This window comes from Ixodes scapularis, unplaced genomic scaffold (genome assembly GCF_016920785.2).
Source record: "Ixodes scapularis isolate PalLabHiFi unplaced genomic scaffold, ASM1692078v2 PGA_scaffold5__190_contigs__length_132052651, whole genome shotgun sequence".
NCBI classification, from domain to species: Eukaryota; Metazoa; Arthropoda; class Arachnida; order Ixodida; family Ixodidae; genus Ixodes; species Ixodes scapularis.
In genome coordinates this window covers 21,566,999-22,015,538 of record NW_024609880.1, presented here as the reverse complement: position 1 = coordinate 22,015,538, position 448,540 = coordinate 21,566,999, and the positions used below count along the sequence as shown (strand labels likewise).

The 448,540-nt window shown below is 44.9% G+C and overlaps 1 protein-coding gene across 1 annotated transcript; it reads right to left on the bottom strand.

Annotated features, from left to right (window-relative positions):
- Window positions 1-60,127: 60,127 nt before the first annotated feature.
- On the bottom strand, window positions 60,128-305,738 carry LOC8040819 (neuroligin-4, Y-linked). The gene is made up of 9 exons (XM_040214702.1): window positions 305,594-305,738; window positions 243,611-243,796; window positions 159,493-159,770; window positions 155,744-155,947; window positions 147,668-147,975; window positions 93,429-93,544; window positions 82,843-83,135; window positions 81,014-81,274; window positions 60,128-60,508 (listed from the first exon to the last, which is right to left on the bottom strand). The coding sequence occupies exons 1-9, from the start codon at window positions 305,712-305,714 to the stop codon at window positions 60,128-60,130; spliced, it is 2,148 nt and encodes a 715-aa protein (XP_040070636.1). The 5' UTR covers window positions 305,715-305,738.
- Window positions 305,739-448,540: the final 142,802 nt, after the last annotated feature.

Here is a 448,540-nt window from a genome sequence, read left to right as displayed (position 1 = left end):
AACGGCCGACGGTTGGCCAGTGTGTGGACAGCTTGGCCACTTTAAGTGCTTGGCCACCGGAGACATAAACAAGGCCGGCAAGGGTCCGGCCACAAACTAGCTGTTTTTAGCTTGTCCGCCGGAGACATAAACACTGCCGGCAAGCGCCTGGCCAGAAGTGCTCATTTTCAGCTTGGACGCCGGAGACATAAACACGGCCGGCAAGTGTTCGGCCAGCAGTGGTGATTTTTAGCTTGGCCGCCGGGGACATAAACACGGTCGGCAAGTGTTTGGCCAGCAGTGGTGATTTTGAGCTTGGCCGCCGGGGACATAAACACGCCCGGCAAGTGTTTGGCCACAAGTGCTGATTCTCAGCTTGGCCACCGGAAACATAAACACGGCCGGCGAGTGTTTGGCCAGCAGTGCTGATTTTCAGCTTGGCCGCCGGAGACATAAACACGGCCGGCGAGTGTTTGGCCAGCAGTGGTGATTTTCAGCTTGGCCGCCGGAGACATAAACACGGCCGGCAAGTGTTTGGCCAGCAGTGCTGATTTCCACCTTGGCCGCCGGAAACATAAACACGGCCGGCGAGTGTTTGGCCAGAAGTGCTGATTCTCAGCTTGGCCGCCGTGGACACAAACATGGCCGACAAGTGTTCTGCCAAAAGTGCTGATTTTCAGTTTCGCCGCAGGGACACCCATAATCTAAACTTTCATCGCGTTGACGAAACTTTGGCATAACGACGGGCAGCGAGAGAAGCATCACGAGCGAGTGGTTGGCAGAATATTAGTGCGTGCATCGCGCGAACACTGTTAGCACAAGCAAACGATCACCGTTTTATTCAGTTTTTTTTTCGTTAGACTTGAAAGGCTATTTATTGTCTTAACTAGCACTGTCGTGTGATATGTTCATTTGGAACATTATACTAGAAGTGGGAAAATATTGTGCCCGTCGTTGTTCTATGAAAATAAAATACGAAAGCAGCGCCGACGTCATCTTCGCGTTAACTATACCGCTCTGTCGCCGCGCGGCACTCTTAGCGCGAATGCCACATCCGCGATTTTTCGGTTACTGCTCCACATATTTACTTCCCAACTGCACTCGAAGAAAAAAAAGTTGTAGTCGGGTGCATCGGGCGCAGATGCTCCCCTTTCCTGGAAGACGCACCCACCGTTACCCAGCCAGTGTACATGTATACCGACCATACGCCCCCTTCTCTACCTTAAAAACCTATAGGTGTATCAATGCACTCAGCTTAGTAAACCGCCACGCTAGCCATGCACCCCGATCAGCTTGTGCTTGAATCGGATAAGATTGGATATTTCAGACTTTGTGTTTTGGAAGAGCCTAAACAAGACGTCTCTCATATATTGATTAAACTTAAGCTAGTCTCAGTAATGTTTTAATTAGGTGCTAGGATACTGATTTCCTGAGCCAAGGAAAGCTAACAGCTTCGGTTAAAACCGCAACGGAAACGTTCAAAATCGAGCCACACGTAAAAGAAAAAGAAAATGAACATCTCGACCTAGATGTGCAGAACGCTGGTTTTGTTGTCAACAACGTGATTGTTGGCGGGTGGTGGGCAACGCCGTGACGCTATCGTGGTGATTGACGCCAATGATGCTCGGCCGTACTACACAGTAAAAGTTGTTACACCTTTAAGGGTGTAAAAGGGGTGTTGTAGCAACTTACACCCTCGGCTACACCTTTTTAACAACCTAAAACTAGGAATACAACCTCATAATTTTACCGAAAAAGGTGCTGTTTCGTGTTACACCTTACATTTAGTGAAGAATGCGAGAAGGGTGTAGAAGAGGGTGCTAAATAAATAATGTGAAATGGTTTTGGAAAGCTTATATATGGCTCTGTACATAATGTACAGGTAAGATTTCTGCTTGAAAAGCAACAGTTGTTAGCAGTCTAGTTTCTTATAATGTCAGTTGTAATTCATGCAAATAGCTGATAATTAAGTGCCTCTTTTGCATACAATATTTATGTTTGAAAACAAAATTTTATATATGAGTTCATATTTAATTTTCTTACAAATCACTCCATGCTCAGAAATCGGAAAGTAGGGTGAAATGCTCTATACTATAGTCAGTTACAGGTTAAGAAGGTAGCGGCAAATGCCCCTCAAAGGGAATCAGATATCCCTCCGCCACCTCCGCATCCAATAGCGTCCCACCGTTTCCGTGACATCGCGGCCAACGCGCGAGGAAGGGCTTGCCTTTCTGTATATATTTGCTTTATCTTTCGACTTTGACTTAGCATTGTGGAAGCCACGAGAGGGAGATTAGAGTTCTCCCCCACCGACGGAAACAAATACGACTTTCGGGGATTAGCTTCCCCCCCGATGGATGCAAAGGCTGCTTTCGGGGGCCCGGCTCCCTCTCTGATGAATACAAAGGTCGCTGTCTGAAAAAGTGGGATCGGAGACAAGTGGGAATCCATTGAAGAGGAACAAAGAGCGTTTCCAGTGAACTTTTCTTTCGACTGCGGAGAGATTTGAAACGGGCGCATCACGCTTGTGGGTGGAGCTTCTCCTACCTTCTTGACTTGTAACCGACTATAGCATTTTTTACAAATATTGATGGATGGAAGTGTACAGTAAGAAAATCAGTTAGTCTCGAGTTTATATCTGGCAACATGAAATCAAAATATTGTGAAAATGTTTGACAAATATTCAGGACATGCTGCTAGAACCTGTCTCATGACCATGTCAACCCGAGTAAAATATTCATTTGAGAATATGGTGACATGCACAAAAACTCACACACATAAAGAGGCAAATCCCATAATGAACCCGGGGTGTCGAACCGGAACCGAACCGAACCGAAAACCGGAACCGAACCGGTATTTTTTTCGGAACTGAACCCGAACCCGAACCGTTATATTGTTATCGCGATGAACCCGAACCGGAACTGAACCGGAAAAAAAAAAATAACGGTTACCGGCTCATGTCAAAACGGTTCGGCCACGCGCTGTTGACAATGAATGTGCTATCAATGCCATTTGTTCTTTAAGTGCCGTCAACTCACACAACCTCGCTTACATATTTTTCTTCTCCACTCAGTCTTAGGAATATAAACGCTGCATCCATGAATCTTGAAAAACGCTGCATCCATGAATCTTGACATAGGAACCAGTACTGCGCTGGTCGCGGCTTGCACGGAAGAAAAAAAACTGGAAAGCTGTGCAAAAAAAAAAAAAAAAAAAAAAATCGCGTCACGGGATTTTATTTTCTTACAATCTCGTAAATCCTAAATGCTGCTGTGTGTTCATTTCATAACACGTTTCTAGAACGCGCGAGTTCTTGAAGCTTGCTTCCATCGGAATGAGAAAAGAAAAGGCTGTGGAGTTTGATAATAATGCATCCGGTTTCGTATAGGCACTTAGAAGCTAACATATTTGTGAGACAGCGAAGTCTTCTATTTTAATATTTATTCTATTACGTCCTTCTGGCGTTGCGTTCGGTGAAGTGTTTTTCATATTCCGTATCTTGATTAGCGACAACTTCTTTCCCATACAAAAATGATCTATGGACGTCTATGGAAAATCCTATGGTGAGCTATCACCTTCTATGGCCCTCTATGGTCAGCCATTAGAAACCATAAAACACGCTATAGCCACCTATAGGAAAATGTATGTCTTCAAAGCTTTAGAATCTCGACCATTCCGATTTCTATACCTGGCTATGAATAATTTATGACTACGCAGCTATAGACTCGCGACTATTCAATATTCTTTAGCGAGCTATAGAAATATGTATGTTTTTGATGCTATAGATTCGCGACTATTGAATCTGCTTTAGCTGGCTATAGAGTGGTGTATGTCCCTAAATCTATAGAATCGCGACCATTGAATTTTCTTTAGACTACTCTATAGCGCTTTATGTCACCAAAGCTATAGGCCTTTGACCTTTCAATGTTCTTTAGCCGGCTATAGAGTGGTGTATGTCCTTAAATCCATAGAGTCGCGACCATCGAACTTTCTTTAGCCGTCTTTATAGCGTTTTATGTCACCAAAGCTATAGGCCTCCGACCATTCAATGTGCTTTAGCCGACTATAAAGTGGTGTATGTCCCTAAATCTATAGAATCGCGACCATTGAATTTTCTTTAGCCGACTCAAAAGTGTTCTATGTCACCAATGCTATAGCCTCCGACCTTACAATGTACTTTAGCCGGCTATAGAGGGATGTATGTCTCCCGAGCTATAGACTCGCGACCATCCAATTTTTTCAGTCGGCTCACTGGTTTGCTTAGGCTATAGCCCGCGACCTTCTTTTTTTTTTTTTTTTTACTGCAGATGTACGAAAGTGGAAGAGAGTCATTCATGCGCTCGATCGGGGCGAGAATTTTCTTCAGCCAGGTTAACAGGTTATACGCCCGCGATTACAAAAGCGTCCATAGCTGCCTATAGGGCTATTGCAGTTTTGCCGGCTGCTTTCCCTGCGCATTGCCTTATTTCGGCGTTGACGTCATCTCAATCTTCCGTTTTTTAGCTCTAATTATCTGTCGTTTCCAGTGTATTTTGTAAGTATATGTATTTCGTATCGCGCCTTCTACGTTGTCCGTGTCCCTGCCATGTTTGTATTTCTTTCTGCCTGCTGTGTTAAATATATTTAATGTTTTTTTTTTTTTTGTGTATATTTCGTCGTTCTCGACGCGGCGTCAAGAACGCTGCTTACGCCACTACAGAGGTGAGCTTTACTCTTGTCACGACGGTTTATCGCGCTATAAAGCCGTCTATTGGACTCGTATAAAGTCTCGAGAGGGCGGTTTCGAATGCCGGTGCACATGTCATCGGTGTAGGCAGAGCAACGACGTAGCAATCGCGACGCGAGTGCTGACTGCGCCTCGATCTGGCCGGCCGCGCTCGCTCTGTGGAAATGTAAGCTTGGGACTCTCGAGCCCCGTTAGCTTACTGAAGATGCAAGACACTACTTGGTCGTCGCGAATCCTTTGCCCTTCGAATGGCTTCGAAGCCGTTCCAGCGCCCGGCGTATACCCTACGCAGCGTCCTCCAACAACCGTTCGCACAGCATCGGAACCCTCCGTCTGCGAGCGCCGGCGGCTCGCCGTCGCGGGGATTATGTTCGCGGGAGTTCATGTTCGCGGTGTTTTATGTTCACCGCAGGAGTTCATAAAATGCTTCCATTCAAGTCGCAACGATAAATCGTCGCACTCGCAGACTGCCAGTAGGCTCCAGAAAGGTTGCGATGCTGCGCGGGCGGTCGCTGACAGGCGCTGCTGCCTAGGGTACGCCGAGCACTGGAACGTTTTCGCCGGCGTTCGCAGGACAAAGAATCTCAACGACAAAGCAGCGCCGTGCATCATCAGCAAGTTAACGATGCTCGAGAATCCCACGCTCGAGAGTCCCACGCAGTCGTCTCTCATTTCGCGATTGCTGCGTCGTTGCTCTGACTAAACAATTCACAGTTCTCTCGAGACTTCATGAGCGTTAAATCGACGCGCCTATAGCGCGATAGAGTGTCGTGACAACAAAAAAGCTTACCCCGGCAGGGGCGTAAGCAGCGGTGCAATGTCTGTCAACGCCCATGTCGAGAACGGCGAAATATATACAAAAATAACAGCCGAAAAAAAAATTAATATCATTAGGCACGCGCTACCCTAGGTGCGTCCAATTATCTTTCTGTTCTGCGAATTCAACAAATCAGCAAGCGCTGTGGCTAATTTTTCTTCTTTTTCTTTAAATTATGAGACATTAAACTCATTGGAGATTCTTGGAGCACACATCCCCACCATGAGTGATCATGGTGCTCAGAGATTGTAATTGATGGCAGTGATATAGACTGAACTCACGGATGAAAAACGTATTACGGCACAAATTTCTTAAACCACTCAATCATGGATGCCACAACGATGCAAAGATTCCCAAAATTGACGTTTAAAAATGCGAACCTAACAGTGTACACATAATTCAAAAGTGCTTGGTAAAAAAAAAAAAATATATATATATATATATATATATTTATTTATTTATTTATTTATTTGTTTGTGGACATCCTGCGCAAAAAGAAAGTATTCGCCATTAAATAATATTCATTATGAATTAGAATGTGGGCTAAAAGGCGTAAAATATGATATCTTCAAACATGCCTCGTTTTGGGTCACTTCTGGGAAGTGCAGCTTTAGAAAGAAGTCCAAAAGCTGGGGGGCCTTCATGGAGCTGTCCTGTTCACTCGGTAGTGACAGCAGAGTAGACGCTATGCGTGTTTAAGGCCAATCATGTCTCCGGTTAGGGTCCCGTGACAACTGTCTCGAAGCTGGTGATAACGCTGGACACGGCACCTGCCTTAAGCCCAAGGCCACACATAGCATCCACTGCACTATCAACCTTGGCTCGAACTGTCAACAGGATATAAGTGACACATTCTCTCGCTTTGTTCATTTTTGGTATGCCCCTGAGGATTAGTCTTCGTGATCGCACCCCCGTTCTGGCCTTGAAGGAGCTCTGCTTTTCAATTTTTCTGTTTTCTCTCTCTCCCTAAGCTAAAAGCATTGCAGAAGGTGCGTACTCGGCAAACCAATCAACCGTAGACTTTCTATTGCTTCACTCCGCTCTCTGTGCGCATGTAACGGAAGGAGCGTGATCACGTGGTTTGACGGATGACGTAATGGCCGCTGCCAATCCCGGAATGAGGCTGCTTGCGGACCTAGTTTCGCGTGTCGTGCGATCCGCGGGGCTGCTGTGGATTTCGCTTCTATGCTAAAAGGTATCCCGATCGAAAAGTCCTACCCGTATGTCGGCAACAAGCGATTTCTTCAAAGAAGCCCAAGACATTTTTGTGATGCGTTCAGTGTTCGGTTCGGCAAATGACAGCTTGTGCTACATCGTGGTGAATCTTCACGGATCCCTTCCTTCTCGGTTTTGTGTTTGAGTGGTTGGTCTGCAGTGCCCGTGTCGACGTATATTTCGGATTACATCTTTCAAGTCCGGTATTTTGAACGTAAGTGCGCTGCAACCTACTCGGCGACAATTGACCGTTCTGTAGTGTCTATCTCCTGGCAGTGCCTATCTTCTGACAGCTGGGAGAATAATTTCCCCGTAATTCTACCGCAGTCGCCTGCCATTAGCTCTCTGAAATCATGTGAAAATTGTAGTTAGAATACTGACATTCTTATTCTCTCTGCGTTTTGTGAAAAGACGTTTCATGGACACCTTTTCGTGGATAGACGCCTCATGGACACACGTTTAGTCGGCACTCGTTACGCGAATTGCACGCTGCAGGGACATTTCGTCGCGCCTGTATTCCTGAGGCGCGTGCTCACCGACTCAGCCCACCCGTTCACGCCACTTCTTGGCAAATCATTAAAAAAAAAAACAAAAACAAAAAAACAAACATATTTTGAGTTGTTTATAAACGTCACGTGATGATGAAACGATCTCGATGAAACGTCTTTTGATAAACTGATTGCATCGCCAATGAGTGGCGACTAGCATTAGAATTTCGGGGGGAAAGGGGGGGGGGGGGGAATTCGGCCGGCTGCCGGGGGACTAGACATTACCCAGGAATTGCCTTTGGTTCTTCTTTGCTTTACAATATTCTCAGTTGTATAACAGCTCAGTAGTACCTCTTCACATAGTGGAGATTGCTTAGTGTGTGCTTGTCTACAGAATGGGCTGTGTGTAATAAACTTCTATGAGATTTGAAAACAATACCTTGTGTCTGTTTACCTGTGCTTTTTCAAACACCTGAGTGAGTGCATTTGTTTTTTGTTGTTGTTTTGTTGAAATGTTAGCTCTTTGTTTTAGATGGGGCTATGAAGTTCGGCACGTCTCACAAGGTTTTTTTTAAAGATGTCCAGTGACAACAAATAATTTGTTTCACATTTCTTACGATTGCGGTAAAAAGAAAAACTACAGGCAGCTATGGCACGATGGTAAAGAGACTCATAAGACGAGATATAGAAGAAGCTATAGCAAACCATACAAAGAGCAATAGGCAGCTAAAGAAATCATAGAAAAAGCCATAGGCAGCTATTGCACGGTGTCTAAAAAGATCCATAGAGTAAGGCATAGAGATTTCTACAGCACACCATACAAGATGCTATAGGCGGCTAAAGGAACCATAGAAAATTCTATAGGCAGCTGTAGCACGGTGGGTATAGAGAACCATAAGGCGAACTTTAGAATGAGCTATACACTCCGTGCGGGAACTATAGGGGGCGCTTTGAAAAACGCGCGCAGCGCCGCTAGCGGAGGAGCTGGCGTTCGACCGTGAGGCACGTTCAGCAGCCTGCGGCGCCTTTTCGCATGCCAAGCTGTGGCGGCGGAAGCGCGCACGGACGAAACTTTTGCTTTTTGAGCCGATACGTTGAGGGTGACGTTGCATGAGTGCTGGGGCAGAAGGGCATTTAGCTGTTCTCCACTTCTTATATATTGAGTTTGAGTCGTTATTAGGGGTAATTTCTCTAGTTGCGGCCAAAAAAGGAGTTGGAGCAATTTTCTGAAAAGCAAGACGGCCGCCACCATAATTGTTTTGAGTAGGAAATTTATTTCGCTCGTCGCTGTAAACGTAGGACTGCTGGAACGATGATATTGGAGGTGAGTGAGATGTACACTAAATTTCTGTACGAAGTGTGCCAAGTTTCATTAACACGGCAGGTGTGAAAGTTGTTTCTAACGAATAAAGAAATAAAGCTGTACGGTATGTCCAATATTGGACCCAAAACGTTTTGTTACAGCGGGCTGTGCAAAGTGCAGATTTGGGCACACAGGTGCTTGGACTTGACAGTAACATGACACAACACTTATTACACCAAAAAAAAAAAAAAAAAAGGTGGCATAGGGAAACCAGGTGAAAATTTAGTTTGGGCGGCGTAACTCAATGGGAACCGGTTTTGACCATGAAAAGGCTGTCAAGAGAATACCACTGGTCGGGGGAGGTGGAGACTTTAGAGGTAGGAAGGGACTAGTGGACTGTACTTCCAATTGAAACAACTTTTCGAAAGGTGGTTTCAAAGACGAGAAAACAAAGTTGTCGGCCAACACACGGTTTGGCCGCCAAGGACCTTTGCGGTCAGCTGTTGTGTAATAACCTGTTGTGCGAGGTGCTGATTTTCGGGCCATAGGTACTTTGACATGACCGTCACTTGGCACAGCACTTATTATAACAAAAATAGTTGGGATAGCGAAACCAGGTGGAAATTTAGTTTGGGCGGCGTAACTAAATGGGAACAGGCTTTGACCGTCAAAGGCTGTCAGAAAATACCACTCATCGTGGGAGGTGCACATTTTACAGGTAGGAAGGGACCAGTGGACGGTACTTCCAGTTCGAACCACTTTGCGATAGGTGGCTCTAAAGCCGAGAAAAAAATTGTTGTCTACAGAACTCGGGGTGTCAGTGTTTCCACATCTAAAAGGAGGCTGATCAAGAAAGAAAGCACACCACATAAACTTCCATACTCAAACGCCGATTCTCCAGTGATTCCGAGTTTCATGGTTGTTTTCTTTAGATTTATATTTGTCACTTTTTTTACCGTTCGAATCTTTCTTCATGAAGTACAGATTGCGTGCCATATTTGTCCGGAATTATCATCGACTCGTACGATGGGGACGAAACTTCTTTGGAGGGCATTCCTCCAACCAAATTGGCACTGCATACCCGCGAGTGTGGGATGGCATTTCAGTTCGTCCCATCGGCGCTGACACATGTAGGCGTTACTGGTACGAAAACAAACGCAGAGCGCAAAGCGGCAGTGTAGAATATGTCAGCCGTGTCGACACAGTGGCAGACATGATCGGGACACCAAATTTCTCGCGTCGTATGGCACGGCTCCATCGTTGTCGCTGTCCCAGAAAACATCGGCGAGGTGAAAAACTGTGAAACTTTGTCTCCACGAGATACGACGCATAACTATTGAAGCACTTAATGACGCAGCACAGGCTGCGTCATTAAGCTGTGAACCCAGCGCTGGGAACCCAGCGCTGGGAACCCAGCGCTACAGCACCACTCCAACTTCAACGCGTACGTTGACGCGTACCAACGTACGCGGCGTGGTTTCGGTTTCGTTTTCTCTGGGGTTCTCACTGCCTACCTTCGGTACCGGCCGCGCGGCGGCGCGCCAGTCGCGTCGCACGGAGTGTATAGCGGACCATACAAAGAGCAATAGGCGGCTAAAGAAACCATAGGAAAAGCCATAGGCAGCTATAGCACGGTGTCTAAAAAGATCCATAGAGTAAGCCATAGAGATCTCTATAGCAAACCATACAATATGCTATAGGCGGTTAAAGGGACCATATGAAATGCTATAGAAAGCTGTAGCACGATGGGTATAGAGAACCATAAGGCGAGCTATAGAATGAGCTATAGCGGACCATACAAAGGGCAATAGACGGCTAAAGAAACCGTAGGAAAAGCCATAGGCAGCTATAGCACGGTGTCTAAAAAGATCCATAGAGTAAGCCATAGAGATCTCTATAGCAAACCATACAATATGCTATAGGCGGCTAAAGGAACCATAGAAAATTCTATAGGCAGCTGTAGCACGATGGGTATAGAGAACCATAAGACGAGCTATAGAATGAGCTATAGCGGACCATACAAAAAGCAATAGACGGCTAAAGAAACCGTAGGAAAAGCCATAGGCAGCTATAGCACGGTGTCTAAAAAGATCCATAGAGTAAACCATAGAGATCTCTATAGCAGACCATACAAAATGCTGTAGGCGGCAAAAAGGAACCAAAAGAAAAGCCATAGGCGGCTATAGCATCCTTTCTAAAGAGACCCATAGACTAAACCATACCGAATTCGATAGCGAAATTTCCATTGAGAAAGCTATAGACAACTATAGGGGAGACCATAGGGAAAGCTATAGACAGCCATAGAAACGGCTATAGCTAATTGGGCCAATTTGCTATAGCCGGCCATACAAAGGATTTTCTATAGCCGACCATAGACCATTTTTGTATGGGTTAAGGGTCTAATTTGAGTTACCGAAGGCTAATTCAAATAAAGAAAGCTGTATTTTCCCCCCACTGTTCCTTCAATTGCTTACACGCCGAGGTGGCGGGATAGTTAGCGAGTTCTACTTGTAAGTGGGTTTGTAAGGAGGTCGCGGATTTTACAGCTACTGCGTCGGACCCAATTAGATGAAGTCCGAATGCGTAAACGTCGGTGAGGTACCTTTGAGTGCACATAAAGAAACCATTCCTGGTAGAAATCCCTGAGCCTTACACTACGATGTATCCCGTTTCGTATGTGCTGATTTCAGATTTTTTATTTATAATTTATTTTGATCTTGCAATTTGTCATTTATAATTTCCGAACCGGTTCGCGAACCGGTTCAGCGCCCCGAACCGGTTCGCGGATCGAATTAATCGAACCGGAACTGAACCGGGACAAAATAAATTTACCTGAACCTGAACCGTAACCGAACCCGTATTTTTTTCGGTTCGACACACTGAATAAACCAATCCGAGACATCCCATAAAAAATGGCCTATGGTCGTCTATGGGAAATTCAATGGGAGGCTATCACCCCCTGTAGCTTCGCATGGTCGGCCTTAAAAATTTATAGATACAGCTACAGCCAGCTATAGAAAAGTTTAGGGCCCTGTGTCTAAAGTCTCAGGGCTATGTTTCAATAACAACAACAACAATAATAATAATAATAATAATCAATAAGTTAGTGTTTTAACAGTGTCCAGGGACATCCAATTGTTCTTCTTGCGGGCGCAGTGCAATAGAACGAACAAACAGACGCTTGCGCGCTCGCAGTCGCACACATACACGCGCGCACGCACGTACACACGCATGCACACGCGCAAACCCACGCCCGCGCGCAGACGCACACGCACGCCCAACCAGAAACGCACACGCGCAAGCACGCGGACGCATCCACACGCGTGCGCACAAACACACGCACGCGCATGCACACACGCACACGCAAACAATTACGATGAAGGAAACGTTGCTTGAGTTAGTTTCGGTTTCGGTTTACACAAAAAAGAAACAACCCAAAGTTTAAATAAAACCTAAGATTTACTCACTTTTTGTGATGTTTTACATTATTATTTTAGTGAAATTCTTATTGTTACTAATATAATTCATTTTGCTTAGTATAGTTCTAAAAAAAATAACAATAAATAAAAAGGAAAAGAGACTCTTGAAGACTGCGCAAGACCATCGCTATCGCAATCAGCTTCCGTTGGGCTCGTTTGAATGGTCGTAGAAGTTCCAGAAGCTTCGGAAATCTCCTTTTTTTTACGTTTTAGCCGTTTTAGTGGATATTTTAAATATCTTCTTTACGAATACCGTGTTCAAGAATAACAATCGATGACTGAGAGCTGGGAGACGCTGCGTCTTGGCAACGCCCGTAAGTTCAGAACCGCCCATGCACGACTCGTGCAAACGCCGGTTAGCAACTTTCTTTTGTTTCTGCGAAGTGGGCTGCTGTTTCAAACTTTGTCGTGTACCGTGTGCTTGCTAAGCTATGCTTGATTCTAACTATGCTTCTGCCCTGTGTTATTTCGTTATTTGAAAAGAGCGTATCTTCTTCAAAACCTGTGGCTCGCTCCGCAGTGTGAGAAAGATTCCCGCGCGGCGGAACCTTGGGCATGTTCTTTGCGCCGTTGTGCGGCGCTCGTCCGACGACGCTTGTGCGGAGCGTTCAACTGCCGTCTGACGGCAGTTCAAGCATTCAGTCGCCGTCCCAAAGTGTTAATCACAGGTCATGCTAGTTCTGACATCTTGTCCTAACAGCCGCTCGCCACCGATTTGTTTCATAAAGCGGGAGCGAGAAAAACGTTACAAGAGCGAGCATGCAGCATGTTTTTTGCGTAAGCTAATGCCTGTGCGTAGAGACGCGCGGTCGCTTCGTCATTATTCCGAGGGTAAAAGCGCTAAAAACAACGGACAAACAACGCCCTGTGTTTGTTTCTTTTAGTTGTCCGTTGTTTTTAGAGGTTTCACCCTCGGAAATTAGGTCTCTTCGCGTTTACCGAACCGGCACACTTTTTAAGTTTACGATTGTGTGCTGCAAAAAATAAAAGGAGTTTAGATGTCACGTTTTTTAGTAGTGGCGAAAGCCCTTACAAAAATCAGAGCAGCTAGAAAAAACAAAAACATGAAAAAAGGCGGAAAAAATTAAAGGAGCCCTCCGGAGCTTTCTGCGATCGTCTGTTTATGTTGTTATATTGCATAGTAGGTGCAAGTTAATATGTATACAAAGTTTTAGATTACAAAACCGTTTATTAAGCAGATGGCGGAAGAAATATATCGGGACTATTTCCTCTTGGAAGACGATCCCCCATTCCCTGCCCATCGCTAAAACTTGACCAATGGAAATGCTGCATCTCGCGGTGAATGCGAACGTTATTATTGCAACACTTTTTAAGCTTGTTGTAAATTAGAGTTTGAGAAAAACGTAAACTGATTGTGGTGCGGGAAACATAGTCCGCAATTATCGCTCCAACACGAGCGAACTATGTTTTCTCCCCGCAAGCTTGTTGCTAGTGGGCGATGGGTCGGCGCGCCAGCTCGTCTGCTTGCCGGGGCGTCTGCAGGCGTGCGTTTGCGGGACACATGTTCCTCCTTCCCGTGGATCCCGACTCCGAAGCCAGCTTTGCGATCCTTCCACGTCAACGAGTCAAGCCTTTCCTTGTCATCTGTGGAATGCGACTGCGTATTGCAGTAGCAGCGCGACGGTGCGGTACGACGAACGACGACTGCCGAGCACAAAGTCCGGGTTCCTTGACGACGGTCCGCGCGTGTCCAAGAGATTCCACCGCCGGTCGGCGGTCGGCCGCGTTGGTGACGCGCAGTGACGCCGGAATCCTTCGCTTGCTATTGGCTGACGCGTAAAGAGATGCCCCTCCCTTTTTCCGGGCTCATCTCAGAAAGGGAGGCGTGCCGTGGACTTTGATAGCAATTTTAATAGAGAAATCCGCCGCGCATGACCGTAATTTTACGATTTTTAGGATCCTTAGGGCCTGTAGATTGAGTTACCGCCATAAATAGATCATCGCATAACGATCCGGAGGGCCCCTTAAACTAATGTCAAACCTGAATATTTGATGGAGTTCAAAGACTACCACCGTACCAACTCGCCCGGTTATTCTTTCTGTCAAAGAATAATAGCCAATAGTAATAAACAAATAAATGCCAACTATTATTTGGTTACAAAGACGTAATTGGTGCAGTGCAGCCCTACGCTACTCTACTCTTTTAATTATATCAGGTAATGTGTAAATGTATAGGGCAGTTCATAGCAACCATTTATGTCCGACCCATTATATTGAGTTTTTTCTTTATATAAAAGTTATATGAAAAAAAGTGCTCTTCCTAAATTAAGCCGCACCACTGAATGTACAATAGCGTGTAACGTTTATGTATGTTCTCAGCGGAAGAAAAGGATGCATTAAAAAAAGGCCAATCATTTTGTTTCCTCTCTGTTAGAGCTTCTTTCACGTACACGCAAAATGTGGGTGTCTACGTCTAAAAGAGTGGAATTGACATTCCCTGCAGGGCTGGAAGGCCTGACTCAGTTTGGCTAGCAGCTTGAAACCTATGGGAACCTGGGGAACTGAACCACAAGAGTGACAGTGACACCCGCCTTGCACTTCCTGAGCGATGGCACCATGAGGAAGGGGGAGCTGCCCTAAAGTGAATGCAATAGCAGATGGGTCGTTCCAGTGAACCCCTATACAGATGATACCAAGCAGAAAATTATTAATAAATGTGTTATTAAAAATATGGAATGTGAATGGCACGGACAAGAAGGAGGAGATCAACACAGCGCTGTGTTGTGTTCAGATCTTCTGTTCCCATATTCTTCATGATTTCTTTTCAATAAATGGCTACTAACTAGTCCAATCATCACCACTAGTCAATAAAAGTATGCTGATATTTATTAGTATCCATTAGCACCGCGCTTGCAGTTGAATCCTACAGTCATTTATTAATGGTCAAAAACAAAAAGGAGGGTGCAAGCTAGCTAAACAGGCTAAACACATAATTTATTAAAGACGGGTTCTCTGAAGGATGACACAAACGCAGAGAAGTATCAAACACAGCTGAGTATTAATGGGCAAAAAATGAATAGGCGACCCAAAAAAGAAAACGCAGGAGAAGACATGAAGTCAGTCTTTACAATTTCTCTTCTGCTTGCCACCACTTTACAAAGGGAATTCCTTCCCCTATTGAAAATTCCATCAAGGTACGTAATTTGGGACAATGACTGCCAGTCAGCAGCCTTGGTGGAACGTGATGGACCATCGGACGTCATTTGATGGTCCATCAGATGACGTCTGACTGCCACTGCCAAGGGATTTTCATCAACAAGGGCAGCATTTATAAAAGAGTAAGGCTATACGCACCCATAAATATCGCCAAATGCCTCGATAAAACAAAATGTTCGGGAAAAAAAAAGAAAACCAGGACGACCGCAGTTCGAACCCGTGACCACTTGCATATAAATTATACACCCTAACCCCTACGCTACGCCCTTCCTTAGAAAACTCGATTTCACCACTCGTTTTATACGAGATTTTTCGGTTGCAATGCAGTTAAGACTTCTGCATGTTATGTAAAGCACTCGTACATCAATCGCCGTACTTCAGTTCTACTCACCCGCCATGTAGAGTACTTTCGCGCCGTAGAACGATCCTTTTGTTCGCCCGTCTCGGGCCCAGTAGACCTGGTACAGTGCTAATCACACTTGTTTATAACGCGGGAGCGTGCGGCTTTCTCCGGGGAGCGCTAGACTGGTGGCATTCGCGAAAACTAAGCTAGTCACGTGGTGCAACATGGAACGGCCCGCTCGAGGGCTGTCGTACTGCCCGCTCTATCAGCTGGCGGCGACCGCGGAAGGCTGCTCGCACGCTTTTTACAAACATCATTCATTGCTCGAACAATAAACACACTAAAGTATGAAGGCGTATCAACGATATTGTCATCAAAATACAAAAAAAAACTAAAATATATCATAAAGCACTCTACTTTTATCGCTTATCAAGCTGATAGAGTGGGCAGGACACCCCTCAAACGGGCCGTTCCATGTTGCCCCACGTGACTAGCTTAGTTCCGCGAATGCCCCCAGTCTAGCCAACGTCTAGCGCTCCCCGGAGAAAGCCGCTCGCTTGCGCGTTATAGACAAGTGTGATTAGCACTGTACACCTTGTCGTCTTCAACTACACCGCTAAAGTCCCTTACATCGTCGGAACTCACAACAGGCTGGGTCTTGTCGAGTAGAAATTCTACTAAAACATAAGACATTGTAGAGCCCAGGCAGGATGGACAGGTTGGAGCAAGCGGGCAAACAAAACGAGTCGAGAGCGACCGTTCATGAAAGCTCGGCGAAGCCTCTATGGGCGAAGCGAAGTAGCGAAGTCGCGAAGTTGCGTTTTCGGCGTTTCGGCGGGCTTCTGATCAAGGTTGTCGGTCGGCTGCGTGTCATATCTCTAACATCAGCGGTTTTATGGGCTCACGTTCCAAAATCGTTTTCTTGTGCATAGATTATTTTTCGTATTCATAGATTTGACGAAATAGTGGTATCCGAGCGAACTTTACGTCCTTTGACCGTACGTCTGTCTGCACGTCAAAGCTTTTTGACGTACATTCAGAGCCAATCGATGTACAATCAGAATCGCCACCAAGACATCTTGATGGCATTTCGCGGCGGCCGACTGCCACCAGGAAACCATCAGGAAGCCGACAAGTGGAGTCTGACTGGAGCTTGACTGTCGGTCAGAGTAACTTGTCGGCCAATCAGACATGTTTGACGTACAGTCAGGCACAGTCAGTGCTCCACTAGAAAACATTGACTGCCAAACAGGGTTACATTGATGGATTTTTCCTTCGGGTCCTGGGCCTTACAGCGTTTTACTGTTCACAACCCCTGACATAGCCAAGGACAGTAAACATAAAAAAGCAACCTACTAACATTTTGGTAAATGTGGTTGGACAAGCAACAGGGAATGCCTTGAACTTTCAACCTAGGAAATAAAAAAATATCCACAACATCAAGATTAAAAAAAAAAAACAGACGGACGCATCACACCTGTTTCTAACAAAAATATAGGCCAAGAAACTTCTTCCACTCAATGGCAAAACACAGGGAAGGCACTAATAGATTTCTAGGTTTCATCATTGTTAGTGATTCTTTCAGTATACCCTTGTGGTCACTCTCTTTAGTCAAAATTATTTCATCATCACCATTCATTAAATCATCATCACAGTTGTGTTCTTTAAAGGGGTACGGAAACAAAAAATGAAATATTCAAATTTCGTTCGGAAGTGAATCAAGTATGAGGGATAATAACAGTAAATGATAATCGCACGTTTGTATTTTGAACGACTGGCTATATTTTGCGTTCCAAACGGTGCACTCGAGCAAGCGCTCGAAGAGAAGCGAACGGAGAGCGCGATGCGTCATGGGATATCCGGCGCAAACAAAAGCAGAAAAGATTCCCCGCGTTCGTGGAGTAGCAAAAAGGCGTGGTTATCAGCTTCGCCCTTGGTGGCGCTGGCAGCGTTGTGGTGGTGTCAATAGCGTCAGCGCGTTACAACCGAGCCGTTCGAAGTACCCGTGGCGTGACGAGCGTGTGGCTGGCCCACGTGGGCTGGCCCAAGGAGCACGTAGCTTCCACAACACTGTCAGCTTAGGGCTGAACGGGGTGGGGAAAGCAACTTTTGTTCGAGTTTTGAGCGACGGGCTAATCTTCTAGGAGGAGAATGGCTGTTTCCGGTTGCACGAACGAGGGTCCGAGAATGAGGGGAGTCCTTCCTTTCCGTCTTCTTGGACCGTTTGGTACAATGCGCGATTTGTGAGTTGAGCCAGATGCGCGTAGGAGACAAGTGATAAGCGAAGCGTGGGTTGCCTGCAATCCTCTGAGACAAACAAATCGTGTCACTTGATCTCCAAACAGGAAAGCTTTACATGCTTCGTTTGTGGCAGACCAGGATGTTCACAATGGTTCAGCTGTGCAGTGCGATGCTTGGGGCCACTGCTTGCTCACTTAGAGTTCGAGAAAGGGGGGTGCCGTAGCACTTCCCAATTGCCCACGGGGTTATAATGTGGCTTGCAAGGAGCTCTTTTGTATTACTTCATGAAGTGAGTTGTGTTTAGTGTGACTCATTATTTCTTTATCACATGCCTCGTATGTGGTGATGTGGCAATCCCTCTAAGTGAAAAAAGTGTAAATGTGTTCAGTAAACATGACAACCTGTAAATCATGTAATAATAATATAAGAATATGCAATACCATATATGATTTTTGTACAATTTACAAGTTGTGATATGTGTATTGGACACATTCCAATGAAATGTTCACTGGGGTCTATACTTCATTTCACCCTTCGTCCGAGCGCGGCGGACGCTACCAGCCAATCCAGCGTCGAGAGAGCGTCATGTGACCTTGTACTCCACATAACCAAAACGTCGCATGATACCCTCCCGGCGCCAGATTGGCTGGGGTGGCCCAGCATCCGCTGGGCCACCCCAGCAGGTGCCCATTTCATGCCAAGCACCCTTTACCAAGGGTGTTAGCAAGCACCCTTTATGAAGGGTGCTTGCCTGAACGCTATAAGGGTGTCAGCCCAGGGACAAACTGATTTTCACCCTTAAGTGTGTAAAATCGTTTACTCTGTACTCAAGGCTTCTCTTTGCCATTAGTGCCAGTAAGCTTGTGTAAAGTGAAAAAATATTGTAACTGAACAGTAGAGAGTTTTAGTAGATCGCTCCTATGACTCCGATACCGATACCCGATACTCCGCTACCGCCTCCCTTGCGCATCCATAGTACCGTTATCGGGGCTATCGGAGGTATCGGAACGATCTACTAAAACTCTCTATTGTTGCACTGTCCCTTCGCCTAAAGTTACTTCTTTTTATTTTTTTTTTACTGCTGCACTACCGGGGGATCTTAATGGTGGGACAACATACCATCCCTGAACCCACGACGACTGGAATGGTGGTCGCAACCAGCGTCCTAAGACTTAGTACTCAAAAAGTCCAACAAATATTGAGCAGCCTTGCAGCAGCTTCGCGTGTCATTACTATGTAAAAGTTTCTGGGGTTGAGTTCTCAAACTTGACCTCCCGAAACTCTTGACAGTCTTCTGAGGAACACTCAACTTTTCTGGCAGTCTGTGATAAATTATGTAATAAGTGTATAACTACAGCCACTTTCGGCCAGTGATTGGCCGGAAGTCAATGGCTAGTGGCTGGCCAAACGTGAATGGCCAGTGGCTCGCCGAAAGTGACTGGCCAAGGGTGAATGGCAAGTCACTGGCCTAAAGTGAATGGCCAGTCACTGGCCAAATGTGAATGGCCAGTCATGGCCAAAGGTGAATGGCCAGTCTCTGGCCTAAAGTCAATGGCCAGCCACTCGACAAAGGTGAATGGTCAGTCACTGGCCTAAAGTGAATGGCCAGTCACTGGCCTAAAGTCAATGGCCAGCGACTGGCATAAAGTGAATGGCAAGTCACCAGACGAGGACGAAAACACTGCTATTGCCGAGCACTTTGGCCAAGCTTGGGCCATCGAAAATCTGGTTGGCCATAGTACACTTGCCAGCGATGGCCCATTCACAACGTGCTGCTTGGGCTGTCCTAAGAGCTGGCGCATTGCGAATTTGGCGACGTGCGCGGGTCTGTTGATGTCGCCAACCTAAAAGCTTTCTATGAACCCGAGGATGTTGATGTGTCGCATGCAGGTTCCAGATGGCGACTATCCGGACCACCTCTCGGAAGATTCCACACCATTTCTTCCGCGATACGACTTGAGACGGCGGTGAAGACGACGAAAAGTAGCACGAGCTCTCAATGCATTGTATTTATGCCCTCTTTGGTTTTTTGGGAGAGCAGAGAAGGTAGCCGTGCTTCCGTATGCACAGTGGGGCAGGCATCATTCGTGTGCGCGGCCACTTATTCCTGCCGCGCCATGGCCGCATGTTGTTTTTAATTTCTAAATACTCGTGCCAGACACGTTGCGGTGGCGACGCACCTCCCATCACCAGACCCACCACAGCCACATCGGTACTGTGCGGAAGTACTGACGTCGGACCCGTGCTCGCCCATCTGAGAAGACCCTTGCTGACCCAGAGGGAAAACACCTTCCCCCCCTCCCCCCCCCCCCCCCCCCCAAGACCTTCTAAGACTTTTTGTTTTTGGAATGGGGGAGATGTGTGGGCAACCTGGGGATTCAAAGGGTTTGGCCCAGGTCGCCCCTCCGACAATCGTGAATGGTCATCGGCACCGCGAAGGAGCCATGGGTAACTGGCCAAACTGGACACGCCAGCGGCGCTCCGCCGCTGATAAAGGGCCGTCGCAGCATATGCGCGTGGGCTTTTGGGATCGCGGCGCGGGCGATAACGGTAATTAAATGTCTCTGTGTTGTTAAACCGGTGTGCTGTGTCATTCCCCGAGACGGGTAGCAGCAAGGGAATTGGCACAACTTCTGTTCAATTCTGGTTAAAGAAAGAATAACTTGAGCTTTCAACCTATGAAATACAAAAAAAAAAAAACATCTTATACAACACTATTAATATAAAACATGTTTCTGATTAAAAAAAAAGAATATATATATATATATATATATATATATATATATATATATATATATATATATATATATATATATATATATTGTTTTTTTTTTCCTTTCGTCCCTTTCGCGTGCTCTACTGAATCCCGATTGAAGTATAGTTTCAAATATTTTGTTTATGTGGTGTTGATCGAGACGCATATGTTTCGAGAGCGGAAGGGGAGATCGCTCTGTCCAATATACTGCATGTTGCATACCCGGCAGTGCAACACATAGACAACATTAGCTGAGTTACAGTTATGATTTTCGTTTATCCTAAATGTGAAGTCCGAATTCGTTCTTTTTGCTTCCACGGATTCCGTCATGTGGCTACATACTTTACACCGCGGCACCCGGCATGGCCGAAATCCCAGGAACTCCTCACGTGTGGTTTGCTTTTTCCTCGACGGTAGACGACGCGTGGAGCCTGCTGAAAGACAGATTGAAGGCGCTGGTTTTGTGAGAGAAATTTTTGCATAGGATGTTGTTGTCATTGGGAAGGTTACTTGCGTAGGTTAGTACTAAATTATACTGATTATTCTCTGAGTTTCGAACGCTTGTTTTGTTGATGGCTGTCGTGCGGTCTAGTCTACTAGCCTTTTCTATAGCACTGTTGATGACGCCTGGCGTATAATTTTGCCTAATGAGTGCTGTCGTTAGATTATCTGCGTTTTGTTTGAATTCCTGCTCGTTGCTGCATATTCGTTTGTACCTATGCGCCTGAGAATAGGGCAAACTATTTTTGCAGTGGCGGGGTGGCAGCTGCTGTAATTAAGATATTGTTGCCTGTCCGTGGGTTTTCTGTAGACTTTAGTGGAAAGTTTGTTATCCTGAATTTCGACGGTAGCGTCCAAGAAACTAATTGCCCGCTGCGATACGTTGTGGGTGAACCGAATAGCGGAATCAGCCGAATTGTATTCCGAGATAAATGTGTTGAGTTCGTCCTCTGTCAATATACCTTTTATAGAAATATGGCCGAATCGGACGATCTGCGAGGAACCGACCCTCCAATTCCGCCATGAAAATGTTGGCATAATTTGGGGCCATTTTTGTGCCCATGGTTCCGCTAATTTGGAGGTAATGTTCATCTTCGAATTCAAAATGGTTACATTCAAGTACGAGTCGTAACAATTTTGTTAAGGACTGACAATCAAGGCTTGAAGAATTTTGGGTGTTCACATACGCTCCAATTACCGCGCGATGCCGTCATCGTGCGGAATGCTGGTGTACAGCACAGTTACGTCCCATGTTACCAGAAATGAACCTGTGGGTATGGTTAGCTGGGATATATCCTGGATCAAATGGTTCGTGCCCCTCAGGAATGACGGAAAGGTTGGGGGGATTTCCTTAATTATAGTGTCAATAAAACTTTATATTCTTTCGGTTGCTGTTCCTACGCCAGACACTATTGGCCTCCCAGGGTTACTCTTCTTGTGTATCTTAGGTAGCATGTAGAATCGCCCAGTCCTGGGGTGCCAGGGCTTAACTCAGTGGAACATTTCCTTAGTTATGCCACCGTCGTCTTTCAAGTGGGACAGTGTTCTGAGAACAACGGACTTCGAAACACAGGAAAGGATTATTCACACGTTTCTATGCTTTATTAATATTAGTAAACTTTAATTCTTCCAGTACCCGCGTGTAGGTATGCCCTTCGGTCAAAACTATTTCAGTAGGGTCTCATTAGGGCACATACTTCTTTTAGTTGCAAAATTTCGTCACATACATGGCATAAAAATGTGAATTCGTATTGGGAAGTGTGGAAAAAGTTTATGGAATAATTTTGATCTTTATGGAACTCTTCTGAAATAGGTTTGACCCAAGAGAATGACCGCAAGTTTATACTGAAAGAATCAATAACAATATTAAAGAATGTAAATGTGTTTAATAACTCTCCTCTATGTTTAGATGGGAGCACTTTCTTGGCCTATATATTTTTCCTAGAACCAAGTTTGATGTCCCTCCGTTCTAGACAATTGAAGTCGTGTATGGTGCTTTCGTATTCGCTAGGACAGTGGTTCTCAAACGGGGGTCAGCCGACCCTTGGGGTTCGCACACCCAAGGGGTCCGTGAAGCCCAGCATCATCTGTCGAACACGTTAATAAGAGTTGTCTTTTCTCAGATTTAGAAGAAACGTTCCAATATTCGCGTGAGTTTTCTCGTGTATATGTCAACAAGCGAAGTATGCATACTCCACTCTAGTCCTTAGTTATATACATCTAATAAATAGCTATCACAATTAACCTATACATCCCCCCCCCCGCCCCACCACCACGACCACAATGAACGGGGTCCTCCATCAGGTCCGCGATCCACGTGGGGTCCGCGAAACAACAATGCTTGAGAACCACTGATCTAGGATATAAGCTCAAGGGTATTTTCTGTTTCTTTGAGCACATTTACACATAGCTAGGTTAGTAGGTTGCATCTTTGTATCTCTGTCCTTGATTATTTAGTGGTCGTGCTGAGTAACGGACAATGCAAGCTGAAATGTCAGCTACTTGTGGCTATGCCTGGACGCGAGCAGCTGAACTAGCAATGAGAGGTAGCATAAGGAGAAGACTGCCATGGTCACTGCTAAGCGACTCGGCCTGTTTCTCATTTTTAAGAGCACTCTGATGTGACTTACCTTTACGTTTTGATAATTCTTGTTGTCGCCTCCATTATCTGGGCCGGTGGTCCTTCTCTCAGCCAAAAAAAAAAAAAAATAATGTCCAATGCCTCAACAGGCAAGCATGATGTTAACTATAAACAATCCTAGAAGCAGCACATGTGCAGCAAGGTGTGCATTTCTCAACCATGATAAGAACGAGTCAGATATATCACCCCAATGCAATCTCTTCTGCACGCTATCTTTCGTTGCTAGTTGAAGTTTTTCTGTCGGCACAGTGCCACCAGTGTCAGTGTGGAGGCGGCCTAAGCAGTGACTAGCGGACTTGGCTATAATAGGCATATCATTTATTAGTCAGCTAAAGAAAGCGGCTGCTTGAAGTCAACAGTTAGGTTCTTGGTTTTACAAGTACCAGGAGTATTTTCTAATACAGTCGACTTTCAATAACTCAAACTCCATGAAGCCACCGAGTTTAGTTTGGAATATCAAAAGTTTGAATTATCAGAAATTTATCCGAATATGATGTGAGGCAAAGTCGTGATTTGCCATAGGAGTAGGTACATATACCAAATAGAGTTTTTAAATTTTTATCTCCACATGCATTTTTATAAGTGGCACAGAAATAACACATTGATAAATATTAAAGCGAATAGTGGTTTGGCCGAATATTTTCTAATCGAATATCAAATATTTTCTCCAAACCTTTTAGTACCGTTGTACAATGCTCAAACAAAAATTCAGCTGAACTTGTGAAAGGTGTTCCCAACCTTTCACTTTTCCACTTCTAAGCTCAGTTAGTTTTAATACACCTATATATAAGAACTCTGGCCTTTCAAAGTGCGATGCATACATTGGGGTGGCATGTAAATGACAGATTTTACATAAAAGAAACCTAAAGAGACGCTCAGCTATTCTGATCGAGAAAATTTATAAATCGGCATGCTATATTCAAATATTCTCTCTTTATTCTCAGATTGATCCCACTAAAAAAAAAGGAAAACATGCACGAATAAGGAAAACAGATTGTAAGGCGAGTTTTGCTTGCATGATTGCGGTAGGTTAGCCGCCTCGAGTGCGCTTCTCACCGAACACCCCTGTAGTGCGAAAAAGCAACGCTCGCGAGCTTCGCGTGTATTGCTTTCCCGCACTACACAGACGCTCGGAGAGAAGGGAACTCATTGGGCTGTCCAGCCGCGATGAACAAATAATTGGGTTGCGTATGTTTATACAGCCTGAAGTCAGTTTGCTTCAATGGGCGACTCGTCTCTCAACTGTAAATGAGAAATTCAGCCAGTACAGTAGAACCGCTAGTCTGATGTCTTTAACGTGCACCACGCGGTAGTGATACACGACCGAACGCCGCTACGATGCTCATCCATATCGAAATGGTCCGGGGTGGGTGTAGCTATAAACAAATATTAGTATTTAAGCCTAAACGTTTTTTTTAAAATTAAGCAGCTTCTAAATGCATTGAAAACACAGCGGAACAATGCAAGTTTTATTCGTTTGAACTAACGGAAAGTACGAAATATCCAATTTTATATTATCGCGAGTCCTCTGCACTTATTTTAATTTAGAGAAAACATTATTTAATGGCAGCAGCCAATTTAAGTTGAAGTGATTGTGTACTTCAAATGCTTTGGTTCAGGTGGCATAGTTCTAAGACTCTATGACCATATGAAGTTGGTGATTAGTACTCTATTTTGCTGCAACTCGCGTCTGGCAAGCAAATTGCAGTGTTACGAGGAGGTTATACATTTTTATGTAGTCATTTAAAAGTATTTCTAAAAGAGGCAATCTTTTATTTTATTCTTTTGTAGTTTGGCAGACACACTTGTTCCGACTTGCGGACATCAAAAGACGCCATTAATTGAAAGTTAATTTTGTTTGCTTAATCCTGTGAGTGAATTGCACTCATAACACCCTTTTCAGGTATTGTGCTGAGGCTTGGGCCATACGGAACTGGAAGTAGTCAAGTCATTAAAGGAGATAGGAATCCGACTGATTCAGAAACCCTGAGAACAAGAGTCCTAGGGCATCAGGACAACTGACTGAATTAGCAGCTAAGCCTTTCAAACATTGAAATATGTGCTATCCCAAGGAGAGTACTTCGAAGGGGGTTAGTGTTTGAGACTTCAAGGCAAATAATGTATTTTTTCCCGGCCAAAGGTTTAATACTTTATGAACAGCCCTCATATGCTAAACTGTTTTCTTTTTAGCTATAAATCGAATAAACTGAGGACATGCACTTCCTGGTAATTTGTCAGTGAATCGAATCAACGGCCCTATCTTACAGTATCCATTTAATTTATTATGAGTTAAACGAGAGCCTGGCTAGTAACACATTTGTAATTTTTAGACTCGGCAATTTATATCCTTCTGACACCGTATTCTAGTGAAATTGGTAAACTGTTTCTCTGGTGTTTGTTTGCCTAGTATATAGAATACACTGAAAATGTTTTTGTGCGAGTGGGAAGAAACATTGCAGGATCATTCGTGCAAGACGTCAGAGGTGTTAGAAACCTTTTACAACTGCAATTTAGCCCAGAGATTGGTTATCGTACGCATTTGCAACTAGGTAGTTATTCTAAATTTTTTCTTTGTGCCATACAAAGCAGCAGTTGCCATAGCATGAAGGTTCAATAAAAATGGCTACGTCTTATGATGCTTAGATTAAAGGCCTCAATCTGGATGCTTCCTTATCCACCCTATTGCCTTGAGAACATTACAATATTGCTTAGAGCTCGAGTATTGTTTCCTGCAACAACATGAACCTACAAACACAAGCACGTTTCCTCGCATGTTGTTTTGCCTTTACATCATGGAGGAAACTGCCTTCTGCTACACATTTCGGGCGAAGCGATTGTGTGTATTGTGATTTGCTGCATGGACGAGGTAAAAAAAACTCTCGGCTATACTTTTGTGGCAATGAGGTAGAGCGGCTTAGAGCGATAACTGGCAGCTGAAAGTGACCCCCAATTGGCCGCCGCCATGTTGCAAATTTCTGACCACTAGACGCGTGACCTTTTGGTTTTACGTCTAGACTTTAACCAAGTACCACGCAAAAGTAGATTTCTTTTTTTTATCTTAAATACCAGTAGCGACGAAATAGGTCATGTTTCGTTTGTTTTAAGTTCAAAATGTGCTTTTATGAGAAAAACCCGGGCACCTTCGGAATGCCTGTGCTAGACGCCGTTAGCCGCGGTACTGTATCTTGGGTTTTTAATGAAGCTAGACGCTGATCGCCGGAGCTAACAGTATTGAAAAAATTGTTTTTTGACAGCGATGTTTTCTGTCAAAAACCATGTTATTGACAGCGATCGTATACAAATCTCGGCTCATTTTTGCATAAAAGCCTCAGGATTCAGTGCGGTCATGTGTCTAGTGGTCAAAATTGTACCACATTTTGTACCACAATTGTACCAGATTTGTATACGATCGCTGTCAAAAACCATGTTTTTGACAGCGATCGTATACAAATCTCGGCTCATTTTTGCATAAAAGCCTCAGGATTCAGTGCGGTCATGTGTCTAGTGGTCCAAATTGTACCACACTGCGGCAGCCAAGTGGGGTCACTTTTACCCGGTGAACGGGATACCAGTTTATTGCTCTAAGCCCCTCTAACTTGTTGCATTCTAGCCATGCAAATGCTTCAGCATTATTTGCCCCATGGCCTAGGTGAAAGTTACACTCGGTTATACTTTAGTGAGCAGGCAAATGACACAAGATTATTTGCTTCATGGCCGAGATGAAAACGACCCTCGGCTATAAATTTGTGACCTAGCAAATCCCGGCCCGCATTTTTCGCTCAATGGCCGAGATGAGAACGAGGCCTCGGTGGCCGGGGAAATGCAGGGTCTCGTTTTTTGCCCAATGGCAAATCTTAAAACAAGGTCTTGGAAATTGGGCAAATGCTGTGGAAGGCCCTTCCATGGTGGCAAACATTTAAAAAATACCTGGGGTGTACGGGAATTTTCCGATCATTGCCCTTTGCCAGTGGTCAAGCTAAAATCAACGCTTTGGTGGCCTGGCTTTTGCGCACCATCATTTTTGGTTGCCCACCAAGAATTTTCCCGTGCGCGACCAAAATGACTGTTGGCTTAACAATGGCCGAGGCATAGCCAATGAGTTTACCAAGTTGTGTGCTATTTCTTTTTTGTCCCCATTATTCAGTCTCAAACTTACGTATTATGGTCTAAGAAATCGCTCAAAAATCACTAGAGAACCAGTTACGCAACGCGCATATGCAGTGAAAGGTAATTCATGACTTGCAAGCAACTTAGGTCTCTAAAACGGCTGTAACATATGCGTTTGCAGTCGTAGTTAATTCGCAGATATGAACAAATTAAATTGAATGAGTCTCGAATTAAAATGAATGGAGTTGGAATTAAATTGTTGAAACATGAAATAAATTCATTGACACTCGGATTAAATTGGTGAACGGCTGGAATGAATTCAGACGCACTCTGGTTAAAAAGAGCTGGCACTTGGATGAATATGAGCGAGAAATCACATGGAACGAATGGAAGCTGCGGGAATAATCACCAAAATGAAACAACCTTCCGATTGGCTGAGTCCACTGGTCATTGTTAGTAAAAAAGATGGTCGCTTACGGGTATATATGAGCCCGTGTCAAGTAATTCATAGCCTAAAATGAGAAAACTGTGAGCTTCCACTTTAGGAGGACATTGAGGCTGAGTTGGCGGGAGCGCGCTTTTTCAGCAAATTGAATGCTGTTTTTGGATTCCACCGATTGCTCTTGGCGAGGCAATATTCCGGATCTGTACGTTCGGTACGCCTTTTGGGCGATACAAATTTATAAGGCTACCGTTCGGTATTGCGTGAGTGTTAGAGGTGTCTAAAAACAATGAATCAAGCATTTGACGATCTGCAGGGCGTGCGCGCATACATCGACAATGTATTAGTCTGGGGAAATTCGTGCGATGAAGACGATACAAGACTAAAGGCTGTTTCTCATGTTGCGATTCTCGTCCAAAATCAATGCGATTTTCAGTAAATGTGCGATTAAAATCACAGTCGCGCTGTCGCAGCGGCTATGCGACTGGTTTCCAACAAGTTAGTATTTTGTCGCAGAGTCGGTGCGATCCCTTCATCGTCAACCAGCCGATCATTGACCAGCTTTCATCCGCGATAGTTGCGTATTCGAAAATAAATTTAAACACCTTACAGCTTTTGGTTTAATGCATAATTAAAAAAAAAGAATTCTAGTTACATATTGTATTCGTAAAACATTTGTCTTTATTCAAACGTTTCTGTTGTATTTAAGCAAAGTAAAACGCGTCCCGTCCGTGTCCGAACAGTCTGCCGCGCCGACAGAAATCACGCGGTTGTTGAAGCATGTGAAACCAAACATTGCGATCGCACTCGCTGCGTCGGCTGTCGCACCGATTTTTTTCGCAACAGTCGCTGCATGTGAAACAGGCTTAAGAGCTGTCTTGCATGCTGCGAAAGCTTCTTCAAAATTATCTTTAAACACAAAGGAAATGCTCGTCCGGGGTTGAAGAATATAATTCTTTGCGAGAGTTTATCGACAAGAATGCCATGAAGCCAGATACAACTCTTATCCAGTTCGTTAAAAAACCTTCCTTTCCCTGCGTGAGGAAAAAGACCCCCAGCGCTTTTTGGGCGTGGTTACGTACTTCGGAAAGGTTTGGCCCTGCTTCTCCAACGAAACCCTTCTGTTACGTGACTTGACAAAGAAGGAAATTGTTTTTGATTGGAACTGCATGCATGATGATAAATGAAAAAAAAAAGTTTAACTTGCTAACTAGTGCTCCGGTACTGGCCATTTTCGTTCCGAGATAAAAGTAAAACATATTAACGGATGCATCAGCTTTCGCTCTGGTAGAATCACTGGATCTGGGAAAGTAGCCCCATTGCCTTTCCACCTGCTAGCTGATCAGAAACAAATACCAACATACAGGCGACAAAACCTCTCAAGGTGATTGGCTGATCGCTGTCGGTTGCCATGATGATCGCTATTTGGGACCCTTTCAAAGCTTAAAAAAAGGTCGTTAAAACTAGTTGCACCAAGATCGCTATGGAGCATCATCGTACTGAAAGCGTTCCTCGGCCAATATAAGTGTCTCTGGCACTGTGCATGCAATAAACGTATCACTCATGGTTATTTCCCCAGATATCTTACACTTATGTTGCTATTCTTGCGTGTTTCAGGACAGTAAAATTATTTTTCAATGCCCCCAAGCACCGACGCCGCGTGTGATGCCGTACATTTTCGTACCGCCATCACCCGTAACGTCAGTGCTTGGAGGCATTGAAAAATAATTTTACTGTCTTGAAACACGCAAGAAGAGCAACATAATTGCCAGAGATCTGGGGAAATAAGCATGAGTGATAAGTTTATTGCATGTACAGTGCCAAAGACGCTGATATTGCCCGAGGAACGCTTTTAGTACGATGACGCTCCATAGCGATCTTGGTGCGACTGGTTCTGACGACCTTTTCAAAGCGTTGAAAGGGTCAGAAATGGATGGCAACCGACAGCGATGAACCAATCACCTTGAGAGGTTTCGTCGTCTGTATATTGGTATTTGTTGTGTCCGGCTAGCAGGTGGGAAGGCAATAGCGCTAGTTTCCCCGTTCCAGTGACTTGACGCTCTAGTGGTGGCACCTTTTCAGCTTCACGAGAAAGATTGGTGACCTTTCGGCTTATGGCTCGCGAGTATTTTCTGAATGGAAAACTAGATATGCACAAATAGAAAAGGAAGCCCTGGGAATAGCGTTTGGCTTTGAGTGTTTCCGGGAGTTTCTCTTCACAGCATAACTTTGGAAACTTATCATCGACCTTTGTTTGCAGTAGCGTAAACGAATGTTGGAGACATGCCTCCTTGGCCCTAGATATTTTTCTGCGGTTTATGCAATTTGACTACAACCTAGAGTTCGTTCCCGGAAAACAACTGCTAGCTGACACACTGTCTCGCATACGAATGCCCACTGACGTTGGTACAAGCAAATATGCCGAAGACATGGACACTCTTATTAGTGGCGTAATGGCAGGTATTGTAAGCGATCCGGTGATGCCAAGGCTAGCTCCTGCAAATCGGTAGGACGAGGAGCTGCTTATAGAAAAATAGGGCAGTTCAAGGTAGAATGATTTCTTTTGCACTTGAATTATCTTCTGTAAGAGGCATAGCAACGCGTGGACCCAAATTCGTAATTCAGAAAAGCATTAAGAACAGAGATGTGACAGCGAATTCACGAAGGGCATTTACGGATAAATAATCGCAAGGCACCGAGCTAGACTGTTAATGCATTGGCCTGGCATGAACGCTGACACTGAAGCGATGATGAGGAACTGCAAAACATGCCACCTATTTACATATCAACAACTCTCTGAATCTATTCTGATTACTAATACATCTAGGCAACCCTTGGCCCGGGTGGGCGTGTATGTTTGTGAATACGCCGATAAAAGTTATATCGTCGCATATGATACGTACTCGAATTATCCGGAGGTTGAGTTGCTTCCAACAACTTCAAGTAGATGTGTTATCTAAAATATATCCAGTATGTTTGCTAGGCATGGTATTCCACTTGAAGTATGTACAGATGGTTCACGCAATTTTACGTCCCATGCGTTCCATACGTTTGCCAAAGTTTAGGACTTCACACATATCATTTCCATCCCCCGATTCCCGAGGTCGAATGGTTTGGCGGAAGAGGGTGTGCAGATCAAGAGGTTGTTGAAGAAAACCGAGAACGCAAGCGAGGACTTTTGGATCGGACTTCTAAACTAGCGAACATAAGAGATGCCCTTCGGAGCACTTAAAGGGCAACTCCACTCAAAAAGTCCGCCCTATCGAAATGAATGATATAGCTTTAGCGAGTCAAAATACGGTCATATCCAAAATATCCCGTCGAACCGACGCCACATTACCGATTAAAACCAATATTAGAAATGTTCTCCCGGCACGGTTACCGGCCCAAAAGCGGGTGAGCAACGCTGGCACCGGGTGAGCTAGTGAAGCAACACTGGGCAACGACGTAGGTTTAGTCCTACGTTCTCGTACGGACGCCTTGGACGCTTCGTTTACCGTGGCATTCTGCTATTCTGCTGACGGCAAGAGGTGCTTACCACGTTATCCTGTGTTCTATTTTTATTAACGTCCAGGCAGTTCATTTAACTCTAGCATTGCTTCCGCGACAGTGCGGAAGAGAGCGAAGCGGTGCTGCTCGCTCACGCGCGTGTCGTGGAGCCGGAGAGACTCGCCGAACTCGCGTTGGGCAATGTCGAGCACGACTTGCGGTGCTGTGGGTTGCAACAACAATCCGGTTCGCAACCCGGAGCTGCGGTTCCACAAGTTCCCAAGAGACCGGAAGAGGCACGAGGTGTGGGTCGGTGCCGTTCGCCGGATAGACTTCGGAAGACCGTCGACTCCGAGCTCCAACGCGAAGCTCTGCTCCCAGCACTTTACGTCAGACACCTACACACGGTATCTGTGACTGTTGACTGTTGCGTGTTTCTCCACGAAACACGCGTCTTTGAAGAACGATGCGGTGCCGTCGCTGTTCGCGTACCGTCCGCCGGCTGCTCCAGCACGATCGGCCGGACGCAGCAGGTCGCGGCTGATCTAACTAGCGTGCACATAAAGGCACCTTACCTTTAACAACTGAGACCGCTTGTGAAAAACGTCTATCCATCTATCTCCCATTATTTCTTTTTCTCTTGGTCCACGAGCAAGGAACAAATACAGTAACGCTGCGCCAGCACTGACCGCGTCATATTTATAGCAGTCGGATTCGCTTTTCGGCCGGCAAATTTATAAATACACACTAAAACTTACTACATTTGGTGGATATTAACAAAGTGAAGCGGTAAAAAAGAAAATGTGCAACTTACCTTCTGTTTTGAAACTCCACGTGCAACATTGTCGGCGCGTCGGCTCGGGAACGCGAGACGAGAACTAGGTCATGCCGACGACGCGCCACTAGTATCACTGTTGCCAGGCTGCTTCAGCCGGTAGTTTTGGTTTCGCCGTGCCGCCGAACAATCCTTGGATTCGCGATATCTACAAAACTATACACACTACCGAAAAACAAATTATATCTCGTGATTCAGGGTCGCCGACTTCGACTAAACAGATCATAACCCAAAAATTGTAAAAATGAAGTGGAGTTGCCCTTTCATGGGATGAAGGTTGAGGATCCGAATTCCAGACTTGAGTGTGCCCGCCTCCTCAAAGGTATGAAAGCATGTCCAGAACATGAAGCTCTGCCGTGACCACCAACTTTAGCAACGGGGAGACGTGGTGAGAGTACGAATTGGCAATAAATTGAACAAACCCTGCACAGGTTCAGGAAAGCATAGCATCACGGTCTTACATGACACTTACAGAACAAGGCAAAGAGTTGCGTCGTAACAGGCAGCACCTGAGAAAGACTCCCGAAACATCTCAGCAAAGTGACGAGCTTGAGGACAAAGAAATGTAAGTGCTAGATCCCGCAACGGAGGAATAACGTGTACATGAAACCTCACCTGGAGTGTCGACAGAACCTATTCAATCTCCAGCAACGGAGGGCAAACCAGTAAATCCAACCTCATCTGAAGTGTCGCCACAACCAAATGAGCCTCCGGCACTGACACTTCGTAGGCCGCGAAGAGCGATAAAAGCACCGATGCGACTTACGTATGATGAAGACTTCAATCACTTTTCACAGCTCCTAGGTGTGTGTGCTTGTGTGTATCCTTGCTGTTTTTGCTTGTTCTTATAAATATTACGCTTTTTTAACGCACGAAAGATTTTTCTGCAGTGACACGCCACTCTGGTGACACGAGACCAAGAAAGGTGAAGTGCCTAAAGGAATATTTCAATTGTTTCAATCTACGTCCATGCTGACTCATATACAAAACCGCGCACTCACTTCGTCTGAAAAAAAATAGGCGTGCATTTAGTATATATATATTTCGCTGCTTTCAAAGAAAACACTCAAATTTTAACCTACCGCTTCCTTGAAAAAGTTATGTGTGCTGTGGTGAAAATAAACAATTTTTGGCAAAAGACGCTCCTTCTGATTCGGGCAGCTAGCTAAGCAAGGTCGATGATTATGAATGTCGGGCCTGTAGCTAGTGCAATCACGCAACACAAATAGCCTCGAGCCATTTTGTTTCTATCTCAGTCTCTTCCGACGAATGGAATGACCGGAGAAGAAAGTTGCCCGCCAAGAATCTCGGAGGCTATGAATATCGGCACGTCGTTCGTGTTTTCCCCACGGAGCTGATTAATGGCGCAACCTGCCGCCCAATAAAAAAAAAAAAAAAACTCAAACGTATGCAAATATTCATCAATTCATCCGACCCTCCACCGACCTCATTGTGTGTACCAGGCGCTTGGTGTCGTCTTTATGTAGAAAAGGGTGCATTGTCCAGGCTGTGGGACTGTTCGCCGAAAGACAATTCGTAGGAGTTCAATTGGTAGCCAGGACGCTTCGTCACACGAGGCATTTCGTCGTGCGGCAATTGGTCGCGGTGACAGTTCGTCAGACTATTGAAATGACTGTTTTTTTTGTGCCAGTTTTTTAGTGCCGAGCATATTGCTCCCATATGTAAAACCTCGGGTGAGGCCCTATTGACATAAATGTTTGGAGTGTACTTTAATAGCTGGCTTAATCGCCGTTACATCCACGATAAAAGCTGTCTGCTTTCCAAGGACTCCAACACAATCCGGGTACGACTCGTCCCGGTTCCCAATCGGAAGCTCCGTGTTCACAATATGCCACCCCTTCAAAAAGTAGCAAACACCCCAAAAATCAAGGTTACTTATAAGTACTTACCCGACTAGCTGTTTCTAGCTGGGCGCGCGCGCTGAAACTTTGAATATATAGAATGCAAGAAACGCATGAAGCATCACTTTGCGAAAAAAACAAATTTTAATAACTAAAACGTAGCGATTCTTGAGAATGCACGATAGCTTTTGTCCTTGTGTCTCGTGGTTGTCGCGCTTAGCCTCGGGAGCCGCCGCGTAACACTCGGTACCGAGACCCTCTTCAAACAACTGTCGCCGCTGGCAAGAAACCGTCTAGTGAAACAGCGCCCGTAGAATGTACTTTCACTTTGTCCGTCTTGGTTTACAACTGCCGCGCTACACACAACTCAACACTGCACGTGGAACAGGACGGTTTTGTGCGTCACGGAGCACTCGACGGTGTCCTAGTCGACCTTGCAGTGACCGTTCTTCATTTCCGTTGCTTTCTGGGAGGCCGAAGCAAGGAGGACGAGTAGGGCGGGCTGGGCTGGGGTCATATTTAGTTAGGTGGGGATTTGGCTAGGGTAGGCAGGAAAGGGCTTGCACGAGTCTGGATGGGCTATGGTTTGATGGTGACGGCACAACGGTTGGGAAAGTATAGAATGGCCTGACCGCTAAATTTGGTGTGTTCTCCGCAAGATGCTGGTGCTTTGCCCGGTCTTTGAAAGCAGTATGTTCACACCTACGGCAATCGAGAACACTGGTCGTGTCATTTCAAAGACTGAAAATACGATGTTTTGAATGCTGGCAAGTATTTGATTGAATATTTCGTTTGTATTTGCTTGGACTCATTCCACTGCTCGTTGACAACGCTGCAGCCTTTCGACACAGCCGCCAAGACAGCAATTTGGCGTGGCGTTCATATTTATTATAAATCAACAGGTTCCTCAAGTGAGGAAAATTAAACTCGCCAAAAAAAAAAATACGATCTTAAAAAAAAGTATATTTAAACCGCAATATTTTTTTGACAAAATGTTATGTCGCCGTCTGAGCGCAATGTTTGTGCGACACCGTACTTTATGAGGAAAAAAAACAACAACATTATAACAAATACTGCACTGAAGCAGGGCAGAAAACATAAAATTTTTCTTTGTTTCTAGAGGACCATAAAATAGCCGCACTCTACTGAGGGCTGACGCTACTCGGGGTCAGTGAGGGACGGAACGCCCAGGAAACGTCTCCTCGTCTTGGAGCGTTATTAAGACTCAGTCCTTATTCCATAGAAATGAAAGTGAGATATTTGAAAGCGTTATCAAATTGAAGTGATCTGGAGACTCATTAGACCAGACCTCATACATCTCGAGACCCTTTGGCAACGAGCTTTCCGAAATTGAATTTCGCAAAATAAGGCCGCCGAAGCGTTTACCAAGACGCTACAACATCCAAAACATCACTCCTACATCGATATTTCCAACGGATAGCCGTATTAAAAAAAAAAAAAGGCGCGATCAAGCAAGGGGCGTGACGTCACGATCCTCCTGGATTAGTGGAGAATGAGGGGAAGCGGCCTCGCTCTTTTACTCCTCGTTTCTGTTCCCCAGCTTGAGGGGGGGGGGGGGGGGGGGGGAGCGACGAGGAGAGGAATGAGAATCGTGACCTGGAGATGCTTTTGTCGGTCTCGTCCTCCGTGTGCAGTTGCGCACTTTTTAAAAAAATACGACCATCCGTTAGAGATGTCGAGGTATGATTGACAATCCTTTGGTTTTTTGCAGAGTCCCGCCTATTGCCTCAGACTTGTTTTGCGAGTTACATATTTCGGTTCAGCATCCCTTTAAGGGGCATGTCATGTATTGCTGATTTCAAATGTGTTTTTCAGAAGATGATTTAACTAAGGTAGTTGCGGGTCCTTTTTTTTTTTTTGTCGCGCATACCCGAAAGCGGTACCTAACCTTACTTGGCCTGATTTTCTGTGAAAATGCTTCTCTACAAGGCTAACATCTCCTTCAAAGATCAGGTTCTTCTGTCAAACACTCTGCAAAAATTGCAATACGATGCCACAGATAGCACCTCGAGATATGCTCATTTTGTGCCCCTTTAAGGTTGCTTCAAAGTGAACGTCATGTAAGTTCCCACTCTGTACGCTAGAAATTGTCTTTTGCGCACGCCACTATGCAGTACTTCCTTTCGTACCGCAAGGGAAACAATTTTTAGAGGCGTCAATTACGATCACCTTTTATGTGAAAGTGATTGTTTCCTTCTTTTTCTCACTGACGCAGGTGTTCCCCCGTAACAAGAACAGACGGAAAAGTAGACGCAGGAGAAGCCTAGTCGTCATTCTCGGGCATTGGCTTAGAGACGACGAGTGACCGCTTGGCGCATTCCACTGCCACGGGGACCGATGACGGGTGGTGACTGGGTGCCTCCGATGACGTCGTTGTGTGGCGTGTTGCTCACTTGTTCGGTCATCGTCCCCGGCGCACGGTACTTGTGGGGCTGTTCATCGCGCACGGTCACAATGGCAGCGTGGCGACGCACATTCGGACACTTTTCTTTCGCAAAAAATTGTTTTGTTCAGTCCGTGGTCACCATGGTCGTGCCTGTCGCAATCCGTCTGCGGTCAGTGCCAGTGCTGGTGGTCGCCTGTTTGAAGAAATGAGAGGGTTGAGAGCGTCAGACAAGCACGGTCCCGGCTGTTAGGTCCTCCGCCAACAGCTTTATGTTTAGCTTACATACATGAACCATTTTCGGCACCCTTGGAGTTGTGGGGTACGCCCATAACAAAAAATAAGAAACAAAAAAAGCGAAAAGAAAAAAAACAACAACTTCTAAACCGTATTTTATGCTCGAACAAGGAGGCACATTAGAAACAAAATAAGATAATTTGAGTAAATACATTTCAGCATAACTGACCATCAGTCAATCAATTTTATTGCAATGTCTGAACCACAAAGAGGCATCTTTATAACGGTTGGAATGATATATATTCAACGAGTGTGTGCGTCGAAATCAATGTTAACATCGAAGGCAAAAAAGAGAAAAAAAAAACTGTCAGGAGGAAGGGAGGTCATTTTATTTAGATATCGTACATAAAAAATAAATAATTGAAAATGTCAGTTGACGCTTGTCTTCGCTATATAAAACACTGATGCTGAAGACACTGAAGAAACACTTCGAACATTGTGGTTTGAAATGTAAACGTGAAGGAAAGGAAAGTTTCTTACAAAAAAACTTGATATAAAAATGTTAATCTCCCAGGCTTTCCGCGCTGATCAAGCGATCTTGCACTCTTCTAGGTGATCAATAAAGACGGGGAGCCACTTGCAGTTTTCGTGCTTAAAACGACGAGCTCTCACGTGTGCCACTTCAAGCTTCGGTGTACCTTTGTTGTTGGGGTCAAGCTGCGCTATCATATTCCAACTTCGATCGAACTAAAGAGTCGTATGTTTAAAAGCTTTTAACACTTGAACTTGGGCTCTATTTTGTGCATTGTTTATATATATATATATAATTGACATTGTGGATCGAAGTGCTCACAGTAAATTTGCCGTAAAACTCGGCACCTCCCTTTAACGTGCTAAACGTTTCACCAAAGATGTATATTAGTGCTATATTTTCACTCCGTGAAATTTATCGCTCTATCTTTTTTGTTTCTTTCTAAAAAAAGAGCATATCATTCAAGGCGTAGATTTGTTCCTGTAACAAAGTTGAACACCGACGATTGTTTTCACGGCAGACGCCGACGCAAAGAAAAGGAGTCTCCCGAGTGTTATGCGGGTGCTGCCATCTCCCGATAGGCGCAGTAAGCACTCGGTCAAAAAGCAGACAATGGTTACCGAATGCTTGCTCCGCCTACCGGGACGCGTGTGGCGCCGAAAGTACCACACTTGGCTTGCCCTCTTCGAAAGTGCTCTGGGGACGGAGGCGAATCCAACGGGATAAGATCATAACTGGGATAGATAGATGGAGAGTAGTGGCCCTTAGTATGGGGTGGCCGCTTTCACCACCTAGCACCCCCCCCCCCCCCCCCCTCCCCGCTCAAGACCAATCAGGTCCTGAGCGGGGAGAGGGGGGGGGGGGTGCTTCACGTTTGCAACGAGTCACTCTGTAACGGTTCTACAGTCTTAGTTCCATATTTATGACGGTTCTCCAACTGAGAGCTATTACACTTGTCTTTCGTCGCATAGATAGCCCGAAGGGCAAAAAATGAACCCTTCAGTGACAAAGCAATAACCCCCCTTTCCAAAAAAAAACAACAAAATTCGTCTATCGGATGCTTTAACGATTTACCCAGGGTGCAGTTTCTGCAGGATATGTCGACAACAAGAAGCATGGCGGCATCGAATCGTTCGTCCTTGTAAAAATTATTGTCGTCTATAAAGGTACAACTTTGATCCGAAGTTGTGAGTTTGGTCGGGTTGTAGATAGCAACCGAAAATTAAAAAAAAAAAGGAATGCTGCACGTAGAAAGTTGTTTGCAGTCCAAAGTAAGGAGAAATGATGCGCAATGTTCGATGTGCCTGCGTCCGCAGTTCTACTTCCGAGAACAATGATAGAGGGTTGCTGGCGTTTTCCGTTGGTGGAGCCCGTTGTTTTTGTTTTCCCAAGTTTGGCATTTGACGAACGGCATCGCACACGTCCTCATAATCGCTTAAACTGAGAACGAGAGAGAGAGAAAGAGAAAGGGATGAGTAGGGAGAGACAGAGAAAGGGAGAAATATAAAAGGGGGAAGCAACGACGAAAACTTTTCAGAGCGCCCGGGAAAAACTGGGATCCCGACGCGTGCGAGACCCTCGTATGTGGGGCGAAAGATGAATGTTTGGTGGACGGGGGTCCCGGAACATTTTCTAAACAATACAAAGAACAATATTCGACAGTTCGAACTCGCGAAGGGGGAGCGAAAAAGCACTCCGGCCAGGAGCGCTGTAGGACAGGCACTCACGGTGGCGCGGTTTGCTTACTAACACACCACTTGAAGGAAAAGTGTTTTGCGAACGTGTCTCTGTGAGCAAATTCAATGCAGAAAAGGGTTATTCGTCCACACGCTATCAACTGCATTTAAGTCCCCAAGAATGCTGGGCTGTCTCTCAAACTTTGCCGAAAGAAAAACATTAATAATGCGTTAGCATTCGTGCCCTGGTTTTATGCGCTGACCTTGCACTGGTTTGGAGCACACGCATTCAAAGTTCGAAACGTCGCCAGTGAATGGGGGCCACATCCCTACTGGCTTTGGAAACTGGCTAGAAAACACCTTTTATAAGCGCCGACAGATGGCCGCGGCGTGCATTTTTCAAGATGCTGCCGACAGGGCGCTTACTCATGTTCGCGTCCTCTTGTAAAGAAGTGCGGTCACGATACATTCGTTAGCGCTCCATCGATTGCCCTCTATGATTCAGAAAAGGCGTATTTACAATCCTCTGATGGGCCAAGCTAGTCAGGTTAAATGAAAATCAGTAGGACGATGTGTGTACACGCTATTTCATTAGAATAAAGTCACTTTGATGCGTTTTGTACAATAAAATGTTTATTGTGCTCTGTTTTCGAGAGGCGCATCAAGTCCTCCAGGGGGTGTTATTCGAGATATTGAGCCGGAGACTTCAAAATTATGCTTTGTTCCCACATGCAGTCGTTTAGTAACGTACAGAAAAGTCACCACACGCTCAAGAAAAGCTTGTTGGTTCTCTTTTTTTGTTTTTATTGCTCTTAGAAGATTTTCTTTCTTCTTAAAGATGAAATTTTACTGCTCCGGGTTAAAAACATAAAAACCAAAAATCACTCAGCGAAAAAAACAAAAAACAAAAAAAAAACATGAATCAGCGGCGAAGTTGTTTTGCGCGTAAGATTTAGTGTCATGTTTCAAAGCCAAAGCTCAGTTGCCTGAGGCGTTGGTCGGTTTGTCATGTTGGAGCAGCGGAGTTTCATAGAAATGATATTTTATACTGCGCTCTGTGGTATATTCGAAGATTTAACACCTGCGTGAAAAAAGAAAAATAAGGTGGATTAAAAAATTCTGGCGCAGCCTCTATAAATATATAAATATACTTTGTAATTTCATAATTTATGTCGAATTTTTCCACCACGATTTCAACAAAAATAATTTTTCATGACTACGATTCTGAATTATTGATTCTTCGAAAAAATATTTTTTTTTCTAATTTAAAACTTAGCAAATAGTTACGTAAAGTTGGTCTGAAAAATATTACTTTTTTCAAAATGAAAATGGCAGTAGAAGTTTGCTTGTTTTATTTTACAAAAATATGACCTCGCGGCTCGTCAGGGTCGTTGTCGGCTGGCTCACGTACGGGGTTCTCTTTCGTGTGATGTTGTAGGTCTCCATCATTTCCCAGAGTAGTTGGTCCTTGTGTCGGAACATCACTGTTGTGCTGTAGAAAAGGTGATGGCATCGGCAATCCCGGCAATGCACCGCAAGGTGTGGGTAAGCGGTTCTTTTCAAAGACTCATGGTGTTCTCGTAGTCGTATGTTCAGGTAACGCCCCGTCTGTCCTAGATATGAGCGCCCGCAGGAAAACAGGATCTTGTAAACCGCGCCGCCTACGCAGAGGACGAACTTCATTCCGTGTTTGACGCTGCCTTGAGTACGGAACGTTGGATCTTCCTTCCTCGCGCGTTTGTTCACTGCGGAGCAAACTCTGCTTAGGTTCTTGCGGGCGAAAAACCAATAACATTCGCACCAAATCTCCAGGTGACTTATTTCAATCCGTGGGAAAAGCGGAGCGTATATAGAATGACGGAAACCTTCTTTTTCTCTTTGTGATCGAGGTCACCTCGCTTGATCCTTGGACCTGCTTTAAGGTGCTTTACTATTCCTTCGCATGCTGATGAGATGAGCGAATCAGGGAATCCCGAATCCTTGAGTCTTTGAATCTGGGACATAAAGCTGGAAGTCAAGTTGTGGATGCAGGTGGAAGTTAAAGCTGACCTTAGGCAGCAAAACGCGATGCCTTGTTTTACTAGTTTGGAGTGGGCTGATTGATAGTTGAGTAGAGCCTTCACCGTTCTAGAATTGTACGCCCAGCTAACGTGATCGTCTTTTACATCGAGGAGTAGGTCCAAGAACTGAATATGGTTGTTCTTTAAAGTCTCGTAGGTGAAACGAAGCCCTAGACATTTTTCTCTCAAAACCTTCAGTACATCGTCGAGGGTTTAATCGAAATTATCCTCTCTATGAACACCATATGATCGTGCACATACCTGAACACTTTCCTGGTGTTCTTTTCCAAGCAGGGTTCAATATCCCGATCGATTATGCTAGGAAAATGTTGCTGAGCTCAGGGGCTACCCTCGACCCTATACATATTCCGGATCTCTGTACGAACACCTTGTCCTGCCATACAATGGGTGTGAATTTCAAATACACGAAGAAGAGTTCGAAGGAGTCTCCAACTGTGATCCCGCATTGCGTCCTAAAATCGCTTGCATCGTTGTTCCAAAATGCACTCTTTGACAGTCCCCATGAGGTTGTCGTGGGGCAGAGAATAATACAGCTCATCAACATCAATGCTGAACAGGCTACACAATGTTGGGTTACTGACGTTAAGAAAGTGAATAACCGCCTTGGAGTTGGGGACGCACATTTGGTCGACAATAGACAGGGTGTTTCACGAAAGGTGGACAAATTCAATATTGCGAAAACTACGCGTCGCAATAAAAAAAGACGTGTGTCGATTTGGTCTTGGGCCAAAGGCCTATTTAAGAAAATTAGTAAACTCCGGGATAATTAGATTGGTAATTATTTTCGCGGAATCAACTTTGTTTAATATTGTGTTTAAGAGCATGGTTTCATTTAGAAAATGGCTCAGCACCACCGCAAAACACTGCATCAACAAATTCCAGAACGATAGTAGGCACGCAAAACATGTTACGGCTTTCTGAAAAAACAAACACACAAATTTGACGAGTTTTTAAGTTTCGGTTCGCAATCGGGGCGCATCTCGGCCCCGACGGCACCGCGCCCTGCAAAGAATTAGTGCAACCAGCCTCTGCTGTGCTGTCCTCGCGCGACGCAGCAAGGCGGCAGCATGCATGTCGCGAGGCTAAAACAGTTTCTGCTCTTCATTCAGGTACTCGCCTGTGTGGGACCACGGAACGTCGACAACAAGCCAGCTGCGGAAAATCAAGTGTTATGCTTGATCCCTGTCGAAGAAAGGGCCGGACAACGCCTACGCTCAAGCAAGGCTTCAACACCGGACCGACGAAGCAGAATGACTGGCAAGAGAATCTACTGCAGCGTGATCTTCCGTCCAGTATGACGTCAACTACCCCACCACCGCCGCAAGACCCTATAAAAAGCCGCGCATCGATTGACATCTTCTAAGGGCAAGGCGGCAGCATGCATTTCACGAGGCTAAAACAGTATCTGCTCTTCATTCAGCTGAAAACCCCACCTTTTTGGAGTTACAGGAGTAATGACGTATACCTAGTGCTGCTGCCTTGCCCTAAGAAGTGTCTGGCTCTCCTTGGTAAATGTTATTGTGCATTCATACTTTTCTTGTTGTGTGGAGATGTTGAAAGTAACCTTGGGACCCGATTCTGACATGAAAGAACTCATCGAAGTTCAAAAAGCAATCTTAGATGAAATATCTGAATTAAGAAGAGGCGAAACAACCACAGATAGGAAGCTATCGTCATTTGAAAGCAGACTTACGACGATTGAAAACAAAACTGACCTTCTAAACGAGACTGCTAGACAGCTTGCGCAGGCAGAAAACAAAATAACCAAACTTGCAGAAACTGTTCCTTTCTGGACCCCTAAAATTGATGACATGGAAAATAGTTCACGAAGGAACAACGTGATCACATATGGGATAAAGGAAGAACAGCGTGAATCTTCGGAAAGTCTACGCGATATTGTAACTGATACAGCCTTCAAAGATAAGCTGGGCATTTCCGTCACTGGTATCGAGATGTGCCATAGATTGGGAAAGAAGGGCGGTGAAAGACCTAGACCGGTTATTTTAAAGCTGATCGATTAGAGGGAAAAGGTTTCGATATTTAATAATACGCAGAAACTAAAAGGCTCCGACATTTCAATGTGGGATGATTATTCTAGCCACGTTCAGGAACTACGAAAGAAATTGTGGACCAGTTAAGCAGAAGATAGGGCAGCTAACAAAAAAATTAAAACTTAGTTTTGATAAATTGATTATAGGTGACAAAGTTTATCGCTGGGACGAAAGTAAGGGGGAGAGAGTACATCTCCGGTCTCGGGATGAGCAATGACAACCACGAAAACGTAATCAAAGCCCGTTAATAGTTATGAGCACCAACGCCCGTAGCATCGTGAATAAAATAATTGCACTTGAACATCTTTTACTCACGTACTGCCCACATATATTGATTTTGACAGAAACTTGGCTCAATGACGAGATTCACGATTCGGAGATTGTGCCGCCGGGTTATAATATTATACGTAAAGATCGGGGATAACAAGGGGGAGGTGTAGCAATTATATTGATATCTGGTATCCCGTACCGCAGCTCCATTTTGACAATACTGATGAGTCTGTGTGGTGCAGTGTTAAATTTGGAAATTCATCCTACGTTGTTGCGTCCGTATATGGGCCGCCTAATTCTCCTGTCTTGGTTTTGGAAGAAGTAAAAATGGTGCCTTGGTAAAATATTGACAGAAAAAAGGAAAGTCATAATAGGCAGGGATTTTAGTTTGCCAGATATTAATTGGGCCTGCCTAACGCACGGAGATACTGATCCTGAAAACTGCGCTGAACTAACATATATTGCTTTTTCTTTCAATTTATGTCAGGTTGTTGACAGTGACACGAGAGTAGTGGGAGATTGCAGGTCACTCCTAGACCTTATCTTTTTGTCTGCTGGTGCTAGTGCTGACGGCTATGAATTTGAAGTTGTTGAAGAGCTGTCTGGTCACATGGCTGTATTACTTACTCTGTTTAATAACATTGCGCCCTCCGCGGAGAAGAATATTGCCCTATTGGTACAGATTCGTCTGGTATCGCACCAGGCTCGAGGAGGAGGAGGAAAGAAGGAGGGAGAGGAGGATTGGAGAGAGGGAAGAGGACGAATCTGTGCCAAGTATTGCACTTCAATAATGCCGACGATAAAGCTACCACGGACGAACTGGTTTTTGAGTACGATGAGTTTGTATCATTACCAGCAACACCGGACTGTGTGGATCAATTATGGAATCGTTTCGTTGCTATTGTTACTCGATGCGTTTCAAAATACGTTCCTTACCGAAATAAAAAATAAGCGAACATAACCCATGGATCACGAGAAGCGTGATACATATAAAAAGGAAAGTGAACAGACTGCAGAAATCTTGGAAGCGATCCGGCCATCTATCCGCCAGAGAAAGCTATCTTTCTTGTAGCAAAAAAACATAAACAGGCAGTACGCGAATCAAAACAATAGTATTATAATGACTGTCTTTCGTCATTCATAAAAACAGCACCATAAAAATTTTGGCGGCATATAAGTACTTTCGAAGACAAAAAATGTTCATTCCTTGTTGCTGACGGTTGTGTAATTGATGACGAATTTAAAATCGCTACCATTTTTAGTGACCAATTATATTCCGTGTTTACAAGAGATAACAACATTGTTCCTAACTACGACGTTCAATCTCAGCTACCCGGTCTCCAGAACGTTACTATCAATGAGGCAGGTATCTTGTCAATATTACTAAACTACGATGTAAAGAAGAGCTGCGGCCCGGATGACATCCCCAATATGTTCCTTAAACGCTCTGTGGAAAGGGTTTTAAAATATTTGTTTGCCATTTTTAAGACGTCATTGGCCACTTCGAGATTACCTGCAGATTGGAAGCTAGCAATCGTCAAACCCATATATAAATCGGGTGACCCTCGGATAGCAGTTAACTATCGTTCCATTTCTTTAACGTGTATCACTTGTAAATCATTCAAACATATTATTGCTGAACATAGAGTTGCCTACGTCACGGAGCATAATTTTCTGTCGAATGTACAGCATGGTTTTAGATCCAGATACTCGACAATATCTCAATTAGTTCGAACAGTGCATTTTTTTACTTCAGTCATTAGTCGCCGAGTCCAAGTTGATGTAATCTACCTCGACATTTCAAAGGCCTTTGACAAGGTTTCACATCCAAAGATTTTATTAAAATTACGTGCGATATTAGAAAACGATCAAATCGCAAACTGGATTCAGGATTTTCTGTCTGGGAGGGGACAATATGTAATGCTTAAAGGGGCGGTGCAATGATATTCAATTGGAATGTCTTTCACTTTACACGAGCTTACTGGCACTAGTGGGACTCAAGGATACTCGCACGCAACGCCACTAACCAAGAAACTCCGTTGTTGCACAGTAATTTCGAGGACAAAACCGAGCGTTTTCATTCAATCTCTCCTTCGCAGAGCCTGATGACGTAGCTCGGCGGTAGCAGTACCGCCCAGTGACGATATTTGAATGCGGCTCATAGATTGGACCCGAGCATTGCGTCGGCACTCGATTTGGGCTCGTGATAATCAATAGCTCGAGAAGCATTCGGATAGTGCCCTGTGTCCAATCGCTGCAATGACGACAACAGCCGAACCATAACAATTTCTGGAACGCAGCGCGTGTCCTGTGCCTTGCCAACCCCAGCGCATGGCTATGATCAACATTGGCGGCATATAATCGGCTCCAGATCACGTGGCCGCTTGTTCTGGCTGCGAGTTGAGGGGGTGAACTCTGCTTGTTTTTCTTTATTTTTTTCTGCGACTAGTCGATTGCGTGTGTTGAAAAACAAATGGGTATTTCACAGGTCATTAACGTCAGGGATCCGCTCTAAGCGGTATTTCCGCAAAATACAAAACTCGTTGCATCGCCCCTCTAACCAAACTTCATCTTCCATTGCACGATAATACTTCACAGTGCACAACAGACAGCACACCATCAAAACAGATCCACACAAAGAAAAAACACTCACGCAGCGCTCACTGTCAACTCTCGGATATATTAAACATAATCTTCGTTATCTTTTACTCTTACGCACTAAAAAGAAGAAAATAAAAGTTAACCAAAGAAGAATAGCGAAAGAAAAAGAAAAAGAAAAGGAAAAGGAGAGAAGATAAGGAAGAAAAAGGAGTCAAGAAAAAAAAAGAAAAAAAAAAGAAATGACAGAGAATAAGATAAGGAAGATTTCTTCCTTATCTTGCCTCTTTTCCTGTTTCTTTTGCTTTCGCTGTTCTTCTTTGGTTAACTTTTATTTTCTTCTTTTTAGTGCGTAAGAGTAAAGTTAACGAAGATGATGTTTAATATATCCGAGAGTTGACAGTCAGCGCTGCGTGAGTGTTGTTTCTTTATGTGGATCTGTTTTGATGGTGTGTTGTCTGTTGTGCGCTATGAAGTATTAGCATGTTAACCAACTCGCCCAAGCTGAAGTATTGACTTACATAGCACATGTAGAATTCGGGATACCACAGGCGTCAGTTTTGGGATCACTGCTTTTCTTAATATTTATCAATGATATAGCTACTAATATTAGAGTAAACTTAGGATTGTATGTTGACGACTGCATCTTATATCATGCAATAAAAGGTCCCGATGATCACCTCATCCTAAATAATTGCCTTCAGGAAATATCAAAATGGTGCAAAGATTGGCAAATGGTACTTAACAAAGAGAAAACTGTATTTATGTCTATCACCCATAAAAAGCACCCCTCACTTTTCACATTCCACATAGATAACCAAGTACTGATCCGGGTTAATGAATATACTTATTGAGGACTGCATATAACACACAATTTAAAATGGGATAAAGATATCAGCGCGGTTATAGATAAAGTATCTAGGAAACTATGGGTTATGAGACGGAAATTACGGCAGGCAGCTCCGGATACGAAACTATTTGCGTACAAAACTTTTGCTCCTGTTATCTTGGAATACGCGAATGTTATATTACTTACACAAAAAAGACGTCAATAGGCTAGCTGGAAATGGTGCAAAGAACATCGGTTAGATTCATCTACGGGGTATATAACAGGCATGCTTCAGTTAAAGAGTTACTTAATAAAGCACAATTATCAACCCTTAGCACGAGAAATACTATTAACAGATTGATACTGCTCTTCCAGATAATTCATGGCATGGTCAACATCAATCGGGACAAGTATATATCATTTTCTGCACGCTCCAATACACGTAGCCAACATCCGTATTATATCATTGAGCCGTTGCCACGAAATGTCTCCCATGCTCATTTTTTCCTCGCACTTTCAAAGATTGTAATAACTTAACCGCTGAAATAACGAGTTCTAGTTCCCCAATTTTATTTCTTGATTCAGTACAGAAACATTTCAATGTTGCGTGAAGATTTTGCTTGTGTTTGATTTCATGTTTTTACTTTCGTGACATATTAGTGTCATTTGGTTATTTTGCTTGTTTGTTTATTTGATGGCTATTTTGCAACCTCATGAATGTAATCATTCCTACAATGGTCCTGAACAAGGACCAGTAGTATAAATAAATAAATGAAATAAAAAAGGTGTTTTTGAATATATCCCGACATTGCATTTAACCATGTGTCCCGCTCTGACACCATGGTACGGAAAGGGCTTCCTGGTTCGTGGGTTTATGCCGCGAAAAATACCTCTAAAGAGAGATTTCTCCCCTTCTTGGCCCCTGCAGCATCATTGGTCGGGTTATGTTGGTAGAGAAACTTGATGGTTCGTTCTTTCACCCTAACTGGACGACCGGGGACCGTTCTGAAATTCTTTAATACTGCAGTTGTTGCTTTTTTCAAAGACCGTGCCTTCAAGCATGATTACATACTTTTGTCCCTGTCGGACAAAAGTATGCTCATACTATTGGTCGTGAGAAAGTACACAACAGGCTGAAGGCGTTCGGGTTTCGGGCGCCTGCCTCCACATCTCCACAAGACATCTACGCAATAAGCAACACACCTTGGTTTGTCTTCCTCAGGTGCAGTTCGTGAAATGCACCTGGACATGGCCAAATTGTATACTTGTTTTAGTACAACCTCGAAGCAAAACTTTGGACCTTTTTTTTAAAGAATCTGTAGTCTTGCGTCTGAGACATCATGATCCCCGCTAATGACGACTTTACCTTTTTAGCTGTGGTCTTCTCCTTGGGAGGAAAGGTATAGCGTACCTGGTTCCAAAAAAACTGAGCAACTTAAGCAGATGTTATTGGCTTTTTTTTTTTAAATGGCAGGAAGCTAGATGGTGACTAAGCCCACGGGAACAGGCGATGCGAAGGCAGTGCTTAAAGAAGCGGAATTTGCTGCTACCACTCAGAGCACAAAATTCGACGTGGGCTGCCAGAATGAGACGGAGACGGGACCATCCATCCGCAGATTACTCGTAAATCCGGAAGGCATGTAGATCTTGTGTACCAGGAAGCGGCTTTTGCCTTGCAGGCGCAGACAACGATGAAGGATGATAAAACGAAAGGAATATGTTCAAAGTCTTGAGAACGTCCAAAATATCCCCTTTTAGAAGAAATTAAACTTAGTAAGATGGACAAGTTGGCTAGTTGGTAAGAGTTCACATTTAAATACGGCTCGACTAGGACAAGGACCGTGAGGTGAAAACACAAGACAAGCGCTGACTAGCAACTGATTCCAATGAAACGAAAAAGATGCATATATTTCTGCCGCTCCCGCGGGTGCATGTCAATCCGTGGTCTTGAGATCTTCTTCTTTCAATACAGACGGAACTAGCCGTGCTATCGTAAGCCCAAAAAAGCTAATCTCGCGGTTCGTCAAAGTCACTGTCGGCTGGCTCACACACAAGGTTTTGTTTTGTGTGATATATATACAAGGTGAAAAAACAAATACAGTTTTTGCTTTATTGCAAAAGTAAACTAGGCATCGCCGAACGCTCATTCTACGCCTAAAGGTAGCGCTAAAGGTCACTACCAGATGCCAAAGTTCCAGTCCGATCCGATGCCTTATTCAGAAGTTATAAGTGATTTTCTGAAAAGTTCAATGGGAAAATGGAGGCCGACAGAGTTTTCGAATACATGGGGCTCTATGGACACCAGAAACCGAAAACGGGCAAAAATGGGCTCCATTGTCCCATTGAAGTTTTCAGAAAATCACTTAAAACTTTTGAATAAGGAGTCCGTTCGGGTTGAAACTTTGGCATCTGGCTGTGACCTCTAGCGCAACCTTTGGGCGGAAAATGAGCGTTCGGCAATGCCTAATTTACTTTTGCGGTCAAAAAAAAAAAAAAAAAATGAAAAACCCTGTTAATATTTTTGTGACACCTTGCAGTATGTCTCCATGATTTCCCGGGGTACCTGGTCCTTCTGTCGGAACATCATTGTCGTGTTGGAGAAAAGGCGGTGGCATGCGCAATCTCATCAACGCATCGCGAGGTGTGAGTAAGCGGTTTCTTTCAATGAACCTGGTGTTCTCGTAATCGTATATTTAGTCTGTCCTATATATGAGCGCCAGCAGGAAAACGGGATCTTGTGAACCGCGCTTCTTACGCAGGGAACGAAATTCATTCGTGCTTGACGCTGCACCCGCTGCGAGTCGTACGACCCACTTCGCTTGCGCGTTTGTTCACTACGGTGCATACTGTGCTCAGATTGCTGCCGGCGGAAAAAAACAACAACAATCACACCGAATCTCGTGGAGATTTCTTTCCAGTCCCTCGAAAATGCGCTGGATCTATGGAATGACTGAAACTCTCTTTTTCTGATCGAAGTCAATTCGCTCGATCTCTCGACCTGATTTAAGGCTCAGAGAGTAATACACGTATTGTGTTACTAAAACTTACTCAACAAAAAAGGAGTTCAAGGTGCGTCCGATACACCGCGCAGACCCAATGTGCTTGGGGCCCGAAAGCTTGTGGCACGTTCCGAATTTCCCAGAGGCTCCTGCGTGTTTGTTGTGCAGTGAAGGCACACTACTGTATCCTAAAGATTTTTTTCTTGCCTGAAATGAACTTGACACTGATGAAATTGGTTCATTTACGAAGTGAGACCCTGATATGCCTAATGGGTTGACACGCATAGTTTTACGAGAAATACCTCTGGGATTCATTTGGGTTCCAAGTTTAGGTAAAATTCAGTTTTGGGAATTTAGATATTTTATTTTTAGAAGTCTGTTTGCTGTATCGTGTCCCACTAGAGCGGCGAACAAAAACAAACGACAGAGAAAAGTGTCAAACACATGGACCATACTCGCGATGGTACCCATGGCAAGCGTTTAGTTACAGTGCTCTAGAGGTTGTAGTGGCAAGAGTGGCGCCCGCTTAGAATGGGCCAAGTGAAGACGGTCGACGTAGATGGCCGCGAGTGGCGCTGGAGTTCCGGGACCTAGGAGAAATGGTGGCAGATGGCAGATGAGCGAAAAAGAAGGCGAGGCTGGGGCGGTTCGCTTCTCCCGAACGTAGCACCGTAGCACTTTTCTTTGTGGTGTAGTGGTGAGGAGTCTTCACTGCTCGTTGCCGTCTCGGTCATGAATGCAAGGAAAAAGACGGAAACACACTGCTTCGCGCCGGTATGCAAGTCGGGCTACCCGGACAACAAGGGCAGCCGGAGCACCAGCGATCGTAAGGCGTCCCTGTTTCGTGTGCCAAAGGAGAAGTCGCGCAGACTACAGTGGGAACAAAATCTTAAACGAGAAGATAAACGCCCCGCCGAGACATCAGCGGTGTGCGAGAGACATCTGGGACCGCGCCTTATGCTTCGGGACTATGTGCACATCGCCAATGGCGAAGAGGTTAGAAATCTATGCCTCAATATAGTATGGCTATTTTGTAGTCTTTGGGCGTAATATGTTGCTGGGTAACTGTCATGTGCTTGCTGTGTGTATTACTTGCTCGCTGATGAATTGCATTACCACTTTTCAGAGGTCATAAACCAGAGGTCATAAACCAGACCGTTTAGAATATGTTTTTTCCTGTTGGGAGTTGGTGAAGTTTGTGTTCATATTGTATTTTAATGCTTCATGTACTCTCAATCGAGGTATTTTTCTTCAGAGACTGCCTTCCACAAAAGACAACTTTCTATATGTTCGCCAGTTGCAGTGGCACCTTGGTCGTTCCCAAACCCGCTTGGCCTTTTGCCTTACACAACGCTGGTCCCCGCATCCGCATCACGACAACAAAAAACAATACACCAGTTTATTGTTCCGCTTACCATTAAAAAGTACGAGATTTAATTAGATTTATTAGGCTATTTCTTCTTGTTATATCATTATATCGTGGTGTCTTTCGCAGCTATTAAGCGTGCAGCCCAAGTGATAGCTTGCTGAACGACCTGTCAGTACTGAAAAGGGGCAGTCGATATTAATAAAATAATCTCCCTCAAAAACACAACACGCCACGCGAATATTGAAAGTAGAGGATAGCACACACTCTAGAGGCATTCGTACAAAGGCAGAACTACGAGTTTTCATATTAGCAATTGTTCCGCTTCGCGAAAAGATCCAGTCGAACCTCAGTAGAACGCGCCGAACAGCGCCGACGACGGGGCAGACGGGGTCGCGCGACTAGGCCGCAGCACAAATAACATAACCTCTGTCAAAACACGCGAACATTCGAAGTGAAGGAGAGCACAAACTACAGAAACATTAGTCCAACAGGAGACCAACAATTTTTCACATTAGCAGTTGTTCCGCGTCGCGGAAAGCTCCAGTCGAACTACAGTAGCACACGCAGAGCAGCGCCGACGACGAGGTTGACGGGGGCGCGTTCCTAGGGCTCAGAAGAGCAGCGCCATGGTATCGTCTACGCGCAAAATATTCTCGGGGCGGCCGCCGCTCTTGCCACTACAACTCTCTAGAACTCTGTAGTGTAGTCGTTCGGTGCTCGTGACGTAAGCGCGAGTGTTTGCAAGCCGGCCAATGATACCCTCGTGTGCATGATGCTCCTGTTTGAGCATAGCCTCCTTTATTCTAGAAAGCTTGTCAAATCGCGAAAGACTCTGGTTTGAGGCTTGTCTCTTGTTTCTGTTTGTCGCTCTGGTGGGACTCGGGCATAAGCGTTAACTATTGCAGCAAAGAAGAGCACGAATCGTTTTTTTTTTGTTTTTTTTTAAGGTGCCTTTAATGTCAACAGGACTTTCTGTTTTCAATGCTCAGCATGTCTCGTTTTGTGTTTGTTTACTCGAGCAAAACCAAGCCTGAAAATTGTTTTCATGCAATGAACTCTTACACCGCACAATTAAGAGAGCAGTCAAAGCGTAGTATTTCAAAACAACCGCGGTAATGCAGATAATGTAGATTTTTTTATAATGTACATTTTCCTTTTTCAAATTCAACTTTGCGGTATTGTCGCTCTCCGCTTGTCTGTAGAAGGGGGCCATACCACGATGGAGACATCATTAAACTGCGAGTTCGGTGTTCGATGGTTTACGCCGCCATGGCTGAACTGCCGGGTTCCCTCGCCACGCGCTCGTTCCCCGTGCCTTGGCCCCGGGCTTGCCCCTTGCGCGCTGGGTGTCCTTTTGGTTGTTGACGTTGTCCTTCCACGGCGTCTTTGAGCTCCTCGGTGTCGCTCTTGAGAGGGTTTGCAGCAAGATGACAGTCTGGTTCTCCCATCGGATTTGGGTCCGTATTGTGGAAAGGGTTCCCAGAATGTCACCCTTTTAGACGTCTCTTGAGAAAGCCACAGGGTATGCAGGAGCAGGTTGCGCAAGCCTGCTCCTGCATACCCTGTGCGATCAAGGAAACCTTGGAAGGTTTCCTTGATCGTCTGGTTCTTGGTGAGCTTGCACATTCCCCTTCTATCGAGCATGTACAGGGAGATTCCGAGAAACGAGAACCGAGTTTTTCGGCCCGGATAAATAAACTATGCACAACAGAAAGCTCAAACTTCGTGACCATGTGACGCTGTCGGTTCGGATAGGACGCCAAAGTTTGAGAACATGACGTTACCTTGATCAAACGATAATTGAGAAAAACAAAATTTTTCTATGATCCGACGTCCACCTAAGCCTAAATCGTTAATACAAGAAATATCACTGTGGCAGTATGTAGCATCGATTTCAGTGAAAACCACTCCTCAGCAAGAAAGAGGACATTGTTTCCTGTCTTGCTGAGAAGTTATTTCACTGAAATCGATACTACAGGCTCCCACATTGTCATTCCTTGTTTTGGCAATGTTAGGCTTAGTGGGATGTCGGCTCAGAGAGAATTTAATTTTTTTCAATTGTCTTTTGGTTCTGGTGACGTCATGTTCTCAAACTTTCTCCTCCTATCCGAACCGCCAGCGTCACATTCTCAGGAAATTCGAGCTTTCCGCGGCGCTTGGTTCATTCACTCGTGCAAAAAACCCGATTCTCGTTTATCGGGAACTGCCGGTACAGGGACATCCTATCGTAACGCTGCTCGAATCGGCCTCAGACAAGCGGCAAGCCCCACGTTGGTGCGCCATTTATGGTATTCTCGTCCATCGCTTGACCGGAGAAAGGGGCCGAATCGTGATGGATGACTGCTTTTTTCTTCAAGCCCGGTGTTCGGCGGCTTAGGCCGCCATGGCTGAACTAAGGCGCTCCCTCACCACGCGTTTGCGCCCCGTGCCCTGGCCCCGCATTAGATCCTCGCGCGCCCGCCGCATTGCGGGCAAACTTTTGTGCCGAAGATACTCATACCTGATACATATTTCAGCTTAAGTGCAGAAATTCCAGAATGCGGTCACGTGAGAATTATTATTTTCTATCGAAAACATGCTTGGTTGAAGTCTACATGGAATCTAGCAAACCTAGCAAACCATTACAATTATATTTTTTTAAGAACTCGGGAATGGTCGGTATTACGGTCTGGGATGTTTGGCAAGGAATGACTCAAAATAGGAAATATTTTTGACCCTCGATATTCTTGTCGTAAAAGGGTAGCAAATAAAAACACGCTAGGTCAGTATCATCGCATATAGGCTACAAACTGATACGTAGGTTACTGTTTCTGTTTCGGAGGAGTTGAACTATGCAGTGGGTGATCGGTGGCCCAGTGAGTGAAAGCAGGTCAGACACAAGGATGACTTTTCAATGATCTTCGGAGGAAGGAGGAGGTCCTTATTAAGCGTAGAATTGATGGTCTGGCGTTCAACGTTCGTAAACTTTAGACAAGTGTCACAAAGGGGCGCTTAGTAAGAGGATAGCGTTTTTGTAAATTAATATTGTTATAAAATATTTAAAAAAATAAATATTATTTTGGCATCATCGAACAGTTAAAGCATGTGGTTAGACCGTCGCAAGTAACAATTTGTGTCTTCCCTAATACATTGTATTTGCTAATTGCTTTGTTTGTAGTGATTTGGTACTAAAGGCGCGCCTCTTTCTTTTCCTTCTTTTTTTTTTAACGGGGAAACAGTTTCTTGCTAATTCAAGCTCAAATTCAAAGGGACATTTATGGCAAAACTTCTACTTCAGAAATTTAAGGGGGCACTTTCCTTGTAAATTTGCGGGGACGAAGTTTTTCTGGAAAAGGGAGGATGGACCTTGAGAGAGTTCCCGTCCCTCTGATTTAAGAGGGGTGTTACTTTGATTGCTGGGGAAGGGGGGGTGGGATATTCTAAAGAAATTTCCTCTAAGTGAAAAGAACCTGGTTTAGAGTGCAGAAGTGCACATACCCGCGTGGGCGCACTGTCAGACGGGCTTCCTCCACTGCATGATGCAGACGCTCTCCTGCTGCTGCGGCGGCGGCGGTGTGTTGTGGTGCACCGACGCCTCGTCAAAGTCCGACATGGCCATCTCGCTGCCCTCCGCCGGAACGCCGTGTGGAAGGGAAGACACCCCGCGTTAGCATCACGGGACACTCGAAAGATCATTTCTGCGCGTGCTAGGTTAACGGCTCTCCACACAGGACACGGCTTGTGCCGGACAGAAGGGGAGGCTCCTCCCTCGCTTCCAGTTTGTTTTAGGGAAATTTTCTGTCGGAGGGGAAAGCGTCATGACCTGCTTATGTCCTTCGTACGGGCTCATGACGTAAGTCTTAGAACGAAGCCCCCCACCCATTGTGCTGGCTGTCAGTCGAGGCCTTGGCTGCCGTTGGCCATCCCAAACCTCCCGAAAACAAATAATAACAATGCAGTAGCGAGGAGGCGAGGGGGAGAGCCGTGATGGTTCTGCGGAAGTCAGAGTGACTGATGTCCTCGCAGAAATTGTATGCGCACGTTAACTTTGAAAACCGTGAAAACAAGCCTTTTCTGCTTTCCGCTGCACAAGCCGTGTTTAATGCGGACATATCCCTTCATTAAAATAAGTCCCGGGCAAAGGTACACTGCGCTAAACCGTTAGTATGATCACACGACGTTGTAGCATTTTTCTATTTACACTACAAGGGTATGAGCTCTCGTGAAAACTTTGTCAATTGGGTTTGTGCCCTAATCAAATACTTTGCACCACACTAGTAGTAGTTTCGATGACAGCGCACTCATTCCAAGGAAAAAAAAAGAACAGCAATCGCCCTTTTACGTTAACACTGTCGCGAAGAGTAGATCCAAACCATGGGGTTAATATAAAGTACGCTAGAGGGCCAACTGGCCCTAGTGTGCTGCGGCAAATTGAAGTAGACAGCAACAAGTCAAAAACTGACTGTGGAAAAACGTGAGTGCATTTTCTTCTTGCGCTCAATTATAAGCGCAAATAGTCCGAATAATGCCTACGGACTAGATACCTTGGAGCCTTTCGCAGTCAGGCAGACGAAATAATTGGTCAGATGATGTTTTTCTTTCAAATAATTGCATTAAAAGCGGTGCTAAAATGGCTTGGTATATACACATATTTATGTGCACTGTCTGACACTGTTAGCGCGAACAGGACGTTGGTGCTTTTCAGCATGTTGGATACACGTGTTAAACGAACGAAGGGCGTCTGTAAAACTAAGAAAGACGTGAGGAGCTACGCAGTAACACTGAATCAGTAACTCCCTGTTCATCAACGATGAAAATTAATTTAAGGCCACTCAACATTACCCGATCTTGAATAAGTGCTGCTTTATTCTTCATGCTGTGTGGGAATATCCTTGTTCTATGTTAAAAAAACATCAACCACACGGTCGAAATCTTTGATAACAAGTGCCCGATAAAGGCTGCCCGGCAGAGAAGAGAATAAAAAGAGACACTTTTCATAGTCCACATATTTTATTATTTTGCGTTTTGAATGTTTTGAACCGTTCGTAAGGATGCAGGAGGGGATCATTTTTATGTAATGACAAGACTGGCATATTCGCAATATATAACCGTCATCGAAATTCTGGCGAGCCTTGATCATCCTCTATAATTCTTTCAATTGTTATTTTGCTTAGAATCTTCGGTTGTTTTTACCCACTTGCTGTGGAACGGAGATTTGGAAATGAAATATAGCGAAGTTAAACATCGTGCACTGAAGAAGAAAAATGCGCTGACTAAAGCAATTGCACTTTTACAATGTTAATAATGGTATATATCATTCGGTATGATAAAAATATCTAAATTGTTTCATGTTATTCTACAGCGAAGAGACAAAATGCTCGCGGAATGCTGAGGAGCACAGCAGAAGTAGACTGGTTGCTGTCTGCTTCAATTTGCACCCCCCCCCCCCCCCCCCCCCCCCCTCCTTTCCGAGGTCGCATAGACACTAGCGCCGGTGGAACCTCTTGCGTACATCATAATAACTCTTTGATCCAAACAAAGAAAACTTGTTCAGGTACAAAGTACTTTTAGAATATATTTCTAAACATCTGAGGTTCTGCGTACCATTTGTTTTCTCATTATTTTGAAAAATTGGAAAAAGAGCAAGATTAAGCTCAAGATGTCTTGGAATTGGATGCCTAACCAAAATAAACTGAAAGAAACATTGAATGTATGGTAAAATTTTTCTGGAAAGACGTGCTAGAAATTAAAAAAAAAAAAAAAACTAAACTCCGAGAAAATAAAATCCTACGATGGCCGCTCCGAAAGTAATGGTTCTATTTCCTTGGAAACTACATCATATAGAAACAACGTGACAAGATTTCTTTGGAGTGTACATTGACAGCTGCCACAACCTATATTCTTATTTGGCGATACATTTCTGTGATTGTCTATATATTTTTGCCATTGGCTATATATTTTTGCCAGCTATATGAACAATATGCTTTATGCTACGCAGGTAGGAAACTGTACGGAGAGAGATGACCACGGCTTCACAGCCCGCATGACGACATCGATGCTAGGAATATTTTCTCCATGCAGTATATCTTCCATGGCTTCGAAGAAATTACAGCCACGAGGTGCCAAATGCGGTCTGCATGGTTGGTGTGGTAGGACAGTCTTGCTAAGATTGGCAATGTGCTGCGCGGTCTACAAACTGGTGTGAGGCCTTAGGTCATTTTGCTGCAAGAGAGGCGATCCTTTTTTCTCTGGTCTGACTCTGGAAATTCGAGCCTATTGCTTATACGAGGTTGCGATGTAGCTTTTTCTGGTACAATTTCCCTGGTCGTAAGTCGACAATTCGTCTAATTGAGCGGGTTACATGCTCATTGTTTTGCAGTGACAGCTGTCGGTCCTCAACGTGGCTTCTCTTCCACGTCGCTGCCACGAATCATGCAAAGCGCCACCCATGCATCACTGTCCTAATGTCCATTGTTCAATAAACGTAGCCACGTCTATATCAGATGCCATTTTGTCACACCGCTCCTCTGCTGCCACGTGACGCACGGTCACCAAGTGTAATGGCTACTAGCGAAAAGGTTACAGCTCTACGGACTTACCGCCAACAGCCGCGTGTGTAATCGAGACGAACCGGATAGAATAGAAAATTTTACTTTCGGAGGAACCGTCGTAGTTAGGGTGTAGGTGATACAGTTTTATTGCTTGTACATTCTTTTTGTGAACAGGGATATAGGGCATTTTAGTTAGTGATTATTGCAATTTGTTTCAAGGCGTGAATTTAAGTGCGCCGTAGGGCAATGCACTTTTCAGCTATTCAGCATTTACCTAAATGACATAATGAATATGCGCGAATAAGCACGATTGATTATAAATGCCTACGTCTATTTTTGTGTGCTGTGAATATAATGGTACTTATATCAAAGGGTTCCTGATATAGTTAAGTTACTTTGTGAGCTTAGGGCACAAAGTTCTTTATTTGCAATCTATCAAGGCAGAAGCTATTGTCTTGTAGCCTGCCAATACGCGCAATGTTCCAAACTGAACTACAAACCTCGTCGACCTCATCTCAAGCAAAAAGAAAAAAGAAAAAAAAAAGAAAGACGTTTACAACACCCTGTAAAGCCGAATTCGAGCACTGCTCTTGAGGAGGAGAAAGGAAGTGTGCTGAGGGGAGGATATACCCCTCCTCCCTCCTCCTCACTTGCTCTCCGTCCCTCCTACTGCTCCTCTCTCCTCTTCCTCCTCCTCTTCCTCCTCCTCCTCCGCTCATCCGCCATACTCCTCCTCTCATCTCCCTCCCTCCTCCTCCCCTCCCTCCTCTCCTCCTCCCGTCTTCATCTTCTCCAAACTGTACTCCAAACCTGGTCAACCCCATGTCAAGCAAACAAAATTAAGTTGACCTCTGGTAATTCACTGTGCAATCGCAGCGAGAGCTGCTACACGTCACGCCGAAGTGATTGGGCATCGGCGTCTGGTTCACGAACCTTGGGGTGCGTGAACAAAAGTGTTCATAAGGAAATATACAACTGACCATTTTGCTCAGATCGGTTTGTTTATTTTTTGTTCCGGAGATCGTGAAGGCACGTCACTCGGCACGAGTTCTTGGCATTGACAGTGCTACTACGGCATTTTTTTTTATCGGCTATTTGTTTCCCGAAAGCGCGTGCATGGCGCATCTGGTGCTACAAACAACCTAAGTGTAAATTGGGTCGTTAGCGCTGTGGCGTTTCTCTGTGGTAACGTTTCCTCTTCGCACGCAGCGGAGCCAGTTTCGATTCCGGCGGGCTGCGGGCGGTCTTTTTCAAGAATTGGGAAACAACGACGTCGGACGCCCAACACAAACTGAAAAATCAACTACAACTTCAACAGCGGACGTAAAATAGAGTGGTGGAAAGAACCCATTACAGATATCGCTCTTAAACCTCATCCGCGCCTCGCTAAAGATACAAGTTTCAAAACTTTTGCTGTTGGAGAATTAGGTGACGTAGAATACCTATTCAGAACATTTACAAAGTAGTTGGTTATTTGAACCGTTATTACGATCCATTGCCTGCAGGTATCAAGGTGCAAGCTGAACTTTTAGAAGGTTGTTGCTAAACTAAACGTCAAGCTTAGTTTACAGTTTATGTGTGTAAATACGTTATGTTAGAGTCACAATTACATCGCTCGAAATTCAGTCGATCGCATACTTAGTGCTTGTGTGTGCCGAAAATTTCAGTTCAGCGCACATAGAGCAAAAGCTAGCGGTGGAGATATAAAAATCTTGGGCTCAACCTAGCTCCCTGATGCTTTTGAGATATTAGGGTACAGGCATATGTTGTCGTGTAGATGCTACGATATTCACGCAAAAAGGCTGAGATTAGTAAGGTTAGTAGTACAGCAAAGTTCAAATATTTTCTCAAAGGTTTGTCCAGTTTCTTAAGGTGGAAAATTGTGCTGAGTCTTGAACGTTAGGCAAAAAATGTTAATATTAATACGGGATTTTAAAGAAAAAACATTGTGCAGGTGAATATATTTTAAAGAGGATGCTTCTTGGTTATGGGTATCAAGGAGTCAAGGAAACACGGCTACAGGGCGCTACAAGCAGCCTTTCAGTTACGTTCTACTCTGCGAAATTGAATTTTTTGTTTAGAAATCAATGCTTTCTAAGGCAATAAAAAACAAAGGTTCAAGGAGCATAAAAAGCTCCTAAACTAACAGCAGAACCTTCTCTAAATCGACTGACCACGTCGGTCTTTGCGACACTAAAACGCTTCCATTGCTTGTATGAAATCGAATACTTCAAACCGTAGACGACACTTTGTTGAGAATATCTGAATGTAATTAGGTTGGGCTAGGTTATTCAACGCTAGAATAGCTCAGGGTAGGTTCGGTAGCTTAATTTAGCCTAATGTGAATCAGATTACTTCAGGTAACATTTAGTTAGGTTCGCTTAGCTTAAGTCGCGGTAGATTGTGCGGCGGACGGTATTGGATGAGGTTTGAGTAGGCATGTGCGTCGCAGGATAGCTTATGGTAGGTTTGATAGCTCAGTTCTCGTTAAATCAACTTAGCTTAGAACATGCTAGGTTAGGTTAGCGTAGATTGCGCTTAGTCAGGTTTCTTTAGGTGTTAAGAAAGTGGTGGGTTCCGAGAAACATTCGACGCATCAGTCTCCAAGCGTCCGAAACTTCCGGGTGAAACCAAGTGGAAAGGTAAGGCAGCTCACACGACGCCGTCGTGCATCTTGTTGTTGTGCGCGCCCCTGAGCACGACCCTGCCCAGGGTGGCGCTGGCACCCTGCGCGGCGAGCAGGGGCTGCGCCTCGGGCAGAGCCTTGACCGGGGGCTTGGGCGGTACCTTGGGGGGCAGGGTGGCAGCCACCAGCCGGGGGTCCGGGCAGCCTCCCGCCGCCAGGTGGCTGTGGCTCGTGTTGTTGGCCACGAGCATGCCCTGAGGGCCGACCGACGAGGGGCACTGGGCGGCCCCCGGAGCGGCCGACGAGGCCCCCACGGGCGACGGGGGCGGGGCGCGGAGGGCCAGCTGCTGCTTGCTCGGCGCTGCAGGGGCGCCGCCGGACAGGTCCACCTCGGAGGGCTTGCCGACCTGCCGTTCGGGACAAGGGGACTCGTTTATGGCTTCGATGCTCTTTTGCGGTTCATGAGCCATCCTACTTATAGCCGAGACATTTGAAATGTGGTATCGTTACTTTGATCGAAACGGACGCGCATGGGCGGGAAAGTAAGGTATGCGTGCCATGTTCCTCTTCTTATCACACACGTGAGCGGGTCGCAGTGTACACAATGTTTCACGAGAGAAAAAACAAAACAAAAAAAAACGTGGACTGGAGAGCCGATAGATGAACGGAAGCGGCGATGTGCTGAATGTGACCGTGCTCGACCTGCCAAAGAGACGCCGAATGAACAGCGACGTTCTATTATGGCTAGAAAGTCAAGCCCTCAACTAGACAAAAAACGATGTCACATTTCTACGCCGTCTACAGAGACGCATTGCAAGGACAAACCTGCGTTTTTAACGCAGAGGTGCATTCGTACCAAAGCCAAACTCCGATTTCGCGAGCCTTCGTTGTGGGTCAAACATGACCTATACAGGTTTAGTTCAGACCCAACCGACGCTACCAGGTAATGGGAACTATTAAGCAGAGTCGAAAGCGCTAATAAATAGGTTTTTATAATTGGTTCAACGATTATAGGGGTACGTAGAGAAATATGATGAACACCATGCTGGGGTGCGCTTCTTACACTGTCTGAATGCTCACATGAGCTCGTAGCGTCGGCGGCGTCTGAACGTAAGGTGAAACCAAGTATAGCGCAGTCGAGTTTAGGAGAGCTTGGTCAGTTGGCCAGTTGCCAAACTTCTGCGCCGGGAACCTACTGCGCGTGTTCGCACGCGTCTCGTTTTGACGATGTCTCATGAATCATTCCGCCGCATACAATGCTGGCTCGCTGGGCATTCTTGGTAGCCTTGTAAATAAAGTAAAGAAGGAACGACGAAGTGATATTTCCATACGACGAGGCTTCTTCTGCCAGGAACATGAATATTGATCTTGAGCGTGGTCTGAGCTTCTTATCAAATTCAATATCTTAACACGATGGTTTCATCAAAGATCAAAATACACGTGCACGTATATTTGTTTACCTCGTGTACACCCCAGAAAGACTGTTTGGGTGTGTATTTATGATATGTACATTATTGCGAGGTTGGGAGGGGTTGAACTGCATTAAGGCACAAATGTCTTCTGGTGTACTACATGCCAAAAGTGCATAGCCACGGAGAATCCAAAACAAACGACTTTCATCTAACAGCCACCTCTCAACGAGTGCTACATTCGCAGTTATATTTATATGCTCGTGTACTAGTACTGTATATGTGCAATAGAATCATAAAATATTGTAGAAATCATTTTCAGTTATGGCCTCTAGAAATCTTGTAGATTTCGAAGGAGTGGGGTGAAAAAGAACGCACCCGTCGACACGATAGCAGCGGCGGTCCAGAGCCAGCCATGTCAGACCACTTGCTCCGGACTGCCCTAGGGGTTGACGCCACAGTGCAATCGGTGCCTTCACTCGGCGATTGAATTCGCCATCGGCGAGCGACAACAAGCGGAAGGCTACTTGGCTCTTCTGTTCATTGACACCTAGCCAAAACTACCCCTGTCATCTTCACGTGGTTTCTGATAAGCGAGGCATCGAGGCGGCACCTAGCGAGACAAACGGCCGACACGATTTGGGTTTGGCACTCAGCAGCAGCAGCGGCTGCAGGCAGCAAACAGCGTCTGGCCACTCGTCCCTGATTATACTCAAGGTTGGTGTCTTAATTATTAAAGATTATGAAAGTACCTTTTTCCGCTGCTGAAGCAGCAGCTGCTGCTGTTCCTGTCGCTATTGTTAAAGTGCCGTGCACGTGGACTTGCGCTAAGCCGAGTAACCAGGATGATAATACATAGTATGAAACGTATTATAATATTACAAGGGGATATATTGAGGGCGCTTTATAAACAATGAGAAACACAACCTATAAAACCGTTGATAAAACCTGATAGAGAAGTATAGGTTCCGCGACGGGATCGACCAAGGTAAAAAGAAATAAACGAGTAAAAGATTTACAGCACCGCGTCTTCTGGACGTGAAGCAGTAAACAGTATGGTAGCTTGCCATCACCTTCCGGGCGAGTGATTCCTTTTATTGTCCATACCTCTCGCCTTTGCAGTCGGCCCACACCCCCTCAATCGTTTCCTCCTCCTCCTGTTTCGCCATTCTTGGGAGCCTTGTGGGGAGTCTTTTCTTGGTCTCCCTGTTTTTGTTTTTTTCTCGTTAGCCCTTTTTTTTAACCCTTGCTTCGAATATAATCTCCCGGGTAGGGCCGGAGTTATCCAAACGAATCCTGTTTTCTTTGCAGCGTGGCAGATCGCTTGATAAAACAAAGCAAGGGGGAAAAAAACGAGTAAAATTGGAACAAAAGCACGGAACTGAGCCGCTCACACATAAAGCACTACACGCGCACTTAGGAAGCGAGGGCTGCGAGGAGGCAATTGAAGTGTCTGCAACGCCCACTGGTGCAAGCGCGTCCATGAAACAAATAGTGTTAAAGGCAAGAAATCGGAGATGTCCGAGGAAAGCGGGAACGCAGCAAAAGGAAGGAAGTGGGTATGATGCGAAGCTGAGGAGCCAGAACGAAATCGGTAGGTTTGAAAAATGAGGTAATGGCAGTGGGGCGATAAAATGGCCATTAATGTCTGCGTTTGTTCGGACCACCACTTCTCTCACTTCTTGCCTTCCGATGGCTTACTCCTCGTGTTTAGTCTAGATGCCTGAGCATTATTTTTCTTCGTCTTTTTTTACTTGAAGCTGCTCTAAGCTGTATGCCAATTGTCTCCTCATCACGTAGTACTTTCCTTGCGCCTCCGCGCTTATTTTTAGACATCGAACTGATACTGCAGAAGCGTGAACATATAGCGTGTTGCACTGTCCACCGTTTGTGTCTGTTTCCTTTTAAATGTTCTTTTTTCGTGCGAATTCTGGAACGTGTATGGCGTGTGGAAGGCACTAGAGGAGTTAAAAATGCAGTAAATAGACGACCACACAATTGTTACAGCTGATGAAGATTGCGTAAAAATAAGGCTCATAATTTCCCGCACTTCACGTCTTGGGTACTCTCTAAACCTTGCGCGCCACGCCAAGATAAACTACATGCATTTAACTTTAAAATGTAGCCCTATTTCTAGTGTTTTCGTCGCTATCACTTTCAATCATGGGTGTGCGAAGACAGAAACTTTAACTGGAATCGAATTCTAATTAAATAGTGTCGAATAGAGGCCGAAGATTCGAAATCGAATCGAAAAAAAAAATACAGATACAAAATATTTATTGACAATGTTCACAACACAAAACAAAGCCAAATCTTCATACGTGAAAACAAAATCCCTACGTGTGCATTCTCCTACCAAGGACGCGGAAAGAAAAGAGGCTACACGAACTATCAAAGCAGTGAGAAGCGTTAAAGTTAAGCAAGCTAATCATAGATGGGAACATTATTGGTTGGATCGAACAATTTGATCTAACTGTCTAACAGAGCCCAATTCGAACTGCTAATGATTTTTACTCTTCCCCTTGCGCGGTCGGCTCTGGTGTGCCGGAAGGCTTTGTTCTCGGCTCCCTGCTTTTTATTATTTACAGAAATTATTTATCTAACTCTCTCAACTCATTCATTAAATTATTTGCTGATGACCGTTTAGATTTTCGTGTTATATCCTTTACTGCCGATAAATTCAATCTTTCAGTCTGAGCTTAACAAAATTTCTACTTGGTGAAACACGTGGAAAATTCATTTTAATACTAATCAAAGCAAAGCAATGCCCATCTCCCGGCATGCTAACTGTCAAAACTATTCTAGCTATAACATTGTAGGAACTGTGCTGACGTCCTACAAGTACCTAGGTGTCCTACAAGTACCTAGGTGTCCATATCACCGCTAAGCTCTCCTGGCAGACGCGTATCACCTATATTTTAAACAACGCTAATCAAATGCTTGGGTATTTACGTCTAAATGTTTCTGCTAGGATATTGAGGTGGGCCAGTTGGATATGCATGATATAAACTTAATTAGCGCAAAGGTCAGACAAAGGACAACGAACAGAACATGTAGACAGGACAAGCGCTGACTCACAACTGGTGTTTTAATAGAAAAGAAGAGAAGGAAGCAGCATATAAATACATGAAAAAAAGGAAAAAAGACGATTTATAAAAAAGGAGAAAATTAAAAGCTATAAACAAAACGGAAAGAATAGAAAAGAAAGGGAACAGCGTAACTGAACTAATTCGGGGGAATATATCGCAATTAAGGAAAAGACTAAAGCTTAAAGAAAGAAGTGTAAAGGACTAGAAATTCCAGCTGAATTAACCTGAAGTTGGCAATCGAAGGTAAAATAATTTTTTGTCAGTTAATGCCACCGGTGGTGCACTCACACAAGCGTCTTCCTTTTCCTTGATGGTAAAGACCTCGTATATTTCTCGTGAAGTTTTATCTCGGAACCTTCAAAGGATCTTGGTTTTTGTCAGGATCGGTTGGCATTTACTCTCATATACTGCGAGATGCCCCGCTGGAGTTGATTTGAGTGAGGTGGCGTGTTCCCGCAACCTGGTGTTGATGCAGTGGCCTGTCTGACCGACGTATATCTTGCCACATGTGAATAGTATTTCATAAATTACCTGGCTTTGGCAAGGTACATACTTTTGCTTCTTTTTGATGGTGCAACGAACTTGTCGAGCTTGAGGAGTATTTATCTTTGGGCACAGTTTCTTGGGCTTGTTTGGTGCTGAAAATAAAACAAGGATGTTATATCTAGACGCCACTTTTTTCATGTTGTGTGACACCTGGTGAATGTAGGGTATCACTGCAGGGCGCTGCCTTGGGAATTTAGTTTTTTTCTTTTCCTTTTCGAGAGCTGATCATTCTTTCAACTGCCTCAACCAAGGTGGTACTTGGAAGCCAGAAGCCGCAAGCCGTTGTAATTGGTCTTCAAAACTCTGTTCCGCTTGTGTTTCTTGTAACCATCAAGGAAAATGCGACGCTCGTCTGAGTGCCCTATCGGAGGCTTTAACTGCCAAAAAATTATTTTACCTTCGGTTGCCAACTTGAGGTTGATTCAGCGGGAATTTCTGGTCTTTTCAACTTCTTTTTTTAAGCTATAGTCTTTTTCTTAATTTCAATATATTCCCCGGAATTAATTTAGTTACCCTGTTCCCTTTCTTTTCTTTTCTTTCCTTTCCTTTTTGCTTATACCTTTCAATTTTGTCCTTTTATTATAAATCATCTTTCTTCCTTTTTTTTGATGTATTTATATGCCGCTTCCTTCTCTTCTTTTCTATTAAAACGCCAGTTGTGAGTTAGCGCTTGTCCTGTCTACATGTTCTGTCCCTTGTCCTTCGTCTAACCTTTGCGCTATTTAATTTTAGAGCGCAGCTCTTAGGCGCCCGTTTCCGGCTTGAGCGGCGTCGGCGTCGGCGTAACCGCGCGGTGCATTATGGGAAATGTCCCATAATGCACCACGCGAGTCCCCCCCCCCCCCCCCGGGGTCACGTGACCCCCCGGTCACATGATCCCCCGAAGTCACATGACCCCCCCCCCCTCCGAAAGAGATTGAAGAACGAGGGGAGGAGGAGGGTGAGGAGGAGGGAGGAGGGGTATACCCTCCTCTCAATACCCTTCGATCCTCCTCCTCAAGAGCTGCGCTCGAATTCGGCGTTACAGGGAGTTGTAGACGGCTTTCACTTTTTTATATCATAAACGTTCCTATGGTGCCTTCACTTTTAAAGCTCCTGCTCTACAAAACTGTTGTCCGTTCCAAACTTGAGTGCCCTTCTGCGGTATGGTATCCAAGCCTAATCTTCCTTACTAATAACCTAAAATCGGCTCAACATCGTGGTGCACGTTTTTTTTTTGTCTAACTACCATCGTAGATCAAGTGTTTCATTAACGAAAGCTTTTTGAAATCTTCCACATATTGCACTACGCAGAAAATTGTCTTGACTAGCCTTTTCTTCATAGGATTTATCATTAAAATCAACCACTGAAGAGCGAGCTGCTTTTAGAACTTTCATGCTTGTCATCCCGTGGGGACGAAAGTCATAAAATAGGTCTCCCTCACTGTCGCACTAACATGTAGGTTTTTCATTTATTCCTAAAACAAGCAACGAATGAAACCACTTGACCACCTCGATCGCCACCTTAACAGATCCACTCAATAATGAATCTGCCATTGAAGCATATTTTTTTCTGATTAATCCGCCTTTGGTTCTTTTATGTTGTTCTATTTCATATAAGCAGTATTCACTTGATTTATGTTTTATTACCACTCCATTCTGTAACACCCCCGCGCCTTGAAGATATTGAAATACAAAAAAAAAAAAAAAAGAAGACACAGCTGATGGACATGTCGGCCATACACGTGTCGCGAGTAGATTCGCAGCGTGGTGAACACTTTTGGAAGCGACTTGTGCCGCTCTCAATGTGAAAAAAGTTTGTGAGTTTATTTTCTTGAGAATCACGGTGAGAGCCAATTAGGACAAAAACTGGAAAGATCGCAGCGAAAGCTCGGTATCCAATTGTACTATCGGGGAAAAATGAAATGCGAACAGAGGAGCGCGTGGCTCGCGGTACAGGCTGCGCCCCCTGGAAGTGAGCCTAGGAGCGAGGGTGCGTGGCCTACTCCGACGTGCTCACGCCCCTCCCTCTGCGCTCCCCAAGCTTCAGCAGTGCGCCTCTTAGTGCGCTGAAAGCTATCACCGCTATCTTTGCTGGCTCAGCGCGTGCGGTGCAAAAAAGCTCACCGCACTCGCCGAGCAGGCAAAGATAGCGGTGGCAGCTTTCAGCGCACTGAGAGGCGCACTGCCGAAGCTGTGGGGGAGCACCAATCGAGGGGCGTGAACACATCGAAGTAGGCCACGCACCCTCCCCCCTAGGATCACTTCCAGGCGGCGCAGCCTGTACCGCGAGCCACGCGCTCCTCTGTTCGCATTTCATTTTTCCCCGATAGTACCTGACACGCAATGTGCGCAACGAGGACTTCCTTACTATACCTGGGCGGATTCTATACTTCAGATCTATTAACTCTCATACCTTTTTAGAGCCCTTACACTTCGCCCGACGCCGACTAGTTTTCAGGAGCTGGTTCAAATTCGCTGCTATCTGTATTCGATCATTTCTCTCATAATAATGCATATGTGACGCAGAATCATTGATTTCAGAATATTGACGTGCGGGGTTTGCATGTTTTGGTTGAGCGCACCTAAAATTCCGCTTCGTTTGCGCAACATAGGAAACGAACTAATTTCTGTCGGAATGGTTCGTTAGCCTAAGCTTTTGTGTGCAGGCTTGATTTAAATTCAACACATTTCTCTGAGGACAATTTCACAATATAGACGACGTTCTTCAATACATGCGATTTGGTGACAGCAGTATTGATCTTGTGTGTATCGAATCACAAAAAAAAACGAATGTAAGGAATTTGACAATCGAATCGAATTATTCCGACAATCATTATTCGGTTCGAATTCGAATTTTCGCACAACCTTACTTTCAAATAATTTGCGATAGGTCGTCTATAGGGCTGGGCGTGGATCAGCATTTTTAAACCGATTAATCATTACCCTTTAATCCTATGAATTATCGATTTAACGGCTCATGTTATCTCAACAGAATATGACAGAATTTGAGAATGTAAACCCTGATGCACAGATAAATATTATTCTGTCTCTGTGTCTCAAGGTTTAGACCATGATGTTTTCTAACCAGCTTGCCTGCAAACTTTCGCTTCTAATGGTATTGTTTTACTATACGTCTTGCTATGTCACCAATGGCCCGATGAACAGCTTTTTTAAAACTCTTGACGCTGCACGGACGGCCCAGTAAAACAAAACAGGAGGGAGCGATAAAACCTGATTATTCATACAGTTTACTTTAAATCTTACACTCACCCTTGATGCCAACTACAGGGAACGTTAACGTACATCACCACTGACTGCCAAGCAGTAAGCAGGCGTTACAACATTCTCCTCAAAATTTAATTTGGAGTACGGCCGTTTAACCCGTTAATAATTTTAATAGTGATTACTTTATTGAAAAATCTAATTTGTATGAGATATTTCTTTGTCCAATAAGCACATGTCAATCATACAAGATATTTAAGAACATATACGAACCATGTAAGAACTATAAAAGAACTGTATAAGTCATATAACAACATATCATAACCCTATAAGAAACTTGTGAGAAGTCTTTATAAGTTTATTATATGGTTCTTACATGTTCTTATATATCTTATATGGTTTTTATATGTTCTTATATATCTTGTATGATACATATGTATTTATCGGGCAAAATAAATTTCTCAAACAAATGGCTTTTTCATTAGGGTAAAGATTAAGAAACTAATCTGAAGCATAATCGATCTTTTGCACAGTCCTGATAGTACGTTTTCTTTTGTACTCTTTTCGTCGACAAACAAGCGCCTGAGTGCCTGGTATTTATTCTCTTATCACCCTATCCATAGAGATGCAGCATGGGGGCGCTGTTACATTTTGTGTTCCCACAAACGTTTGAGAACAAATAACCCTTTTTCCTTGTGTGTGAGTGGATAGAGAGCCAAATTCACGGTGTGACAGAAGAGGGCACGCTCTCTTTGTGGACTTCCGGAGAGGACGACGGAGTACTCAGTGCTACGGCTACAGCGCATCGCGACGAAGCCTCTTACGACAACTCTGTCGGTCATGCTGGATTTTCTCAGTGGCGGCAAAGAGAAGCGCCAGAGAGACTTGAAGACCACGAGAAGCGGCAGCGAGAGGACATTCGCGCCAGGGGGGATGGCACGAACAAGCGACTGGAGGTCTGGTGGCGTGACACGTGACAACGGAGGGAGTACTCCGTGGAGTGGGCACGACTCCTGTCTCAAGACAGTGAAAGTGGAAGCGGCAGAGGAGCCCACTTCCTAGATTCAGAAACTAAAGTTTAGTGTTTACTCGCTTCAAAAGGAAAGCCGAAGAAATCCAATTAAATCCTGTCGAAAGCTGTTTGTTTCTCTTAGAGCAGCCTTCGAACGCGACAGTGAAAGTAAAACTTGGCAGCAAGAGCAGGATTACCCGGCGGCGAAGGTTTGCTCTCCCTTGCGACCGGTAACGAACCATGTTTGAACGCTTAATCCCACATCATATGCGGTTGAATATCGTTATAAATTTCTTGCACCCACCAAATGTGAATGCGCGGTTTTAAGTGCGTAATATGGAGAGTTCTGCATGCTTTTTTGTTCTTCATTTCCATACAAAGGTTTTTTCGAATGATCGCAAACCAGCTTCTGCTTCCGGCGTTTTTATTTTTGAATTCTTTTAACAGTTTTATATTTTCAAGTGGGCTTCTATCACGCGTGACCAACATAGGAAAAGTACTGAGCTACCTGGACGCCGAATAACATGTTATGAACGCAAACCTTCTTTTTGTATTTCAGTATGTTTAGACAATACATATTGTCTGCAGCATCAAGGCAGAAAACCAAATGGTTTGAACAGGCCTCATTGCCGCTATAAGACAGGAATCCACAATTAATCACCAACGGCAACGGAAGAAAAAAAAACGCTCCAATTAAGCACAGTATAGATGTTAGGAAAAGAAGTTATTAAAAAAACTGAAAATAAAAAGCAAAACAAAAACATTGCAATAACGTAATAGTAGGGTAAAAGATAAGTTCATATTTCACTTATTTTTCGGATGATCTTGACTTTTTTTTATCAGAGCTTTCTTTAAAAGATGCTTGTATATTCTTGGTGAAAGGATACTTGTCACGAATGTGTGAACCTAGCTGAACTTGTTAAAAGAATTTGGAATCTGATATGCTAATGTTTCTCTGGTCATATTTGGTATGATTTTAGGGAGTATAAACATATCATGGACGTGCGCTAGAATGATGTTCGGGCCGAATGCAAAGTGATGCGTGAGTTGGTGTCGGAAGTTCACAGTCCTGACGAATATAGATTGGAAGTTCATATCCGTATAAGTGATGAAAGCCAAACGTTTTATATTGTTCGAAAAGCGGAAATATATGCGCGTCATGACCAATCTTATTTATTAGATGCATAACGTTTTTGGTCGAAGGTGTAGGTGTGATATAAGCATTCTTTCAACCCACCCGAGACAAGAAAGCAGTAATATACCTTAGAGTAGAGTGAGTTTAATAAACTTTATACTTTGGCCAATCCAGTAATAAATGTTTTACAGTGGCAAGCGAGCCTGTTGATCTAGAAATTTTGATTCTTATTGTGTTGACATGGTGCGTCATATTCATGTGCTTGTTAAACCATACTAAAACTAATTTGTGGCTATTTAAATGCTGAATTTCGAAGTTTTGTGACGTTTGTTCGATGTTCTCTGTGAGAATTCGGTTTAATGAAGAAAAACGAAGTATATTGAGTTTTTTTTTACATTTAGAGATAAACCATTTACTGTCAACCAGGATAAGAGTGCATATTGATATTTATTCATTGAAATTTCAAGCTGGTTCAGATTGGCTCCTGAAAAGAACGCATTTGTATCGTCCGCACATCATACTAAGTGTTCGGTACTTGATATGTTAGGTATACAGATAAAAAAGAACGACAATCCCACTATTTAGCCTTGCGGAACGCCATATTTTATAAAGGGAGAACGTGATTTAATCTTATTATACACTGTGTGTTTATTGCCTGCGGAATGTAGGTAATTCGTGATAAGTTTATGTGTAGTTCCCCGTATATTATATGTATTAAGCTTCGAAAGACGAACGTCATGTTTGATGGAATTAAAGGCTTTACGGAACTCAATAAACAAAAAAAAAAGTGAAAACTGATTCTTAATATTGTGAATTATCTTGTCACGAACGTACAAAAGTGCGAGTTCAGTTTTTTTCCCTTCTGGAATTTATATAGATTTTTTATTATGATGCTATACATCATAAAAATGTATGAAACCTGTTGTTTATTATTTGTTCATCAAGTGTAGAAAATGATGGCTGTACCGATATTGGTTTATAATTACTTAGGTAGTTTTTGGAGCTACCCTTACTGATCGTTGAAACCTTCGCTGTTTTTATTTGTTCAGAAAAAATACCACTTTCAAGTATACAATTCCATATATGAGTTAGAGGTAGCCTAATAAGCCCACATCCAAATTTGATAGGTATAGCTTTAAGATCATCAACACCTTAAGCTGTTTGTCTTTAGACACGTTATAAGCGTAATTATATATTGATTTGTTACTGAGTATAGAACGATCGAATTCGGAGTGCGGTTTCCGGGATATAGATCATGACCTTCAGATTGATTTATTGACGTCGCTTCGCCTGCTGTTAAACAAATGGGTGTTAAACGTCGTTGCCAGCTCTACACCAGATAATATTTTTCCATCTATTTTTAGATAATACAAGCAGCTGTGACGGGGTTCTAATATGACAATCTCATCTACTGTTTTCCATACCTTCTTTAGATCACTGTTTTCCATACCTTCTTTAGATCACTGTTTACATCTGCTAGCTTGCGTTGAAAGCAGCTTTGTTTTTATTTTCGAATATCGGGATGCAAACGATTTCTAAAAAGTTTGAGTTCCGATAAAGCGACCGGATCTTCAGTTTTAACGAAAATGGCGTATATTGTATATTTTTGTTATATCTTGCAAAATCACCTTTTGCAATCCACGGTTTTCTCTTCTTTTTTGTTGTTTGCTGTGAAAATGATGACTCGTAGCCCTATTTTACGATTGCGAAAAACATGTCGAAGGCGTTATCCGGGATGGTTTTAATAAGATCTTTTCCCAATGAGTACAGATAATTAATCATGAAATAAATTCAACGCTGCGTCGGATATATGTCGATAGGTTCTAGAAGTAAGACTATATGCTTTTTTATTTTTGGACGAATATGAAAGACTGTCATATGATCATCTATTCCCGCTGATATGGTTCCTGAAAGCACGTCCTCCGAAGGGTAGTTTGAAATGCATGGGTGTAGCAATGTGGATTAAGTTTGTGTTACAGGGAAGGGAGAGTGAACTACACTTTTAATTGCAAAAGACTGTTAGAGCTTTATAAATTCTTTTTCTTGAGCATTTGCAGCAAGCAAATCAATGTTTCTACCACCTCTATTTTATAAATAAGAATTTAAAGTCAGAACAAGCATTTTTATCTCTAAATGCACGTTTTCACCGGCGTTGTGCAGCACTCGACCGATAACTTTCGCAGCAAACGCGACCATTGTGAAAAAAAGTCACGCGTTTCAAGCAGTCGGTAGCCGACCCGATTTTTGCGATGCAATCTAGTCGCGGAGCGGCTGAGCCATAGAGTTATTATAATGTACGCTAGAGGTTCAAGTGGCGCTAGTGTGCTGACGCAAATTGAAGCTGACAGCAACCAGTCGTAAATTGACTTCCGGTAATGCATTTCTATGAGAAAAAGTGAGTGCATTTTTTCCCTGCGCTCGATCATAAAAGCAAATATGCAGAATAATTCGTACACTAGGTAGCTTAGAACATTTCTCAGTCAGGCCGACGAAATAATGGATCAGCTACGGCGTTTTTCTTTCAAATTCATCGCATTAAAAACGGTGCCAAAACAACTTCGTACGTGTGTTTATGTGCACTGTCAGACACACTTAGCTCGAACAAGACGTCGGCGCTTTTCAGCATAAGGAATATACGTGCCGAACGAACCAAGGACATCTGGAAATTAGGGGAGACGGCAAGAACTACGCAGTAACATTGGATCAGTAACTACCCGCGCATATACGATCAAACTAAAATTGAAGGCCACGTAATATATTCCGATTTTAAGTAAGTAAGTACCACTTTATCCTTTCTGCTCTGCGCGAACTTCTACGTTCAAAGTATCACCAGCACGATCGAAGTCTTTGAGAACAAGTTCACGATAAAAGCTGCCCGGCAGAAAAAGAAAAAAACGAAGAGACACCTTTCATAGTACACGTGCTTTATAATTTACGTTTTGAATGTTTTTATCGACTCGTGCACGACGGGGTCATTTTCACATAGTCACAGGGCTTGCATATTACCAATATATAAGCGTCATCGTAATGCTGGCGAGCCTTGAACACACTCTATATTCCTTTCGATTGTAATTTTACTTTGAATCGTCGCTTTTGGGATTGGGAACACGTTTGGGACTCAATTGTAGCAAAGTTAAACATCGTTGAATAATGAAGAAAAATGCGCTAACTAAAGTAATTACAATTCTACAATGTTAATCAAGGTACATGCTATTCGGTGCGACCCAAATGACCAAAGTGTTTCGTGTTATTTTCCGGTGAAGAGACAAAATGCACGCGCGTTTTCCCATTGGAATGCACAGGAGCACCGCAAAAGTAGACTGGTTGTTGTTTGCTTCAATTTGCGTCACGGAAGTCGCATAGACACTAGAGCCAGTTGAACCTCTAGCGTACATTATTATAACTCTATGGGCTGAGCCAATCAACGGCACCCCGGAAGTGACGCGACGGTTTGTTCACATCCGGCATCTGCCGCTTTTTCTACAGTTACCTTGCTACCGTAAAAGCAGGCAATGCAGACACGGAAGCTAGAATCGCCTCAACTTCATCCACTTCAATCAGCCGGTCATTGGGATTCATGACCGCAAGAGGAAACGATTCAACTATTAGCGCGGAGAAGTTTCGGTGGCACCCTTTGATGGTTTCCGCTCTCCACGTCACGCCCCTGATTTGCCTGGCTGCGATTGGCAGGATTTGCGTCTGCCTCGCCGTACTTTGCAAGATTCTCTTCGCCGTGAACCGGCGATCTGCCAGGCATTATCATTGTCCAGGAAGCTCTGGTTTGGCAAATTGCGAACTTCGACCACAGCTACGCTTATGATGGTGCACGTCGCTATTAGGTGAAAACGAAACCGAAAAACGGGAACTGAGCGTTCATAGTGCGATGTCGGAAAAAGCAGAACCGGTGACGGCCCTGGAGAAATATCCTTCGGAGCGTGAGTTTTCCAGAAGCCACTCGCTCATCGCACGTGCCAGTGTGACCATCTGAGTTTTTTTTTTTTTTTTTGTTTTTGCGATGCGATCTGTGCTTTGTTTACCCTTAAGCAGATACTGTAGTCGAAGCTACAAGCGCGAGCTAGGCCACGCTCCCTGGTTTGAGACATTCATTTTTAGCGCGATCGCTCGTTCTGCGGAAGAACGTTTCAAAACAGCAATCTGGAGCTCTCGTGCCTAAATGGGGCGATAACTCACTTTGCGAGCTCTAAACATCCTAGAAATCCATAAATATAAAAATGCGAAACCGATTCCCCTAAAAAAAAAAAAAAAATTGAAGTTGTCTTTGGCGATGGGAGGAGCATTGTGCTGGTGGCCAGCCTGGCACGTGACCAATGAAAATGCAAAATTTCGTTGAAATTGCAAACGCTGTTATTAAAAAATCTGTATGCTTTTGTAGATGATAGAAGCAAGCAGAAATAGTAAAAAAAATTGTGATTTTTCGTGGATAGGAAACATAATACGGCAGCAGTCGTCTCAAAAACAGAAAACTATAATATTGTTTTGTCTCCCGCGGGAGGGGTGCTTGGTCGTCAGCTATCGAGCGCCCGAACGCGCGTTCGCTGGGTTGAACTATAGTGCCACTAAATAAGCTACACTTCAGAGTAACGACACTTGGCCATATTGTGTCTTAAAATCATGATTGCCAGTTATCTGAAGCTTTATCTGAAATCACAGGAAATGTTTTTCCGCCCTCCATAAATGTTTAAACCGTTCGCGACAGAGAAAAGCAATACTACATCACCTTCCTAACACTGTGCACATCTAATGCTGAGGAAGTCGCAATTTTGAATCATGACGATCGGCGATTGGGTCTGTTTTTCATATGAGCCAAAATGGCGGCGCCCACAATAATGTCGGGAAACGGAGTGCCGATATTCTAAGCGCAGCTTATTTAGTGGCTCTAGGTTGAACCGTAGACCGGGCTGTATGGGAAATTAGCCGCGCGCATTCAGGACATTAAAGCCCCTTGATAAAGGCGTTTTTTACAAGTACCGCCAACCATTGTTGGGGAAGCGCGCGAGATACGTGCCACGAGCGGGTGCTCCGCCGCCATTCGCTTCCTAGGGCAGCTCATTTCAGTGCTGCGCCGCCATTCGCTTCCAAGGGCCGCTCGAGACGTGGGTCTCGTGTACTCGCGCATTTGACGCTACTTGCAAGACAGACACAAACACATCGAGGGGCTTTACAGGACATCACTCCGCGTTTCCACCTGTCGGAGGCGCGAGGATCCTTCGCATGCTATTGTCTGACAAATGTCCTGGTTTAGGAACAAGCTCCTCCCATCACCGGAGATGAAATAGATGTGTTGCGATCTTTGATTGCTTTTTTTAGTATGAAAATGAGCAGCGTACCGTCATGATTTAGGAATTTCTGGGATGCTTAGTGCCAGCTGAGTAAGTTATCGCCATATTTAGGCGTTATCAGAAGCCTCCTCAGAGCACCTCTAAGGGTGAACGGAGTATAGTCGCATCGCGCGAGTGCTCCAGATCGCCGGTGTGTACGCGCCTTTAGTGTAGCAAGCGTTCCGTGGTCGTCCTTTTGCACATGCCTGGGGTACAGGGTCGTTATTAATGGCGGACCGGCGCGTATCGCTCGCACTGTGTCCAGCGTTGGTAGTCGGTTGCTAGGGGCAACTTCACCGAGAAGAGCAGATGACCAAACTCTTCCCCTTCCTATGGCTCTGGACTGGGCACGTAGCAGAACTTTTACCAGGCGGGGGATCTACGCTTATTGGCACCCCTTCGCCCGACAGTGCACAGGCAGCCGCCGGGGACGTTAGTTAATGAATGGCTCATTCGAAATAGACATGCGCATTCATTGAGCCATCGAATCACAGACGCCCACGTCTCTCTTTTTCTTTAGGGTGGCTTCTCGCTCTGCTCTTTATTATGATCGCGTTGTTTACGTGTCCAACAGTTTTCTCCTAAGCCAGCGCGGTGGAGTTTGTTGCCGAGATCCGTCGCCATGAATGAGCAAGGGCGAGGCTCCCTGCTCCGCTCTGTACAGTGAGTCCGATGCCCTCCGTGCAGCGATGTTTTTCTTTCTTCTTCTTTTTTTTTCGCCACGCAAGTTTGGCGGCACTCTGTTCAGTGTAAATTCCTTTCCAATTGGTATTAAAGTTGTGTTTCTTATGCGAACTCGAATGAACGGGTTTTCTGTAAAACATAATTCTGAAGAAGAAAGACAATGAATGGATTCGAAGATGTCCGAAATCTTGAGCATGGCTATAAGGGAAGCCATAATTAATGTTCACTGGTTGTTTTGTCCCTATAATTCTTTGTAAATGATTTGCCTCTGATTTGCCTCTAGTGATTAAAAAAAGTGAATTTATGGCAGACTTGTTTCAACTAATAAATAAAAACGTTGCCCTTGCGTTCTGACGACTTTATTGAGAAGTGACACAGCTGTTTACACCATACACGTGTTCATGTTTTCACCGCGCCAGTGACGAACCGCGAATTTACGCCCGCGAGGTTACTTGACGTTCACGCGCATATTTACATGATAAAGTTCTAAAATTTCGCGATTTTCGACGGTAAACGACACCTTTACAGCGTTTGGAAAAAGAATTGGCAGTGCTCTGTATCCCTTTAATTTTCTGCGTGTTCATGTGTAGCAGAGACTTTTTTTAATTAAACAACCGCAAGTGACGCCGGTATTACGCGTCCATTTTTTTTTTTTGGGGGGGGGGGGGGGAACAGATTTTGATACTTACGAGAAACTTCTTTTTCTCCACTGCCTCTTCTTGGTACTTGGTCCAAACAAGCGTAAAAACGCAATGTCGGTGTGTGTTATTGTCCCGAAATAGTTAATACTGTGTTGGATTAACTGCTTTGCGTTTCATGGCGGGTCGCGACTATGTATCAAGTACGAGCGACGTCAACTTTTTTAGGGGTGAAGCTCCTTAGGGGCTACCCATGTCCGTATGTCCGTTCGATGTCCGGCTTCGGGTGCTCGTGCTCACGAGCACGTGGGCACGTGCTCCCGTGCTCGTGTAGGACAAAAAAAAAACAAAAAGAAAACGCATCTTCACGTGATGAATGATTTTGATTGAGGCGAAGCCCTGGTGGTGCTTGTCTGCGTAGACGGTGAGCCGCAGCATGCCAAGCCTTTCGTTCGTTTTCATCCAAGTCAGAAAGGGAATGTGTGGTATGGAATGTGGTTATATACGCATTTGAGCATTTGACCGCAGCGTGACATGGATGTTCTCGTTCAAAACATTCACGCTCACTTATAATATAAGCTCGAATAACGGTGCACAATGAGCGTATTTTCTACAACGAAATGCAGAACCGCCACTTCCGTGCTTTAAGAGCAAGAATCTCTAAGTTTACGGACCAAGGCATCCAGTCTATGTGCTCAATAATGGCGGCGCGAAGCCGCTGCAATGAGGCGATCGCCCCGATAGAGAGGACAAAACTGCATGAAGAGGAGGAATTGTCCAACTTTCAGTATCAGGGGACCTTACGTTAAACATCATGCTGAAGCCAACAACATCGCCTTGTGCTGTTTTCTTCTTGGTGTTATTTTCGGCGGATTTAAAGGAGCGATGCAACAATTTTTCTACTTTGCGCAAATACCGCTTAAAACGGATCCCTAACGTTAACGACCTATGAAACACGCGTTCGTTTTTCACCCCACGCAATAGAAGTCCCAGAAAAAAAATTAAAGAAAAACGAGCAGCGTTCACCCCCTCAACTCGCAGCCAGGACAAGCGGCCACGTGATCTGGAGCCGATTATATGCCGCCAATGTTGATCATAGCCACGCGCTGGGGTTGGCAAAGGGCAGGACACGCGCTGAGTTCCAGACATTGTTATGGCTCGGCTGTAGTCGTCGTTGCAGCGATTGGACACGGGTCACAACCCGAACGCTTCTCGAGCTAGCAATTGTCACGAGCCCAAGTCGAGTGCCCACGCAATGCTCGGGTCCAATCTATGAACCGCATTCAAATATCGTCACTTGGGTGTACTGCGATCCCCGAGTTACGTCATCAAATTTCGCAAAGGAGAGATTGAATGAAAATGATCGCTTTTGTCCTTGAAATTACACCGCAACAAAGGAGTTTCTTGGCCAATGGCGTTGCGTGTGAGTATCCTTGAGTCCCAGGTGTGCCAGTAAGCTCGTGTAGAAAGAAAAACATTCCAATGGAATATCGTTGCACAGCTCCTTTAAGGCCGGTTCACACATACAGCGGAGCGCTTAGTTACCGCTTCTTGAGCGCTGCAAGCAGCGCTCATGTGGCACTGACTTGCGCCTAACGTAGCACTCGGTTAGCGCTTCAGAAGCGCTCCAGTAGGCGCTCTGTTAGCGCTCCAGTAGGCGCTCTGTTAGCGCTCCAGAAGCGCTTCAGTAGGTGCTTGGTTAACGCTTCAGCAGCGCAGTCTGACCCCTCTCACGCTCCTTGTGCCGTGCTTGCTGCTGCGGAACAGCGCGTGCATGGCGATTCCGTTGTTCTTGTTTTTCCTTTGGCATTGAAAGAAGAGCAGTAAAAGAGCCGCTCTCCAAGCAAAGGATCGGGCAGACGATTCAAGGCCGGTTCACACATACAGCGGAGCGCTAAGTTAGCGCTACGTGAGTGCTCGAAGGAGGGCTCATCTGGCGCTTCCTGGCGCGTGATGTAGCGCTCTGTTAGCGCTTCAGAAGCGCTTTGTTAGCGCTCTGTTAGCGCTACAGAAGCGCTCTGTTAGTGCTCTCACGCCCCTTGTGCCGTGCTTGCTGCTGCGGAATAGCGCGCGCACGGCGATTCCTTGGTTGTTGTTTTTCCTTTGGCATTGAAAGAAGAGGAAGTAAAAAAGCCGCTCTCTCAGCGGAGGGTCGAGCAGGCGACCCAGAGTTATGGACTCTGAGCGACTAATTGATTGGGTACGACCTCATAGCTTTCAATTTGATATGTGTGACGCTGGTTTCAAGGACACGCAAGTAAAAATATTCGCCTTCGAAAGAACTCTGTGTCTCGGTCCCTCAGCCTGGGAACAAGGTTCGCCGGGTACCCGTCGGTATCTCGGTGGCTATTCGCGCACCCAGAAGGCTCTTCTGATAGTTAAGCCGTCTACACAGATACGCACTAAGCGCGTATGTAAGATCATTTGTCGCATTTCTATTTCAGCATCCCACATGTCCGCCATGGTGCTGCTGATGCACACCCAACCACAGGAACCGAAACCGCAGTGCACCTGCTAATCCGCAGCCACCGTGGTACAAGAAGCGCTAATGACGCTCTAATGGTACGTTTTCACCTGAGAACAAATCCGCTGCCGTGGGAGCGGATCCGCTCCTGGCGGCGGCGGCGACGAGCGGGTTGCGTTTACATCTATTTCCTTCGAGCGGCGGCGGCGGCGCCGGCTGCGGCAGCTGTTCTCGTAACATCCCGCCAAATATGACGAGGAGGCGCGAGAGTTCCCACCTCGACTGTCTCCCGACCAATCCCGGGCGTTGCAGCACCCGGAAGAACGACTACTCATGACGTAGGCAGCGTCGCGCCGCGCAAGAATGTCACTTCCGGAGAGCGAAACTCCTCGTTCGGCGGCAGAAATAGGTCCTGGACCTAAACGGCTCGCCGCCGCGTTTTCCGCCCAGCGTTTCGCCCCAGCGGCAAAAGCTGGGCGGATTCGCTGGCGGATCCGCAAGTGTAAACGTACCATAACACGGCGGTACTAAAGCGCTAACCACGCGCTATATTAGAACGAAGACACGCGCTGGAAGCGCCACATGCGCTCTCCTTGGAGCGCTCACGTAGCGCTAACTTGGCGCTCTGCTGTATGTGTGAACAGGCCTTCAGAGTCATGGACTCTGAGCGACTTATTGATTGGGTATGACCTCACCGCTTTATATTCGATACGCGTGAACCTGGTTTCAAAGACACGCAGTTAAAATATAATCACCTTTGAAAGAACTCCGTGTTTTAGTCCCTCAGCCTGGGAACAAGGTTCGCCAGGCACCCGTTGGTATCTCGGTGGCGAACGATTTCGCACACCCAGAAGGCTCTTCTCGGCGTTAAGTCGTCCACACAGACACGCACGAATTGCGTATGTAAGAGCATTCGTCGCGTTTATATTTCAGCGTCCCGCATGTCCGCCATGGTACTGTTGATGCACACCCAACCACAGGAACCGGAACCACAGTGCACGCGCTAATCCGCAGCATCACGGTAGAAGAAGCGCTAACAAGGCGCTACTAAAACGCTAACGAGGCGCCACAGAAGCGCTCATTGCGCGCTATATTAGAACAAAGTCACGCGGTAGGAAGCGCCCCATGAGCGCTCTTTGGAGCGCTCACATAGGGCTAACTTAGAGCTCCGCTGTATGTGTGAACAGGCCTTTCTTCTTCTTAAACCAACACTACACACTTCATTTTATTTTTTTTTTGGGGGGGGGGGGGGATCAAATTGGCTTTGTCACTGGCCGACTAATCATCGAGATATTGGTGCAAAATCGAATGCTCGAAACACATTCTGTGAGCAAGTGGACAGAAAACAGAAGGTGTTCGCTGACCTCGGTTACTTTAAAACTTGGCGCTCACCTTGTAGTTCCGCTTGTGCAGCTTAGCCTCAAGCTTGGTCTTATCCCTCTGGTAGTAGACACCGGCAAAGATGAGCACGTTGAGGATGAGCAGCGAGCAGCCCACGGCGATCGTGACGCTCAGCGCAGTCGAGTAGCCGCCGTACTGGAGCAGCACCATCATCGAGTCGGACAGGTTCAGCGGGTTCGAGGTCGGGGTCGCCTCGAGGCCCGGGGCCGCGCCGGGGGGCCAGGACGTCGGGGAGGACATGCTGTCGTTGCCCTATGACGCGCACAAACTCGTTGGCAACAGACCGCACTCTGAAAATGTCTTTACCATGCTCATCCTAATACTTATAATCGACAATGCAGATTTCAGCGTAAACAGATCACTACTGCAAAGTTCAACCGCTTACTGAGAAGACAAATATTTTTTTCACACTAATATAACGTGCCGATTTTATCGAAGTGGAATTCATTACCAGCCGAAGTGGCATAAATTTTAAGACTTTAATTTTGGGAGGTCCGCAGAAAACAGAGCCAAGTTGTTCTATGTCAATGCTTCTCTCCGCATACGGTCTGTTTGTTTATCAGGTGAGTATCAAACTCTATCTGGCAAATCTTGAGTTAATACATCCCATTAGGCAGGGTTCGTAACTGAACGTACCTCTTGTCCTGTGTTTTTATCTGTGTGTGTGTGCGTTTTGGGGGAAATTATTTTTTATGGCGTGCAGAGAGCCGTATAATATTTCCTCGCGGGCCTGACCCCTGGCGTGATGAGAACATCCTAATAGCAACCGTTACAGACGTGTCAACATTCTGATACCCACGCTAAACGTCCGACCGGAACCTTAAAAACTTTGAATGCACTTCCTTGGAGTACACTTTTTTATGATCTGAAGTGGACTGTACACGTTAATTCCAGTGTTTGAAAATCTCAAGGTAACATTTGGTGTCTGAAACGCACTCTTAATCATCCTTTGATTGATACAAAAGCACTGCTTATAAAACCATGATTCGACGTGTTCTCGAATATCCGTCCCAGGTATGGAGCCCTCATACAACTGCAAATTTTGAGAAGTGAGAAATAGTGCAGAGATAGGTATTGCGAGAAACGAATCTTCGGCGTCACGGTACGAGAAAGCCCTACTAGAGTTCCTATCGCTCAAGGCGCCTTACAGCGAGGCTACAGCTTTTGTGTGTTCTACTGAATCCCGATTTTAACATTGATGCTTCGGGATATTCAACGCCACGACTGGTCCGAGCTACACGAAGCTTGCACAATGGGGCGCTGGTTTTGTATAGTTGTCGTGCTGTTTCCTTCAAATTTAATTTTTTTTTTCCTCGAAAAATCGAAGAGTAGAACAGCCTTTCTAAAGTACCCATAAACTATCCAGCAGTCCAATTATTTTTAAAACACTGGTATGCTGTCCGTGAAACAGTTTAATGTTTTCGTTCTTTCGTTTTTATGCTTGTTGCTTTATTATATTATTAAACCTTATTCACTATATTTCACTATTTTCTTGTATAATTGCTTGTGCAGTAAAATGTTCCAATATCTCCTACCACTACCTCCAAATGGAGGCCTAATAGTATTTATAATTAAAAATATATTGGGTCGTTATGTTATTCTAATAATAGGGGCTTTTTGCAAACCGTCACCGTGTTCCGCGTATACAGACTACCGGAGACTTTTAAATAAGTTTTTCTGCGTGCGCACGGGTCATACTGTGACCGCGAGGAGCGCGCTTAAGAGCATGCTTCAAAGGTTCCGGTAGTGCAGTACGCGACACACGGTAACGATTTGCCAAAAGGTCCCCAATAGCTTCTGGCCCGGGAATGGACACTCGCCTGCGTGGCGGGATGCAGTCCCGCTGGGGACAGCGGGTGCTGAGGCAGCCCGGCCCCGCTGCTGCTGCTGCTCACGACTCCCGTGCTGCTGCTCGGCACGGTGGACGTCGTGAGCGGAGACAGATCTGAGGACCGCACATTGCCGTCGTAGCTGAGCGGGTTGTCGTGGTCGTCGAGCAGGTGGTGTGCCGGTACCACCTCCGGCCCACCGGGCCGGTGCAGCTGCGGGATCAGGTGGAGCCAGAGGGACAGGCGGTGCGCGTGGTAGTGGTCCTTCACCTTAGGCTTCATACCTGCGGTGGAGCACAAGAACCCTAGTCAGACATAAAAGATTTACCGATGCCGCTTTTAACTGGGACCTGAATCTGCAGATCGTTGCGACTGCAGGATGTCCCCGTTGATCTACCTGGCAATGAACGCCATGTACTGCTGAAAATGCCGCAACAATTTCCTCAGTCATTCTGAATTAGACATCGATCCTCTGCGATAGGTATGTCCCGCCGTTCGAAAGCGCGGCGGATTCCTTCACTTTAATTGTGGCACAGCATAGCCACGCAAGCGAGATTCACAGCACTACCCGCTAACATCACCACTAAAGAAAAAAAAAAAAATGTTACCTCAAGGTTTTTTGGGTTTCTTTTTCGATTCAGCATTGCAAATCAGAGTCGAAAAACTTCTTATAAACAAGCTGTACCCATGAAAATGTAGCATGTGGCCACGCAGCTAAGTAACTCTATGACATTTAGCGTAGGTTACTTATCCGTCCAGTGTGCCAAGGGCAAAGAGAAAGGTTGGGTTATGGTAATAAATTATACTGCGCAACTGAATAATGTTTCAAAAATAAAATTTAACTCTGTGTTGCCACATTGATTCTTGCAGTTTATTTCATGCTTTATCAATGTTCGGACGATGCAAGAATGCTCTAGAGTAATAGTAATGCCGTAAATTAAAGACCCGTTGAAAAGGTTCTCTATGTATCAATTTGATCCTCTCTACGGGAGTTAGAAGGGGAGATGCCACATTCGCACGGGTAAGCGTGGTCTCGCGAATTAGCCTACGTAATGTACACTCTTAGAAAAAAGGGTCAGTATAGTCCTCCCTAAAGGGAGGAACGCTCTTGACACATATGTTCCTTCAGAAAGGGAGAAACTTTCGTCCCTTAAGCAGGGGAGGAAAAGTTCCTCCGTCGACTGCATCTCATTATGGCGGCCACGAATCGAGCAAATCGAGCTCGGTAAGGCTTAACGAGAACACGAAGTCTATTGCACGAAGCGAGAGGAGCAGGAAATAAAAACGTAACACGAGCTTTCCGCGAACTGTATTTATTTCCGAAGTTTCTTTACCCCTGCAGGTAAAGAAACTTACGTTTCGAAAGCATGCAGTCACTCAGTCTTCTCATCGTCAGCACTGGGATGTTCAACGGAGACAACCGGCACTCAGTTCGCGCACTCTATGTCCTACCTTTGCTATTCCTCGAGCCACAATTCCTTCGTCAACCGTTGCGTCAATCGCACACCACGGAGGAGTGAAAATCATTCGCCCGCAAAACCAAAAGTTGCTCTCAAAAAAAAGCAAATCCGAAGCAACCTCTCGGCTTATCTCAGCACGGTAACACGGAAATTATGGCGTAGCCGCGTAGCGTAAAAGGATGTTAAATCGCTTGCCACCAGATGGCAGGGGCGCTAGGTGGCGCTAGATACCGCCTAATTCATGTTTTACAAAAAAATATTTTTATTTCTTTACGCCACAATTGCGTTTCCTTTTCTTCGGAATCTCTAACACATGTAGACACGTTGCGCACACAAGAAACATCAGGTCAAGATATATTGAACGCATACACAGGCATCGCACATACAAACATTAATACAACAGCACACTACCCCAATCACTACTACCGAGCCCTGCGTTTCCGTCTTTTATAGTGGTCATTTTGAACGTACGGAATTTTTCGGTGACACCCTAAGCAAAAAAAAAAATATTCCGAACATGTTCCTTTTTTTCCAGCAATGTCATACATCTGAGGCTATTTTTAATGGCTCAGGGGATGAATCTCTTATTAAAAAGAAGACGCTCGATCATGCCGTAATTATTTGAAAGCCAATAAATCGAGGCGCTCCAATGTGGTTCCAAGCCATGAGTTTGTTTTCCCACATGGCCCTTCGTAGCCAGTATTTATATTGTAGTGTTCGTTTTTCTATTTGTGCTATTCGCGCAAAGCTGCAATTGCCGTCTTGAATTAATCTCTGTAGAGCGGATATCCACTCAGCTGGAAGTGATGCTTCACGGGCACAGAAATCGCTTTTCGATCAACTTGAATGCAGTCAAAGCCGCGACTTGCGACAACTGTTAAGTGTACGGAGCTGCGCCGTTGCGAGCTCGAAAACTTCGAGCGCTCATCCCAGCGCGCCACTTAGAGGGCAGTTTCTGCAGAAACCGTAATATATTTAAACAGTAAAATAAAGGATAGCGTTTTCGGTTTTTTTTTCGATTTTGCCTGTCTTTTTTTTTTTTATGATAAACTTCCATTATAAATATACGTACTTTCCGTCATACTTTCGTAGTGTTGTCTTTTCCCCAGAGCGCAATCGCTCTCGGGGACCGACAGTCACATTGGCCACTGTATGATAGGAGTTTACCGTTCAGACCAGCGTTCCAACATGACTATCCACACGTCGATCGACTGCACCTAGTCCCTCAAGTGGTTTTAAACTCTTTAATGTAAAGCGGAATGTTAAACTGCAACACTCGGCCTCCTCCGATCACGGCCCGACCAGCGGCATCAATGCCCGACAGTTTACGTCATCTCATCTTGTTGTTACACCACTGATAAGCGAACACACGGTCACATCGGCGATAATTCCAGTCTTCTGTTCACAACCCACAACACTGCCATCACGATGTCGCTGACACGAAGAAATACAGAACCACGTTGACGATGTTGCTGACACGCAGAAGAATCACGTTGAACGCCGGTTGGCACTCGGCACGGGACAACGGAACCGAACTCAGCACGGAAGGCATCCAGGCAGCCGGCAGGAAAACCTGCCTTCCTTGGACGCAGTTCCCGCGATTTCCATAACGTCGAAAACGTCGACACAGTTCCTCGTGGTTTCGCTGCTGTAGTTCCGCGTGTGTCCCGCAAATTGGAGACGGCCGTCTTACCCAGTGTATGTAGCGCTGCTGGCACTGCTCCGGAACTTCGCTGTTTCTAGCGGCTTCGTTAGCTCGTTTGATAAAATTAGTGGTAAAAACGTCAATGCAACCGAAATGTTCTGCACGTTTGGACTAGAAGACAGAATTACAGGCGGCCTTCGCTGCCGCTGAAGCTCAATCAACTCAACATTAATTTATTAAACAACGTGCGCGATGTGCTCGAAAAACGAAACCGAAAGAAGATGGGTCGGGAGGGCGAAAGCTTTCTCCGGTCTGCCTGGAGGAGGAAAACGTCTCGGAGAATAATAAGGACTTTAATTTTCCTTTCATCGGTCTGGGTTTGTTTATGTGTGTTTTGGTAAACAAAAAAAAAAAAAAAAAAAAAAAAACTTTACAAAAAAAAAATAAGTAAAAAAACCCACTTTTCTGGGGATCGAACCGTTGACCACTTGGTCAGTAGCGCGATGCCCTACCCCTGCGCCAACTGAACAAGGAGGAACTCGCCCTCCTCCTTTCATCTGAACTGCCGTTCCTCCCTCCTCTGGGCAACTTGTCCGCAACAAGGAGGAACAGTCGCTTTTGCTACCTTTCTCCTCCCTTTTTTCTTAGAGTGTAGTGTCACCTGTTCGTCGGCAGCAGCGGCACCACACGATCCTACAGACCGGATAAGAGTGTGTGGTCAAGAGCAAAACAAATACATTAGTCGGTGACAGGTCGAGAACAAAGTCCTCCCACGCCTTCTGCTTCAGCGGAGCGAACGGTGGCTTTCCAGCGTTGCAATACTAAAATGAAAAGAGGTGGGAGGAGCTTACACTTCCTTTTTGACCTGTACTCTACTCCGCTATAAACGGGACACCATACCCGCCTTTTTTTTTTTTCTAAATTCACGGCATATGCTTTGAACTTCACTGTAAGCGCGCCTATTTTCAGTTTCGACATCAACCGCGCAAACAGCATGACTCCACCTCGCCTCCTCGTTGTCGCCTCTTCTCCTTTCCTGTTTTCGGGAGATTAATGTACTGAAGACAACGATGCCGGCAGTGACAAGAGCCAGCAGAGCGTGGGAGTGTCGATCCTGACCGAGGCGATGAGCATGCTCTAAGCCTCTGTCCAAGGACGCGCAAGCGGAAGGATGTTTTCTCCTCCCCCGTTAAGAAAAACAGGCAAAAGCTGACCGCAATACGAAATACCGTATTTACTCGAGTAATAGCCGCACTGTTTATGAAGCAAACCCGAGGGTTCGCTTTTCCGCGGAGCACGCGGATTGCCAATCACCGCGATCGACAGCATGACTCCAGTGGTTTACAGGACAGAAATATCGTCTTCGCGCGTAAATTCTATCAACGAAGATTGCATTTGTATGGAGAATCGTGTTCTAGATCTGATTATTCGCTATGTTATTTATGCGCAAGGCGATTATTGGCTTTATACGTGCCTTGTGGGAAAGTAGAAGCAAGGGCCTTGGTTCATAAATAGTCCGGCTATTACTCGAGTGAATACGGTATGCCATACATTAAACAAACAAAAACAAAAAAACACAAAAAAAAACAAAAAAAAAAACACAAAAAAATCTTTTTTTTTTTTAGCTGTGAGGAAACAGGCCATCTGCTGTGTTCTTTTTGGACAGGTTTTTAGACCGCGCTCCTATAGCACCAAATCCTCGCTTTTCAGAGCGAACACCATGCTACTGAGAACCGTGCTGAGAACTCATGCGCCTCGCGCTGTCGACGCTCTCGCGCTTCCGTCTTGCGCCGACAGAGGGGGCTGCCGCCGACGCACCCAGATACCCTATTCCCCGGGACAGCAGAGACTGCTGTGAACGCTGCTTCGAAGTCTGTCGCCAACGGCAGATGGCGGCAGCCACCCAGTTCAAAGAGAAAACGTCGAGGCTTCTTTCGTCCGGCTGTTTTTACTGCGCAAAGGCTGTTGGCTCCAAAGCCATTGCATTTTTTTCGGAGTGAGATATATTTTCTGTAGCTGTTGCAAGATGAAGAATTTAGAAGACACTAGTCACACCTCTCTCTACTTTAGCAGAGCGACGCTGGAGAGGAGGCTCGCTCTGCTAAAGTGCACGATGCTCAGAGAGGAGTCTCCACTGAACTCTTAACCTGTCACCGACTATAGGTAAGCCTATAGTGGAATAGAGACAGAGAGAGTAGCTAACGACGGCCGATTAGGGCAATGGCGCGGCCGTCGACCTAGAGATGATGCTACGTTCATCACGGTGAATCGCGGGACAACTCTCGTCCGTCGGGCTCAGCGAGCGACCGTCACAAGTCTACTTTTAGCCGACCTTATAGTGCCTTATTACGAGTTCCTAAATTTATTTACCGAGGACAACTCCGAATGTCATTTGACCCCTTACTTGTCACTGATTGAATTACACCACGGTTCCTCGCGCAGCTTATTGGCGAATCGACTACAGTATGGCGGAGCCTTGTGCAGCTTTTTTTCCACGCAGATCTGTTTGTCCAGAACAAGGCCTGGATTCTCGACTTCACCTAGTTCGATTGAGCTCCGGGAACATATTTGATACGACGGCTGCGTCGGTGTTTGGCTGACACCCGTGTCCAATATTTTCATTGCTCGTTTAGTACGAGTACTATAGCCTAACGCTGCCAACATCAGCCGAACGCTATTAAAAGATAAATAATAAACAAACAATTAATAAATAAACAAAATATGGAGATAACAAAGTGGAATGAAAACAGTTATTCAACTGAATATTAACATTAGGATTGTATACCACATAAGAAGATAGTTATAAATCGTCAAAAATGAGGCAAACGACATGGATGGTGAGGCTGTCTCTCTCTTCGTCTGCCTCCAGTCACGCTCATGCGAGTTAAGCTTGGTATTCTAATTTAACTAAGTTGTGTTTCGGTGCTTTCTTGTTTCCTTCGCCAGAGTTCACCATTAGCCCCCTTAGCCCCCCCCCCCCCCCCCCCTACACACACACACACGCACGAACAATATAACCTTTTTTGTTCCCACCTTATTACACCGCATGAGCTTTCCTCTTTATTGTAATTCGGGTTTTACAACCCCGGGTCGTTTGTTTTTTCTTTCGCACACTTTAGAAAAGCAGCAAACAACCGAAAACAAAGACGACGCCACCTCATTTATTTTTTTTAATATTTACTCTACGGAAAGTTTTTAGCGCAATATATTGCTAGGCCTATGCGGCCATGTACAGGTTACAATACATAGCTTATTAAAAAGTGAGCAAATTTGAGTCACACAATTATTTGCCTGGATTACGCTGTTAGTGAAGCTCAACAGTAATAGGCATGCTTCAATAACCCTTGCGAGGATTCCTGAGTATTTTATTTTGTATGTGCGTATTGTGCATGCTTCATACTCATGGTTATAAATAGTTTATAACATGTGACTGATGCCTTTACCGTTTCCTGCATTTTGAAGGTGCTAAGGAAAAAGTTACAATTGGAAGTCAAACCTTCTGTAGTCAGAGACAAATTAAGGTGCTTAGGACATTACAAAAAAAAATATGAAACAACTCTACTGCTAGGATTTAGTGCATGTTTCTATAATCCTGCTAAATATGGTTTGAAAAAGGCGCGATAGTTTGGTGTACAAATTGATTTTTACGCGGGACCCTCGGATGCGCCCCATTCGAAAATGCTGCACTGTTTGTTGGGTGGGGCGTAGTGTCTTCTATTCTAGAAATCCCATCAAATCGCGAAAAACGTGGCCACTGTAAGGCAGAAAGGATATGAGATGAGAGGGTACGCGCAGGGGCTCTCTCTGGCAGCGCCAAGCGATGCCGCAACGGTAAAATCCGAAAACACGAGCGCGCTGCTTTCTTGTTATTATTATTATTATTATTTTTTTTTTTTCAGGAAGGGAGAACATTTTGTTTTGACCCTCTTCTATTGCGCCTCGCTTCCGTTTTTCCCCGCGCCTATTTTTTTAATTTTTTTATTACGGCTTGTCGTTTTTCGGAAAGGCAAACGCGTGTATTGTTGGCGCCAATTGAAAGGTTACCCTAGAGTTCCCCTACAGATACCAATGGTAGCAGGGTTGCGCGTTCATCCTCGGCGGGTGGCCGTAACGCCGGCTTTCCTGCACGGTACTGGACTTTTTGCTCGCCACGTGACTGGATTGAGCGAACAGTGGCGCAGCGCGCGCGCCGCCGCGCATGGAAAACGGGAAAGGAGGAGAAGGAGGCGAAAACAGGGGAACATACACCGGGGCACGTGCAATTTCGGCGAAAAGACCGTTTCGGTGGCTTTCCTTCCCGTCACTGGGTACTTTGCTCCTCACGTCATCGACTTCGGCAAATGTCGGCGCGGCGCACGTGGAAAATACACGCGAAACTTTGACTCCCGTAAACATCCTATACAGGAACTCTAGGTTATTCCAGGGCCCAGAATACCTGTATAGGCTCCGCTTGCTTAACCAGAGAATTGCATCCCTTTTCCTCTCTCCGTCAACTCCGTAATGGCAGGAGAGAGGTCATTTGAGCCGACCTAAATTCAAATTTTACGCGGGAAAGCGAGGTTGCATGTGCCGAGTTTCGGGCGGAGCATGTTTCTCGCTTTGCGTTTGCGAAAGATGTAAGCTATACTAAAATCTAACGAATCGGAAGGTTCACGTACCATTAAACACGATGTGTAGCCACTGGGCACTGTACAATCGCATTGTTTTATAACGCGGGTGATGTATTCAAGCATGTTTCCTCTATAGGGAAGCAGACGACACGGAGGTCGATCGCTTTGCTCGCGTCTGCAGCACTCACGGAGTAATTCGCTTCCGGCACATCCGGGCACCTCGGACAAGACAAAAAAGCGCGGCTACGGCTGACGAATCGACGAAGTTTTCGTCGGCCACTACGCTCTACCGAAGTAATAAAGAGACACAGCGTCGTCCCCTTTTGCTGTTTACAGACATGAACCGCCGCTTGCGTCCCAAGCGACTTCCGGTTGCACCGTCTTTGCAAGCATGTTGAGCTTGCTTATGTCATCAGTGCCAGAAAGCTTAAACGCTACACGGACAACAAAGTTGGAGATTTAACGAGTGCCCTTTGCTGTACAATATCACATATTGGAGGAGGCAAGATGGTTTACAAGAATACTGGAAACATTTTAACAGATCTCGCGCTCCTGCGTTCTTTTGGCGTTCACCTGGAGGACTGGGGGTTAAACAACTCATCTACAATTCATGCAGCTGTGTTAAGGTGGCTTTTGTTCATTCTTTTTATACACCGGAAGTTCTCTGGCACGTGAAAGACTAGAACACCACCTGGTGGCCCTTGCAATAAAAATGGTATATTTCTTCTCTGCTCCGCACGCCGCAGTACGCCGCCTTACAGCCACGTCATCCACGACTACGGGTCTCTTGCAGAAGCGACGATCACTTCCCTGCAGTGCGGCTTGGATTCAACACGGCCGCCTTGGGAGCACCACTGCGATACTCTTCTTACCAAAAGGAGCATGTACAGTTATTCTAGGATACCCTGGAAGTGGCTCTGCTCTACCATTTAGGCTAACGTTCAGCGCTGCTCGTTGCATCTTTCTGGCAGCCGCGCGTTCAATGGCTCCGTCATGGAACTGACAGGGTTTCTACAGGGTGTCTCAAATAGCGGCCAGGCTCTTTAATCAACAGCAAAAATCGGTTTCTTCACCTATCGCGCTATGATTTTGTACTGCGGTGTCCAGAGGTGGTGCTCTTTTTCTACAAAATTTGCAAAGAGCGCTCTTACCGGAGGAAAAGGTAAAAACAAATGCGTAACTTCTATGGAAACGCAGCGAAGCCAACGGTCTTCAAAAAATAGGGCACCGTTTGGCACAGGAGACTAGAGATGGCGCAAGCGGTAGCAACACCAACTGCCGCCAACGAACGAGGATACGGCGCCGAGAGCCACCGTTTTTAGCAGACTATTTTTCCGACTCAGCAGCGTGTTCGATCTCAACTCAAAGGAGTGTTCGATCTTGGAACCATCCCGCTGGCTTCCCCGGTATTCTACCGAGCTCTAACCATTGCAGCCTCAGAAAAAGAAGTCCCCACCGCTCCCCAACACGAAAAAAAAAAAACAACAACAAAAAAAACGAGTTCTGTGAGCGGACAACCGGATACACTTCGCCGAGTGGCGCGAGCGAACACGTTACCCTTCTCTCCTCTCTCGGCTTCTGATTGGTCGAACGCACAGCAACGCTTGGGAAAGTTGAGCGAGTCTCTTGCGCCGCGCTATTAGCGTCGCGGGACGGCAGGCGTCGTACCCCACGACGCTTTCAAACGCGTTCGAACGCCAATGTGAGAATGGGCCTTGAAAGTGTGCGATCGTACTGTGGCTAGGCGAGCTGGGCTGTCTGGGCGATCAAGGGGGCGCCTAGAATGAGACAGCGTTTAACTAAATACGATGATCACGTGGTTTATGTGGACCATGATGTGACTAGCATGAGCAGTATTGCCTGGCCGCCAGACGGAATGATCAACATTCATAAATTAATTATTGCAATTACTACAGCTCTAAGAATTCGCGAAACCTGGTGTACATGCTATGTAACGTATAATCGTTCGACTGGGAAAATAAACTGCCTGTTTAATTTTCGTGCCCCCTTTTACGAACCCAGGCCGCAGCGAGAGCGTCTATTGTGGATCGGCACTCAAGAAGATTGCGGAATTCTTCGACAAGAGCGCTGCAGAACGAAACACCGCGCATCGTGATCATAAGAGCCTTTCTGAAGTTGAGTGACTAGACTGAAATGTCCGCTGCAAGCACGGGGCTCTATAGAAATTAGTGTAGATTATTAGACAGATCTTGCAATGCACGCCCCTAGAATCTCAATTTAATTTGAATGGCAATATTGATTCCGGGCAAAAAAGACGCGAGGACGCAGAAGGGCGATATTTGGTTATGCCCCGGAGTGACATCTCCAATGAAAGCGATCAGAGACGATCAATAGGTGAATACTTTTGTACTTAGGCGCACAGGTCGTGGTTAGTGAGAAATAGCAGAGACTCTCGCAAAGTGTTACCGTGTTTTTAACGCGCCTTCGAATGGTTTTACGGTCCCATACCCCCTATGAATTCAAAGCGATTCTCAATTGGCCACAGACTGCGTGACAAGAGCCTTTGTGTTATGCTGTCGGATGTCGCCATCCTGGCGGTTCATTTTAGAAATTCTGGCGAAAATGTCGAGCTGCTGCAAAGGTGGTAGATGTCGCGGCATCTCAGTTCGTGTCTGCTTTGGTTTTCTGTCCACTGTCTGACCTTTGAGCGACCTGCAGCAGAACAGGCGTCTATCGCATCAGCTTCGCAGATGCGCCAGCATCAGGATCCCGGCAGGCATCATGCACGACACCTTTATGAAGTCGTCAGGCAGAAATTTGAGGGCCAAAAGTTGAGGGCGCGGTGAACACAGCAGTCGTAGGCGCGCTCCACGCTCCCTGGTAGCGTCAGCGAAAACTCACCAATGAGGAGGTACTTCTGGTGAGCGGCCTCGTACTGTGGCCACACGAGACGCTCAAAACGACCTTTCCCACGGTCGCCGTGCACTTCACCATCGTGCGGCACGTAACTCGGATCCCTGTGAAGGAGAGAAAAAAAATCAGGTTGTGGAGCGCCCTTTGTGCAAATACTTTACTCGCAAACACATCGTAAGGCTCGTTCACAAACTGGCGACTGCTTGCGATTGAGTTCGTTACGACCTTTTGTGATCTCGTACGAACACGACGAGAGAAGACATCTACGGCTTAGCCTTGGGACACTTGCGATTTTTGTGTATTTTCGATTTTCTCGCGAAGTATTCCCCTGTTGGCTTGAAAACCTATTGTGAGTTTTTTTGAACGACCATCTTTCATAAATAGTAGGCAAGATTGACTTCGTAAATACCCTAAAACCTACGCGCTAGTGAAATTCCGTTCTATGGCACGTCATAGATGGCGTGCCAGTGTTCTCTCTCGTCGTAAGTTAGGCAAAGATGTCCGAATGGGCACTCCATTGTAAGCAGTCTAAAGTTCTTGAACCAGCCCCCTCGAAAATCCAATGGCCTTGGCTCCGACAAGCTTTTGCGTAATTGGAAATGGCTGGACGCTAGCAGCCTCGGGGGTTTCCATTTGGAATTGGGAACGGCGGCTGCCGCTATTTATCGTCGTGGAAACCAGTTAAGAGAGCAGGCACAGCCGTCTCTGCTGTCTCGGCGGTTCCGCTACCTCGGTGCCCCTGCGGCAGCCCTCTCTCTCACTGCAGTGGGAAAGTGCGACCGCGTGGGCAGCGCAATGCGAGTGCGTTTTCAGTACGCAAAGTGCTCACACCGCTAGCGGGGGGGGGGGGGGGGGGGGGGGGTGTCTGGTGCTGTAGTCGCGCTGTGTAATGCAAATGAGAGGAGTAGATTGCGGTCTGATAATAAACTATATGGCTCCTGTGTCTTCCTGGCATGCTGAGCCCCTCATGTGACTAAGCCACGCGAAGCCTGCTTGAGCTACACAAGCGACTTGGTGTCTGCAGCGTCAATGCCTAGTGGCGCAACTATTGTTGGCGACCGGAAACAGAAACCGAAGGGTATTTTGGGACCCAAAGGAAAAAGGGAAGATAATTATTTTTAGACAATTTAAGCAACAAACTAGCACAAACAAACATTTTAGACAATTAGCTCAGCCGTTATTTGCGGTTGGTTCGGGTACGCCTTGATCTTTGGTGCGGATGTGTCTATCTAAAAAAACCGAAACATTGCCGTATCAATTACTGTTGTGTGTATGCGAAGGTACTGCAACACTTGACGGTTAAAAAGCTTAATCGCTACTGCGTGATGAAAGAAACCCAAATTAGCTTTCTGCGTGCATTGGCGAAATTGCTCTTGTAGCGTAAGAGTACCATTCGCTATTTTAAGCAGATAAACCTTCCACTACCCAAGCAACCAGATAATAATGTGTGTATTTTTTTCGGCTTCTTCACTTACATTGAAAAACAAAAACAAAAAAATTAATCGCTCTAAAAAACATTATATTCCCTAGAGGCTCCTTCCGACTGCCCCATTTTCTTAAGCTAAGGTACGTTACGTATAAGTAACACAAATATTCGTGTCTCGAATATCGCGTATCATGCTTTTTTCTTGAACTGGTAGCCATGCTTAATGCGAAGCACACAGGTACCGGTGACTTGAACGGAATATCTCGCAACGTAAATTAATGTAAGAAAATGGGGCAGTGTGAATGAGCCTTCACATTGCACTATAGTGATACACACACACACACACACACACACAGACATACACACACACATGCAAGCAAGCACGCACTCACGCACACACACACACGAACGCACACTCACACGCGCACACAGACACACACACACACACACATATATATATATATATATATATATATATATATATATATATATATATATATATACAACACGGGCACTTCACGTCATCGTACGTGGTCTCCGAGGAGGATATGAACGAATATGTGCAGATGAATGAACCGTACTTAATCCAATGAATTAAAGAATCCAAGTTTTTCAAGAACCCGCCGAAAGCCGAAATCCTGGCTCCGCCGTTTTTCGGCTTTCGGCGGGTTCCTGAAAAACTTGGATTCCTTAATTCATTGGATTAAGTACGGTTCATTCATCTACACATATTCGTTCATATATATATATATATATATATATATATATATATATATATATATATATATATATATAGAACCGAATATATATATATATTGCTACGAGGAAGAAGACGACGGGCTGTCTCGGCGCCACGGACTCGAGCGAGGGGCTCGCGCCGGTGGCGGTCAGTTTGGAATTAAAAAGCCGAACCGCAAACAGTCGTCTCCTTGCTTGGACCCGGAACAACGCAACATACTTGGTGGAGGTTGGTCCTTCCTCGCACCTCTGCTGCCATCACGTTACTTCGCAGCAACCGCCAACTACCACCGGCCGGAATGGCCCAAGGTGAGCAGCAAGCCGCTCCACTTCGCACGGGATCCATCCTGTATCGTCACAGGGACCCCCCCAGCTTTGCCGGCTTCGGGACAGACGACGTCGAGGAGTGGCTTCGTACATTCGAAAGGGCAAGCCTCCATAATGCCTGGGACGACACATTTAAACTCGCTAACGTCGTGTTCTACCTCCGCGACACCGCCAAGGTCTGGTTCGACAACCACGAGGACCAGATCAGCTCATGGGATGACTTCAAGACGAAGCTCTCTGACGTGTTTGGTTGCCCGGTTAGCCGCAAAGAAAACGCAAAACACGCGCTTGCTTCTCGTGCACAGACGGTGGGCGAGGCAGTAGTCACTTACATCGAAGCCGTCCTAGCCCTCTGCAGACGCGTGGATCTTGCAATGCCCGAGTCCGAGAAAGTGGCACATATATTGAAAGGCATCGCCGAAGACGCGTTTACTATGCTGGTGTCGCGCAACCCAACTACGGTAACTCAATTAAAGGAGGAGTGTCGACGATGGGAAGCGCATAGGAACCGACGCATCGCTGGCCAAGCCACCGTTTCCAGGCTGCAAAACTGCGTCCCCTCAGCATCCGCTCCGACTAGTGAGCTGAAAACTCTCATCAGAGACCTCATCAAAGAGGAACTCGCGCTCCTGTTGCCGTCGGCCCAGCTTCCTCTTGCAGCTGAGCAGCAAACCACGACTAAAGACAGCCTTCGGCAGCTCATCCGCGAAGAATTATCGGCATCGACTCCAACTCTCACAGAAACTGTGTGCGCTGCCTCACCCGCACACTACCACCAGAATTCTTTCAATCAGCCTGTCGAGCAGCCAAGATATCCTACTCAGCGTAACAACAACGGGGATCGCGGTTGGCACCAGCAGTATCTTCAGCCCACTCGGCGCCCTATTTGTTTCTATTGTGGCATCCAGGGACATGTCGCACGCTACTGTAACCGTCGCCAGTGGGACACATCTCGACTTGTATACGCGTCACGACGGCCAGTTCCATATGACCTCAGCGAAGACCGTTACGACAACCGAGATCGCGGCGATTGGGACACGAGGTACCCCACCAGACTCAGCTCGCCACGACGTTCAGCGTCCCCCGGCAACCGTGGTCGCCGCAGCAGGACCCCATCACCTGTCTATCGCTCATCATCACCCCTCCGGTCCGACCAGACCTTTCCTAAGTCATTCATTCACGGGGAAAACTAAAAGCGGCAGCTCAAGGGGGTACAGCTGCTTCTACATCAAATCAACATCCCCCGCCATCATTTTCATCTTCAAACCTACTAGACATTATTATCAAGAAGGTGAGATTCACGGCATTAATCGACACTGGTGCATCTATTTCGATTATCAGTGAAAACGTTAGAAAAAAGTTAAAACTTGTTGGCACGCCTTGGGAAGGTGGATGTATCCGCACTGCTAACACATCTCTGACTCATCCGCTCGGCGTGGTTTCCGTCTCCATAACCATTGGCACTGACTCTCATCGCCATTGTTTTGTCATTTTATCTCACTGCAGCCATGATGTTATCCTCGGATGGGACTTTTTAGCTACCCGTCACGCCCTTATTGATTGTGGTAGGAAAGAAGTGCATTTAAGTGACATTGAAATCTCGCCCGACTCCGCTCCGTGCCAAACCGTTGATTTTCGATCCGCCTCCGACTACCGAATCCCACCATTAACCACAGCGCTCATACAGCTAGATGCAGACGTCAGCGACTCTGATTACTTGATTGAACCTAACAGGGAACTTCTTTTTCAAAAAGGTATTGCCTTACCTACAGCACTTGCAGCCTCCCGCGGCCACCGAACTTCTGTTTGGGTTACTAATACGACGCATCTTACTCAGGTTTTGTCCGCTGGTACGTGCGTCGGCACCGCAGACATTCAGGCAATCCAACACATTAATAGTGTTAGCCTCACACCATCCCAACAAGAGTCACCACCTACTAAACCATGCGAACACAAATCTGACGCACTCTTGACAATGATCGACCCTCATTTACCGCCTACACAGCGTGACAAGTTATCAAAGCTTCTACACAATTTTACCGATATATTTGACATCGATGCGAAACCTTTCGGTGGAACCTCCACTGTACAACATACTATCGACACAGGAGACCACCGCCCAGTACGAAGCCGTCCCTATCGCGTTTCCCAAACTGAACGCCAACTTATTCAAAAGCAGGTCAATGACATGTTACAACAAGGAATAATCGAAGACTCATCTAGCCCCTGGTCTTCACCGGTTGTCCTCGTGAAGAAGAAAGATGGCAGTTGGAGATTTTGTGTCGATTACAGGCGTTTGAATAAGATCACAAAAAAAGATGTCTATCCTCTGCCACGTATAGATGATGCCCTTGATACCCTATATGGCTCCCGGTACTTTTCCTCAATCGACATGCGCTCTGGTTATTGGCAGATTAGTGCCGACGAAAGGGATAGAGAAAAAACAGCCTTTGTGACACCTGACGGCCTTTACCAGTTCCGCGTAATGCCCTTTGGGCTTTGCAATGCCCCTGCCACATTCGAAAGGATGATGGATACCTTATTACGTGGCCTAAGATGGACGACATGTTTGTGTTATTTAGACGACGTAGTAGTGTACTCTTCTACCTTCGATGAGCATCTATCTCGACTGCGCGCTGTTCTCTTGTGTTTCCGAGATGCTTCCCTGCAGTTGAATTTTAAGAAATGCAAGTTCGCCTCTCAGACACTCAAGATACTCGGTCATGTCGTCGATACACAGGGAATAACGCCAGACCCCGACAAGCTCACCGCCGTATCCCATTTTCCTCGTCCGACAAACCCCAAAACACTACGGTCTTTTCTAGGTCTGTGCTCGTACTTTCGTCGCTTCATCCGTGGTTTTGCTCACATCTCTGCGCCCCTCAACCACCTTCTTAGAAAGGATATACCATTTATATGGCGCGAAAATCAGGAGAAGGCCTTTCAATCCTTAAAAACAGCTTTAATAACACAGCCCGTGTTAGCCCATTTTGACCCGCGAGCCGATACCGAAATACACTCAGACGCGAGCGGTCTTGGACTAGGCGCCGTTTTAATTCAAAAGCGTCAAGGCCACGACCATGTCATCGCATATGCCAGCCGATCATTGTCAAAAGCCGAAAGGAACTATGCCATCTCAGAAAAAGAATGCTTAGCCGTAATCTGGGCCATAACAAAGTTTCGACCCTATATCTTTGGACGTCCATTCAAGGTAATCACCGACCACCATGCCTTGTGTTGGTTGGCTAATTTAAAGGATCCCAGTGGACGCCTAGGCCGATGGGCGCTCAAGATGCAAGAGTACAACGTTTCCATCTGCTACAAATCTGGAAAGAAGCATGAAGCCCCCGACTGCCTGTCTCGGAATCCAGTTGATGCTTGCCCCGAAAACCATGGAGCCCTCGCCGCCGCAGTGTCCCTAACGGCGTCCGTTGATTTCGGTACCGAACAGCAGAAGGACCCAAAACTACAGAGGATTATTGCTACTCTTCAAAACCCTAACCTAACCCAGAAGGACAAACGAGGAACCCGCCTTTATGAATTTCAGAATAACATACTGCATCGCCGAAACTATAATCCACACGGTCCTGATCTCCTGTTCGTCGTTCCCAAACACCTCAGAGCGAATATTCTGTTGGCATTGCATGACGACCCTACTGCCGGTCATATGGGCGTTTACAAAACGTACCTGCGGGCCCGCACCAACTTTTACTGGCAAGGCATGTATAGTGATATCTTCAAATACGTCACGTCCTGCATCAAATGTCAGCGGCGGAAAAAGCCTACCCAACAACCAGCCGGTCTCCTTCAATCCCTCCCACCACCTCACTATATATTTGAGCGAGTCGGCATTGACTTGCTCGGTCCGTTTCCTAAATCCTTCTCAGGCAACCGCTGGGTGATTGTCGCAATCGACCATTTCTCGCGGTACGCGGAAACTTGCCCTTTGCCTCAAGGTACAACCAGAGAACTTGCCACATTTCTTCTTTCTCAGGTCATTTTACGGCATGGCCCACCTCGCCAGCTGATCAGCGATCGTGGTCGTGCTTTCCTTTCTCAGATTCTTCAAGATCTTTTGCATGTTTGCGGCACTGTGCACACACCTACGACTGCGTACCACCCTCAAACAAATGGCATGGTCGAACGATTCAATCACACACTTGTAAATATGCTGTCTATGTATGTCCAGGTCGACCAACGCCGCTGGGACGCAGTACTCCCATTTGTAACATACGCTTATAACACTGCAGTTCACGACACACACGGCTATTCTCCTTTTTTCCTTCTTTATAACCGCTTCCCAGTATCCCAGCTAGACACACTTTTTCCTCCCCGCGACAATGTCACCCGGCTCTCCCCCAGCGTTGCAGAGATAATCTGTCGAGCGGAGGAAGCACGCCAACTTACACGTGAACGTACCCGCGCCTCGCAGCAAAGACAATCCCTGCAGTACAACGCCACCCATCGGCCTGCAAGGTATTCTGCCGGCGACTTAGTTTGGATTTGGCTGCCAACTAGACAACTAGGCAAAGCAACCAAGCTGCTTCATCGATATGCCGGGCCTTACAAAATCATCGCCAAAACTTCCGACGTCACCTACAGAGTGCAACTCCCGCAACCCCTCCACGATCGCCGTCGAACCTCAACAGACATTGTTCACGTCAGCCGCATAAAGCCCTACCATCCCCCATTCACACCATAGCACCCTTCCCCATCACCCTCAACGCCTGCAGCCTTCGGTCGGGACGACCTACGCTTCTCCCCGGGCATTTGCTACGAGGAAGAAGACGACGGGCTGTCTCGGCGCCACGGACTCGAGCGAGGGGCTCGCGCCGGTGGCGGTCAGTTTGGAATTAAAAAGCCGAACCGCAAACAGTCGTCTCCTTGCTTGGACCCGGAACAACGCAACACACTATATATATATATATATATATATATATATATATATATATATATATATATATATATATATATATATATATATATATATATATATATATATATCATTTCTTTTAAGTTCAGACTAACGCGAGCGAAAAAGCACGCGTCGACGTATTCTATTCGTTGATGCCTGTATTGAATAAAATCTCATAAGTGAACTTGAAAAAAAAATATTGCCATCAATTTGTGTGAAGTCACCATGTGCTCCAGAGTATAGTAGGGTCACGTGGTTGATGACTATCTGTATATTGGGTAGTTTAACTCAGCATTTCGGCATTCTTGAGCTACTAGTAGTGTGTGCCGCATGGAATGAGCGCGCACATGCAGGGCCCGCTCTCCACAACGTACAGAAAACTAAAACTCCATTGTTTGATTGAGCTCTTTTATTTCACAATGGCGCTTAAATGCGTCCACTCCGAAGCTTGAAACACAAGCATATCTGTGGGCGCGCTCTCTAAGGGTTAAAATGTGCTGATTGTAGCGCTAGATAGAGCAGTGAGAGGTATTTTTAGAGCTTTGAGCTGGCACTCCAAGGCTTCCCTTGTATCTCGATAGGATTGATGCTATTCTCGACGCGCTGCATATGTACAGCAGAGTCGCCGTCTTCGTGCTAACCATATGTTGATTTAGTCTAAACATTGGCAGCGACCTTTACCTCCAAAATCCTAGAATGCATGAAATGCAGTATTTAAAAAGTGGTCGTTTTAATTTGTTTACAGGAAAATATACAGTCCTCTATAATATAGCAAACGTGTCATCAGGGACCTAAGTTTTCGGGTTTCATTTTTTAGAGCGCAGCTGTTAGGCGCCCGTTTCCGGCTTGAGCGGTGTCAGCGTCGCCGTCGGCGTAACCGCGCGGTGCATTATGGGAAATTTCCCATGATACAACGCGCGGGAAGGAGGAGGGCGGAGGAGGGGGAGGAGGACGAGTGGGAAGGGAGGAGGAGGGGCAGGAGGAGATGGAGGGGAGGGGGAGGGAGAAGTAGGGAGGGGGAAGGAGGTGGAGGGGGAGGAGGGAGGAAGAGAAGTGAGGAGAGAAGGAAGAGAGATGAGGAGGAGGAGGGGAGGGAGGAGAAAAGGAGGAGGAGGACAAGGAGGAGGAGTAGGAGGGAGGAGGGGAGAAGTAGCAGGGAGGATGAGGCGGAGGGAGGAGGGGCATACCCTCCCCTCAGTACCCTTCCCTCCTCCTCCCCAAGATCTGCGCTCTAATTCGGCGTTACAGGGTGTTCTAAACGTCAAGTCTATGACATCATTTCCGGTAGAAAGGATTTTTTTTGCCTGCTGAGCTCACTCTATCGAAAATATCTTTTCTTCAAGGTCTTTTAGACTACGATCCTAAATGAAAAAAAGCACACAAAAGAAAATTTAGGATAAGCCTAATTGCCCCAGCAGAAAAATGAACCCATTAAATACCTTAGGTGCTCCGAACCACTAAACTAGAGGGCAAAACGAGGAACTGCAGCCCTAACTTAGAAAACACGGAAGACAATGGGGACAGAACCATCGGAATGAGGTGAAACGTGTACTAAGTTTTATCTTGTCCCAAATGTTTTGATAACGGACGTTAAAATAGTCATTGACAAAAACAAAACCCCGAAAACAAAGGAAGTCAAATATATATACATATATAAAAGCTAAGGGTCAGGTGGAGTGAGGACACGTAACGTCAATCTTTCCGCAAAATTTTGGGCGGTACTAGACTGGTGCATAGTTCACGTGACATCAGGTTACATCACATCAATTTGACCACCAGAATTAGCCGGGAAACTGAATTGCTGTATAATTGATGTGACGTCAACGTTTCCGCTAAATTTAGCGGGAAAACTAAATTGGTCTGTAGGTCCCGTGACGTTAGGTCACGTTACATGATATTTCCCGCTAAATTTAGCGGAGAAACTGAATTGGTGTAGAGATCAAGCAAAGCTAATTCTACTGCTAAATTTAGTTGGGAAACTGAATTGGTACGCAAGTATCGTGACGTAAGGTCACGTGATGTATAGCCCATAAGCCGCGGACAATCCTCGTATATTACTGCCAGGCGAGATTGTCACGCGTTGATGCCTCCAAGTGGCAAGGATCGCAACTGCAGTACCCCTGATTGTGCATGAACTACTGACGTCACGAGCGGGATACGCATTGCGGTTCTCGCTGTCCGACTTTGAAGCGCGGGGTAGAGAGCTGGGGCTGGACGTTATTTTATTTCCGTACCGCTCTAAGCTCAGAGTGCAACCAATGCCACAAAAACTAGGGCTAGAGGTCGCTGCTTGAAAGCGTTCTTCCGGAGAACTAGACTCGCGCTAAACAAGTAAGGAGTGCGGGCTAGCTCGCGCTTGTATATCTTTGGCTGCAGTCTCAGCTTAAGAGTGAACGGAGTGTAAGAGTTTGAGTCAGCGCGGTCTAAGCGTTCTTTTATTTTGTGTACGTGCAACCTTAGAGTGCTTGTTTTGTGACTACTCGGTTACGTTGTGAGTACACCGACACAGATGGGCGCACCTGCAAATCCCCACACTCCTTTGGAGTGAAAAGAAACGATTATATATATATATATATATATATATATATATCTTGCCGCGCGCGCTCGCCAAGTAGGCAGCGCGCGCGTGGCCTAATGGTTATCGCGCGTGCCTCCCACGCGAAAAGCCAGGGTTCGAATCCTGGAGCGACATGTCTTTTGTTTATTCCTCTAATTTAGTGTTCTGGAGAATTCGAGAATCATGTTGCTTGTTCCAGGCCCGAATGTTCCACGCGTCGAAGTTTCTTCGCCGATTATTCCAGAAGACCACGCATGTACATAAGGGGCTCCGCGTGGCGAGCCGCAGTCAGTTTCGCCCCAGCGTTCGACTGTGCTGCTACGCCGGCTTCGACGCCCGCGACGCTCTGTTATTATCTTTGTACACTTTTAGTTTTTGGCACAAGTTCGCCACATTAAACGTTTCTTTCTTTCTGTTTATTTAGTGTTCCTTTGGTCACCACCCGTGACATTTTGGTGGAGGTGCGGGGTAACCGCATGCCCGTGCAGCGCTCCCCTCCGAGTTCTCGGAGTGCAAGTCCGAACACAAGCCCCCAAGAACCCAACGAGGACCAGACCGAGATCCGATTAAGTCGCCGGAACCTTGGCCTACCCCCGGAGTTAGGACCCTTGCCACCCAGGACCAGGCAAACAAGGAGGACGACGATGGCCAACCAGTCGGAGACCCCGGCCGCTCCAGCCGTCGTTTACCTGCCCGTCGTACCGCGGACGGCTGCTCCATTCCACGGCGAGCAATACGAAGGCGTCGAAGACTGGATTGACCAGTATGAACGCGTTGCCCGCCACAATTGCTGGACCGACGAGCAGCGCCTGAACAACGTCTATTTTTCGCTTGAGGGTACCGCCAAGCACTGGTACGAGAATCATGAGTCCTCTTTGACGTCGTGGGACATGTTCAAGACCGATCTCAAGGCTACGTTCAGCAACCACCACCGCCGAGAGAGAGCCGAGGACCTACTGCGAACCAGAACCCAGGGCCCCAACGAGAGCGTCACCGGCTTCGTCGAGGATGTTCTTCGCCTGAGCGCCCGCGCCGATCCTCAGGCTACAGAGGAGAAGAAGCTGCGACACCTGATGAGGGGTGTGAAAAGCGAGATATTCGGAGGTCTCATTCGCAATCCCCCGACAACTGTGGACGGGTTCGTCACGGAGGCGACGAATATGGAACGTGCCCTACTAGCACGCGCCAGGCACTACGAGCGACACCCTGGCGTGACTACTCTGGCGACATCCGGATACAACCTTGGTACCGACCTCCCAGGCATCCGTGACATCATCCGTGAAGTCGTCCGGGAAGAAATCCGCAAGATGCTCCCCGCTATGGATCGCCCGTCCTCCCTATCGCTCGCCGAGGTCGTGCGAGATGAAGTTCATCGGGCCTTCCAACCTGAGGTTCCGATCAACATGACGACGCCAGAGGAGCCGACTTTGAGCTACGCCGCCATGGCCCGACGACCGCCGCAAGCTAACCGCCAGGCCACGGCGCCACCCCGACGAGACCCTCCGATGCCACAGTATCCTCGACGCCAGGAAGGGCAAGTCCAGGACGTCCGCCCGGAGCAACCCTCGTCGAGGAAGACCGACGTGTGGCGAACGGCCGACCGACGCCCGCTCTGCTACCACTGCGGGGAACCCGACCATGTGTACCGCCGATGCCCATACCGACGACTCGGGCTGCGCGGGTTCCACCCAAACGACCCGCGCCCCCGGTATGGTGAACGCCCTCGGGAGATCGACGAGTACCTGCGACGACCCCAGTCCCCCGAGCCTGCGTCCCGCCGAGAGTTCCGGTCGCCATCGCCGCGACGTCCAGCTTCGCCGATGCACCGACCCCGACGTGAAAGCCTGTCACCCCTCGCTCCTCGCCGGGGAAACTAGGCGCGGCAACCCCTGGAGGTGGAGTTGCCGAAGACGACCGACGTAAAGAGCCTCCAAGAACGACGGAGCACTCCCACTCCCCTGACGCCACGCATCGCTACGACGCCCCTGCAACGGTGTCCAACAACCTAAACGTCGTCATTGACGGCCACGACGCATCGGCACTCGTGGACACCGGAGCAGACTACTCAGTCTTGAGTGGGAGGCTCTCCCGCCGCCTTCGAAAAGTCATGACGCCGTGGGAAGGACCCCAAATACGAACCGCTGGAGGACATCTCATTACACCAGTCGGGAGATGCACTGCTCGCGTCGAGATCCACGGTGAAACGTGCCCTGTCAGGTTCGTCATTCTACAAGACTGTTCGAGGGACGTTATCCTCGGAATGGACTTTCTCTGCGAGTATGGCGCCGTCATCGACCTCGGAACAAACCGGCTGACGCTACGAAAACCTGCTCCACCATCGGAGGAACCCCAAGCGACGTCACCCACGGTCCGAGTCCTCGCAAACCACGTAAACCTACCACCGCGGTCGAGTGTTTTCGTACTTGTCGGGATCGATGAAGCTTCCTATGGTGAAGTTCTTCTCGAGGGAAACCTCCAATTGCTCCTGGGAAGAGGCATAGGCGTCGCAAGGGGAGTAGCTGAACTTCAGGATGGGCGGACTGTGGCCCTCGTGACGAACTTCCGAAACGAAACGCAACACCTCACGAAAGGTGCAGCCGTGGGCCACGTCGAGGAACTCCGAAACCCCGCCGAAATCACCGCGATTACTGACGAATTCTCGCCGTCCCAGCAAGACAGTACGTCGCCAGCGCAGCTCGACATTGACCCTAAGCTTCCGGACCCTAAACGACGTCAGCTGGTTAACCTCCTCGCCGAATACCGCGACTGCTTTGCGACGTCGTCGAAGGTGCGCCAGACCGCGGTTGCCAAGCACCGCATCGTTACCGAGGACGACGCGCGCCCTGTGCATCGATCACCGTACAGAGTCTCCGCGAAGGAAAGGGAGGTGATCCAGCAGCAAGTTCAAGAGATGCTGAATGACGACATAATCCAACCTTCAAGCAGTCCATGGGCCTCTCCAGTCGTGCTGGTTAAGAAGAAGGACGGAACTCTTCGGTTCTGCGTGGACTACCGGCAGCTCAACACGGTTACGAAGAAAGACGTCTACCCACTGCCCCGCATCGACGACACTCTAGACCGGCTGCGCCACTCTCGATACTTTTCATCGATGGACCTGAAGAGCGGCTACTGGCAAATCGAGGTCGACGAACGGGACCGAGAGAAGACAGCCTTCGTCACGCCGGATGGACTCTACGAGTTCAAGGTGATGCCCTTCGGACTATGCACGGCGCCAGCAACTTTCCAGCGTGTCATGGACACCGTACTGGCAGGGCTGAAGTGGCAGAGCTGTCTCGTCTACCTGGACGACGTCGTAGTATTTTCAGCTGACTTCGACGAGCACTTGCGACGACTCCGCACGGTTCTCCATGCCATACAGACCGCCGGGCTCACTCTCAAGCCGTCAAAGTGCCGGTTCGCCTATGACGAACTGAAGTTCTTAGGTCACGTGGTTAGTAACGAAGGCATTCGTCCAGACCCAGAGAAGACTCGCGCGGTCGCAGCATTTCCAGTGCCAAGAGACAAGAAGGCCGTGCGAAGGTTCCTTGGGCTATGTGCCTACTATCGGCGCTTCGTTCGAGATTTCGCAAGGATTTCCGCACCGCTCACAAACCTCACGAAGGACGCCGAGAAGTTCGAATGGGCCGAGGAGCAGCAGCAGGCATTCGACGAGCTGAAGCGACGACTGCAGACGCCTCCTGTTCTTGGACATTTCGACCAGGATGCGGAAACCGAGATTCACACGGACGCAAGTAACGCAGGACTTGGCGCGGTACTGGTTCAAGTTCAAGAAGGCACCGAGCGAGTCATCGCCTACGCAAGTCGGACATTGTCCAAGGCGGAGCGAAATTACTCCACGACTGAAAAAGAATGCCTTGCGGTCGTCTGGGCAATCACGAAGTTCCGCCCGTACTTGTACGGGAGCCCGTTCCGTGTAGTCACGGACCACCATTCGCTCTGCTGGCTTGCTAACCTGAAGGACCCGTCAGGACGTCTTGCTCGATGGAGCCTCCGACTACAAGAGTTTAACATGACAGTGGTCTACAAGTCCGGCCGGAAGCACAGCGACGCCGACTGCTTGTCCAGAGCCCCCGTCGAAACCCCTTCCGGCTGCAGCGACGACAATGACGACGAGAGCTTCCTAGGAGCTGTAAACGCCGACGACATGGCACGACGTCAACGGGACGATCCTGAGCTGCGCGCATTAATCGAGCACCTGGAAGGGGGTGGGGGTACCGTGCCACGTGTCTTCTCACGAGTATTGCCGACCTTCGCCATTCGACAAGGTGTACTCTACAAAGAGAACTTCGGCGACAACAGCACACCGTGGTTGCTGCTAATCCCGACCGACCTTCGGGAGGAGATCTTTCAAGCATGTCACGACGACCCGACGCCGGGACACCTCGGTTACAGCCGAACACTGGCCCGTATTCGTGAAAAGTATTACTGGCCAAAGCTCCCCAAAGCCGTCCACCTCTACACCCGATCGTGCCACGAGTGCCAGCGACGTAAGAAACCGCCAACGAAACCGGCCGGTCTCCTGCAGCCGATTGCTCCCCCGACCGCACCGTTCCAGCAGATCGGAATGGACCTACTTGGCCCCTTTCCGCCGTCAACATCGGGAAACCGCTGGATAATCGTCGCCACAGATTATCTCACGCGGTACGCCGAAACGAAAGCCCTCCCTTCAGGGACTGCTGTGGAAGTCGCCAAGTTTTTCATCGAGTCCATCGTCCTCCGGCATGGCGCCCCCGAAGTCCTGATCACAGACCGAGGGTCATCGTTCATGGCACAGCTGACCCAAGAAATCCTGCGTCTCAGCCACACCAGCCATCGTCGCACCACGGCGTACCACCCGCAGACCAACGGGCTCACGGAAAGACTCAACAAGACCATCGCCGACATGATTTCCATGTACGTCGACGTGGAGCACAAGACATGGGACGAGGTGCCGCCGTACGTCACCTTTGCCTACAACACGGCCGTACAAGAGACCACCGGAGTGACACCCTTTCAACTGGTGCATGGGCGCAGGGTAACGATAATGCTGGACGCGATGTTACCCCACGAACCGGCTCTCGACGGAAGCGACGACGCCCAGGTGGTTGCCCAACGGGCAGAAGAAGTCCGCCAGCTCGCCAGACACCGTATTCAAGCCCAACAACGTGTCGACGCTGGCCGCTACAACCTTCGTCGTCGGGACGTCCACTTCCAGCCCGGAGACAGGGTGTGGGTGTGGACACCGATCCGCCGCCGTGGTCTCAGTGAGAAACTCCTAAAGCGCTACTTCGGACCCTACAAAGTACTTCGTCGACTCGGTGATCTGAACTACGAGGTGATGCCCGATGGAACACGGACTTCATCACGCCGCCCTCCACGACCAGAAGTCGTCCACGTCGTGCGCATGAAGCCGTACTACGCTCGATAGGACAGTGGACCTTACGTATTCCAAATGACTCTTTAGTTTACCGTTCTTTTTGTTTGCTTTTTGTTTTGTGCTGCATCGGGGCGATGCACTTTTTAAGGCGGGGAGTAATGCCGCGCGCGCTCGCCAAGTAGGCAGCGCGCGCGTGGCCTAATGGTTATCGCGCCTGCCTCCCACGCGAAAAGCTAGGGTTCGAATCCTGGAGCGACATGTCTTTTGTTTATTCCTCTAATTTAGTGTTCTGGAGAATTCGAGAATCATGTTGCTTGTTCCAGGCCCGAATGTTCCACGCGTCGAAGTTTCTTCGCCGATTATTCCAGAAGACCACGCATGTACATAAGGGGCTCCGCGTGGCGAGCCGCAGTCAGTTTCGCCCCAGCGTTCGACTGTGCTGCTACGCCGACTTCGACGCCCGCGACGCTCTGTTATTATCTTTGTACCCTTTTAGTTTTTGGCACAAGTTCGCCACATTAAACGTTTCTTTCTTTCTGTTTATTTAGTGTTCCTTTGGTCACCACCCGTGACAATATATATACAGGTCAGGCAGAGTAGTTTGAGAACAATAGAGCGGGAAAATGTAATAAGTCAGAGATCCGTACTTCCGGCCTTGCTATGCTAGGGGTTTATTGTATGTATTACGACAGTTTCACCGAGAGGCTCGGCTTCGTCAGGAGATGGCATACATGTGAGGGCATCAGACTGCGCAAAGCAGTAAGCGGCCAATGGGGCGAGAAGGACGTGACATCAGGAAGAATAAAAGTAAAAATACACATGAAAAAAAGCAAACATACTGTCGGTTACAGGTTAAGAAGGTAGCGGCAAATGCCCCTCAAAGGGAATGCCATATCCCTCCGCCACCTCCGCATCCAATAGCGTCCCACCGTTTCCGTGACGTCGCGGCCAACGCGCGAAGAGGGTCTTGCCTTTCTGTACATATTTGCTTTATCTTTCGACTTTGACTTAGCATTGTGGAAGCCACGAGAGGGAGATTAGAGTTTTCCCCTACCGACGGAAACAAATACGACTTTCGGGGATTAGCTTCCCCCCCGATGGATACAAAGGCTGCTTTCAGGGGCTCGGTTCCCTCCCCGATGAATACAAAGGTCGCTTTCTTAAAAAGTGGGATCGGAGACAAGTTGGAATCCATTGAAGCGGAACAAGGAGCGTTTTCAGCGAACTCTTCTTTCGACTGCGGAGAAATTTGAAACGGGCGCATCGCGCTTGTGGGAGGAGCTTCTCCTACCTTCTTGACTTGTAACCGACAAAAGAAAGTCAAACGCCCCTTCCCCCCCCCACCCCCTTAAAAAAAAAAGCAAAAATTGACTTGGGCGCGCTTTTACGGTAGGGCGGCGGGTTTCAAGCTAATGAGACGTATATGAGATCTCCGACACTGCGGTAGGTACAATGGGTCATAAACAGACGGCACAGGCTCTGGAACGACAATAAGGCTAAGCCGATGTGGGCGCCCGCTGTCCGAGAGGGAGCGCGCTCAAGTCAAACTTTTTTTTTTTTTTGGGGGGGGGGGGGAGGGGGTTGATTTTGTTTTAATATGTTTGCTTTTTTTCTTATGTCTTTTTACTCTTATTCTTCTGGACGTCACGTCCCTCTCGCCCCCTTGGCCGCTTACTGCTTTGCGCAGTCTGATGCCCTCACAAGTATGCCATCTCTTGACGAAGCCGGGCCTCTCAGCGAAACTGTCGTAATGTATACAATAAACTCCGAGCGTAGCAACTCCGCAAGTACGGATCTCTGATTTAATATATATATATATAAGTGTGGCTTTAGCACAAGATGGCGGACCTACGCGCAACTCTGTTCCTCCGTCTGGGAGGAATTCTAGCACCACCCTTAAAAAGAAGCTGAAAAACTTCTTGACGAAAACGAGTATGAGGTGAATTCTGGCGTATTTCTTATCCCGTGAATCGGAATATTACGTTCGTTTTCCCCGATGATGTAACTAAACGCGAAAAAACACGAAAAACCTCGTACCATTCGTGAGGTCATACTAGGATCTTTGGACCGCCAAGCGCGTGTCGCTTGTGTGGGCAGCGCGTGCAATTGCAAGCTTGCCCGGTATATTTTTACGTAATGACGCGAGTCGCGACGTCTATTTCTGACTATCTTGAAAATAGAAAGAGTTAGTGTGCAAAGCTTCGACAGGCGCTGAAGATGCTCGAGAGCAGGGATTCCGAAAATTCCGAATATGACGTCACGCCCCAGGAAGGAGGGGCTTCAGTAGTATTTAAAAAATTAATTCCTGCAGCCTCCGTGCACAAAATTGCAAAATAATCTCGATATTCGTGATCCTGGAGGCCAAATAAAGACAATTTAGGTGTTTTTTTTTTCTCAAATACAGAACCCCTTAAATTTCCCCTTAACGCGTGACACGTTTGGAGGTTCTGCTGGTTTCATGAAAAGCGTGGCAGTGTACACGAACCGGCGAACTCAACCAATCGTGGTTGAGTTAGAGATTTGTAGATGGCGCCACTGAGCCGTCTGACCTAACGCGCCGTCTCTATTCTGAAATGGGAGAACGAAATACTCTAATAATTTTGCAGTCACAAGTGAAAATCTGTCCTTTTGACGTTTAAGCTTTCCGAAAATCGCGTATAACTTTTAATGAGGTAATGGTTAACTGGGATACTCTGGCATATGGTCCGGGCGGCAAGTGCTCCGTTTTAGCGGGATCCTATCCTTCGGATATGCGTAAATTAATTTTGATGTATTAAAAAAAAAAAAGCTATTGATTGTGGGGACACTCGACAAGCAGCTTATTTAAATGTTTTGTCACATATACAAAATAAAAAAAAAAGATTTAATGTATGTGAGCGAGGTCAAATCCCTATCAAGAGAAATCATAAAAATGTCTTTTCTCTCTAGATGCTCATAGTAGTGCTGAATTCGTTCAACTTCTAGGAGGAGAAGCCGAGCGGTTTGAAAAGAAGAATTCTTTCGAGCCATTTGTGGTTGTTTCGAAGAATGAGCGAGTTGGTAAATTTCGTGGCTAATAGCTAGCTCTTATCACGCGAGAAATGGTGTAATACAGAACATCACCCGAAAAAGACAGGCCAATTATAAGAGCTACCGAGCTGAAAAAAAAAAAAAAAAGAAAAAAAGAAGGAAGGTAAAGTAAACAAACTCCATTCAATATTTCGAAACATTATATCCTTCCCTCTTCACATCCTTTTTGCGTCATACTTTTAGGCGATGTGGTAAGCAAATGCCATAAAATGACGTCAGTAGAATTTGATTTCTGAGAGGCTTAGATTGAGAAATACATCAATTCTTCACTGCAGAAGCTTTTAGAGTGGATTTTGACGAAACTTTCGTGCTTTTTACTTGTTCATACACAACCTGTGTTATCCTTTACATTTCTTCATAAATAAAACAACATAAAACAGAGTGCTAGTCAGAGACTTCCTTTACCCTTGAAGTCTAGAATAGCGTATTAATGAACAATTTTTAAAATGTTTTGAGCACTGCTGCATGTTTAAATAAAGTAATACTATTGGCAACTCTCGCGAAATCAATGTCGCATTGCAGGAACACCTAGAAACCTTGAAAGAAGCCCTTTTCCTCTCCTTTCGGCGTTGATTTACTTTAGGCAGCGTAGCTTGACGTGCTTCTTTAATATTGTGCACTTAATAATTGCGGCTCATCGATGCGGAAACAAGATAACAGGCAAAAATTAGGTGATCCAACTTTGATTGTCTGCAATTTTCTTCGTCCACAACATAAAAAACTATACCAGAATAATTTGTGTCGACGACTAAAGCCAGGACACCAGACAAGCTCAGCGAATGGTGTGCCTTCACGCATCTGCGACCCTCACTATATGCGCTATTTTGAAAATATTGTAGCGCAACCTATAGAAACTTGGAGTCACGTATAAGTGGTATTTCTATGGCGTCTAAAAACCCGCGTTTAGCCAAATAAATCACACTCACACTGTAGCAAGGTGCTTGTTTGTCGACATCTCGAAGGAGAAATTGCAAACAACCGAAGCTGCGGTCTTCCTTCTACGTTTGCAGCCCCTGATGCTGAACAAAACATAGCGTACAGAATAGAGGCACTCTCTTTTGTCAATCAATCGCGTCAGTGCTGTGAATTTCACACGTGAAAGAAAAATGGACCCGTGTATCCCTAGCGCTAAATTGATTTCTTGAGCGTGGATATATTTCCCGTGACGCCACCCATCCGCCAATCGGGCGATTGCGAGTTTCGACGGAAGAGGGAAGGTGATCTGGTTTGTGTCATGGAGCAGGGGCCTCCCCTTCTTGCCCGATTTCGCGTGATCAATTCCAGACGAACCGGGCGAAACCCCGACTTAGAGCGGGCAGCGCGGGCCGATCAGTTTATCATTAGGGCAGCTAACCCGGGGCAGATCCATCACGCCCGGTTGGCATGGCGGAGCAGCAACCAGTTTGGAAACGTTCGAAACGAGGTGGCCTTTGGTGTTCAGGAAGGCGGGTGGAAGAAAGGATCTTAAAGGGGCATTTAGACGAGGTCCCCTTGCGTTTTCTCGCTAGAGAGCCGACTTTTTTTCTAGGCGCGTGGTGCGTGGACTCAAGTGCAACACTATGCTCACGACGCGGTCTGCCTTGGTAATATCACTGGAACTAAACGGCCATACAACTCCCGGAATTGCCCAATGTATTCAGAGAGTAACCAATCGTTAGTGTATCCTCAACATTAATTAGACGTTAACATGTACGCGCCTTCTCTTATAGTCGACGATTTCCCTAAATTGGCTCAACACACTAATGACTTTGCCCCACATAAACGCCAATAAGATGTAAAGAAATATTTTAGTTACGCAAAGCTACTACATTTTGAATTGTGGTTTTACCAGCTATTTATTTTTCAAATCTAGAGCCTTCATTGGAAACACTGAAAAGTGGGGCCTGTAGCAGGGCAAGTGTTCTCACTGTTCAGGAAGTCTAACTTGTTTCCAACTGATTACAAAAAGTTTGATTGTGTCAAATAATTACTGTGGAAACTCATTCTAGCCCTTGCAAGTATATGACATATTTTGTTTTCGAGGCTGCCTGCTTGTAAAAGGGCACTTTTGGGCCCAGTAGGTTTTATGATTATATAAACAAAAACGGAAAAAAATACACACGGACGAGAGAAGGTGGACAGGGCTCACTCACTAGTGGCATTTATTGAATAACCAATCACTTACATAATCTTGACAGATTGCAGTCACCACTATTGCCGGTGCAGGAATTTACGTAAAAGCGTAAATTCCTGAACCGATTGTCATGAATATATTGCGAGCCTTTTGCTTTGATTTCAAGCGCCTCACGCCCTGTATTGCCAACTTTTACTAATATTTTATGAATATCTTCTAAAAGTCTAGAAATAATTACATATCAAAGATTATACAGTTATTGTGAATAGGTTTCTATTGTAACGTTTTGTCAGGATGGATTTTGAAAAGATCGTTCGTCAGAACTTACAATACTGAAGCAAAAATAGCTCTTTTTTAAATAATATTGAAGATAAATTTATAACACTGGGATATAAATAGATTTACATGAAGCGTTTAAGCGCCTTTATCGTGACACGTTAATTCATAAGCAATATATTTTGGGTGTTGGGGGTTTAGCGATAAATATGATAAAATATATCTTAAAATATGTTATCAGGTTGTAGAAACTACTAATAAACGATGAGATATCAGGCCACTCAAAATTGGAGTACCGCAAGATAGAAACTGGGACCACTTCTTTTTTACCTATTTGTTTATAACGTAAATTATATAGTATATGCCGATGCCATCAGTCTATATTTTCAAGCGTGATGCTGATGAAATTATGGGTAGGGTAAATCAATTCTAAAATATACTCAATGCACGGGCAATATCTAATTATTTGTGCATCAATTTCAATGAGACAAAGGCTATTTGATTGTGATCCCAAAATAGATACCTTACGTATTCCTCCAACCTTTCCCGCGGTGTAATTAATGTATACATAGTAGATTGTACACAGGTACTAAGAGGCATAATATTTAACTGGTGCATAGTACGGGACGTCGAAACTGCGTAACATATATGTAATAAACGGTCGAGAGTTGCGGGTTTTTTATATAAATATCGAAGCGTGCTCTACACTTCTGTTAATCTCCTGTTATACCAATATATATTACGGGACGTCGAAACTGCGTAACATATATGTAATAAACGGTCGAGAGTTGCGGGTTTTTTATATAAATATCGAAGCGTGCTCTACACTTCTGTTAATCTCCTGTTATACCAATATATATTTTTATGTGCACTACCAGCTAATGTTACGTATTCAGAAAAATACCTCTACAAATCTAAAAAAATACGCACACATTCGAAAGAATGTAATTCGTGTTATATGTCCCGTGACATGCGTTTGTCATTCAATGCCAACGTTTTATGAGTTCAATATTGTACAAATACCAAATCGTGATAATTACAACTTGCATCTTTCAATAAAATTAATTTTAAACAAAATTCAAACAGTTTACCATGCAATTTCCTCTATGGAACCTAAGTCTATGGAACTCGCGGTGTCGAGACCGGCTTATGCGCACTCCAGAACAACTATGATAATCAAATTATATGCACTTCGTCTGCTTCTAAATTGTCCATGTAAGAATCAATAAAACAAATGCACAATTTTTTTTCACCGGAAAAAAAAGTCGACTTATGGCCGAACTTCCATTCTTCACCCAAAGGAAACCAGATATCACCAGTTTGAGCCCGAACCGATATCATATTAAAAGATTATGAGTGAGGTGTTTTTTTGAAAATTTAAACGAGAAAATGGCGGCCGACGGAGGTACCGAATACATGAGGGTCTATGGCGGCAGAAACCAAAAACTGGAGAAAATTATCTCCATTTTCTCATTTGCAAGTTTCAGAAAATCACATATCTTTTAAATACGATATCGGTTCGGGCTGAAAGTGCGGCATCTGGTTTGGATCTTTAGCTCTACCTCTCGGCGAAGAATGAGCGTTGGGCAATGCGTAAGGTATTTTCGCAGAAAAAAAAAGAAAAAAAAAGAAAAAAAGATTTTTTAGGGACATCCCGTAGAAAGATTGAGCGAGTCACCGAAAAAGTGAGAGAAATAGCTGTTTATTTACAGTGACGAAGAGGACAACCTGCTAAAAAGCTGATTTGCTACTGGTTGACCTCTTTGTGACACTAAATAAACAACTATTTTTCTAAATGTTTCGTTGACTCCCTCAATATTTCTGCATTCCGAAAACTTTATCTGCGGTATAAATCGACTGGTTTCACCCGCAGGTGCCATAAATAGTTGAGCTCTGTATACATTGAACGTGTTTCATTTCTTTTTCCTACATTCTAATATGTTCTGTAGAGCTTTTCCGGTGTTGCTTCATGAGCGTGTCATACGTACTTCTTTTTTTGCAATGATGTGATTCCCTTTTCAGCTACAAGGGTAGAGATTTGTGAAGGAACAAGTGCAAGGAGTGAACGTACGCAGGCCAGCTGGTGTCAGGTTGAAAGTCAGTCAGTCTGGCTCAGCTGCGCCAAGTTTGCGGCGGCATGACTTTTCGTCTGCCCTCTTTCCTGTCCGTGTGGACGGCTCTATATCGCTGTGATTATAATGCACTTAAATGCAAACGTGCAAGCGAGCTGGACAGGAATGACGAAATTAATCCCTGGAGAAGGAGAACAAAAGGGACAAAGGACAAACACAAATCTCCAAACAAAGCTTGGTAACTGGTGCGCGAACGAAAAAATCCGCCTGGTCCGGGTATCGAACCCGGGGCCTCTCCATTTCCAGTGGAGCGCTCTACCGACTGAGCTTACCAGGGGTTAGGCGTCAGTAGAGCAAACGGGTTTTATGAGCTGCCTCCAGTCTAACACCAACAAGTTCCGTCGGCTCAACTTCAGTGCGCTGTACGTGAAACTGAAATTTTGGGGAGTATACCGTTTCCGGAATTCAGTCTGGCAACTTTGATCACTATCATCATCTGAAAAATAGCATATGTGCTATACTGATAGCGGCCTTCTGTTTACTGAGGAAGGAAGAAGTTGAAGATGCTCCTAAGCAGATGATTCGATGCTTATACATTTTAGACGTTAACGCGGCGGGAAGCAGGATTTGGATGCAAGAGCTGCGTAAGCGTCCATTTCTAACTCGGGCCCAGTTCATCTGTTAGTAGCACAAACTCGGCTTCAAACCCCCTTGATGTATAGACCATTCCATTTAGCGCTCTCTGGGCGGCACCATTTTGTTCGACCGCTGCGCCCTCTCCACACATCCGGGAAGTTCAGCGGGTTCGGCGGGGTAAAACGAGAGAGAGGGCACGCCGCCGACTCCGCTAGCAGACGACAAACCGGGAGGTTGCCGTTCTCCATCTTTGGGCTGTATCGGCGGGCTGTACGGAACATCGAACTCTCGCTCGTGGCTGCCGTTGTGAAGTGGTTCGCGTTCTTAGAATAGTTGTGGCTACTCCAAATCAGCCTATAGCTCTCTGTTGTTCTATTTGGCTAAATGATAAACTAGCATATCTTTTTTCCGTTACTTAAATAGCAGTTGAGTCAGCCGGCAGTACTACCCTCAACTGTTGCGTGTATTGCGGCAGGAGAGCACGTTTTTATTTATTATTTCAGACTTCCACTCATGGTCGCTAAAGGCCTACACCAGTACGAACTTTTGTATAGTAAAAGAGGTACAGCAACCGGGTTTTCTTTTCGCCAAAGAGACCGGCCAATCTGACACAGTTTTCCCTATTTTTGTTTTGTATTTGCACGCCGGTAACAGTGCAATTGGACCCTGTGAGTCTTTTTATCTAGCATAGTATTACACGATAACTGGCATACCAAAATCTGTGCATCTGCGCTTGAACGTTCCAAAATGACGCGATTTTAAACAGTTTGCACGCCAGCCGGACGCTAGCTACAGCCCACTCGGCGGAGCGGACGGCTTGCGGGGGAGAGGGGGAGTGCATTTTTTTTCTCTTTTACCCTCTCTGCTATGACCCTAATGGAACGGTCTATAGAATGTTATCAAGGCGTCTAGGTGGGCTGGCGCTTCGTTCTGACTGGTTGCATCTTTTTCGCCATCGACATTGAAAGAGATTGAAAAAGAATTGTAAAGTGAAGCGCGCGTTCTTGTTTACCGTTGACTTGCGAAAGTGACGGTGGCCCATAAAATACTGGAGACCACGGGTTCATTGCCGCCATTAGTACGGTAAAAGTTAAACTACCATTTGACTTACCAGATGGGGCTGAATTCCGGAAAGGGTCTATTGTATGTGACGAGCGGTGTAAGAATGTACCATTTTTCTTTCATAAACTGTAGAGCACAAAGGCGGGCATGAACCCAGTGGTGAAGCCTCAACACCTCATATTTTCATCTAAGCTTCAACACCATGTAATCCAACTATTAAGTTACTCGCATCCCGGCAAAAAAAAAAAAAGCAAAAAAACATACGGCGCTAGAAGACTGAAATTTACATATAAGGGCTGCATCGCTACACCCACCGCCAGAAGCAGCCGTGACCGGACCATAATAAACAACACTTTTCTGTTTCCACGAGTGACACTCCTAAAGTATATCGAAATTAAAACTAAGCAACCGATGGGGCTTTGGAGGTTTTCGCTACCGCAGCTATGAGATTGTTCGTTGTTTGTCGTTGACCAGAAGAAGTGATTGCGAAAGCAGAATCCCCTCGTTTCACCAACGGCAACTTTATTTTTCTTGGTGGCCATTATAGTAAGTGGCCACATTATCGCCATATAACCTCTGTGTAAAATTTTCAGATGGTATCTAATGGTGGCAACGCTTTGCAAAAGTGTAATGCATCATCAGTCACTTGTTTATTTCTCAGGATGTCACGATATATTGCTTCCTTAAAAGCACGTTTACGTTGTCCCAATTTAACTTATTGGAACCGTTCTGTGTGTACGCATAATACGCGTGATAATAAAATGAACTTCGAACACCACGTTAAAGGAGCGGAGCTCTGACACTCGAAACTACACAGGTTTCTGCAAGAGCAAACGAACGGTTCGTGTCATAAAAAAATATATATATAACAGTAAAAAACTCAGCTAGGGTGTCCAGCACCCTAGCTGAGTTGTTATTTTTTTATTTATTAATCACGCGCCGATATACATATCGAGGGTGAATACATAAATGACAACACATATTAGAAGTTACTCCGCAAAACAAATATTTTGATACTTGCAAAGTTATTGAATAACAGTCTTGATGGACCCTGGATGCTATGAGTGCTAGCTTATAGTCCTGGCAGCCTCTCTAAATATTCAATATCGTTCTTAGAACTAGGCGCACAAGGTAATTTTGTTATCCGTACCTGTCCCACGTTCTTAGACATTGGAACCGCAATCAAGCCTATTCCGCAAGTTTTGGTTGTTGTATCGGCAAGCTACCAGCGGTCCGCTTTTCATAATTTTTTAATTCACGAATGGGCGCCATTTTGTGACACAACATTCTGGAGACGCATCGATGTCGAGCATACAAACGGTGTTAACTGCTCAAAGCATTACGGAAGTTAACCAAAACATTGGACGGAGGGATTGTCAAAGGAGTAGTGAGTTAAACAGGAGCATCGCTCACAGAAAATCTGCTAATTGAAAAAAGCTGCCGGGTTTCAGTGTGTAACCCACAGAACTTTGAGAACTCGCAACAAGCCAAACATATATTCAACTCTGGAAGCCAGGTATTGCCTGCTTAAGGAGATGGGAGACGTATTCATTATGGCATGAAGCAGTTGTAGCAATAAACCAACGTCACCGGCACCGGGCATTTGCATTCTATTCTATGTCTGACTAATTCTGACCACGTATCTATATATTTCTTGAAGATAACATAAAAAACTTACAGACATCAAGCAACCCTAAATAATATGACTTAGGAAGTTGTTGAAGCCTTGCGTTATTCGAGCTCTAACCTATATATTTCGTTGAGTAATCTCAATGCGGCAACATATTATCTTAAGACAGATAGTTAGAGAATCGAAAATAAGCAGCAAAAAGTGCTACACGTCAGGCAAAGTAGAGAGAAATTATATTCTAATTTGTTGCGATTAATTCACTGTTTTCTCTTCTCGAGATTATATATATGATGTTTTTCAAAAGTGAAAGCCGTCTGCTAGCACTCTTAGTATTATTTTGTACACACAATAATAATACAGAAATCTCATAAATGGGAACGCTTTGAGCTACGATGAAAACACAAAACTGTAAAAAATTAAAAAAAAAGAAGAACTCCTTTGTATTTTTTTTAGACTCGTCCAACATTTCCTCACCTTTTTAAATATCTGTTTCACAAGTTCCTTGACGCAGAAAGGGCGTGCTAATAACAATAGCAACAATATTATTAACAATACGCCCCAAAAGAATAAAATGAAGAAAACTCCGGGCGCACGAAAGTTTGCCGCGTTCCACGCCCACTTCGGAAAGAACCGAGACGCGTCAATAATTTCGTTTCCATGGCACACGGCTGAGAAGAGCCGCCCGCAAAGAAAAGCCCGTCCTTTTTTTCTTTCTTTCCTACCGCTGCAGGGAGCAAAAGCGACGGCGAGGACGAGGCGGGAAAATTTAATTTGACGCCTCTCGGTCCGAGCGAGGGGCCGCCGCCGCCGCCGCTTCCGGGCCTAACCTGGTTGAGGCGTGCACCATTGCAGCTCAACTGAAACGAAGCAAGGAGGACGTTTTTTGCCCTCTGAGGAAAGCCTGATGGATCGCCGCCATCTCGGCGATTGCTTCGGATTCGGGTCGAACCACGCTCAGGCTGCGAACATGTTCACTGAACGTGTGGCCAATGGCCGTCGTAAGGACGGCGAAATGGCGAGAAATGGCGAGATATAGTCGGATTATAACCGGTGCTCATCACTGATGAAAATATTTATTTATTTAAATACGGCCGGGTCAACGGCATTACAGACTGCAGTGCAACGTAAAAAAAAGGGAGAATACATAAACTCAAATAAAAAGGCGAAAGGTAAGTTAAGATATGGCGTTGCACAATATATCAGTAATAGCTAATTTAAACGTGTCATCAGGCTGGATTGTGGCGATAGAAGGGGGGGGGGTGGTTCTAGTCGAAAGGGGTTTTGGGAATGAACGGCTATGCTCTGTTTCACCGTATGATGTACCGCAGGAAAGGCTACAAGCGCAAGGTCCTTGTTCTAGGGCACATCTAGGCGGCGCAAGCTCTCGTGCGCTAAGAGCAGCTCCTAACGCTATGAGCTCGCGCTTCTAGCCTTTTTTGCGGTACAACATAACGTGAAACGGAGTATAGTGGAATGCGTTAGTGTTGCATATGGTTACGTTGTTGTTATGTGTGGTGCCTAGTTTATAATGATGATCAAGACGGGATGAAATATAAAATTGTTGCGTAGAAAGGTTACAAAAGGTAGTGTAGGGACTGGACACACACCAGTAGGGAATCGAGTGGAATACTCGTGTTTCTGATAGGGATCCAGACACTCAGATGAAAAGAGTGACAGAAGTGAAATCGGCATGGAAGTGAAGACGGCTTCCGCCAAGGGTAGAGAATCATCCCGAACCGATATGGCAGAGGTGCGTTATCTGAAGGTTACAAGGTCGTCATAAAAGGGGCTTCAAGCTCTGATGTTTTCGCGGGCGCGAAGCTATTGGCACTTTTCCTCCCTTATCAATATGACTAACTCATTATAAGGGGTGGGAAAATATTTCAATCGATAAAAAAAGAAAGCAGGGAGAGACACGTCTATATTTCTACCACTGAACAGAAAATGTCCCTCCTTGTGCCCCAATTTCAGGTGAGAGTGGTCATGATAAACTTCCAGCAGCTCGCCTGCGCACCAACTATATTTCACTTGTTTGGTTTCAAACTGACACACCGGACAGCTAAACCTCTTTACTCAACAACACTCTGAAAAATTTATTTATTTTAATTCAAGGAACTGCAACACATTTATAATATACTCTTTTCGAAATTCAGTCTGGCCGCTTTGATCACTATTATGGGCAAAAAAATGTCATATGTGCTATACAAGTGGCGGCCTTCTGTTCACTGAGTTCAATCCCCGCCCCTGCCCGTTTCGACCTGGATGCGCATCGTACCGGCGTGCTGTCGTGTATCACTACTGCGTGGTGCACGTTAAAAACCCCGGGCTAGCGGTTGTGCCGTATTGGCTAAATTGCCCATCTACAGCTGAGACACCAGGCGCCCACTGAAGCAGACTAACTTCCGGCTGTATAAACAAAAACAAAAACCAATTAGTCGTTAGTTGTTTATACAGCAGGAGTTTAGTCTGCCAGAACATGGCGACATTGTTACCCACTGTAGATGAGCAATTTAGCCAGTGCAGTACAACCGCTAGCCTGGGGTCTTTAACGTACATCACGCAGTAGTGATACACGACCGCACGCCGGTACGATGCTCATCCAGATCGAAACGGGCAGGGATGGGGCTCGAACCCAGGATCCCTGGGTTCTGCAGCGCGAGCTTTCGCTCCACGCGCGTCGAGCTGGGTGTGCGCTTTAGCCCACACAACAATTTGCTTCGCTTTGCTGTTCACTGATGAAAGAAGAAGTTGAATGTGCTTCTAAGCAGATGATTCGAGGCCTCAACATTCGAGGCGTCAGCGCGATGCGAAGCAGGAATTGGAGGCAAGAGCTGCGTAAGCGTTTATTTCTAACTCGAGCCCAGTCGATCTGTTAATAGTACATAATCGGCTTCAAATCCTTTTAATGCATAGATATTCACCAAGGCGTCTATGTGGATTGGCGCTTCGTTCTCACTGGTTGTATCTTCTTCGCCGTCGACACTGACAGAGATTGAGAACGAAGTGTACTGCGAGGCGCACATTCTCGTTTGTTGGACTTGCGAAAGTGACGGTGCCCGATAAAGTACTGCAGAATATAGGTTTTTTCCCGCCATTAGTACGTTAAAAGTTAATCTTCCATTTGAGCCAACTGATGGCTCCGAATTCCAGAAAGGGTCTGTTGTTATGTAAGAAAAAAGCCGAATATTTAAAAAAAAAATTAGGAGATTTTAGAAAACAAGATATCCAAAGACTACTTTTTGTTCCTACACTGACCCCTGCCAGGGTCAATATTGTTGTTCCCGATATATATATATGACTTCTCTTGCATCTGAAATAAAGACTACATACATAAAGACACATACACACACACACACACAGATATATATAAATATATATATATATTTAAAATTTGAAGTGACTTTTGTTTTAGCATTATATTTAATCGCTGGCGAAACTCCCTAGATTACTCTAAAAGTTGGCCGTATTACTTTCGTCATAGTATACGCGACCACATGCCCATTCAAAGGTGCTTTTCATGTGGCCGCTTATGATTATAATGGCGATTTTCAACTAATGACTAGAAGCCACGTGTAGAAGGATATATACGTGGTCAAGAAATGCAACATCAAGCGACTGTGGTGTGAGCAGCGAACTTGGTTGTTGTGGATGCTTCTTTAGCGAAAGCGCATTCTCCTTTGGAGGCTTGATTCTGTTTGTCCACCGCGATAGGGTAAACGTTCAGCCAGTGGCGCACTACAGCTAACCAGGTGTATTTAACCTGAACCCTGCGGAAATAACTTCATGGCCACGTGCGGTGAGCTGGCCGCCAATTTAAAAATTTGCAGCGGCGGAAGATGAGCTGGGAAGCTGCATATTCTGCAGCGCGAGCTTTCAGTTGGTCATTTTACCTGCGCTGACTTAAACGCTAGTGTCTCCCGTGTAGTCAGCAAAAACAGTGCGCCGTTTCAGACAATACTGCGACTCTTCAGCATTAGTAACAAGGAAAGTGTACAAACCCTAACTTTTCTTTAAGGAACACCTCGTTCTCTAAACAAACAAGTCTTCATTAATGAGCGCAACGAATGTTCTTTTTGATTAAAAAGCATTCGTGACGCTTTCGGCGCATACAGAATTACAATAATGGGAAGTAGAGCAAGTTAAAATATTGTTATGGGTTCGTGTGAGCTTGGACGGTGCAAGTTCACCAACGACGTTACAAATGCGAAAGGCAGAACGAGAAAAAGACAAAGGAGAACAACCCGTAGACTTCCGCCCCTTGACTGCATGATGCCAGAGAGATTGAGCCACCCTGCATGCCCTACTGGTGCAGGACAGAGCGGTAACGTAACGAATTGAACGTTTAAGTATCAACGTAATTGGTTCTAACTTTTGACTTAGATCCGTTACCATTACGGACCATTGTAGCGTAGACAACTACACAGATTCGTTCTTTCTTGGACAACACATTAATGTCCCATTTATTGACTACACTTCGTTTTACGATAACTTGGCGAACTGTGGAGGCTGGGGCCCCGGGATCCAATGAGAGCGTCGGAGCGCGGCACGTGATCCGACGTCACGGGAGCATTTGTGTCACTACGCCAAATGCAAGGCGCGAGACCCGGAGGAACCGGCTGTCGTCTGCTAGCCAAAAGTCGTCTGCTCCGAAACCAACCAACTACAGATGAACGCCCACCGCAGCAACCTTTCCGTCCGCTAGAATAGCGAGCATTTTGAGAAGATTTTATGAAACAACCATACACTCAATTTAGCCGCGAATCTGCAACGGGTGCTAATGCCGGCGCACTGTGCGATGATTTGAGCGGAGACGGTCGATTACACGGCTGCGATCGCCGGTGATCGCCAACGGCCGTGGCGCTATACAAAGAGAAAACAATCGGGAGCGGATACGGCTGTGACGTCACTTTTTTGTTAAAACATAATGAAAACTCATAAATGTGTGATCATTTATTCCTTCTTCTTCATATCGTCTTGTTGGAAATTGAAGCTCGGGCGGTTAATTGCCATTAAAAGAAAAGGAAGCCTAGAACTACTTTTTGTCACGCTCGGCACTTGCTGTGGCGATAACAAACCCCGCCCTGCCTCGACCATGGTGTGTTATCACGTGCCTTGCTCTGCGCTCTTATTGGGTCATGGGGGCCGTAGCCCCCACAGTTCGCCAAGTTATCATTTAACAGAGTATACCTCAGAAACTGCCCAGGGTTGAGTTGTGAATTAAACGTAACTGTACCAATATTGTTGCCGCTTCACAAAAATAAAATGTCGGTATGAAATCAAACCACATCTTCACTTCGTTGAATATTCTAGATGCAATAGACCATTTGCTAAGTCCCCCAAGTGGCCCGTTCCACTGGGAGATTTAGCTCGATGAATCATGGGAACGGCGTTCCTTCAGCTCCGTAGTTATCGGAAATTTTGACCAATTACATGACTCCACAGTTTTAGCGTAATCCCTAGTCATGCTGAACAAACGTCGTATATAACTCAAGGAATTGTCATATCACTTTTAAAAATGCTCGTCAATGTCAGTGTTTTCGATACTGTGCACACTGTCCACCTTTCAACCTGGTTGAGCTGCAGAAATCTCTTACATTGTTATCATTCTCGTACAGCTTCAAAGACGATGATATTAAGTTAGAAGCGCTAAAAATGCAATAAATAGTCCCGCTGACACAGAGCTAAATCCTGTTTTTGGTTGCTGTGAGTTCTCGGCTTTTTGAGCAATTCCCGTTAAGACAGGAGTCACGAGATTCATATAATTGCAGGAGTTTTCTGCAGCTCAGCCAGGTTGAAACTAAAGTCACTGGATCCTGGGAAAGTAGCGTCATTGCCTTCCCTACCTGCTAGCCCGACACTAACTTATACTAACATACAGACGACCAAAACTTCGCAAGTCGATTGGCTAATCTGTATACGTTGCCGTGGAAATCGCCATCTTGGTCCATTCAAATCTGCGAAGCTTCCAGATGGTTGTCCTAAACCAGTCCCCCCAAGATCACCATGGAGCATCATCGTACTGGAAGCGTTCCTAGCCAATATAAGCGTCTCTGGCACTGTGTGTGTAACCAACTTAAGAATCATGCCCATCTCCACGAATATCTAACAATTATATTGTGGTTCTTGCGTATTTAAAAAGAGTAAAATTATTGTTCAGTGCCTCCAAGCACCGACACAGCATGTGGTGGTGGTACGACGATGCGCGCTTGTTTCGCCGGTGTGTGGATAGCAAAATCTCGGTAGACAAAAAACGTCTCCATAAAGCTACCCGCAATAGAAAAATCAGATCGGCTCACCAAGAACGGTGGAGTCAAGGAGAAATTGCTTATTTCACGGACCAACATGGTGACCGTACAGGTAGCTTGGCGCTACTTTCCTAGGATCCAGTGACTTTAGTTGAAACGTAGATCGCAGGCAGAGAATCAAAAACACTGGCATTGACAATACACTTTAAAAGTGATATGACGGGTCCTTGGGCTCCTCTATACGACGTTTGTTCAGCTTGAATCCGAGTTACGCTCAAAACTCTGCAACCATGGTATTTGTCGAAATTACCCATCACTAGAATGTTGAAGGTAAACCGTTCCCACGATTCCTCGAGTGTGTGCCCTGGGCGACTTGGGCGTTTAGAAAATGGTCTATTCGAGGAGCTTCTGCAGTTGCAAGAAAATTTACCTTTGACTACATACCTCTGGTGAAACTACAAATTGCGTGCGCAACTTCGGTACATTTTATTTTTATTAAAGGTTGTTCTTACATAGTACTGCGTAAGGGCAACATTTACAGCTCTCCTGCAGACTTTATTTGAATCCGTGAAACACAGTGGGTTATGTTATGAGCTCCGTAAGCTGTACGATCTTCGATCAACAAGCAGATTTGCGAAGCTTGTCACTTCTTAGCTCGAGCATGCAATTATTCAAGTTTTTCACCGAATCAAAAATAAACCACGCTGCGATGTGCAATGGTCACATAAATCCAAAGTAGGTACCGAATCATTGCAAGGTGTTTGGCAACTATTCCGCAGACAGAGCTGCATATAGTTGATGTTTGCAGGGTGCCCTTGTTCTCGTTTCCTTCGCAAAAATATATAACAGTGATTTAGCCAACTACCTTGGGAGAACAGTCAGAGCTTTAACTAATTGGTTTCAATATACAAATATAGCAAACCTCACATATAAACCTGCACATGGTCATTCATGTGCCGACCATACTGACTTGCTAGTCAGATAGTGCACTTCATGAACCTTACTGTTATTAAGAGTTTTCTTACTGAGAGAAAAAATAAAAACACACAAAGAAACATGAAATTACTGCCGCAAATTCGCGTATCCTGAAAATATCCATATGCATTTCCTTACATTACATTGGGTGTGCAGCTGTCCGTGTAAACGTATAACATTACTGGCCAGCCATTTTTACGTCTGCAAATTAAAGTTATATATGCATATCTTGTTCATTGTTTTCTTAAACATTAATTACACAAATATCTGTAGAGTACTCGAAGGTAAAAGTGCAAAGGTAATATTTTATAGAGACGCGTATTTGTCTATTTGTATATCATACGTATAACATTACTGGCCAGCAATTTTTACGTCTGCAAATTAAAGTTATATATGCATATCTCGTTCATTGTTTTCTTAAACATTACTTACACAAATATCTGTAGAGTACTCGAAGGTAAAAGTGCAAAGGTAATATTTTATAGAGACGCGTATTTGTCTATTTGTATGTCATCTAAGTGGACGCACACATACGTATGAATATGTGTGCACATGCATGCAGCGTGTGCTTATTGACCTGTTTGCTTTCCTGTAAATAAACATACATTCTCTCCATACGTACCCTGCTATATCTGTTCGTATGTCTTGTTTATTGGCTTGTTTTATCTTTTAGTATGCTCTTCTACATCATAATTTTAGCCCATTGCCTCCCGATCCCCAATACATTTTGCCAAAGAGCAAAGAAGGACTGTTCACCTTGTTTCAAATTCGCATATTGTTCTTTCGCTTAAACGATCGTTTACATATATAATTGAATTTTGCAGCTAACTAAAACAACTTACAGAAAAAAAAAAATCCAGCGGCAAGAGCAGGTGACGCGAAACCTAATGAACAAAGTGTCTGTCATTAAATGACTAAATGTAAATATGAACCAATCTGAAAGTATTGCGAAAGTTATATAAGTATGCTAGAGTTCCGTAATTAATCACAAAAAAGCTAATAATTTGGGCACTTGCTTTTTTATAATTACCTTAAAAATACGCCTCAGAATTATAAGATCCACTCAATATTTATATTGCTCGATATAGAGTCAGACGTCTCGTGCGTCAGGAAAAAGCATTGTTAGGGAACTGTGGGACATGTCATGTATCCAAGGAAAGAGGAAATAAATTAATTCCAACTTTATTTCTGTTACCCGTACCTTCAAAAAAAAAAAAAAGAAAAAGCTCCAACAGTTTAAAACTTTGTTTTTATCATAGTAAAAATAGTGGCCCCCGATATCATTTCAGACGAAAAGTTTTATTTTATCCTTGCAAGTTTTCATCTAATCGTGATACTTTCAAAATTTCCCAAAAATGCACTAGACCACTTAGCCACATTTTCGTGGTTTGTAGCAAGAGAAACGGAATTTTGAAATTCAATTGAATTGGAAATATCAGTTTCATCCACGCGGCAGTGACGGAAAAAATATACGCATTTTTATCTGAACATTTTGAAGCAATCTGAGACATGAATCCGAAGAGGAACAGAAAGAGAACGTTCTCCTTCCCTTCTTTGGTGTCCGCTTCAGTATTCCTAAGTCTCGCGTTGCTTCAAAATGTGCAATATGCACCAGCTCACTTGGGCCCTTACGTTCTTTTCGTTCATTTTTATCTTATGGCGGAAGCGATGAAATTGGGAAGTCTTGAGCCTTAGTCGTAAAATACTAACGCATAACAGACACGCTCCTTTTTTTGTGTGTTTCGTTCTTTGAAAATTAGGACAACCCAGAAAGCTGCTGGGGCTTCGATTGTGACGGGGACGAGAATCCGGAGACGTCAGAAAGGGGCAGAGTGCATCAAACTGGGGACTGGCCGCACATCTGTCAGGAGGCACTCCAAGCTAGATTTGCCGAGCTCAGACGGGAACAGATACGGACGGGCGGTGTCCCCGAGCCGCCCGTTCATCTCATACGCGCTGGCCATTCGTCATGGTTGCCTCTTCTCTTTTTACGTCTTTTGTAGAGAGGGAATCTTTTTCGTTCTATGACTGATGTCCGTGTCGGCTGCGAGGGCGACATGAACGAGTAGTTCCACCACCAACGCTACAAGGTATGAGAACGGATTGACGTTTACGTTGGATTGGGTCGTATATATTTCGATAGAAATTTATTTTCAATTATATTGATACTGCAGGGTACAGGTCTACAAATAAAAATACGTTATTTTTAATAATCTGCCTCTTTATCAAACCGAGCTATGCGAAAAGTTAGTATTTGGCAGAGTTGGGCAGTAGTTCAATACAAATGTATCGCGATAGAATTTCAGAAATACATCTCGTATCTGTATTTCTGTATCGCGATATTTTTTCACCAGTATCTGTACTTCTGTATCAAAATGCATTTGGAATGTTTTCTTGTATCGCAATACAATCAGGATAAAATGTATTTCGTTACATTTTTTGGGAAATAATCCCCCCCCCTCCCTTTTTCGAAAAAAAAAGAACCTAAAAAAACCAAGTCCGATCGCACTTTTTTTTTATTTTGAGGGTTCTTGCAGGGTCAAGGAGATGCTGGGGCATTGTTGCTATGCTGGCCAAGGTTCCTTCCGATTCTTGAAACTATTTTCTATGCGTCCAATTATCTCTTCTGAGAGGCGCTGCATTGTCGGGGACTCGAACCAGGTAGCGTTCCAAGAGTGGCATCGGAGCATCTTCTGTCGCAGGTCGCTAGGTAGAGATTTTATAGGTCATTGTTTGTTGGCATCCAATGCCCGCTGCTAACCGCATTGCCTTAGTGTACACAGTACACCCAGCCGGCAAAGCTGAGTCACAGTCTATTGCAGCACGAGCCTGGAGGTGGTTGACTTGAAATAGTAGGATGACTCACGCAGTGAAGTTCAACACATATTCGAATGCGTCTGCAGCTGTGCCCGTAATATTGCAAGGCTCAAGGGTACGTCATCAGCCGACGTGGACGTGACCCGCTGCTCTGGTAATCCGAAACCCAGGAAGGAGGCCAGGCGTGGCCTTGCTGTGCCGACACATAATTTCGTACACCTGCGACTCGTCTCGAGCGCGCTGCTTCTTAGAGAGCTCGCACTTGTGCCGGCAATATCAAGTCGCAATCCTCGAGGTCCCTGTGAGGATGATGCTAGGCGGACTGCAATCGATGCGTCGGTGGCGGAGGGTCGGCAGAAAGGACCTTCACAACAGGGATGCCACCGTATCGTTTTTTTTTTCAATCAAAACAGAAGATTAGACATGTGTTCCAAGATGCTTCAGTTGGTCCACTATTTTCGAAAATTCCAGATGACACTGCCTGCGCAATCTTCAACGAGATAAACTATAACAAAAGTACGTACTGTCCTTTCATACAGCATCGTGGTAAAGTCTCATGTCCAAGGCCATACCTACACATAAAAAATACCAGTTCATTCCATCGTGACGTCATGCGATCAATGTTGACAGCGGCGTCCTTATCCGAGAGGGGCGTGGTGACGTTTTGATGGGATTTAGCTCAACTTAGAATTTATTTAGCGGTCGAAGTCTTTTCGTATCCCTCGTCTGACAGACAGGATTTCAGTGAAGGGACCGCGGAGTCCTTGATGGAATGTTTTTTGAGCCCATTGAAGATTTCTCGTCGTCCAAAACAACTACCTTCAAGACAAAGTGCCAAGCATACGGGACAGTAATTTCAGGATCAAAAACTTCCACTTCGAACTTCAAGCTTCATCTCAGTTGGCGTCTCAAACAAATTTGAAAAATGTATTGCAGTATCAGTATTTCTGTATTTGTATTTTTGTCCTCCCTAAAATGTATTCCTGTATTTGTATTTCCAAATACATTTTGCCTCTATTTAAAATGTATTTCTGATACGTATTGCTGTACATTTTTACAGATATATTTTAGTATCAGTATTTTAGCTACTATTCTAATGTATCCCAGTATTTGTATTTCCAAATATATTTTTGAGTACTTCTGCCCAACCTTAGTATTTGGTATGCGATTCACAGCAGGCCAAGAGAGTTAGTAGGTTATCATGTCTCATATACAGGGTGTCTTTTTTTTGTTTAGAGCGTAGCTCTTAAGGCTGAACTCCATGAAACGGATTATGTGACGAATAACTGGCGAACGCCGCCCGACGGCACGCTCGCTTTTCACGCGACGTAGCAGCCACTGTGTTGATTCCACGCGTAGAGCAAAAGACGCCGGGCAAAATTCGTCGGTTATTCGCAGCATATTCGTCCCATGGAGTTCAGCCTTTAGGCGCCCGTTTCTGGCTTGAGCGGCGACGCCGTCGACGTCGCCGTCGGCATAACCGCGCGTTGTATTATGGAACGTTTTCCATAATGTGTTTTCCCGTGTGACGTCACGAGGGTCATATCGTGAAGGTCACGACCTTCACAGTGACCTTTACAAGTGACCCTTGTGACGTCACTCGTGACCTTCGACGTGACCTTCGTGACCCTCGTGACGTCACGAGGGAGGTTGAAGAGGAGGATGGAGGGGGAGAAGAAAGGAGAGGAGGAGTAGAAGGGGAGGAGGGAGGAGGAGAAGGAGAGGAGGGAGGAAGGGAAGGAAGGAGGAGAGGGCACGGAGGAGGAGTGGCATATCCTCACCTTCGTACCCTCCTCTCCTCCTCTTCCAGAGCTGCGCTCTAATTCGGCATTACAGGGAATTGTACACGTCTTTCATTTTTTTTTAATTCGAGCAGATTTACTTTTTGGAACAAGGTGATGATCACTAAATAAATACCGTCTTCACGTCAGGTGTATCGGGCTAGGTGTGCATGCTTTTGGAGGATAACCGTCATGGACGGTGGCCTAAGTGATTATACGTTGTTAAGTGATTTCTAATGTAATGGTTTAATTGATAGCGTTTCATTATCCGTATTAAAGAAGGTCAATATACAAGGCTAAGTCAATAAAAACAATACAAAAAGCAACGGGTATCGAGGTCAGTTTTTGCGTCTTTATCTCATGATTCCCACAATAGGGAGTTTTAGAATAACGTACGCAATTTTAGCGCACGCTTGCGCTAAATTTACCGCTTGTATTTGCTCACGCGACGCAAGAGAGTTTTAGAATAGCGTTTCCCCGTCGCGACGCAAAAGCCCAAGCAGCTCGCGCTTGCGACGCCACCAAGATAGTCACAATTTTTATTTCACACACGAAATTCTGTAATTTTCGAAAAAAAAAGAAAAAGTTTTTTTGGTTTAAAGTACCATTTTAGATTTGTTTAAACATGAGAATGCGACGCGAGCGGTTGACCGGTCGTGTCCGCGTGCGTCGCCTCGACAAGAGAGGACTCGTGTACTGACCTTCGCACATCGCACCTTCGCCGAGAAATGTTCGCGCGTCGCAAGTATCAAGTTGCCGGTGATCGTTGCCAAACCGAGAACAATGTTTTCCCGTATTGAAAATCGCAGTCGCGAGGATGCCGCCGACGTCGCACTCACGACGCCGCCAAAGCAGCCGCCGACGTCGCACTCACGACGCCGCCAAAGCAGCCGCCGACATAATCCTGGAAGCCGCCATTTTTAAACTCTGCTCGTCTTGGCTTTAGACAACTTCTCATCACGAATCCTCCTTGGAAAAGCGCAAATACTCTTCGCGTACGCACGCTATTTCCGAGAAATAGCGCACGCTAAAATTGCGCATGCAAAGCGCGAAACCTGGTTTGCGTTCGGAGCATGCGCAGTTGCGACGACGCTATTCTTTGCGTACGCAAAGCTTTAGCGTGCGCTATTCTAAAACTCCCTAATGAAAGTTCAAAGAGTGCCGGAAATGTTTCCCGGAATCACGCTGAGATTAGTTACGTACTCATGTCTGGCACGTCGTCACTATCTGGTTGGGTGCCATTGGTATACCATAATAAAACCGCTCGGTTCTGCCGCTCCCAGCGCTAGACGCCTACCTTCGGCAACGCATCGGCGTGTAGTGAGTTTCAAGCGTGCAAATGCAGCCAATGGACGGCTGAAGGCAACGAGCCCCTGCCTGGCGGATTTTTCGAGTATCACAAAAAACGTTTTGAGACATGACAAGCAAACATAGTGGAGGAAGAACTTAAGTGTAGCGCCACGAAGCCTCAGTATTTTCTAGAAAGACAAGTGGCATATCGGCAATTGCAACACCGCCTACTGTCAGCCACGAACCTGGGCAGGCTAGGACACGTCGCTTCATTCGTCTTTGGGCATGGACGTCGAAAGACGTGATTTTCAAGCGGAAATGGTTTAAATCAGTCCAAATCGCTAGAAAGGTGGTCAATGCCTTTGGGGACACTGCAATATGACATGGAACAGCGTTTTGGACGTTCGCTGTATTTAAGAGGGGCGGCGCCTCTCTGAAAGAAGATGAGTGCACTGGCAGACAATCGATGACGGTGAACGAATAACATTTTCCTTCTGTGGCGATACTTTCTAGAGACAAATCTTAGTTCAGTTACGATGCCATTGAAGCTGCTCTTACGTTTTGTTCGCCAATTGTTTCGACGGCTGTTCATAAAAGAAACTTCTTCCTAGAAAGTTGTATCTCGCAGGTGACCGCATAATTCGACGCAATTTAAAAGCTGGCGCTGCTGAAATGTTCCCAAAACTGCCGCACAGAATTGAAATTGGCGAATCTAGGAGTGGAGTCAAGACGTTGACACAGGACGGAACCTGGATTTACGAGTGCCGAAAGAAAGTGCCAGTTTTTTGTTTGGTTCTTTTTTCTAGAGACTTCACTTCTGAAGGTTAAAAGCCGAGAGGTGTCGGTAAGAATGTGATGGCAACCTCGCTTTTAATCGGTATACGTCTGACCACGGTTGCTCTCGAAAACTAAAGCACAGTGACTGTACAACGGTAATCGACAGCTCACCTACTATTAGTTCTAAACAAAAACCAGGAAACGCGACCAAAAAAACCCCCTGGAAGAAACCCGTTTCACCCTTACAATACATCAGCCCGCTCGGCCACCACGACACTGAGCTTGCTCGAAGGCACTCCTGTAAAATAATCCACTTTCACAATCCATGCCTTGCACCATGCTATTACTTCTGTTCTTGATGGAGAGAGAAGAACTGAGACGCTGAGACTTGGTAGGCTGTAACACAAACCCCTGAAAATGTTGTCACAACCTACCAAGTGTACGAAATGCAGTGCGTGGTACCTAGGGGGGCACGAGGGGGGGAGTGCTGACAGGATTGCAATGATGGGGCTTTCTTCGCAATGCCAAGGAAGATAATTCGAAGAGGTGTTATACTTGGAAGAACATTATGATAGTTAGAAGTTATAATATTGTTTAGGTTTAATACTAGTTAGTTGTTACAATAGTTAGAAATATGTACTGGTTTGAAGAAAAATGAAAAATAAAGAGACGGGTTTCTCAATTTTTCTAGTGACCGTAGTACTGATGCCTTCTTTAAGGCAATTTTCACTGTATTTAAATGCATTTGCTATAACATTGGTCATTTATATGCATTAAAGGTGTCCAGATATCTCTCGTGTGGAATCTATGTGGTACCACGGGCCACTAAAGCAGGTTTTTTGCACCTTATGCTGCTATCCACTGTCCCAGATGCAGACGGCACTTGATGATAACGAGCCTATCTCTCGCCCCGATTACCATGCTTCAAGCAAACTAAATTAATACAAGAAAATGTGCTGCAACGCGGTGTCAGAGAACTTTGTTTTGGAAAAAGACAAGTTGAGAAAGACCTTGTTTTTCTTCTATTTAAAGCAAAATGCATTAGAATAAAATGAGCTGAGGCGGTCCTCATTGTAACACTTTTTCTCACCTTCCACTGAATATTGCATATAATGAATTATTTACGTTCAGAGCCAAAACAAACACTGGCTAGATTTCCTCTCCTCGCAATGGCAGTCGAATAACATTTTGAGAAAAATAGGGTTCCGTCCCTCAACTCACAGATATAATCAGCGGCCATATGTAATTTCCGATGTTGATCATAGCCAGGCGCTGGGATTGGCTAAGCACCTGGAACGTGCTGAGCTCCAAGCATTGTTGCACTGTGGTTGTTCCCGTCATTGTAGCGATTTCTTACGAGGCACGACAGGAATGTTCATCGAGGCATTGGTTATCGCGAGTTACAGTCAAGTGCTCGGGTACTGCAGCTCTCGTGTCCATTCTATTATCTCCATATGATAGTCGCCATCATAGTGTATTCATCGAGACTTCGACCACAATGTGATCCCTGTCACTACATCATTGTATTTTTGAAGGAAATACTGGAAAAGCGGTTCTCTTTTGTCCTTAAAATTTCAGTGGGACAAAGACGCCGTTTAGTCAGTGGCGTTGCATGCGGTTATAGTTGGGTCGCATAGTGCCAGTAAGCTTGTCTCAAGTAAATAATATCCGAACCCAATTACGTTGCACGGCCCCTTCATGTGGTGTACCACGCAGATTATCTTGGTTGGTTATGCGTCGTTAAACTAAGGAAGAGAAAAAGACGAGAGGTGACGCCATAACGCCTAACTCTGGTCGGAATGATTACTGGTCTACCACTGCAGTCGGCACTCTCAGTTTGTCTATAACGTGTAGAGCCCTTCGCTGGGCCCCGTGCAAGTTCTATACCTGGTGCTTCCGCAAGGGCATTCAAAACTTTTTATCAATAGATTGGTTGAAAAAAAAATTAACTCTTTACACAAACAATCTGCCAGTCACGGCAGATGACATGAATTCTAAAAGAACTTATGACTTAGCCAACAAAATTTCCTCATTTTTTTTTAATTAGTGAAAATAAATGATGAGGTTTAAACCCTGAGATTGGGAGAAACAATTGAAAATATATCAGAAGAAACAAAAAGTTGAGAGAAAAGCGTCTCAAACTGACTAGAGCTAAGTTTGAGACGCTCATCTATCACATCTTCTTTGTTTGTTTTAATATATTTTCAAGTTCACTTCCAAGTCTACGTGTCTAAGCATCATGATTAATACGCAGCAGCTCGCCTGCACGTTGACCATTTTACAGTGAAGCTGCATATGACTTGTTGGTCTGGCTTTTCGTGTGCGTCGACAGAACAGTAGTCGAAAGAAAACCATAGCGCGCCTTATCATTATTCACGCGTGCCTTATCACCTATGCTGTGGCTTTGACACTTGCTTCAATTGGAAAACCACAAAGCAAGTGTCTAAACCACATGATAGATGATAAGGCGCGAGCGAACAATGGGAAGCACGTAGCGCACCCGCATGCGTTCTCGGAAAACATTGCGGTTGAATAAGCTGCCGCGGCAACCGCAGCGTACTAAGCCTTTCATATATAAGAATAGTTTATGTACAGTGCGTTTACTTTCCTTTCGTCAATCATTTGGTACAGACCCCTTTGCTATTTACAAACATGAGCAGCGGCATGCGTCCCAAGCGACTTCCGGTCGCACCGTCTTTGCAAGCCTGTATAGCTTGCTTATGTCACAGGTGCTGTAAAGCATAAATGCTAAACGGAAAACGAAGTTGAAGAATTAACAAGGGCCTCCGGCTGTACAATATTACTTCTTGGAGGAGGCAAGTTGGTTTACAAGAATACTCGAAACATTTTAGCAGATCTCGCACATCTTCGCTCTTTTGGCGTTCACCTGGGCCCGTTTGCTCGTAGCCGGATAGCTTTAACCGCTGTAAAACGTTAACCGCGCCCTTCCCAACAAGGTACCTACAAGTAAAGCCCCTTCATGTTTTAAAAGTAGCGCAAGGTGCGTCGATCCACGAGGCACGTGCAGCCCTGGGGAAGATCATGGCGGCACAGTGCAGCGCTGAGCTAGATTTCAGACGGCATGTTCTTCCCAGAACTGGCGCGCGGCACGTGTCTCAAGGATTTCCACCACAATAAAAGGCGCCACTCTTCCAGGATAGAGGGGCTTTACCCAGAGCCGTGTATGGAGAGAGTTTGCTCCAATGGAGGCGCGAGCAGAACCAGGGCTTGCATCAGACTCAGAAAGAGGGCTGGACATGTTCTGTTGACCAACCAGAAGCCGAAAAGAATCACCCTAGCCTTGGTAGCGAGAACCAGTTTTCCATTGGTATACGTTGGCATGTGGTTTTAATCAGCGCGTACGAGTTAAATATAGTAACACTTCATGGTTGAAAATAGGGTGCACGTGATGTTTTGAGCACGATCTTGCAGAAAGATGTAAGAAACGAATCTGCAGCTCAACTCTGTTTTGCTCGGAGAGAGTGTGACCGCTCGGACGGCAGATTCCCGGCCCTTGGCGCCTGGCCCTCGGCCCTCGCGCTCTTCCACCATGATTTTGGATGACCGTGATTGAAACATCAGGTGATCCATATTTTCAGTCACCGAGAGTTACTTCGACGCATTTATTAAGTTTGTTCCTTGCGACCCCCACCAGGGTATTATTTCCGGCTTCTGGTTGGCCACATTCGAATTTATGAAGATGCCCTGGAACACGCTTTCGGCCAATGGTGCCTCCTCATTTTTCTCTTGTACTTCGCGATTAATGGCCAAACTCTCTCTATACACGGCTCTGGCTTTAGCTACAGGTACCTAGCCAAGTAGGACGAGGGCTGGATGTGCGACAGCTCCGTGTTCAATTATGGGGTGGTAGCTGGTGTCACCTAGAGCCACTCTATGTGGCAGCGTAGCTGCCAGAGTAGCGCCACGCTTTTCCCTGCGTCGCCTTTCACCACTATTGGTCACCAGAGGTCGGCAATTTAGGTCGCCCTCATTCACCCTCACCCTCACAGCCACACTCACCTAAGCCCCTCACTCACCCTCACCCTCACAGCTACACTCACCTTCAGCCCGTCGTTCACCCTCATCCTCACAGTCACACTCACCTTCAGCTCTTCACTCACCCTCACGGCCCTCACGCCCCTCACCGTCCTCACGCCCCTCACGGCCCTCACGCCCCTCACGCACTCATGGCCCTCACGCCACTCACCGCCCTCGAGCCCCTCACTCACTGATGGCCCTCACGCCCTCACACACTCACCACCCTCACGGCCCTCACGCACTCATAGCTCTCACGCCACTCACCGCCCTCACGTCCCTCACGCACTCACCGCCCTCACAGCTCTCACACACTCACCGCCCTCACGCCACTCACCGCCCTCACGCCCCTCAGGCACTCATGGCCCTCACACCCCTCCGCACTCACCCCCCTCACGGCCCTCACGCACTCACGGTCCTCGCAGCCCTCACAGCCCTCACGGCCCTCACTCACCCTCACACTCATGAATTTTCCTGGTTCAGAAACTCACTCACCCTCACCTCACCTGTGAAGATGAGGGTGAGTGAGGGTGGGTGAGGGCCCTCATGAGTGAGGTTTGCCGAGGTATGTTGGTCACACACGGTACCATAGCAACGAGCCGAGCTAGCACCGTGCCCATAGCAACCGAGTGACTACTCGTTATGTGACCTCGCAAGAGCCGTGATGTCACCGGTAATGGGGATCCACACGAAGGAGAAACCCGCCACTTTCCTCCGCGGAGGGCGCATCAGGTGACACATGCGTCATCCCTTTTTGACGCCTCTCGGCGCCGTTCTCCTCCGTGGCAGAGGCGCGGAGGCTTCGTACTGTCAGCACGAAAGCTCCGCAGGTGGGCGGCAGCCGAGGACGGAGTTTCCCGGGTGGTTGACGTCACGACATCCGTCCGCGGAGTTCTCCTTCGTGTTGATACCCCTAAAGATGGCAGCGCCCAAAGCTGGTGGATGAGAGGTTGTTCGGTACGCGGTAGTCATAATGTGCTGCTACTTGCCGACGATTTTGGACTTACTCGTGCTCTCTGACGCAGGTATAACGTGAAAATATGAAAAATGAGACTTTATACATTTTTGTGTGCACGATCGCTCTTGATATTAGCCCCTGTGTGCTAATATCGAGGGCACCTGTGTGCTAAAACGAGGGTGACACCCTCGTCGACGTCACTCCTCGCCAGTCAGTGAGAAAATATCATCTTAAATGAATGATTGGGTCTAGAAGAATTATGATGCTAATCATACATTCACTTCCTACAGGGCAGTCGAGCAACAGTCATGTCCCGAGGCAATCGTCCTGTTATGGCCGGCGTAATCAAATTTTGTTCCATAAGAGCGAAGTCCGAAAGCACGAGGACGTACGGTACGTACGTCCCACGAAGCGGCCGCCATCCCGGGAGCGCGGAAAACCACTCGCCTTGTCCGTGCACCTACGATACTTAGCAGCTCTCGTCGCCCGACCTTCCCGGGGCTGTAAATTGTCTCACTTTACAGAAGAAACAGGCACCGTTTCTCCAGAGGCCCGTGCCGTACTGTCATGGGAAACGTCTTTGACCACTTTTCAATGAGCGAATGGAGATATCAACTAGAAAAAAGTTGCTGTCCGGCGTCGCTAGCAGCACGGTTACCATGGCAGCCTCCCTAGCCCTAAATGGAGATCACTACCGGCGTTTCTGACGTCATGCATCTAGATAATTTTGCGTCGTGTCGCTACTCTGGCAGCTACGCTACCATATAGAGTGGCTCTAGTGCCACCTACTGGTTCTAGCGAATATAAGTGGCTTCCGTGGAAAAAGTTCTCGAAAAGGCGCTTTATCGGGTTTTCGCGACACAGCGCGGCATACATTTGAGCAGACACATGTTTTGTTGTTCGTGGTAGAGATATTGGGTACGGTAAAACTAAATTAACCCCTGTTCGGAAATTTTCTAAATGTCTAGCTGTGTGAAGTGAAAACAAGCCTCCTTGAAAATATTTTTCCAAGTATGAAACTGGACGACGAAGGTCAGTTCTAGAAACGACGAGGAAGAGGTGAGCAGTGAAAGGCGGGCGGTACACCGGCAGCATGGTTGGCAGCATGCAGGAACTGTATATAACACCATGATGGATTTAAAACCGTGTATCTCGGCTGAAATGATAATAGCCTTACATTCTAAATTACCCAAGCATAACGGAGAATGTTGAAAATGTGATTATACGCTTCGCGCACGCTGACATTCCACGTGTAAAATATTCGAAGAAAATGATTATACTAAGACTTTAACGAACGCGCGTGCAAGGCAATATTTGTTTTAGGATTTCGCTTTAGAACAGTTACTAGTGCCATAGCCTCCTCTATATTCACAAACCCTGGCAGTTCGACGACGGAGCCATAGAGTGCCCGGTCGCAGATTTGGAGCGCGAGGATCTGGTAGCAGACAGCATTTATCGGGGAACCTGGTATTCAGCGCACAGCTTTTGCAGCGCCGAGGGCCCAAACATGGTTTCCAAACCCGACGAGAAAAGAAGCGGTAGCGCGAGGAACATGAGGAGCACGAGCGGGCATTCCATCGCTCGGGAGAATAGTGCTACGTCGAAACGTGAGGCGAGCGCCTTGAGTGCGCGCCCGCCTGTGTTTAGTCCTCTTTCTGTTTTATTATTTCCGTTAGTTGAATACCTAAACCAACACGCTCGTCACGAATAATAATAAGAATATCATCCCAACCTTTGCATCGCCAGCTTTGAACTACCATACGTGCTTTAATTCTTACTAAAATAAAATACTTTATGTCAGTTCAATGTCGCTGAGCAAGTTTCATTAGTTTATTTCATATGCATAGTACGGGTTCTTTCGTTCCTCTGGTCACCTTGCGCCGTCCGGACTGCCAGGTCCGGATGGGGTGACGGGCTTCGTTGTGGGAAGCTGGGCGGGTCTTGCCGGAGACGAAGTTGCTTCCCTCGGCCGTCGACGACTAATTCAGTTGACTTTGGGAATTACTTTTAAACAAAACAATTTAATACTTTGGAAGCAAATGAAAATACAGAGATAAACGATACTGCGAAATGGTAACTTCCCCTGTACGGGGTTGGGAAGGAGGTGGTCGGGTGTTAGCTTCTCCAAGCTCGGGAGTTGGCCGGCTCGTGGGATTACGTCCCGATTACGGGGACAAAAGTCCCTCGGAATCCCACGACCTGACTCGATTACGGAGCGACAGCTCTCGAGCCCCAGCACGAACTAAACTCACTCGCTGAGTTTCTAATCCATGTTACTCGTTGGTCCGTCCCCTTTTAGTGGACCGGCGAATCCTCGACGCGTTGTGAGACAGGCGTTTCCCACCGCCAACCAATCGGCTCACTTTCTCGCCACGTGGGAATTGCTTGTATTCCCGGGTGGGAACCCGCGGTCTGCGTACATCTCACGGTCAAAGGTCGGGCTGGTTCGGATGCAAGCAAAACCATTTTTCGCATGGCGAAGTGGACAACCGACCCCAGTGTGGATAGCGCCGACTAAGTGAGCCATCCCGCAATTCATTCTGCCAGAGGCGGTCTGACGTTGCCGTTCTGCCGCGACCCCCCACACTCGGGCGAGAAAGACTAAACCGATGTAAACGCGCCGTGTAAACAGCGCCGGCCAGAGCCACTGCGCTCTGGTGGCGGTGGTGGTGTAACTTTACTTTTCCGGCCCGGAACGCACGCTCCGATTCTCTCGGCAGAAAACGCGCGCCCCGAACCCCGCGTCGTAAAGTACGCCTGTCTCTCGAGGTCGCCCGCCAAGGGAAGTGTTTACAACAGCGCTTTCCCCCCAGTCAAATCTCCCTGGTGCTAACGGCCCACCCGCGGAGCTCTCGTCGATCCTTACATGCATCTTTTAGCTAATCAGTATATGTTGGTATAGCCCGAGACGCCCACCATGGCTCTCAGGTTGTTCTCCCAATGTTTCTTAAATTGAGCTATTTCTAGGAATGTTTTTGCCTTCGCAAAAGAAACAGCATACTGTTCGCAGTGGAGTTACCTGTTTTCCTGTCCAACATATAATTAGCAATAGACATTGTCGTAGCGCGAGCGTTCTTATCTAGTCGATAAGTTGCACACGGCCCGTGTGACGTCACCCCGAAGGAATATAAGAACAAGCGGTTCTTGGCAATAAATGTTTTCTTTGTGGTTCCGTCCGGACCGAGATCGCTTGCCTGCGTCATTTCAACTGGCGACGAAGATGGGACTCGCCGGCCCTGGCCCACCCACCTTCGACGAGCAGCAACGTCGACCCAGGAGAGGCAAGCTACAGGGGCGGATTCCGGAGCCAACTTGATAAGTACCTTCTTGGCTCACCTGACAGGACATGTCGCGGCTAGGAAAGCTGGATGAGTACGACCCGAAGGTCCAAAATTTTGAATCGTACGTGGAACGTTTCGAACACTACGTGACCGCGAATGACATTGCTGCAGAAAAGAGGCTGCCAGTTTTCTTGACAGCAATTGGCGCGGAGGCGTATGAAGTAGTGAAGAATTTGGTAGTCCCCGCGCTGCCAGGGGAAAAAACTTACGAGGAAATAAAGGTTCTCCTGAAGAACCGCTACTGTCCGAAAACGTCCGTAATTGCGGAAAGGTGCAAATCTAATCGGCGAGTACAACTTGAACAAGAGTCCGTGGAAGACTTTATCGTCGAACTAAAACACCTTGCTCGAAAATGCAATTTCGGGGAATTCCTCAGGGACGCCCTGCGCGACTGGCTGGTAGCAGGGATTCGAAGCGAAGATACGCAAAGAGCGCTGTTCGCAGAAGAAGCTTTAACGTTTGACAGCGCCTGCAAAATAGCCCTCGACAGGGAATTGGCCGCAATGCAAACCGCCGCGATACAAGAGGGAACCAGGAGCGGGTCAATCAACGCCATGAAAACAAGCGAACGGCGCGTCACAAAGACTACAAGCTCCACTAGACAGGAAGGCAAGAAACAAAAGTGCTTCCGTTGCGGCAAGGCGCATGCGGCGGAAAACTGCTGGTATAAGACCTATGCGTGCAAGAAATGTTCTAAAGTAGGTCATCTTCAAAACATGTGCCGAGCCAGCAAAGAGGAATTAAAAGCGCACCGCGTATCTGAGTCGTCTGAGGACGACGAGAACACGTTGTACAATTGCACAGTGAACTCAGTGGCTAAGAAAGGTTACATAGTAACCATGAATGTGGAAGGTCAGGATCTACCAATGCAGGTAGACACGGGAGCCGCGGTGACTATTGTACCAGAAAGTGTGTACAAAGCTAAACTGTCGCATGTGAAATGTGAGCCCAGTGTTATAGTTTTGAAAACATACACGGGCCAGAAAATGCATGTCGTGGGAGAGTGCACTGTGAACGCGCGCTATGAAGGGCAGACAGCTGTTTTACCAATTGTTGTCGTGCGAGAAGGTGAGCGCAAGCTACCCGTACTCCTGGGACGAACATGGCTCGAGAAACTGCAGCTCAACTGGGGATCCATTTTGTTTCTGAGTACCGATGACAGAAAAGCTAACCTGCGTGCAAAGTTCCCAAGCGTGTTTTCGCGTACCCTCGGAGCAATACGAAATTTCGAAGCAAACATCGTCCTGAAACCAGGTAGCTCCCCGGTGTTTTGCAAGGCACGACCGCTACCTTTCGCGCTGCGCGAACAGACTGAAAAGAGGCTGTCTGACCTTGAGGGGCAGGGCATTGTCACAAGAGTGAGTCGGAGCGACTGGGCTACTCCACTGGTGGTGGTTCCAAAGAAAGAAGGCGATGAGCTGAGGCTGTGTGGTGACTATAAGGTCACAGTGAACCCAGTGTTAAAGACGGATCATTACCCGTTACCGCAACCAGAGGAGTTGTTCACCGCCCTTGCGGAAGGCAAAGTGTTTTGTGCGCTAGACTTATCATCAGCCTACCAGCAAGTGTTACTGAGCCCGGAAGCCCGACAGATTCTAACAATAAACACTCATAAGGGGCTCTATCAATATAACAGACTCCCTTATGGGATCGCGAGTGCCCCTGCTATATTTCAGTCCTTGATGGACAAGGTCTTGCTTGGTATCGCAAACGTTGGGTGCTACCTCGACGACGTTATCATAGCTGGCCGCGACGTGGATGATTGCCAAAGGACACTCGAACGGGTACTAGAAAAACTAAGCGAGTACAACCTTACGCTTAAATTCGAGAAGTGCAAGTTTTTTCAGAGCTCATTAGCATACCTTGGCCATAAAATAAGTGCGGATGGCATTTATCCAACAGATAAAAAAGTAAAAGCAATCACCCACGCTCCAGAGCCAACAAACACTACGGAACTCAAGGCATATTTGGGACTGCTTAACTTTTACGGCAAGTTCTTAAAGAATATGTCATCGGTGGCAGAACCAATGTACAGGCTGCTTTGAAAAGGAGAACGCTGGCTTTGGACGAAAGAGTGCAGTAACGCATTCAGCGCGACAAAGCAGCTGCTTATCAACAGCCGCGCCCTCATTTTCTACGACGCACGCAAACCGTTGGGTTTGCAATGTGACGCGTCAGCCTACGGCGTCGGGGCGGTAATCTTTCATGTCTTGCCGAATGGAGACGAGCGCCCGATAGCCTTTGCGTCGCGAACACTGACGACAGCGGAAAAAAATTACGCGCAGTGTGAAAGGGAGGCTCTTGCTCTAATTTTCGGGCTTAAAAAGTTCCACAAGTATCTTTTCGGCCGTGAATTTGTTCTATATACGGACCATCAGCCCCTTTTGGGCATTTTGAGCCAGGATAAAGCGACTCCATCACAGGCGGCTGCAAGGCTGCAAAGGTGGTCTGTAATCATGGCAGCTTATCAGTATACCCTTAAATACCGCAAGGGATCGCAAACCGAAGTGGCTGACGCGCTTTCAAGGCTCCCTGTTCCGTCCCGACCAAAAGCCGATACAGCTGAATGCCTTTCTGTCTTTGAATGTACTCCATTAACAGCAGCAGACATAGCCAAAGCCACAGCACGAGATGGTACACTCTGCCGGGTAGTTGAGTATACTAGATCTGGTTGGCCTGTAGATATCGCAGATGATCTGCAACCGTTCTTTGTCCGACGACTAGAACTATCTATTGAACAAGGTTGCCTGACTTGGGGCACAAGGGTTGTTGTGCCAGAGGCATTGAGACCAGCCGTGTTGTCACTGCTGCATGAGGATCATCCTGGCACCACCAGAATGAAAATGTTAGCAAGAAGCTACATTTGGTGGCCGGGGCTAGACAAAGCAGTAGAACAGTACGTCAGGCAATGCAGAGTTTGCCAAGTCGTGCAACCGGCGGCACAAGCTGTTCCCTTGCACCCCTGGCCTTACCCTTCTAAATGCTGGCAAAGGGTACACATTGATTTCGCTGCAAAGGGACCACACAATTTTTTGGTTCTAGTAGATGCATATTCTAAATGGATAGAAGTATGGCTTATGACATCTACTATCACTTCACAGGCAGTCAGCAAACTTCGAAATGTGTTTGCAGCGTACGGGTTTCCTGAGGAAATCGTCAGTGATAATGGGCCCCAGCTTGTTTCCCAGGAATTTGAGCAGTTTCTGGCGACTAACAACACCAAGCACACAAAGGCACCGCCCTATCACCCGATTTCAAACGGAGCTGCCGAACGCTTAGTGCAGACCACAAAGCGTGCTTTGTTAAAACAACTGTTATCCCAAGCTCAATCCCGATCAAAAGAAACGCTACAGGAAGCGTTGGACAGCTTTTTGATGAGCTATCGAAACACGCCGCATTCCATAACAGGGAAGACACCTGCCGAGCTTTTTTTAAATCGGCAACCGAGGATCAAGTTGTCTTTCCTCAAGCCAAATTTTGTTCGGGATATGCGTGATAAACAGTTAAACAGCAAACAGCAGAAAGATAACATCGGGGCACCGAGCGCGCTTTTGCTGTTGGGGAGAGAGTGTATGCTAAGTGTGTGCGTGGCGAGAACATCTCCTGGGACGACGGCACGGTGACTCAGGTTGTTAGCCCAGTGACGTATCTTGTGCGCGTGGCGGGTGGTCAAATTCGATTTATGCACGCAGACCATCTGCGCCATTCCTTCGCACGACCTGTTACAACTGAACCAGTGAGTGTGTGTGGCGACCAGGCAAGTGTGCGTCGCGACGAGCTACAGCCACTGGTGGTAACCCCACCGCAGCCTTCGGACGGTGCATTGCTACCAGCGCACGGCTCGACAAACTCAGACGCGTCTTCGATCCCAGGCTACGAATCGGAACAGTCAACGCCGATCCATCCGACGTCCGACGCGGCCCCTACGACAGACGACGGTGAACTTCGCAGCCGGACTCAGGACGAGTCGCACATCGTGCTGCGTCGTGATGTTCGTGAACGCCGTCCCCCGGACCGGTTTCAACACAAGGACTTTCGGAAATAGCAAAAATGTAAGCCCGGAGGAGTGTCGTAGCGCGAGCGTTCTTATCTAGTCGATAAGTTGCACACGGCCCGTGTGACGTCACCCCGAAGGAATATAAGAACAAGCGGTTCTTGGCAATAAATGTTTTCTTTGTGGTTCCGTCCGGACCGAGATCGCTTGCCTGCGTCATTTCAGACATGCTTAACCATAGCGAAATAGTGCGTACTTTTGAGAGGTGTCCGCTATACGAAGGAAGTGCGCCTAAGTGCTAAAATACTTTCATTTGTTAAGAAACGACACGAATGCATAAAGGGAAAGCAAACGTTTTGGCGATCCATAATGTCCAGTGTATATTTATATATATATATATATAAAAAGCTTTTGAAAGTGCTTTCACTGAAGCGCTACTGCAAGCACGAAGAAAAAATAATGAATAATTACTTATGAAGGAGAATTGGCGTTTAATTAGGCGCATTTTTAATTATTCAGAAAAACGAAAAGAAAAAAATCAATAAATTATGGCGCTAAGAGGATCTTAGCCAAGAAATTCGCGTAGGAAAGGTGACGCGACACGACAAACTTCTCGGCTCGGTCACGATATCACAAAAATTTTAATTATGTTAACGAAGGAACATAAGCCTCTCTAGGGGATGTAGGCTTAGGACGTTATTTTTGTTATATTTTTTTTTATTTTACGCAATTATTCTTAGCATGAACTTTTCGTGCTGTTTTTGATGAATGAAAAGATAATTAATTTTACTCTAATTTCCGGCCTGTTCACACTTCTTTTGTCTGTTTTTCGCGCTAGTGGAACCTTGGTGGCGTCAGTGTGCAATAGAGTTTTAAACACAACCGGTTTTGAACTATACGGCGGGTTTGGCAGTATCTGCAAGGACACGCCTGCGCGCTATCTTCGGTAAATGTTCGCGCATAGCCTTCAGACGTTTTTCATTCCTTTGATGGATGGATGAAGCATAGAAGTATGGAAATATTTGCGGACCAGGAGTGTGCCAGGGCTACCCGTTGGCTACCGCCTCCGAGTTTTTTTTTTTTTCAAAAAATTAAGAGTGCAAATAGTGAGCGCAATTTCATTTTTGTAATTGAAGTGAAGACGTACTTCCCGCTCGTAGTTTGGCGATCGTAGGATCGACAGGTCGGAAAAATGGAAGCGTATTTCCAAACATTCTACTGAAGTGGAGTGGCAGGGAAAAGTAAATCTGCTTGTCCCAAGTGCAGTTTATGTTTAATCTAATATCCGCCGAATCATTCCTATAGGTTCCGGGTCCTACACCTCGTCTCGATTACCATAGAAAACAGCTTTCATGCCTTCACGCTTCACAAAAATCACTACACTCTTTCAAATCTATGTTTTGTGTAAGAGTCGTAAGTTTCTTTTTAGAAAACGCCTTCGTTAGCGATTTAGCTGCGAGATTGAGATAGCATGCTCTCGTCATGCAAACAAGAATGACCAGAAATTAATTTCTCCTCGATTGTTTCTCTCGTATCTGAAAGCAGCGGTCCAATATAAAACTACAAAATAATATAACCTTTTTTTGTCGATTTCAAGCTGCTGTAGAACCTAAAATGCACAAAATATACACAAGAAGAAGAAGGTGGGGAATAGAGTCCACTTTTTATTCGTTGTTTATATTTGTCACCGTTCTAAGTGGTAATTAACCAAGTGCCCTATTGCCGTTTTAATGGAGTAGGATCGAACTGGTTAGCACTAAAGCAGCTCTGAAAAGGGTCTTTGGATACTTGACAAGGAAAACCGTAGAGTACGCACCCAAACTTGGCGAAGTTAGTCCAGAAGGTGACCGTGGCCTCCGCGAGGGACTGCTCGGCCTTGCTGTAGTTCTTGGAGAAGTGGGCTAGTGATGTGACCAGTGGCGCTCCGAACAAGTAGGCCAGCTCCTCGCCGTGGATACAGCCCAGGCGGCTAGGGTAGTCCCCGGCCTCGCTCTGGTAGCCGAACACGTACACAAACGTGGACGGAGACACCTGCGCGTGAAGATTGGCGGCGCGCACCAGCGGAGCCACCACCAGGGCGTCGCCCACTGCCTCGCCCGTGCCGTCCAGGATGTTCATCGGGTGCTGCGAGACACGGCGCCCCAAAAGACGTTTTAAGCAACCCCAAATTTGTTTGTAAGACACAACCGCGGCTGTCCTTATAGGAGATATTCATTCAGATCGAAGCGATGCATCATGGGAAAATAAATTACTTTCCTACCAGCATTCGTATGGCGAAAACGGTAATTCGTTGCAGGAATTGTGTAGGGTTCGCTCCTCCAGGGTGGGTTAAAAAGTAAAATTCGGGTGTGACTTCCTTATATGAAGATTTATTTCGCATCGAGAGTGATAGGTGGACTGCGAAAAAACAAAATCAATAAAAATATAGGCCATGGATTGTACCGAGAATATTCCGGCGAAGCCGGTGAGCGATATCGACATATTAAACTGGTAAAAACAGCGCAAAAGACGGAAGGCAGGTAGAGGTACATACACAGAGCGCTGACTTACAACTGAAATTTTACTTCTGCGCAATACAGCAAGTGAACATGAAACTAGACAAGAAAGACGCAAGAAAACCCCGATAATATACCTCCCCATTCATGCGGGTTCCCACCAAGGCTATTGCCAGGGCTATCGACGGAGCACCTACTCACATGATCGCGTCAGAGCTGGCAACACAATAAACCTTGTCATTTTTTTTAGAGATATTACTTCTATGTCTTGCTAAATATTACCAAACAGCAAAGAACATACACATCTACCACAAAGAACCGCGACATGACCAGACAGCAAGGAGCGCAATGTAAGGGAATGTTACCTCTCCCGGACGTCGACGCACCTTCCCGTCTGTCCAGTGTAAACTTTGTCAAAGGACAAAAGCATCAGGTACGCTACTCCACATATGCAGGCAGCATGCCTGCGGTGGTGGTTGACGTGACATTGTGCTTCTGGGCGTCCACCTCGATTAATAGTTCCACACATTTGCGACAACGTGGATCGCGCCGAAAAAATACGGGTACGACGAACCTACTAACAACATTATTAATATAGTGGGACACCTGGTAAACATGCAGCAAGACCACTGGTCTTGATGTTGGTCTCTGTGTTGCCTCAGAACAAAAACGCATCCTAAACAGCTTCACCAGAAACTCTACAGCACCCACAATAACCCCCAAGGGTAGCAGGCAGCTGACAATTTGTTAATCTGCATCAGGAAGCTATCGCTTCACCTATGATGACACGACTTGGGGGGATCACGGCCACAAGCGGGCCGAACATGGTCCCGCGGGGGCCAAGAGGAGGCAGACGAAGATGGCACGCGGCAGAGCTGAGACAGTTAGCTCGACGACGGTCGGCTACGGTACGGTGGAAGGACAATTCGCTGCCTCCTCCAACTGTGATACAGTAGATTCTTCGTACTTTGCGTTGTGTGATCACCTTCGGGGCGGTCGAGGCGGGGCGTGATCGGGCGTTTTCTAAAGTGAACACCCCACATTATCTGGCACTCGAACGTGGGGCCGGACCAGCTGGCCCTATCTTTCGGTCGTCCCTTGGTGGTCATACTCGATGCGTTCCTCGACCCATTTAGAAGAATGGCGCTCTACTCGCTGAACGCTCGTTATCGTGAGAGCCAACGTTGCCCGTCGATATGAGGTCGAGCGTGGCCGCAAATAGGGACGCTTCGTCCGGGAGGGAGACTCGGCGAATGTCGGACGCCGCCGGACGTCTTCCGGTGGGTGGGATCACGGGCACCCCAAACACTTTCGGAGCCCGAGGCACCAGCTCTGGTGGCGACAATGGGATACGTCCGCGAGCTCACGAGCGCAATGACGGCAATGTTCAAGTCTCTTATGCGGGTGTTGGAAATGCTGTGCCTACGTCTGTGCCCGACAGCTGTTGAACTTCCCTAAATCAATATATAGGGGATACCCCGATGGAAATTTGGCACAAGATTTCATACAGGAACTGGATGCAAACATTGCCCTGTAAAGGCATCTCTGCTTTGTCGTCAACGTCTGTGTGGCTTAAGAAGGCCGTGAGTGTCTCTACGGCACCTTTCCGCCAGCCGAGGATATCTCGGATCCCGGCTGCGCGTGGATGTAGCAGAACAAGGACTCCCAGATCGAGCAACGTAGCAGTTTTAGGACGCTGCATGAAAGAGCAGGTTATCGTCGTAAGGGAGGGAAAAGTTGTTGAGCCCCAGAAAGCAGATAGGTTTTGTCAGCGGGTGTTGGGAAAACATCCGGAATTTGCAGTTATCACCGGGAACGCTGGCGGCGAAGGTAATGATCACTTGGATTCATCTCTGCTGGACGGAGGTAGCTTGCTGCTTCCATATATACCCGAATGATCCACGAAGAGGAGAGTAATAGTTTCCCTTCATAGTCCTAATTCGCTATGGAAGATGTTTATTGGGTGCTTCCACGATTCCGCTGTGGCTCGTCGTAGTTGCGGCAGCAAGACGTTCTTAAAGTTATGTGGCGCCGCTGCTTGGCCGGGGGTGAGGGGGGACGTATTTTGGTACACTCATACAAGCCCGGCTTGCTAGAATGCAAAGCCGAGAGGCGAGAAGCCTTCATTTTCGATGAAACCAGTGATGAGTTACTACCCGTAGGAGGAGGTTGTCTGCGGTGTTAGCGCGTGTAAGGTTCCTTGATCTGGGAAAGTAATGCCATTGCCTTCCCGTCTGCCAGCCGGACACTAACAAATACCAACGAATAGACGGCACCGTCTCTCAAGGTCATTGGCTGATCGGTCTTGGTTCCAATGGTGATTTTCATTTTGGGCCTTTCCATTCCCAACAATCAGGGACATGGGCCACTTGTGCCATCTAGCTCCAGCCGCCGGTACCCTGTAAAGGTTTCAATGCGAAAATTCGCTTTCTCGCCATAAAATAAAAATGAGGGCTCAGGTACCAAAGCGACTGCAGACATGGGTTTTCGATGAGCGGTTTCATCGCCTCCACACAAAAAGGGTGCCTAAAATTAATAAAAGGTGGTTCCAAACGCGCTTGAAATTCTGCTAAAATTTTAAGGGAAATCTTTCAAGAGAGACGAACTTTGCGGTATTAAATTCATCTAGCCAGACCTCTAAACAACATAAGCGTTCATTTAGGCCAGGACTATGGCCTTCTCATTTAGCCAGGTAGATTCACGGTAGTAACATTGAGAGAAGTTTCTGAACTCATTTTGGGCGACATACTCCAGGAGCCGTACCGAGAGATCGTACTCGGGGTCATAAGCAAGGTTTATTATCTTCACGTTGTCTGCGGTGTGACGGAGCGAATAAAAAAAGAAAAAGTGAAAGCCGTTTACAAATCCCTGTAACGCCGAATTGGAGCGCAGCTCTTGAGGAGGAGGAGTGAAGGCTACTGAGGGGAGGGTAGACCCCTCTCCCTTCTCCTCCTCCTCCCCTCATTCTTTAATATGCTCCGGGGGGGGGGGGTCACGTGACCTCGGGGGGGGGGGGGGGGGGTGTCACGTGACTTCGTGGAGGGGGTCACGTGACCTCGGGGAGGCGTGACCTGGGGGTCACCTCAAGGTCACGTGACCCCCAAGGTGACCCCCACGTGACCTTGGGGGTCACGTGACCTGGAGGGGTCACGTGACCTGGAGGGGTCACGTGACCTCGGGGGGTCACGTGGGGGTCACCTTGGGGTCACGTGACCTTGAGATGACCTTGGAAGGGGTCACGTGACCTTGGGGGTCACGTGACCTCGGGGGTCACGGGACCTTGGGGAGGAGACCACGTGACCTCGGGGGTCACGTGACCTAGAGGGGTCAAGTGACCTCAGAGGGGTCACGTGACCTTCAAAGGGTCACGTGACTTGGGGGTCACGTGACCTTGAGATGACCTTGGAATGGGTCACGTGACCTTGGGGGTCACGTGATCCCAAGATGACCCCACGTGACCCCCAAGGTCACGTGACCTTAGGGGTCACGTGACCTTCAGGGGGTCACGTGACCTTGAGATGACCTTGGGAGGGGTCACGTGACCTTGGGGGTCACGTGACCTTGGGATGACCTTGGTTACGCCGACGCCGACGGCGACGCCGACGCCGCTCAAGCCGGGAACGGGCCCCTAAGAGCTGCGCTCTAAAAATGCGGTGTGGCGCAGGGGTTATTGCGCCGGGCTTGCATTCTGTTCAATTGAAAACCCGAAACCGTATCGTTGAAGCATCGTATTTGTTAAGAAGCATAAATATCATGATTTTTTTTTTACCTTCGGTAGTGCCCTTGCTGAGACATCCTTCTGGAAATGTGAAGTGGATATTCGAACCCCTTCTTCCGTAAACATGTACAGTTTATTAGTGAGAAGACTGTAAGTGCACAGGGTAGCTGGTAATAGATTATCATGTCGTCTGACACTCGAAACTGTGGTACAAAAATGGAAAATATTTAGTTGAAGGAGGGAAGAGACGTTCCTTTCTGTGTCTTTCCCTTCGACTAAACATTTTTTTTTCTTCCCTGCACCACAGTCTCAGGTGTTCAACGACTTCTATAGTTTGTTAGTTAGTTGTTTCGCTTCTCTCATAAACTTCGCTGATTCATACTCGTGCAAATCGCTGTTTTGCGGACACGCAAGAAATATCTTAAGAACGCACTCCTTTGAAGATTCGGCTAGAAGACAAGCGAATTCGGTTCTCAATTGCCGATTTCTCAGAGCCAAGAGGTCTTTCTGAAGGACCTTAACGTGACCTGAAACGGCGCATATGTGAACAAATGTTTTCCTTTTATACTTTAGGTGTCAATAAAGAACAGAGTGTTAGTTTTAAACGAATGTTTAGCGTACTTGCTCTTATTACTTATATATCTGAGTAATCAAAAAATGCTTTTTAACGCAAAAAGAACAAACAAAACAATCAGCGGGTATCCAAGCGCGCGCGCGACCGGGGGACAGCTAGCGTATAATCTATCGAGCTTTCCGAGCGGAAAAAGATGTCTACATGAGAAACGTCACAAATGTGACGTCGCGCGATAATAGGGAGTTATAGCAGGTCGTTTCCACACGAACGGTTTGTCCTCGAACGCATCGGATAGACGCCACTGCGCATGCGCACGCAAGTCGTTCGGGACGTTGGGAGGCTCTTCTCGTTTCTACTCTCCCATTCTGGCCGCTGGAGTCGTCGCCGGAACTTAGCCAGCACCGTTCACGACTCGGGTAAAAAAAAAAGATGGCGGTCGGTTTGGCGACTGACTTCGCCGACCCAGCGGAGCGTTAGGCTTCGGACAGCGGGAAGCGATTTGCCATCCTGTTACTCTGCTTCATTTGAGAGGATGAACCAAATCATTTCGAGGACTGCTCCAATGGTAAGCGATCGTGAATGTTCTAAACTGCACATGCTTGCGAATTTTTGCGATCTGCGGGCAGACTAGCTGCTGTGGCTATCGCGAGCAGACTAAGTGATTTGGTCGGACGGCACAAAACGTGAACGATCGTTCAAGTTCAAGATGACGGAGACACACCACATACCTTTACGGTTGTTCGGATACATTTTACTCTATCTAGCTTCTCACGTCTTGAAATCCGACCGTCAAATGTTACATCGGCTGTCTTGTTTACATCAGTCGTACGCCAGAAGCACGAGCCGCTGGGGATTTACGCGTTGCAGAATGTTTCAGATGTTTACTAGAAGATGGTGCCACGGGTCAAACACAATCATCATCATCGTTCACAGGGTTGCGCCAGTTTCGCAATTCGCTAAAGTAAGTGAAATTTCAGGTACGGTTTCACGGAACGAACCAGCTGCACCAATCGTGGTTTCGGAACCGTGGCCTCGAAAAACGACTCGCTAAAACTCCCTATTTTCACGTGTCCTGTACGCTTCTCTTTGGAAGGCAAGGTTGGGCACTCCTCGTAGAGACTGTCTCAACTTTTGACGCGGAAGTAGTGGGAGCGCATTACGGTAGACTATTCAGAAGCTGAGAAAGGAAAGGAGGGTCACGTTATCGCTCACGCCACTCGACGGTGCGTTTCTAGTTCTCCGTTAGAAGAACCTACTTTTACGCTTTCGGAAGTGGTGGGGAATGCGGGAGCGAGTTTGTCGAAGGATGCGATGGTTTCTAACCGGACAGAATGTCGGGGAAGCCAGCGAGATTGTCCCAAGATGGACCACTTTCACACTGTCTCCGGGCGCCGCCACGTTGCCGTGAATTTCGCTTACTATTGGAGCTAGCATTGATAGTGCGTTGTTATTGGCTCTTGGGTGTAGTCGTCTGCGTGTCAACGCTACTGTGTAGACAAGTTTGCCGCAACCGCTCTTTTCAATGCTACGCATCCGCTTGCCGCTACGGTATACGCACCAGGTCTAAACGCGAATGAGCACAGGCCTTAAGATGTCTGGTACCGTCTGCCAACGGAAGCAATGCTAAACACACACTAAGGTCAAGACGCACACGTCCGTAGTTTTGCTGTGCACAATCGTCCAGCTTCAGCATGTTTACAGCTTGGGGCCAGTCGGGGATTTTCTAACAACAACGTAATGGGAAGTTCCTCTAATCATTGTGGAACTAACTCAATGCGATTCCCAGTAATTTATGATTTTTCTCTAACTTTCAGGCGATTTCGTTTTGGAAAAATAAAGTATTTCTTAAAACAAATCCATTATAACCTTCTACTCCCAAATATACTACTGAGTTGAAAGTCTCTGGAACGTGTATTTTCGGAAACCAATAATTTCATTAGGCAAGCAAAATATTAACTTAATTAACTACCTCCAAAGAAGTGAAAACAAAATGAAAAATGATACGTTTAGTGGCTAAATAAAGGCACGACAAGGGTCTACGTTTATTGAAAATTATCCTCTAAAAAGTGGCTAATATAGAGGCCGACCACTGCTTTCTTAATATTATAATGCACAGGAGCTTATTAAAATGGCTTGTTTGTTTTCTTGAAGCTTTAGCAATGATGGCACTAAGTTTACGATGGATGCTCAGTGAAGTCTAGTTGCGCGAGTTCGGTGTTTTTTTCTTCTACACGCCTAATGATCTTTCTACACACCTTAATCACCAGACGCTCCTCGAGCAGAGTTCTAAAAGCGTAGTGTTGACTTCAGAAACTCTCGCGTCGCCAAGAGTGATTCCGAAAGTCCGATAAACAAGAAAGTGGCATTCACGCGTGACGGACGTGCCGACGAACATCCCGTGACGGGAACAGGCGAATTACTGTCATCGTGAAGAGTCGGATGATTCACACAGTTACATTTGTGTCTGGTTGAGCGCGCTGCGCTCACTGGTAACTGACTACGAAGAGATCAACACACTGGAACACAGGCGTCATCTATCAGGTAATTCTTAAACTGGTATTACTAGGCTGTCGGTTTGGCACTATTCACTAGATCAAATCAACGTACGCAGATCATTTTTATAAGTGTTTCGAGCTCACGATGAAATTATGATGCTTCTAAACATTCAAAATGAGAAAATATTCGAACGATACCTGGTAGATAACGCCAGTGTGTTTACCGCCATCCGCGCTTACAGGCAAGCGCAGTGCACTCGATCACGCTTAAACACAACAGTGTAAAGTAGCTTACAGTCGCTGTCACACGAAGAAAAAAAGGTTTTGCGCAGAGTCCATACGCTGCGCGAAGTAGTTCTGACGTTATTTTGTTCAAGAGGCAAGAAACAATGCTATTTGCATTTTCAACGTGCACGTCCTGATACAATTCTATGTTGCTAATTTAAAATAAACTTACACACGTGTTATTTTACCACGTAAAAGGGGAAATTAGGTATACTCCGCGTGGAGCCGGACTTTCTCCACGACGTTTCTTGAAGTGAACCCAAGTTTAGAGTGCTCTCGTCATGGCTTTCGAGCTTGTTGGTGCATAGGTGCTTTGAACGCTCACCTGGAAGGGCCTGGTCCAGTCGGTGTACTCGTTGACGATAGTGAGAAAGATCTCCTGCTGGTGGTAGGAGTACAGGTTGCGCACCAGGGTGCGCAGGATGCGGTCCCGGCGGTCCACCTCGATGCCGTACTTCTCTTCGGATGCCGTGATGAAGAAGTACGACTCGAAGCGGGACATGCCCAGCATCACGTCGTAGTTGCGGTACTGCGAGCGCACAGATCAACAGAAGTACTTGAATTCGTATACGAGGGTTAACCATCTTTTGCTGTGATGTTCCCGAATCATAGCTATCGCATGCATTTACGAGCCTTGGCAATATGTGTTCGTTGTAGGAAACTATTATAAATATCTTATATAAATGTTCCAAGAAGTGCCAATAATAATTAGATTTTAACAAAGTAGTGTTTTAAGGTGCACATGGGTTGGGGCGTGCTAAAAAACACAACGTAACATATGATGTGCAATTATATAATACGTAAAATACATTGTCTGCCTGTGCGACTTTGCTCTATTTATGTACAACATTTGATACCTCAGTAGATCGCTTTAGAATTAGAGCCTTCAACTTTTTGCGTGCTGACACTTTTTTAAGACCATATTTATTGATTTCCTCCTATTCTCATACATCTTTCATATATATATATATATATATATATATATATATATATATATATATATATATATATATATGAAATGATTCTTTCTCACTTTCATATATAATACAATAAGCATTGACCACATTGAAACAAAAACTAAAAGACTGGCATGTGAATCAAAAGCAATCTGCCATGTTGCTTTGTATATCATTTCAAGTTTTATAACAGACAAAGCAATATAGACCTACTATGAAGCCTGTTAAACACGTTTATTTGAGGAGTACCAGATCAATACCTTATCTAAACTAGTCTTTCTCTTCCAGAAATAAAAAATGTTTGACAGTGCGCCTCTGAGTCACCTCGTTTGCTCAGAGGCAAAGCGCTGGTCAACGAATCTCCAGTGTGGCATGTAAGCCTTTTGCGTTGTCACGCGTGTATGATAGCATAGCCTAATCTATACTGACAAACCCTGGAAGATCGCCACGAGAGGCGGCCGCCGAAGGTGAAGAGGTAGAGCGGCAAAAGCAACGAATGATAGGAGAGCCATTTAAAGGGCGCCCCGCTGCGGCGAGTTACCGAAACACACTTGTCCCGAGCGATGAAATGTACGCTCGTGCTCCCAGAGTTCCTTGGGTACCGTTTTTTTTCTCGTCGGGGTCGAGACTCGTGTTTCGGTTCCTCGCCGCTGCAAAAGCTGTGCGCTGTCTACAAGCTCCCCGAGAAATTCTCGGTGCTACCAGATCCTCGCGCTCCAAATCTGCGACCGGGCACTCTATGGCTCCGTCGTCGTACTGCCACGCTTTGTGAGTATAGAGGAGGCTATGATGATAGCCAAGATAGCTGAGCGCGGAAGCGTCATCTTCCAAGCTACATTCGTTTTTGTTTTGTTTATTTTCTAGCTGCGGCGAACCATACAAAAGGAATATCCCGCCGCCGCATATCCCTTTTCTTCTTCTGACGGCGATTCTACGCAAAACGACATAGAATAATCAAAGCCTGTGCGTTCGAATTTTGACATCATCGCAGTGAGATCGGGCGAAGACACTGATTGGATACGAGCGCCGCGTCAGTGCTCGGTTGGACCTCGTGTCCAATCAACGGGTCGAAGGAAGCTCGGCATCTGGCTCGGGTCCAATTGTTGCGTCAGTGCGACCCGACTATGATGACGTTCCATGGAGGAGGAGTAAGGCGTTCGGAGGACATCATTACTCTAAATGATATTGGTCTGCCTCAGAATTAAAGCCGTTTTGCCCGTCTCCTGAACTGTCTTATAGCCGTGGCGTGGAGCCTGTTCGGCAACATGCAACGAGACACTAATCTTGGACGAGGTACCCGAAATCCTAAGACGCTTAATCACTCTGAAGACAATGTGCAACTAAGTGCATTCAATATCAGCTTTTTGTAAGACGTGATAGATGCCCTCGTAATGGCTTTTCCAACACCTCTTGATACGCCTCCAGTAGGGGACCGAGCCCCCCCCCCCCCCTTCCCATCCCAACAGACATACACACAGAATTTCGTACCTAATGTACACAAGCCCATGGTGTACACCTCCCAACCCCCCCCCCCCCCCCAAACTTCTACCAGGAATTTCGAAAACCATATAGGTTGGCAATCCCGAAGGAATCCTTACCAAAACATTTATCATCGCGCATTCCGTTTGATATATCCACAAAGCAAATACTATTCGAGTTATGTGCACATTATTCTGAACTTGCAGCATCCCAAAATGGGGGTCTACTTATACAGTAGAAGGCGAAAGAGGAGAGCCTTGAGCTGGCTTTGAATGCGAAGTGCATATCAATACAACAATATACTCTTCAAACCAGAAAGCACAGGAACATTGCGCTATAAATGAGCGATAATGTCGACGCTTATGATTACGAATCCTTGAGGTGGCCACCCCAAGTGAAATGTAGCTTGGTTCTAAACATTCGAGAATAAACAGAGGTAACTACAAATACTCGCATAACATGAATTAGGATACCGTTCGTGCTAGCCGCACTGTGTGCTGTCTCGCCAGAGGTGTGAAAAGCACCGCGAAATAATGTAATTACCTACACCTTTCTTTACCAAAAAGTACTTGAAATAAGCTTTACAATTAAGCTTTCCCGCTCACTTTTTCAATTAGTTTACAATTTTTTAAAATAATTTTCCGGTGTGTGGTGTTCGAGGGTGCACATAAATTCCTTGTTAGGAAGAAAGTGTGTAATAACAAGGAAGGCAGTGTACTGGCTACACGTTTCCCCCTTCATAGAGAGTCTATACGTACTTTTACTTATATCTACCTGCACGGATCTTTATGGTCGTGCTACTATAAATACAATGATTATAGTGGCCGAAGAAGCTTAGAAATACATAGAATTAAATGTCGTCGGAGACTGGGAATGGGCGGCACGTTCTCATTGAAAATTTCCGAAAATCGTTTATAACGTTTGAATTAGATACCGGCAGCTCTGAAATGTTGGCATCTGGTCCACACATCTAAAGCTGTATCTTCAGCTTGCGGAGACTGAGTGTTCGGAGATGCGCAGCTGACGTTTGGAGTAAAAATACTAAAAGTTTTATTCCTTAAGACATTGGACAGTACGTAAGAATCCTCTAATCCAAGGCACCAATTTATGGTAAAAAGAAGTTTTGTTGTTCTACCAGCAGTCTGAGGAAGGTGCGAGAAAGCGCAAACCGATTCTTCACGTTAACAGTAGCCCCAGGCAATATCCCGCAGAAACGCTGCTTCTTCGGCCCAAGCGGGTTAAGGGGCCCGGAAAGCGTTTCCGACTCGTGTGCTTTCCAAGTTTTCAGAAGCGGTCTCTCCCTTTGCGACTGATGACGTCGTGGTATTGCCTGGTTGTCGCCGGACGCGTTTAAAGGAAGTGTCACGGCCGTTCTCCAGTATGACAATACACAGAAGCCTCAGCAGCCAAGAGTCTAAAAATCGCGACGACAGTGAGATTCGCGTTCGCTCGTAATTTTTCCATGGACATCTACCACCAATTGCCAGGATGCCAACATCCGACACAATAAGACACCGGCTTCTGTGCCCTCATTTATTGCTACATTGGGACCACTTCTGCTCAATGGATGGGATAGGGCGTTAAAGACACTGGTCAAGGACGGTTAACAGACGCCATACCCGAGTCGCGGGCTGCTCACCTGCGTGTTGAAGTCCTCCATGAGCGCCTGCGGCTCGGCGACGAGCACGATGCCGTCCACGGTGGGGCCGAAGGCGCTCAAGTGGTCGGGCACGGCCAGGGGCACGCGCAGCATGTCGGCCACGGGCCGGACGCGCAGGCACTCGACGAGGCCCTGACTCTCCTCGGTCGGGCAGTCCAGGGCGCGGGCCACGTGCAGCGTGTGCCGAGGAGCGTCCCTCGCCAGCGCCCAGGGGCTCAGCGCCGAACCAGACATCATGATGGCGCGCTGGAACAGTCCTGCTTGGATATTGGCAAAGACGAAGAGAGGGAGAAAGAAGATTACACCGCTGCCTTAGGAGAGGTCACGATGAAGAGATATAGTTATTGAGATAAAATATGGGAAACGATCCCATCTTATTACCACATATTTGGCGACGTGCGACACCAACGTGCCGCTTTGTCGCCTTTCTACTGTTGGCAAGACGCTCACTATTATATATTTAGTTGCATCAAAGGGGCCGTGCAGCGATATTGGATAGAAATGTTTCTCGCCTTACAGATGCTTTCTGGCACTAGCGGAACGCAAGTATACTGGCGCGCAACAAAACTGAACAAGGAGATTTCTGGTCCCGCTCAATTTCAGGGACAAACATGGTCTTTTTTGTTTAGTCTATCCTTCGCAAACTTGGTGGCTACGTCGCTGGGTTCGCAATGTAGGAGTTATCAACAAACCGATCGCCTTGAATTTAACATCAAGCTTTGCGATTGCCGCGATTTAAGGACGGCTCACGCTGCGGACACCAGCACTGCGTAAACATTCAATTTGGACATTTGACAATGAATTTCTCGGCATACATTCGGGAATCGCCTCGTTCCCAGTCACTGTAATGACAAAAATATCCAATCCTTCAAAAAAAAAAAACAAAAAAAAAACAACGTTTCAACGGTTTTCCGTTCGGTTAGCAAATATTAAACTTGCAAGACTAAAGAATGTCATATTTGAATATATAAAAATCCCTGGTCGTTTCGGGGCCAGCTCAGCGCCTTGGTCAAGGATCATTGGCGGTCCACGTGGACGGCTTGTTTAAAGGGATACAAAAAAAAAAGAATTTAAACCGTGCCAGAACATTTGAGAAATTAGTCAAATATAATTGACAATATCCGTCAGCAATAATCTCACATTCGTGTTCCAAACGGATGGCTGTATTTTTCGTTCTATATGCCCGATTCTGGCAAGCACTTCAAAATCAGCCATCGAAGAGAGCCGTGCGTTTCGGTATATCCATCGCGCCCGCGAACAGCCCTCGACGTCATGGCCCTTACTATAGCCAAGCGCACCGTGGTTATGAGCGTTGACGCTTGGCTGTCAGGTATCATCTCGTCAAAGAGATTGATATCACTCCGCCAGCCAATCGGTTCCACTCATTCCTTGACATCAATGACGTCGGGGATTCACGAACAGCGTGCTCAGCTTTTCTGAAGCTGAGCACGCTCTTTTCAACGTCTTTTTCGCGGGGAATGCCGGCTGCTCGAAGTGACCTTGGTTTACATCACATAACTGTGCTGGTATCCTCCTTTGTGTGCGGTAGCTTCTTCATTGCGATGTCAGAATTCAGCGACCGTCTTGTCATCTTACTTAGTCACCATCGACGTGCTCACTGCCCCCGATTGGACGATCGCGTAACCCTCGCTTGACGAGGCCGGCGAATGCAGTGCCGATTGCTTCACTTCATTTGTTGAGTGTTCGTTATAGAGCCAATTCGTGTTGGAAAATCGTGGCTATGTGAACTTCTCTTCGTGGTAGAATTTCGTGTGCCGATGTGAGAATTGTACAGTCTTCTTCCTTCTTTCTGCTCTGTGCCTCTGTTTGGACAATCGCCTCAGCAACGCCTGCCGAGACCTCCTCAAGCTTTCTGAGCGCCGATACCTCCCCATTCGCTCGCTTAGTGTTCGCTCCTGTTGCGAGAGATGTCACAATATCGTCGTGGCGAACGCGTTTTTCCGCGGGGCATGACAATGCTGCGGTCAACATGATGCGATATGCTGCGTGAAATACTCAGGTTACGCCACAGCCGCCCTGCCTACCGATGTGACGCCTACTGGTAGGCGCCATAACGGTAGGACATCTATTCTTCCGGGAAGTTTGCGCCCTCACCGAGTCCATTCGTTGTGATCAGTGGGATTATAAATCAGGTAGGCAGCAATTGCCTCGTCCTACCATTTTCGCATATGGAGGTGTCCTGCCGACACCTTCGACAACATGAGATAGAAAATCTCCCTGGCCTCGTACGTGCAACTCAGGCACCTTTGCCACATCGCGACGTTGTCGTTCAATCCAAAATGCAGCCAGCTTTGCTCCGCCTTCTCTGGTGCTTGAAATTGGCGCTGCCGATGTCGCCGTATCGGCCATGTCGCAGAGCAGACAACACACTTTCTGACAGAGGAGGCAGTTGCAGTGGAAGCATTACGCTTGTGGCGTGGCGCCCCCACTACATTCTTCGCCTGTCACATACTTGTTTTTTTTATAGACAAGTTATGACCGAGAAAACTCTTCGACAGCGAGCTGTTCCGGATTTCGCTTTTTGAAAAAGACACTTGGAATAACTTTGGGTTTTAACCAATAGACCTTTTGCTATATTACCCAAGCATTAAGGTGAAGGCAGGGATTGGTGTTCCACGCGCCACACGTGCTGGCCTCAGCAGTAGTAATTTTTCTAAAGCAAATACCTAAAACAAACGACATCTTGCACGCGCGTTCGTCAACGCTTTATTTTGGTTATTTACTTCGAATCTTTTATACGGGGAAGGCGAGCGCGTGTGGCGCGTGGAACACCAATCCCTGCATTCTCCTTGGTGCTTGGGTAATATAGCAAATGGTCTATTGTAGGGTGCCCTCATGTGCGCTTTGCTTGGGTTGATGACATCTGGCCATTTTGTTTCGAACGATTATTTTTATTTTTTGTTCAGAAGCGCGTGAAAAAGCTTGTCCCTGCACGTGCTCGTGGCGCTGACAGTGCTACGGCGACATTTTGTTTCCGGCGATTTATTTGTATTTTCCCTGTGAGCACGTGCTGTCGGCATCGGGTACTACAAACAATGGCATCACCCTAAACAGAAGGTCACTGAGGCACTCTAGTCTATTGTAACTGAAGGTCTATTGCAATATTACCCAAGCATCAAGGAGAATGCAGGGATTGATGCTCCACACGTTGCACGTGCTGGCGTCAGCAGTAGTAACTTTTCTAAAGCAAAAACCTAAAACAAAAGGCATCTTGCACGCGCGTTCGTCAACGCTTTACTTTGGTTATTTACTTTGAAACTCTTATACGGTCGGGGCGTGCGCGTGTGGCGCGTGGAACACCAATCCCTGCATTCTCCTTGATGCTTTTCTAATATAGCAATAGGTCTATTCGGCGAATTCACACTCTGGAGAACACTGGGGTTCCTGACGTAGTCCTCATTACAAAAGCGCTCGCCGTACACGCGATCACCTTTCCGTGGAGCCCATGTGGGAAAGGACGGGCGCGCGAGGTGACACTAATGGTAACATATTGTGTTAGACTACCAACTAGTTCAAATGTCAACTTTACTTCTGGTAACAAAGCTTCTCGTCCTTCGGAAACCTGTGTAACATTCTGAAAAGACTCTATTCCCACAGCCTGTTGCCATATGGTGTTTCGCCATCTTGCCGTAGACACGTCGAGAAAATCCGCTGAAAAGTGTTGTGAAGGTAACGATACATAGATACCACGACACACACACGGGAAAACCCGCGAAACGGGCGGAACCACCAGATTAACAAGACCGAAATGGACTTGGATTCTACCGGCCGAGAGCTGAATCTGAAGTGGCCAACTGTGCTTTGGATTTCTTCACCAAACCTTCGGTCTTTCCTTCAGGCCTAAGTAATCAGTACTAGTGAGCGCACTTCCCATATAGTAGCGCTACAGCCCGGAGGCCGCTGCCTTTAAGGCATTCCAGTGAAGCTACACAGACAACCACCAGGCGTTTTTTGGTTACCGTTTAATCAGCTTAAAATATGTTTTCTTATGTTTCTCGACGCATATTGGTGTTTTGAGGTTGTACTGCTTCATACGTTGAGCTCCTGATTTTGGTTTCTGTGACCTTTTAAGTAGGCTTTCACCCAGACCGGCTTATATAGTATCAAGTTCGCTGTATGTGCAAGGATTCGAGCAGAAGGCGTCTCCGACAGTTTCCTTTAATGTCGAGGACAGCGTTATCCTCGAAGGCGATGGCGTGGCCATTCATCTCAGCGTGTTCTGCTAGCGCGGTGTCTTACGCGTCCTTCTTCCGAGTGTCGGGACGATGGTGGCGCAAACGTACCAGGTAGTTCTGTATCCCGAACGTACGAAGAGCTTCAGTCGTCGCGTCAGATGATGTAGACCAGTCCACCTTCCTTCTCCTTTGGGGACGATTTTTAGGGGCGAAGCTCCTTGGGGGCTAGCCATGTCCGTATGTCCGTCCGCCGTCCGGCGTGCCCCTGCTCGTGAGCTCACGAGCAGGAGCTCACGAGCTCCTATTCATAAAGTCATCAGCGAGAGCAAAAAAAAAGAAAAAAGATGAAAAAAAAATAAAAAGAAGAAAAAAATAGGGGGCTCTGAGATGCCATCCCATCTGTCTTCTTAAAAAAGAAAAAGAAGAAAACCACATATTCACCTACTTTTTTTAATGAAAACGGCACCATCAGCACTACCTATGACCAAAATCAGTATGATCAGCACCACCCGAGCTTCGCCCCAGTCAACATCATTCACTACGTGGAGATGCGGTATTTGGCTCAGAGTGGAGTCGAGAATGGTTTGTGTCACGCTAACACCGTATTTTCGCACATCGCGGCTCAGCCTCGCTGATGTTTTCTTTTTTTTTTTTTATGTACAGGAGAAACATGCGGCTGGGAAAGGGCGTTCCAGGACTGAGACGAAGATCCTTACTGCCGTCATCCTTTTTTTTTTTTTGTGGGCTCTTCCGTTGAGCAGACCGTGATTGCCCACCCGAAGAGTTCGGTGACACGAAATACAGGACGACCGGCGTCGTGCCGGTGTAAAACGTAATCACCTGCTTTTCATCTTGTAATACCTGACACAAGAAGCGCAACTCGTCTTACATCTACACTGTCATCGGCAAGAGATGGCGCCCTTACAAACTGCAGTCAGCTGACGGTGGCCACTTGGAGGCGTGCTTGGAAGTGTGATGTCAGCCGACGACAGCGCTGGCGCCTACAAAAGCTACCATCCCAAGGCACCTGATGGCAGTCCGGCGTTGTGCCGGTGCAGAACATATTCACCTGCTTTTCATCTTGTAGGTAAGACAGCGTTATCTACGTAACGATATCGGGCGTTGTATTCTGCCGGACTGCCAGTTTACCTGTTTACCGTGCGTTTCTTTTCTTGTCCTTTGCCGAACGTTTGGGTCTCCTGAATGTTTCGCATGGCTTGAGACCCTGTGTATTGTGTGCGTCCAATACAAGAATTGCTACCATGCAGAGAAATGTTGCGGTACGACCAATATATTGTTTAGAAACACGACTAGTGAAGTTCTGAAATCCTGGCATTGTACCTCATGCAACACACGCACTAGGCGATGAAACAGCCTGTCAACACTGGATTCAGACAAAGCTATTGAGGGTGATCTGATGGCTCAGGATTCCCAAGGTTGTAATTTGGCATCTGTTATGACTAGGATGTCAGAGATAGGCAGAAAGTTGACTCACGTGTTGGTAAAGATTGAAAGTTTGGAAAAATGACTCAGTGCACAGTCGAGCAAAGGCTATACCATGATAGAGAAAATCGAGAACCAGACTAAGACAGCGGGAGGAATGGAAAGGAGCTTAAATGAACTTAGCACCAAATACAACGAGGTTCTCTCGACGCTAAAGACGTACTAAAACACAATGAAAGAGTTGAGAAAGAAATCGGAAGACTTGAAAACGAGGTTAGAGCAAAATTCCCATGAGATGGTCAAGCTCAGAAGTGCACTAAGTTAGGCGGAAATGTACTCTCGTCGAAACAATATTGAGATTCACGGCATAAAGCAGCAACGACAGTAATATGTTATGAAGATTGTTGGGGACCTTCTATTAAATTTTGAACTTCCGGTTCCCGCTCCTGAACAAATCGAGGCCGCTCACAAGCTAGAGGCCAGAGAAGTAAAAATCCCTCCGATACTGGTTAGGTTCACGGAGAGAGCGAGCAGAGATTTGTGGACGGATACAAGGACAACACTCAGAACTGAAGGAGTATTCACTAACGAAAACTTTACTAAAGATTTTCGGGCGCTGTTTTGGAATACAAAGAATATGGCCAAAGAAACGTCATGGAAGTTTGTTTGGAGGCGCAGTAGTAAGATATTTGTAAGGAAAATAGAAGGAGCTTCTACTATTCCAATTGAGAATGCAAGAGATTTGAACAAGATTCGCTGAAATGGAAAGCTCATTTCAGTCATTCGCAGATTGGGATGTTTATACACAACGTACAACAGTAGAGAATGAAAGTAATGCATTAACACTACTATATATTAATATTAGAAGTCTGCAAAAACGCTGGAATCAATTGAAAGTATACTTGCTAGACAGGTTGAGTAAGCTTGATGTTCTAATATTAACTGGAAGAGATGTCGATGAAGCTGCCTATCAAGGTTTTAAATTAAATACTTTCAGTCCACATTACGTGTGCCGCGAAAAACGTAGAGATTGAGGTGTGTTTACGTTTGTCCGAGACGACTAGGTGTCAGAGAGCCTGGAGACCACATTTATTATTGCAGAAGGGGTAACACTGTGAATAGTCGTTTACAATGTGTGCTGTGTACAGACCGCCTACCAATGGCATAATATCTTTTTGTGAGGAATTGAGTTTTTTTTTTAATTTGATAATAACTCGCACCTAATTTGAGCGGGTGATTTCAACCTTTACGTTAAAATTTGTTTAGGTGTGGATCACCTCAGTACCAAGACATTTTAGCTGAGTTTTGGTTGGAGAATACTATTAACGACTAAACAAGACAAGAATGTCTAGAGGATAATATTACGCGGAGTTGTAGTGATCATATTTTCTTATATTTAACCATCTTCAACCATTCAGTTCTTGGGGGCTTTATTCTATGAAAACCTATCATGTACGCCACATTCCAATTCTTTAAGAACAAAGCCTTTGTCGAAATGTCGGTGTCTTAAATAGATTAAGATATCTTCCAAAAAAAGTGAAACGTACCAAATTTATTTTGCCCTTGTGCAATCCCGCATAAGCTACTGCCTTTTAGTCTGGTCAACGACATCCCAAACAAATCTAGACAATATTGTATCCATACAAAACCGAACATTGCGAGCCATTGGTAACATACAACTTCTTAAAAGACCCATACCATATGTTAGGACATATCAAATACTCAAGGTAAGAAACCTACATAAATACAAACTATCACTTGAAATTTGACGGCAATTTCAGCTCGATAAATTGGTGTTCCATGCTAAGTACCACGCGAACGAGAGCCCGTATAATTTAAGGCGACATTCATTGATAAAATTGCGTTCACGAATGAATTATGGAGACCGGAGGTAGAGTTTTCTGGTACCAGACCATTTAAACCAGTACCCGTACATTTTAGCTTCATAGGATTGCGTACGATCACCCTATCAATATAGAAATATTGTAAAAGAACATTTACTTACAGGGGAATAAAACCGGATGTGCTTTAAGCAAAATGCTTAGGATGATAACTAGCAATTGTCCTTTCACGTTATGTTGTTCTGTGATGTACTTGTTTTGTATATATTTTTAGTTTGGAGCGAAATTGTATCGCTCCTCATTTGTTGTTTTTGCTACCGTTGCTGGCAAAAGGGTGGCATGGCCCCGTCAGGCATTTATGCCTTAAGCCATGTCCCCTGGGACATCTCTGTACCGTGATGTCTTAAATAAAGGTATCAACAACTACATATTGTATTCAGAGTAAGTGAATTGATAAAACTGTCTGGGGTGATAAAGTAAAAAGTTGCAGATCATCACTTTGTATTTACAACACTACTGTCAAAGAAGATATTTGAAAACTCGCGGACCAAAAATGATAATATATTTATTTTTGATGTTAAAAAAATATTGACTTATTAAACCCTTTAATGCCCAAAACTTTACCTTGAGTCCCGCACACCTACAGACTTCGGTGCCGATTTAAAACAGACAAAAAAAAAAACAAAAAAAAAAACACCTGATTTTAGAAAAAAATTACCTTAATTTGTGAACGCATACTGATATATTGCTCCTGAGCAACTTTGAGCATCTGCGGCACTACTTCACGTGAAACGAGTGAAAAGGGTTGCGACTTGGGAGAAGGCACTTGTGCATCTCGCATTTTGCTCAGTACAGGAGCGTGTAACCAGTTTTGCTGTATTTGCACCTGTTCTTCTTTTCAGTGTACTGAGGCCAATGGTGCGTTCCATCATACCTCAGATCCAGTGGCGTACGAACTTCTTTTTGAGCGGGGGGGGGGGGGGGCAAACCAGACCCCCATCCCCCCCTTCCCCCCCCCCCCCCCCTTCCTACAGTGCCCGGGGGTTGTGCCCTTGGTGTCTCTTGGGCGCCGCCGGCCAGTGTTTGCCCTGCCCAGTGGCGGCTGTCTCAGGGGGGCAAAACACATGCCTTCCCCCCCTCCCACTCTGAGAACGGAGGGGGGGGGGGGGGGGGGGGGGCAAGCGCCCTCCTTGCCCCCGGGGTTTGTACGCCCATGCTCACATCATCTGTCGGTCTTGGCTTTAGTGGCCGAGTGGTTTTTGTTGGAGTTGCATTTTCATTTTCCAATGTGTCTGGCCTTCTCTTCAAAGCTTGGCCTTCACGTGTGCCAGGGCTTGTGGGATTTGAGAAGGGAAAGCGAGCAGATAAAGGCCTCTTTTGATGCAGAGTTGCGTGCAGTGTCGCTTGTACAGGAGATAAATATTTATATATATATATTTTTTTTTAATTTTATGTGCAGGAATTATTTAACCATAAAAGTCATTCATATTTTATGATATTAGCCGCGGATGAACCATAACAGATACGCCACCAATTTTTCGTCACCAATACCAATGCTACCCACATATGACCGATGTTTCTCCTGGGCAACATCATAGTTGTCAGGCTGCTACTGAGCTTTCCCAAACTGTAAGCTCATTTTCACTGCACATAGGTCTCTGTTAGTCAGTCAGTAGGAGCTTTCAATTAAGGATATGGTTCATTATCACATCCTGCATTTGTTTTCATCGATGTTCGCTCACCTGGTACAGTCGCTGGAAGAGGTCGCTCGCCGGTTCAGACACGTGGAGCGGAAGAGTGAAAGCGAACAAGTGCCGCCCTCTTTTTTTTTTTATTTCTAGAAGCTCAGGTTGCCTCGGCCTTGCGGCTGATGGCGCTAATTGCATCGATTCGCGGGTTTTGGGGGAGAAAAAAAAAAGATATTTGAGTTGTTGCTCCTAGGCAACGCTGGTCATCAAAGGATTAATACAAGCTTACGATTGAAACCTGCTCATTGAGAGTGATTATATTGCTACATATAGGTGACTAGGGGACACATTTCAACAAATGTATTTTAACTAAGATAGAAAAAATATACAACAAGAAAAATATATAAACGTGTGGACTGTAGAGATACAATGAAACTCTGCTATTTAAAAGATAAGCTTTGGGCAAGAAGTAAAAAAAAAAAAAACCCGGAAACTGTACTACTTGAATATTACCTCAAGGATTTTAAAGACTGCAAGTGAAATTCTCGAAGTATATGGCAACTAACACAGTAATTATCTGGTACAAATGCTAAACAAAACCTTTGCGAAGCTATTGCAAAAAGCTTTGGGGAAACAACGAATTTTTGAGTTTTTTCAATCTCTTTTAACCTAGGGTCTATTGATTCTGTCGAGAATTTAAGAACCATGATACATAAAAACAATGAGACTCCGGTCTATATCGGAACTAGTGTAAAATTCGACGTTTTTACCTTTGATGACGGAGTACGATCTAGAAAAAAATACTTTCTAGTATGTCTGTAATGAAGCCAGCTAGACATGACGTAATAAGTGTGCGGGATCTTTACTGTAACTTTTATAAACTGAGAGGTGTTTTGCTTTCGATTCTCAATGGAATATTTGTAAGCGGAGATATTCCAGACGGGAGGAAATTGTCTATCATAAGGTCACTACACAAAAAAGGATATAAAAACGAACTAACAAATTATAGACCAATATCCATACTTCCAGCCATCACACACCATTGAAAAGTAGTTAGGAAAAGCGATGACCTCATTGTGTGACAAGGTTTCGTTAATCCTCTCTACACAATACGGGTTTCAACAAAAAAGCACGACTTAGCTGATGGAAAATTTTTTGGGCATCATTTATAAGGCTTTAGACAATATTCAAATCGCTGACGCACTGTTTCTTGACGTATTCCGAGCTTTTGATACCATAGATCATTCAGTCATGTAAGTAGAGCACTACATAATGGGTTTTAGAGGGCCATTCTATACCGTTCTCAAAAGTGGCTTTACTCACAGATTTCAAATGGTGAAGCTTAACGGTAAAACAAGTGATAAAATTAAAATGAAGTTTGGTGTTCAACAAGGATCTACACTAGATCCCTTATTCTTTAACATATATATATTAATGACATAAGTCAGGTGAAGCTCAAATCAAATTTATTTCAATACGGAGATGACACTGCATTAATATTGGCACACGAACAATAAAATCTCGCTGCTTCTATATTTCAAAACGATATGGTAGGATTTATGAGCTGGTTCACAAACAATTGTAATTTTTTCAATCGGGACAAAACTAAACTCATGTGTTTCCCAAACCCTCTTAAAGGTGTCATAAAACGATTTTCCTACTTCTTCCTCCTTAGTTCTTTCTTAGCTTTAATCCTCAACTCAAATGCGAATTGTAAAACCACGTCGTAGTGACATTCAGTCTTGTACACGTTACTAAAAAAAAGTAATCGATTACAATTACTATTACTCTTGGCTAAAAAGTATTCGATTAGATTACTTGATTACTCGACGGCAAAAGTAATTGGACATTACTTAAAGAAGTATTCGTTACTTTTCCGATTACTTTATTGTGTGAAGACACATCTTTAGCGCTCATAACAATGAACTACTTACAACCTATATTTCACATTTGCACAAGTATTGAAGAAGAAAAACTGGCTCCCTCTTCGTGGTCGTTGCACCTTCACAATGCGGACACAAGCATAGAATTCGTTGGAAGACGTTTAAGGATTTGGGCGTTCGCCAGTGTGTGTGTGTGGGGGGGGGGGGGGAGGAGCGGAGGGGGTTCTAGATCTTGTTAAGCTTGAGCAAGGGTTGTCGCTCAAAGTTTGCGTGGCTCATTTTATTATTCACATGTGGATTAGCTCGCATGTTATACAAAAGAACAGCAGCTCCAGGATTTGAAACGGATCATGTGTAGTATCCGTTAGTGGAAGAGATCGCCCCGACCACTTCTCAACTCGAAACATTGCTCGTCACAAAGACCACGTAGGGGAAATGGGGAAATATTTCAACTGCCTTTGTTATATTTTGCATCCGCTTTAGGCATTCTTCGGTTCTGGTTCTTCTACGGGCTGCGAGTAGGTATCCTAAGCAGGATTTTTTTTTTCATTTCTGTGTGTGCGTGTGCGTGTGCGTGAGGGGGATAGTTTGAACGAAGGACTCACAGGCTACATTCTGCCTCCTCAAACTTTGCCCTGAATGGCCTTTCTCACTCACTGTGGCTTCCCACTCCCAGTCCCAGCTCGAAAAAAAAAAAAAAAAAAAACGGAAATTCCACAGAAACTGTACATAGAAAGAGATTGACCTCGTTTCTACAGCTCCGCAAAAATCTTTCTTTTTTCCGTTAAAAAAAAAAATTATTTTTTTCATTTCATAAAAAAAAAAAGGCGTGTGCCGGGGGAGGGGGGGGGGGGTCCCGTGGACAAATTGTAACGGTTACAAGTAATTTTATTACTTCAAAAAGTAATCAGATTACTCTTTTGATTACTGCCTAATACAAGTAATCAACTGATTACAAAATTACTCCAAAAAGTAATCGATTACAAGTAATTTGATTACTTGTAATGTGTACGGTACAAGTCTGGTGACATTCTTCGGCACCGGTGCGATGACTCCTCGCTTCCACCGTGCTTTTTATGGACACCATAGAACTTGTCATTTCCCAGTGACGATAAGCTCCGTCAGAGCACTCATTGGCCACGAAACCGAATCCGAATATTCGTTGACGGATTTATGGTTAACGAGCGCATACGTCCTAGTGACGCAGATATCGCGTCCAATGCGTGAGCTGGGCTCGGCTGACGTCAGGTTGGCACCGCTGACGCGCTTTGGGAACCCCGGATGTATCATAGTGAAAAGGCGGAGAGGTTTCGAAGGAAAGAAGAAAAGAAGGTACAAAATAGTCCGCTATATCTTCAAATGCTCGTACCGAAAGGCTGGCTTTTGACTTTCCACCCTCCTTCTTTTGACCAACTAAACGATATGCGATTAGTAAAGTCCCAATTTAAAATCAATTATCCCAGCCCAAAATTCGTTTCATGGCATCTTTAAACAAGTTCCGTTCGATGTTACCATAATTCTTGATGATCAACATTGTGATCAGTGGACTGCCAAAACATATATACGGTTAAAACAACACCATACCTTGATTTCTACTTCGAAAAAAATGTTTTGTGGAAAAATCACATTGATCATGTCACACAAAAACTTTGCGTTCTTTCTGCGCGTCTATAGACTTAAAAATTGAGGTCACGTCAATCTGAGGCGTGAGTTTACCTATCATCGGGGGAATCTGTAATACGTCACTGAATCACTATACATAAAACATGTCCTAATCAGTGTTCCGGAATGGGCATCCCCATTTCATTCCAATTCCATTCCGGGGAATTAGTGTTTTCAATAATTCCATTCCTTTCAACTCCTAGGAATGGGGACACTGGGCCCATTCCCACTCCTGGAATGGCTGAATCGTTCCATTCCATTCCTCTAATTCCTAAACGTTAAAAGTGTCACTTGAAACCTGCATTGCGTTGCAGGGTTGGCCAGAAATATTAAAAAAGATATATCTGGAAATACAAATACTGGGATAGATGAAAATAGTTGCTAAGATACTGATACTCAAGTCTCAAAAATATCTGTAAAAATGTATCGCGATACGTATCGGAAATACATTTTAAAAAGAGGCAAAACATCTTTGGAAATACTAATACAAGAATACATTTTAGGGAGGGTAGAAATATAAATACTGATAATGCAATACAATTTTCAATTTTTTTGAGACGCCAACTGAGATGACGCTTTAAGTTTCAAGCGGAATTTTTTTTTGTCCCGAAGTTATTTTTCTGCAGGCTTGGCACTTCGCCTTGAAGATAGTGGTTCCGGACGAAGAGTCCTTCCTTCCGGAAGAAAACGTTCCATCAAGGATTGATCGCGGTCCCTTCCCTGGCATCCTGTCTGACTGACCAGTGATGCGAAAAGACTTCGACCCCTAAATAAATTCCATCAAAACATCACCACTTCCCTGTCCAATAAGGGCGCACCTGTCAGCACTGTTCACATGACGTCACGGTGGGATGAACTAGTATTCATGAATCTGTAGGTGTTGCTTTGAACCTGAAACTTTATCCACGCTGCTGTATGAAAGGACAATACGTGCTTTCGTTGTAGGTGACCTCGTTGAAGACCATGCAGGCTGTTGCATTTGAAATTTTCGAAAAAAGTGGACCACCTGAAGCATCCTGAAGCACATGTCTTACCTTCTGTTACCGTTGAAAATTCGATACGGTGACATCCCTGTTTTGACGGTCCTTCCTGCCGACTCTCCACCTCCAACGCATGAATGGCAGTCTTCAAGTTTCGCCTAGCATCATTCAGAGACCTCATGGACTGCGACCTATGATGGCCGGCACAGGTGCGAGCTCTCCAAGACACAGCGCGCTCGAGACAATTCGCAGGTGTACGAAGTCTGGGTCCGCACAGCGAGGCCACGTCTGGCCTCCTTCCTGGGTATCGGATCACCAGAGCAGCGGGTCACGTTCACGTCGGCTGATGACGTACCCTTGAGCCGTGCAATATTACAGGCGCAGACGCATTCGGATATGTGATGAACTTCAATGGTGAAAGGCGCCACCGCCCCCCCCCCCCCCTTCTTCACCCCCCTCTGTTCTTTGCTTTGACGCTTGTATTTTGTATTGCATTTTTTTTTTTGCGTATAGGTCTGTTGGGGCCTTACGCGGGTTCCCAGATTCACGCTCATTTCATTTCTGAACAACCGACTCCCTGACTGGCTCGGTATAGCTGAACATGAAAAAAAAAAATTACTAAAATATAAAGAACCTGGCCCATTCCATTCCCATTCCATTTCGGGCAAAAGGCATCTAATTCCATTCCCATTCCATTCCCCTGAACGTTGCCGCCATTCCATTCCCATTCCATTCCGGGGTCGCAAAAATGCGGAATGATTCCGGAATCATTCCAACTCCGGAGTGGAGTTGGAATGATGATAGTATCAATAATAGATGTGTTGACAAGATAGTAAATTGGGCAAAACATAAACTGAACGAAACTAAGGACAAGAAGAATGCAGTAGGATTATTATTGTTTGAAACTATTTTTTTTTAATTTGTCGTTTTAACCAGCCATTATTTTTTTGGAGGAATTCAAAGAAATACCTAGCAGGATAAAAACACTCCGGCACACAGAAACCTATGAAATTCCAAAAGTATATAAAAACTACGAAAAAAAAAATAGAGAGACTATTATGTTTCTGCAATATTTAATAGCTTACCTAAAGACATCCTAAGCCTGTTATCTAAGAGGCAGATGTATAAAAAATAAAAGAAAGGTGTTTTTGTCGAACTGAAATGCTGAACATTGAGGTATTGCGTATGCGTCTAGTGTTCTCTATCGAGTTTTTCTCGTTATATACGTGCGAATTCTTGCTGATATGTGTTTGAATTCGAAATGTTTCTTTTGTAACCATTGAATGATTGTCATTGTCGAAGTGGGTGTTACTTGAGAACTTAATGTTCCACTTGGGCGTGAATTTTGTTGTTGACTGTGTTATTTTGAATGTTTCTTTCATGTTTTACTTACATTTAACCGTCATTTGTGTCTACATGATGAAGACGACTGCACTGCCATGACCCGCATACCATCGTACCACGCTTAAGCTGGCAGGATTGAATGAGAGTTTTTTTTTTTTTTTGTAATACAATAAACTTATTTTTTCTTATCTTAAACTTAACTCAATGCGCAGACGTCTAGAAACGGAAGATACCTGCCCGACTCAAGCTCCACGGTGAGGTAGATGGACGGCTCGATAGAGTTAAAATGTTTCTGGAAGCGGTGAATAGTAGTGATTTTGCAGCACAAAAACAGAAATGTCACCATAGTGTAGGAACAGTGACGGCGCTGAAGAAGTGTCGAACGTTTTCTGTTGGATCACCTTCATCGTGAAGTTTGCTACCGTGACAAAGAGCGCAGATTCCATAGCAGTGCCACTGTTCTGCCTGTTGAATCAACCGAAAAAAAAGTAGTGCTAGCACTTATGTCTCTTTTCCCGCTAGATGAGTTTCTTTTGTTTCGTCTCAATATACAATGCCGGCTTTTTTATTTATTGCTCAGTAGGCACGCTGGAATGCCACTGATGCTGTCAGAATACCCGCGAACAGTTTGTTCCGTCTCAAGATAACGTAATACAATGGGAGGTACGGTCCTAATGAGCCAATAGGAGCCTTTCTGCGCTTCATGTGAAAGACCTTCACTACTTGTACAGTCGCGTGACACTCTCCGGGGCCTAGTGCCAGCGCCCTCATTGACAAAATCGGGTCGTAGCTTTCTCCTGTTCAGTATATCCACGGAACCTCAGTATAGAGTTACGGCTCTGCGGTCGAGGAGCGGTTTTCTTATATCAAAACTTGGACACGCTAAAGGACAGGGCATGGGGAGGGGGGGGGGGGGGGGGCGGGGGGGGGGGCGAGCAACGGCAGTTTGCGGCTGCTGACTTCGACCGGTAAACTCAACTTCCCCACAGGAGCTTCGCGTGTGAAGATATCAAAGGAACTTTGCAACAACCGCAGGTTTCGGTGCAGCCCGCTGGGACCGCTGCCGTCGCCCGTTCTAGCCCAATTCCCTCGGCGGTAATAAAGCGACGAGCTGGAGGCAGTTGCAGCGTTTTGTTCCGACTCCGCCGGTGCGGAGAAAGTAAGGAAGGCACTAGTGAAAATACTGCTGCGTGAGGCGCTGTGCTATCCGACGTTAAGAAGCCAGGTTGCGATTTTTTTAGACGGCCCAAGGGCTAATTAATGCCTAAAACGCATACCGTAAAGGGAAGGCGGGGGGAGAGCAAAGGAGCAGGAAAGGGGGCTCAACCTCCGTGCAGTTCTTGTCGACAGCCGGTGGTCTGAAGCCTTCGCTTAGCAGGAGCGCAGAAATTCTAGGAGTGCAAACACACACACACACACAAATATACGGCGGCAAGTAATTTAGGACTGAGAATCTTAGAGTGGGTGCGGTTGTTAGTGTACGCAAGCTGGCAGACTGGAAATTAATTGTGTTCTTGAGAAATGGAGACAGGGCGGACGAAAGATTTCAAAATATCAGCCTATGTGTACACAGCCTGTTTTTCGCGAGGTTGTTAAAGGGCTGCTCTCTAAGATTTGTTAAGATTTGGATAATAAACACATAAATCATTAGCTTTTTTTTTTCGTTGAGCTGCATGATGGTATATAAAAAATATTCGAGCTTCAAATACCTATTATTCATAAATAAATAACTTGGAAATATAAAGAGGAAACGGGGTGAAGCTTACACTACCTAACAACATACCTAACCCTGAAGAGAATGTGCCATTGCTCCCGATGGCGATGGTATAGCTTCATTATGCAACGCAGGAATAAAACGATAACTATATCTCCTTGAAAAGTAAAAGTACTATACTTACTCGGTCATGGTGATCGCGTATTTGACCAATTTTAATTTACATAAAAGCACATGCTCTAGGGTAATGTTTGTAATGAACGACAGTGAAAATAGGGAAGCTTGGCGGATTGTTTCTTTATTGAATTGGTTAAGGCGAAAAGTATATGTAGAGAATTTCATGTTTGACCTCTCGCTGTTGTTTCACTTCTCACACTGCTGTACGAGAACTTTTCTGTGACACCAACTAAATTTTATGAAGCTTAATTTAGTTATAATAATAATATTATTATTATTAATGATGATAATAATTCATTCACAGATACACCGATAACCAAGTTAATTATCGAGTAAGGTCAAAGCCAGCAAGGACTTCTGGGAACTGGCTCAGCATTAGAAATAATTAGCACTAAAATATATTTAGAAAACTAGTATATTAATATAATAAAAAAAGGAGAGTCGAACTTTCGTTTTAATGATTTTTGGCAAAGTTTTGCAAGTTTTTACATTTGACCTGCATAAGGTATTTGAGAAAACTTGATATCACAAAAAAAAAACTAGTTTTTTATGCCTATAAATTCACAAATATACGTGCAAAATAAAATACGTCATACACAGGGTGTTTCCCCAAAAAGATAAGCAGGTATGTTTTTGTTTTTGTTTGTTTGTAGTGCAAAATTAAACTTCGCGTTGCCGAATGATAATTTTCGCTCAAATGTAGCTCCAGCGGTCCGCACCAGGTGCCAAGGTTTCAACACTAACCGCTACTTTATTCGACAGTTATACAAAATTTTCCTAAATTTCTTTTAAAAAAAAGTCCGAGGAGACATAAGCGTTTCTTATGAGTTGGGAATACGAAAGCAAGAATGTCGTTTTTCCGCTCCCTTAGTTCAGTACTGCCGAGGTAGCGGCCGACGGTCGAGCGATCGCTCTTGCGAGCAGCGCTGAGCTCGACTGTACAACCTCCTCCGAGTTCGCCCGAGCGGGTTCTGTGGCCAGGCGGCAAGGCTCAAAAACCGTCGCACATCGCCGGGCCGCCACGTGCGCTGCGCCGCCATGGAGAGGGATTCTCTCGTGGTGACTTCTGGAACCACGCCGCACACGAGCCAATGGGAGCCTCGTTCCTTGATGACGCGCGCCAGCCAATGGGAGCACAGTGGCTTCACTGCGCTCCTATTGGAGAGGCGATTTTAGCTGAGGGTTTTCGTGGCTTATTGCGGGGCTTCGAGTCTGGGATGCTTCAGATGGCGGCTCCACTTCGCTCCTTTGGGACAGGGGAATTGCGTTGCCGTTTGGCGCGGCTGGTAACGTCGGCTTGCTCCATGAGACAGTCAATGTTTTCGCATTAAAATGCCGGCCGACCGAGCTCTCGAGTTGCCGAAAACAGGTGAAAATGACCCCATTTTCTCCTTGAAATTTTGAGAAAATCACTTATAACTTCTGAATAAGATAACCGTTGGTGCCAAAACTTCGGCATCTGTTTCGGACGGCTAGAGCTTGATTTGGACGCAGAATGAATTCGCTCGTCGATGAGTAGTTAATTGTTTACGGTGCAAATAAGTAAATATTTGGTGGTTAAACGCTGTATGTTCGAAAGAGTAAACGTTTAAAAAACCTAGCAAAAATTAAAATTTAAAAAAAAGTTATTTTTATTTGTTTTATGTTTACTAGTAACAACGTGTAAGTGCATTTATAAAAAATAAAAATAAAAATATAATATCTTACTTTTTGACTATAATTAAACTTGTAGCTTATCAGCAGTGCTTTGGGACAGCGTTTTCATATAGATGATATTCTGGACAATATTGTGGCATTAATATGTTTATTTAGCTCAAATTAATAACTAACACGTATAACAAAAAACAAATACCTGCAATTGTTCCCGATCAGATGCAAAAGTTATTTTAATCCGCAAAAAAGCTTGCTGTTTTCTAAAGCTCATTTAAAAAGATTTAAGCTTTGCTGAAGCTAGTGCGTGGAAAATCGCGAGCGTTGACATGTGTGATCGTGAAAGGAAGAGGTTAGGTTATACCTTTCATTTTGCCGTCACTGATTGTTTACCTTTGTACACTACATACCACCGGCGTTTTCTCGTGCAATAAAGCAAGAACAGATTAGGCAACGACCGTGCATGTTATAGTTTGTTACCTCTTCGTGTTTATTTAAGCCATACCAGCAATCTGAACTCCATTATCGCAGTCGTTGCGCGTGCCTCGCCACTTCGAGGCGACCGAAAGAAATGTGACGGTGGCGAACGCGGTCGGTTTCCTCGTTATTTTTGACATAGACTTCGTGGTACGGACATTTTCGTCCGTCTTGTGTCCCGTGTTATTTTTGAAGCTAAGCAGTGACAGTTGTCACTGGTCACCAAAGAGATCAGTCGGCTGAGGCGTTGGTCGGCTTGTCAAGTTCGAGCAGCGGCCATCTCGAACGGCCTGCCCGGGTCGGTAAGTCGCTCCAGAATGGCGAGTCCATCCTCCGTTCGTCGATTCGGAGCGGGTCTCACGGAGAGCTATTTTACCTTCCTCGCGGATTTTGGAAACTGCTCCGGATCTACCCGTGGAATGCACCATTAAACAAAACCTCAAAACTGAAAAAAAAACCGAAGGTCGCAGAAGACGAAATCTTTCGTTTTTTCTCCAGTCTCGAAGTCTTCTCTTGAAATACCTTCAACCATCCCCAGCAAGGTTGAGCCCAAACGTCTAGTTCATTGAAGCAGCATTCTGTAACATCGAGTCGCCTTTCGATTGTTAACGCATTGACCAGATAAGTCAATCAACAAGCGTCATTACCTTTATAGCAGAAGTCCTTGTCAACCTCTGTCTTGAAAGAGAGGGCCTGCTAAACGTTTACGCCGAGCAATATTTTGTTTCTTTTTATTAACAAAAAATTAACAAGTCAAGCAGCCAGATCTTTTTCTCACTCTATGATGTCTTGCTCAAAATGATGTAGAAGTTATTGCACCGTGCATCAGAAGCCCATTACAGAAAATAAAAGCCGTCCAGATTGGTATCCTCCGATAGATGAGCTGACTGAGGTAGCTTGTTTTGGTCAGTCACCAAGCAAACTAGGCAGCCTGGCACCACCTGACGCGGGCGAGAGCACGCCGTGAACGTGCAACGTGCACAAGGGACTAATCAGATCATCGGTGCCACGAGCCGTAGCACAGTACCTCGGCCACATGGATCGGTGTCGCCACCTAGGGGTAAAATTTTAAGCTTCTTTAAGATGGCCGCCTTGGTCCTTAACATCTTGGGTTTGGCTGATCTCTGCGTTAGCCAGCCGTCGGTGGCTTTGAGTGAAAAAGGAGTTGCTTTTTTTTTTTTGCGGTCATTTGGTTGCGACTGATCCGTACTCGCCCTGGTGCCGGTGTCCCCTGTCATGAGTCTTCCTTTATCTTCCTTTTCTTCAACTCTAAAACCAGCATTGTTAGTACGCGATTGTCTGTGTTTTGTCAGAGCCGTTTATACTCAGAGAGTTTGGAAAATTGGCGGAATTTGTTGCCCGCTAGAACTAGCGGACTTCGCGATAACGCAAAATGGAGTTACTTCTTTGCCATGCTTATTGAAGACCTCATTAACCTCGACATCTTTTCATTCATTCATAAGTTTATGTGAAATCTACGTGACTAAACGTCTGCGAACTAGTCAATAATCAATTCCTGCATTATGTTAATGTTGCACGACTTTTATTGATTTTAGTTGGTTTTTTTCGTATTTTTAGGTTTTACTCCATGTATGTTTAGTGCACCAGACTTTAAACCGAGAGATTATTTGTGGATACGAAAAATAAAACAATTTATTATTATTATTATTCCTAAGAAATCGCATAGAGTTCCTGTGAGTCAGAGTTACAAAATGGCGGACGGAGGTAGTGATCCCCTTTCTCAGACTACGCTGCTGTGGTTGCCAGGCTGTGAAAATCTCCTTAAAAAGGCCAAACTCTCTCATTATGAACGGCTCTATGTATTGTGTTTCTACCTCTTTTCTCCTTGTCACTTGATGCGCGATTCTTCATCATATTCTTATCTCTATTTGTATCTTTGTATTTTCATATTTTCCTCTTTTAAGTCCGAGCTTGCCCTATCCTACACTTGCAAAAAAAAAAAGGTGCATTCTTACACCCTTTGTCCCGTATAAGACACCCCAAAACTTCAGTTGGACGAACAACGCACTGACGTTGATCTGACGGTACTAACTTTCACGAGAGGCTTGATAGCCGTGTGGTGCAACTTATTAAAATAGCTAGAGTACGTGTTACTGACTACAAAAAAAATAATAATGTTTTTTTTTTTTTGCTTTATTGCAAAACCTCGGTGTCTTCTTTCTGTGGTTTTCGGTGCATATTTTAGCTATTTAAAAGTTATATCGCACCGTTCTCAAGCCCCCTCGTAAAATTTGGAGCCGTCTGTTCGACCTAAGTGCGCTGTACGTCAAACTGAAGTCTTGGGGTGCATTATACGGGACAGAAGGGTGTAAGGTGGCACCCTTTTTCTAAAGTATAGTAGGAAGTCTTCAAGGTTACATAGATCGCATTGCATTTGAAAGTATAGATAATAAAAGTTTTCATATTGAAGTCCCAAATATCGTAAAGCTTTCGTCTTTTAGTGCTCAGAAGTCTGAGGTAAAGTAGGTATACTGTTGCACCGCAGCGCTTATAGGCGGAACAGACTTCAACTATAGGTAAGATTAGCAGATTTTGTTTACAGATGATTACTTCCTGCACCGCACCTGAAGATCTCGTGCATGAGCAGAGCTAATACTACACAAGTGTTGCCGGGCTGATATAAGAAGTGGCGCGAAAACTGAAAGGATTTGCAGAAACAAGTGAACGTCAAATATGTAGTCAAAACTGAGAAAGTGTATATAAAACAAGAAACAGCAATCAAAGCGAAATGAACTTGAGTGGGGCGAAAATATGTGTAAAGTTTCTGTTTCCTCGAAGGCCCCCACAGGCGGACTAATACATGAGGGCGGGGGTATTTACGGTGGGTTATACGCAATACAAATATTTTTATAACAGGAGAAAACAGCGCAAATAAGACACAAGGACAAGTACACGAAAGACACAAACACAGCGCTGACTCACGGCCCTTTTGTTTCCCCCCTTTCTCCTCTTCTCCAATACATAAAAGCAATGAAGTAAGAAAGTGACCAATATATTTGCATTAATAGCCCGTTGGCCTTTCGGAGGTTGTATGGCATTTCAGTAAAAACAGATTTTAGATCTCTGCTTCTTTTTTAATTCAACTTTTATCACTTTTGAGAGAAACACATTTCTACAAAACTCTGGATTATATATTGGTCTAGTCTCGCTCCCGTTTTCATTCCTCTTAACCTCGCCAGATGTGATTGTTCAATTGCAGAAAACCTGAATAGACTGGTTGTGAAAATGTTCAGATACGTGGATAATTATCTGGTAATTTTTATTTTTACACAGGGCGAAGAAAAGTGTAGACATAGTTTCCCATTTAGTGGACATTTTAGGGAGTGCTCTGGAGGTCTAAAGTTAGCGTTTGAAGTTAAACGTGAAAACGCCTCGGACTTTCCGGACCTAGACTTAGATCTAGAACCAAATCACGTGTGCTGGGCTACCAGCCCAGGACGACAGGTCATTCTTGGGGGTATGTCTCGCCAATATTGATTGGCGAGACATACCCCCAAAAATGAGTAGGGAACATCACGAGGCATATAACATTCGTCTACACGGTGCTGATGTTTGCGGTAGTGGAGAAGTATTTTGCTATAAAAGAGTATTTTGCTTTCTTATTCCCCTTTCACTGCTTTCATGTAATGAAGAAGAGAACAAGAACGAAGTCGTGAGTCAACGCTGTGTTTGTGCCTCTCGTCTACTTCTCCTTGTGTCATTTTTGCGCTGTATTCTTCTGTTAGCAAGATGCACCGACTCGACCAGCTTCAAACTCTATTTCAAGTCCTTTGAATCAGCCATTTCTCAGTGGAAGTTGGGGGCTTGGTTTTTTTTTTTCTCTGCGCCACAACCCAATGAAAGATACATTAGTATACACCGAAGAAATCTGCTTGACAAGAAATCTGACTTAAAACGAACTCTACGAAGCTCAATATAACTCTTGCAACGGCAATATCCCGCCTACCGGATTCTATAACCTCAACTGCAAAATTCCTGAATCAAAACTTTCTCGGAATCGCTTGATTCCTTGTTTGTCTTCACGGAAAGTAGGAGACACGGACGGTACCCTGAGACTGCTCAGGCCCAATGAGCGAAGAAGACCGTGTTTCCATTAGGGGATTAAAGGCCGTACGCATGAACAGTCTGGGTTACAGCCTAAGTAAGCCTCGTTAGGTAGCCACGGAGAGCAATGGAGAGAATCGCAGGAACATGGGGTAAACGAGAGGAAAGGGGTGTGTCTGGTTAGATATACACTGGTAGATATATATGCATATATATAGTGAGATGGAAGCAACACAGTCTAGGGAAGCATAGAGGAAGAAGTAGCAGTTGTCAGACAGCCACAGTGAAAGGGAGGATGAAAGAGATAGGGAGAAGGAGAAATAAAGTGAAGAGGTAAAAAAGGGAGCGGCACTCGTTAAGCAGTCACTGAGAGGAATGAAGGGATGAAGAGAAAGGGGGAGAGGAAATGTAGGAAGACTCGGGAAAGGAAGCAGGACGTCCTTGCCTAGGCTACTTAAGGCGATTAAAAGTGAGGCCTCGCCCGAAAAAGGCTTATCTGAAAGGGGCAGCTTGCCACTGATTAGAGACGCTACGCCTCGGAGAGCCGCGTGTCTCCTCGCACGGCGCCGCCAACACTCGGCCATTTCTTTCTCGCCCTGAAACCTCTCGGAAAACCGGGACGCACACATTGGCTCTCATTTCTTTCACCCCTCACGTTCGCTGAGAGTGCCTCCAGAAAGGTGCTCTGGATAAGAAAGTGACGAAAGAATAACAAGAAAATGTTCAATTTTAATCCTAGAGAGTCGCATCAGATCAAGGGTATACTGTACTTGGAAGGGTTGTGCTCGAGAGCGAAGTGATCGCCGTAGACGTTCGTTGACCTACGATAATGCGGCTGACGAGGAACAAAGAGAGGATAAAAGATTCACCGGGAATAAAATGTTAATGCGGGGCAGGAGTCAAAACAGCTACCTCGGTATTCTGGCATTGCACCGAGCCGTTCGGTCAGCCTCCAAGAAAAGAAGAAATAACAAAAACAAAATATATGAATGGACCTCTTCATTGCCCAAGGGGTGTTCTCAACCAAATCCGCATTAGCCTGTGATAGAGTGGAGTATTCCTCAACTCATATGAGTATGGTGAGTATTAACCAACTCAATTCAATGCCGGAACCTATGTATATATTTTTTTTTGTAGTGCATCCAGAAAAAAAAAAAAGATAAAATAGAGAATTAGTCTCAGCACCTTTTTATCATTGAGGCCAACCAAGTTGGTAGCCACGGCGGCCAGAAGAAAAAGGCGAAATAGGGCCAGTAGTTTGCTCAATAAATAAACAATTTAATTAACTTTATAGGAACGCATCTGGTATCAGCTAATGTAAATTATTTTCTTAGTCGCTTGAACAGGAACCTGGAAGGTAGGGAAGATTATTCCTATTCACAAAGGTGGCAATCAGTATAATACATCTAACCTTCAATCCGTTTCTTGAAGCAGTATTCCGTGCGAAATCCGTGAGTACATCATTTAGTCTTAACTGAGTAACCTTCTGGATTACACTTATTTTTTTCACTCTTCCCAACATGATTTTTGCACACTCATGTGAAACGCACTCCTCACGTTTACCCCTAATCTTCACGTCGGTCATGAACGGGGATAAAGATCTGTTTGCATTTATAATAACAATACGAATCATCATTTAAAGAAAAACCACACAAAAATAAAAAAAAGACTGGCCCACGAAAGCATGTTGTGTGTAGGGACCCCATGGCGACCAATAAAATACACGTTAGATATACACTAAGACTAACACCGTATGGTACAGGAACCATAAGAAACTTTGCACTACCAATGAAGTAAAATTGTGAAACGATTAACGAACATTCACAAATCAGTAAAGGAGCAAAGAAAAAAAGGAACCAATATAAACAAGTCCACACGCAAAAAAAAACCCAAGGCATGAACATATTAAAAAAAATAATCTACAGCGGTCACGTTACGATAGTCGAACAAAGATGTGCTTGACAACATTCTTTCTATCTTTTTTTTTTTAGTATTGTGTTATAAACTACTTAAAAGAAAAAAAGAAACCTGCATGCAACACTGCTCGCTTTGCATTAAGGTACCACTTTGGCCATGGAGAAGAGTGGCATGGTTTGATTTTATGTAATGCGTCTCAGCACTGCATAAAAGTGAAGTCAGCACTCTCTTTCATTGCAGCCATTCATCTTCGTGAAAGCAACCGCGGAAACTCGAACCTCCTATGGGCGTCAGGACCTGCCTAAAGTTAAAGGGAAGGTAAACACTTTAAGAAAAAATAAGATAGATGTTGATTTTAGCGTAGTTTTATCCTATCAATTTGAATATCACGATCGTTTACCCCGAAGACTAACTAAACGCGATAAAACACAAAAAACCTCCGACCTGTCACTACTTCATAAGAGGCTCTTTCGACCGCCAAGCGCGTGTCGCTTGAAGGCCGCGCGTGCAATGGCAAGCTTGCCAGGTATGCGCGACTCCAACTGTCTATAGGTGGCGCCACTCGTTTTCCAAAATGGTGTTTCTAGGGAGGGTCTGAGGTGCGTGCTGGTATATTAGTTGCTGAGCCTGTCTAGTGAGCAGGCTTCACTGGGCTACAGAAATTATTCCCGCGCATACGAGGAAGCTAGGCTCTTATTCAAGCAGGTCACCTCTTATCCTAAAACCAAAACCAGTGTTTAACGTACTATTTACGACAGGAAGCACGTTTTCAGTCGGGAACGAAACCGAAACTAACTACTATTTTGTATTTAATTTATGAATGTGAGTCTTGATTTCAGTTTATCTCCTTAGTCGAGATGTGTCTCGGAGCGTAATTATAGAGCTGATGAGATTGTTCGCGAAAGTTTTATTTTGTGACATACGTGTCTGATCCAGTCACTTCAATATATTCTGGAGTGTTCCGTGTACCTTTAAAAACAGGGTCTTTTATACACCTTAGACGTGAAATAGAATATTGCAGTGTTAAAAAAACAAAAAAAAAACAGCGCTGATATATGTATGCTCTTGATTAATTCTCTCGCTCGAATAATTGTTATGTAAAACTATGAACTGCGGGCCCTTTAGTGGGTTTCGCTGAATTTTAATAATTAAATTCTTTAGCATTACCTCCAGCACAATAATGAGAGAGTTAAAGCGCATTTGACAAAATATCACCAGTGGTGAAAAGTTTAGATGTTCACAAAACGCACAAATTAAGAAATGCGATTCTTAACAGCAAAAAAAAAAAAGCAAAAACGGAATTTGAGTCAGACAACAGAAGCGTGCGTGTGTTTTCTTAAGGCAACTTGTGACGCATTTGACTTCATATTACATCCAGCATTTTGGCCTATCTTGATAACGATGTCAGAGTTTTTTATATGATAAAAAGAAAACAAAATGGTACCTTTCTGTGAAGACTATTCTGGTTCGATAAAATATTTTCGTGATTGTAGCGTTTATTGGGGGCCTACATAACCGGAATTTGTATTATTAATAAAACAATTAAGTATTTTAATACGTAGTTTTTCAAGCTCTAATAAAATTTGATGCCTATTGTGTAATTTCAAAAGCCCAAACAAGTCGCGAGGTCACACCACCGCCTTAACTCCGCGATATAATTTGCATTTCTCCTACCAAAGATCTACAATCAATCGCGTGGTCTCATCAACGAGTTTCGTCTCCGAATATCAAATAAAACTCGCGGTCCGATCTGCACCAGTTTCAATGGCCTGTATGACTTCAGATTGAATACATCTGTGTTGTGTCTTGACATTTGTTTCGTTCGGTTTTTTGTGTATCGTTCGGTAGTATACGTTTACCTTGTGCTGAAATATTTGTTTTGTTCGATTAATTTTATGACTGACGAATAATCGTGTGCCATTTCATAAGTGGGGTTCATTCCGTTAAACAAAAATAAATCTGGTACATATGATACATGCGTTTTATTTCACTAGATTCGGCCAGTGGATGTTTCCACGAATAGAACTTGCGGCCGTGTCAAATACACAGCCTACCCGTTTTTTTGCATCACCGCAGAATATGTTTACTCTTCAATTTCTTCATTAAAGAAAGCTCGGTCTGGTTGATGCTTTTCCTCGTAGCGTGGGAAGGCTGCAAGAGCCTCCAAGCACGCCCACGCTATGGAAGTGCTTGCAGCGCTGGTCAGTGAAGCGACACAAGACCAACTCAGAGCAGAAATCTAAAACGGCTGTAAGTTTGCAACATTTCAAAGTATCCTGCACTCTCTGCATAATGAGACATCATTGCAGAAAAACGTTTACTTACTCGATCTGGAGTTGTCAGTGGTAAATGTAATCATGTTAAAGGGAACCGGATTGGTGGCTGCCCGATAGCTTTAACCATTTTTGAAAAAATACCGAGACACGGGGGAAGGAAGGACGACACAACACGAAGTCTCAATTGAGGCTTAGTGTTGTGTCGTCCTTCCTCCCCCCCCCCCCCCCCCCCCCCCTGTCTCGGTGTTTTGTCTAAAATGTTAAACCTTGACCAGCTTGATGGCGCCCTAACTTCACGAGCCTTGACAAGTTCTGCTAGTTCAAGTTCGTCACGGGCACTTGGGCGACATCAAATGCAATGAAAAAAGCAGGCCAACTCACGTTTTGGCACAGAATGGTGAACATATTAGAAAGTTTTAAAATAGCGGGCCCCAAAGCTTAGGGGCCCTAAACAAAAAGGGGCTCACCACTGCGCATGCAAACCCCATACTGCGTTATGGGTTTTGGGTTGGCGCTCGCCTCGAACGCAAAACTTGAAAAATCGAGTGTTTTAGAATGGGGACCTCAACGTGTGGGTATCCCCAAAAAAAAATCGGCGGACCAAAACGCAACAAGGTTGGCGTCGCCGGCTTATAAAGGGTTTTCGCAACGCAGCGCATCTCGCTTGCGTTTCGCCGCTTGCAGCGTCAATGAGGCTAACAAAAAAAAAAAATAATTAAGAAACGTAAAAACATATGCGCTAAGCAAGAATTTTTTTTATAGAAATATCAGTTCAAGTAATACCACATCATGCCGACTAAAACAAAATTCATTCTAAAATTAGTATAAATAATGTTGCCTGTTTTCGGCCAAAACAATCCAATCCGTAGCGCTCTAATTTAGCATTCCTTCTCTGATTGCTTTTGGCGTTCCTGTACCGCGTTGGCCGTCTGTCGACGAAGATTTAGGCCTTCAACTATGCAAAAACTGAGACAAACGCGAACGCGAGAGAGTATACTTTGCGAGCAGCTGCTTTATTCAGATCTGAGTTGGAGAAAATCTCAAGCCTTGGAAGTCTTGTTCTTAAGGTACAGGAAACGTGCCACGCACAAAATCCTCTCGGAGTCTCGGAGTGGCGAGACGTCGCCATGTCTCGCCACTCCGAGAAGGAGCGCCAAAACTCTCTAATAACAGAGTATGCTCGCTCGCGTTCGTCTCAGTTTCTCTGAGAAAACCCTATTCTATAGAGCAATACGTGGCGCTGACGTCTCGCCGCTGTGGTGGCGCTGCTATTGGAAAAGGCGCATGCGCAGATGGTGCAGTTACTGCGCACGTGCAATGCCCACACCTAGTGCGGAAACTGCGTGTTTTCCCACACCTCGTAACGGCTTGTTTGGAAAGAGCGCGTTGGCCTATAAGCCGACGGCGCAAACCTTGTTGCGTTTAGATAACCTAATTTGCTAAGGGCATCAATAAGCCGGAACCCCCTGCTTTAAAATCGCTCTTTAAAATCGCCTTCGTTCCGAGGTCAGTCGGGTGAGCAAAATTTAAAATATTTGCGTATCGACAGCTCTCAGAGCCAGTGATAATGCGGGAAGTCTCTCCTTATTTACGGTTTCGGTTTGGAATATACTTGTTTACCTTGCGTGGAAACTTCCACTGAGTGGCATTTGATGCCCACTCGAGGAGCTAAGAAGTTGAGATGCTCCATAATACTTCTTAAAAAACAGTAGTTTGGGCTTTATCATCATGGCTTGAAAGACACTGACATTGGTATAGTCATGCGTTGGTAATTGTCCAGAATTTCATTATAATAATTTAGGTCTTTTCAGAGCCTATAACTTCAATCCCGTGACATCAAGTTTACACTTCCCTAAATTCCTCCACGGAACTTAGAACGCCTTAAGAGGAATTAGAAGATCGGCTAGAAACAGGGCGTTCACCTCATCAAATAATTATAGACGAGTTTGCCATGACATTTTTTATTCCTTTCTTAGACTTTTGCGTGTATTGCGTGTGTGCGACTCTTTATACATAAATGTTGTGCAACTGTTTTTTTTTTACTGAACTTTGTTTTGCTTTTTTCAGATATCGGAGAGTATTGGAATCGCCGAGACGCTCCCGCAGCGGACACATGCACATGGATAAGCTACTCACTGGGCTGTAAACGTCGGCAGTGTCCGCCCTAGTAAGTCTTGTCAACAGAAGTGACGCTGATGTAAGTAGGAGTAAAATGTAAATAAAAAAGCAAAAGGAAAAAAGCAATATTTAAGAAAATCTATATTTTCTTAAAGCAGATGTAGCGCCCTTCAGGTAGCGTTTCAAAGATACCAAAATAAATGATGTTCATTTTCTCCTGGTTGATGTTGCAGTTTAGTTTGCGGAACAAAGACTATTTTGAGTATCCGGTTGGTCTCCTGGTATGCGTGTGTGAAACATCCGCACAAAACTGAAACGCAAATCAGCTGACCCTAGTGTTGGAAATAGAATACAAGAACTAAACAAATCGCGGTAGTACTCTACATTTATGGCATAACCGACAAATAAAAAAAAATAGATAAGAGGCAGGGAATTAAAGTCATGTGTCCTGCTCTAAACAAATAGTATTATATGTACCTTAATATAAACTGCAACATTAATCAGACGAAAATGTACAACACATCACACAAGACGCAATATCCCCGGTGTGAAACAGGGGTTATTTATCACATTCACCTATCATGTGGCAATGTTACATCGGTAAAACTGGAAGGTGTGAGTAAAAGGTTCGTCCCTTGAGTGAATAGATGATGACTGCCCAGCGGTGTCTTGCGGGGACAATTGTTTGACGAGGCTTGTTCGGTGGGTGATCAGAAGTGTGCGACAGATGCGGGAGGACTTCGTCTAAACCATTTATTTGGACGTTACGAGCTATAGTACATAGTTTATGCAAAGCCAGGGAAAATCCCCGTCCTCCAAATTAGTCAAAGTCCAAGCCAGAAAGAGTTTCTCTCTCTCCCCAGTCACGGGCTTTTGAGGGTGCTGACCCGCTCACTCTCGGGTGAGGATCAACCAATCATTTCAAAGGTTTGCTGGAGCCATGTGATATCCACCGTCCAATAATTGGCAAGGGAGTCGATACACATTCGTTAACTTGCCAACGGACTACAACCGACAGCTTCCTAACTTCGTCCGTGCATCCCGTTGCAGACACAGCGGCGCCTCTCCGGAACCCCCAGGTTGAAACCCAAGAAGCCCCGTAGAATGCGCAAGCCTCCAGATTCAAAAGAAAAACAACATCCCTTCCCGATGGGTCATCCCGAAGGGGGAGACACAGGGAGACGCTCTCCAGGAGGGACAGGTCGGCGGAAAGGCCGACGCGGTCCCTTTTTAGAAAAACAAACCCACACAAAAAGACTGGGGAGGGAGCATCATACACGCCGCCAGACAAGACGACCGTCGCCTGGCCGATCGAGAAACAAGCCATCTCTTCCAGAACCCTTAGAGCGTGTAGATGACAAGAAAAGAGACCATGCAGCTTTTGTAAAAAAAAAAAAAACAACAGCAAGTTATCTACCAGCTCATTGCCGCATCTGTGAACAGTGCAGGGGTTAAAAACATCGCCATCCTTGCAAGAAAAGAAAAAGACCGTATTCACGAGAGATACCGTCGAAGGAAACCCAGCAACATGTGTCAGCGTGCCTTTTACGACGCTGAGCACAAATGAAGAGCAATATTTTTGGTGGTTTACGTTCCGCTGATATGCGTTACATTTTAAACTAAATTGCTCTTAGATTAAGAAAAAGAAATAAGCCTATAGTCTAGGTACAAAAATAGAAGGAATTTGGAAGCACAGTTCATAGTCCCGCGATATCACTGTCCTTTTTCTATCTATTTACTTTCGCGTTTTCATCCCTTAAGCTCAACTTTGCTTTATCCTGGTGTTAAGATGCTTCGAACAAAGCTGCCTGAGACTTTCTTGCACCCGTGAACTTTCTCGTAGGCAAGAGTATAAGGTTCCCTGATGTGGCCCTAGAGTTTAAGGTTGGACACGTATTCTGTGGATACAAGCCAGATCATGTATAGCGTTTTTCCCATTCGACTCCGGGCATACAGAATGCCAAAATAGGGTTTGCCACTTTACCTCTGACATCTGTCTTTAAAAAGTCATTCCTCCATCAAGTCTAACTAAGCTTTGACAGAGTTCTAAACTAAAGGCAGCTGGATACCCAAATAAGATATTGGTATGAATTTGTGAAAATATCTTCAAGATTATGAAGTTGCAACCGGGGGGCACGACCAAGCAAAAAGAATAACCTCGCCAAATTATATTGCTTGTGCCATAGGTCGACGGCGTCTACCACAGTTCAAAGAAAGTTGATGGCAAGCAAAGCGTCCAGTCGGTGTGTTCTGCGCCAAATGAGACTTATTCCATGTGCCATAAGATATGCCAAGAGGAAAGCAACGAAGAAGTAAGTATGTGGCACAGCTCACAAAACCAAAAGCTCCACATGTGAGAAATTTCATTAACACGCGGTAGAGGCTATGTAGGGAAAACTGGACGGTGCATCAGTGAAGGAACACGAGAGCATGCAGCTTCAGTGAAAAACATCTTGTCAGAAGGGAACCAAGTAGTTCATCGACGAGAGTGTCAATGCACGGCAAGGTTTCATAACATCAGCATCGTTGGAAATAACAAAAACAAGCTTGCACGAGAATTATTGTAGGCGCTGGCCATTGAAGAAATGGCTGAAGTCTGTGTTTCTGCTCCATCGATGGCGCAGCACAAAAAAAAAAAAAAAGTTATCGTTTCCGGGGAAGATTACTTCGGGGATATGAAGTCGTTATGTGTTTTCGAAAATTCAAGCTGGAGCGTAGGGGAATCAAAGAAGAGGAAAAAAATAAAGGATTTTAATAACATGCAGTTGACAGTCCAGGGTTTCCTTCTCTTTCTTTCTATATACTTATTCACGTTCAGCTGTTTTTTCTCCACGGGTCGTAATCAGTGCGTACTGCAGGCGTGGCAGATTCTGTGCTCCCCGGTTTATAAAGATTTTTAATAGTGTGTGATTACTACCACGTTAAGCGTCTTAGCACTTTTGAGCCCCTATATACTATTGTTGCAGTTTTTTTTTGTTTTTTTTTTTTACAAAGGCAATTATGCTTTAGAAGCAGCGCGAAGACTTGATTCAAGCAATAGCGAAAACGGCTTGACATAACAGGGATAGCAATTTAGTTAAACGTTTCGTCTCCCATGCGGGAGGCATTTTCAGTATGGCAAAGAGCTAAATAAGAGCTGCACTCCGAATTTAATATATTTACGCATAAGGTCTGTATACACATCCGGCAGGGTGCCACGGTTTTTGTTTACCAGCGGTGAGTCACTCTCGCGTCGATAGACTCTAGCAGCTTTCTCAGTCCCCACCTTCTCTCCTTGGCCAGGGTCGACGAATTGTCAATGTCAAAGGTATGGCCTGTGGTCGATGCTTGGTCGACGAGTTCGGCCTTGAAACGGTTGCACTGTTGGCTTTGGCGACGCCCCGTGCATGTTCTTTTAGTCTTGTTTTTCTTTTCGCCCCGTCTCTCTGATGTAAGACGCTTAATATATTTTGCATTGTACTTGCTAGATCACCCCCATTTTTGTCTCTGAAGGTTTTCGAGATAACGTTGCAATCGTCTTGTAGGGTTGGTACACATTTCGTACACCTAACGGCCTTAGCGCGCACCCCAACAACCCCGAAACTCCTTTGATGTAAGTTATGCTTACGACGTCCCATGTTCGTTAAACTGAATTCGTGTGTTGAAGGGAAATATATTTCTGATCCTGGTTGATAAAACGGTCGGCGTAATTGCGCTTACGCAGAGCCTCCCGCACATGGTTAAGCTCTTGATTACAAAGCGATGAGTTAGATGGGAATGTTTATGATCGATGAAGTAGCGATCTTACAACTGTTTTTTTGTGTTGTGTGGGGTGGTGAAAGTGAGAGTCAAGAAAGTTCTGCGTCACATGTCTTACGATATGCCAATGCCTCCATCGTAAAGTCAAGTTCACTCGTCCTACGGATACTTGCATCCAAAAACGGCAAGGCCTTATCGGTTTCAAGTTCACAGGTGAACAGAATAGAGGAGTAGCAACTATTCAGATTGCGGTAAAAATTGGTTACGTAATTTCTGTCAATTATTACAAAAGTGGCAACGACAAAAACACGCGGTAGAACTTTACGAAGAAACTAATGCTAGACGTTACCTTTCACTCAACATATTCGATGACGGTATTCAAACGTTTACGGAAACTGGGCTACCCATAGGGCATCCGCTAACTGGATGATACATAACCCCATTAAAACTAAAATAGCACGGGCTGAAGCAGAAGCGTAGCAGAAGTGCAATGTCGTCAACAGGGAGGTTTGTGCAATAGTAAAACGACTGGTCAGCCAACAAGTGGTCACGGGCAACATCACCAGCCAAAGCGTTACGGACATTCGTAAAAAAATGAAATAATGTCAAAGAACGCCATAGTATCATGCGGTAGAAGCGTCTGCGCGCGTACACGTTAAACAAAGTCATGGGATTTCCGAATAATACCTCCGTTGTTTCCTATAACAGATTCACTTTTTCAACGAAATATTTGGTCAGGCTCTATGGGTGCGAACCAATGGAAGATACAATTGGGCGAAGGAGGCACCCAGGTTAGTGAATTTAGGGAAGTTCGTACGACCTAGGTGTCGCGATATCAAGTTAAAAAGACGACTTTATAAGTCGTCACTAGTGCGTCCTTTCTTTTTGAACTCGCGAAGTTGTTCAACTAACCCTCTTTCGGAATTATCAGTGGGATCATTTGCTAGCGTCACAATATAATTGTGGTCATTTATAACTTCATGCATCATCATCATGTCGTCATCCTTATTAAGCACGATGGTTCCTTTTACCTTGTTGGCCTTTAAAATCATGATGGATGTGTCCGACTTCAACGCATTCAGGGCAATGTATTCTTGTTTGTGTAAGTTCGATCCGGCCGGTTTAGCAATGTTCAAAACACTGACAACGCGGCTTCTCGCGAGATTCTCCCGTAACATGGTGCACATGCGAAAGTTTCTCTTCAATATCAATTATGAAGTCACGTTTTGGAACATAACTCGGAGTGAGGGCATAGTTCAGTCCTTTGTATAGCAGACTTACATGACGTTGGAGCAGGTGCTTGTAGGTTATGTAGACCACCACACATTTTTCCGTCCGTGTTTACGACCTCCGACGCAGTAACCGTGCGAGTTTGTTGTTCTCCGGCTCTGTTCACCGTCTTTTGTTTGTTGTTTTATTCTAGGTATTAAGAGCGTCTTTGCCCTACAAAGACACGCTGTGCCCATTGTATCTTTTTTTCTTCCGAAATGTCGCATTATTTTTTCGCGTTGTAGTTCTCTAAGAAAAACATTTTTTTTAAACAAAACAACGTCTCTGCATCGATCTCCTCTCCTCACAGTAAGTTCGTTCACCAGGGCATGGACCTATCTCCCGAGGGTCTCAGGTTCGATCAAACATAAATTCAGTTTTGCAGGAATTGGGTTATTTCTTTTTGAATACGTCAGCATTTATTTCTCTGCTGTATAAAGCCGTTTTTGGTTAGGACTGAACGATACTGGAGTGGCTTCCCGGGGCCATGGTGCGGTTCCCGCCATTCCCTTTTACTTCGTTCGTTCGGTCGATACGTCCACTTTCCCTCTTACGTATGAGGGACACATTTTTCTTACTCGCTTCCAATACTGTGTCGCTGTTGACGTGCGCTACTCTGACTATGGCACCGAGGCGTAGGACCATGATTTTGTTTCCCCAGTGCGCGCAACATTCGCGACAACGTAAAATCGAGGCGAAGGGACGACGCCCTTTGCACAAAACCGCCGACACCCGGAAGAATGATTGATTGGCTCTCAAAACAAAACAGTATGAGGACCGTAGGCGGCGGTCTTGGGAAGGTGCGATGGCTGCATCCGAAACCGCCGACGGCTGAGAGAACAGTAGGGTGAGGACTTGGGCGAGTTGGTTTTGCACGTTAACGAATAAAAAAGCGCGAACGAGTAGAAGGATGAGAGGAGATGTAGACAGACACATCGCTGACTTTCAACTAAACTTTTTATTGGAAAGCAACACATACAATTGCCGTGATTAAATAGGTAGCAATCCTTATCACCTTGTCATACGCTAAGTCTACCATACACGTGCTCCCAGAAATCCCAGCTCTGAAGCAGACGGAGGGATTGAGGCCGCACTTACGCACACGCGGTGTTGGACAAAATACTCGATAAAAGTATTTGAGATAAGTTACAAAATACCTGCTTCATAAAGTATTTAAAATGCTACTCAAGTTACTCTCAGTGTAAAGTATCTTGAGTAGAGTGTAAATACTTAGAAATGTAATTAAATTACTTTTGAAGATACTTCCGCATTGATTAATTTGTATCGACGTCATTGACAACGACAATTATACAGCTGTGCAAATCTGGTTTACCAGAATGGTTTATTAGCACGCATAAGAAGCAGGATATTGTCACGAATAACAAATGATAAGGCGGCGAATGACTGAAGAAACTCAACGTTTAAGGGGGCGACCTTGTGCCCAAAACTATAGAGAAAGGCTAGCGTCGCAGGCGTCGATATCGGCGAAACTGCAGGATCGAGGGCTGGGGTGAGACTCCGGACCGCCATTTGGAGCACCTTTTGTACCCGCGTGGGTTTCTGGAACATTCGGCGTAGAACGCTCCGCACGTAGAACATTCGTAACTCGATCAGACGACAAGGTTCTCGAACTTACCAGAATGTCATGTTGAAAGAATAAATAAAAGAGGAGTCCGCCATTGGTATCAAACTCGGAGCCTCCGTGCGAGAGCCAAACGCGGTAATCATTTGGTCATCTGCTCGGTCGGCAACGCACGTGGCAATATTGCTGATACATCTTCTAAAAGAGTTCCGTGTTTTCGGTTCAATCCGAAAAAATTCGAAAAACACTGGGCCGGTATACCCTCCGTCAAATCGGATTTATCCGAAAGACTCAGAATTTCGACATCATAGAGACAAAATAACACTAGTTGCACACGGGCAACTCGAATGCCATTTACAACGAATGACATTTGAGCGGACGGACAATCAGCGCTCGACACTATGGACGTGGCGCATTCCACGCGCGACAGATTGCGAGTTGATTCGCCGATCACACAAATGTCATCCGTTGTAAATGGTATTCGAATTGCCCGTGTGTCACGAGTATAAGAGCACAGGGTCAGTTGTCCCGAGGGAATTCCACATCAGTTTCCTTTGAAATCTAGAACTACTGACAAAAAGGGTTTGCCTTTTCGCACGTCGAGGTTCCTTTGGGACAACGGGTGATGGTACCCGGACTTTATGTAATTTTCAATTATTATTTTTAATATTACGCAGTAAAAAAAAACTCTGAATTTCAAAGAATTGGGTATCTGACAAAAATAAACTCCAAAAAACACCGTATCCCCAGCGAAAAATGAGCTCCGAAAACCACCCTCCGAATTTCACGAGAAATAAACTCCGAAAACACGAAATCCTAGTTATAAAACATTTATGGGACAACGAGAAAGAGGTCGCTTTAGGTATTGGGGAGGAGATTAGACCGTGGCGCCCCAAGCGGTTAACTTTAGAACTACACGGATCGGGACAACGAATACAATGACTTGGCGCTCGGCTGACACACCCGAGCGCGGCGGCAGCGTTCGGCTAGAGTTCGTGTTCTCCGGTGAGGCGAAGGAGGGTCTCTTTTTTTACCATTCCGGTCTGCATGAACAATGCAGCATGCAAGGAGCCCAGCTCAGCAGAAAGGCCCAAGTGGGTCAAGCTCGCATCCTCTGACAAATGCTTTCGGGGGAGATCCGGTACTTAACGTTACTTCGCTTATTGTTAGTATTTTTATATTAGACTGTGCCTCGCGCTTTGTTAAAGAAGATAACATGAACATGCCCACAAGACCCATGGTCATGTGTACAGACCTTGTATTGGGCAAACACCGAGATGTGGGGGCAACAAACGGGTCAGAGTGCCTCGCCATAGTGACATCGCTGAATATCACGTCCTGCGGCGCACTTTAGACGCATCGTTTAACTACAACCCATAAATCCTTTATGGGGCGTTCACTATAAACGAACTTGGGATACGGAGATGAGTGAATGCATAACAAAGAGAATCTACATAATAGCCATAGCAGTAGTTGCACCTTCTTCAAGGTGCGACTACTGTCATAGCTATCCGTCAAGTAGGTTGCGTTCAGGAAGGCACTCAACGTTGGTGGGCGCTTTGTTGGCATTCTGAGAGGTCATCTAGCTCGTAGTTCGTTTTCTATCCTGTTGTCTGCAGATGATTGCTCGCTTACAGACAGTGCTCGCGAGAGCAACAAGTGCCGAACTGACGACAAAAATAAAAGAAACAAAAGAAAAACTTGATGTTTTGCCGTAACGGGGTCAAACATTCAAAAAGGAAAACGATTTTTTTTTCGCTACTTCTTATTTTTTGTTTTTGACATTCAAGCCTGCATTGTTATCGTAGGTCATCTCCCGGCCTGCGTTGCGCCTCAGCGTGGCATTCTTTAGATCCGTAACACCACCCCTTTTGTTTGAAAATTTTTTGGGAAAACTCTGGGAAACAAAAGACGCTTTTAAAAAGGCGAGGGGAAAAACTTCATTGTACGAAGTTGGGCTGAAATATGAGTCACAATCGGCAAAAAAAACAAAACAAAAAAAAACGATGTTTTCACGAGCTCAATCTAAGTCACAGTAGCTAATCGGAGATAGCAACCGGATTTGGTTGCTCGAAAGAATGTTCACGCTTGGTCGTGCCACGCCCCACACCACATTATCCGAAAAAATCGAAAAATGGCGAGATGTCGAAAATGCATTTAAAATAGTGAGTACAAGATACTAAGAAATGTAATTAAGATAGAGTATTAAATACTCCCGATTAAAGGTATTCCGAAGATAACAAGATACTTCAAAGAGTATTTGAAATAGAGTATCTTGAGTAGAGTATTTGAGACAGGCACAAGTCTGCTGACACACGTCATTTCCCTATCTAGGTATGTTGTACGCCTTGGCAATCTTCGTCATACAACTGCTACGTAAACGAAATTTTTTTTTTAAATTGTGTTCATGACCTTTGGACGCTGAAACCGTGCACATATTGTAGTGGGTTTTGGACATTGTAAATCCAACAATTATATCAGAAATGCGGAACTGACTGCAGTATAATTCGTTCCGCCTTAAGTTTGAGCTCTGTCAAATCCTAGAAGGCACGTAAACGCGTACGCACAAACTGAAAGCTCAAAGTGACGGCACATTTGTTAGACTATATTGGAATAGCCGGTGGAGTAGCGCGCACATAAATACGGCAAAGTTTGTGACTTTGCGCTTCCGGCACCGCTAGATTGGTCTCTCGGTTCGTATCGTTGGTAGAGCTTTGACTTCAGGTGGAAGGGACAATATAGTTTCAAACTTTTAACTTTCAGTTCGGCCATTAGAGAGCTGTGCCGTTCTATTTTAACTTTCCGGAATTGGTTATGCATAAATGTGATATCATTATTTTTTGTTTCTCGACTCACACCACCGTTATACGGTGGATTTTTTTAATTTTTTTTTGCAGGTTATTAAATATACGTGATGAAGTGATATATTCTCTTAGATTCCCGCTTGTAAAGCGGAATCGCAGACGCACCTCATATGTGTTATATACACAAGACAAACCACAAATATTTACCACAAGGTAAATATTTTAGATAATTTCGGCAATCTATACCGAAATTAATAGAAATAAGTCCCTGACACAAAAGGGCACGTTGTACTAAAAATCTGTCTCGGTTTTGTATATCAATGTAAGCGTAAAAATGAAAGGTTCGTCCCTCTACATCAGCCTTTGCTGAAAACAAAAAAGTGATAAAAAATACAAAACTTAAGACATTGTACTCATGGTGCTTTGCTGCAGACTACGTTGAAATTCGATTGCATTGCTCGTCTTCTATGAAGGCTACCTTCCGCTGATTAAAGTGTGACAAGCCCAATGGTGGGTAACAAAACATTAAATGTCCGGAAATGTTTATGCGATTAAGGTGGTAGTACTCAAGGCTTGTGAGATTTGCCAGCTGAACGAAGGAAGAATTATACAAAATAGAGAGAGAGACAAGGAACATACACACGCACTCCCCTGGACTAACGACCATTTACTGAATAACCTATTTTCCTTCATCAACTTTCATATACTGATTATCGTCTTTTCCTTCGTCGACTTTCAATACTGCCTGAATGAAATATATCTCCCTCGTGTTCATCACTTAAACCTTGCATCCCCAGAGGTAACGTCATCTGTGGGCTCATACAGGCTGTTTTACATAGGGGGCGTTTCATGCAAATGCTTCATTTCTTTTGTACGTAGCACGATGGAGGCAGTGCTTACACATTCTTCCTTCCTCTCCTCAATGGCTAGGGACTCTAGAATTTTCCTTGCGATCTGTTTCTTGTGTCGAGCCATGATGGCGATATTTGAGGAAAAGGGAGCACATTGGCATTTTTGACAATGCGCTGGGAGATGGCCCGCTGCTCCGATTGTGCACACGGTACACTCTGGTATGGTCATTGACAGAGCGCCTAGTTTGACCAATGTAAAATTTCCCAAATGACAACTTAATGTTGTAAACAACAGCGCTTTCATAGGGGGCCTATTGAGTCATGTGTGCAATGCCGCACGTGTTCTTTTCGCTGTTGCCGGCCTCAGTGTTAACCTTGCTGCACATGTCATATGCCTTGTTGGGAGCTGAGGTGCCAGGAGTGAGCACACTCCTGGTACCTGTTTGTGAAAACCTCTGCGAGCAAGTACGACGCAAACCAATGGAGACTGCACGACCAACAAAAAAGAAGCCTCCTTAAACCCCTAGTGGTGTTGCCGTGTATCCACGGGGTGAATCCCGGACAAAAGCTCACCGGACAAAAGCTCACCGGACAGAAGCTCACCGGACAAAAGCTCACCGGACAAAAGCTCACCCATTTTTTCACATACCCGGACAAAAGCTCACCATAAAATATTGCATGTTGTTTTTAACACGAGTGCAGACAACTTAGGTGCATGAAGCAATGGTGAGCAATGGTGAGGGTGCAGGCTAGCTGGTGTAAATTGAGCATAGTTGTAACCCGAGACTGGGGATACGGACAAGGGACAAAACACAGAACGTGTGCGCCACTAAAAGGCTACGATAAATTAAATCTGACAGGCGCATGGTTTGTTGATTAGAGTGGAAACATGTTTTTTTTATCGATTAGTAGGAAGCGAATGCAGTTCCCTACTGCCTCCAGCAGTCTTGGTAGATCTGGGTGTACCTGGATCCCCCAGCAAATATTTTTCATACGATTCTGCAGGCGCAGAGTGGATTTTCGCATCCGCTTCACCAGGGGACTCACCTCTCCGGGCTTGTTTCAATGCCGTGGCAACGAGCGGATGATCTTGCTGTAGGCATTCAATGAGCCTCCAGACGCTTGGATAAGCGTGGCCGACGAGCTTCTCGAACCCGGTATTCCATCCTTCGAAGGTGTTGTTCGTCCAGTCTTTATTTTGAAAAGTGGCGTCGTACATATTCCACCGTTCTGGAGAAAGCTCCGGTCGTCGTCGGCGCACAGTCAGGCAAAGGGAAGAATTCGCTCTGGGTGACGCCGCAGAAGGATCAGAAGGAGCACGGAAGGGGCCACTGACATCCGTGCAATCAAGTAGTAGGGCAGGTCGCCTATGCCACCCGTAGACTTTTCCCTGAAGTAGGTTAGTCCTTCGAACACAAACTGTGGTGGAGGGAACGCCAGCCTATCCAAACTCCCGCACAGCTTCCTTAAGTGGTCGTCTGTCTTGTACTTGACCAAAAGGCCCAGATCCCGTTCCTTCAAAATATTTTCAAAATTCGCAACTCAAAAATTTGTATTATACAGTTTTGCTTCCGTTTCCCTTTCACGTCACCCTGAGGTAATCCTTGATTTTAAATACAGTTACGACGCACAATGAAGGAAACAATTATATCTTATCAGCCATTCACTTCAAATATTAACCTGAACCAACCAAAACCCATGTTTAGTAATGAAGAGACATTCTGTCTAAACTTTGTATGCGCCTTTAGCGTGACATATGCACAATGAAAGAACGAGGTCACCGAAGGGTGTCTTCGCTTCTTCGGTCACTCTTCTGGTTAAGAACTTCAATTGAAGAAGTGTCTTGGGCGTGGCACAAGGGTACTCCGGCATACCTTGAGTCAAGCAAGCCTGATCTTATCCGCTCCACTAAATTTTTAGAGCGCAGCTCTTAGGGGCACGTTCCCGGCTTGAGCGGCGTCGGCGTCGCCGTCGGCGTCGGCGTAACCAAGGTCATCCCAAGGTCACGTGACCCCTCCCAAGGTCATCTCAAGGTCACGTGACCCCAAGGTGACCCCTACGTAACCCCCGAGGTCACGTGACCCCCCGAGGTCACGTGGGGGTCACGTGACCTTGAGGTGACCCCCATGTGACACCCAAGGTCACGTGACCCCCATGTCACGCCTCCCCGAGGTCACGTGACCCCCCTCCCCGAAGTCACGTGACCCCCCCCCCCCCGGAGCATATTAAAGAATGAGGGGAGCAGGAGGAGAAGGAGGAGGGGTCTACCCTCCCCTCAGTACCCTTCACTCCTCCTCCTCAAGAGCTGCGCTCCAATTCGGCGTTACAGAGATTTGTAAACGGCTTTCACTTTTTTGTAACCTATTTTTAGAGCGCAGCTCTTAGGGGCCCGTTCCCGGCTTGAGCGGCGTCGCCGTCGGCGTCGCCGTCGGCGTCGGCGTCGGCGTAACCGCAACCCTCGTAACCCTCGTGAGGGTTACGAGGGTTACGAGGGTTAATCTCATGAGGGTTACCCTCACGAGGATCACGAGGGCCACGAGGGTTACTTACCCTCGTAACCCTCACGAGGGTTACGAGGGTTTTTACCCTCAGAAGGGTTACCTTCACAAGGGTTACCCTCACGAGGGTTACTTACCCTTGTAACCCTCACGAGGGTTGCGAGGGTTAGTAACCCTCGTGAGGGTAACCCTCGTGAAGGTAACCCTTTTGAGGGTTACGAGGGTTAGTAACCCTCGTGAGGGTAACCTTCACGAGGGTTACCCTCACGAGGGTCACGAGGGTTATGAGAGTTACCCTCACGAGGGTTACTTACCCTCGTAACCCTCACGAGGGTTACGAGGGTTAGTAACCCTCGTGAGGGTAACCTTCACGAGGGTTACCCTCACGAGGGTCACGAGGGTTATGAGAGTTACCCTCACGAGGGTCACGAGAGTTACCCTCACGAGGGTCATGAGAGTTACCCTCACGAGGGTCACGAGAGTTGCCCTCACAAGGGTTACTAGGGTTACCCTCACGAGGGTCACGATGTTACCCAGGTCAAGTGACCCCCTCTGGGGTCACGTGACCTGGGGATACCCCCCGAGGTCACGTGACCCCCGTTGACGTCATAGCCACTGATGACGTAATCAGTGACGTCACTGATGACGTCACCGGCATCCGCATCGTCATCGTCATCATCGCTGATGACGTCATCAGTGACGTCACTGATGACGTCACCGGCATCCGCATCGTCATCATCATCACTGATGGCGTCATCAGTGACGCTACTGATGACGTCATCGGTATCGTCACGTGACCCCCCGACGTCACGTGACGCCCCAAGGTCACGTGACTCCCACAAGGTCACGTGACCCCCAAGGTCACGTGACCCCCCGCCCCCCGAGGTCACTTGACCCCCCCCAGTACCCTTCCCTCCTCCTCCTCAAGAGCTGCGCTCTAATTCGGCGTTACAGGGAGTTGTAAACGGCTTTCATTTTTTAGAGTGCAGCTCTTAGGGGCCCGTTCCCGGCTTGAGCGGCGTCGCCGTCGCCGTCGCCGTCGCCGTCGGCGTAACCAAGGTCATCCCAAGGTCACGTGACCCCCAAGGTCACGTGACCCCTCCCAAGGTCATCTCAAGGTCACGTGACCCCACGTGACTCCCAAGGTCACGTGACCCCTCGAGGTCACGTGACCCCTCCCAAGGTCATCTCAAGGTCACGTGACCCCGACCCCACGTGACCCTTTGAAGGTCACGTGACCCCCAAGTCACGTGACCCCTCTGAGGTCACGTGACCCCCGAGGTCACGTGGTCTCCTCCCCAAGGTCACGTGACCCCCAAGGTCACGTGACCCCTCCCAAGGTCATCTCAAGGTCACGTGACCCCAAGGTGACCCCCACGTGACCCCCCGGTCACGTGACCCCTCTGAGGTCACGTGACCCCCCGAGGTCACGTGACCCCCCTCCCCGGTCACGTGACACCCCCCCCCCCCCGAGGTCACGTGACCGCCCCCCCGGAGCATATTAAAGAATGAGGGGAGGAGGAGGGGTCTACCCTCCCCTCAGTACCCTTCACTCCTCCTCCTCAAGAGCTGCGCTCCAATTCGGCGTTACAGGGATCTGTAAACGGCTTTCACTTTTTTTTACAGAGTCGTTTCTTTTTTTTCTGTTATGGCTTATATGGCGACACATTTGCATGGGGTGGGGTACCAGTTCTAAAATTGTGCAATGTCATCGCGTCCGCATTTTATCCCAGCCCATGTTTCGCCCTGGTAGCAAAAAAAAAATTAGGTGAGCTTTTGTCCGGGTCTGTGAAAAAACGGGTGAGCTATTGTCCGGTGATCTTTTGTCCGGTGAGCTTCTGTCCGGTGAGCTTTTGTCCGGTGAGCTTTTGTCCGGATACCCCACGGGGTTACACATCGTCTTAGAAAGGTCGCTGGCCGACATGGAATACAAGTCGTCTTCTCAGCTCCCAACAAGGCATATGCCATGTGCCGCAAGGTTAACGGTTGCGTCGACAACAACGAAAAAAACAAGTGCGGCACCGCAACCAGGACTCAGTACGCCCCATGTTAAAGCGCTGTCGTTTACAGCATTCCGCTGTCTTGTGGGAAATTGTACATCGGACAAACTGGCTGCTGTGTCAATGGCCGTACCTGAGGACACGCCGCTTCCGTGCGCACAATTACAGCAACGGGCCAGCTTCCAGCGCATTTTCGGGAATGCCATTGTGCTCCCTTTTTCTCAAACATCAACATCAGTTCTAGACGCAAGAAACAGATCGCAAGAGAAATTCTAGAGTCCCTAGTCATTGAGGAAAAGAAGGAAGAATGTTTAAGCACTGCCTCCATCGTGCTACATACAAAAGAAAAGCAGTAACTGCAGCAAACTCCTTCTGTGTAAAACAGGCTGAATGAGCCCACAGATGACGTTACCTCTGGATATGCAAAGTTTAAGTGATGAAGTCGAGGGAGAAATATTTCATCTAGGTAATAATGAAAGTCGACGTAGGAAAGTAAGATATTCAGTAACTGAAAGTCGACGAAGGAAAATATGTTATTCAGTAAATGGTTGTTAGTCCAGCGGAGTGTATGTGTATGTTCCTTGCCTCTCTCTATATCTTGTATATTTCTTCCTTCGTTCAGCTGGCAAATCTCACAATCATGAATAACCTACCAGCTCATCTCCAGGTAATCATATACTCAACACGCCGCCGCTTTTGTTCAGCTATCTCCTTTTCAGGTCGCTCCTTTTTCTTGAGAGACATTGCGAGGTCTGCGACACATCCAGTGAGGAATTCCTCCCGCGATCCGCATATGAACGAGATAAGGAGGTGTAGAACGGCATATTATGACTATCGCTGTAAAAGTTTCCGCCTTGGCGAAGTGGTTGAGCGTTGGGCTCACAATGTAAATAGAATCAATAGAACAAAATCAACAAAATTTGCTCGTTTCCAATTTTCCACTTATCAGTCTCCCGCGCATGCGTAGGCTCTTTGTGATGCAGAATAAAATGATCTGGAAAAAACTCCCCCCCCCCCCTAAATAATGTTAAAAAAAAAGAAAAAAACGTTATCGCCTTTTTTTTTCAGAACGACGTTCCTGAATTTTTGTTTTAGAAGACAGTTCGTCGACAGTTCGATTTTTTTTTTGAGGGGGGGGGGGGGGCGGTTTCAAGAACTTTGAAGGGCCAAAAAGTATTTGCGTTTTATCATCCAACTCAGACTTGTGCCTGTCTCAAATACTCTACTCAAGATACTGTATTTCAAATACTCTTTGAAGTATCTTGGTATCTCGCAAATACGTTTAATCGAGAGTATTTAATACTCTATCTTAATTACATTTCTCAGTATCTTGTACTCATTATCTCAAATACACTTTTGACATTTCGCCACTTTTCGAGTTTTTCGGATGAAGTTGTGTGGGCGTGTCACGACTAAGCGTGAACATTCTATCCAGCAACCAAATACTGTTGCTAGCTCCGATTAGCTACGGTGACTTAGATTGAGCTCGTGAAAACATAGTATTTTTTTGCCGATTGTGACTCATATTTCAACCCAAACTTCGTACAATTAACTGGCGTCCGCGACAGGACAAGATATTCTGTTCCTTCGTTTTTCTAGGTAACAATAATTAATCAGAATGGAGGTTAAAGAGTTAATGTCTTTGGGCGCTGAGTTGGGACTGCCAGGAGCGGAGTTGAGGTCTTGGGTGGACTAGGAGCGAGCACGCCAACGAGAAGAGAGGGCTGCTGAGAGGGAAGCACAGCGCCTCAAGGCAGAAAGTGAGCAACGGATTATCGAATTAAAGATTCGTCTTGCAGAGGCTAGCGCAACCGAGATAGGACGAACAGATGGCAGTGAAGGGTCACGTCGCGCATCTATATCGCTATCTCCTGGTCCTCACAAGCTTATGCCTCCCTTCGATGACAAAAGGGACGATCTCGACTCGTATTTGAGGAGATTTGAGCGTGTAGCGCAGGGGCAAGATTGGCCGCAAGAGAAGTGGGCGACTGCTCTAAGCATGTGCCTGGTTGGCCCAGCTCTGGAGGTCATGGGTAAGATGTCACCTGAAGACTCTCTGAATTATGATAAGGTCAAGAGGGCTTTGCTCCAGCGGTTTCGGTACACGGCAGAGGGGTACCGCGAGAAGTTTAGAGAGAGCAAGCCGTTAGACGGAGAGACAGGGAGCCAGTTTGCTGCAAGACTAGAAGGGTTCTTCGACCGGTGGGTCAGAATGAACGCATGTCCAAAAACGTATGAGGGGATTCGTGACCAGATGATCGGGGAGCAATTCCTTCGGAATTGTCATCCTAGGCTGGCTGTCTTCTTAAAGGAAAGAAGCTGTAAGACCATATCGGCGCTGGTTGAAATGGCGGACCACTTCCTGGAGGCGCGGGGCCAGCCTAATCTGGCCAATCTCAGGAAGGAGGCCAAGGAAGCCTTAGATTCCCTGAAGGAAGATGTGCATGGCAGCAAACCCGCTTTAAAGATAAAATGTTTCTTGTGTGGTAAGTTGGGCCACAAGGCAGCAGATTGCCGATCGAAGCCAGAAACACGCGCATTCTGTCAAGTGTGTCTGAGGTCAGGCCACGAGTCCAGATCATGTCCGCGAGAAAAAAACGGAAAGACAGAAGTTTTATGTTTCGTAAAACCCGATGAGTATCCTCTTGGTAAGACGGACGCGTTCTCATGGGGAAGGAAGAAAATCACAAGAAACGCCTTCAGAACGCCCACCATGAATATGACTGAAAAGGCGAGACCAATTCTGTCGGACGTTATGCCAATCACAGATGGGATTTTGAACGGCAAAGCAGTAAAGGTGTTGAGAGACACCGGGAGTAACACCGTGATAGTGCGCCGGGAACTGGTCTCATCTGAAGATTTTACTGCCAAAGTCAGTCCCGTATTTTTAGTGGACGGGACGTGTCTGATGTTGCCAGAGGCAAACATTCGCCTTGCGTCGCCGTTCCTAACGGGACAGGTAACTGTCAAGTGTATGGACCATCCTCTGTCTGACGTCATTGTGGGAAATATTCATGAAGCGAAAGTCTCGACCGAACAAACCCTGACGGAGGTGCCTGACGCGGAAGGTGAATACGTCGCTGCCGTCGACGGTAGTATGCCGAGTAGGTTAAACCAACTTAGTAACGGTGGGAGTGCCAGGGAACGGGAGGACCTGCGGCTCTCGCAGTGGAGTGACACCGACGCTAAAGAGCGCTTGAAAAGCAGGCCAACCACTCACGAGCAGTACCTAGAGAAGGAAAAGCTGCTGCAGCGGGTCTTCGACATGAAGAAGCCGGTGTACCCCGATCCCCGCAGAGTGCTCTACCCGAGGCCGCGCCTCCAAAAGAGGAATCCTGAGGTTCAAACAGTGCTTTCGCCACTGGGCACGACCAATAACTACCCCGTGCTGGAGTTATATTCTCACGACAGCGTCCCGACCGAGGTCATCGAGGGCTACAGCCTGGCAGGAGCCGACCTTTCCGTTTCGTCCGGAGGGGACACCATGGCCCACGTAAACGAAAGAGCCAAGAGGAAGTGTCAGGATAGACGGCAGAAGTTCCTTGAAAGGCAAGCGGACCGGGAGCGAATGATCAAGGAAGAAGACCTGCAGCTTGAGGAGCGAAGGCTCAAGCTCGACGAAGAGCGGCTGGCCTTTGAGAGGACCAAGTTTGAAGCAGAGGTGGCGGTCAAGGTCAGAAGGCTAGACATGGAGGAGAAGGAGCGCCGGATGCGCGACGGCACAGACAAGATGCACCTGGAGCTCATGAAGAAGATGTTCGACGAACTGGTCCGGAAGGCACAGTGATCGAGAACTGCCAGGAAATTCTTCGTCGCGTATGAAGTGCTTTGGTACGATGGTGGGCATTATCACCGAGCGTTAGAAGAAGCGTAGTGGATTCAAATGATTCTTCATTACGATTCATTCATTACGATTGAAAGGAGTGCAAAGTAGAATGAACTGTAATAATTTATCGTTAGAATTTGTTTTAGTAATATGCCTCGGGTTATGCATTTTTGGGAGCGTATTTGCAAAAAATTTGAGAACATGTGGAGGCGTTAAAGCAGTTTTTTTTAGAGAATGCGACAAGCCGGTATTACAGTAAACCCATGAAGTGCGAAGTCGGTATGAGGGCAATAACATTCCTGGGTGTGATGTTCCTGACATACGCACTCGTAAATAAAGAAGATGTGTTGGGGGAGCTCGAGAGATCGAGGCAGGATCTCGGGGCACAACGCTTATGGAATGGCTATGGTTCTAGTGTCAATCATTGACGTCCTAACATAACAAACTGGCGACAAGGTACTCCGTCTAGGATTGACTTCAAGGAAGCCGCTCAGCGCTACTATAAGGGCCATGTCAACGCTTGGAAGCATCGAACCCTTCGATGAAGCGGAAGGGGACTGGCCAACGTATGCCGAAAGAATCGGCCAAATTCTTCATCGCCAACGACGTGAAGGAACCGAGACGAGTGGCGGCATTCCTGAGCATCATCGGCGGAAGGACCTACGCGCTACTCAAGAGCCTCGTAGCGCCGGAAGCCCCATCAAGTAAGACCTATTTGGAACTTGTCGAGATACTTCGGGCGCATCTGTCACCGAAGCCAATTGTGATTGCTGAACGCTTCCGCTTTCACAAGAGGGACCAGAAGGACAGCGAAACTATCCTTGAGTATGTCGCAGCACTGAAAAAGTTAGCTCAAACCTGTGAATTTGGAACAGCGCTGAGTGAAACTTTGCGAGACCGCTTTGTATGTGGCTTATGCAATGACAGCATACAAAAAAGGCTGCTTTCAGAAGAGGATTTGACTTTCAAGAGAGCGCTTGAAATGGCGGTAGCAATGCAAGCCGCATCCTCCAGTGCGAAAGTTCTACACGGCTCAGGGTCGTCCAGCGCGGAAGTTCTTAAGGTGGGAAGCAAACCTTTAGAAAAAGAAGGTTGTTCACACTGTGGTTACAAGAATCACGAGTCGGTCAATTGCCGCTGGAAGGGCCTGGAATGCAGAAGATGCGGAAAAGTAGGGAACCTGCAAAGAGTTTGTAAAGGCTCAGCTCCAAAATGACAAGGACAAGCGTCTAAACCCTTCAGTAAGCGCAACGAAAAGAAAAAGATGAAGGCTGTAACTGTGGAAGATTCCTACGAAGAGATAGAAATGCACGAGCTAAGAAGCGCGCGAAATGATCCGTTAGAAATAACGCTATCGGTCAGTGGAATTCCTTTGAGAATGGAAATAGACACAGGAGCAGCAGTATCTGTTTTGCCATTACATGAGTGCCAGGCTAAGTTTTCGCACCTCAAAAGACAACGAAGTAATGTCGTTTTGAAGGCATTTAACGGAGCAAAGATTAAGCCGCTGTGGGAAGTACAAGTGAGGGTGATGCATGAAGACAAGGAGTCCAACGTGAAGATGCAAGTGGTCGATTTCAAGGGACCACCTCTTCTTGGACGTGACTGGCTAAGAGTCATGAAGTTGGACTGGGCAAACATCAAAGCGATACACTGTTCCGAAGAGATAGGAAGACAAGAGATTGAAGGTCTGATGAATGAATATAAGGAAATATTCTCAGATGAGCTGGGATGCGTAAAAGGAGTTGAAGCCAAACTCAAACTGAAACACGGAATGTCTCCACCATTTCAAAAGGCGAGGCCAGTACCACACGCATTAAGGGATGCTGTGGCCAAGGAACTGCTGGCTCTACAAGAAAGAGGCATCTTGACTTCGGTAGAAACAAGTGAGTTTGCTTCTCCAATTGTCCCAGTCGTCAAGAAGAACGGCGAGATCCGGATCTGCGGGGATTACAAATCCACCGTGAATCCTCTGATTGATGTGGACAGTTATCCTTTGCCCAGAATCGAAGAGCTGTTTGCAACGCTGGCGGGAGGGCAGCTATTCACTAAACTTGACCTAGCCAAAGCGTACTTAAAAGTTCAAATGCACGAAGATTCAAAGAGGTACTTAACCTTGAACACGCATTTGGGGCTTTTTCAAGTCAACAGGCTTCCTTTTGGAGTAGCCTCAGCTCCAGCAATATTTCAACGAACGATGGATCAGGTACTACAAGGCCTGACGCACACCACCTGTTATATTGACGATATCCTAGTAACAGGAAGAACAAAAACGGAGCACCTGAAGAACCTGAAAGAGGTTCTCAAACGCCTTAAAAAGAATGGCATCCGACTTCAAAAGGAGAAGTGCGAGTTTTTCAAAAAAGAGGTGTCCTACCAAGGCCATGTCATCAGCAGCGAGGGACTACGGACACTGGATGACAAGGTGGCTGCTCTACGAGATGCACCCGAGCCAAAGAACGAAGCAGAGTTGCGCTCCTTTTTGGGGTTAGCTAACTACTACGGCAAGTTCATCCCAAACTTGGCAACCATCTTGAGTCCTCTGAACCTCCTGCTGCACAAGGATGTCCAGTGGAGTTGGAACGAAGAATGTAGAAAGGCCTTCAAGACTCTGAAAGAGAAGGTGACGTCAGCACCCGTGCTGATTTACTTTGACCCCTTCCGATTGTGTTGGCATGCGACGCCTCAGCGTACGGCGTAGGAGCGGTGTTGTCCCACATCATGAAAGACGGGACAGAAAGACCCGTATCGTTTGTCTCACGAACACTGTCTACGCATGAGAAGAACTACTCGCAGCTTGAAAAAGAGGCCCTTGCCATTGTTTTTGGTGTAAAAAGGTTCCATTACTATCTGTATGGGTACCCCTTTACACTAATAACCGACCATGCTCCACTTCAAAAGATTTTGGGACCTACGACTGGAGTTCCGACGATGACGGCAGCACGCCTTCAGAGATGGGCTTGCAGACTGGCAGGACATCGATACAACATCGTTTATCGTTCGTCTAAAGAGAACGCCAACGCCGATTGCCTTTCAAGACTCCCGCAAGCTGCGAAGACTTCAGACGAATTCGTCGTAGATGAAACCTACGTGTTCTACTGCGACTATTTCAGCAACTTACCAGTGAAGAGCACAGATATTGCAAAGGCTACGTCCCATGATCCTGTCCTAAGCCAAATCTTGGAGAAAGTTCTCAAGGGCTGGGGAAGTGAAAAATGCGCAGAAGAGATGATACCATTCTTCACACGTCGGTTGGAACTATCGGTTCATCAAGGCTGCCTAATGTGGGGCCTACGGGTAATTGTTCCCCTAACCTTGCAAGAGAGAGTCCTTAAAGAGCTGCATAGCGATCACTTCGATATCGTTCGAACAAAAGAAATAGCTAGAAGCTATGTGTGGTGGACCACCATCGACAGAGACATTGAGGACGAAGTGGGAACCTGTAAGCAGTGTCAAGTGCAACGAAATAACCCAGCACAGGCACCGTTACACCCGTGGAGTTGGCCAACACACCCGTGGGAAAGAGTCCACATAGACCTGGCTGGGCCATTCACGAACAAGATGTTCTTCGTGCTAGTCGATGCACATTCTAAATGGCCAGAGGTATTCGTGTTGAACTCAACGACGTCCGAAGCCGTGATAAAATGCCTGCACCAGTGATTCGCACGCTTTGGACTGCCTGTCAGCGTGGTATCCGACAATGGGCCACAGTTCGTGTCTCAAGAGTTCAAGACCTTTGTCAAGACAAACGGTATTGTGCACATTACGTCTGCACCGTATCACCCGTCGACTAACGGATTGGCAGAGCGATTCATCCAGACCATGAAGAACCACTTAAAGAAGACAACGTCTGAGGTGTCTATTGACACCAAGGTTTCAAGGTTTCTTCTATCCTACAGAAACACGACTCATCCAACAACAAAAGAGTCTCCGGCCAATCTAATGATGCGGAGAAAGCTGCGAACCAGACTAGATCTTTTGAAACCCACCATTTCGGACACAGTGGCGAGGTCTCAGTTCAAACAACAAAGGGCGAGGCCGGAACACGAATGCACGCTGACAGAGGGTGATGATGTCTACGCGAGGAACTATCGAGGATCGTCAAAGTGGACGCGTGGTACTGTCGTTTCTCAAACAGGACCGGTATCCTTTCAGGTACAGGTGTCCCCTGGCAGGATATGGAGACGCCATCAGGATCAGCTGATCCCGGCTCAGCCGCAACGAGAACAGTCACCAGACAGTACTCACATGTACAAACCGGTGTGTGTCCCGACATCATCGGAAGAGATTTCAGTGGCCAACAACCAACAAACGCGTCCTAATCCTGGAGCGTCAGCGGTCATTGTGGAGGCCGAGGACATCGAGACGCAGACTCCCACAACAAGGTCGGGGTCGAGCGACGTAACGGGAGACATGACTGATGAACATCTCAAAGTGGGGCGGTATCCTACTCGAATCCGACACCCACCAAAGCGTTTTGCAAACCAGTAACTACCTTTGGTGGTTGCTTAATTAAAGGGGGAAAAATGTGATGTTCCTGACATACGCACTCGTAAATAAAGAAGAAGTGTTGGGGGAGCTCGAGAGATCGAGGCAGGATCTCGGGGCACAACGCTTATGGAATGGCTATGGTTCTGGTGTCAATCATTGACGTCCTAACATAACACTGGGTCATGGTATGGGTAATAGAGAAGGTTCGTGTGCATTTATATGGAACTTATTTTGTTGTTTAGACGACCCACCATCCTTTACAAGATCGAAACAAGGCGAAACAACTTAACAGCCGAGTGTTACGCTGAGGTCTGATGCCCCAAAAGCACTCGTTTCGTGTGGAGTACATTTAAAGAAGAAAGAATGTGGGTGCGGGTTATCTTATTAGGCTGCAATGAACTTGCGCACATCACCATGGTCTTGGTTGTTTTTTTTTGTGTATGTAATTTCTTTTGGTACCTAAAGAAAAAAAAATACTTAAAGGGGGGCTCCTTGTGATGATGTGACTTAATGTGGAAAAGAAGTGCAAGTCAACCTATGGATCGGCCCAGAGGGAGAAAGGAAGACGACGAAGAAGGGAAGATTTTTAGAGCGCGTGCTCGGAGCGCGTGAAAAAGACTGGCCGAAGAGGACGTGCAGAGGGTGGAACGACACCATCGACCAGGGCAATCGGCGGTTCGCTCCTACTGTCTGACCGGCAGCCTGTTCCAGCGAGGGCAGCGCACAGAAACCTGCGTTGCCCGGCTCCCTACTGCGCGAGCACTTGGTGCGCTCTTGGGTCATCGACGGAAACCAGCCGCTCCCGCTCCTGACTGCCTGCCACAACCGTCGGCCGACAACGACAGCCCCAGACACAACACCCGCTGCTGCGCATGGTGACTCGAAGACATGGTGACTGTTGCGTTTTCCTTCCTTCCATTTTTTTACTAAGTTTTTCTATTTCTTTTAGTATATCCATATGAACTCTTTGATTTCTTTTGTGAATACATGTTTTAAGAAAAACGAAGGACATTGAATCTTGTCAATTATTGTTTTTTTATGGTTATGGCCGCACAATTATGGCCGCACATGAACGAGATAAGGAGGTGTAGAACGGCATATTATGACTATCGCTGTAAAAGTTTCCGCCTTGGCGAAGTGGTTGAGCGTTGGGCTCACAATGTAAATAGAATCAATAGAACAAAATCAACAAAATTTGCTCGTTTCCAATTTTCCACTTATCAATCTCCCGCGCATGCGTAGGCTCTTTGTGATGCAGAATAAAATAATCTGGAAAAAACTCCCCCCCCCCTAAATGAAGTTAAAAAAAAAAGAAAAAAACGTTATCGCCTTTTTTTTTTCAGAACGACGTTCCTGAATTTTTGTTTTAGAAGATAGTTTGTCGACAGTTCGATTTTTTTTTTTGAGGGGGGGGGGGGGGGGGCGGTTTCAAGAACTTTGAAGGGCCAAAAAGTATTTGCGTTTTATCATCCAACTCAGACTTGTGCCTGTCTCAAATACTCTACTCAAGATACTGTATTTCAAATACTCTTTTAGTATCTTGGTATCTCGCAAATACGTTTAATCGAGAGTATTTAATACTCTATCTTAATTACATTTCTCAGTATCTTGTACTCATTATCTCAAATACACTTTTGACATTTCGCCACTTTTCGAGTTTTTCGGATGAAGTTGTGTGGGCGTGTCACGACTAAGCGTGAACATTCTATCCAGCAACCAAATCCTGTTGCTAGCTCCGATTAGCTACGGTGACTTAGATTGAGCTCGTGAAAACATAGTATTTTTTTGCCGATTGTGACTCATATTTCAGCCCAAACTTCGTACAATGAAGCTTTTCCCATCGCCTTCCCAAAGGCGCCTTTTGTTTCCGAGAGTTTACCCCAAAAATTCTCAAACAAAAGGGGTGGTTTTACGGATGTAAAGAATGCCACGCTGAGGCGCAACATAGGCCGGGAGACGATCTACGACAACAATGCAGACTTGAATGTCAAGAAAATAACACAAAAAATAGGAAGTAACAAAAATATATTTTGCTTTTTGTATGTTTGATTCCCTTACGGCAAAACGTCGAGGTTTTCTTTCGTTTCTTTTCCTTTTGTCGTCAGTTCGGCACTTATTTCTCACGAGAAACACTGTCTATAAGCGAACATTGATAAGCAGAGACAAGGACAGGAAAAGAACTACAAGCTAAATGACCTCTCAAAATGCCAACAAAGCGCCCACCAACGTTGAGTGCTTTTATAAACGCAACGTACTTGAAGAATAGCTATGGCAATAGTCGCACCTTGAAGAAGGTGCGACTACTGCTATGGTTATTATGTGGGTTCTCTTTGTTATTCATTCACTCATATCCGTATCCCAAGTTAGTTTATAGTTAACTCCCCATATAGGGAATATGAATTGTAGTTAAACGATGCGTCTAAAGTGCGCCGCAGGACGTGATATTCAAAGATGTCACTATTGGCGAGGCACTCTGACCCGTTTGTTGCCCCCACATCTCGGTGTATGCCCAATACAAGGTCTGTACACATGACCACGGGTCTTGTGGGCATGTTCATGTTATCTTCTTTAACAAAGCGCGAGGCACAGTCTAATATAAAAATACTAACAATAAGCGAAGTAACGTTAAGTACCGGATCTCCCCCGAAAGCATTTGTCAGAGGATGCGAGCTTGACCCACTTGGGCCTTTCTGCTGAGCTGGGCTCCTTGCATGCTGCATTGTTCATGCAGACCGGAATGGTAAAAAAAGAGACCCTCCTCCGCCTCACCGGAGAACACCAACTCTAGCCGAACGCTGCCGCCGCGTTCGGGTGTGTCAGCCGAACGCCGAGTCATTGTATTCGTTGTCCCGATCCGTGTAGTTCTAAAGTTAACCTCTTGGGGCGCCATGGTCTTATCTCTTCCCCAATAGCTAAAGCGACCTGTTTCTCGCTGTCCCAGAAATGTTTTATAACTAGGATTCCGCCTTTCGGAGTTTATTTCTCGCGAAATTCGGAGGGTGTTTTTCGGAGCTTATTTTTCGCTGGGGTTTCGGGGTTTATCGGAGTTTATTTTTGTCGGATGCCCAATTCTTTGAAATTCGGAGTTTTTTTTTAGCGCTAAAATTGAGGATAATAATTTAAAAAAAATCGATAAGGTCCGGGTATCATCACCCGTTGTCCCGAAGGAACCTCGAGGTTTTAAAAGGCAAACCCCTTTTGTCAGTAGTTCTAGATTTCAAAGGAAACTGAAGTGAAATCTCCTCGGGACCACTGACCCTGTGCTCTTATACTCGTGACACACGGGCAATTCGAATACCACTTACAACGAATGACACTTGTGTGATCGGCGAATCAACTCGCAATCTGTCGCGCGTGGAATGCGCCACGTGCGGAGTGTCGCGCGCTGATTGGCCGTCCGCTCAAATGTCATTAGTGGTAAATGGCATTCGAGTTGCCCGCGTACCACACGGGCAACTCGGATAAATCCAATTTGACGGGAAACATACCGGCGAGTGTTTTCCAGAGTTTTTCGGATCTAACCGAAAGCACGGAACCCTATTTAGAACATGTATCAGTAATATTGCCACGCGCGTTGCCGAGCGAGCACATGACCAAATGATTACCGCGTTTGGCTCTCGCACGGAGGCTCCGAGTTTGATACCAATGGCGGACTCCTCTTTTATTTATTCTTTCAACATGACATTCTGGTAAGTTCGAGAACCTTGTCGTCTGATCGAGTTACGAATGTTCTACGTGCGGAGCGTTCTACGCCGAATGTTCCAGAAACCCACGCGGGTACAAAAGGTGCTCCGTGTGGCGGTCCGGAGTCTCACCCCAGCCCTCGATCCTGCTGTTTCGCCAACATGGACGCCTGCGACACTAGCCTTTCTCTATTGTTTTGGGCACAAGTTCGCCCCCTTAAAATTTTAGTTTCTTCAGTTATTCGCTGCCTTATCATTTGTCATTCGTGACGATAGCCGACTTTTCACGCGGGCTAATACAGCATTCTGGTAAACCAGATTTGCGCCGCTGTATAATTGTCGTTGTCACTGACGTCGATACAAATTACGCAGTGCGGAAGTATCTTCAAAAGTAATTGAATTACATTTCTAAGCATTTGTACTGTACTCAAGATACCTTACACTGAGAGTAACTTGAGCAGTATTTTAAATACTTTCTAAAGCAGGTATTTAGTAACTTAAATTAAATACTTTTATAGGCTATTTTGTCCAACACTGATCCAACTGCAGCCTCAATTTTCGACAGAACCATGAAACTAAAGAGGCAAACGCAACGAAATCATACTATAATATCGGCAAAGGCCTATTCCAAGCGTTTCCTAACATCCGCGCTCTTAAAAAGAAAAAAGAAAAGAAAAGGAATAAAAATCGGTGACCTGCAAGACCAAGGCTTCACCTTACGTCGGCTCACTTGACTCTGGGGCCTAGTGTGTCCCCGTGAGCTCGGAAGAGTCGACTTTCGCGTAACCGTACCCCTCGACCTCTGCCGCCGCCGAGGGGACTCCGATGAGAGGAACCCTGGCTGGCTTCTTTCTGCCTCCGCTTCCCCCTCCGTCGCGTCGTGCTTCTTAGCTAGGTTTGGAACAGCACGCCTTAACGAGCGTAATGAGACTCCACCATTCCGGGTCGGCCTTATTTCCACGTACGTTCTCATTGGCGTTCTTCTTTCCCACTTCTTTTTTTTTATTTGTGGGCTTTATATTTCTTGTTCCAGCGTTCGTCGTTCGGCGCAAAGACCCACCAGGTTCATTATTAGAGTTCCCCTCGTCGTTGCGTAGGTCGACGCCACGGCGCAGCTCCACGCGCACAAATTGGTTCCGTTATCCTCATTTTTTTTTTCTCCCTACCGCAAGGAAGGAATTGGTCGCCTGATTTCCTTCGGCACGCTCGTCGTTGGAAAGAAAGTGCCAGAAAGCCCGGATGAAAATGTCCTCTCCCGATGAAAGCGCCGAGGAACTGGAGCGGGGTGTTTATCGTCGTCAGGTAATGATTAATGATCTCGCGGGGTGCTAATAGAGGGCGCGGATTCCGCCGCGCTGTCTCCGAGGTATCCACGTGCATTCGGGAGATTGCTTCGCGCCCCTGCTGCCATCTTGTTTCGTCTCACTACTTTCCTACTTCTACGCGTTTGTCTCGATCGTGTTGGTGGCTGCCTTGCTTTATATAAATTCAGGAAACTTAAATTTAATTTTTTTTGCCGACTTGGAACGTAAGCTATCCAATCTCCTTATAAACATCAGTTGCCGAAAGGCTCATCAACGAAATCAGGCGAAACGTCGGCACTCGACAAAAACCTAAAGGACAGAACAAAGAACCCCATCCTTGTACCATACATTCACAATTCTTCTCACGGACTGATGAAAATAGCTAACCGAGTAAACTTGGAAGTCATCTTCTCAGCTCCTAACAAGCTTGTGCAAAAAAGTAAGTACACCCCCCCCCCCTCCCAATTACAACTTTTGGCTGCAAAAAGAAGCATAAGAACACCTCTCTCCCTTGCACGGAGAAGGTGCATATGGTGTATTCCTTAGCCCTCTCTTGTGCAAAAACTATACATAGGTCCGACAGGAAGGTGTCTCAACGATCGCCTTCGTGAACATAAGAACGAGTTCACAAACAAAGACTCCGGAGAGAGATAGAAATGTTGAAAAGAAAGGAAGCCTGGGACATAAAAGGCTCCGGACATTTAGGAATCCACTGTCGATACGGTGGCTGCAAACAGCACAACCAGCTAACAAGAGAAATCACTCAAGGATGAAATATTAAAAAAAAAAAAAAAACATAACAATAAATGTGTTAGTAATCCGTCTTTAACCTTACCACAAAAAGAACTAGATTACCTAGCCTTACATTAATCTCACTTTTAGTTTTTTGGTTTATGGTGTACCTTCTCACTGAATGACAAAAAAAACTCCGACTAATCTCAGTGGCCCTAATTCACAATACCAGAAAGAGGACGAAGAAAAAAAGTGGAGTTGTTAGTCAGCGCTGCGTAAGTGTGTCTTTCTTTTGTGTGCGGCGACTTGAGTAACTTTTTTGCGGGTGCGCTGTTCCCCCAGTACATCATGTTTATAATACTCTGCCAACGCTCCGCTAAAACCTTCATTAGCATCGTATAGTCTACGTTAGGTAGTGTGATCGACCGTGCGATCGAGCAAAATAAAATTTTGACAGCTCGTCAGCTTTGGGTATGAAAATCGTGAGTACACAAAGTAATGGTAAAAAAAGAAAATCTTTAAGTCTGTAAGCTTCACTAAATGGGCAGTGCAAAGAGGGAGCAAATTTATTTATAAACGCTTCGTAAAACTCAGCGCCCAGACCGTCCAATCTTGGAGTTTACCCTCGCTTCAAATTGTCCATCGTTTTCCGATAACGTGATGGGTTGTTCTAACTTTTGTTTTAAATCGGCTGCAAATATCAGCAATTAAGACCAATAAAACCTTCGGCAGACTTTTTTTTTTCTTTTTTTTTACGCACGGTAATTGAATTTTTGTTTGCGTAATATTCTATTATTACTCACGTATTTTGTTCTGCCCCTGCCACACTTTTCGTGTGTATCTCTCGGAACGATAATCGCCTCCCCCGTCCGTGCTCGCACCATAGCCCTTAGATGCTGCTCGGTATCAAGAACCTCGAGGCGTTTTTCTTATACTTATCATTGCGTCAGAAAACAAACCGGGAGAAGTGCATTCATCCCTCATCAGCTACTGAAGGATTGCGTATAAAGAGCTCGCTCTTTTGTTTTCTCAGTGCTTTAAAAAAAACTGCGTGAAGGCATAGAAAAGAACGAGGAGGAAAACAAAAAGCAACGCGGTATTTATTTTTCGTTCATGGCCGTGTCTTTGCGCTGTATTTAAGTTTTAACCATAAAATACCGACTATCATTAACGTAAAACGTTAGTCCACTGCACTTTCTGTTTAAAGAATTTTTATTTAATGTTGCATTCTTCCCTTAGATCTTCCCAAAACTTCACGATGTCTGCGAACCGTTTTTGCAAAACGTGTATCAATTAGAAGCTTCGCATTAAACTTCCGTAAATTCCAAACAGGCGTTTCTTTAACAAAACAAAGCGTAAAGGATACAAGAGCATGATCATTAAAGGACACGTGATCTGCTTAATCATACTGCTTGCACGGTCTGACAAGATCGAAAGAAATGTACGCTCTATCCAAGCGCGCGTGTAACGTATACCTCGAAAATGCGTGTACTGTACACCTCGTCCGGTTTATGCGCCAAGGGCACCACCTTCTAACTCAGTGCGTTCGACCATAATATTACAGAACTCACTGCGAGCGCCTTTATTTTGCTCCCGTTTTGCTTTGTCATGCCCTGCATAAACACAGTAAAAATTGCACCAAAAATAAGAAGTCGATCAGTTTGAACATACTTTTCAAGCTGTTCCAAAACATTAAACGCTCCTCCGCCTTAGCTTGGGTATGTACACAGGGCACCTTGCCACGAACGCGGCAATATCAGCTATCCTTCGTTTTACTTTTCAGTCCAGATGCAGACAATGTCACGAGCTGAGTGGATGAATCAGGCAACGTCAAGGCGCACCTTGATGATGTTCGTAATGCTTATGTGCGTACTTTATTATGTCTGATCCAATCATAAAGAGAAGAAGGATTCGTGAGTTGCGCTTTTTGACGCTGTTTGATTGGTTTATTAGCCCAAAGGTGCTTGCTTTGGACTCTGAGCCTTTCCATTCGTGCTAAAGTTCTATATGGCTTGTGGTCCTTTTACCTTTCAAATTCGACCTGTCTGTACCAGTGTTTCTTTCTACATAAGCAAGGAGTCGTTATTTTTTCAGAGTGAAGCTACCTTTAATCTAGCGCGTGAAATCACGTTTTGTGTTTCTCAGTATAAATTGAATATACTGTCTTGCTTTTCGACATCATTATCCAAGATATAGAAAACCATTAGAGAGAACTTTGAAACAGGCGTCGGCCACTCCCGCTGTTTATTGTGTAGTGAAGAAGGGCTTTGTACATGGCGCACCTGTTTTGCCATGTTGGTCATGGTCGCAGGTGCACACTTCACTTTAAGTGTCCTTATAGAAAGACCTCAAAATATTTTCCAGAGGCTTTGTATGAATATTATCTCAGTAAACATGATGATACAAAATAATTCTTGGCTCATTAATGTCTTCAGTTTCTACTATAAATATGGCCAATATTAATCATATTTCGTAGTGACATTAAAAAGAACTGTGGCGCATATAATCATAAGTTTTCTCAATGTAGAATGCACAGTCCAATTTGATATTTCGTCAAGGTAGTCTGCCAAGCTTTCCCCGTCAGATGGCACGTATGTGAGATTGTTTGCTTCCACTTTTCTGTAATCGTTTTCCAGTTACTAATGCTTTAATTAAATTAATGTAGCACACTGCAGTAGACAATATTTTTTTGTGTATAAGCGCATAAGATAGGGATGATTTTCTTCAAGCGCAGAACATTTTGATGTTCACTAATACACTACATAGTGCTCAGATTTTTCTGCATACGCGTTCTTCATATGGCGTAATGGAATTGTGGGTAGCATGAGCGCATATCAATGAACAACTGTAACAATTATTGATCTGTTCGAAAATAGTTCGTATATATGAGACTTCTGTATTCATATTTTAATAGGTGTGAATGATGTACCTTCAAGCAAGTCGTACAAACTCTTCACCGAACTATACGCAATTGAGACAAATCCCCGATAATGTTTCTGCTCTTGTGGCTATTTTATATTTAATAAGATAGAAACATCTTGGGTATATAGTATAGCTAGTTTAAAGCTTAAATATAAGTTATTTTTGTTGTTTCTAGGAATAACCCTTGTTAATATGCAATGTTGAACACGATTGACTTATTTTGTTGATTGTGCTTTCGGAAGTCAAACGCATCGGCATATGATGTGAAGAAAAGCACGGCCCACATCGAGAACGTGAAACAAATTAGCTCCTGACGTGAAGAGGTTCCATTTGGAGGTTGATACAAGCCAAATATTTCGTGCACAAAAGGATTTGCCTCCCAAAACCCTTCGCAATTAGATATTTTGTAGCAGATCGACCTTTTGAGTTTAAATATCAGGCAATGCGTTCCTCCTAAACAAAAAAGCCACATGCAATGTCCAGTGGCGTCGCAAAGGGGGAGGCTTATAAAACTAGCAACACCCCCCCCACCCAAAAAAAAAAAAAATACAAAACAGCCGATTTGATACATAAACATGCATTTTGACCCCCCCCCCCCCCCCTCCGTACACCAAAGTATGGACATCCCAGCCACCTCCGCCCATCCCGATAAAATTTCGTATATACGGCAATGGTAATGTCACATACTTTTCAACACCAACAGGAACCACTCGAGAGGCACTAAGGCGGCAGCTGGAATTCCTACCCCTCAAAAAACAGAGAAACTGACAGCTATGTGTGTGACTGATTCTCCTCTCTACGTTTTCGTCCCTAACGTTCTAGCTGACCTTTCATTTGCATTAGTGTATCAACTAGCTCAACTTCAGCCCATTATCTTGCCCCTCGCTATTGTAACAGGGAGCCAGCAGTATGTGCAAGTATAATTACTAGTGTTGTGCAATAGTATACGTTTAGTTCAACGCAAATTGTTATTTTGGCCTAATATTTTCAAATCGAATATCGAATAGTTGTGTGGACAACATTTGGCCAAAAAGGTGTATAACGAAAAACTATTCCATTCTTGAAATAATTAAGAAGTGTAATTTTGTGAATGAATGAAACCAAGTTTTACTCGAGCGAATGTTTTATATCACACCAGTCAGGCACACAGGTTAACATATTCTGTTGACACATGATAGAAAAAGAAACAGCAAGAATACGGAATGCAGCTTGTCAGGACACCACTGCCTAACATATGATTTTGCATAATAAGCTCAGTTTAACTTTAACAATTGTACTGCTATGTAAATACCTTTACCTAGTGCCAACATTTTTTTTTTGTGCAGAAAGTGGTAACTACATTCCTGGGTTGCTGTTTTACAGTCAAACTGTGTATGACTCTTTGGTCGGATTTCTTCGTTTCAACGTCCTCACATATAAAAAAAAGAAAAAAAAACTTTAGCGATAGAAGCTAAATGTGCAAATCACAGATACAACATACGGCACAGTATTCATGTTATTAAAAAAAGAACAAGCACAAAACAAGCATCCAAGCCACATTATGGATGATGAAGCGCGCCTCATAACAATGCGAAGCACGTAGTGCTCACCACATACGTTTCACGGTAATGACTACTGTTGCTCAAGATGCCGCGGCGACGGCAGCTGGCGACGTGGGGAGTAACGTCCCAAGCTTTTCATATATAAAAAGTTTTGGTGAAGTGCATTTACTTTTATTTCGTCAATCATTTGGTAGAGTGCAGTGGGAAATTGTTGCAGGTGACACCACAGCTTCGCTAGCCGACCACGCTCAGAGCGTGGATTAGAGCCCCGACGTTTTTAACGTCCTTTCAGGTATCAACGACTTGTCATAATTTTTTATCTTAAGGTGCAATTTCCTCGTCTTGACGGTCATTCAATTGTGCATTAATAAGTTCTGGTTATGACAGTCACAATACTTTATGACAGTATCTGACACAACGCATAGGGTTCAACCACACAGCATCGTCTTTTTGAGACATAAGCAGCCACATAAAAAACAAGTCTCGTAAAAATAAATTGGCACATGCCACGAGCAGTTGTCATTAGGACACAAAATGTTTCTATGGCTCTACTAAAAGGACACTTTCAGTTTGAGTTGGCCTGACACCTTTTAAATACCAATACCTTAGTGCTGGATTTTCTCTGTGAAATATTATATTTCAGTGGAAGGTACAAAGCGGAAAATATTGTGTTGTCATTGGCCTTGAACTCGCGTTTAGTTGGTAAGAACACTGGTGCTAGCGGAATGCTAATGCAGCACTTATTCCAGTCTGCCTTGCGCTGACCTATGAGAGGTGGCAGAATTCAGCACCACTAAGGCCTTGCGGCCTAGGAGGTGTTGAACTACAAGTGAGCGATATCTGAATATTGAGTTCTTTAACCTATTGATTTCGGGCTTCTATACTCCTCTGTCTCTTGTTGAATGTTATCAGAGAAGTGCTCGTGGTGCAGAAAAAACATTCGAGTACTGGTGGAGGGCGGACAGAATGCACAGGGTTGGTTCATGAACAGAATGTTAGGGCGCAAACGAGCCGGTGGTAATTGAGACTCGTGTTTCGGTCCGCCCTTTCTTTTTCGAAATCTCGGAGCGTTTTTATTATGTTCAAGGTTGGTTTAGTTCGTTCCTTTTAATTTTCGGAAGCTGTGAGTATCCTCGCCCATGGCTGAAGATTGACATTTCATAGGTGGCCACATGGACGCAATGAGAAGAGAAAGGAATAAAACGGCTACGGATATGGAGATGGTCAAAGATGCCACGGAGAGGACGTTTTGGGCAAAGAGAGTACATCAGCACACGCCCCACAATCTCCAATATTGTAGACGACTATCCAGCCCTAAAGCGCACAGACGAGATAATATGTTGCTTACTACCCCTAAAACTCCACCTGCCTGTACCGATGTTGCTCATGCTCTTGGGAGCTGTAAGTACCCTGATAAGACCACCACCACCTCCGTTATGGCGCATTCACACCGCTAGCGAAGGGAACCTTCCTGCGGGAGTTCCTATGGGTTAACGACAAAGCGGTTGGGAAAAAATGTGCCCCAACGCGCGGATCTGCTTTGCGGGTTGCGGCTCATCTCCTGGCGTAAACGTGCCGTTAGTCGTGTCATGTTGAAGCCTGGCGCCATGATGGGTTTCCTTTTTCATCCCACTAGCAGGATTTGTTATTTTGTTACAACTAATAATTTATGATTTCTTCCCGTTTTCTGTACTTGAAAGGGCGGTTTATAAATATTTTCGAGCACACTAAAGATGTCAAAATAAGTTTTATTACAGATCTTTGCAGAGCTTTATTTCGTATTAGTGGCGTCAAGGCGAAGGTGCGATATTTCGGTGTTGCCTCGGAAAACCTGCCAACGGTTCTCATGGCGACTAAGGGAAAACCAAGACCGGCCCTCTTCTGCGAGATCATCATATGGCTACATGATTCAGAATATATATAAAAAAGTGCAGTTTAGCCTTTGTTATTTTAGACTTCTATTTTTCAGCAGACATTTGCAGTAAATGAAGCCGTTGTTCGTATCTTGCTATTTATTTACTTCCAAGGGCTCAACTTACTGGTTGGCAGAAACCATGAGCTCTCTAGACAAGTCTTTTACTACCTGACCCTGCCCTCATGCGCATGAGTATGTGCAGAAAGCATGGTTACCAGTTTTATAACCGACGGCTGGGTGGATCTGAGAGCACAGCCAACGTAATAACAAGGTTTAAAATGTCACTGCCCTGCCAACCTGCTTGAATGTCTGAAGAGAACAAGAGGTCAAGCACACTGCCATTGCCATGTTGCCCAATTCAGTGGGGATTATTTGCGTTCAACATGTATTGAAAAAAAACAAACAAAAAATCACTTCATAAGACAGTTCTTGCTTGGTAAGTAATTGTATTTTAGTTATATTTTCGGACACACAGAAAACCGTGCAATAGTTTTGTTTTTTGGCAAGTTGCTCCTGCTAAGCGAGAGTTGGTGCAGCTGAGGTGTCTCCTTGAGCAAACAGCTGTTGCGTGTAACCTAGTAGTAGAATAGTGGCATCGGAAGTAGCATTAAAAAAAGCTATGATAAAACAATACTAAAAAACTATAGTGTAGTGCAAATTGTTTGAACAGATAACAGCAGTGTTGCCTTTCGAGCGGAAATGAATCGACTACATGAGACCCCTATGGCGCACATAGTGCTTGAGACATCCGAACGGGGCTTTGTAGCCGTGGGCTTGCGGGCCGCATCCCAAAAATTCGAGGGCCGCGTGTTTGAGACCCCTGCAGTAGGCTGTTCCGTCGGATATGGACAGATAAAGCAATGAGACTGAATTTTAATGCGCTACAAAACTATGCTAATCCATCAAATAACCACTGTTGCTTCCTCAACTCCTCCTAGAGACTCAGGCTTGCTCCGATCTCCTCAGCTACTCTTAGGCAGTTATGATAATTTCTGACTGTTATAAGTCTGGACTGGGAATCGTAAAGTGGAACCTCAGGTCATGTTTGTTGCAGATGACAGCCTGTTGGTCCAGTGCCCCTATATCTTCACTGGCAGGGGGAAAGAAGAGACGAACCGGACAGGACATATCTCTGTCCTGTCCGGTTTGTCTCTTTCTTTTGTACATTTTTGCGCTGTTTATCTCATCAAGTTTCGCATATCTCCAGTCTTCACAAGCGTCATTACCATTTAGATTGGCGTAGGACATGATGCTGCTTGTTTGGTAACACAGGCTTGTTTTTCCCTATAAAGGATGGACAACTTTTCAGATGTACTTCAATATATCCACATTTCAGCTGTGAACGTGTGTGAAACGTCTGTGGTATTGAACACCTTCCTCTTCTGAAAAGACACTTTGTTCAACATTTCAGGAGAGATCCCTCTTCAGACAAGTTGCACAATCTGTCTTTTCGGAACCGGAAGTCATTCGATGCCGCAAACCTTTCACTCCTATTTACAGCTAAAGGGCCTCACTACTAGAAAATTCGTCTCTAAAAGTGTAAATATTCTTCGACAAGCGGACAAAAGTTACTTCCTTATTACTATAAATTTCATCTCTAAAAGTATCAAAATTTACCCTCAAAGGGACGAAATTTGCTCCTGTAATACTGAACGATTTGTGCCTAAAAACATCCATATTCCTCCAAAAAGAAAGAAAGTTACTCCCTCGCTTCTATAAAAATAGCCTCTGAAAGTGTCAAATGTCATCCTTAAACGGAAGAAACTAACCACGTAATTTCTATCAAATTTATTTATAAAAGTGTTCATAAGTTGTGTTCGAAGGGACAAAAGTTACTTCTCCTTCAATATAAATATCGCCCCCCTAAGTGCCAAAACTAATCCCCAAAGGAAGGAAAAGTTACTCCCCAATTCTAAAATGGATCAAAGATACTTCTCCAATTGTGGACACGACGGCGCATTAGGGACCATAATTAATTCGCTGAAGAGTCAAACTTGGTCCCTGATGCCCTGCTGTAGGGATCAAAAACACGCCGTATGGGAATCGCCTGTGCTAGTTGGTTATAATACACCCGGGTAGAAACAGCTGAACAAAGGAAGGAGGGAGACAGGAGAAAAGAATGGCGATCGACCCCTGCAATGCCAACTGTTCTATTACGTGATTGTAAACCTGAGACTGGGTCAGAAAAGAGAACACAACAGAAGGTAGAAAAAGAGGAGGCAACGTCTCAATCAGACGTTGCTTGAGACGTTGCCTTCCTTTTTTTCTACCTTCTGTTGTGTTCTCTTTTCTGCTCCAGTCTCAGGTTTACAATCATGCTCAACTTACGCCAGCTCGCCTGCACTCTGACTATTTTTTTGCTCTATTACGTCTTCCTCTTCTATTAATTTATATCCATTCCCCCTTTTTAGCCTCTGCTTTTTCTTTACGAACTGCTCTGATTTTTTGCTTCTGATTTTACTCAAATACTCACGGAAGGTACCGTGTACAAAAAGCTTTTCTTTGGTTTCTAAGGTTTTTGAAGGGAAGCTCACGGATTTCTCATATTGTTCGACTATAGCAAGGGCCTCTAATACCTCCCTTGCTATCTGCTTTTTATGGTGTCCTATTGTGTGAAAATGGTCCAGCTCTGTTTACACAGGGCATGTCCTACAATGGGCAGCTAAATGTCCTGTCCCGCGAGGTTCCTAAGTTTTGCTGCACGTTCGCGTGCTTTGTCATTAATACATCGACCGGTATGTCCTATATAGCAGCGCCCACAGGTTAGCGGTATGTTATAGATAACTTCCTTTTCACAAGAAGAGTATTGTGTTCGGTGCCTGGTGTTCCACTTTTCTTTCGTGTTCGCCATTCATTTCTCCTGTTTCCATCCTTCCATTGTTCAGCTGGTTCCGCCCGAGATTAAAAACACTCCTTTTAACAGATCAGAATTTCGACCTAAAAGGGGCGAATGCAAAAAGACTAAAAGTAAAGGGAAGGACTGAACTGGGGTTTTGCCATTCTGGGCGATCACTCTCAGTGATATCGACTTAGTCCCTTAAAAGAACGCCTTACTACTCCCCTTTTCTAAGAGTGTAAGCACGTGTAAACCGAGAAAACAACTTAAACCACTATTGTAGTACGGCCGTTTTGAACTAGCTAAGCATCGTGTGTAATGTAACCTCGATTGAAGGGTGCTTCTCGTTTGCATGAAACGTTCTCGTGAACCTGCATTACCAGATCTTTTATAGAACCCTCAATACTTCCCCACGACCTATGAAAGCCTTCTATTTCTAAAAAAAGGAGTATCAGTAGGTGTAAACAAGCCTACATTTTTACAAGGCTTTCTGTGCGTGCAGAAGCGGAGTTGGAAAAACCTGACATTTAGTGAACATCTAAAATATTTTTTTTAATCTAATTACTATATCATTTCGTATAAACCATTTGAAGGGGAGTATATGCATTTTTTTTATTTTTCGTGAGAGGATTTAAGGAATCGATTTAGTTGTTAGTTCAGGTTATTTTATGTTAATAAATGTGGATATGTAGGAAAACCCTCGTATATTAAATATAACATCCCGTCTATGCACCAGTCTCTTTCGTTTTTCTATCTCACGGGATAAAGACTTAGAATGCGCTATTAAAAGCCACGGAAAAAATATCATTCCCCAAATGGGCAATGTATCCCATAGGGCACTTGTTCCACGACCGCGGAAACACCTTGCGCCATCTGTTGGTGCCCCCAGAAATTGTTCTCTCGTTGAAGATGAAGATGGCGGCGTCTAGTGCTGGCGACGGCGTGGCCAAGGTAGGAACCAGTTATTATCCCGGAATTGTACCTGATAACCATAATCTGAAGTTTCGATTTTAAAAGAGAGTATGCAGACATGTGTGATGCATTTTTAAGGAAAAACTGCCATACAAATATTGAGAAAAAAGGGATCGTCCATCTGTTTCCCATGAGACACACTGCCCGTATAAGGTATTCGAAAACACATGGATAGATGGATGTATAGTGGCTCTACTCTTTCGAGCGCGCGGTAGCTTGCACCGCCTAGCCAGCCAACAAATTTAATGACTATATTTGCTACCCTGCTTCTCTCCATTTACAACCCAGAAGCTATCACTGTGTTTTGTCAACTTCCTTTTAATTTTGATTTAAAAAACAATTAATGCAGGAAATTGCTGCTAGAACATTTAATGGTTCACGATTGAGAAACAGAGCAAGAGTTACCCCTCCTAAAGTAGGAATATCCGACATCGACCCATCAGCCGGTAATGATACCGACACGGGAAATGACACCGGCTTCAAGCCAAGAGGAATTACCTCGGAAGTGGAAGAATCCTCGTCGGAAGACGAAGACGATTTGCCCAGGAAAGCTGTCCCGTCTAAACATAATGAAAAGCAGAAGTTTAAAAAGAAGCTTCGACCGCGACTTCCGAGCTCCAGAATCGACGCTTGCTCTTCCGAAAGAGCATTTTACACCAATGCAGAATTTTCTTATGTAGCTTGATGGTGAGTTAATCGAAAGTGTGGTTTATCAGATAAGTTTGTACTCCGCTCAACAGTCTGGCTCCTCAATCAACACTAATGCTGCAGAGATGAGGTCCTTCCTCGGAATTCTCATAATGGGAGCGGTCGGTATGACATCGTTTGAAGACTATTGGGACAATCTGACAAGATTTGACAAGATAGTGAATGTGATGGGGGTGAAGCGCTCCAAAAAGCTCCGCAGGTTTATCCCTTTTGTTGACAACCTGCAGCAAGGGCTAGGCGACTGAAAGCATAATCTATTCTCGATTGATGAACTAATTATTCCGTACAAGGGGAAAAAGGCAGGGAACATAAGGCAGTATATCCTCTAAAAATGGAACAATTGGTGCTGCAAGCTGTTTGTACGAGCTGGTCTTTCTGTTATGGTGCACGACTTTATGCTTTCCACTGGTGCATCAACGTTCGAAGGCATTATCTTTGTAGCAGTAGATAAGATGCTTGGACTCGGCGCAAAAGTCGTATTGAACTTGAGCAGCAGAATCCCTCGGGCAGGTGAACGCATCGTGTATTTCGACAATTTCTTCACATCCCTGAAACGTATCACGCGACTGAAGGAAAGGTACACTTTGCACAGTCGTGGTACCATTCCCATCAACAGACTTCAAGGCTGCTGCTTAAAGATTGACAAGTCCCTGCTGAAGGTTGGAAGAGGCAGGTATGAGTACAAGGTGGACAACGTGGCAGAACATGCTGAAGTGAAATGGGCCGACAACAAGACTGTAACACTTGCAAGCTCTTGTGCTTCGCATGACCCAATCGAGCCTGAAAGTATTATGACAAGAAGGAGAGTAGAAACATTGACATGTGTTGGGTGCATCTTGCAGACGTGTTCGCAGGGCTTTAGCGCAATCTATTACGCACAAGGCGCTGGTGCTTAGGCATCTTCGGCCAGCTTCTTGATATTTCTGTGAACAATGCTTGGCTACCTAAAGACGACAGTCACAACTCACCAACATGAAAGCAATGCGACTGAAGAAGTTTCAATGAGCTGTTTCATAGAGCCTCAGGCGTGCAAGACCATCAAAAAGAGGCAGGCCTTCTTCCAGCTTCGACGAAGAAACTGCAGAGCAGTACCCAAGAAAGCAGCCTACGACAGCTTCTGTCAGTGATGTCCGTTACGACGGTGTGCATCACCTGTATGCACTAGAAGCGAAAGGTCGCTGCGTGCACTGCCGCAGCGGGTAGACGTCACTGGCATGCGGAAAGTGCAAAGTGAGGCTTTGCGTAGTGAGAGGAAATTCCCCAAGAAACTGCTTTAACCTATTACATAAGAAGTAGTTCCGACTGTGTAGCTGGATTTCGACATTTTGTTCTCCCATAACGGGCAGTGTGCACTGGAGGATACATATCCAATTTCTTGGATCACAAATAAAAACTTTGAAAAAATATCGTTTCAGTGTTCAAATGGTTGCTATACCTAAGTACAGATTATTTCATAATTTTAGTCTTATTTTTATACGACTGCCCGAATAAGAGTTAAAGGGGCACTCAAGTGGTTTTTTGCGAAGCTACTTTTTGGTGCGATGGCGCTAAGGAAGTGTCAGTGAATGAGTATCTTGAGTTTTAGAAGGCAGAACCACCTATTAATCCCGCAGGTATAAAATACGTGCGGACTCTTTTCTGTTCCTGCGCCGACCAATGAAATTATCGTATGTTTGAAAATTTTGGCGGCCTTTGTAAAGTTTCACTAAAGAAACATTTTTCAGTTCCTTTAGATATGTTGTGCATGATAATTTCACAAGACGTAAAACATTTCTAGATTAGAATACGCGATATTGCAATTATCGTTTCACAAACAAGGGACTACGTTTTCTCCTTGCCTTCCTCCGCGAATGGTGAATTTCCCGTTCCCTCGGGCTGCGCGGAAGCGCACGTATCATGAACTCGCGCCTCAAACATGTCGTCGGTGGTGATCGTCGACGTGGACGGCGTGGTGAAAGCTCATCGTTCCGCGTAAAAGCGCTATCCTTGACTGTGAATTTCCGTCGTGTGTCGCTGTGATAACCCAGCACGTACTAGAAGGGAAGATCCACCTACTCGTGCAGCGATGTCGTGGCGGCACTCTCAAGACAGCAGAAACGCCCGTGCCGTAGTGTTTGTTTACTTCGACTACAGTGGTGCTTCCAAGCATTTGTTTCCTCGAACATCCCCCGGATTTCTTATTTGGCGCATTTCATGCGTGTGCTCAAGTTCAAGGTATTACTGACGCGTACCGTATAAAGGATGCGAATTTTCACGCGTTTTCATCACCGGAGAAAAGTGATTAATGTTAGCAATCCTGAACGCTCGCAACGTCTATCTGATCACGAAATTATATTTCTACGTCGCTATATCCCTGCTAAGATTACATGTCTTTTATATTCGCAGAAAAGGCGTGTGGCGATATTTGTACTATTGGCAAAGTCGTGTATTAGAGTCGTGATCGTCCAAGACGGCGTATTGAATCTTTTTCTTTTATTTCTTTTTTCATCCACTGTACCCTGCAAGCCTATAATGAAAAAAAAAATAAAGCTTTAGACTATAGAAACTTGTGTCTATATTTTGTTATGGCATTAAGTGGCAGTGCCTCCCCTTTTTAGAGGCGCCGCTAAAACAGCTAACGGCGGCGTAGAAGCGGTCGCCGTGCCGCCCACCCGCTGCGCTTGTTGCAGTGGTTGGAGGTGTGTGTACGCGCGGCGCAGAGCGGTCGTTCCGGTCGCTCCGGTTGCAACGGACGCAGTCGTAGGCAACGCGCTCGTTGCACATGTTTGAACCAACCTGCCGTCCTCCCAAGGCGAAAGTCAACGTGGCGACATCGTTTGACATCACGTACCAGAGGTTACGCTGCGATGCCAAATGTTTTTTTGGTTACGGCTTGCCCCAACCGCAAATCGAAGAACGCCCGAAAAGGTCTGCGTTTCGTCGTCCTCGGAACCCGAACACGACTCCGAAGCGCTGCTATCGTCCAGATCGCACGTCGGAGTGGCGTCATAGGAAATCATCCCCAGGTCGGCTGTCCGCCGAAGAATTTCAAACTCTAACGGTGTCAGGTCCTCGAGCGTAGAGAACTCCGCCATGATCGAGACTAGAATGACAAAGAGGTTCGGCCGGTGCGGCCGTGCGGCTACCTCGGGATCACTGCGCGACGAAACGTCGTCCAACGCCATTGGCCCGAGATCGTTTTGATATGCGAGCGGTGACCAATGAGAGTGGTTTCGTTTTCGGATGGATCCGAGGTTTGGCGGCCTTCAATTACATTTTTATTAAAGAAATAATCACTGCATGACTACACGTTTTGGTTTTTAGGGATGCTTAGGGCGTCTAGATTCAGTTTTCATCGTCAAAACACGAACTCAAAAACCACTTGAGTGCCGCTTTAAGGTGATGGTTACATCGAAGCCAATGATACCTCTAACAAGGTTCCTAGAATTGATTAATTATTAGGCATACAAATGACGAAGACCCAACTTCAAGTCTTAAAATATCACTTGAAATATTTTGTATATTAAATTTACTCATCTATATGTCCAAACCATATGTTACATTTGATTTTTATTAAATGTTCACATCTTACCGAGGGATATCACACGGAAAAATTAAGATATCTTAAAATTACACTTCAAAAAGAAGAGATTTGAAATTTGTACTTTTAGAGATTTTTCTGGTATTCAAAGACGTCGTTTACCGAAAGAACCCAAGCAGCGCGGCGATACTCGATCAGTGCTGTGCCAGTGTAGGCCAATATCGACCGAATGTACGCTTTTGCATCACATCCCGACATCCGGCGGTTATTGGCGTACCGCCGTTGAACCTCGGGACTAGTATCGTCGGAATATCGTGCGAGTACTGCCCAGATCGTGATGAAGGCGAGGTACCGGCCAGATGTCGCATGCGCTTCTGCTCTCTAACGGCCGGGCGTCGCCTATAAGCTCGCTTTGTATCAGAAATATCGGCAGTATTGGCTTGCACGTTAATTGTAAATATAAGGCGCGCCTCGCACAAATGCATACATAAACAGAATTGTTTTCGATTACACACGTAAGTCTATTAGACCACAGTACTTACACACAGCTTGTTCTTGGCGCAGTTGACTTCTTAGTGAAACGGAGAGCAAATTACTCAAATGAATTACTCACGAATCAAACACCGTGGAGATTAGAGAGTTTTAGTAGATCGTTCCGATGATTCTGATTTCAATACCAGATACTGCAACGCAGCCTTCGCTCATATATCGTACCGTTTTCTAGAGTGTCGGAGGTTGCCGGAAGCAGGACTACAATCAGAAGCATACTTGCAGTGAATCTACGAATAAAAAAAGCGATTTAATGCAATCCGTGGAACACGAATAATCTTACTTGGGCAGCAAAGAGCATGCTCGAGAAAGAACAAGGTCACCCAAATTCCACGGAAGAATCGCTGTCACCGATTAGCATTTTCTTTTTGTGGAAGCGTGAGCAACAAACACAGCACAATATGTTCACGAACTCCGACAAAGAAAGCAGCCATTACCTGAACGTTAGCATCAACGTATTCCGGCCGATCACGACGAAAAACAACGGTAGCAACAGCAATGCACAGAAAGCAGGAAAATACTAAACAAGCGCGCATTTTAGAAATCGCACCTACGTGAACCTCAGCCCTCCACCCATCATCATCACTTGTCAAACGGCGAAGACTACAGCCCCTGTGTGCCTGCGCGTCATCGCGTCAGAGCGAGTCACGTGACAAGTTTCGTCCAAGCGGTTCTGTCCCACGAAAAGCTGTCACGTGTTTTGCTCTATCCCTCTGATTGATCTACCTACCAGACTTACGACGACACAAAAGGAGGTGGGGTGGCTGAACAGAAGGCAAGGTCGTAGGCAGAGGGCCAATGCAGCCGAGCTCTCTCTGCTTGCTTTGTCTGTGCTTTTTCGGTCTAAAAGTAAGCGGAGTCCGTGTTGCTTATTTTTCTTCTTTTAATGCGAAAGAATCAACTGCCTCATGAAGCGATCCGACGTTACCAGCCGCGCCGAATAGCAGCTAAATACCCCTGTCCCAAATGAGTGAACTGAAGCCCCGATCTGAAGCATCCCAGCTTTGAAGGCGCGCAATTAAGCCACGCAATATGACAGTTAAATTCACCTCTTCAAAAGGACCGAAGTGAAGCCAAATCCCTGATGGATTATGCTCCCATTGGCTGGCGCGCGTCATCAAGGAACCAGGCTCCCATTGGCTCTCGTGCGGCGTGGTTCCAAAAACCGCCACTTCTGGCAGTGGTGCGCACGCAGTGGCTGCACAACGCGGAGGAGGTTGCACAGCCGAGGTCAGCGCGGCTCACGAGAGGGCGCGCTCGACCGTCTGCCGGAACCTCGGCAGTACTGAAACGTGGCCGCCCATGCCACTACGCCGCAGACGAACTAAGGGAGCGGGAGAACGACATTCATGCTTACGCATTCAAAGCACAGAAGAAGAGCTTAGGTGGCCTCGGATTTTTGGGAACGTCGGTTTTGAGTTGGTCAAGAAATCCGAACAGCTCGCCAGCATAGCCGATTCACAAAAGAGTCTCCCTACGCAACAAAAAACGGCGGCGGGTACGGTATGTCAAGATGACGTCGGCGCAACCCATCCGATACGTCACAGATATTGACCGCAACAAAATCCAGTCGGCATAATCTTACGGTTTTGACGCTAATATCGGCGCAGTACAGCGTGCTCCCTTGGAACATCATACGATTATAATCACATTGTTCTCGGTGAATATGTACTTTCATTTGGTACATAACGTATGTCGTAATATTGAACGAAATAAAAATAGCATCAATAGAATCCGGGAAACTATCGACAAGGGTCCTGTTTCCTGGATAAAAAAAAATAACAAATACCAACAACCGAGAGTTGTTGCGTATATATATATTTTTTAAATATAATTTTAAAAGCCAATGTAAACAGAATATTTGCTTTTCGGAAGGTATCCGAGTCCGGAGGTGCTCCCGCGTATGCAACATGTGACGATCTCCCAAATTTTAAAATTCGTTTTTGGTCTCTTATATCTCAAAAATACAAAAGAGACATGATTACCAAGCGATTATATGTTTTGTCCAAGTAAACAATTTGCCCAGCGCATATATTTTTTCAAAAATATTTCAGGGATGACCCTTTTTTTGCGATTTCAACTGAAATCGCCAGTATTATTGTATACTCATAATGGACAAAATAAAAGGGGCAATAACACACGCGAACGAGTTCATATAAAGGAGTGAAACGTGCGCAAAATAAGCACTTGTGATATAGCTTTGTATCCTTTTTTAGCGATCCGTTCCCTTGTGGCCTAGTATTGTATTTTCGCCGCTAGACCGCGGCGACTTTCTGTGGACATATCGGCAGCATGAGCTCCCCGTTTTTAAAATGCGCGTCTTTTCCGCTGGGTGGTGTTCCCTTCTCCGGAGTTGAGAATGGGCACCAATCTGTCCTTTTTGGAAGGCAGTCTTCGAAAAAGAATCTAGTGGTGTTTGACTAAACAGTCATGGGCAAGAATTGATTTGCTTACAACTCAGGTGGAGCTCTTGTGTATCAGTGAACAAATCCGTTTTGGCCGTTCGCAAGTAGTGCCACATTTCTACTGGAAGTCCTTTATTACTGAGTAACTATCCTCCATCTAGGGAAATATGTCTAATTTGGGATATTTAAAGAGTAAGGACCGAGCCAAGCCATTAACATGTTTTCTTGAATACCCTGTTGACCCAAGTTGGCACTCCAAGGTGATGCATGGTAAGCCCAATTTTGAATTTAACCATTGAAACGGATAGTACTTATTTTAGTAAAGAAAACAGCAGGTCTAAAGGAACTGGAAGCGGTTTTTTACTTTGGGAAAGTGGTGAGTGCGTGGATATATGCCTGTTAAAATGTGATGTGTGTAAACATAATTTACGACGTCAATATTGAACGACGTAATCAGAAATTAAATTCTCCGCGCAGCCCTGCCTTCTGCTCTCCGCCGAGAGCAAGGTTGGTGAGGAAGAAGGAAACCCAGTGAAAGTGACACGTCATCGGCGGTGTGAGGTAATTCTTGCTCACATTTCAGCTGGCTTGGAGATCCAGCGATGACGTCACTAGTCACCACGACTTTGGCACATAGCAGGCGGTGCAGCGATGCACCGCATGTTGCGCGGTAATAATTGCGCGGGCATTTTGATCTAAACTCAAGGCGGATTACATTCAATGCTGCCCAAACTCAGTCCGGGAAACGAATTGAACTGAGTTTTTGCTTAAATGATTCAGGTTCTCCTTTTCACCTGACGATGGACTGCATTGGGGGGAATGTGCCACCCTAAGCACTCCAGCGCTACGAACGTACACAAGCTGTCAAGGTGCCCCGCGCGACACTGCCCCCCCCCCCCTCCCCCTTAACGTAACGTGGCCCTCACGACATGGGGTTGTCTCCTATGTTTCGTAGTATGATTTGCAGTTCACTGCGAGGTGCAACAAGAGCGTCACGACATGCCATGCATATACAATCTGTTTTTCCGCTCTACGGATTCCATCCGTGCCGCCTGATCGCGCCCTTTTCGGAAACTCAATCGGCATGATCCTTTGGGACCTCTAGTAGAGTGACTGCTTTTCCGCTTGCTTTTTTTAAATATGATAATCCTTCTGAGCAAACGTTCCACACTTTTCGTGTCCGTCTGCACACGATAACCAAAGAATCAGGCGGCGCGTATCCGTTTTATACCAATATGATAACCAACCAATATGATACGATATATCAACTTCTGAACGGCAAACGCCGTTAGCAAGGATGTTATGTTTAGATGCACATTACGTTTATTCCGCTATGTCAGAGAGAAACTTTCCAATTTTTAGTAGTACTACAGCAAAATTCATTGCTTGGTCCACGGGAGGTATACAGTTTCTCAATTATTTATTTATTTATTTATTAATACGTTAGCCTATTGACCGTTACTGAATTAGGTTATTAGAAAAAAAATTTTAAGCCACACTTCCACGAATGAAACGCACGTGAATGTTTGAGACCCAGATGCATTAAAAAGTGCATACAAATTATGAAACGAGGAACACAGAAAATAAACTAAATTATGTATAGCTGGGTGAGGCCACTCACTCTGACTTCAAAACCTTCAAAGGTTTCAGATTCAAAAGTATTTTGCAGTAAGCTGTTTCCCTCGGTTTTGGTCTTCGTAAAAAAAAAAAAAAAAAAATACTTGACACTGTTGATCTGGGCTTTCATCGATCTTAGTATTTCAGTTAGGGTGCCTCGAAGGCCTCTAATAGAACGATGCCTTAAATATCGCAACGAATGTTGAACATATTGTTCAACATAAAACCTACTACTACGAAGCAATTACATAGCTTGCTTTTAGACCTCATGTATCTGAACGGAAAATACAACTATTATGTCTATATTCCTATATTGAGAGGGTAACAGATGAGTTTATGTAATGTTAAGCAAAAGTCATTGGTTTGTCTCGAGAAGTCCATGCGCTGGGTGTTACCACTAATTCATTATTAAAGAATGAACACCTCTCTCAACTAGATTAACTAAGACCCGTAAAAAATCTCGACTAGGAAACTAAATAAATTGGATTTATATTTGATAGAAGACTTTATGAACGCTGACGAAAAATGTTCTAAAATTTCCATAGCCGTACTAAAGCAGTGTAATAAGAAAAACATACACAGATTGCATGACAATACGAAAATGGTATTGCATTTTAACGACAATCTGCGGGGCGATTTTGTAAACAATTGTGTTTTTTTTTCGCGCAGTTTTCGCGTCGTGTTTAACTTGACAAGCGCAGTTCTGACTGTCCCATTTTCTCGCCTACTGTTTCCTAAGGCGACGTTCTGCCGCATTCTCACATTGGTTTGTAATAATACTACTAAAGCCTTAAGGTGAACAGTCGCGTTACAGGGGTAATATTGCATCTGTACCGCGGTAACATCAGAAGGGTTAAGTAGCTTCCTCCTTTCTAAACACCCATTGGCGACACCAGCGAAATCGAAAGTTCCTAGCGACATGAACAGAATACTGTGGCGGCAGGTAATCTCGTCAGCCTTCTTGAGCGAATCGAATAATTACAGCCCCTGGGGGCTTAAAGGTGAAGCCTTGAAAGTAGATTCTAAGACACGTGCTGAAAAATTGCCAATACATCCAATGATATTTTTCTAAGTATAGTAGAAGACGAGCTGACGAATCTCTTCTGGCACTTTGGCCAATAGACCCATCTCATCAACCGCTTTGTGCATGCGTGAACCAAGCCATGTTGGGTGCCGCCATAACTCTAGTCCAAGGTCGCGACGGACACGATGGAAACGCAGAGGCTCTGCGTACACGCAGGTAGAAAACCTAGCTGCCGCCGTCGCCTTCTTTCCTCGTTGACGCATCACACAGCCAGAGACAGATGTGTTCCACTTTTCCCACTCCAAGGAAGCATGAGTGTGCTGTCCAATTTGTTTTGTTTCGGTCCTGGTATTTAAACAGATGACCCACTCGAAGCGGCATCTGTTTGTCTTGTGCTTTTACCCCAAAGTTAATTTCAATGTTTAGGAGGGAATATTTTAAATATAACCGCGGGTTCATTGAACCCCTTTTGGGCAACAAATCACATGTTATTTAGTCCCTTAAAAATATATTGAGAATCATGATGCTGTTTAGCGGCACGCATGTTAATGAAGACTTTAATTTGCACCTACATGTAGTTTCTTTTATAAATATGCCCCAGGAAGGAAAAACCAATGTTGCGCAATATTTTGTGCCCGACATTTACCATTGTAATAGGACGCCCCGTCTGATTGTTTGTTGAAGATGAAGCTAGCATGTACACTCGTAGAAAAAAGGGTGTCGATAGTCCTCCCTATTGGAAGGAACGGTCTAATAACCTATGTTCCCTTAGAAAGGGAGAAACTATCGTCCCTGAAGCAGGGGAGCAACTCGTTCCTTCGTCGCCTGCATCTCTAAATGGCGGCCCTGAATCAAACAAATCGAGCTCAGTAAGGCTTAAGGAGGACGCTACACCTCTTGTACGAGGCGAGAGGAGCAGCAAATAAAAGCGTAACACGAGCTTTCCGCGAACTGTGTTTATTTCCGAAGCCAGATTCCCCGCCGGTACAGAAACTTGCGTTTCGAAAGCAGTTACTGTCTTCTCGTCGTCAGCACTGCAATGTTAAACGGAGACAACCGATACCCAGTTACTTCGCGCACTTTACGTCTTACCTTTGCTGTTCCTCGAATCACAATTCCTTCGTCAACTGCACATCACGGAGGAATGGCAAAGCAATCCGCGAAACCAAAAGCCGCTCTCAAAAGAACAAATTGGAAGCCGCTGTTTGTCGCGTAGCGTGAAGAAAAGTTACATCGCTTGCCACCAGATGCAAGGGTCATGCAGAATAATTGCAAATAGCTAGGTTAGGTGGTGCTAAGCACCGCCAATGCGTGTTCTAGAAAAAAAAATTATTTCCCCAGGTCACCATTGCGCTTCCGCATCTGCGGGAACCTCTATTATACACACATATAGACATATTATGCGCACTACAAGCATCAGGCGCGCATACACATACATGTGCACACCAACATCAATACAACGGCACGTTAACCCGAACACTACACCCGTTTTCTGCGTTTCCGTCTTTTATACTGGTCGTTTTGAACGTACGGAATTTCTCGGTGACTGCCTAAGCAATAAGAAATATTCCCAGCATGCTGATTTTTTTCCAGCAATGTCATACCTATGACAGTATTTTTAATGGCTCAGGGGATGAATCTCTTATTAAAAAGTAAACCCTCGATTATGTCGTAATTATTTAAGAGCCAATAAATGAAGCCCCTCCAATGCTGTTCGAAGCGATGAGTTTGTTTGCCCGCACGGCATGTCGTAACCTGTATTTCTATTATAGTGTTTTTTTTCTTCTATTTGTGCTGTTCGCGCACGGCTGTAATGACCGTCTTAAATTAATCTCTGTAGAGCGGATATTCACTCAGCTGGATGTGATTCTTCACGGGCAGAAAAATCGCTTTTCGATTAAATTCAATGCAGTCAAAGCCGCGACTTACGGCAGGTGTTAAGTGTATGGAGCTACGTTGTGGTGAGCTAGAAAACTTCTAGCGCTCATCCCATCGCGCCGCTTGGAGGGCAGTTTCTCCAGGAACCGTAGTGTATTTAAACAACAAAATAAAGGGTAGCTTTTTTTCGATTTTACCTACTATTATTTTTAATGCTAAAATTCCACACCGTAAATATACGTACTTTCGGTCATCGTTTCGTACTGTTCAGTCCTTTCCACAGAGCGCAATCGCTCTCGGAGAGGTGACAACCGACAGTCACATTGGCCACTGTACGATACAAGCTTACTGTTCAGACGAGCTTTCCAACATTACTATCCGCACGTCAATCGATTGCAGCTAATCCCTCAAGTGGTCTTAAACTTTTTAATTTAAAGCGGAATATCAACCTGCGACAACCCGCCCCTTCCGATCACGGCCCGACCAGCGGCATCAATGCCCGACAGTTTACGTCATATCTCATCTTGTTGTTACACCACTGATAGCGAACACACAGTCACATCGGCGATAATTTCAGTCTTCTGTTCACAACCCACAACACTGCCTTCACGATGTTGCTGCTATGTTGCTGACACGCAGAAATACAGAACCACCCTCAACCCCGGTTGGCACTCGGCATCGGAAAACCGAACCGAACTCGGCACGGAAGGCACCCAGCAGCCGGCAGCAAAACCTGCCTGTCTTGGACGCAGTTCCTGCGACTTTCATAACGTCGAAAACGTCGACACAGTTCCGCGTGGTTCCGCTACTGTAGTTCCGCGTGGGTCCCGCAATCCGGAGACGGCCATCTTACCAGTGTACGTAGCGCTGCTGGCACTGCTTCGGAACTTCGCTGTTTCTAGCGGCTTCGTTTGCTCGTTTGATAAAAGTAGTGATAAAAACGTCAATGCAACCGAACTATTCTGCACTTTGGACTAGAAGACAAAATGACAGGCGGCCTTCGCTGCCTTTGAAGCTCAATCAACTCAACAACTTTTATAAAACAACGTGCACGACGTGCTCGAACAACGAAACCGAAAGAAGATGAGTCGGGAGGGCGAAAGCTTTTTCCCGTCTGCCTGGAGAAGGAGAAAAACGTTTTGTTTCTCCCTTTTTCTCGTGTCCGCTTGGGAGCGCGTCAGTAAAAGGGAGGAAGACGCGCTCGTTGCTTCCTTTCTCCTCCATTTTTTCTTAGAGTGTAGTGTAACGTATATAGTTGAATAGTTCGCTGAGAAACACTCTGAGCAATATTTGCTATTGTAGACATTCAGATCTCGCTGTTCCCCCTTTGAAATGCATTGCGCGTTGCGCAGCTGTTTTTTTTTTTTATAAATTTATTCTTTATTTTGGCAAAAATGTTTTAGGATGTTGATGAACGAGGCATTAGTTTACACGTTGCAAATGTGCTTCACCGATGTTAGTTTATATTATGTTTTTGTCCGTTGCTTCTACCTTCGACTCAGGTGTTCAAAAAATTGGTGGTACCAGCTTCCCAGCCTTGAAGTTAGGATGTTTGAAGCGTCCCTTACCCGCGTGCACTTGGCGAGCGAGTGAGGCCTATGAAAAAAGATCTTGATAATTTCGCTCTCTTTCACCAGTCGTTGGCACAACTTGAAAAAAAAAAAATGTAAGCGTGGAAAACAATGGTGCAGAAATGGTAAAGACAGGTCGGGTGATTAATGAATGAGTGCCGAACACGACATGCCGCATCGGGACGTAAACACAATCGGAAGCAAGCACGATGTTAAGGCACCTCCAACCGGGTAATCACTCCGCGAGTTCAGTCAGCTTTTTTTTTTTTTTTTTTCTCATTCTCAACAACAGGGCAATAAGAATCCGCGTGAGTTTGTTTTCGCGCATAAAAACTTTATCACATAGCTTTCTCGAACAAGCGAAGACTCATTTACCGTCCCTTAATTCCTGCCCGGAAAAATTTGGTGATCCGTTATTCCCTCAACTGCCGGTCCGTCGGATAGCTAAGCAGCTGGACACGCTTGTGTATGGTGGTGTTGTTGCTGCAGCCAGGGACGCAATACGTATAACCCCCATAACGGCGGAGGAAAAAAAAACTATTCGATGAAACAACACGACAACGCTGTGCATGAAAGGCTGACTGTCAGCTAAACCTTCACTGCATCTCCGCCCTCAACCGTACCAGCCCCTCTGCGCAGAAACTAAAGGTCCTACAATGCATCGCGGCAGCGGTGGCGTATAGACACTTGCTGGTGAGATCGGTCTACATTCGAGCCCGGTAATATCACACTCGGGGATTTCGAATTATTGTGCATAACAAGCAGTCAAAACATTCCCTTGAAAATCACATGTACTAGTATAGGAACAATGTCTTTTTGTATCAAACTAGCGTGGCGGGGACAATCGATAGAGCGAACGAGGCCCGGCTGCCCGTTGCTTTTACCGCGATCCGATAGCGCCGGCGGCGAGCACATCGCTTGAGTTGCGTGGCTGGCAGACCACCAGGCCAGCATACACGCGAGAAGATATGCAGCGAAAGAGCAGTTGTGGGAAAAGAGACAACGAACCGGAAAAAAAAAAAAAAATTTGAGGATAGCAAAAGCAAAGGGAAGGCCATGCGCGCGTAGGCAGGGCCGGTAGTCCCCGCTGTCGGAAAGGTAGCCGCGACCTTTCCCCCAACACTGCTAATGCTGCGCGACTCCCTAGCCCCAAAATAAAATAAGCAAAGTAAAAAGCAAGTCTTCGGCAAGTTGCGTGTTACGCCAACAACGGTTGTGCAATCGCACTCTGAACGTCTTATCTTCGTTTACCTTTTTATTTTGCCGTTATTGCTTTTCCCGTTTTCTTTTGGCCTCTTTTTTTCTATTTTGCTGCTTGAATCTAGCCAGCACTCTTTTTTATTGCTTGTTTAACTTTTTTTCTACGGATCAAGAAATTTCTTTTGTGCTTCTCGCTTTTCCGTTTCTCCTTCTTTTTTTTTTTTCTTTATTAGTTTCGCGTTTTGCCGCTTCTGCTGTGTGGAGGACCTGGCGTGTAAGCGCGGCGGTGTTAGCGGTCTCCGCCAACTACGCTGTACCCTATCTAGCGGCTCTAGGATGCTCTATTTTATAAGCCCCCCGTTTGTCGCGACCAGAGACGACAGGAAATTTCAACTCGAGCCTAATTTAGCATATTTTTGTATATCAAAATATTGATATATCGACCTTGTTTACGATCCCCATTGAACTTGATATATCCGGGTACGACTTCATTAGGATTACGGGTGTCGCGAACTTTTGACGAACCTCAATTTTGACGTAGGACCTCAAGTTCGACTGGTTCGACGGACCTTCAGCCTTTCATTAAAGTTCGAAGAGACTTGTGGTCAGTGTTGCCCGGCTTCTACACGAATATTTCGAATTTTGGGAAGCAAATTATTTAGAAAGTAGTTCATTTTATATCTTATATAATGGTTACCAATATTTACACCATATAGAAGCGAAAATATGCTCTTTTAATTAAAGTTTGTCAGTAATGTGAACCAGTGATGGCCAATATAGCCAACATCTGTTGCATTTTTCCTCCGCTAGGTGGAGTCAACTCGTTTTTGTTTTCGTTTTTGCGCATGCGCACTAAACTCGGACTTCAGTCGAACTTTTGTCAAAAATCACGTTGAAAGTTCGAAAAAGTTGACCATGGTCGAACTGGAACCCGGGCAGGTTTGCGACACCCCTAATGAGGATGGACTCTTGCGCCACCTGTCGCATTGCGGCGGCTGCGACCAAAGCGCGCCTCCAACGTCACGCCGCAGCGGTGGCGCTGGTGTTGACACGGCGCAAGCGCAATTACGCCACCTCGAGCCAATCTGAGAAATTATTTTTACGCGCCGGCGCAATGCCGACAAAAGCGCTGCCTCAGCCGCGTGGTGTTAGAACCTGCCAGAGAGCCCGCCCGGAGATTAAATAGGCAGACTCGTTGGCGAACCGCCAGTCACCGTCGGCTCGCCTCACCTCTTGCCATGGGCGTGAGCATGAGCAGGTTGACGAAGGCCGCTCCGGTGCCGTGCCCGAAGATGGTGACATTGCGTGGGTCTCCGCCGAACTCGGCGATGTTGCCCTGGATCCAGTGCAGGGCAGCCACCTGGTCCATGAGGCCGTTGTTGCCACGCGCGCTGTTCTCCATTGCCGGAAGGAAACCTGCGGGACGAAAGAACGAGCACCGTGAGACGACGCAACTCCTCCTACTCAACGACCCCCACCTTAGAAAGGGTCTCGAATTATTTAGGAGTTTCCTTAAGATTCAAATCAATTTTAAAAAAAAAAAAAATTTTGTGTCATGTTTTTCGTATGGAATAGTTGAGACGTTGGTAATGAGCCTCTGTCGAGTATCAAGAGCCGTCTGTGACGTTGTGTGAGAACTACAAATCAGTGTTGCGGATTTGCCACACCGGCATTCAAGTGATTCTGGAATCCTTCTGCACTTTCGCGACCCCGGAATGGAACGGGAATGGAATTATATGGTTGTTGCCCGGAATGGAGTGGGAATGGATTGGGGCACTGCTCTCATGCGAGCTGTGTCGATTTTAATCTAGGGCCGACAAGCTGATAGCGCAATTTGTCAGCGAATGGTACGTGGCTCTCGAAAAGGCATCATTACACCGGAGGTGCCTGACGGCTTGATTGTCTCATTGGCTTACACTCCTTCGAGGATGAATATGGCGCGGAATCAGTGAAGCGAAGAAATCAGAACTCAATAGTTTAGACGGACAAAGTGTCGTTCCTGGCGCCGTGAGACGAGACAAAGCGGCTGTTGTAATCATCCGCCTTTGCACGCAACTTTGAGCTAGGGTATCTAACGGAACCGAAAACCGGAGTAAAACTCTTTTTTTCTTTTACTTAACCGGAACAAGATCGTAACTGATATCAAATATTTGTTATTGAGCCCGATTGACACGGAACTGAAATTTTATATGCCGGTTACCGATTCATTGGCAACGGTTACGCGTAAGCTGCGCCTTCTTGCGGGTAGCGGCGCGAACCCAATTAAACATTTGCAACGGTGCCGCCAGCGGCTCAGTTTTGGCTAAAGAAACGGCAGCGACGACATGATGAAAGCTCGCTAATAATGCGAGATATAAATATAGTTCCCGCCTTTGTAGAGCACGAATTGGCTTCGGCGTGGAGGAGTACACTTGTATACTCTCTTTCACCTTTCAATAAACCGCAGAGGACGCTCCGAGCCACAGGGCCCTATTCATAGCTTGGAGGGCGTCACGTGCTCTTCCAGTTGGGCGGGGTAACGAGGGGAGCGCGAAGTCACGAAACAAGTTACAAACTACGTATTGGCTCGTGTAGCTCATAGCGACCATCTCGGTTCATTGTGAGGTGAAATGGAGTCACTGACTATGCCGAGGGGCTATATAAAGCGCTTTTCTTTATGTTTGTGTGTGTGTGTGTGGGTGTGTGTGTGTGTGTGTGCGCGCGAGCTTTTGTGTGTGTGGGGGAGGGAGTGTTATTTTCTTGCTGGCTAAGCTATATTCCCCAAGAAATGAGAACGCAACCACAAGCATCAAAATGAAAGCAAAATTTGAAGGCTCTCGGCGCGTTTGTTCTGCTGTTGCGAAATCTGGAGGCGCCAAGAGGCGAAGTCGCGACGAGCGCGACATTGCGGCGTCGGTCGCCGGGACGCCAGTCGCCCAGCGGCCTGAACGCTGCTTGAAGTATTTTTTTTTTTTTTTTGTGCGCGTTTTCTGAAAACTGCAAGTCGCCCGTTATATTACTGTCCTTTTTCGTTTTAATCGCCATTCGACGGGCCTTCGCCACCTTCGCTGCCTTTCTTCTTTTCAATTTAATAGTTCGGGCGTACGGTGTAGGTATAATTTGCCGCTTCGACATGGATGAGCATCGTACCGGCGTGCGGTCGTGTATCAGTACTGCGTGGTATCTGTTAAGGACCCCAAGCTAGCAGTCGTACTGCACTGGATATATTTTTCATCTATAGAGGGTAACAACGTCAACATACTCTGGAAGACTTAACAACTAACGACTAATTTGTTTTTGTTGGTAGCGAGTATGGTTCGTGCTACCGTCATGGTGTCACTGTGCGTGCTGGCTGATTCACTTCACATATGAGTACTCTACTTTCGTACTGCTTTCAACCGCCTGTATAACCACGTAATTTTCATTGAACGGTATTTTAGTTACAAAATTAATATAACAAAAAACATTAACCTTATATTTGTTTTGCTGCCCCATTTCTGCAGCACGTGTTCTGATGACCTATTTTTGTAATGCAGACGGCGCAGTATTTTACTAATCTTTTCTTCTTAACGAATGGGAGCTGTTGGCCCTTTTTAAGAACCGGTTTGAACTGGTTCGCGCTTGGTGTAACCGGTAACCAAACTGTTATTTTAAAAGCATCACTGAAGCAGAACCAAATCGGAACAAAATCCAATGCTTCTGAGCACGAACCAAACCGGAATAATGACCGGTGCAACTTCCTGCTTTTAATCCAGCCGTTTTTCTATGGCGTTCGCGAGGAACACAGATTTAAACTTGTATTGAATATGTTAAGAAATCGCAAGAATCACACAGACACGTAAAAGTTTGAGTTTGCAGGCAGGTTTCATATGCTGCTACACTCTTTTCTGCTGGGTGGGTGGAGATTTGAGGCAGATTCGCGCCGTCATTTCTAACGGCGCACAAACGGAGCTCTTTTTATTTATTTATTTATTTATTTATTACAATACCCTCAGGGCCAAAAGGCATTACAGAGGGGGTGGGGCAACCAAAAAATGAAAAAAAAAAAAGGGTACAAAAAGAGAGCAAACACAGCCGAGAATAAACATCAACAGCTCGAAACACAGCACTTTGGTCAAAAAATAAACAAAAGGACAATCACGACAAAAGGTGAGCAGATAAGGTTTTTTTTTAAATAAATCAATTGAAGGTATATTAACAAACGAAGCGGAAAGGTGGTTCCACTCAAGATATGTTTTTGGAATAAACGCGTTCAAAAAGGCTGATGTGTTACAATGAGGGACACCAACTTTGAATGGATGATCAAAACGCGGAGAAATGAATGGGGGCTCAAGGAATAGTTTATCTTTCGATGACGTGTTAGAATGATAGATCTTGTAAAAGAGGCACAAGCGCGATATTTTGCGACGTTAAGAGAGGGAGGGTAGGGATAGACTGAGTTTCATGGAGGAAACGCTTGCTGTACGATGATAGAAAGTATGAAACGAACTCCGCGATTTTGCATGGCTTCCAGGTTAGTTATAAGTGTCGAGTGACCGGGATCCCAGATTGCAGCAGCGTATTCTAATTTTGACCGGACCAGGGAGTTATAAAGCAGTAATTTCAAAGAAACGGGGGCCAGTGTAAAATTTCTTTTTAGAAAACCGAGCATAGAGTTAGCGTTAGCAATAATGTGGTCAATGTGGGTTTTCCATGACATGTTATAGGTAATATGGACACCCAGGTATTTGTAACAGGTCACAGACTGAAGTTGAGTGTTACAAATTGAGAGAGGTGGAAGAACCGTGTGACGACGAGAAACTCTCATAGACTTGCACTTGTTAATGTTAAGGGACATCTGCCACAATTCACACCATTGGGATACAGCACACAAATCATTTTGGAGGAGGAGTGAATCCGATTCATTAGTAACTTTACGATATATCACACAGTCGTCGGCAAATAAGCTAATAGAAGAGGATACACACTGAGGTAAGTCGTTAATGTAAATAAGAAACAATAAGGGCCCCAGAACGGACCCTTGGGGGACACCGGAAGTGACTGGACTTAGAGAAGAGTTAGCATCATTAGTATACACAAACTGAGAACGATTAGTAAGAAAACATTCAATCCAAGACAAAATATTAGGATCAACATGCAAGTGACTGAGCTTGAAAAGTAAAAGTTTGTGAGAGACTTTATCGAATGCCTTACAGAAATCTAGAAAGACGCAATCAACCTGGGAACCACGGTCGAGGATGGAAAGTAGGTCATTAGTGAAAGTGATAAGCTGGGTTTCGCAGGACAGTGATTTGCGAAAACCGTGTTGTGATGCAGTAAAAAAAGAATTTGAATCAAGAAAGTTAGCAAGATGTGAGTAAATTACGTGCTCTAAAATTTTGCAGGGAGTACTGATAAGGGAAATGGGTCGATAATTGGAAGGGTTATGTTTACTGCCTGATTTGTGAAGCGGAATCACCTTCCCAATTTTCCAGTTGTCTGGTAAAACGCCAAGGTTAACAGATTGTTGAAATATTTTGCAAAGAAAAATGGAAATGTAATTTTTAGTTCTCTTAAGAAATTTCGGTGTGATATTGTCAACGCCACAGGAGGAAGATGGTTTTAAATCATCAATAAGTTTTATAATTCCGTCATAGTCAAAAGCAAGTGGATCCATTTGAAAAAAACCATATCTCGGGAAAGTACCAGGGTAAACAGGAACAACATCACTAGCGAATTCTTTGACAAAATATTCATTGAAAACGGAAGCACAACTTTGACTAGGAACTACCACGCCATCATCACATGTCAGCGAAAGCACTGTATTTTTAGACCCGCTATACATATTCCAAAATTGTTTAGGACTGTTAGTTAGCATAGAGGGGAGGGTTACAGAAAAAAATGTTCGCTTGGCCTCCGCGATAGCGGTCTTATAGGAACAAGCTGCTGCGCTATAAGCTTCCCATCGTTCAGAAAGTCCAGTATGCTTGGCAGTCCGGAAAAGACGTTTCTTTTTATTAGAAAGACGCTTAACAGATCTGTTGAACCAGGGCGATAAGTGGTTAGAAATGATAGGCCTACATGGGATAAAAGAGGTAATTAAAGAGCTTACTTTGGTTTTAAACATATTCCAATTGGTATCAACTGTGCGGTGTGAGAAATTAAAAAGGAACTCATCGAGAAAAGCAGCTAGTTTGCTATTAATGGTATCGAAGTTAGCTTTATCATAATCGAGAAAATGTTTCGTGGTTTTCTTTTCAAAATAAGCTGGAAGTTGCAAATAAAAGTGCAAAATCGAGTGATCGCTAATTCCCGGTAAGTAAGTTATGGATGAGACAAGGTCTGGGTCAGTAGATAGAATAAGGTATAATATATTGGCCGTTGTACTGGTAACTCGGGTGGGTTCGGTGACAAGTTGTGAAAAGGAAAAATCGGCACAAAGGTTCAAGAACTCGGTGTAGTCGGAAGAGCCCCCAGATGCAATCGGGAACGCTCCGGACCAATCAATTAGCGGAAGGTTAAAATCGCCTAGTAATAACAAAGGGGCACGAGGAAATCTAGAAGAGATAACGTTCAGCGCGTCATACAGATCAGAAGTAAAATTTGCAGGGGCATTAGGGGGGCGGTAGCAGACACACATGATAATATATCTGTGCAGGCATCGCAAACGCACACAAACAAGTTCAAGTGGGGTGACAATATCGACATGAAAACATTCCATACTATCGTTTACTGCGATTAAAACCCCGCCACCCCGCCTATCACTCCTATTATGCCTAAAAAACCTATACCCCTTGGAACAATGAAAAATCTCGCTGTCACGAACACCGCTCGAAAGCCAAGTTTCTGTTAAAACAACAATATCACTAGATGACGCATCAACAATTGATGACAAATCGTCTCGGTTGTGAATGACGCTTCTTATGTTAGTGAAAAGAACAGAAAAGTTATTTGGAAAGGAAGTGCAGCAGCGTGCTTCACCAGATAAAACTTCCCCTAATTCCGAGGCAGCAGGTCTGTTCCCACTACGTCTAGTTAGTTATGTGGCAGCTTCGTAAACATGGCTTGTGGCATAATTAAAATGAAATTGCTTATCACCAATAACCAGTTTGTCGAACCGGAGTTTAAAAGGACTACCTTGAGTACGGGCAAATTCCAAGAGCTTCTTCCTCGCGAATTGTACATTTTTAGCATAGTCTTCACTGACCAAAACACCTGTATCTTTTAGTTTGTAACACGACCTTATAACAGCCTCCTTCTGCTTAAAAAAAGAAAACTTCACAACAATGGGCCTGTTTTTAGAAGGATTAAATCTCCCAATCCGATGGGCCCGCTCAATCGTTTCAGGGTCAACCCTTATACCAAGTTTCTCGTTACAGACTTCAAGAATCAGCCTTTCGGACTCCGCCCATGTTTCCCTCGCAGCGTCCTTCAGGCCGAAGAACAGTAAGTTAGATCGCCGCGAACGGCTCTCAGCGTCATCAGTTTGCCGCTTAAGTTGAGCGATTTCGGTCAGAGCGGACACAACTTTCGCCTCAATTTCTTTTGTAGTATTAACAGTGGATTCACATAGTGCGAGGTCACTTTCAATTGCGAGACAATCGACTCGATTTTCGCCAATGACTGAGCCTCGTCTTTAGTCATGGGACCAGGGTTTCGTTCAACATCGCCACAGAGTAGCAATAACAAGTCTAGAAAGCGCTTAAGACAATACCGTGGGCACGGCAGAACTACAAGACAAAGGTTATTGCTTCTTATAGAGCAGGAAAGGTTTTCCGTACTAACCTGCACGATAAACAGAAGCGGAACATTAGCCATCATAGCTGTGGCTTGCTTGCCGTGCCCACTGGTCGAAAGATCCTGGAACGATGCTTTTGAAGGAAGGTAGCTTGCCGTCGATGACCATGGGGCTGTCGATTCAAACAGCAGCGGCGGGGGTAGGTGTTGACCAGTGTTGTAGTAATCATCCCCGAGCATGTCTGAAGATAGCGGAGCATTGGCGTCATGCGATAGGACCAGCAGCTGCACGATAAACAGAAGCGGAACATTAGCCATCATAGCTGTGGCTTGCTTGCCGTGCCCACTGGTCGAAAGATCCTGGAACGATGCTTTTGAAGGAAGGTAGCTTGCCGTCGATGACCATGGGGCTGTCGATTCAAACAGCAGCGGCGGGGGTAGGTGTTGACCAGTGTTGTAGTAATCATCCCCGAGCATGTCTGAAGATAGCGGAGCATTGGCGTCATGCGATAGGACCAGCAGCTGCACGATAAACAGAAGCGGAACATTAGCCATCATAGCTGTGGCTTGCTTGCCGTGCCCACTCTGCTTGCCGTGCCCACTTGCAAGTATTCGAAGCAGACAGCAGGGTAGCTTCGTGAGCCAAGCACGAACTACAGATTTCTGAGGGCCTTATCAAACAAACAACACGCTACCCATGCATCTGTTGACATGCGGTCCGTTTTCGAAGGAAATAAGTGGTTGTAATTTTTGGTGACTGTTGCAACTCGCAAGCATTTTACGCTTCATCTCGCGATGGATGTCTGGAGTGACACCAAGTGCCACGAAGCGCTTTGTGCAACCACCCATCGGTTTGATAAAATGTATGCTTTGACGATGCTTTTGGATAGTTTTGCAATCCTCTGCGCCTTTGATAACGTCAGACGTTTTATGCTGCTTTTTTTCAGTAACATACTGTGGCGGCCAATTGCCGTTTTTTGTGTTTAGGAATCAAAGGAACAGAATGGTGGAGTTCAGCATTCTAGGGCTGGGCATGGGCCCAATGTCTTCATTTCGAGGGATTGAAGGCAACGGAATCGTTGAAACTCTAATTCCCCGGAATGGAATTGGAATGGAATGGGAGTGCCCATTCAGCAACACTGCTACATATGAAGGGCAGCCCAACGTTTCTTTACCCCTCAGAACACATTGATGCAGTGTTTTCAGTGTTTATTCCTCGTGAAATTCAAAAATATTTTTTCGGAGTTTTTTTGTTTCTTTTGTTTTGTCGAAAATTTGGATTTTATCGAAGTTTATATATAATAAGTTAAACTTTACGGTGTCCGATTTCGTAAAAAAAAATTAAATAAAAAAATACACACAAATATTATCCGGAAATAGCCTGCCCTCAATTTATAAGAACTCACCTGTGTAGAATGGTGTTCCTGCAGTTTTATTTGGCGTTCACGCCCTTGCCATTGTTAATTCGTACTGTCTCACAACAAAACTTGCAATCACGTGCTGCTTTAGCTACCATCGATGCAATAAAATTTGTCAAATCCTCGATGTAGTCTTTAAAAACCTTGTTTTCTAGTCGTGAACTAGATCCTTTAGCTGCTCCCACCCGTTTTATGAACGAGGGTTTTACTGATTGAAAACACATGAAACCACAACTCCGCCGATTCCTCTTGAAATGCAAACTGAAAACTAGAACATGTCGTGAAACAGAGTTGCTGAGATCCGTCATCCTAAACAAATCATGACGAGATAAGCGTTAAACCGTTTTTGCGAATAGCCTGGGATCTGGAAAACAGCTGGAGTGGCCTCTCCTCAGGACCACTGATCCTGAGCTCTGACAAAGCTTATTTGTAAAATACTGTGCTGTTTTTGTTGTTGCTGCTGTTTACTTTTTGGACGCAGTGATTTTTAAATTTTGAGTTTTCCGGTTTAATCTGAATCGCCAAAAAATTTACGAGGAGCTTTTTTTTTTTCAATTTTATCGGGTTTATCAGAGAAATGTAACCCTATTTATATGGCGTTCATGGTTTCGTTTATGTATTTCTATTTAATTTTGAGTGCTTTTTTATTTAGAAAAGTTACTTTGCATTATTTTTTAAATGTTTTATTAATATTCCAGTTACCACTTTTTCTTTCGACGAAATGTTCGCCATCTTGATTAACCCCAAAGAGCTTATACGACCATTGTTTTCCGTGTTCGTATATAAAAACTGGGATAATATTAATGCTTCGCATGGTGTGAGAGGAAGTTTATAACGGCTACTTGAAAGTGTGCCAACTCAGGAAGTGTGTGATTTTGTGGAATGTAACCAAAAACAGAGACGTTTCTACGCTACTTCCCAGTAGAATTTTTACGCTTTTATATCACCTTTGTATTTATGGCATATCAGTGTTTTCGTCGCTTAACAACTGAAATGTCTGTGACTCTTCTTGAATACGCATTGAACGCATTATTATTATTAGTAGTAGTAGTGGTAGTATTAAATTTATACATATATTATATACGTATATTTAATATATTTTATAATATTATAAAACCTGGAGAAGTCTTCTTGTGCGGACGATCGCGTTTTTCACAGTGGGATATTTACATCCTTTTTAATGTTTTCATTCAGTGGAGGCCTCTTTGCGACGTCACTCCATCTGCCCAAGTCGAAGAGGCCATCTCGGGAGACCACTTGGTCATCTCTCGTGTCGTCCGAAGTGATCCCAGGAAGACTTTTTCAGTGGTGGACAACACCGTCTCCCACCGAGTGACGAAGACTTGTGGCCCCCTCGAACACACACACGATAACATAGTTGACGATCCTTCCTTTCAACAAGTCGCGTTCAGCTCAACTACATCGATTTGTTTTGCCTTCTCAACGCTGGTGCTTCTGTCCACCAGAATATACCCGATCTTTACCCATTACAACAATCGCGATATCCAAGACACTTCAGAACACCCGAAATAATGAATCTTAGAAGCTGGTCATATTGCCACGTGCACGATCGAGAAGATATGATTCTCCGTTCATCTTGATGATTCGCACACACTTTTACACATAAGCATAAACGATGAGGAAGCCAGAATTACCATGCCTAGTCAGGCTAGCCCTAGCTCTTTCCCGAACATTCTAGGCCGAAAGTTCAGATGACGGGCACAGTAGATAAAGAGCCAGGCGCCGTTTTGCCGATTCATTCCCGGGTTTTCTCTCGCGATAACCAGCTGTTACGCCGATGTACCCTCGCTTGTTGCTTCTGTCGTCGACGCTCGCAGCTGCTTTCCGCATGCACAAGTTCGCCCCCCCCCCCCCCATTACATATTTCGTTGCTTCCGCTTTCTTCTTTCCTCGTCATCTGTCATTCATGACACTTGTGGTGTTGGTGCAGGGTACCGCACCCCATGAAACGTACGTACGTGTCCGAGGACTCGCAGCGCAAGCCAAGCCCTCGGCTCAAGTAGACCGTCCGTGGAATCTACCAAAAGCCGAGGAAGCCGCCGTTTTCAAGGTTTGCCCCGGAATTTGGGCTACTGCCGGAGAACACCCACCAGTCGATTAAGCCGGCGATGAGCAACCAGTCGTCGCAGACTCCTGCCGCCACCCACGTTGTTTACGTCCGTCGCTCCTTGTACGCCGACGACTTTCCACGGTGACATCCACACAAGGACGTGGAGGACTAGACACAACACTGCGAGCGTGTGGCACGCCACAACGGATGGACGTTGGAACAGTTCCTGCAGAACGTTTATTTTTCTTGAGGGAACGGAGCGATACTGGTATAAAAAACATTACACGACAGTCAACTCTGGAGAACGGCTCAAAGAGGATCTCCGAAGAAGGTTTCCAAGTGATCACCGTCTAGAGAGAACCCCTAAAAAGGGAGTTTTAGAATACCGTACGCACGTTTAGCGCAAGCTAGCGCTAAATTTAGAGCTTGCGTTTGCGCACGCTACGCAAGAGCTTTTTTAGAATAACGTTTCTCCGCCGCGATGCGAAAGCCCAAGCATCTCGGGCTTGCAACTCCACGAAGATACGGTCACAATTTTTAGTTCACACACGAAATGCTGTAACTTAAGAAAAAAACAGTTTTTTGTTCATGAGTAACATATTAGATTTTTTTATACGTGAGAATCCGACGCGAGCGGTCGACCAGTCGCGACCGCTTGCTTCGCCTCGGCAAGAGAGAGGTCTCGCGTACTGACCTTCGCACACCGTGTTTTCACCGAGAAATCTTCACACGTCGCAAGCATCAAGTTGCCGGTGATCGTTGACAAGCCGAGTGCAATGTCGTCCCGTATTAAAAATCGCAGTCGCGAGGATGACGCCGACGTCGCGCTCACGACACCGCCGAAGCGGCCGCAGACAGGATCCTAGGAGCCGCCATTTTTTAACTGTGCTTGTCTTGGCTTTAGCCAACTTCTCATCGCGAATCCTCCTTGGAGGAGCGCCAAGACCCTTCGCGTACGCAAGCAATTTCCGAGAGATAGCGTACGCTAAAATAGCGCACGCAAAGCGCAAAATGTGATTAGCGTTCAGCGCATGCGCGGTGTCGACGACGCTATTCTCTGCGTACGCAAATCTTTAGCGTGCGCTATTCTATAACTTCCTAATGAATTGGCAATACGGCGCAAGGCTCTTTATCCACTATGCGCGTCATCTGGAATTTTCGTCCTAGAATGCTCGGGAAAGAGCTAGGGCGAACCCGACTATGCAAGGTCATTCTGGCCTTTTTATCGTATCCGCTCGGGGTAAGGGTGTACGTGAATCTTCTAGATGAACGGAGACGCGTATCTTCTCGGCCAGGCACGCGGCAATATGCCCAACGCTAACTGTGGTTATAGTTAAGCGGGTGAACTTGAAACTGTTTACATTTTCTCACATTCTGTTCGGCTATAATTTGTCACTTTTATCGTCAACTTCTTCGTCATGAATTGTGTGCCATGGCAGCGCCGGAAATCAGCGCTGTTTGTTCCGAATCTACGCCAAATAATGGTCGTTTCATTAAGCGTGCTGATTGCAAGGAAGCATACCATTTAGAAAAAAAATGTGCGTTGGAGTTTCTGAAGGCACCTTTAAAGATATGAGTGCTTAACAACTTGAGAAATGGCGTTGCCTTGCCTGTCGTGGAGGGGAAACGAAGTTTTGCCTAGCAGGCGAATTTCTGCCATTTCAAGCCGAGTCAAGCTCGTACGTGTCGCAACTATCGGCTTTCAGTCAAACACTGCACTTTCCACTTTCGTGGAAAGATGCTGTTGGTGCTCTGCACAAACTACATGCCAAGACTGATGCGCTGTTATCACAGAAGGAGACAGTTGATGCTCTGCAAATCAGCATCAATGAAATGCAAGCTTCCATGAACCTTTTTCCGTCAGCGTGTGATTCACTACTGTTGTCAGCAATGTCCCAAGACACAATTATCAAAGAACTTCAAAATAAGCGAGGCCAAAGTTGAGGCTAGGGCGAGTTGGTACATACTTCAGCGCTGCGTCCGTGTTACTTCTTCGTCTGTTCCTCCTCTTTTCGCGCTGTTTATAATTCCGATGTTTTTAATTCAAAATAAAACAATCGCATTACGATCCATCATTGCAGAGCAGACAAATAAATTCCGACAGCTCAACTGAGTCCACAATGAGCGAGATCAAGCAAACCGTTTATCTAACCTAGAAATAATAAAAAAAAAAAAAAAAAAAACGGTTTTGCCGCAGGAAAACGTCGGGAATACAATTACAAGTCTAGTAGAACAACTGGGCCTGGAGGGCTTTGAACCTGCGCATTCCGTGGCGGCTTATCGAATAGCGACCAAAATTGGTGCAGTCCCTACCATCCTAACACAATCTTCCTAAAAGAACGTGAAAGACTTGGCTGCATGCGTCAGGACGAATCTCAGCCTGGGATATGCTTTAATGATAACTTAACAGCCAACAGGAAGCTCTTTTCGATGGCACGAACGAGATGAAAGAAAAAGGTTAGAAGTTTGTATGGGTCCGCCGTGGAAAACGTTTCGCAAAAAACAAAGCCAGAATTTTTCAATCCTTCGCATCACAAGCACTGATGCACTGATGAAAATTACTGAGACATTAATTAATTTTTTTTTGTCAGCTGAAGGACCTGGAGTCTCGTAGAGACATTTTCAGGACAAGGACATACAATTCTTTCAATTTATTACATTTAAATATCTGAAACATTCGAAAACACTGGGGTAAACCAGCTAGTCATTCATCCTGTGCGTTCAATCGGGGATGTCGTCGTGCTGAATGAAATTAATCTTCATGGTGAGGATGTAAGACAATTTTCTTTGACGGGGATTAATAGCGCTTTTTTTATGAGTGAGAAAAAGCGCGGTGGTGGTATTTCGGTATATTTAAAGGATGATTTGTTCTTTTCAGAGCGGAAGTTTTGCTCTGCTTATGTGAGTCCATATCTCTGAGTATAGTTACTTCAGTCTGTGACTTGTACCTGCTAGCCTTTTATTGACCACCTTCTGAAAATGCTTCTGACTTGCTTTCTGACCGGCAAGACTGTTTCGAAAGTTTGCCAGATAATGCTATGCTCTGGCTTGCAGGATATTTTAACATTGACTATTGAAACCTTCAACTGCACTGGTTTGTGAATACTTAACTCTTTTGGAAGATCACAGAATGAAACCTCGAATTCTCGCCCCCACGATAGGCGCATTTCTAGGAGAGAGAATTGTAGGTTCATTTATAGAACATAGTATTTTAATATCTTTAACATCTACAACCAAGACTGCAGTAATCTCAATATATTCCGGACAATTACTTTAGAGGATATCAGTTCAAATTCCTTAAAGATGCATCGTTCCCAGTTCACGAAAAAACAACAACATCGGAATTAAATTTTAGATTTTTAACGAGGTGCGATCAGAAAGTTCCGGGACTGATTTTGTAGCGTAAAAAGAGAGGGCAGCACAGTGATGCGCGCTCAGCAGTCGAAGGAAGGGACCTGCGTGTCTCGTTATACCAAAGGGCGCCACTCTGTGAACCTTTGAAGCTGCACTATACTGGTTTTTGTATAGTGCAGCTCCAGTAAAATCACTATTGTGCACGGGCACAATGGCGATTTCACTATTAGCCCCGAGAAGTTCGCGTGGCGCCCCCTTACGGTGAACCGGGGTGACGTCACGGCGAGGAGAGAATTTTTCCCCGAATCGCCTCGCTCGCCCTGTGGAGGCTGTGACGACGCTAGCTGTCGGCGCGCTCGTTTATATTTAATTTTTTTTAGGCGTGTTTTCAGTAGGAAGTGTAAATTTTTATATGAGCCTTTATTTAGGTATGGCCTGTAGCTACAGGCGAAACTTCAACCAACATTTTAAGCATGGCTGACAGGGCAGGCAACGCATGAATCGCAGCTGGTATATGAAAATAAAGAAATATGGCCACAATTGCAGGAGCATCACTATAGATTTACATCTCGCACAATAAATGCTGCTAATGGTCTGAATGAATTGGCAGGTTATGTATATAATTTTTTTTTTTTGTATCTCCGTTTTTAAACAAGATCGCCGAAGCAGAAAAGCTGCATGCTGCTCGAACAACATGCTAAATACAGTCTGGGCCATCAAGAAAGAACCACAAGTAAGACAGCCCAAGTGCAGGAAAAAAGTAAAAAAAAAGAAAAAAAAAAGGAACATTTATTATATACATTGCTTGCATTTGACTTTTGCTGGATTCGGATAGTATTTCAATGGACTACACGGGTGGTATCTGTGGACTTGTTTATATCAACCCTTAAGTAATGTATAACAAACGTAAGCGAAGGTGTCTAGCTCGTTATTAGCCCCTTAAGCCCTAAAATTGAGATTTTACTTAAATCGAATTGTCCTAGCTAAAATACCAGAAGCTTTTCTCACGCAGACTTTCGCCCTTCACAGGTTCCACATTTTCTGCTGCTAGTGCTGCATCTATACTACTGGACAGACGTTCAAATGCTTGCTTTTACTCCTGTTTTCCTCTGATGTCAGAGAGTCCAGCTGTAGGGAGTTTGGAGGCTAAAGAAGCTTTTGGGGACCTGCAGCAGTGTTTCTTTTAATTGGCAATGACAATTCAGACTAAACGGTGTACTTTCGGAATAGGCTGGAATAAAGAATGTCAGGAAAAAGTATAAACATTCCATATTACGGCACTATTGCCGTGCATAGTTTGGCCGTTCAATACATATCATACAGACAACTGGGGGCAATTCGGCCGTTTTTGCTGCTACCATAAAAACTAATTTCCAGTAATTGTGCAGGTTCTAAGAAATATGCCGGCATAACTGTATAAACTATATAATTAATTCGCGAAGAAGCTACATTTATGTAAAACAACCGTGTTCCACAAGCACTTTCAAGATCATGAGACGCACGGCCTTTAAGACATCTGCGAACCAGCGCATGAAGAGTGGCAGCGCAGAGCCAGGGTCGCGAGCTAATTTGCCGACCACCCAAAAGCCCATGATATAAATGCCACTTCAAATGCCTTGAAAGCGGGATCTAATATCGTCTTAAATCATGAACGTGCAAGGAACAGAATCCCAGCGTCTGAAACGCTTGCGCCGTCGCTTCACCGACCCCTCGCAAGATTGCCTGGTGTCGTGTGGACGGACGGGGAGGCTCACCGGCGGAATTGCCTCCGCCGAAAGCTTTCGGGATTTGTAACCCAATTTTAAAGGTAAAAGGGACAAGCAGGCTTATAAAATGTACGGAAGCACGTCAATACCGGCCTAACTCAACGTCTTGCACACCAGGTAAACGAAGTCCAGCTCCTCGAAGAGCTTGCGGCACACAACGCCAAACGAGGAAACCGGTGCTGGGAGGCGAGCCGATGCGAGATCGCGGAGCGGAGTACTCCCCCTGACGTCACAGTACACCTCACCCAATCCGGGCGCGGCGACCGCAGCGACGCTTGTGCTCGCTCTCGGGGCTAATAGACTACAAACCAGAGCGAGAGCAAACATCAATTTTGCGTCAAACTCAACAAATATAAAGCAGAGACCTTCGATATGATTCAGCAGGCTTGTGTAAAAAAGCAGTAAATTTCGCGAAGTTTTTTAAGTGGCACTCGCACTTCAGGAACGGCAGAACATCGCTGGAAGACGAAGAGCGGTAAGGCGACTTTATCCGGCCTCTCCTTGACTTCGGAGACGTTCTGCCATTCTTGAGGCGCGAGTGCCACTCAAAACACCTCGCACACCTCACTTTTTTTTTTACATAAGCCTTCTAAATTTTTTTAGAGGTCTCTGTTTTTGGTTTGCTGAGCTTGACGTAAAATTTATATTCGTTCTTGCCTTGGTTTGCAGTGTTTGGAAAGATCGCCATCATGCTCGTGCATGTGGTCAAACAGACTAGTGTAGCGCAGCTCCAAATGTTCACTGAGCGACGCCCATTGGTATAATGAGACACGAAAGTTCTTCACTTGGACTGCTGCGCCCGAATCACTGTACTACCCTCACTTTCTAGTTTCTACGCTACAAAATCAGTCCCGGAACCTTTTTGATCACCCCTCGTACATCTGAGAATTATATTTCTAATTACGAGTGGCATTCATTTAACCAATCGACGCCCCATTCTGACGTTTACCAACCTTTTGGGTAACTGATAAAAGCTCAGTGAAGCGTCAAAAAAGGTTACGGTACTAAAACAAATAAAAGAAAACTTACGTTCGTTAAATAATGACCTACGATTTACACAAGCCTAATCTCGGAATTAGAATTCGTGCGGAACAGGATAGACGCGCTAATGCACTCGGCTAAAAGACTGTAATCCCAAAGGCAGTTGTTGGATTATAGATCCGACTCGATTAAAACCTGGTCGTTAATCAACGAGTTTCGTGGAGTGGCATTCCCGCTCGTGCCGAATTTCGATCATCTTCGGACCTAATTCGTTGGCTACGGCTAATAATTTCAACAATTTCTTTTTCTCGCTCTCAGGGGGAGCTCGACAAACTGCCCCATCGTCTTTTGCTTTTCTTACACCAAACAAAGGTTCCGTATTTCTCTTTTACATGATAATTCCGACCTGGAATCAATAATCTTAAATATCAAACCAAACAAAGCACCAGATTATGATGGTATATCTTAATGATATCCGAAGAAATATTAAGTACATACAAGCACACTTTTAATTATGTTCAACACAATCATCGAGTCAGGTTTCAAAACCATCAAAATAAAAACTGCCATTGTCAATCCCCTCTTCAAGGGAGGCCAATGTTCTCACATGGAAAACTATCAGCCAATATCTGTTTTACCATGTCTCGCTAACATATTGGATAAATGTTTCTACATTTCTAGGCGTTTTTCGTAGGCAAATATAACATTTTATGGCCACGCGCGTCGCCCAGCGAGCGCGTGCGTGACCAGTAAAAAAGAAGAAAAACAAAAGCGCGTGCGTGGCCGGATGATTACTGCGCTTGGTGTTCACTCGGACGTCCCCGGTTCGATGCCTGGGAGTGAAGTCTTCTTTTATTCATTAGAGACCTTTAGCAAGCCGTTGCCGTGCTACGCTTACCGCACTAATGGCGCATTCACACCGGAAGCGGATCCGCGTTCGCAAAGTGGTTGCGAACGCGGTTGTATAAAGACCCAGTACAATTGCGCGCGCCTTTGATGTCATGAAATGCGCGTGAAATTGTACTGAATCTTTATACAACCGCGTTCACAACCGCTTAGCGAACGCGGATCCGCTTCCAGAGTGAATGCGTCATAACGGAGCCTTTGAATCATACGTTTAAGCGCGCGCCCGGGTGGTACCGCGACCGCGGGGCGCGTGCTTAAAAGCATGCTTCAAAGGTGCGGTACGCGGAGCACGGCAACGGTTTGCTAAAGGTCCCTAGTATTCAATTTAACGTTCTCGTAAGTTCGAGAACCTTGCTGAATGATCGAGGTACGAATCTTCTACGCACCGAACGTTCTGCACCGAATATTCAATAAACCCACGCGGGTACAAAAGGTGTTTTTATTATAATGGAATTAAATGCAAAGCTGCAAGCGAGCTGGACCAGAATGCAAAAAGAATCCACGGAGAAGGGGAAAAAGGGGGACAGAGGACAAACACAAATCTCCGAACACAGTTAGGTGACTGGTGCGCGACCGAAAAAATCCCGCTGGTCTTGGAATCACACAAGAAACCTCTCCACCCGCCCGGAATTTGGACTTTTGCAGCCCAAGATCAAGCGGCCAAAGAGGCCGACGATGGACAACAAGTCGTCGCAGACCTCGGCCGGCGCCTCCGTCACATATGTGCCTGTCGCACGCCTTACTCCCACGCCTTTCCGCGGGGAGTTGCACGAGGACATCGAGGATCGGCTTCAACGCTATATCAGCTAGGGGTGTGCGAATAGTGATTTTTGAAACCGAATCAAATACGAATCGAATAATTGTGGCACCGAATCGAATACGAATACGAATCGAATATTTTCCCAAGAGTTTTCGAACAGCAAATAGGCAGCCACTAAAGAAGAGTATACAAAGTTTCAAATTGGTTTAATGTTCCACAATGTTTCTTAAAATCATTTTAAAAACGCAAGACTAGGAGATAATGATTAAAGTTCAGCGATATATAATTCACTAGAGACAAAAGTTACGAAAATGTTTGAATGCTAAACATCCTATCAGGGTTCATGCGGATACTGAACTTCAAATCATAATTTGCACAGAAATTAAAAAAAAAAAGACGGAATTTTACACTTTATCAAACTCCTTTCCACGACCCTTATGTGAATGCTGTGAGAATGTACACTAGACATCTTATATTTTCGCAGATCAGAAAATGAGAAGGATTTTTACATCAGCGTGCGGTACTTATAAATCTCATGCAAAAAAAAAAAAAAAAAAAACTAAAAAAAAAGACAAGTTTTTTTAGTTGTTCTGTAGCAAGTGGCTTTAGTCGTCTTGTCACAATGTTTGAACGCGTTGAGAACAGACTTTCGCTTGTAACCGAGGTTGCGGGAATCGCCAGATATTGTCGCGCCCCACATGCGAGGGTGTTGTACTTTTGTTTGCCTACAGTTTGCCACCAGTGAAATGGGGCTGTCGGTACGTGGCACAACTGGAAACTGAAGGTTGTCATAGACCCCTCGAATTAGACAACTTGGTGCATAATTCTTCTTTGACAATGCCAAGCTGTTCAATATCTTCCACACTGAAGGCTGCTCACTGGTGTGATATGGCAGTTGGGCGCAACTTTCTTCGGATATCAGCCGTGTTCAGTCTGGTAGATCCTGAAGCATTGAACTTTGTAGGAACTCTACATTCTTTTTTCCTCCTTGTTGTAGCAGATCTCCTTGATTGAGAATTAAGGTAGGTGGCAAAGGCGTAAGGTGCCTGTGTGCTTACATCCAGGAACCTTGTTTTCGCTGATCTAAGAAGAGTCTGTTCCACTTGCGCCCTCAAAAATCAACACCTTCAAGCAGGGAACAAATGTAACAACCATGAAAAGTGTTCGGTAAGACTCGATATAACTTATAAGCAGCTGTTGTGGCGTTTACGATTGGCTGCAGTACTGGCACCAAGGCTGATACAAGACGCCATTCGTCCGTGGCCAAGTTCTCAACGGTATCGGTTTCTGCCAGGTCTAGCGCAATGGCAGTCTTGAGCTTCAGCAGTCATGCCAGCATGGTTTACTCACTATTCCTCCTTGTGTGTACCTCTTGCACCAGCTCCAAAGGAACTTCTATGCGCATCCTCTTTTGTGTAATTTGTAGTCGTTCCCTTGCACTGCTGCTCCGTTTGTCCTGCCCCACTATGGCTCGCGCTTTGGAGCACACGTTTGAGGCTTCCTTGATTTCTTTCTTGGAATCTAGAACGCAAAGCTGCAAGGTACATGCAAAACATGCAATGTGCACCGACGGCGCTCGGGGAACGCCAGAAACGAAGTTCCGAGTGTTATCAGTGACCACAATATGAGAAAGAGTCAGACGTATGCCCCACTCCTTAAAGACGTCCTCGATCAGAGAGCGCAGTAAATCCGCTGTGTGACGTTCACGCATGCAGCCTCACGCAAGCACAAAGCTGTAAGGCACGAATTCCTTTCAGAACATGACACTTCAATGGCACATTACTGCCGCCACCTCGTGACAGCCAGCCGTCAGTGGTGTTGGTGACATACCCCCTGTCCTCCCTTAGGACGCTGTGCAACAAGGAGTGGAGATCATACCTAGCACCATCGCAGATTTCTGGCACGACAGTCCTCGGGGACGTCGTTCGAGACGGAGCGTTGTACTCGTGCACTGCACATTTCATCAGCTCCAGAAAAGCTGCATCATGGTGTAATACGCCAAAACAAGGACGAAAACGAAAAGAGGACTGGACAGGACGCGGCGTAGGCCGCGTCCTCTCCAGTTCTTCCTTTATTTTCGTCCTTGTTGTTTTGGCGTATTACACCATGATGCAAAACCAACTAGCCTAACTAGCCATCCTTATTCAGAAAAGCTGGTTCTTCGACGACTCTGTAGCAGAGCAAGCCAGTTGCAGTGAGGCAGCCAAATTTCTTTATTAGTGCCCTAGCGCGAACACTCTGGTTGCTTAGTCGGGGCCTGAATGCCGGCTTTGTGTGTGAGTCCTTGGTCCTTGAAGCAACGTTGCTCCGCCGCAGCATTTGCGCTTTCCTACTCCTTGCAGGGCGCGTGATGACACTTCAGGTGATTCAACAAAGGCGTCGTCGGGTTTGTTGGTGTTTAATGATGGTGCCACACACGAGGTATTTCGGCGTAGCAGCACTCAAGTTTCTGGGCACTACCGGCTTTATCAGGGGCAAAAGGTCACTCCGCCAAGAAATATCACGTGAACGGCTTGGAAGGACCGAGTGTTTAGCTAAGCGCCCCCCTAGCTCATCACCAAAAGCGCTGTCAAGGGTAGCGCGCGTTCCAACCTTGACAGTGCTCTCTGAAGTCGATCTCAGCTGAGTCGCTGTTTCAATCAAGCCGGACCAGGAAAGACAAAATCAATAGCAGTATAACAATAGGCTAATACGTTGTATAAAAAATGCTCAGTTATTCTTTTTTGTTTCTGCCATCTCGTCCTATTACGAGCCATCACGGACCTTAAATGTTTTCCGAAATTCCCTCCTTCCAATGAGACTACAGTGGCAAACACACAGATGATAAAGGTGGTTTCTTTCCGTTGATGGGCGCCCGCCTGTCTGCTTCATGAACGATTCCATTCGAGCCAAAACAACCAATCAAACGTTCAAAAAAAACAAAAACACTTGCGTGTAGCTATTAGATACCTGCATGACTGCACACTTTCAACCGTGAGGCGAAGGTTCAGGGAAAGTGATTATCTACATCGCAGTTTGTTTGTTTGCTTGCTTGTTTGTTGGTTCAACCCAGGAGGGTAATGCAACTGTGAGCGGACATTAGCCCATTCCAAGGGGTCCACAGTGCCTCTATGTCAGAAAAAGAAAAGAAAAAATAATAAGTAACTAAAGCCGGTACATAAATGAAGAGTGTCCGTGTGCTGTGATAGAACACAAATCGAGCTGGATGCTCCGCAGGTGGGCAGTGACGCGCTTGGTGAATGTTCGAAGTGAGACACTGTCGATTGTTGGTGAACTGGTGACTGGAATGGGGGGAAGGGGGGGTGCTTCAAAATTGCACCGCATGGGGTGCGAAAGAGTTCTAGTGACGAGGCCTACGGGTTAAAAGGGGGCAGCAGTCCACCAGTGCGAGTACGCCGCAAGGAGCAGGCTAAAGGAAGCGAGAAGTCCGGTACCAGAAAAGTGGCTAGGAGCCGCGTGGTGCCTACTTGACGTCAATGTTGAAGTGGGTCCCTGCCGAATGAACGGAACAGGTGCGATGCTTAATAGGATGGTGTTCGGAGGCCAAGTTGGCGCCTCATAATAAGGTGGTAATTGCGACGTTGCACCGACTCGACAACGGCAAAAAGTGGGCTGATTGCCGAATCCCACGCCGAGCAGAAAGACTCCAGGATGGGCAACACCAGTGGTGTGAACAGCAATCTGGGAACATCGGGACTGGCTCTTCGTGTGGACCGAATGACGAAGCCAAGGAGTCACCTTTCCCCGGACACGACGTTTTTTGGACATAGCGATGGAAATCGAAGTGCTAGTCGATGATGACACCTAGGAGGTGCATATGCGTTATTCTTAAGATCCCCACTCGGTTCAGGAAAAGTGTTGGAGGGGTCGAATATAGGCGCGAGGCACCGATGTGCATGGTAGTGCATTTGGTTTAAGTTTAGGGGAACTTTCTTGTCTTTTGACCAGAGAAGAATGCGATCTGGACGAGCTTGTAGCTGCATAGTTTCTCCTTACTTTTACTGTGTGACTGATTTCTCTAGTTGTCAATGTCCTCATCTGACTAAAAATATATGAAAGATGTGTGTTAAGGCCTTGTTCACACTGTTGCAACCGAGTACGACCGAGAGAGACAAGATTGGTTTTTGAGCCCCTTATGACGTCTTAGAACCAGCTCTGCAGCGGCGCATCTGGTTCTAAGACGTTGCAAGAGGCTTAAAAACCGGTCTGGTCTCTCTCGGTCTCACTCGGTTGCAACAGTGTGAACGGGCCTTTAGTTTCATGAAATTGGAACTCAGAGTCACTTCAGGTATAGGGCACTGCTAAGTGTAAGCTTTGGAAAAGAACCCTACTTTGGGGAGTTATGTCTTCTTTCTCAATAAAATAATGCAACATGTTTTGAATAGAAATTAATACCAAAATAGCGTATAGCCATATATATGTAGAATACTATCTGAAAAGTATATGGTTATGATTAAATTATTTCATGATATACGGGCCTCCAAATTTTGCCATTTGTCGTTCGAGCTGGCATGTTTGGCAATTTTTAGAAAATTTAATATAATTTCAATAAATATCATTACTATATATTACAAGCAAACTGTATTCGTAGGTTTTTGCTAAAAAGTATTAGAATTCTCCTAATTTTATCGTTTTAGTTATTCAATTTCAAACGCTGCCCCTCCGTCAGTGCGCGTTAATACAACTGTCCACTTCTTCATGCCTTACGAATTTTCCTGTCCCCAAATTTTTTTTTGGTCAAAACTAAGTGTGGATTGGTTAATACCAGACACTAGACATGGAATATAAAAACATCAGTTCATTTAAAATGTCGACCAGCCCCCCCCTTTTGGTCGATCTTATCTGAAATCACCCACCTTTTAACTTTCAAAGAAGCAGGTTTTTCTCGATAACGTCAGTTGTTACCGACTCATAAATTTATTTAGTACCAAATATATTTAAATATGGGGAATCCGAAGCGCGAAACAAAACATTCATGCGCCGAAAAGTTTGCACGAAAAGACGAAATTAATACTTTTCTAAAATGGGATGATCTTGCTTTTTTCGATGGTCTCCAAGAAGTGTGAAATTGAAACTTGCTGATCCCGAGCGCTGCTCACCTTTCCGAATAGTTCATCTTGAGGGGAATGATACGCCATTCACTTTTTTTCGTGTATGAGTGCCGTGCGTTATTTGGGCCGGAATTCAAGAAAAATAGCCTCTACAAGTAGAACAGTCATCCTGTAGCCTCATTTCTTACTGTTCTTTCAGAGAGCTCATCCTCACAAGCTCGATGATAGATGGGATAGATAAAGACACCAACTGATTTAACTGAATATGGTAATTATCAAACTACACATGTAACGTATAATTAACGATAGCTTACCCTTTTTAAACTGTATCGGGAACGAGTTCCTTTCTCTCAGATGGAGTTCGTGACGGGAACGCGTTCCAAGAATCAGAAGGAAGAGGAACGATCTTTCGTTCCTCTTTTTGAGGAACGGGTGCAACACTCGTTGCGACTCATTACGTATTCTAATCAGTGAATAGCACAACGTAGAGCAGAGTCGACCCGGGTACCGCAGGCAGCACAGATGCGGTATGCCGCCAACGACGTACGACGTTTCGGGCGGACGGCCGGGACAGCGGATGGCTGCGACGGCTGCTGCTGGCGGTAGAGCTACCGTCGCACATCTTATATTTGCTGGCGGCAGAGCTGCATATCTTATATTTGGATCCACTTAAGATGTCCATATTGAAGTCTCTTATGATGCAAAATTGACCATACAAACTAAAATCAGTAATGTTCTTTTTACAATTCCTGGAGAACAGGCCCGGTATTTTTCGACAGTTGTCTATATACTGCGAGCAAATAGATATAATTGATTGCACTCTCCACAGAAAGTGCAAGGAAGTCGGTGTGAGTGAACGTCAACAAAATAATTGAAAAATAGCACTTTTCAGTCAACGAAACCTCGATAGCACGACCATCACCCGTATATCTAGGGGAAAAAGTACTGCGATACCCAGGGAAACAGAACTGATCTGTGGCAGAAGAGGATATGTTACTTTTTGTTAGGACAAACATATCTACTGAAGAAGCAATAGCTCTTAAGATAATCTCAAATAATGCCGAGTTTTTACGTATATGCCCCGGATATTAACGTGTACACAGTAAAAAAAAAAAAAGAAAACTTCATTATTGTGTTTAAAACACTTACGAAGAGAAAAAGAAAATATTAAACCTGAGTAAAATCTGCCATGCATCTAAACAATCTTTTCAAGGACTAAAGAACTGTTAATTTATACAGATGGAGAACCCATCGCCAGGAAAAACCATTTTGACATTGACCTAATTCTCAATGTAAAGGCCTGGTTAAGCAAAAGACGGCCCTAACTAGCTACTTGAAGTTAAAACCTTGCTAAGAACAATATAGGTCCATTGACTTGCCATTCTAGGCCAATCCAGTTTTTCCACTGCTTTCTGTTGGATTATATTAACGTTCAAGCAAATGAAAAGAAACAAAATTAACGCGATTATTTTAGCACGGAAGCCTTTAGCACAGGAAGCCTTCATCCTTTAGCTGAGACGCGTCTTTCTATATCAAAGTGGTTGCAATGTAGCGATCTCGTGTTGGAACATACTACAGACATCGGAGTGAGGGCCTATTCAACAAAGTAACAAGAACACACAAACAACGACTTCGATTTCTCCGTTCTCTGGGCTAAACCGCGGAATATGATTGTCTAAAGGGATAATTTTTATGCGCGCATTCTATAGATGCGGACTATACAACAATTTATTTTGTTTTTATATATCATTATAACAAGTTGATGCGTATTTTGTGAATAAGATGATGTTAATGCTGATTAATGTAAATGGAAGCTTCTTGTGAGCTAATCATTCAGGTATTTCTAAATCTGTGCGTTGCATCAGAATTTTAAAATGCCATTTAGACGGTCAGTGCGAAATATGTTAAGGTGTGAATTCTCCACCAGGCGCGGGCTATCTGAAAATATGTACTGAACTGTCTAGATGTAGCATTTACAGGCGATAACAATGTCGCCACGCTCTGGCAGACTAAACTCTCAGCGTCTCAACAACAAGTGACCCATTTGAAAACAAAAAAAGCATACACATTCTTATGCTAACATTTGCTTGGGCGTACCTTTCAAGCTAACAAAGGTCCTAGTTTCGTATGGCAACACCTTGCGACTTTAGCACAGTCGTTTTTCATCACCCATTCCGAGATGAATTCTCAACGCAAAGAACCTGAAGCCCGATCATCATGATGCCATTTTAGTTGCGATTTTTCATCGACGACGTCGAACAACGCAGCCGCTTCCGCGCTAGCTTTGGCGCGCAAGCGACGTCGCAACTCCAAACTTCAAAAGTAAAATACCAGCATATGTTACTCAGGCATAAGCCCAAGGCCACCGAGATCCGCCCCACATGCTCAGTGATGCATTTCCCGAGGAAACTCCAAAACCTCTGGGAGACGCAAGATGGCCGCCGCCTGGACGCGGCGCATCCGTGTAAATCCAGATTGGAGATCCGTGTTTCACGACGGACCTGCTTTTTCCGGACGCCTCCCCAAATGCGTATTCTGTGTCGCGCGCTCCGGTATACGGTTCTGCTTTATCGGGAGTTACTAGCGCTCGAACTACTGATCCTCTCGCTTTCTCCCACAGTCCTTTGTGGTCGTAACGGCGGACGGACCAACCTATGGACTCGTTTTGTATTGGAGTGCAGCTGGAATTTATGAGGGTGTGTGGGAACCGGCAATCGGTTCCAGCTTTTTGTAAGATCTCGACGAAATGGAATGTACCCTGTAACATAAATAAATAGAGTCTTTGGAGGCTTCCTACAATAAAAACTGCCAAAGAAGGAGTGTTTCTTCCCTTCATAATTGGTATGTTCAAATCAAAAATGAAGAGAAACTCGTAGCTTCCCCTCTATAAATAAATGATAAAAATAGTGCTCTATTTATACGTCGCGAGAGACGTGTGAGGGGGGGGGAGGGGTTTGAAGGGATTCGGAATCATGCTTATAATTGGGCCCTAAGTCTCGGATAAGAAGTATATTTCGGAATCGCTCGTAACTCAATATGTATCTTGCGGTGTAAATACGGCGCTAAAATGTTTTTTCCATGAAAATATTTCGTGACATGCCTGTCCTATCAAATCACTTAGGAATGCTTTGTGGAGTTACGATGTCCCTTCAAGATGATATGACGAAACACATAACGTATAAGTTATCGCGTCCCATTAGTAGCTAGGTTTAACGTCATGTGTCTTTGAACCTCGCCTGACGACTGAAACGAGAGTACTGTCATACAGCTCATAGGAAACCATAAGCTGACAATATCTGGTATTTAGAGTGCTGAGTCTGGCGTTCGAGAGCGATAGGGACGACGAGTCCTTGGGAGTTTCCATCACAGCAGTCTAACAGAAAGAGAAATCGGGACATAAGTAATGCTTCCTAATTGATTTCGCTGCGTGACTCAATCACTGAAGAACACATCAGGCGAGTGTAGAAGTACGTTCAATATGAACTTCCTCTCGAATCTCTTTCGGCTTTAAATGAGAATGATTACAAGCACTCCGGTGCTGTGGAGGACATGATACCTATTATGGAAAGAAAAAGAACTTATTATGCAATGAAACGACCAACAACGGATATACGTTTCTCCTAAAATATGTAGAAACGGTTTCAGAAAATTTATGAACGATCTTTGGAAGTCGAGCGTCTTCGTCAGTTTTTTTCTGAAACCGAAATAGTTAGCGAACAAAACACCAGGTGGAAAGAAGTAAAGATCGCGCTAACAACAGTATACTTTCGGGACAAAAGTGGCGCTGTAGAAGTCATGTTTTGCCGCGAACCGATCCTTGAACGCTTTTCGTTTGTAACTGTAATGCTCGAGTCCCATTAGAGCGACAAAGAGAAACCAACGACAGCGACAAGCCTCCAGCAGATGCAGCATGCTCGCGATGCTATCTTCGGCAGGCGTTTAGTCGTTTGGCGCTTGTGAAGTAAGGACGAGTGATTGCAAGCCTGCCAAAGATACCGTCGCGGGCATAATGCTCGTGTTTTGGCATAGCCTCCTTTATTCTACGAAGCCTGTCAAATCGCGAAAGAACCTGGTTTGAGTATTGCCCCTGTCGTTCGTTTCTGTTTGTCGCTGTAATGGGACTCGGGCATATCAAAGCCTGGACAAAGTCCCATCCAGATCGCCCTCTCCGTTGTCTCCCGGCGCGTGTCATACCGCTACCTGAGCCTCAACCCTATCTGGGACTGAGTCACGTCGGCGTTCTTCCTTCTTTCGTGACCGATGCGTTGTCGTTCCACGCAAAGTGCGTCATTTGGAAACAAGTTGAGCGGGCTTCTCTCGATGCTGCCGCGGTGTCCTTCACTGGTGACCCCATAAAAGAGCGCGACGCGGACCCCGTTCCCGGTCGCTCGTTTCTTGGGATCCACGGACGAAGCGAACAAGAACAACGAGAGCAACCAATTGAAGGAAGAGCGTCCTAATTCGTTCGAGATGTCTTTCTTCCTTCGTTTTTTTAGTCTTCTCCCTCCTTTCTTTCTCAGCCCTCCATTTTTCTGCATCGGTGTCCTTTGCATTGCACGTACTAGGCTCTCTTTGGGCGGAGCTTGTTTGTGTGTCCCGTTGCTTGGTCGTGATCGTGCACACTACGCGAGGCGCTAAGCGCGAACACGACGTCGGCACTTTTTTTGCATCTCACCTCGAAAGCTAGGATATCGGCGGGTGCAAATATTTACCCCTTATGACAGTGTCCCAGATAAGCACGTTGCACCACACATGTTGTTTCGATGACGTAATTTTGATTATAAAAGAACACATGATGTCGAATTCGCTGCGGTCACTAACTGATTCTTAATGAAATACTTTTGCATTTAGCGCGAATATTCCGACTCGGCGAAGGATGGGGATTCCAACCTGTGAACGGTCCGCATACTGTCGTCGAAAAGCCAGTCTGGTTATACCGGACCTCGGCGGTCACCTCAGCCTCTCTCAACCGCCACTCTGCTTTCGCGAAACGTAGATCTCACACTGCATTTTGACAGGCAGGAGCCTTCTTGAACCTTCGGACATTGAGTGCGCTACTTAGATGTGTGTGGTTGCAGGAAGTTTATAACCCGAGCGCAGTTTCAAATTGGCCGTGAGATAGCAGACGACACGACAACACGTACACGAAGAAACATGAGACAATCAACCAGGTTCATCGCAAGTGGTCTAGGAGGAATTACTATTTCAATTTCTTGTATAAACTGCTCGATCGGAGAAGTTGCAAGAGCGAACGCAACACTTTGAGCGTCATTCGAGCCAAACATGCTCGTGCTCGTAGCAGCAGCTTTGCTCACAGTCCTGGTGAAACGGAGCTTAGCGAATATTTACAGATATGTTGCGATGTAGCCGACTCAGATAACCAAGACGGTGACGCTGAATGGCCGAATGGCACGTGCAGACAAAATTGGAACGGATTCGATCATGGACGACATAAAGAAGTAAACGTAACTTGTAAATTCGTTACAATATCATGGATTCACTTACTTTCTCTAATACTGCACGCTGCTTGAGCGGAGACGAGAAAAGAGGCTGCTCGCCTCCCTTTGTCTTGTGGCGGTCCTATAGTCATAGCCGAAACCACCACCACCAACGGCGCCGCCGCTTTTTTAGTGCGGTGTGCTGCTCTTGCTGCATCGCAAGCAGGGCGGACGAGAGAAGAATCGTTCCCATCTCTTCCTCTTCGTCCAGGCAGTCGCCCGGGCCCATCTTGTTTGTGATCTTGACACCCTGACCAAAGCAGCGTATATGTTAAAAGTAGTTTAATTAGAACTTCTCGTCGTAAAAGGGAAAGGAAAACATGGTGGTCTCGTGCGTCCGTCTCGCAATGCTCGGGCCTTGCGTCCTTGATCGCGCTGTCTTCGCAACGCTCAGGGTTTGTGGTTGACTGTCACAACGGCAGAGATGGCGGTACGCTCTAGTCTAGTATTCGCTGGACGCCATATTTGTGGGTGCTGTTTAGAACGCATGCTCAGAACGAGCTCACATCAATAGGCTGCTAAGACCGGCACTCGTGATGGTGCGGAATGCACGTTGCGGAAGAACTGTGGAGGCTCGCCATCAGCACGCGCTCAGCATTCGCGCACACAGCTATGGCCGCCAGTGAATACTCTCTACAGGCTCCCTACGGGAGCCAAAGTTGCGCGTCTGTTTTTCACGTGCCGCCGCGCCGCTACTTGCCGAGATCCGATCAGGTGAGGATCCGGATCAAATGCCATGCAGGAAAGTAGACGTTGCACGCGCCCCGACAGTACGTTCCCCTGTTTTTGAGCGCGCCGCGCGCCTCGAACGCGCGGTGCCGCTATTCGCCGAATTCAGTCACGTGAGGAGCAGGATCAACATGTCGTGCAGGAAAGACGGCGCTACGGGAATGAACGCGCAACCCTGGCTCCCATAAGAAGCCTATACGGAACTCTAGTCTGTATATATGCACTCTAGCGGACATAACAACTCTCCCCTCTTAGACTTGTGTCTGGTACCTCTGAGGTGAATGTCTAGCCCGCTTAGATCTCCGCTAAACCGGTGTGTCTGGTTGCCTTGTTTTTGTACTTGGCGTACATGATGTAGAGATGCTGGACCGGTCAGTTCCATCGTCATCTATAGCCCATGTTAGAGTAGCCGACGCACCGTCATCTGTATTTACTTCGCAGCATCGTTTTCTAATCTGGTTCCAGTGTCGGTGGACAATTCCTAACTGACACTGAACATTCCACGAACGGGGTCCTATTCGTTTCATCACCACACCTGGAACCCAGTCAGGTTTTTTGCCGAATTGTCGGATCATGATTGTAACTCCCGCTCACAGCTGTCGTTCTTTGGGTAGCTTCTCTGTTACTACCGTTGACTCTGCTTCCGGCGCTAGACGATCCAGGGAAGTTGGCAGTTCTCGTCCAAACATTGCTTTAGCTGGTGTGATGCCAGTTATCTGGTGAACTGTGCAGTGTTGTCGAAACAAGAACTGTTGAAGTCTGAGTTTCATCGATCCGGACGGCTCTTTGGCCAGCGCTCTCTTCAACTCGCCAACGTAGCGTTCTGATTGTCCACTGGTATCAGGATGATACGGAACCGACGTCACCTGTCAAATTCCTTTGTTCTTCTAAAATTTTTGTAGCTCGGAAGACACAAACGCTGTTTTATTGTCAGACACAACCTTGCGGGGTATGCCAAACGTTGCGAACAATGATCGCAGCACCTCGATGACTGCCGTCGACGAGTGATCCAACCCACGTCGACAGCAGTCATCGAGGTGCTGCGATCATTGTTCTTGTGATGTATCCACTTGATTTCTGCGTTGGTACCTTTCCTTTGTAGCTTTCTTCTTTGATATGCATGCTTTTTCAATGTGGCCTTGCTTGTGACAGTAATGACATGTTGTAGCCTGAAACATGCATGTCTTCGGGCTGTGGTGTTCGTCACAGCGCCAACCGCGTCGCCCCTTGTGGAAGGAACTCCTGTGGCCTGCACTGGCGGTTGCCTTGTTAACTTCTGAGTGATCGATTTTCATCTTTTGTTGCTGCTGAACGGCGCTCTCGAGCGTATTGCAAAGTCGTAGGTCTTGATGAACGTCACTTCTTTTTCCGCGAAGAGACACTGCTGCACTTGCTCGCTCCGTAGGCCGCATACAAAAAGATCCCGCATCATTACTTCCAGAGGAAGGACCGTTGCATTTGTTGCTTTTTTGGCACTGGTGACAAATTTACGGTCGGCAGCGATTTTCTTCAGGGCTGTCGCGTAAGCGCGTACCGTCTCGCCGACCTCCTGGTCGCGACGTTGGAAACGGGATCTGAAGTTGACTTCGGAAGGCGTCGGGTAAAAATGTGCTTTCAGCAGTTGAACGAACTTGTCGAAGGTCACTTGGCTTGGCTGCTCGGTTTGTACGAGAGCACAGACTGTATCGTATCTGTCAGCCCGGAGAGCGTTAGCAGGTGCGCACTTTTCTTCGAGGCGTACTGTACCTCGCTAGCCTCGAAAAAAAAAATTTTAACCGCCCGTACAATGATTTTTAAGAGCTGGAGCTGCGTTCGAACATCGGAATTCGGCTGAACTCAGGCGTGGCCATGGCCAAGGCGTTGCTCTGGTTGTTTTTGCCCGTTGTCGAAGTTCCGTCTTTCATCCGGTGGGCCCTGGTTCTCGTCGCCAACGTTAAAAGTAGTTTAATTAGCCCTTCTAGTCATAAAAAGGAAAGGAAAACACTAGTTCGGTAGACCAGCTGCTATGGTGGTGTCGTAGGTTCGAGCACCTAAGCGGACATGACAGTAAGCAACCTACACTCTATAAAAAGGAGTATCACCTTTCACCCTTTTGTCCCATAAAATGCACTCTAAAAACTTCAGTTCGACGTACAGCCCACTATAGCATACAGACGGCCCCAAAGTTTACTTGGGGCTTGATAACGGCGCGATATAACTTATTAAATAGCTAAAGTACGTATCAAAGACCACAGAAAAAAAAAACCCACTGAGGTTCTGCAGTACGGGCAAGAGAACCCCGATTATATTTATTTTTTGTAGTCAGTAACGCGTACATTAGCTATTTTAATAAGTTGTACCAGTCGGCTATCAAGCCTCTTGTGAAAGTTAGTACCGTCATATGGACGTTAGTGCGCTGTACGTCGAACTGAAGTTTTGGGGTGTATTATACGGGACAAAGGGTGTAACGATACACACTTTTGTTTAGAGTGTAGACGAGAACGAAGTTAAACAGAGTCACCTGGCCAGTCGTGCCAAGAGCAGCCGACGTGCCCTCGCGACTTGACGTCAAGAACGCGAATTTTCAAGAGATGCCAAAAAACGGTCGCCGCTGCCGCCACCGCCACTGGGAAAATAGACGTAAACACCTCCTCTTCATCGCCTCCACCGCCACGAGCAATCTCAATTCGGTGACAGCGTATTGCAACGCACGTGTAAACGTAGCATAACACGAATTTTATAAAGGTAAGGAAGAAAACGGCGCGTAGAAGTCCTTGGTGAGTGACAGGAGGGGAGATGTCACAAAGGTGCTTCGTGAGAAGTTATCCGTGAGGTTATCCGGCCCCGAAAAAAGCAACTCGTTCGAGCCGTCCTGGTCTTCCCTGTTGTGCGCACCACTCTCAACGCCCGCAGTACAGACGCCAGGTGTCGTCATGTTGAAAGTGTGATAAAAAGCTATACTGCGTTTCTCTTTAAGTTTGAGCGTGGAAGAAGCTGAAAGATAAATCAGCGGGCTTTTCGTCATCCCTGCCATGAACACGCGCTCTTGCAGAGCATTATTCAGGGCCACATGCTCGCGCCTGTAGCTCCAGTCTCGCTTGCGCTTAAACTGAAATGGACTATGGGAGACGGCCGAAGTATTGCCATTAACACTTCGGGTTTCTTTTCTATTTTTCGAAGTAAGCGGTGTAGTGCCCTTACCGTCGTCATAAAAAATTTACTTTATGAATCACAATAATAATTATTACAGACACGCACCTTGCGACAACATCTTAGCGTTTTCAAAAATGCCTTCGCCAATTACGTCACCAAAAAAGAAGCGAGGAGGAGCTTAAATTGTGGGAGCAGGACACGAACCAACGTTACTGAAACACTCAGTTGGGAAACTCACCCTTGAAACCTGGATCGCTGGCGTCCACCGAGACCGAGCTAAATACGATAACAGCGCCACCCTTTAGCGACGAGTTGAAACATGAAAGTTGCTTTATATGGCTACTGCAAGATGACCCTGCGAGATGGCGCCACCAGCCCTCGCCCGACTCGACCTGAACCAATACGTGCAGCCGTGCAGTTCAGGGAGTGGACGCTGCGGGAGAAATGGCGGCGTTGGGATCGCCTTTAGCTCTGTCCTCGAGTACGGATCGGAGCCATTTTTTCGAAGTCACCTTTTCGAAGCAGGCTCTATGGCAGTTTCCCAAATGAGTGGTTCTTGTAATGTTGACACGAACTGACACAATATTTCGCGCGCCAGAGGATATTTTTTTTTAATTTTTCGCGACAATCTTTTTTTTTGTGTGTGCGGGGCCACGCGTTTTTGAAGCGTTCTCGACGGTGAAAAAAATATCCAACTTGGGGATATCAGCGACCCTTTAACATTTTAATGCTTCTATCTACATTTGTTTGTCAGGATGATTTCAATCGCACTTTATATTTATTACCTTGGCCGTTCGCATTTGCACTATTTAATTTTTTATTACTCATTTTTATTCACTTGTATAAATTACATGTTAAAGTATTCGCACTCAGGATGCGACTATATTGCACTCTATATTTTTTTCCAGACATTTCATTGATTAAACATGAAACAAAAAACAAGGCGATTCCCGAGGATGAATGAAGTGAGAAAATTACCCGCCTGGATTGTTTTTTCAAAAAAAACTCTCCCTGTAATTATAGTTTCGAGTTGCGCGAAAAAAAAAATGCAGCACTGCAGGGAATCAGGCAAACACGGTCGGGACATTTATAACAGCTGCAGCTGCTATACTTACCGTACTCAAATTTGTGAGTGCTTTTTGTTTTCCCACATAAATGCTCATATACATAAAAACAAAAGAAAAAACGTTCCCTTATATTTAGTGAACGAATCGTTGAGCGCTTCTTGCTGTGTTCATGGCGCGCTTGCTTACGTAGAAGTGTGTGGTCGATACCGGGGCAGCTCACATCGGAATTCATTATTATTTCTTCATGATGAGCGCGGATCTGCTCTGCGTGATGGTTCTGATTCTTTCCGCTTCATACTTATATATGGGGATCTGAACGCTCTGCTACTGTTTCGAAATCGTGTTAGCGTCATGTGAAGGGTTAGCATCCTCTCAAAACAGTTTGGCTTCCAATCTGGTGCTCTATGTATCAAGGTCTCGCCACCAGATAAATGAGCTTATGCTCACATTATGGTTTATTTTTATTTTCTTTTGTAGTTCTGTTCAATGCTGGGTTTTCGTGAAGAGAGTTAGGGTTTGGCTGCTTTTTTCTGCTTTATGTTTGCGTTGGTGCACCCAAGAGAAGGCCGCCTGCTCGTTTTGGAATGTCAAAAATGAACATTATTATTATTCTTACTATAAGAATCTTTGATTGCTACACTGTCGCACCAAGAAAAGGTTCAGCACACCGTTTGCATTTAGAACAGGCCGTGCAACTCAGTTTTGTGCAAACTGAAACATACCTGTGTTTTTTTTTGTCAACCCGATGATAAGTACAGCCCGTGATTATTAGGATGAATTTGAAGCATTTGAGCTGAGGCAGTAACAGAGTACCGACACAAGGCGAAGCTCATGATGTGTTGGCAGGATACATTAATGACAGCCCGCTAAAGCTGTATACGGCAAAATACGCTCACGATTCATAAACGCAAACTCGTGTTTTTTTTTTTTTGTGAAGATGATAAATTAGGCAATAAGCTAGAGAATAAGTTACATTATCTCAGAAGGCACCAGCAAGAGCAACCGTTTTTATCAAAGCCCGCCTTCAAAGAGAACGAAAAAATAAGACTGCACTCCTGCTACAAGAACCACAAAGGACGTGTACAATTTACGAGGTTTCCAGAAGCAACAATTATTCCAAATTTATAAAGCGAATAGAATGCACAAAATGTTTTGATGTATTGAAAAAAAAAAAGGTCGAATGATGATAAACGATTGGTTTTACCGTGGTTTTAGCCGAGGAAAACTTTTTCTTTTTAAAGATAACGATAGTTCAGCTTTTGTAAGTGTTGTAAGTATTCTTGTAGGTTTAGAGTCCGGCCTCGATCAGGAGAAGATGGCATGTCCTGTGCGTCATAATATTATATCTTTTGTTTTTAAACTATTGTGCTCTGTGCACCGGGTGTCGCAAGTAGCGGCGAGGCTCTTTCAATCGACCACTAAATTCGGTCTCTTAACCTATCGCGCTACGATTATGTACAGTGTTGCGCACAGGTGGTGCATTTTTTCTATGAAATTCGTGAAGAGCAAACTTACCTGAGAAAAAAGTACAAAAAGAAAAAGACTTAACTCCTATGGAAACGCAGCGAAGTCACTGGTATTCAAGCAATAGGGCGTCCAATTTATTGGATACTGGTGGCTCTGCTGCGTCTCCATAGGAGTTAAGCCTTTTTTTATTTTTTATTTTACTTTTTCCACAGGTAAGTTCGCTCTTTGCAACTTTTATAGAAAAAATGCACCACCTGTGGGCAACACTGCACGAAATCGTAGGGCGATAGGTTGAGAAAACGAATTTTGCGGTCGATTTAAGGAGCCTGGCCTCTATTTGAGACACCCGACAGATAACAGTTAGGAGCCAGCATTTGGCCACATTGCGTGTTCATCAGTGCCATCCCGTGAAAGCTGTCAGTTTCACCATGTCGAACCAGAGCAACATGGGACTTCGCCTCGAATAAACTCGCCCGTTGGTGCCCGAGGCTGCTGGGACCGTTTTTACTAAATATAGCGAATATATTATACGACCACGCAGCTTCGGTGTGCGGCGATATTGCTTTTTCCGTTATATGGCAAAAGTCACACAGAGCGTGATTGATAACAGCGACTCGGATCGGCGATTGGCATTAAACCTTTTTCTTCACGGATTTGTGAAATATATTAAACTGTTAACCAACTGCAAAACAAAATCAGTGGCATTTTCTTTTCTTCTATTTTTTTTAAAGAAACGTTAATTATTATTACTATTATTTTTTTTTTTTTGCGGTAGACAGTAGAGTTTTGTGCAGATCAATACCTCGTAGATAAGAAAGCCTAAGTGCTGGCTTGCATCACTGGAAAAGGCGCCCCGAGGCGCAAAGGGAGACGGTGGGGCCTGGGGCGACGGCTTTGCGCCGCGACGCGGCGTTTACAGGTGGTCAAGGTGGGTTGATATTTTTATTGAGCAATCCGCAGACAGTCGCCGCGAAGTGGTGTAAATGAGGGGGGGGGGGGCGGGTGGGTCGACACGCGACCCAGTGATACACCCGCTCTCCCCTATTGCACCTCCAAAAAGTGCGACCCGTACTGATCTGTAGCACGTGTGCTTAATAGAAACGTTTGGTTCTGGTTGCAGCAAAAGCGATCCAAACATTTCCGTGGTATGCGATGCCAAGACCACCCACGCAGTTTTTTTTACTTTAGTTGTTCACAGGTGAATAGCAACATATCTGCGGAGAAGTAGCAGAAAGAAGAAGACTGTTTCCGTATATTGTATGCGCATGCGCGTACAGTAAAACAGCCATAGCTGTATGCGTGCACTGCCCGAGTCACTGGCCGCGAATAGAGTACTGATGATGTGTCCCAGTTTGCTGGGACAGGGCGCTGACGAACACGAACATTTTCGCCCGATTTTGTGCCCTGGATAAATAGATTCAAAACGCCTGAAGCTTTCATTAGAGCATTTTATTTGGAAACACTTTCGTCAGACTTCGACTTTCCTTTAAATGCAATGTAGTTGTTATGAAACTTCCCGGGGGTACTAAAGGCGGCAGCAGACTCTATCGAAATGATATGCGACGTTACATAAGGCGAAGGGCTTTTCTATGCATAAGGGTCCTCTTTTCGGGAGCATTGCTTCCTTTTCTCTGGAACACCGCGACACATAAAATCCAACCCTAAAATGCCATACAGTTCCTAGCCAACTACGCAGCCGCCGTTCCTGCGCAGCAGAAAGCCGAGGCAGAAAGTGTTTCTGCACCTCCAACCCACACACTCTGCGTGAGACGTCAAACAAACCGCTGCGATCCGTTGCTAATACGCGTTTTTGCGCTGCGACCACCACTAGCAAGCAAGGTCCGTGGAGGCTTCCCATATATATATATCGCTTAAGAAAAAACAAAGAACAATACGGCTATCGCATAATAATACGGTGTTACGATACTCAACAAACGCTGTTGCTCACCCATCGTATCGTTATTGATTACTGTAATCGTAGGCAGTGGAACTACCTACTAAAACTCTCTAATGAGAGCAGTGTCGCGCTCCGCGAACTAACTCAGTGCTTCACTTGCCTGCGTTGTCAATTGCATATATTTGTCTCCTTTATTGCAGACCTTGCACGAGAACCCAAAAGAATCGCTCGCTTTGAACAATGACGCTGAACTCTGCAGTCCTCTGGCTGTTCTGTGACGATCCACTCGAGAAAGACTCTGTGTTCGCTTGCGATAAATAAAGCCTATTGCGGTCGGCGTCGTTTTTATTTACACACCGAATGCCACACGAAGCTAGCAAAAACTGGGCTGCAGTGCTCATCTCCCGTGCTTGAGACATTCCTTTCGCTCGTGATTTGGCTCGTTTTATTTTATCTCGTTGGAGACGCAAATGAACGCGTTAATTGCCAAAAAAAATATTTCTGTCGAGTTTGACTTTTGATGGGCCTGCTTAAGTAGTTTCGGCGCCGTTATAGGAAACAATGTTACATTAATCGCTTGCAGCATGAATCACAACTAAACTGGAAGGTTTGAAAAGTAGTTCGCAATGAAGCAAGAGCCACCCAGGTTGCGCAGCTCCAAGATCTCTCAAGAGATTGCTAAACGCACGAAAGAGGTCGTACCGGGAAAGTTTTTACTGCATTTTTTTATCCAACTTGGTTGCAATTATCTTGCCTAGGATGGCACAACTTTCAATTCGCGGTCTGAAACTCGGCCCAACGTAATCCCAACGCGGCGGCTTCTCGAGCCCTCCCCATGCCTGGACGTCTTCCCAAGTCTGATGGCTGCCTGGAAGGTCGCTTGGACGCCTGTGGGACTCCAGGACGGCCGTTCGTTACACCCAGTAAGATTTAGGAGAATTCACCCCACTATTTGTCTACATCTCGGGCTTTGAGCCCCGCCAGGCCGGACGACGAGCTAGGCCTAACAGGCTCAGTGAGCACCGACATGAAGAATCACGACGTACCAACAGCGATCGCGGATTACAACCACAAGCCGGAAAGGTCCAGGTGAGCTCGACATGGTCTTCGGTCATCGCCAAGGCGCCCGAACCCCTCTTCGGCCTATCAAGGATCTTCAACCCAAGAGACAACCCGGTGACTATCAATCCTATACGGAACTTTGTACCACGGTGAATTTCACGCACTGGAGAAGGTACAAGGCTAGCGGTGGCGGTATGGCGTCTGCGCAATTTTTCCGTCTCTTATCTAGCCCTAGCCTTGTGCCTGCTCCACGAGTGGTAACTTCAGCGCACTACTGCGCTTGTAACGTGCTCAAAGTCTTTCTAAAAATTACTGATTTAGGGGTTTTGGATGACACTCATCAAGTTTCTAATTGGAACCCTATGTCTATTTCCACTAATTAAAAAGTTAATTAACGAATTTCAATTAATTAGCCGATTTATTGCAAAGATTAGCCACCCACATAATGTCCGCCTGGCCGTATAACCCACCTGAACAAACCGCATTAATGTAGGTTCCACGGTTGTTTTTAAACGAATGTGTAAAAATTAAGAAAAAACACCCGGTATATATATATATATATATGTTGGAAAATGTATTGTATATGTTACAAGCGTTTCGCCGAGAGGCTCGGCTTCGTCAGGAGATTGAGTGGCTCTTTGATTAAGAGGAATCGCGTTGGGATTAAATTGGTGACAATTTCGATTAACTTAATTGGTGCTTGGATTGAATTTATGACCTCTAGGATCAAATTGGAGAACAGCTAGAAACAATTTAGGGACTCTCGGGTTTTTTAAAAAAAAGCGGCACTTGAATTCTCATGAGCGAGAAGATATAGAAACAAAATGCCGTACCACTGTAAATGCGACCGGTAGACACTCTTTCATGCGCTCCAGAGGATAACAAAAAGAAAAGAAAAAAGGCTCGAGTAAAACGGTGCTTGTCACAACATTCTTGTTGCTCTGTCTAGTGCTGTAAAGCATGACTTAACAGCTAGTCGACAGTTTGGGGCAATTAAATTATCTGACATGCAATGAAAGCTGATGAGTGGTTTCGGAGGAGTGGAAAAGCGAAAAAGGTATTCTACTTTAAATCAGTAGGACAGTAGTTGATCTTAACCAAAAATATGCAGCGTGAGAATGAAAGATAATGTTGTGCTAGAAATGTTTTTTTTTTGTATTGCTTTAAATGCAATTTTTCGTTTCTCTCAAGGGTACTTCAAAACGATGAAATCCAATAACAACACGGATAACTTTACTATAAAATATGAACCAAATTAACAAGAACGGGAGGATATCAAGCCAGAACATTATATTTAAAACATGGTGACGCTGATCTGTGAGCTTGATTCCAGCATCCACCAAAAACAGAATTGTAGTAAAAACCTCAAACTAGCACAACTTAGGGTATGCACTCGGACTATCTAACAAAGAGCGGTGTCGGAGGTTTAACTTCTGGGGTACGTTGGTCATAGGACATATGCAATGTAGGTAGCACTCATTCCGCCTGTCCTCTTCAGAAAATATTTGACTTAGGGTGGTTTTCGCCCCCGTGAGATTCACTGTAGCTAGATTGGCTGATGATGTTACAAAGTAATCCAGTGGAATATATTTTCAATACTTGAAGGTGCCGCAGGTTTCATCACGAAATGTAGATTTTTATGAGGGCGACATGACGCGGTAGAGATATGTTGACCGCTTATTTCCAACAGTTTTTATTTCCTTCTGTATTTTTTTTAGATCGCTATAATTCATATTGAGTTGAAAGTCAGCTCTGTGCCTCTCTTGTTTTCAGTTTTTTCTTGCACTGTTTCATCTTGCAAGATGAACAACCAACTCACCCGAATATATGCCTCGTTGACAGACTTTAGGTTAGATTTTTTTTTTTTTCATTTTCTATCAATACTACATATCCCCAGTGGAGATTTTACGGACGAAAAGCAGTGCGAAAACACAAAGACACAGAGAAGAGAATACGCATGACAATGCTCAATCAACTTTCTTATTATGAAAAACGCATACTAAAACATTTCGACTGAATAACTTCTGATTTGAAGAAACCAAAAAGAAGTGACCTCGGAGTGAAGCCAAAAGAAGCCCCTGTCCCCGCGTGATAATATTTTTTAATAATAGCGTCATGTCTAGCGTGTTATCTCCTCTGTGTCCTTTTATTTCCGCGCTCTTTTTCACCATGAATTAATAACAACTAGCCCAACTGTCTATTCTATTGAGATTTGAGTGATTGAGGCAAGATACTTTGCTTGTTATTTCATTATAACGTAATATTTTACGCTTTATTTTCCAAGGAAGGAAGTTGATAACAAATCATTATATCTAGTTATCTGGAACAAATAATTTTGGAAATAAATGTTGAGAAAATTTAGGCAATAAACACTTGGATTTCCTTGAGAGTGTGTCCACTGAAATGGTTCACTACCATCATGACCCAATCATATATATTTCACCTTTCTTAGACCCTATATGAATTTGGAAGTATTGTCACCTAGTTACATGCCCATATTTCAGGCAACCACCGGAGTTTCTTGTACAGAAGATGCCGTATCCACAACGTAATGAACCTCAGCTTAATCAGGGATTTGTGCATAATTATATTGTGTGACACAACAGGATAAAACAATACCTTCAAAAAACGGAACATCCTGCAGAACCGGATGTAAAAAACCTGCCCAATCGGGCAGAGCGTCCCCGAAAAATATTTACAGCGTTTTTCACCGCAAAAGTAAACAATACATTAACAAATGCTCGGCTTCAGCTCAAATGCAGCGCTAATGGTCCGCTCAATATGTCAATAATTCAGAACTTGCCGTCTTATTCGAAAGTGTTGTGTGATTTTCGCAACGTTCAAGTTGGAAAGTATGGCCCGTTCCTCTAGGTTGATGCCATTTATCTCCATATATTTCTGGGAAGTAAAACCTCTACATAAAATTTTCAAAACTCACTTCTAATGTTTAAATCAAATAACGACAAGCTCTGTAAGTTTGTCATTTTTTACAGACTGCTTATGCTAAATTTGGGTGAAAAATAAGCGTTCGACGAGGCATCTTTTTGTAGTCTAGAGAACACAAATATGTTTGGGGAGACACCATAAACAAAATGGCGAGTTTGCAGTCAAATAAGAAATGGCAAGTGTGCATTCAAACGAAAAAAAAAGTGGAGCATGTGCTGACATTGTTTCCAACGAAACACGCTTTTTTTTTAAAGACTGCACACTTTCCGTAGCTAGCATTTAGCATCACGTGTATGATCATAGTGGTATACGGTATACATGCATGCTAACCTTGGTGGCGCAACATGCCCCGCACTAAGAAATTATGGTACACGTGCTGTAATTTAGTATGAAACATGCTGTGTCACCAAGGTTAGCATGCATGCGTGCCATATTTCAACGGTCTATTTTTCTAAACGCATACGTTAAGCGGGGTATGCAGCTGCATATTCCTCATTGAATAACTCGATTTACGTGCAGTGTCAGATGTAAAGCAACATACAACTCGTAATGAAATCTGCCTCGCAGAGTCTTAGGCAGGGAGGTTGACTTATGTATGCAGAATGTTACATTCCCTACGCACTTCAGTGGCCACAAGCCTGCGTTGTGTTTGATGAAGTGAATAAAAAGTGGGTATAAAAAGAACTTTGCAAACTAACAGCTACTTCCTTCATTTCGCGAAATGGTGAAAAGCTGCTCTTCATATATACTTGCTGGGGTCCTTTATCGAACCGCCAAATTGAAGGATTGATAAATGACCTTCAAAGACTAACACACAAGGCGAAATTCAAGTCGACGGCGAAAAGCTCCCGTCCTGAAGCAAGGAAAGAACGACGACGTTTCTATACGTGCCATCATCTACGGGGACAGTTCCGCGGAAACTCACGAAGCCGGAAAAGAGGCGATAACCCGCTTCAGCTACGGTTTCCGGTTTGGACTGTCCTCCTCCTCCCCCCTCCTCCTCTCCCCCCCCCCCCCCCACACACACACCCACGCACACACACATCTCATTTTCACTCCGGTCCGTTGTAGTGCGCGATGCGCCACCGCAGTTCATCCTTTTGTCCCCCTCCATTGCCAATGGCTGCAAGCGATGACTGGTGGCTCGCTGCGGTACAGAAAACGCCGCATATACTCACCTCCGTTATAGTCACATTCCATTTATTTAGTCGTCGGAGAAGGACGGCTACGGGTTGCATCTGGTCTCTGCAACTCTGGGAGTTCTAGTACATCGTTTCGATAACCCCGATGACGATAGCCGACACTCCGCTGACACATTTGGGCATGGATCGTATCGTTATGGGTATTGTTACTGGAGTAATTGGAACAATCTGCTAAACCTTTATTGTGTCTTATACCCATGTCAGACGGATTACTTAAGGTACTTTGGTTAAAACGACAACCTCCTTATTGGTGAAGGAGTTCGTGCCACAAGGCGCTGCAAATCATCCTTCCCTTAAAGCATTCCTTTCGGGAAAATAGCTCGCTAGCGTGCTTTATTGCAAGGGAAGTACTCTCGACAGTGGGCGCTAACGGCACTGGAGGCGAGCTGGCGCATCGTTTCGTCTCCCTGGGGTTAGAAGTTTGAAAGTCTGGCTCCAACATTATTTGTTTCAAGCATTGGCTGACGGCACTGTACCCCTTAAAACCTTTCGTTGATAATTAGGGTCTTGACTGTCTTAGAGACGATATGTATCTTCTTTCTCCTCACGCGGCTCGGGCTATTCAACAACTCGCGCGCGCGCTCACTCCTGTTTGGGGTATAGCTGCAGTAAAGCATTAAACTCGGATTTAAATTAGTATAAGATTTTTAACTATTGGACGTTACTAGTTTTCAATGGTGTATAGGTTTCAATAAGCAGGCAATAATTTAGTGCGCCGTAATTGCAGTATACTGTTGTGGTTGCCAGTGCCTGGCTATGACAGCAAAGCTTGTTGCGAATGTTTCCTTTCAGCACATGATTTATATGCGTTTCAAAAATTGTCCGTAAAAGAGGAATCAACTGGTAATGTTTTAAACAAACATGAAATTTCGGAACACAAATTATTTTTGTCTAAACATCGTGTGGACAGTCCCAAGGGAATCAATATCGGTGGTAAATAGCATTTTGCCAGCCGTATGACAGCAGCTTCTTTACCGGAAAAGATAGTTCATGAAAAGGAGCTTTGGGGCGTCGTTTGAGAAGGTTACTACTTAAGCATTCTCTGGCTATAATTCATTCACGATTGAAATAAAGCTGGAACGTGTCAGGCAACTTATAAAATAAATCGCGAAAAATCCGCTCGTGACAATACACAAGCTCATCGTATTTGCATATAGAAAACTTTGGGCGACTTCCGGTTTGCTCTCCTCCGGGTATTTTGTTGCCAGAACACTTTACGGTTTCAAAACAAACGTGCCGTTTTTAGTGGGATTTTAGTCTGTGTCATATAGTTTTTGGTGTTGCCTAGCAATGGTAAATTCTGTCAAAATACACGATATTTTTGCTTAGCCATGCACTATGCGATTGCGAGAAACCGTGAACCAACACCCGCAGGTCATTTTGTTTTGTTTCCATGTGATAAACATAGGTGTCGTCACCGTCACACATGAGCGGCGATGAGATCTTGTCTTGTTGACGAAACGCAGTCGTGTCGATGAAACGTTGTAGAACATCAAGTATGAAGCCTTTCAATGAGCTTCTCATCGGCGAACTGGGGCGCCGAATCTGTCAGGTCAAGATAATTTTATTAGCATATTAAATTTTTATTATAAAGTAATAAAAAAGCGGTGTAGTCTCTTCATTTTTTTACACTGGGTTCGTTAATGCAGAAGTGTGTGGGCCTTATAATGACAGGCCCTTGTAAATTCTAAGATGAACTGTTTAGCAACGAGTTACACTTTAACGTACAGTGACCGCAAAGGACAGGGCCAGACTGTTCCGGAAAAAAAATACACTGTGCGGCTTGATATACTATGTTTACCGTAAAGCCTTTTGTCTTTAGGAGCAGTCGCACGCTCGTCCCGTTTCTTGGCTAGCATACCTAAATTCAAGCCGCAGCATTTGAGAACTTTTGATTACGTCGAGATACTACTACGAGATACCGTATCCGGGATTCCATTTCCGCCTGTCAAGCAGATCATTAAATTCATTGCAATGCCGGTGTGCTACCGTATCCGTGCTTTATACAAAACACGGATAAAGGCCCATTCGCGTATATTAGTAGCGGCCGTCTAGGTTATGTGAATTGACCTTGACATAAACGCGAGCCAACGGGACGTCCCTGCCCAATATGAAGCAGACTTGCACGCGACATACGAAACACGCCCTCCCCGACAACTCGCGCTCGTAACTGGTCGTACCGTACTCAAGCACAACTGTGTGAAGCGGTCGTTTCTCGCGGTCGTAGTACCTCGTAAAACTCCGCATAACGTAGTTAAATTATGTCATCTTTGAACAGGCTAGTTGCAGGTACCAACGCCGGTCCTCATGCATATTCGTACATTTGTTGGGCCAAACGGGTCGACGAATTTAGGACCTTTTAGGCAGGTTGATTTTTTTAGCTCGATCGTGTAGAAGCGAACTTCGATAATACGTGATCCTAATCACGCGAGTCCTCTAGAAAAACACCGTCCACACCCAGGAACCGGAAATTAATGTGTCGACCGGAACCCGTCATCATATTTTCTGTTGTTTTTATCTTGAACATTATAGTGTGTATAATATTTGAATGGTGAGCTTGCTCATATATGCACCACGCCGCTAAATCAGCGCTTTAGACACAGCGCTGACTTTCCGCTCTATCAACGCTCCGCTTCATCTGAGCCTGCCGTAATCACAGCACATATAATGCAGCGCTTATTTTGTGTCGACTCAGCGCTGCGCGGCATGTTTGAATGGGACTTCATAGCACCAGCATTGCGATCGACTCCTTCCAGAAATCACTTCGTGCGAAAATGCCGTTCCAGTGCCGAAATTGCAGCAACATATAGGAGTCATATTCTTTGTTAGAAGAAAACGGGAGTCTACCTACTGTTTTGAGTTCTCAAATGATCCGTTAGTTGAAATTGTGGGATTTCCCTTGCTGCTACCCGTCTCAGAGAATGACACAGCACGCCGGTTCAACAACACGTAAACATTTAATGAGCGCTATCGCCTGCGCCGCGATCCCAACAGCCCCCGCGCATCCGCTGCGACGGCCTTTTATCAGCGGCGGAGTGCCGCTCGCGTGGCCAGTTCCCCTTGGCCCCCTCGTGGTCAAGATGACCACTTATGATTGTCGGAGGGGCAGCCTGGGCCAACCGCTTGAAATCGCCAGGCTGCCCACAAAATTCAGATACGTTTTGTTTTCTAGAACATCGTAGTGACTTGATTTATGTGCGTGTTTTTTCTTCCTTTCTAGTTTTTGATATTTTTTTACAACTACTGTTTTTGGTGTCGGGATTGTCGTATACACACGCCGATTTGCATCACTTTTAGCGAAGAACGTGTCGATTCGAGGTCAGTAATTATGAAAGAAAGGTGCACTTTAAACTCACTTTTCCTCCGAACTACGGGAGGCATATACCAGAGTTTTAGACTCGACTTATTTCTTTCAGGTGATTAGAAATATATAGTTAAATTAACCTGGGTATAAATGGCCAAGACATATCTGTAATTTTCAGTTACACTCACACTGGGAAGGAGTGGAAGGATAGAAGTAAAATCAAGAATGTGGCCAGATACTTCATGGACAAGATACCTTTCAGCTCCGACCATAAATTTCCCAAATCACAGATAAAACAACGCGTAAGTAAGTTCAGAAATTTCGTGGGGCGCCGAGGAAGCAACGGGCGAGAGAAGAAGGAAAACCCTTTGTTCTCTCAAATTGCAAGGCCTGCTTCATGGCCGAGGTGCGGGAGTTTCTGCGCCAGTTCCCGCAGACGAAGCACAAATTGGAGACGGCATTCGTCAACAATAGCTGCCTGTCTAATCGACTAGAAATAACATCTGATCAGGTCGAACCGATGGTATTGAAAATAAATTAATTAACAGCCTTATTTAGAGTACGTGAGGTTTACAGCCCGGATATAAGTCCAACCTCATTTTGCGACGAATTCGCTAAGCTATTCGATAAATTAAATTCATGTAAGTGCCAAAGGGTTCGGTAAAGGTTCTAATACACATGTTCTGATATACTCAAAACAAGGTGTGGAAGCCTATGTTTACCTATTATCAGGTTATGGCCTTAAAATATAACTGCTTACATTACTAGGGAAGAATACATAGGAAAAAAAACTACAAAACCTGTGTCGACCATATCTTAGGCTGGGTGAATGGTCTCGTTGTATTTGCCGGAATGATTAGAAAATAATTGCCTATTATTTCGAAGCTTTAATGACTTTTGAAGATGATGTGCTTGTTGAAGTACAGAAGCAAACTAAAGAGACTATTATAATTGACTAAAAAGATTAGATAAACTGATTGAACAGTATGACTGGAATCCGGTGCTATGTTTGGACCACTTACAAGTATATGACACGTTAGTAGTTGTGCCTAATAATATTTATAATCACTCAAAAATAACTTTAAAACTAAAGCAAAGACGACCTGAAAATCAATGGGTTAACAAAAAAATCAATCAATCAATCAACCTTTATTCAATTTGAAAGGATAAACTAGGGTGCCGAGAAAAAAAAATCAGTTTATACTGCTTGACGAGCTCGCGATCCTTTACAAATCGGCCATAAAAATACGCAAATATTGCCGCGCGCGCAACTGACCAAACAGCAGCCCGCTCGTAGCCTAAAGGGCCGTTTATACTCCGACGTTGAGCGCAGTGAACGCAGCGTAGCGCAGAACGCGCGCCTTTCATTGGCCGGCAACCAGGAACTCGATATCTGCGTCCAATCAGAATCTGTGCGCGCTGCGCTACGCCGCGCCCGTCGACGTTACGTTGAAGTATAAACGTACCTTAACGGTTATCGCGCCTTCCTTCCGCGCAAAAAGCCAGGGTTCAATGCTTGGCCGCTGGTACACATTTTTGTTGACTCTGAAATGTGATGTTCTGGTAAATTCGAGAACCGTGTTGCTTGCTCTAGGTCAGAATGTTCTACGCGCCGGACATTCTAGGCCGATTGTTCCAAAAGCGCACGCGTGTACAGAAGGGGCTCCGCGTGGCGAGCCAGAGTCAGTTTCGCCCCAGCGTTCGACTCTGCTGTTCTGCCGACTTCGACGCCCGCTTCGATCTGCTGTCATCTGCTTTCTTTTTATTTTGGGGCACAAGTTCGCACCATTAAACGTTTCAGTTTCCACCAGTTATTTTTTGTTTCCTCGCATGCTCCTTCGTGTCAATATATAGTACTGTGCGACATAATTACATATTTAAGCAATACACAATCGACAAATTTAACTTTTACAGAAATAGAGACTAGTAAACATAAAGCTGAAACAATAGTGAGTTACAAAAATAGTTACGGAGAGTAGAAACAAGGAATATGGTTCAAACAAACACACCAGGGAAAATTAAAAAAAAAAAATTAGGGAAGGTGCAACTCAGCGTTTCAAAGCCATAAAAGTTTTTTTTTTTTTAGTTTCATAGGGGGTATGTGAGGTACATAGATTGTTTATAGGTATAGTTTTTACTGTAAGCAAGTCTGCCTAGTAGGGGAATTGTATGACGTATTTGGAATAACACGATGCATTTTCTTATGCGAAGATATATGCTCTTGCGTATTAGACACTGTCGTATATCCCCAATCAAAAAAACTAGTTTAAGTATGAATAAAAAAGCATAAAACAGAGTCAGTTTTATTTTTATAGGTGAAACATGCCTATGACAAGAAGTAATACAAACTATTGTAGAGACGGCAATACAAAGTTCGGTTATATGGACGACCCATGTGAATGTGGCAGAAAAAGTTACACCGAGGAATCGAAAACTTTTCACGTACTCAATTACAATATCATTAAAATATAGCCAGTGTATTTATTACAAGCTCACATTTAAAGCGAAAAAATATTGATTTTGTTTTCGTTTTTCTTATAAAGAATTGCCAAATGACAATCGCGTGAATAATGTCCGTACACTGTTTGCAATAAGGGTCAGTTGTTCGATATTAGAAGAAATACTAGAATTATGTTCAGTAAAAGAAAAATTGTTGACTAGGTGTAAACAAAATTCTTGCAATACTCTTCTGACTACTGAATTTCGTTCAATAAGGAAAAAGTACCACCAAGATCACGTTGCCAAAGTGAAAATGCTCTACTCATAATTTTGATATTACGTCGGAAAATTAAAAAAAAAACTGTAACATGCTAAACCAGCTAATTGGCAAAACAAAAAAGCGACCATCTATGACAAGAAAATAAAAAAAAAAAAACATTTCGGTGACTTAGCTGATGTAGCCTTACTGTGCTAGACATCAGGTTACAGTTGTCTAAAAGGCGTAAATGGGCTTAGAGGTAAAATGACACCACAGAATCAAATGACGTCAACAAACCGGGTGGAAAACGTTAAATCAGCAAGTCTTCCTGTCATGACAAAACAAGAGTTGTGTAAAATAAAAAAAGTTCTATGTCATTAAAAAAGCCGTCTGGCATCGATCGAACTCGTCTAAAAGACATTTTTGCGAACTTTGAAAAAAAAGATTATCTCTTGTTCGCCGTTCTGAAAGGGATATTTGAAAGGGGAAAACTTCCAACTTAACTAAAATCTAGATTCGACGACCACTGTTCAAAGGTGAAAAATAAAAAAAGTTCGTAATTTAAGACGTCTCTCAATACTGCCAGTAATTCCTGATGTGATAAAAACAGATAGTAAAAATAATAAACTTTTTGACAAAGTTTTTCCATATGCGAATCACAATATGAATTAAAAAGTATTAAAGTAATAGTGAACTCTGTAAGTATTTTATTTACATTACTACTAAAGCAATACATAATAACAGAATTAATTTTATTTCATTTCTGGGAGTATCGAAGTCATTTACATGATTAACCATTCAAACATGCTAAGGAAATTAGAAGAGATAGGATTTGGATGACTTTTCTTTAGTATTTGTTAACTTTTTCTCAGACTGATTGCACTCAGTCAAGATAAACACTGAGATAAATAAGCAAATACAAATTAATTTGGGAACACCACACGGATCGGCAATGTTATTCACCATCAATATCAATTATCTAGGATAGCAAAACGAAATATCTTGTTTTTCAATGTGCGGATGACGCCACGCTCATACTTCCACATGAGGACAATGAAAGAGCGGTTTCATAATTTCAGAATGATATAGATACGATATAAAACCGGTTTTCAAGCATCTTATATTTGTCAGCTTTGATAAAAATAAACTAATGTGTAACGAAAAACCACACAAACTTGTACTTTTAGATAAATCACAGTTTTTAAATCCGTACCGTGGTAAGAACAAATATGTCAAGATGAATTATGAAGCTAATGCAAAGTACTTTTCATAAGTTTTTGAGTAACTATTCGAGCGTCTTAAAAATCTATTGAGAGTTACAGAAACATATATATACCGGTTTCAAAGTGGTGTGGATTTAAGATTATGCCAAAAGGTTTACCAGGTATTGGGTGAATTTGTTCTCCGATATGCCCTTGTAGAAAATGGATTGTGTTCAGCTGGCAGAATACAAGGTGTTAACAAGATCAATTTAAGAATGGTTAACAATATGGCATACGACTCATAATATGAGAAGTTAGAACCACTTTAAAACACGTGTGTGTGAACAATATACCGCTCTAAAAACTGTTACAATTCGTTAGTATAACCAAACATAATTATTTGAATAGCGAATTCCAGAAACTCCAAAAAAGAAAACCTCCGAGACCCACTAATAAGTATGCAACCACAAATAAACACAAATTACTTAAAGAGTACGTGCAATTACTATATAACTTATCACCCTTATAAACTTCGCATGATTTAAGCAGTCTTACGTCACAAAAAAAAAGAGCATCAAATTGGTGAGTAAGTGGTTCCTTTAGAGCGATAATCATTAAAATTGAGACATCGTTTTTTTTTTCGAAATAGCAGTACAGTGTTCAGATGAAAGTTGTAGAGATGATTGTGAAATGTATTCAAGACCAACTTTCTGGTACTCAGATAAATTTTAAATGCTTCAAGTTGTAGAATAGGGCTGCTTAGTGGTGCATGTTTGGAGTTTCAAATTTAGAACGACCTCTAGATTATAATAAACAAAAGGCACAATTGAGATCCTTTGAGCACCTTTAGTAAGGAATGTTTATTATATCAATAAATATATGGGTTAATAGAGCACAAAAATAAAATTACTACATTTTATGTTGAAATGAGGCCTGGACTCGTGCCAGCTAGGGAAGCATTCAATGTGTCATTTTAGATAACGAGACGCTCGGTGAGGCGTGACAACACACCTTCCACTGCCCTACCGGCAGGCTTTGACACAAGCATAACAGATGTCTTGTACAAGCCTAGAAACGCGAGGCTTGCTGATATCTATTCGTGCACCGGCTTACGTTGTTAAGTTTGCCGACGCGACCTAGGAAAAATAACATTAATGCGCTTGTTTATTTTTGAACTTTAATGTATATTGATTCATTTTTAATATTATCTGAACTCCAAAATCGCCCTTAAATAATAGGACAGTGAAATTTCAGCAGAAACACCATGAATAATACCCAGGGTCCTTCGTTTTCGGGTGAAACCCGATATTTTAAATGTTTGCATCTTGAACGTGTATTATGAAAACTGGGTTAAACCAGTAGAGCTGATTTCTCTCTGAAAATCCACTTTCCTTGGAGTCAAAAACCAGTGAAAGTCTGAAAATTACGAGAAATTCTAGGATCACTTTTACATCTGTCTATAAAAACTGTAGTTCGAAGTTCACACATATTTCCTAATTTTCGGGACCGGCGATACATATTCGCTTCCATACGAGTTTAAGCGGTACCTGGAAGCAAGTTCATGGAAGCTATGTACTGGTCCAGTGATTTGTTGGCATAACGCTATTGCGCGATACGCTAGTAATAAAAAATAGCGCGCCGACAATGTTTCGAATTAAAAACAAGCCTGCGCTACTTCAAGAGGAAATTGTTTTTGTTTTCTCTGACTTATATTAACATTTCTCTCGCCACCTTGACCCAAGGTTATTTGTGGGCTAAATGAAGGATGGGGAGTACGGTGGGAATGAAGTGCCCAAAAGTGGTGCTGAAGCCGGGCCTTTAGACATCCCTATTGACATCATGTATAAGAAAAAACAGAAATGTGAGAAACGAGAAATAACATGTGAGCTACAACACTGCGTTTCTGCGTATTACCTGTACATTGCTAAAGTTTCTTAGAGTAAATAGAAAGAACACACATTGAAACCAACGCGCTATAAATAATATTATTTGAAATTATCGATATTCTTTTTTTTTTTTTAATATAACTCATCAGACCCGAATCCCGGAATTACTTCTTGAAAATCGCGATTTCTACCGGATTGCCGTGTGTAAGAATATCGCTCGATTTTTACTCCTCGATTTTTCAAAAATATAAAACGCAAAAACGAAAACGAGCAATACCGACATAACTTCGCGCTGGTTTGCAAGAGTGGAGAATAAAAGAAAAAAAAAGTGTATGTAAACTGTGTGTACAAGAATTATAAAACCTCCGCACTTACTCGCAAATACTATTTAAATACGAAAAGAGGTTTCAATCCACGTGGCGAAAGATGTATATATATATATATGTACGCCAGAAAAACGCACTTGAGACGGTTGTTGGAGGTTTTAAAACATAATACTCGTAAAGTCCCTCGACGTTTCGGCCTGAGACACAACTTTTTCAAGGTCTGTCTCAGACCGAAAGGTCAACGAACTTTACGAATGTTATGTTTTAAAAACTCCAACGTCCGTCTCAAGTGCGTTTTTCTGCCGTATAAACTTTTCATCATCCTGCGCTGCGTTCTTTCTCTCTCTCTCTCTCTCTCTATATATATATATGTATATATATGTATATATATATATATATATATGTATATATATATATATGTATATATATATATATATATATATATCTATATATATATATATATATATATATATATATATATATATATATATATAACGAAAAGCATGCCCAAATAAAACCCACAATAGCGCCGCGATGCACCGAAGACTGTAAGAACTTGTGTGAGATCGAAACCCAGGACAGCGAAATGCAAGTTCAGCGCTATTACGGCAGCGCCACACTGCCACACCGCTTTTTTTTTTTTTTGTATTACCGCTGCGTTACACCGCAGACAGCGTGAGGGGCATAAATCTTACTTATGACCCTGAGTAAGGTCGCTCAGTGCGGCCCATGAAGGCCCGTTGCGCAAAATGAGCTCAGGAACGTTTCTGCAAGGTACTGCCGTGAATATACCTTGCTAAATGAGTCGTGCCTAGTCCCGGCCTCGTTAATCAACGCTTACATTTTTCAGGCGTCTGTCTAGAATCATTTGATATGACAGAGTTCGTCTCCCCTGCGAGGGTTTCCGCACAAACTAAGCAAAATTGAAATCGCATTTGGACCCACCTCTTACTCTTTTTTAGGCTCTCTTTTTATGTCCTGGCGATGTCAACGCCTATCAAAATTCCATGTCTTGAGGCCCTTCGACAACAGTTCCCCGATTTTTAATGTATGGCGAGGAAGCATATTTTCTCATTAAAGTTTTTACAGGGTACCGGCGTCTGTAGATAAATGGCGGAAGGGGACGATGTCACTAAGGATTGTGGATGATGTAAAAGTGTACTTCTTTTTGACACTGGTAACACTCGTCTACAGATTAGCTGCGCATGTCCTCCAGTGGAGACATCATTTCGTCAGGGAATGAGACTAATATTTCTTTTTTGTTGTTGGTTTGTTTTTGCTAGTATGTGTTTTACCGCAAGATGGGGCAAGAAAAACAACATTAAGAAAAGACACCATATATGAGCACGAAGCTGGCTATCGGCTCCGCCCCACAAGCCCCTTTGTCTTTGACGGGCCCGAATGAATGTATCGTTTTAAAAATTGCTAATAAAAATAGTAATATTGTTATTACTATTATCTGGGGCTCGCGTTCCTACTCAATGACTTGCAGAAGAGCGCTCACGCAGCACTGTTGAACAGCCTGCGCACCACTCCGGCCTCCGGTTAGTGGAGTCGAAAATATCGATCTGCATTTTCGTTATTTAGGAGGTCTACGTCAATTACAAGCGTCCTGCGTGAAACACAGATTGAAGACAAGGGCCACGGCAGTTTTGGGTCGGTGTTTGAGCTCAATACCACGAGTCTCAGCTGAGCGCTTACTCGGCACTGTTGTCGAGTCTGGGTTCCGCGCTGGCCACTTGTCGTTGACGTAGAACAACGGCCTTGCCATCTAAAAGGTATTGCTGTTGTACGAATATTGAGCGACAAGCCAATCTCCGGTACACAATTGGTCACAACGGGAATCTCTGAAATACTCAAAATGCACACTCAGTTTCAGATTAGCATTATGTGGTCTACTCCGCCGCCTACTGTACACCGATTTTCATCAGAAGGGAATGATTTCATTAATTTATGTTCCGAGTTCAATGTTTCTCAACTAGTTGATCAACCTACACGAATTGCTTCTACCTCCACAAAGTTTTTAGATCTTGTGTTGACGACATGTTTAGACTTAGTATCATCTATTTTGTACCTGCCTGGTTTGAGCGACCACTGCTTGCTACATATTGATTTAAATATTCCTTTGCAAGCTACTTCCAATACTATTAAAACAATCTGGGATTATAGCAAAGCACACTTTACTGCTATTAATAGTGAATTGGGATAGTTTTTACACATTTTTCTAAGTTATTTTCTCAGGCGTTCTGTTAACGAAAATTGGTATATATTCACACTAAAAGTAAATGAGCTCCTTGAGTCGCACATCCCCTTCAAAAGAATTTACTCGCACTCAAATGCACCATGGTTTACTAGAACAATTGGGAAACTTAGGAACAAGAAAAAGCATTTTTTCCATGCCGCTAAGCGTGATCCCACAGTTCACCGATGGGACGCATACCATGTCTCTGCTGATTTGTACATGACAGCTGTGTGTAGTGCGAAAAGTACTTACTTTAATGGTACATTACCGACTATGCTAATTAATAACCCCCGCCAGTTCTGGAGCACCACGAAAGAGAAAAGTAATACAGTTTTAGAGCCCAGAGCCGATGATGGTAGCCCTATTTCTTGTGAAGAGTGTGCCAATGAAATCAATGCTATTTTTGTCAGCTGGTTTTCAGACCTCCCTGTAAGTAATGATCAAACATACATGTCCTATGACTAGCTCCCCATGTACCCTATATTATTAGTCCTGAAGGCATTGTGAACATAATCGGTTCCCTTAAACTATCCTCATCATCTGGTATAGACTGTATAAACTCCAAGTTTTTGAAGAATACTAGAATGTACAGAGCGTGACACTGTTAGCACGAACAAGCGATCGCCGGTTTTTCTATTTTTTCTTTTTGAAACCAAGGGATGTCATCCAAGTTGTTATTGCTACGGAAAGAGCTCATTTAGTTCTATAATGTAAGCGATAAAAATTCGTGCTCGCTAATAGTAATTAGAAGTAAAATGCGAAAATGCGCCGTCGTCGTGTTAGCACTAACAGTGTCGCGATGTGTACTCCTCCATTCTTCTTGGGAGTATATTTCTCAATCCTTAGAACAAGGCATTTTGCCAGACGACTGGAGGGTAGCCGAGGTGGTCCCAGTTCATAGAGGAGGTGATAAATTCAACCTTCGAAACTTTCGACCCATTTCATTGACCAGTGTCCCAAGCGATATGTTAGAGCATATAATTTACTCTAACATAGTCAATTTTCTCGAATCAAATAAGTTGTTTTGTTCCTTTCAACACGGCTTTCGAAAGACATTCTCATGCGAAACATAACTTGTATCATTCACGCGTGACCTTCATTCTATCGTTGACGTTTTCTACAAAGTAGATTGCGTATTTTTAGGCTTCTCTAAAGCTTTTGATAAATGCCCCATACCTTACTCTTGTCCAAGCTTAGTAAACTAAATATTGATCCGGCGGTACTCACGTGGATACATTAATTTCTAACGAACCGTAAACAATTTGTCAACGTGAATAACACAAGCTCTACCATGGTATCAGTAACATCAGGCGTTCCTCAAGGTTCTGTGCTCGGTCCGTTATTATTCCTTATATACATTAACGATTTACCCTCTCATGTATCCTCAAAAATGTCTTTATTTGCTGATGACTGCGTTATTTATCAAGAAATTACTCATAACTGTGATTCTAAACTAATACAAAACGATATTAACTGTTTCCAACTGGTGCGACTCGCTGTCCATGGTACTAAATTCTAGCGAATATAAGGTTATGAGAATGTCCCATTGTACCTCATCTCAGCCTCATTATACGCTAAATAACCATCTCCTTAAATTAGTTACGGCCTATAAGTATTTAGGAGGTCATATCACATCTGGGTTATCACGGAGGACTCACATTAACTACATCATTAACAACGCTAATCGCATGCTAAGTTTTCTTAAAAGGAATTTTTCTTTAGCACCCCAGTCTTTGAAGCTAATTCTTTATAAAACCCTTGTACGATCAAAGCTTGGATATGCATCTCCTGTTTGGGACCCTGGTCAGTCTGTACTGATTGATTTGATTGAAGCCGTCCAAAATCGTTCTGTTAGATTTATATTTTCGAACGACCATTGGACAGCCAGCGTAAGCACTATGAAGTCTAATCTTTGTCCCCCTGAGTTATCAACTCGCATAAAAGTAGCCCGTTTAAGTTTGCTTCATAAAATTTATTCCACTAATGAGACGCTGCGTAATAAGCTAATTATACCTCCTGTTTACGTTTCACCTAGACTTGACCATCAACACAAAGTTGGCATCCCCTATGGTCGCACCAACGTCTTTTACCATTCCTTCGTACCGTCTACATTCTTTGACTGGAAACACCTGGCTGCACCCGTAGTCTCGATCATAGGTCACGACCTTTAAAAAAAAGCCTTGGAACGTATTTTTTTCTAATCTACACTCAATATATTTCCTGTGTATCTGTGTCTGTGTTTTTTTCAATATCTCAGGCAATCACTTCCCCCTCTGTAATGCCCACGCCCAGAGGGTAAAATAAAAAAATAAATAAATAAATAAATAAATCCGACCGCAGCCAACATTGTGTTCCGATGATCAAGCATTGCCAAAGTCACGGTGATCGTAGTGCGTTTGCAAAAACAGGCTAAACCATACACTCTTAGAGAAAGTACGTGCTCAGGGCGAATTTATTATTCGTGATAAGTTTAGATGGCAATAGCTAACGCAACGATGTTCTTTTAACGCTGCTTCATTGATTGATCGAATCTTAGCTTTGGCTGCAGTCGGACTTCATATAAACGGATTATACGGCGAGCAAGTTGGTCCGCTCATTGCTCACCTTGTACAGTCGTGTACGATATGAAGGTGAACGCCGGGCCGTCGACCACTCCGTGCTATCAGCGCCATGACGCGACTGCCGTGGCAGCGACGTCATGGCGCTGATAGCACGGAGCGGTGGACGGTCCGGCGTTCACCTTCATATCGCGATAAGAAAGCGAGGCGTCACGGCAGCCGCGTCATCGCGCTGATAGCACGGAGCGGTCGACGGTACGGCGTTCACCTTCATATTGGCGGCGGGTGTACGTACTTTCCCTTAACCCCCCGATGCGCCCATGTGCGTTTGCTTCCCCGCGAACTCCAGCATTGATGGGGCGAGTTCGGCTGCCAAGTCATCGCATGTTCTCTGCGCGTTGCCTCTCGATCGGCGCACCCCTGCTTGAGCTCCGATGCGCTGAAGACGCGTTTCAGGACCCTTGTGCGCCGTATAGCACGCGTTTGCTCAGACAAACCGGTAGACGCAAAATGTATGTAGCTACCATAAACTTGAAGTGCGTTGCGCTAGTCCCGCGCACGAGAGCTCAGCAGAAAATAGGCGCAACCCACTCGCTTCAACAGATTCTTTCTCCCTCGGTCGTTTTCAGCATGATTATGGCTAGTGTAAATTTTAGACGTCATGAACCAACTGCGAACTGCCTCCACGCACCTCCTCTACTTAAAGGGTCCGTTTAACGATTGCTGTACTTGGCTCTAATACCGCATGGAATATATCCCTGTCGTGCATAACCTATGAAACGCGCGTTCTTTTCTTTTCCGCCCACGCAATAACACTGGCTCTCAAATTAAAGAAAAGAAAAACGAGATGGCGTTTTTCTTTTGTGTAGAGTGTCGAGTAGTGGACCCAAGTTTCGTTTACAGTCACGATTAGACGCCAAGCGCTCTTCGGATTGCGATTCAACATCATCATACACTGCATTGAAGTGTCCCTTTGGGCGCGCTTTTGGTCCACAGTGAGCATAAACCTTTTTCATGTCTAACCTTCCATGCACTATATTGTCAACACGGTTTGTTGAGATGCCTACAGTTTCAGTGATCTCCCGCACTGCCACTCGATGGTCTTCGAAAATGATGCCGTTAATTGTTTCAACGATTTCCCTTGCGGTGTCCTCAATCGGGCGTCAAGAGCCCGCTTCATCTTCAGCTAATTTTCGGCCGCGTTGGAACTCATTGATAAAAAAATAGACCGTCCTCAACGTTGGTGAAGAACCCCCGTGAACTTCGTTAAGCTCGGCTTTGATCTGCGCAGCAGTCCATTTATTTTACATAGAAGTGTTTAGTCAACACGCGGAGTAGTCTTTTTTTTTTTTTAGTTTTCGTCGTAGCTGACTACTTGTTGGGAACATTTCTCGAGCGTGAACCACGTGTCGCTTGTAACTCAAATTTAGCCTGAGCCCGTCTGAAGAGCCACAGTTGCCAGCCGTAATATTAACACATGAATTGTAGCACCATCTCTGAAAAATTTACCAAACTTGTCAAGGAACCTCTTACTTGGCGATAAAATTATATATATATATATATATATATATATATATATATATATATATATATATATTTTTTTTTTTTTTTCTAAACACATTTTACTAGATTTCTTTATCAAGCTTCATGCAAGCGCACTCATAATAGGAGAGATATGTCAGGAGATCGAGAAAAAATCTGTCATAACATCCCCCATAAGAAAAACTTTGTAGGGCATGGTTTAATAATTTTAGAGTTCTTACATATGACATGTTCCACCACAACCTTGTGGTCACTGCTACCTGATATTGTTATCACCGAGCAGACGCACGAAGCGTGATTGTAAAGAAAATATGTAGGGTAGGTTCACACGACGGATCATACCTTGTTGGAAACGAAACAAACTGATGCAACTCATGTACGTTCATCAAACGTATTATACAGATCCGATGAATTACGTAAATGTGGCAGATTAACTATCTCTTCTATATCCGGAAGATTACAGTTGCCACACTGTATGGCGTCTTCGGGCGCTATTGCTGATAACTTATTAGACAGATACAATACGGGAGCGATAAAATTCTTACCCGGCGGTCTATAAAATGAGTCGACTATGGAAACTTCGCAGTTTTTAAGTTTTTTCTTGCACCAAACAGGTTTGCACATATAATCTGCGTTTAAAGGCTGTGCCATCTAGGTTGTTCGACACAAGTGAGAACAGGCCCTTACCTGGTAATTTTCGGTCTTCGCTGTCTACTTGATACTTAGTTGGGAACATTTCGGAGCCATTTTTGGAAACGTCAAGTCAGGGTTCCGCACCAGTAATAACATCGGCCTCTTTTTGTATTAACAAGAAAAGCATGCTCCTCTTCTTCACTTTAACTTTCCTACACTTCACTGTAACAAAGACTAGGTCTAGAAACTTAGAATTTCACATTTTGCACGAGTTTTCTTGTTACTTAACATTTACCAGCACTGTTTCGGTGTCCGAGTTGATTTACCTCATATCATTGAATTGTATCGCAGTTTAAATGAATATCCCAAGCCGAAATCAAGTGCTCACGCGATGCTCGGGTCCAAATAAGCCGCGTTAAAAGTATTGTCCCTCGTGAGTCCCTGCGTACGCTACTACTGCCCAGCTACGTCATCAAGTTTTGGGAAGACATTGAAAGAAAGCGCTCGCATTTAGCATTGAAAGTTTACTGCAACAAAATTTCTTTATCAGTAGGGTTGCGTGCAAGTACACTTATGTCCCACTAGTGCCAGTACCTTTTGTAAAGTCAGATAAATTCCAACTGAATATCGGTGAATTACCCTTTTAACTTAGTTTCAGCCGTCAACCAGCTGAACCAAAGTGGCAAGGCATAATTTCGTAATGAATTTTTGATATCTTGAATATGTTTCCGATTTTCTAAAATAAAACTATAAAAACACTTTGCTCAACCCAGTCGCTGTAGTATCTTGCCGGAAATCTCTTCGTCTCAAGCTCAAACACTATCGGTATATTTTTGGATCTGTGTTTCAGCATGCCCCCATGGGGCCTTTAAAGGACTTTGGCGTACTATCGCAAACAATACGTGCTGAAACGTTTCTTATTCTTTCGCTGGCGTAGCATCCGGTTCTTGGAAATATTTTTGTCCCTACTAGCGATGGAACGTAATGTTTATATCCCATTTTTAGAAATGAATCACAAATCGAGAAATAATAAGTCAGGGTTGGTCACAGACACAGAAGGCCGGATCGGGTGTTTCAGATCATATTGTCCTTGAGGCTACATGAAACGGTCCAGTGTTACAGCCGAGCGTGACTGTTTCTCATGGAAAACCATCGTGTAAAGTCCTTTTGCGTAATATTGAATTCAGAAAAAAAAGGAGCATTCTTCCCTTCCCTCCTCTCCTTCTGCTCGCGCTACGCTTTCGCTCCCCTGTGTTCTCGATGGCGCTGCGTACAGGATGTGAGATGGAGTACAAATTTGCACTATAATAAATAAATGTCTGTGGGGCGTGAACGTGGCTTTAGTATATACACTCTAAGAAAAATGGGTACATTCTTACACCTCTTCTCACATATAATAGACCTAAAATCTTCAGTTCGAGGTAGAGTGCACTGTCGTTGATCTGACGGTAACAACTTTCGCGAGCTGGTCGATAGCCGTGTTGCATAACTTAATAAAATGTCTAATGTACGTGTGACTGACTGCAAAAATGTAATCGAGGTTTTCTTGGGACTACTGCACAACCAGAGTTTTTTTTTTTTTTTTGGTACAGTCTTTGCCACGTACTTTAGTTATTCCATACGTTATGTCACACCGTTATCAAGCCCCTCGTAAAAGTTGGGGCCGTCGGTTGGACGACAGTGGGCTGCATGTGGGACTGAAGTTTTAGGTAGTATTATATGGGACAAAGGGTGTAAGGCTACACCGCTTTGATACCATTTGTTTAAAGTGTAGATAGGGATTCACGACCGCGTTGAAGCCTAAAAAAACGAGGATGGTCCGATTATAATGACACTGTTATTAAAAGGGAAGTGTCATTAACTGGCGGTCACCGTTCACCCCTGAGGAAAAGATGAGCCTCGGGGAACGTATGGTGTGGGTCGGGTTCCCTCGGCGAGAGATGAAAGAAGAGTAAAAGAGAAATGGGGGAAGGAAGAGAGAGAGAGGGGGTGAGGAGAAGGCGGCAGTGAGGGAAGAAGGGTGGGAGTGGTCACACTGGCAGATTGTTAGGTACCACCGTACTATGGTCTGGGAACGTGGAGTAAGGGAGAAGGTTTCGTAGATTCTCTTCGTTCTTTTGATTCGGTTATGAAGAGTCCGAAAATCGTTGGCTCGGCTGGTGTTACTGCATCAGGCCCCGGGGGGGGGGGGGGGGGGGGGGGTTGTAGCTATTTTAGGCGCCCTCTTAGTTTTGTTTGTTCTCAACCTTCGAATGTCTGTGTTAATTTTTAGTGTGGCCGGGGTAAGGGTGCAAGTTCGGGTTTCAGCAGGAATCAAACAAGCTGAACTTCTTTTCCTTATAGTTTGGGGACAACTACAACTAAAGTTTTGGAAAGGGGTGAAAAGAAAATGAGCACTGTGGAGAAAGAAGGGGCATTTTGGGCAACTGCCGTTCTAAGAAATAGCCTCGACAGCATATGATTCCGACTGCGGTCATGTGCTACCTTAGTTAGCGACACACAAATGCGTGCACCGAAAAACATGCGGCAAATCGCGGATAAACTTGTCTACTTTTCGTATTAATAGCTGTAGTTATTTACAAAAAGTTTACAAACACTTAATACTGCAACAATCACAAACGATATTTGAGTATTTATACACCATCAAAGTTTTTTGAAAAAAGAAAAAAAGCAGTCCAAACAGTACAGAGGAAAAAAATATTATTAGAGCTGCTGTAAAACACGTTAAAATGTATGCGATGAATATAAAATAAACAAACAAGGTAAAATTAATTGTGATGATGACAAATGTGTACGGGTCATCTAAGCTTAATTCCAAAGGGTTTTAATGTCATCATTAGTATATTGACCTTGGGTTTATAGTAAATCTGCATATAGATTAGGTGTACCTGCACGCTGACACGGATGCTTACGAGGCGTGGTCGCGCATAACACACAGGAAATATAGTGCTTGCAAATTTACAACCAGTGCGTGCAAGCTAATACATTCCAGTGACACTTTGGTGAGCAATCAAAACACCGGTCAAAAACATAATAACTGGAGCTGGATGAGGCCACGAGGCATTTGTTCGAGAAAGTACATGCACATAAAAAAAAAAAAAGATGTTTTATAAAACAGAATATTTTTTCCTCCATTCTTAAACGTTAGCGGAAGTCTAATAAAACCATTCTTAAAAAAAGAAATAAAAACTTTTAGTCGTTTTATGATCCCAATATTCTGGCTGTCTGCAAGCCTTTTTAATCTGACGGCATGATTTTTGGTTGGTTTATTTTTAGAGTGCACAAGGACTAGCGACACGAATATTTGACCCATCGAAAGAAGAAACCAAACCCATGATAGGCGTATTCCCGATTTCAGTGGTATTTCAAAAAGTTTAGAAGCGACATTAAAAAAAAAAAAAAAAAAAAAAAAAGCTTTATTGTTGGCACCAGTACTTGCGGGACCATCGTACTGAAACTTCCTTTCCTCAGGTTAATACTGAATCTGCTAGGCAGCAGTAATATTTAAAATTTTATAATTACTCTGCCGCTCTCACCAGAAATGGCGCAATCATGTAACGAATAATTTGGACCGTGCGGCGCTTTATCGGGGTCATGATTCTCTGGTATTGCATTGATGAGCAAGCACGGTGCACATATTGCACATGAATGCTGCAACACCGTTCGGTTGCTACTGCCGGTCTCGAAGCCTCAGCACGACTTCCAAAGCTGCGTAGCACTCGTGGTCCATATCGGCCCAGCGCTGGTTCACGGCGACGTGCAAAACTCGGGATTACGGCATTCTCCCTAGGCATTGTTGGTAGTTAGTAGTTCTGCTCACCGAGGATGCCCAGTCTGAAGTTGATGGTGACCACCACGACGTTTCCGAGGGAGGCGAGAACGGTGCCGTCATAAGGGTTGCCAGAGTTCCACTCGTACGACTCGCCGTGGATGAACATCATCACCGGAAGTCGGACGGCGTCCCTGCCGACTGTGTGGGCCCGGCCATGTTGGGAAGAGCAGAAAGGGAAGGCGGGAGACAAAGGAGAGAACAAAACAAGTTATTAGTACTTTTCATCAGAGACTGGAACAAATTACGCTTTCACAGTGTAACCGATGGGAATGCCATTTTATTCACATACCACTGGAAAGAAGTTTTATATATATGGACCGTGACGAGGTTCTTCACTCCATCACTGTACGAGTCCGGTAAAGAGTTTACTTATTTTTTGTTTTCTATTCTCTCATCACGTTATCGGTCATTGCTAAATCGGTTTCAGTTCTGTTTCGCTTGTTCACGTTTGTTTTCCTTTATGTCCTTTCGTTTTCTTTGGGGTTTCATGAGATATGTGAAGCACTTGTTTTGAATCCAGCTTGTTTACTGCAACCTCCATATGCCCGTGAGGCAAATAAGATAATTTAGAAAAATCCTCGTTACGGGATTTAAGACATGTCGACCTAAATCTTGGCAAGCAAAAGAAATGAGATTGGGTTTCACGGGCGTAAAAACATTGAGTGCGCTTGCGAGCTGGTGGCAGTCGATCATAATCTGTAAATCTCGAGGCATTGGTGGGAACAAAAAGAGAAACGTTAGAGTCGAAAAAAGAAAGACATATGGGGTGAATGCTTTAGTTTAGTTTTAAAAGTTTTTTTTCTCTCTTCTAACCGAATTCGCAAGATTGCACTTCATGACTTCAGGATCGTTTTACTTATATCCCCTTAAATTCACAAGAAATATGATCTCCCTTGCTTCGTTCTTTACAGCTTTAGGTTTCCAGTTTCAGGAAAAATGACAAAAGTTTAGTGGGTATGATGACCTCTCCAGACCTTTTCCAAATTAACTTGAGCGGATCAAAACGATCAGTTTGAGAAACTATTAAGAGATATATATGTGCCGTAAAATTTATGGTGCTTTGTTTGTGCGTTTGTGCGTCGTAATTTAGTTACACTTATTAGGATGTAACAAGTTTCAATATAATTTCATTACAAAACAAATATAAGATTGCTCTGACCTCATAGGTCACATAAATAAATTATTTATTTTAATTATACACTCTCCATCGCCATAAATGTAAGAGTAGATTGAAAGCCATGCCGAATCGTGGTCGTTTTCATTACTAAAGTTTCGCCCTACGGCTGGTGTTGCTAATGAAAATATTAGCGCTAGTAAAGATATTTCCACGCGTAAAACCTTTTGGTAACGCCTAGTAACTAGGACGTACGAGTAAAAGCCGCTTTTCTACCACAAATATGCCCCAAGGATTTATGATTAGGGTCGCGTTGGCGCTGTTATCAGCCTTAGTGCGTATACCACGCTCTGTTGGCCCTTCAAAACAATAGGCATGCATGCGCTGGGTTGTGGAGGTTGCGCACTTGGTGAGAAAGGTGTCACGCTGGGCTGTGAAGTTACAGCTATTAGGATGGTGCAAACTGGACAGAAGTTCTGGGCTGCCGAGACAAGGAATCATTCTTAATAGTTTGAAAGCTCAGAGATGCAGCTCGTTGAAGGAACTACGATGCACTTGGCAGAAGCCCCCAAGTTCGGCTACTTAGCGATATTATTGAGACCATATGGGCAGGGCCGAATCCATGTTTCGAACTCTATAACTAAGCATATGAAGACGCGATGAAGCATGTCAAATTGAAGGAGAAAAATCAAAAAGTAAGACACGCGTTTAAAATTCTGAGATGCAAAGTATGGCCGTACCTTACCATGTTATTGAAACTCACAGCGAAGTTTAGGAAAATAATTTGAAGACAAGCTACGCAGACATGGTTAGCTAGAGATTGATGCTGCGCATGCCCAGTCATGGGGGCACACGCGTGACTCAACAATACGCGCTGGAGGGGAGTTAAGCGCGGTACTAACAGATATGTACATCTCTTAGAGCCCCGCGTCCCGTTCGGACGTCACCGCTCCGTTTTTACGTGTTCCGAAAGGCGTATCGAATGCTCAAATATTTCAACTTTCCCGGTTTCCCGTATCGTGACGTAAGCTCCCGTATTGAGGAAGTGGCCTAGCACGGAGCGCGCCCGGCGCGCTTTCTTCCCGCTCCAGCGTCCGAGATCACTCGATCTTCACGTGCTTGACGAAGGAACGCAGTCAACACGAACTGTGACACCTGGGTCGGAGAGAGCGCAATTGGCCGGGTGTTGCAGGCTTCTCGCATTGATTATTCTACGCTTCGTCGTAAATTTAGGTCGCTATTCGATCATGTTCGCGGTAGTTTCTGCGTGAGGACGCGAAAATTCGCCCGTTCAGGAGCCGACGAGCGTTCAATGTCCTCGTGCTTGGTCGAGCTTGTAGAAGGACTGGCCGTCGAGACCTGAGGAAGGTTTGTCAGCGTCGCTTTTTTTTTTCTTGGTTTGCGGTAGGCCTCTGACAAGTTTCGTCGCGAACTTGCGGTGATATAAACTTCCGTCGCGGTGGTTTCTGTGGGGCGTCGTGAAAATGCTGCGATCCCCACCATCGGTGCTACTCGCCGAGTCAGATGTTCGAGTGACGTCAACAACGTGCTCCGTCACCGGAATCCGTTTACTCCTCTGCTGGCCTTATTGAATGAAGGATGCCTACGAAAATGACGTCTTTGAAGCAGCATTTATTTATCCTTGAAACGAGGTGTTCACGCCAAGTTTCGTAGGTCCCGATAAGTCGCCTGGCAAATGAGGTAAGCGACGATTGCCACGTCCTACCTTTGTTGCACATGGAGGCTTCGTGGGACAAAGTTACAATCGTGCCCTGCCATCACCCTCGGCAACAAGAAGTAGAAACATTTTCGTCCCTCTTCTCCGTATGGTGCAAGTAGCACCGATACTTTTGCCGCCTCGCAACGACGATGCTCCGCTTGATTAAAACCGAACTTGGCGCCTGGAGCCGATCGACTTTTCCGATGCTGCCATGTTGGCCATGTCACGAGGCGGACGACGCGTTATTCCAGCCAAGCTGTATACCTCTACCAGCCAAGGAAATTTCTACGTCGTTGGCGTTATAAGCAACCAACACCGGGCGAACGATTGAAGGCAAAACAGCATATCTCCTTTGAAATCAGGCGTACCGCATACAGCTTAGTATCCGTTTCAATAAAGAAAACCACAAAACAAGCATCAAAACCACGTGATGGATGATAAGGCGCGTGTGAACAGCAGGAACACCCTCCCACGCGTTCCGGTACCGATTAGGTTTGCAGCTGCTTCGAAAGGGGTTGACGTCATTCGAAGCCCTCGTGTGAAGTGCGAACCGCATAAGGGATGATAACAGCGCCTTGCGCCGTGGTGACGGCAACTTGCGACGTGGGGAGTGACGTCACTGGCCTTTCATATATAGGAGAACCCGCCTATAGCACGTTTCAACTTACGTCCGGACGCAGAGGATGTTGCGAGCTATCCTAGCCAATCCCTTTCTGTGGACGTGGCCCGTGATACGCTTTCTGCGCGTCGCTGTGACCCCTTTCTAAGGTAACGTGAGACTCCCACTGCATCCGATTGGATCCGATGGCTCGTAACATCCGCTGCACTTAAACGTAAGATGAAACGGAGTATAGCAACTGATTTCATTGTTGCTGCAGCACCGCTATGAATAGGCCATGCACTGTTAGGACTCCCGAGGAGCAGCGTGAATACTAGGAGCGGCAAATGGAGAAGAAACAGCAATACATCCAGCGGCGGCGTGCTGCGACCGGCGTCGGCATTTCGTACACACTCTAAAAAAAAGGGGGTGTAGACGTTACACCCCTTGTCACATATACGACACCCCAAAACTTCAGTTGGATGTACAACGCACTGACGTTGTACCGACGCTACCAAATTTCATGAGCGGCTTTATAGCCGAGTTGTACAACTCATTAAAATAGTTAATGTAAGTGTGAATGATTGCAAAAAAGTTATTGGGGTTTTCTAGGCTCAACTGCAAAACCTGTGTGTTTTTTTCTAGTAGACTTTGGTACGTACTTTTGCTGCTTAATATGTTATATCTCACCGTTCTCAAGCACCTTTCAAAAGTTGGGCCAGTCAGTACGCCGTCAGCGCGCTGTACGTCGAACTGAAGTTTTGGGGTATCATATATGTGACAAGGGGTGTAACGTCTACACCCCCTTTTTTTTAGAGTGCAGTACAGTAGGAAGTCGTTGCAGGTGATACCACAGCTTCGCTGACTAACTACCTTCACAGCGCGGATTGAAGCCCCAACTTTCTTTTTCTCGGCAGCGGAAAAACTTTTAGCGGACGCACTACACCCGTCACCAAAAAAACCTCACACAGCGTCCGCCGATGCCGTTCAGCCTATTCTGACTACGCCTTTTAGGACGGCCGTCCGAACCGAAAGGTAAAATTTAGTGCGTGCGCCGCAAGGCGTATTTCTTACGTGTTCCAGCGCACTTAATTTAAATTGTTTGTTTGAACTGCTCTTTAGCGGTCAGGCTGACAGCGTGCGTGCGAGATGCTAATAAAATTCCCGAGTAGCTCCGGGCCTTTTTTATGCAGCGAAGTATACGGCGCAAGTCGAGTTCCACAGCCTTCAATGACGGCGTGGGACAGATTATAATTTCCTGTTAAGGTACATCAAAAACACTTTTCCTTTATATGCTTTATAACGTGTAGTCCTTCATTTAAAGACGCCATTTCTGAGACAATGTCCTGTGTTCATTGAAAAAAAAAAAGAAAAAGAAAACATGAGCAATTTGTTTTAGAAGGCTTTGTCACAAACCAACCAGAATTCTCCCAGAATGTATCGCATTGTTTCAGCGAAGGATAAAAAAAAAAACCCTAAAAATAAGGAGGTCGATATAAAAAGAAACTCATTCCTCGAACAAACTGCCAGCCACGGCGGGCGTCAAGGATTGCGAAAACTGACTAATCAATTAAATAGTTAACTAACATCGAAGGATTAAGTTTTAGTTAGTAAATATGCACATATGATTTCGGTTAGAATCTTGCTGAACATCATCGAATACCACGATGTCGACTCATTGTAGGACCATATAAGGCAGTTGCTGCATTTTACCGCAATCTGAAAAACCAAGAAGACCGCTTAATTGGGACGCATTACTACTTTTAGGTTTCGTTTTTTTTTTTTTTTTTTTTTTTTATTGCAGCTTATTGTTTCGCCAGTGGTCTTGCTCCCCAGTGGCCGAGACGCGGAACACACGCGCTCCATACTTCTATCCATCCTACGAGGGTGGCGATGCGGTTCTTCACGCCTCAGACACCGGACGATAGCGTGCGCAAAGGCGCGCTTCGATAGGAAACTTATATCTAGAAATGCGTCCAAATTGGGCGTTTATACAGAATACCATACAATGCTGCCCCTACCCAATATATTTATAAAATTATTTTCTTTTGTGGTTTTGATGCTGCTTGGCATATGTTTCTCTGGAACATTTGCTTATTTTACTCATTAAAATGTTAAAGAGCATTTTTAGTTAAATATATAAGTTATAAAGTATGCCTTCTGCAGTTCATTATGTCCGCAGTGGCTGGCAGTGTGTTCCAGGAAAAAAGTTAATTCGTTTCTTAACCAAACTGTTTTTAGGGATCTTTGAGCACTTTCGTTGAATCATCTGTTATAAAAAAAACTTCAGGATTCCCTAATTAGGTCTTTTGGTCAGTTGTCGGCACACGCCTCTGTAAAGCATTTTTTTGTTGTTCCGCATTTCGGGGAGTGTTGTAAGAATTGTTTAGAGAGCGACGCCGAGTATTCATCGAGGGTTCTTGTCGAGTTGGCGTCGGAACTCACCGACAACGACGGTATCGACGACGTTTTTCTTGTCGCCGTGAACGTCAACGACATGGCAGCATTAGTACAAAGCGATACTGAGCTGCGCTCTTTCATGTAGCGCTCGAAGTCCAAGGTAATACAATTTCACGAGTATACGAACAAAACCCTGACAACATTTGTCGTTCATTGATGTATACTCTACAAAGAAAACTTTGACGAGAACAACTCAATATTACTGTTGGTTATCCCTCCGCCCCCCCCCCCCCCCCCCCCCCCCCCAGTCTTCGAGCGGAAGTGCTCCAAGCCTGTCATGACGACCCGACAGCTGGACGCCTGGGATGCAGCAGAACACTTGTAATAATTAGCGAAAAGTAATGCAGTCCCAAACTCTCGAAGATAGCTCATCTTTACGTTAAAACGTGTCACCAGTGTCAACGACGCAAGAAACAAGCACCGAAACCAACAGGGCTCTTGCCAACCAATTGCACCTCCCCTTCTCCAACTGCACCTTTCCAGCACATCGCAATGCATTTGCATGGTCCCTTCCCGTCGTCATCGATGGGAAACCGCTGGTTAATCGCCGCTAGCTATTATTTCACGCGGTACGCCACAATCAGAGCCATTCCGTCAGGGACTTCTCTTGAAGTTGCCGAGTTTTTCGTTGATTACGTTGTCCTCCGGGACGGTGCTCCGAAAGTGCTGATTACAGATCGAGGGTTGTAATTCTTGACGCAAGTGATGCAAGATATTCTCTGAGTCAGCCACACGAGCCACCGTCGAACTACTGCGTACCACCCGCAGACAAACGGTCTGACGGAGCGGCTGAACAAGCCCATCGCCGACATGATCTCGATGTACGTCGTCATAGAGCAAAAAACGTAGGAGGAAATTTTGCCGTATGTCACGTTCGTCTACAAAAATGCGGTCCTAGAAACTACAGGGGTCACACCATTCCAGCTGGTGTATGGTCGCAAAGTAACGGCAATGATAAAAGCAATGATGCCCCACGATCTTGATGACGACGACAGCGGCGACTCTCAGATAGTCCCTCAACACGTAGGGGAAGAGCGGCAGCTCGCCAGTCTCCGGTTTCAAGAACAGCAACGCGTCGATGCTCATCAGTACAACCTTCGTTGTGACTACGTTCACTTAAAGCCCACAGACCGTTTGTGCGTGCGGATACCGATATGACGAAGGGCACTCAGCTAGAAGCTCCTAAAGCATTACTTTGGGAGCTACATAGTACTTCGCCGCCTTTATGAGCTCAACTACGAGGTGGTACCCGACGGAGCACAATCATCCTCACGACACCGACCGCGACCCAAGGTGGTTGACGTCGTTCAACCCAAGCCTTTCTACACTCGACGGGACTGTGTATTTTTTTGCGTTCCCATTGTCTTTTCAGTTTACCGTTATTTTTGACTTACCTAGCCTTGTTTCGTGTTCCATCGGGGTGATGCACTTTTATAGGGGGGAGTAATGCCGCTTGCATGACCATGGAGGAACACAGTACTTCTAGAAGATTCGTGTTTATTCTTAAACCGAGTGTAGATCGTAAGGAGGCCGGAGTGACCTTGACAAGTCAGTCTCGCATTAGGTCGTTCCCGAACATTCTAGGCAGAACCTTCGAGAAGCAGAGTTTTGTTGATAAGGTGCCGAGCGCAATATTGCCGATTCATTTATTGATTCACTGATCCACTCTCGAGAAATCCAGCTGTCACGCAGACGCACCGTCGCTTCCTACTGCCGCCGTCGACGCTCGCTTCTGCGTTCTCCACGTGTATTCTTCATTTTTTGTTACTGGCACAGCTTTGCCGATTGAATCCTTGTTTTCAATTCCTTATTTATAGTTTCGTCGTCTTCATCAGTGACAATATGTAAGACTGATTCGTGTGAAGAGGGAATTAAGATGAGCTAGAAATAAAATAAGTGCTAGTGATATGTGATGTGATGCACTTATCAGCATCCCATTACAAAGTGATGGGATGCGAATAAACAGCGATGGGTCCAGTAGGTCTCACAGCTGCACTGAACCATCCATCCATCCATCCAAGAATCTATCCATCCATCCCACCATCTATCCACCCACCCACCCACCTACTCACCCACCCGTCCGTCCGTTATATCTCAAAATATGAGATGGGGATACATTTTATAAAATATGCTAATACAAAACACTTTCCTGTGCCCTTCAAGTGCGGGTGATTATAACCATTTCTTCATTAAAGGTGTTATGAAACGATTTCGGGTTGGAATGTTCATGACTTCGCATAGGCGTGCTGGTCCTAGTCCAGCCCATGTATACTCGCACAGACCACCACTGATTCAGAAGCTTCTTTGTCGCGGTGAAATTGTGAGGATAAGAGGGGACTATTTATTTGTCTTGCCTTCGCAAAACTGGATGACGTAATTGTGGGATCTAACCCACACGCCTGACGACAGTCGAGCGCGGCTCATGAATTGGATACGAGAACTGCGCGAGCACTCGACTTTGGCTCGTAACAATCAATGCGTTAGTGGATACTCGAGTAGTGGCGAGTCCGACCGTTGCGGTAATGAAGATGGCTGAACTCTAACGATGCCTGAAGCTCAACACGCGTGGCTATAATTAATGTCGGCGGCATAGGATAGGCATCAGGCAACCTGGCTGCTTGTTCTGGCTCCGAGTTTAGGGCATGAACGATGCTCATATTTTAAATATTTTTTCGCCGATTCCCATTTTTTTAAAAGAAAACTAAGAAAAGTGTCTTCAGTTGTTAACGTTATGGAATGATTTTTGGTAGTATTTTTTGAAAGCAGAAAAATCTTGTCATGGCTCCTTCATTTTGAAGCTGCTAGCGCCGACAAAGATCAAACACCCGCGGTGTGATAAGAAATGGAAAGTTACTTAACACAACAGGTAACTACGAGACTTTGGAAAGAAGCGCGGGGTCACGCAAAACCGTTTATAAAGTTGGGATGCAACAAATGAGGCGTATTGGCACAAACACAATGTCGCTGCCGCCGCGAAGAGGTGGTTACAATGACTATCGATTAAACCGGCGTTCGGGGCACCACCCTTTTTTAGAAAGTTCATCCGGGAGGAAAAGCCTGGAGCGCGGACGGTCGACCGGAAAGAACTTCCGGTCGGCACTTCCGTTTCCGACCGACACTTTGTGTGCCGCTTCCCCCAATCCATTTCCTATTGGAGCAACCACTGCCGGACATGCAAATCGGTGGGCAGCCGATTACTTCCGGTCGCGTCGCCAGCACCCACCGGAAGTTGGTTCCGTTCCCTGGTCGACTTTGTGTGTGTACCGGAACTCGGAGTAACTTGTGACTGCGGCGCCTATAGTCAGTGTGTCGCTATCTTAGGACGTGTTGGAATTCTGTGTGGGGACTTTCGAAGCGGGGTTTGCCTTTCCGTTTTTTCTGGCGAGCATCGACGTTATTGTTCTTCAGATTTTCTCTCTTTACTTTCACGTGTTAACGTGAATGGGTATCCGTACATTCTCAGTTTAAATAAAGCTAGATAGTTCTGAAACTCCTAATTTCAGACGTGTTACCCGTCACCTGTTGTTAAAACTACAGGACCGTTAGATTTTAACGTATTACTCGTTCTTGTACCGGTATCCGCCCGCTCTATCCTTCTCCGCGTGAAAGCGTAACTGCAATGTGTGTCTGGCCACACATCTCCCAACAAATACAGAATATTTTGTACACTCAAGGCACAAACGTTTTATATGAACTCTGCTACTAGAATGTCGTGAAGGAGGCACAAAAGGAGCTGCATATTTAACGGTTCCTGGACGAAAAGTTGACTTTCGACACCATTTGAAGGCTAGCGTGAAAGGCGCGAGAAATATCAAGCGTCCGTCCATCTTTCAGAAATTTTCAGGCTTGAATACCTAGCATGTGTTTGCCTTGACACAATTGTGTGTACCGCGCCTTGGCCCTCAGGTCTATCACACCTTTCTGACAAGTATATTTTATGGACGAAAATCTTTGTGGGTTTATACTTGTGTGATAAAGATATATGTATATGTGTCATGGTTCTAGATCAGAATACAGTCATCAATAGATGAATATGGGAGGCGCACGAGATTAAAATTTACTTTGCGTGCTCAACGTGATCTGTTTCGGTTCAGTCAGTCAGCTTAATTTTCTTTCCGCTCGTCACTATGTGCTTTTTTTTCATGTGTTTTGTAAGCGTTGAAGTACTTGTTTTTTGTGTTTGACGTAATGACTCTGCGCGTACTTACGTATGTTCATGCACGTGCTGGTTGCGTTGCTTGGCGATAACGTTTACGCTCGTGCCCACTTATAAAACCACCTGATTTGAAATGAGTTATTCAGAGTCGAAACGAGATCACGGCCAAGTACCGTAAACCCAACCGACAGTGCAGCGCACTACTGCAAAAGTACACTCACAGAGCACACTCATACCATACACTTTTGCAGTAGTGCGGTGTAGTGTGTGTTAATATGAGCAACCAACTTGCCCAAGCAGCTTACGTAAACACAACCTTTTATAAACTCGGCTATGGCCTAGCCCAGGGGTCGGAAACCGGCGGCCCGCTTAAAATTAATTGTACGGACCCCGGTACCCACCAAAAAATGAATCCCCCACTCCCCCCCCCCCCCCCCCCCTCAAGCACAAGGACAAGAGGTATGTTTGGTAGCGAAATAATTTGTTAGGTTTTCCGCCGGCCTTCCTGAATTAAAGTTTTTAAGTCAACGAAATCTTGTAGCTGCCTTGAACGAAGTGTTCACTACAGCCTGTATATATCTGCGAACATGCTTTTTAAAGGTGAAGACTGTGAAGTCAAGCGTGATTATGGCGAATGACAGATGAGCACCTCTGAAATGTTTTCCCGTCTCTTGATTAAGCGTTTAAACGGGAATGCTTGCATCTGTGCAAGCGATATTGAAAACCAAACTTCTTACTGAAAGGACACTCGAGGAATCTTACTTTACGTATGCCTGAGTCAAGACAATATCTTGGCGTATCACATTTAGGACGGGACGGCTCTTTTTAATTTCTCATTGCTTTGAGTTGACCCCCCCCCCCCCCCCCCCCAATCCTCCCCACCTCTTTTTTTTTTTTTTTTTTCATTCTCCGCTTCTTCATTTGGCCCGATCCGTCTCCCCATTGTAGCGAACTCGGCCTCTGCAAGACATGGTTGCCGAACCCTGGTATACTTAATAGATGCAGCTTTTCAAACGTTTTTATTCTGCTTAATCGGAACACTAAATTGGGAAATGAGAGTGATATTCGTTCTTTTCTAGGCCCAGTAAACGATCATGAAATGTTCATGTGCATATACGAAACAGCTTAAAGTAGACATGTCATTTGGTTCCCAATTTTCGTCAGTCATCTCTTTTCCTGCAATGTCTTAAAGTTATCTATCACTTTTTCTCACCTCCTCCCTCCTCTTTCTGCTGCTCGCCATAAGCTATGAAGATTCATCCATGGCATTCCTAAGCGGTTTTACGTAACAGTCCACTTTGCGTACCAGTACCTATTCTTTACCAGGATTTATTGGCACACAAAATATTACACCGAAACATAATGTTTAGTTGCATCCATTCTAGCGGCTTTCTTTTCCTGTTTCTCTCGGGGAAGAGAAGTTGATTGCAGAAGCCAGGCTATGCGGAGACCAAGTCGTCTGATTCTTGCGTAGGAGTGGCGGTAATGTCAGAACGACGCTGAGCTCTTATTGGCTGATTGAATAAAGTAGCGGGTAGACATCAAAGAATCTAGCATTGAGGTCTACCCAGTATTTGTTTTCAATCAGCCAATAGGACCTCGGCGTCGTTCTGACGTCACCGCCACTCCTACGCAAGAGGCAGACAGCTTGCCCTCCGCATTGCTTGCACGCATCGCCATCATTCAGTTTACGGCGAAATGAATGAGTTTTATTGCGTTGACACTGGTAAGCGCGCTCAGTTTTCAACCGGGTAGAACCGTTTTTGGGCCCACAATTTTTATTTTAGTCTGGGAACTTAGGGTTTCAAAAAAGCCAGAAGAAGGCAAACTAAAACCAAACATGACTTGGTTCTCGGTGGATGAAGAACGCGGGCAGCTGCGATATTTGGTGTGTATTACAGGACCCATTGATCATGATATACATGCTCAATGTGTGTGTGTGTACGTGTTAATTCATTGAGCAAGTACTCTTTAAACGCACATTACGGCGTCGGGTTTTCCCGTGGCTTCGTCTGTGTGAGAAACGTACAGATTGGAATTGCTGTGGCCTAATGCACTAAAGACTAATCAATTAAAAAAAAAAAACAAAAAAAAAACTGCGATTACTGGTAAATGGAACATGCTCGGGGCTGGCCTCTCACATCTGGATTCCAACTGGGGTTCGTCCTGGGACCGCATCTTCTTCTCGTTTTCAATGATGTTATTTCCCCTGGAGCCCAATCTGTAATATGTCTGTTCGCGGACGATTGTGTATTATAAAATAGAGTTTCTGGTGAAACGGATTCCGCATATCTTGTGAGTTACCTCAGAGGCAGTATGAAGTGATGTACTAGTAATCGAATGTACTTGAATGTTAGTAAGTGCGTTCACATAAGCTTCCCGCCAAAACAAAGATTTTAAACACTTTTTTTATTACCAATTTAGAGTGCAATTAATCATGAGTGAAAGTGTGCCGCAAGAATTTTCACTTGATTTAATATCAACTGTGCCCCCCGAAATATTGACCAAGAGGCCCTGCTTTTGTTTTCTTAATAAATTAAAAAAATATTAAAAATTAAACAATAAAGAATAAACAATAAATAATAAAGGTCGTAACTCGCCAAACAAGTGCCATAGTTACGCGTCACTTCTGGTAGTTTTGCTGGCATCTGGCATGTTTGGGCCTAAATATTCACACAAGTGCCAAGATGCCACTTATGTTTGTTTGTCTTTTTAGGCAACATTGGGCCTAATTTCTCGAGCAAAATCCCGTTTTTTCTTAACAGCTAATTCTGTGGTTCATTCGTAGAATATTTGCTTCAGATCTGACTCTTTGGCAATTATCGAACAAGTCAAATAAAAGTCATAGGAATGCCAAAACGCCAATGAAAACTAGTTCTGGTACTACCTAAAGGCTTAGAGCAAAATCGCGTTGGGCCCAAGTTAGGTCTGTAGGATTGCCGAGCTTGTGCCTAGTTAAGCGCGCTATCGTCAGGTACATGGCGCTTTATCATTCATCTCGGACAATCGGCTGCCAGCTGTCGAATCGCGCACTCAAGTGTAGAGCGAAATCTTTAAATATGCAATCATTGAAGGTCACCAGTTTTTAGCAAGGATAAAAAAAAATAGTAATAGAAATAACAGGGAATAAACAGTAACAGGGAGAGTTGCAGCTCTTTAGGACTATCATGAAATGAGCCGATTATTGAGAACTCACGCAGAAGTGTGCGTTAAGTGTTTGCCTCAGTCGAATCTACTTACGTGGTTATAATAGATTAATGAAGCAGTGTTATTTGTTTCGACACATCTTCGTGACTAAACAACGATCTACGTTAGGCTTAACGTAGAATTAGTAGTTTTTTATTCAAACTTTTTTGAGGGTACTTGGATCACGTCTGTGGGCAGAATCCCAGCCTTCCTAGAAACGTTGCGAAGAATTGTGAAGAAACGTTCATTTCTTCGCAATTCCCGCGGATATGAAGGGTCGACGTTGAGCGTGAAGACGCCTAACTGCGGCCCAGGAAGAGGGAAATGGACGAGGAGCAGCGACCAGGCAGTTCATGCGACACATCTTGTTCCGGTGACGGTGATGTATAGTGGCCCACGTTCCTTTCCGCGCCATGGAGGAGGCATCCGGATGCCAGATTAGAGAGTCACATTTTTCCCTGCCGAGCGAGCTCTCCGCATAATTAATTCTCTATTGTTCCGCGGATCCGCGGCCGCTGAAAGGGGAGCGGTCGGCCTCAAGAGAAAGGCGCGAGCTGTCGCCGCGCGGGGCAGCTCCTGTGCCGTTGGAAGCCCCAATCGCCGCGCCCGTTGTCTCCTGGGCGGTCGGTAGCGCAGCCGGTGCCGGTCGCTGTACTTTATTTCCGAAAAAAGGCGGAAATTCGCGTCGCTGCACGGGTGCGATTCGACGCGCCGTGGAGTCACGCCGTTCTTATCGCTTTCCCACAACGTGACACGGGAAGCGAAGAGACTGCGTCTCTCGGAGGCAGATAGGTCGGGATAGTGTGCGTTGCCCTGCTTGCAGTCAACAGCTTTGGAAAAAGTTTCTTAAAATGGGCGGTTACTCGATGATTTTCAAAAGACCCTTTGTATAAATCAAACCAAGCCGGCTGACGCGAGAATTTCTCTGTGAGCTGCCGGTGAGCAACGACAAGCACGATTTAAGGCGACGCACCTTTTCAGCGCAATGGCAGCAGTACCTGTGCTCTGTTCATTCCTATATATGTTGACAGTGCGGTGGAAGCTACGTGCTCGTTGAACCAGTGATATGTCTGTCTGTCACCAGGTGATCAGGCTACCGCCCATACCCATGCGCAGATGGTGGGGTCAAAGGACGAAAGAGAGGTGTTGATTGGTTCGGTGAGTACGCGGCTTCTAAAACAGACACTGTCAGCTTAGGGGTGAGCGGAGTGAAGGGGAAGGCGCACGACCTTAATCAGGAGCTCGGCCAAAACTCTCAATAACAAGGCCGTAGTTATGAGTTTTTGTTCGTCACTGCCGGAGGCCAGCGCGGGTCACAAATCGTACACGAGTGCTGCGTTCGACTGGGAGACGCGTGCTCGCTCAATAGATAAGAATAAGCCGAACACTCAGACACGTCCAACTGGTGATCGCGCTATGCACTTCTGGTGGCGCAGAAAATCTAGCATCGCGGCATTGCTATTTGTGATGTTTTGGTCGGGCTCCACGCGGATGCAGCAGTTTTCGAGAGCAGCCAAAGTAACCAAAAGTCGCCCATCCAGCAGTTGGCTTCAGCTGGAAGGACGACAAATATATGGTGTCCCAAGGCACAAGGCGTGATCTAAAATAAACCGTAAAAATCGACCCCTGCACGTAGCGATCTGAACTTTTCGTCAAAGGTGCATTTAACAGGTCGTTTTTTATGTTGTAAAATTACAAAGAGTAGCTTTCTTTCTGTAAAAAAAGGGCCAAAAAACTTGCCAGGCTCAACAGGGGACAGCGACGCAAACAACCGAATCATTTTGCGGGGTGTGTTTGGCGCGCGTTTTGAAAGATGCCGTCGGGAGCAGCGTGCGAATTAGTCCCAAGGCGTAGCCGACCAGCGAAAGAAAGCAGACGACGCGCAGATGAAATTCGTTGGCAGCAAAAGCGCCGTCGTTGTGCAAACGCGTATTTTTTTACTATAAGATTGTATTGTCCGGATTTATTTACAAAAATATTGAGTTCATTTTAATGAACCACAGTACCCGCGATCACTCTCGATCAAAAGGTAGTGCCATCTATCAATACGAGTGCAAAACACGCCCCGCAACTCGCCTTGGTCGTCTGCGTCGCCGCCCCCCGTTGACCCTGGCAAGTGTTTTGGCCCTATTGTTTTACATAAAGGAAGCGACGCTTAGTAGTTTTACAATAAAAGAAACGACCTGTGTAATACACCTTTGACTACCAGGTTTAGATTGCTACGTGCGGGCGTCGATTATTACGGTCCATTTCAGATCAAGCCTGGTGACTTGAGGCACCCTACACACCACCTGTGTGTGAGAGCGTTCGGCTTGCACATGTTTCTTAGGTGCAGCACCGACTAGGCATATACCTCGGCCGAACGGTCACACAGGAGTCGTGATCAAGCTGTGGCTCGTATTCAATTGTCAGAGAGGACGTAGAAAAGCCAGTGCAGGCGCCCTATTATGGCGTTTAAATTTTTACTCGAGCTTAAAATGAGCTCACCTCTCGCGCTCCAGAAATAGGGCTTTTTGCTGCCGACTAATTAGTCGCGCTTCCCTTTTAAGATGATAGGTAATACAATGTCAGCTTACTCCAGGTGGCGTAATGCCGCTCCTCTGCCCTAGACCTGTCGTGTCGAAGATTGAAATAATATACTTTTCCATTTCGTGAGAGGCAGTTTGCGATGGCCTGCAACGCTGCGCTGTTTTCCGCGGTTATATCGCTTTGTTTCTGCCCGGTTTCGGCTACCAGAATTTGCCGGCCATGAGAAAAAGTGTTTCGTGCCACGCCTAAACGCGGGCAATAGAACCTCCACGGAGAAGTCCCGTTTTGCTGCTTCCTGAGAGTAGGACCCCCTGAAGGTATGGGGCTACTGTGTCATGCCATCCCGAGCTAAAGTTCCTGCTGCAGCTGACAGACTTCATCTGCGATAAACGTTTTGAGTCAAGGTTTGTCAACAAACCGAGGGAAGCAGTCTAGAGGGGCCATGTTCTTATAAGGAAGCCACGAAAAGCCGCTCAGGCGAAAGACGCAGTGCCAACAAATTTTCCCATCTTCCCCAGCTACAAGAAGAAAAAAAAGCCTTTTTTTTTGTAAAAATAATAAACGCGTTTTGATTGAGAACGCCTTTAGTCACCTTCACTCTAAACGACACCCAGTCTCACACATTACACGCCGCACCGAACGGATTTTCCGCGCACTGCCGCTTGAGCTGTCTGACGGGCGCTGCCTGATGCCAACTGGGTTCATGTCGCGGCTGGGCCCGGTGCTCTCGTTCGGCAGCCGCGGCCCTTCCTCCCCCCCCCCCCCCCCTCTTTATAATACCGCGCTGGCCAAATTCGCTCCTGCAGAGCTTTGATGATATGCAAAGTGCGCTTGCAAGCAAGCGCATAGTGCTGCCGGTTTGAAAACAATATTAGTTCTGCTTAAAGATTATCAATAAAATTACGAAATTAAAACTAGTCCTGTTATTGTTATGCACGCTAAATGCTTATCTTGAATGTGATCAAGAGGTCACGTTCTTTTTGGTACCTTAATTTTAGCATTTATGGTTTGGGTTATCTTGTTGGCACGACATGTTAGGAGTGCTTTGAATCGTATTTAAATTTTTTAAGGAGGGATGGGGCGTTTTTTTTAAAGCATACGCTACCTTAACCATCACCCTCCGCACTGAAAGGCTATTGTAGAGAACTCAAACTTTACAGTTCCAACCTGAATCCAACTTACCTGTGTAAGCTGGTCAGACAATACGTATGCGCTCCTTTCGTTCAGCACGGTAACATTTGGTTTATAGTTACAGTTTTTTTTTCTTGGAAGACACAGAAGCTAATAAAGTGGACATATCAATGGTTTTTAGCACAGAATGGGGTAACCACTATGAATATTAAAAGCCCTTGGGGACTGGAAAAATGGGAGCGTTTAGAAGTAATTTTAATACTTCCACAAGTAAGTATATTACTATTGTGGGGACCACTTACCGTATTTACTCGAGTAATAGCCTTACTGCATATGACGAAAGCCTACTGTATATGACGAAAGCCTGAGGGTTTGCTTTTCCGCGGAGCACGCAGATTCCCATTCACCGCGTTCGACAGCATGATTCCAGCTGTTTACAGGACAGAGATAACGTCTTCGTGCCAAGACACCATCTGTGAAGAGTGCATTGGTATGGAGAGTCGTGTTCTCGATCTGGCTATTCGCTATGTTATTTATGCGCAACGCAATGATTGGCTGTATATGTGTTCTGCAGCAACGTAGACGCAAGGGCCTTGTTCATTATTAGTGCGGCTATTACTCGAGTGAATACGGTAATTAAAGTGATCATATTACTTTGATTACTTGTAACGAGTAACGTACAAGACTCTTGAGCGTAAAAAATGCGCGCCCTATTCTGCTGTCTTCTCAGGCAGGCCGCTTTCGGATTTCTTTTTCTTCGTTCCGGCATGGCGGATGCTAGAGAGTATAAATGCACAAAATATTAGCACCAGGCCCAATTTAGATATCAAAATTTCAACGACTATCACATATTTTGAGGAAGAACAACAAATATCTGATTGGAATGTCTCAGCCGAAGAAAATACTTCAATATGTTTTTCTGGAGCATAGAGCGTTAATTTGCTGACTGTCGCTTGATGTCCACCGCGGTGTAAAACTTGATAATGAAATGCTCTTTTTTTATTTCCGGTATTGCTTTGAAAGCATAATTTATTTACTTTTAGAAGAAACACCCGGTATGTACTAGGCGTTTAGTCAGCGCCTGAACATAATGAAAAAAGTGCATCTGAAATGAAGAAGTGATTACTTCGAGAAAACGATATCGACCGCAGAGGATGTCAGGTAACCAGTCTAAAATAATGTTTATCAAATGAATTAGCCATAATGCAATATTATGGGTCATTTTTATGAAAAAGCTCGTGTTCTTAGGCTACCCAACTCAAGTTTCCAAAGTTATTTTTATATAAATCGGCAACTACTTTCACTCACTTACAATATACAAACTGTACTCAAGAACCGATCCTGTGCTGATTCCTTTTATTTCTTTTCATATCAGGTCCTGCCAATGAACAAGAAAAAAATAAGCCACGAAAGTGACGCATAAATAGGGTTAGAAAACTTCACAATACATTGCCATCAATTTTCTACCGTTGAAGGTATCGACTCTATTTTAAAAAGTCATCTCCGGCGTACCTCAGGCCACCATCCTTAACTCGCTAAGTTTTTTTTTTTTTTCAGTTTTTCAACGAATTGCTTTGCTCTGAATCATCTTCGATTAATTTATTTGCAGATTGTTGTGCTTGTTTCTGGATACTAACTTGAGACGATGATACACTGGTGCTCCAATCAGATAATTGAGGTTATCACCACCTGGTCTAAAACTTGTAAAATTGCTCCCAACGTTAGCGAAATCAAATTCAGCCGCCTCCTTATTCCAGCTAACCTTCGTTTCACCTCGAGAGTGCCGCGCTAGAGGACGTTGAGTAAGACAACCATCTAAGTATCCAATAATGTTGATTTAGCTGGAAAACGCATGTTAAATTTATTGTATTATTTAGGTTTCACGTGGTACGTATTGTATGCTGGAGTTCACAGTTCATCATTTTAAACACTCTCTTTGGTGGTTTGGGCCAAATAGTAATGACAACGGTAAGTTCATAGAATTGCTTTGTTATATTGCGGTTAATTACCAATAATATATCCAGCATGCATTATTGCCATAACTAAATTTTAAACTTTAATTAACTTGTGCTAATTTATAAATCGGTTACATTACATGTATCCTGATCACACTATATATTCGCAAAAATTCATATATAAATTTGCCTAGTAATGCCACAATAACTGAATTTTTTTGTGGCTGGTTTAGTTGTGTGACATTATAAGCAAAATTGAAGTTTTTCCAATGTGTCAGTGCCAAATATTACTGCCTTGAAAGAACAAAATGTGAATCGGTTAATAAAAAATTGCGATGAAACTTGAAGTTAGAGTAACATAACTGGTAATTTCGTTTCGCAGGTTACCCAAACTAGGAGCTTACAACGCACAAAGATTCAGTAAGCAAGTTATGATAATATAATGCAATTAAACTTTCAAAGGGAAGGAGCCCAGGGTTTGAAAGCAACAGTTTCGCCTTCAGGAGCGACATTCTTTTGTTTGCGAATGGGAATATCCGACGAAGTGCAGCAGTTTGTTCTAAAAGGCTCCTTATTAAAAATCCACCTTTGGGCCCCAAAGTGACCTTTCAAAGATCTTGACTATTGACGTAGCCTTTAAACATTTCCAAGAGGTTTGAGCTATCCATCGAAGTTCTTTTTAAGAGGCCTGACGGACCCTTTCAAAATTTCTAAAGGGTGTGAAAGGTCCGCGATACTTTATTCAGAAGTCTGTTGGGTCTGTAATGATCTTTTCCGGAAAGCACTTGACCCGTCAAAATAGTTTTGATGGGGCAGCGGGGGAGATCACTTGACCATTGAGGATATTTTTCTCGGCGAAGCAGTTTGGCTATTTTGTATCCGGCGACCACCAGGGACAATCGTTCAGTGCCTGTCTCCTAAAGCAGCTTGTCGTTGATATATCGTCTAAAGCAGCTCAGTGTGCGGATAAAACAGAACGGCTCCCCGTGCCCTGTTTCTTGCGCCTATTGATCCCTCTGACTTTACAGCTCGTCCAGCAACCGAAAAAGGAGCCGTAGGACTCCACGCGACGGCACCAGCGACGACACCGCGACCGTGCCCCCCAGGATTAAGTGAACGGCGGCGTATGTTAATTTCGCGATCGTGGATTTTGTTCAACGTCTTACTGACAGTGGGTGAGTGTTTGTATGTGTGTGTGTGTGGTGAACCCACTGGGTTTTTGAGAGCTGAACTACCGTACATCTCAGGAACTTAACAAGGGGTTAGCTAACAAGTTAGCACCTCGAAATATATATATATTTGGTGACAAAGATCTTGGTTGCTGCTATTCGGCCTGATCCCAAGTGGCACGCCAGACAAACGCCTAACTTAGACAAAGGTGTGGCAAAAATAAAGCCTAACTTGAGCACAGTTAGCTTTTGCTCAATGGCGCTTCTCTTTGCCAAAGTACGTTTCCTAACTATAGCCCTAGCTGGGCGATCCTAGGGCATGCCATAGTTTGACTTTTCTCTGGCCCGTCACAGAAGCGCCAAAGTAAGTGCCATACTTGAGCCGGATCCCACTTGAGCCATAACTGCCAAAGTGGAACCTTATTTGGGGGTTCGTGGGAGGCCAAAGTTTGGCCTCTCTCTGGTCCCCCAAAGAAGTGCCAAGGTGAGTGCCATACTTGAACCATAACCGCCAAAGTAAAACTTTATTTGGGGATTCGGAGCATGCCCATGTTTCGCTTTTCTCTGGCTGGCTACTGGAGTACCATATATGTACCAAAAGTGACAAAGAAGTCCAAGAGGCGTGCCGAAGTTTGGCATTTCTTTGGTGTTAAACAAAAGTGCTCTTTCAGAAACTTCAGAAAAAATATTAAATTAAATAAGCTATCGAAACACGACGGTTAGATGTCATCATCCCCGTCCCGTTCTCAAGCAGCACGGTGAAACTTTGTAGTGTCATGCCAGTACCGGCCAAAAATCGGCTATAAAATCGCCCAACTGTCCAGTTTTGCACCTCCGAATTAAAACTTTGGATTGGGCTAGTTAGTTTATTGTAATCAAAAAAAAAAAAAAAGATTAAAAGCGCAAAAAACAAAAACAAAGAAAACAAACACAGACGAGGAAGAGACATTCACATTACGGACTGTCATTAACTTTCAACTGATTTATACGAGGCAATCAACAGAGCACACATGTGTGAACCCGTCCTGCCTATCTTGCCTATCCCCTGTGACAAAAGCGCCCCTAAAACAAACAAAAAATATCAAATCGCAATGTTTTGAAGCATCGTCATTTTTCACTTGTGCATGCGACACGCGAGACGTCAAGAACACGATGCCGCAAGCGCCGGATACCATCGACAGATGCCTACGCAACACGGGCATGCAGCCGTCTCTGAGAAGACAAATGTTATCGTCGTAGGCAGCCTCCACCACTACAGATCATTAATACAACTGACTGCCTCAGGCCAACCCATCGAACACGCCGCGAACGGATGGATTCGAGTGATCGGTGTACCACTGCACGAGGAAGGAGGCGCCGACGAATGTTTCAGGCAACTCAAGCTTTCTTGGGGACAGCCACTGCACTTCATTAAGCGAATCGGCAACCATTCAGGTGGCGCTGGAGCGCTCATACTTCGCATTTGTACTCAAGCCGTCCTCGCGTCCAAGGCGAGCTATGGAGCCGTGTGTTTTAACCTCACGCGCGGGCAACACCATCGAGAGCTTACGCAGAATCAAGGGGCTACCTAAGCACAGGAGAGCGGAGGAACTATACTGCTAGGCGAGGCTACCTCCGATCCAAGTGATTACTGGAAAAAGAGCGAGCAACCAACAACAACTAACGACTGGTAACTAGAGCTGGCCAGCCCATCGTGCGGCTTAGCACGCCTGACGGAGAATTACCTCCACTACCACCGCCGTGCATCCATCTGTGCGAGGACGTGTTAGTACGAGTGTCCAAGCTTCTTTCCAGACGAGATGGCAGGGAACAAAACAACGGAACCGAGCGCGCGGACATAACTGAAGGAGCAATCTTCAATGACGCGGCATGAGTTCAAGACACGATGCGCTCTAGGCTGGCGCGTGTCGATGGCCTCTCGCGTGTGACACGCACCAATCAATTTCTCGAGAAACCGAGCGCGTGCAGCATCGAACTCGAAGCCCTTTTCTTAGCTACTGAACACATAAAGGAAAGATATTCAAACGCGACAGATAGAAAGCTTACAATTTTAACTGACTGCAGAGAGCCTGTCATCCGACTCGGGCGTACGCCTCGCACAGGCGAGGCATGCCACCGCATCAAGGCCAGCTGCCGCCTGCTGCAAAGTACTCGCAACATTATGGTGCGAGTACACTGGATCCCGCGATACGGGGGTGGATTCGGCAATGAAACCGCTCACGCGTGGGCTAGCGAGCGCCAGGAGCACTGCTCCGACGCGAGCTTCACACTCCCGCTGGCACAACTCGACGCTGATCCGATTGACATCAAGGCGACTGCCAAACAAGTGTCAAAGCAGCGACTACGAGATCGCACACCCCACGACCCGGCGCCCTCCCTCGTGGGCTTTCGCGGGGCGCGCAAGTATACTCCCACACACAGAGCGCGCAGGAGGGGTACTTGCAGAAAACATGCTAGTCAAGAGGCGCGCCCGACCGCCATCAACCCCGGTCTAGTGCTGCTCGTGTAGCACTGGTGCGAGACCACCTGTACACCACCTACTCTGGAACTGCCCGGGGCTGCAGCCGCAACAACTGCCCGAGGCACTGCCCGAGGAACTGCCCGGGGCTGCAGCTGGCATCAGTAACCTCCACGAGTGGAAAACCCCAGTCAACCATGCCAACACCAAGGAGGAGCTGCTCTCCTAGTGGGAATTCGCGCTCTCCACCGGCATTGACCGACGAATTCGACTTCTCTCCTTTCTCTTCCCCTCCCCACCCGGACCACAGCGTCATCGAAATCGAAATAAAGATTTGTAATAATAATAATCAGTTTCATTCCACGCGTGACGTCACGTTTCACATGGTAGTTGTGGCTTGTTTGAAATTTTCGCGCTATATCATGTGGCTATTATGATGTCGACCCTTTCGATTAATCAGGATTTTCGCAGCTTCTCAGGGACGCTACCGGCTTTTCTGGCTTACCACCGAGGAGAGCAAGATACGAGCTCCTGAAAGCTATGGCTTTAAAACAACCATAACCGAGCTAATAATGTATTATCACTTGAACTAATGTTCACTGACAACATGCAACTAATAGTATATTTAAAACAATGAAATACATTACGGGAAGCAACCAGAACAAGTTCTCGAATTACACAACTCTTTGAAGGAATCAGTAACACCTAGGGTTTTTCAATTTCGAACGAGACCACACAGAGCATACATAAAAAATAATATAAATACTCAGAACGTCCTATTTGTCTAGAAAGTAAGGCATGAAAAAAACTATATTCTTTTGCATCAGAGCGATGGCTAATAGATGGTACTACAAACAAGTAGAACATGTTTTATTTTTTATTTGGAGAGAGGGGGAAAGGGGGGAGTATTTATTGTGTTATGAGTCTGCCGCCACGTGCACTAATAGGTATGATGGTCACTAACTCATCGGTGGTCTTCTGCATGTCTCCCGGTCCACTTTTCTTTTCAGTTGTCTCAGCAAGGCATGTAACTGAACGCGCGTGTTGCTTGCGTCAACAGAGATAAAAAGATACCTTATGTGGGTACGCCGTCTCTCTTTCTCTCTCTCTCTCTCTCTCTCTACGTATTGTGTACTGACCCGATCCGCCAGTACAACACTAGTCTCCGATTCCGAAGAACTAGACTGCGTCCCTCGTTCCTCCTTTCAAGTAAAATTGGCTCAGAAATATAAAATAAAGGTGAGTGTAAGTGCCGCGAGTGCATGGACAACAATTCCTCCGCCGCCGGTGAGAAGAGCCTAAGGGCAAACTCAATTCAGAAATGTCATCTTTATTTTCCTGCAAATGTCAATGAGAGCGGGGAGCTTTAAGATTTCTCTTTCATGCAGTAGTTAACTCTCTGAGAAGAGTTGATGCACGATGGAAGTACAAATTGCAGTGCACACTGATTGGGAACGTGTGAGATTGAATAGTAGCGATAAGAAAATATAGAAATGCTTAAGAAGACGCTCGCAGACAGGTTGAGAGGGTACTAAAAATAAACGGATTCGATGGCATAAGACGAAATAGGTCCCCGATTTGAACACGCTTTCATACGATTGTCAATAGATACGAGTTTTAAACGGAATTCAGTGCGATGCCACACGGGGATTGTGAATTTATGTCTCTTGCTTTCAACGTGAAAATGTTGATTGAAACTTAAGCTCAGCGATACGCTCTTGATTGAGTCGGAGATCTGCGTTTGAGACTTTCACTGAAGATATGACGTGTGCTTATCAACTCGTTTTTCACAGAAGGAGATAAACACGAGTAAAACTGCAATACAAAAATATGCTTTGGATGGAAGTTTGGGCTGTTTTACCGGATGCGGTTATTCTTCTGGCTGATTATAGAAGGAGTTCCTCGACTTCGAACACCAAATGTATTGGACGCGTGAGACAAGACAGTGGTGCCACGATACGGCTCCTAGTAAAAGCATTTCACATAGTTTTGGTGTTTAGCAGCGGATTTTAGTTTCTAAAGATAATTTGTAATGTAGTTAATAGAAACAGTGCCTAAACGCATGCGTATTTTTTATACTTTAATCAGCAACCCGCGTATCGTCTGCAGGTGCAAATCGCGGTTAAAAAAGATTTTCCTTGGATAGTTCGAGCCTTGGGCACAGTTCGCACACAGCCCACATTCCACACGTAAAAATATTTACCCTGCGCGGCAAACCTTGAAGGATATATGCTTTACTAGAGCACAATAATAAGTTTCTGTTACACAGAAAATATTATTAACATAATCTTTCAATCACAAAATACGCCACTTCTCGTCGTGGCGAACTATCCTAAAGAATTGCGCGAGGGTCATACGATCTGACTTGTTTAGTCAGCGACAACTGCGCTGCTCATTTGACGATCTGACGATGACGAACGATTGTTGACACTGCGCGATCGTGCGTCATAGGTGATCGAATATTGAAATGACATTACGTTGATTTAGCGTCCATACGTGTTGGTAAATATCTGATTTTAGGGTTGTAATATGCTTTCCCGCCAAATTTAGGGGAAAAACTGAATTGGTGCATAGGTCACGTGATTTTTTTCCCGCTAAACTTAGCGGGGAAACTGAATTGGTTCTTAGGTCACGTGACGTCAATTTTTCCGCTAAATTTAGCGGGAAAGCTTAATATGTCTGTAAGTCTCATGAAGTCAGGTCACGTGACATAAATTTGTCCGCCAAATTTAGAGGGGAAACTGAATTGGTGCTTAGGCCACATGACGTCAATTTTTCTGATAAATTTAGCGTAAAAAATAAATCGCTGTGCATATGTCGGGTGACGTAAAGTTTTCTGCTAAATTTAGCAGGAAACCCGAATTTGTCTGTAGGTCCTGTGACGTCAGGCAACGTGACATAAATTTTCCCGCCAAATTTAGAAGGGGAACTTGATTGGTGCATAGGGCACGTGACGTCTTTTTTTCGCAACTGAATTGGCGCATAGTTTATGTGACCTCAATTTTTCCGTTCAATTAAGCGGGGTGCCTGAATTTCTCGGTAGGTCCCATCGATTTTTCCTACAAATTTAAAGGGGAAACAGGATTTTTGCATAGGACACGAGACGTCGATTTCTTCGCTAAATTTAACGGGAAAACTGAGAGCGTTTGCGCTCACGCCTTTGAGAAATCGGGGAACACGCAACTAACAGCTGTCGCTGTCAAAATCGGCGGCGACCTTAACGTTCGAAGTTCTACAATGATTGGAGGACGGATGGATGATTGTATGTTAATGGCTATACCCTCTGCAACGGGCGGCAGCTTGCGCACCTTTCCTAATTCTAAAATGACAAACATATGATTCCTCCCGCCATTCTGATCTAATTTGCTGAACCTATCAACAGGCAGTGTGGTATATCACCTTTGGGAAATTGGTCAACAAAAAACAACATCACCCTTCGCCTTTTCCCCGACAAGGGAGTCGCCAATTTTCCTCTAGTCAAACCTTGTCGGTGTTACACCAGCACCGAACCCACTGGAGGAGAGGGTTGAGACTTTGGGCCGGAGCCACCCGGGAAAAGGTCTCCGTTTTTCTCTGTTCCGTCTGTTCCCAGCTGTGCTAGTTAGTTGTGCATCATCCAGTTTTCCCAAGATAATTTCCACCAATCTTCTAATCGCCTCTTTGTGACTGCAACCCTTTTCTCTTCCGTCTATCAAGCGTCATCAGGAGAACCCAGGGCCCTTGCCACGCTTGGTTGCTTGGTTACGCCTCCAGGAAGGACAGGGCGAAGAACCGTGCAGTTCAAAACCAAGTGCTCTAGTGTCTGGCTCTCATTAGGGCAGGCAGCGCATAGTATGTTTGTCTCCTGTAATTTAGCCCTATACGTTCTCGTCCTCAAAACTTCCGCTCTCGCCTCAAACAGCAGAAAACTTCCCAGTGAATTTTCAATTACACTTTCCTTTCATTCATATTGTTTTTGTGCAATGTACATTGTTAGGGCTGATTTTTCCTACATCCTTACCTCCCACATTTTTCTCCCTGCCTCTTTCAATCATTTTCCACTGAAGTTGTCAGCTCAGCCTCATCACTACTCTGTTGGTATTTAAAAGTAATATTTCGGTTTCGGTTTGTCCATTTTATGTTAAACCCTTTCATGTATAAATACTTGAATACCTTCCGTGTCCGCCACGTATCATCCATTTTAGTGAACTATTGTTCAAATTTCAACATACTAATTGCATCCCTGCACTCAAAAGACGACCAGCCCATGTCCCCCTGTACTCCCTTATTTGTTGTATTTCCCTCTGCTCCCAGTGCCAATCTTCCTACGGTTCTTTGTCGAATTTCTAATCCTGATAAAACGGCTAATTTCATGCACAGTACCCCGTGGCGAATAGACAGTCCTGGTACCATCACTCCTTTCCATATACCTCTTACCACTTCATATCTCTTCTATTTTCATTTTACCTTGATTTTCATAATATATGCATTTATTTTTCCTTTTCTAATTATTTTCTCCTCATGCTCCTCTAGATATTTCCTTCCCTCATTGAGCTAGAAACCCAGATATTTGTATTTTTAACAAGGTCTATTACCATTTCTCGTATTACCAAAGGTTCACTTTTTCCGTCAGTTTAAACAATTACACCAGACTTGACACTACTAAACCACCTGCCCAAGGTGTCGCCTTCCTCTCTACATAGTCCAGCTAGTTTCTGAAACCTATCCTGGTTATCTGCCATAAGTACTATATCGTCCGCTTACATCAGTCCTGGTATTACCTGTACTATACTTCTCCCTTCTTCCACATAACTCACATCAAAACCTAAATTGCTCTGCTCTAATTTATTTTTCATTTCACTGAGATATATCACGAAGAGCAGAGGTGACAGAGGACATCCCTGCCTGAGCCCTCTTTTTATTGCGGCGGGTTCTGCAGTTTCTGCTTCTCATGTTAGAACTACCTTATTGTCTGCGTACACCTGCTGAAGAAACCTAACCTAATTCGCATCTAAGTTATACTCCTTCAGCTGACGCAAGAGATTTTCCTTGCTCACATTATCGTACGTTCCCTTGATGTCTAAAAATCAAACCATCAAGGAGCTTGGTTCTTGATTGCTACTTCTACACATTGTGTGGTGACGAATAATTTATCAACCAGTCTTTTATCTCTTTGGAAATTATTTTGGAGCTCACGCAGCCATTTACATATCTTCTGCCCATTCCTCCATTGTCCGCGTTACTATCTACATAGCTAATCTGTATAGAACTGAAGGTTCCGTTATTGGGCGATATGCCCTTAATGCTGTCTTTATTTCCTCTGCCTTTGTGTATATTAGTCTCATTTTACTTAGTTTGGAATCAGTGGGTACCCCTCCTCCCATAAGTATTTGGTTAATCACATGCCGTAACTCCAATTTGCTTGTTTTTCGTAGTGTCTTAGTGAGTTGTATGCGTATGTCGTCTGGGCCTGTCGCTGTGCGAGCTGGAACAGTATATTCTGCCTGATGCCATTCTCATGTGGTCGTCTCCATTGTTATACAATTCTTCTCTATAGTGATGCTGTCAGTGCCCTCCACTGTTCTCCTCTGCCCAAGCTGGAAGAAAGTCTCTTCGATTGAGCGCCTGATATATTCCCGTGCCTCTTGACCTTCTACTCTTCTCCCCTCCTGTGTGGTCAGTATGTGTTTGAAACCTTCTCTCTTATGCCCCTGTGCTTTAATGTTATCGCAAAACCTTTTGACGCATTCCTACCTTTTTCATTTATTTCCTTCATCTCGTATTGAAGCTGATGTCTCCCTTTTCCGCTCATGGAAGTTCTCCCGGTTTGATGCTACTTCAGTTTGCAAGGTTACCCCTTTCTTTGCCTACCTATGCTCCTTAGACGCCTCTTGGCACCGCAAGTCTGCTGCTTTGACCTCATTATCCCACCTGCTTTTTGGTTTGTGTCTTCGTTTTTGTTTTCATTTTTTTTGTTTTTGTTGTTTAAGTCTCTTTTAAAGACGCCTAGAAATCCTCATACGTCTATTCTCTTTCTGGTTGTTTCGATACTATGTTCTCAATAATTATAGATACTTCGAGTACTTCAGCTTCACTTAGTTTCTGGTTACCTGCTCGTCCCTGAGCACGTCGTTCTGGTTTTGTAGCGCCAATTTTAATCTTAATTTTTTTGTAGTCCCTCTCTAAGTTATTTGAACCTTCCTCACCTATTTCCATACTTCCTAGCCTGTCATATACTTTGTTGGACATCAGACAGTAGTCTGATGTCCAACAAAGTGTAAGCTGTTTGTTCCCAAGTTATTATGCCTTCGCATTTTACTTGTGCATTAACTAACACTAAGTACAGGGCATCACAGTAATCTTCTAGCAACTTTCCGGCTGTATCTGTGAATGCGTCAAACTCTTCTAAGTGGGCATCCATGTCTAGTATAATAATTATTTCCTAATTAAGGCCAATTTCTTTGATGTCCTTCGATATACACGTAAAATGTTCTGTATTCTCCTCCCTTGGGTCATTCCTCTTTTTACAGAAGCAAACCTCAGAATAATCTTCAGACAGGTTACCCTACCTTTCAGCCATAAGTGTTTTCTGCAGCTTTCGTTCTCTCTTTCCCTCTCGTTTTTTTTACTAACATGCCTAGACCTCAAACTTTGCGTTTACCTCCCCTCCGGAAGTGCAGTTCTTAGTATCGATTGTTTCTATAGACAATTGCAAACATGGAGCCCCTACTTGTGCCCCATGCGTGCGAGCACGCGCAGCGTGCGCGTCTAAGTACCTTTGACAAGCTGGCAATACCGAGCGCAATTGAGTTCGTCTGCTTCCTTTGCAGGGATTGTGGAGACGTCAGAACGCCGAGCTCTGGTTGTCTCTGAATGAATGATAGTGGGTAAACCCTAAGGCAGCCTGAGGCCGACATAACGTTACGCATTACGCCGACATTACTGTAGTTCATAGGAGGCTGGTTCACGAGACAGTCCGTGCCGCCCGGTGGTCTGCTCGCGCAGAGCCTCAACGGATGGTTTCGACCGTGCAGTTCCTCCGATTCATGACGGCAGCGGGTCCGTAATGAAGCTGGCTGTAATATCGGTCTATTGCTTGGAAGTCATTAAGCGGTCTTTCCGGGAATGGAAAACCTAGTTTATCAGTATTGCGGAAACTGAATTGGTGCATCACGTGACCAGGACGGAGGAAGAAATGCGACTGGGAGAGAAAAGGCACTGGGAGAAGAAGCGGGGATGAAAAGAGGAAGGCGGGAGGGAAAGAGAAAGGAGGGAAAGAAAGTGAAAGAAAGGCAAACGGGGAGAGGGAGAGGGCACTACAGGAGGTTGAGAATTTGGATCGGGAGAGGGTGGGAATAGAAGGGAGGAGAGTGTGATTGGGGGAGAGGATATCGTTGAGTCGCGTGAGGTACATTTCCGCGCTAAAGCTACGGGTAAACTGATTTGTTGCGTCACATGACCGAGGAGGGGGAAGCGAAAGGGAGTGAAAGGGAGGAGAGGGAATCGGTGTGTCACTTATCGTTTATTTTGTCGTTAAATGTAGCCTGGCAATCGAACTACTGTAAACTTCACGTGACGTGGGTCACGCGACGTCGATTTCTCCCATTAAGTTTAGCTGGAGAACTTCAGTGGTGTATACGTCATGGATGATAATTTTTTTAACTAAATGTAGGAAGAAACTTTCTTTATGTTTAGGTCTTAAGACGTGAATTATCCCGCTAAATATTGCGGTGAAACCGTATTGACGTATAGGTCACTTGAATTCACTTTGCCCACTGTGTATACGTTATGTGATGCTAATTTATCCTCCAAATAGAGCGGGGAAACGTGGAGTCTACATAAAGATTGGGGTAATGACAGACGGACGGATAAAAGTTTGGGATTGGGGGTGCGACGACTTCCGACAAGTACAATGTCCACTCGTAAACTGGTTTATTCTGAAATGCGCGGGAGCGTAATCCTGCACTTGTACCTTCTCTTCTACCCTGTGCCGTACCGCCACAGGGGGATTCCGTTAAAAAGCATCTCATGCTCTAAATATTGTCAGCGACCTTTATCTACAAAGTTTCGGAATGCTCGAAATGCGGTATTTAAGATGCGATTGTTTCAAATGACTTGGAGGACATTAAACCGTCGTTTACGGAAGTGAGGAATAGTGCTTATTTCTATCAATTTTCCCGGTACGTTGATCGGGGAAAGTGGGCGCATCGCTCCCGTGGCACCGATTTAAGCGCTAGATTTAGCGGTGAAACTACGTTCGTGCATAGGTCACATGACATACATTTTTCTTCTCGAGGTAGCGGGGTAATTGCATTGATGTGTCACGTGTCTTCAGGTCACGTGACGCCAATTTCTTCGCTAAATTTAGTGGTAAAACTAAATCGGTGTACAGGTCAGGTAATATGAGGTCGCATGATGCAAATGTTTCGCTAAATTTAGTGGGCTAATGATATTGGTATAAAATTATCGTGACGACAGATCACGTGACATAAATTTCCCCACTAGATTTATCGGGGAATGTGAGCTCGTGACTAGCTAACGTGACGTCAGCTTTCGTTACGTCAATGTTCCAGCTAAATTTAGCGGGGAAAATATATTTGTGTGTAGATCACTTGACTTCAGGTCAAGTGGCATCACTTACCCCGCCGTCTTTGGCAGGTAAACCTAATTTCTATATATATCACGTGATATGAGGTCACATGATCTTAGCACTAATTGAGTTTGTTAGGCAAATTTAGCAATAAATGCACGGACGGATGAATGAACGCACGGGTCACTGTCAGCCTCTCAGAGGGAATTCAACGGGTTGGTTGTTTGTCAAGCCACCTAGGGCATTGATCTCATCCTTGTACCGTATTGAAAATCTGTCTATGGGGTCCACCAGGATTTTTGTAATGTTTTGACGTACGCGTTAAGAGTGTTTGAGGAGTTGGAAGTGCCTGTCGACATTTCCTAAGGGGCATGCCGTACCCCTCCAGAATTCCTAAAGTGACCCGCCTGTTTTTGTAGAGTATTCTGGCGTATATCCGACACTTTTTTGTTAAATCACAGCACCAATCAAAATCAATCGTTTTAACGGGTCCCTAGGAGAGATGAGGTAACACTTCACGATATATGCGTCGGGGAAGCCGCTTGGCCATTTTGTATTTCGCGGCCAGAACGAGTCTTGGAAAGTGAGGAAACGTTCTACCGTCCCTATCTTGTCGTGACCTTGGTTAACACGGCCCCGTCGCTCTGTCGTTGTGTCCTGTGCGCGTGTTTTAGTGCCTGACAAGGATCCCCCAGGGACGCCAACTCCTCGCTCACAAGGAAGGAAGGGCACGCGGGGAAAAAGGGAGAGGGATTTTTTATGTCTGTTTGAAGATAACCTGCTTTAAGTCAGTCGAAGTACACCCTTCATCAGAAGCTATTCGCCTGGCTTATTTCCCGTTGAGGAGAACAAGCTAGATACGCAACAACGAGCGGACGCTCAGTGTCGGCTTCCCGTCCCATGCGTGGGACCTATCTTCAAGAGCAGGTCGGTGTGTGAAAAAAGAAGGTATCTCAGTGCCCTGTTTCTTGCGTCTGATCGTCCGTCCGGCTTCAGAAGTATTACGCGAGCGAAAAAAAAGTCGGAGACGCCAACCTGACGGTACCAAGGGACGACACTGTGACTGTGCCCAAGATTTCTCATCGGCGGCGGACGTAGGTTGCGCCTTCATGGTTTTTGCTGAACGTGCTACTGTCAGTGTGTATGTGTGCGTGTGGTGCGCTTTCTCTTTTTTATGACTTTGGCAACCGTACCTCTCACGAATTTACACAAATGCACTGTATATTCATTGATTTTTTTTTTTCTTGCAACAAGGAACTTTCTTGTTTCTACTTGGTCTGATCGCTTTTGTCTACTGTTGCTTACGCCCGGGTTTGAGTAAACATTTGTTCGTATCGTTTTTATGAATTACAACATTTATGTAAAGCTCAATGTCTGCAATAAATGCCTAAGAGCGCTTTAACTGCATTTTAGGTCTATCATTCAAAGTCATTTGGGTGTCTAAAGGGCTGAGGGAGTCAAAAAGGTAGAAGGGTTAGACAGGCAAAGGGCTTTAAAGGGCTGAACGGGTTTGATGGGCTGAAGGGATCTGAAGCGCTAAGGGCGCCCCATGAGACATGAGGGCTGTAATTTTATTTAAACTTTTTCCGTTTTTGTTTGTGTATGTCTACTGCGTTTTCAGCCGTCCCACGGACAATTTCTGCTTGTTATGGTATGTTTTAGCGGCCCTTGTCTGTAAGAGTTCCTCGGCGATCGAGTGCGAAGATTATTGACTCCCTTATAGATTTTTGAAAAAAAAATCGGAGACGAGGATTTTAAAGATGTGTAAAATCAAACAGCTCCCTTATTTACGTACTCATCAATTGACTTCCTTCTCGTCAAGTGCGTCGGGGTGCCGAAGGTGGCATTCACTGACGGCCATAGCTTAGACAGTTCCTGATCAGCGCGAGCTTACGATTAGCGTCCACAACATGCATTGAATACCACTGAGATTGTAGTCTCAGAGGATAAGTAGGGGCTCAGCGCAGGCTCATTCTTAGCCTGCGCTGAGCCCCTACAGTAAAAGAGCCATAGCATCTTGCCTCATTTTTCGTAGCTGCTCTTGACACTAAATGAGTTCTACGTTTTCCGATACCGCGGTACGAACTTAGCGTCACGGGATGCCATGCGGGTTGCCATCGTGCTCGAGCCGGTATTTTTTGCTTTGCCGTGTACCCCCGAAACAAAACTTTTGGGGTACGATATACCTACAAAAGTGCATTAGGCATCGAAAAAGTATTAGACCACGTAATTCTGAGACAGTTTAATTTCCAAGGCAGTGGTGACCCTAAACTCAAGAAAATTTACGGCTATTACCCTTTTAAATAAATTATTTTAAAGTATGCATTAGTAGATAGTGCGCACTGATTAATATTTTAATTTCCAAACATGTACAGCCCGCGGACTATTCTCGGGAAAACACGATGAATAAAAAGCAGTGAGTTGCAGGCGAGGTGTTGGTGATAAATCATAATGTAACATCTGAGATTGTTGTGAGTAAAAATGACGGAACTTTAGAGTCCAAAAAAGTGTATTAGGAGAAAGTCTCTCAACATAACCGTGCCCCCACAGTTCTGTTGGTACAAAACGCTTTTTTATTGAGACGTTCTCCTACTGTTGTCATTGACATTGACTTGAAAGTTTCTTAATTTTTTAGTACAATGACCTTTGGTGTTACATTGTCATTCTGTGAAAATGTATTTTTTTATCATTGCGGTGAGGTATTTCTTGAGTATCTAAATTTATACAAAACATCTTTGTGCTAACTACACTTATGTACTGCCACCAATATTATTCTACTTGTCTTATCTTAATTAGTAACACGATCTAGGTGAATCTATTGTTGATGCTTTACGCACATATTTCCAATTTGTTTACAATCTGTTATTTTTTTCCAGAGCATGAACTTATTATGGCACTGGTAGTGATGACAACTTCTCAAATAATGCTCGATATTTGGTATAAAAAATCTAGTGAACCTGTATAGCACCGTACGAGAAAAGATTTCGGTCGATTTATTGTTTATACACAGGGCTTCCAGTGTTTACATCCCGCGTGAAAGGAAACAAACGGATAAGTAGAACGATGAGATATTCCCCGTCCACAAGAAAAACGAGAATGATAACGCAGCTGCCACACATATTTCAGATCTCTCTTAAAAAAAATACATCAAGATAAAGACAGAGGAGTTTAATACAGATTAAACGAAGCAGTAAAGGGGCTTAGATCGGAACGAACAGAAAGGTTGGCCATTTTTCACCCGAAAAAAATTAAACCAAGTAGCATAGGACTCATGTGCGACGGAGCACAGAAGCGAGACCGGTGTCGGGATGCTGGTTTGATGTTTGTCAAATGTTTGTGAGAGTTCGACTGGGAGGATGGTAGCCAGAGCATTCACCCACGCTATTAAATACCGAATGAGATAATAGAAATATTCTACAAAGAAAATGCAAAAAAAAAGTTTTTCAATAGACAGTGTATAACGAAGACAAATAAATATCGGAAGAACGTGAAAAATGAAGAAATAAAAAAAAAGCAAGACGGCAGTAAAGTAAAACAAAAGGGCTTTTTTGGGGTGACCAGTGAAAAAAGCGGCGACTTACTCCAATCGAGAAGGAAAATATATAATTCAGATTGAGACAATGAGATGCTGACAAGACTGGAGGGGTTGCATGAAAAACTAAGAAAAGAGAGAAATGCAAACTAAATAGAAGAAAATTTAAACCTATAAAGAGAAGTTTTGAAACGTAAGGGAAGTTGAGAGGAGAAGAAAGGAAGGAAGGCAAGGAAAAGTTTCCCCAAAAATCTCGTCTGGATTCTATCGATCTTCTGCCGCCGGTGGCTGCCATACAGCCCTTTGGCAACGAAGGGGCGAGAAGAAAGGAGAACTAGAGAGAAAGAGAGATAGGGGGAGGGGGATGGAGCATCGCCACTGCCTAGCGCCAAGCACTGGCCGCACGAACGCACAAAGCTGAAACTAATCCATATTCATTAGATGGGCCCAAGCGCGGAGGACGGAACGAGGGGGCGGAAGGAGGGAGAGAGAACGCGGAAGAAAAGGGGCACCAGACATCTCCGTGCGCCTTCGCGTGTTTGTGCAGGGAGCCCTCTCCCCTCTTTGCTCCCTTGTTAATCTCCCGCGCCCATTTTGTATATATTCGTCCTCTTTAATGGCATTTATCTTATTTATGCTCTCGACTCCAAAGTATTTTCGAAGGCCGAAGCGAATGAAAGATAGACGAGGACAACGAGCTGGGCAGTCCTATTAGGAAAGGGGTCCTACGGAAAGCCCAAGAGGAGGACAATATTATTGAGGTCGCACGTTGTAGTACTTTATCAGGTTTAGTCTTCGGCAAACAAAGGCCTAAGAAGAAAAATAAAATAAATGCTGCAGAAAAGATGGAACTTAAACGAGACTCTCCTGCCTCCGGAATATCGGCGGCAGCTCTCACTCGGTGTTCGGTGCGAGGAGTTCGTTCCTCTTTTTTCTCGCTGTAATCAACCCACTCAGATAACGGCCTCGTCTGTGCGTCGGGTTAATCTGGTTGGCGGTGGAAATTAGATAAGCGTTTTATCTAATTTAAGATTATTCTTTCTGCATGTCGTGTGTAAATGTGAGCGTCTTTCGCCTTCTTTTTTTCGTAGTTTGGAGCATTTCTTCGGACCTGAGATGTTTGGGAAGCATCTACTTCGATTTATTGTCTCTCTTACGAGTCTTAATTAAAAGGAACTGACTGGACAAAGTGGGTCAGCCGGGCTAGTGGGCCTTCATGCGAGCTTTGCTTGGGGTGGTGCCAACTAAAGTTCCTGCATATGAAAGCGTGACGCGAACCTCTTCTCCGCAGGCCGCTGCCTCGTGTTTATGGGGGAGACACTTTTGCCCATCTAACCTCCTTGCAATAGACGACATTGACCAGCGTGACCATGTAACAAAGCTCCTCGGTCACAAGGTCGCACTCTCACATAATCCAGTTGATCGAGGCCGAGGCGGGGCATGGTCTGAATGCGAATACCGTTTCAGCCTTCGGTGGATATTCGTCTCCAATCAAAGACGGCAAGAGTCTTGGCCTACTTTGACGCCGCATTCGTCACTTTCCCCTCCTGGTGCGCTACAAAATGACGTCGTCCGTCGCGAGGGAATGCGAGGGAAATGAGAAATACTTGAGGGTGATGTCTTGACAAAGAAGAAAGTTGTGGAGAATGGTTCACTTTCAGTATAAATAGATTTTAGTACCACCAGCCTCCCATATCATCTACCACCACCTTCGTTTAGAGCGCAGCTCTTAGGCGCCCATTTCCGGTTTGAGCGGCGTCGGAGTCGCCGTCGCCGTTGGCGTTGGCGTAACCACGCGGTGCATTATGGGAAACGTCCCATGATGCAACGCGCAGGAAGGAGGAGGTAGGTAGGAGGAGGAGGAGGGGAAGGGAGGAGGAGAGGAGGAGGAGGAGGGGAGATGCCAGCTACCCGTTGTGTAGGCAAGTGATATCACCATTGATAAATCACAGAGAGGCACGCATGAAAACGTGGTGTACTAGTAATCCAAGTACCCATCTACATGGGTACGGGTCTGTTCTGAACCCATCGGTCTCTACGGAACGTCAGACGAAGGCGGTGAATTGTGTGCCGCCAAGGTCGACAACGGCTTGCTCGTTGTAGCTCTGTATCTCTCGCCTACGGCACTCACCGAATATTTCATGCAAGACAAAGAACTTTATACCATTCATGCAGGAAAACATCCCAGTGGCCCCGAGGGACGTGCACTTGGTGTTCTGCTGTGCCATCTCGGGGAGCACACTCAAGATTAATGCTGAGGAAATAAAAAAATCGTGCAGTTATTGACAGAGCCGACAGGAAGTAGAATGACATCGAGAGTATCACGTGCTTCGCCAAAGTGTTGAATTTAATGTTGTCTCGTTCTCTCGCCTTGATCCTGCTCTCCTGTTTCCTGGCACCGGCAGAAGTTAGACATAGTGGAGCTTTGAGATGTGAAAACTACATTTTCCTTTCTCCGGACAAAAGGTGAGCGAGAATACCAGAATATATATATATATATATATATATATATTTCAGATTGTTTAGCACGGTATACCCCAAAATCGAAATACCTCAAGAGAGGAGCAGGAGAAGGAGGGATGGAGGGGAAGAGGAGGGGAGGAGGAGGGGAAGAGGACAAGGGGAGGAGCATGGGAGTAGGAGAGGAGGAGGCCTCCTCCTCCTCAAGATCTGCTCTCTAATTCTGCGTTACAAAAAGTTGTAAATGTTTCATTTTTTACCCTGGCGTTTCCGCTAAGACGCGAGCAATATTGAGTCTATTTCAGTCTGAAAACTTCGACATCAGTGACCGGCTACTTCTACTTCCGCAGGATGTGCATACGCGGGACTGTTCGGAGTACGTGAATGTGGTCACCGCTCTACTTTGCGCTTTGTTCGATCAGCAAAACATGTATTCTATGTTAAGATGGTCTGGCGGAACCGAAGTATTAAAGCGCAAGAGCGGAGATGAAAATATAAAGAATAGCTACATCATCAGCACACCCCGACACAACGCGAGATTTATGCAATTCCTTCGCGTTTCGATGCTACAAGCTAGAAACACAGGTGAATTTTAATAAAACGTGGGCAGTATTTACCATTCCGAATTTCCATTACTGACACTAATGTGTCGAACCTGTTTTGGTCTGTTCCCTTTAGGCCACCCACGACAGGGTGGCGAAATATTCCCGACATTTTGTTCTCTTCCATCTCAAGAGAAGTAGGAAGTTTCATGATTAAGCCGCTCACACGCTTTGCACTCACAGGCAAAGAGTGACGCAACAATTGTTTCCAATATGCACTTCCCTTGGGCCTTCTTAGTGTCGCAACCAAATCAGCACTGCGTCTACAATGCTGATTAATATGTCATCTAGAGTAGATATAAATAATATTAGAAAAGTAGATCTACACACTGCGTGCCTTCATTTGAATTACGACTTTAATTGTGCTCCGACTACAGCGCATGCGCTGCGGATAATAGGAACATTTCCAAAGTGCTGTGACATTACTTCAAACTCCCTACAAAAATAAAAACATAGTTCCTGAAACTCGATCCATCGTGAATACCATGGGAACAATACTGAATGATATATTTGCTTAACAAATGGTTACTCATTCTGCCTGCTCAAAAAAAAAAAAAAAAAGTCTCAAATACGTTTCTAGAAGCGAGAATCGTGGTCATACAAAAACAGCGAAACTAAAGCCTGCTTTTCAACAGTCCTTAAAGTGCAGTGGTATTACAAGTCGACATGCGCACAAACATACACATAGACACCATGACTTCAAGGAGAACGCCTTAAAGTAGTCTAGGAAGCCCGAAACACTACGGGTTTTTTTTTACTCCCGCGTCGATATTTCAGGAAAAAAAAAGAAAAGATTACGTCAAACGATCACGTCAGTTACCCCAACTCAGTCCCGCGTCACAGAGAGTGCTTTCATTTTCGCTGCACTTTGGTTTTTGATCTCACTTTCGAAAGATTGTAACAGAAGCGCTCAGCAGTGGAGCGCAGATATCCTAATGCCGTTTTGATGTTTCACTGTCGGATAACGACGTCTAACGATGAGTCGACGTGTTCGCTATTTTTAGCCCTGCTCCTTACCGTCGCCGGAGACTTGAAATGCGCTTTATTGTTTTGGTCCACGACGCGCTAGGACACGGCTGTGTGTGTTGCTCAGCGCCTGAGCGGTGCTTAAAGCGAGTCTTCATTCCTCTGTGCTCTTCATCATTTTTACATCTCTCCCTCTGTTGCGAGTATTCCGAAATCTTCGTCCTTCTCTCTCAAGACATGCTTCGTTTTGCTTACATTTTCTTGCCGCAGAGATAGCTTCTTTCCTTTACACGCCATCTTGTACGGGGTGCCGAATTCGTTTGCAACGTATTACGGCTTGATGGCTTGAATTTTGTCACGTCTTTATTATCGACTAAGGGTGTCCTTAGTTGTTTATCTGTTTATGTCGCTGTTCCCCACTGTTCGGTACACGATTATTTTCAGACCTTCTTGCCGTCATGCTTCGATGGATCCACGTCTTCGTCTCCGTCTTCGTCCTGGCTGTCATCGCGTTCGCTCTCTGCCTCGAAAGCCGAACCCAGGCTGCTTCTTGTTCACGCGGGGGAGACTTCATTGATTTGTGCATTTAAATTGTTCTGTTGCCCCGCTCTTTCTTGTATCATTTATTTAATTGCACATAAAATATTTTAGGGTAAGCCCCAAACTTCACAATATATTGCATAAAAGTTACTTGGCTTCCACCTAGAATGGAGCGTAACAAGCGCCTTCTAAAAAAAAATGGTAACCGCGAGAATCAGGATTATGATAAACAAATACAGGTGCGCTAGAAGCGCATAAAAGTAGAAAGCAATTGTGTTTTACTTACAACTACAGACACGCGCCACGTCACAGGTAGCCAAAGAAGGCTAAATTACAGCTCAGACGATTGTGTCAAGAAATGGAACATCATACAAATAGATATGAAAATCCACAATGTCATCGTTTGTACGCGATTTCCCGGAATATCACACATTTTCGCATTCTAAATATCGAATGCATCGTCATTACCGAGACAGTTACCTTTTCTTCTCGACAGCACCGTGACCTCTCTCGATCTCGGGCGCCGTTCAAACCGCCTCGTAAAACCGAAACAGGCGCTGTGTCTCTCGCCGAGACCAACCATTCCCCAATCCTGACACAGCTCACGTTCGCAAGCGTTCGAGCGAGAGAAGGAAAAAGAAAGAAGCCCAGTCCAAATAAATCCTCTTTGGCGTTTGCTTTCCCCAAAAGTTATAAAGGAGCAAAATAAATGAGAAAATCCCACGGACGCTCGTGTCTGTACGCTGCCAGGACATTTGGAGTCGGCTGCTTCTAATTGGACAGCTGGCTCCTCCTTTTTACCCCCTCCCGGTTGCATGGTGGTCTCGTTGTTTGTCACTCCTCTTGCCGTTACTGTGACTCCGGTCTCTCTCCCCGCCTTTAGCTTATTGCTTCTTCTGCTGGTGTGGTTTTAGCTGTACAAACCCTCTAGGCCTCGCTTTTCTTTCGTGTCGAGGCTTTGTCCGCTCTCCTTCTATGGCGCGTTTCGACGGAGCGTCTGTTCTGATTCCGAGAGGCAGGCGTCCTGACCGCTGTTAATTATTGCCGACGGCCGGCTTTAATTGGACCTGATTAACGGATCGCATTAATCTCTCGGGGCCCTCGTCTCGTTTCTACTTCGGCGCAATCTTCCACTCGATGCAATGGCTGCATGACGAGAACGAACGGTGCGGCTGGTATGCATGAGTAACTAGAGGTGTATTATGGATGAACGCTGCGGCTAGTCGAGTAATTATAATCGATCAATATACATGAAAGAACAGAGCGTTCTTGAGAATGACAGTCATAAAATCACGCGGTTCGTTTGACATCATATTTTTTGTCATATGCACCTCAAACACAATTTTTGCGTGTTGCTAAAAAAATATTGTCTGACATTGCGAAGCTGCAAATAAAAAAAATCTCTCTCTCTCTCTCTCTCTCTCTCTCTCTCTCTCTATATATATATATATATATATATATATATATTTCTACCTTTTGAATTCTGTAAGGCATCGTTCGACAGGTTAAAACCTGCGATATAATAAACATTTATATGACTGTAACTTCTTCTCTTAAAAAAAAAAAAGAAATTCGCTATTGCGTATCACATAGGTTTTTTTTATTTGTTGTTACAGATATTTTGGCTAACCGATCCTCCGCGCAGTATTTGTAAACAAAATATTTACCTGAATTTGACACGCTTCGGCATAAGACATCAGCGTTTCTTAATTCAATATATGATCGCAGTTTTTTGTGTTGGTGATACGGATGTGTTGATACAGCTTCAGTCAAAACGCATTCTAAAGTTTTCAACTACGTAGTATAAAGGAAATCTAAGGTTCAAAATCTAAGGTGCAAAATGAAGGGAACAGATAGATGTGTCCCCTAATTAAAGTATGGATCAAAGCGTTTGTACAGAGGTACCCAAAGGTGGCGCATCGTGTATATCGAAATTAAAAAAAAAAGCTTACATGAGTAAATTGAAAAGAAAAAAAGAAAAACATTAGGAGCGTGAATTGGCAACCCACTTCGGTCATCTGGTAACAAAAGACATCTGATTGGAGCGGCAGTCGACAGATGGAGGCAGGTGGCAGCTGGGGACAGGAGGTTGTTCACCGGTATCTGGCCATCTTTTTCAGTCAAATATGGCGAGTGATCTTTCGGTGTACAGCAAGCTTTTGTTATTACTAAAACACACTGAATTGCCACAAGACCCGCAATGGAGATTATTTGTCCGGCTATTTCGACTATATCTGAGAAGCTGTCGCCGACTGCTTGCTAATCAAACCCATTTTACACGCAGAGAGGAGCCATAGCTGGTAACTTCACGCTCTTAATTTGGCTCCTTTTATTCAGCTAAGTTACTTCTTTAAACTTATATTACAAAAATTGAATCATCATCGGCACCTTTTTTCTGAAATCTTAGCTGTATACAAGTATTAAATAACTGACTATTGTAGTTTTGTCAAGGGACCAAAGATTACTTTGACTCGCTCGGTATAAGAAATGTTTCGTGGTTTAGATACTTTGATTATTTTCAGGAACACTTTGCTATCATAAGTGGCGGTTTCATATCAATTAGGTTAATATTACATTAATATTAAAAGTATCAAATCCGAAATGTCAATACATTTCGGTTGATTGAAAGTTCGGTGTTGCTATCATTCCCACCGGGTCGGTAAAAGTACATGCAGTGTAGTGTTCATACATGACATATGTTTTTGACAGGAATTCTGAAATTTGGACAAATAGGTACCCTTGGTGTCCTGGTTTATGAAATCAGACAAAATTCGGTGAAATTTAGAAAAAAAAGCTCTGTGACTCCAATCAACTTAAAACGCTACCGGTATTAAAGCAGTGGTCGCTTGGTGGTACAAAAGGCCGCTCGATTGAAGAAGAGGTATGTTGGACTCTAGTAGAGTCGTAGACTTACAAATTGGAGAGACCGCAATAAAATTACATAAGAACAATCATCTGGGAAGTACGAGCCTATTGAAAAATCGTATTTGCATAAGAAATGTCTTGGTCCCATAAGCGCGTATGATCAAATAATATCATATAAGAACATATAACAATATCATTAGAACATATAATTCATACGAAACTTATAAAAAAACTTTGTTATAGCTTTTTATAAAATCTTGTATTGTTATTATATGTTAATATTTATATAATGTAAGCGTATATCTGCTTATATGATATTATATGAACAAATAGGGTTATTCAACCAAAACATTTCTTACGCAAATACAATTTTTCACTCGACACCTAATGGTTCTTTGTTATTTTAATAAAACGTTAGACGTTCAAAGCACATATATTTGTTTTTGGACCGACAGAAAAATCTTTCAAAAACGAACGTTTCCGCAGTGCCTGAAGTATGCGCAAACTTTTTCCTCTGAGGTGGCGCGAACGTGACCGTTGCAGTGCCTCAAACGAGCATGGTAAAGTTCCTGCTCCGCTGGTAAGTTAAACACGTCGAAAATGTTCACATGTTACTCTAACTCATTGGAACCTGATTTGTATAGGATAGAGAAGTCTACTAAAAATAACGACAAACCTCACACAGCGGTTATGGTATTCGTCGTCTTTTAACTTGTCCACCGCCTTTTTTGTGCATTGGTGCTATACATTCAACAACTAGCCCGAGCACATATATCCTCCTACAACCACCTTTCTATCTGTAACGTGAAGTAAGGGGTAAAGACATATCGAACGACAGAGCTTTGCTGTACGGTGCCTGCCAAGCTGAACTTGCCAAACTCAGTTTAACTGCCCTGGCAAGATTGCCAGTGTTGTCTACCCTACCCCAAAACACAATGTAACTTTTCTTTGTTTGGAATATAGAACTGGAAATCTAACTGGAATTGTTTCTGGAAACCTGAAATCAACATTGCAGACAGAGGAATAATTTCTGAAAACCTGAAATCCAGACAAAATCCAATAAGATTTCCAGTTGCAAAATCCAGATAGCAAAAAGTTATATTGGTTTTTGCGGTAGCGTGGCGACCAAGGATGCGACCAACTCCCAGTACCATTTGACTGCACGGACAACGAGAGGGCGTGGACTGTCTTACACCAACTGCAGTTGGAAGTCTCCTGAGGTGTCGCTCTGCCGGAACTGAATGTTTTTATTTAGTTATTTAGTTATGCTACACCTTCAATGCAACTTATCTCGAGATGAAACAAAAAATATATAGTCGCCGGCAGGGGAGAAGGACCGGGAGGAGCTCCATTTGTCCAGCCTTCAGCTTCCCGTGCACCTCGCAGCACTGGAGCGCTGCCAAATAACGGCGGAAGGCACTGGGTTTGTGCTGGAGGCGGTGCTGTTCGGAAACTTTCGCCCAGTTGTTTTCGATCTGTCAGAGTGTATAGCAACCATAGAAAACAGGATAGAGCATCTGTTTCAAAAATCACAGCAGTGTATGGGACAGTGACTGGGTGAGGCAAAACGTCATTATGTGAGGTGTACGATTGTAAGTCTCGAGGTCACACTGTGAAAGCAATGTTGGTTCACCTGCGCACTAGCGGCTCGTCACCTTCACGGTACTCCCCTTGTGAAACTATGCATTCCTTTAGATGGTGGTTCAACTGCTGAAAACATTCTTGAATTTTGTTTCCGGAAATATTTCGATGAAACGTTGTTGCGTCATGCTGCGTATCAAGAATGTCATAATATTTTCCTTTCAGCCAGTGTTGTTTTTAGCACGCAGCTCTTAGGCGCCCGTTTCCGGCTTGAGCGGCGTCACCGTCGCCGTCGCCGTCGGCGTAATTGCGCGGTGAATTATGGGACAAGTGACGTCACTGGTGACGTCACTGATGACGTCATCAGTGACGATGCCGATGCCGTTATCAGTGACGTCACCGATGACGTCATCAGTGCCGATGACGATGGCGATGACGTCATCAGTGATGACGATGACGATAACGTCACCAGTGATGATGACGTAATCAGTGACCATGACAATGCCGATGACGTCATCAATTATGATGACGTCACTGGTGACGAAATCAGTGACGATGACGTCACACGTGACGTCACGTGTAACGTCATTACGATGACGCGTCATCGTCGCGTGACCCCCGTCAGGTCACGTGACCCTCGTGAAGCGACGGCGACGCCGCTCGGAGGGAGGAGTAGCAGACAGGATGAGGAGGTGAGGAGGAGGGGTATACCTTCCCCTCAGTACCCTTCTCTCCTCCTCTCCTCAAGAGCTGCGCTCTAATTCGGCGTTACAGGGAGTTGTAAACGGCTTTCATCTTTTAACTTCTGAATAAAACAATAACCCCGCGGGCAAATTAAGGTAAAAAGGGTGGGTAGTGGATTTCTGTTTATGGAATTCTTAGCCAGGACTCGCGATATCTTAAAGGGTCGTGCGCGAGGCAATTTTATCTCGTTGATTCCAAGCCAGATTCTAGGTACGAACTTTGCGGAAAAAATTCTTAGTTCCATATCATTGGTTAGAATTTAAACCTTAATTTACATCGTTACACATTAACATCTTTTGCTCATAGTCGCATCCTAACCTTCAATCTGAGAAAACCAGTGTTCTGCACTCAGTGTACCGTAAAATGAGGTTATTTTGTGACTGTAGGGGTTACTTTGTGACACGCGCTCGGTTTTCTGTATTTTAAATTTCGCGCCACGACCCGGTGCTCCCGAAAATATACGGAGAAAGCCTGGCACGTAGCGAAAAAAAGAGGCCGCCGAAAGTAGGAGAGGATTGGCAGGGAATCGGGAGCGGAGGGAAGCTTGTCTGCTAGCGCCACACAAGAGCGAGCGGCCAAACGCAGAAACAGTCTTTTTTCTTTTTTCCTCTTTTCCTTTCGGAATCGCGGAGAAGAGAAACTCAACCTCAACCCTCTCCCTTCGCCGTCCCTGCGTCCGCATGTCTGCGTCTCCGCAACGCTCCCGGTCGTCGCTTTCGTTTGCGCTGGAGGTTGTGCGACGAACTGCCCGGAAGGGTCGGTATCTAGTGCTTGGAGTGTTCGGCGATTCATGGTCCATATATTTCGTTTCACCTTAGGTTTGAACGAAGTCAAAGATATAGTACTTCGTTTGATCTTACGTACGAGCGAAGGCAGTGCCACCGATCACATATTTCTCCGACGTACGTACACTGCCCGTTTCTTGCCTGAAAGCGTCCGTCTTCGCGACGCGCGCACGCGCCTTCTTGTCCCGCCGCAGTTGGCCGCAGTGCTCGCTGGAACACTCCGAACTTTTATCCTGTAGCGCTGTTACTTGTATCCTCGGCACCTGGGCGTCGAAACTACTTAGTCAAAACTGTTTGGCTCTTCAGCGGCGCGACACGATGGTCCGACGACGGCTCACTCCGCTGGCGCACCGACAACTCCGCCGACGCCACCGGCACGGTGCATTAATGCCAGCTTTTTTTCGAATCGCTGCAGGTGTTACTCCCGGAGTACGAAAACGACGGTGACGAAAATACGAAAACAAGCGTGGTTCGGGGAGCGGCCGCTCATGACCCAAGCGCTCGCAAACTATCTCTTCCCTTTCTGCTCTGCGCTACCATATTTGTCACCGCTCCGCGCGCTTCTCCTCTCCCTTTTCCTGCGGCCGCGTGCCCTATGGCTCCGTCGTCGATGTGCCATGCTTTCTCCGTATAGAGGAGGCTATGCTATGAGCCACCCAACATATCGCCTGACATGCCGTGCTACGTAGCGGCAGCCGGCCGAAGTTCCCGCGCTCCGAGGCCACTCTAGACGCCAACGGGTTGAATGGTGTTTTAACGCGCATTGTTGAAGCACCGTAAACTTTGGGTGCTGGACCCGTCCGCACAAGAAAAACAGCGAAAACAAGTATGTAGGAGTGTTAATATGTAGGCTAAAATAAACTGTAGTATAAATTTAATCAAGTCATGTTTGTTTGAGGTTATAGAAAGGAAATTGAAATGTTGATACTTCGCGGACTATCTTTGTGGCATGCCAACTGTCAGAACGTTACCCCACTCGTTTTTTTTTTTATTTTGCAACGTTTAAGAGAGATGAGGAATTATAAAAGGAGGCTTGGTGCATGGCCATACCAAAATTATACCCAAGAAACGTTGAATAATGCCGTTCAGTTGGTACTTTCAAAGAAATTGTCATTGAGGGCAGCATCTAAAAGGTTTGTGAGTGCTATTAAAACATCTTTCTTTTTCTTGTTTTAGGTCCTTACCTACGCATTACCGTTACCTATGTCTTATGTGTTGTTTGTTTTTGCTCTTAGGTCCAATATTCATCGGAACACTTTGTGGTTGAAGACCAAATAGGCTCGGGGTTTAGTCGATCGACCGGCTCAAAAAGTTGGTCGTCAACCTGTTTTACGGAAGAGGAGAAGAAAAGGTTGATTGCTCATGCAATCGCAATGTCTCCATTTGGCTTCCCAATGACAAAGTTTGACTTGCGTTGTGTGGTGAAGGCGTATCTCGACCGAACGGTAAGAAAAGTGCCGGCTTTCAAAGATGGCAACTTTACCGGTAAGGAGTGGGCAAACTGTTTCATGAAACGTAACAAAGATGTCTTCTCTGAACGCGTGTCAAAAAACACCACATATGCAAGGGCCTCAACGGATGCAGAAGTGATTGACACGTTTTTTGGCCGTCTGGAGAAAGAGCTAGATGGTATTCGGGACAAAAACATTTGGAACTACGACGAAACAAATGTAAAGGATGATTCAGGGAGCAAAAAAGTGATAACTAGAAGAGGAGCTAGGTATCCAGAAAAAATTCAAAACGCATCAAAAGCCTGTACTTCGATTATGGTTTGTGGAAGTGCTGCGGGAGAGTTGGCTCCGCTTTACGTCAATTACAAAGCAGAAAAGCTTTGGTCGACATGGACAGAAAATGAACCAGAGGTGACCCGGTATAGTCGAATGAAATCTGGTTGGTTTGATCACCAAGTTTTCGAAGACTGGTTCATGCCACTTATGCTCCCCATATTGAAAAAGCAAGATGGTCCAAAAGCTCTCATTGGGGACAATTTGAGTTCCCACATTAGCCTCGAAGTGCTTCGTCTGTGCGAAGAAAATAATGTAAAGTTCATCGCGCTCCCACCGAATCCGGCTCATCTACTGCAGCCTCTTGATGTCGCAGTTTTTGTAGCCTAAACATAACTTGGCGTTCACTTTTGGCAGTCTTGGGTAAGTTATTTTTGAAAAGTAATTCGTTACAGTTACAGTTACTTTCAGAAAAAAAGTAGCGAAGTTACCGTTACAGTTACTTCAACAAAAGAGTAACTCGTTCCAGTTCCAGTTACTTTTAAGAAGTAACGACGTTACTTTTCAATTACTTTTTCAGAACACAAAAAATTTGGAAAAACTAGAAAACGCTTTTACCAAGTTTATTTGAATAAAATTAAAAAAGTTCGCTTATTACTTCAAATGGTAACTTAGCCGCAGTTGCTTCTCGAAATTAGTGTCTGAAAGTTTCCCTCTTTTAATTGGGAACACGTGCCTGCCCTTGCTGAGAGCTGCCCAACTGGCGCGCTGGAAGGAATTGCATAGGGCAAACGCGGACCCAATTCGCAACTCCAACGCCCTATAGGTGGCGGGGCGGTGGTTCCAAGATGGCGGAAGAGACGGGGATAGATCCTCCAGGATATCCCGTGCGCCTGCTCGCGCTGACGCTGTTCAGCGCGCTAAAAATTATTTACTAGTGTACAAATGCGAAGCGGTTAGCAAGAGATCATATTACAGGTGACGTAGATGCTGATGCACGTTAGGAAAACGAGCATGCTATTATTTAAATGTTTCAGAAACCTCAAAGTGCGAAGCTTTCGGGTGAGCGATCGCGTTTTAGGCACCGGCCACGTTACTGTTTGTGGCAATATATTTTTGGGGGTGATGAAGATATGTTTGCTGCTTTGCCTGGCCATTAGTTCTCTAAAAAGAGAGCCGCGAACGCTGACCGTGAAGCTTCGGAAGAGCAGCGTTCACAGCATTCGTGTCTTCGCGTCACAGCCTCACAATTCGCTGCTGACTGTCTCGGTTTTAGTGTATTGCAACACGTAAACTGCCCTATGGTTATTGATAGAAAGTTTGTTACCGCAGGCTACCCCGCGGTGTAGCATTACAACCGCAAGCTCGCGCTGCGCCTTTGAAGCACAATTTTCAGTGCGCGCCAGGAGCGTTGCCGTGCTAATCACTCTAAAAAAAAAAAAGTTGTAGTTTTTATACCCTTTGGCACATATACGACACTCCAAAACTTCAGTTCGCCGTGCAGCCCACTGACGTCAAACTGACGGCCCCAACTTTTACGAGAGGCTTGATGACGGCGCACTATAAGATATTAAACAGCTAAAGTACTTATCAAAGAATACCGAAAAAAAAACAAAAAAAAAACAACAAGGTTTTGCAGTAGGGCCAAGAGAACCCCGACTATTATTATTATTTTTTTTTTACAGTCATTCACACTTATTCGGATTGTTTTAATAAGTTGCACAACTCGGCTATCATGCCGCTCGTAAAAGTTGGTAGCGCCGGTTGAACGTCAGTGCGCTGTACGTCGAACTGAAGTTTAGGGGTTTCGTACGCTCTGCAAAAACTGCCTATTAACATAATCGGCGTGTTTAGGGGTTTTATTTATTGCTCTATCAAAAATAAATATTTTGATCTACCGTACATTTTTTGTACCGTGTTACTTGCAACGTTGCGGTCCTTCTGGCCAAAACTGCGCGTTCTATGCTCTCGTCACAAGCGGCTGGCTAACACAGACCCGCATAAAATGCTTCGAGCCTTTCTTTATTTGCTTTGTAATTACTTGAAAACAAGTACGGGTATTCTGTCTTTTTGAAGTGCTTGGAATAAATGGACACGTTCCTTGTAATGGCCTTAAAACGCGAAGCCATTCCCGATTTTTATTGCTCGACATACCGTTGCGCGACGAGTTTTCTCCTACTTATGGCAAAGAATAGACTTTCCGTAGACCGTACTATAGAGTTTTGCATTATTAGCGGGAGCGTTTTTCGTCCCGTTGAGTACAGATTGAGCTGGCGGCCAAACACAATACCAAACATCCGCAGCGTATGCGATACACGAAAAGTCCCTAATGAGATTAGACATCCCGGTCCTTCGTGCAAGGCTGTTGCAAGGTGGAGCACAAGAATTCCTTTTTTAACGCGTTCACTTTTTTCGTTAAAGCGGCTTCACGCATCAAGCCCGACAGTCCCTGCCACCGTTTCCGCGCCGCCGCCGCCGTCGCCGTCCCCGCTCCTCTGGTTCTCCGTTCGTCCGCGGGAGGGCGAGCGGCGCGCTGGAGTTGCGAATACAAATGCCCTATTTGGTAACACTAGCAAATTTCTGGCTCGTTGATGGTTTCGCTGGGTTCATAGAGTCCCTGGACATATCTCAGTTCGTACCCGGCAAGCCAGAAACAAACCCCGCGCAAACAGCAGTAAATTTTGCCTCGACTGTTGACACCACGCCGGAGTAGTGGCGCAAAATCAAAATACAAAACATGCCCATAGCGGAGTAGTGGCGCTAATCAAAATACGAAACATGCGCAGTGCCCTCCGGGTGTACTGTTGATTCACAAATTATTCACCCGGTTAAAAAGCGTTTGTACAGGAAAAAGAAAAACCGCAACATAAATAGTGCTTCAGATACTAATATGGAAGTATTCATTCAAAAAGTACAAGAGCGTGCGTAAAGGTAACGATTTTTTTTCATCAAATTTACACGTGGCTATAATCAAATCGTGACTCGCGATAAAGAACGCGTATTCACAATTTTGTGCAAGGCCAACTTGACACTCGAAATGTCAGAACAGATAATTTGGAAAGTGCAAGGAATAGCTAGATTGTACTCGTTCAATGATATATCACTTGAAAGTAACGACAAAAGTAAGGTAGTTACTTTCATCGTTACCTCACAAAAAGTAATAAAACTGCAGTTACAAGTTACCAAAAAGTAACGAAGTTACAGTAACGCGTTACTATTAACGCGTTACTACCTAAGACTGACTTTTGGCGGAATGGAAAGAGTAAACCACTGGAAGCCGCTGCACATCCGTGCCAAAGGACGAATTGCTCAGTCTACTAACAAAAAAATTACGATCAAATTGGAGGAATGTATTACAACAAACCTGGAAGTCAGGATTCCGGAAGACCGGGATTTTCCGCCTGGACAAGACCGAGGTTCTCCAACGGCTTCCTAAATCAGTCCTCGAGGAAAGCTTGAAATCCATGACAGACGTCGCCGGAGATGTCTTCTTGGAGGAATTAAATAAAAAAAGAAAAGAGGTGACTGGAAAGCGGGCCACCAAGAGGAGGAAGATGCTCAACGTCCCAGCGGAGAAAAGCATATCGGTTGCCGAAGTAGACGAAGCCAGCAGGACGGGAAAACCGACAACCGGAAAGAATGGCAGCTCTTCCTCCGGTATCTGAGCTAGACGACCTAGGAAGAGGTCTTCTCTTGAGGACGACATCGCAGACGAAAGCAGTGACAGCGAATCGTCTTCAGGTGGTCAGCACGGCGACAACAAAAGGTGGTCGGGAGACGATACAAGTGATTCCGAGGTACTCTCCGGAAGTCTTGACAACCTACCGGAAACAGACACTCCTACCACTTCCGCGATTCCAAATACTAGCAGCGTCCCGAGGGTCGGCGGTACGGGTACCGGAGAAAGCACCTTCAAGAGGGATGACTTTGTCGTTGTAAACTTCGAAGGACAATTTGTTCCGGGAAGAGTGACGGAAGTAAAACCTTAGGGATACATCGCCGGCACTATAGAGAGGACCCAAAATAATTGGAGATGGCCGGACCGTGAAGACGTTATTTTGTACTCAAAAGATGAAATTTTTTACACAATTGAATCCCCTAGGCTGGTAGGCAAGCGAGGCATCTTTGAGGTAAAAGGTCTTGAATGAGGAGGTACATGTATGAATAATTTGTAATACAATTGTAACATTGCCAGAGCAGAAACCAATTGTAGATAACGCGAATAAACTTTTGATTGGGTAACTTTATGCCAGCCCTTTTTTTCCTAATCATATTCAGCCAAAAACAACGTTGTCACAAAGTTGCCCCACACGACGGGGCAACTTTGTGACAGCTTTTAACCTCCATATAGCCGTTTGTATTAGAGATGCGAATTTGTAGAACATACCGTCGTGTGAGGAAAGGTTTTAGCAAGGTTATGCCACTATTCATTCGCGTTTGCGTCGATAACTGTTGAGCGAGAGAATGAAAACGTACGAGATCTGTCACAAAGTAACCCCATGTTATGGTATATTTCCATCAACCATTTGTATGTTCGACTGTCCACTTCTGGCATAATCTTTCAAAATTATTCGACCGACCTCCAAACGTTTGTGCCAATCTTAAAACTTGATTTTTCCTTACCGTGCTTTTTATTACTCCTTTAGAAGGGCCAACTCCTCTTCAAAACATGTGCTCAGAAAAAGAAACAAAAAAACTTGATAGTTTACAGCTTCAGAACTTGACACTAATTTTCCACCGACAGCGCACTGCGTACACTGGCAACTTCCTCCGCCACCCAAAAGCGAAGGACATGAATGGTTCGCGTCTCAGGTAATCACAGGCTGGAAAACGTCCCGACCTGCTCGGGTAGAACTTTTTTACCTGATGCACCACCCCAGCGTCACGCTGCAGCGATTCCAGTTTTAAACCGATGCGAATCGGTTTAAAAAAATAAAGGCAAGGTTTAAAAAAAACTTACCGCGGTGGGTTAAAAACGTTCAAATAAAGCTGCTGTTTTCCCATGTAGCCGAAACTTAAACCCGCGCAGGTTTACGATTGTTCTCAAAGTTCGTTTTGAGCCAGATTCATACCCTGCTTCGAATGAGTTTGCACCAATATCCACGCGCTGTAACGCGGTAGTGCTCGAAGAGCTTAATGCAAACTCTTTTATACTCCGGTCAGCGTTCCGCTTTGGTAGCTGACATTGTCCGCAATATGTTTGCTATATCTTTGTATTTATCTGCCTACATGGCGCGATATTTTTCGTACGACGATGCGAGTCTCAGGGTTAGCATGGACGCCTTTTGTACCGTAAAATTGAGTCTGTACCAAAATTACAAGTGCGGTGTAAAGTGCTAATTTTGGACACCAACCTAGTGATGCACCCGTCAATAGACGTTAAAAGTAAAATGCGAAGAAGGACACACATTCTGTAAATTTATGAAATTATATTTTGCTTGTTTTTTGGCGAAAATTCAATAAAAACTAGGGAGGACATAAAAGTCTATCGTAAAAAACTGTAACTGCGATTACGTGTTTCAAACACTTTGACACGACTTGAGGTAGTATGTCTTTCTTGCAACAGCCTTCCTCTTCGACATTTAGGACACCTTCGTTTTAAGACAATCTGCGATTGCGTGCAAAGTGCCGGTTATTCTACATGGCTTATTATCGTGGTCAAGAGATAGGTCAGAGACAGAGGATGAAGGAAAGTGGCAGGTCAGGGTTACCTGTCTTCTCTGTTAAACCGACGACCGTCTTGGTGCGTTCTTCCGAAGGACGAGAGAAGCTGATGAGAAGAATACAGATTTTTGAACAAAGGACGAAAACGGCCGCGCTCTCCGCTTCGAGAGGACCCAACAGACCGAGCCCGCACCTAATGCCGTTTTGCTGGGTCTGCTGCGTCATCAACCTCGGACCGGCGCTGGGACAAGATTGAAGCCGTGTTCTGAGTGAGCAGTCGCCTGGTGCTCGTGTTCAATCAGCGAGAACACGAGGCCAGGGCCGACCGCTGACTCTGCACTCGCGTTCAGCGTGCGCCCCTCCCTCACTTCGGGACATCGAAAAAGGGCCATAACGGCCTTCTGTTTAACTGGCCTTTATACAACTCCATACAATGCAGGACCAAAGATGAGAGAATTGGCGGGGGAAGAAGCTCTAAAAGCGGGAATAGCGGGAATGGTACGTTCTGCTTCGAAATAAACCACGTATGACGGAGCTCCCTGCCATCGTCGTTGAAGCCATTGACTTTCTCCGCAATGCCGTCAGTGAGTCGGCGAGAGTGGCGCTCTGCGCGGGAGGCGGATAAGTGAAGAAAGAAGACCAAAGAGAAGGAAGGGGCCGACGGGAGTCCAGCCACTTCGTTTTCAGAGTGTTTTAGTGCGAATGTGACGCGACACCGAGGGCGCAGCAAATTAGTGGAGGCGTCCGCCCGCTCACTTACTGCCGTGTCAGGCGACGTTGGCGGGGACGAAGACGGCGCTGCTTTCGGCGCCGTCAGCCCCAGCACTCGTCGCCGTCCAGGCCGGTCAACGCGCCTCCGCTCACCCGCGCGTTCCCCGCCAGCGCCGTGCTGCTGACGTGTCAACATGGAACGTGCTCTGCCCGCTCGGCAAGAGCTCGCGCCACTCCCCTGTCAACGGGGATGGACACGATGTCCTCATCCCCGCTCCGGACGACGGCAAGGAGAGTTCGATTTGCTTTTGTCCGGGCTCGCGCGCCCGTGTGGAGCGAAGAGAAGGGAAAATACGGTTCAGTTGACATTGCAGGGTGTCTGGAATTCTCTGTCGCAGGTTCATGTTAATGCAGAATTCGTGCCCCCCTCCCTTGTAGTTCGTGTTACACGAAATAGCAGCCACGGTGGCTTTGAGAGAACATGCTGGTAGGTTTGAAACACTGCCCGCCTACCGCGACCCCCCCGGATATCTTTTTTCGCGCTTGGGACTCTCAGGACAAACCATTTACTTTCTAGAATTGACGGGGCAGGGATACGTGAGAATTTATAGGAAACGTATTTAATTCCTGAACTGTCTGCTTCTTTTTGAACAATCGGCGAAAATGTTCATAGAGTCAACTTTCAAGAAAAAAGAGGGCTTTTTAAATGTAAACGTAACATCGGCGTCTACGCGCTCTGCCTAACTTCGCTGTCGGGAATAGCGCTGATTTAGGTTTGCTCAGCCTCATTATGTGCCTTTCAGCGATAGAGAACAGTATGACTCAGTTAGGCGGGAGCAGAGGGTTGAACCATAAACGAACCGATACGAAAACTGAAACCGAATCGTTTCTTTTAGCCGAACTGGAACTGAGCCTAACCGAAATCTTCGCCGTTTTCTTGGAATTGAACCGGAAGTGAACCAGAGAAAAATTTAATCCTAACCGGTTCACAACGCCTCACCGTAATTTTGTTGTTGTTAGCATCACAAAATTATTATTTGAGAATAAAAAAAAGTAAAGAAGTGGCTGCTGTAATTTTATGTATTGATAAAATCGTCATATACAAAATAGAAACTTATAGGAAATTGCGGGGTTTTCTTGGCGCTTTTTTATTGGCATTATGATTAGTCATGTGCCACGTGGTCATGTGTCGTCAGTTTCAAGAAATCGTGTCAATTATTACCACGTCACGTGAACCAGTGACGTAACGTCCCGTGACTCAAAGCCTGAAGCCGATTTAAATTGAGGACGTTACTAGATTCAATAGTGTTGTTGACACCGTTACGTCGCATGACACCCCGACTTCGCACAGCTAGTCCCGTGACATGGTGAAGTGTTCGATCCTCATGAGTCCGAGTCGAGCGCTCGGTTTCACGACAAGAGGCATCGCCAGACATTCGGGTCATGGCTCGTTTTCAAATAAAAGATGAGAATTTCCGAACACGACTATGTCTTAAACTCCGCCGATGTTCTATGCATTGCCAGCCCCTGGGCATGACAATGATGAACACTGACCGGTGGGAACGTCGTTCCCACTCAAGTTGGGAACACGACGTACCCACCTTGAGAATTGATTGAAGGAGTAACAAAACAACTCTTGATGAAGCAAAGAAAAACACAGTAAGAAGCTTGTAAAGCTTTTTTTTTTTCAATCGATGTTATCTGTGTTAACGAATTAGCTTGCTCGTTCCTTTTAATCGTTGGGAAATGCTTATTTCTAAACGCGATTTCTGCTCTTCCAAAAATATATAAAGAAACTTGGGGTAATGAAAAAAAATGTTGCAAATGTAAAATTTAAAAAAAAAACCGAAACTGCAAAAATGTTAAAGCTGAAATGAAAAAAAAAAAATTCTTATGGGAAAAGCACAAAGTATAAAAAGATGGGGAAAAATAATAGTGCATGGCGCGAAATGGTTTCAGTACAGACTTTAAAATATTGTTCCCCCGACTCCACTACTACCTCTGCGTGAGCTAGAATAACTAAAGTGTATAAACCACAGAAGAGAAAGAGAGACGCGCTAATATATACAAATATTAAAGAAAAAATTGACTACTCGTTCTTACTCTAGCAGGGTGCATGAAATACATACAAGCCATTTGAAAACAAATGCAACTAAAACGCACCGGACAAGCATACAAAAAAGGACATCACAGGGTGGAAGTTATGCTCGGAACCTGGCGAAGAGTGATAAGCGACAAACAAAGGAGCTTTCGCGCCGATGTTTTTTCTCTTCAAAATATATATATTCTTTTTTTTTATTTCTTTATTTTCCCAGGGAAGGAAAATGAAATAAAAATGCGAAGTGTTCGTTGCGAGAGACCGCTGCGGCAAGCGGGCTTTAGCTTGCACTGCGGGGAGCCGACTTCTTAGATTGGAAGCGGCCCGGGTTTCGGAGTCTTTCCGCCTGATTTCTGATCTTGCGTATGTCTCGCGAAATATTCTTCGCTACTTAGATACACCGTTATGTGGGAAGTGGTCATAATCCTCAGGTTGCTGGGATAGAAAGAGCGTCTTCACACTTTCTCTACGTAGAATGATTCATTTAAGCACTTCAGGTAGGGCGAAAACGTGCTTTACATTTCCTCAACTTGCACCTACACAAATGTTTAGTAAGATTACGGCTCTAATTTTGCTTTGTAATTTCGAATGTTTTGATTGTATAATAAAACCTAGCACTAGACACTCCGCAAAATAAGATTATTAGAATAGTGTGTGACAATTTAGTTCGCGGGAGATGTTTCGACCATGTGAAACTTTATAAGGTCTATTTTTGTTTTCTTAGTTCGCCGAAGCGTTACAATTGAGATACTTCTTTGTATCTGTACAAAGCTGTTCGTGGCAAGGTAAAATCAATCGATTTATTCCGGTCGATAGATTTTCATGCCCCGTCACAGGTCATCCGGTGTGTTTCTAACATCTAGTCCGTCGTCGACGTCCTTCTTGTTTCCGTTGACGAGAATTCAAATTGATTATAACATCCTACATCAAGAAAACTGCGACATGTTAAACGGTTTTCATGATTCTAATTTAAATACGGATAAATGGATGCTTTGTGTTTGAGTATGCCAATGCGTGTCTCGTATCTGTTTTAGTATTGTTTCTCCCGCGTCTGTGCTTCGACATTCAATACTGGTTTTGTATTTAATGTCAGCATAGTGGGCACCACTCAGAAGACTGGTGTGGTTATTTGTGGGCAGGAGCAAAATGATTAAAATATTATTATACGTTATTATTAAAATAAATTCAGAAGGATTATTTAGAACTTAACATATCACATATAAATCATGTTGTGATAAAAACGTAATTTCCCTAAAGTCCGAAAAATCACCATAAAAGTCTAAAAAAAACGTGCTTTCCTACTGAAGATAATAAATCCTGTGAGAAGGGGAACGAGGGGGATAAAGGACAAACACACATCTCTAAATACAGTTACGTGACTGGTGCGCGTAGCTGTATTTGTCGCTCCACATGTCTGGTCCGATGTTGTCATCTACAGCGGAGTTCTGCGATGCACGTAGTCCCTTCATAAAAACAAGAGTGCGGTTTTTGCTACGGAAGCATCCGGGGCCAGTGCTGGGCCAAGATTGTAAAAGGCTGCCACTTGTTTCCTTGGTGAGTAAACGGGAGTGCCGGCCAAAGGTTGGCATCAAATTTGCGCACCTCTCGGGCCTCAGGTAGATGACCTCACTACGCCTTCATCATCCAGGAGCTGTGCGAACTCTGTCTTTCGACTCTTTAAGATTCAAATGTGTCCAAGATACACCTCTTTGAATTGTGCAATGGGTGCTAGCTTGGTACAAACCATCTTCTCCACATGAAGCCATTTCAGAGGCCGACTTGTTTCCAGCGTTTTAGGTTTTACCTGCAGTTGCGAGGAATAGGTGTGAGAGCAAGTAAAAGGCGTGCCACAAGTTCTTCGGCACAAGCCAGCTCCTGCCAAAGTTTCAGCAAAACCAGTTTGTTGTAATAATTTGGGTTTAGTAAGCGCGTGCCTCACACGCAGGGGCTCGTACTCAACTCGTTCTGGGATCTTTAAGACAGTTGACCTTGAGATTTTGATTAAATCGGTCGAAAGTCGCCGGTGTCCTTCCTCGCCTTTGGTGAGACCCGCGAGGACGCGGGTTCCCGCCGTTAGCGGATCTCCATCTTGAAAGCGCCTCAACCCCTGCCGTGACCCCAGTTGCAGGAGCAGATGTAGCTTTATTCTGACAGCGAAGAGGCCAGCTCATCATCATTACCGGCGTTCGAAATCCGACATCTCGGCTTCCGCCGCAACTGACTACACGATAGCCTCTCTCGCATCACCACCTCGTTAAAACCGGCAACCTCCAAAATAATATAGTAGTACCGTAAATTATATCTACACCGGAAGCCTATAGGTACATTCCTTAATCGTCGAGACAGAAAGAAAATCAGGTTGCAAAGAATCGGTATTTGTGATTCAGATTTGTTATCTGCCTTTTGGTAGGGTAGCAGTAAAGTAACTGGTCATATAACAATATATTTCTACCCATTTTTTAAAAGCAAATTCCGTTCCCTGGGTTGAATTCTCCGCGTCTATGTTTTTCCTAGCTTTAACATCTATTTTTGACACCCAGGCACCATGAATCCTGGAAGTTATGTTTGCTTATACTGCTTGCTGCATTGCAACGTCGTTTTTTTCTCATGCAATCTCGCAATGACCTTTTCAAATTTGATGACCTCATTAATGACTTGGTACTTTTGTTTTAATTAGAAACGTTTTACCACTATGCAGTTTTCCATGAAAACAAAAGTGTTTCCGCTACATTACGATCTGCGTGTCTAGCTCTAACAAAACGATTTTCAAGACGAATACAATAATGATTTCTCACACATAATAATTTATTTTCCACATTAATGGGCTTATTGCGACCAGAAGTACGCCGGATTAAAGAGCCGCACGTTTAAATTTTCTCTCTTTTTTTTGCGTCCCGTTCATTGTAGCGTCTCAGTCAATCTAAACATCTCCACCCAAAAGAAGCGCGGAGAGTATTCCTTTTTTTCTTTCCATAATGAGAAATGAAGATGATGAGATTTCAGATGTCTGAAGCGATGCAAGGAGCAATAACCTTTGTTAATACAAATAAAACCCGACATTCTGATCACAAAAAGAAACGAAAAAAAAAAAAACACACAAAAGCGTGCAAGCCACGCCGAGCTCATTAGCCGGAGGTCTAAATACATAGCTACAAATATCAACAAAATATTTTCCAAGGACTCTATCAAAATTAGAAAACGAACGATAATTGAACATGGTCGGTGGAAAATCCGGTTTACTGTTTTCTAAAAACGCCGTACTAACAGTAAATGAAAAATAAAAAAAAGTATTTTTGGTTAACGATGCTTAGACTCGTTTGTTTCAATCATCTTTAAAATAAGCCGACATCAAACGAGAAATGAGGGAATATATCTAGGAAAGAAAAGATTGCCCGATATTGTTCAATTTCGTCCTCTTCGGTGCACGAAACACTTTTTTGGTCGTGGAGAAAACCCCCAAAAGTCCCTGATATTTCAGTTAAATGACAAAAAAAAAAAAAAAAAAAAAAAAAAACACGGCGGACGTGGGGTTTGTCAGGAAACGCTAACGGACAATTTTAGTGCTCGCAGCAATATAAGAAGAAAGAAAACGAAATTCCCGGAATAAAGCACAACAAAAAAAAGGCTGAGAGAAATAAAATAAGGACAGACGACAAAGTGGAACTCTACGTAACGACCAAGACAGCGAGAAAAAGAAAAAGAGAGATGGAAAGATAGAAGGCAACATCTGTCAGATTAAGGATGAGCGAGCAACACATGCGAGAGGGTAGGAGGAGGCTAAAAAGGCGTTTGATTAATGAAAAACAAAAGCAGGCGCAGCGACTGAGCGAGCAAAAGCTCGAGGCATCCACACTGCGAGTACGGAAAGAACGGAACATAATCTTGTTGTGTTCATGCCAGCCAGCAATAGCGGAGTGTATGGGAAGGCCGTGGGGAGGGCGGCGACCTGGGGAAGATTGGCTAATTAATCCGTCGGTGTGTCGGAAGGGATTACCCCCAATCGCAATTTGACGCAAGCAAGGCCTTGGCATGCTGCTCCGAAGCCTGGATGGAGCATTCCCAGGAGGTAGAGGGAAGAGGTGGAATGCACTGCGGACAGCACGCTCAGTTAAGGTCGGGGCTTCGAAAATTGACGGATTTGTTGGAAAGACTCGCGCGTCGGGGCTCTTGATGTAACATCAAGCTTTCAGACAATCTTCTAGGGGTTATGCTCAACTGAAAGGCCGCGCAAGACCGAGCCGAGTGTTTTTTCAGGGAGGTGATTCCGGGGCGAGGTCGAGTGGCACCAGAGCACTTTCCTCGCGTTCTTGATGGGAGCTATTCCAAACGTAGACTGCCTCATTTGTCGCTTATGCCGAGTGTAATGTAAAACATGAATGTGTAATAAAGCGTTGCCTGACGTGTCAAGGTAACCCTGGGGTAACTCAGTAGCGTCATTTTTTTTAAAGTTTTGATAACCCTTTTGGTGTTTTCAATTTTCCTTGTGTAACATATATTTGGATGTCGTCTACACAGCGTTTGTGCACGTTATTAGAGAGGAAGTAAGGGACGTAGCAAGGAGCGAGTATGTGCATGATCAGAATAAACAAAGTAGCGCAGAAACAGCACGACGACAAAGAGACAAGCACAGGACTGATTATCGAGTGTATTTTACAGGGGTAGCTTTTACGGGCTAATCCCCCCGGTTGCGCGACGGCGTGAGCGTAAAGGGAAGTTTCCCGGCTAAATTTAAAAAAAAAAAAAACCTAGACAGCAACTTAATTTTCCTGCTAAACATTGACGTGACGTGACCTACGGACCAATTCAATTTTTCCGCTAAATTTAGCGGTGAAAATGACGTCACATCACTTGGTGTCGTGTCACCTATGAGCACATTTACAAATTCAGTTTCTCCACTAGATTTAGAGGAGAAATCGACATCACGTGACCTCAACACGAATTCAATTCACCGCTAAATTTAGCGGAGAATTGAATCCGTCTTGAGGTCACGTGATAGAAATTTTTCCGCTAAATCTTGCAGAGAAACTGAATTTGTGCACTAAATCTAGCGGAGAAAATGAATTTCCCCGTTAAATTTAGTGTGGAATTGACTCGGTGTTAAGGACGCGTGACGACAATTTTCCCGCTAAATCTTGCCGAGAAACTGAATTCGTTTATAGGTGACGTGCCACCAAGTCGTGTGACGTCATTTTACCCGCTTAATTTAGCGGGGATACTGAATTAGAGGTGGAGGGAAGATTAGGGGAAAGGATGGAGGAGAAGGAGGAGCAGAAGAGGAGGAGGGGAGGGGAAGTATAGGAGGAGAGGGTATGGAGGAGGAGGCCGGGCATACCCTCGCTTCCGCAATCTCCCCTCCTCCCCCTCAAGAGCTGCGCTCAAATGTCGCATTACAGGGATTTGTAAACGTCTTTCATTTTTGATTGGGAAGTTTCACTGGATTATTCCTATAACACGGATACAAATAACAAAAATCTGCTTATTATTTTCTGGGAGTGAATTTTGCGAGAGCAAAAGGACCCCAAATCCGCGCACAGACGAAGCTAGCGCGGTGCAGGCGTGGGCGACCTTTCGCTCCATGGAACCGTGAAAGCAACATGATACCATATAAAACAATCGCAAACATTGCCGCTGCGAGTTCGGTGTCGCTCGGAGTTATTATCATGCGACAACCAATTCACCATACTTCGCAGTTCGAACGAACATTACGAGAGTTTGCCCTGTCACGAACGCAAACGACAGTGAAGTGAAAAGCGGCGCAACGAGCGCTGTAGTCTATTATAGTCTTGGTTGCTGCGCCAATCAGGCGCCTTCCGTCAGCCGACGAACACAGTAGGAGAAGTTTTCAAGTTCTCGATACCTACCTATTTGCTCACCTAATTTAGTCCTATGAAATGCTGTTACACAATACCCATCTGCTTCAGGCACTTATGGGGTGACCCCCAGCGCTAAATTTGAAGAAACAAATGTAGTCGGTCCCTTCAAAGAGCCACAATTCCTCGGACTTTTGTGGTAGTTGTCTGTCAAAACCTCCATAAAGGCTAATAATCAAAAGGCTTTTGTGCTTTGGACAGAAACACGAACCTCTTGGACAGGTATCATTGTGGTTTTCGCGCCTCTAGATCCAGAGTCGTTCACCTGGTTTGATTTGAGACTAGTGCGCGGGAGGCGTCTGCACTGTAGCGCGGGAAAAAGACGCCGCGAAAAACGCGAGAGCGGTGTGCTCGAGCCGACGAACGCAGCTGCAGGCTACGAATATCGATGGACCGTTTAAGTTACCTGGGAACACCGGGGAATACCAGCGGCTGGATGGTGACTGCTACACCACTCGAGCTCTACAGGTCAGTCTCCGACGTTTTATCTGGAGATGGTGGTCATGATAGCAGAGAGCGCCACTTCAACGTCTGTGTTGCCTTGAACAAATGGAATGCGAGCAAAAATCTGCTCTTCCTACGACGTGAATACGCCGACCAGCTTTTCGTGTCCACAAGTAGCTAAATGTGGGAGACTGCTCATCGCTTTCCAGCCTCTCTGCCACCATGTCAGAGTTATGCGGTTCTCAGATTCAACAAGTTGCCGCCGCACGTTCCTACCGAGCACACATCGATCAGACTAACAGTTCGACATGTTTGCTTATGACATGATGATCGGATGGACCTGTTCTCTAAAGCGCGCCTTGCACTGTCTCAAGTGCACAATTACACGCCAGTGCTCGATCACTTCATCGCAAGATTTGACAACGACATTCTATGTCGTGTACAGTGTACTTATTGCAGCTCCAACATTATTGGCTGCTGCGGTAACCACGCGCATAAGCTGTATATTTGATGCGCTTAATATTATTAGTATTGATGTTCTTTTTAATGTGATGTTGTCGTTGGTTGCTTTGTAGGGGAACCGAAAGCTCGTCAAGATGCATAATAGCAGCTTTTTCCTCAGCACCTTCAACGCTCATAATAAAAAACAAACACTGTTTCAATACACCTCAGGCATAAGATATCTACAGTAGTAATCGAAACCGATGATAAAAAACAAAAACTGTTTCAATATATCTCAGGCAGAAGATATCCGCATTAGTAATTGAAACCGACGTAGTGAAGAGGATTAAAATCTTAATACTTTGGCTTCTCTCAAGAAGTGCTCTCTGACATTCGTTCTTTTTTGGGCCTCGCTTCCTACCATCAAAACTTCATCGAGAACTTTCTGGCACTTGCCGCTCTGATAAACAAACTTCTAGAAAAACAGATTCTGTTTGCTTGGTTGCAGGATTGCCAAACTGCGTTCGACGAGTTGAAGAGACGCCTGACAAGCCCAACCGTTCGGGCTTGCACCCACTTCAGCTTTCTTTTTATCATAGACGCTGGTGCTTGCGACTATGGAATTGGAGTGGTGCTTGTACAAATTGTTAGTGGCGACGTGACAGACATTAGAAATAAATGCAGCTCTCTTTCCAAGACGGAACGGCGTTACAGTGTCACAAGAAAGGAAATGCTCCATAAAGAAAGGTTACGTTGCATCTTGAAAATCAAATTGTAACAGGGTGATTTCAGATAAGATCGACCAAAGGGTGGCTGGTCGACATTTTTAAATCAACTGATGTTTTTATATGACATTGTCTAGTGTCTGGTATAAACGAATCCACACTTAGTTTTGACCAGAAAAAAAATTTGGAGACAAGAAAAATCGTAAGGCAGGGAGAGGTGGACAGTTGCAATAACGCGCACTGATGGAGGGGGCAAGTATGAAAGTGAATAATTAAAACAATAAAATTAGGAGAATTTTAAAACTTTTTACAAACAAACTATGGGTACAACTTGCTTGTAATATAAAGTAATAATGTTTATTAAAAATTTATTTAGTTTTCTAAAAATTGCCAAACATGCCTGCTCGAACGACAAATGGCAAATTTGGAAATCTCTATCTCATGAAATAATTTAATCATTATTACATAACTTGCAGACATTATTTTACTAATATATGGCTATTATTGAAAAAATAAATAAGGTATCTGAGTGACACAATAGTTACAATATATTTAGGCAAACACGGGAAAAAATCAAACAAAGAAAACTTCCAATGCGAATAAAAAAAAACACCACCTTCGATTTTTTTTAAATTTGGGTACCCTGTTATACTCTATTTCGGCATTCATTTCTATTAAAAACATGTTGCATCATTGCACTGTGAAAGAAGAAACAACTCCCCAAAGTAGGGTCCTTTTTCAAAGCCTACACTTAGCAGTGTCCTATACAAGAAGTGACTCTGAGTTCCAGTTTCATGAAACTTGCACAAATCTTTTATATACATTTATTCAGATGAGGTCATTGATAAAAAGAGCGATCGGTCACACAGTAAAAGGGAGGAGAAACTATATACAGCATTTTACATAAGCGTACAAAGTGGTATCATATTAGAGACTAATGATTTGAGAAAAGATGATGCAGTGTGAAGTTGTACCTTCCGGTATATTTTACATCTAGAGTAAAATAAATAACTTTACTTCCACACACAAAAACAAAGATATAATAGTAAGATATTTAGGTTGGCTGTGTATTTACGATTACAAACGATTTCAGGTGACGGATGCGATAGTGCCTAACTGGAGCAGCTTCGATGCTTTCGGTGTATGAATGAATCGTGGCAAGCCGATATATTTTATCCTGCTCGAGGATAACATTTTGGGATTTTTTTTATAGTGATCAGATAAAAATTATTAGTAACCACCAACAAAAGCAGTAGGTTAAATACCCCGTGAAGAAAAATGTGATAAATAAGATGTCCCTGCATTCAAAATGAGCAGTCCTTGGGAAATCAAATTCGGCACTTTACGCTAAGGTTTTCCTCGCTGTACCCATTTAATAAAGTTGCTTCCAAGCAGATCCGACTGTCCGTGCTACATATACGTCACAGGTCCCTTCTGTTGATGACTTGCTGAGCCGCCACGCGTGCCAAGACTGAATGCCAGGGAAGGCGCGCACCGTCAGCCACTCTTCTTTTTTTTGTTCACGATACCGAACAACCTCATTTTCGCCCAGATATACAAAATGCACGCCTTTCAGTTTCTTTGATAGAACGCTCATCATTGTCCTGGCCGTCTGAATTGCGCTTACTGAACGTTCTCTCAGGTTGTTCAGCGTGGCCTGGTGCTTCACGAGTCCGCCAACATTTTTCCCATGTCCAGATGCAGAAAATAACCACTGGGCTTGTGGGCAATCGTCCTTTGCAAATTGGTGAAGCTGGTAGCGATTCTTGAAATGACTGGCGGCGCCGTCACTTACGTACGTCACGTACCAGTATACCGCAACGTTGTCTTCAACCCACTCCTTCACTTTTTCTGGAGCCAAGCAAGCGTGAGCGGCGTCGTGACACAGGTCCTCACTGATGATGGCAAAGCTGTTTGTAGATTTTCTTGTCGTCACTACACATGTAAATATCGAAACTTGTTTTTTTTTTTCCAGTGATATGCTTGCACTTCGTCAGGAAGCACGATGGTCCAGTTTTCAGCAAAGTCAAAATGAAAGACAATGCTCCCGCGTTGCATGCACTGTTTTTCATCGTAGATCGCTTTACCTTGCGTTTGCCGGATATGGTTGTGAAGTACCCAACTTCCAACCGTCACTTGGATGACTTTTAGGAAAGTCTCAGGTTCCAAAGTTTTTTTCACAAGGTCGCCGGACTCCCATGTTGCAAGCACAATCTCTTCATCCTCCGGGATATCAAGTTCCTGGAGTGTAAGAAACTGGCCTTTTGGGCAGTGATCACAGTCTGCTTGAAGGCACAGTTCTGTTGCTGGGTCGCACAGAAATGCCGAGTTCATTTCACCAGTGTTGAATGTTGAGCCTGTAACGTTCTCTACAGCGGCAATACAAAGATAATAATTGGCGCAGCGCACACAAACGCACACTTCCTGGTGTGGAATACATTGGACCCATCCAGGGCGCAACGAATAAAATTTCGTTAGCCCAACGCCGGAATCGGGATGCTTGTCTTTGTATATACGGAAGGCCTCTCGTATTGAGCGTGTCATGAAGCGCTTTGGCACGAACGTTTTCTCTCCGTTGAGCATGACAGAGATGACGTCCTTCTGGTTGGGACTTTGGCGCGAACATTGTAGCTCGTCTTTCGTGAAGTACTCTAGGGCAGCAGACAGGTTCTCAGGGCTCACCTTGCACCTCGTGTAAGGATTCGGCTGATACCACACGCCATGCTTTTCCTTGAGTTTTCGGGATTTACTGATGAGGTACATTGAGGCCTGTGGAATCATTTTTTGAACCTCATTCTTCGTCAGTGTTGACGGCAGCAGTGTAAGCAGTTGACAACGTTCCCGGAGAGAGGTGGCGGTTTCAAAGGCCTGCCGAAAGTTGTCCACCCACTCAGTGCATGTGGAGCATGTTGGTTCGGACGACCCCGATGGTGCGTCCCTGACGTACGCAATACGTAGCCTTGAGCGTATATTCTTGACAGCAACCTTTCTGTCTGCTTTCTCTTGACATAGGCAGGCCTGTCCCGACTTCTTACGACGCTTGGTTGTCTCAGCGGCGACACATCTGTAGGTAGTATGCTGCGATTTAGATATTCAATTGCTTCTTTAGCTGGCACGAATATGTCAGGGCACTGCTCTGAGCTTCGCATCGAGATCTCCTTAGTGATGTGCATGAAGCAATGGTAGCACAGGTAGTCCGTCGCACTCACTTTGGTGGAACAGTCAGGCGGAAGAATTTGCTTCAACGAGTTTAGGTCCAACTCGCCAACACTTCGAAAATTCCGCTGCTTTGGTATAGTCTTTTTGTGTTTGCAAAAGTAATCTGCACAAAACACTCGTTCGGAGCTCCAGGACGTCTTCATAATGTATACATAAATAATAGAAATTAAACCCCAACTGATGGCATATAATTGCCAAGTGAAAAAACTACTGGGTGCACAAGTGACAAGTCCGAGGCTGAGGAGCTCACTCACTGCAAACGTACATTTGAAAAGAGAGGTCACAACTGAGGCTGTCGGCAAAGCTTGATCCACGTCAAAGGAAGAAAGAGGGAAAGTCTCCAGACAAAAAATTGTGGTCAGCGGCCTTCGAAAAAGACTTTCCGGAATCGCACTGTCGTCCCTCCACGCGCTGATATGAAAGCACCCGAGCTTCTACCACGTGGTTCATGACACAGCCTGAGCCATGTCGGCGACCGGCTCACGAGGGGTTGGCGGTGGGGTTACGTTGATGGTCACTCGGATTAGCCCTTGCTGTACTGAGCTACCGCCTGCAGTGCCTTATCGCCGGCTGGTGTCAACAACTAGAACACACACACCCTGTCTACACCAAAACTACAAGCGTTCACCGCACACGCGTCGCCGCCGCTTTTAAGCTTTTGTGAAATTGCTTTCTTTTGCCGCGGAGAACCGCCTTATCTTAACTACGCGCCTGAAATCCTTCCAGGCGGGCGTACACAATATCAAGCGTTTCGAGAAATGCCCGTGGAGTAGAACTATGGGAAAATTCGGAGCCCGCGATGTCGATATCGTCGCCGTTGTGTTAGTACGCCGTCGCGTACTGCAGTTCCCCGTTGGGAGAGGGGGGGGGGTGGTCTTACTACGATAACATGGCGACAGCGTTTACACTCTATGTATTTACGCGAGGCTCGAGTATTTGGGGATAATGCTGCCGGTTGGTGTGCCCCTTTGTGCCTGATATTATCGCCCGTGACGCCAGCGAGTGAGATGGCGACAGGCATGACTGCTCAGTAAACAGGCGTCGGCGGCCATGTTTTGCTGGTTGAAGCGAACCCCCTTGTCCTTGACAGCGAGCGGGGAAATGCGAAAAAAAAGATTGTATCTGCCGTTTTGCCAGAACTAGCGACGAGTGTCGTCTGCGGCTTCCGGCAACTATTTTGCCATAATCGTGAGCTTAGCGAGGAAATGATTTTTGCTAGCCACAGAACACTACCACGCAGAAGGGGAATGCTTGAACATGTTTTTGTTCTGGATATATATCAGGGATATATATGAGAGAGAGAGAGAGAGAGAGAGAGATGAAGGTAGAGCGGAAGAGGGAATAGCATATAGTGTCGCAGGAGAATAAAGTAAACAAAGTTCCTAGTGGCCGATGGCTGCATGATCTTTTCTCGGATCACTAGTCCGTAATATGATACCTCTTTGTACGCAGTAGTTTCTCCTTAATTTAAGTGTGTGAACGATTTCTTTAGTTATCATTGGCCTCATCTGAATAAAAATATATAAAAGATGTGTGTTGGTTTCATGAAACTGGAACTCAGAGTCAGTTCTTGTATAAAACACTGCTAAGTGTAGGCTTTGAAAAAGGACCCTACTTTGGGGAGTTGTATCTTCTTTCTCAATAAAATGATGCAACATCTTTTTAATGGAAATGAATGCCGAAATAGAGTATAACAGGTTACCTAAATTTAAAAAAAATCGAGGGTGGTGTTTTTTTTTTATTCGCATCGGAATTTTTCTTTGTTTGATTTTTTTTCCATGTTTGACTAAATATATCTTAACTATTGTATCACACAGATACCTTAGTTATTTTTAAATACTAGCTATATATTAGTAGAATAATATCTGCAAATTATGTCATAATGATTAAATTATTTCATGAGATACAGACCTCCAAAGTTTGCCATTTGTCGTTCGAGCAGCCATGTTTGTCAATTTTTAGAAAAATAAATAAATTTTAAATAAATATGATTACTTTATATTACAAGCAAGCTATACCCATAGTTTGCGCCTAAGACGTATTAGAGTTCTCCTAGTGTTATCGCTTTAGTTATTCACTCTCAAACGGGCCCCCTCCATCAGTGCGCGTTAATGCAACTGTCCACCACCTCATGCCTTCCGATTTTTCCTGTCCCCAAGTATTTTTTCTAGTCAAAACTAAGTTTGGATTCGTTCATACCAGACACTAGACAATAACATATAAAAACATCAGTTGATTTGAAAATGTCGACTAGCCATCCTTTGGTCGATCTTATCTGAAATCACCCAACATGCGATGCGTGGACACCTCCTCACTGCACTTGGAAAGATATCTAGACAACAGGAATGCAATTCAAAAGACTAGGACATCGGAGGACCGCTTTATACTACAGCACGAGGAAAGAAGTAAATACTTGTTGTAACAGATCAGTTTATGCGATCGGTCGAGGCTCTTATGTTGAGAAGGAAAGAGGTCCGCGAAGTCGCTGACTTCCCTGCCCCTTAAATATTTGGCTATTTGGAGTCCTTACAAAGTTTCACGCGTACCAAGAAAAAGATATTTGAAAGACGTCTTTTTCAAAAAGTGTGTGGCTTACTGCAAATGAACATATCAAAAACAAACGCTTACCATTCGGACTCAAACATATTTCAAAACTTAAAAAAGATAATTAAAGGCACAACATATTAATATTATAACAAAACTACGACAACCTTCTTGTCTTCATCCCCCCGCAAATTTTGGTGGTTCTTTCACCTACAACAGAGGCTGTAGTAAAACTAAATATTGATGTTCGTGCTATCCAAGATGAATTCGAAATGGTTACTTGTTTTAATAACTTCGTTTCTACCGTCTTTTCATATGATGAGTTGAACAACGCCTAAATTCTGTAAATTAGAACATGTGTTTCTCATCCCGGACGTACAAATATATAGCGAGGGAATTGTTGAACTTCATCTTAACCTAGATTTCTGGAAAGCAACCGGACGTTACAATATACCGAATGCGTTGCTCCGATGATATGCTGAATTACTGTCGCACTATATTATTACCATTTTGAGAAATAATGTTTACTACTTTTGAAATGACTGGAAAATCGGTAAGATCATACCTGTGCTGATGTCCGGTAAATATTTTTATGCTAACAACTACAGGACGATCTCCTAATGAGATAGGCCTGTAGTTGTTAACAACAACATCTGGGAACCCCAACACTCCGATATCTTAATGAGATATGGGAAATTTCTTGAACACATAATTTCGAGCCGTATACATTCTTTTCTGGCAAATTACAAGCTGCTCAACAGCTCTCAGCATGGCATTTGTAAAGTGTTGTCCACCATCACCCAGCTGGTGGACATGGTGAATGATTTTTCCAAAGTTCTGAACGGTAAACGCCAGGTCGATGTTATTTTTTAGACCTCAAGAAGGCGTTCAATGAAGTTAACAACATGAAGTTACTAATTAAATTAATATCCACATGAAAAACTACCGGGCTGATCAGATGGATAGATATGTTAATGCACAAAAGAAGGTAATTTGTGGAAATCAAGGGTAAACACACCGATATGAGAGATCTCAAATCAGGCGTTCTCCAAGGTAGCGTACTTGGACCCCTGTTTTTCTTACTACTTATCAATGACATACTGAATAATCTAACGGTTAAGGCAAGACTGTTTGCAGACGACTGTGTTTTGTATACCGAAGTTAAGACGCCCGCCGATTAACTTTGCTTAAATACATGGTTATACCGCTTCGGCGAATGGTGCAACACATGGTATATGTCGTTAATCTTGAGAGGAGCGTCTTTAGGGAAATTATGCATTAAAACCAAACTCTGAATTTGCATACAACCTCGAAGATTACCTGGAGGCAAGGGTTAGGTATTGCAAATATTTGGGCGTAAACATCTCACACGATATACGTTGGGGGACCCACATAAAGAATGTTGTAAAGGACGCAAATTTCAAATTATTGTACTTACGGTGGTCCGTGTAGCTAAGTTCAGCTAATAAAAAACTTACAAAATATAAAACACCCATACGTCCATTGATGGTATAAGAATATGAAACCTGGGATCCTCACACTCTTCAAGACTTGCATAAATTGAAAAGAGCGCAGGGGCTTGTTTTGCTTTTTATTTAATCTAATTACGGTTGATTGAACTGTTCAACGGCACTGCACACGAAGGCTGACTTTCCGATACTCAAGACGCGACGTAAAGAAAGAGACGGTTGAAGTTACTTCACATGATTCTAAACGACATCCTGCAGACTGATAAAACAGCGTATTTCACATTTGACGTATCCATAATTACTCGCAGCAAACATAGCCATACACTTCGTCAGCATGGATGATTCAGTGACTGCTCTTAATATTTTTTTTTCCTTTTAACTATCAGCGTCTGGAACTCTCTTCCTGAAGACGCTGTCTCGTGTCCTTCGCTTGAATCGTTTTGTAAAATAAGAAACAAAAGACTCCGAAAAGCATTGTCTTTCATTTGTGTGTGCTTTCAGCTTGCGTCTGTGCCACTAGCTTATCGTTTAGTAAACTATTGCATAAATCATTGAATTTTTTCGGCAGTTTTGCCAACCCATTTAAAAATCTGCTAACACAGTTTATTGTTTTTTTTTACCCCAGTGTGTGTTGTTTTTCTTTTTAGTATTTTGTCAAAACGTGCATATGCCCTTTCCTATCATAGTCTCATAATGGCCTAAAATCATTTTGGAATAAAAAATATCGTTTGGCGGAAAGTTTTAACAGAACACTTTTGTCAACGCTAAGTGTCTACGTCTACCAATCACAAACGAATTGGGATCTTAGCTTTCATTTGATTACAGTGGAATAACGGTCAAGCGTGCATGAGCTTACACTACACCACCTTGTGTTTGAAGGATACGTTAAACTGATAACATATCTTCTAACCGGAGCAAAGGAACGCATCATTAACACACCAAGACAGCGCGTTTGGCAAATTCAAGAGTGCTTACAGAACGCGCATCACGGCTGCTGCGCTACACAACACCGAAGCAGGAAGTCGTCAGAAGAAATACTGCGATCGGAACGTTCATGAACATAATATTAGCGTTGGCAATACAGTTATTTATTGCCCCCAAAGTAATAGTATAGGTAAATTGTCGAAGCTTCTTTAGCCACGGCAGGGACCAGACAATGTTCTCAAAAAAGCTTTCATAATAATCATTTTGAAGTAAACTTGATGACTTGAAGCTCAATATGCTAGTCGTTCATTATAATAGCTTGAAATCTTATCAGAAATCCCACCAATCTGGGTTCTTCGGACAACTAAACGACAGCAGTCTATTTAGCGAATATATAACAAAAGAGCCCCACCATGTTCCATGTGCAATTGGACATTAACCGCAGCTTATTTCTTCAACACGTAATGACCGCCCACGTGAATTTTGTGAATCAGTTGAAGAGACGTAGGATGCTTTTTTTTTTCGAAGATACCCAACAGCTTTTTGTGACAAAAAAAAAAAAAAAAGACTGCTCACCTGGTTTGTGCGGTTCAGGTCAATATAAAATGCACCCTCGGAACAGCTTCGAATCAACCCGCAATGACGACCATTCCAACAATAACGCGACAGAACAAATGTTTCCAAATGAGCCATACGAGAAAGTAAGTGATCGAATTATTAGCCAAGAAATTGTACCTTCTAATAAAGACGTCATTCATCGAGCATCGTCGCAGGGCAGGGCCGGGACTCAGGACGAACAGGTAGGTGGAAATACCACAGCAAGCGCGTTGCGTGCCAAATAAGATATCAAGCGCTGATTTTCAAAGGATCCTTAATCACACATCACTCTCTCGGACTACGTGTTGTTAAGAATGTATTCCTTTATTGCTTCACGGGATGTGAACTTTCTATGGTAGAAGAGCGTAGCGCAGGAAAAAATGAAAAAACGCAAGAGCAGTGTACTCGAGCCAACAAACGCTACTACGGGCTGCGGGTGTGAATAGACAGTTGTAGTTACCAGTGAATATTTACCAAACCTATAAAGCGTTACAGTACATAGCCAATCATGTTTGTTCGCTTTTTATTATTTAGAGAATAGATATGATACGGTTTGGCCTTTAAAAGTATGCAGGACTTGTTAAGTCTTTGTATTTGAGATAAAATGGTAGGTGATTTTAAGCGTTACTTACAACACCACACTTCTCGCGTACGGTTGAGAGAAGCCCTTTCCAATAAGTTTTGCAAAAAAACAAAATTTTGCACTTCTTAGCGTAACTTCCAAGCAATATATTAACTAATGGGCTGCCCCAAAGACCCAAAATATTATAAACAAAACAAAACTGACATTGGTTTTCTCACCTGTGTGAAATGAAAGTTTGCAAGAAAAATTTTTAAAGATATGTTTTGCGTATAAATGGACAAAAAAAGTGAACACAACCTTATGGGTCTCGTATTTGACATGAAATTTACCCTTTTTTCACACATGAGGAACGTAGATTTCAAATGTCTCAAAACACTAAAATTAAGTATCATGAGATTCTAAACTTCGTAATAACACGCGTGTTGAGCAGTTGTTCGTTCATAGCTGAATTATTGTTGCAATGTTCAATGTGCATGTCTTTGCCTTGTCATCAGTCTTCAAGTTGTTGCGCCCCATCAATTATAAGAGACTGCGATTAGCTTCTGGTACGTTTCACATCTCCCTAGTACTTAGTCTGCATATTGAAGCTAATGCCCCCCTATTCTAAAACAGGTCTGTTCTAGGATTAATGTACTCTATCAGAGTTTGCTTTGTCACTTAGCACCCCCTCCTGATAACCTCGAAGATATCAAGTTCGAAAAAACGTTCCAAAATAAACCATTGGTTCTTCCTCTTTTTTTATATGAGAATAGGTGTCTAGTAGGGTATGTTGGAATATATACAAAGCCCCACTGGTCCAATGCTTACCCGCTGAAGCCCCGTGGGAGTATCATGTTATTCCTTATGGTTTGACACAGACGTACCAGACTGTTAAAAAAGATACTTCAAATAAAGTTATGAGACAGGATGTCGTGAGCTTCGAAAACAGTACGAATATGACATACGTTTATATAATAATATACCTAATAGAGACTTGGTTGTTGGTTGTTGTATAAGATGATTACCTGTACAAAAGGTCAAGAGAATCGGCTGTACAGCCACCATAGTAACAGCCAAACAGCGAGCTGCTCGGTCTCTTGTTAACTGTTGATTTTGGAATAAAAAAATGAACACTCAGTTGTTGAATGTAGCGCGTAGCCATCCCTCGTATAATTGAACTACAAAAAATATTATTCCTGCTTCATATAAGAAGCTGAAGTAATTTTTTTTTAGGCCTAAACAATGTCGCCATTCCAGGAAATAAAAAGGCCGATTGAACAGCGAATTTGGCTGAGGAAGACATATATACCGTCAAATGCAGTACAAAGGACACCACATCTCTTTTTGAGACATTGTATTCAGGCAAAGTGGCAAAATACAAGAGAAAATGAGACATACTAATAAAAAAAAACATGGTGAAACCATTTATAAGCGATGGGAGTGTTTCCAGCATCGGGAACTCTTCTGTGAGTCGGTCCTGTGCCGGGCAACATATTGGGGATTCGCAACTCACCCATAGTCACGTCTTGCGTCGAGAAGATACCCAACAGTTTGAGCGCTGCTACTTTTCCCTAACTCCCAAATCCTGCATGACTGCACAAAGTATTACCAACAATTGCAAACGTTTTTTTTTTAAATACATAATGGCCACATTCATCTCTACCTAGTCTTTTTACTTGGTGATGAGCCGCTGATTTTGAACACTTTTGTGTTTAATACTCGGAGTAATACAAAGTCTCTAATTTTGATTTGTACTCTAAACTCACGTCCACCCGTATACACTTGTCCACGTTTTATGTTAATGTTTACAACATCAGAAGTTACCACAGCTATTTTTCTTCTAATCCTTACTCCGACAATAGTTAACAAAATCGACGCATTTTAGCCTTACCAGTTCCAACGCCGGGAAATTACAATCAATGAACCAATAAACAAAGCAATCACTCAATCAATCATTCGTAGTTTCTTTTTGTAGAGATAACGTACAAATGCATTAATATAATGTACCTTCGGGATAACTATGCAACTATCACATGATATATAATTTATGCCATAGCAATGAATGTAACATTCGTCATTATTATCTAAACTAGGTATGTTGTCCTCAAAGGAGTTAGGCCCTAGACTTGAAAAAAAAATTGCATGCTACTTATGCTCATCATTAGTAGTTTAAAAAAACATACACAATTGCTTCGTGCGAAATATATCTGAGCCTGTCGAAACGCTGAAATGATGGACCTATGAATATCTCCCAAATCTCAAAACTTGTCGTCGATTTTTAGGAGTCCGAAACTCAACAACTAGAACTCTGCCGTAAACTATATTTTCAAGTTTTTTCTCCTGGTCAAAACTTAGCACGTAACAGAAGCACCTCACTTGGCACAAGCTTTAAAAGTTTAGGGGCCTAGCTTGGGCATAATACGGTTCTGCTTCAAGGCGTTAGTTAGTGCCTGGGTACTTTTCTTTTAGTTTCTATCGCTTTTCTCTGAATCGCAACATAATTGGCACAATGTCCGACTTGATCCAAATATGCCTGCATAAACCGAAAAACCAAAATTGAGTCTAAGTCTGGAACTTGTTTGGCAATTCAGGCCAAAAGGTGTCAGATGAAAACCGGAAAACCAGCAGGGAAGCCTAATAATGGCGCTTGTTTGGCGAATTAGAACCATGATACCATTACTCTGGACAAAGAAGGTAAACTTTCGCTGTACCTTTGCCTTTGTTGCATTTAAAAGACCTACATTCCAAGACACCAACCACGTTTCGTCAAAATGGCAGTCCTAGATAAGGAATATATATTTTTATTTTTGATATTCGACCTTTTATTTTTGCGGAGTTTGAAATAAAGTTGACCAGTATCATGCAGCCATTTGAATTTATTTTTTATTAAACTATAATTTAGCAAAAAGATTTTGTGAAAATCCCACTTAGGGAAACCTTTTCTTCATGTCAGTATTGCAAACATTTTAGTATTTTTAAGTTTGAAACGAAATATCGAAACATTAGTAATTTTGCACAAGGCTTGGTACCGCAAGCTTCAACGAGACTTTGATTGATTGGCACTTCGAAATCACGGTCCTTGAGCCCGTTCTCTTCCGCTTCTTTGCATTTTACTATTCTCAGTTCTCGCTGAGTAAGTTTCAAGTGACGTAGTTTGATTACGCGAAGAACGCCCATCCCATCCTGCGTCCTATGGCACGAAGGGCTCTGCCACGGCGCGGTGCCAAGCTCTTCCTAATAAAACACGTGAAAAGGACCAAGCATCCTGACCTTCCGACACAGTTTTTTCTCACAACATTTAAAAAAGAGGAAAAAAAAGCAGTCATTCAGGATCAACAACGACAGCAACAAAAACAAACAATGCGGGGGAGCGACAGCCAATTTCGACGGTCGGATACGCTAGCTGTTTGTATGCTTCTGCAACGGTGAACCGGCGTCCCCACCAACGCGAAGCTTCCCGGGTTTTCCAAACTTTCGATCCGCCCGACAAAAATTCTGCACGGAGAACCGAAAAGAACAGAACAACAAACACACGATACAACAAACAGGCGGGACACAGGAACAAATTGAACCTTGGCAAGCTATGTGGCGTAAAAGCAAACTTAAAATAAGGACCAAAACTTTACTTTAGTGCGGCAATCTTGTTTCCGAGTCCGCTGAGACGTGTCGTCATCGTTGTCGTCTTCCGCCAATGGCTGTTCTTACTTTTGGCGTCCAGGTCTTTCCTGGGTCATTTATCGAAGTATACTGGCATCAAAATAGGCGGATATAAACAAACAAATCGTGTAGTAAAACAGACGAGTGACGCTGCGTAATAGCTTGATGTAAGCGAATATACAACCAGGTCACGGCTGAGACCACAGCGGAAGCAAACTTCTATTACAGTGCTTCTTCACCTACTCCGTTTTCATCTTTCTGTGTGTGTACTTATTTCTTCAATAAAAAAACAGAATCCGTATAATTTTATTTCAGAGTTTCTCGTGTCGCCTGATGTTCTTTTTCCAAGGAAGTGGCGTTCGTGGAGTAGATTTAATCTTGCCGCCATTGAATGCACTTTAAGATCCGTGTTTTCTGTACCCATTGCCTTCGCTACCACATTTCAGTCGAAATGTGAAACAAGGTGTGTGACACATCTTTTTATCGCCCTAAATAATTACAATTCGTGCGTATTTTTAAACATTTCTTAAAATATATCCACCGGTTTGCGTATGTTTTCACTTCCCCTTTGTTTTCCGCAATTTCCTGCCCCTTAATTTGACTTACTACAAGAAAGAATTTGTGTCCTCCGGCCAAGTTTGCTGTCGGACTAACTTTTTCGTTTCTCGAATTTTAAACTTCCCTTGGTATTTCGGCGCACTGTTGTGTGCGGGGTTCGATTGTCGGTCTGTTTTCGTGGGCCTCTCCCATCCCGTTCCCCGCGTAGTTGTTTTTGTAGCTTCCCCTCTCTTGGGCATTGCCGAATTGCAAGGGGAAAACACTTGCGGAAGTTCGAACATTGACGTGCGCTGAAAAAGCTGACGTAATTGTTTTCAAATATTTGTACTTTTACTATTACTTCTTTGTTCGTATTTTTGCTGGCACATAGAACCCAACCCTTCGCTATCAAAAAGAAAATCATTTGTAAATCTTGTTTCTACTTCCTTTTTTCTACGTGCATAGTTCCGTGTGGTCTTCCGTGGTCTTCTTACTAGCAATAGTTTCCCAAGGGCAGCACAGAACTTCGTAACTTTCGTTCTTCTAAAGAGAAACGATGAGTTCTTCCCTTTAGCGTCGTAAAGGCTTGTTACTAAACTGTGTTTTAGATGTTTCTGGTTATTTGTGTTCGTGTTTCTTTCCTTTTCGAATGTGCGCCAAAAGTGTGATCACGTGAGCGCCATATCCAGAGCTTTGCATCAACTGCGGCGAAGGCATTGCGCCACTAAAATTTGCATTTCAGGGTTAAGACATTTAAGCGGTCTCAGTTAATTAAAAAGGTGACTCCCTAGTGTCAGATACTATACATGTTTTCGTCACAAAATACAAACAAAATCTATTTTGAGGCATGGAATGCATTTTGATACAAACCCATGCCCTCAGATATCTGTCCGTCTGGGCCGTCTCTCCGTGCATCCGCGCATACACTGCACGGCGGATCTGCGGCAGGGCATGTCAACGCAACCGGTTTGGTAGACATAGGAACCAAGAGTAAGCAATATACACAAGCCCTTGCTAAGATTTCAATCAATACTTACATGTTCTTCACTGAAAATTGCAACCAAGTCTGTAGGTATGCCGTTCAATTCATTTCCGCTGCGCCGGATGAGGTGAATGCCTGTGGCTCCTACTTTATTTTTTTTTTATTGTCCTGCGTCTCCTACTACGGTTACCAAATGCCGACGCTCTACGTTGTGCACGGTGATGATTTAGAGAAGGGCGGTGGCTTAATAAACGAGGTGTTCTACTTCATTCCCGGAAATGGCTCCTTAATATCATCTGAACTGGCGTAAACGACCCCATCCAAAATAATTTATTTCAAGCATTATTGATTTACGTAGATGAAGATGGCTGCCAATTGTTTTCTATTAGAAGTACCCGGGAGTATCGACCGGTGTGTTGCATGCTTTTCTCAATTATTGAGATGCGGGTTCTTCAGTTAGTTACAGCACTGGGCAGAATATCTCATATAGTTTTACTTTGTTTCTTAATCACTAGAAAAATAAATAAATGAAAAGCACACAAATTATTGCCCCTTGAATATATCAGAAGTATTACCTAAGAAAACATACAAACCGTCAAAAGTTGAGGCACAAGGCCACATCCATCATGTTTCGTTTCCTCGTGAAAATATTTTTACTTGCAATCGAAAGCTCGGTTGCACGTCACCTTCTCTGCTATAAGCCTCCGTCGGAATACGGGCACGTCGTCCGCTATTCGAACCCGCCACCTGGGGCTCTGTATGCCGCCGCTTTGGCTCGGAACCACCAAGGTGGCGAGACTGCTGGGTGTAGATTTAGTCCTATGGTTTCTAACAGCAGAGAAAACGCATACGAGATGAGAGATTCAGGAATACCGTGCACACTAACTGGTATAAACAAAACAAAAAGATCAGCACGACCCAAGAGTCCTATTTAACCCCCCCCCCCCCCCTCCTCCGAAAAAAAACAACAGCAACAACAAGAAACATGCGTAACCAGTGGCGTGGGAACAGCGAAGGTGTAGGGGACGATACTTCTTCCTGTTGGTGGCACGTCCACAAAACGCTCTTCCCTCCCCCTATTCACCTCCCTCTCGGTCTCCACTTCGCGTTCTAAATAGTTCAGCCGCCAACCGTCTACTTTACCTAAAAGATCTTGCAGTAAATCATACTTTTGAAACTACCATTTTGTCGATACCGGTGCAGGTATCTCGTTTCGAGCATTTCCACAAAAAAATACATCACAAAAAGGAGAACTTATTATGCCCACAAAATTTAACATTACTGGGAACAACAGAAATAAATAAAAGACAAGAAGGAAAAAAATGCCCTTATTTAACAAAGCAGGTTCAGGTTATAAATACACATTTTGTTTTATTTAAACAATCCTATAAACTATTTTGTGGATATGAATTGAACTAAATTGGTGCTAGTTCATAGCACATATATGTACCTACAGGCGCATAATAGTTAATAAGCAAAATGAATGCGAAGATTCGAGGCTCTTAATATGTTACCAAAATGGCAAAGATGCGATGTTTGGCATATTTGTAGTTCGGGCATCAAATATGCCAAAGGAGTTTAACTCAAAGCGAAAGCATACGTCATGAGCCGTACATAAAAAAAAAAAAAAATCACCGTGAATGTATTTTTTCCAACTTTTTATAACAATCAACAAAACTTTGTATACAAAAATGCAGGATCCTAAATGTAGCATTTTACCTTGCTCCAATTAAAACGTTTTGTAAAAAATAAAAAAAAATTAAAAGTGATTTTGTTCTTTGTGGAAATGGGCTATATTATATAATTTTTTTTTGGCAAATTGAGATAGCTATTCCGATACTAGCGGTAATTTCAAATTAGGCTGCCCAAGGTCGACGCATGTTTTTGTTCCAATATATACCCGCCGTGTGCTTCAACTAAGGTTTTTAAGAAAAATCCCTAAAAATAGGGTGGTTGGGAAAAAATGTAGCCCTTTTCGTGAAACAACTTCCAGCCACGGCAGACGCCAGGAATTGCTAAAAACTAGTAAGCTAAATAATTGCCCAAATTTTATTTATTACCTTTTTTTAGCAGTGAAAAAAAATATATATTTCTATTGAGAAACTTGTTAAGTATCACAGAAAACCAGTAACTAAACTCAATCTGATAAACTATAGAGAAAAGGGAGCATTTCACTGCGTTCCGAAAAAATGCCCAATTTGGACGCGTTACTAGGTTTCAATTTATTTTTATCGGAGCGCATCCTTTCGCCAGCGGTCCTGCTCCTCTGTGACCGAGGCGCGCAGCGAACGTGCGCCGCACTTCCCTTCATCCTACGAGGGTGGCGAGGCGGTGGCTTCGAGCCTCGGTCACACCCGCGGGCGGAAAGATGCGCTCCGGTAAGAAACCGAAACCTAGAAACGCGTCCGAATTGACTATTTTTTGGGACCGCCGTCAAGTGCTGGCCTTGCCGTTTATCTTTCCAAAATAAGTCGATTTAGGAGTTTTGATGACGACTAGAAGTTTCTCTTTGGAACTAAATGCTTATTTTCACTAATTAAAAGTCAATTAATTTTTTTTAATTATTTAGCTATAATATGCTTTTTGTAATCCTTGACGTCCGCCTTGGCGACACTTTGTTCCCGAAAAAGAGTTTATATTCTTCTGAACCACCCTATTTTTTTTAGGAATTCTTGAAAGTCTGCGACGAAACACGGTGTACAAGATATATTCGCCTTAGCCTGTTTTCCGTCGCTCAGCAAGAGTTTCAACTGAAGGTTTAGATCGGCATTGCTCGCTCATCCTCGAGTAGTTGGTCCTTTTCCTTCCACTTAGGCCCGACGAACACAGGCGACTGGCCACGACTATCGCAGTTGGAACGTGGGCACACTCCCCGACCACAATCTCATTCCCAAAATTCAATACTTTACCACAAGTCCGAGCGGATGCACCATATTCTCAAAGCTCGACCTAAAAAAAGCGTACCATCAGATTCCCCGTCTTTCGAGACGATGTTGCAAAGACCGCTATCGTCACACCGTTCGGACTTTTCGAGCTCACCCGGCTGCCTTTCGGTTTGCGAAACGCTGCACGAAATTTCTAGCATTCCATCGACGTCATTCTTCGTGGACAACAGTTCGCATTCGCATACGTCGATGACGTTCTCGTCGTCAGCTCATCGCCGGAAGAACATCTACGTCACCAAGGCCTGGTTTTCGAGGGTTTTGCTGAACATGGGGGGGGCTGATCGTCAACGCAGAGAAATGTATATTCGGCGTTCCGTCCTTGCAGTTTCTGGCCACATTGTAGACAGCGGTGGCATCCGATCTCTTCCCCACAAAATGAAGGCGATCACCTTCTTTCCACGTCCAGAAACGCTACGCTAGCTCCGCCATTCTCTGGGACTGGTAAGGTACTACAGGTGGTTCATTCCAGGCTTCGCTGCTATCCTAGAAGCTGTCCTTCAAACTACCAAAGACGTCAAAAAAACTGCTGATTGGTTCGATGCCGCTGATCACGTCCTGGTCACCAATGCGAGGCGACAGAAAAAGGCGGCTGTCTCTCGTGATTTTTGAATAGAAACTGGTCGTGCTTTTTAGTATTACGAGATGTTCTTCCTCCTTCAGTAGCTATCGCCACAAGTTCAGCTTAAATTGATATATTTTTAAAGCTATGAGAGTTATGCGGGTGGTGTTTATTTTATTATGTATCAGCCTCCGCGCACATTAGACCAGGGAATAACCGTTATGGTAAGATGGTTAATTATGTAAAATGTGTTCATCAAATCTTTGAATATTGGCTTTATGCACCACGGTTCAATCATTCTCAGTTATTTTTTTAATTTACTGTGAAAACAACGTGAAATATGAATGGCGAATATATCGAATGTCCGTTGGCTATTGGAATATGGCATAGATCATTTAGCCTTGAGCAGTACGTGCCCTTAATATTGCAACCTGGGACCAATGTACCTCCACGCATCAGGCCGTCTCGGGACCCCCTGAAGAGCCATTGGCGGCTGCTGTGCCGTTGTTTGTTTATACACGATATTGTTTTGTAAAAAAAAAAGTCTATGTTGCACAATTGCACAAGGCACACCTAAAAGAGTTGGGCGAAAAACAAACCGCGACGTTTGCTCCGGAAGATGCGTCGTACAGGGTGTTTCCTTTAAAAAATAAAAATTTGTTAAAAAAAAAATAACAGCATAAAAGCTGAAATTGTGCGGTTTTCGCAGGTGTGTTTTACGGCCAAGATGACATAGTCTATAAGGCTAATCGTAACGATCAGTGAACTAATTAAGTAAAAAACAACAAACATTTTAATTATTTAAAATAGATATGTGGTTCCAAATAGAAACTTTCGGAGCGTTATCCAAAACTACTATATCAATAATTTTTAGAAATACCTTGAGGGCGTTAAAACCGTAGTAGTGCGCTAAAGATACCACTCGTGCGGCAGGTGGGCTATGATAAGAGGCAGATAAATAACACGGGCGCCTTATCGCACCGGTAGCCTTGTTCCTGGTGAACGAGTGGTAAATTAACGCACTACCCCGCATCTCACGTGCCTTGTCTTTTTCAAAATTACTGATTTAGTGGTTTCTGATGACGTTCAGCAAGTTTTTGATTACAACTAAATAACTATTTTTCCTAAATAAATAGTCAAGTAGCAAACGTTACCTAATTAGCGGAGTGATCGTTTCGATTAGCACCCTATACCACGTCCCCCATTGTCGTATAACTCACTCGCATAAACCGCATAAGTGTAACTTTCGCGGATTTTTCCAACACATGTGCAGAGCTTAAAAAAGTGAAAGCCGCTTACAACTCCCTGTAACGCCGAATTAGAGCGCAGCTCTTGAGGAGGAGGAGGGAAGGGCACTTGGGGGGGGGGTTAAACTAACCAGGGGGGGGTAACGTGACCTTGGGGGGCCACGTGACCTTGGCGGTCACGTGACCCCCAATGCCGATGATGTCATCACTGACGTCACTGATGACGTCATCAGTGACGACGATGCGGGTACCGATGACGTCATTAGTGACGTCACTGATGACTTCACCAGTGATGATGACGATGACGATGCGAATGTCGGTGGCGTCATCAGTGACGTCGCTGATGACGCCATCAGTGATGATGACGATGACGATGCGGATGCCGGTGACGACATCAGTGACGTCACTGATGACGTCATCACTGATGATGACAATGACGATGCGGATGTCGGTAACGTCATCAGTGATGATGACGATGCGGATGCCGGTGACGTCATCAGTGATGTGACGATGACGATGTGGATGCCGGTGACGTCATCAGTGATGATGACGATGACGATGTGGATGCCGGTGACGTCATCAGTGATGATGACGTCATCAGTGATGATGACGATGACGATGTGGATAGCGGTGACGTCATCAGTGACGATGACGTCATCGGGGGGTCACGCGACATCGGCGGGGGTCACGTGACCTCGGGGGGTCACGTGACCTCGAGGAGGGGGTCACGTGACCTTAGGGGAGTCACGTGACTTCGGGGGGTCACGTGACCTCGGGGGGGGGGGTCACGTGCCCCCCACGAGGTCACGTGACCCCGGTGGGGGGCTCGCGCGGTGCATTATGGGAATTTCCCATGATGCACCACGCGGTTACGCCGACGGCGACGGCGACGCCGACGCCGCTCAAGCCGGAAACGGGCCCCTAAGAGCTGCGCTCTAAAAATAACACCTTGTATATAAACATACATATTAAAGGCCATTTCAAATAGATGGTGAGAGAGAAGGCAACAATAACTGCTTCCTGTATTGTCTTCTCATAATGCTGGATCTACCTTGCGGTGAGGAACCAAGCATATATTTTACTAATCCTGTCTATTTAATTTTGTTGTTCGGCACAACAAACGTTAAGCTTTCATTAGGAAAGAAACGGACGAAGGTATTCACAAATTACGATCTCAGAGTAAATAAAAGGGATGCGAAGACACTGACGAATCGGAGCTTGACTGAAGACGCAATAACGGAGAATAACAGAGATATTGGTGCGACACTCGACCAAACAAAAGCATTCGGGTTGTGTAAACAGAACTGCCACATAATATAAATAGAAGAACGAAATGAAGCAGTCTGCGAACAGAGAGAGGGAAAAAAGAAAAGGAAGCAAATATGGGGTAATAAATAATTGGGTATAATGTAGGCAATGGCCCAAAAAGTCCTCGGACTATTTGGGATATCGCCTAAAGACACCCCTAGGGCGATGCTTCTGGCCCAGGGGTGAAAATCTGATGGGGAAAGTGACACGCTTATAGCATCGTACGATTTTAATCTTGAACTATCTAAAAGCAATGCGAGAGGATAGTTAGAATATTTGCGGAATTATCGATTACAATCGGGTTGCCGAAACAAAACAGTTCCATTGGTCGTCGGGTCAGCTGAACACGAAAAAATGAGAACACAAAGAAAAAGATTGGAGAAATAGACCGCTGACTAACTGACTTTTGCTTCATCCTCTTCCGAGCTTAGAAACTTTCTTCTTCCTCCAACGGCACATTGAACACGATTGAAAAACCTTTAGCCTACCACTCAACGGGGTGTTGACAACCGCCAACATTGTGTTTTTTTTTCTTGAAAAGTAATCCACAAGGAACTCACGCAATCTTCACCTGTTTCTGAAATGGCCAAGGCCTCCGGCACTTCATGTGCGAAGAAGTTGTTGCTCTTCTGAAGAACGGTCCTGCTGGTGAGCCCTGCATTCCATCCACAGGTTCGGCAATGAGACGACAGATGTCCCGCTGGTGTACTCTACATGGACGCGGCGTGCGCCCTTGCTCTTCCGTTTACAGATCGGCCAGTTTGGCCGACGTAGCTCTTCCCGCAAAAGAGGGAAATATTATACATCACCACCGTTTCGCATTGGGCATTGTGTGTTTTATGGGCCGTGTCACATCCTCTTTTAGTAACGTCAATTGTTACCCTGCCCCGCATAAAGCAGGGTTTGTTCGGTGCCGAAAGACCTGAATATCTTGTCTGGCTGCGATCTTTTTCAGCCTGTGGGTCTCTCCATTGATGTATGGCACAATATCGATTTGGCATCGCGTTGGCGGATTCGCCGCTTCCACGCCGCTTGCTGCTTTACGCATTAATTTTTTGAAGATGCGCTCACATACACCTCCAAGGACAGCACTCGGGTAACCAGATTCAGGTAGTCGGGGGATCTGTGTTTTGAAACTGGTCTCAACTTGATGATGGCCGGACTTGCACAGCGCAGAAACAAAATCAGTACTGGCAGCACTCCTGATAGTCTTCGAATCACCTGACGAACCACTTCGATGAGCACTTGCGACACCTCTGGGCCGTTTTTCAAGCAATCAAAACCGCCGGATTCACCCTGAAGCCGACGAACTGCCGGTTCGCCGAAGGATATTTGAAGTTCCTAGGCCAAGTTTTGAGCAAGGAAGGTGTTCGTCCTGACCTCTAGAAGACTCGTGCCGTAGAGGCATTTTCACCGCCCAGCAACAGGAAAGCCGTCTGAAGATTCCGGGGACTTCGCCCATACTACAGGCAGTTCGTTCGTGATTTCGCCAAGCTTTTTCTGCCGCTCACGTATCTCACAGAAGACGCCGTGAACTTTGATTAGGGAGAAGAACAATAACAGGCATTTGACGATATAAAGCAACAAGTAAAGTCGCCACCGATTCTTTTCCAGATCGACCAATCAGCCAAAACAGAAGTTCACACAGGCGCCAGCAATACAGGACTCGGCGTTGTACTGGTCCAAAGACAAGAGGGTACAAAGCACGTAATTGACTACGCAAGTCCGACGTTATAGAAGGCGGAAAGCCATACTCGACGGCTAAGTAGAAATGTCTTGCCGTCGTCTGGGCCATCAAGAAATTCCGCCCGTATTTATACGGGAGCCCATTTCGAGTGGTAACCGACATTCATTCGTTATGCTGGTGAGCGAACCTGAAGGAACCACCGGGACGTCTCGCTCGGTGGGGCCTACGACTGCAAGAGCATGAGTGATCGTGGTCTACAAGTCAGGCCGAAAGCACAGTGACGCCGACTGCCTGTCCAGAGCCCCCGTCGAGTAAGCCCCCCGCTGCGCCAAAGATGACGACGACGACGACGATGGCCCTCTTGGCGCAGTGAGCGTTAAGGGAGCGCTCCAACGCGACGATCCTGAACTGCGCGCAGTGACCAACCACTTGGAGGGATGAGAGGGTACGATTCCCCGAAACGTTTTATGTGCCCTGCCAATATTCTGGGTCTAGCAAGGTATTCTCTACAAAAATAACTTCTGGGACAGCAACTCGAAGTGGTTCCTAGTAGTCCCTACGAGTCTATGCGAAGATATCTTCCAAAATCTTCCAAGGGAAGTACTCCTGACCCAAACTCCCGAAGATTGTCCACCTGTCACACGATCGTTCCATGAGTGCCAGCGACGGAAGAAACCGCCGACGAAGCTGGCAGGCCTCCTGCAGTGGATCTCGCCTCCGATTGCGCTGTTCCAGCTGATTGGAATGCATCCACTTGGACATTTCTCACCGTCGACGCATGGAAACCGATAAATAGTAGTGTCAACAGATTTTTTATCCGGTACTCCGAGACAAAACCACTCCCTTCAGGAACCGCAGTGGATGTAGCCAAGTTCTTTGCCGAGTACATCGTCCTCCGACACGGCGTTCGCCAAGTCCTGATTACGGACCGAGGCTCATTGTTCATGGCACAACTGACACAAGAAGTACTCCGCCTGGGCCACACCGACCACCGTACACCCATGGCATGCCACCCGAAGAGCAACGGTCTGACGGAGTGGTTAAACAAGACCATTGCCGACATGATCTTGATGTACGTGGACGTGGAACACATGACGTGGGATTAGGTGCTGCCCTACGTCACATTTGTGTACAACACGGTGGTCAAGAGACTACTGGTATTACGCCTTTTAAGCTGGTGCACGGCAGAGAGGCGACGACGATGCTGAACACCATGCTGCCCCACGATCCGACGAATGGCGGCACCGACGACGCTCAACATATTTTTTATTTTTTTTATTTTATCCTCGTTTGTTTTACCATTTATTTATTCTTATTTTGCGATGTATCTTTTCGATACGCTTCACGCGGGGCGTAGCAAGCAACGTTCGGTCGCGGGCTTCTAGAAGATACGTGCTGATTCTTAGTCGGTACGTAACCTTTATAATTTTGACTTACTTTCTGGTTCTAGGAAGTGCCTCTCCATTATCTATTTGAACGCTTGACGCTGGAACCTTCTGGACTGTACCGAATCTACGAGATGCCGACTCGTATTACATAAAGAGCTCCGCGTCACCTTGTCTAGTCAGTCCCGCTCTCCCTTGCTCTTTCGCCGTTAAATCGGCGCCCGCGTTTTTGCTGTCTCAACGCTCGGTTTTTATATTGTTTGGCACAAGTTCGCCGATAAAACTTGCGGTTTGAAACAAAGATTTTCACCGCTTCTCCTCTTCGCATTCGTGGCAATATCTTCACCCCTGCAATGATCAGCTATCAGGGAATGTGTGGCAATCACGCTTCTGAAGACGGTCGGGCGAATCACCCTGCAGAGCGAAATATCATCTGTACGTCGATACCGCGACATCCTGCACCCTTGGTGAGTGGGTGAGAGGGTGAGCGCAAGAGTGAGATTGTAAAGGAGACTAGATCTCGAACACGGATTGCAGTTGCTGTGATGCCGCATCCTAGCAGAGGATAGTCTTCTCTGCTCATAAAATCAAGGAACCACTCTTGCCTTATTGTTTGAGCCAGAGATAAGGAAATTGTCGCTCGTTCCCGTCTAGCCCTCCATAGCCACTAAATAGACTTTCTAGTGATTGTAAAGCCCACTATAGTTCTATCTTTTCATCCATGTTGTCGAACGAGAATAGACTCCTAATGGAGTGAAACGACCAGATACTCTCTCTTCTTATTCTCATTTTTCAAATATAGCACCACATGCCTGAGCGAACCTTTTTACATTCCATTCTTTGTTCCACCAAAACCTTCGAGTTGCCCTAAAAAGCAGTTGCTACTTCTCCCTTCTAATGAACCGCTTTACCATAGAACGGTGCTCGTTGAATAAAGAGTGCCTCTCCATCAAATTCAGAATTTTCTCTTCTCGGAAAACGCGATTTCAAGACCACTGCTCGCCTGAGTTCACTTAGAAAACCGGCAAAAATACGCTCCCGACTTGTTGCCTCCTATAAAACGTATGCGCTCTATTAAAGGCCGACGTACAACCTCGCTTTTCTTCATGCAAGATGATTCTCTTAGTGCTCTCTTCTCCTAAGTTGCGAGAGGAGACAATGTTGGGTAAGCCGAAGGATGGAGAGGATATAGGAAAGGAAGAGACGGGCAAAAGTGGAAAGTGCCAAGTGAACGTCGGCCTTTAAAGTCAACTTTAAGGTACAGGCGTTATTTTTTTGTGCACATTCTACAATATTATATTTTAACGTGTGTTTTTGAAAATACAACCAATATACGGCTTTGATAACCACTGATGATGACTGAATTTGGGGGAGCATAGCTTCGGCGTGCGCCGCGGTGACGTTAATGCAGTGTGATGCAAATCCCGCGCTTAAGGTTAGCGAATGTCAGGTTGATCATACAAAGCTGAAACACGAGTGGAAACATTTCTGGATATACGTTAAACTCTGGTTCTAGAAGTGTCATTAGAACCAAGTTTACCGTCGTCTATGCCTCGTGTTTTATTTATTATTACCCGATTAAGAGGGCCTATAAATATAGATGATATTATTTAGCCGCCTGGAAAAAAAATACTAAATATAAATGTTTATTCTTCATGATCTTGAAGCTACTGAAAACCTAACTTGAAGACGCATATAGCTTTTAAAAAGAAGCACTTGCACAGGAAGTGACTTAATTGGCTTGATGGCGTGTTGTAATATATTTAAGCGCAAATCTCCTGACACAAACCGCTCGGGAGAAAGCAGAGAAATACATTTCTGCTAATAGAACAAAGAATAATGTTTACCATCGCGGCGTACGTCAGAACGGAATTATAAAAACGTCTGACTTAATTAACTAAAATTAACGAATTGTACACGTAATTGCATGCATTTTGTTCAATATAACAACTTATTTGGCTGATACTGACGAGAGGCTACACATTTCCAATTGAATTATGTCAGGTAAAGATATATAAACAGTTACCGAATTTTAGTCACTTAAGTCACTCATTCTTTAATACTCATTCTCTGACATTCGCCGTGGTCGTTAATGCGGTCAGAAACTGCAGAAATAATTTATTTCTTCACAGTGTACTTTTTCCTTTGAATATTTTCCGTTTCAGTAAAGAAACACCCCCTTTATGTGAATAAAGAGGGTGTTTTAAAATTGTTTGCTCATCACGTATGTCGCGTTAAGACTTTGACGCTCATGTATTTAATTTCATCGAAAGAACCATAAACATTTAGCTGACCTGAGGGAAACTTACTTGAAAGTTACTATAGTTCACCAAGGCGTAAAAATCGTTCGTTGCATTCTAGCAAAAATTTATACCGACTCTATACTGGCAATTTTTTATTAAACAGGAGAACGAAGAACTAAGAATGTTTTTTTGTTTAGAAACGTTTCGTATCACAAAGTGAATGCGCAGCAGATTTTAAATACAGTTGTTCAATGTTCGTCTAACCTGGTAAACTAAAAAAAAAAAGACGAAGACAAAACTCAATAAAGTACAGGGAAAATCATCCATGCTTTCGTCTGTGTGTGAGCTGGACGAAAGGCTAAAATAGCGCCGTTTTTTCGAGCTCAGCTCAAGCAAAAATGTAAAACAAAAATCTTATACGTTAAAAAAAAAATATATACTAAAGCATGGTGAAAATCCATAAGGATCAAAGCACTGGGCAAAACCTTTAATAAAAGGTACAAAACACACAAGCCCAGAGAGACTCGTTTCCTGACCGGTATTTATAAGGTCTTCCGCCAGCTCGGCTCAGAACCAATAAATTTCATCTCGCGCAAAAGAACTAAAAAAACAAAAAAAAATGAAGAAGAAAACGTCAAGGAAATTTTGGTGCTTGCTCCTCTTCTGAACAATTTTATATTAGCAATGGGGTGAAGAGCTCTTTTCACTTTCGTTTCGTAAAGAAGCGAGCGAAGGGAGGGAATGGGGAATGGAATACTAACTGCACTTCTATAGGCCATATCATATATAAGGCTTTTTTGGCGCTCCTGAAGCAAACAGAATTTTTTTCGCTATTTTTTCTTTGTTGTTATATATCACACCGGGTTTTTTGCCGCCATCTCAAATGGTTACATCAGAACGAAGGGAAGGCAACGAAAGAAAAATGAAAAGCGGAGAAGGCGCGTCGTTATTCCATCATTTGTTTTAAGTTTAGGATATCTCGGTGAGAAAATAATAGTTTTTAGCTCGAAGTCTAGCTTCCCCTGGTCCGGCATCTTCGAAATAATGCTGTTAAAGATGGGCTCAGCCAGGCCACCCCGCATTTGCTTGCACTCTGCTTCTAATGAAAAATAAAAACAAGGCATCGCAGGGCGCTATATTACTTTTAGAAATAGAAGAATGTCGTAAGGACGCAAAATACACGAAGCACGATGCCGCGAGGTGTTCCGCAATGAGCTGACCTTTCGGAGATCGGTGATTACCGTGTGTTAGTTCATATTGCAAGCCGTTTTTATATGAGGTTTTTTATGGCTTGACGCATTTAGGGTGGCGTCGATGTCGTTTCTTATTTTATATTTCTATCTTTTTTTTTAGTAAAGAAAGTTTGGTTTTCCTGTTTGAAAGATTCATTCCTATCAAACAGGAATTGGTCGCATCTATTTATGAAAAAAGTGGTTAGCTGCACAATAAGAAGCTATCGATCATTAAAGTTTTTCAACTTCTGAACGCAGTAGGAAATACCTTTTTTACAGCATCAAAATAAACAGATAGGCTACTTGGCACCAAGGACTGCGTCACAACTACTACCATATCTAATCATGAAACAGTCGGTCTGTGTGCATTCGGAAAATGATTGCGAGCTGATATTTCTTTAGAGTTTAAAGGCATATATTACGATTGATATCTCTTTAATATTACTAGAAATGTTAGTTAAGATATGTGACCTCTTTAATATAAACGATTAAAATGTCCTTAAAGCGATCGCTAGGGTACTGATTCAATCACAATTTGCCGATCATATGTTTACGAGATCTCAAAAAGCTCTAACCTCCCTTCACTTATTTGGTATATACACAAACCTGAATTGCACAGCTGCACAGCCTAGAAATCGCACAGCTGACACATACTTGCGAGCGCTACAGACTTAGGTACACAAAATATATGAATTATTTAGTATACTTTGCACTGACTACTGATGACGCTCGCTTACTTCTTGTAAGTAATTAAACATTCTAGAATGTATATTAATTCTGGAAAAAATCACCCCGTTGAATCAGTTCCTTGAAAACAAATCGTGATTTATACATTTGGTATGCACCGCCGCAATAGTGTTCCCTATGCTAAAACGCTTTTTCATTTTCAGAAAAGCCAGAAAGCAGACTTGAGGACGTTCGTATATGTTTCTTCCACTTGCAGACTCTGAAAATGACATTGGACGAGGTCTTCTTTTATTCATCATTAAGTATCACATATGTGGAAGATTTAATATGATTAAATAGGTGTTTTGTATGATTAACCAAAGCCGAGGAGGTATCGATCGATCTCCTTTTTGACCATGGCTTTGCCTCTGGGATGGACGGTCGTCCTGTGAATGGGATGTATTCCGAAGAGCTGGATGAAAGAACAAAACTGAGACGATTCAAAACTGTCGCCCCGGTCAGTGGTCATGCTGGACGGCACACCTGATCTGGTGAACCTTTTGCTAAGAAACACCGCGCGATGATGTTCGGAATGATGCAATGGTGACTGATGTGTAACAGGCAAGAGGCTGCTACACATCAGTTCAGTATTTCGAAGATCAGTCAACGACATAAAGAAAAGTTATGCGACACTCATAGAGTTAGAAAGGGTTAAGGCATTGCTATGTCTCACTCGGCACTTGGATTGTTCTTTCGTTGCCACTTTCCGTCAAATGCATCGTTACCGCGCGTAGACAAATAATGACACAAGCTGGTAATCGACCATGGCTCGTGCATCAATCAATCAACAAATCAATCAATCAACCAACCAACCAATCAATTAGTTATTCAAACAATCGATGAATCAATCAAGTAATCAGTCATTCAATTAACCAATTACTAATCAACCAATCAATTAATTTATTTTTTAACTTCGCAGAGGAAGAAAATAGCTGGGGCAAAAAGCTGGCGCAAATGAAGCTTGACAAGACCCCAGCTCCAAGATGGCAGTTCACGTAGAGCACTTATCTAACACAGCGAAATAATAACTTCCCTACTTAATCTTATGTACATACGTGTCTTTCGCTTTGGATTAGTTGACGCAAAACGCTTCATACAATCCGCAGAATCGAACGCTGCAGTTCCGCTTTATGCTTGATGCGGGCATTACATGTCGCGGTTTATGGACGCCTTCGCGCTCCGTGGCAAAGAGAAAATGGACCTTGGAGGGTGTTTATCAAACCGAGGACCAAATCGCACATGCAAACAGTACGCACCGCACAATAAAAGTCGTATAAAATTAAGCCTTTTCACTTTGGCGAAGAAGGAAGACCAGCGAAGCTGTACTATGGTGAGAATGAAGTAATGGCCGGCCGCAAGTCGGCGAGCCAGAGGGGAAAGGCCGGACAGCTACCGCCATCTATGAGCAAGGGGCGGCAACCAGACAACTGGCAAGCCGATTGGCTGGTTGCCGCCGTCGCTCATAAATGCCGTAGCTGTCCAGAGTATTGTTCCATCATTTGTTTGGTGACGGACACGATGCTGGGGATACTAGTGCTTAACAGCTCCGCTGTAAAAAGGCGCGCGACTACTTCCTGGCTCTCCTTGTCGAAGCTTTCCTGTGCTAATGATCGTATAAGAACAAGTTTGGAGTATTCAGTTTATTTCAGGCCTGCGAAGAATGAGTGGCGGCGCGCCTTAGTTGCGCACATTAACTATGGGGGAGCAGGACTGCTGTCGCTGGGATGCGTTTCGGCAGGAAACCCAAACTTCAAAACCCGTCCAATTGAATTTTTAACGGTTCTAAACGCTCTGCTTACCATATGCATTTTGAGGAGCGCTGATTACGTCGTTTTATATGATGAGCAAAGAGTTTGGAACTGAAGCCGATCCTTTAATTGTACTAATTGAAAAGTTAATAATTTAAAACTAATTAAGAATCTTACTAGTCCGAACGTTATTAAGTTTTCCAAATAGGCCCTTTGCCAGATAACAACTGGATATGAAGATTTTCTTTCTGTGTGATGCGTACATTTTTCAGGAGCGATTTGTCCCGCGTTTAGGGAAATCTTGTATATTAGAATTGCTGGCCGATAAATTAGAATGACTTTAGGCTTTCCCTGGTTTAAGAAATTTCGGAATTGAGCGTTATGTTGCCACAGGGTCCATAGCTCATCTCACATTTATAATCAGTTCTGTTTGAGAACGTAATGTGCGGAGTTCATACAGAGGCAATAAAAATACATAAACTTTAGGAAATGAATATCTTCTAGCATATCTGGTCGAAACTGAACTCAAAACTGAGACGTGGCCTAACAATATTTTGAAACACAAAATGTTTAAAATTATTCGCCACCGAAACTTTGAGCGCATTTACTTTAAAATGCAATTAGTTACAACTTCCTGATGTCCAATTGAAAATAAAAAAAAAAACGACCTTCGAACGTATCTACCAGCTTATTGCGAGAGAAGTATCCTGTGTTCGCGTTAGCAGGTTGGAGTTAGCAGGTTAAAGTTATTCATCTTTTTTTGCTTGGGCGTGAACAAAGAACTGTACCTAAGTTCCGCTCAACACTCGTTACAACAAGGGAGGTCCAATGTCGCATTAAGTTGATCGCGTTCACTTCAAAGCTCGCAAAGCGCCCAGAACCCAGCAAACAGAAACGCCACAGAGAGTTTCAGGTTGATACGAAGGAAACGACTGCGTTCGCTCAAGAGCCGTTTAGGGCACCGAGTTGCCAGCGAATGCAGGCCCCGGGAAAAGGAGAACGCCTTTGCGCCCCAGATGGACGACTAATGGCCGGATCTAGGTCCTAATTGCAAAATGCCATTAAATGGGCTTTATAAACCAAGCCGGACTAAGAGGGGGCCGACCTCTCCTCGTAACGAGCGATCTGAGTGCAGGGAAGAACCGAGTTCCCGGCACTGCCAGTGTTTTGAATGGCGGTGGACGCTGCGCTACCCCTTCTACCCGAGCTGGACTTGGAACTTTGTGGAAGAGTGGGTTTGCGTGTTTCCTCCTCATTTCCTGTCTCGGTTGTCCAGCTTTCCCGTGCGTGTTCACCAGGAACCGCGTTGCATCGTCAACACGAACGACACGCGGGTCGGAGCGCTCCCTTTTTCTCTCTCCTAAACTTCTTCAGATAGGGTGGCATTATTTTAAGTTACACTCGCCCACAGAAAACTACAGTGGCCGTCTAGGCAACGAGGCCATGGCGCTGAATTTTCGACGTAATCTAAAGAGAAATATGCACGGATTGGACACGAGTGTCGGAATGGGTTCACACTCATGGCCTCACTGACACATATCAGCGGAACCCTAACGCAGCCCTGCCTTTTTCTATGCCGAGCGCAAGTTCTTCTGCTTCCTTTGTAAGTGCTGTGGTGACGTCAAAACGCCGAACTCTGATTGGCTCTGATTGAAGGATTGTGGGTAGACATCAATGCTAGGTTCCTTGAGGTCTTTCCACTATCCTTCTGATCGGGGCCAATGAGAGCTCGGCATTCTGTCGTCACTACAACCCCCCAAAAGAAGCAAACGAACTTGCCCTCCACATTGGCTAACGTGGGAAATTCAACCCTCAGGCTTTGTTATCTCTGGGGTTGCCACATCGACACGCACGCCCAAGAGCTGGACATTGAGATAGCGGCCGCCGTCTTCCCCTATTGCGCGCGTGAGCAGGTCAAGGGCAGGTGAAGTGCATAGGCAATTTTCCTATCTTTCGCGACCTTGAGGGGGTTGCGGGACGAGGTGCTCCCTAGATGTGCGCGTCGTCCCTTCTCAACACCTCGCAATAGAAAGGAAGGAATAAAGTGAACAAGAGCTGCGAAAAACACACGGAGTAGCTTTGATAAATCCCTTCGCGAGGGAGTCGAATGCGCTGTCCACTTTACCACGTAAGCGGCGTTTCTGAACGGTGAGGAGGAGCTGGCTAAATAGGAGCGGCAAAAGAAGATTTGACGTTCGTTATTTTACAGCATAATGTTGGCATGTTTTTGAGGTGAGCAGATACCGGTTTACGCTGTAGATGAGAAATTTAGTCAGTGAAGTACCTTCTTTTGCCAAATTTAGCCAGTGCTCTACCACTGCACTCAAAGTTATCCAGTGCGTCACAACGGAGGAACGAGCAACCCCAGAAATATGTGACATTAAAGCGCTGGACATTCTGACTTACCCGAGTACCGCCATCGTATGATCGTGCTGCGGGTGCTCCTATGAAATTTCAATTCATCCAGCGCTTTATGTTTTATCGTATGCTTGCGTCATCTCTCAGCGGCTAACGGCAGCGCTTCCAGAGAAGCCCGTGCATTTAATAGACAAATGTGGCTATAGTACCGAAACATAACGACTTAAACAATTTGTCATGCTACAAATGTCTTTTATCGTATACCGCGCAATGCGGATTCTTGGGCGAGTTGGTACTGAAACTTGGAGAACATAATAGCGCTTCACGACAGGCACGAAGAGTAGGAACGAGACAACACAACGCGCTACCTTCAACTGGTTTAATCGTCAGAAATTCAAGGGTATAAATACTCTGCATCATCGCGCGATTCAACCAATCCCATGCCACGCCACTGATTGCAAGAACTGTGTCTCTTTGTCGCCCAAATCGATCGACGCCACGCTGACACATCGATCCCCGTAGTTTTTTATCAGGTCTGCCCCTATAATTTCCCTTACCGTCTTATCTCTGTGTTTTCTAATAACAGTACACAAATTAAATTTAGGTTTGCACCCACAGTCATGGCAGTGCATCGACAAATGGCCGTCACGCTGTCCACTCACTTTTTGATTGTGTTCGCGCAATCTGTCATTTAAACATCTTCCCGTCTGTCCCACGTACTTTTTTACCGCACGTCAGCGGGATCTCATAGATGACGCCTTCTGTGCATTCTACAAACGGGCTGCGATGCTTCTTCACGCAGCCAACCAGTGGTTTGCGGTAAGGGCCTGTCATTTTGCACAACTTGGCAAGTTTTTCCGGTGCAGAAAAAACCACCCGAGCATTTACGCGGGTTGTTATATTTTGAGATTTTGTGCGGTTTTGTGCATGTAAGGCACAACCGCCACTCTTTGTTTCTTTTGGGCCACATCTTGGTCTGGACTCGCTACTACTCGTAGCTTCTTTAAAACCTTTTCTGCAACCGACACCAGGAGCGTCCCCGGAAAACCGGCAGCCACCGAGCGTTCTGACTGCTCCTTCAGACTTGAAGGCATCGCATGATGACACGACCTTCGGATGGCGTTGACAAAGCACAAATTTACAATTCCTCTCTTAACAAGTTTTGAATGGGAGGAACTGAGCGGCAACAGGGTTTATTGGCTCTTGGTTGGTATTTCTAACACACATGTTGCTCCGAAAGTGTGAGCCTAATATCTAAAAACTGTATGACGTTGTCCACAGGTACCTCGTACGTAAACTTAAGAGGATCTAGGACGGTACTAAAAACTGTAAAAAGGCTGTTCACCACCGAGGGAAAGTGAGAAACATCATGGTGAAGAAAAACTAAATAATCATCGACGAATCTAAAAACCTTGCTACCATTAAAGTCATTCAGGCGTTCCGAGAGAACTCTGTCATGATGGGCTAAAGATATATTGCTTAAAACTGGAGCTAAACACGAGCAAATACACACCCCTCGCTTCTGAATATACACTCCGCTGTTCCCCTCAACAAAGGTCGAGTTTAGATAAAATGTAAGTAATTCGAGGAAGCCATCTACAGTCATTTCTGCTGCGTTCTGAAAGGCCACCACCCCGTGTTTATCGATGCTTTCCTCTACGCAGGTCAGTAGTTTGTCGTGCGGTATTGAATAGTATAAATCCTTTATGTCTAGTGAGCAGGCTAGATAGCCTTTGTTCGCGTTTGTCTTAAAAAAATCTACGAGACATCCGAGCTTTTGACCAAAAACGGGTCGTCAATACAAATGGCTCCCAGTTTATCTTGCAGAAAAAGTGCTATCGATATTTGCCATGTGCCTCTCTCCGAAACTATCACTCTTAACGGACAATCAACTTTGTGCGTCTTAGCGCTAAACATCATCTGTAGGCACTGCCCTTTGGTTTTGTCAATACTCTGTGACAACCTGTCTAATTTTAACCTCTTGCACAATTTTTTCTCCTCCGCCTTTAGCTTAGTTAAAGACACCTTCCGACGCTGATTGAACACTGACTAAATAGCCTCAAGGGCCTTACCCCCGAATTCGGCTTCTGTTAACACCACAAACCCTCCTTTCTTGTCGGCGGGAATGATATACAGTCGACGCTCTTTCAATAGCGACACCACACGCTTAACCGGAATTTGGGACTTCGCGGGTTTGGTATTGTTCCTAGACAGCACGTCCACTTCCTCCGAGGAACGAACGTCTCAACCATCGTTATATAGAGTTGAGACTATATATACCGGAACACGTTTTCAATAAAATTCAGTTGAAAGTTGCGCCTTGTGGTGTCCTCTTCTCTGCTTTTGTCCTCGTCTTTGTTGCGCACAAGATTGTATAAGATGTCAAACCAACTCGCCCAAACAACCACTCTTCACATCAGCTAGTCTCGCTTTTCTTCTGATACCACCAGTTATTAAATCTCGAGGCAGGACACATAAGTGTCGCACAATAGGTACGCAAAATACAGACTGTTCAAAGAATTGGCTGCCTAAATATTTCGCATCGTTGCCACTTATGACGATGCATAGCATAGTTTAAATTTCTTCAAGAGTATAGAGTGCTTTCACGAGCATGCATTAATTAGTTTTTCATGGCCTCTGCTTTTTCGTGGGTGTGTTGTATAGGGAGTTGAATTGTTAGTGCTCTTGTTGTTAGGAGTTCCTTGTGGCAACTGAAGATAATCGCGAGGGGAGAAGGTTTATGACGCCATTTACTCTATCAATTGATTCTTGTCTGAAGGTGTGAAGCCATTCGTCCACTGCGCTATCCCTTGGTGCGTTATTATTCGCCCCGTGATGTCGTAAGTCCTTGTCGAGACCTAGGCCTCGTCAGGAACCAGCTGTGCGCGCCCAAGGTCACTTGCGGACTGAGTATGCTGGACAAAGTGTGGCATTTACCTAATTGCTCCGAACCCAGTATGCTGGAATGAGTATCACTCGACGCCGACGACCGCCTGCGGTCTACGTATAATTGAGTCCGTATGCCCATAGCCTCTCCTATACTCACAAAGCGTGGCAGTACGACGACGGAACCATAGAGTGCCCGGTCGCAGATTGGGAGCGCTAGGATCTGGTTGCACAGAGCATCAAAAAGTCATTTTTCGGGGAACCTGGATGTCAGCGCAACGCTTTTGCACCGCCGAGGACTCGAAACACACTTGTTCGCTCGGGAGAAGTGCGTTTCGGCGTCTCGCAGCAGCGGGGGTGAGTCGCATGGCTCTCGTCTCATCCGTTGTCTGCCGCTCCATCCTTTCTATTTCGACGGCCGCTCCTCATGGCAATCCGTCAGGCTTTGTCAGTATATAGGAGGCTGCGGTATGACATACCACCAACTGTCACGAACCGAGTATGCTCAAGTAAGTATCACTCGCCTCCGACTGCCGACTGCGGTCTATACTCCGTTTTAATTTAAGTCTGACCGCAGGCAACACTACGATTCGATGAAGCTGATCAAGCTATGCCAAAAACGCATCGCCATGGCGCTTATTGTCTTCGTACGTTTGCTATCACAGAATAGAAGGGTATGTACTTGGGCTAGTTGGTGATCCATATTTCCGAGGGTAAAAGCGCTAAAAACAACGGATAAGTAGAAGAAACGAACAACAGAGAGCGCTACTTGCAACTGCAGTTTATTCTCGGAAAACATACAGATACGAGGGGGGACCCAAAAGAAACCGAACTAATTCTTTTTTAAGCAGAGCTTTTGCAGTACCGCGTTTTGCCGCCAGGAGTTGATAGAGCGAACATTGCTGAGTCGTTAGGCCTAATTCCGTCCTCGAAGAAGGTTAGGACTAGTTGCGGCTGGGTTTATAGTGACAAGTGTTTCGTGTGGGCGTCGTTTCGCAATGTCTGATTTCTGTGAACAGCGTGCGGCGGTTAAATTCTGTTTTTTGCTCGGAAAAAGTGGAACAGAAACTATTGAACTGTTAAAAACGGCGTACAAGGACGATTCCATAGGTAAAACTCAAGTGTTTGAGTGGTTTTCCCGTTTCGAGAATGGCGACATGTCAATTGATGACAAACCTCGTTCCGGTCGTCCTTGTACGGCACGAACACATGAAAACGTTGAAAATTTTTGTGCAATCATCAACGAAGATCGACGACGGACCATTGACGAAATTGTGGAGCTGTCGGTAGTGAGTTGGAGTTCATTGCAGCGAATTCTGACAGAAGATTTGGGAATGAAAAGGGTGGCTGCCAAATTCGTGCCACGACTGCTGACTGCTGAACAAAAGCAAGGTCGCGTGGAAGCATGCTGCGCTTTGAAAGAAGAGTCCCGAAGTGACCCAAACTTTTTTTCAAAAGTTATTACAGGTGAAGAAACTTGGTGCTATGGTTACGATCCTGAATCAAAGCAACAATCAAGCCAGTGGAAGACTTCAGGTTCGCCTCGCCCCAAGAAAGCTCGTCAGGTGAAATCAAACATCAAAACAATGCTGATTAGTTTTTTTGATGTGAAAGGAGTCGTCCATTCAGAGTTTGTTCCGCAGGGTTAGACAGTTAACCAGGCTTTCTACTTGGACGTTTTGAAAATATTGCGCAACAGTGAGCGGCGGAAGCGGCCCGATTTGTGGAAGTCGGGTGACTGATTTTTCCATCATTACAATGCCCCGGCTCACACTGCCTTGTCTGTACGACAATTCTTGACCAAAAATGGTATGACCCCTGTTCCTCACCCCCCATACTCACCCGACCTTGCCCCGTGCGACTTTTTTTGTTTTTTTTTGTTTCCTAGAATGAAAAGAGGAATGAAAGGAAAGCATTTTGCTGACGTTGCTGAGGTGAAGAAGAAAACGACGGAGGCGCTGTCAAGCATCACAAAAGATGAATTTAAACAATGTTTCGACACATGGATTAAAAGATTAGACAAGTGTATTAGTGCAAGTGGACAGTACTTTGAAGGAGATTGAACGTTTGTACTTGAAATGGAAATAAATAAGTGCAAAAAAATTTAGTTCGGTTTCTTTTGGGTCCCCCCTCGTATATACACCGTTAAATCAGGACATGTACGACAGAAATGCGACATCATCCAATCAGTGCTTGTCTATCTGCTATCTACTTTACGAAAGATTTAAAAAACGCCACCTCAGAGCCAAACAGAGCTATCGATGGAGCGCTGACACACGTTCCTTCAACGCACTCGGTTATGAAAAACGCTTCGGATATCTCCCTTGTCATTTTGTTTCGGTTTCAGGCTAAGATAATGGTGGTGTCAAACTTCGGAATACACCCACACCTTTTACATTGCACAGCTAGATTTCCCGAGGGTGACGATCTAACTGACAGTGCATGCTCTCTGAACCTATCATGTATGTATATATATATATATATATATATATATATATATATATATATATATATTTGCACTGCTAGATGGGCTCCGTGTGATCGTAGCATCGGCAGCGATATAATTTAAGTATAATTTTGTTGGACTAAGTATGACTCCCCACCGGCGCACCTCTGTAGACGAAGTGCGTTGGACTAAGTATAACTTCCCTCCGACAGTCACCGGGGGACTAAGTAGGCTGGACTAAGCATGACTTCCCACCGACAGTCACCTGTGAACTAAGTATGCTGGACTAAGTATAACTTCCCTCCGTCAGTCACTTGTGTACTAACTATGCTGAACAGTATAACTTCCCTCCGACAGTCACCTGGGCACTAGTATGCTGCACTAAGTATTACTTCCCTCCGACCGTCACCTGGGGTCTTAATATGCTGGGCTAAGTATAACTTCCCTTCAACAGTCACCTAGAGACTAAGTATGCTCTACTAAGTATAACTTCCCTCCAAGAGTCACCTGGGAACTAAGTACGCTGCACTACGTATGAATCGCCACCAAGTGTTGCCTGCAGACTGTAGGTATTACATGCACCAACGGTCGCCGGTAGACTAAGTATGCTGGGCTAAGTATGACTTACCGACGGAGGTCTTCGGCGAACTAATTATTCCGGACAACGTATAACTAGCCTCCGACGGCCTCCCGCGGAAAAAGTACCCTGAACTTAGTAAAAGTTACCGCCAATGGTAAACTGCGAGCTAAGTATGATGACTAAGTATGACTTTCCAGAGACGGTCGCTTGTGAATAAAGTATATTACCTAAATATGACTCGACGCCGACGGTCCGCAGCAGACTAAGTATCTGGGCTAAGTATAACTCGGCCATTGACTGTAGCATGCGGATTCAATGTGCTGGACTATGTATAGTTTGGCAACAGCTGTCTACTGGGTCCTAAATATGTCGGTCTACGTAAAACGTGACTGTGAAGGCCGATTACGAACTAAGTATGCGGAACCAAGTATGTTGGACTAGCCCATAGCACTTGTCGTGGACAATACCGTGCAACCGCGGGCGACTCTGGCTGGCGAGTCATACGAAATCTAGTTGCTTCCGCTCTCGTTCATCTTCGTGTAGCGCCGATCAAAAATTGCGGGCTGCGGATCGCCTGGTGTGGGGCTCGATTCAAGCTGATCTCATTGGTGAATTTATTTTAATTTCGGTTGTTTGTTTTTATGCATGATTATGAATAAAATTGCATAAATACGTATGTTTTTTAATTGCTTTGGATGCTTATGCATTGCCGGTAATGGGATATGAATTCCTAAACTTGCCGTGATCTGCATGAATTGTGTTTTCGTCACACCGGAGCGTTACATTTCCCTATTGAATCCAGGCCATAAACACATTCTGTGATTAAAAAGGTACAGTGTCTATCAATATGAAAGATCCACTTGGAGCGCGTGGTCGAGACACTGGCTGATGGGACCGTGGTGTGCGTTGTTGATACTTCCATATCGCTCCGAGAAGAGCAAAACTCACCAACGTGGCCAATCTATCTCGGTCCGCAGTGACGAAGCGCTCCCCTCCCCTTGAAGCGATATGTAAATGTTGAATACATAAGCAGCGTCACCACCAACCGCTGTTTAGGCCACGCACTCCGAGTGAGTTCTTTTTTTTTTAAGGATCAAGGAATTTTTACTGGCGTGTTCGCATGCTTTGTAACATAAAATATAGTCCCATGGAGTACGACCCATTCATTATGCCCTCTTGCATGTTTCCTTCCCAAACAAGTGATTATATTTTTTTTATATAGCCCGTGCACACTGGAAGCTAACGCGTCGCGATAGCTAAACTAAAGCTGCAGAGCTCGCGCTGGAGGTAGCGTAAGCGTACTTTGTTGCAAATGTTTTTTAGGCTTACAGCTGTTAGAAGAGCTCCTGTTTGGGAAAACGGATGATGGAATATGGTAAAAGGATGAAGCGAAAAAGGCAATGGAGTTCCAGCGCGAATTGTGGAACAAATCAGCACATTCAGTACACGCAGCGAAGGAGATTATAAGCGCAGCCAATGCGAGCTTAGAGTGGCAGTGCGACGGGGTATGATCAGGGACGCGTGAACACCGTCAACTAAATAGACGCAACGAGATCATTAAGGTTGTCAAAAAGGAAAGCGACGCTACATAATATCTCCAGCGGTCGCAGAGGAGCAATCTCACGACTGGACCTTTGCAGTTGATTGTACCTGGAGGCAATAGCGAAAAGAAGAAAACGAGAACTAGTTGAAAGGAAGGTCGGACGAAGCAAAGAAAAAAGGCGGAAATACAACATACAAAATGCAATTTTCCTAGTTAACCCTCTTTTCCTCTTTCTTTCCACCTTTTTTTTTTTCCCCTATGGGTCTGGTGTAATTTTGTTGCTCTGTTCTTCAAGCTAAGCGAGAAGAAGGTAGTTCGTAACTCGAACTCGGGCTCATTTGTGCCGAAAGTGCTAGCCGAACACGAAGAAAGACTTGTAATCGTCGGCCGCATGGGCTGGTCACTGGAGACTTTGCCGAGAAAGAGTTCTCTGCTTCTGTTTTGTTGCCGGTCTGCCTTCTCTTTCTGCTCTTCCGGCGATACAAATCGCTGCATCTTTGTTGGAAGGTATGTTGTTCTTGTAATTCCCGGCTTCAAATCGGGCATCGAAGCTGTAACCCTTTCTCCAAAGGCCCACAATGCGAGACGCATTTGTTTGTGTTTTGTGCCTAGGCCTATTCTAGGAAGCAACACCGGCGTAGTGAAACACAAATATGAATCAATTGCACTAAAAGTAAGCCAAAAGTATGCGTAAGGTATTGAAAGTACAGTGAAGCTATCTAAAAATAAACACTAACAATTACATTATTGTTCACAAGAACCACGAAACCAGAATACGGTTAGTGTAATGCTTTTTACCAAGGGGAGCTAACCTTTCGTCCGCCTCTGACTGTTTCGTGTGACCGGTTTTATACGCTATCATTCGAAGACAACCTCGGTCTGGGTGCCCCACTTCCAGGAGATGAGAATGCAACAAAATGACTAATTGGGCTAGTTTGTTCATGTTTATTCGGATGAAAATTCCTAAGAGAAACTGGGAGAAAGAAGACAAGGCAGCACAGAGTGTTTTTTAAAGCTTGTACTTTTTATTGAAAACAGAATTATTTATAGACACGCTCGCCCTCTCCGCCGAATAAGGCGAATTCCTTATAGGTAATGTGCCCTGACGGTGAACTTACGCAGCTTTTCTCTCCTGATAGCCTTATATTAAGTTGGTGCTGTTGAAATGTGATTCTAAGATTTCCGTATAACGAGAAGCCATCTTATTCTGCCTATGAGGAACCGTCCTTGACCAAGATGCATCAAAAGAACATTAGAAGAGGTGGCGGAAGCCTCTTAGGTAGCCTAACAACCTCTCGTGACTTCCAGGTTTAGTTAAAGATGCAGAGGCGCTTCATGTTGAGCCAGAACAGCTGCACTTGGAAACTTTTTGCCTCCCAAAGTCTGTGCAGCCTCTTCTCAACCTCTCCGCTTGCGTGATGTGAAATTAGTCACAATAATTTATTACGAACGGTCGTCGTTTTTTTTTTTATTATTTAACGACCCTTGCCCTTTCAGTGTATACTCTTATAGGTCAACGCACTTTTTACAAACAAGACGTCACAATGTGTGTGTGTGTGTGTGTGGGGAAGGGGGGGGGGGGCACTGCGCGTGCACAAGAACCACGTCTACTGGAACGTCTGCGAATGCACCCTGCCGATTGCAGCGCCACCGCAACGGCATGACGTCAGCGCATAGCGTGGGTGTATGTTGTGTTGATCGGTGCAAGTTCTAAAAAGACGCTCTTGTTTATGTACAGTGCGTTCAACTGTTAAATATAACGCGGGAGCGGTGGCCGCGACTGATATCAGAGCTGTCCAGCGATTAAGTCCATGATGCGACAGAGATTAAGGCGGCTCTTCTTGCGATTGTCGCCACTCCCCGACAGAATAATCGCATGGCCTCCTCGTTTCCTTCTTTATCACCCACGCTTTAATTTTTTACTTAATTGTTTTGTTGTTTTTGCCACTCTGTTTAGTCACAGCTACGCATTTACCATGCGCGACTACCATTTATCGGTAATCTTGCACTTCCCTTGATAAAGGCCACCTTCTTTAAACAACAAAATAAGCCAAGCCAAGGAGCGACATTTTTTTTTTTTGCCGAGTTACGCATTGATGATTGTTTTGGAGCTAAAAGTGTAACTCCAGAAAACAACAGCAGCATAAGCTGCCAGAGTGTGCAGGTTGAGTTTCTTCGGCCACCGCTCCCGCTTTATATTTAACAGTCGAGTACACTCTACATTTATCAAATGGCAAAACATACACGCCTCAATACGCAAAATGAACGAGGAATATTTATTTACAGGGAGATGAAAAAGATGCCGTATTTCGTCGTAGGCTGGAAACACGACTAACGCTTTTTTGTGCAACCTAATTTCAAACTCAATTTTATTATTTAAATTTGTTATTAGAACTTAGGAAAACACATTATGAAATACACCAATGATGGTATGATTCTGCTTTCGTCCCGGACAAAATATCACTTCAAAATTTAAAAAAAAAGTAAAACAGAATATTCTAAACATTTGCGTAGGTCATTTCAACGGTATTTTGAGTCTGGCGACGTACTCCTCGATTGTGTACACTCGGGAGTTTAACCGATATAAACGGTGCGCAACTTGACGGGTGTAAGACGAGCCAGACAAAATCGATGCCTGCGAATTGAAAGGTCTTTCATCCAACTCCGTTTTAGCCGGTCAGTTCTAACTTGCGGAAATTCGAAGTGTAATTCTTTTCTTGTTTAAGAAATATACCAACCAGCACGCCAAAATCAAGGGCGGACATGTTTGCAGACGAACGAATACAGATTAATATAACTTAAGGTGCTATCTCCCGATTCGCACAGCGAACAGAACAGTCTTCTGTTTCACCTACTAGCAGCCCCTGTTGGGAGAGTGCGTTAAACGTTACATTCAAAGCTAATTTCATTTTCTGCAAACACTTCCGCCGTTCAGATTGGCCTGTTACTTAGTTTCATTCTGAACAGCAAAAGAACAACGCCTTGAGTGTCTATAACGTTAAAAATAAACATATCAATTCACATTCCCCAAAAGTGAGGTCTTTCCATCCGCAGGCGTAGATTTTTCTGGATAGTTCTGCTACGTAAGTTGCACTGGTGCACATCCTATTCGAGAGAGGTGGCAAAAATGGCTAAGTAGGTCTATTTACCTGACGTGTGCTGCAACAAGGCTGAAGAAGGAGGCCATTTGTTCGAAATGTACGATATACTAAATTAATAAAATGAGAATCAGATAGAAACAAATATTGACGTTCTCTAAAGTACCATTCTCGCTTTTGGAGAATGTCTCAACCCTCCCGTGTAAAAAAACGCGTTCTGTTACATTCGGCTATATTATTCAAATTAGGCACTACAGGACGGCAAATGTATACACGAAGCACGCACGGAAGCAACGCAAGCCGAGAAACCTAGGAACATGTTTATTTACCGACAGAACAAAAATATAATCAATAAAGCACAATAACATGAGGAGATGGTGGAACACGATGCAACGGGCGGTATCTTTTCCGTCTTCGAAATTGGGTTTGTTGCGAGACACCGTAGATGTTTCACATTTAGTAAACGAGTCTCGGGGTAATGAGTGGGCGAGAGAGGAAGATCCCAGACGTAGCGTCTCATTTGCCGCAATTAGGAACCTCGGGCCGGCTTTTCGGCCAATTTGGGTGTTTGCGTGGAGAGGAGGGCGCCAATGAGAGGAGGGCGCCTCGCCCCATCCTCTGGGGAGTACGGTCCGCTTTGGCACGCGGAGTTCTCTCTGCTCCGGCTGCCCGCAAGCTGATAATACGGTGGAATCTACGAGCTCGTTGGGGCAGTGATACCTTTGACTTTCGCCACGTGATCGCATTCCCGCACGCATCCACTCGCTACGAGAAGGGTCAGGTGATGAAAGATTGGGGGTTGTTGGGTCCGGCGAGCGCTGCATCGCACAGCGTTGTTACCTTGGTGCTGAAAGGACTACGGCCAAGTACATCTGCACTGTCTGACGTTGCTTTCGCTGCTTGGGGAGAGATAGGTCTGCCGTGCTCAAGTTCTAGTAAAGCCTCTAGCGAGCATATATATATATATATGTCGGTCACGCTTTGTGTGTGCGTCTTTACGCTTTTTCCCGTTGGTGGGGGACACTACGCAGCCAAAATTTTCTTTGTGGATGTAAATATATTACGAAAAAAACGACAACAAATACTACAAGTATTTTTGGATGAGCGAAGTTGTTTATGATCAAGTTCGCGAGGCAAAAAAGGCAATAGAACTCCAGTTTCTAAGTCAGGTAGTTTTTAGTCTTTTCAACATTGCGTACAAAAAATAGTGAGCGTATAATGAATATACGTACAAAAATAATTAGATGAAGGAGAATCGGGAGTAGGCCTAAAGTAAAGCCCTGCTTGCACATCTTAACATAATATTGATGATCATCATGATTATAAAATATTTGCTGCATGGTTAAACATTTAGAGATAAGAATGATGGGGCACCAAGTTCTTCGATGCTTATTGCGATTTTAAGAAACGCCTGATTAGCGAGTTTACTTGAATTAATTGTTTTTATAAACATTATGATATAACAATGGTGAAAATATTTCAGTACAGACTGCAATAGACTGCTTTGTTTACGCATTACATACTGGCGGCTGTCTCTCCACCTTATTGCTCAGGGCCGATCGCCGCACACAAGAGTGCACCCCGGCGGATGACAAAGTTCATCAAACAACTAAACCTGCAGGTGCGACGTAGGAGAGGATAATGGTACAATAAAAATATACGCTAATTGTCCCTGCCTTCATTGCATTTTCATCTCCAACCGTATACCGAGTGATGTATATTGATGGCACCTTTTATCTATTAGAAGATTAGATGACTGCCTGTTTTGAAAGGAAATGAACATAGGTCTCCTGTCGCGTGTTATACTGGCAGAGATGGCACACCAGCGGGCAGCTTTGGCGCGAGCTCTACGTGCTCCACGCTGTCACAGCTGGCGACATGGTCAGCATAATTATGAATCACCCAACGTTTTTTTCATTTCGTCGTTTACCCTGAGACTGGTTTTTTTTTTTTTTAGAAGAGCAGAAGTAACAGAAAAAACAGACAGGCCTCAACGAAATGGTTGACTTCCACCAGCTAGCTTGTACTTTGACTATTTTCTCGTTTTTTTCATGTGAGAATAGTTACATCAACGTCAAGACCGCAATGTTAACCTACCTGTAAAAACAATTGAAGGTCAATGGTCATGTCCAGGACATGCCTTTCGCGAATAGAGCATGCGTCATACGTACACATGCGGTTACATTATTGTTGCAAGTGCATTTCTGCACCAGCAGAAACAAGTAAGTGTTTGTATTGACCACGGTATGAAAAGCTCGCTAATACAAGCTGGCTTCTCCTATCAATGAAACGCAGCAAAACCGGCCATAAGCGCGTTTGAGATGCATTAATTTATAGCTGCGGACCCATATAGTAGCTGATAGCCCAAGAATTTAGCGGAAAATGCTCCTCAAAGGAATTCACATCCCTCCGCAAGCCAATCGCTTTCACTAATTCCTTGCTGTTTCATTGACGTCTGGGCTTGACAAACTATATTTTCAACAGGTCACGCGCATAGTTTTCTACGTCGCTTTTGCGAAGGAACGTCGGCTACTCAAAGTGACCGTAGTTTACGTCGTAGAGCTGTGCTGGTGCGCGCCTTTGTGTGTTGTAGTTTTTGTGTGCGATGTGATGATTCAGCGATTGGTGTTGCTTTCGAACGTAGTCGCCGTCGACGTGCTAAGTGCCCCCGCTTCGTCAATCGCGTAAGCATCGTTCGACGGGAAAGACGAGGGCGGTACCAATTGCTTGTCTTCATTCGTTTAGTGTTCGTTTAGTTGCTGTGCAAAATTGTAGTGATGTGAGCGTTTTTTCGTGGTAGTTCTTGTGTGACATTATGAGAATTGTACTGTCGTTCTTCTTTTTGCTCTGTGCCCCCCCCCCCCCCCCAACCCCCTTGGACAATCGCGTTTTTTTAAAGCCTCACCCGTCGAGATTGACGCAAGCTTCCTCTATGTCGATGCCATCGTCTCGTTCGTTCTGCGTTGGTCCCTGTTAAGGGGGATGTCGCAAAATCGTGGTGGCGTACGCGTTTCTTCGAGGTGGCGTGACAATGCTGCGGTCATATCTATGGATGCGATACGCTACGAGAAATACTCGAGTGATGCAACCGCCGTGCTCATTCTCCAGACCCCGTCTGCTTCCCCTCGTCGCTTTAATCATCAAAAAATACCTATTGGTATGACGCCTTCAAATCGGTATTTGTGAAGCTGGCCACCTCGTCAAGTCAGGTTGTTGTGGCCAGTCGGATAATAAATCAGTGTCGCAGGAATTGCCTGGTCCTCCCAATATCGCGCACGAGGGTGTCCTGCTATCACCGTTGCCAACATAAAGTAAACAAATCCTCCAGCACCTCGGATCGTACGAGGTAACACAGGTATATTTGCCGCTTCTCGCCAACGTAAAGTTCCGTTAAAAAAAAACGCGATCTTCGCTTTCTCAGTTGAAGCTGAAACCAACGCTGCCGACGCGGCCATATCGGCCACGTCGCGGAGCAGACGACACACTGAGCTTCGACAGCGGAGCTGCTTTGCTTGCAGCGGACGTATTACGCCTGTAGGGCGGACCCTCCACTCAATTCTAAACCTGTGATTTACTATAGTGCCTCTGATGGTGTTACGGTACGACGTACACAGAAGGAATCTAAGCTAAACATAAAAAAAAACAGATATATCTTTTCACCCATTTTTCCGCTTTGTGATCCTCCAGGAAGCTTTAAAAAGAAAGCTGTAAAAGGCCTGAAGACAGTCCCGTTTTCCTCATACGAGGTAAAGTTTAAGAAAATCAAGCGTAGCGCGAACTCAACAGGAGCCACTCGCTGTGGGAAAGAATGAGATTTTGTCCCATAAAAAGTGGACAAACCAGATTGTTCGCAGACGCGTGAAATTGCTTGCGTCCCCTCGCTCTATCCTAAGGCCAATTCTGTCTGCTGTTGTTTCCTGCAGCCGTGTGCGACTCGAAGGCGAGCGCCTTCGTTCCGGTCATTTTTAACTCATCCACTCCCTAATAGATGTTTCGTTTTCCCCTAAACAAATCGAAAGTTGACGACGACGACAACGACAAGGCAACGTCGACGTGGAAGAAGACACATTTCGAAAGAACCGTATTGTGCAGCTGCCATCGGGCGTTGCTCCCTGCTCGCTCTTTGCTTTCGGATCTCTCCCGTTTCCCGGAGCTACGACTCGGGGCTCTTGCCGTCCCCATTTTCACCCTTTTCTCAGGTCGATGATAGGAACAAAAAAAAAAGGTGAGGATGATTTTTGGAATTGTTAATCAGACTTAGCGGTTTGTTTCCCGCGTTAGGACGAAAATGACCTCGTGTATTCGAGCAGAGCTCGGCTGTAATGGCGCCCCTGAAAACAATACCTGACGAAGATCTCTCTTTCCCTTATCTCCAACTACACATTGACCTCTCCCCTGATAATTGACTGAGCGTCCGCTCGTTTTGAAGTCAAGAGGTAGTTTCAGCAAAGCGTTCTCCCCGATATGACACCGCTCCAGTTGCGGGCTTCAACGTGCGCTTTGAAATGGCAGCGCAAGCTCCCTATGGAAGCATTGTTGTACGGGAGCCACTGAACCTTCTAATCAGATCGGAGCTGACACACGGTAAATTTGTCTGTCATAATCACCTTTGCACGCGGTTCATAATGCTGTGGGCATGCAATAGTCAGTGCTGCTATGCATATGTGTAGCTGTGGCGGAAGTGGGGAATGCGCGTAAGCGCCGTGGAAAGCACTTTCTTCGCACTCTAACAAATAACGCACTGCCAAGCTACCAGCTAGAAGCTTGTCACAAATATGTCACTTTCCTACGCACTATGTTATTAATACTGGGTATGGTTGCGTGACGATCGTGCGGGCGAGATGCGATCCCGCTACTCGGGCCACAGATCCCAGCATAATCTCGGTTACTACTATAGCCACAATGAAATGCTCGGGGGTCCTTTTGATTCTGGCAGGATGGTTATTTTTGGACATGGTAATGTAGGCTGATTAGGAAGCGAGGGAACACAATTCAACGTTTTGTTAATGCCGTATGCAAAGCACTAAAACGGTGAAAACACCTTTGTTCCGTTACAAATCGAACAAGCAACAGAAACATGCTCATACATGATTCATAAAACACGTTGCACTTTAAACGAATATAAAATAAAACTATGCAACATAAAAATTGTGCAGCATTCCCAGCAAATTTTTATTGTATATGGTTGGAGACACTCGAAGTGTGGCGGTAGGGTGGGCGAGTTGGTACTGGATGAACATAATAAAAAAATAGCGCAAAAAAAGAAAAAAGAGACAGAAACGAAACACAGAAGAAAGACAAGCGCTAAAGCGCTTGTTGGTCGTTTGTGTTCCGTTCCTGTCCCTGTCCTCGTCGTTTGTAACGACAACAGACGAGGAAACATAGAGCACAAACAGACGAGGACAGGGAGAGAGACGGAACACAGAAGACAAACGCTTGTCTGTCTTCTGTGTTTCGTTCATGTCCCTGTTTTCGTATTTTGTAGGCTATTTCGTCATCAGGAATCAATTTACCACATACATACAAAGTACTTGGTCAAAACTCGAAAAGATTAAAAAATAGGGTTTGAGTTGACCAGTGCCGTCTTCAACATGTATCTCTAAGATTCGGCGGACATCAGATGAGGGAATGACCGGCAAGGCAAGTTGGAGAATTAACTAAAACCCTGAAATTCACTTCTGAATTACTGGTTTTAATGTGACCTTATATGAACTAGTTGGAACTAATATGCACTGTCTCCAACTGGCCTAAGCTTCCATTGTAACAAGTTATATTTCTAGCACATCGGGCCCTCTTACATGTTCACCCATAAATCCGTGCATCATCTCAACCCTCATCGCCATCTCGGTTTGCCGTGCGCGAAAATCCGGTCTATGCATTCGTGTTAACCTACTCCCTCCCAAACTCAAAGCCTTCTTTAGAGATTTCGGTCCCTCTGTTGGTCATGGGAGAAGGTCCTGCAAGATTCTACGATCTGAGTGATCGAGCTCGTCATTACCGTGAATGCCTTTACCTTCAACTGAGCACCAATGCACGTCATTAAACTGGGAGGAGGAAATAACGTGACTTTTTTTTATTTTCACGGACAGATCGACGGAATTTATGTGGCAGCATGCTTTATTACAGCTTCGTAGCATCACACCAAAGACCGTGTCAGCTTCTATTAACCCAGTTCATGCGATGAATTGTGTTCATATACCCGAACAAGTGCTATGAGCCCTACGCTATGGTCCTAAGTTCACAGTTCAGCCTAAAACGTTAGCACCTAAAGTGCTGTCATTTGTGAGGCAACTGTCGCAAAGGGCGCTTGAGGCTGATGTGACTGGTGCACTTCTGAAGGCGTGGATGATTTGTTACAGTGTGGGCCATCTGTTACACACTTGCCTGTCAAACAATTCGATGCCTTCTTGAAACAACAGTCCCCATCTCAACTACAAGCGGACAAAGAAGGTGGGTTTTTGGTCATGACTACCGATATCTTCGGCACCAAAACCCTCCGCAGCAATTGACTGTCTTACAACGCCAATGTAACATTTCCTTAGCAAAATTATGCGGCGAACTGAGCGAAAACCTTAGGTGGAACTGAAGGGAAAAATCTTCGCCTGTCGCTGAACTTAAAGCAGGTGTGTTCCTCCATTGACCAAAACATAAACCTGAGTTTAGAACTATTCTTTAATGAAAAATCTCATAAACTTGGACTGTCCTTTATTAGTCATCATTTCAGACAGGGGCACTTGGCAGAAGGCTCGGGCTTTTTGCATACAAGAGAACTTAAATCTTCTTACTCTGGATGATCCGTTGCTTCTTAAGGGGTTTCAGATGATGCCATCAGTTTTCTCATCCCACACATTAACAAAAGCTACAAGGTGTTCCCGATGTTGCTTTTCATAATGCCTCAGGCGTGTCTCAGCGTAGTTCGTTTTAGTTGTTCAATGTTTATCTTCGATCTACATTTGCTTTGTGTTATAGTTATATATTCCTGAAAAAGGAAAGGGTTTGCATTGGTTCATGCATTGACCCGAATCTCAGTGACATATACCTTGCGCACATTGACAAGATTATTATAGGTAGCCTAATTAATTCAGTAGTTTAAAGTTTTTATATATTTGTATTTAATTTCATTTATTATGCCTAAGGGGTCGTTTAGGGCATTACATAAAGGGGAGAAAGGAGTCATTCGTATCGTACAGGCACAAAAAAACTAAAGTACATTCAGAATAAATGAATTACTAGTCAAAAGTAACAAATAGTTATAATATGAAAATTGTGATTGAAGACATGACTTGAATTCTTCCGGGACGACGGCTGTCACGAAGAAGGATGGGAGACTCTTCCAGTCATTGAAGGCTTGTAGAAGGAACGATCGGTTGAAGGTGTTTGTTGACCCAGAAATGCGTTTTATGGTACTGTCATTGTTAAGGCGAGACGATGTTCGGCAACGACATGATAATAAGGCTGTCTTAAGGTTGAGACAACTATAATAGATTGTATGAAGAGGGCAGAGCTGCGAGACGTTACTACCACACTGTGGGTGTGTGTCTGTGTGGGGGGGGGGGGGGTGCTAGTGGCCCTTTGAAGCCGGAAACAACTCCCGAAAACGTTATATGTAGATCGTATTACCCGAGTACACCTGTTTTGAATCGCATTCAAATGACTGATGAGGTAGACTTGATGAGGGTTCCAGATGGAGGCGGCATATTTAAATTTTGGTTTGATGAACGTGTCGTATGCCAGCTTGTGGACAGGGAATGATGCAGATCTAAGGTTTCGTCGGTGAAGTCCTGGGGTTCTGGATGTATCAGAAAAGATGGCTTCTATGTGGTTATTCCACGAATGATCCGATGTTGGTCTGACGCCCAAATATTTATATGAATCAACGGCCTCAATCACATCATAATCTATACTTAGTACTGGTAGGGAAGGATATCTTTTTTTCTAGTAAACTGGATTAACTCACATTTAGATTTATTTATTGGCGTAAGCCACTTTTTGCAGCATTTGTTTTCTCTTTGCAAATGCTGTGTTGGTTATCTTAATTTGTAATAATAATATTTTTTCCCTACCAATTTTTAAAGTTATCTTTACCTTCAGAACCAGTTTAAATCAATTGAAAATAACTGATAAGATACCACACGAAGGATTCATAAAATTGTTATAGCTCAGAATACTCCTGCAAAAAGATCATGCATGTTAGTCATAAAAAAACACTCTTTCATTACCAGTAGGAGCCTTCAAAATTAGTTCAAAGAAGTATATAGTTACGTATGCATACCGAATGCTTTGAGAAAATTCTGTCCATATTTTATTAAATTAATCTTCGATGAGCAACTCTAAAGGCTCTAGTCTGTAGGATACACAAGCACCATTTTATTACCTGCAGTCGAAAAGCATTTCAAGAAAGGATCATTTTGCAATAACGAAGTACCGCTACGAGTAAAAAAGGGTATTTAGTGACGCCCTATTTACACACGATTTCGAAAAACCTAAAGAGGATAGCAAAACGGGTTAACGTAAGTGATTTGCTTGTAAACTGTGAGATGGCAAAAAATAATGAGGACGAAGACAACTAATTATTGTTGTATTTGTCCGCTTTTTCTTTATTTTCCCCATCTAAGTGTTTACAAATATATCGTTTCCGGACCAGCTCGCCTGCACGCTCAAATTCTACCTGTAAATGTTGATATGTTTTTTTTTGTTTTTTTTTTTGTACAAAAGAAGCTGAGTAGATTATATGTAAAAAGGAAACAACGCGGGCAATTTAAGACAAAGCTGCACAAGAAACAACACAAATCTTCAATTTTTCAGTGTACAGAAGGAATGGTATATTCCGTTCCACTATAATGTGGCAAGCAGTACGTCGGACAAGCGGTCAGACGTCTGAACGCTCGCCTCCAACAACATCACAACACAAAAAAAAAGACTATCGCGGGTCATCTAGGGATACACCGCAGAGTCTGCGGTTGAAATTCCTAATTCACAAGTTGCATTGTGTTGGTGCGGAATGGCGACCATTTCATTAGATAAATTATTGAGGCCAAGAAGATTGCCTGACTGGACTACAACTCTGTAAGTGCCCTTTCCGTTTCTTTATCTGCCTAATATCTATAAAACTTGGCGTAGAAGTCAGGGAGTTGTGCGAAGATTTTCAGGGTAGTTTTTCGTTTGCTTCATACAAATACACAGAAGTAGAAGAAGAAACGTGAGTTGTTAGTAAGCGCTGTGTTTGACTTTCTATGTTCCCTCTGCTTTTGTCGTTGTTTGTCACGCGTTATTTTTACCATTGTGAACTCTCACGAACACGAAGAATGTTCCATCTTAACAATGGTTTTAGGGGTTATGCTGAAATTGCAGTAGACGGCAAATATTACTAGAGTCCAGACCAATAAAATGGTGGCGAATGTAAAATGATTTTTGAGATATGAATTTGCAAATTTTCACGTTTCTAGCTTGTTTAGATATTGCTCACAAAAGAATGAAGAAAACCGTCGCCACAATGATGGGTGGAAGAGTAACGACGCTTTTTCTCTCGATTATGTCATCACTATCCGGACAGAATTTCATTGGAGGGTGTGCCGACGACTCAAGTGACGACGTGACTGATACGACCACGTGATTCTTCTAAACTTCATTGTCGGTAGCGCTTGCGGCACTCATTGTACGCTCAATTTTTAAATCGTCTTAAACGTGAAAATTTCTGAATATTTATCTAAAGAACAATTACAGTTTCGTAAATTATTTTTATATCTCTGGAGTCATATAGTAATTGCCGTAAATGCCTCAATTGCAACAAGGCCCTTATAACCAAAGTTGGTAACGAAAAATAACAAATTTCAGTTCAGCAGCCAACTTGCCATGACGATAATCTCCTCATCTAATATCTGCTAATCCCGATAAAGCTGCGACATTTGTCTAGCTCTGCCACCTTTAAACAAACATGTTCGAATTAAAATCAAACACCTCCTATATGCAGGAATCAACATATACATCGCACAATATATTGAATTCTGCCGTCCGCCACCTTCAACAACCGAAGATTTCGCCCCTTTGAATAAATTATTAAAGCCACGTAAAACACTGAAATGTACGTGCTGTATGAAATGATACGTATGGCAGAGAACCAATGCAAAATATGAAATACGCTTTTGCGCAGCGCAAGCTGTAAACCAAACAGAATGTCATATGGTGCTTTCATATGGTTTTGGAGAATATGGTTTAAATGAGTCTTATATGTAAATGTTTTATTAGGAATACGGAAGATACTTTGAAATTCATATATAATTTTAAGAACTATGCACGTCATCCGTACAAAAATTCAAATCCAAATCAGTAACATCAGCAGGCAGGCCCTGCCAGAACAAGGAAGAGGATTGGAGAAGGTTGTCTATGCCACCTAGCCTATATTTAGAGGTGCAGCCAACATGCGGCGTTTTGTTTCCCCGATGCTTTTCACGTCGTCCAAGAGTGCTGTTTTGGCACAGAACACGAAACGTGATCGGCATTGGGCGACCCCTTGGAGATGTTTCGTCTGTTGTACTGAGATCTTCTCGAAAGTCAATTGGCATACCCACGATAGCTCTCTAAATTGCTACGCTTGCATAGTCTTTGCAAGTATTTTACTGCAGGTTCGCCCTTCCCTGTCTTCTCTTTAGGCTACAGCTTTTTTTTAAATATTCTCTTTGAAATAAAGCATTTTTTTGGTTTTGAATTTTTACAAAATATTTGAAATGTAATGTTTTTTTTAATTTATTGTTCTTCAAAACTGTTTAGCAAGAATGCGAACCGATGCCGAGACCGGTGTGTTGAATTAAGATTAAATTGAATATCTCCCTGTTTGACAAACAAAAAACAATCGTTGATATTTCCGGCTTTAAGAATGCTGCGGAAGTTTCTAACTGATAAGATGTGTGTTTGTCTGTTTCTATTGTAAGTTGTTTTAATCAGCGAAATAACAAGTATTTCTGGTGTATGTGTAAGCGACCAGGGATTAAACGATAGGTGCTAATATTACACAATTAATTACGACACCTAAGGGTATCGCTTTTTTTGTTGTTTTTTTTATACACGCCGATTCGCGTCCTTAAACTCGTTTATCACTTGTATTTCTATCACACGTTGTTTCCTGTGCAGCGGCGATATTGAACAAATTCTGGATCCTCATGATTTTGAACAAAGCAGTGGCGTCTGAATAGAGATGACGAAGTGAGCAATGCTAGTAGAAAAACGGCCGATATGAGAGACCTCGGACAAATAAAATATACCCAATATCAGTTTAAGAGCAAATTTCACGTTCTAACTAGAAAGTAAATCAAATAGAAGCAACGGTTCGAGAAGCCATAAAATTGGAGGTTTAATGAAAGGCTATTAACACAAATGATAAACTAATAGAAAAATAGGACCAACAGGCAAAAGCTTGGCCGCCCAGGTGGTCCCACCGACGTGAGATCCACCTCGGGTGCCCAAGTGGGTCCCCGCTGAGCCGTTTCTTTTTTTCAGGGCCCACTTTTGTACTATTTGCCGTTTGGACACCTAGCATAACCCCTGGATCAAACTGTCTACACACATTTCCGTGCGCAGGGCCGAGCCAGCAACGCTCGGTCACGGACGTTTACAGGATTCGCGTTTATTTTTACTCGGGACGTAACTTTCGTCCTTTTGTCCTACTCTGTTGTTCTCGAAAGTGCCTGTTGGTTCTTACCCCGCACATCCACCAAACATTTCACGGATGAAGGCGACAAGAGGATGGATAGTGAACTGGAAGAAAAGGCATAATCAGCAAACTTGCGCAAAAAAACGGAAAAAAGATAGAGCGCTCAGGCAGCAGAAAACGGGCGGCGATTTGGTGGCGTAAAAGAAGCGAGAGCGAGACTCACTCGGCAAGATCCCGCGCGGCTCCTTATCTAGTGCGCGTCACCATCTCGAAAATCCGGCCCAGAAGATTCGAGCGTCGCGCGGTCGGGGCGAGAATGACCGCCGACGCAGCTCTACGTTAACCCCAAACTCAGTGCCGCGGAACAACGTCAGCTCAGAGACCTCCTCGCCGAATTTAGCGACTGCTTCGGGACGGCGTCGAAAGGGCGCCAAACAACAGTGGCGAAGCATCGCATGGTTGCCGATGACGATGCCCTTCCTGTGTATCTGCCGCCATACCGGGTCTCTCTGAAGGAAAGGGAGTCCATTCATGAACCAATACAAGAAATTCTCAAACACGACATTGTCCGGCCTTCAAGCAGCCCATGGGCCATTCAATCGTACTGCTAAAAAAAATGAAAGACGTTTAAAATTCTCTGTAATGCCAAATTAGAGAGCAGCACTTAAGGAGGAGGACGGAAGGGTACAGAGAATATGCTCCTCCGTACCCTATATTTCCCCGCTATATTTAGCGAGGCAATATTCTCGCTAAAGTGAGCGGGGCAACATAATTGGTGTTGAGGTCACGTGATGTCAATCTTCCCACTAAACGTATCAGGGAAACGTTTTCACTAAATTTCACGTGACGTCTCGTGTGACGTCACGAGGGTAAAAGTTTCCCGCTAAACTTGGCGGGAACCTTGTCCTCTAAATTTAGGGGAAATTGATTCGTCAAATTTAGCGGAAATTTTTCACGGGGTGAGTGGCGTCACGTGTGACGTCACGTGACAACAGGGAGTTTTCGTAGATCGTTTTCGCCGTCCCGCAAGGCCCTCCGCTACCCGCTACAATAGCGGGAACTCCACAGTCAAGGCTATCGGCGCGCAGGCGCAGTAGCAACTTCTTCGTTGCGGAACGCTTAGCGGAGGGGGCAGCGCGGTCTACGAAAACTCCCTAACATTACGGGAAACGTCCGATAACGCAACGCGCTGCTTCTCCGACGGCGACGGCGACGCCGTCCAACCCGGAAACGGCCGTCTAAAAGCTGCGTTGTAAAACAAGGACGGACGCTTCGATCCTGTGTAGACCAACGGCGGCGCAACGCAGTTGCGAAGAAAGACTTGTATCCGCTCCCCCACATCGACGACCCGCTGCACCGGCTGCGCCACTCCCGAGAGTTCTCGTCGATGGACCTGAAGAGTGGCTACTGACAGACTAAAGTCGACGAAAGGGAACGAGAGAAGGCTGCCTTCGTGACGCCTCATGTACTGTACGAGCTCAAGGTGACACCTTTCGGACTGTGCCCCGCGCCGGCAACTTTACAGCGTGTCATGTACACAGTACTGGCAGGCATAAAATGGCAGAGCTGTCTCGTTTACCTCAACGACGTCGTGGTATTCTCGGTCAGCTTTGACGAGCACTTTCTTCGCCTCCCGGCCGTTCTTCAACCAATCAGGACCGCGAGACCCACCCTTAAGCCGACGAAGTGTCGGTTCGCCTACGGCGAGTTGAAGTTTCTAGGCCACGTTGTGATCAATGAAAGTGTTCGTCCTGTACCCAGAGAGGACTAGCGCCGTAGCGGCATTTACACCGCCCACCAACAAGAATGCCGTCCGCAGATTCTTGGGACTTGGCCCGTACTACAAGCGGTTCGTTTGGGATTTCGCAAAGTTTTCTGCGCTGCTCACGCACCTTGCGAAAGAAGCCGTAACTTCGAATGGAGATAAGAACGCCAAACAGGCATTCCATGAGCTAGAGTGACGACTTCAGTCGCCACCGATTCTCGGTCACTTCGACTAATATGCCGATATAAAAGTGAACGCCAGCTAAACAGGACTCGGTGCGGGATTGGGTCAACGACAAGAAGGTGCAGAGCACGCTATCGCCAATGTTAGACGGACGTTGCCGAATGCAGAACAAAATTACTCGACGACCGAGAAGGAATACCTTGCCGTCATCTGGGTCCATCACGAAATTTCTTCTGTACTTATATGGGGGAAAATTTACAGTGGTCACCGACCACCACTCGCTATGCTGGTTAGCGAGCCAGAAGGACACATCGGGACGCCTCGCGCAATGAAGCCTACGACAACAAGAGTGCGACATGGCCGTGGTCTATAAGTCAGGCCGAAAGCACAGCGACGCCGACTGCCTGTCCAGAGCCCCCGTCGAGTCAGCTACCGCCTGCGTGAAAGACGACGACAATGACGATAGCTTTCTTAGCGCAGTGAGCGTTAACGGCATGGCAGCGCTCCAACGGGAAGACCCTCAACTGCGCGCTCTGATCAAGAATTTGGACAGACGATGGGGTATGATTTCCCGATCCTTCTCACGTGACCTGTGAACATTTGCCTCCCGGCAAGATATTCTCTATAAAGAGAACTTCGTGGAGAGCAACTACAGGTGGCTCCTGGTAATCTCTTCTAGTCTTCGAGAAGAGAGCTTCTAAGGTCGTCACGAAGACCCGACATCTGGTAACCTTGGCCACAGCAAGACTCTAGCGAAAATTCGAAAGAAGCACTACTGGCCCAAGCACCCGTAGACTGTTCACCTCTACACACGATCGTGCCACGAGTGCTAGCGACGGAAGAAACCGTCGACGAAGCCGGCAGGTCTCCTGCAGACGATCGCGCCCTGGCTGCACCATTCCAGCAGATTCGAATCAATCGATTTGGACCTTTCCCGCCGTCGTGATAATCGAGGCAACTGATCACCTCACCCGGTAAGCCGAGACAAAAGCACCCCCGTCGGGAACCGCTGTGGACGAAACCAAGTTCTTTGTTGAGTCTATCGACCTGCGACACGGCGCTCGCCAAGTCCTCATTACGAACTGAGGCTCATCTTCGCCTCAGTCACACCGACCACCGCCGAACCACGTGGCATACCCCCTGCAGACCAACGGGCTGACAGAGCGACTCAACAAGAGCATCGCCAACATGATCTCGGCCTACGTTGACGTGGAACACAAGACGTCGGATGAGGTGTTGCCCTACGCCGCGTTTGCGTAAAACATGGCGGTTCAAGAAGCCACTGATATTACACCTTTTCAGTTCATGCACGGCAGAACGTTGACGACGATCCTCGACGCCACACTGCCCCACGAGCCGACGGACGACGGCACCGACAAACCCCAGCTGGTCAGCCATCGGGTAGAAGAGGTACTCCACCATCGAATAAAGGAACAATAAACAACATGTCGACCCTGGCCGGTACAACCTTCGGTGTAGCGACGTGTAGTTCTCGCCCGGAGCCAAGGTGCTTGTGTGGACGCCCACTTGCTGCCGCGGCCTCAGCAAGAAATTATTAGAACGCTACTTCGGACTCTATAAAGTAATTCGCCGCCTTGGGGACTTGAACTACGAGCGGCCCCCCCTACGGAACCAGACCGTATGAATGCCGTTAGCCACGGCCCGAACTGGTGCACGTCGCTCGAACCAAGTCATTCTATGCGCGTTGGGACTGTGACGCTGCATGTTTATTTCGCCTCACCATATATATGAATATATATATAGAGAGAGAGAGAAAAAAACGAAGCGCAGGATGACGAAAAGTATATACGGAAGAAAACGCACCTGAGACGGTTGTTGGAGTTTTTAAAACATATTATTGGTAAAGTTTTTCGACGTTTCGGCCTGAGACAGACCTTTTTCAAGACTGGCACATGAGATGTCAGATTGACGCTCCTTGACCACGTCACGTGGTATTCCAAACATCTGGTTTCTCTCAAGAGTTGACGGTACCCCCGACGCAGGCGTCCCCCCCCCCCCCCCCCGCGTAAACCTGACCCTGGTGAAAGAACTCGCACCATGTCGGAAAATCTAACTGAAGCAAAGCGGTGGAGGAGGGAGGAGGAGGGGCAGCCCCAAGAACAGCAGGCAACAAACAGCCACCAAAAAAAAAAGCTTTTGAGAAACATTTGTTGAGCGGTGTCCGAGCGGTGTACCAGCCGCCCCCTCTGTCCGTGAAAAAAACACATCTACACATCCCCCCTTCACGTAATGAACTTCAAGACTGGGAAGACGAGGGGGGTTTCTGGACTTCCTCGCCGAAAAAAAAAAAAACGGTTGCAGCTTCTGAGAAAATTTGCCCCAAGCGGTGCACGAGCGGTGTGCCCGAGCCGCCTCCTCAGTGCGTAAAAAAAAAAAAAAAAAAAAAAAAAAACACACGCATACATATTCCTTTTCTCACATAATAAACTTCAAGACGGGGAAGACGAGGGGAGGTTGTGGATTTTTAAACCGATATGACTGCTCAAGATGTGTTAACTGCGTGCATGGACGTCATTATTCCTTGGTGTTCATTAAGGTAGATTGCAAGCATAGATGACATTATGCCGGGATCTTCATTAAAGGGGCACTGACACATCAAAATCATATTTTTTTTTATTATCCGAAACGATTGAAAACGATGCCGGGACATTACCCTCAAAATTTGAAATTTGGGAATTCAGTATTTGTGAAGTAAAAAAACAATTGCCAAATGCCGAATTCGAAGTTCCCGCGCGATCGGCGCCGGTGCCTTGACGTCAGAAATCGCGGAGACCTGAGAGTCGACTTTCTTTCACCACTCCCTGCTGTTGCCATAGCGACCCAAAGCGAGGAGGAAAGGAGTGAGCGGCGGCGTTGCGGCGGACCGGTTTTGAGCGGTGTCGCCTGTTTTCCGTTGGAGGATACAAATCCAGGAGACGGCACCACAACGAACTCCCGATTTTCGGTATTTCAAAAAGAAAGGCCGTAGTGCGTTCGCAATTGCGTTAAAAAACATGTTTCACGATTGCCGTTATTAAATGTTATAGAGATGTCGCCTACAAAGCTTCTAAATTTCCTGATTTTTGACGTCACCGATCAAAAGAAGCGAGGAGGCGAGAGGCGGGAAAATCAAACGCCAAAAATAAAAAGGCGCGCGCGCGCGCGGGAAATTGTTTTTTCGCGATGCGGTTTTTTTTGCGTGTCTATGACTGCAACTTGCATCGTTTTAGGCAATAAAAATAAATACGACCTTTGGGGTGTCAGTGCCCCTTTAATACCTGCCCGGACTGAATTAAATTTGTAAATAAGATACGATTCTCTCTGCTCGCAACACGTTATCAGCTGCCCTTTCAGTCAACAATATTATTAGAACGAACTCTATATGAAATAAATCGCGGATATCCTAAAGTCTTTGGAATGTGTACGCTCACGCTGATACAGGAGGATCGTGAATGTTAACCGCGTGAATGGAAGACATAATGCCGGGATGTTTATTGCGCTTTCAAAGTGAGGGATAATGCCGCGTTCGGTCATGTACTTCTGAAGGATTCGCGTCTATTCTTACTCGGTTCGCAACTTCAATCATTTCGTCATGCTTCCTTGTTCTTTAAAGTGCCTGTTAATGCTCACCCCGAACGCGCTACAGTCGAACCTTCTGCGCCGAAGTTTTGAGATTGTGACGCAGATTAGATAAGGAGCTGTGCGGGACGTTGTTGAGTCAGTCTCCCTCTCGCTTGTTGTTACGCCGCATAATCGCCGCCGCTTTTTCGCTGTCTCGATGCGCGATCTTTATTTTGTTTGGCACAAGTTCGCCCATTAAACCATTATTTTCAATTCACTGCTCATCCTCACGTTGCCTTCATCCCTGACATTTTTCAGTGTTAAATAATAGATTAAAATCTAGTTAACGTTTAATTACTGAACATAACACTATGTACTCGTGTTAAACCTAAACATTTGAAGATTTTCATTTTTTATTTATTTGTTTTTAGTAACGGCGCCTGTCGGTATCTTGGTTTTTGGGACCTAGCCTTATACACCTTCGTGCTTGTCTACTGCGACGGGCATGAGCAACCCCAATATCGAGGTGGCCGAATTCCCCGCATAAACAGAAACCGCCGCGCTCACACACAGACACTCATTCCAAGGGGCCAACAAAATGGCTAGAAAAATCTGCTCTTTGGATAGAATCTGATGCTATGCTTTGGTAGAGCCAGCGGCACACGGAGAGAGTCTAGGAGAGCGAACCATACGTTTCAAGTCGCTTAGTGTCATGTCGGTTTCTGTCGTCGTCCTCCCCAAACCACGCACTCCCTGAGTGACAAACTGAGCTTCACTATACACCTGAAAACTAACAGGCATTAGCACAAGCTGGATATAGCCACAATATGTCCACAAAAACGTATGTCGATTATAGAGAGTGTCTATGGTAAGCGTAAAAACGGGCGTGGTTGTGGAAGATGCGCTGGCGTCAGACAGGAAATTGCCTCGGATCTCGTAGTTTTTCCCTTGCCTGCCTCGTTTTTCTGCTCTTCTATTTGTTTCCCTGCTTTATCGGTTCATCCCTACAAGTTCCTTCATTCGTTTTCTGTTTTTTCCAAGTTCTAGACGCTTGCATCGACAGATTTTCGGCACTTGAGGTTATTGCAAGTGCCGGGGTGATTTCGGCTTTCTTGTTTCACACGTACCCAGAAACGGAAGTCTTATCTTTTTTTCGTTTATAAACAAAATATTTCACTACAAAAAGTAAACGGAAATACATACAAAAATATGTATGCTAAATATGTGTTTTGAGCCTACGCGTAAGTACGGTTATTGCTGCCAACGCACAACCAAAACCAATATATATTTTCGCGTTCGTATAAGGGTCGACAAAGCATTACTTTCACCACTCGTAGTTAAGACAACCTGATTATATAATAAATAATAAATTCTGATAATAGGGACTGTTAGGAAACCGTTACCGAGTTCCGCGTACCGCACTACCAGAGCCTTTGAAGCATGCTTTTAGGTGGCGCCCCATGGTCACTGCATCCCGTGTGCGCGAGCTTAGAAACAGGCTCAAAGGCTCCGGTATTGCGGTACGAAACACGGTAACGGTTTGCTAAGAATTGCACAATATCTCGCATAATGTGAAACACCAAAAGCGTTAATTATTTATTCTTTCTGATTACTCTCGCTTTTCTAGTGTCACTGCAATGAAATCTCAATTCACTCTTCCTGACCTTTCCGTTCGTCGCAGAATTTCCCGTCTTTGCCTTCTTCACAAAATTTACTACTCTGAACCATTACGACAGTCTCTCCTCAGCCCGCCCAGCTATATTTCTGCAAGAGTGGGGATCATTCATGCAAGATCGCCCGTCCCAAGACCACTTCAGCAGCCCATCAACATTCGCTCATACCAGAAGCTATTGTGGACTGGAATGGCCTTCCCGATGACATCGTCACCATCACCGATAACGCGAAATTTAGAACTGTACTAACCAACTACTCCCCTCTATAATGCCCCTTGGGGCCTTGAGGGTAGTTGTAAATAAATAAATAAATAAAAATGAAACTGTAGTCTACACGCAACTTGACGCCAACACGATGTGCAGTCTGCAGTCACGGCGGCTACATGTCCTAGGCAGTCTGTTACATGGCTTCAAGGTCTGCTTAAAAAAAGGGCACATAGGAGCCGATTTTGTAAGTTTGCGTTTATTCTAGTTCGCAATTTAAGAAAATCATTTAAAGTAAAGGAACGCCGAGTCTCAACTGATGCATTAAAAACGATAAATATTATCAGAGCTTCTTCCCCACGGCGGATGCTAAAAGCGGGCTTTTTTTTCTTACAGGCAATCAATACGACCATGTTCAGAAAGCGTAGCCCCTGTGATTTTCGGTTGAAAAAAAAAAAAAAAGAAAAGGAAAGAAGGCATTTTGAAACTAGAAGGCAATAATTTCGACACCTTTAAAAAAGTCAAGGTCTAATCGTGGGAGGAGATCAGTGATGCTGTTCACAAGAACCTTAGGCTAGGCGATACATAAGCACCTTTCTCTAGTCGATTTTATTTATGATGCTAGTTAACGTGATAATTCGTGCACCCCCACAGCGTTGGATTTCATTCTTAGAGCGCTGCTCTTAGGCGCCCGTTTCTGGCTTGAGCGGCGTCGCCGTCGCCGTCCCCGTCGGCGAAACCGCGCGTTGCATTATAGAACGTTTCCCATAATGACGTGACACATAACCCCCACCTCCTCCTCCTCAAGAGCTGCGTTCTAATTCGGCATTACAGTGAATTGTTAACCGCGGTTAACCTAAAACGTAATATTAAAAGGAAGCAAAAATGAAAGACGCGTCTTTCATATTTGCTTCCTTTTAATATTACGTTTTAGGTGTGAAATTTTTCTTGTAATCCAGGGTTTATATTTATTAGTTGTTTGTTGTTGCTTTGGCTAAGCATAAAGTTTGCTTCACAATTATTCACTACATCTTTAAACGTACGCCACGCCACGTCAACGTCACCAAGATCGCCAAACTTGTCAAAAGAAATATCTACGGCTGCAAGTTCTGCTCCTTGTGCACTTCGTGCGTTTGTTCGCCCCCCAAACGCGCCCGCGTGCTTTTGTTTACCCCTGACCAATGTCGGTGTCCGCTCGGCTGTCTCGTAATCGCTCGTTTCCTGCTCCTTATCTAGGTTTCCCTTCAGTCGGCGTGCTTTTTCTTGCGTTCCGAAGCGCCAAAGACGCATTTTGGAGCACTCGCTCGTCGAATCGATAATCAAGCCCACTCGTGTCATCAGCCCTCGAATAATCCTTGACAGAAGCAACGCTGGGATTTTTATACCGGTGCTTACTTAACAAACATGTGGCGACAATCGGTTTGTGGTCAGAAATACCATCCTCCTCGGGCAATGTGAAGTCCACTAAACTGCCGCTCAAAAAAATGAAATCTTAATCAAAGCTCTAAACTAAACATGCCTGACAGAAGTCTGTGAAATTGGGATCACATTAAGAAAGGAAAAAAGAAAAAAACATTAAACGGGGATTGCTCTTACACTAATAGGCCCCTTTCGAAAGACCGACCTCTGTTGGCAGCTTTGGAATTTCTGTACAATGGCGGACTAAATCCGCAACGTCACGGCACACTTTATGCGTTGGGTTCGATTACCACCAGGCAATGACAAACAAACACAAAAAGGTGATCAGAGCAGTGCCGTTGCACTTTCATTGCTGTTTGATTGACTTGTCGGCTCCGAGTGTTGGCCGCGCTCCGACGTTCGCTATCTTATAGAATGACTTGCATGTTCCACGGTGTCAGTGGCTCCGCCATAGTATGGCGGTTGTGACCTTCTAATAATCGGCACGTGACTTTCGAAAGCGTTCCATTAGTGCTGATCCTGTCACCACTTCAGACAAAGTAAAATTTGGCATACTCTGCAATTGTTGATCTGAGCTATCTACATCCGTAATGTCATCCTGGAGCGCTTCTCAATTTATACCTGGTAGATTAAAGTATCCAGTAAGTAGATGTTTCGTTTTTTTTTTTTCATTCACGGTTTTACAGAGATAGTGATGTAGCTCGTTCAGGTATTCAACAGGTGCCCCATGTTTTCTATGTAATCCGTCGTCCAATATAATGCTTCCGGCTACGTTAATTTTACACCAAACGCCCTCGTGGTCTGGAATTCCCTCTAGCTTTGTAAAAGAAATCTCGCCTTTTACAATAATTGTTACGCCCGCTCCCGGGGTTTCCCAATCCTTACAGATTATGCGGTCTCTAGGGTGGACTATCTGTATGTCATGACTGTCAGTGTACAGCCACGTTTTAGTGATAACCAGAACGTCAAGTATATTAAACAACAGCCGTTTCTTCAACTTGTGAACCTTAGTATTAAGAATGCTTCTTGCATTTATTCGTAAGAGTGGCAAAAGGTTTTTTTGTTTTTTTTTTTGGTGCGTCATTCTTTATTATTCCGAAAGGCTCTGGCAGTAGTTTCGCTGCAGGTGTGGCATATCATCTATTCATTCTGAATAGGGTCTTAAACGTAGAAGTCACCATTTATCTCCACCTTGTCAAGAAATTGAGTTACTTTATCTCCGCAATTTTCGGTTAGGAAAATCACTTTTCCAAAGGCAGCTTCGGTTGGCCCGTGTGTTGTTTAGAATGTCCTCCGATATCAACCTTTGCATCACTTATCACACAGTTAAAAATACTGAGAAACTGGGTTGTTGACGCATGCGTGACGTCATAAATTTTGTGAAAGAGCAGCTGCTGCAAGAGCCCAGAAGGAGTTCTACAGCCCAGTAGACAAAGATGGCAGCACACAGAAGGCTATCGAACGTTCGCTTTTGTGAAGCGGTCGCCATGTTTAAATATAACGTAGCTGCCTTGGGCGACAACAATAAGGAATATAGTGGTAACATAACTTCAATAAAAAGTATAGCCATCAAAAATATAACCAATGTCACGAACACCTTCAAGTTCAGCACCTTCTAATCGGCAAATAAACTCCGTTGCTATTTTGCCCCAACTCAGCTACGTCAAAATTCAACGTGGCGGCTGCGACGAAAGAACAGTTTATAGAGAGTTGTTTTTTTTTCAAGTTGTGGAAGTTCATCAGGAAAGTCCTTTTTTCGTTGAAATCCTTGACTGGGACTATTACTGGGCTCGGACGACTCCCAAATCATTTGCTAATTCCGCGTAGCCGTTCGGAAATCTCGACGTTTCCTTGTAGCATGTAATGACAGAGGTTGGTTATCATTTCTTTTTGTTTTTAAAAATTAGGTTCCTCTCCGTCCTTTACTTCCAGGTTATAGGTTACGAGTTTATTCCTTTCAACTTCATGGTTGCAACTTGGGACATAAGATGCACTTCGAGATCACATGGCTATCTCTTTAGTGTTTACCCAAAAGAATTTTCACACTTCCAAAAGGGCGCACTGTTGCATCGCGTTGAGCAGTAGTAAATTTGTCGCAAAGTATCCAGGACAGCAGAAATCCTATGCTCTCTGGACTAGTCAACCGGCCCTGCACCACCTTGATCCAACTCACACTCCCTCCTCCAAAAATAAGGCCGCGCAAGAAAGGCAGTCGATTGATTGGTCCGGCTGGGCAGTATGTTCCCCCGCTCTCTCAGATTAGTGATGAACTAAGTGTAGATATACAATATTTCTTTCATGCAATCCTTACTTTCATCTACAATGACTGGCTAGCAAAAGATTTATAATTCGTTTGTCAAGGCCCCATTCCAATTCACAACCGAGTAACTCTCAAGTTTGCCCAAGAGACGATTCGCTTATTATTCGAGAGAACTTTAAAAGACGGCGTCAATTAGTAATTTTAGCTAGTCAGAAAATAGAGTCGCATATTGCTTTTGTACTATTTGTTCTTCCACCAAAAGGCAGATAGAAGAAATGTAGAAAGCCTGGAGGCGAGCTTGAGAAAGAACCGGTGATGGGAAATTGTTCCCGACAAAATTAAATGTGGATCCAAGACCGCGTATAAACCAGTATTTCGAAAGAATCTTCATCGAACATTTCACGCGTGGACCCTTCTCATCTTTTCGTCGTTCCAATCACAGGTCCTTCAGGGCGGCTAAGGCATCAGCAAATACGAAAAAAAGCAAACAAAATGAGAACAAAGACGGAAAGATAGGCGGCTCAAAGGGGATGACAGCGACGACATATGAGGCAGCTACCGGATATATACCAAACCTGAGCTTTCGTCCCCGGCATATACGGAGCCGACATTCTCTTTTGTGCGTATATTTTCAACTCTGACTCGGAATCCGATGACTGCCATTGCAAACCACCCGAGGGTGACGGTACTGATCAGCGCTCTTCATGCAGTCGTCAGGGACACTCGGAGCTCCATATTTCCTCCCCGCCCCTCCTTCCCATTTCAGCCACTTCCCTTATTCGAGCCGCGTTATCCCCCCGATGGCGCGGGAGGCTTTCGGCGATGGGAACGGAGCGCGGTTCAAATGCACCGGGTGAGATACACTCCGGGAGAGTGCCAACAGAGGGAACACGCAAAAAGACGCGCACTTTCGGACTGCGTGTGCGTTCCACTTTGACCCGCGTACGTTTAAGTGAGATCGGGCGTAAGGGATTGCGTCAGCGGGCGCGTGTGTGCGTGTGGGTGTGTGTTTGCGAAAAGCGGCTCAGGAGGACCGTTATGCCATCACTACTTCCACGATAAATAACCACTCTCGAGAAAAATATATAAATATATAAGTGTACGAGATTAAGAGAAATATATGTGGACACAAAAAACGAGCTTGATAGAAATGGAAACAAATAAGCGTAAGAAATGTATGTACAAAATACAGAACGACAATAAGAGAGAGAGAATAGAGATTTCCAGAAGCGGCAGATAGGCAAAAAAAGAAGGAGTGCCAGAATGAACTAAGATTGCTCAAGATAGGAAAGGTGAACCAGTCTTGGATTTGGAGCTTTTTCTCCGTCTATTGCCGAGGCTGGGATTGCACCCGGAGAGGAGATGGTTTCAAAACACTCGGAAAGGTGGATGCTTCGCACTCAACGAACCCGCCTTTTTCGTTGGTGCTGCGGGATCGGCGCACTTATCAGCAAAGAATGAAGCAAATAAATAAAATAGTATGCACGTTTTGTTGGACTGATGTGTAAAAAAAGGGAATATGGGAATAGCGAAGAAAACAAAAATGGACGTGGCTGGAGTCACCCCGCACCAGATCCGAAAAAATAGGGTAGTCCTGTGCCGTATTTTCTGTTGCGTATTTTGTTCGCGGGACAGACGACGGTAGGACACTACTCACTCACTGGGGCCCGAACGCCAGGCTGCGTTTTCGAGGCGGGAGAAGATGGCGCATAGAGAGCGAGAAAGGATCAACAGACGAGAGATTGAGATTGCGGAAAAGGAAGGGAGAAGGAGCCGGCGCTAAAAAAGTTAGAAATAGGTTTGACAAAAAATAGCGATTAGATCTAGAAAGGCGGAAAATGATAGCCCTCCGTTGCGATTAGCAACAAAAGAAGAAAAAAAAATGCCCCAGCACACGTAATTTAGAGAAACAGCTTGAGTGAAGGCGAGAAGCTATAACTCCTCACCATCTTAGAGTCGCGGTATGAGAGTGGGAGAGAGCTTGCGCAGGGAAGCATGTGCCCCCTTTGAAAAAACATTTGGTACGTTATGAGTACATTAAGTTTACTATTTAAAACATATACATTTTTTTTGTAATTTTTCTATTTAACATAACAAAACGTAAACAAATTATATGTTGTGCTGGTGTATTTCTCTCAATTCCCGGCAAATCGGTCCTGCAATAACTGCACGTAGTACAGAAGAAAGGTTGATATTCTGTTGGTTTTCACCTTAGTGCGTATTTAAAATGATCAATGACGTTAGTTATACTTTAGGATATTATATGTGTTCAGTAATTAATTTGCTTTAATGAGTAAATTCGAAGTAAGGGTTTAATTAAAAACGTGCTGGGCATCATAGAAAACCACCACGACAACGCAATTTATATATATATATATATATATATATATATATATTGGACGCACGGAGCAACCAGTCAATTGTACAAAGATTTGCTGCGCCAATCAGACGCCTTTGCTAGAAGACTGATGCTGTAGGTCGAGATTTGAAGTACTTGATTTATAACGTTTTACTCAAGTTAATTTGTTCAGTGACATTTTTATACACATGATCCGCCCTTTGCAGTTACTGTGCCGTAATTCCTAGCGCGATACTTTAATAAATACATTTTCGTGTTCATTTCAAACACCCACCGATCTCTCTGGTTGATATCGTAAAAGATATTCTCAGCAGAACCTTGCTTCAGGATCTCAAGGTCGTCATCGTCACGTATAGAAACGCAGAGATCAACTTTATGCAAATCAAAATCCTCCGAAAACTCGAGTTTTAAGGTCAGGTTCAAAGCTAGGGTGTGGTTTGAGCTAGAACAAGCTAGACTCGACGTGCAAATTTATCTCCCGCTAGAGGCATTAAAACAAAATCTCCATTTGTCATCCAGTCTCTGTCTCTAAGCAACAAAGAGCTAAGATGTTCCGTCACGAATAATCTGCACAGTCACACGTTGTGTTTACTTCTACACTATGATCGGGCACCTCGATTCTGTCTATAAGCAAAAAATAGTCATAAACTGCGTCCCGAAAAATGCCCTCACAGATACGAGTTTTCCTTCTGACCACAAAAAAAAGGAAATAGATATTGCTGCCGAAACGAGCAGAACCTCTCAAGAATCAGGAAATATTTTGATATTAATATGAACTCATAGTTATTCTTATTTATTTAAATATCATTCAGAAAAGACGACTTCCATTTCAGCCGTCTCCGTCTGAGGTGTACTGTTTGCAATTTGAGATGGATATGTCTTCAGAATCACTGCTGAATCGGAAAAATAAACTTTGAAAATTGGACTTTCCTCTTTATTTCTATCTGAATGTTCGTCAATTCAGTTTTTCTATTTTTTTGACAATTGAGCTTGAGGAAGAACAAAAATAGCCTTCGATTGGTTATTTTAGGAGTTTTTCAGTAGTATTAAAACGCGCTACCCTCCATTCAACATTAAAGATAACTTGAGCCGGTCAAACAGGCCGGATCAAGGAACTGCGCAAAGTAAATACAACGATAACGCAGTAACGCGTTATCGTTACCGGTAACGCGTTTCTTTTTGCTAACGTAGTAACATAGTTGTTACTTTTTCGAAACACTAAAGAAAAACGAACTAGTTAACTTGTTTCGATTAACGGGGCAGCGTAGTTGAGTTACTTGTTATAGCCTCTTACCAAACCTTCAACGTCATTGCAGTTCACATTTATTTTTGTGTGTTTTAGGCGCGTATTTATAAGAATTCAATTGCCTGTCTTCCCAACGTAAACACTCCCACTTTCTTAAAATAGTGAGTTTCAGAATTGCGTATACGAGTGAACGCAAGCACTGTGCGTCTGCGTTAGCGTTGCGCGTTCCGCACTGCGCGTGCGCGGAGCACAAACAATGGCCTTGGTTTGGCGCATGGCGACTTCGCGCATGGGCAGCGTGGAACACGCCACGCTAATGTAAACGCATAGCGCTTGCGTTTGCTCGTATACGCAATACTAAAACTCACTATTATGACGCCTGCAACGCCGAGGCTGTAAGACGTTGATAAAATGGAAACTTGGGCGAGTTGGTGATTCATACCTGAATGTAATAGCGCAAGATCAATCGCACAAAACAACCCACAGAAGGACAACCACACGCGCTGACTTACAAGTCTTTTGTATCCTGCTACTACTCTGTTCTCTTCATTGGGTTGACTCTCGAAATCTCCATGACAAGCAACAATAGCACGCATGCAAGAAACACATCGAAATATGCTTCTCACTTTGAGAAGCATATGTAAAAGTGTTTCCTGGAAGCGGTGAACTTTTCTTTTTTGTTGAGCGCAGGAAATGCGCGGGTGGGCAGTGCCTGAGGTGGAGTTATGGAGCGGTTTGAAGCTGTCTCTCGCTTGTTGAAACCGGGAACAGAACCGATATTTTGAACGAATCACGGAAACAGAGCCGGACCAGAACAAATTGCAAAGCCTCTAACTCAGAAAAAAAAAAAAAAAAAAGACAACGAGAATAATGAACGATTCAACAGCCTGATATCAACGCCATTAAACTTCGTTCCTGATAAAGTCCAGACACCGCCGACGCACAGAGCTAATGGGACCAATCAAGCAGATGCAAAAAAGCAAGTCATTCGGCTTTTTTTATGATTCGTTCAGCGTTGGTAGAACACGAATACAGAAACAGGAGGAGCACCAAGGTGGTGTGCTTATGACGCTGCTCGATTGGAGCCCTTAGTTCGTTGGGTCGGCTGCGTCTGGACTTAAGTTGAAACCAAGCGCGTGCCTGCGAGACGTCTGAATAGATTAGGATAGAGTAGAATAGAATAAAAAAGAATATATTAGAAGGTGTAGGAGGACTATTTATTATAAAAAAAGGGCCCAATAAAACGCACGAATGCATTGCGGATGTGATGCCATCAAGACACCGCTGTGAACGGTCCGCCCTCAACCGTCTTTTTTTATGTCTTTCCAAGCTGCACAATGATATTGGTGTCTTTTTTTATAGATAGAGCGTAACAGGTTTAGAAAAGGCTGTGCCTTAAAATTCCCGGGCCAAAACGGCGTCACTCCGCCCCGCAGTACTATACGTACAATTGTCTTCTCACGCCGTGGAAAGAGAGGAGCTAGTGGTGCATAACTAGCGATAGTACTATTGATAGTATCGATAGTCGCCAGAAATCTGACTATCGATGACGCTGCTTGATTGGAGCCAAAAAAACTATCAACTGTACTATCGATAGTCGACTATCGAAAAACTATCGATAGTACTTTCGATAGTCGACTATCGAAAAACTATCGATAGTACTATCGATATTATTAATAGTCGCCAGAAATCTGACTACCGATAATAATAAAACTATCGATAATGTCGCAGACCTATCGATAGTCGACTATCGAAACAATATCGATAACACTATCGATAGTATATTATCGAAAAACTAATGACATTACTATCGATAGTCGACTATTGTAAACCTATCGATAGTACTGTCGACAGTTTACTATCGATAGGTTTGCGACACTAGTAGTTTGCATCGCTCACTCTTTGTTTCTCGCTTTATTTTTTTTTTCAAATGGGACAACCACTAGCCATCCCAACTTTGGTTCAGCTCTCAGTGATGCCGAAGACTGGAGTTTGGGCGAAGAGAGGAGGAAGGGAGGCGAGCGGGGGTGCGGCAACTGTGTTCGCTCTAGTGGTGCAAAACTATCGATAGTGCTATCGATATTATCGATAGTCGCCAGAAATTTGACTACCGATAGTAATAAAACTCTCGATTATGTCACAGAACTATCGACAGTCGACGATTGAAAAAATATCGACAGTACTATCAATAGTCCACTATCGAAAAACTATCGATAGTACTATCGATAGTCGACTATCAAAAACTCTCGATAGTACTGTCGATAGTCGACTATCGAAACACTATCCATTCATTGTACTGTCGTTAGGCGACTACCGAAAAATTATCGATAGTAGAATCGATGGTCGACTATCGAAAAACTATCGATACTACAATCGATAGTCGAGTATCCTAAACCTATCGATAGTAGTGTAGATGGTTTACTATCGATAGTTTTGCTACGCTAGTAGTTTGCGTCGCTCCCTCTTCGTTTCTGGCTTTCTTTTTTCAAATTGGACACCAATTAGTCCAAGCACTTGCCATCCCAACTTTGGTTCAGCTTTCAGTGATGTCAAAGGCGGGAGTTTGGCCGAAGAGAGGAGGAAGGGAAGCGAGCGGGGGTGAGGCAACTGTGTTCGCTCTAGTGGTGTAAAACTATCGGCAGTACTATCGATATTATCAATAGTCATCAGAAATCTGACTACCGATAGGAATAAAGCTATCGATAATGTCGCAGACCTATCGATAGTCGACTATCGAAACAATATCGATAGTACTATCGATAGTATATTATCGAAAAACGAATGATAGTACTATCGATAGTCGACTATTGTAAACATATCGATAGTACTATCGATAGTCGACTATTGTAAACCTATCGATAGTACTATCGATAGTCGACTATTGTAAACCTATCGATAGTACTATCGATAGTCGACTATTGTAAACCTATCGATAGTACTGTCGACAGTTTACTATCGATAGGTTTGCGACACTAGTAGTTTGCGTCGCTCACTCTTCGTTTCTCCCTTTATTTTTTTCAAATGGGACACCAACTAGCCCAAGCACTTAACATCCCAAGTTTGGTTCAGCTTTCAGTGATGCCGAAGACTGGAGTTTGGGCGAAGAGAGGAGGAACGGGAGGCGAGCGGGGGTGCGGCAACTGTGTTCGCTCTAGTGGTGCAAAACTATCGATAGTACTATCGATATTATCGATAGTCGCCAGAAATTTGACTACCGATAGTAATAAAACTATCGATAATGTCACAGAACTATCGATAGTCGACTATCGAAAAACTATCGACAGTACTATCGATAGTCGACTATCGAAAAACTATCGATAGTACTATCAATAGTCGACTATCGAAAAACTCTCGATAGTACTGTCGATAGTCGACTATCGAAACACTATCGATTGTACTATCGATAGGCGACTACCGAAAAACTATCGATAGTAGAATCGATAGTCGACTATCGAAAAACTATCGACAGTACTATCGATAGTCGACTATCGAAAAACTATAAAAACACTATCGATAGTACTATCGATAGTCGACTATCGATAGTTCTGCGACACTATCGATAGTTTTGGAAAAACTATTGATAGTATCGATAGTCGATTTATCCATAGTTTTGCATCACTAAGAGAAGCCCCTGTCCTCAATGCGGAAATCTGTCAAGCTTAGAATTCGATCATGTTCGATTCTAATTTCAAGTTCGGCAGAATTTCGGCAATTACACTAAAGCTCGTAATTTGAAAACGACTTGCCATGGTCTGGCACATTAGGGTTGCAACGTTTTAACAAAATATTTTTAGAAACTTCCTTCCTTGCTCTTTTCGAATTAAAAAAAAACTTTTTCTTACTACTCTTTTGGGGGTTTTACAAAATGGAATATTTATCTGTTATTTCTTACACTCGATAAACATTGGTAAATGGCTGTTAATCTTAGAGCGTGTTAAATCATACCTTTCTCACGCTATTTCAAATCTCTTGCAGAATATATTGCTTACAAAGTCAAAATTATTTCAACTTTTCCTGACAAGGTTTAAATGTTCAGCGATCCGCTTGAACCCTTATGATTGATAAACGTTGACGGCATTATTAATCGGCGCATCGTTTTCAAGATTGGCGCCCAGACAGCCGGAGCTCCTTCGTATCCAGGCATTGAGCGAGGCGTTGTTTCCTACTAGAAAGTTTTATTGGATCGTTAGAACTACTTGGATACCAATAAAACGATAATCTACCGGAGTGCATGCGCCAGCATCGTATTGTTATCTCAATTGTTATTGCTGTTATTGGAACGATAAACTAGAACTTCCTAGTGGCGAAGTCCCTCCAACAGTGAACCTTTCTCAGAAAGAGTTATGAGCATACGCAGGCCCTCTTCACGCATCGGCGAAAACGCGAACTAAGGTTGGCGTCCGGAAAGGGAGTTGCGCTACCTTTCCTGCCTCCTCCACGGGTTTCGCTGCGGAGGCAGGACAGGTGGCGCCTTTTTCCTTCAGGGACACAAATACACCATTTGCCAAATTCTCAGCGCCATCTAGTGGGGCGCCGAAGAAAATGCTCCGTCTCACCAGTTGCCTTCGGCGCTGGCAAAAGCCAGGGCGCGAAAGCGAAGTTCTGAAGAATCCTTCGCTGGCACAAGCATGCGTGCAGAGAAAGCTTTCGAAAACCAGGCGCCCGCACCCGTGCCTTTGCCGGCATTCAAAGACAAATTACGAGTTGAAGTGTACGTCTGCCATGTTGGTTCTTGCGAGAAACCATCGACCGGAGGTTCGACAAACACGTACACGTGCAAGAAGAGTGCAAAACAGCGCGGAGAGCAAGTTGTCTGCTGTTTTTCACGGGAGGCGCGGTGACATCAGAATGACACCTATCTGTGATTGGCTGCTTCAATGGAAAGGATAGTGGGTAGACCTCCATGCTTGATGCCTTTAGGTTCACCCACTATCCCTCGAATCAGAGCCAATAAGAGCTCGGCGTTCTGACACACGGTGTAGGAAGGCTCTTTAGGTGTAGAGACTCCGCTCTACGCCGCGACCAGATAATGACACCCCGCGCGCTTCGCTTCACGGAGCCACCTCCAGATGGCGCCGTAAGTTTCAGGCCATCCGGCAGCGCACCGGGCCGCCTGTGCTAGCTGCCTGCTCGGCGTGCAGCTTGCTTTCCGGTGGCTACCGGTTCGCGTACGATGTGGTAGGTAGGTGGGGCCATTCAACTATCATCTCTCTCGGCACACTGAAGTTTTTATAACCCGAACAATGGCAGACGCACAAACAAGAGTAACTCCCTAATAGCAGCCGACACGGCGGTCTACGAGTAAAAAAAAGAAATCCCTCTCCTATAGATAATTTCTAGCCTAGCTTACATTCCGTCGTTTGTCTCCTCAGTAGCGCAATACTAACGCCGGTAAGGTTTGTAGAATGAATAAACTTCGATTGTACCGCAGGTAAACGATAACGTGAGTGCGACCGAAAGAAAAAAAAGGCACAAAAATAAAGAATGATTAACACAAACCTTGTCAACGGATAATACGGAGCTGAATTGTTTTAAGCACCGTTCACATGACTTTTCTACAAAAAAGAAAAATATATTGGGTTCGCAAATTCCCGTTGATTCGACTGGACGATTAAAAAAAATGTTTTCCAACTTGTGGGGTAGCTAACGTGATTATTCTTTTACATTTTAAGGCAGCCTTTGAGTCCTGCTAAATTTAACTGCTGGCCGAATTGCACGAAGTTACATATTTTGCACGCAGAGGTTAATAAAAGCAGCATTCTTTGAAAGGTTCACTTTGTTAGTACACTTCCATTTGCACGTAGCAGATTGCAGCAAAAGGTTATAGTAACCACACTCGTTAGGGAAAGCAAACCGGTTTTATTAATGGCACTTCTGATATAAATATAATAATAATATCATCACAAACTTCAACAAAAAAATTAAAAAATCGCTGTAAAAAAAACGCGTTTAAAACATTGTTTAATGTATGACACACTCTATTTTTTAAAGAATACTTTTGGTATTCTTTTCCACATTACAAGTCGCACAGTCGGGACTCTTTCTTCTTTTCTCGAGACTGCTCCTTTTCGTCTCGGTTTTTTTTTTTTTTTTTTAGCATTGTCACATTTTTATGCGATCCGAACCCTTTTGCACGTTCGACCGAAACCGGAGAAGCGTCTGCCTTTCACGGAGGCGTCTGCATTCCACGAGAACGCCAGACAGAATTCGACCCTGAACAGATGGGCAGCCTGTTGTGTCTGCGTCTACTGCATGCGAGACGATCCCCTACGAGACTCCTTCAATTTGGAGAGAACAACGACCGAGCATCGGGGCCCAGAGGAGTTTGCTGACGTCGAGACCAGCTTTCGAATGCGGCACTAACCGACCAATGGCACGGCAGCTCCAGAACCCCGAGTTTTATTATATAAAAACCTGTCCGCTGCCCATTCGATGCGCTCCTTTTGCCAATATGTTACACGATATAACCATGTAAATAAACTAGTCTTCCGTCCTGTTAACTTTTTCCGATCAAAGGTAGGACGCCAGCGAGATAGCCACGCTACCCGAGACACCAGGCTGGGCGTCGACTCATAACAGGACAAAACACAGAACGACACGGACCAAGTCTCAAACGCAGCTACAAACTTTATTGGTGGTCCCCCTCTTTTTCTCTTCCTTTTCCCAAAACCTCTACCCCCTTCCTTCTTCCTTCTCCCAGGCCCTCCGTACATTCCAGCCAACGATAAGCTCAAACGGCGCCAACACAAAGCTGCCGACAGATCCCCTGTAAACACACACACACACCGCGACACCCCGAGGTCATCCCGGTTCTCTCAAACCAGTCAGCCGCAAAATTTTTTCGGCCTCTGTACTTAAGTGGACGGACGTGTGACTGATGCATTTGGCAGACGTCTTTATCCTGATCGTCTCTTTTACTAATATTTTCATGTCGTTTCTAAATTGTTTATGTTTCCCCAGGCTGGCTTGCAGTAAGCGCACTCATTCAAATGTTTGGCTGTTTCCGAAATCGGATCTTTGGTTTTTACATTTCTTTTATGCTCAGTTCACCTAGTGTCACTAAATAACGCTTATTTAGTGACTCTAAGTTCACCATTGCAAAAAAAAACAAAAAAAAAAAACATTTGGAAATATTTCGAGCCGGCGTAAGCAATGGGTGACTAGAACACGTTCCGGCGGAGGGCCGGCGACCGGACGGCCTGAACGTTTTGGCGCCCTCTAGGGGCAGGCGGAGAAAACATAGGAAAGGAGGGGACGTGATGTGTTCGCTGTTCCGACGGGGCGAGGAGAGGAGTCTCCACACCTAAAGAGCCTTCCTACACCGTGTTTTGACAACATCGCAACCCCCACGAGAGAAGCAGACGTACCTGCGCTCCGCATACAAACCCTTAGCTACCAGGTGTGGGTGAGGGTTAATGACAGTGAGCAGTAGGCCACGATTGTTACCGAACACGCTACGAAATTAACAAACAGCAGATCTCACCACAGCAAATGTGGCAGCGCACATAGTGTTCTCAGACGTTCGAACCCTTTTGCATATGGTCTATGGCACATCGGGGTTTCGCCTCTTTGTGCCGCCTATACGTTTAACAGCTCATTCTTACGTAGCGAAGACTATATCTATATATAATTTAGACTCTATTAAACGTATCTCTACAGCAATAGCGAATGTTAGAGAGTACTGAAACGAAAAACAATTATAAATGCTAGCGAAGTTGCTTCCAACCTTTGTGGTAAGATAATCAATACTGTGGAAGAAGGAAGAGAGTCTGCTAGTGCAGAAAAGTGATTTGTTAGAGGTCCGCCTGAAACACACAGCGGAATGTGTTTATGTTACCTCGTTTTAGCTTCCACCTCGCTTCTTCTTAGTAAGCGGCTCGTTTAGCTTCGTGTAGCTCTCGCAATTTGTGTCATTGTTGATTGTTTACTTGTCGTTCGAACGCCGTAATTACCGGGAGGCGATTAGAGGCGCGTGCGGACCACCAGCGAGCACCCTGAGGCGACGCCATACAGGGCTAGTGTTGTTTTTGTTTTGTTTGTTTACGCAGCACAAACGCGGAAAGCTTTAACTGCAACGGAACAAAAGCATCCCTATCTTCATTTTCTTCCTGTAGCATCGTTCGAAACGACTATATTGCCATACAAAAGAATCGCGTGGGTTTGTTGGAGCACAAAAGGAAAAGCACCCTGCAGCGCAGGAATACTTTATTCAGGACGCCCGTACATTAAAGCTGGTGGAAACCAAGCAAGGTACCCAGAGGTGCCAGCAACGCTACGCCGACGATAAAATTTGAATATTAGCTAATGCTTTGGCCCTCGGATGGGCTCAGCCTCATCCCAGCTGCGGCTATATTTTTTTTTTGTATTTTTCTAGCTAGAAAATTAGAGCGCCTCGGGTGCTTGGCGGACCGCGACAGGATTAAGCGACATGGTTCGCACGATGTAACAAAGTTACCTCTAGCGAGTGGCTCGTGGCAAGCCTTTATTCTCTCGCTTAAGCTCGACACGTCTGATAGTATCAGCGTGCCGCTATCCAAACGAGTTTCTCTCGAGGCTTCGGTTGGTTATAAAACCATTCCGAGTAAATACTGTCGCTGATATTGCGTGGGACCAGGCTACGACAGCAAACGATTTGCAAAATCAAGAGTTACGATAGCGCAAGTAGACCTATATTTTATATGCCTCATCCACCGCATCAGGATGGCTCCTGCGGATAAGTAAATATGCAGTTCTTTTTTTCTGCTCTCTATTTCGCGCATAGGGATATCACGGCTATGATAATACAACATCAATGACAATGTTTTATTTTTAAATATGCAGCTTCACTATCGATTAAATCTCCGCAAGACCGTTTCTCTTGCATCCAATTTAGGGCTTCCGATGCACGCTGGCTTTGGCTGCATCTCGTAGAAAATGGAATGACGGTACGCAGAGAGGCCGAGGTACATACGCGCGCCGCTGCTTCTTCGCGTACTTCCTATTGGCGGAGAGTGTTAGTAGCTTGAGGCGGGTCGGGGATCACTAGTGATGACGTCGAACGCCGGTCCTGTTTTCTCCGACAAAAACGAAGTAGATAGACAAAAACGATTGGTTTTGTCTATCTAGTTTCTTTATGTCATGTGGTAGCTGGTTTTATGTATACTCTCGCGGACTTTGGACTTTGAGCGACAAAAAATCCGCGTCTTTGTCCCTCTAGTTCCTTCGAGTCCTGCGATAGTTGTTGTGTGCTTGCCATCTTCTTCTGGTTGTCCGTTAAAGACAACGGCGGTTTTGTGCGTCTGGTTCCCTTGTGTCCGGTGGCAGTTAGTTGTGACGTTCGCATTCCTCTTCGTTTTGTAATCAAATTATGCAAAACCGTAGCCTCTGGGGGTGACTGTTTAAGCATTTAAAAGCGCTGTGTGCACCGAACTTCTCAGACTTTTTGAGGCAGTGTTTGAGTGCTTGAGACCTTCATGGTGTAGAGACTCAAACTGATGCGTGAATGTGCTTCACTTGGTTGGTGCCATTCGAAGAGAATAAAAAAAAAGCTTGCCCTAAAATTATTTTTTTTTTTGCAGGTTTTGATACGGTGTTGTCGATGTCCTTTCTGTTACTTGTATGTACGTTTTTTTATTATGAATGTTCAGCAGGTAACCGGCGTTTTTACTCTTCTTTTTTTGTGTTTTCAGTTTTCTCTAGTCACTGAGAGTATGAGAGGCCGGGAGCAGTTTATTCGCAACTTTAATGATCTATAGGGGGCGCACTGGTGCCTATCAAAATGGCTGTCATCTGGATGATTGTCGTAGAACAGCAGTACGAGGCTGGGTCGGCGACACGTAAGTAACTTAGTTTTGTTATATACAAGCCGTATTAGAGCTTCACTTAATTTTTTTCACCTCAGGATGGTGTAAGGAAGCATCTTTATTCTGAAGCCTATCATCCAAGAGCTAGGGAGTGCAACTCTCACAGCGAGGTATTACCACTGCTGAAAGTTGCGAATACCCCATTCACACGATCATAAAGGTACCTTTAGCTAAGAAACTTTACTCTCTGCGGCGAATCAATTGACGGTCCTCCGCGCGTGGCGTATGCTCGCTACCCAAGAGCGCGTTCTGATTCGCCAATTGCGAAAGGCACCTTTAGGCTGACCGTGTGAATGAGGTGTTAACCTTTGCATAGACTATTGCTGGCCGCACATGCTAAAAGCGCGAGCTAGTTGTTGGGTTGTGTGTGTGTTTATACAGCCTAGAACTTGGTCTGCCTCACAGGGGCGACGAGTCTCCCAGCTGTAGATGAGAAATTTAGCCAGTGCGGTACAGCCGCTAGCCTGGGATCTTTAACGTGCATCACGCAGTAGTGATACACGACCGCACGCCGGTACGATGCTCATCCAGATCGAAACGGGCAGGGGTGGGGCTCGAACCCAGGATCCCTGGGTTCTGCAGCGCGAGCTTTCGCTCCACGTGCTCCGAGCTGGTGTGCGCTAGACCACTCGGCCACCGATCCCCCCCGAGCTAGTTGTTTTGGATGAAATCCCGGCGGCTGCACGAGTGCTCGCGCAGCGAGTGCTCCAGTTAAAGCAGTCAGGCACGCTTGCACAGCCTTCGCAGGTAGCCCATGCTAAGGTCGGACCACCGTGGGTCGGACAAAGTATAGTTAGAGTGTACTAGAATACTTGGGTAGTGCTGGGACCGGAGCGGCTGGGCAACGGGAGCTCGTGAGGGTGCGTGTGTTGACAGTTCGTGGCGGCGCTGTAGCTGAGTTATCCGGAAAAATCGCGCAGCCCACCTTTTTTTTCACTTTGAGCGGTGCACGTGTCGGTACTACGATTTTATACACTCCGTTTCGCCTTATGTTGTACCGCAGGCGAAGGCTAGAAGCGCTAGCTCATAGCGTTGGCAGCTGCCCTTGGTGAACGAGAGCTTGTGCCGCCGAGATGCGCCCTAGAGCAAGGGGCTCGCGCTTGTAGCCTTTCCAGCGGTACGACACAAGGTGAAACAGAGTATACTTCCGTGTGTTTTTCCCTTCGAGCGGTGCGCGTGTCGGGACCACGATTTCATAGTTCCGTGTGTTCGATCGTAATATGCTTTGATTCTTGTGTTCTGAATTTGCGGATGGTCAACGCGTAAGGGTAGTGCCGAAATGCCATCGGCGAGCCTGGGTGCGTATGCAGCACACGCCTGTGACTTTTCCTGATACTTTGGCTGGGCATGCACACTCGAAGCTCACGATGGTCGCACGAGTAGTGGGTATAACTACTCGTGCCGTTTCGAGCCTTCCAGTGACTATGATCCAAAGTTTTACCAAAGGAATGAACTCAGTGTCGATACGCGCGTTAAAGCAAAGCATACGAAGAATAG

Bases quoted from the DNA above. Each gene is read 5' to 3' on its own strand.
- LOC8040819 (XM_040214702.1), bottom strand. From the start codon at position 305,714: ATGATGTTCATCCACGGCGAGTCGTACGAGTGGAACTCTGGCAACCCT. The intron at 93,545-147,667 runs GTGCGTACTCTA...TCTCCTTCACAG, and splicing joins ACTAACTTCGCCAAGTTTGG to GGATCCGAGTTACGTGCCGC. The intron at 83,136-93,428 runs GTGAGTTTTCGC...GCTCCACCGCAG, and splicing joins CCAGAAGTACCTCCTCATTG to GTATGAAGCCTAAGGTGAAG.